This window comes from Rhyacophila brunnea, unplaced genomic scaffold, assembly GCF_057557595.1.
Source record: "Rhyacophila brunnea isolate RB1 unplaced genomic scaffold, BYU_Rbru_1.0 scaffold_7, whole genome shotgun sequence".
Classification (NCBI taxonomy): Eukaryota; Metazoa; Arthropoda; class Insecta; order Trichoptera; family Rhyacophilidae; genus Rhyacophila; species Rhyacophila brunnea.
Window position 1 is genome coordinate 43574541 of NW_028233339.1, and position 576716 is coordinate 44151256.

The window sequence follows — 576716 nt, forward strand, 5'->3', positions numbered from 1 at the left end:
TGCATGTTGAAGCAGTCCGCCATTTAGACTTTTTTAAGATATAAATATTTGCCATCGTGTATGTTGAATATTCAGTGCAGTCCCGTGTGGGTAGGCAGGCCATGCGTTGATTAGGGGCGGCATTTTATAAAGGATGGCGAATGAAGGAACAAATACAAATATTACAACTATTGAGAGGAGTGGTGGTTTTCAATGAAGCAGACAATGCGATCGCTTCGTTAGAAAGTGTCACCATATTATTACGCGTAGTTTAAAAAATAACCAAAGCATAAACATAAACATAAACATAAACATAAACATAAACATAAACATAAACATAAACATAAACATAAACATAAACATAAACATAAACATAAACAATCCTGTCAACATAGCTGTTGTTGTAATTGTAATAATCGCACATACGACATATTCACAAAGAGTGCCTCTAAACCTGTCAGCACCAGAGACCTCCATATACCTAAAACCACCGCCTTTTGAGATTAGGTTTCGTGGAAATGGTCTAAATCTCAGTACATGATGTGTTCGTCAATTTAAAGATTTTTGGGGTATTTGTCTGTTTAAGATATGCGAAAATAAATAATAAATAATTACAAGATAAAAAGAACTTTTTATATACAACGTTTTTAAATTTTCTGTTGAATTATTATGCTCAATATGCTCAAACTTTTACTTGATATGAAGTGAATAAAAAACAATCAAACAAACAAATATAGAATACTGAAATGTCATTTTGACATTTCCTTCTGATTTCCATAGTAATGCACATATATATTAATAATTTAGTTGCTAGGACCACCCCCTTAGCAACCAATAATAGTCTTTTACTTTTTACGGATTTTTCTGAAATACCTTTCCATACAAAACAGAATTAACTGAAAATGAATTCAATTCTGCAGATGGCTAAAAGTATTAAAAGAATGCATTGGCATCGTGTTCTGATGTATTCTAAAAGTTTCTAATGTCTAGCTAGTCGGGAAGTTAGTTAAACATCGATTGTAAGATTTGTACTGGACAAACAACAACCGGACAAACAAGAATACGAGCTAATAAAAACGTTGTAAAAAATAAGAATGTTTATACAATTTAAAACTAAAAATGAAAGGGGGCGATATTATAAACCTGCTTAATGGCGGCACTTTACCTAGGAACGTCATTCAGTGTATTTAATTTTCTATAGTTACCAAACCATGGTCCACTTTATTCAAGTCGCGGCACGAAACTGTAAATTTCGATCATAGTGCTAGTCATTGCTAGCTATTGCTTATTCATCGAATGCAATGTGGTAAACTATTTGTAGAAAAAGATGATAAATACATTAATTAATATGAACGAAATATGCAATAGAAAATCTTCATTTACTGCGGATAGGTTACCGCATTGTATTATAGCACTACCATTGGAACTCGTCATTTAGTGCCATGGCATAGTTACTTACCACATTAATATCTTATATAGATTTCCATCCATAAAATCCATTTTTCTATATTTCAATATTTTTTATTTCAATTTATACAATGAGTATTGGAAGCATTTCTAAGATGATATCGTACATTTACAGTTCTTTTTTACAACGTTTTTATTAGGCCGTATTCTTATTTGTCCGGTACAAATCTTGCAATCGATTTTTAACTAACTTCCCGACTAGCTAGACATTCGAAACTTTTAGAATATATCAGAACACGATGCCAATGCATTTTTTAAATACTTTTAGCCATTTTTAAGTTGAATTAAATTCATTTTCAGTTAATTCTGTTTTGTATGATAAGTTATTTCGGAAGAAATCCGTAATCCAGTCCACTATTATTGGTTCTAGGGTCCTAACAACTAAATTATTAATATATACGTGCGTTACTATGGAAATCAATATGAGTGTCAAAATGACATTTCAGTATTATTTCTATCAAATACAATTTTTTTGATCGTCTAAGCTAGTCAACAGAAAATTTAAAAACGTTGTATATAAAAAGTTCTTTTTATCTTGTAATTATTTTAAATATAGGGTTAAGATATGTAAATATTTAATCGAATTGCCAAACATTAAAAACAATATAAGGACTGGCCTAGATTTAAAAAAATGTGACAGTGAAACTGATAGATATAATTACCTACCAGAACCTCATTTTAACAGTTAATTAAGCGAATGTTATCTAAACCATCCAATCATATTTATAATATATACGAGTATATACATAACTAAAAGTAAATTTAAATATATTTTTGAAAGAGTTTTAAAACTCACAGAAAGTTAAAAATGTAATGCTATTTTTTAACTCTTGATCTATTGATATTAGAAATACAAATATTCTGTGAAATCTCTTTCTCAGATTAAAGCATGTTAGTGTAAATAATGTAGGTATTTATAATATTTTGTGAAGGTTGAAATACATTATCCTTTAAACAAGAATTTTCGCTACAGTCGGCACACTAATTTGAACCAGTGAAATTTATCGAGGCGGTCATGTTTTGAGTTTCCCAAAGTAATAATTTTATTCATAATATATAAACAACCCCCGCAATCACCACCAGGGTAGCATTAATTCAGCCATCATCCATTACGTATTTCCTTTCTCCGATCGCACTGCTGCAGGAGATATCGCGAAATTTCATTGTCTCGAAACCGGTGCCGAGAGAGAGAGAGAGAAGGATGGGGGGGGACTAGTGCTCCGCGCAGCCTCCCAGGACCTCTCCCCGGTCCACCGCCCCCCGCTCCTGTCCTGCGCTTCGTCCCTGGTAACGATCCGCTGAGCCCGGGCCGACCGCTCTCCGCGATCACTCCACGAAATAAACAGATCCCTCTAGTATCGAGCTGAAAGTTCCCGCCTGTGGCCGGATTCGCGCGCCGAAATTTTCAGTTACAGTCTCTACGCAACGAGCGCCGGAAGTGTGCCAAAATTACAAACTACATCGCGCGGGTGAACGAACGTGTGCCTGTTACCCATCCCGCGATAATTCGACGCCTCCCAAACGGTACAAAAGCCGCCGAAAACCGCGAATATTGAATGAACCCCGCCGGTTTACTATCACTAATGTGTTTTATCCTTACGCTTCCTGTATTAAATGCGTATATTTTATTGAATACCCGCCGAATAGATTGATACAGCGCGATTAGGGGTGTACCCTGCGAGCCATTTTTTGGCGCCAGTTCCGTTTTTTAAATAAATACCATTGCCCTCTAGCGCCGGCTGCTTTTTTATTCTACGAGTGCTTTTGTCATAGGCCCTTGGTGCAAGTGACTACTTAACTACTATTCAAATGATACAAGTATCACTCTTGTAAAGCCGTTTTGAATCAAGTGGACGCTCGAATTGTATTGTGCCAATATTAAACCACTCTGTTCGTTTGTTATTTTTACGCTAGAAACAGACTTAACTTGAATGACCTAAAGAATTAATAAACGTAAATATTTCATGATATTTTTTGTTTAAATTGGTTCACGTTTTTAAGCTGAAATTTAGATTTGCTCCACAATTAACGTGAATTCTTGTAATAAAAAGTGGATAAAGTAAACCAACGCTATTTATATCGAAAAAGCGGGAGTTTTTGTGCTAAGATTACAAACTGAATTTACTGTTTTAGCTATACTTCAAAATAACTTAGGTTTCATTTTATGAATCAAATAATATAAGATAATCAAATTAGTTACACATTAATTATGACACAATAAAACTTTTTTGATTGTAATAATCACAAGAATGAACTTAGTTTTGAAATTAGTTTATATTTTTTATAGCTATATTTAGAAATTTTATCATAAATGAAAATAAGTTTATAGTTTCATTGGAAACGGCATCTGTTTTTTGTAAAATAGCGGCCTCAAATGCTGTGAATCACTAGACCATTTTTACACTGTCCACGATTTAAATTATACGCTTGCGTGGGCTTTGTGTTCTTCTTCCGACATCTTCAAGCATCTTTTTTCACAAATTTAATTCAGTTTCCGGCGGTCAACTGGTGAATCTGTTTTTGTCAATGGAATAGTGACGCCGTTATGCGAATCTGGAACCGTATTTATTGTGGTTTATTATTTTTCAAATATACAAACATCAATGCCTTATTAAAGGTTGGGTGTAATAATCCATTAAAACTACGAGAAACTTATGAATATATTGTTATAATTCACATGTTTTTTGAACGTATTGGCATGTTACACCGGCTCAGTTTGTTACTATTGTTACAACGTGTTAAAGTGTGTTTTATTAAACATAACTGTTACCAAACAAGTATACGTAAAACACACATTTATATAGAAAGCTTTTTACTCTTATTGCACAGTTTAAAATGTGATATAAATCGTCAATATTTCAATTCAAAACTATATACCACCAGCGCAGCATTTATACCAGTTATTTATTTCACTTAGGATACGTTTAAATTTATTATTTTGACTTTAAATAAAATTGTCTTCGAAATTAGGTATTCGTCCTTTTTGATATGATTTTTAATGTAGCCCGGTGGAATTGATTGATGTCACGACAGTTTCCATCACTCGACGTTAACTCGTAGGTTCGTTGCGAAGCTTTATGAGTAATGTTAACTTATTTGGTTAATAAATTTTAACTTCCTATCCTCGGCATATTTCCATCATTTTGAAGTGTTGTCAGAGGCGCGGCGGCAGTAGTCAGTCAGATCTACGGTGCATTTCAAAATTGAAATTAATATAAATGTAGAATACAAAACAGTTGATTTATTAAATGAAACATTAATAGATCTGTAGATAGTTTCGTCTATTGATTGTATTTTCAACCGATAACAATAATAATTGTTCATAGTTATAATTAGAACGTGTTTGTACGCCAAAACTTTTGTTCGCAAAATTTTATTAAATGCAGTATCTTTTAGTCTATGGTTCTGGTGCTTGTATAGACGTTGTATTTTCTGTGCTTATTGAATTTTTACATTATACGGTGATCTATGAATGAGTTTTAATGTAAATTAATGTGCTCACGTGTCAGTCAAGTTTTCCATAATAGTTATGTTGTATTAGTTGTGGCTTTTGTTGAGAAGGTTACGGCTTTTATCTTAATTACTTATATTTACGATAGTTCGTGGGGTTGGTGTTTATCTGTATTTAGCTAATGTTATTAAATTTCCAATAAATTACAATATAGTTTAATTGTTTACGAATGCATGTATTAATAATGGTTGTATATTAATTATTGTATCTACGACGGGTTTTTACGTTTTAAAGTTGTTCGTTTACTTAATAGGTATTAAGATTTTTATATTATTCTTTTACTGTATTAATTTATTATACAAGTGACAATGAATAATTGTATTCGTTGTCAGTGTGCATTTGCCATCGGTGAGTGCGCATATTGCCTGAAGATGTCTAAAGGTGAAACCATGGTCGCAAAAAGAATACTCAAATGGAATAGTACAAAACTTAAATCAATTAGAATATTGTATAAGTTGTCCGGAATTCATTTAACAGGCCCTTGTAGTACAATGATAGCTTCTCATATACGCGGTTTTCTCAAAGCCTGCGCATTTTTGTGATTGTTTCACTGTTATTTTTACTATTATACTACTACCATTGGCTTTTATGACCAGTTGTAGTTAATGGATTTTTTTTGTTTCAATATTGGGAATATAAGTTTTTCTCAGTGTTCAAAATTAAATCAATAAAAATTACCTAACTTTGTTACTGATCACTTAAAAGGTGTTTAAGAAGTAAAGTATGTCCAATCACAATATGATGCTGTATTGCATTTGAATTTATTTGAAGCAGCTTGTTTACCTTGCCCACTCCTTATACAATTTTGTTAGATTAACAATAATTCTTAGATATAACTAAGCTCGGAAAACGCAGAATGAAAATGTATCATAAGGAGACAGAGAAAATACATTTTAAAAACTATAAGGGCACTAAGTTGTTTCGATAGGTTTCAAAATTCGTAGCAATCATTCAACAGATTTATTTAATAAAACGCAGTTTTATCGTAGATCCTTATTTCACTTTTATTAATTAATATCTATTTTTATTTATTATATTATATTATATTATATTATATTATATTATATTATATTATATTATATTATATTATATTATATTATATTATATTATATTATATTATATTATATTATATTATATTATATTATATTATATTATATTATATTATATTATATTATATTATATTATATTATATTATATTATATTATATTATATTATATTATATTATATTATATTATATTATATTATATTATATTTATTATATTAAATTAATAATACAATGCATTTCCACCATGAACTGACAGTTAACACAATAAAAGAAAAATACGTTTTAAAAATGTCACTTCCTGACATTGGAGAATAAGTTGTCACATAAACGTAATTTGTATGCAAGTGACATAATATGGGATAGATATTCGTTTGTGTCTTCTATAAAAATAGTGAATATTGTGCAAGTGACAGTATTTGCGACCTTCTTTTGTCTTTTTTAAAAATCTTGTATAAAATGTGGATATCAAAATAATGCGTTTTGAATTTAGAATGGTTACATATAAACATAATATATTGAAAAATATTTCTTATGATTTTAATATATATAAGATACGTGGCATCAGTGTTGCCATATTTTTCTGTGCTGATTACAGTACAAAGGCGTAAAAATTATAGTATTTCTGAAAAATATATAGTACAGGAACATTTTTCGTCTTGAATCCTTTAAAATTATAGTATTTTACATTTTTCGCGAAATCAAAATAATAGTATGGTACTATATTTATAGTACGGTTGGCATCACTGCGTGGCATTGAAAATCAGATGGGTAATAATTATTAACAGATGTTTTCAAACAGCTGTTTAGAAAAGTTTTTTTTATAATAAACTGTTTGAAATCACCAAATCACACCCTATGGCCTAAATAGATTCAAATAGGCATAATGGTTTCATGGATGTATTCCTTAATATTGACAATCTACACTGTATAGTGTATGGCAATGTATATACAATAGTGCTCATTTCCGCCTACAATTACGATTTTTAATACGAATTATTATTTTCCGATTTTTATTGTTGTAAGATCTCAACAACCTACGCGACAGACCATGAAAATAAGTGATGTTTCGTACTGACTACTAATAAAATAAATGTGATCCCCGAATGCAGCGAAATATTTATAACATGACAACACTGTATTTTTGACATGTCAGTCATCACAGCTACTTAGTCGAGGCGTTGTTTAAATATTGGATGAGATCCTTTCAAAATATGGACAGATTTCACGGATGAAAATATGTCGCCATGGTGTCACTGTCAAGCTTTATGTACAAATGTTTTTCTTTTGTTAAATAAATAAACACAATTCGTAAAAGATTTTCGTTGATAATTCCGTGCCAAAACATCATACTGCCATTATGTATAATGTTTATTACTTTATTAAAACATGTATAGTATAAATTAACATACTGGTGTAGGTTGAGAGTTTTATCTATTTTGATAAATTCATTCATATCATCATTAGCTTGAATCAATGAAAACTCATCCGAGTCGATTCAATCTCTTTTGTTTCTGTAGATTACATTGTCATTATTTCAGCAAAACTTAACCATCTCGTATCCTAACCATCTTTTGGGTATTATTGGATGTCTAAATTTGTCCATCGATTGTATCTTCTCTTGAAGTTATATTATTTTCTGTTTGAAGATTTGTAATGCAACCTGAGTGCCACTATGCTTAACCTATTTTTAGAAGAGCTATTTCTCCCATATTCTCCACCAGTTGATTATTCGCGTCCTCCAAGCGTAGATAAAGCTAAAGGTTGGGTAGGAGAGACTATGCTAAGATTACTAACCGAAGGCAGCAAAATATAGTATTCAGACACTGACCCAACCTCTAACAAACTTTAGTACATCGAATTTCGTTGTTTTTTCTTTTAACTAATGGCCTGGTGCATATAAAATCGGCGTTATTTAAAACTACAATAAAGTAATTAATATCCTTATGCATAGATAACGTTTTACAGAAAGAGTCTGTACCTACCATGACAACGTCGCTTTCCGTAAAAAAAAATTGTTACGTACAATTTTTCGCTCTCCGTGTTCATTCATGTTTATTATTCACAAAATTCTCCAACGATTAATTGATTAAACTCTTGCAAATTATTCATTCATCTTTGGTTGGTATTTGCGTAAATAATCGGTACTCAATATAACCTAGCGTTCGTTGTCCATATTATTACTGTATTTTTGTATTACCGTCACCGGTGTCTTATCACATCCACTAAATGTCGTAAGCTGGTCCCCGAATCTGTTATAAAATTACATCCCCATGTTCGATCATAAGATGATCATACGGGGCTCCACAGAATGAAGGCTCTACCCCAAGATGGAAGTTGTTTTTACGAGAAATGGAGGTTACCGCAAGCTCAATTTATTAGGTCTATATTCTGTGTAATGTGCAGACATTGTAAAAAACAATACATAATTTTTGTCAGATCCGGAATTTGAGCCCGGCGTGTTACTATTTGACCATCGTGAGCGACGAATTGTAATTATTTGATAATAGTTGTCAGTTTTGTTGCAATGTTTTGCCGCCAGCGGCACCACCCGTTAGTTATTAGTTTTTATTTATCCGAAAATCGGCTGACTAATGCAAACGCCGACTTTTTTAAAACGTATTGCTATGCATATGGATCTTAATTTATATTTATTTATAAAAATGCTGTTAATAATTGATGATAGCTGAGCACAAAAGAACCGTTCTTTTATAGTAGTAATTTCCTTTGCAGAAGTGAGTGTTTGATAAAATAAGTCAGTGTCACTCCACGGTTATAGCGTGAAAAGAACGCGACGTCCGTGACTGAAGTGAAGTGAGCTAAGCCGGAGCTTAACGCTTCATCCCTTTGCGTGGTCGCATCGTAAACACTTAACTCTTAAATCGAAGGGTTGCGGATTTCGCCGCGGCCTGCCTACCTCTGCAACCATTGTGAAAAAGGCCGGCAAAGTGTCTCCGATCAAGTTGTCTGCGATGGACAGCAACTCGGTGTCGCCAATGCCCGAGTTGGCACCCATCGCCGAGTTCGACAAGACGCCTCCGACGCCCCCCAACGAGGAGATGCCTCTGGACGACCTGCCGCCGCCGCCCAGCGCTCCGGCACTGTCCGACGAAGAAAAGAAAAGGTAGGTTACAACCGACATGGCAACTTAAATGAATTGTTTCGACACACGCACTTTACACTCAAAATGGAGATTTATGGTATTTTCAGAGGATAATTTCTTTTATTTTGTTAACTGTCAATTCATGGTGGAACTGCATTGTATTGTTGTTTTTATTTAATAAAACGCATTTTTTTTGTAGTATTTATTCAACTTTTAATCAATAGATTAGGACCGGTTTCGTTCGATTCAGTTGAAAATGTCCCTCTGAGGCGGACAAAACCGGTCCTAATCTATTGAATAAAAGGGGAATAAGTACTACAAAAAAATTGCGTTTTATTAAATAAAAACGACAATTCAGAGGATAAGCCTGGACATTCATTAAACGTTGTAAATAATCTATTTATATAATTTTGAAGCCTTATTATCCTCTATATTTAATTTAAACATTAATTTAATAACTGCATAAAGTATTTTTATTACATAAAATAGTATTCTTTTAATCCTCTCGATCTAATGTTTTAGAATATATCATCAGGAATATGGTAGTATTTTTTTGAAATACGCTTTCTTTCGGTTAGGTACATGATTTTACTCCCTACTTCATTTATTTTATTGTTTGTCAATAATGTATGGCTACGGCTATATATTGTAGCTTAACCACTGGGAAAGGCCAATAGAAATGGCGTATTGAAAAAAAAATACTACCTTATTTATTAGGTCAATAATTATTATAAAACACTCATTATTCGTAGGATATTTTATCACATTTGAATAGCTTATAATCAGTATCATATTTCAGTACGTCCATGTGCAGTGGTGTTAAGATTTTTTAGATTTATTAATTTTTAAAAGCATTTATAAAACCATTAGTAAAATTGTTAATATTATTAATCACTTTATTTATAAATATGTATACAACTTTACAAATAGTTTATACCTACTTGATTACAATAATTGTCACTATTCAAACATGTAAATTTGTATGACTGTCTGCTTTTTATTAAAAAAAAAGATTTATTTACTTATTTCAAATTGTATGAAATAAAATAAAAAGGTGCTAGGTTTTTAACGCTTTTGGGTAGGTATCATAAGTTCGCTTTAATCATGCTTGGAAAATATATTCTCCGAGATACCAAACAAATGGGATGAACCCAGTGGCGGGTTTTCTTGAATTATAGCTAGGCGCTCACTTCGTCATAAAACTTGATTGAAGTTACTAGAAAAAACCGAATCGCATGTTTCACAATCTGGGATTTTTAACCTTTTCACTGCAAGCCAATTTTTACTAGGTGGACACTTGTAGGCCAGCTATTTTTTGAATAAAGTAAATCCCTTAAAAATATGAAATATGAATATAATGATAAATATTTGTGAAAATTTACCAAATCAACATGTTTCTCGAGTTTATCGTAAATATTTTCACACTAAAGTGATAAATATTGTTTAGAAAATATACACTAACAGTTTATTCAGAAGTTATGACGTTTACAGGAACGCACGAGTTAACTCGTCCATGGCCTCAGGCATGCTTTGACGAGTTAACTCGGCACTTTTAGTGATCAGGTTAACTGTAAAAATCATTGCAATAAAACTGCATTATTATATTTTTATAAGCTAAATTTTTCAGATGCCTTCAAACCTGTCATACAAAAATTTGAAAAAAAGACCTGAACTATATTATATCGTCGTACATAGCGGAGATTTTCTTTGAAACATATCATGACGCAATCGATTCGTCAGAAGATTTAAAAGGGGGCCTCGAAACAGTTTAAAGCAGTCATAATATTATTAAATTATACCGAAATCTTAAAAAAATATTATCAAATATTACCCAAAGCATACCAAGATCCCTGTATTTAACACCAACATGGCCTATACTAGGGAACACAAAAATTTGTTCTGTGACCTATTAACTATTAATATAACATAGAAAGATATATTACCTATTTGTATACAAAAAAATACGCCATTGAAATTATTATATTGTGTTATAATTCTCTCCTTCAATAATAACTATTGGACAGGAAGGAAATACTCGTACATAGTTATTTTTACTGTTGTTGTATTTAGTTTGGTGATTATTTTATTTTTATCGTAGTGGGCCTCAAAATCAGTCAGTGTCTATGTATTTACCTTAATAAATTCAACACAACGTTTGTATAAATAGTATACAAATTAAAAATTAAATGAATTAATATTTTTTTGTCAAAAAATGTTGATAGGGTTCGTAGTGGAGGAATTCACATAAGTTAGGCCGCCACTGGATGAATTACCGTAATACGAATGATTTATATAAAAATATTATTTTTTCTTTAAAGGAAACGACATCATTAAAAATGTCTTACTTGAAAATTCGCATGAAATTTTCTTTTGTGAATTTGAGGAGGTACTACTACCTACCCACCAGTATATGCAGTTGAAAGTAATTTTCTCTTTGGTGCTCGTTGGTTGGTAGTTCTACATTTTACAGCTTTCCTTGCGAGCCGTTTGTTCCTTTTATTCCTTACTTTGAAAGCATTTACACAGAAATGTTACTTTATTATGAATTGAATGCATTTTATATTTCCTTACTGTATCTATTTATTTTTATTAACAGAAGGCAAATGTTTGGAAAAGTAATCGAAAATTTTCTAAGATCTATTAAATGTTTCATATTTTGATGTTTGATTGTCTTTTGTTTTTCCTTTCATTCTATCTAAAAGAACACAATGTTTTTCGATGTATATTATTTGATGTACTGACCTACAAACTTATCCGTAGAATGGTCAAAAATGGAACTACGAACTACCATAGGACGCCATTTTGAAAATTTAATTCGAATGTCTGATTTTGTCCAGTTACGAGTCTTGATTGGGTAGTTTTCGACAGTGCCCCCCCCCTATCTCAACATTCAGATAAGTTTGTAGGTCTGTAAAACAAGGATCAAAATTGGCTGAGCCTAAAGATGTTGAAGACAATCTTCTTGAACAGAGATGAAAACTTAATGTGCTTTTAAACGATCGGTTTTGGTGTTTGATCAGTCTCAGTTTCAGTCGAGCTGTCAGTTAAACTGACGTATAAATGCAAAATTGAAACGGAGATGAGAAACTATGGGTTTTCTATCAGTTATCACACCCGTTTTTAGAGTAGCCAGTTAAATTGACGTGTTACTATGTTGCCGTATTTTTCATACTAATTTTTAAATTTCGATTGAAATATAGGTATTGTAGTATATACCAACCAATATATTTAGAAAGTATTATAAAAATAATATTCATTATTAGTGCATAAAAATACGTAAATATATCAACTGAGACTGAACGGACGACTGAGCTGATCGCTTAAATATACCACCATTTCAAAACTGAACAGACAAAAACGGAAACCTTGACTGAACGGACAACTGAACTGACGTCTAAAACGTATATACACATTAATTTTATCGCTTACACCATTTGGTACACCTCCTGTAGACCATCACACTGCCTTTATCTTTAGCGATAGGTAGGGAGGCCCGCCAAAGACCCTAGCCTGGGGGCCCGCTTCAGGATGTGGAGGCCATGATATCCGGCCATACGTTGGAGCACATGGACACCATACGGCGCCTCCCTGTCACTAGTCAATCTTTGGGTGTCTCATAAAATTAATTAAAAATATAGATTATATTCGTTTATTTTTTGCGATGTGTGATTTGGTGTGATGTTTTAATGTTTATTTATATTGTCAGAATTCTGTTCGGAGAATTTTGTACTATGCTCGGTAAAATAGCACGTTTACTTCGCACATGTTTCACGCTATTAATATTCAGAATGAAGTTACGTGAAATTCAGTTAAATCGATAATATCCTCGACGATTAACATATTATTATTAAATCAGGATGCGTTCATTTTAATAGTATTCAAGGGATAGACGATGATGCAAAAATAATCCTCACTGCGCGGTATAAACATTCTGGCGGGCACATAAATAACTTATATTCCCTTCCAGCACTCCTGGGTCTTATGAATTATTCATTTAGGAAACATTTAAACACGTTCTTTTGCACGTAATAAATACGAAAATGTTTTAAAAGTTTCCCGGGAAATTGAAGATTGGAATAATATTTTCAAACTTGGCGCGAAACGCTCGGTTAACTTTAAAAGATGGCGCGAATGAAAAATTACACATTGGTACTATTCTGGGCAATATTGTAATATTTACAGTTCCCAATTGTGGGAATTTCCTTTCAGTGTTTCCCAAACTTTCGACATATGTGTACCCCTTTTATAATTTTCGTAATACTGACTACCCCTCGTCAAAAAAAAAAAATGCATATACTTTAATAACAATCAAAATATTTTTTTCTTTTTTAGTACATAAACAAAATAATAATAAACGATCATAGATATGAAGTTGGAAAAGGTTAGATGTATTTCAGGACTTTCTCTTTTAACACTGGATACACATGTTGCATTTGCAACCAGAATGATGTTGAAGTACACTTCTTATATTTATTTTTCAAGAATCCGTCTGCAGCTAATTCCAACAATTCCTTCCAAAAACCTTCTATCATGGATATTGTATTGATGTCGTATTAATGCTTGTTGCACCAGTCGCAGAAAAAGCCTCCAAGCCAGGGCGTACCTCCACCAAACTCTTCCCGTACCCCAGGGGGTACGTGGGTACGCGTACCAAACTTTGGGAAACCCCGATTTATGTGAATATAAAAGATGAAATTGGCACAAATTGTGAAGCATGGGCGCATTACGTAACAAGGCCCACTGTACGAAACTAGAAATTTTGGCCGTAGTGCGAGTTATTGCATATACTTATAGGCCATCCATGGACTGAACCCGTATGCGGTTTAGAACCGTGTGCTATACTAAGCTTATCTTTTCTGTTCTTGAAAATATATTTTCACAAACTATATTATAAGCATCTGATCGTATCCGTTTATACCATACTTACACTTACAAATTTAGTGAAAATATATTGTCATGATCAAAAATCATAAGTTTAGTATGGCACACGGATCTAAACCGCATACGGTTTCAGTCCATGGATGGCCTCTCAAATACAATATGGTAAACTTTTTGTAGAACATCATGATTGCCTCGTATTGAAAAAAATGGTAATACGTTATAAATTTACATACATCACTTTTGAAAATACCTCAGGTAATATTATATACCTACGAGAAAAAATCATTTTCGAAAAAACCTTTAACAACTGGATTCCCGCCAGTGTGCATTACCAATTAAGCTACGGGAATCCTATCTAATTACGACGAAATTAACTAGAAATTTTTACATATTAAAATTTTCAAATTGCGTTAATTTTTGGCTATCACTTTTTGTGATTCGATCGAATCGAATAATAAACCAATTAATAGCGTTTTTTTTGGCGCAAATGACACCACGTCGGATAGCGTGCCTCGAAATCAGCCAGTTTGTCAAGTCAATAAACCATTACTAGAAATGGAGAATTTTACGTACTAGAGTACTTAATAATTTTCCCATAAGAATAACATATTATTTATGTAATAATTCGATGTATGGTGTATTAGATTTTCTTTGTTTTATGCGACGGTTAAATGAAATAATAGTCTTGTGGTATGAAAGATGTAAAGTTTATAATGTTGTCGGTGTGTCGCAGAGAAAAATCGAGGCTTACATCACACTATAAATGTTTCATATAAGATGTAAAATATATATTTGTAAGAGTCGTCGATGGTGTTGTAGATGGAGAGGACGTCAGAAGGAGAGATGAGAAGTCAAGATTTGTGGTTGCTCCGATGGATGGAGGAGCGAGTTTTATTTGTAGTCGGTACAAAAGTATGTTACAGTAGTTATGTTATAATAGTTATTATACTGTTCCGAAGTCCGAATCTCGGTAGAATGAGATATTGTGCGGGACAATATGGAAGTGAGATTCTAACAGGCCGGGAACTTATATTCGAGTGACATGTCCAATGAATTATGATCCGCTATTTATTGATGCACTCACAATCAAAATAATATCACGTAGTCAGTTACTATATCGTCGGTGTTTTGCAAAAAGGGCGAATCAACCATTTTGGCGAGATCAAGATTTTAATGAAAAAACAATATCTCACTAGCTTTGTTGTGTAAAAACGGCGAATTTGTATCCTCACAGGAAAATACTTAAAAACGATAATCGTAAGGGTGAATATCCACTTAGTATTACGAATAAAATGCGAATGTGACATATTAGGCTTTTTAAAATATTATATTATAATGCCTATTATAAGGACAGAATTTTTTCTAAACTTTATTATAAACTTGTTAGACATTTATAATCATCCACAGGTAATTAATACATACATCTCAAAAGTTAAAAATCCTCTCCTGTAAAGTAGCATTTTGGTTAATTCGCCCTTTTTACAAAACACCGACGATATGGAGTTTGCGTCATCGGATATAACTGACTGTGTGGAAAAATGGATATCTCGGAAACAATCATTGTAATCAGCTATCTACTAAGTTTGCCATAATTGGACACGGATATGATAATAATATGGCATGATCAATATGCTGACACGGATTGAGTTGTTTACACCATGTATTTATACTAAATAATTATATTAATTTTTAATAATTCATGAACCGGAATGCAATATTTAATTTTTACACGAGACGGAGCGATAATCTTGGGGATTTCACGAACAGGAACTGCACTCCGGTGCGTTCTGGTCAATTTCATAAACGAGCCACTGACCGATACAATATGACTTATATTATCATGTTATATTTTGTTGTAAGACTCAATTGGTGGGTTTTGAATAGTCATTCCATTTAATTCATCATAAAAAACTTATGTTCAGAGATCTAATCATATCCCAAAATTAAGACAGAACACCGCTATGAAGTTCGGACGGGTAAACATGATTGTAATTCCAGCAGCAAATTTGATGTCAAAGGATATTTATGTTCACTACCGCACTCCCGTGGGATGATTCTCAAACTAACAGACACAACTCCCGGAGGCCGTGAAAATGATATAAGTACGTATTGTAACCTTCCGAGGATACGTCGCAAGTGGTTCTACAGCCGACGATTTAACCCTTAAGAAAAACGTGGTGTTATTAGCGGAAGGTATCTAGAGACACAATATGAAAGACGCAATTTTATACAATATTAAGAAAACACTTCTGAGAAAATTTATTAACCAATAGAAAAAATCTTTTTGAAAAAAGTAAGACACTGCATGAATCCAACTTGCATCTCTCGGGTATCGCGCCCACACACATTGACTACAATGCTAAATGAGTCATACTTAATTACAGAAAATTTTAACTAATGGCCTTTAATACTCACTGAAGCGCTTGAAAACCGTATTGACTTAATTAACATTACTTGAATAATATGGTTTGCATGAATAGATGAGTTTTAATGCCTTCAGGCATTATCATCTATTATTCAATTTGGTACAACCATTTATTAAATATGTACAAAAAAATTATGAAATTTTATTCCCTCGATAGTAATTTTAATTGCGAATTTTATACAACGTAAGCAATATGTGAATTATAAGATTATTTTTAGATACTTATTTATTATTTTTTTTCTAATTCTAATTCTAATTTATATTTCTTTATTATTTAATTTCAAGCTATTCTTGATTACAAAACGGTAGGTATTCCGGTGATGGATTAGTTTCCATGTTGTCTGAGTTTTCAATCAAGTTCTTCGGTAAATAAATAATTGAGAGTCAGTTTTCCGTTTTTAAATTATCTCAAATGCCCCTCAAACTTTATGGCTCATCCTCATTGCCTTAAACTTGTATTAATTTAAGACTCCTTTACTTTCGGCTGTATGGATATTATCCGTGGCTCTATCCGACTGATTTTCTCTTAGGGATGCTTACATACTGTAGCTTAAAATTTAGAAGGGATCTTTATTTAGCTACATATTTTTTCAGACTTATACGCGGCGTAAATGTGAACTCTGCCATTCTTGGTGGTATTGGCTTGTGTGTCTCTGATAATTACCTTAGGAATCGAGGACATCCGTTGTTTGTTCTCCCAGGGTGCAGAACTAACCCGCCATTAGTAATTCCAATTGGGAGGGCAATAACCATGTTTAATGAAATCGCTTCGGTTATTGATATATTCCACTTACGTGAGTGTGAATTTAGGTGGACGTTATAAGTTCTTAAGATAGGGTCTATTAAAGTTCACTCTGTGTGCTTCCATCTACTTTTATTTAGTTATTTACTTTATTTTTTTTTCTTATTTTATTTCTTATTTTATTACTTGTTGTATTATTTACTCACACTTATCTGTATTTTAATTTTTTGAAAATTATTAACACTTATTTTATGTCATTTCGTGAACAACGCTTTGAATTTATAATTTGTTATATTCATTATGTGTAAAATAAATAAATTTAATTTGATTTGATGATTGCTGACCGTTGTTTTATTTCTGTTTATATTTAAGTGACGTCCCGTGAGGGTAGGCACGTCACCCGTTGCAGATGGGCAGCGAATGAACAAATGTTACAACTTTTGAGAACAGTGACGGTTTTTCATGAAGCAGACGATGCTTTCGCTTCATTGTAAAATATCGAAATCTTAGTTTAAAAAATGATCGAAGCATAAAAGATCCTGACAACATAATTATTGTTGTATTTCGATACATATTTTAATGGCGGTTTATTACACAGGCAACATTTTTACAGAGGTACCTCAAAACTATCTACCTATCTTACAACTTACACTGTTTGAGAGTTAAGTAGGTTTCGTGGAAATGCTCATTTTACTCTCTACTATTTATTTGTCTGTTTAAAGATAGGCGAAAATCTACATAATATATGTAATACAAAGTACATTAATTGTTCCTTCCAATTTTGATATTTTACCACATAATATTATTAATAAGTACACGATAAAAAGAACATTTTATATACAACGTTTTTAAATTTTCTGTTGAATCATATAAACTTGACTTGACTAGCTTAGACGATAAGACAAAAATGTACTTGATAGAAATACTGAATAAATATAGAATACTGAAATGTTATTTTGACATTTCATATTGATTTCCATAGTAATGCACGTATATATTAATAATTTAGTTGCTAGGATCCCAGATCCCTAGCAACCAATATTAGTGTCGAAATAACTTTTCATACAAAACAGAATTAACTGAAAATGAATTCAATTCTACTTAAAGATGGCTAAACGTATTTAAAAAAATGCATTGACATCGTGTTCTCGTATATTCTAAAAGTTTCAAATGTCTAGTCGGAAAGTTAGTTAAAAATCGATTGCAAGATTTGTACTGGATAAACAACCACCGGACAAATAAAATACGAGCTAAGAAAAACGTTGTAAAAAGGACGGCGTTGAAAGTCTACTTATGGGCAACAATTTGCCTAGGGGCATTCACTGGTATATTTGTATATTGTTTATATACTGCGAGTGAATAAAATAGTAAAAGAAACCGGTAAATTAATGGTAATAATGAAAATAATATATTAAATTGTCTTAGGCAAGAAGTTCAAAAGTTGATTAACTCAACAGTCTTGTTGGGGATAATCCATATACAATTATTATTGTTTAATTAGGTAACTATTTATTTTATTCAACGAATGTAGTTATACGAATTATATACGAAATAGTTAATTAAAAATTATTAGCAAATTCAAGTAAGCTTTTTTTTTTCGACCATGCCCGATCCTAATAGGATCATATGGGCCTCCACAGAGTAGAGGTTTGTATTAACAGATTTTTTTTTTTACGAGAAATGGATGTCAGCCACTTGCTCAACCTATTAGGTCCATACCCTGACAGAAACAAATTGAAAAACAATATGTGTACTTGTCAGACCCAGGATTCGAACCTGGGACCCACGGCGTTATAGTCCAACGCTAAAGCCGTGCGGCCATCGTGGGTGAAGTAAGTTACAACCAATGACATTAATATGGACGAAGCATCTGGGAATAAAAATGACACTCACTTTTTTGTCGGGTCTGCCGAATGGCATAATCTGTTATAACGCCATTACAATAAAGGTGATATTCCTATAAATTCCCGATGCTTTTTGTTGGTCTGCCGAATGGTTCGGTTCGAACGGGTTCGCTCAAATGAACATTGACACTAGAAACACTGTTCTAACGCCATTACAATAAAGGTGATATTGCTATAAATTCCCGATGCGTGATATCGCATAATGAATATTGCGTGACTACCTATACATGTGCGAATGTCACTGTGCGTGAATTTACTTACTAGCTACTGTATTGAATGCGTTGTCCATTAATAATGTCATTGGTTACAACAGAAAAAATATTGGAGTGATCCGTGACGTCGGTTAGTAATTAAAATAATAAGTACTTTAATTTAGAATACAAAAATCGATTGCCTACCGTAACTCAATTTAGAGAGCGCTTATGAGCAGGTATACAGGACAATAGTTAAAATGTGTCGCAATTAAGCATGGCACTCGCAGCATAGTGGTATAATGCACAGGGCGCGAAACCCACGAGACGCTAGTTCGATGCCAACCGGGTGTCTTACTTTTTTATGTGTGTTCAATTATTATTTAGTAATATCATTTATTATGGGGACTAAAAGGGGGACTGGTAAAGGAATCATTTGACAAACTGTGCGAGCTAGAGTTGGAATACGTACATATAATATGTACATGCACACACATGTGTTTCGTATCCGACGAACGGAATGAGAAATCTGGATAGAAGTACACAGTAATGTAACCCGAGGCATGCGGGGAGGAACGGGTGCTAGTCATAGGGGAGATTTGGGTCGTGGTAGTCCCAGTGGCGCAGAGGGATCGCCAACCCGGAACAGTTGAAAAGAAAACAGGATTGTTATTATTTTGAAGATATCTCTCATTTATTATCAAATATCCAAAAAAAAAAACTGTAATCAAACGAAGATATTTTCTATATCCTTACATACAGGAAACTAAATAATCAATGAATCTTTGTATTACATTTATACACCAGTCAACATCCTTGGATGTGGTTTAGATCTGCAGCAGAAATTATTTTGATTAAAATCTCAATTAGACATCGTTATTACTGGAAAACCGATTAATAGTTTCGGTACAGTTCGGTTATGAGGGATACAGCCGAAAACACATTTTGAAAATAGCCGATATACTGAATTATTTGTTAGGTTAACCTAACCAAACCAAACCCAACCTAACCTAACCTAACCTAACCCAAACTAACAAATAATCAAGTATATCGGGTATTTTCAATATGTGTTTTCCGCTGTATTGCCCATAACCGAACTGTACCATAGATTCTATATACTGATGTGCTAGTACTGCACTGTATTGTAAGCGTCTGTCAAACTATAATGAGAGTATATTATCATTTGTTTTCTTTAATAAACGATTACTTAATTTGTGTCAGTTTATTTTTTTAAATTAGAATTTGCGTTTTGGTGTATGTTTTCTCTCGCCTTACCCCTTTTAATATATTGTCTCTCTGTCTTGTTATCTCCTACATATTTGCATATGTTATCTCTCATGTGTTACAGACAGATAGATATATACATCAAGGCAAATATATTAAAAGGCTTAAAACAAACTATATTACACATAATAAGTATTGCAAGGTTTTTTTTTTTAAATTTAATTATTAATTTCCTCCAAGTTAGCTATATATAAACTTTTATTATAAAAAAATACAAAATCCAGGATACTATATTTAGTGATATAGTGGGATATTGAAGTTAATGGCCCCACCAAACCACAGCCGCCCCGCACCATACCCGGTCTTAATCGGGCGTATCACGGGTCTAGTGGGTGTATCGGGTACATACTGTAGTCTAAAAGTCAGAAGATATCTATATTTGGCTACGTAGTTTTCCGATTTATATGAGGTGTACAGCGCACTCTGCATGTGCTTAGTAGTGATAACATGTGTCTTCCTGATAACTATCTTATAAATTGGGAACATCAGTTGTTTGACATCCCAAGGTGCAGAACTAACATGTCATTGGTAATGCCAGTTGGGCGAGCAATGACTGTGTTCAATAAAATCGTTTCGGATATGGGTACGTGAGGAATAGTTAAGGTGGACGTATTTTATAAATTCTTAAAATAAACCCTACTTAGCTCGTCCGGCGTACTTCCATGTAAGACCTACTTTATAATTATTCTTGTATTTACTCTGTTTTCTGTTTTTCTAATACTGTTTATATTTCTTTGTTTTTCAATTTGATACAAATGTAGAAACAGCAAAAAGATAAATGTAAAATACTTATTACAATTTGATATAAAAATAATTACAAGATAAAAGGAACTTTTTATATACAACGTTTTTAAATTCTGTTGAACCATATAAACTATAAACCATAAAAACCATATAAGCTGACTAGCTTAAACGATCAAAAAAATTTGTACTTGACATGTCATATTGATTTTCATAGTAACGCACGTATATATTAATAATTTAGTTGCTAGGACCCCAGACCCCTAGCAACCAATATTGGAGTCGAAATAACTTTTTATACAAAACAGAATTAACTGAAAATTAATTCAATTCTACTTAAAGATGGCTAAAAGTATTTAAAAAAATGCATTGGCATCGTCTTCTCATATATTCCAAAAGTTTTAAATGTCTAGTCGGAAAGTTAGTAAAAAATCGATTGCAAGATTTGTTCCGGACACAGAACCACCGGACGAATAAGAATACGAGCTAAGAAAAACGTTGTAATGACACAAGTTATTTAGAAAAAAAACATAATAGTCGTAAAAATTAAGTAACTGTGGGAGTCATGGTGTAGTGGATGATGAGGTCGAGATTTGGTGGTTGCTCCGATGGATGGAGGAGCAAGTTTTATTTGCAGCTTTAACAGTCAGTACAAGAGTATGTTACAGTAGTTATGTTACACTACATATTATTATGATACTGTTCTGAGGTCCGAATCTCGGTAGAATGATATGTTGTGCGGAGCGATACAGAGACTGAGATACTAACAGACCGGGAACTTATATTCAAATGACATGTCCAATGAATTATGATCCGCTATTTATTGATGTACTCACAATCAAAATACTATCTTGAAAATAATATTTAGGAAATAATTATTATAATTGAGTTAACTACTAATGGAGTTAGATATAGCTAACTATGTGGAACAATGGATATCGCGGAAATAATAATTGTACTAAGCTATTTACTGAGTGTGCCATAATTGGACACTACGGAAAATGGATGTTGAAGAATTTGTAATTGCGGTAATGTATTTAATATCGCCGATCTATATGCTGACACGGATTGTGTTGTTTATCCCCATATAACTTTTAGGTACTTTAAGGTATTGAACATATCAATGGACGAATTATTAAAAAGAGAACGAGTCATTGGAATTGAAGAATAAAATTTATAAGTTTGATTTATAAACCAAAATGGTTTGGTCATGTTCCAAGAATGGGCCTGAACCGACCGGTCCGGAAACTCTTTGATGCGCGAACGGAATCCCAAGTTGGAAGAGGATTATGGAGCATAAACCGGACTAGCGAATATGATGCGAGGAGGCTATGGACTATTCCGGCCCATTGCGTCACGAGTGATATGTGTATGTGTGATATAAAAATCAACGTGAAAGTTGATGATTGAAGAAAGTGAACACAAAATTAATGGGAACTGGCTTACCCTACTGGGTTTGGTATAACAGACTAGCGATCCCGAGTGTCGAATAATATGGGATAAACTTAAACATGTGTTAAAGAATATGCTCTGTTCGATAGTTAATAATATGCATTTTAGTTTGTCACGTTAATATAACGTGTTTTTAATATTTGGGGATAGTCGACGCGGTTTTTAAACTGGGTTTTATAGCGGTCAGGCCATAAACTACCCTGCTTCAAAACTTTGGTCCATGGCGATGGCTTTTACATTTTTATTTATTTATCCGTTATGTGGTTGTCACTATTTTTTATGTCATGGGGTGACGAAACTTGATTATACTCACGAGCTCGGGGCAAGCATTTTGTTTTTAATAAATTAGTACTTATTTTAAATTAAATTACTGTAGAGTGAAGACAATGTTTCAACGAGAATACCAAGTTTTAAGTGAATAAAATATATAAATTTATGGTGACTTGCATTTCGGATAATCACATTAATCAGGCAACATTGTTTAATTGTTGGCTTTCCAAATGGCGCCGCCTAACTATTTGACACCTGCGGCCGACCTAAATCCACCCCCCTACGGTTATTAAGATAATGTTTCAATGTTATGCCCCTAACTTCGATTAGACAATATAATTTGCCCCATCATCTTGTGGCATATCTTAAATGCTTTCAAAGGCATAGTGATTAGAACGTACATTATAAGTCAAACAATGTAAAATGATTGGCTACATATTAATCACAGTTAGCATTTCACTTCAATTGGCATTGATAGTCACCCGAGGAGATAATTTATTAACCGATTGTTCGATGTATTAATATTAAATAATGCCTGAAAAGACATATTGACGAAAAGAACAAAATATAAATTGTCGAGACGTAAAATTTTAACCCACGATCCCCTGATTTAGTAGCAGACATTATGCCACTTGAGCTACATTGTCATATGGCTGAAGATCTTGGCCACATTGAAACACAAATCTCTTTTTCGAGCCTTGAATGGTGACTCCGGTAAGCTACTTCACTTCGTCACATGGACACCCAAATCCATCGGTTTTTCCAGAATCTATATTTATACGAATGCCTTCATTTGTTGTATTGAATCTCTGGATGAGTAATTAGTTTCTTCTCTGCTCTGTTTGAAGCATTCGGCGGTAACAATTCAAGAGTTTTAATTGCCTGGCGATTTCTTAATTTCTGAGTCCACAACCTAATACTAAATATTGAACATACATAAATACAAGGAAGGAAGGAACCAACATTCGCAGACTGGTACTCGCCGTGACCAGTCGCATGACAAGCGCTCCTGACCGCTCCGTGTGAACTGCCAAATCACTCCGACTCGACCGCCATTTCGTTCTCAGTTCAGCTGCCTACGCACCATACTGCAAGCAGCGCCACCACAAGTGAAAATTCAGCCCGATACTTCGCTCACTGTCTGGCGCCGGATCTATTAGCCGCCCAATACACAGCGACTCTCCAAAAGACCATCACTACCAGTGAAGATACTACCACAACCGATCACATCACCAGTCGCAAATCTCCTTCCAAGATCAACATGGATCCAAACACGACCGATATCAGGGCGGAGTTGCGCAAGCTGTCTAGCAAAAAAGCGCCATTGCTCTATGACTACCTGCAGCTTCACATCTTGTTACTGGCAGCTTTTCACGAGCACGCTCAAGCAGCCTTCAAATCCCAAGCCTCCGATCTCCGCCCCAACCCACTCTGACGACCACATCGAGAACGATGATGAAGACCTTGAAGCCCTCAGGAAAATGGCCCTCAAATCCAAAGCGCCAAAAACCCCAAGCAAGGATTTACAGCCCCATTCTCACCGGTCGGCGGCGAGGAATGCTGACTTTCAAACAAAGAAGGTACCCTCGCTGCCGCCCGTCAAGAAGGAGGCATACACGATACCAGCCCTCCGCAAGTCATCAACCCCGACACACAGACATTCTGAACCCAGGGAAGAAAAATTTCTGAAGGTCGTTGTCCGAGGTATTCCGTCTCATGTCAAGACGGATGACCCAAGGAACGAGCAAGCATCCAATGCCTCTCGTTTTGGTTAAGCGATTATCGACCGATAAAGGGCTGAAAATATTCGCCACCCAACGCGTCATGCAGATAAGGGTATCAATCGAAACGTCCAGACTGGTCGCGAAGCCACCGAGGCCGGGCTTCACCAAATCATGCTTTCCTACAGATATGAACCACATATATAGGGAATAGGCTATAACGTTCGCCTAGGAGTCCCTAATGAGAAGCACAATACCACAAGTAAGTAAGTACATAAATACAACACATAGCAAGTTTGAACCTGCGCCCCCTGGGATTTGCTCCCAAGTGCTTGACCACTAAACTAGACGTGTAAAACGCGCATCCAATATTTGAGGACAGTTGGCGTGTTTTGTGTTCCTTGAATTTTATGGCTTAAATGTCTTAAAATAATAAAATAAACCCTGCTGCAAAAAATTGGTCCTTAGAGACTGTTTATCATATTTCAGTATTATTAACCGATTCTGTGGGCAGCCCTTCACAATATTAACTTTAGCTGTCAAACCCCCGATGTGTTAATGTAGTCAAAACGTTATTTTACAACGTTTTTCTTAGGCCGTATTCTCATTTGTCCGGTGGTTGTTTGTCCGGTACAAATCTTGCAATCGATTTTTAACTAACTTCCCGACTAGCTAGACATTTGAAATTTTTAGAATATATCAGAACGCGATGCCAATGCATTTTTAATACCTTTAGCCATCTTTAAGTAGAATTGAATTAATTTTTAGTTAATTCTGTTTTGTATGAAAATTTATTTCGATACCATTATTGGTTGCTAGGGAGTCCTAGCAACTAAATTATTAAATAATATATACGTGCGTTACTATGGAAATCAATATGAAATGACATTTCATTATTCAGTATTTCTATCAAGTACAAAATTTTGATCGTTTAAGCTAGTCAAGTCAAGTTAATATGATTCAACAGACAATTTAAAAACGTTGTATATAAAACGTTCTTTTTATCTTGTAATTATATTATTTTTGTAATATGTTATGGTCGTTTATATTAAGACCACATCATCATTATCGCGTATTTCTCACCACTCCTTCTCTCCTCACTCCGTCTTCGAGTTTTGGGGCATCCCTGTGGTCTCTTAGTGCCTCCTGGGTACCACTATATGACGGCATTCTTCCAGCAGTTGTCCACTTGCCGAGCGACATGTATAGCCCATTACCATTTCATCTGCTTAGCGACATCTATCACACTATTCTCAACATGCATCTTTCCGTACCACGTTACGTTCACATCGGAGATTTTAACAGCTTAACAATAATATATTCCAATTGCGTGAGAGTAATAAATTGTGTTTTTAAAATCCCTAGCGCTTAATTAGCTCACTCGGTATACTATCACACTTATATTGTTAAAACTGTTACTTACCTATTTTTTGCCATGTCAATTTGTAAATGTCTTGAATTTATATAGAGAATTTATATAAGTACTATAATTTATAGAAATATATAGCATCAGTTGTTTATTCTGCCAAGGTGCAGAACCAACCTGCCGCTGGTAATGCCAATTGGAAAGGCGATAACTATGTTCAACCAAATTGCTTCGGGTGTTGATATATTCCACTTTCGTGAGGGAGGGTTTAGGTGGACGCTATTTTATAAATTCTTAAAATAGGGTCTCCTTAGAAAACTAGGTGTAGGAACTTCTTTGAACTTCAATAATATAATATAATATATAATTGTATTTTCACTACTTTTGTATGTTTATATTATGTTCCCTTTTAATTTTTTTCATTTTTATTGATTTTATTACTGTTCTTATTTATAATATTGTTTCATGTCATGTTGTGAACGTCTTAAACTTATAATTTGTAATGTCCACAATATGTTTAAAAAAATGAAATTGAAATAATTTGTATGGTTCACTATTTTATGTTGAATAAATACATTTGAATTAAAATTCCAATGCTTGCTTTTTGAAGAATAGTTTTTAAAAATGATATCGACAACCATTCGTGAATGTGAAAAAACCTACTAAATATTTAATAACAGCGTAAGTATGCAAATGGTGATTTGGTGTGTAGGTAAATAATAAATCATTCTTTGGCAACTTCTGCCTTCGTATATTTCCTTTCAGAAAGAAACGCTCTCGCCGTACTTAAGGACTTAGTGATAAATTTTTATTTGCATCATAAATTTCTCCTCCGCGTGTTGTTTGCGTGAGCGTCTAGGGAGAGTGCCTCTTTTCACACACCTTCCTTACGAAATGAATATTACAAAGGGAAAAAAGGTTACAGACTTCTGAAAAAGAAAAAAATTGTATATTTGAAGGTTTTTTTTAATCGCTTTCTCGTTTTGTGACTGGTTATAATTTGTTTATTTAATAGTCACATCATCACCACCTTTGGTGTATAGCTACTGACCGCGCCTTGCCAAACTCTACTTTTATCAGAAAGCAAGTGAAAGACAATTTTCGCGACAAAATCGATGTAGGTTTTGGCGTCCATGCAGACTACAGGTCCATACCCTACTTGTCGGAATTCAGTACATCGATGCTGTCTTTAGCGCGATCGCTGCAATGTGTTCATACCGCTCCTATAGAATTCAAAGCCAAATCCTATTCACTTCACGCAACGGAGCAAAATTAAATAATATGTAACATTTTTTTATAACTGATATTTAAGTAAATATATATGACAGTCGAATCGCCAATAGCTTAATACTTTGGACGCGGAAGACGCACATGGCGCGTAATGACCAGGCGGCCGATCGATGTAATTAACGTGCATTTTAAAGGGGGCAATTAAAATCTCATTATCTCTTCAGCAGCGAAAGCGTTAACGATATAAATGGACCATCGTTAGGCCACGCGCATTCGATATCCACGGGGTCCCGACAAAACCGCCCAGACATTACCGCCCAGACATTGCCGCCAAAAAAATTTAGAAATGAGACGATTTTTAATTTTACATAATATTATATTTTAGATACACAAATAAAAAAATCATACGAATAAAGATATTAAAAAATATAAGTTAATTATTTAAAATTAAGTTTCAATATTGTGTCCTTAAATATTATAAATTAGAAATACTACCATACAAAGGCATTAATTAAGTGTTAAAAGCTGATGATATTAAGTCATTATTCTATTAAAAGCTGCAATTTGTTTATCGTAAGTATGTAAATTTATATCGATACGCAATTCGAAAAACCAAAAAATCACTTGTTTTATATAATTTTGAATTTTTTTGCGGGCGGTTTTGTCTAGGCGGATTTGTCCAGGCGGTATTGACGAGGGCTGGTATGGGCGCATTTGGTTTGGCGGCAATGCCCGGGCGGTTTCGTCGGGTTGCTGATATCCACTTGCGTATGCGACAGGTAGCCATTCCCCGTAGTTATAGCTGCAGACTAGGAATTCATCGTTAGAATCAAAATGCGGAGTGTCTGGTATAGGGAACGTATCTGAAAAAGTGCTAGAGTGTGCAGTTGAAGAGACGAGCAGCTGAGTAAATGCGGAAGTCATTGGCACCTGTGATAATTTGTTAAAAAAATGTTAAAAATCAATTATAAATTATTATGGCTATTTTTTTTAAATGCCTCCTCCCCATACCATATTGGGAAACCGCTTGACGCTTCAGGGAGAGTGAAAGTAACCCTAGAATATTTTATTCATATATCCAAATGCATCACATATTATGATTTTCCTGGGCCCTAGTTTGTTCTTAAGGGGCAACAATGTAACTACTTCACTGCACACTAGTCAAACAATTAAAAACTGTATGACTACATAAACTGTTATACTTGTATTTAATTTATTCACGTAAAGCGTATTACTACAATATTACATTTTGAGTAATTAATATTTTTAACAGGGCCCCCGTCCCTTAAGTGCCAATAATAAACACAGGGGCGGCATCCTCCCCCGAGAGGGCACTCCCTATTTGTTTAGAACAAACAACCCTAAGTGAACAAAAACTAGGAAGTACCGATCGTATTGTATAGTAGGTTTATTTTGTGTAAAACTTGTATAGTATTCATGTTATTCACATAGTAAACTGTGAATTGTTTGCCATTGAAGAGTTTAACTAAATCGATTGACCAGTTTTTGTTAGAAATACTATATATATAGAACTTATATAGAATATATAGAATACTATATATATAGATTTATAAATATATATAGAAGTAAGTATTGCCCAAATGTGTGATGAAAGACATCCACTATTATATAAACATACACCGGCTCAATTATGCAGAAAATCTAGGAAAAACTTCCTTATGTCGTGTGCAGATGGCGCGATTTGATTCGCGCTCATCCCAGGTACATGTGACCTTCAGAGAACTTAGAAATAATGGGAACTGAAATACCTAACGGGTAAGGAGAAGCAGGCAACCGATCTCGAGTAAGGAAGAATACGGGATAAATTTAAACACGTGTTAAAAATACGTCATATGTGGAATACTGACAACTGCTCTCGGTGTATGCATTGACGCTCATTTAATATTGGTATAGATCAAGTGTATGGTCTAATGATTCCATACCTAATTAATTATCTTCATTACTATGAGAATGTCAATAATTCACAGATTGTTATCACAGATAAATATCATTACATAATATTATTATAATATGTATATATTTTTAATATTACTTTAAAATCCAAAATCTAATCCAATCCAATTAAATTAAGTCTCTTCAGGTCTATGGTCCACGTATATTTTTATAATAATCTGACAAAATATAAAAAAGTCCGATTGAAATAAAATGCAAAAAATATTTACACCATTGTTTAAATAATAACTGTAATTATAACATCTGTTTTTAGATTTTTTATTAATATATAATTACAGTGACATCTAGATAAGATGCGTCGAAGATTCATTTAAATTGGATTGTAATTGGAATTAGATTCTGATATACTTTTGACCTATATGCTTTGTAATTCGGGGAATAGATGGCTCTATAAAATCGAAACTTTTGATGTCATCCCCTTAATATTGCACGTATATAATGCGTGGTTCATTTTCTTAGGACACTCACACATTCTTTTCGGATGTTCATAATCTTTTCTGGAATCAACTAACATTTTTTTCTGTTTAGATATTTGGAACCCTTTAAATTCAAATATTACTGTGAAAAAAAATACAAAATTATTAATGCATTGTGTCTTTCTATTTCAGGTAAGAATATGCACGAAGATTTTGGACAACGTGTACCGATATAACACGACAACAATTACATCACCTATTCAATTACGTAAGCCCATTTTTAAAACTAAACGTTTATCATTAAATATTTTCATAATAATATAAGTTATTATTAATTATTCAAGGTGTTTTTGTAATTATTGTGTTATCATCATGTTTATTAACTTTTCTTTACCTCCTTTCCCAACGTTGTAAGTTAGTTACAAAGTCCATCCTCAAGGGGATTCCCAAATGCGGCAATTGGTACTGTTAGATTAGGTCAGGTCAAGTCACCATAACATTTTTTGACAAGCCTTTCTCTTTATACATTACACTGCTGGTATTAATTAATATTTCTATCAATTTACTTTGTTACATTATTAATACAATAAAAAGAAACCCTGCATTAAATCCGAATCACCAGGAGAGGATGAAGAAGATACGTACATATCCGGTGATAATCTATTTACCCGAGAATACAAAAAATAACCGTGAGTCTCAAATTAAAAAAATATAAATTTACCTCTTTACAACGTTCGTAGCCGGACAATAAATAATTGATGGAACATACATAATTTTGAAAAACATTTCTGAGAAAATATATTATAACCAATAGAAAAAGTAAGACACTCCGGCAGGAATCGATTGGGTTTACGCCCCGTCCGCGCACTACCCATTATGCTACGAGGTGACATACTGATGACGACAAATTTTAACTATTGGCTTTATTATTTAACTATGTGTGTATCTGCCAGACGCAAGATTCGAACCTGGGATCCATGACGAAGTCGACGCGTTAGCCGCGCGGCCATCGTAGGCACTATAATGGGGAAGAAAATTCAGAAATAACTGCAAATAATAACACCTTTGAGAGTAGATTCCGTGGAGATGACCACATTTTCGCCTGCATGTTTTATTTATTATATTTGTGGATATTTATACTTATCAGTATTTTAATGAATTCATTTTCATGAGGCTTCAGGTAGTAAGGGCAGCACTTTACTTAGGTATGTCACTGCTTACTTATTTATTATATCTTTTGTCTAACTTAATATAGGATTGAAAAGCTCTCATACTCCAGTAACTACTTTAGTCACAGGAATAACCAATTAGTAGAATTACCAATTAGCTATATCTTAGTATTGTTATGTCTGTCATGTATTCTCGTTTATTTTTGCTTCGGATAGTGTTGTAAACATCTGGTAACACTGGAATTTATCATGGAGGGGCGATAAAGTATATAAAGCTCCGTAAAAACTATGCGCACACAGGAAGCATATTTATTTATGTAGGCTTAATAACAATAACATTGACTAGTAGACTATAATTAAGTAGTTGAGATTATCGAAGCTTTTAGATCCAAATTCTGACAGGATAAGAAAGCTTCATTATGTATGTGCTTAAAATAGAATTGGATGAACCATGACGTATCGTACAGTTTTGGTGGGTCTCAGTATAATACGTCATATCGAATCTGGGTGCATTATTTTTTCAGTATGATTAATATATCACGTGTCCGGAAACTTGTACGGTTCTTGACTGTTTAAACTTTACAGGAAGCCAGCAGAAAACAAAATTTAAAAATAGCCGATGATTATTTGTTAGGTTAGATTAGGTTAGGTTTTCATTCTTGAATTCATGAATTTTGCCTAAATCAGCTATGAAAATTGGATTAATGTTCATATTGAATCTAATAAAATTGGAGACCGTATAGTATACGGTCATCTCTTTCTGATGAGAAAGCTCATGGCGAACTGTGCCATGGTGAAATGTTTTACGTACAATTTACATAATATAACCAATATATCAGTGGTATGATGTTATTTGTCGATCTATATTGAGACGGTGCTTTGAACCGTTATTTTTTTTCATTTTGGTTTTTGTTCCGGTTCAAGTAAAAAAATATATAACGGTTTTTCCGGTTTTCAGATCAGCTCCGAGTGATTAATTTTTATATGTTTCCAAGACCTAAAACATAAGAAGTGTGACCTCTACGATAATTGAAGTGGAGAGTACCAAGTAAAATCATGTTAACGAGCGTATTTGAACATGTACATACCGAACCGAAATACCCGATATTTTTTTCTCGGTTCGATTCCGGTTTTTGTTACGACAAAAATTTTGTTTGTAATGTTTTCTGGTTTTTGGTTCAGTTCCGGTTCAAAGTCCTGGTCAGAAGTGTATGGTACAGACAGGGAACTCATCTTTTCTGTGGGTACAGCTTTAAAGTACGATATTAATGATAATAATATGATAGAGTAGGTACCAATGATCATAATATACAGTTGTGGATTTACAGACTAGAATGCACGAAGCATTGATTGATTTTGAGGCTCCCACAAAAAAAAACACCTTAAATTCAAACTATTATCAAAAGTATTTATTAAAAATATTAATGCATCTATTTCCTAGAATCACTTGTAACTAAATATAATTATTATTGAAGATCATCTGAGTCAAATAAATTTACCGTTGACCGTTTGTATTCGTAGCATTTCGCAATTAAATTCAATTAATATTTAAAAAATATATTAAACATTCAACATGCTTTGCCTACTGATTCTCTGAATGCTGGTTGTCCAAATTTGAAAGAAAATAAAATAAATTACGTGGCACGGGTTTATACGTCATTCCCGAAGCACCGTTTGCAGCCGATTGGAGTCTCTCGCGGCCGCGCTACTTTTGTGACTTTATTTTTCGTTACGCATGTGCGATTTTTCGTAACGAATTCCCCCGGGAGGTCAAGATAAAAGCATGTATCCATGCTAAAAGCTTTATCTCATTATACGATATAACTAAATTATAGTAAAACGTCATTTTTTAAGATTTCAAAACATGCTAACATAGTCACATAAAGATCAATTTTATATATCAAAATATGACTTGGCATAGTGGCATGTAGTTTTTTAATATATTACACGATTTGCACGTCATTTTTGTAGTGAATTATTATTTTATTCATAATGCAAGGGTGAGTGTACTACACTATAATTTTCTATCGGTAATATAACATTTAAATGCACAAAGGGTCCTTGATATAAAGATATAGTAATTTCTGTGCAGTTTTAGCATATTTAATAAATGTCGTAAAATATACTGCGTCGTAAATAATACTCAAGTAAAATAAAAGAAAGGGATGGAAAGCATTGGTAGGTAAATAGTGGGGTAGTAAAAATATTATATGCTTACTTTGCCCTGCGCTTAGTTAGTTATGTGCTTTACACATGAATTATTATGTGTAGTAAAGTTGCTTAAATTAAAAAAATTAGGTAGGTAAAAGCATGTACATTAAAAGTAGTTATATTATCGTATATGTACTGTATGACATAAGTTTGGCATACACGGTGAGTTTTAACTTATTTAAAAGTAGACAAAGATTGTAATTAATTGTTTTAAATTAAGTTATTTGTTTATTCAATTAATAATATACGGTTCTATTCAAATATTTAAATTATTTACAGTATTAATTTATTAGTTATTTAAGATTAATATCATATCAAATATTATGTTCATGGCCCCCACAAAGGGGGGGCTGACAGGGCTCTAGCCTGGGGGCCCGGCGTGTCTAGTCGACCAGATACACGCATCAAAAATTCTCTCTAACAGTAAAAAAGTCGCCTGTGGCGCTATTTTCCTTCATTAGTGTTATTATTTAAATTTATGTGGTTGTACAATATAATTTTTAATTGTGTATCGATACTCGACAACTCCATAATTCAAATGAATGTATTAAAATATGCAAAAAAACAATAAATATACACATTAATTTTACCGCGTACACCATTTGGGAAACGCTACTGCAGAACTTAACACTGCCATTATCCTTAGCGATAGGTAGGGGGGTCCGCCAAAGATCCTAGCCTGAAGGCCCGCTTCAGGATGTGGGGGCTACGATTATGTTGTAGGAAAGATGTGTTGACACATTAAGATTAATTTTAGATGTCAATAATAAGAAATATCCTACTTACGATTCGAATAGATAAGTAGTTTTCATATTATGTAAAAACGTTACATTGGTGCTAACGTTCTTAACAGCAAAATGTTGATACACAAAAAATGAACATCATCCTGTGTCTTACTAAAATATTATTGTAAAATTGAATTTAATGTTTTACAAATTTAATAGGTAAGTGAATACGGCAATGAATCGATTTAAATTGCGCGGTAAAATCTTAAAATTTATGACAATTACATTTATAATACGGTTAGGTTTTATGGTTATATAGTTTGACTTTCTAATAATTGTTTGGTGATATGATAATACCAATTTAATTACTTCAAAGTACTTCATTAGCTCGAAGAAGGGACAATCGCTGGACAAATCTAGTCATCCAGTGGTATCTAAGAAGTACAAAACGTCAGCAAGGTAGACCAAGTGGCCGCTGGATCGATGAAATGGTTAAGGACGTGGCAACGCAACCCATAAGGCCGAGAGAAGTGGAATCAACTTTGAGAGACCTTCATCCAGCAGTGGATAGATTCAGGTTGATGATGATGATGATGACTATGGTGACTTCATTATATTATTATTATATCAGGCGAAAAAAGCCGAAATCAAAACTCGAAATAAGCTTCGCTAAAATAACGTAGATGATATTATTCTGTGATTCAAAAACATTCGACACTGTGAAAGTCTAAATACGAAAGAGGAAGGTCAGCGATGTTTTAAAAAAGTGACAGTTGAACTGTGAAGGTTTACACTGTGATAAATTTATCTACAAACCATTTATCTCTTGGCCACCATATTGCGTTTATCTTCACGCTAAACCTGTAAGGTAAAACTCGCAGTGTATGTCGGACTCTAGCTTATAGCAGCGTTGTCAAACTCTTTCCCGTGCGTTGCTGCAGAAAATTCTGTAAATAAATTACATATAATTATTTAAAAAATCGAATAAATGTTTAAATTTCGTTTAGTTAGCGTAGGTTTCCTATGCATAGATAAGAACTGGCTTTAAAAGTCAATTTTATTATAAGTGTGACAAATTTTAAACCAGAATGCAAAGATCTAATTATTATGAAGCATAAATAGTAGACAGATTATCAAAATAATAAATAACATGCCATCAATGTTGTCAATTAAAATATTTTTTAATTGACATATTATTGTAATAGTAAAATAATGAAAACTGTTCCATAACTTAAATAACTACAATTTAACAGTTAATATAAATTTTATTAACTGTTAATAATTATAATTAATAGTTGCTTCATCAGTGGTTTATTTGAATGATGCATGTGCCGTGGATACAAGTATCTCTAGTATTTGGATAAATACCACAATAAGTATTGCAACACTACGTAAGTTGACATATGCAGTGACGTCCTTCTCGTAAGCAGACTTAAAATACAGTCCACTTTTATATTTAGTTGCAAATTATCTGCAAAATCGTTATGTATCCATTTTATTTTCGGCGATTTTGAATACACGACAAGTTTTCAAACAGCGGTTGTTTTAGGTAGGTAAATGAAGGAAGGTATGTGGCACTGACAGGTTTTAAGGCACCCTTGCAAATTTTTTGCATGTGCGCTAAACTGCAATTACAATGTATTACAATCAATGACATTATTAATGGACAACGCACTCTGTAGAGTAGCTAGCAAGTAAATTCGCGCATAGCGACATTCGCACATATATAGGTAGACGTCACGTGACAAAATTTCGTAATTTCCATTATGCAATATCACGCATCGGGAATTTATAGCAATATCACCTTTATTGTAATGGCGTTAGAATAGTGTTTCTAGTGTCAATGTTAATTTGAGCGAGCGATATTGATATTTAAACATGAAATATGCCATTCGGCAGACCCGACAAGAAGCATCGGGAATTTATAGCAACATCACCTTTATTGTAATGGCGTTAGAACAGATTATGCCATTCGGCAGACCCGACAAAAAAAGTGAGTGTCATTTTTTTTCCAGATGCTTCGTCCATATTAATGTCATTGATTAAATAATACAATAATAGTTATGTTGTCAATTTTTTATGATTTAAAAAAATCTAATATATATGTTTAATAAAGCGACAGCATCGTCGGTTTCATAAAATATTGAAGTTGTCATATTTGAATTCATTTCTTCATTCGCCGCTCTCTACAATGCGCCGCCCCTATGCAACACATGGCCTGTCTACCACCATGGGACGTTACAGGAAACATATATACAAAAGATGTCAAACTGGTTTCAATAGTTTGAATAATATGATATAACATATTTTGATACTTACTGATAGGTTTTAGTGTTTGTCTATATAATTGCTAGTCAACATAATTTTTATTTTATCTTAAACGATTAAATGATATTAAATATTATATATATTTGGTTTGTGTTTACAATACGTATAGAATAGAACCACTGATAGTCATTATGCATTAGGTATGTGTTATCTGCTCAAAATCGGCTTCACATCGCATACACCCACTTATTTAAATTATTTTATTTTGAATATGCATAGAGGTGTAAATTCATTAAATTTAATATTCTTTTAAACGATAACATAATTAACGTCTCTCGACAATATGTTTGAGACATATTCTGCAGTATTTTGGACATATTGTTTGGCGTGGACCGGACAACATGGAGAAGTTGGTGGTTTTGGATGGCATCCAGGCAGTGACGTCCCGTGGGGGTAGGCAGATTGAGCGTCACTTGGGGGTGGTGGTTATTCGAAGGGCGGCAAATCGTGCAGAATCATTTGGTATATATAGAAATAGCTACCTAAACTTAGTAATAACGAAAATATCTTTCCATTAAAAAAATCAGCTCACTGGCTGGAAACAAAATGTATTAATTATGTTACATAAAAGGTTTAACAGAACTGTAATTATTTGTCGAGTTCACGATGTCTAGTTTACTTCCGTTTCCCTTCGACGTACATGGTGACCAGAAACGATACGTGCACGAATGATAAAAAATACTGTATAAAAATGGGGTGACATTTTGGCGCTGCCAGGGGCGGCATTTTGTCTAAGGACGTTACTGCATCCAGGGAAGGCGAAGCAAAAGAAAAGCGCCGGTATGATGGAACTGACTGGGGGCAGCATTCACTGTGCCCTGAGAGAAACAGAGAATCGAGAGGGGTGGGAAGTATTGGTCGCTCAAAAGATGACAAAATTCAAAGGTGGTCACGATACTGAGCCATGAAGGAACGATCAAGAAAAAAAATACTACTCGAGTGCCGAGTCTTCGCCTCACTGGATAAACGCCACAATATCAATTTAAACGTAAAACTTTGGGAAAGGCAAACAGTATTGAAAAATGGCTAGCATAAACGGGCTTATTTTATGATGTCGTGTGTTTCAGATGGCGGGCCGAATCTCACGTGAATAAACTCATTGAGGGCCGCCTAAAATTGTTTTTTACGTTCATAAAAACTACGTGTACGCCAAGAGGGAGACATTTTACAAAATGGCCCAGTTTTCAGTCGCGATACGTGCCTCGGCGAGGGTTGATGCTACGTGACTCGCCCCAAGAATGGCCCGCGCATAGTTCAGGGTGACAGCGTTCAGTATATTAAAGGACTCTTTTCAGACATTAATCTTTAAAAAGGTATAAAACTGAATGTAGGCACCAGTGATGTATTGGCATTCAATTTATATGGCATTATGATGTATCATGAATTATTGAATAGTAGTTATTTTAATGGAAGGAATTTTGTAATATTTAATGTAGGTAATGTTTTTTATTTATCCAACGAACTCTTTTTATTACGTCGGTTGATGAATATTCCATATCGTTTTTAGTATGATATAATACGTCTTCTTCTTCTTTTTGATATGTGTGTGCTATTTAGAAGGTTGCGTGTTCAGATCCTGTTGGGGTCACCATTGTGGGCTTGGTGTTGGTGGGTGACTAGGTAAAACACATGAGGGCACTTTTGATGTTAGATTTATTCGAATTGATTGTAGGTATATAATGTTACATTCCCAAATCTTGTGAATTATTCATTGAATAAAAGAAATAATTATATATTAAATAATTGGCAAGTGCAAGTACGTCATAACTATATTTTTAGTGATCCGGGCATCGGTTTGTAATTAGGGGAATTAGTTGATACATAGAGTGGCCGCCTTGTCATTTCGAATATATTTTTTTTAATTAAAACGTGGGTAAACCAATCAAGTACTTGGAATTTACTAATGCAATTATACGGCATACGTGAGTAAACCAATCAAGTGCCTGGCTTTTATTAATACATATTATACGGTTGCGTATACATACAAATCCTTGTCACTGTGTACAATGGCAAGGCTATCTGGAGGATACTCTATCTTGACTTAAAAACAAAACCGATAGCCGAAATTAGCGCAATTTGATATTTTTAATATATAAAAACTACTATTTAATTTCACCGTAATTAAATAAAACGCCCGTAAAGCAAATTGGCGCGAATCCAGTGAATACCATGTTTAAGTCCCGTCAGGCGTATTTTTTCAAAAAAATTTTTTCTAGTAAGTAGGTGGTTTATATGTGAGGTGTTTTCAAAATATGTATGTTTAATATATATATAATAACACGATGGCCTTTTTGATTTTTTCCTTTTCATCACTACAACAGGCCATAAAGCCCAATGATAGTAGTTTAGTAATAGTAAACGATCAAAGAAATACTCAGGATTTGATATAATCAAATAAATGTATTGTGACATCCGCGGGAATCGAACCCAGAGCACTTTAATGAGAAACTGCATTGTACTACGAGGACCACTTAGGTAAATAATAAATTATTGTCCCTTATTGCTTTAAAAACGTGGCCATCCTGCATTTAATATACGTGATCACGAAGAGTGGATATTTCCATACATCAACCTCCCGCCGGTCTTAATTGAATAAAGATTCATGTTCGGATAAGCCAATTTAAATTGGCTTTCAACATCATTTTGGAATCTATTATTTTTTTTTTTCGATTTTTTACTCAAGTTAGAAAGTATCTGGGATACAATTTGCTAATGTTTCCAATTAACCAAAAAAAATATTACAACCCTATTTTACTTTTTTGTCGGTTGAAAAATTAACCGATTTAACCGGAATCCCGGGTTACACGACGAGTTTTTTTAAACCAAATTGCATTAGGTTAACGATATATTCCATCGAGAATAACTTTAGATTATCGCAGGATTATAGATTATATGCGTGGATAAAGGAATATTGTATACAAACTTTTTACAAGCATTTTTATGCGAACATTTAAAAAAAATTCTGATACAAATATGTAGGTACTTATGTTTTTTTTTTTGTATTCCAACGTGGATGGAAAACATTGTTCACGTATAGATATTATTTGTCTGGATTTAGATTAACCTTACTCGATCTACTTCATTGTATGTGTAGGCAGAACATTTATTTCATATATATATTATATTATCATATTATTGTATATTTTAAGTGTGCCATTTATTGTTATCTTAAACTTGTAAAAAAGTATTTTAATTTTATTTAGCTTTTCCACTACAATCTAGCATCGGATCAAAGAGGATTCCAGACTCTTGTTAGGTCAGCCTATTAGTGCATGCATCGCTGTTGTAGCGTCGATCTAAAGTGACGGAGGAGAGGTCGGTCACGATGGAATTCATGGGACTATGCTGCTTATTAAGTATGTCTCTCTCGGGTACCATCCGGAGTAGGGATTCCAATCCCGGGATCCCGAGTTATTTTCGATACCCATGAATCCCGGGATTGATAAACATAATTCCGGAACTTCCGGATTTTTTATCACTTTTTATGGAAAATAAAATAAAAACTAAAATATAACAGAAAAAATACTTTTAATAACAAATAACTACATTAGAAATAAACTGAGTTTGAATGAAGTTTGATTTATACCCATGTGTAAGTTGCCGATTCATTTTATTTTTTCACATAAATTAATAAAAATGAGAATTATTGGAAACAACAATGCTTCGCACTATTAACAAAGTAATTCCACCATGATCTCATACGTTTTATGGCAGTTTCATAGTTGACTGACTAATTAGATTTATAAAGCGAAAAGGCCGTAAAGACACCATGATTTGCTTTACTATTTTAAATTTCGCTAACCCATTCATTAAGTCTTTACTGTCAGAAACAGCAATCTCATATTAATAATAATAAATTCACATTATTATTTATATTACAATATTATTTACTCCATTAAACTTATGTATTTCCAAGATTGAACGTATACAATATTAACAATAAATGTCTTAAATAGTATAAATTAGTCTAGATTTATTTTTAACCGATTTTATCAATATTATTTGTAAATATGAAAAATTTATATTAACAATTGAAAAAAATGCCAATCCCGGGATTGTCAAATTGTAATCTCGAAATCCCGGGATCAGAATTTTGGCTCGGGTATGGATTCCATAATCCGGAGTAGTTACATGTACGGGAGTCTCAAAATAAAACCGATTAACCGGTTTTAATGTTTTCCATAAAAAACGATATATCGGGTTCTATATTACCGATTCGAAGCCCTAAAGAAGGGCATGGTAGCCAGTCACTCCGAGTATGTTAATCCGATAAGTATATTCGTAGTTTACTGTTTATATAGCCCATTTTTATGCCATAAAATATTTATATCTTTCTCTCCCACAAGTGTGCTCAAGCTTTTCTATTTCCGTATGCCCGAGTGCGTCACCCTTGGAACTATGTGGTTTTGATAATACTCTGTCAATGATTTTCATTGAAAAATACTGCTAGTACGACAGACATAATCGTCAAATACAGATGCAATAATAATAAAATATGGAATTAGCCAAGAAATCTCTTCGGAAGGCGACCAAGATCCGCATAGAATTTCTGACTAACAAGCAAATATATGTATGTTCTGGCAATATTCTGTGACACCAAAATGTTGTTTTTTCAACGCGTGCGTGCTACCTGTGCTCCTGTATGGCTGTGGGACGTGGCATATTACAAAACTTCAAAGGTTTTGGATTTTGAGCTTTGAGACTGATTTCTCTGCCGAATCTTAGGGGTACACTGGTACGACTGCGTTACAAACACTCGAGTTTGTAAGCGGAGACGGCAGCCCTAGGTGATTGAGGTAATCACGAATAGACGATTCACGTTGCTGGGACATGTGTTTGTACCTTTGTGGCACAGCCTTAAGGGTTCCGTCGCCGTGGCCGCTGAAGGGTGAATAGAGTATTTAAAATAATAGGAGAATATTGTCCTTAAACCAACCATTTTTAATTAAGAGCATTCTTCAGTGAAACGGCAAATAATTTTCAACTATAAGTGCGACGAAATTTCGGACTCGCTGCCAATTGGAGAGCGAAAGTCGAGCTGTGAACACGTCAATTTGTTTTGTGATGGCGTCGGGGGAATTAATTCTTAAATCGTGTAAAGATGACTAAAAAACGTTACCAATTTATTCGAAAAAGAAAACATATCAATGAATATATTATTATTATTACTAATAAAACAATAAACAGAACATTAAATGGACGCATGTTGAATTTTTATGACAAATTATGTTTTGTTCTGCACGCGTCGTTTGCACAATCTTCGCGTCGCGTAGTCACGATCGTTTTAGACCGTCCCCAGCTGAAGTATAGCAATAATTTGTTTTACATAAATGGTGGGGTAGGGTGGTAGGGAGTTAAAATGTCAGATAATTTGAATGAGGGGTAAAAGACTTTGCGTCGACAGGTAAATGGGGGTTAGCATATACAGAAATGAGATCATTTATGGATGACTCCTAATGTGACAATATGTCACCATTTCCGATCCACCACGTGTAATATTATATACCCTTACATTATGGATGTATCATTTGTTTAATCCTTCGCTCTGGGTCTAAATACACAAGCACATATTGATTGAAAAGACAACACGTACATTTTACACATCTGTGAGTTAAATCTGTCGGATAAATCTGTCAGATTAAGCTTTTGTGTGAATATGCCATATAAACGCGTGACCTAGAAATTGGAAGTAATTTCGCAAACATTTGCAGGTGTGTAGCGAATTTACGTTTACTTATCATGTTTAATAATTGTGAAGAATTCAACACTTTATTTTTAAGGTTATTTATTTAACTAAAAGTTCTTTTATACAGTACGTATAATTATATCTAAGTACATGGACAATTTAAGGCATAATAGATTCTTTGTTACAAAATCTCCGTACTAAAAAAGCAGGTTCCAACTGGTTGTTTTATCATTTTTGAGTTCTATATTTCATGCTCGGGTATTCCCAGATTGTAACACAAAAGTAAATTTAATTAATTCTGAAGCGGTCAGAACCCCGGGCACTCCCGGAGTTGTAACGAAAACCCTTTTGTTGGAACTTAAAATAATGAGGTGATTCCAGCGCGGGGTGAAATTATTCAACCGGGAATGTTTTATTCTGTGTTTTTGCTACGTCAAAAATTATAAATTTACCACAAAGTTACACTTACCTATTATTTGGTTTGATGCGATAGTATTTTATTATATTTTTGTGTCTATATGCTTAGTAGGAGTAAGTTTAACATGTGATTACAATAATATATAAGGTTCCAATTTTAGTTATAAATTAGTTTATTAAAAAACCATAATTTTCTGGAATTTTTTATTCGGTTAAAACATGAAAACAAATATTTAATTAACTATTTCTTTTATTCAACGAAGAATTCACAATGTTTTAAGAATGTACCAATCTAATTATTGAGCATACATAATTTTGAAAAACACTTCTGAGAAAATATATTATAACCAATAGAAAAAATCTTTTTTGAAAAAAGTAAGACACCCGGCAGGAATCGAACCTGCATCTCTTGGGTTTACGCCCCGTCCGCGCATTGTCCACTATGCTACTAAGTGACTTACTAATTATTTAACTATTGGCCGTAATACCTACTCAACAGCGCTCTTCCAAATCAAGCTACTATTGGCTATCGGTTTTTGTTTATCAAATCAAAGTAGGTGTGGTTATTGTAAAAATCCATACTGAAGCAGTTCACGTATTACATTTATTAATTTTTTATTTTGTTTAATTGTGTAAAAATAATTTAACTGTGTATAAATAAATAGCATTTTAATTTGATTATGCTTTTCAATCAAAACTTTATTCATTGCATTAAATATCTTTCTTCAATCATTTTATCGTATTTTCTACTTATTTGTTTTGTTTTTCTTTTGTTACGCCAAAGTATTATAACTTTTAACGCGCGTACATAAGTACACGCACCGATTTTATTACAACGTTTTTCTTAGCTCGTATTCTTATTTGTCCGGTACAAATCTTGCAATCGATTTTTAACCAACTTCTCGACTAGCTAGACATTTGAAACTTTTAGAATATATCAGAACACGATGCCAATGCATATTTTAGCCATATTTAAGTAGATTTGAATTAATTTTCAGTTAATTCTGTGTTGTATGAAAAGTTATTGCGACACCATTATTGGTTGCTAGGGGTCTGGGGTCCTAGCAACTAAATTATTAATATATACGTGCGTTACTATGGAAATCAATATGACATGTCAAAATGACATTTCAGTATTATTTCTTTCAAGTACAATTTTTTTGATCGTTTAAGTTAGTCATGTTTATATGATTCAACAGAAAATTTAAAAACGTTGTATATAAAAAGTTCTTTTTATCTAATTATTTAAAATTTCATATTACCTCTGAGTAAACCAAAACGTAATAGGTTCACAATATTATTATATCTATAAAATATCTAAAATTATGTATGAATTAATGGCATAATTACAGATATTTTATAGATAGACGAATATTATAATGATTTGGTTTACCTAGTGTTTAATTAAATTATAAAACTAACCAATACCATTAGAAATTCGTATTCTTTGTTCAATGTAAACAAATACCTGAGTATGACTGACAAAGTTTTGTATGTTGTGTTTAGAAACACCTCTACGCCGTAGACGGTCTACGGATAAACAAAGGTACGGCGCAACTTTCCCCGTTTAGCGTAGGAAGGAAATGTTTGCGTTAACTAAACAATAGATTCGAGATTGCCGCCTACGGAATAAAGAAAATTCGGTTCAAAGTAAACGTTTGATGGGGACAAACGCAAGGATTTGTACAATCTTGAGTGAATGGAGCTTTTAAATAAACTAAGCAGTAATACTGTTTTACTGTCAAGTTATAAAAATACTCCACTGAAATCTGAGTTAATGTAACTTATTCTGAACATATTTTTATTTTCATACTCCCAATGGATAATGTTATAAGTTTTTATGTACATATTCTTTTGTTATTATTCATTTTACGATTTTTTACGATGTCAATGTAACAATATAATTGGGTGGTTCACAATAATTATGGATCAAGTCTATCAAAATGGGTCCTGAGATATTTGGACCTAAAGTTAAAACTTTTGTAAAACCCAGGAATGTTTACACTGCATATACTTACCATATTTTGATAGTACATGGATAAATTTAAATAAATAATCGAAACATAAAGTATGTTCAATATTTATTAATATTAGCCAATTAATGTTAGCAAATACCTCTTTGTACTGCTGAAGAAACTCTCAAAATGGACATAATTCACATTCAATATCGACCGTGTTTAGGAAAAAGGGAGTAACCCACACAGAACAAATTTTACAGGAGAGGCAAAAGACGTTTTTTGAATGATTTTGCTTCAATATTAATAAAAAAAATAGGCACAGACATTGGGTGCATGATGATTGATGATTTGGTGTAATATATTTTCTATCGACTAATAATTCAAGAAGTTATTACAGAAAAATCATTAAAATTTAGAGTAAATGCTTTTTTCCTTAAATTAAAACTTAATTAAAGCTCAATTAAAACCTGAATCTAGATAATAAATCGGTATTTGTGGCTTACTTCCTTTTTACAGAAAGTGTATATAGTTGTATACATTGTTAATATCTAATAAAACCACTTTTCGAAGTCGATATGATGTCTTATCACTATTATGGCCCCCACAAAGGGGGGCTGACAGGCCTCTAGCCTGGGGCCCGGGGAGGTGAGTCGACCAGATAAGTGAGATAGACACACATCACAAATTTGCTTTAATAGTAAAAAAAGTCGCATGCGGCGCTATTTTCCTTCAATTATGTTACTATTTCAAATTATGTGGTTATACGATAAATTTTTTAATTGTGTATCAATTCTCGACAACTCCATAATTCAAATGGATGCATTAAAATATACAAAAAAACACTAAATATACACATTAATTTTACCGCGTACACCATTTGGGAAACGCTACTTTATAGTATCACACTGCCTTTATCCTTAGCGATATGTAGGGGGGCCGCTAAAGATCCTAGCCTGGGGACCCGGTTCAGGATGTGGGGGCCATGACTAGTATTGCCATTTATGCGGAAAATTGTAGAGATACGATTGTGATATTAACACACAATATAGAGATCTGTTTTTATCTAGCCACTGAAATAAAAAAATATTAAATTAATTATGAAAATTGGATTTGATCCACAATTATTATGAACCATCCAATTCTAACTTTATATAATGTTCTTTGAGTATTAATTAACGTATGCATCTAATATTAATTTAAAGATGTTCAAAAACTAAGCGTAGTTACGCAGTAAAAAGAGATGCATTTTGGGCACAACGTAACGGAATTGGAAAATAAATAAATGGGTAAGGGAGTCAACCTGGACCTCTACAACTTCTTCCAAGAAAAACTTTGTAGACTTGTTTTTCCTTCTGTCACCCGCCATGTTTCAAAACCTGTTATACAGGCATATACCATGCCATAATAAACGTTAAACCAGGAAACTCAGAAATATTGGGAACTGAAATTGATAACGGGTAAGGAGAAGCAGGTGACCAATCTCGATTAAGGAAGAATACGGGATAAATTTAAACACGTGCCAAGAATACGTCATACGTCGAATACTGACAACTGTTTTCGGTTTATGCATTGGCGTAATATAATGCGTGGCTTATTTTCGTAGGACACTCACACAATCAAAACCCTGCATCAAAACTTACTGTATTGGTATATAGCCAATCGGAATTCTATTTATTATCTGTTCTGTGCGTTAGATACTCTTCGATGTTGTGCTGAAAATGTCGCAGGAAGAACTTCGCAAAACCTTGGTTGGCGTACATTAGAGTATATGTGATTACTATTCTGATATAATATATTATTACGGTTAATTCCGATGTGAAAATATCTTGTTAGAATTCGATGGCTGGCTTATTTAGCATGAATGGATAGTGTTCAACCGGAAAGGGGCATCCTGGATAATAGGCAAGGCGGCCTTAGATCGACTGGTAGGGCCAAAAATCAGCGGAAGGAGTAAACAATTTTAGTTTACACGGACGTTTCAATTCAATGCGGAATATTTCTTTTTATTTGAGTCAAATTTAATAAAATTAGTTTTCCGGTTCATTAACCATTTTTATTGTGTTTGGAACATTGGGTAAAACTAGATTAATCGAACACGAAATTTCATTATTCTTTGATAAGGTTAAAAGTTCATACATTACATTATTTATACGTACCTACAAAGAAATTTGTAATATATATTGCAATATTGTTGGTCGATTTGATTATTGTTCTATTTTCAAGATATCCGCAATGAAAAATTCAAAGCCACCAAAATATGTACCGTATTAATCAATTTATAGGTTTTTGTTCAGTTGTCGATGGTTATCCAAGATGGCTTTGTGAAAAATGTATTATTATAAAATTTATTGATATTTTTTTGCTTACCGATGTAGCTGTCAAGATAGCCTTTTCATGCAGAGCGTCCACAAACAATTTGAAACGTTTATTATTTATATTAATTTAAATGAATATTATATAATTCATAATAAAAATCATTTATTAACGACCGAGGGCCGAATAATGTCCCCATATGCGGATATAACTATTTTATTTTGATAATCAATAATATAATGTCTTCTTAGACGTTTTATGCCTTAATGCGATTGAGTTCAGTGAGAAATTTTTAAAATATAATTACCAAATTAATGGGTTTTAATTGTTTTTCATTGAAAATTATTTAATATTGAAATAAAAAAGATGTTCAATTTTAATTAAGAAGTATTTTTCTTTGTGTCGTAAGTAAGTCGTAAGCACGCTAAATGCCTCAAATGGAAATGGGGAACTGGGGACATAGCTCGAAGAAGGGACCATCGTTGGACAAAAATCTAGTCATCCAGTGGTACCCAAGAGGTACAAAACGACTGCAAGGTAGACCTAGAGGCCGCTGGATCGATGGAATGATAAAGTTCTGCGGAAGTAAGTGGCAACGCAACGCACAGGATCGAGAGAAGTGGAATCAGCTTATAAAGGCTTTCATTCAGCAGTGGATATATACAAGCTGATGATGATGATGACACATAAATTCACATTCAGGTTGTGCTAGCGAAACCGGTACTGGTCATTATTAAATTTTATAAAACAAACATTGTATTATACTTTGTTTTCTTCTTATCATGCTATCCCCTGACTGAAGTCAGCCACCATCAAGACGATATTTGCCTTATCATCTGCTACTCGAAACAATTTGGTGGAGCTGTACTCGTACCGAACATGATGATTCTTAATCCACGAATTGCAGCGTTATCCTTTGCTACACTTATCCTTGATCTTTCCTTGGATGAAAATCCTTGAATGCTGTTCTTTTATCTTTTCATAATGTGGCCGAGGTACTGTAGTTTTCTGACAGAATTTCTCAGTCCTTTCTCATAAGATTAAGAATGTCAACATTTGTCATCCGATCAGTCCAAGGAATTTTGAGGATGCGTCTATACAGCCACATCTCGAAAGCCTCAACTCTCTATGATATCTCTTGGTTTAGAGTCCACACTTCCATAAAATAAAATAAAAAAAGTAGCGAAGACTCCATACTAGGCGATCAGTTAACGCCTATTAATCGCATATTGATGTATTTATATAATTACTTGATTATTTTATATTATATAAAAATAATTTAATTTTCCAACGACATATGACGTATATGAATGAGTGTATGTAACAACTATACACAAATCTCAGTCTATCTAACGAATTGTATGCAATATGGTAAGCTCCGATCGCCAAGTCTAAAAGCTTTGCGCATAATATTATTGTCTATGACTGCAGCTTTGTCCAAAATAATTAATAATTAGATAATTTAAAAATATAATATCTATGGCATTTAATCACATATATGTAAATATAGATTGTTTTTAAAAATACGAAATTAATTTTATCTCATGATTTTGTATAAATGTTTAGGAAAATATATCATTTAAACTCATCGTTCAATTTTATGTCGTTAGTAAGCTATTGCAATTTCATCGAATTAGTGTGTTGTTGTCATTAGTAGTAATACCTTCTTATTAACCGTGGTATACTTGGGAAGTGTGCTCTTTTTCTCAGAACTCCATAGCCTACCTCTTTTCAAAAGTCACCCTTCGCCACTCATAGAAATACTTATTAATTACTTAATGCAATGTTTTTTTCACAAAAAATTACCAGTTACTATGGTTATAGTGATATACTAATACATATTATTAGAAACAACTCAAATATTGGTGTAGTTAGACGATGATGACATAGAGAGGTAATTATAAATCAAATCACTTAATAAAGAACCCCTATCTATCGGATATGTATTATTAAAGAATAACATCCCCCAGTAGTTATCGATCGTGTGTGTCCAGTATAAAAATAATAATATACTCATTTCATTCCACTCAAATGCTTCCGTTTCGATAACTTACTTTCCCTTCGTGTTTTTTTTTTTTTTGTATTTAGCAGTATTCGATTTTTTTTACCGCGTGGTGTTATGGTCGCGTTGTTGGTTTGTTGTTTGCGAGGGAGGTATTTCCGGTTCACGAACAAAGGGGGGACTAGTACCGTAGCAGTGGACAAAACTAGGGGATGAAATAAAATTATTAGTCAACCGACAGAAGCGTCACTTGCCATACGTTCTATACTGTGAATTACGAATAAAATACAACAATATTCAACTGGTATTACAGCAAAAAACAGTTCATTCACTTTAGAACTACATAACGTTTATATTAAAAAGTGACAAATCATTCTCAAAATTTCATTCAATACTTAATTATTGTTTATACAGCCAATAGCAAACTGTGGTTTTTTGTTTGTATTATCTTCTAAAAATATTATCATTATAAAACACTTTGTAAACGTTAAAGAAACACACATACAGGAAAAATATACACATACATTATATAAATAGTATATCTATACTACTATGACAAAATAGTAGTTAAAAGGATAAACATTTGACGTTACAATAAGCAAGAGCGACGCGTGGTTTTTTTGTGAGTTGTTAATTAATTTTTCAAAATTACTACCAAGTACATCCTCGCCAAAACAGAGATGTCTGATGGAGAACCGGAGCAGGAGGACAACGAAGTAGAGGAGAAAGGGTTCGTAATTATTGTTTATAATTTAAAATAATATATATAATTTAATATCTAGTATAAGTGTTGAGGGTGTTGCAGTTTTATTTCAGCGTGAAAACGATTTAAATATACAAATCATGTAGTGTAATTAAATTATATAGCAATTAGGACACGTTAAGTCTACTTAAGTCTTAGATGGACACTATCAACTAACGGCCTAACCAATCAAAATCATGTTTTAAAATATGGTTATAAAACGTAAGAATATTAAATACTATATTCTGATAAATAATGTTACATATAGAAAGAAAGTCGTCTAAATAATTTCAGTTAAAACTAAATCAATCATACTAAATAATCTACCCATAATAATTGAGGTAAGTACTAATGTTTGAACGAAGATAAATGAATCAGTGACCAAGTTGAGTAAATCGACTTCAAAGTTAACTATATAATTGTTTTCAATATTCTGCAAATGAGATAACGTTTTTGAATGATTTTTGAAGCTACACTTCTTTTGGCGCGTTTGAGAAATCAGATCAGAGTCTATTTTTGGCGTGTGACATGTAACACATAATTTATTTTTTCACACGAAAAAAACAACGCACTCGATTCGATTTGAACCACCGATTGTTCGGTTATTAGCCTAACGTACGACCTGTACGCCACAGTATCGTGACGATTATACAGTATAATATTATAGTTTAGAATTGTTCCGTTGCCTAGGCAGCGAATTTATTATTGTCGGCCATTAGCAATTCCTTACGTAAACAAACGATTAAACGTCAGTGACAGATGGTACTTTAAAAATAAAAACAACGAGAAACCATTATATAATTTAGTAATATAAGTTAAAGTATATATAAATAAAACAACGGCGTTCCAATAAACGCTCCTTTTTCTTGCGTGTGTAATTTAACAAGATAATTAGGAGCTTGTCAAAGAATCTAGTTTATCACAAGTTTTGTTACGCCAAAGAAGTATAACTTCTAACGCGCGTACATAAGTACACACAGCGATTTTTTTTATTACTAATAATATTCTTCTGTTTTGAAGTAAAAAGTATTACATTTCGACACACATCGGGGATCACCTCAGGGCTCGTGGTGTCAGATTTTTGCGTTACCTGCATTCGTTCATAATACAAACATATACCCCTACAAACCAATCTACCTCGCACCACACTTGGTCTTAATCGAGCGTATCAGGAGGCCCTAGGTTTGTATGTGATGCATCAGCAGTTTTTTACGCCTGGTAATATCTCAAGAGCAAATACCAAAGACTGAGGTTAACACGTTCTCAAGCGAGTTTTGACTGAGGTTACTGAGTTGAATTTATTTAATAAAATATACCATGGGAGTGAAAAGCACGGAGCACTAACGTAAAAAAGATTAATTTAATGTTACATAATATAATACAAAAACAAAGCTAAATAATATGGACATACCTCGACAGCGAAGGATACATCGTTTGACATGTAAAGAATATACCTACATACTAAAACCATTCAAAATACTATACTATTTATCATGTACATTATACATGACCTAAACATTAACAAGTTCACGATGACGTGTCTAACTGCCCTACAAAAGTAGGTACTACATATATCGGACGATGAAGGATTCAGAGAATCCGAGAAAATAAAATCTCTACACAGTATTTTTTTTTCGTTCGCCATTCCTTCACTCAAGTAGCGAAAACATTTTAAAAACCGTATAAAATCGCCAACATTCAATTTGTCAGTATGACGTTTTGCCTGAAATTTGTGGTTTAGACATAGGTTGAAACCACGATGTTTTAAGTGTTTGAAGGAGTCAAAAACGAACTAAATCATTCAAATGATATACGATCGCAATGAATTAATAATAATCACAATTTATACACAATGCGGGGAAGAAATATTTATATCTTTTCATACAAAGTAGTTACATCTTTATATTATATATTATTTTTATAAATAGCTGTGAAATGTATTTTTAATTTGTATCGGATCACAAAGTAGCTCTACGCCAGTAATTTTCAATTTGTATTAATACCTTTTTTGTTTAATTGACATCAATATAGGTAATAAGTAAAATTGACCCTTTGTAATGAACATATATTAAAATATCATTTTTCAGGTGAATTATTGTTTTGAAATGAAGATAAATGATACGCATTATTACGTAAATCAAAACATCATGTATTGTTTATTAATTCAAGATTACGAGAAAGAAAAACCACATAATATACGTATAGGAATATGTATATATATATATATATATAAATATATATAATATGCAATCGAGCTTGCCAAATAATATATATCCTGGCCTTTTCCGGGGTAAAAGCAATCAATTTGCCTTACTAAAAGCTGACGGAAGGTCGTTCTCTTAGTAGGAGATTTATTTTTTGCACTGTTTTTGTTCGTCGCTTTCCTAACTGGCTTGATATTGGAGATAAACATTTATATTATGTGTTATACATGTAGAGAAAAAGAGAATGCGTAAGCTAATAATAAACAGATCACAATAATGATACAGGAGAATGTTATATGTATATTATAACATTTATATAAAAATAACAGATCGTTTACGTAAGTCAGTAATTCCCAAGCGGGGTTCCGCGAGGTGTATGAGTGTATCCACAAGAACTCACAAAAGCTACAACTAAAAGGTTTAACCTAACCTATTTGTAAAAAATTAAGTATTTTTAGTTTAAAGTAAAAATTGAGAATTATAGTTTTCATTAACGAAGGTCGCCACCTACCACGCACTGTTAATTATTTTGTTTTTGTTTTGTGGTGTTAACTATCAATAATTTTTGGAAATACACTAAAATAAAACACAAAGTATTGTACTAATTCCATTTAGTTTAACGTTATTAATCAGGGCTGGTTTAATTAGTTGACAGTCTCCCTTTGAATCAAACAAAACCAGTCATCATTAATAAAACTAAGTATACCAAATTAGTATTAAATATTGTGTTTTATTTTAATTAATTTAATTTCTGTCAAAGCGTTTAAAATTTTCAAAATTAGGTTATAGTTACAGCACAGAAATGTTTTGCTAAGTGAGTGGTTATTGGTCAGCTCGATAGCTTAGGACAAAAGATATATTAATATAATTATCCCATCGTATTTTTCGCCTGCGTCGCTAATACACTGTTTACTTTTAAAGTCTTGTAAAATAGTAAAAAACGGCGTTTCTTTGTCTACTTAATGGGCTGCTTAGTGTCATATCTCTACCTATACTACCCTTCTAAGGAAGAAGACAGTAACTGACTCTCACACACTTTCGAGATACGTAACATATTGTGTTTTTATTTTCAAATTTTAGTACTATGAATTAATGAAAAAAACGGTGATATTTTTTATTAGTAGGATGGTAAAATATAAACAAGCAGTAACTGCAATAATCAGGTGCAATGACTGCCTTTTTGCTAAGAAATGTGTATCATTTTAGCAGATGTTCATTTTTTCATTAATGGTTTTACCGGTATTTTTTTTTCGACCATGTCCGATCCTAATAGTATCATATGGGCCTCCACAGAGTAAAGGTTTGTATTAACAGAATTTTGTTTTTTGCGAGAAATGGATGTTAGCCACTTGCTCAACCTATTAGGTTCATACCCTGCACATAAATTGAAAAACAGTTTGTGTACTTGCCAGACCCAGGATTCAAACCTGTTACCCACGGCGTGATAGGCCACCGTGGGCGTATTTTAGTGATAATATTAATAATTATAAAGTGAACAGAATATATAGCTTTCAAAATTATTTAACGGATTGCAGTCATAACTCAATTTCACAAATTTTGCGAGTTACTGCCCTCTTCCTTGGAAGGGAAGTATTGCTTGTATGTAGGTATATTTAATAATTTTCGTATTTTAAGCTTACTATTTTTCGGCTAGGTAGGATTCTTTGAGTTTTTAGAAAATGTTCTGAGGGTTCCGCCAATCAAAAAAGGTTGGTAACTATATATAGATTTAACTACGGTAGTAGAGGGAATATTTTTGGCTTACTCTTTTACGGTGTCCGGAAAATTCTATGCCCACAGTTCTTCGCCAACATTTCATCACGGCATAATATATTGACTATTTTCATTTGTAATGGTATTTTACGGATATGACGTATTTTCATGCTAGTTACCAATTCAACCACACTAAAAACTAACGAAAACCGCTCCCTCTTTTATGGTAGTCCAATCTTTTTATTGTAGTAAAGTTAATTATAATTTCGCAGTTGTCTCTAAATAAAAATATTTTAGCTTTTTAATCCCAATAGAACTATCTTCAATCGTACTGTGGGTCTGTCGAATATCTCTCAGAGTAAAAGTGTGAAGTTTGCTAGAAATGAGTTAATTAACATTTGAAATGATTTTTTATCTAATTTAATTATAAGTCTTGCTAAGCTCTTTTCAGCTTTACTTTTATGTTTAAAAGCTCAATATACATAGAAGAATATTTTTATGCAACACTAGCGCAGGACTATATGCTATTTAAAAAAAAAAACTACAAGCCACTATGACAGAATCATACTTGCACGAACTTTCAATGAGTATATATTATAATATACTGTATTATATATAATTATGTACGAATATTAATAGCAGGGCCGCATTACGACTTTGTAGCTCCCTAAGCTACATGTATTCCCCTCCAATACTATTTTTTTAATAGAAACAAGTTTATAGAAATATAATTATGCAATGCCAACACAAATACTTCACAAATCAAACATTTTTGAGAATATATTATTTTATTGTCAGGTGACCCTATGCTACATGTATTCCCCTCCAATAATATTTTGAAATAGAAACAAGTTTATAATATAAATTAATATAATTATGCAATGCCAACACAAATACATTACAAATCAAACATTTTTTGAGAATATATTTTTTTATTGTCAGGTGGATATCAGGTGCTAATTTAAGGGAATAGTTTTAGATATTTTATTGATGATAAACTATTTTTAGACTATTATCTACTATGGTTTGGATTAGGCAGGGATTAATTGAATTTTAAAAACTAACAAATACTATCTACTCATTCTAGTATTACTAGTGTACTATTTATGTCGGATCTTAGCAGCCTACCTCCACTCTTCACTAGCATCATCACCTCACTCTGATTGCTCTACAACCTTTAATGACAGAGCAAATAAATATGGGGTACAGTTCGGTTATGAGGAATGCAGCGGAAAACACATTTTGAAAATATCTGATATACTGGTTTATTTGTTAGTTTGGGTTAGTTTACGTTAGGTTAGGTTGGTTTAGGTTAGGTTAGGTTAGGTTTGTTTAGGTTAACCCAACAAATAATCCAATATATCGGCTATTTTCAAAACGTGTTTGCCGCTGTATTCCTCATAACCGAACTGTACCAAATATGGTTTTGAAGTCGTTATCGTATCCGCATAATAATATAATGAATTAATATCATATTATAGCCCCTATGCAGTATTTCTAAAGCCCGTGCCTTAATCTGGCGCTGATTACCACAGTGAACAACATTATATGACGATATTTGACAGTACGGGCGAGTAATAATGAAATGTTGTCGATTCATTTCGTTGATAAACACGAAAAGGTCACTGTAACACGTAAGGGAAAACTACCACTAGAGTTTTCATATATATATATATATGGAGAAAAAAGTACACTATTACGAATCCTACGTGTAAAATAGTTCGCTAGTCAACACACAGGTGCACCGCATTATTTATTTATGAACAGGTAGGTAATCAATGCTTTTGCCTCTAGTGGTAGTTTGCTTAGTGGGAAAATGACAGAGAGTATCTCTAAAACTTATATAATAATAATATATTGTCATATTTATTATATATAGCCATGTTGATAGTAACGGTTGATATAAACAATTCACAATTGACCATCTGCCGGTGCATATTTCATTATCATTATGAAATATCGGGCGTTTTTTATACGTAGAATTTACGAAAGGGTTAAAGGTGTTAATATGCATATAGTCACGCTTGAACAATGCTACAAACTTATCCAGATTTACGATGAAAATCAGTTGTTGATTTGCGCAACTTAGAGACGTTATTTACTGCAAAATTAAACCGGACAAGGTGTGGTTTCAACAGGGTGGCGCTACGTACGGCGACCGCAACCATCGACTTATTAAAATTAAAATTTGACGACAGGTTAATTTCGAGAAATGAATCTGTCAATTGGCCTGAAAAGTCTAGCGATTTGACACATCTGGAATTGGACGTCCAGAATGCGCTTCGTCAAAAACAGCCGCGGAAACATTATGTCCGAAAATGCCATGTTAAATTATATTTTATTCAGTAATTTTTTACCATTTTAAGCTCTATCAGGCTTAAAAATACTCATAATAAACAAGCGGATACAGATTTCTTTGGGTCAACCCCCCTCCATGAATGGAAAAAGACAAAGTATTATTTAGGTGAAAGGAATAATATAAAATTCAAGAGATTCATCATTTACTTGGTAGTAATTCATAATCATTTATAAACTGATTTTATCACTTGATATTCACCACATTCATCACTTTCAGATTCATTCACCACCATTGAAGGTGTTTTTGATGTTAATATTTATATTTATTTACAGCAATTCTAATATTATATTAGTCTTTATACTTAAACCTCCTAGTGATTGAAGATTTGTGAAGTCAAATTAAAATAGAATATTATTTACCGCGAAAATATTAAAATAAATGTTTGCATTTTATGCAATTATCCCCAGAATGGACGATTTTACACCTCTCGAGTGTAGTATTTTTTATTATTTATATTTTTTTTTTCGACCATGTCCGATCCTAATAGGATCATATGGGCCTCCACAGAGTAGATTTCGACACAGGTTCGAATCCTGGGTCTGGCAAGTACACATTATAATTACTAATGATCTATTATTAGGCTTTGACGATTTATATATTATGCTTATCGAGTGTATTATTATTGATAATGTTGAGGGGTTTTTTTTACAAACACTTCAACTATTCATAATTTGTTTGTTATAATATATTTGTTTATTGACTTAATAGGTAGGTGATAAAGTTTTTACCTACTTTATTGTATTGATTTGTTATATAAGTTAGAGTTAATTGTATCGTTGTCAGTGTATATTTGCCTTTTGTTGAGTGTAAATAGTGCCTGAAGATGCCGAAAGGCGGAACCCGGGTCGCAAAAAACGACTCAAATGGAATATTACAAAACTTAAATCCTTTATAATTTGAATGTATAATTGTTTTGATAAAACATTCGCCTTTGCATTACGTCAAAATATACATAAATGTGAACATTTTCTCGTAGTTTTATTACAATGCTGTTGGATTTGTACTGTGGGATGGTACACCGAACGAGTTCCGGTTGTCCCCAGTCGTCCGGCTGAACATTGTTTAAACCGCCGGAAAATTAGCCCGGGACGATTGAACCGGATACACCGCCCGCGGACTAAAAAGCTTTTTAACCGGGTTTAACATACAACTGCTAAAACAGATAAACGATGTTCAATACGTTATGCAATCTGTACCATCAAAATCGATAGCTTTCCTTTACTAATATACCATAACAATGGACTAATGCAGTGACGTCCCTAGACAAAATGACGCCCCTAGGCAGTGCCAAAATGCCGCCACAATTTTTTTTATACAGTACTTTTTATCACCCTTTCATGACTCCAATATCTAAGAAATGTGTTGTATGGATACATTAATAACAAGATATATAGACCAATAAATCTAATTTAAATACCATCTCTGGTTCAATAGACAATATTGCGAGTCTACGGTTTCAGATAAGTACATTTAAAAATACACTTGACAACTTCCAAAACTCGCGAGTGACTGGGAAATATATTTGGATTTTTTTAAAATTAGGTATTCACGTGTCATTGCTTTTCACCAAGAACGTGACGTCCGAGGACAACGGAAGTAAACAAGACATCGCGAATAATAATATTATTGGAAGGAAAATAGCGCCGCAGGCGACTTTTTAAAACTATTAATGCAAATCTGTGATGTGTGTTGAGTGTGTGAGCCCTGTCAGCGTGGGTGTTGTGGGGGCTATGGTGGTAATAGCATATCGAGTGACCAAGTAAACCAAGAGATTTAATGGTAATTATATTAAGTACTGTGACCTACTGTAACCTTAGACAACATACAATCAATGAAAAAGTATAAACATTATGGATAAGGAAGAACCATTAGCTAAAGGCTCGATGACATTGAGCGAGTTTACGAGCTGCTAGTCGACGAGCTTAAAAGCGGGCGAGTCAGCTAGTGTGATAGTAATTGTATAAATCGCCTATGAAATAAATCGCCTTACCTTCTGATAGTGCTCTAATAATAATATACTTAATGCATAAAAATGTATATGTATGTAGTTAGTTTCTCATAACTTTCATAGCGTAGCAATAAATAATCATTAAAAAATACAATGAACAAAAGTTGAGAATTGTAGAAATAAAAGTATAAACAATATGAATCAAACACTGAAGCGTAAATATTAGACATTTAAGTTTTATTTTACTTATTTGGGTATTACTATTAAGTATACAATTTAAATTTTATCTTTTTTTATGTCTTGGAATATTATACTTACACTTTTTTTTTATAAAAGCAACAGATTGTAATATTGTTAATTGAAAACGAAATGGTTGAATGGGAAGCCATTTTGAGGTTAATATTCCATTATTAAACGTCAAATTGTCGTGAAAATTCAAATTCGGAACAGACGCACTTGAAAGTAAAGTTAACGATCGACGTAATAAACAAATAATTATGAATAAAGAACGACGTCACGATTATATTACTCGATTTTGAAATGATTGATGACGCTTTTCAATGTTTTCAACCGTTTCATTATTTAAAGGGATCTTCCATACGGCAGAATTACAAGTCTGTGGTAATAATTTTAACAATCTGAGATTGATTGATCGTTAAATTCGTACCATTTTAATTTTATCTTTTTATAGCGTTTTCGCGCTGTTTATGAACCGATAAATAATTACCAGACGCAATTGAAATCACCTGTCAAAATATGTCTACATCAAACCAAATATAAATAAAATCTTCTACTATGCAGCTAGAGACTAATAAATATCAGTTAGAAATTAGCTGAAAACAATTTCGCTTTGCAGAAGAATATGTAGAAACATCACATGTGAGTTTGAAAGGTTATTTATTAGTAGGTACCGTATCCCTGAAATAAAAAGAAACGATACATTGTTCTCGTGTAGATTATACAATGAACCATTATCTCTGTCTGTAACGCATGATATAGCACATATGTAAAAGTGTAAGCTGTATTGAGACAGGGAGAAGACACATTGAAATGGATAAGGTGAGAGAAAACACTTGTAGACGCAAATTCTAAATTTGAAAAATAAAATGACACGCAAAAGAGGAATTGTTCATTATTGGATCGTTAAAGAAAACAAATTATAGGGTAATCTAACAATAGTTAGTCGGCTCCCTACTGTGTGTGATATGTGTTTTGTTGGTATGCGGTTCTGCAAGATTTAAAAAAATGTGTCAAGGGTTCCGCTAAACAAAAAAGGTTGAGAATCATTGCCTTATATGGTGCGGGATTTCAAGTTCATTGACTCATAGGTACAACATAACAAAAGGGTTTTAAAAGTGATGTTTTCCTGACCGCGTGTAATATTTGATGAGTACCTACATTGTTTGTAGGAAGTCTGTTTACGAAAGTCCTCGACAAATAATAATTAATTACCTACCACAATAAAATACTCCATGCGACGAAATATTTTATTAAGTACCTATTGTACAAGGTGGCAACAATCATTAACATAATGGCAACATTTTTCACGATGATATGCTGTCATTTGAGGCTCATCAATAACTGCCTAATAATAATATAGTTTATGTTGTTCCATGTGCCTAGCTATTTACTTATATGGAAATGTGCTAATGGGCTTTTCGACGAATCTCATCAATAATAGATAACGTAATACGTTTCACGCTTCTGTATGTTGGAGATGTAGTAAACAGATTGTGCGTAATTGCTACGCATTCATAAAATAGCCGTAAATAGTAAAAGAAGCATAATGTGTTGTATTGATTGTCGAACGCTTGTATACCTTATTTACACATCTATCAGGAATAAAAAACGAATGGTTATTATATTATGTTGCACCGGCTGTCTCATAATACGGACGTGTCTTGTCGCCGTGTTTACAGACGTATTGTTGCATTGTGATAGTATTAATTGCTTTAAAACGTGCCCCTAGTATATTCTAAAAAACTAATTCAAAAGTGGTCAAAGATTGTGCTATGTCTAGAAAATTCGTTATAATCACTATGGTCGTTAATTGTTAATTTAAATGTAATTAAAAGTGTAGTTAGTGCAGATAATGCTCCACGCGTCAAATGTCATAAATATAAATTGATTGGAAACTTGGTTTTGATACTAGAAGTAAATTGTTAGGAGTTAAAACATAAGTTTAATTTAGGAGGAATGAATGGCATTGGGTCATTGCTTTTCAAAACACACATTGAAAAAAGCAACGCTAATTTATTATAATAGTTTGAACAATATCATTATTTTGCTAGTAACGAAAATACGGTTTGAAATAATATAAAACTAATGTAATTTTTTTTTATTAATCCACTGGACTGACAAATTTAATGAAAACCGATTGGTAGGTATAGATTTGGAAAATCAACACGTTTACAAATTGCCAACATAAAAAAAAAGCTTTTTCCTTTTTAATGATGATTGATTTCTATGTAATACCTACACGATTTCATTTGTTTTCAATTACTTAACACAGTACTGCGATTAATAAATCTATATAAATTTGAAAAACGTATATTTTATTTAATGACATGAAGTTGTCGGCAACCTGCTGATTATTATGGGTCGCATTCAACTTTAAGTTTTAGTTAAAATACTACCCACTTACTTATTTAAGCTGGCGCTACAGATAATTCTACGGCATGTGTCTACTAGTTGTTAGCCATTTGCCCAACCCATTGGGTCCTTGCAATGGATCAAATACACGCTGACAAAACAACATAATACGCGACCCGCTGCATCTTATTTATACAAAGACGGCCGCTCTAAGTACTAAACCAATGTGGGTAGAGTGACTAAAAGTATAAATATTTTTTAATTACGTATGCCAATCTCTAGAAATACAGTTCTTTAAATATCAAAAAAACATGATTTATAAAAACGAAACCAAATAAAAAAAATATTAAAAACAAAAATATTAGATTTAATACAGTAATATACAGTAAATTCTCAATATACACTCAATCATTGCTTGTCTTCCTGCTAAAAAGAGATTTTGCTGCTATTTTTGATTAGCCAATCTATCTATATCCACTTTAAAACTGAAAAAAATTCTTTCCAAAACTTATGAAAGTAATTTAAATTTCCTACATGTACGAGTACTTATTTGGTTTAGTTTATCATTGGTGAGGTTTCAAAAACATTTGTGTTTCGCTGCTTTTTTCGCAGATACAATTCAGAAAATCGTCGTACCTACATCGATACAGTCACATCTCGAAAGACTTCAAGTCTTTTGATAGTGTCGTTCCTAGTGCCTAGTTTCGTTCTTTTAATATAATTAATTTCTCACTTTTCAATAAGTTATAAGTAAAATATCATATTTAAAACAATACCATTATATTATTTGATGTTGATGTTGTTGACATAAGTTTGGTGTGTATTGACATTATTAAAATTATGACGGGACTGGGTGATCATTTTGTTGTAGTTTTGATTAGTGTTTTATAGTCATATAGTCCCATTTCAGACGGGACACTGGTGTCGCGCTCGATATAATATAGACCTTTGTATTCGAATAAAGGGGCCTATGTATTATGTTTATGGATGGTCCAGAGCTAATGAGTAAATGCTTAATTTCGCGCTATAAATTAGAACATAAAACTGGCTGCGGTAATAAAAACAAGTGTATCGGCGGCTTGAGAATGTAGCGGCCGACGAAAAAGTGTACCGGACACGCGTTGACTCATTAGCTCTGGCGCGTTCATAAACATAATACAAAGGCCCCTGTATTTGAATACAAAGGCCTCCCTATTATATACAAGCGCGACACCGGTGTCCCGTCTGCAACGGCCCCATAACTTTGGTTTATCCATATGTCCAATTATCATAAAATATTAAGTATTGCTATGATATCAAAAAGAGAATTACTAAATTATGAATGGTTTTAGCAATCAGATCATCATTATCCAGATTATTTAATATTAGAGAAGTCTATTACCAAACCAGTAATTTCAGTGATCAACATTCTCACTTATGAGGGAAGTGTGGTAATATTATTTCATAGCTGTAATATCTACATATTATATTTTGACATAGTGATGAATTTTCCGTGCATATTTTTGCCAGTCTAGAACAAATACAAACAATTTCCCGGGTCAAAATTTGCAGAAGTACTCGGAAGTATGATTTCCCTGTAGGAACAAGTCGGGAATCTGTTCGGAGAATGGCAACAAAATCCCAAAGTACGGCGAACCCTCATGAATTATAGCGCGGGATAGCTTAGGTTTCGAAAATACCGATACGCTTTTTGCTTTTATCACAACGGGATGTATTTGTACGCGGTGTTTTGAAAGTGGACGTGCAATTTTATTATTATCAGCTTGAGTTTTGTTATTTTAGGGCAAAACCACCTTCAATAGCAGTACCATTTATAGGTACTACGTAGAGCAGCAATTTTCAAACTGGGAGGCGCAGACTATTGCAAGGGGAGGCGCGAACAGGGTGATGAATTTGGATTAACTACTAAATGCTGAAAAGTAAAAAAAATGATTGAATTATCATGCGATACATTGTTGAAACAAAAATTTCAGTCTTTTCTCTAGGTCAATTTTGGTTAAATCGAAGTGAAGAGTGTAATATTTTGTCAAGGAAAGCAATGCAAGTACTGTTTCCATTCTTAACATCATATTTATGCGAAACGGGATTTTATGCATTGGCTGCAATGAAATTGAAATATCGAGCCCGTTTAGTAGAATATAAAGAGCTACGAGTGGTACCATCATATTATTAATAACCAAATAATTTAAATATTAATATATATCATAATAATAAAACGTTGGTATTATTCCGTTAAAATCTTTTTTTTATTGATAAGTACATTTTTTAGTATTTAAAAATGGGTCTGTATTATTTTTTTAAATAAAGGTCGGGGGGAGGCGCCAAAATTAGATTTATTGAAAGGGGGGCGTAGTAACATAAAGTTTAGAGATCACTGACGTAGAGGAAGGAGACCCGAGGCGATGACTGCTTTTAAGGTATCTACAATTATTATATAGAACAAAAGATTTATCGAATTTTCTAGATTCGACCATAATTAAGGAATAATTAGCTTGATAGGTACTTGATATTTCAAGATTAATTTATTAACTTCTCGAGATTTTTAAAGAGTTTATTAAATAAGTCAGACACAATGCCACTATATTGTAGGTAGACTTTACCCTTTCTAGCATTTTAACCCATTTTTTTCAATTTTAAGTATCTACTAAAACTGTTTTTGGTTTGAGGTAAAAGTTTTTTTGAAATTATCAAAAATTTCATTTATGATTTCTTGAGAAATATTAGTAGTATCTTTCATAAATTTCTAAGACTGAATAAAACCAACTATTGCTAAATTAAGTGTTAAAGTGAAAAATTAAGTAAATATAGGTTTGGTAAACCTTTTTTGTTTTCAACGAATAAAATATTTAAGAATGCAACATTTTTTTATTGAACATAGATAATTTAAAACACCCTAGAGAAAACAAACCAACAAAAAAAATTCAACGCCCAGCGGGATTCTAATCCGAGCGCATGTACTACACCAAGTAATCTATCTGCGTCCTATTTAATTGCGACGAAATTATCTAGCAGTTTTCACAACAGTCTCTAAAGCGCTTTCTAAATTGCTTGACAATTGGCATTTGTATTTAAAATCAAAGTATCGAATCACCTTAATTACTAACCGGTGTCAAGATCTCTCACAATTTTAGTTATTTTTATTTTAAATATAATATTTTCTCGTGGTTATATTATAATCGTTGTCTGTATGTAGGATTAGTAGGTATGTAATAAAACAAAAGCTTTTGTAATCACTTTTTTAACTCCGTGTAGGTACAATGAAAATCACCGGAGGCGGTCATTTTCACGAGCGCTTCTAACGACTGACCGGCAGTGTTTACTTATCCGTGCTGTACAGTTACATCAGGACATTGTTTTACATTGGGAGAGGATGCTTGTATATCCCGTTCGTGTTGTAACTGATTGCGACCCATTTATATCATGACTATCGTTTAATTCGGATTGTTACGGTATCATATTATAGATGGTAATTTTGAATGCAGTCTTAATGCTCTGTGATACTTATTTATTACAACGTTTTTCTTAGGTCGTATTCTTATTTGTCCGGTGGTTCTTTGTCCGGTACAAATCTTGCAATCGATTTTTAACTAACTTCCCGACTAGCTAGACATTTGAAACTTTTAGAATATATCAGAACACGATGCCAATGCATTTTTTTAATACTTTTAGCCATCTTTAAGTAGAATTGAATCCATTTTCAGTTAATTCTGTTTTGTATGAAAAGTTATTTCGACACCATTATTGGTTGTTAGTGGTCTGGGGTCCTAGCAACTAAATTATTAATATATACGTGCGTTACTATGAAAATCAATATGACATGTCAAGTACAAATTTTTTTGATCGTTTAAGCTAGTCAATTCAAGTTTATATGATTCAACAGAAAATTTAAAAACGTTGTATATAAAAAGTTATTTTTATCTTGTAATTATTTATTATCAGTTACCATTGGGCTAAAGGGGTATAGCACAATACTCCCATATTGGTAGGGGTTACATGTAAATTGTACATATAACATTTCACCGTAGTGTCACGCACTGATTTTTCCGCCCCTGTGGGGGGCGCTCCCATAAGGAGTAGTGCTCCCCAGCCGCTCGGTCTGACCCTGGTAGTCAATGTGCCACCGGCGTAAGGATGACGACCCCGGCAAGGCCGAACAAAAGCATGCGATATATTTCATGTGTATAAGTCCCGCAGTTTGCTCTGACAGGTCCCACGACTTCTCAGGGTGAACTGCGGATGAATAAGTCGGTCACTGACCATGAGTATAGGTAATAGGTAATAAAGTATAGGATAAAAGTTTTGAATTAAATATGTTTAGATAAGGGGATAATTAAATTAAATAGGATGTAAAATATGATCTGAATAGTAAGTGTAAATATGAAATATAAATTGTGATGTAATAGATAAAATAATGTAACAACATGCAAGGACTAATGAGAATAATAAAAGGAGACTTATGGATGGGCGTTATAGTACATAGTAAATAAGGTAATTAAGTTGTATTGTAATAGCTCGATGTCACCACGCATCGCACGTACGCGGCGCCATGATTGTTAACATATGCTCATAGGTCCTGTTGCGAAAACTTCCATTTGCACATATGTGCAATCACAAAGTATAGCAACACGTAGGGCAACCATCGATCCGATTTCAATCACGATCCCGCGTAATCAATTTCCATACAAAAATTCGATTTGTAATAGCTACGGCTGTTCCGCGCGCGGCGTTTCCGAATCGGTATTCCGGCAGCTTTCCTGCTCTGACGTACGACGGCGTCTCTGTCGTACGTGTTTGAAACCGATTTCGCGATCCGATTTGCCACTCTGCAGAGACAGAGCCCCTCTCGCTCGCGTATATGACGGCGTCACGCTCACGCGCGACGGGAGAATCGGATCGATGATTTTGGTCGATCAAGGAGACCGCGTACTGGAATAAGGCGCGGGAAATCTTTGATCGGCGAAGTATGAGTATGTACTAAACAATTATTGCTGCCTATATGTCTGGTTGACGGAATAACATCCGTCAACTAGTCGTAAGTATGTGCCGGTGGCGACACCGAGCTGTATTAGATGTTAAGGTAGTAAAGATTGCGCGACAGGCACGCAGATATGTTCAATTTAAGTAACGTTCCCTCTAGATATCAATTAATATTAAACTTTCATGTTATAACTAAATTAATGACCTACCGATTTCATATTCTGAGACCAACGTCGAGGAGGTATTCAGGCCGTCGGAGTGCCTCAAAGATTGGCCCTCCAACGGTAGTTGGCCGAAGGATTGGTATGCGCTATCGTAGGCTTGGTGCCACGAATATGCCAATTTGACCACTGGCATGTGAAGCCTTACCATCCAGGCTAACTCAGGAGTGCCCTTGTTTCTGAGTGAGAGGCACCGTCACGCCGCTAGAGCCCACGGGGCCGGCCGCCTCTGTGACGGCTCTCCCTCAGCCATGAGGAGTGTCACCACGCGGGGGGTGTGCTGTATCGATAGGCGATTTGACAACGAATCCGCCGATACCAGGCACTCCTTCGTATGGACATTTTTCGCTTGGCTGGGCCGGAAACAAGGCGCTACTGCTTCTGAAGGTACGTACTCTCAGTACCAGGAGGTACCAGAAAAACGTAAGTGACGCGAGGGCGGTTCCGCCCATCAGGAGGTGCCGCCTAAGACCTATAATTTGGCGTAACCGGTTTTCACATGGATGTTGCGGATAATCGGCCACGGCACGATTTCCGCCAATCTTCATAGTGAAACCGTTACAGATTTTCGCACCCCCCGAAACGTTGGACAAGGGGATGAAATCGGTCAGATCTGTATAAAAACCCGTGATTTTAGAATCCAGCATCACTCGCTGACTGGCACTCGCCGCGACCAGTCGCACGTCAAGCGCTCCTGACCGCTCCGTGTGAACTACCTACTTATTCCGACTCGACCGATATTCGCCTCGATCAAGCTGCAATCGCACCATTCTGCAAGCAGCGCTACCAACAAAAAAAGAAAAATCAGCCCGATACGCCGCTCACACAGCGACTCTACAAAAAGACCATCACAACCAGTGAAGCACCTACCTACCAAGACCAAACACCAGCAGCGAGTTATCTCTCACATACCTACCATGGATCAAACCAATACCGACATCAAGGCGGAGCTGCGCAAGCTGTCCAGCATAAAAGCGCCACTGCTTCATGAATACCTACCGCTTCATATCTTGTTGCTGGCTGCGTTTCAGGAGCATGCGCTGGCAATCTCGAAAGCCCAAGCCTCCACCCTCGCCCAAACTGACGACCACAAAACGAACGACGATGATGAAGACCTAAAAGCTCTCAGGGAAATGGCCCTCAACTCGAAAGCGCCAAAATTCCCTTGCAAGGACACACAGACCCAATCTCACCGGTCGACAGAGAGATATGCTGACTTTAAACCAAGGAAGGCACCCTCGCTGCCGCCCGCCAAGAAGGAAGCGTACAAGATCCCAGCCCTCCGCAAATCATCAGCCCCGACACCTATGGAAAACAAAATTCTAAAGGTCGTCGTCAGAGGTATCCCGCCACATGTCAGGACGGACGACATCACCGACGACCTCCTCAAACAAGGACTGCCGATAATCACATCGACACGCATGACTCAAGGGACGAGCAAATATCCAATGCCGCTCGTCCTCGTCAAGCTTTTATCTACCGACAAAGGGCTGAAAATATTTACAACCCGACGAGTGCTGCAGATAAGGGTGACAATTGAAACACCCCGACGCAATTACCCGGACAGACAATGCGCGCACAGTCAGAATTACAAACACCTGACACGCGACAGCCCAACCCAATCGAGGCACCAAACCGAGAAGGACCAAACAGCCCACACTGCCAAATCTCAGCCCAGACCAATAAAAAAAATCACCTGGAATCAAACCACCCAGACCCCAAGTAAGCCAGACATACCAAAACCGTCAGAGGATATCATCCAGACTCAACATCAGTCGACCATCGCCGCTGATCTGGCCAACAAGAAAATGAAAACCTCCCTCGACGAACTACTCACCAAAGCCAAACAGACTATACAAAAATCCGAAGAGATCTACAAGCGGAACACTCTACGAGAAATCGCCACCATAAACTCGGAAACCCAAACCACAATAACAGAGACACCGGAAATTGAAACTCATGTTATTCCAATAACTGAAGTAACCGAGAACCCGGATTTTGAAACCAGTACAGACATAATCCGGAAAGTACTTAAACAACTCGAAAACCTCCAGGACACACCCGCACCGTTAAATGAAACATGCGAGACACCAGAAACGGAACGCAATGAGACCGACTTCAACGAGACGAATTACAAAAACCAGACCGACGACCAAAAAACGGACACGACAGGACAGCTCACTGACCAAAACATCGGCAAAGCCACTCTGCTGACTGCCGAAACCACCAACCCAAAAAGAGATTGGACGCCCGAAATAGAAATACCACATACCCCAGACTCAGAAACCAGTGAGACCCTGGAAGACCTAAAAGTCGATCCTGATTTCGACTATGACAAAGACTGGGAGGAATACTACGAGGCATCATCAGCCGAATATGCCCTAGAATATATGAACTCTGAGTACCTAAACGAATTCGAACGACAGATCCGCACAAACACCGAAGCCCTGACACAACACAAAACAGACATCTCCACTACCGAATTAACGAAAATCATCACATACACTGAAAAAACTATAGCACAAATAGACGAAATAGACCACCCAACCATCGAAAGCGAGAGAAATTATTTCTTCTTAAGACAATACAAGAAAGCAGCAACTAACCGCTACAGCTCATACATAATCACCAACCCTCCAGATCAGCACGCTGAAGAAACTCAGAAGACCAACATTCCTACAGACTACAACGAGATAGTGTATAAGCTCGACGAAGCTGAACACACAGCCCTCTCGCTAAAAAACCTTGGATCACAACATGATTCAACCATCAACATCCCAGACCCTGCAAACTCAGACGATACGCCAAATCAAAAGAAGAGAAAACCAAAGAAGAAGAACAAACACCGATAAACCTACTTACTAACGAAACGAAATAACGACGGACAGACCCCCCTCCTGAAAACTGATGAACCGAACGGCAGCCTAACAATGATGCAAGGAAGAAAAAAGAAGAGTGGACAATCGGCAATCGACGGACGGCCGAATGAAGAATGTGCTAGCTTTTTAAATTCACAAGAGATAAACTTAATCGAGACCACAAATTGGGCCTCGGTCCGGTCGCGAAGCCACCGAGGCCCAACGAACTCAGAAGCGGTACAAAAATACCCTAAGGCAATCACAACGACAGTAACTAGAGATAACGGGGATGACTCCTATTGAGTCGGCGCCCCAGTTAAACATTGCCATTACCCCAAGCAAGCAGAATCCAGCATCAGTCGTTTTCTGCTCTTACTACCCCGAACCTGCGACGGTCGGCGGTATAAATTTTCTCACATTTCGCCATACAAGTCTTCGAGGGACTTGAGGGGAGGTACTCGCCGAGGTCCATAATACCTACCGGTTGATACCTACACCCCTATACCTACTGTCAATCTGACAGTTAGGCGAAGTGTCAGGCAGTGACTTAGCCATTTCATCCGCGTTATAATTTTTGTTTATTGGACCGGGTTTCCAACCTTTTCGACACAGTGCCCCGTGCTCGCGCAATCTCGATTACGGATAAAAAAATAAATTAGCTCTTAAATAATCAAATAATAAATGTGTTGGTTTATATAATTAGTTATTATATAATAAATAAGACTTTTTTTTATATTTTGTGGTTTCGGACTTTCATAATTAGAACTTTTGTTTGTGTTTGACGATCGTGGGACTTAATAAATTGTTTCTAATATAGTAAAAATTCTTTCACTGGACTATCATATTGTGCCTACCTGCTCTTCCAATACTGAATGTACCTCCACTCCAGGCCCGGAGCTAGCCGAGGATTCGGAGGCCTACAGTAGCACAGTTCGCCGTGAGCTTTCTTATCGGATAGAGATGAAAAAATACGCGTTCTGTATTTCTAATTCAACGACATACCTATTTTCTACTATCTTCCGTTGTATTTCGTTAGTTTTATTACGAAATTTGTAAGTGTTTTAGATACAAGTCGGTTTACAGGAAGCCAGGCGGGAACCGCGCCAATTTTCATAGATTCTCAATTCAAAAACAAAAGCCTAACCTAACCTAACAAATAATCCAGTATATCGGCTATTTTCAAAATTTCTCACTAAATATACAAAAACCGTGTTTTATTTAGACATGAATTTTATGTCAGTACTATACGACCCAAAGAGGTTGGACGGTCTTTAATATACGACCATATTATATTTCCGATATATCATTTCACGGTGAAGTGTGATTCGGCAAACTGCATACGTCCAAATTTATAGACACGATTGGTAGGGGCCCCTGCGGGTCTATTCTATACACAAGCCTGCTTTCGGTCCGCTACGGCAGCTAAATAGGGTAGGAAAGTATCGAATTATTAACACTTATTGTAATTGTAATTGTAATTGTTACAATAAGTGCTAATACTTCGATACAAACCGACCCTAGTTAGCTGCCGTAGCGGCCGAAAGCAGTCTTGTGTATAGAATAGATGCGCTGATTACTAAATCATTTCCCTGCTCATCGAGGTCATGGCAGGTAGATATTAATTCAATTACGTATTGAATTTAGTATTATAATTATATACAATTTCCTACCTGTCTGCTATGATAATTTAAATTAAATAATTATTGATTATTTGTTATTCATTTACTGTCCAACAAGATCTTCTTGGCTACGTGTTAAAACTGTGAACTAAACAAGCTCCTCTTATTTATCGACGACAGCGACTTTTGGCTTGTGCACAGTACCTTGTTGGACAGTACCTACCTATACTTACCTATATTTTTATTCTTATTTAAATTCTCACTTAAATTATTTAAATAATGCTCATGAATTCTATTTTTCAAAATATTTTGTTTCTCTATTGAAAAAAAACAAAAGAATTCTAATAATATATCAAGGGAAAAAAACAAAATTCTGAAACATTCATCTCTTGAACAGTTGGCTCGATAAAAAAATAATGGTGCTTTTTTTAATAAACGATAATTTATTACTTCAATATACTTAAAACAATAAAACACAGTTATGTCGGACATGGAACATGGAACGTGAAATTCGCAATCAGGAGTATAGGCCGAGTGACGCTAGAGCCGTGGAAAATAAGGTGGTGGAAAATATGGCGAAAAAAATTATGCAGGCAAAGAGAGACGGAAAAAAGAAGAAAGGTAAAAAAGGCGGAAAGGGTGGACCAGCCGCTTCAAGACCAGGATCCGCAGTGAAGAAGCCTATGCTGAGATGACGTAGAGCGATTGAAACATGGTTAATGATTAATCATGTTCATTAGTCAATAGGTTATTAATTATATTAATTACTTTCATTACATTGCGATTTTTTTTATATTTTAGTATATTAATTTACATATAATATAATAAATATATTATTAAGGATTTTTTTATTGTCTTCATTCGATCGACTGGTCATATTCACCTTCATGCTTTTCTTCGCTTAAAAGCGCCTATACACGTACTTAGAATTACTGCCCGCAACATTGCTTATTTTAAACTACGAGTATCATGACAATAACTGTTTACACGTAAAAGTGCTGACTGTCTCTCCAATCTCATTCTTCAAGAGTAAGCGAGGCGCGATGTTGTCATTTTATAGTAATATGGAGGCTCATATGATTCTATAAGGATTGGACATGGTCGAAGAAGAAGATGGTAAAAAAAAATAGTATAGTAATAGTAAAAAATGCAGACTTTTATGAAAATCTATTGACATATTTTTATCAAAGACACTTGGCAACATTGAGTGAAAGATCATTCAAAGAAAACTTTATTGTAATATAGCAATGATATTAGATATCACACACAGAGAAAACCTTGAGAATAATATAATATTACTGGAAAAATATTGTCTGTGGCTGTATTTTGTTTCACATTTTCTTGAATAAAATCGTCTACGTATTGATTTCTGTTATTTGCTAGTTGTCATCGGTCCACCGGGAATCAGTAAAGTAAAGTTAGCCTTTAAATATTGTTTTCCAGTAGAAACGGTTGTGAGTGGTTGATATAGTAGACAATGGATCGTACTGCAGGAATGAAAATTATTGACTATATTATAATATTTTTAATGCGAAATAAATACAGTCGAACTTGGTTATTACGAGGAAGATGGGACCGACTGAATTTGCTCGTTATATCGTTGTATAATTTTCGCGCCACGTTCTATTTAAGCATAAAACATAAAAAATCTGAAAACCATCGTAAAAATCCGTGAAACAAGCATGGCATTCATAAACTATAAACGAAGTTGTTTATTGTAATGAACGCTGGTAGGTACCTACTGACTTCACAAAGCTTGGATTTTTTACATGTAATTTCAACCCTATGCGTGGATACTTTTTCAATGTTGTCGGCGAAGTGTCATAAACGTAATCCGATCCCGGCGGCATCCTGTCTGGTCGGATTTTATTGCTTAGGGTCGAAAATGTTTTTAAACGATCGACACATTAACAGTTTTAAAATTTTTGAGGATATTTTTGCTCGGTATACCCGATAAGTAGCTCGTTATAAAAGTGAATAAAGTGTTTGGAGAAAATCATGTCAACGAATGTTTCTTCATTACATCCGAGATTTCGCTATTTCCGTGATCGTAATAACCGAGTTCGACTGTGCATACAAGTACACTCTGACTAAAGTATAACTTAGATACGATGAGAAAAATAATATCACCGAATATGGTTGGGCGCTTTGCTATTTTAAATTTTAAGAAAAGCGATAAATTTTAATTTCACAAAAGGAAAATCCCAAAGTAAAAGTAGGTAATAAATACATTTTCATTAGGAGGATGAAAATAAAATTACTTCGTGTCGAAGGAAAATAACCCAGGAAGCTTTTTAAGCGCACAGATACAACCGATAAATTAAATAGGTAACAAAAATGAATTTTCAATTTTATGTTTTGTATACGCGTTCAAGGAAGTACAAGAGTAATATAATTTTACGCATACAACTCTACTGACGACAGCGATAATACCATTAATAATATGTATATCTACTATCGCTAAAAAGTGCTTCCCGAAATTCTATTATATAATACAGTCGCACTCGGTTATTACGATCACAGATATAGCGAGATCTCGGATGTAACGAGGAAATATTCGTTGTCATTTTAGTTTATGATTTTCTCCATACATTTATTCACTTTTATTACGAGCTTCTTATCGGATAAACCGAGCTAAAATATCATCAAAAATTTTCTTAAAAACTGTGTCGATCGTTTAAAAACATTTCGACCCTAAGCAATAAAATCCGACCGGACAGGATGCCGCCGGGGTCGGATTACGTTTATGATACTAGTTAATTGTCCAAGTACCTACCTAATTGGTGTTTTTGCCGAAAATATTGAAAAAGTATCCACGCATTTGGTTGAAAAAAAATCCAAGGTTTGTGAAGTAAGTAGGTACTTATCTACCAGCGTTCATTACAATAAACAGCTTCTTTTGTAGTTTATGAATGCCATGCTTGTTTCGGGGAAATGTGACTTCTTGTATTATGTGACCGCTCATTTCAAAATACCTATTCTCTGATATAACGAGTAACGCTTATAACGAGTAAATTCAGACGGTCCCATCTTCCTCGTAATAACCAAGTACGGTTATTCAAAAAGGATTCTCTCAAAATCCTTTTCGGTTATTTCCCGTTTTGTGCGTAGTAGAGGTGTCCTCATTATCCAAGTATCCATTATCCTAGTCCCCGCAGTTACGAATTTGGAAGAAAATACAATAATAATAAGTCAAGCGCAAGCTCGCAGTCGTCAACTGTCACTTTCAATCCCACACTCACGTGTATTTTTCTTTTCTAAACATGTCCCAATTAAATCCATTTACTAAGTAATTTTTATCCCCGTTTTAAGCGGAATCGCTTTAAGATGTATTTTTTCGGTATCAATTACCCTCTGATAACGACGACCCTCTGTCAATTTGGATGGGTCTATCTACAACGTAATTAAAAGATAAAAATAAACTTTTTATATACCACGATTTTAAATTTTCTGTTGCATCATATACATTTTTACAATTATATGTAAGTATTAATAAATCCTTTTTTTGTACTTGAATACTGTATAAATATAGAATACTGAAATGTCATTTTGATATTTCATATTGATTTCCATAGTAACGCACGTATATATTAATAATTTAGTTGCTAGGATCCGCTTAGGAACCAATAATAGTATTTTACTTTTTACGATTTTTTTCCGAAATAACTTCCCATAAAAAACAGAATTAACTGAAAATGAATTCAATTCTACTTAAAGATGGCTAAAAATATTAAAAGAATGCATTGTTATCGTGTTCTGATATATTCTAAAAGTTTTAAATGTCTAGATAGTCGGGAAGTTAGTTAAACAAGATTTGCATTGGACAAACAAGAATACGAGCTAATAAAAACGTAGTAATAACTAACTATCTGTTAATGATTATATATATCTGAAACCTTCACGATAGAAATGTAAAAAATGGTGTCGCCGATTTAATTTTCGAAATAATGTCACAGAAATGTTGCATTGATACGCGTCGCTATTTTGTACGAATAACTAAGGTATGATCAGGGGGATGAAAGTTCCATACAGCGAACGTGACCACCTAATACTCAGTTTTCAGAATATATGGTAGCACGGTCACACACGAAGTCGCATGATACAAGGCCATTTCAATGACCAATCAGAGCTCACCCATGGTCCAGCCAATCAACATTCGAGCTTTCGATCAGTCTTTTCAAATTTCATGTCAATTCTACATGATATTTTCAAAACAAAAGCAGTCGTCCAAGTGTCAAGTATCAGAATAATATTGCTGTTCGGCGTTTTAAAACCATATTGATAAAAGGTTTTGCAATCCGATAGCTGATAAAATAAGTTAATGGGTAAGTCTACTTTTATTATATTATGTTTATAGGTATATACAATTGTATGCCCCTTGAAATTTCTTTGCAGTCGTGGTATCGAAATAATGATAGTACCTTCCTATTGTAATTTTCACGTTTGCAAATCTACCAAGGCAAACATAAAAAATAGGTAGGTATATAAAGAAGATTATGTTTGAGTAAATTACGTACCTACCTATATAAAATGTCTATATTATATTTGCGCATTCTTACAAAAGTGTAAATGGCGACCATTGTCATTTTATATTTTGAGATTAATTAGATTTTAAAATTATTGTTTCAGAATCTACATCAATATGTTGTTGATCGTCAAGCGATGAAAATTTATAAAGAAATCTTCAAGCTACACAATATATGAAATACTTAATGAAGTCATCAATCTGACAGGAAGTGCTGACAAATAATTTCCATGATGGGAGTGCATTACTATTATTATTATTATATAATTATGTCCTCATAAATTTATATTGTTACTCATAATTTGTCAATATGATTATCATTGCAATAAAGTGTACCTATCTGAATTGAAACATCGACTTTTTATTAATTTTTGTCACAATTTCGTTTTTATAATTATAAATACTTTTTTGGGTTCGGATCTATGGTTCTGTCATAGCCAAAGCTTCTAGTCACGCCAATAGATGGTGCCAATTATAGGGGCATCTTCTTGTATGGAACTTACGAATCTATATATATATATATATATATATATATATATACGTCTGTTATCTATGGGTATGATATAGGATCTAGGCAAGGGGCAAGGAGGCCTACCAGTACTATAATTATAAAATAGTAAACAATATAATAGAGTTTATAAGCATTCAGTAATGATAGATTTTTTTAATAAATTAGAAATATAATACTTTCACAATGTTGATCATTGCAATAAAATAAAAAAAAGTCATATGACCACTAAAGAAGATTTACCTTAGTAAGTCTTTAATAAAATATTTAGTCATATATAACAGTTAACTGAGAACGTATTATTTTGTTATTAGACGATAGTAAATTGAGTAACTGTAGATTAAAGGAAATCAAGTAGTTGCAAATTAAACCAATCGATTTCAAAGTTAAATATTATGTGATTGTAGAACTGTGTTTAATATTCATATTCCATGAAAAAAACATTGATAGTTAGTTAGTTTTTTTTTTGTATTTGAAAGGGTACACGCCAAGACAAAAATATTAAAATAAAATACATTGCCATGTAAAAAAATAACAATATTTTATAATATACAACGTCTCATTGAGTGTAATCCAATGTTAGATATAAAATGCTAATGATTCACATTTAAATATGTATGTGGTGATATGAAAACTTAAAACTTATAATAAGTTACTTCTATTGCTTGCAATTTTCGATGCTTATCTTATAATTTTATTTCGATCATTTTCTTCACAAGTATAAAATTGTCTAAAGCAAAGCGACCTTATTAATCTCACCGAACGATAAAGCCTAAGTATATATTTAAGTAAATTATTTCGTAACACTCAATATAAAATATATATTTTAATGATATAAGGGGGTTGATAAATTTGTGTAGCGGTCCAGAATTCTATGTTCCGCCACTGACCCAACCGAAAACACCATAAATTGAAAATACAACCTATTAATCACTTACTTTTACAATTTCTGATTAATGAATTGCAAAATTATTTTTCCTTTTATGTTTTATAAATAGTAAACCGTTACGCATTAAACAAAACAGTAGAATATTGCGAAAATTATTTTAATGAAAATACACCTCCAGTGCTGGGCTCGAATATTCCGTCACTCTTCTGTATATTATTATTGTATAAGTAGAGAGTAGAGTCTGTTTTAGACAAATTTGAATATACGTACAGTCGAACTTGGTAATCACGAGGAAGATAGGACCGACTGACTTTGCTCGTTATAAGCATTACTCGTTATATCTTATTTTTATATTTATTATATATATATTTTTCACGCCACGTTCTATTTAAGCATATAACATAAAAAATCTGAAAACCATCGTAAAAATCCCCGAAACAAGCATTGCATTCATAAACTACAAAAGAAGTTGTTTATTGTAATGAAGCGCTGAGCCGCCGGTGCTGGTAGGTACCTACTGACTTCACAAAGCTTAGATTTTTAACATGCAATTTCAACCATATGCGTTGATACTTTTTCAATGTTGTCGGCGAAAACACTAATAATAGGTACTTAGACACTTAACTAGTGTCATAAATAAACGTAATCTGACCCCGGCGGCATCGGTTTAGTTAACTTCCCAGTCGGTTTGTATTGCTTAGGGTCGAAAATGTTGTTTTTAAACGATCGGCGCATTAATAGTTTTGCTCGGTATACCCGAAAAGTAGATCGTTATAAAAGTGAATAAATGTATTGAGAAAATCCTAAATTAAAATGTCAACAAATGTTTCCTCATTACATCCGAGATCTCGCTATTTCCGTGATCGTAATAACCAAGTTCGACTGTAACACCAAAATGACAGTGGTATAGGGAAACAATCACAAACACCCAGACTTTGAGAAAACCGAATAATAATATTGCAACCTCACGGAGCCCCCGGATGAAAGGCCAGCACAGGGCCGCCGTCGCATATATATTACCTATATTAGAATTCTATATGTTAAATTACGGGTTCCCATTTTTCTTTCAATGGCAACTGTCTTATAATTTCCAAGTAACCCGTGGGCCGCGATCCTTCGCTACATTTTCATTTAGCAAGCATTTTGAGTGTTTAGTAGTAAATTACTAGTAATTTTTAACAGATATAACTCAGCAACCAATCAGCGGATAGTAATAAGTGATACAGTTAGAAAGTCAAATCCCAAAATTATCAAATCGATATGATTTCAAGTTATCCACGAAAATTGAAAGGCGCGCGAGAAGGGGGAGTAAGATAGGCTCGAATCACATAAGTCTGTTAGCTTCTCTTGTCAAAAAATAAATACAGATGTTTTATATGTTTAAACATACGCCTACCTCCGCAATGTAGGCTGCCTCCACTTTTTTAATAGGGCGAAGAAAATACGCTAAAAATACACCTTACTTATAATGTAATCACTTTATTTTCTCTCATTGCTTATGTGCGAATTTGCGGACATCATAGTTTTATCGCACTGGATTTCTTTCTGCTTTTAAATTAGCAATCATTGCATTTGACTACACTTTACCAGAATCTATTTATTTAGGTACTATCAAACATTGCACATTTTCTAGACTCTTAACGACTATTTTATTTTTAACTTCTGCACCGGTAACTGACTGTTTTTTTTTGAATATATTGATTCTTGCACTAATATTGGAATTGTTTCTTCCCACTTCAAAAAAATGATGAGATGTAAAATAGTATATTATTCAAATATCGAGACATTAATTTTGCGTAATAGAAAATATTATTTTTTCAATTTATTATTTAGTTGGCCATCTCCCTAGAAAATACATTACGACTCCCTTAAGAGTCGCGACAATTGGTTGGAAATCTGTATATTAGACAACTAATTATAATTATTCATATAGTTTTGTGTATAGACGGACGTGTAATATTACGACTGTCTGCAAAAAAAATAATGCGTGTTCTGTTTACGTGACAAATTTTAATGCATAATAATAAATATTATGAGACAGACGTAACTATAAAATTAAAATTGTCTTTAACACGTGTTTCAGGTTATTCCACATTTTATGCGACTGCGACCACTGCGATCTGTATCATGTTATATCACACCCGATAGGGTTCCCATTAATTTTATGTTCCCTGCTAAAAGCTTTGATGATTTTTTTACAATAGTTTCATACATAAATTAGAATATAGCGTGATGTATGTTTGTGTTCGATCAGGGGTAGTCAACCTTTTTATACATACCGTCCACGTTTGTATCTCTGTTAGTAGTAAAGTTTTCTAACGGCCCACCGGTTCCACAGTAATGGTGATTTATAAAGTATCAAAGTAACTTTACTTTATAAAATTTACAAAGCAAGAGTTACAGCAAGTTAAAGCATATAATAATAATTACTTGTAAAATACTTTGTCAGACTTTCGCTAAGTTTGGCGGAATAAATCTTTATAAAACAACTTACTGTAGTTAAATCTATCTCTTTATTTATACTTAAGGAAGCATGCAGTCTGATGAAACTACCAATTAGGCAATAACCATGTTTAATGAAATCGCTTCGGATATTGATATATTCCACTTACGTGAGGGTGAATTTATGTGGACGTTGTTTTTTAAATTCTTAAAATAGGGTCTGCTTAACTCATCCGGTGTACTTCCTTGTACCTATATACTTCATATTTTTGTATTTACACATTTATACTGTAGAATAACTTACTACTGATCTATCTCTTGTGTTATGTACATAAAACTGTTTTAATAATATTTCTTTGTTTCTAAATGTCATGTTGTGAATGTCTTAAACTTATAATTTGTAATGTCCACAATATGTAAAATAAATAAATTGAAATTGAAATTGTCACGAGGAATTTTATGAAAACATCATGAAAATGTTTTTTTTTTTTAATTGGAACGTCCACTAATGGGCGGTAGGGACCAGGTAGACTACCCCTGTGTTAAATAATATTAGTCTTGCCAATTATCTTAAAACAGTTTTCATTGAGATTGATCGTTTTTCCGGTGTTGTCTTTATATGCAGGCGTATATCTATTCTTTCCCGAGCGGATATTGGCTATGTACTCGTAGAAGGAAAAACGGCGTACAATGCCATTGTTTGGTGACGCGTTATGAATACCGACTCCATGTAATGGGAAAATGCCTGATAGCGGAGGAATCGTAAACGTACAACGGGTTTTTTTTCGTATTTTTTATATTAATACAGATTCGTATATTAGCTACATACTTATGTATATCACTGCTCGCGTAGAATTTATATGTCGTACAATAATTCAAGTTACTTATATGGAAAATTATATCAGAATGAAATTCAATACAAAACGAAGCGGATTTAAAAAACACATAACTTGAAAAACTCCTTAAAAATACACATTACAAAATTCTACATTATACTAATATATGACGTATCTTTCTGGGGTTTTTCAATATATGTATTTGTAATAAAACATGTTACGTTATTAAGCCTTGTGTAGGAATATTTAGAGTTGAATATTAAATAATTATTATTAGCAAATATAAGATGCGTTCAAGATGGCCGAGCGGTAACTTGTCGGCTTATAATAATGTGGTATCCGGGTTTGAATCCCGGGCCTGGAAAAATCAGTGCTTGACCTAATAGGTTGAGTAAGTGTCTAGCATCTTTTTCTCGTAAAAACAAAAATCTGTAAATACAATCTCCACATATGATCAAACATGTTGATGGAAGTTAATATGGGCGTTAACAATGTGTGAGAATCAAATGTCACTTGCTCAATGCGTACGAGTAACCTGTGCTCATGGTTGACTGTGACTAAAGTTTTAGTTATGATAATAATTGATGCATCCATCGAATCTTAAGGGTACACTAGTACGACCGCATTGCAAACACTCGAGTTAATGACTAAATGTCGATCTTCCGTAATTTACTTAATCATGAAACGATGCCGCACGTGACTTGGATTTGTATTCCGGATGCTTTCTTACTTGCTGATGCTGCAAAAGCTATATACGAGCTGTATGTTGGGAGGCAGGAGGTGTGGTGATAGACCGAGGAAAGTGGCGGGACCGTGTGTTTGCCGATGCTGAAGGTTTTTTTTTAAATCGCTTAAACCTGGAAAATAACTATTCTCCTTGGCAATATTTTTTTGTTCAATCCTCTTTTGCAGATCCTGGGCTATGGGTCCTTATATAATAAATACAACCCTACTTTTTATCATATTAATTGACGTTCGATAATTTTAATTTTCAATTTTAATTTTAATTTTTTTTTTTACATTTTCTGGACATTGCAAATTATAAGTTTAAGACATTCACAACTTGACATGAAACGCCATTATTATAAAGAAGAAAAGTAATAAAAGCGAAAAAAATAAAATATAAAAAGAGAACAATATAAATACACAAAAGCAGTGAATATACTATTATACATCTATATAAATTCAAAGAAGTACATCGAGTTTGCTAAGGAGACCCTATTTTAGGGTCTAAGACGATTTGGCGCCGGTCAACTCGACGCCACGCAATTTGAAATTAAATAGACGTTAGGTACTTATGGGAACTTTTAAAAAAAATATTTAATATTATCATTTATATTAAAATTATTATATTATGATTTAAGTTGGTGAGAATTTAAATATGCACACGTAAATAATGATTTAATCGTGCATATGTTTAAGTTACAACGAAAAAAGAGTTTTTCATTTTATATAAAGCCTTAGGCATGGTAATTCACAATCCGCAATAAAAAAAACATTATGTTAGGAGTAAAATGAATTAAAACTAGTAAGTAGTAGATAGAAACTGATTAAAATTCCTCGTCTACGTTCTATATACGTGTCTACGACAGTGCGGCGTCCAATTGCCCTGGCGTCCAGTTATCCCATTCCCCTATTTTAAGAATTTATAAAATAATGTTGCAACGTTAAATATATATCTTTTAGAATTTTTAGAAAACAGGTAATTTCAAATGATACCCATTTTCTAACAAAAAAGTCACATTACAATAATTTACGTAATGGCTACCTTTAATTGGTGCCATTTTATTTTCGCTACTTATAAGTTAATCGTAACTCTAAGTCATTCCAGTTACACGAAAACTCGATCCATTCGGAGAGTGTTACGCAATCTCGGGAACCTTGCGGCTATTAATCAATCCTGTGATTCCAATGAATTGTGGACTGTACAGCAGGGGTACCAATCGAGGGGGGGTCCGCCCACACCGGATCGCTCGCTCTAAATCGAATGCATCCGGCCGGGGACCGTTCACATTTCTACCAATTGCTCCACCCTCCACAGAAACAAAACGAGTAGTAATGAGCAGCCGCGACAGTTGACAGATGTTCGCCAGGTTGGGGCTGGTGATATAATCATTATTATTATTGTTATAAATTCCGCTCATGAAATGTTTTGATAAAGTAAATTGAATTATATTGTGAACGCGAGCAAGGTGCAGTACATTTAATTGGCTATGCAATTCATTTGCATATTATGACGCATACAATATCAGCGCTCGAAATGGAAAAGTTTACGAATCGGAGCGCTCGACAGTTTTCTGAAGAACAATACATAGTTATCATAGTTAGAAGACATAGTTATCAAATTTTATGTGTATTTCATAAAAATAAGTGTGTTAGATTTTCTATTATATGGCCTATCTAGCTCAGACGGTCGAATTATTATTTTACCGATTTCACGAACAGGAACCGCGCTCCGATGCGTTCCGGTCCATTTCGAGCCCTGCAATATAATTATTATTATACAGTCGAACTTGCTTATTACGAGGAAGATGGAACCGACTGAATTTGCTCGTTATAAGCGTTACTCGTCATATCGTTATATAATATTTTTCGCGCCACGTTATATTTAAGCATAGAACATAAAAATTCTGAAAACCATCGTAAAAATCCCCGAAACATGGCATTCATAAACTACAAAAGAAGTTAAGTGCTGAGCCGCTGGCGCTGGTAGGTACCTAATGACTTCACAAAGCTTGGATTTTTTTGATGCAATTTCAACCATATTCTTATGTGGATACTTTCTCAACGTTTTCGGCGAAAACACCAATTAGGTAGTTAGACACTTAACTAGTGTCATAAACGTAATCCGATCCCGGCAGCATTGGTGTAGTTAACTTTCGGATTTTATTGCTTAGGGTCGAAAATGTTAATTTAAATTAAAACGATCGACACATTAACACTTTTGCTCGGTATACCCGAGAAATAGCTCGTTAAAAAGTGTATACATTTATGGAGAAAATCATAAACTAAAATGTCAACGAATGTGTCCTCATTACATCCGAGATCTCGCTATTTCCGTGATCGTAATAACCAAGTTTGACTGTAGGTATATTGTGAATGCGAGCAAGGTGGAGTACCTACCTACATTTTAATTGGCTATGCAATTAATTTTGCATATTGTGACACACACAATATAATTATTATTATACTTTATAATGCAGCTCTTTCGTGTTATATTATGTAATGCAATAATGCAGGGGAGTCTAATATGCTAGTCTAGTACGGACCCAAAAGATTTATTAACCCTATGTTGCTTTTGTCAATAAATAATTTGTTATTATTTATATTTTTTAATGACGTTTAATTAAAAAAAAAAACAAATTGCAGTTCTCTACAGTGGACTATGTGTGCTTACAAAATAGTTTTAGTTTTAATTCTAATTCTTTCTTTGTTTCTAAATGTCATATTGTGAACGTTCCTTTCTTCTTTATAATAATGTTTCATGTCATGTTGTGAACGTCTTAAACTTATAATTTGTAATGTCCACAATATGTTAAAAATAAATAAATTGAATTGAATGATACATAATACACGTGTAGATTTTCACATATCTATTTTCTTGCGACGAAAAACAAATATTATTTTACCATTAATGTATATTGTGTATTTCAAAATTACATTACAGCACCATATTCGATTCTAATAGGATATGTGGCCCTACAGAGAGGAGGTTGTATTAACAGATGTTTGATGTTTACGAAAAATTTATGTTAGCTAATTATTCAACTTATTAGGTAGAACTCTGAGTTCAAACACATACTGAAAAACAACACATTCGTGTAAGTATCACATTCGGGATATGAGTTTCACATGACATAATAATGTCTATTTCACAACGTTTTTCTTAGGTCGTATTCTTATTTTCCCGGTGGTTCTTTGTCCGGTACAAATCTTGCAATCGATTTTTAAATAACTTCCCGACTAGCTAGACATTTTAAACTTTTAGAAAATATCAGAACACGATGCCAATGTATTTTTTTAATACTTTTAGCCATCTTTAAGTAGAATTGAATTCATTGTCAGTTAATTCTGTTTTGTATGAAAAGTTATTTCGACACCATTATTGGTTGCTAGGGTTCTGGGGTCCTAGCAACTAAATTATTAATATCGGTGGTGTTTGGGCATAACCTGATAACTGCTTTTTTGGTCATTTTAATTATGTTAAGAGTAAAAATTGGGTCACTATAGTATTATCTTCCATTTGGTAATAACTCGATATCTATATTTCACTTAAAATGCTCAAAACGCTATTGTAATAATATGATGATATTATGTGAACAAATACTGTGGTTAGTTTTGTCAAAACATGACAAAAGACCTTATCATAGTTAGATCACTGATAAGTGACCTTATTTTCCTAATTAGTGAAATAATTGACAATCTAAGTATTGTCATATTCTTCTTCAGTTATTTATTTTTAAATGTTTTTTTTTTCAATTTTAAACAAAAAAATGAACTGAAATTTATGTGGGCAATTCAAAGCTTAAAATGGCTCTCCTGTAAATTCAACATTTTGCAGTTAACAGGTTATGCTCAAACAACACCGAATATATACGTGCGTTACTATGGAAATCAATATGACATGTCAAAATGACATTTCAGTATTATTCCTATCAAGTACATTTTTTTTTGATCATTTAAGCTTGTCAAGTCAAGTTTATATGATTCAACGGAAAATTTAAAAATGTTGTATATAAAAAGTTCTTTTTATCTTGTAATTATTTATAATATCTACATATCTTATCCGATGCTGATTTTCTTTGAGACGCAAACTATGCAATCGATTCATTAGGAGATTTAAAAGGAGACCTCGAAACAGCTTAAACCAATCAACACCATACAATTGTTAAAACATAAAAAAATCTTTAAAATATGCATATTCCGCACACATTTAGTAAAGTATTCGTAGAATATTTATTACCCAAATCCCTGCGATAAACATCAAAAAGGCATCTCACACCGTCTCTCAACCGCTCATACAGAAATATGTACTCAAAACTTAAACCACTAATAGTATTATATTGTTATTTTTGCAGGTACCTACGTTCGCAGTTGACATTTATATAATTTTCTTCATAGGGGGGCTCATAATCAGTCAGTGCCTCAGGCCTCCACGTCTCTAAATACGCCTCTGCGATCATCCATACTTTTGTCACTCGATGCGGGTAAAAAATCGTGCCTTTCACTATGCATTTTCTTTTTTAGAAATGCAATTAGAAATATACCATATCGATGCTGCAGATCACAAACCTTATATATGTCAATTTTTATGATTTTGACTTTATGGTATCAAAAAATCGACAAAAATTTAACGCATCTGTTGAACTTTACCTCCTATGTCAAAGAGAAATATAACCCAGTTTATTGATCTTTTAATTAAAACTCCTATGTCATATTCATCGTATTATGCTGCAAATAAATCAGTTTTAACATTCCACTGTAAAATCGTATTTTTTTACTAAGAAGGTTTGTGATCTGCACCATCGATATTATAAGCGTGAAATTCGATAGTTTTGACAGATGATGTAGTTAGAGCGACGCTGAGCGAGAGAAAACGATGTAATAAGCTTCACGTAAGAGCAGTCGGAACTTATGATAACTAACTAACTAACTAATAATATGTAATTAAATTCACCTTTATGTAAATCGTAAGTAGAATCAATCGGAATCTGCGCAATTTCAATGTTAATTTGGTTCACTATAATTAGTATATTATTTTCCTTAAAGAATTGGATTTATAATTTTAAAACGCCTGTATTCATAGTACAAGCAAACACCACATTGTTTGTAGTCAAAGTCAAAGTAACGATATGTTAAAAATAATTACAGGAAATTGCTCACGGAATATAAAAAAATCAATAAGGGGCTAAATGCAACCATTGTTGGATATTTAAATAAAATATTTAAATGTCATTAATATGAAAATTTAATGGCAGTAGTAAGTACATACTCGTATGTGTGTTAATATCATATTCAAAAGTCAAACGTCACGAAACGAAGTGACGATTTGATAAAAAAAAAAACATTTTTGAGTGTTGATAGTTCCTTGTTATGCATTCTTAATAATGAGAATATGAAGAAAAAAATCTGATTAATTACGTATAACAGAACAGATTAATAGTAACATAAATACACAACGGTTAGGGCGATACCTTTACCTACCAGAGGCACCTAGCGGAAGAATACGAAGCTTGCAATCTGAGACATTTTTTTGATAACATATCAATAAATGTAATTAATAAATATGTATGTGAAAACATTGAAAAAGAAAAATATTTTTTATTTTAAGTCAAAGACAAACTTACGATAATTACAAAAAAATGTTATAAATTGTGAATTTGTTAAAGGATCCCATCTTATTATCACATATTATTTTATGGTCATATTTTTATTAAAATTTAGAATACTAAGTTTTCTATGTTTTATCAAAGAGATATTTGACTAATTCATGGTTAAAATATTTTTTTAATCTTATTTAAAAAAAAAAATATGTATAACTTGAAATCCGCAAAGGTGCCCTAAAACCATCGGATAGACGAACTCATAAAGTTTGGTCGATGTAAGTGGCAGTGAAGAACTATTTACCAAGAAGAGTGGAGGGAAGGCCTTCATCCAGCAGTGGATCGATCACAGCTAATGATGATGATGTGGTGTTAATTTTAACAGCTGAACGACGAAATCAATATTATGAAGAAATATTTTGAAGGCCATGTTTACAAAAAATATTTATAAATAATATAGAAACGTGAAAGCAAGTCGCCATGGATCAAGGTTTTGAAGCAGGGGCACTAAACACCGACAGTCCCTAAAACTCGATGGATAGACGAACCATTATTTTCGGTGGATATACTGTACGTGACAGCGAAGAACTAGTGACCAATAAGATTGGAGGGAATGCCTTTATCCAGCAGTGTATCGACCCTGGCTAATGATGATGATGATGATGAATATAATCATACACATTTTAAAGTTACGTTGTTAATCTAAACATTTCTTGACTTTAGTGACGTGGCACGTTGCTATAGGTGCTTAAAACTCCCAATGATGGAACCTAAAGGAGAAATCACAAAGGAGCAAGGAGGTCCCTTCAAAGGACCTACTTTAAAATTCTAATAAAGCTGAGTGGAAATCTTTGAAGATTTTTCATTATTGCCTTCCTACACCTTGTTGAATATATTATTTTCATAGGCTCAATTTCCAGTTAAGAAAGGGGCGTTCATTCAAATACACTTACGATTTCCTTTTCTAATTGTTACGTCTATCTATGGATACATAATAATATATACAACTATAGAACACAGCAGTGGCGCACCCAGGATTTAATATTTGGGGGGGCAAGGAGGATAATGTAAATTAGTCCTGTAAGCTCTTTTTCTTCTTCACAGCCTAATTTCTCGTTTATCGGTCTTTTGTCTATTGCACTCGGTGTACCAACACCATGGTCCCCACATCCTGAAACGGGCCGTCAGGCTAGGATATTTGGTGGGCCCCCTACCTACCGCTAAGATTAAAGGCAGTGTGGAACACTACATTAACGTTTTTCAGTGTTTTAGTTCAAATTAAGGGTATTTATACAGTGAATTGTTGGTGATTTTTAATACATCTACTTTAATAATGGAGCTGTCGAGTATCGACACATAATAATCAAAAAATATATTGCACAATTATATAAGTAATTGAAAATGTTCATGGCCATGAAGTATAATAGCGCCGCAGGCGTCTTTTTTTACTATTAAAGCTAATTTATGATGTGTGTTTATCTCACTTATCTGGTCAACCCGACACGCTGGGCCCCCCACAGCCCGGGCCTCCAGGCTAGAGGCCTGTCAGCCCTCCCCAGCTATGACCTACACCACTCCAGAATTCGGGTGGACACCGAGAATTTTTTGACAGTTCCATTAGGAATTGGGTTTCTAAAAAAACCTGACATTAGTGTTTCAAAATTTTTGTGTTAGAAATTAAAATCTAAGAAATTTTTCTAAAAAGGGTGCTGGAGAATTATTACAAATCATTTATTTGCCGTGTTTTTATTCGTCTAAGCCCAAAGGTATAGTTTATTGGCTTTCAATTTCAATGTTTAAAATCATTCTGATAATTTTCATTTTTGGGGGGTACCAGGGCCCCTTGCCCCCCCCTGGGTGCGCCACTGGAACACAGTTGCATCCCCAGATAAATTTCCGAATCAAACAGTTTAAAAAAAATGTAACAGAATCCTTCACTATTCTGTTATATTCCCACATAACATATTATTCCCTGATTCACCTGATGGGCAACGCACCAGTTGGATGGATAAGAAAATAAAAGGAAAATAAGTCAAAATTTAAAAAAACAAATAAATAAAACAAAAATAATACACAATAAATATAAAAATAAGATATAACCACGGAAACGACACAAAATTCATGGATAAACAATTATGTATGGATAAACAAATAAAAGGAAATATCAAAATTTAAAAAACAAATTGATCAAAAATAATAAAACAATAAATATTAAATAACACAACGGAGACAACACAAAATTAGGTAAAAATTTGAGTGGTCCAAAATTTAATTAATAAAGTGGAATAAGTACCTACCTATTACTTATAAAATTGTGTTTTATTTAATTAAACAAATAGTACAATGCAATTCCACCATGAATTGACAGTTGACACTATAAAAGAAATTACATCATTTTCATCCTAGAGCCGGAGTGCAAAGTTATGAAGCATATACTCTAACGCAATTTAGAAAGCGCTTCAAAGCGTATTGTAAAAACTATTAGTTAATTTCGTCGCAATTAGATAAGACGTATTGCTTAGTGGTCAAAACGCATGGGCGCGAACCTGCTGGGTGTCGTACTTTTTCCCGTGGTTATAATATATTTGAATGCGAACTAGAAAATTTTTTCTTTGTATGAGTTTTAAAGTAAATACTTAATTCCCTTTGCTCACCGAGAAATTTTTAGGTATACTATAGTATCTACTGTTTTGTTTCAAATAAATGTATAAAAATAAAATTAAAAAAATATTTATGAACTGTAGGGAGATAAATTGACTGAACTGTCAACAGCGGAGCACTCTGCGCTCTTGTCGACAGGTCTAATGTATTTTTTACAGCCATGTGGTTTATCCCACAAGTAAATCAGGGCTTCTGTTTAATAAAGTTGTCGGGAATCGGTGGTTCGAGGGCCAACCGTGGCCCTGTGAATCTCGCGTAGAGCATATTATTATGCTTCATAACTTTGCATTCCGGCTCTAGGATGAAAATGATGTAATATATTCTAAAATATATTTTTAGATACATATTATCTATTTATTTATATATATTAATACAAGTGAATATCTTTTTATCTAATTGTATGTAAGGCAATCCGGCAAAGAGGCGTATCAGTGTAGTAAAAAGTGCAAAGTTATAAAATGTATAGGTACTCTACGAAGCACTCGACGCTTTTGTATTACGTAAAATGCAGTCTTTTAAGCGATAACATTATATAAAACGTTGAATGATTCTCATTGGTTATTTTTTGACGGAACCGATTTGTCGGAAAATTTAAAAGGGGTCTTGAAACAGTTCAAACCAGTCATTAAATTATGCTAAAATCTTTAACGTTATTTTAATGTTATCGGTCAATGTGTCGGGCCTCTACTGTAGTATATGCACTACTGATTACTATAGACGGAAAACTAGCGTGACATATGTATGTATAATAGAGTAAAACCTACACATTTAGACAGTCGTGTCAGTTGTCATTGAAATTAGAACTGTGAATAATTCGACTGTAATAGTAAGTACTTCCCAACAATTAAATGTGTTTCCACAAGTGGATTTTTCATTTTATCAATTTATGAATACTGTGGTAACTAACCTAAATGAAGAAATCGTGAAAAAAAACATTATTGTTTTACATCTGCTATATACGATTTTATTTCAAGAATACGTCCAAAAGTCGTGAAAAAAAATCCCTTACATAAAGAGAATTTTATTCTTTTTTCAAAAGTTAAAGACGAAATTGTATGATGTAGGTATATTCATGTATTATGTATGGGTTCTCCTTATTATTGTGCAACCCCTACGGGAGGTCTGCCATCACCAGGGTGATCTTTGCTCTCCATCTGTTACCCGTAACAACTCGGCACTCGTACCAATCAAGGATTTTCTTAAAAATGCAGCGTCGCCTATGCTACGTTTACCATTCATCCACTTTTGGATATCAAGTTGAGGAATGCTGTACTATTAATTATCCTCTCATGTGACTGAGGTACTATTATAGTTTTCAGGTTTTGATACTACTAAAGAACCTCTCGGTCCTTTTCCAATCGTTTCAGAACGTCAACATTATAATCAGCCGGATCCAGGTGGTCCAAGGAATTTTGAGGATTCATCTATACAGTCACATCTCGAAAGGCTCAACTCTCCGCGACAACTCCTGATTTAGAATCCATACATCCATATCATAGAAAATAATTGAGAGAACTACAGTAAACCCATGGCCTCCACAAGGGTGGGGGGGGGGGGGCTGAAAGGTTTGTAGCCTGGGAGACCGGGCTCAGCATGGCGGATCGACCAAATACGTGAGATAACATACAAATTTCTAATAGTAAAAAATTTCACCTGCGGCGCAGTTTTATTTTAAATATAGGTATTCAAATTTTAAAATATGTTGTTGTAATGCAATTTTTGAGTATTGTCTGTCAATACTTGACAACTCCATAATTCAATTGGAAGTAGGTATTAAAAATACAAAAATCGGTAAAAATACACTGAATATCTACCCTTATTTTTACTTTACTTTCACAACACCATTTGGAAAAAGCGTCACGCTGCCTTTATCACTAGCGATAGGTAGGGGGGCTGCCAAAGATTCAGACCTAGGGGCCCGCTTCAGGATGTGGGGGCCATGAGTGAGCCATATGCAGTCCTTACCAAAATAAGCACTCCTTGCAGTCTCAATAATTCTTGTTTTTATTTCCCGAGACTGGCCATATTTTTCATTGACCCATGTTCCTAAATATTGTAGTGGGTCACACTTTCAATCGGGTCGCTGATAATAACAAAATTTGTGTTTGGTGCAATTTTGATATCTTTAATTTATGGCTCAGACATTTTAAATTCTATATTATAATTATGCATGTCCCACATATTTTGACTAATTATTTCATTTCTTATTAATTGCAAATATACATTAAAAACAGATTTCACAAAGTTGAATACAATGCAATTTAATATTAACATAAGTAATATTTTTTTCTTAAATTTACACATATTAGGTAAGTACATCTTCAGTTAATTCAATATATTATATGCACATGATACCTATAAGGTATTATTAATGTAACATTTTACAGTATATCGAAGAAACGAAGATAATAAAGGCCAGTGGTCACGCAAAAGAAGGAGCGTTTTAATTAGCAAAAGTCGCGGAGAAGTTCTCATAAATGTAAGCAGGTCGCACCCCTTGGGAACTCTCATTGTTTGTAAGTATATCAATAAATAGACAAAAATGTAGGCGAGGTAACGTAATGTAATTAATGGAGACATTTTACTCTTATTTCTGCAATATGTCTGATTTTATTGTTTATTGCAATAGTAGGCAACGGTATCTCTGATTCCGCAGTGTTTATTTAGTGAGAAACACGTATAAAATGATTTATTTCACATGCCTATTCGATAATAAAAATTATAGCGGAAAAATTAAAATTTTATTATCGCGACACTGACATCTGTTTTATAAAACGTAAACAAAGGTTAATCTTTTATAGAGTTTTATAATATCAATTGTACGATTGTCAATAGATGGCGGTAGTTCAAGAGACTTGTAGATCTCGAAACGCGTGCGCATATTATTTGGTAGTCGGCGCATGCGCACTAAAGTTAACGCGGCCAGTTTAACTTTTTACAAACTTGATTGTCGACTGGGAACGTTGTGGCCTGTCTTCGTGAATAAATAACAAATTTACCGAAGTGCTAACGTTTCTTTACTGACTTGTGCGACTCTCTCGATAGTTAACCACCTGTTGAGACTAGTTCCCTGTTGTCCCTGGATGAATTCAGTGTGATTTTAATTGACCAGTTCGTAGTTTTGTGATTGTTGTTTGATTATTTTCATTGTTTTTGTGTTGTGCGCTGAACGAACGACTTCAGAATGGGAAAGAACAAGCATCATTCATCGTAAGTAGTGTTCTATTCTGTTTATAAACTTCAATTAATCAAATGTAAATGTTGTTTTATTTACGGAAGCGAATTTAAACGGTGATATTGTAAACTTTTTTCTCGACGATTGGTATTTTGACATGTTGGATTGTTTACTTTTTACTACACCTGTGTGATATAGGTACCACGACGAATGTTTACATTCGGCAGAAGTAATCAATCTGTGAACCTTATCAATTTATCAATTAAAACGAATCTATAATTAATTACAGGTGTGTTATTTTTATAGTTTATTTTCTGAAAATGGGTTTCACATTTCGTCAAAATTTGTTGTAAAATGGGGATTTAAATAAAGAAATTATTTGCCTGTCAAATAATATTATGTAGGTACCTATGTATTTTTTATTTGTTTAGTATTAGGTACGTTTTTGCAACTGATTAATGAGAAGTATCTTTTTAAATCATCACATTAATTACGAAAATACATTACTTATGTTAATTAAAATAAAAGGCAAGATTATAATAAACAGTAGGGACGTACTTATCCAAATTATTTAATTTGACGTTTATCAGTTGATAATGTCAATTTGACTGGACGTAACCGATTCTGATCTTCTAATAAACTGAATAATTAAGCAATGACGTCCTGTGGGGTTAGGCATGTCATGTGTTGCATAATATGTGCGGCACATACCTAATAAAGGAACGAATATAAATATTACACCTTTTGAGAGCAATTGAGGTTTTTCATGCAGCAGACGACGTTGACGCTTATTTAGAAAGAATCGACATCTTAAAAATTAAACAATAATCGAACCATAAAAAATGCTGACAACATAGCTATTACTGTATTGTAATACCCATTGTAATGGCGGTTTATCGCTTAGGATTTTTTTTCACAAAGGTGCCTCCAAACCTGTCAGCGTTACAAACTCCCACGTACCTAAAACCACCATTATTTGAGAGTAGTTTTCGTGACAATGTTCTAGTTCTCAACAGATTGTATCAATTTTAAAGATTTTTGTTGTGTTTTTCTGTTTTATATAAATGATTAAATACATAATAAATAGGTAAGTTCCTTGCATACAATCACTCCTACATGCATAAGTTACCATTTTTTTTAAATAAAATATTTTTTTAAATTACTGTCTGTTGTGCATTTGGCATGTCGTGTACCTTTCAACATTCTGTTACATTCATTTTACAACGAAGTATCATAGCAACCATATGAGAGAGGTTTTTATTTAGCTACGTATTTTTTTCACTTACTTATATGAGGTATAAAATGAGAACTCTGGGCGGTGTTGACCTGTGTGTCCCTGATGTCTATCTTAGAAATAGGAAGCATCAGTTGTTTATTCTCCCAAGGTGCAGAACCAACCTGCCACTGGTAATGCCAATGATTGGGAGGGCGATAACACTATCTTTAACCAAATTGGTTCGGATGTTGATATATTCCACTTGCGTTAGGTGAGTTTGGTGGGCGTATTTTATAAATTCTTAAAAAAGGATCTCAGCAAACTCGGTGTAGGTACCTCTTTGAACTACTATAAATAGATGTATAATTATTGTATTTTCACTGCGTTTGTATGTTTATATTATTATGTTCTCTTTTTACATTTACATTTTCATTTTTATCCCTTTTATTACTTTTCTTTTTCTTTCTTCTTTATATTAATGTTATGAATGTCTTAAACTTATAATTTGTAAAAAATAAATAAATTCAATTGAATTGAAAATGTGGTGTTATTTGATTTGGAATTCAGATGAATAGCAACTGTCTTTCAATTGGAAAGTAGCTATTTGGTGAGTCTTTGTTATCGATTTACGTGTGAAGTAAATTTAAAATAAATTGGTTCAATTAGTTGTCAATCGTTAATGTTAAGAGTATAAAAACCACTATCAATATAGGTAATAAAATAAGTATGTGAAATTTTATATACAATTATTACAAAGTTGTTACCTACCTATTCCATCAACAAATTTAATTTCTATACTCATTCTAAATGATTATTGTTTAGAATTTATTTGCATTACGAGCTTAGAAATTAACATACAATTTGTAATGGTATGGCGTACTCTTAAAATGGATAATCACTTTCCAATCAATTAAATATGCAGGTAAGTTTTACATAGGTAGATGTTATATAAATTATTTATTATTCGACCAGAATTATTGCAGAACATTGCAAATCGATTAATATCTCTTGTACCTGTGTGTGAGATTCAAACAATCTCTATCAATCATACCAAAATACGTATTGATTTTATTAGTATCTACCTACATACCAAACATAAGATCTTGTGCAACTATTTGCATGTAGAATTACACGTAAAAGTGCATTATACACCTGTAATATAATATCTATTTGTATTAAGAATGATTTCTAAATTAATATTATTGTCTAAATTCTAGGTAGGTACTTAGCAATGTTGGAATAAGAGAAATTTATTTTAATAATCAAACATAATTAAGTGTACTTATATTTCAGTGTAATTAATGATTCATGGATAGTAAATAAGTAATAAATAACTAATTACTTGCTAGTAACTATTATAAACATTGGTAATTAAATTAAATGAAAGCTAGGTACCTACTTTCTTGTAATAAATCCCTTTTTCGTTTATAATATTATTACAGGTCTGGCATGCGTAATGGCATGATTAATTATGTACCTATAACATGTCAGTAGGTGACTTATTCATCTTCCATTGGTGATACAGTCCAAATCGAGCGTTGGAGTTTTTGATTCTTCTAAACAAAACCATTCTCATAGCGAATAACCAATGCATACACTAATATTAGATATATAGTTTAATTAACTAATGTATTTGTTAAAAATAAATATAAAATAATAGGTAGGTACATATTATTATTAATTATCGCTTTCGTTATTCTCATGACTCGGATGATCCAGCCGTTAGGTTACGTTAGGTTAACAGCACAGAGTGGAAAACCCGTGGAACTTTTGTTTTTGTTCGTCCTTTTGGATGGAGATCTTTCTCGTCCTTTCCGATATTTGACTTGACCAAATATCATGAGTTTTTTTCTTTCCAGCATGATATAATATGATGAAATTCAATCATTCTATATTTCTGGTTGTTTTTCATAATTGTAACTCTCTCATATATCTACCAAGGCTATCGGAAAATATTGATTTCATCTCCAGCCGTTTTCCACTGACTGTTGGATGCAGGCCTTTCCACTTTAAGCCATTCCTGCTTCTCTTTCACCGTTATTTACCATTCACAGTCACGCAGTAATAGTTAACTTTATCTATTTGCTTTTAGGTGGCTAACCTACATACATACATCATTTAAACTTTCATAGTTGTTGTCAGATAATTTCTGCATTAATAATAACTGATATATTAACACACTCATTCTTATTATTTAATTCAGTTCAGTTCATTGAATTCAGAGACAATTCAGTTTAGGAATAGTGAGTGGCTCGATATAATACGTCGTAAAATATTTTATCTCCATTTTTATATAAGATTAAAACAATATTTTCAAATCACAATCTCATAAAAAGCAATTATGAATCGGAAATAAAGTTTACATAACGAGAAAATCAAGTTATTTATTAGAAAACACGAGTCGTAAAACTTTTAAATATTATAAAGTTGACGATATTTTACCATAAAATAACGACACTACGAGTTCAAGGATTTAAATAATCGCAATTTTCATAAAAAAAATTCATAATTAAAAATACAAAGTTTGTTTACGGTATTTTATGACAAATATCATCTTCGGAACTTTATATTCAATCCCGGAAATGTGGGACATGGCCCCCACATCCTGAAACGGGCCCTCAGGCTAGGATCTTTACCCCCCTACCTATCGCTAAGGTTAAAGGCAGTGTGACGCACTACATTAACGTTTTTCAAACTGTTTCAGGTAAATAATTAAGGGTACCTATTCAGCGTATTATTAGCGTTTTTTTCTATTTTGTCGAGTATCGATACAATATAATAATCAAAAACTACATCTCACAACCATACAATTTAAAATATTAATGCTCATTAACGGCCCACATGCTCGTCGTAGGTCAAAATTGAGTTTTTATTGTATTTTCAAACCATGATCCTGGACACTCCTTAAACGTTGTAGATAATTTATTTATATAATTTTGAAGCCTTATTATCCTTTATATTTATTTCAAACATTTGATGACTGCATAAAGCATTTTTGTTACATAAAATAGTATTCTTTTAAACCTCTCGCTCTAACGTTTTAGAATATAGTCATATTTCGGTACATGAATGTGCAGTGGTGTTAAATTTTTTTTCGTTTATTAATTTTTAATCGCATTTATAAAACTATTATTATAATTTATGACGAGATAATTTTAGTAAAATATTCACGATAAAAAATTATATTGATAATCTCTGTGATCCCAAATTTGACAAGAATTAGGCATTTTATTATTCAAAAAATCGGCAAGATTAACACATTTAAAGATGATTCTAAAGATACTCATTATAAGCTATGTCTTTGACCATTCAAGTGTGATAAAAATCTTATGAATAATGATTGCTTTATAATAATTATTGACCTAAGAATAAGGTAGTGTTTTTTTGAAATACGCCATTTCTTTTGTCATTCCCCAGTGGTTAATCTACAACATACGGCCGTAGCCATAAATTGACATACTATAATTGAAGTAGGGAGTAAAATGATATTAACGCGCGTGTTTGATTGTAGATGGTGCAAACAAAATTCTATTGTGTCGTATGCATGTTAGCCAGTGGAGTGGTATGGTCAGTAGTTTGTTAAGTATATAAATGCTGACCTTTCCCCTTTTGGCTAGTGTAAATCGAATAATGTTAGCTCCCATCTCATCAGTATGTAAAAGACCTCGTGCATTATCTTATTATCTAACAATATACTATGCGATGACAGAGTAACTAGTTATTTTTAGCAATAACTCGTTTGGGCAATGCATAAAGACCTTGGTAGAAAGGTAAAAATAACGCGAAATATCTTACACAGGTATTCACATTATTGCCTTCATAGGATACGGTTTATCTCAAATCATATTATGAAAATTTCTACCGAGTTTACTCACCGCATATTATAATGGAACTCTATAAACTTACCGATTCTTTTGCCAAAGGATAAACACATTGTTGACTACGTGTTTTGCTGTCATAATATACCGCGTAAATTTTATTTACGTCACTGATACCTATACCTATAACAATTACATATTTTAAATCCTTGTTTAAGTAATTGTCTTTATAATTTACTGAAATGATGTAGAACTTTTAAAATGGTCTTTGATTGTTTATTACTTCTATTTAATTAGTCAGTATACAACTATTGTTAAGTCGAAATAATTACAACATAAAAAGAACTTTTTATATGAAACGTTTTTAAATTTTCTGTTGAATTATTATGCTCAATATGCTCAAACTCGTACTTGATATTAAGTAAAAAAAAAAAAAAACAAACAAATATAGAATACTGAAATGTCATTTTGACATTTCATTTTGATTTTCATAGTAACGCACGTATATATTAATAATTTAGTTGCTAGGACCACCCCTTTAGCAACCAACTTTTACTTTTTACGGATTTTTCTGAAATAACTTTCCATACAAAACAGAATTAACTGAAAATGAATTCAATTCTACTTAAAGATGGCTAAAAGTATTAAAAGAATGCATTGGCATCGTGTTCTGATATATTCTAAAAGTTTCAAATGTCTAGCTAGTCGGGAAGTTAGTTAAAAATCGATTGCAAGATTTGTACTGGACAAACACCCACCGGACAAACAAGAATACGAGCTAATAAAAACTTTGTAAAATAAGAATTTATTAGTTATTTATGATTTATCAATCTTAGTGGAATACGAGTATCTAAATTTATTGTAGATAACGTACTGACGCTCTGAAATATATCTTCTACTTATTCGTTCCAACAATATTATGACTGTGTAACATCTATACTTTAATTGATACTTAGGGTTTTCAAAGTATTGATGTTGTTACACGGTCATAGTATTGTTGGAACGAATAAGAAAATGTATTCTGTCTCTATCTATATTCTATACGTATAGTATTTAAGCAAAGGCAGGCGGCCTATGTGAATATTCTTGATAATGGTAATACAACCGAAATAGCTATCGACAAAACCTTTTTTTTTTTAAACCCATACCGTAAAATGGAATTCTATCAAGTAAATGCCAACTCAATTATTAAATGGATTTATTCAACAATATAGAAAATCGCTAAATATACACCCTTAATAATTTTACCTGAAACAACATTTTAGAAAACGATTCTGTAAATCTATATTGGAAACAAGATCGATAATTGTTACAATAAATGCTAATATTTCGATACAAACCTACCCTAGATAGCTGCCGTAGAGGCCGAAAAGCAGTCTTGTGTATAGAACAGACGCGCAGGGGGGGGGGGGGGGGGGTATATTTAAAACTGTAGTTGTAGGAACTGATCAATATGAATGTTTAAGGTGACGCATCAGTGAAACGCCAAATAATTTTCAACTGTACGGGCGACGAAATTTTGGACTCGCTGCCATTCACTGAGAGAAAGTTGACCCAGGAACACGTCACTTTGCTGCGTGATGGCGACGGGTCAATTAATTCTAAAATCGTGTAAAGATGACTAAAAACGTTACTCATTTACTTTAAAAAGAAAACATGTCAATGAATATATTATTATTGTTACTAATAGAACAATAAACAGAACATAAAATGCACGTATGTTGGATTTATATGACAATTAATATTTCGTTTGACAGGCGTCATTTTCACCCGCCACCCGCAATCCGTGCATCGCCTAGCGACGATCTTTTTAGACCGAGCCTCAACTAATGCATGGCCTTAAATAATTTTGAATTATTTATAAGTCAGTACTCGTACTTTAATTGTGTGATAGATGTGATCATGATATGATTGATTTGTAATAGGTTTTGAAAACATTCAGTTAGTTTTGAGTACTTGCACTTTTTTTTAAAGTTCCGTTTATTAACCTTGCCAATCAAGCCGTTGGTAATCGACTTTTTTAGTAACGCGAGTTGGAAAAAATTCAATGTGCAACGTAAAGGAGATTAATGTAATGCTATATTTCAAAGATTCGCTTGCGTAATTTGGCGGTGAATTGGACGGAACCAATTAGCGATAAAAATCGACGTTGGCAGAAATCCGTGTCGATCATGCACGTCGGAGGCGATTAGAAAGTTCGCAATCAGCATCCATCCAATGATTGTCTGCAGTCGGATCCATACCGGGCCGTCAGCCGACGATGACAGAAATCAAACGAAAGAAAGATAATAAATAATAAAAATCCGTGATGCTGTTGTTTTTTTTTTTTTTTTTTGAATAAGTGGCTGAAGATTGTTTATTGAATAACGGACCATTAACACGAGCTACGTTCTGTGGCCAATAAAATTACTTGCCTGATTGATAGATTCTGATCTGTTTTATGCACTCGTCGTTATAGCGCCTGTACACACACACACACGAATGTACTGCCAGCAATATAGCAATCGCGTGTAAGTAAGTAAAGTGTCAGCAAGACGTGTTTGTTGTTGTTGATGTGTGCTTGTTGTTTTGTATGCTGCATGGTGTAGTTCGTATAGCTTGCCACTAGGATCGCCACGATCGTTTTACCTTTGATGTGCACGTTTCAATGACAAAACAGAACATGACAAAACAGAACAACGATACATATAACTATGACCTCTCAGGAAAAATGTAAATTTAATATTTAAATTGTCCTATCTCTATTATGTTGATAGATTTTTAATAGCACAGATTTTCAATAAGCCATAATAAATCAAATTATATAAGTACCCAATTTCTGCATTCCTAATCGCTAGAAAACCTCAAATAAACGGGACTTTGCCGGCAAGCTTAGGATATCTCAATCTTAATCAATATAATATGTTCAAAATAATTGGATGACTAGGTATAACGAAATAATGATCTAACCTAAATAGATTCCACAAAAATTAATGTTTCATTTTTCCCCTGGCTGTTCTGTTTTGTCATGTTCTGTTAGAACGAGGAGTAAATGAGAAGGAGTAAATCCATGCAGGTGTAAATGGGCTATAATTCTGGGATTAGCTCGCTTCGTTCTGTTAAGTCATATCAGTGGGTTGACTGTTAAGAATTCACACGCTGTTTTTCAATCAACATATCGGTTTTCGTTGGATCAGCCAGGCGTAGTTACCAGTAACGTGGGGTGTGTGCAGTTCCTCTGAGCTCACGACTATACCTTGGCGGCCTAACTGCGCCACGGGAGAATTTAAGGATGTTTGGCCAAAGGAATTGATCACATAGAGAAAGGTTATAGAATGATCAAGCAGAGGAGGATGTCAAAATTGATGATGCTGTCGATTATCGTTCCACTTTTTCTAACTTATTATCAGTTGTTACAAGTTGGTCAAAGAAAGCATTATAATATATTATATTTTATCCTCTTCTTCTTATTGTGCTATCCCCTAGCGGAGGTCGGCCACCATCAATACGATCTTATCTTTGTCGTCTGCTACCCGGAACAGTTCAGTGGATCTGCACTCGTACCAATCACGGAGGTTCTTAAGCCACGAAATGCGGCGCCGTCCTCTGCTACGCTTCCCATTGATCTTTCCTTGAATGACAGTTGGGGAATGCTGAATTTTTGTCCTCTCATAATGTGGCCGAAGTACTGTGGTTTCCTGGTTTTGATACTACGTAGAACTTCTCGGTCCTTCCCCATTCGATTGAGAACTTCAACATTTGTCACCCGTTCAGTCCAAGGAATTTTGAGGATGCGTCTATACAGCCACATCTAGAAAGCTTCAAGTCTCCGTGACATCTCTTGGTTTAGCGTCCAAGTCTATATTTTATCAGTCGGCTTAAATCTTTGCTTGCGTATTGTCCATAATATTTACAATTATGTGCAATTGATGATTGAAAATTGAATATTCCGTCAACTTAAAAATAATTAGAGACACACTGTAAAAACAGTCGCACTCTACTATACTACTAGCTTTCATCTTCTCAGGAATTCCTATCTAATATCAATCAGCCTCTCTAAATATTATGTAAATTCAAAATTTAATGGATTCATGTTTCATAGCATAGGTAATACGTCATAATATATGGTTATAGGTACACCTAAATAATGCAAACACTAACACTAAACGGAAAGATGTTTCCATGTTATATCAAACATAATCTCAAATTTTTGATGGCACACACGGTAAATACGTCTGAAATTATTATCAAAACAGGAAACTTGGATACCATTTACATTAATTAACGGTGACTATCAAGTGATATTTTTCTTATAAATAAACACAAGTTTCGTAACATATGTACAAGGTACAGTGGCGCGACTATTATAGTTTAACAGCTCGCAGTATGGAGGGACCATTTTTAAAAGCGACTACAATTATTCACGATGTCTTATTTATTAATCTGATTAGTGATTAATGCTTATAATAGAGTTATTATCAGATAGTTGATACAAATCAATATCAAATTAATGCTATTATTGAATCTAATAACAATTGTTAAAAACATTAATGTTTGCAATGCTCCACAAATAACTATTTTGATCTCTGCTATACGATCATTTCTTTCCGGTACGACAGCTCACGGTGACATCTAATCACCGTTGCCAATTTATCGTTTTTATTGCCAGATCTAGCTTTTTTCGATAGGCATCTGGCTTGTAGCGTTTTTTTGATGCCTCCAACAGCTTTAAATGTGTTGAAAAAACGCTAGATATTAAGTTTATTTATATTCATGCGCATCAAATTTCTGACTATCAGATACTTAATGCAGGTAGGTCGGTACCTATTTTAGTGAGAAATAAAACACGATGAAACAGTTTCATGCGTTATTTAATATTTTTGTATAATATTATTCCGAATCTCTGCGTATATAAAATAATAATTTAACAATTATTATTAATATAATATGCGTGTTCTCTGTCCTACAAGAAAGAAACTCTCGTCTTCAAAAATGAAATTAAACTTGAACGCCGTTGACACAATATAAATATAGGTATTTCGTACATTCGGTCAATTCTGATGGTTTTTACACGTATAGACATTTTTTCGATATTTGCACTTTTTTCGATACGCAAAAGCAAAGGTATTGACTTCGTAGAATAAGTAAATTTACTTGGAATTTTATTTTCACAAAATATAGCGTTTTTTTTGCCAAACAGCTAGTTTTCATACCCCGTCTGGCATGTTTTTGTCAACGACAGTTGGCAACGCTGCATTAATACGTGCAATTTACATTATTATTGTAACCTCAGTTGTGACGATAAATAAAATAAGGAAAGTTAGTTATTTTTTATCATATAACGAAGTTAATAAAATGAATAAATTGGCCCCAGAATTTAAAAATTAAGTCCACCACTGCTTGTATTTTTGTAACTTTGTGTAAAATTTGACGATATAAGTGGTTTAAATTACGCATATTTACACAGCTCTGTATCAAATATCGTCGCATGTACGCGCCAACTACTCACGTGTTTTGCAATCGTTAAAAGAGCGTTTTATCACTAGTTACATCAAACATCAGTAAAATGATTTTTAAAAAAGCATTAGCGGATAAAGAGGCATTTCCCATGCCATGATGTATCCATCTAGCTTCCAGGGCCACGGGTTGCGTTATGCCCACTTGTTCAATTTAATCCAATAATTCTAAATATCCGCCAGGCGAATGGATGCCGTCAGGAGCAAGGGCTGTCAGTGAAATGAATGAAATATTAGCAAAAAGTGGATCACTGATGACAATAAATCATCTCTATTTAAAATTATGCTTTCAAAATACACCTGTGTAAGCAAGTGTGTATGTTAGTGTTTAATTCTAATTATCTTTTACACGCGATATGCATTGCCAACGTTTACATTATGACATTCTCATTTTTGCGATCTGTGTAGACGACTCGATTCTAAGCGATTATTAAACGTTTATGAAAATGTATTTATCACTGTGTATAAAACGTGGACCCATAGTAAAAGAGAGATCGAATGAGGAGAAAGTAAACGGTATGATTGAACAAGGGAACAAATAATATTCGCGTCCTTGTGCTTTAACTACTAAGTTTTGTGTGTCCTATCTAATTGCGATAAAGTAAACTATTGGTTTTTACAATTCTCTTATATTTCTGAGTTTTCAAATTAAAAAAAATACAATATAATATGTATTCTGTCAATAATGTTCATTATCTTGTATGTTGTTATAAAAATAATTAATTGACTAAGTGATTCCCTGTTTTCTTCGTTGCAGTTTTAAAAAAATAGTTTTGAAGAAAGCTACTAACCCATTTTTATTTGTCCCCCGAAGAAATTTTAGTTTTGTATTAGAGATGCCTATCAGTTTTGCTGAATCATCAACGATAAGTAATTTAGTATAAAATAACTTTGAAAAGAGATATCAATATTTAGTTGTAAAACATGTGTTCAGAATTAATATTGAAGATATCCATGTCATGTAGTAATAATTCATAATGCGCATTTTAGCCAGTCGTTGATAAATTGTTAGATTTCAAAATAATCTTGAACACAGCAGTCAAATCATTTTTCTCAGCATATTAGTGTCAAATATTAACGTACGAGTACTATAGTATTAATCAAGATTGTATTGTTTTAACTACGAGTACCTAAATTTTTATATTGATAATTACTTTTGAATATAAAATAACACCATTATGGTATTTATAGACTGTACCTACTTATACCAGAGAAGGAATGTGGTTTTAGTTCACTCTTATAGATCAACATTTCAAAGCTTTTCGATAGAGAGCACTGTCTATAATCATAAAAACAAGATAATTAAGATTCTTATCACAATACACCTTCCGTAGTTTCATGTAAGTTAATTTACTCTTTTTGTTGGGTATGATATAATAAGTACCGCAGGCGGAATTTTCTAATGTTTTTCGTTTACCTTCATTGACAAGTTGTCAACGGCTTTGTCTTCTTGAATTATTTAATTATGACTATTCTTCTAACCTGGGAAACTTCCAAGGCAAGGTGTCCACTCATTGGCATATTATAATCTTGCCTACGCCCATGGCCCCCACATCCTAAAGCGGGCCCCTAGGCCAGGATCATTGACGGCCCCCCCTACCTATCGTTAGGGTTAAAAACAGACACTCTACAAAAACGTTTTCCAAATGATATTCCAGGTAAAAATAAGGGTATTCAGTGTATCTTTAACAATTTTTTGTATTTTTCAATACCTAAATTCATTTGTATTATGAAGTTTTCGAATATCGACACACAATATTCCAAATTTGCATCACACAATAAGATATTTTAAATGGTAATATTCTTAAAGTAAAATAGCGCCGCAGGCGACTTTTTTACCATTAGAGCAATTAATTTGTGATGTGTGTTAATCTCACTTGATAATGTAGACGTGGCACGCGGGGCCCCCCAGAGCCCGGGCCCCCAGGCTAGAGCCCCGTCAGCCCCCCCTGTGGGGGCCATGAATACACTTATATTAATTTCATGTAAAAAAGTACTGCTGTTAACAACCCAAGTAATCAAGACACGGAGATTAACGTGCTGTTTCCACCGTTGTTTATTGCAGTTAAACATGATGGTGTAGTTATTATGATCCTTAATAAACCTGAGACTGTGTTTATTTTTTACTTATGTATTTATAAATTATATAAACTATTTTTCGAGATTTGCGGGTTTTTGATTTTGATCTACGGGTCTGATTTCGTCATTCGGGATATTAGATTTCGGTATATTCTCAGGCACCCGACAATAAAACCAATTAGTCTTGAAATCAATGCAACATATCACACCGTTTATGTACCTATGCATACGAGTGCATTTTGGCGCCTTCAAAAGTGATCTCATATTGTGTGTTAAGCGTAAAGTGTTTAACCAATGTGTGCTACCAACGGTCAAGTATGCATGTGAAACATGGTCTATTAATGTTAGAGAGATCTAAAAATTACGAGTAGAGCAACGCAGCATGGACATGCGCATGTTGGGTGAACGCGGAAATATCACAAAAGAAAGCAATTTATAAGGAAGCAGACAACAGTTCGTGATGTGATAGAGGTCGCTAAGCAGATGAAATGGTAATGGGATGGACATATCGCTAGGCGAGTCGATAACCATTGGACAAGTGCACTGAACGTCCGCAGGGACGCCCTGAAGCCTGCTGGATGGACGAACTCATAACGTTCGGTAGATGTACGTGAGAGCAAATAATTAATGACCGAAAATAGTGAAGGGAGCTATGTGAGACCTATTTCTTGATGTACTTATTGATAAGTATTAACAAGTAATGTATATGTGCATGGATTTACTTCCAGCAATAGTAGTGTGTATCTAAAACTATCGCGATAATAACTGTTTACACGTAAAAGTGCTGACTGTCTCGCCAATCACATTCTTCAAGAATAAGCGAGACGTGATGTTGTCATTTTGTAGTTCTATTTGACAGGTAGTGAAAATCGGTTAACCTCAAAATGAGTCTCTGCGCGGTGTAATTCGTTTTTTTACAGGCAGGTTCGCCACTATCGTTCTACTGAGCAGGCGCAGATATCGAACTAATCCAACTGTCGCGTGAACATTCAGAACAACTTTTTTGATTCATGAATGCAATCCTGCAACTTGCATGATAATACATGTTTACACGTGCATTTTCTTGTTATGGCCGCGATAATACGTACTGTCAGCAATAAATCCTTGCATGTGTAAACGGGGTATAACTGTCCGGTGCATAATTTTATAAATTTTTCGAAAGTAACATGCGGTAATAAATCAATTATTTTTATACAAAAGAAAGGTTAATCCATAAATCCTAAAGCTCTCGGTTCTCATTTAATGATTTGGCATTTACTTAATAGAATACCATTATAATGACAGTGGAATTAAATCAATTGACTTAACAACCGGTACAGAAAAAGCTCGTGCTGAGCCCAAAGGCTATAACGTTAAATTATACCACTTGAAAAAGTATTCACTGACCTACATACTCTTTTAAATTTCAAAATTTCATCTAATGTGTGGTACCTAACACGGAATGCAAGTGATTTTGTAAGAAAAAATGGTATTTTTTTACCTTTATGTCTAAGTAGCATTAAATTGTTTATCAAATCAGTAGCGAAGTGATATTGATCTTGTGAAATTCGTGTTGCTTACTGTTGATGATATTGGAAGGTCATTTAATACTGCTTGCAATGGAACTAAGCGTTCAGAATGTAATATGCTACGTCAAAAATGATGTAGATGTAATAGTACTAACTTAATGAAACTCAGAAGCAATACAACATTATACAATACTGCGAGTTATGATAGCAAACTGCTCAAAACTGCTGGGGTTAAATAAAAAAAGTGAAAACCTTTAAAGGATGGACATATATATTAAGTGTTAAATTGAAAATTACATAAAATACACAAGAATATCATCGTTTCTGTTTAGAATAAATAGTTAAAAAAAATATTAGAACCATAAATATTAGATAAATTCCAAAAAGAGTTAAATTTCAGCTTTCTTCCATTTGAATTGTTAGCTTAATAATGAATAATTACCATCATCCATAAAGTAAAAGATGGGAGTTCGAAACCAACTCGTTCAAATTCCTAAATTCTTTTTCTAGGATTTTGTAAGAGATATGTCTTTTAAAACGTTGTATTTTGAAACTATCTACTTATTATATAAAATTCAAAATAATGTTTGTTTGTTCACCTGTCAATTTCAATTTTGATTTTTCATGACAGATAAAGTGTGCACATTTTTGATTCGATTTAATTTTTTTTTGTTTGACTTGGCTGTCTGAATTCTTTTCATTTTTACATGTTGTATATTAGATACAGATATTTTAATATTGAAGAATGTAATTATTGTTGTTTGTTAATGATAAATGCTTATCGATCGGGTATAATAATTTATTATATTCTTTTGATTCAGATAATAATATGCAATGTGCAGAATCTATATATATATATTTATGAATACGTTTCCACAGTTTTCCACAAAACGTCAATTGATATAAAATGCATTAGTAACAATGTTGAATATATTATTAAGCTTTCACAATTTCTTCACTTAGGCAACATTTTGTTTCTTGAATTCCTTTATACTTAGCATTGAACGAAAAGCAAAACAAAAATTACGATATATTTTAAATCCAGTAAACAGTTGTTTAATTAATATTACGCTTTATTTAAGTCGGAAATTGTCTTTACGACGATATTTTACAGAAGACCTTTGGATCAATGAACTTTTTTGTACCCGAGTCAGAATCGGACAAAAGGTCGACAGGAAATTGTCTAAAATCTAAATTAATGCAGTTCTCAAAATTAGCCTTACGATTAATATCCGATTGTTGTACAACTTAGACAATGTATACTCTGCTTTTATTGATTTTTTACCATTTCCCAGTAAATAGCGTCTTTGTGATTAAGTAGGTACGAAGCATTTCAAAACCATTTCATCAATGCTTTAGATTTATAGAAATTATTATAGTTAACACAGTACTTAACTAAGTATGTAACACTAAACTTGCACCTTTAAAAATTGGAATACCTATAATAATATTAAGAGATTTTTGAAAACAAAATTACTACTTATATACTTCTTACTAAAAATTTTACTTTCAAATTGGTGGGTAGGGAAGGAGGTTACATGTAAATTGTACGTAAAACATTTCACTGTAGCGCAGTTCTCCGTGAGCTTTCTATCGGAAAGAGATGGCCGTATACTGTACGGTCTCCAATTTTATTAGATTCAATATTAACGTCAATTCAATTTTCATGGCTAATTTTGGCAAAATTCATGAATTCAAGAATGAAAACCTAACCTAACAAATAATCCAGTATATCGGCTATTTTCAAAAAAAATTTGCTTCTGGCTTTCTGTACCGTAAGTGTAAACCGACAAGAACCGTGTTTTATTTAGACATGGATATTATCTCAGGAGGTTGGACGGTCTTTAATATAGGCCATATATATCCGATACAACATTGCACGGTGAAGTGTGATATGACATACTGCATACGTACGTAAGTTTCCGGACACGGGGAAGGATGGGGGGGGGGGGGAGTGGGCGACTAGCTGCTCATTATAGACAAATCTATATCCCCCTAAAAGTCCTAAAGTCGCATGTCTGAAAAGATAATTTATAGATATTTGAAGTTCAAATATTTTCCTTATTAAAACAAATAGATAAATCTGTATACAGTTGCACCATAGATGATTTGCGGGTGTATTGGAATGGTTTGCTGAAATGCCTGTTTCTATCCTAGCAAACAATTAATACTACAACTGCAAGGCGCCTTTACCGTATTGTACACTGATTTTCCTACACTACATGACTAATGAAATGTTATTTGAAATGTATAATTTTTGACCAATTTTACGGATGTGAGGCTGATGGAATGTATGCTCGTATGCTATAAAGGGGTCGGTGAGCCGAGATGTTTAGGAAACTCTGGCATAAACGAATCAGTCTAACAATAATATTACTCTATACGCGAGCCCGGAGAGTTCCAAGACGCGATCAAAGATTTTATCATTCACCGTAAATGTGTGTTTAGTAAGTAGCTAATGACTCAAAAGATCTTCTCTGCAAATAATTATTCAACCAAGGTTGCGTTATGCTTTGCTAGATAGCGTTTAGTATAATGTCATGTTATTTTATAACATAACACACTAAGTCAAGGAAGTCTTTACGAGGGCAACACTACGCAAAAGTACGACCGGATCGCGCCTGCGCACGGGATAGTTTGTACGGAGTTCGTGACACTATTTCCGGCGCTATAGGAGATAGCGGGTTTTTTACACAAAGGCGAAGCAGGAGTCGCCCTCTCAGTCTTGACCTTTCGAAGGAAGCAGACGTCTTGGCCAGTTCCGAGCCTCGGACCCTGGGCACAGGGCTTTCGATTTCCTGACGTTTTGGAGACGTAGACGATGGTCATCCGAAGGACGTCCCCCCACGCCAGGAGATCGGAGGAACTCCACGGTCCCCACACGTTTGAAGACGCACTCCTCGATTCCGTCCTGGAAGGAATCGAGGGCAGCGAAAAGGCTGGAGAGCCTTTTGTATAATTGGTATTTATTGTTCATTTATGTTACGGTCCACCGAAGTAGTCTTTGTTTCGAATTAGCTTTTGGGTTTTTGTTCTTATTTATTTAAATATTGTATCGCATTAGGTGCTCGTGATTCACTTAAGTAATTATACATTTTTATACACTGTAGCCCGCAAGTTACCTTATTTATTAATATACAATTGTTGAAATTTCTCTACTTGCTTTTCATTTAATTATCCTTCACTATTGTCTCTATGCATCAACATAGAGTGGCGCTCAATCCGAGATATTTATATTTATTCCATCTTTATGTACTTTATTATTAATACAGGAACATCACACGAATGAGCGAAGTAACCGGACAGGTAACTGAGGTCTTAGAGGTAATAAGTCAAACCACCCACGACCCTGCTTCATCCTATTTCCCCGAGTCTCATGCTTATCCCTATCCTATATCCTACATCCTCCATCCTATATCCCCATCTATCCCTATTCCTTACCCCCACATAAATCATTACATGACAATATATTACACGCCATGTTAAAATACACCTATTATTAATAATATGGGTCTAGGAACGTTCACCGTCGACGATTCAACTCGCGACGATTCGCTGCCGAGACAATTCATCGCGCCTATAATCAATAGTCAATAATTTACCGCTGAAATTATTCATCGACTCAATAGAAATATTATTTGAATAAGTACAGCAAAAGAACAACAAATACATACTTAATTATTTTAAAATAACTAAAATTTCTTAATGATTTTTCCGACCGATGTAACTGCGGAAAATGTGATAGCCTGTCCGTTCGTTGCATCTAGCTGCACCATCGATGATACGTTTAAAGAAAACAACTAACTATCGCAATGGTAAAGGCGTCGTTGAGAGGAGTTTAGTTAAGCATATATCTCGCAAGTTTTTGACAGAAGAAGCACAAAACCTGCTTCACATTCACTGCTGAACAGTCAATTACTAATTAATTACCACATTTAATTATCATACCAATAGTATCTAATGGCAAGCGCCAGTCGCGTTGTCAGCGCTAAATGAGTTATTAACAGTCGATTAACTAAAAGACTTGGATGTTATAAATGTATATATTATTATTGACGCTTAACGTATCGGGTTATAATGTCGTGGCCTGTAAATGTTATCTGTAAGGTGTGCGCGCGCACACCTACCAAAATGTGTCCGTACACATGTTTTCATCCCCCGCACAGTCCTCACACAAAAATATTGTAAAAGAAAGTTACTTTTGCCAGATTTTAGTTTTGCTCAAATGCACGAAACCACCACATGCACAATTCTTCGACTCATTTTTTGGAAGGCGAAGATCAAGTGCGACTAACGCGAGCTGGCAAGTAAAATTTTACGTCGAGCGGGATCACTATATCTGTCCTGTTCTATCCGTGGCAAAGTATACGAAAAGAAGATACTTATTTTAGTGTTTATCGATGACTACCTATGTGTATATTATTTTATTTCCTTCAAAAATTATCGTTGTTAGTGTTATTATTATATAAAATCACTGAAATTAATAAATACCTTAAAATAAAGTTTTAAAGAAAAATTGTATGTGTGGAAATTAGAAAAATTAGAGGGATCGTTGGTCGTCGGTCCCGTATTCGAATACCGGATCAAGCAAAAAATCACATGTAATTTTTCAACATGTCTTTGAAGTCAGAGTATGGACTTAATAGGTTGAGCAAGTGGCTAAGATCCATTTCTTGTAATCATAACAAATCTGTTCATATAATCTCCACCCTTTGGAGGTACATATTATGATAATCTTGAGATCGAACACTAATGTAATGTAAAATCTGTTATTTACAGGCAACTATGATGAAAATATTGGGAACTGAAACACCAAACGGGTGTGGAGAAACAGGCAACCGATCTCGAGTGTGGAAGAATATGGGATAAACTTAAGGACGTGTTAAGGCTATACTTCAGTTGAGGCATGGTCTAAAAAGATCGTGGATAGGCGATGCGCGGATTGTGCAAATGAAGCGTGCCGAACGAAATATAATTTGTCATAAAAATCCAACATGCGTCCATTTAATGTTATGTTTATTGTTATATTACTAATAATAATAGTATGTTCATTGACTTCGTTACTGTTGAAAATTATTTGCCGTTTCACTGAAGTACGCTCTTAAGAATATGTTTGTATTTCGTTTTGACAACAACTGCTCTTATTTTATGCACTGACGCTCAATAAATATTGGTGTATTTGAAAATTGCAACAAACTATTGCACGTATATAATGTGTTGCTCATTTTCGTAGGACACTCGCACTTTAAAAACCCTGCGTCAAAATGTAGTGTATTGGGTTATAGCTTATAGGAATTCTATTTATTATTCTGTGGTTATTTATTTCTTAACGCGTATAAAATCTTCCCAAATACTCTACTAGAAATTATTTATATTGAGGCGGTGAATTGTTGGCTGTTAACGTTTAACGGTCGTCGCTAAATAAGTGAATAGCGGACGAAAACCATACGAGTGCGCTGTTTGCCCTTACTGAAAAATTTGCGCTTTTACATTAACCCACTTTGCCTTTCGGGTCCGGATAGTATATTTTGAATTAGACACCATTTGCGCCGATTTGATCCATAACACTTTGAAGCTAATTATCTCAGCTTCGTGAAAACGTCGCAATACACATAAGTGCATACCGTAGTGTGATTATAACTGTGGGTAACATTTTCGTAACTATGTCCATCGTGATAGATACTTGAGCTTAATCCGGATTAACGCAAAAAGGGATTTGTCTAATATGGCTGAAAATTTTCAACATTAAATTTCTCTCCCACAATAAATGACCCTCTCAAATTGCTGATAATAATTGAGACTTGACCGCATATTAAAGTACGGTGACCATACTTTTTTATTATAGAGGATAGGAATTTATTTTTAGGTTTTATTCTTTACAAAAACTCTGCATTGTCGTTTACTATTTGTTTTCCCGTTCAAGTATAGAAATTCAGTTTTAATACCTGTACAACAATATCTGATTTGACTTGACTACGTAGATATATTACACGTAGTACTATAATTAATTTTATTCCCACTGTACTTTCTGCCATCAATGTAATTTTGAGAAGGTAACCTCTGAAGACCTATTGAATTACTGCATATGTATGATAACGTACTAAAAGAAAATGTGTTAACGACAAAGAGTTGCATGAAGTTTTTACTGTTATTAATTAACCTACGATGGAATGATCAGAAGATTTTACTATCGCGAATTGCAAGAGTAGCAATCATACAACTTCTACCAAAATAGAAAACGCTCATGTTGCAGTTTCAACCTTTTTAACGTTTTTGAACATGTTTTCTCGTTTTATTTTAATATTAAAATATATATTTACTTATACAATTACATGAATTACAATATATCAATTTTTTTATAATACATACCTATGTACGTTTATATAACTGCGACTTAAATATGTCTTTGAGAACGCCGAGGAACTGAAATGTGCCCTGGCATTATTGGGGAGGAATGGAGTGATAGTAAATTTGAGGGAGAGGGCTGAATAACGGATCCTCACACAGAATTAAGTATAGGCGATTAGATAGCAGGTCGCAGTTAAAGCCTTGGTTACATTAAAAAAATAGTCGATATTTTAAATTTTGTACTTATATGAATTTTGGTTCCTACTAATATATTATTATGCATGGTCACCGTAACTAATAGTAATGTCTGCCCCTATGGCAGATGATTCCATCGTTAAATTGTTTTTAATTCATGAATCATTTCACATGTTACTTTTAATTTACTTTTATAAACGTGAACCATACCAACTAAATTACAGAAAGTCAGTTTTACGGAACAGATGAAATAATTATCATTGTTTCATATTTTGGGTTAGCACATTTTTATGTTACTCTATAAAACGTAAGATAAATTACATATATGTGAAGATTATCGTAATAGTCGTTTTTACGAGGAATGGAGGAATAATAGCCTTTCGTTCAACCCGTTGGGTTCATGTAAAAATGGTGGCTTTATAACGCCTCCTTTCAACTGGATTGAACGGAACTAGTAATATAAATCATTATAGGAACCTTTACTACCTTATCATTCGTAACGCCGTGATATACACCTGAAAGGTGTGGAGACGTGGTGGTTGGTGAGTATAAAGCATGTGAGTTCATATCATATCCTGGATTCAATCACAAATAGGAAAAAAAATATGAATTTGATTCACTTCTGGTATTCGTACCTATGAGTAGTTTCTTTTTCTTAGAAACATACATTTTGTCAAATAATCCACTGCTTCATCACTTCATTCGCCCACTAATTACGGTGTCATTTACTTCAGAGAATATCATTTTATAATAATATATAATTAAATTGGAAAAATACAACGTGGCAATGTAACCTATCAATGTGAAACTATTATGAGAGTATTACTTATTTTGTTTTCTTTTATGACCCGATTAAAATTAAAATTTTATTTTCGTGTCAGTATATTTTTCATAATATATAGAATTTGCGTTTACGTATATCTTTTCTTTCACCGTACCCCATTTAATACGTCGTTTCCCTGTCTCGCTCTCTCCTACACATTTACATAATATTATAAATTCATATTCATCAAATTATCATAAATTATGTTTTCTCTCATGCGTACAGATAAATCAAGACATATATATTATTATAGGATACTTAATATAATTAATAATACCTACTTAATTAATTTTCACAAATTATTTAACGTTAATTATTTACACAACCGGAGAATGTTGGCTATAAATATAATGAAGCTTTATACATTATTTTTGTATGACATTTGACATTATTCAACAAACGCGTAAAGCATGGTTAGGTTGGTAAACACCTCAAACAATAACATCGCTCAGTTGCCATTCCGATTTTCTTATTTACATAATATGGCAGCCATTTTCTATGTTGTGATCACTGGAGTGCAGTTATAAATGGTTTTGCACAACTTTTACAGGATTCTTTAACTAAATAACAATGTCTAAGTGTAGTTATTACTGGCTGATTATGTACTCGACGTGTATTGACTTTTTATACGCCCTGTAAATTGGCAAATAAAGGTCATAGCAGTAGTGTGAAGTACTTGGCAAAGACCCTGCAATGCGAAGTTATTTGTAGCTAACTTAATAAATGGACCAGTGGTGCTTTTTTGCTTCAATTTTATATCGTCACCTCTCTACTACGACTAGATAACTTGATTTTTACTGTTTTTGAGATAGCTATTCAATATGATTCTACATTTCCTTCTCTACAAAATGATAAAACTAGGTAAATCAGAAGATAATGGGAACTGTATTTATTTTGTGTTTGAAAATATTTGATATCTTTAAAATCATAACTGCATTAAATAAATAAAATAGTATATCTACAACATTATTTAATTGTTAATTAGACAAGCACAATTTTCAATTTTTATTTAAAATAATAATTATAACCGATTTATGTTAATCAAGTAAAGTTTAAATTTCATTTTCCCAACAATGACCAAATAATCAGAGTTATCTAGTTGTAGTATTGCAGTGACGATATATTTTCATAGAAGGAGGTTTTCGACATCTTTGGGAGAAATTTATTTAAATAACAATGCCTCATAATATATATGTCCACATAGCTCGAAGAAGAGACAATCGTTGGACAAATTTAGTCATCCAGTGGTATCCAAGAGGTACAAAACGTCCGCAAGGAAGACCTAGAGGCCGCTGCATCGATGAAATGATAAAGTTATGCGGAAATACGTGGCAACGCAATGCACAGGACCGAGAGAAGTCGACGCAGCTTGAAGAGGCCTTCATCCAGCAGTGGATAGATTCAAGCTGATGTCGATGATGATGCATGCATATGTTAAATAAAATTTACCATTGAAGGTCTATTTAATATATATTTAAGTTTTGTAATCTAGAAAATATGTACTCAAATCTAATCCATTAAACAACCCGCACGTTTTTGATCAGCGGAAGTTGTTTTTTTGCAGACGTATTAAATTTCCATCAGATATAGCCATTAATGACCGCCGCGATTGCGCCTCTCAGTTGGTGATACGTGGAGATTTAATGATGCAAAATGATTGTCAATTATTAGCGGCGGTATTTTTGCTTATTGGCACAGTGGCATGATGTCCCCTCGGAGGTCATGGCTGCCGTAGCGGGTTACTCATAAATATAATGAATCCTTTCGACGAAAATGGAATGAACTGAAGATTTAATTAATGAGTAGAATTCTACGTATAGAATCACGATTGCGTGTACCTAGAGTTGGGTTACGGGAATTTCCTGACGGTAATTCTCGAGAAATTTTCGAGATTTTCCATCCCGAATCTCGAAATTGAAATTTTTAACATTTCGAGATTTTTTTATTATGAAATATTAATTGAAAAAAAAACGATTTTCTATATGAAAAAAGTGGACAGAAAATACAAAGACTGGTCGGGGCATTTAACACATTTAAGCCAACGTCCACTCAAAATGAGCGCAATTTTTGCAAACGCAGCAATTGACAGTCTGTGTTTTTTGAAATTCCATTTTAATAAGTAATGTTTTTAATAATTTTTGTTTTCCTACTTCTATTTTGTTTGTCTTCTTACATAAATAAAAAATAATATCACATTTTTTTGGAATTTGTCTGTTTTTATACTGATTTTAGGATTTTTACAGTTTTTTTTTTAATTTACCGATGTCTCGAGAATTCTCGAGAACTCTTTTCTGGAAATCCCAAATCTCGAGAATCCAAAATTTCATCATTTCGGGAAATCCCGAATCTCGAGATTGAGATTTTCTCGGGAAATGCCCAACTCTACTCCTCGGGAAGTACCTAAGTATACTACGATTAGTCGACATAATCGATAGCCCGCGAAATACGGAGATAAAACAAACAGATAGTTAGGATACAGAATTAAGGATTATTTAGACACTGGATCGATTTGATTTCTTCAAATTAATGAGATTGGCTCTAGGAGCGCGCCCTTCTATCTCTAGGCCATCTATATAATTATATGCAGTGAGGACGCGGCACTAAATTGCGAGTTATCATATTAATTATTAACGTATTACATTTTTTTAAATATGAAACAATCATCATTTTCTATAAACAGTAATTGCAATCGAAGTAGGTATAAGCAATGAATAACTAGCATTGACATCGAAATTTGATACTGACCACTCCACCACTGATATCTGACCTAGCATCTATGTTATTTTTGTGAAGTTTAATATTAACTTGATAAAAAATTGAGGTACCAAGATGAAGCTGTGCCAAATTGGTATCAATAATGTAGTTTAATACAATAACGCATTTTTTTAGTACCTTTTCCACTTTTAATAAAAAAAATTTGGGGACATTTTCAACTGAAAAAGTATTAAAAAATGCGTTTTATTAAATTAAATCAAGAATACAATGAATTTCCACCATGAATTGACAGTTAACACAATAAAAGAAATTGCTGTGTACCTATGTTTCATCAATATTGGTAATGTAGTAAAAAAAACTAGTCAAAATGTTGATCAAAAGTAAATATTTAAATAAAACAGAGACTGACACTTAAATTGTAATATTAGTAAAAACATATGTATTTTTGAATATAATTTTATTAATATTGCAATAATGACCAACGTCAAGCATTATTTGACTATTGGCTTGTTAGCGTGACTTCGCAACAGACTGACCTTTGCTAAAACATATTTTTATTTATAATGAAAAAAATAAAAATACTTTTATACTAAAATATTTTTTTTTGTTCTGTAGTTTTATCACAGGATGTACAATGAATGAATACTTGAGGTAGACTCTCTCTCTCCTGTGAAATGTTTCAAATGTTACTTAGAATAATTTATTCTGCATTAACATGACGGAGTAGGTATAGGTATTATCTGTGTTTTTATAACTTTAAAAAATAATAATATTTGTGGCAAAAGTGATTATTATTTAAATACTAATTTTCGACATAAGTACTGTACCTATGTCCTTTTCACCCATATGAACATCGAAGCACAAATGCATTCAATTTTCTCGTGAACTCAATTGATACGGAATACTAGCCAACCTCCGTCTGGATTCCAGAGGACGCCGGCTCGAGGGGAGAGGGAAGAAAGAGATTTTCTATGAATCAATTGAACTGGTCGACCCGGTTGCACTGTCTTGTTCAATAATATACTATATTTAGGTACTTGCGTACTCGAATACCGGTATCTACGGGTCTTTAGTGGTTTTCCAGTGCGCCCAGTGGTGGAAATCTAATTATTGTATATTATAACAACCGGTTCGCGGGTCGTGCCGGGTATTTATGGCTACAGGATCTCCAGACTTTCATTATTTTCTCAGTTTTTAGGATCACGTCGGTATTAATGGATATATTATCTTGTATGAAAAGAGCAATAATACTAAAGACGTAGGGGTTTTTGTCCGGCTATATGAAGCCGATTTCCTTGCATATGGTACACAGTATAACCTCAAATTAATTATCATTAACTTACATAATATGAAACGTTATACTATTATCCTGCTTCTCAGTTTGGCTACCAAAATTTTAACAAAACGCAGTTAACCATCATTTATATTAAATTAACTCAACATATTGACCAGTAACTTTGTATTCGCATAAAATAAAACTATATATTTCAGCATCACGTATTCCCAGTTCTGCCCTAAGCATATCAGTTAAACCAATATTTATCGACCATACACTTAGTTTCAGTAAGTTGATTATTCATTTTTCTTATATCTTAGTTTATGTTGGATCTAATTTAATTTGATTTATTATGTTTTTTGTGTCCGCCTATTATTGGGACCATCACATATTATTTTTTTTTCTATATTATCTTCATATCTTTCCTCTGTGATTGATTCTGTTGGTCGACATAAATATATTTAAAAAAAAACACATATTTCGGAGGTTATACGCGCGCCGAATGCATGATCCTGTTGGTCGACATAAATATATTAAAAAAAAAAAACACATATTTCGGAGATTATACGCGCGCCGAATGTATGATCCTGTTGGTCGACATAAATACATTTAAAAAAAAAACACATATTTCGGAGATTATACGCGCGCCGAATGCATGATCCTGTTGGTCGACATAAATATATTTAAAAAAAAACACATATTTCGGAGATTATACGCGCGCCGAATGCATGATCCTGTTGGTCGACATAAATATATTTAAAAAAAAAAACACATATTTCGGAGATTATACGCGCGCCGAATGCATGATCCTGTTGGTCGACATAAATATATTTTAAAAAAAAACACATATTTCGGAGATTATACTCGCGCCGAATGCATGATCCTGTTGGTCGACATAAATATATTTAAAAAAAAAAACACATATTTCGGAGATTATACGCGCGCCGAATGCATGCACACCCACGATAGCCGCGTGGCTTAAGCGCCGGTCTATAGTGTCGAGGGTCCCAGGTTCGAATCCTGGGTCTGGCAAGTACACATATTGTTTTTCAATTTGTGTATGAGTCAGAGTATGGACCTAATAGGTTGAGCAAGTGGCTGACATCCATTTCTCGTAAAAATAAAATCTGTTAATACAAACCTCCACTCTGTGGGGGCCCATATGATCCTATTAGGGTCAGACATGGTAGAAAGAAGAAGAAAGAAAGAATGCATTCTCACTCGCATGTATGGTTAGTTTCGGGTTTAAGTTTAGGCGTTGCTTTTCACCCATCTGATCATAGTGTCACGGGCTCTACCATGGTTTTTAGTTTATTGACAACAAACCACTTTTCAAGCCTATTTGAAAACAAATCTTCCATTTAAAATGTAACAGTTTAGTACGATAAAAATAGTTAATTGAATAGCGCCGCTGGCATATTTTATCAATATCATGTACCTAGTAATTTATATATCAGTTACTTTTCTTCTCTCTTCTTGGTGTTTGTTCCCCATGGCCATGGATTGTGACCATCTTGAAATTTCGTCGTCTTCTGAGCGACCAAGACTTTCCACCGCTTTCGAACCTCTGCTTCTCTCAAGGAAACAAGTGAAGGCTGCCCCTAGTAAACTCTTTCATTTGGTCGCTGCGTCGCGCCGACGCTCTTCCTCTACCCAAAACCACCATTCTCTCCAAGTTATCTGATCCGCGCCGAACAATATGTAACAAAACAAAAACAAAACTTGTGATAAACTAGATTCTTTGACTAGCTCTTAATTATCTTGTTAAATTACACACTCAAGAAAAAGGACCGCTTATTGGAACGCCGTTGGTTTATTTCTATACATATTACTAACTGACGTTTAATCGTTTGTTAACGTAAGGAATTGCAAATGACCGACAATAATAAATTCGCTGCCTAGGCAACGGAACAATTCTAAACTATAATATTATACTGTATAATCGTCACGATTGCAGTATCATACTGTGGCGTAAAGGTAGTGCGTTCGGCTGATTACCGTACAATCGGTGGTTCGAATCCAATCAAGTGCGTTTATTTTTGTGTGAAAAAATAAATTATCTGTTACATGTCACACGCCAAAAATACACTCTGATTCTCCAAACGCGCCAAAAGAAGTATAACTTCAAAAAAAAAACTGCAGAATGCGTCTCAGACATATTGTCGAGAGCCATTCCTTTATCTGTAGTCTCTAGACTAGATGATTGACTGGTTCGTCATGTGCTATGTACAAGAAATATTAAGCATTCGGCGCCAACAGCATATTTCGAAGGCATCAATTGGCTTCCGCTAGTTTGCCCTCAGGGTCAATCACTCGATTGTTAATAAATACACGATTTGAGATTACACGTATTTTTTTTTCTTACCGTGTCAGCACTAACTACCGGATCGTATAGATGTCCAGAGTTTAACATCCGGTTCGTGTACATCACTAACTTTCCACCGTATTGTAAATTCTACTCACCCATATTTGGAACGCGTTCTTCACCCGGAGATGGATGATGCACTGACTGGCTTTAAGACCCTTTTGGTATTATCCGAAGGTTCTCTAAGTGTATTCTGTCAAAGCACACAGATAATTTAATGTACAATGCAGTTTTGCGATAGGTCTGGATACGCAATTGATATCAACCAGTTGATAGCTTTGACGTGACTGTTGAGTCACTATTCGATAAATATAGATTTTAATATTGTAATATTTTAGTAAACACTTTCGTAAAAACACGGATATTAAAATATCTAATCGGTTTTTTTATTATTTAGATTATCGAATATTATCAATTATAATAAGGCAATATTATATTATATGATGCAAATACTTAAATATAAACAAAACGGCGAAAATATATATGTATGTAAACTGTATCTGAATAATTTATAAAACAACTTCCACCTAATCTCATCCTCACACACTCTTTGTACGATTTTCTGTATTTTATGTTGGTAAAGTCGTCGGCGATCGCTATTGCATTATAAAGTAGTTTTCATTATGCAACATTTGAATAGACCCAGGAAGTAGGTACGTACGAAATCTAAATCTCATAAAGTTTACAGTAGTTCCTTATTATAAATTGTAACTAAATGTATGGAAACAAAACGTCAGTTTACTCTTAGATATAATGCCAATAACCATTGTAGATGTTATTCGCGAGAGAACTTTGTCGAATATCGAAAAAAACGGTTCCATGAATATACAGAACACGAAGAAACAGCACAGTGAGAAAACAGGACACCGATAAACAGAACTATGACATTATAGGAAAAATATAGCATTATTGAAATTGTCGTATCTCCACAATATATTGTGAAGATTTTTTTAATAACACAGGTTATCAATACGCCGAAAAAAATCAAATTATATACATTTTGCATTCCTAATCACTGGAAAGCCTCAATTAAACGGGACTCAACACGCTGTTGCTGGCAAGCTAGGTATATTTCGTCTAAACCAATCTAATAATATGTTCAAAATGCTTGGGTGACTAGGTACTGTTATAATGAGACATCACATCTGTTTGATTTACAATACTATTTTAGCATCACATAAATTTAAAGCTTTTAAAAGTAAACAACATAATATAATATAAACATTTATGTACCCACTTGACTGTGTCAAATTAAGAAATGTTCAAAAGGATCTCACAGCATTCAAGTCGCCATTTAAAAGCAATAAATTAACTAAAATAACGCATTAAACCAAAAGCGCATCTGCAGTAATAAATAGAGTGATATATGTATCTCCTTATACAAATAGCACTTCAAAATCAAAGTAAGAAAATCTCTCGACAGGTGCATCTTTCTCACCCCCTTTTTAAATACTGACACGAGTTAAGAAATACACTTGAATGTTATTATTTACGAGTTCATGCAATCTTTTCCCACCTTTTTGGGGTAAAAACACCTGCAGATTAATATGTTGATTTAAACAGATGCATCATTATCTCACGCTTTTGCAGCTTAGAGATAAACCAGAAAAAAGCACTTAACTGGTAATTATCAGTTTATTTACGAGCTTATGTTTTATATTTGAAGTAAAGCAATTTGTTATCTATATTGATTACACAAATGTGCATCTTTTTGGGTTAGATATTCAGATCCTACACACTCTTTAACCTTTTGACCCGAACTAGAAAACTCACTAACCATTACTAGTGTTATTTATTGTTGATGTAAGTAAATGCGACTATGGACACCTGCACAGTCGAAATATGTCATAAATGTTATTTCTTGTTAATGTAAAAGCATATATCATAATGCACACGTGCAGTCTGTTCAAGTCAAAAACCCATTAAAGAGAATAGTATAAAACCTCAGGAAATGCCACCTCTGTTTGTCTTTTGTTTCTAACCATTGTACAGCACGTAACCTTTATCTGCCAAACAATTTTGTACCAAAATTATTACTGAAATAAATAGTAATGTTTTACTTCGCGTAAAACCCTATTCTTCATCGTGTTCATAATCAATTATAAACGCTCACCGCTCAAAGCATCCTAGAAGGTAAATCCCCTGACAAAATTACCTTCAAGACGTACGGTCTATAAATGTACAAGAAAACTGTGAAGAATTACACCGAGGAGTCTCACAGAGTGTCCCAATTCTGGTAAGAACTTAAGGAAGGTTACAACCATCAAACAGTATAAGATACCTGCCAGCCAGATCATCTACTTCCTCAAGGTACTCATCACTGGGACATAACAGTACAACTAAATAAATAATTTAATAATTCTGTGGAGTTGTGCACGATTATCAAAATCAAGCAGATAAATTGAAGTTTTTACGCCAAATGGCCAACATGCAGTAATTATATTGAACATTTATATATATTTATTTTATAAACTTAAGTTTTATAAGTATTCAATTAAAAAATATATAGGACAAAAATGAATGTTTTATTTTTCCACTGGCTGTTCTGTTTTGTCACTGTTCTGTAAGCTTTGTCCGGTTACCGAAAAGGTACCGAAAAATACAATCCTTGAGCCTCTTTAGTCTGTCGTTTTATTATTGATTTTTGAATTTAACTGATAGATTGCCCGTTGTATATGTACATACATACCATTATTTAGATTAGAATAAAAGTTAGTATGATTAACGTGTGAGAAGAAGATGTGTCTATGAGAGATGTCCTTGAAATTAATTAATAATTTGATAAATTATTTTTAAAAACATCTTTTTGACAGATGACTGATTGTTTTAATAAATAAGACGAAGAGCCTTCCATATATAAGTAATTAAAAATGATTTATGTGTTACATATCTCTCTATGTGAAAGAACAGTTAGGTATCATTATAAAATCGATTTTCACTCCTGGTCTATCACAATCGCTTTTAAAATTATTAATCGTTGTTAACGCTAAACAGATAAAACCAGTCCCCATAGGGCATCGAAAAAGACTTGAGAGCCACTTTTGGTTTACGACTTAATGACGGTCAGGTCATAAAACGGAAGAAAAGCGTCTCAATATTAAATGCGCGCTTCGTTTACGTGACACACTATAATGCACATTATGGTACGTAACGTAAAGACGTGAAATAATCTCCTGACGATTTACCGTGAGAATAATAGAATTTTATTATTATATATGTATATATTATAAAATATTATCCACTCCTTAAAATCTTCTCTTCTTCTTCTTGGTCGTGCACTCATGGCTGAGAATCGTGACCACATTTAAATTTCACCATCCTTTGAGCGACCAAGACTTTCCATCCTTCTCGATCTTCCGCTTCTCTCAGGGCAGAATGGATGGTGCCCCCAGTCAGCTCTTTCACTTGGTCGCTCCATCGCGCAGACGCTCTTCCTCTGCTTCGCCTTCCCTGGAGGCTACCCAAAACTACCAGTCTCTCCATTTTGTCCGGTCCGCGCCTGACAATATGTCCAAAAAACTGCAGAATTCTTCTCAGACATATCGTCGAGAGCCGTTCCTTTATCTTCAGTCTCTGGATGATTGACTGGTTCGTCCTGTGCTCCGTCTAAGAAATGCGAAGCATTCGGCGCCAACACCACATCTCAAAGGCATCAATTGCCTTCCGTTCTCTTGCCTTCAGGGTCCACGACTCGACTCCGTATAGAAATATCGAGAACACTAATGTTTGCACAAGCATCATCCCTAGAATATTGGTAATCATAATCATTAACCATGTATAGGGTATATTGAATGCTGGATGAAAGCCTCGCCAAGCTCCCTCCACTCTTCTTGATCCCTATTTCTTTGCTGTAACGTACATCTACTGAACTTTATAAGTTCGTTTATCTATCAGGTTTTAGGGCGTCCTTTGGTTCCCCTTGGGTACTACTCTATGACGGCATTTGTCCAGCCCATTGCCATTTCACCTGCTTAGTGATCTCTATCACATCGCATACTCTTTTCAGCTTCCTTATCCATAAGTTTTTTTTGTGGTCTTTCCGCCTTATGCCCAACATGTACCATTCCATGCTTGTAATTTTTGTATTTCTCTTATAATCGTCCATGTTTCACACGCATCCGTGATCACTGGTAGTATACATTGGTTGAACACTTTACGTTTAAGACACAATTGGTGGTCAGTTTCGAAGATACTATTTTGACATTTAAAATCATAATAATAATTATTGCACATTGTCTACTTCGTTTTACGAAGTTTAATAATCACGTGGATTGGAGTATATCTATTCTTTATAATTTTGAATACCTATTTGGAAGGAGTTGGATTTTAAGATACGTAACGCAGTTTGGGAAACCTGTGCAATTACAGCATTGAGTGTGTCAAGACATAGCGGTTCTTTTCGTTAGATTTTCTTAGTTTCTACTCGGAAAACAACAATGGTGATGCATAAATCTAACGCCATGTACGACACTTCGGACTGCTTCAGGCTATTGTAAGAAAAATAACGTAAACCTTAGATAATTCGGCAGTGTGGTTACAACTAGCTACAGGGATGGGCATATAGACATGTTTCGCAGACATAGATTATAGTTGAGGGATTTTCCAACAGGCTGTCTTCAAATAAAACAATTTGTTTGAAAAAAGGGTCACTAGGGTGACCACACAAAAGTATGAGACAACCATTTTTTAATTAATAATATTATGTTGGAGGTCTAACTTTTTTTTATTCATTTTAGAGGGATAACACCATCTTTAGGTACATATTAATAGTTGGATTGCAATAACTTGCGATTATACAGAAATTTAAACACAAATTTTCATAACCTTATTATTTTTATGGTAATGACGGTGTATTATGTAGTTTTTATGACGTTTTAGATTTGTTTCAAAAGATGTTATTGATGCTTAGTCCAGACTCCAGACCAAGATACATCTGTACGTGAACAATGTTTTCCACCCGCGGCAGACTAAGTATCATAACGTTTTAAACGTTCCTATAGAATTGTTTGTATGAAAAAACTTCGTCTGGACCCTAGTAGATGATAAAAATAATATATTATTCTAAAGTGTGGTTTACGCATACAGTTGGAATTCTTATATTGTGTATTTATCGAGATGAGAAAATATGTCATTTAAAATACTAATATATTTTATGTTCATTCCCTTTCGAATAGTTCGTCTATTGACATGTTCAATACATTGGTTCAAGTGCTCAAGCACTGCAGTATTTTTTTTGTTGTGTACTCAACTCGTCTCCTATAATCTTACATGTTAATTTTTTCAAATAATAATCTGTAATAATGTTACACCAAGACCGGATATATTCAGGCCGTGGCACTGAATTGCGAGTCACGAAGGTAGTGTTAGTTATTTATTATCTTCGAACGCATTGCGGTAATCCGTTCGCAATAAATGAAGATTTTCGATTGCATTATTTTGTTCACATTATTCATATCATTTATTTCAATACCTATGCATCGATCATCATTATAATCATATCATCAAAATATTAGTAATACTACCACTACCATCGAAGTTTACAGTTTCTTATCATAGCTTGTATTAAACCTAACTTATTAATTATTTGTATTTTATTATTATTGTACTGTATTTTTTACTGTTTTTATTTTTGTCAGTTTCTGTATTTTACTCTAATTTGTATTTTAAAATTTATATTTGTCATTTAAATAAATAAATAAATATATCATAAAACGAATACACGTATAATGTAAGTCAAATGAAATAGGGTGCTTATTTTTCGCAGTTTAATATTATGAAGTATTTCTGTGAATTTTGATTTATAATTTTGTCGCTTAACCGATTTAAACACTTTGTTTTTGCTCTTCTGTAAATAGTGTTCCGGGCAGATATATCCATTAGCCATTACGTTACCTACCGAATTATAGTCTTACCAAAATGACTGGATTTCTACCCACTATAACAAGCTGTACATAAAATACACCAATAAGTCACTCGGCTTATACGTGGGAGGACACTGAAATTAGATTCAATTGCTTACCTTAAGTACAATAGGTAAATCACTATATCCGCTCAATGTAGAGAAAATGTACCTACACAGCATGGCTTTTTTATGTTTCCATGAAGATCCATGCTCGCATATTGATTTAAGAAAACAAAAAACAAAAGTCGACTCAGGAAACAATAAGAAGCGAAAACCTATGCTACCTATGACATACATGCACTGTCGGGTTGCATTCTTCACATTTTACTTCACACCTCCCTGTGTTCAGCGACAGTAGATGCTTGTAATATGTCTATGTAAATCTCGTGCTATGTATACCACGAGTTCTATCCACACTGTCATCTCCATGTGTGTTTTATTACCAGAGAATTGGAGAGTCCTGCGTAAATTTGCAATTCGCTCTTCGAGACTCAGCATTCACTTCCTGCACAACATTTTGTATTCCTCTAAATATGTATCTAACTATGTAAATATGTATCTTGTGTTTAATGTCCAAGTCTCTATACACATTGAGACGCATTTTAGTCACATTCGTATTATAGTGGAACAATTTAACCTTGAACTTGCGCAGATTGCGATTTCTTTTAGTGCGCACGAATTATAGTAGGGCGAATTTAATTATTGATGTTGATAGTATTTCCGATTGCTCTAACATGAGGCCTATTACATCGTTTTCTCTAGCTCAGCGTCGCTCTAACTAAAATGCGATAATGATATAATGCGATAATGACAAGTTGATGCTTGGTGGCAGCGCTAGGCTAGTATTGCCAGGATTAGAAAACATTATTCTACACTTTCTTGATACAAACAGAAATATAAAATACAATGACTTAAGTATGGCATTTTTTCCTCATTAGGTTGTGATATTTTTAGTTTTAAAGCAACTTTGAAATGTCAAATGATTTGTCCTGTAATCTTCCTACTATCACTTTCCTAAACGTTCTGAATTATTGACGTATCTAAATATCGACGTCAAATGTTTTAAACGTGAGGGGAAGGAATAGGGAAACGCGAGAGGATATCTTAGTATACCAATTTGCCGTACACCAAGAATTTTTTTTCGCATTGTACGTCATATTTTCTGTCAAAATTATCAATCTTCAAGCTTATGCGGACATTTATGGTATGTTTATAATAATTATAGATTTGTGAATATGTAGTTATTACAAATTAAACGCAGGATTGGTTGAAAAGAATCGTGTCCGGAAGCTTGTACGTATGCAGTTCGCCGTGAAATTATGTTGTATCATGTCTAAAAAAACACGATTCTTGTCGGTTTGCACTTTACAAGAAGCCAGCAGCCAACAAATTTTGAAAATAGCAGATATACGTACTAGATTATTTGTTAGGTGAGGTTAGGTTAGTTTTTCATTCTTGAATTCATACATTTTACCAAAATCAGCTATGGAAATAATTGAATTAATGTTCATATAGAATGTAATAAAATTGGAGACCGTATAGTATACGGTCGCCTCTTTCCGATAGAAAACTCACGGTGAACTGTGCCACGGTGAAATGTTTTACGTACAATTTACATGTAACCGAAAAGAATACAAATCGACATTGTAGAACGTTTTCAACGCCATGTCGAGCGGGTAGTTATTTAGTTAGTTAATTATTTATTCGTCACGCGTATAAACACCGCGGTAGTTGTTAGGCTAATTTCCATGTTAATCCCCCGTCCTTTCGGTGAGTGGATTAATCCCCAAAGTAAAATCTCCCGCTTTTACTAACCGCAGAATCCTTAAAGTTAAACACGGTCTTCTCGAATTCTACTTCCTTCCTGTGCGCTGCGAATCTTCGCTATTTAGACTACGCGAAATGAATAACAATTTGTTGTTAGTAAGTAAAAATTTAATAATTCCTTAGAAAATTTTAAAAAGTAACAAAATGACGGGAGAAAATATTCGTTTCAGTGTCTATCGTGACTATTTTAATTGTCCTAGATATGTTTCTTCAGCGATCCCTGCATCCATTCTACCGTCCGCATAGCTGTATGTATCTTTATTTGATTGAAATTTGATTAATTCTAAATTATTGTTTTCCCTGTAGTAGAAGAACAGTAAAACTCTCTGGAGACATAAAAAAACATATTGTTTTTTTCAATCGATATGTTTCTTATAAATGACAATTCTTAAATACATTGTACCGATAGGATAACTAAGTTGGGGTAAGAATCCAAATGTTTCTACGTAGCATTTCAATTAGAATGTACCTTGGCCATTAGACGACATATTATAGAAAATATTCCTCACGAAAAAATCTAGAATTAAATACAATGAAAATCACCCTGATGGTGTCCCACCTCCTTATACGGGTGATATTATCAGGATTAGTGTTTAAAATATTTTATTTTGTGTGGATGTATTACATACGATATAGGTTAAGACGTGCAAAATTATCACTGATTGTATTTATCTATTGTTTAAGTAAACGAAGGTTGGGTATTATTATTATAATATTCTAATGGATTTAAATTTTGCACTATTCTATTTCAATCGTTTTTTGTGACCCGTGTTTCGCCTTTAGGCATATTCAGGCACTATGTACACTGTACAACTCAAATGGAATAGTACAAAACTTAAATCCATTAGAATTTAATTCAAATTCCATTCTTCCGTCGATAGCATTAATTATTATATTCATTTAAAAAATTGAGGCTCTGAAAAGTTACAATTGCAAGCAGTACATATTTGTCATTTCGTGTGATAACTAGGGCCCGGATTTATATGCTAGTGCATGTTTTGTTGGGGTGTATGCACAGCTATGAGAGTTGCACAGAAATCTGTTTTGAAAGACACAGAATCCAAAAATAAAATTTAATTGTGCATATAAATGCATATTTGAGACGTTAGAGCATATTTGAGACATAAGTGCATATTTCATAAATAAATGCATATTTTAGAGCTTTTGAATGTATAGTTTTTGTTTTTTTAAATTATTTTATCGAAATATAACTAAGTTAGGAAGGAAAATAGTTTAGATGCACTTGCATTTTTAATGCCATCTCCTAGCTGTGGATTTATCAGTGGAAAAGTGAAGTCAACTCGGGCACTATTATTTAAAGTTTGCCCAAGTGGACGTTAAGAGGTAGTTTTCCGCATATAAACAAAATACTGACAAATACCTATGCGGAAAAATTTAATGCCTGAGCATAATATTGAAAAAAATAATGTATTTGAATTTTTTTCGGGCAAAAAACAGAAAATAGTATTTAGGAATAGTTAAGTGTGCCGTTTTTGTTTTTTAAGTAATGTTTGGTTTACATTGTATTTATTATTCAATTATTTGTAGGTACTTGTGAAAAAACTATTTTGAAAATTGTAATTGATTAACTTTATATTCTTTGTTTGTGTTTTTTGTTCTGATATCGTATTATGTTGAAAAATTATTAACTAGTTATTTGATTTTTTGTCAGTAATATTGGGTAAAGTGGGTATTTACAATTTTTCCCACAAAAAATGTCAATTTTTAACTGCATATTTATTCGGTTTTAGTGCATATTTTATTGATTTTAAGTGCATACATGCATGCATATAACCATGTTTTTTGTTGCATACAAATCCGGGCTCTAGTGATAACTATATAAGTATTATGTACTTATATTATATTACATTACTATATTTTTTACTGTGTGCATCTGTGGTGCACTGGCTAAACATTTTTCTGAATAACAAAGAATAATATTATATAGGATATAGATAGATAGATCATTCCTTTTATTAGTTGATATTACATATAATCTCATCTGAATTATTTCTTTATGATATTTTAAAAACTTTCTTTTCAATTTCCGTCTTCTTTATGTATAAAACATTATACTTCAAAATAGTTTTCACAAAGAAAGCACTGTACCTACTTGTTGGGATAATAGATTTGCAAATAATGAAATAAATTGTTGGTAACCCACGAAGTCGATTATAAATCAAAGCATTCTTTCTTGATGCTTGATGCCTTTGTAACACATAACTGAATTATTGTTGTAATACACCTCTAGGCCATTTGAGCGATACAAAAAATAAATATATATTACACAAATCATTTGATTGGTTCGATTCTGAATGCTTAGTGACCGGTAGTGTTAAGACACAATATTATATTATAATGATTATTTATATAATTTAATATGCATGTATATAATATATTATATTGTATTGTGAAGAGAAAAAATATGTAATATCTGTTGTGGACATGGTCAAACGCAGGTTGCAGGCACCTGTTTTACCAGTTTGAAGTAGGATATAGGTATTATGCCAGTCTTGTATAAGTAATTATTATTTCATTTGAATATTAAAATACTGTCTCGTTTAATTTAGTCATACGCGATCGTTTCTGAAGGATATAATTTTTAACGATTCTTATGGCACGAGTTATTGTTGGTTTTACTTCGTTTTATTGGATAAATATGCGATTGATAAGAATTAGTTTATTTTCTGATTCTCGCTATGCTAACTGCAAAGTGCTTGCTTGCTATAATAATATTTTATGTTGTTTTATATTAGGTAATTAATTTCTACTGCAGTCTTTTATTGTATATTTTATACAAAACCAAACATAGACTTATTCAAATAGCATACAATAATAAAATTGTATTATTAATACATTAATAGTAATGGATGTATATTCGTAATTATTATTTATTATCCCTGGCTCTATAACTATGTCAAGTTATGGGTTCCACCAAAAACATTTTCCATTCTGGATTGTTTCGGAAAAGCATCTTGAAAAAATCTTGTGGCGCTGGGTAGTGTTCACAGTCTTTCCCCCCCAGGGGATGCGTACAAAGCTCACTATGCTAGTTAAAAATCCTACACCCACGGAATCTACCATCAAAGATGTGTCTAATATTCGTTATTTATCTACATCTACCTTAAGGTGATACATCAGTGAAACGGCAAATAATTTTCAACTATAGGCGCGACGAAATTTTGGACTCGCTGCCATTCGGAGAGAGATCGTCGAGCTGGAAACACGTTAATTTGTTTCGTGATGGCGACGGGCGTATTGATTCTTAAATCGTGTAAAGATGACTAAAAACGTTACCCATTTACTTTAAAAAGAAAACATGTCAATGAATATATTATTATTGTTACTGATAGAACAATAAACAGAACATTAAATGGACACATGTTGGATTTATATGACAAATTATATTTCGTTTGACATGCGTCATTTGCACCCGCCACCTGCAATCCGCTCATCGCCTAGCCACGATCTTTTTAGACCGTGCCTCAACTGAGATATAGCCTTAACATTCAAATTTTAAATATAATTCAATAACTTTCTTACACGTTTTAACATTTAACTCTTCGGAGGCTCCCTTTTAAATATTATCTCGAATCGATTGTCCAGTCGTTTACGTTAAAGAAACGCACCGCCCGCCGCCTTCGATATAACATCGTCATCATCAGACGTCCAACCACCATCTGCGAGATGCTTGAGAGTATGAATATTGGAACATCTGACAGAAAATAATATAGTATAAGTCTTCGTTGCTATAAATTATTTATTTATGTTCTTGTCGTAAATATGTTGCACAAAATCGTGATTCTATTTGGTTTACATCCAATATAAAGAACGAAAAAGCACAACGTACTCCTGTGATACATACTAAAATGCACCTGCCGTTCTTGTCCCTTTCTCTCCATACAATCTGGTCGATCTACCTGAGATTTCTTTGTTTGCGGTTACGCTATCAATTCACAGCACCTACATAATATCTGTTTGAAATCGCCTCTCTTTGAAATAAATCTGTCCGCGTAACAATGTACCCGATTGTCATATTTTATAATGAAACCTTGCTCGTGATAGGCGCTGTAACTCTAAACCCAAGCGACAGATAACAAGGTTTTGAAAGACAATTTTATTATGGTTCATTTTTGTTGTCAATTATATATTTTTATTACAAAGTCAGCCCGACGTAAATGTCTTCTCTAATAATAATTGTAATTAACAATATTATTTCATATTTCAGTTTGGTGACTTTGTAGGACATACAAAAAATTTGTATGTAATTAATTACATAAACTATTTTTTTGGTGATTGTGCCGCAGATGCCCGCATGAGCTTTTATAACTTTCTTTTTAGACCAAATCCAACCCAACCTAATACAACCTAATAATATAATCTTAGTGTGTGATAACGATGCATCGAAATGTATGAAAATTTCAAATTTTAAATTAACAATTAGGTCAATACCTCGAATCGAAAAGCATCTGCGCCGGTAGAAAAAAAGGTATTTAATGTCTACTACTCTACCTAGATGGAATAAAATGTTTTCGAAAAAAAAAATTTAAAGCTTTACCCTGATTTTATTAATTGAAACTTTACAACATTCACAATGATATTAAGTTTGTGAATCACGGGACCTGTTTATATTTTCACAGGTTATTTTGCAATCAATTAAAGATTATAATTTTATTAAATACCTACCCTCTACCTATAGCTATACCTATACATATATATTCTTTTTAACGCTATATCAGGCTTAGAGGTCCAATAACAGAAGTGTAGGCTTAACAGCAGTGCATTTAGTAATGTAATCGAAATAATCACAAACACACAGGCACTCAGGCTTTGAGAAAATCATAATACATATATTGTGTCCTCACCGGGTCGAACCCGGAGCTCCCGGATGCAAGTCTAGTGCCCTGTAACGCACTGTACCACGAGAGCCGCTATGATAAAAATAAATTATACAATTTAAGTGTTAGTGATTTTGAAATTTTGCCTTTGGATCAGCGTCATTTTATTTTTATCCGTTTGTTTTGTTAAAAGTCTGGACACTTCTGGACGAGGAAATAAAGTGGTTAGATAGCAGTGGTGAAGTAGTGAGGTGAGGTATAATAGATGCGCGCGTTTATACCCAACTGTTATATTATTATTGCCATTGATTTGAAAATTTAAAATCGAATAAGTCCATTTCTACATTGTGTACTTATATTTTTTATCTCTGTATTTCACGTGGACGTAAACACATTTTAATAGTCACATTAATATATAATATGTATCTAACGCAAGAATAAATTTTTGTTTTATTCATAAGATGTTTGTTATGAAAAATATCGTTTTATTATTCGTCAAAATTTTCCTCATCTAATATTGTTTTTCTTTTTCCTTTCAGGTGAGTACAACCGTTTTCTACCTTCGTATGGAGGTGAACTGTGTCCAGCTGATCAGTAAGATTATTTAAAATGAAACTGACAAAATAAAATCAAGTTTTAAGAAAGAATTAATTTTAAAATAAATAATTCTAATGTTTTCGAAAGGCAGAAGGACCCGTTTTATTAAAGGTTGTGATATAAATAATTAATAGTTGACATTCTAATGTTCAACTCAATAATTGATTTGAATAAGATGTAATTGCTCTTTAAAAATAAATAATTCATTATGTTCTTCATAATTAAATCAGACATTATTACGTTGTGACATTGTATTTTTGAAAATTAAACAATCAGCAAAAAAATAAGTTACAATACTTACTAATTGATATGTTTTATATTAATTACATGTATCACATAATAAAAGACATGCTTTATGAATGCGTTATTTCGAAGAGTTTATTCCGATGAATGTAGGTTCAAATTCAAATATCAATGGTGATGGTGGAGGTAGGCTGTTAAGATCCGACATAAATAGTGCACACTAAACGTTGTCAGTCATCCTTATTAATTATTTTCATTGACTTGCAAATTGCAGATGGTGTCGTTAGTTTATAACATATATTAAATCCTGTCCAAAACCAAACCGTAATGGTTTAGGTATGCTATGGACAATCCGATAAAAATACTGCACACTTCTCAGTCATACTTATTTGTCTTCGTTGAATTAAGAATACACATTACAGATGTAGGTTTTTTTTAAATTGATAAATAATTGATAATGCCTAAACTAAACCATAGTAGATAAAAAATATTCTTCTATCTTTAAAATATCTAAAATTATGTATGATTTAACGGCATAATTTTCGATATTTTCTAGATAAACGAATAATTTTTGACTATTATTCATTTTTTTTTTAACATATTGTGGACATTACAAATTATAAGCTTAAGACGTTCACTACATGACATTTAAAAATAAAGAAACAGTGTAAAGAAGAAATAAATATATGCAGTATAACAAAAACAGTATGAAAAGTAAAGTAAAAGATATAAAATTAAATATAAAAAAATATTAATTATAAATCTACTATGGCTTGGTTTATGCAGGATTTAATTTAATTTTAAAAACTAACCAACACTATCTGCACTTTGTAGTATTAGTATTACCATTACTATTGTCTATTACTATTAGTATTATTACAGAAACGTATGACCAACAAAGTGTAGTGTGCACTATTTATGTCGGACCTTTACAGCCCACCTCTATCCTTTGCCACTGAGTCTCGTACACGTATATATGTGTTAATATGTATGTTTTAAAATATAAATTAATTGATTGAAATTAATGGGATAGTTAGTACTAGTTTGTATTGTAACCTGCAATAAGTATATTATGAGTAAATTGCCTCACCAAGATTTTAACTCGTTATCGCATGCTGCCAAGCTCGTTTAAATTTATTTAGTCTCTTAATACACCACACAATGCAATTTTTTGTGATAATTTTTCTATACACATACAAAAGTGTGCTGCATAAAAAATATCCGTTACTTTCCTAGTGACTCCTGTTCTCGTGGTGTTTGGTGTACAAAACACAAAGTCAATTTCGTTTTACAGTTATGTAATATTAAGAGTCTGCTGACTCGCTAAAAATCAACTAACATCACCGTAAATTTTCACAATATATATTTACTAGTTTAATTCTCCACATTACGTTCCAGTGTCAGCGTAAACGTAAAGGGTCAAGCCAGGGAACTCAGAAATAATGGGAACTGAAATACCTAACGGGTAAGGAGACTCAGGCAACCGATCTCGAGTAAGGAAGAATACGAGATAAATTTAAATACGTGTCAAGAATACGTTATACGTCGAATACTCACAACTGCTGTCGATTTATGCATTGAGGCTCATTTAATATTGGTATATTACACACACTATTGCGCGTCTATAATGCGTGTTTCATTTTCGTAGGACACTCATACATTCAAAACCCAGAGTCAAACTTTACTGTATTGGTATAGGTAGAGTTGGGTTTCGGGAATTCTCGAGAAATTTTCGATATTTTCCATCCCGAATCTCGAGAATTGAAATTTTAAATATTTCGGGAAATCCCGGATCTCGAGAATTCGGGATTTCTTCATTATCAAATATTATTTGAAAAAACGATTTTATATATGGAAAAAGTGAACAGAAAATACAAAATGTTCAATGACTGATCGTGGCATTTAATACAATGAAGCCAACGTCGACTCAAAATGAGCGCAATTTTTGCAACATCAGGGAATTTTGTGTCTCAAAAGCGTACGCGATTGTCAGACGCAGCGATTGACGGTCTGTGTTTTTTGACAGTCTATTTTAATAAGTAATATTTTGAATTATTTTTGTTTTCCTACATCTATTTTGTTTGTATTCTTACATAAATAATAAAAAAATCGTATTTTTTCGAATTTATCCGTTTTTTAAACTGATTTTAGGATTTTTACAGGTTTTTTTTCAATTTCCCGATATCTCGAGAATTCTCGAGAATTCTTTTCTGGAAATCCGGAATCTCGAGATTGAGATTTTCTCGGGAAATACCCAACTCTAGGTATACAGCCGATCGGAATTCTATTTATTATCTATGGGACAAGCACAAGATTACGGCATTTCCTTCGGATCAATGTCTACTAGCTATGTAAACTTTGCTACGCTCAAATCGCGATGGGGTAAGAAAATCCTATTGGAGATTCTAATTGGATGAATTTGAAATCAAGTAAAACTTGTGTTGACGTACGCAAATTGCAGCGACGTCTGTCTGCGCCCTAACGCTAGTCAACAATGACGGGATGCATGGGGTTGAGTCACAGGGGCGCGGAGTGTCGCAATCTTAGCCCGGTCGCACATTGAAAATCGTCTCGACAGGGATATAGTCATAAATCAAAACTGGGCGCATTAGTGCAACTTCCTTCAATGCTTAAAGGCGAGGCCATGCCGGGGCTATGAGGTCACTCGGCTAGCCGAAAGAACAAAAAACCAGCTTGCAACCAATTGAGTCCATTTACTTGTTAGAATTCCATTTTACAAATGATAATATAAAGTTCTATAGGTGTTTTAATAAGATTTCCAAGTACGTCGGCCTATAGTGTCGTGGGTCCCAGGTTCGAATCCTGGATCTGGCAAGTACACATATTGTTTTTCAATTTGTGTTTGAGTATGGACCTAATAGGTTGAGCAAGTGGCTGACATCCATTTCTCGTAAAAACAAAATCTGTTAATACAAACTTTCACTCTGTGGAGGCCCATATGATCCTATTAGGATCGGACATGGTCGGAAATTGAATTGAATTGATTCCAAGTACGTACATTTCTTGAATAGTGATAGGGTGAGAGGTAGAGAGTTTATTTCGTCTCATTCTATGAGTTTATACTTAAGCGTAGACTAGTCGTTTATTTTTGTAGTCTCAATAATGGTGTTCTAACGGAAATAGCTATCGACTTAAAAACATAAAATATGTAGAATTTAATATAATTTATATTATCATTTGTAAAATGCTCAACTTATCATGGGTTAAGTGAGGAGTACAAAACATATAATTTAATAGGTACGTGTTATTTATAATTTACATTTCGGCAAGGTCATAATATTGAAGGTCGATTCGATATAAATAATAAAGGTTTGATATTTTACACAATTTTTATTTAGTAAAATCGACGTTTTTAAAATGAACTATACAATCTATTAAAACTAAGAATTATTAAAACATCTTTTCGGTATCTTTAAAGAAACATATTAAACTGAATATTAATAATAAACATAATTATAAAATAATATGAAACCCTTTAACGAACACACATTTTATAACGTTGTCACCGGGTTTTTTCCCTCGACGTTTCGAGTTCGTTGTAGAGGTTAATATTAATTATATAGTATTAAAGTGTACTGTTAGGTGCATGAATGCGAACGCCGCTTAAAGTGTGTCAACAAGGGTTCTGTTTAGCTGAGAGCAAATACAGTTTAGAGCAGTGTTTCCCAACCTTATTTGTGACATGCCCCACTTCAACGCTACAAAAATCTCCAAAATTTCATATTTAACTAACAAATTTTGAAAAAAATGATCTGCTTCAAATAAAAAATGCACATAAGCAATACTATTTTTCGTAAGTACTTACTCTTCTGGATCATCGTCTTGGCTACGCTTCTGGGCGCTGTTGTCTACTACATGTGAGGAGTTTGTTATTTTATAATGGAAGTGCGGTTAAAAATGGGAGGAGCATGTTAGTTCACAGTTTTAACACGTAGACAAGAAGATGTTGCTGATTAGTAAGTACCTATGTATATTATATTAGATGTACAACTAGGAAGAAAATTAGTGCGATCATTGTGCTTGATGTGAGCTGCAAAGAGTGTTTATTTGAGGTACTAATTTGGTCAATTTTATTATTTTATTTATTTACATAAATATAATAATACCTTCCCAATAACAAATTAATTTAAAATTAATAAGGTAATTTAAATTTAATTTGTTATTGGACGGATAATTTATGTACCTATTGTTATATTATTTCTGTCGCTTTGGATTTTGTTTGATAAATATTGTTTAAAAAAAATGTATTCAGTTGAAAATGTCCCTCCGAGGCGGACGAAACCGGTCCTAATTTATTGATTAAAGGTGGAATAAGTACTACAAAAAAATGTGTTTTATTAAATTAAAACAACAATACAATGCAGTTCCACCATGAATTGACAGTTAACAAAATAAAAGAAATATTAATTAGTTGGGAAACACTGGTTTAGAGATACAAATTTTGCCTACCCGATTCCTGAAAACCGCTGTCACAACTTTTATACAGATAAAAACTGATCGTTTTTTCAATTTGATAGAATACAACGAATGTTAAATAATAAATAAAGCACACGTTTGAATGTGTAGCGTAAGTTGAATAATTTGAAAAGGTTAAAATTACCCACCCCAAATGTAATTGCATTATTTTCTGTTACAAAATTACACGGCAAAATAAAATGTATTCCAGCGGGAGTGTAGTCATTAATCACCTGGCATAGAAAAGCTCCTTACACAGGGTGACTGGCACTAGGTATATAAAAAAAATGGAAGCCGATAGTAATTAATTTAATATAAGCGACATACAGTAACAATTAATAATTTACTGTGGTACAGTTCGGTTATGAGGAATACAGCGGCAAACACATTTTAAAAATAGCCGATGTACTGGATTATTTGTTAGGTTAACCTAACCAAACCTAACCTAATCCAACTAAACCTAACCTAAACTAACAAATAATCCAGTATATCGGGTATTTTCAAAATGTGTTTTCCGCTGTATTCCTCATAACCGAACTGTACCTTTACTGTTATTATAAAATTTATATAAAAAACCACACAATCCTCTCATAAGTCCATCAAAATAGATCCTGAGATATTTGGACCTTAAGTTAAAACTCCTTTTGTAAAATTAAGGAATGTTTTCACTGTATATACTTACCATATTTTAATAGTAAACGGATCAATTAAAATTAAATAAATAGTCGAAACATAAAATATATTCAGGCATTATTAATATTAGCAATTAATGTTTGCTAATACCTCTTTATACTGCTGAAGGAACTGTCAAAATGGACATGATTCACATTTAATTTGATGTTTTATCAATACTAGTATTGCCATTAATGCGGAAAATTGTAGAGCTACGATTGTAATATGAACACACAATAATATATAAATCTGTTTTATCTAGCCACTGAAACAAAATTGAGTTGAGTGAACATTTGTTGATAATTGGACTTGATCCATAATTATTGTGAACCATCCATATTATAGTTTTGTAGACAACTCGATTATTAAAAAAACCTGTCAATTCTTTGTGGAAACAGTGTATTAATTAAAATAAAATGGTTTTTTTAATAGTATTTTAATTAACACCACTACAGTTTTTTTCAGTTTTTTGTTGATTTATTTATACATTAATGTTGTATTAACATGGTAACATTTTTAATTTGCGAAAAATTAGGATTAGGTATTTTAAGAAAATGCGAAAAGCTGAAAAGATTTAAGTACAAAACTGTTATTATCAGTACCAAATATTATCAATATATCGTTTTTCGTCCACATCTAAAGAAACGAAAGACTATGGGCCAAGGCCCAAGACACACGGCGATGCAGCCGCCCATGCGTGAACGCAGGTTGTAATCGATTATAATCAATTGGTACAATAATTCCAATTGAATACACTTGGAATCAAGTTAGATCTGCGTCGACGTAACGGTGTCTACGTTGCTGTGCGTCTTGGCCCTTAGGTGCAGTCATCGGAGTTCGATACTTAATGCCAATAGCAAGCTCAATTTCCGCGGCGGGTTCTGGCGTTTTACAACTTAGCGAGTAAAACAATAATTTCGGAAAATATGTATAATCGTTCGTATTCTACGCATTATATTTTCAAGAAAACTGTACACCACCAGACATCCTGTATTTCCAACGCTGTGTTATGTTATAAATTTTATAATAATATATTATGTTACATTATTTTCTTTCACGAAACATTTTTTTTCCTTAACTTAATCACCATTGTGCTCGATGACAATCAACACACCAGTATTTTTCTTAATTGACAGAATTCGGAACATTTTTTATTTTTATTTTCATACAATGCTAATCATATCAAAACTTTGTAAACCGTGTGACTTTTTGTCATGCGTAACATATCACCACATTGTTAGATAATACTTTTTAATTGCTAAGTACCGACATAGTTAGTGACTATTCAGAAATACGTAATTACTCAACACCAATCTCATCATAATATACCACAGTGGTAAAGAGTAGAGAGGTAGTCGATGGGTAACCTTAAAAAAAGTTCTAAGGAAGTCATACTTATCAATCTGAAATGGAATTGACGCTACGGCCCACGGTTTCATAGACAACAGCTCTATCAACTCAACCAACAGGGAGAAAAAACATAAACAACATGACAGACTGACCAATTTATCGCATCATTCATTTCTTAGTATTATTTTTCCGGTCAACAGCATGTTTATTTAGATTTTGTAAAAGTGGAGTAGGCTGAAATAATCGTGAGGTTTCAATGACTCCGAGAGATGCCGCCACTTCGTATTTTTCTTTAGCCAGCATAGTACCTCCATGAATCCGTGTCACAGCATCGTTAGTTACACCGTATACACTCTATAGATAGTATTTAGCGGCCTTCTCGGACGCCGAAACTCGGTTGGCTTGAAGAATAGGCAAGCCAGGTTAAGGTTATCTTCTGGCATCCGCAGCACGTGGCCAAGCCAGTTCCAACATCGCCTCTTCACTCTCAGCGCGATGAGGGGTTGCTTGGTTCGTTCTCTTATATCTGCGCTACTCCTAAATTCATACCACCATGGCACACCCAGTATCCGTCGCATCTGTTCTCGTAGCACAGCATACGGAGCCTTCGTAAGGTGCCATGATTCGCTATCGTAAAACAGCACAATTTATTATTAATTACATTATTGTGGTTAATAAAATCTAATAAGTAAATGAATTCTTTACAAGTTAAGCTAAAAAGAATAATATGTAGGTATTACTCATTTAGAAGTAGGTACCAAAGTTTACCTATAAATAAGTTAGTTTACCTAACAATTCCAGATATATATCTGCATATTATACTTGGATGGATTGGTTCCACCTTTGATTTAATTATCGACTGATTCATTTCTCCGTGCCTCGGATAGACTTTCTCTCCTCACATATTTACGGGTTCTACTGTCTGAATATTTTACTAGAATGTTTGCATTTATTATGAAAAAGGTTGTTGCTATTATATTATAGACGAGATGCCTATTTAATCTAATAACTATACTGTTTTTGCATGCTTAAATTTACTAACTGACATGTTATAATTATTTTGAGTTTTTTTTTGTTATATGTTAATTGTAAGTATGAATTGTTTCTTTTAATCGGAACATAACTGTAACATCAAGTAAGTTGTCAATTTGGACGTACCATAGTTTACCTCTAGCATACAGAAATTATATCACAGTGACTCTCGCATCCGCTGAAAAATCGTTAAAATGATCGATTTTAGTAGATATTATAGTGTTCTCAGGGAATATTTTATTCTCGTATTAAAATGAGTTTATATTTTGTTGGTTTTGTAACGTGACATTTTCTACAACCCCGTCGTGACAAATTAACATATTATAATCACCTACCCCATAGGATGTGAGGTCATATTGTGTGAACGACCCATTAGTTATCTTAATAATTGGCACTGGTCGTTACCAAAGTCTCAGCCAAGAAGATTCTGTTTAGGTTTAGGTTTAGATGGTACTCGAATGTACTGTAATCATCGTAATAATATATCGATAACATGACGTGTGAACCTATGTAATATTAAAATCGTGATTGATTGACCAAAAAAGAACTAGTTTGATTTTTGTTTGAAATTGTCGCCATTTTAGCAAGATGCGCTATCTCCCACCGAAAGCTTCCGCATTTTTATACCTGAAAAATATCAGTTACCCTTCTACCGTGTTACTGTTGACAAGAAGTTTACAGAATGTAACTTCCCGGGTAATTTATTTTCGGGCCAAGATAGCGTGTTGTAATATCGAGCCCCGCCAATAAGTCAAAAATCAATTCCTAAATCGTTTATAATTACCACATAAATATGCTTTGATGTACATAATTAGTATCGACAAAATGTGTTTGATCAGACCCTACTTTAAAACAAGTACCTATTATCAATTACCTATAATTCGAATCCAAATCCTATTTCACAGTACTTCTTATCGATAATTTCTTGACATCTTTATTCGTGAGTAGGAATTTAGGTACCTACGTAACTTTAGTCGTTCTACACTGAATTCTCCTTCGCATATTATATTATCTACATTTATATTAAGACTTTGGTTTCATGGTATTATTTTTTGTTTATTTATAGTTATAAATCATAATTGATTATGTGTATTTTGCGTGGCCCTTTTTTATGATATCATGCAGTATAATTACTATCAACATTCGATGATGTAAATTGTAAATGAAATTGAATGATGTATACTTATTAATCCGCACTGACAAGTTTTTTTCTGTACGTTTTGTCACTAACGGTTATTGCAAAATGTGTCTTAAACGGACAACTTTCTCCGGTAGTTAGTTATAAAATTATTGTTGAATAATAATTATTCCCGGTTGAATGAAAAAATGCTCATTGACTGGACAAAATTGTTATCTTCATCAAATATTTATTTATTGTTTGCAAAATATATTTTTTTTATATATCTATTATAGTAGAATTTATACGTTATGTCAAATCAATTAATTACGAATCCAATGCATGTAACAATATATAACATGTAACCAAACCTAACATGGCAATATATTAAGACGTGTTGTATTTTAAGAATTACTATTTTCCAGAAATTTTTAAAATATGAAATAATCATAAATTGGTATTATCTACTTAACTATAAATTTTTAATAATGTGTATCTACTGAAATTGTTTTACAGTCAGACCATTGGTAAGTATCTAAACACAGTAAAAGCTATTCGCAATTGTATTGGTTTTCTTTGCCAGCATTGAAACAGGCAATAATAATTGTGAATCACCTTTGGCATAGTACTCATGAGTCGTGGTGCTACTGCAGAATAATTCCAGTATACCTAATGGTTTCTTTAGTGGTGGTTAATTGAATGAATGCACCCAATGCAGATTTATTTATTATTGGAATGGCAACACGCTCTTAGATTATCCAGCAATCTACAAGGTTAGAGATTACCTCAAATGCATGCAAATCATTAATTTACCTTTTCGTAAGTTTTCACAGTATTGATCGTAATATATTATATCTAAATAGAAATTACGCAAACTATAGTGAATGCCAACCAAGGTCTTGTGAAGTTGCTCCTGGTACAGCCCAACTTTGAAGGACGCCCAATGTTGGCGCCCAACGCCACAGTATACACCTGCATAACAGTGGGGAAGATTAGAGGTAGGGTGTTGAGATCTGACATAAATAGTGCACACTCAACTATGTCAGTCATACGTATTTGTTTTCATTGAATTAAAACTATAAATTGCAGACAGTGCTGGTTAGTTTTTAAATTTAAATTCAGCCTACATCTACTCATCACCATTGCTGCATAACGGGTATGGTTTTTCTCAGCTAGCTTATTCTTTTTTAATCCATCTGCCATATTTTTTAAAACGACAGTTGGCAACACTGATTGGTAGTATAAAAACAACCTGTTAAATTAAATGCACTTCAGTCACATGCGAATACAATAATATAATGCAAATAAAATATAATAATTATGTGATTCATATTTTTCAACACACACAAGACATAACGAACTATTTACTTAACTGTATGATAATGTAATAACTGCTAATAAGAACCGCAGCAATGTGGAAAGTGGTTCTCACAAAACGTCAAAAATATCACACACTGGCAAGTATTAATTTTGATTCATTGTTTCTCCTAGAATGCAGAAATAATTAAGTAATAAATTTTACTATTTATGTAAGATCTATCTCGTGAATGAATGATGGTTAGTTTGATGTATTAGAACAGGATCTGTTTTTCTTTTAATCAATACGGATATACTGTGTTATTTTTACCTACCTGTTGTCATTAATTGCTTGTCTTTGGTAATATACGAAAGTGCTTCCACTTCTTCGAGGATCATTCAGATACAGGTCAATTTACAATATATATCTAAAGCAAATTAAAGCTTCTTTGCAATTTGATGCAAAAATGTTGACATTCAATTACCTTTAATTAAGACATTCTGATAAAAAATATACTTAATTAAGAGTATTCACACTTCCACTAAGATATAAAACTCACGGCACTGCAGTTCGATTGCATCGATGCAGGTCTTACTTGATTATAATCGGATGCATTTTTTTGTCCCAAGTCGTCGATTTCCGTGGCGTAAGAGTGTTGTTTAAGTCAACGCATATATTATTTAAAATAATAAGTACCTACCGTTTATTTCAGATACGAAATTTATACGTAAGACAATTATTATGATTAAATTAGACATTCGCAAAACTAAGGCAATTGATCGCGTGAACATTTGACTACTCAAATCTGTATAAATAAATCTTTATAGCATACATCATAATAACCAGTGGCGAAGAGTGGAAGTAGGCTGTATGTATATCCGCCATAAATAATGCATATTAAATTCAGTCAGTCATACGTATTTGTTTCCATTGAAGTAAGACTACAATTTACAGCTGGTGTTGATTAGTTTTCAAAATTCAATTAAGCCCTGCGAAACCACGCCATAATAGATAATAGTCAAAAAATATCCGTCTATCTATAAAATATCTAAAATTATGCCATTATTAAATGATACATATTTTTGGATATTTTATAGAAAGAATAATATTTTTTATCTATTGTAGTTGGATTTATGCAGGGCTTAATGAATTAAAAAAAAATAATCACAAATATAAGTATGTATTCTTAATCCAACGAAAACAAATAAGTATGAATGAAAAAGTGTGCTCTATTTTGTTGAATCGCCCATAACATACCAAAACTATTATGGTTTTATTTAGGCAAGGTTTAATTGATTTTTAAAAACTAACCAACAGCATCTGAAAATTGTAGACTTAATTCAATAAAAACAAATACGAATGACCAACAACGTTTTATGTGCACTATTTATGTTGGATCTTAACAGCTTACCTCCACTGATTAATAACAAATAATATAAAAACAATATAATATATTATATGTATTAAGATTACACCACTGTTGTAAACGAGAAGTCAGATATTAATTATTAATATGATGCATAGTTTCGTTCAATCATGACTATTATCTGGGCATGAACGTTTGTTGACTGAACATGGACCCAAGATGAGTTTATAGCCGGAAGCAGCTGTCAACATAAAATAACTCACATATCGTAGAATTAACAAAAACAATTTTGTTTCAAAATCGTTAAAAAATGCTATTGCAATTGCTAGAAGCTACATTGTTTCGTGATTCGGAATAATTTGAGACCGCTGTCATTAAAATCGGGCAAAAATAAATATTATAAAACGATCAGCAAAATAAATACTATAAAGAGTTGTGTAAAAATATTATGGGAATATTATTAACATAATCTTTGTTTATTTTCGACTGTCTGTACCTGTGCCATTATCATAATTTGATTTTTCCGCCTTGCAACCGGCGCCTTTGAATGATCGCTTGCTTTCACTTTCTCGACACCGACAAGTATTTAGTATGAGAGATTATGTAATGTTTTTATTACGAAAAAACCTACACAGATTCATTTGGTCATATGAACTGCAATCGATATGCATACCCTTGTGCATTGTTGTAGTATAATAGTATAAAACATATGAATGAAAATCAAAAAGTTTGCAGGTGTAGTATTTTTTTTAAATTAAAGGTATTTATAAAAGTCATCAAACAAAACCATTTACGGAGACATTACATTTATAACAAATAGTATAGAAAAAGCAGAGATTTTTTCAGTTTAGAAAATAGAACTAAAGGTTCTTTAAACGATCAGTCTCCGTTTCAGTTGAGCTGTCAGTTAAACTAACGTGTAAATGCAAAACTGAAGCGGGGCCGACTGCAACCGAAACGGAGACGAGACAGGATGAGTTTTCCATCTGTTATCGTATCCGTTGTTAGAGTTGTCAGTTAAATTGACGTGTAAATTACTATGTTGCCGCATTTTTCATACTATTTTTCTAATTTAGATTGATATATTATTATTTTTTCAAATATATTATACCAATCAATATGACGTTTAGAAAGTTATTATAAAAATAATATTCATTTTTACCACATTTTTCTTAGCTCATATTCTTGTTTGTCCGGTGGTTGTTTATCCAGTACAAATCTTGCAATCGATTTTTAATTAACTTCCCGACTAGCTAGACATTTGAAACTTTTATAATTTATCAGAACACGATACCAATGCATTCTTTTAATACTTTTAGCCATCTTTAAGTAGAATTGAATTCATTTTCAGTTAATTCTGTTTTCTATGAAAAGTTATTTCGGAAAAAAATCCGTAATCCAATCCACTATTATTGGTTGCTAAGGGGGTGGTCCTAGCAACCAAATTATTAATACATACGTGCGTTACTATGGAAATCAAAATGACATTTCAGTATTCTATATTTGTTTCTTTGTTGCAAAATAGCAAAAATATGATTTGTTGACAATTGCCTTAGTTGTCCTAAATTATTAATACATTGAATTGTCAAGTTTATATTACGATCCAACAGAAAATTTTTAATTATCGTATAATTATTAGTAGATAAAAAATACGTAATTACACATCGCCGTTTCCCAATTGAACTGTCAACTGAGACTAAACTGATCGTCTAAAACTAAATACACTACTGTTTCAAAAATGAATAGACCAAAACGGAAATCTAAACGTCTAAAAGGACCTTAAAGGAGGCAAAAAAAACAAAACAGTTCCACTCGATTACTACCGTACCTAACCAAGATTAATAAAAACTTTTTATATCTAAAGTTATGCATTTTCAGTTTGTTATTATCCAATAAAGATCAGCGATAAACGTAGCATCGAAGTTAAGCGCCCTCTACCGAAACCCGCCCCGCCCCACACTCGGTCTTAATCGAGAGTATCGCGGGACCATACAATTGGTGATGTGAAGCATCTGAAACAATTGGACTGGGAAAAGATGCCAAATACTTAGGTTGCTACGCTCAAAGTGAGCTCTGACTGAGTGTTATGAGTTTATTTTAATGTGCCAAGAAGAGAAAAGCACATGAAAATTACGTAAAGAAAATGAAGTTACGTTGTGTCTACAGCAAAGAAAACGTAGCAGATGACGACGACGATTTCGCGGCGAAAAAACGACTGCGAATTGTTCTGTCACAGATGATAGAGTAAATATCTCCCTGATGGTGGCCGACCTCCATTAAATATTTTTGGTATTTTATCTATTTACATTAAAGTAGCTTTTACAAGAATTTGAAGAATCGCATCGCGGTAAATACAATCACGCTTTAGATAAAAACACATGCCGTCTTCGGGCGTCTTACTGCCCACAGTAAATAATAATAAAGCGAGTATAATTTAAAATGCAACTCCTTTCTTACATTGTCCGTTGCGCAATTGATCTGCGCATTCCCCGCGATGCATTCTGCGGCACCTGGTAAAAGGGCACGCAGGTCACGGGGCCACGACGCCCATTGTAGTAATCAAAGACTATCCCATACGATGGGCTCTCGGCTAAATATACACATCACTATTACTAAAGAGATTGCTTTACCTAATACGGGCATTAGTTTATTAAACATCATATTATTATAATAATTGGTTGAGATACCGTCAGATAATTCTCTCCCTATTATATCGTCACCTCAATACTTCAACTAGATAACTTGATTTTCACTGTTTTTGAGATAGCTATTGAATATTATTCTACATTTCCCTCTCTACAAAATGATAAAGCTAGTGTAATATTTTATATATGTAATTACCAGGTTATAATAACCTCAGTTCCTTTCGTCCTCGATTCCTTCCAAAGCGGAATCGAAGTGTGATCCTCCATCGCGTGTCGTCAGCGTTTTAGAGCCATGTTCTACCGTCGGATTCCAGAGTCTGAGAGAGATGTTGATCGTTCGGAGGCCAGAAACTGAGAGCCATGTTGATCAGCCGGGGGGCAGAAACTGAGAGCTTCGGCCGAAGGCCAGAAACTGAGAGAGCGATTGTTGCTCCTTCTTCACGTTAAAAAGTGTGCCCGCTTGGCGCCGGAAATAGTTCAACGAACTTTTTTCAAACTTTTCGACGCGCGCATGCGTCCTTATGTTGTCTTTTGCGTCGAGTTGCCAGCATAAAAAGTGTGGTCATGGTAAGTTAGAAGTTAATGGGAACTGTATTTATTTTGTGTCTGAAGATATTAGATAAATTTAAAACCATAACTGCATTAAATAAATAAAATAATATATCTACAATATTATTTGATTGTTCACAATCAGACAAGCACGTTTTTCCATTTTTATTTTTAATAGTAATTATAGCCTAGAATTATGTTTATCAAGTAATGTTTAAATTTCATTTTCCCGACAATGAGCAAATCAAAGTTATCTAGTTGTAGTACTGAGGTGCCGATATCATATTGAAAAGGTTTTGTATATTTTTTCTCCTTGTGCTGCCCCCTTGAATCGAGGGTTGATAACCAAATTACAGTAGGTACATGTTTTTCTCTGCATTTATACATGCCAGTCGCATTGATGGTGCTTAAATATCCAGAAAACTTAAGGGTACAAGAGAGAATTGACAGTAAACAGTGGCGTGTTTCTTTGACGCAAATGACGCAACCGATTTGTCAGAAAATTTAAAAGGGGGCCTCCTAAAATTATGTAAGTACCTACTCGTGTATTGTGATTTGTAAGAGAGGAGACTATTTCAATTAAACCATGTTTGCATAATTTATTCCACATTAAAATAGATTATGATTGCATGGATTTATTTGGAAAATTGAAAATTGTTATTTTTTAATTGTAGGGGGCCTCAAAATTAGTCAAAAATATTTTTTAGTAAAAATAGTAAATAACAGCAGTTTACTTTTAGCAGTAAACTCTTTTTAGATTTCTTTCCCATTATTTTTTTTATGCAGAATATGGATTTATCAGTTTCTCTGTGTATGTTTTGATCTAAGCAAGCTTTTTCGATGTCAGAAATTTCTATCATTCAGGCAATACTGGTAATACTTCCAGGTCAATATACATTCTACAAATACCTAACATAAATAATTAATTATTTGCCACCTGTGTTCTGCACGAAATTCTTCGCCTGCTCTTTGTGTCGTGTGAAAATGTAGATAAAATCTGAAAGTGGGTTTTCCTTACCTAATCGCTCCAATAAAAACTTTAAGCTTTTAATACATACAGCAAAATAATAACTTTAAGCGCAGGATCTTGTAAATTACATTTAATTTTAACACCGATCGTGTATTTTTCGAAATAGCCAGATAATCATTTTGTATCTTTCGATCGTAAATTAAACTCAAAATGTCAAAGTTTGCGAACAATGCCCGTAGGTATTGAAGCAACTTTCAGATGTTAGAAGTTTAATTATCGTTCATTGAGAAGGATTTCATTTTGCATCGGTATTGGATGCAAGTGTAGGCGGGAAGCAATTATTTACATCAGTCGTGAGGTTTTTAATTTTTTTTTGTTAATTATCAATGTTATATTTTTACCTAGGTATTTTTCTTATCGAAAGCTTAAGTGCACGATTTAAAAGTCCTCGTGTCCTTCAGTTCGGGGTTTTTTTTATACGAAGTATAATGATACTACATTATTATAAAATTACAATTTGAGTGAAAATCCATTACATTTTTACTGAAAACACGAATAGAAGGTGTTTATAGTAATGTAAAGATTAAATTTGATGTTTACTTGGCTGTATTGTATGGTGTACATCATGGTCCCCACAAGGAGGGGGCTGACAGGGCTCTAGCCTAGGGGCCCGGGCTCAGGGGGGGCGTCGTGACGGGTAGACCAGATAAATAAGATAAATACACATCTTAAATTTGCTCTAATAGCAAAAAAAGTCGCCTGCGGCCCTATTTTGCTTCGGAATTATTACCATTTTAAAATATATGATTGTTGTGACATGTTAAGTGATACTCGAAGACTCCATAATTCGATGTGTTAAAAAAACGCAAAATTACACTGAATTTTATTTGACTTCCAACACCATTTGTAAAACAACACTGGAGACCGTCAGACTGCCTTTAACCATAGAGGTAGGTAGGGGGCCCGCTTCAAGATGTGGGGGCCATGGTGTACATTGTAACTCTTAATTTATGATGCTGCAAATTGATGAAAATTCGAGTACCGTTCGCCGATCTTGTCTGAATCAATTTAAATTGGGAAATCATGTGGTTTTGATATCCACCTCTGACAAATTCACATTTTTTTAAATTTAGATCATGGAATGGCCCTAATAGGTTTAGCATCTGGCAATATCCATTTCCATAAAAAATATGGTACAAGTCAGTTTACGGAAAGCCAGGTGGGAACCGCGCCAATTTTCATAGCCGATTTTGGCAAAATTCATGAATTCAAGAATAAAAGCCTAACCTAACGTAGCTAAACCTTACCGAACCTAACAAATAATCCAGCATATTGTCTTTTTTTTTAAATTTGTTTGCCGCTGGCTTCCCAAACCGACAACAACAAAAAAAAATGTTAAGAAACCTCATTTAAAGGCGACAAAGATCAACACATATTTTAACAGCAAACATAGAAAGCATATTTTGATAATTATTATATTTAACACTTTAAAACGAGTTATTTCGTCGATATAGAAAAGGAAATTACGAAATACTGTATCTAGTCCGCGTTAGTTAATAATAATTATTTAATGCTGTGAAGATCATTGATATTAAATTAATTACTAAACAAAATTAAAAATATAAGATTTTATGAATTTAATTTGTGTATGATATACGTAAGCAAAAATAAATCGTGACCAAAAAAATCTCTTAAAATTTCGTATAAATTATTTTTACTGTTGACTATAATAATATTTGCAGTATTGCATGTATTATCTATATTTCAAATTACTCGATCGCCGTAAAACTTGGAAAGTTTTATTGAAAACTCAAAAAATTCATTCATTCATGAAAACAATTTAAACTATGTGATTTTTAAAAATGACGATTACTCCCTTGGAAATCGCTAGAATACTCAAATGGGGCGTTAAAGGACAAGGATAGGTCGGGGGAATCGCCAGGCTACTCAAAGAATAAAACTCGATTACGAAATAACAATGGATTCAAATATTGTTAATTTTCCAGATTTAATTAATCATGTCAACTTATTCAAATTAACATACATAGCACAATTGGATATCAAACAGCTCTACGTTTATTATTAAAAATAGTTTTTCAAATTATTTTGACTGAACCGAAAAAAATTGTGAAACTCTGATTTAAACAAATACTTTGTGCTTTGAAACAACAGAAAATATGATCAGGTGCATCTGTTAATGTGATATAATATTTGTCATATCATTATTAAAATGTGCACGAGAGTAATAGAAATTACATATAGGTAGTCACTTCTGACATTCGTGACTTAAATGCTCTGAATAAGAATTTATACACATTTAATAAATCTCTACGAAAGAACAAGGCGTTCTCCATTGTCTGCCTATTTATTTATTTGTTTGTTGTGTTTGGTTATTTATTGAACTATTATTGCCCACATGCCTGTAAATAATTTGTTAGACTATTGCGAGCTGATATCTGTATTATTATTATTTACACAATGGGGACGAAATTGATTTATAAAACTTGAAAATGGACCAATACACCCGCATTGTAATGGTGAATTACTATATCTTGAGCTAACAAATGTATTACGAATCTATTTCAAATTATTGTTATTGATATTGAATGGATTTATTGATAACGATAACAGATATTGAATTTTTGATCTTCATTGAAAATTTTTTTTTTTTTAAGCGATGTTAAAATATATTGAGAATACGTGAATTTAAAGAGTTTTTGTCACAACTACAGTTTAGTAAATAATAATATGCTCCTGACAATTATAAACTGAACCTGTTTGTACATTATATATTAAAAACGTACATCAATCGTGTCCTATATCAAATACGTCAACCGCACGATAGACATCATCTTAAAATACACAATAGTTGAAACAGATATTTAAAATAAAAAAAAAAACCATTTGTATATTGCATGCATTGCCACCTGCATTCAGTGATTTATTATGTTTGAAGCCAATGACGTGCCCGTGTGGCATGATTAGAAAGAGTCCAGGCGCATCTCTAGCAAGGACACGATTTAAGAATATTTGTATATTGTATTAATAGCACGATGGCCGAGTGGCTTAAATGCCGGTCTATGGAGTCGAGGGTCCCAGGTTCGAATCCTGGGTCTGGCAAGTACACATATTGTTTTTCAATTTGTATATGAGTCAGAGTATGGACCTAATAGGTTGAGCAAGTGGCTGACATCCATTTCTCGTAAAAACAAAAATCTGTCAATACAAACCTCCACTCTGTGGAGGCCCATATGATCCTATTAAGATCGGACATGGTCGAAAGAATTAATAGCATACGCAGAAGAAAATGTGAGGGAATTTTCTTGGAATTTAATTTTGATTAGGACGAAGTACAATATAATATCAAGGATATTTTGGATTTTTCAAATTTTGGACCTGATGCAACTTCATTTTGTCAACAAAACACACTTCAAATTAATATTAGCAAAATACTAGTATATTATACCAGACACACCAACTTGACAATATAAATTTTTTAAAGAAAAAAAAGCTTAATTGTTTTATTAAACATGTCGATGGACGAACAAATTATTTACTGGATAGATTTAATCCAGGAATAGAACTATGATAAATGTATTTTGAAATATTTATTTAATATATAATATATGAACCGTTGTTAGACAATTTCAACACCACCAAAGACAATAGAAAATATTATAAAAAAATGTATCTGGATGTTAAGAAATTTTAGCCAATATACCCTTGTTAGTTGTTATTTTGCCAAGTTTGGAACAATGGGATCGTAATTGTAAGAAAGTTTACATTGAATTAATTTATATAAACAAATACAATGGAAGTAAGTGAAAATTACGGTTTACATAATATTATATTTAGTCTTGAAGACTCCTCATTTTATTATATTTTTGGAGTATTATGATTTGTAACGCTGTGTTTTGCAATGTAATCTAATGCCGCGGGTCAATCGCGAGTAGGATATGGAATATATATGACAACAGTGAACAATACTAGAATCTTTACATGCTTGGGTATATAGCAAGTTAATTTAAATTTTACATCGCAAGGCATTGGTTATTGGGTTTCACGATTTTAAGTTAAAATTCATATAACTGGGTGAGGCGATAACTAAGAGAGTAATGAGTAGCTAATCAATTAATCTTGTCTATTTTCCGTTCACTGCCAGAATTTTTCACTGCCTTTTCACACCCATGTTGTGCTTACGGCAAGTTGTAACCGTTGGAATCTTAATATTCTTAAGTCTCAATCACACGATGCCTTTCAGCAACAAACTTTTTTTTTGTGTTAAAGAAATTTTATTTAAAAACTTGCAGTTCTCTGCACGGACAAAATATGCTGACAAAATAATTATAGTTTTTCTTCACAGGTGCCACTGCACTTTAAATGTGATCGATTATATAAATGATATACTTACCTACACATTAAAATGTTGCCATCATGCCTTTAATGGTTAAGCATTTTTTCGATTTTGAACGATCGCATCACAAGAATTGAGTCGTGAAAATGTAAAAAGGTTTCATTGAAATTTTAAAGATTTTGAAATTCCTATTTAATTTCCTTAACTAGCTTACGCGAAAGTCATTTTCAAATTAACCACAAGGAAGAAGCCCGCGTAGCGTCATCGTAAAACTTGATTCGAATTACACCACTCACGGTGTGCCTTAGGAGTGAGAGAAATAGAAAATGCGAATGCCCGCGCCTTAAACTTAAATCCAATCTCATTAATTTAAATTTAATTGTTAGTGTCAAAGTATTATTGGACGGATAATGTAATGTATTCGTAAATTATTTGTCTTGCCTTTTGAATTTGGTTTGGTAAATAAATACATGTTTTATAAATATTATTCAGTTCAAAATGTCCCTCTGAGGCGGACGAAACCGATCCAGATATATTAAATAATAAAAGTGGAATCAGTAATAAAAAATGCGTTTTATTAAATTAATCGATAATACAATGCAGTTCCACCATGAATTGACACTATTGACAGTTAACACAATAAAATTATTTAAATGTTTTAAAAATACTAATACGAAAAAATATGCTGATCTAACTTATATTTTTGTATACTAGTATATTTGATATTTTACTGTCAATTATTATTAGACACACATATTTATATCGATTTTTTTTTTGTTTTGTTATTAATATGCATTAGCATAACAATGCGAATATAGTAATAATAATATAAATAACACCATTAAGTGACTACTAATTATCGGTACCTGCGGCTATAAAAATACATATAAAAATTCAATTATTTTCTCAAACGAATGCCATGCATATTTGTCGAATTACTTGTGTGCTTAATCGTTTACGTAACCATTGGTATTGTCATGTAACGTAAATGAATGTATGTTTCTAACCACTATTAATAAATACCTTGCTGCAAAAAAAGTGCAATTTATTCTCTCTCAAGGCTTTTTCGGATGAAAATGAGATCATTCTCTCGTATGAATTGATAACATTTATTTTTAATTGGATGAATGTATCTCAATTTACTTCGAAAACTTACGAAACGCTTGCTTGAGTAATTCAGATTAAAAATATCATTTATCAACTCTTTAAGAAATAGTATTTGTTCTGATACCATGCATTAATCTTTATTTTAGCTCCTCTTTTGTTTAGAAGTAGCAGTGAGTTTCAGTTTCCCACACTCTTTTATCCATCCGATCCAACCTTTTCCTCTCCGACTTTCGACCTAATCAAATACCACATGTTTCTTCAGGTGATCATCCATCCTCCACCCGGGATATGTGACTTAGAGTCGTAGACAAACCGACTTGAATATCAAGCTCGTTCAAGATTGATTCGTTTGTCCGTTTCGCCGTCCATGAGACTCTTATTGTCTACATTTAAATATATATTTAGTCCCTGTTTTTAATTGCCTTATACAAGTGTGCTTCCAATATGAACAAATTAAAAAGAAAAACGATTTTAACCACTTTGGTAATTCGATTTATATTCTAAATCGGTGACAGTTTCGACATGGCGTCTTTTGCATTTGACATCCACCGTTATCAGAGATGCTACCCCACTACGCTACGCTTTTAGCAGTGGACTGTATTAATAATTTGAAGGTGATGGTGGTGGTTGGTGGATAACGGATCTAGGGGGGGGGGGGGGGGGGGGGTTACACAGGATGCCAGACGCTGACTTTTATGTTGAGGGGGCTTGCGCGCGTTGGAGCCGGTTCGTTACACTTTTGGATGGATTATATATTATGAGGTTGATGAATGATGATATAAGTTCAAGATGTATGATATAGTCGCGACGTTCACTCAAACCGTAACAGATTTAGTGCAGCGAAGGTCGAACAGATATGTTTAGAATCACTCGGTAGTTTATGCGATGCGGCAACACGCACCCGTTCGTATCGTTTAGCTGACTCAATGTTCTTCGCAATTACGGCCGATTCCTGATCCGTAATTGCTTGTCGTCTGGTCTGCGACAATAATAAATAAGGGGATTTTAGTAGGTGGGGATTAAGGATGACGATAGCATTAGAAATATATTAAGTATATTATTAAATGTGCTTGAGTCGACTGGTAAAGCTTTTTCCAATATTGCGATGGGTGTGGGTTCGAGTGCATACCATTAGGTCCAAGTTTTTTTTGATAATGCATTTTTGTAACGCTCTTCCATAATATTATATTTAAACATATTCGATGACATGTGCATATGTCTATCTAAATTCCGACATATTGCACAAGAATTTTTCATTTGAAAGAATACCGCTATGAATTATTGCTCTCCACGGCGATTTATTTATTGGCTATTCCCCCAATCATAATTCCGATATGCATCCTAAATATTTGTATTGATAGCCAGATGTAACCATGTAGCATTAATATAATATATTCGAGAAGTTAATGTGAGACAGTTATAATTAGAAAACCTTCGTTTACTCTGTTGTCGACATTCGGAAAGTCAGTGTATAATTTATAATGTTATACACAATCAGTGTTGCCAACTGTCGTTGACAAAAACATGCCAGACGGGGTACGAAAACAAGCTATTTGGCAGGAAAAAACGCTAGATTTTGTGAAAATAAAATTTCAATATTTTTTTTGCCTATCGAAAATAAGTGAAAAAAAATCACGCCACATATTCCTAGAAACTCATTTAAAAATTGACAATAAATAATTAATTAATCTAACAACTTATGATAAGTAATAATTAAGTGATACTAGAGAGTGGAATCCCCGATAATCGTCAATCAGATGCCACATGCCTAGGCACACATTTAATTATAATATCCTATACCACAAGAATGCTTATAATATTGAACATACATAATTTTGAAAACACTCATGAGAAAATATAGCCAATAGAAAAAATCTTTTTCGATAAAAGTAAGACACCCGGCTGGAATCGAACCTACGTCTCTTGGGTTTCGCGCCATGTGTATTACCACTATGATACAAATGCCATGCCTAATTGCGACAAATTTTAACTATTGGCCTTATTAATACCTTCTCATAAGCGCTCTCTAAATTGAGTTACGGTAGGCAATCCATTTTTTTTATTCAAAATTAAAGTATTTATTGCTTTTAATTTTCGACGTCACGGATCACTCCAATATTTTCTGTTGTAACTTAAAGTAGTTAATAAGTAACTTAGTTAATTTAAAAAATGTTCATATTGTTTCATTGCGTTGTTTTATTTCTCAAGTACCGACTTACCTTCATGAAATATCTGAATAATTAAACTAAATACCTAGCTAGCACATTTAATGCTGTTGAAGGCATAAAAAACGCTAATAGAAACGCCACAAGATAGACGAATTTTTTGAAAGCTAGATGCCTACCGAGAAATGCTAGATCTGGCACGAAAAACGCTAAGTTGGCAACGCTGCGCACAATTAATAGTATTTACAGGTTTACAGTTCCACACGAATATTCTTTAAATGTCCATTCCGAGAATTAAATTGTCACACTACATATTTCGCAGCATGACGATAAATGGGCCGACTATCAAATTTTCAAGGTGTGAACTGAGGATAGCGTTCACACGTTAAATTAGTCGTGTCTGTAGACATATTGTAGATTTTAATATCTGTATACTGCTTTATAAAGTTTAATAGTAGGTCAACGCCTTACAATAATTTTAATATTTTGTAGTTTGTAACATAACTATGACGCAGGTTGTTGGGAATGATTAACTAACGCGTTCTCAGGGACCCTCTGTCGTCCCGCGGGTTTCATTGGCCTTTATTATACCATAAATGAGCCAATTACTTCAGCCATTATCATCATATCATATAACATGTCGTTATACCTATGTAACAGACAATCGTATATTTATATACTAGTTAAAACATTCAGACACTAGGGTTGCCACAATAGCTGTATCGCTTGAGTTACGCGAAACTTTTGCATTCTTTGTATTATGTTGGAGGCTCTACTATTCTTAACAGTTAGCACTTTAGCACGTTTACGTTATTTTCATTGGTGCAAATTAACACGGATGGCATTCCATACACAATGCGTTTATCTACAATAATTGGAAAATTCGTAATACGGCGAAAATTTAGGTTGGTTGACACGTCGGTCAAATTCGGGTATGTTCGTGCTGGCGTATCCACTCGAACCCAAAATGTTTGTATTGAACAATTTAAAGGAACAATTTTATTAGTCATGTCATTGCAATTGCAGCATGTAGGAAAACAAATATTATGTTACTACTAGCCACTCAATATTTGACAGCTCGCGGGGAAATACAAATGTAAAAGCCGTGTCCACATCGGCAACAAGTTGCTGACAACCTCATTAAATTTTACGATACTTCACGATCATAATTTCTTAAGAAATTAGTTGCCAATGTGGACACGGCATAAGGCGGCGGTCACGACGTAATTATTGTTCAAAATAGTCGTATCTTGCATCTCAATTCTCACTGTTATTTTTAATTAGTTTTAATTAAGACGATACTTCAGTGAAACGGCAAATAATTTTCAACTATAGGCGCGACGAAATTTTGGACTCACTGGCAGTCGGAGAGCGAACGTCGAGGTGCGAATACGTCAATTTGTTTCGTGATGGCGACGGGGGCATTAATTCTTAAATCGTGTAAAGATGACTAAAAACGTTACCCATTTACTTGGAAAAGAAAACATGTCAATGAATATATTATTATTGTTATTAATAGAAAAATAAACAGAACATTAAATGGACGCATGTTGTATTTATATGACAAATTATTTTTCGTTCGGCATGCGTCCTTTGCACCCGTGACCCGTAATCCGCGCATCGCCTAGCCACGATCTTTTTAGACCATGCCTCAACTGAGGTATAGCCTTAATAAGATTATAATATGATTTAATATAATTTTTGAATAAATTTTTTATCAACAGATTTTTGTTTTTACTAGAAATTTATGTTAGCCACTTGCTTCCTATTAGGTCCATACTTTGACTCCAAACACAAATTAAAAACAATATGTGTATTTGCCAGATCTACGATTTGAACCTAGTACCCATAACATTATAAGCCGACGCGTAAGCCGCTCGGTCATCGTGGGTGTTTAAGAGTATTGTACAACGATAAAAAAACAATCTTTAAACTCTGTTTTTATTAATTTTAAGAGGTGTAATATAATAATCTATCATATTATGTACTATGTCGGTAGATTCGTGATTTAAATGGTAGTTATTTTTCTACTGATTGGTTGTTAGTTATTCATAAACCTCAAAATTTATGGTGTGTCAAATTTAACCAAGATACAATAATCTCGTTTGTTAAATTTCATCTATTTACCTTGTAATGATATACAATGCGTTACACCACACGTCTTCAGTGTTTTTTTCCAGGCTTTGGCGACTATGTTAAACCTGAAATTTGTTTATTGTTTTATACAAAATATTTTTTTTTGTACCTAATACTGATGTTGAATTTTTCTTTTTATTTCAGGTGAGTACATACAATCAATTTCAAGCTACCTTTTCCTGATATTAAATTTAATGGATCTCAAGTTTTGATAGTTGGTAAGAGTTTTTAAAGATTGTATTGTATGCATTTGTTTTATTTACTGTTGCTTGGTAGAAGGTTATTATTATTTTTTGATATTTTCTACGAACGAATAAACAAAATATAATTTACAATAATACCTAGAATTTAAGAAAACTTAGTTATGAATTTTTTCTTCATACCAACTTTCTTATTAAGAAGTTTCTTTTTATAACTCAAATACACACATTAAATTCGTGTACATTTAATACTGCCAAGTGATTATTATTGGATTATTCAAATGCATTGCCTTTCTCTGTTAATCTACATATTTATACGAAGTGTCGCATTTAGCAGAGAAAGTGAATCGGTCCCGATCAAGAAATCTTACCGGTCGTGGGGTCAAGTCACTTGCAGGTGAAATCGATTATTCGTAATGCAAATAGAATATTAGTTCTTCACTGTACTGCAACTACGTAGTTATTTAGACATTTGTAGAATTGCACTAAATATTTAATAGGTATATCATTTATTCTGATTGTTGAGAAATATAATATAATCGCCTTTGCGTTAATTATATTTAAGTATTACCAGATTGTATTATTATTCCTCTCCTCAATTATTGGATTTCGTTACAGGCGCCTTGGCTTCCAGCCCTTTCAGCAAAATCCAATATCCGTTCATACATCTCTGGTCGTAATTAACACAGTAAACTGTTCTAGGACCATCATAATATTTTGACTGCTATTTTATGGCGCTGTTTGAACTTTTAAAGGTTCTAGCGCGAGTCGTGAACGTAGATAATAATTATATACTTGAAAGTGCGAGAGAATCCGTAGCTCTGCAGATTGTTGCAAGGGCTAAAATACACGACACTGCTTTCTTGAGAATCGACTCATTTTATAACCCCTAAACGTTGAGGAAAGAAGGAAGTGACAGTCCAAAAATGAAATACAATGACAACCAACCGTATAAATATAGATCTTTGCGTTCACTGTGAAAACATAATTATTGTTGTGTCCAAAGATTTCTTTCACGTAAAATTATCATATTTATCTGTCGACATATTCTATGAAGGAAGATATCTATTGGGTAAAACCAGTTTGTTGAATTTTGCATAATTATTATTATTAACCTAATTTGTATAAACCTTACCCATATGGGATTCAAATCGGCACGCTTTCGTAACGGTTATCAAATTTAGCGAATGGGAACCAATGTATTTAAATCGATTACTTATGTGAAGTAGTACTTAATGTAATCTGAGAATATTATTGAATGCTTTGAAAATGTTATTTATTATCTAATTCCGTTTAATAGTTACTTTCAGTGGCTGAGGTGTTACAGAATCAGCTTTCTACGCCTCGGACTCGGTCACCGAGCCCTGCTGAGAGGCCAAATCGTGCGTCCAGTCACGGTAGAGTACCTACTTGCACCTCGGAAAGATCGAGCCATACCTGACGGAAGCACACATTGTTCAAATAGCGAAACTTACGGATTATCGTCTGCGAAGCTTTTAGTCTAAGTTTGCGAGCTTTTGAAACGTAATTGATTGTAGGTATGTGCTTACAATCATTTTTAATTACTTGACCACGTTGTATAGATAATTTATATCAAGACAGATATATTTATGGGTGTTCTAATTCTCGTTAATTCTTGGGTCGAATTCTACTTGTGTAATAAACACCTACATTTTTTCGATCAAATCGATTGTTGTGCGTCTAGGTTAGAGATGGCCAACCCATGTAACTAAATGACACATGGGCATACATAGGTACATAGTAAAGTTCAGATTTTGTTTACAAAAAAATAGTATTCGTTTTGCTTAATTTATCTGGCAGCACTTGTTTGTCATATTGACGTTGTAACAGATTTGGAAACAATTTGATTTTTTTTATTGACATACCCACTGCATGGGATATGTCAATAAAAAAAGCAAAATTATCGCATAATACCTATTATGTTTTTAAAAGAATGGAATTTATTAGGTACCTACTAGATACGAAGACAATGAAATGTATGGTCTCCAAACAATTATTTTCGTCAATGAATTATTTCAAATCGACAATAAAACATTGCTTCGGCAATGATCCGACTGAACGATTTGTAAGATTTTCTTATTAACCGCGTCTTCATTTTATTATAAATCGTAAATATGTTTATATATTGACATCAGGCAAACAACAAATATTTATATCACTAAATTATAAAAAAAAATGTTATGATACTGTATGTGCCACTGACACCCATATTTACCCCGCCTACTAAGGTCTTGTCGCTTCAACCGCGGATTCCCGCACTTTTACGGGTATATTATGCATACCCAGATACTCTATGTTGAGTATAGCGACGAAGACCAGGCTTGCAGCTATAACTACGGGTGCTCACCTGCTATTCACAATATACTCATCTTTACGACCTGTCGCATCTAAAAATGGTTATCGAATGCGCGTAGCCTGACAGTCATAATTATTGTTATTGTGATCATTTTTGACGTCCGCTCTGTCTTGTCTTTTAGGCACGTTGCATCAAAATATTAAAGTAAACATTGGATGCCCCAGATAGTTGGACCCTTAGACTATAGATACATCGTTGGACCAATACACAAGTCTTGCGTTTCATAGAACACCGAGAGGAGTGGGGTGAACCCGTTGAGATGGCTGATCGACAGTCAAATATCAGGGTCCTCAATCTTGAGATCTTGACAAAGAAATATTGTTATTTTCTCATTTCAGGGGGGGGGGGGGGCGTCTAGTTCTGAAACTTCCCTCTTTGTGAGTGCGTATTTTTGGAGTGAGCATGTGGTTTATTTGTCTGAATCATAAAAAATATGGAAAAATGAACAACAGTTATATTTTATGCAATCCTTGCAGACAGGTAATCGTTTTTTGTTACTGTAATCAGATAGTGTTTTTTATTTTTAATTTTAATTTCCTGTGAGTTAACATTTTTAAATTTAATATTTTTGTATTTTATTACACACAAGGTTTACATTACATTATAATTAATAATCAACCTACTTGTGTAGAAATAAATAACAGTTTTAATACGGTGATAGTTTCTAATTAATTTGGATTCAGACAGACGAAAATATCGATAAAATATTAAATTTTATCGCCTTTTTTATATGGCAGAAATTGTAAATTATACAATTAACACGTTTTTATATAACATGTTTATAAAGTTTTGACGTCATTTGTTATTCTTTTTTTAACGATTTTGACGTGAAAGATTGATCTCAAAATGAAGTCGTTTGAGAAATAGATTCAGTATATTATTATGTTTTAAAGGTAAATTTTTATCAGGTACGGACTGAGTATATGGTAAACTGAGCTTTATCAGTGATAGTTACCTTACTTCCTTACCAGTATATATATATTTAAACAAAAAATACTGATTTATTTACAAACATGGTCGGCAGAAGCCTATAGTGACAAGTTTCTTAGCAATTTTATGTTATTCGTAGTTTGGGTATCACGGGGTTAAGGTTGATCGCTATATATTTTTTTTCATAATATTATTATCAAGCAAGCAAATATTTTCATGAACTATAAGAGCATGTCAATAAAATAATATAAAATACCTTGTTTTAAAATTAAAAACTATAAAATGAGAAAAATTTGCCACACGTTTCTGTACCACTGACTGAATGATAATAATTTTAAACTTAGTACATTTTCTGTTGAAGATTTCAATATTTTTGTACCTAATTAAATTTTCTCCCCCTCCCTATCGATGAAATGTGTGTATTAGATGTTAGTACTTATTATATTTTTCAATGTGTCAAATTCATTTTAAAACATTTATTTTGTCAATTAAACATTTGTATCCATTATTTTGTTGTATCAATGACTCGATGACATTTTATTTAAGGCGTTTTCATTTTTATATGGGGGTTCTCATCTGGGGGGTTATTGGCTGAGCTAATTTCCGTGGTGGATGGGGGGGGGGGGGGGTAACTGATCTAGAACCATATTAATATTATACTCATATTGGGAGTTGGGACTAAAAGCAGGAAAATTAATAAAATCTATTATGAAGTTATGAAATAAATGTATTTTCTTTTATACCAGAGGCACAATTTTTAACTTATTACGTCAATTGGAAATTTTAATATTTATAACACCTGATGGCGATTTTGAAACGTTTTTAGTTTGTTGAATTGGTTGCCACCTATATATATGAATATTATTTACGGGGTCACATTGAAAGATATGTCAATATCTATGTCATATTGATTTTTGTGGTGGTGTATCTAACTATTTTAAAATATAATGATGGTTCGGTGTGTTTGGCTATCTATATCGACGACGTGTGTCCTTTCGTAGGCAGATATCTACTATTTGTATTATGGTGTGAATATTTCGGTTCCGGTAAAACTTAACTATGGTTCGTGTTAAAAATAATATATCTAATAAAACAATTTAATTTTTTTGTAGCAATTTCATGTTTACGGGTCTATCTTGGCAATATAAAAACATTTAATAATTTATCGCATATAAATAATATATACACAGTTTGAGCGAATATAATATAGTGTAGAAAGGCTTACATTTTATCTTCACATTCATACATCTATTCAGGTCCATTCTTTTGGAAAATGTGTTCTTTGTGAATAGGTACATTTTTTTTCATCGGGCCACCGATTTGTTTGTGGCGGCCAGTCTGCCCCTGATTTTTTCGTATTCCCACAAAAGCGTTTAGATTTTCCGTTATAAAAGCTGTCAGGTCACGATTTTTTGATGGCCTTATATTTTATTGGCCATAATGTTGCCGGTAAACTGAAAAAAAATGTATATAAAATCGAACGAAACATAATAACACCAATACAGATTTATATTGTATAGTATTTTTGATCCATTCGCGTAATATTTTATTTATAACATTTTACCGATTTTAAATGCGGATATCTCGAAGTGACATAACGGAAATGACGTGGATCAAAAAGTTTTTCTAATAGTTCCCTAAATATATGAAAATGAAGATACAACGATGATTCATTTACTAATATTTAGTTTTGTCATTTCGCATTGCCCATAAATTTGTGACAAACTTCACACTATTCCAGTTCGGAAGAAACCTCAACATAAAAGTGCAAAATCGGAATGTGAAAGCACCCATGAACATGGGTATTTTGCAGCAATCCGTAGCCCGCTAGCACATTGAAAATTGTATCGACTGCAACACGTCAAATTTGTTGATGTGATTTTGTTGTAATTTACAAAACACAAGTAACTTCATGTACTAGCGCCCATAGCGTCGGTGGGGACACCTTTGTAACAAATTTCATTTGATATAGGGGCAGATAAAATAACAAAATGTGTCGCATTAGCGCATGTGTAGAAGTTGTTTTTTTATTCATTTCGGCTAGCCCCATGGTGTCATTGTTCCGGTATACTGTATAGCCTCGCCTGTACGCACGGAAAAGAGTTGCAACATTGCGCCGTATAGATTTATGACCGTATCCTAGACGATTTTTAATGTGCGACTGGGCTTAACCTCACTTTATTATAGGTAGATGTTTCATATTAGACTTACCATATTAAGATAATATAACGTATTATATTTTTTTGCGTATTTCATTCTATGCCGGGCGCCCAGATGTCTGTCAGATGATACTTGATAGAAATAATACTGAAATGTCATTTTTACATGACATATTGATTTCCATAGTAACGCACGTATATATTAATAATTTAGTCCCTAGGACCCCAGACCCCTCCCCTAGCAATCAATAATGGTGTCGAAATAACTTTTCATACACAACAGAAATCTGAAAATGAATTCAATTCTACTTAAAGATGGCTAAAAGTATTAAAAATGCATTGGTATCGTGTTCTGATATATTCTAAAAGTTTCAAATGTCTAGCTAGTCGGGAAGTTAGTTAAAAATCGATTGCAAGATTTGTACCGGACAATGAACCACCGGACAAATAAGAATACGAGCTAAGAAAAACGTTGGTAAAATAAAATTGAATACAAAAACCCTAAGGCCAAAGTAGTACCCCTAAGTTATTGTATCAATAGACCAATAGTTAAATTTATTTGAAACCTCATTCGTAACATTGTTGTCAAAGTGAGAGGGCTCTTTCTGCCGATTTTACCAGTGATCGGAAACAATTTGTCATCAGAAATGACGACAGCACGAATAAATTGTTAATGTGGTATGCCACCGGACGGATGTCGTGAGCCAATTGCAGAGATGGAATCTTCTTTCTAGATCAGGTTAGGTCGGTTGCAATAATTATTAAATTATTACTACAGTTGTAATGCTAAGTACTTAATCGTATCAATCACCGCGTGGGAGATTTAGCAATTTCTCGGATTCTTTTTGGTAATGTATCCTAGCAGTGGTATTTTGACACATACATTGGCGTAGTTGGTGAATCGTAAACGTACCTTTTCACTAATTTCTTGCTTTGTTCATACAACAATAATCATTATTATCCTTTCTCAAACAGGTGATTACCAGTAAACTGCCCTTCTAAGGAAGAAGGCAGTAACTGACTCTCACACGCTTTCGAGATAAATGACATAATGTGTTTTTTTTTTTAAACTTTAGTACTGTGAATTAATAAAAAAACGGTGGTAATTTTTATTAGTAGGATGTTAAAATACAAACAAAGTAATAATAAATAAGCAGTAACTGCAATGAATAGGTGCAATTATTGCCTTTTTGCTAAAAAAAATGTATTATTTTAGAAGATGTCCGTTTTTTCACTAAGCATTTTAACGGTATTTTAGTGATAATACTGATTTTAAAGTGAACATAATATGTATATAGATTTAAAAATTACCTAACGGATGGCATTCATAGCTCAATTTCACAAAGTTTGCGAGTTACTGCCTTCTTCCTTAGAAGGGCAGTAAAGTTTATCTACTCTATCTCCCAAAAGAATACTTTTGAAAGAACGAAATTTAAGATTTTTTAACCTGCTTGATGTCTATCGACTTTTTGATTTTATGAATTTTGGGTTACTGTTATGAATTGATTCAAAAGGTGAATTGGCTCTGTAAAATACTATAGGTATGATTATGAATTATGATACTATATAAATTCTGTATTTAGCTAGCGCTCGATAATTTTACGAAAATATCAACTGTATAATACTATAACTACATTAATTGTAAATGTGATTTATAAAAATAAGTGTGTTATTTTTTTATTATATGAAATATCTAGCTCAGACGGTCAAATTAATATTTCCACGAGACGGAGCGATAATTTTGTGGATTGTATGAACCGGAACGGTGCTCCGGTGCGTTCCGGTCCATTTCGAGCCCTGGTTGTGACACATTAATCCTGTGTTACATAGTTAAATGTGATTGAAAATATAACTCTATCTACATTTACATAATTAGGGCGATTGTTTCGAAATTCAAACGAAATATACCTAATCCCATATTTGGTTGAACTACTTGTAGGTAACTACTGTTTCAGCTGGGGGTGTCAAGGATACGTTTTTTTTCTATGCAGTCCAACCACTTTCAGTCTATTAAAGATAAGCCTATTGAGATACGCAGTCGTCCTACTTCCACAAGTGAGACGTTGGAAGAAGAGATATATATATTATAATCAATGGCGTGCGCAGTTTTTTGATATCAGGCATGCTCTTCTAAAGCACATTCTTATAGGTATTTTTGGATATTTTTTTGACAATCCGGATGTTCCAATTTTGAAATAAACTATTTCTACTGAATACTCGATGACAAATTTTCACACCAAACCACTGTAAAGGTCCTGTCATTAGTTTATAATTGAATTATACTTTGGCAACGGCCATAATATAATGGGGAGCACTAGAAAAGATACCACCCAGTAGCATGGTCCCACATTACAACACATTTGCTCCCGTAAGATACAGTGTCAAGCACCTGCATGTCATTAAATTTATATATTGATTTTATGAATACTTATACTATCATATGAATATTTTGGAATAATTAAGGCATGCTCCGCATCCACAACATCTACCGCACGACACTAATGTACTCGTATATGCAAGGAAGATAATTATTATTCCACCTAGTTCTACATTAAGCGACTAGATTCTAGATGGAATGGACATGTGGAGGTGTATATTAATAAATAATAAATTATCTGCAGTGCATCAATTAGTATGATAATAACAATAAAATTGAAATAAATTTATATGCCACCTACTTTAATTATAAAATTACTTACTGGTTAATAGAAATTAGAATACTTATTTATTTATTCTTCGTGACACACTATCCTGATATCATTTCACCGATAAACACCCAATTTCTCTATTGCTACGACGTTGACGATTGAAAAAAAAACTCAAATATTTGTCGACGACGTAAAAACTTGTAAGAAATCACGAATATTCAATGTCAAATACCATTCGGCACGATTCGCGTTCATCAAACGCGGGCTGTCTACGGTGCGTGTTGTGGACGGTCACGTTTGCTCGGAAAGCGAGCGTCTGTAAAACAGTCGCGGTGAAGTATTCTTTTTTCGTTTGCGTTGCAAAATTTCCCGCCTTTAATTAGATTCAATTTCGTAATGGCGTCCACTGCGAATTCACACGGATGTGCATCATCGTTTTAATATTTTTCAATAACACTTTGTGACATTACATTAAATTTGCGCTGCGTAGAATGTAACAATGTATTCTATGCTTGCAATTTATTATTGCATAGCAATACAGTAATAAATGAACGGTGCGTGATTGGGGAAAGGCTGTGTTATTTTACTACCCCCTTTCAAACTTAATTGATTAGTATCTATAATCTTCTATTTACTAAGGGTATATTAGATTGTAATGTTCTTGCATCACTTTTCAATTAATTAGGTAACAGTAGCGTGCATTTACTTTTACTTATAGGGATGCTCTTGAAAATATATAATATATCGACTTTAGAAAAGAAAAAGGACGTAATCCACACATTTTTTTTTACATGAGGCACAAAAACGTTTTTGTTATGGTTTTCGGTCAAAGTTAAAATACAAAATATACATTACCGTGAAGTGCATGATTATTAATAATTTTCTTGTTATATTCCTAATCTGGTATTGATTATTAAGTTAATTAAAGAAAAACTGCCAAAAATTATGGTTAAGTCGTTTTTCCCACTTCACTTAGATACTAAATCGGCACCTGCAGCTTCCATACTTTGGACACAACGCGTATTTAGTCAGTTTAGTATTTGTACACCAGTATTGTCCAATAAAACCTATTTTTGTTTTCTGAGGGTTTCGTCCTTTTTCCCGTCTACATGTGTATATATATTATATCTACTATTATATTATGTCTTATATATTATATCTACGATATATTATATCTACTATTTGCTACACATTACTTTCTTAATATTTTTGAACTGATTGTATCTTGACAAGCGACCAGTTAAGTAGTATAGTTTATACTGTATATATTATTGCAGACGCGTAGGTCAGCGATATTATAAAATAGTTACAGTTAAATAAAATACATCGTATTTTATCGACTATTGCTGGGGGTGCTCTGCATTTGCAGCGTCTATTCGCCGGACGTCACTGGTATTAAAACGCTACAACCCTGTAAAGGCTTTTCCTCATTTAACTAAGAGATTCGTTATTGAATTGTTTGTTAACCAACATGTAAAAAAAGAGCATACTATGAAGATACATAGATGTTTTCTTCCACCTTATTAAAATTTAGCGTGTTGATTCTCGGGGTTAACTGGCTATTGTAAAAGAGGATAGCGACTCATAAATGGGTGGGATCCCGTGACCTAGAGTTTAAAAGTAACCTTCACTAAAATGTCAATAGATAAGAAATACTTATATAATATTATTTAATCTTCCTATTTACACCCTGCGCTCACGATAACCAAGCGGTAACAGTCGGCTTATAAAGCATGGAATTCGAATCTAGGATCTTGCAAATTCTCATGTTGTTTGTTACCAAAGTATGTTGAGCAAGTGGTTTTCGTGAGGCGGCCCAGATCCACATAGGATTACATACCTGCAGATCATTTTTAAGCATAACTAATAGCGCCTGTACACGTGCATGGATTTACAGGCAGCAATAGTGCGTATTTTAAAGTATCGTGACGCCTAACTGTTAAGGCCATGCATTAGTTGAGGCACGGTCTAAAAAGATCGTTGCTAGGCGATGTGCGGATTGCGGGTCGCGGGTGCAAAAGACGCCTGTCAAACGAAATATTATTTCTCATATAAATCCAACATACGTCCATGTTATGTTCTGTTTATTATTCTATTAGTAACAATAATAATATATTCATTGACATGTTTTCTTTTTAAAGTAAATGGGTAACGTTTTTAGTCATCTTTACACGATTTTAGAATTAATTGGGCCGTCGCCATCACGCAGCAAAGTGACGTATGCCTAACTCGACGTTCTCTCAATGAATGCGAAGCGAGTACAAAATTTCGTCGCGCGTACAGTTGAAAATTATTTGGCGTTTCACTGATGCGTCACCTTAACACGTAAAAGTGCTGAAAGTCTCTCCAATCTCATTCTTCAAGAGTAATCGAGACGCGATGTTGTCATTTTATGGTAATATTTGACAGGTAGTGAAAATCGGTTGACCCCAAAACGAGTATAGTTCGGTTTTTTGCCGGCAGGTTCGCCAGATCGTTCTATTGCGAAGGCGCAGATCGAAAAAATCTCTACTGTCGCATGACAATTCAGAAGCTTTCAAACGTTTTTGATTCATGCATGCAAGCTTGCAACTGCAGGATAATACATGTTTACCCATCCATTTTCTTATCACGGCTGCGATAATACTTACTGCCAACAGTAAATCCATACATGTGCACGCGGGGTTTAATAATAAGTAATAATATATACCTACTATGTTATGAGTTTATCATTTTTCGACGTCGGTGGCGACGAGTTGATTCTAGTTAGGTGCACTAAACCTCACTATATACTACTAATGTTTTGTAAGTCATGGATGCCTTCACCGTGAAGAAATTGTATCTATATTGTACTGCAATCATAATTGCAATTTTTCTTGCATTGTCGTATAAAGTATAGGTAATTCGTGTCAATGTGTCACTAATCGCCTGACACTTACAGTTACAAGATAATAATTTTGCGATTTTAGTGCCTTTCGAAACAATAGAGAACGCACGCAATAAACCGCCATTTTAATACGACAAACAAAATGACAATTTAAAAAAAGCAAATGGTCACCACGGATGGCCACTTCGCGGAGTGTCGTGTGGTCGCTTCGTAACCCACATATTTTCTCCGATTGTCTCTCTGCATTGCGAACCGAATACGATCATAAAGCAATCAGCGGATTGACGATTATACCACTAACCTAAAATCCGCACCTATAATTTAGAGTTTTTTTTCTAAATGCTGTTTCCGCGTGTCAGACTTGTCTCGTTTTAATAAGCACTGTCGTTTTATTATGGTCAGTATCGAAGTTTTCATGACCCTCATGTTGAGCATCGTATACTGATAAACTGACGAAAAATTTTAAAATTAAGTTCATTGTAGGCAAGGGTTGTCATATCGAAAGAAAAAGTATATCGTCGATTCCATTGCGAATTTTCAGGGGAGCATAAAACAGGTTAAAAACAACTTGATTGAAATAAAACAAAAATAAAAACACGTACATAATATTTTAAATGTTTTTTTCAGTTTTTATCATTTGGGAAACACATTTATTTTTCCTTGCATTTATATGTCAGTTATACATTTTTGCACCAACTTTTTCTGCTGATATTCAGTTTTGCAGTAACTTTTAAAAACAATTTCTAAATAAACAAAATTAAGGTATCCATCTCGGTATCTAAAGATAAACCATTCAGGACTGACTGTTATTGAATATTTTTTATTAATTTATATTACATATAAAAATATTGAATTTATAGGTATATAAAAAAGTAAATATAACTATCAATGAGGCAATTTATTGTATAATTCCGGATAAAATTCTGGAATAACTGACTTTAATTCTTGCAGGTGTAATGTATTGCATTATATTTAATCGTTTTAACTGGGTTATAATATTTAAATACAATATCAATACAGAACAGTACTAGTTAATATAGTTTCTCAAAAACACTATTTCAACTAGAATGCTTTCACCCCAAACATACAATATCGAATGATTTACGCATCGTTGTATCGTGTGAATCGTTTCAGAGAGAGTACAATTACGCAAAAATGCAAAGACGTATTAATTTATATAAAATTAGATAAAAGTGTCTATGGCCAACATTCTTGTCGATGCGCTCAATAATACTATTTAACTGACAATATTACTATGTGACAATATTCATAGCTAAAGAACGAATTTGAATACCAATGCGATATTGGTATGTAGCTTTTTCGATAAAACCAGTGTACTTTAATTTCCATGGCATGTTCTTAATATATTTTTTTTATTTATAAAAATAACAAAACTTTAATACAATAAAGTTAATGGTTAAGAAGCGTGTGAGCGAATGTATATACGTGACTAAGCGATTATATTTAGCACGCCTGAGGTGGCATGTAACATGTATGCGATCGCGCAACAAAGACGCATTAATTACGCGTGTCATAGAGACAGCTTACTGTTAGGTGTGCATACCTTTGGAAAACGGAGAAGGAGTGTCTCTGTGTGTGTTGTGTTGCTCTGCGTTACAGACAGACAGATAAATTAAGTCAAATCTATAATGAAATAAATTTGTGTTGAAAAAGAATATGGATACGAGTCTGATTAAAAAAGAACCGCCAAATATTCCGGATAACCACGATGTAATGCTTAATGAGAAACGGGACTATTTACTGTCCTGGAAAGTTGTGATTATACATATTTATTTCTTTTTCCCTCACGGAAACAGAAACATAGGTAATGGTGCGGGAGAGAGACGATAATTGGAGGAAGCCATGTCCCATCATCGGCTGTTGTGCCAATAATGGTGATGATGACAAAATACCACTTTCTGAATACTTTTCTGCGTCGTTGAATCGAATTGATACTTGTATAGATTTACTCATAATGAATATTTTCCATTGAAATACCACTTCATATTTATCGTATTAATTTCCCAACGATAACAATAATTTAAATTAATACGATATTTCGTGTTTGAAACCGAGATTATGAATAGATTGATCTCGTAGAAAGTTATAATTAAAAACATATTAAGAATAATGAAAGTCTTGGGTACTTTCATATTATTATTTAGAAAAATAATGATTAAGTATTTCTGCCGATATTATTTAATATTATACTCTCGTTGTGGAAACGAATATCGTGAATCTTGAATTCATCAAATCCATGCTTTGATGAATTGCTAAAAATGGCGAAATCGTCACACTTTGGGTTCATATTCCGTAAAGCACGTGACGTGTGCTCGAATAAAATATTTTAATGTATTTGAAACATTGGCGTATTCTCACTGTAAATTAGATTTTTTTCTTAACTATTTTTTGTATTCAACGAATAATTCACAAGATTTAAGAATGTAACATTCGGATCACTCAATTGGTTTTCAAAATTATGTATGTTCAATAATTAGAATGTTACATTCTTAAATTTTGTGAATTATTCGTTGAATAAAAAAATTCTTAATAAATAACTACTTAATAAATACAACGAAAAATCTTGGAGTGATCCGTGACGTCGGTTAGTAATTACAGTAATACCTTCTTTGATTTAAAATACAAAAGCCGATCGCCAATAGTAGCTCAAGTGACGTAAGCCAATACACGCTCGAGGCAAGCCGTCCAACACACACTGCTCACCATAGATATTATTATGCTGAAACACCTATTTGTGTATGGGGACAATGAATAACGCCAGCATTTGACTAGCGTTATTTTCTCGAATGCTATTATCACTCCGGTAGTACGTCACAATGATGTCATATGACGTCATGTCGACCGAGCGACTACAACTCGCAAGTTCTAACATAAGGCCCCTGGTGAGCCTCTGATATTCCACACTGAGCGTTGTATTAACCATTCAGATAGTTAACCTTCTTTTCAAAGTACAATCTATCGTGATGTAGGTACACCTGCATGTTTTGTACGTAGCTGAGTAAAGTATAGTGAATCAGGACAAGTGCATTTGAACATAGGTAATATCTTATTACAAATTTACCCAGTTAAATTATTATAAATCTATTACACGATTAAATCGTTTTGACTAATGCACGATCATACTTATATTTTAAAATTGATTGTACCATTGATAGCATAATAATATATTAGTTTTTTTATTCATTCATATTTTTCCACACGAAGTAAATTGAGTAATTTATTTCATTCATCATTAAATTATATTCAGATAAATAATGCGTCCAGTAAGTTAGTGGGGTAATAATTTTATTCGAAAATTAATGAAGTGTGATGGAGTGAGATACCAAACTTTCGGTTTGGCTCTTTGCCAAAAAACGTGGAAGCACTGACCTCAGTTTTTTTTAACTGTGTACCACAATAAACCGGTTTTCAGTTTTCGACTAGGTAGGTAACTACATAATACCTTGTTGACATAATTACTGTCAGTAACACGAGCTAAAACTTTGGTTATGTTATTACTTATTATGGTTATTTCTTCTAGTTTTAGATAGTGGTTGAATAAATTAAAAATTGCCCAGCGTAGGCAAGGCAAACGTCTTAATATATGCTTTATAATAATGCTACTGTTGGTTGTCGGCAAGGTATATATCACTCCATTAGCTAAAATGCGTCGAAGGCTTCCGTGTTGATTTATATTTAGTTCAGTCTTAGAATATTGTATTTATTTATTTTACATTTCTTCAATAAATAACTTTTATCTTTGCGATTAAATATATTGTAACAGTTGAGAATGTCCTACTGATGTGGGCGAAACCACTCCTGCGCATCTATTCTATACACAATACTGTTATCGGTCGTTACGGCAGCTGGCTAGGGTAGGTTTGCATCGAAGTATTACTTTTATTGTAACAATTACAACAAGTTTGTTGTAATTGTTACAATAAGGGCTATGTTTTAACAACATCTCTCTTGGTTATGCTAAATTTTAGAGTGAGATAGACAGTTTTGACTGTTTAGACGGCTAACTTATTGTAATTGTTACAATAAGTGCTAATACTTATATACAAACCTACCCTAGATAGCTGCCGTGGCGGCCGAAAGCAGTCTTGTGTATAGAATACATGCGCTTGTGATTTTTAAATTATCTGGAATACGTACTAGATGTATATTGTTTTGATTTAATTAATAATAATCTATAAAATCGTGTAGATGGAAACTATGTCTTTCTTGATAGCATTTACTTATGTGTCTTTTATAATAATTATCTGAAAAATCGGGAGCATCCGCTGTTGGTTTTACCAAAGTGCAGAACTAACCTGCCATTGATCATGCTGATTGATAGAGCAATAACTGCGTTCAATAAAATCGCTTTGCATACCTAATTATTTTTTATATGTCATGTGAATGCTTTAAATATATAATTTGTGATATATGTAAATAAATAAATTTGAATTTATACTTTTTCTGTTGAGCATTTAAATTCATTCATGTGTGTTCACTTATATTTTAATTAAGTTAGTTCTTCGGATTCGATGCTTAAGAAACACACATAGAGCTTGTCCAGGTGGACGACTCAATGAGGTCACATGTACCTACGTGAAATGTGCCAGAGCTTTTACGCGCGAGTTAAATCGCGCCATCTGGACAAGGCCATAACGTCGCGCTATTTCACAGACCGTTCGCAGAACCATTGTCGCACGGCCTTGGTTTCAAAGCTCTACATATTGGACATACATAAGACACATCCTTCAATTTTTCAGCTTTATTTCCTGGAGAAGTTCGAGCAACATGAAAAAGGGGTGATCACCGGTGGCGTCATAGACAGGAAGTCGTAAGGACAGGCACTTTCGAAATGCAAATTAACATTATTACAGAAGTAACCACAGTCATCAAAGAATAGAAAACATTACCATTGGTTATGTTATCAACCCAGAAAATCTTGCGTGCAAAAATGACTGAACGGAAAATTATCATTTTTAAAAAAATAAATATTTTGTCATTTGTAGTTATTGTGTCAGAATGCAATATGTCTCGTCGTACACAAAACAAAACTTTGTTAACACGTTTCCGCAAACTTTGTCTATAACGATTCCGCAACAAAATAATATCTTGTACCGATTTCACCAGGCTTACAATGTGTTAAGCGGAGTATACGTACAAGATCCATCAGGCAGTAATCGAGATCAAACGGCGTTTATCTAAACCCGAGGGGCTTACCCTTTATATTGTAGGGGTATCGGAGATAATAGTTAACTTCGGATGAGCATTTTGCCCCTGGGCAAGAGGAAAATCAAACTTCGGGGCGTGTGGGAATCCCAGGGGAAAAATTCAATAAAATATTATCTATCTGATAATATAGTTTGATTATTATTTGTTTACAATATGTATATTGGAAATGCATGTCTTAATAAAAATATATTATTATTATTGTATATTATTATTATTGTATATTATGTATATATTTTTTTTTCGACCATGTGCGATCTAATAGGATCGTTTGGGCCTCCATAGTGTGGAGATTTGTATTAATAGATTTTGTTTTTACGAAAAATGAATGTCAGCCACTTGCTTAAACTATTAGGTCCATACTCTGTATGTGTACTTGCCAGACGCAGGATTCGAACCTAGGACCCACGACGCTTAAGCCGACTGTGGCGCCAACGTTATTGTATATATTGGTGGAAATTTTACAAGTAGGTACTAAATAGTGCATTATAAATAACATTTATATAAATATATCTTGTAATATAATATAATCACAACTGGCGTGTTTAGGTATGTGGATACCGAAGGCACTAACTAATTTTTAGGCCCCCCCCATAAAAAATAAATTATAGTTTCCAACTATCAACGTATCTCATAAACATATCAATCTACTTCTTTCCTAAAATCAAATCCTATAGATAATTAAAAATAATTAATATTACATAGTATGACGGTGATGACACATAATATTTTAAACATACATACTCGATTTGTAAGAAATATGTTATTGTTTTGCAGATCTAGATTGATTTAATAATTGTATGACTGGTTTTGAACTGTTTCGAGGCCCCATTTTAAATATTTTGACGAATCGATTGCATCACTTGTGTCGAAGAAAATCGCCGCTACCTAGCACGTAGCGTAATGTTTAGTATTGTTGGCCACATTCCGTGTTTTTTTTTCATTGGCTCTATTATTCGATGTGGTTTTTACTTACGAAGAGGTTTTTTAATAGATTACTACAGGCAACTCAGAAATAATGGGAACTGAAATACACAACGGGTAAGGCGATAGCAGGTAACCGACTCGAGTAAGGATGAATCCGGGTTAAACTTACACATGTGTCTAGAATACGTTTAACGTCGAATACTAAAAACTGCTCTCGGTTTATGCATTTACGCTCCTTTAATGTTGGTGTATTACACACACTATTGCACGTGCATAATGCGTGCTTCATTTTCGTAGGACACTCACACATTCAAAAGCCTGCTTCACCGTGCGGCGTATTGAATATAGCCTATTGGTATTCTATTTATTATCTGTTCTGTGGATTACTATTACGAAAAATGGATACCACGTTGTTTAATCTGTGAGTTGCTCACATGTGGTTGATCACATCACCAATGACTAAGCCAGAGAAGAAGATGTAGTGTCAATAAACCAGCATTAAACTTCTGTCATATTATCCGTAATGAATGATACATAATTATGATTTAGTTGAACTTATAATGCAAGGAAAGGTAGGGAGGGATTTTGTTGGATACGCTACCTTTCCGTCGTAGCGATTATATGAGCCATACGGTGGAGACGAAGCTATATGACATGTAAATTTGTGACTTAAGATATATTTTTTGAAAGCGTGACACTTTTTTTTTAATATCTACTATTAACATTGATTTTATATTATTTGTGAACATCATTTCATAAAGATATTAATATAATCAAAGTATTTGCTGTTGCGTCATGTACAGCCCCGATGTCTATAATCTCATTATAAAATTACTATTTTGAAATTTATAGTTTTATTTTTTCTTTTAAATTACGTGGTCCGATTGTGTAACAGTCGATTACTCTCTGTGGATCAAGGTAATATTGAATTATATATTAGACCGGGTCAAGCAATCTTTAACCCAATACGAGTTAGTTTAGAAACCACGGCTTTTGTTGATAAATTAATGACCGTTGTAGGAAAAACAGACGTAGATTCGAAGAGATGTTTACGCGATTTGTTCGGTCTCGTTGACTGCTTAAACATTTAGCGGATTGCGAATTACTGGATGGGATAAAACGATTCTCATCCATTAGGCAGAATAAATCCGGATTAGTGACTTTGAGAGCCTTTGAAATTTTCCGATAAAATTTATTTGCATAATATTGTTTAATTTCTGTTCGGTGTTTATGCCCGAGATTATGACAGTCATGATGAAGGGCTTGACTTAATAGCTTATTCTTGTCAAAATTAAACGTTTATTGGGCGTTGTATTAAGTAGGTATAAATAATGTTTTATGATTTTAACTATTTATACATGGATGACGCTTTTAGCAGTGGACTGTAATGTGACGATGCTGGTGGATGGATTACGGATCTGGGGGGGTTAACCAGGATACCAGACTCGGACGGCTCGGAATGTCACTTTCACGTTTTCACTTGGTTTTTGGGATGAATGATGATGAAAAGTTCAGGATGGATGACAGACGCGACGTTCGCTCAAACCGTATCAGATTTAGCTCAACGAAGGTCAAACATATGCGGTTTGAGTCATTCTGTGGTTTACGACGGCTAAATTCGAGAAAACTGAATGTTATTCAATCACGGTCGACTGGTGACCCGTACTTGCTCGTCGTCTGGTCTTGTGATAATAATAAATAAGGATTTGAAGTAGGTGGGAAAATAAGGAATGACAGCCAATATAATTGGCCCACCCATACATTATTTGAAAACACCCCGGAATTCAAACCCGCGACCCCTGAAATTCGTGCGCATGCGCTTTCTAAATTTGTTTGGTAGTAGACTCTTGTATTTTAAATGAACATATAACATATATAATTTGAAAAAATCTCATGTATATACCCATATATGTACCCACTAGAAAAAAGACGCCGACAGGACTTGACTACTGGATTCGCGCAAATATGCTTTCTTGTGAAGTATTCGTTGAATTAAAGAAATAGTTTAGTTAGTAAATGCAAGTACGTTATAACTAAAAAGTTGGAGGAATCCGGGCGTCAGTTAGTAATTAAGACATTTAATTGATACATGCCTTGATTTAATACACTAGCCAATATTATTAACGGATTTTGACAAGCATTTCATGTAAGAACTAATAGTTAAAATCGTCGTAATGAAGTAGGTTACCCTTAGCTTAATTGTAAAAAACATTGGCGCGAATCTAGTGGTTACAGGTTCAAATCCTAAGTGGGTTTTTTCTAGTATGTTTAATATATAGTATGTTACGAGTACGTTTTCAAATAATATGTTGATTTACCGTTACGCTGAATGTGAGAAGAAATTTCGTTTCGCGCCGATAGGGGTCGAAATTCAAAGTTTCCATGGAATATCAGTGAGGAGAGAGAGCTGTTACTGGTAGATGATAGAATTATGGAAGTAGAGGAACATCTCTCGTGGAAGCACGGACAATTGATAGGTCAGGGTTAGATTTCGGCTGTAATGCCATCAAAGAAGAAGTATTATTGATATTGTACACACTGTTCAATATTTTGTTACGTTTATATTATGTTTATTAACGTCGAAATACAAATGTTGAATTGTGATTACTTTCTTGATTACAATCATGTATAATGCAAAATATTAAACCAACGGTATGGACCAAAATAACAAATTATTATTAGACACAGTTCAGTTTACAATATTTTTCATTAACTTTTTTTGTAGTGAACTTCGACGTTTTCTTAAATTGATTTTGTGGCACAGTGCCATGATTGCATAATGGATAGGTAATTTAGTAATTAATTATTGTTTTCTTTCATCGCAATATGATGTTTTTACTATTATAAACATGTATCGGTATATATAAGGTCTTGATGGGAAAACTCCTCGTCGAGCTTGCCGTTCCCCCAATGAATTAAATGCGTTATTAAATTTATAGTATAGTGTAATAATTATTATTTTTGTTACCGGTTGCAGTTAACTAAACAAAGCATTTCAATACAGCTCTAAGAGAGCGGTGTCTCAACATTCAAGTACACAATAGTATCAGAATTACGTAATATATTTTATTTTTGATTTTACATTTTAAGTTGCATTCCGCTGATAATTCCATCACTGTTAAATTGTAAGTAAAACATTTCACCGTGGAGCGGTCCGCGGTGAGCCTTCTATCGGAAAGAGATGACCTTATACTATACGGTCTCCAATTTTATTAGATTCAATATGAACATTAATTCAATTTTCATAGCTGATTTTGGCAAAATTCATGAATTCAATAATGAAAATCTTAACAAATAATCTAATATATCGGCTATTTTCAAAATGTGTTTGCTGCTGGCTTTCTGTAAAGTGTAAACCGACAAGAACCTTGTTTTATTTAGACATGAATTTATGTCAGTAATGTACGACCCAAAGAGATTAGACTGTCACTGACAGACACGAAAAGCTGTCGTTATCATATATTTTTGTGATCAACCAAATTTAAACCTAGAACCATCACGTATTTTTTAGTTAAGTAGGTATACATTGACAAAATTTTCTTAAGTGCTATCTGTATATTAGATTAGGTTAAGATTAAATGGATATTAAAAACTACCTGCCTGTATAGAAACATAAGTATATTTTAGTGATATATGCTTGAGTATGGAACATTAATAAGTAAATCTTGTCGCCATGCAATTAGGGTTAATGGTATAAGTATTAACAAACCATCGTCTGGCTCGGGACGAATGTGTGGGAATTACGGAAGTGAAGGGGTGGAATGTTTTTGCGAGAGAAGGGTGGTATTAGGATTATCACTGGTGCTTTAGAGATATATTATATGAACGCTATTAACGCATTAGAAATTATTGCAATGGTTAATGAAAATACAATAATAGTTCACGGCCTGACACAACGCTTGTACGGCAGGAGAGTATTGATGTATTTAGAATGCCTTTTTGCAAGTAACTAACTAAGTACTTATCTAGTTAAATTAACATCCGTGATCCACTCATCCACTAATCACGGTGACAATTATTGTGATGAACTTCACCCTACTGTGGGTATTTCTCTTCATATCTTTTCCCTCATTATGAAAAGTCTTCTTCCATATGAGCCTTGTTACATTAGTCATTATTAATTTAGTTTGTTCTTGATGATGTTCTTCCATATGGAAGGCTTTTTCCTTCGACGCTACCCATCTCTTCTAACAATATTACCGAAGAATTAGCGAATGCGTCTGTTCCAGTTAGCCGAGAGACGTTCTTTGATGCAATACTCTTCCAATGTAGTAATTCCTAAAGTATTTTTTTTTATTAATATATAGGCATATTGTATTTATTTCATGGTGGCTTACCTACATTCTGATTGATAGAATACTCAGTAGCAATAAATTAACTTTAAACTGGTTTACGCACGTGGTCACGAAATCACGGAGATTTTTAACCTTGGAAATACAGCGTCTTTCTCTTCCCGTTAATCTTTCCTTTAATAATTATCTGGGAAATACCGTATTTTTGTCCTCTTATAATGTACATTTTTAGTTTTAATAGTAAGCAGATCTATAATGTTACTATATTATACTTAGAACACTTAATTGCATATTGAGTAAAAAAATATACTATAATTTATCGAAGCATCGTTTTTTCTTATACCTACTATTATATCACAATAAATTGAGGTACCATTCTAATTTTACAAGGTTACATTCATATAAGTACAATGAATCAATACGAAGAATTGTATAGATATACCTACTATAGTTCAACAATAATATATCGTCATAATATAAGTTAATATTATCGAGATGTAATGAAGACATTACAATAATAATAGAGTATTTGGTCGGACTCGCTACCGTCGCCGAACTATAGTAATCTTCTTCTGGATTTATCTGAGAACAAATATTGCGTCTTGCAGGTGAGATAACGAGAGATAGGAATACCTGCGTTGATTTATGCACGGAGATATTAAACTATTTGGACAGGCGTATGTAAACTGCGGACCGTGTACGAAGTGCGGTCTTCTTATTTGTTTAAGGAAAAGAATGTCGTAAATAACTTTTAACATTTAAAAAATATATATAAGTATATACGAATATTAACTTTCAATTATGAATAATTACGTGTATACACACTGACAACGGTGACATATTCGGTTTGTTTGAATTACTCGAACACAGTGAGCTAAAAATCTTTAGTTAATCATAATGTCTGACGTGTACATTTACCATAGTCCTGCGTAGTATCAAAACAGGAAACTACAGTATCTACCTCGGCCACATAATGAGAGGACAAAAATACGGCATTCCTCAATTTATTATCCAGCGGAATATCAACGCTAAGCGTAGCATAAAACGACGCTATATTTCGTGACTCAAGAACCTCTGTGGTTGGTACGTGTGCAGCTCCGCTCCGAACAGATGATAAGGCAAATATAGCCTGAATTCCGCTAGGGGATGGTACAATTAAGAAAAATATTCACTCAACCCTTTACATTGTATAGCATTTAGACACGTATACGTAACCGGACAATTTTTGTATGACAATTTTATTGAAACGCGATTTTTTTAAAACTATCACTATATATTCACCATAATATTGGAAATAATATTTTTTATTGACCACTTTATTTCACCAAAAATAACTAATATATAATTTGAGTGTACTTACTGCCGATTAAGTAAGTTATACAAGCATTTTTTTTTATTAATTTATTAATAAATCAGCAAACATAAAGTAATTGAAAATTTTGAAAATCTGCGGTGAATATTTTGCGTGAAACCTTTTTAATTGCAGCCAACCCAATCTTCTTCTGTCAGACTCGTCTTGTATCGTAGGCTTGCAATTAATTAATTGACTTAATCCAGCATCATAAAAATTAAACCAATCTCTATAATTTTCGTAAATAAGTAATTCTTAATCTATATCACAAAAACCCTTATCTCAAAAATATTGTTAATACCTGCAAACGCAACGGGTCTCTGTTACAAAATACACTCTCGGGAAGTATTGCGGCATTCGCTTCAAAACCCACACCTCTCTGGCGCTCATATAACTCTGTGTAAACCAAATCCTACCTGTGATCCATAATTGATCAGTTCGCCCGCTTTATGTGTATTTGAGAGTGCTTTCGGGGGGCACGAGAGATGAAAACGAAAGGATTTGTAGCTGGCCCCGCGACCCCTGAGGTCTTCAGGCATGTGAACAATCAGGAGCCTGGCGATGCGAAAAGGTAATCATGTCACATGATACTTAATGCATAATTGGTTCAAATGTCTACGTCTACCTGTGTAATTTCAGTCGTTCGTTGTATAATGCTGTTTGTTATCTTATTAGTTATTATTTTTGATTTTGTATCATAACTAAGTAGACGAATGTTAACCTGTGAATGAATGGAACGGCTATTGTGCAAAAATACATACATTGTGCAGCATAAAATTTAAATTGAACATCATCAAATATTGTTCGATATTATTGGTCGTTGGAACGTTATTTCTAAAGATTGTGCAATAAATTGTGACAACCAGAGCTTCATTCAAATACATTGCGCAACTGATTGAGTATTTTGTAACCGTTATTACGTAATAATGCTGCAGCTCAGTGCAAGATTCGAATGTGAAAGCTCGCAATCCAAATGCATATTCTAAAAAAATTGTAAACCAATACCGTTTTGAAATTTGTATTCTTACTTCAATGAAAATTAAAAAGTACTTATAGCTGATAAATTTTAGTGTGCACTATTTATGTCGGATCTCCACAGCCTACCTCCGCCCTTCCAGATTGAGCATATAGATTTACATTAGAAAAGATTTTGTTAATATTGTTTGCTAATATAAGTAATATCCTGTTACATTAGTCAATAAATACACCGTTTTTAATAAGTTATTAATTTATTAACAGTTGTTTTGAGTCGATATGTTGAAAACATACAACCTCTCCAGTGAGATCAGTGAGTATCGCGAACTATATTTATTAATACTATTTTCAGGACTTTTTGTATATAATTAATGTTTTAAGCCTCAAGTTGTTATACTGTTAAATTGTCATCCCGCTTGTCAATATAAACATTTTAAGGCTTTTAATTTAAATTTTCAGTGAAACGGCAAATACTTTTCAACTATAGGCGAGACGAAATTTTGGACTCGCTGGCAGTCTGAGAGCGAACGTCGAGGTTTGAATACGTCAATTTGTTTCGTGATGGCGACGGTGGTATTAATTCTTAAATCGTGTATAGATGACTAAAAACGTTACCCATTTACTTTAAAAAGAAAACATGTCAATGAATATATTATCATTGTTACTAATATAACAATAAACAGAACATTAAATGGATGCATGTTGGATTTATATGACAAATTATATTTCGTTCGGCATGCGTCATTAGCACCCGCGACCCGCAATCCGCGCATCGCCTAGCCATGATCTTTTTATACCATGCCTCAGCTGAGGTGTATGTAGCCTTAAGTATATCATGGTTATTATTTTTTTTTTTAAATACTAGGTACCTACATATTGTGTTGTAGAGTTTAAACAGTACATATTCATATTTTGGCATCGTTAATTTTCTTTCGGTGAGATACCGACACCAAGTATCGATATATTTTCTTTCATATAAGAGATAAGGATAGGTTATTATAGCGAAAACTGATGACACGGCGAGGCTTCAGCCCTTAGATACTCTCTGTACATACTGAAACACGTTAGCAAATAACATTTTAGTTACATACCTCGACGTTGGATAAAACACACACACAGAGAGCTTTAGGCCCGTTTCAGACGGGACACCGGTGTCGCGCTCGTTATAATATAGGAGGCCTTTGTATTCGAATAAACGGGCCTTTGTATTATGTTTATGAACGACCCAGAACTAATGAGTCAACGCATAGTTTCGCGTTATAAATTAGAACATAAAACTGGCTGAGATAATAAAAACAAGTGTATCGGGGGCTTGAGAATGTAGCGGCGGACGGAAACGCGTTGACTCATTAACTCTGGGGCATTCATAAACATAATACAAAGGCCTCTCTATTCGAATACAAAGACCTCCTTATTATATACGAGCGCGACACCGGTGTCCCGTCTGAAACGGGCCTTAGGTGCTCCCTACCGCTCGGTTGGCTGTCTGAGGACATCGTCTGTTGTATTGGTAGTCAACGGAGTGATAACAAATACAAAGGGGTTGAAAGAATAGTAAGGTTTATTGTCGAATAGGATAACAGTTGTTTTAAGCTAGGTGGACCAAAAGAGACTGTCTTTCAGCCGAACCAAAAAATAATAATACGAGCAGTCAAAAGTTTGCGTGATACAAATTTTTAATTTTATTAACAAACGTATCAAATATCAGCATCTAATATAATATATATGTTATATTTTTAAAATGTATATATTCAGAGATTTTTTTTATTATTTGCCTGAAAATGATTTTGCTGATATAACGTTATTTATGTGAACGAAAAATCTCATGCAAAATATAATCCTATCTTTGAAGGAACGAATACAAAATATATTACTTACAACTTTTGAAAGATGTGAGGGTTTTCTATAAAGCAGACGATGCGGTTGTTTTATTAGAAAGTATTGACATATTAGATTAAAAAATAGTCAAAGTATAAAAAAATCTGGCAGCACAACTATTGTTGTAGTGTTTTACCCATTGTAGTACGTATTGTAATGGCGGTTTACCGTACAGGCAAACTTTTCAGAAGAGTTCCACCAAACCTGTCAGAGCCATAAACCTCCACATACATACAGCTACCACTGATAAGAGTAGGTTCCGTGGAAATGCTCTAATTCTTAACTGACAGTGTGTATGTCAATTTAAAGATTTTCGTTGAATTTGTCCGTTTAAGATAGCCGAAAATAGATAATAAAATAGGTATACCTAACGATTTTGCAAATGATTTTAAACTAAAAATGAAAGGGGATGAATACGCTTGCTTAAGGGTGGTACTTTGTCTAGAGACGTGAATTAACACGTGATCATATTGTTGCTTTGACTTTTACAAAACAGTAGGAGAGGGTTGGTCTTCAATATTAGTATGTTTAGTAAAAATGGATAGTATTTAGATTTCGAAATCTCGTCTGAATTATTTATTATTTTTAATTCTGTCATCTAATATTGTTTTTATTTTTTCTTTCAGGTGAGTACCTACCTGCAAACAATTCCTTTCTTCCTGTGGATATGAGTGAACTATGTCGGTAAGGGAGATCAGTAAGAATATTTAAAATAAAATCAAAACGGGAAGAGCTCATTTAAAAAGAAATTTAATATAATATTGTGTAAGTTTAAATACGATATTTCTTAATTTAAAAGACGTCGTTTTATTAATTTGATGTTATAATCGGTTGTATAATAATGTCAAAGTGCAACTGATTTGAATGAAAATATATGGATATTTAAAAAAATATATATATTAATTCTGTTTCTTATAATAACATTAATCGGTATTACGTGACGTTGTATTTTTGGAAATTAAATAATCAGCAGAAAAACGAGTTATCTCTATCATTTTTTATACCATGATCATGAGAAGATTATATGGGCCTCCATAGAGTGGAGGTTGTATTAACAGATTTTTGTTTTGATACGAGTAATTGATGTTAGCCATTTGCTCAACCCATTATTTCCAACCCTTGTCGATCGGGTGGGATCACTCAAACTTTCAGTCGATTATGATTCTGACGTACGTGTCTAATTATACATAATATTATAATGTATGTTACATACATATTATATTATGTGTCATATCTATACACATTTATAATGTCAAATTATAATATATAATGTGTTTTATATGTATATTGCTGATGCTGGGATGAATTAATAATGTCCTCAAAGTGGTCTATAGCAGTCAAACAGTAATATCAATTATTTATAAGTAGCGTTTAATTGTCGGAGGCAATTGAAATAGTTCACCAAGTGCGACGCATGCAGTTGGCAGCGAGTGTATATTCCTACTAATAATACATATATATTTATTTTATAGTGATACTAAACATTTTTTATTCAAAATATCTATGTGCTTTTGTATTATTAAAATTGTTTAGGTAAATACGGATGTTATGGCTAATTTTGCATTCTACAGAACTGTCATAAACATTCTCGTATTATTGATAAGCATTAGTGGTAAATAGCAATATTATGACTTCATTTATCTATTTTTTATGTTGCTACTATCATTATGACGTGTTGAAAAAAATAACTCATAATCACATCATTTCTGCATTGTTTTAAAAAATCAAAATGAGTGTCTTCATCTCTCAAACTTTTCATATCTATGTGAACAAATTATACCGCTCACGCAATGACATTAATAAATTGATTATGTGTTTAGATTCTTGATGGAAAAATGATTATTCTTTCACTGGATTTGTCAATTATTGTGAATTTTTATAGCCGTGTGTTCTTGATAGCTATTCCGGTTATATGCACAACTATCAATCGAGAATACAAGCTCTTTGATAATGGTGCAAAAACTGAAATGGCTATCGAAGCATCCTAAAGTTGTTTTTGACCGTGCCCGAAGATCATATGGACCTTCACAGAGTGGTTGTTTGGATTGACAGATTTTTCTTTTTACGAGAAACGGACGTAAACCACTTGACCAGCCTATTATGTCCATACTCTGATTCCAAATACACATTGAAAAACAATACGTGTATTTGCCAGAAATCGCAGAATCTAAAAATGTTGTATTAATATTAATTTCATTCAATTAATATTTAATATTTTAGAATTTGAAAACGTTAACAATATGTCAATAAAAAGAACCGTTGTTAATGATAAATAATTACAAGATAAAAAGAATTTTTTATATACCACGTTTTTAAATTTTCTGTTGAATCATATAAACTTGACAATTCTATGTATTAGTAATTTAGGACAAATAAAGCAATCGTCAACAAATATTTTTTTCGCTATTTTGCAACAAACGAATATAGAATACTGAAATGTCATTTTGATTGCATAGTAACGCACTTATATATTAATAATTTAGTTGCTAGGACCACCCCCTTAGCAACCAATAATAGTGGATTGGATTACGGATTTCTTCCGAAATAACTTTTCATACAAAACAGAATTAACTGAAAATGAATTCAATTCTGCTTAAAGATGGCTAAAGGTATTAAAAGAATGCATTGGCATCGTGTTCTGATATATTATAAAAGTTTCAAATGTCTAGTTAATCGGGAAGTTAGTTAAAAATCGATTGCAAGATTTGTACTGGATAAACAACCACCGGACAAACAAGAATATGAGTTAAGAAAAACGTGGTAAAACATACGATGAATGGCTTCAATACAGTATGTAATACACTTTACATATTTTAAGAATCTATGTAACATAACTTCGCCTATATTCACTAACACGAGCGGAATAATATGTTTTAATAATTTGTAATACATTTTTATTAATGAAGGATTAGGTATTGGCATCAAATGGTTGCCAATAACTGAAATATCGTTCGAAATATTTGTCCCACAGACAGAATGTGTCGTGAAAGTATTTAGCTAGTTGCATGCAACTTACTTCTGCTCGGTATGGGAAAGTTTCTCGTATTATTGCATTTAGCGAAGATACTTTATTTCAAATGGCACATCGAGAGCTTTTTTAGCACATTTACGTCATTATTTTATTTAATCGCATTATATTAACTTTATTAATGTCAAAGTCAAGATGTTTACAAAGTAACACAACTATTTATGAATCTAATTTTATCAAATGTGTACATTAATAATTGAGAAGGAAATTTTTTTAACACATGTACTTATTTTCGTTATTATTATGTGCGTATAAATAATACAACTAGGCATTCAAAACTGCACACTTCCATAAATAATGATGATCTTCTTTCGAGCCCCAGTTTTCGCTTTTTGAAATCATTAAGATACTTTATGTATAACTGACCAAACTAGATGACTTTTTTTATTCTACTAGTTACTAGTACATAGTAAAACACTGGTCGTGATCAAAATAGTTATTTGTGGGTCTTTCTTCTTCTTTTTGTGGCAAATTTTCTAATCGAAGTTGGCGTTGTTTTTCGTAATATTATTTCCTCTGAATATTACTGGTTTAAACGAGGATGAAATTGCTAAACTGAAACAGAGCGGGTCTATTCTATACACAAGACGAATATCGACCGCTAAAGTGATAAAGTGATAGTATTTATTACATATTTGTATTGAGGTATTATAAATGTTACAATAAGTTAGCCGTCTAAACAGTCAAAACTGTCTATCTCGCTTTAAATTTTATCACAGCCAAGAGAGGTGCTGTTAAAATATAGCACTTATTGCAACAATTACAACTAACTTATTGTAATTGTTACAATAGCTGAAAGATGTCTTGTGTATAGAAAAGATACGCAGGTAGGGTAGATCAGTACACATTAATCATATGTTTCCTGTTTAGACTGAAATTATCATTACTAAAAAAAATGTTACAATATCCGTATACATAATTATGGCCATCAAATGAACCCTACGTATGTATTTATTATATAGAAACAAGACTTTACTTGGAATAAGGCATTTGGATGGTCAAGCATTGGCATTTTGATAATTTGACAAAAATTTGACCTTTTTTGTCAAAGAATTTCTCGTGTTAAAACCATAAATATTTTTTTTCAGCACAAAAGTAGTGTTACATGTTTTCATTATAAATATTTAGAAAAATATATTTTGTAAAGGTCATACATTTTTTTTGATAATGACAAGTCAATAGTCAAGTTTGATCAAATAATATGTATTTATATAACATCTTATTTCAAATACACAAATCAAAATTTATTGCTAGTTCTATGCTATGTAGAATAATATTAAATAGATTACAATTTATATTGTTACTGTATGTATACGTAATAAATTTGAAAGTTGCATGTTATAATGTGCGAATTGCATCACGTCTTTTAATAGTATTAATATCGAAACACAGTTTATTGTTATCAACACATCTTAGTTGAAAACAGCTACATCTTTCGAATGATATTAAATTAATTTTCTCACACTTGTTAATGCATAAATAATATACGTCGGCCTGTCAAGAAAGCTGCATGGCTTATGTCTATACGCTATAGTAAATGATATATAATAGATTGTTGTTCGTTGGTGCATTTGGGCGTTCCTGAACTAGTATACTACTTCGATAGGTCGCAGTCATTCTTCACCTAACCACTTTCCAGGTTGCGAAAACTTTCGCTGTGCTCAGTATATAATACACGGTGACTGCAAGGTAGAAATATACCTTTAATCAAAATGTACAGTTCAACGCGATATTGATTTTCCAACAATCATGGTAATAATATATGGTAATCAAAGCATTTTATTGCTGTTTTGATATAAATTTATTAAAATCTTAGATTACATCAAGAATTAAAATATAGGTACACAATAATAATAATAATTAAAGAGTAAAATAAAATAATACTGAGAATGAGTGTACAATTCTTCTCGGTTGTTTCCTTATGGCTGAGGATAATGACAACCTTTCAATGTTTGAGCGAACAAGAGTTTCTACCACATAACAGATTAATAAATAGAATTCCGATAGGATATATCCCAATACAGTACATTTTGACGCATGGTTTTGAATGCATTATAGACGTGAAATAGTGTGTGTTGCAACCTTCAATACACCAATATTACATAAACCGAGAGCAGTTGTCAGTATTCGACGTACGACGTATTCTTGAGACATGTTTAAATTTACGCATTTCGTAGCTTAAGAACCTCCGTAATTGGTAGTGCAGCTCCACTGAACTGTTCCGGGTAGCAGACGACAAAGATAAGATCGCCTTGATGGTGGCCGACCTCCGCTAAGGGATGGCACAATAAGAAGAAGTTTAAATTTATCCCGTATTCTTCCTTACTCGAAATCGGTTGCCTGCTTCTCTATACCCGTTAAGTATTTCAGTTCCTATTATTTCTGTGTTACCTGCTTTCTACCCCTCTCGACCCTCTGTTTCTCTCAGGTCAGAGTTAATGCTGTCCTCAGTCAGCTACTTGGTCGCTCCAGCGCGCCGACGCTCTTACTCTGAACCACCAGTCTCCCCAGGTTGCCCGATCCGCGCCTAATAATAAAATGTCCGAAAAACTGCAGAACGCGTCTCGGACAATATATGGCCGAGAGCCGTTGCTTTATCTGCAGTATCTTCTGTAAATGATGTAAACTTTAATTTAATGACACAATTTCAAATCGAGGGGTAATCGACTACTGGTAATACATTTTCGAACAAACATGTTTATTTCTACACTAATTAACGATATTGCAATTCAGTTGTTCTTTTTACAACTTGAACACGAGTAATAAAAAATACTTTTAAGCAAATATACGTCTTATAATATGAAAAAAAAAATCGGTGTGTGTACTTATGTACGCGCGTTAGAAGGTATACTTCTTTGGCGTAACAAAACAAAAACTTGTGATAAACTAGATTCTTCGACTAGGTCTTAATTATCTTGTTAAATTACATACTCAAGAAAAAGGACCGCTTATTGGAACGCCGTTGGTTTATTTCTATACACTTTAACTTATATTACTAAATTTTATAATTATTTATCGTTGTTTTTATTTTTAAAGTAACAACTGCCACTTTGACGTTTAATAGTTTGTTTACGTAAGGAATTGCAAATTGCCGACAATAATAAATTTGCTGCCTAGCAACGGACCAATTCTAAACTATAATGTTGTACTGTATAATCGTCATGATTGTAGTATCATTCTGTGGCGTAATGGTTGTGCGTTCGGCTGATAACCGAACAATCGTTGGTTCGAATCCAATCGAGTGTGTTTTTTTGTGTGAAAAAATAAATTATGTGTATGTATCATGTAGTCACACGCCAAAAATACATTCTGATCTGATTTTCCAAACATGCATAAAGAAGTAGGTATAACTTCAAAAATAAACTTTTTAATAAATTTTAATAAATCTTAGTTTTGGGGTATTAATCAGTGTAAATTCGGCCCTGTATGCAGTCAATGAACTACACCAATAGTTTTAAGTTTCGTCTGATTCAGCAACATTCTATTTGCCCTGTATTGCAAACGCTTTGTTGGGCAAACTTGATTGTCTTACTGTGAAAAGCGCAAGTTTACAACTTATCAGGGGCACCTTTAAGAGCCGAGAGAGCTCGAACAATACCGTCTATAAATTAATAATAATATACCACGGTAAACTTCGCTGTTGAATTTTCACGGATGAAAGTATTCCCGTGTTTTCCGTGCCATACACTCGTGTCAATAATCAACTTAGTTTGATGCTTAAAACAGTTTAAACATTAATAATGAACTATGATTGACGTGAATGGAAATCCATCCATACTGTAATGAAAGAATTACTATCGCTTTACAATCTGACATTGCACCCAGAGTATGTTTTTGAAAACGTTGTATAGAGTTTGTATTCTGTCAAGCTGTCTCAACTTGAATCTTTATTTTTTATGCTGTTATTTATATTTTTAATTGCTGCATTTTCTTCGTTATTGTGACGTGGCCTGCTCACCATAAGCCTTCGTCATACTTTAACCATTAATACATGATGACAACTCTTTAATGTGTATATTAATTTTCTATTCGACCAAATTTAATGTTTAATATTATTATAAATTTTGTCTGCTGTTTTTTTTTAATAAAATGTCATTCATACAAAAAAATATTAAGAATAAGGCAAAACACTATGCAATTAAGGGTTAACAAAATTTGATTTTCTTATCTACGCAAACAGATGATAGAACCTGAGTTATACCTTGTTCATGTGATGACGTTTTATTTTATGGCTCCAAATTTTTTTCTCGTGGTATTCCTCGACTAAATCATGTATACCCTTACAAAATGCTGAATAATATATTGCTATTATCAACATATGTTGAAGGAAACCTTATATGGACAGTAACAGCAAAATGGGACTACCGGGGCTCCTAATTCTCATAGAAACCCTACAACTATAATTTTTTTTTTTTGCATACAAAAGTGGCACTTACTTCAAACTAAAACATGCTTCAGAAAAATCAAAGAAGGCCCCAAAGAAGATTCAATATATTTGGATAGTATATTAAATTAAAGCAATAGTGCTTGAAATAAATAATTGTATGTCGACCCGTCTGGGTTTGAATCCCAAGGTAAACATTTTCTCCGTGATGTTTTCTTACTTTATTACTTCGGTTTATAGCATCGGAGCGTAGGTTAAGTAAAAATTCGCGTCATTTTTGTCTGTACATCGCCACGCCCCGCGCCTTTTCCCATTTCAGCTCTGTGACGTGTAGATCGGTTTTTCGTTTGCTGTAAATTCGAATCATTGAAAATTCGAAAGGACACACTTAAAGTCTGTATCATTGAACGTCATTAGTGGTGAAATGTTATTGTTTTATAATGCAATGCCGCTGTGAGTAGGTAATAATTTTTTTTTGTGATACGCTTGTGAATTTATGTTCGTGTGCAATTTTATTGTCCGCGTATATTACCCAGGCGAGATAATCAAGCAATAGTAACGGTTTTCCAAGCGGCTGTCGCTTCGTCAAAAAGTACCACAATCTTCATAATTTCAAAGGGGGCCTCTAAACCTGTCAGCGTTTCGGGCCTTCACGTTAGAATTTTCATTATTTTCTCAACAAGACTATACAAATATACCGTACTTTGGCTGGAAAGACATCTAAAATATTAATTATTTCATTTCAAAAATCGAATACAGTATATTCCCAGCTAGAAATGGAATTGAATACCTTCAAACATTAAATAAAGTGACTATGTACAGCGTTCGCTCATCAACCCGGTCGCACATTGAAAACCTTCTCGACTGGCGAATCGGACTCCATATTGCAACTGTCTTCCGTGTGCACAAGCGATCAGATGTCGGGACAGTGACGTCACGTGGCTTGCCGAAACGAATGAAAAACTGCGTCCCATGTGCGTGTTGAGTGAAATTTGTTGTTTGTGACTCCAGCGGTTTTTCATCCGAGCTAAAATGTCGCATTCGAGCTGTGTGTGGATATACATTAAGTTACAGGTTTATTTTTTAATGTAAACCAACAAAATCACATCGACATATTCGACGTGCTGCAGCTGAGACGAGTTTATATGTACGATCCGGCTTACATTCGCTATATCAAAATGTTATTAAACCTGATTGAAAAAAATCATGTATGAAAACAATGTGGCCCGAGGCATAGCTATCAATTTCGCATCAAGTGCGGAGCCATTTGTCATATATCATGATAATATTTACAGGCAGCATTGCCTTGAGTAACTGATGGCCTCGTAACTTTTCCTTTCGTCCCGACTCTGTTATTAATATTGTTACTGTCCGTATGCAAAGTGCAGTCAGCAAATGCGCGACCGAGATTCCGATCAATCGGACAAGTGGATAAGTGCCTTATTAATCGGGGACATATTACACTTTGCAAGTGGAAGTTTGCCTCGGTTACTGTAATGGGCTGTTCTTTAACAATGATAATATTTGCTCAGCTAACCACTATATCAATATGACATTATATTGGATAATCTAACATTAAATGAGTATATTATTATTAATACTATCGAACGAAGGTACTTGATGGAATTTGAATTTTACTTCACAGTCATGCAGGTGATTATAAATAATTCTACCAAGAAATATTAGAAATAAATAGAGCTACCCATCTTGAATGATCAACTTAGCTTTCCTAGTAGCCCATTGCCATATCATATATGATGGTTTGCATGCGTGACTTAATAATGGTCAATGGTATTGATATAGGTAGAGTATACGTTTTATTACTTTAGCACTTTTTTTGCACTTGTTACTACACTGATACGCCTCTTTGCCTGATTACCTCGCATAAAATTAGATCAAATGATATTCACTTGTATTAATATATGCAGTAATATATGAATAAATAGATAATATATGTAAAGAAAATATTTTTTGAGTATATTACACCATTTTCATCCTCGAGCCGGAGTGCAAAGTTATGCAGCGTATACTCTACACATTTATATGTATGTATGAAAATATATGGATGTAGATTTAGGTATGTATACGTGTGTATATAAATATATATATTTAGGTGAGTTTATTTGTGGATTTGTTAAGTATATTTAAAATAATAATATTATAAAAAAAAGTAGGTACCATGTAAGAATATTATTCGAAATCTGTGTGCGGTCTAAGGATATACACTTGCAGTATTTGTTGAATAAAAGAAATTGTTTATTAAATTATTAGCAAGTGAAAGTACGTATTTAGAGTGATCCGTGATGTCGGTTAGTAATATATGGTATTTAATTGATACCTACCTTGATTCAATTTACAAAAACCGATAACATTATTAACGCAATTTGATATGAAATTCATATAAGAACTACTAGTTAAATTCTTCGTAATTAATTAAGACGCCCTTAGCTTAATTGGAAAAACACACTGGCGCGAATCCAGCGGTTAGAAGTTCAAGTCGAGTGCCGTATTTTTTAAAGCTTTTTTGTAGTGGGTGTGAGATGTTTTCAAATTATGTATGGTCAATATTTATTATCTACAGATAAGTATTTTTTTTTCGATCATGTCCGATCATAATAAGATTATAATATGGAGGTTTATATTAACAGATTTTGTTTTTTACGATAAGTGGATGTAAGCCACTTGAGTTCATACTCTGACTCATTGATAAATTGAAAAACATTATGTGTACACTTGCCAGACCCAGGATTCGAAACTGGGACCCACGACGCAATAGGCCGACGCTTAAGCCCTGCGGCCATCGTGGGTAAGATATGTATAAGTCTTAATTAATACAAACTTGAGAAATATCTAAAGTACTTTTATAATATTTACCGAATCAAATAATTTAAAATCTTATAATAACGGCGGAAAACCTACAATAATTTATAATAACAGGAAACATAGTTTAATTATTTTTACTAAACAAGTGTTTCCTTGGAATTAAAAACAATCACTAGAAAAATCGGGCCATTGCCAATTAATTATTATCTTATGTAGTGTCAATATCAAAATGGTCTGATGGCTTTATAATCTATACTCATACTCTAACAATCTTAATTAAGTTTTTTTCTACGATAAAAATGTTACACGCAATTTTTTTTAACTTATGCATTGAAATATCGTATTTTGTAATATATTATGAGCTATAAGATATTCAAGAAAATTTCCCTTTGATATAGATTTGTAATATTATATAAACGAGAACCTTAACAAATGGTACCAATTCCTTTATCCTGTAGAATTTTATATAATTTCTATTATTATTTTGTAAATTACAAGACAAGGAAATGCAGATCGATTTGTTGCATTTTTCATGCTTATACTGTACTCTGAGATTTGTTTATCATCGCTGTAAGGACTGAGATAAAAACAGCGTATATTATTCTATTACAATGTCATTAAGAAGCTGTTGTATAATAATGAATCATTATTATCAGAAATGTATATTAAAAATGATGTAAAATCGCAAACTACAGTAGGTACGTAATTATACAACCAACCTTTGTGTCAACAGCAAACTGATTGACAAAGAATATATTTTATTATCCTCCATAATAATTATTACTCAATAATTAATATTGAAATGGTTCTAGAATCAATAACAATTTTAATAATACAATATTACTCTATCTCTCTTTATTACAGTGCTTAAGTCTTATTTTATACAAATATTTTTCACTTGAATTCGCCACTATGGCATGTAATTTCTAAGCAAAAAGGTATCATATCGCCGTTTAACCTTCCGTCGTAACTATATTAGCAAATTTTCTTTTTATGTCTACTGTTCATTTATATTTTATAATATTACACCGCATAGCATAGTCAGACCGTCAGTGTAAGGTTTAAAAATGTACTTAATTGAAGAAACCTCAGAATTAACATGCCATATTTTAATAAGAACAAAACACGTAGCAGTTAAGGGAGTTAACTGCAGAAAATGTGCTTGTACTGCAGATTATTATGAAATAAAATATACTTATTCTTCCACCATATTATCTACGCATTAGTTGGAGCATATGGACACTACACGGCGCCTCCAATAATTTATGTCGCTTGTCAGTCACCTTGCGTCATTCCAACTCATGCCATGATCCCATAGCTATGTCGTATACAATCTGTGGATAGTGTTAAGAGGTCTTCCAGGACGCCGGAATACAGTTGGCTTGAAAAACAGACAAGCCCGGTTGTAATTCTCTTAACGAGTCCTCACCGCGTACCACGTCCAACGTCGCCTCATCGCCATCAAGTTGATGACAAGCTGCTTGGTCAGCTCTCTTATCTCTTCATTACTTTCTAAAGTCATAGTGAATTGTGTGTATTTATTTTGCGGCGGATAAAATATACATAGAAGATTTAAGAATTATATATAATCTAGAAAAAAAGGATTGACTAAGTGGGAATTGAATTGTTTACTGTTTGGGTTAGTGCTTTTGGCTTTTGAGCTGTTTGCCCACTTATGACTCGAAATTGTTCCACTTGGTTCAAGATAGTTTTTTTTTTTTAATAACATGTATGTTTTCTGAAATTTTCAATATGTTTACACACTTCGTGAACAATGACCACGTAAATCATAGACGCGTCAGGCGAAATAGCTGAGAAATTAAAGAACCTTGTCAATTATTTACGACCAAAAGTTGGCACGATAAAGATAATTGCTAGTTGTTTAAAAAAATGTGTTTATTGAATTTAATGTTTTAATAAACGAATACCGTAACGCTAAAATAAATTTATCGTTGACACTGCGAAAGGTTGAGCATGACCTTTCCAATATAACATATTTTTGCCAAGGTATAAATTTCGGTTTGGGCTTGCATTTTGTCTTGAATTAATTATCAAGGAAACGTTTTAAACACTTGTGGTGGCAACTGGTTCAAGGATGTTTGGTCTCTGGACACTGTAATTATCTGCCATATACAATGAAAGATTTTTATCTTGTAGGTACAGATCTGATAGTTGCTTGTCCAGTTGAAACTGATTGTACGTACAGATTATTTTAGAAATAAGTAGCTGCGTTATTTTTGTTTAGTTAAAATTGATAAAAATCATCTTGTAATATATCTGGGTTAACATAATGATTGAAATATTTAGGTACCTACGTTAAAATTATTTATCAATACTAAATAATTACAAGATAAAAAGAACTTTTTATATACAACGTTTTTAAATTTTCTGTTGAATCATATAAATAAACTTTACTTGTCTAGCCTAACCGATTTTTTTTAAACGGTTCATGTTCAAACACGCGCGTTAACATCATTTTACTTCTACTTCAATTATAGTTTGTCAATTTATGGCTACGGCCGTATGTTGTAGCTTAACCACTGGGGAATGCTAAAAGAAATGGCGTATTAAAAAAAACACTACCTTATTCTTAGGTCAATAATTATTATAAAGCAATCATTATTCGTAGGATATTTATCACAACTGAATGGTCAAAGACATAGCTTATAATGAGTATCTTTAGAATTATCTTCAAATGTGTTAATCTTGCCCATTTTTTGAATAATAAAATGCCCAATTCTTGTCAAATTTGGGATCACAGAGATTATCAATATAATTTTTTATCGTAAATATTTCACTATAATAATGTCGATATAAATTATACTGATAGTTTTATAAATGCGTTTAAAAATTAATAAATGTAAAAAATCTTAACACCACTGCACATTTATGTATATATATAATATAATATATTCTAAAACATTAGAGCGAGAGGTTTAAAAGAATACTATTTTATGTAATAAAAATACTTTATGCAGTCATCAAATGTTTAAAATAAATATGAAGGGTAATAAGGCTTCAAAATTATATAAATAGATTATCTACAACGTTTAAGGTATGCCCAGGATCATGCTTTGAAAATAGAACAAAAGCTCCATTTTGACCTACGCTGAGCATGTCCCCCCTTAAGTAGTTTAAGGTACACATTTTTTTGAGTTTTCTTTACTTAAGAATAATGTACTTTCGCGATATGTAGAAAAAACCTTCATACCCTATGTGCGCGTCTGAACTGGACGCAATTTAATTTTTTATACAACACTTTTTTACATAAAATCTTTGAAAAACCTCAGTGTGTAGCTTATTTGCTATCAAGTGAATTCTCAAACATATGCATGAGAATCGTAAACTTATGTCGTGATTGGTCAAAACATTATTGCATACTTATTCAAACAGTTAATACCGCAAACCTGTTCTTAAAATGAACGAACATTCTTTCGTGTTAGAAATATTATTACTAAAGGTCACCAAAACAATTGTTTGTAAACTTTACGTGCATATTAAATAATGCAACGACGTTCATCATTTTTTCTGGCCATAACCTTTCAATACTGGGAATATTTAATATTATATTTTATCTTATGAATAAATGGCAACACTCTTCGGCCAGTGTATTTTTATAAATATTATGAAAGATATCACTGAAAATAACAGGAAATATACCATTAGTAGTCGAACGGTCTATTGGCTATAAAAAAGGCATTAGGAAGAATAATTATAGTAAATGTACATAGATCTTTTTCAGATAATACAATAAATATACTTACACGCTTTTGGCTTCTTCTTATTCAACGAGTTATAAAGTTGGACACATCCGTCTTTAATAGTGCGTAGAAGTCCTTCATTATGATTATAATAATTATAATAATATGTTAATACTTTGAAGATTTTAAATGGACAATCAAAATTCCTGCCCTAGACGTAGAATAATATATCTGTCAGTTATTCATTATATCAATAGATTAGAAACAATCCTACATCTAAATATTCTAAATCCTCATATATGGTTTGAAAAAAATATCACAATATGTATTTTGGTACTATTAATATGGGATAACACCCACGGTGGCCGCGCGGCTTAAGCGTTAGACTATAACGCCGTGGGTCCCAGGTTCGAATTCTGGGTCTGGCAAGTACACATATTGTTTTTAAATTTGTGTGTGAGTCAGTGTATGGACTTAATAGGTTGAGATTGCATGAAAATAATATTGTTTTTTTCATTTTTATTCAGTCGCTTATATCTTAAGAAATACTGAATACATATCATGTGTATATTGGCTCGTATATTTTATGTTCAAATCGCCATTGTCCGAGTAGTTAGTTCATGCCCCCCACATCCTAAAGCGGGCCCCCTACCTATCGCTAAGGTTAAAGGCAGTCCGACGCTCTCCAGTGGCGTTTTCTAAATAGTGTTCGATTCAAATACAATTCATTGTATTCTTTAGCGATTTTTTAACACATCAAATTATGGAGTTGTCGAGTATCAACACACATCAACCATAAATTGCATCGCACAACCATATATTAAATAATGTAATATATTGTAATAACCCAGAAGTAAAAAAGCGCAGCAAGCGACTTTTTTACTGTTGGACCAAATCCAAGATGTGTGTTTATCTCATTTATCTGGTCGACCCGCCATGCCAGGCCCTACCTGAGCCCGGGCTCCTAGTCTAGAGCCCTGTCAGCCCCACCCTTGTGGGGGCCATGAGTTAGTTACGCATATGCAGTTGTACAAAAATTTACCAAACAATATATAAACCAATAATATATTCTTCTTCGGCCATATCCGCCCCTTAGTTGGAGCATATAGGCACAACGAGGCGCCTCCAACAATCCCTGTCGCTCGCTTCCAGGTCAAACCAGCACCCCGTAGCTCCGTCGTATACACTCTATAGATAATATATAACTTTAGACCAGGGGTATTCAACCTTTTTATACCTACCGTCCACTTCTGTATCTCTGTTAGTAGTAAAATTTTCTAACCGCCCACCGGTTCCACAGTAATGGTGATTTATAAAGTAGGGAAGTTACTTTACTTTATAGGTAATTGAAAATATCTGCCAAATAAAAGGCATCATTCTTTACTGGTTTTAACTGTTGACACATATTGGTCTTATTATGTATTACTTTCCAAAAATTGTATGACACTATCATATAATGCTACAAAACGAGCGAAAGATGTACCCTCTGACAGCCACCGAACTTCTGTGTTTTTGTTTTTAAACCACTTTGTTTTTTCTGATTTTCCGAACTGATTACTTGTAATTTTTATTCTAAATGTCATGTTGTCAACGTCCTGAATTGATAATTTGTTATGTACTCAACGTGTCTTTTTCAAATAAATAAAAATTAACCTAATAAAATCTTCATTATTGTCCTGGCAAAGCTATCGAAACATTCTATCATTTTTTGAATTTGATTTGATCTTGTTTACGGATCGAATTATTATAGTTAATGATGAATGGAGACTTCTCTTAGATGTTTAAAAATACCTAATAAAAATGTTTTTAAAAACCTCTACTGCCCACCATAATAGCTGGAACGCCCACTGGTGGGCGATAGGGACCAAGTTGATTACCCCTGCTTTAGACCATTGGACTGTAGGTACTAGGGGGCCTTGTTTCTAAGCACCGTATTGATCTTTGGCGGTTGACGTTTAATAATTCGCGATATTTGTACTGTTTTATCTATATAAATAAAAATAATTAAACTTCGGTGTATTTGATAGCTTTGTACCATGTGGTAGCTGTGTACCAGAATTATGTACCTCCATAGCTTGTATTTATATTTTAATATATTCTTTCGCATTAGATTCAAGTTACAAGGGTTTTCTTAGCTTAAAATTGTCTGTTTGCGTTTATTGATTAAGATTTGACAAAATTACGTACCTTATGAGTATTTAGTTTGTAGTTTCACTAGGTGAAAGCCAGTACGACATACCATATTGTACCTACATACTTATTGAGTTGTCGTGATAGTAGAAAATCTTTATTTTTTGCAACTGCCAATAATAAAAACATTGCTATAATGCCAGTTTTGTATAAATGAAGATAAAGCATTGTCAGTAAGTAAGTTTACGCTTACTAGCCATGAAATGAAAGAGTGTTGCAAGCGGTGAAAATAAATAGTATTTATTTTTTTCTGTCGAGAAAATCGTGATTCAGTTAACATGGCTCCAATGATAGATTAAACCGCAGTAATAAGAATGAATTAAAAAATATCATGCAATTATCTGGTTGCAGTTAAAGCATTCGTTTATTGATTTATTCGAATAATTTATGACGAAATTAATTATAATTAATAGGTATCGGTTGTCAACTTTTTCGGTATAGATGGGGTGTATCATCATCCACTTCTAAATGAAAACCTCCCTTAGCTCCCTCCACTCTTCTAGTTATTCGCTGCCACGTACATCCACTGAAAATTTCAAGTTAATCTATCCAGCGGATTTTAGGACATCCATGTGGTCGTTTAGTGCCCCTTATCCAGTGGTTCTCCACTCGTGCGACCTCTATCACATCACTTACCTACTCTAGAGAATTTACGGCGTCATACTGCCAACGTGAATATCTCTTCACTTAGAATGTTCGACAGTTTTGTATTAGCTTTAATTTGTTACTTACTACAATTTTTAATATTGCCTCTACGTGCTCATCTCTCCCATGGGTACCTTAACTTAAATTCATGTAAATTCAGTCGAAGCACATTTGAGTGCATGGCAACCTTAGTCTTGGGTAACTGCTCTTGAGACATTACCAGTCATAAAAAAAATATGCTTCACATCCAAACGTGGGGTCCTGCGATACGCCCGATTAACACCAGGTTTGGTTTGGTGTGGACATTAACTTCAATGTCGGCTTCCTTATCCAGCGGTTGTTTTTGTGGTCTTTCCGCGTTATGCCCAACGCACACATTTCCATGCCACATTGCACTACTCATATTTTTTTGATTTCTCTTACATTTAGTATATAGGAGCGCCTATATGGGGGGACATCAGTGACTAGACTATTCAATCAAATTGCTACCTAAATGTAGGTATTACAGAAATCTGTAAAACATATTATTGTAGTAATCATGTGATACTGTGGGCGATTTGACGTGAATCAAGATATTATCATTATGATTGCATCTCTGGGGGTGATACGGGCACCCTTCGTTTCCTCGCTAGTCGTCGTACGCTGGTCAATTTTCATTGTACTTTGGCCAGGCTTAATAGCTTAATTAGGCGTGCGTCCAGATAGCCAGGCGCGTGGACTGTGTGCGATGCGTTAACTTGGTAATTGGTATTTTGTCTATGTCGTAGGGCCATTTGTATCATGTCTTTATATGGCAGTACCAGCGACAGCTCATGCGTGCCCCGCAAATAAGAAGTAATAAATAAACATAGGTACCTGTATTATACTCGTATATTGAAATCGTTTTAAAAGAATATAATATTGTTTATTAAGTACTTACCAATAATAAACTGCATGTGTCACTATGTATGCAGATAACTGACACCAGACAAGCTGGACTGTGTTTTATTAAATGGGTAATGTGTTTATTTTATCAGCTGGCAGATATAATATGGAGATTTTACTGTTGATCAAGACAAGTTATACCAAAAACTGACCTACGTTTTAAAACGATATTGTAACACAGAAATATACTTAAATTTATTGGTGAAATATTATCAAATATACGCGAAATTCGGTCGATACTCACTTGTCTGAATAACACGTGCTGGACAATTCCACGGCGCAAGATACGTCTCATAATTGAAGCACTGATATTTAAAATTGTACAGGTTACATAAAATTAGAAGCAGTGTTCACATCACATACTATTTATTCGTGAAAAGGATTCAACCTTGTGACTGCTTGGTATTAATGCATTTAATTCCTATAAATTAATTACATTTTATAAAGTAATAAATAAAAAATAAAGTAAATGTGGATAATTATTGCAATTATTTTCATAGCAATATATAACCTACTGCGGGTAAAATGTTGTTATTATTTTCATAGCAATACACCTATATAATTTGAACGTTTTGGCCCGAATTCAAACCATAATATCAATATTTTTTCATGGCATAAGAATAATATAATGTCCTAAGTAGATTTATAGAAAGGTGACGATAATCATTTAAAAATTATTATCGCCTATATATAACTTGAAGTCGATGTTTTCAGAAGATAAAACGTAGTTGTAAGAAATAATTCGCATGCATCACAGACGGATCGATAGCTTAGATGCGAAAGCACTCATCCGGAAAACGAAAGACGTGAATTATAGCCCCACTCGATCCATTTTTTTTTTCTAGTAAAGTTTTTGAAAATTATGTAAAGTATTTCTATAATAAAAAAATTCTTAAAACTTTGTGTATATTCAATATTGAATTTAAAAAATAATAATAATTACAATATGTGGTATTACTGAAGCCAACGAAATCGGTCCTGTTTATTATTAAACTGAGTTGAATTAGTAATACATATCGTATGTTATTAAAATAATAACCCAACTTAATTAACTATACACTTAAATCATTTTACTTCATCTCAATTGATATGGCACATTGTTTTGTCCTCCCATTTTATGGTTTTTCATTTGTATTTTATTTCCGTTGCTATTGTGGAGGTTTGCGAGCAATTTCAATGATTTCCATACTTAACTTATAATTATGAGAAGAAAACGAAAAACACTCAAAAGGTTCCGAGTTATTTTTTTCACCCCTCTGTTGATTTCAGTGTAAATAATAATTCCATTTCATTTTATAAGCCTCTTAATCCCCAAAGAATAAATTTTCTTTGACTGTCGGAACTCAATTCCGCTTCATAAAATTATTTCGCCATCTTGCCTCTTGCCGAAGATGAGTGAGCGTATAAAAAGAAGGAAAAACACCGTTTTTCTTAATGGCCTCCTACCCAAGAACTTGAAGTGTGATGAAATGATATCAATCTACCAAATTGACATATATAATCTGTATTATTTAGGTACTAATTTATTGCCAATTTATCTTCATTCATTATAATGTTTTAACTAAATTTGTTTTTCTTTTCCCCGAAAGAAATTGAATAAGGGAAATAGAGCTTTTGGTCGAACGAAATTATGTTAATATAAAGCCACACCTTCATTTGACGACGTATTGATTACGGTAATCGGTCTAACTTAAATAGAAGTACGGGAACATTCCTATTAATTTATTTTTCAACATTCGACATAAAGTTGTACAACAACAAATCGATGTGTAAGAACACCAGTGGCGAAGGGTGGAGGTAGACTGTTAAGATCCTACATAAATAGTGCACATTAAACTTTGTCAGACATTCATATTTGTTTTTATTGAACTAAGACTACAATTTAGAGATGGTGTTGGTTAGTTTTTAAAAATCAATTAAACCTTGCCTAAACCAAGCCATAATAGTTTTGGTATGTTATGAGCTATTCGACAAAATAGTGCAATTTTTTTTATTCATACTTGTTTTCGTTGAATTAAAAATACATATTATACATTTAAACCCTGTCTAAGCCAAACCATAGTAGATAAAACATATTACTGTATCTATAAAATATCCAAAATTATGTATGATTCAATGTAATAATTTTAGATATTTTATAGATAGATGATTATTTTTTGAATATTATCTATCATGGCTTGGTTTTCGCAGTGTTTAATTGAATTATAAAAAAAACTAACCAACACCATCTCTAAATTGTAGACTTAGTTCGCACTTAGTGTGCACTATTTATGTCGGATCTGAACAGCCTATCTCCGCCCTTTGCCACTGAAGAACACAGCATAATGGAGTGCGTTGGCAGTCTATATAATCGTTTATATAAAACATCGTGTATATATATATATATTTGATTTGATTTTAAAGTATGTGAATGTTTCTTATAACGCATTAAAGTAGTACCTACCTACGAATCCTACGATAGATATTAAAAATTAAATTAAAATAACATACAATAAAAGACAATAAAATTATGTTGAAATATTAATATATTTGAAAATATTTTTTTTCTTTTAACTTTTTACTGCTGTCGGCCAATTGTGAGAAATTAATAATATATTCCATCATTTCATAATTATTACTTTCATACGTCCACCATTTTCTATGACATGGATAAATAAATCTCTGTACCCGAGAGACAATGTATCTCAAGTAAAAAAAAATAGAAAACCGCGATTTAAGATATTGCATACCCTTAATATTAATAGATATTTTGAAGTTTCAGGTTTCTGTTATGAATATATTATGTACTCACATGTGAATTGGCTTAGAATGAATTTAGGTACCAACGAAGTAATTTTCAGCAAAATCTGACTTAAGACATTTTGACTTTTAGGTACAGAACTAAAATGGAATAAAAACAGAAAAATATTAATAAGCGTACATAATTTGAAAACACTACTGAGAAATATGTAACTATTGGAAAAAAAAAATTAAAAAATATGACACCCAGGAGATCCAGGACTCAAATTATGTATGTTCAATAAAAGTTTTTGAATCTTGTGAATTATTCATTGAAAAAAAAATAGTTTATCAATAAGTACGAGTTTTCCCCAGAGCGTTGAAGGAAAACAGTAGAGCAAAGCAGCAATGGGGCTTCGTCTGGAGTAGGGAATCCAATCCCGAGCCAAAATTCTGATCCCGGGATTTCGGGATTACAATTTGACAATCCCGGGATCCCGGGACTGGTCCCGGGATTGGCATTTTTTTCCATTGTTCATATAATTTTTTTATATTTTCAAATAACATTGATAAAATCGGTCAAAAATAAATCTAGTATAATTTATACTATTTAAGACATTTATTGTTAATATTGCATACGTTCACTTGGAAATATATAAGTTTAACGGAATAAATAATATTGTAATATAAATAATATTGTAGTATAAATAATAATGTGAATTGAATATGAGATTGCTGTTTCTGATAGTTAAGACTTAATGAATGGGTTAGCGAGATTTAAAATAGTAAAGCAAATCATAGTGTACTTATGGCTTTTCCGTTTTATAAATTTAATTAGTCAGCAAAATATGAAACTGCCGTAAAACGTATGAGATCATGGTGGAATTACTTTGTTATTTTCCAATCTTTCTCATTTTTATTAATTCATGTGAAAAAATAAAATGAATCCGCAACTTGCACATGGGTATAAATCAAACTTCATTCAAACTCAGTTTATTTCTAATGTAGTTATTTGTTATTAAAAGTATTTTTTCTGTTATATTTTCGTTTTTATTTTATTGTCCATAAAAATTGATAAAAAAATCAATCCCGAAAGTTTCGGGATTATGTTTATCAATCCCGGGATTCATAGGTATCGAAAATAGATCGGGATCCCGGGATTGGAATCCCTAGTCTGGAGTTCTCAAGACACACATTTTTTACTGCTACAAATTTTCGTCTATTTTCTGTTCTATAATTAAATTTAAACGATATAGAGGCAAATAATAAAATATGATTTACTTTCTACAATTATATTATTCTTTATTAAGTATAATCAATTATGACGGATGATTGATATTTTAAATAAATTACTTAGCTGTTTATTTCATGCATTTTTTCTACATTGGTAATTCGACTTGAACGTTTTAATCGGAGCATGGAGCGGATGAATTAACATTTTTATCTGCTGCGATCCTCCGAATTTCCTATTCAAAATGTTATTCATATTTATTTTATTAGATTATTTAAAACAATTGATATTATGCCAAATATAATTAATTTATAGGTTAAGTTATTTTTTTTAGTAAAAAAATATATAAATAAACACCTTTTACGAGTCCCCTTAACTTGAAAATTTTTCGTTACCTATTCATTATTCTAAGTGAATGAGTTACGCTTATGAAAGTCGGGATAAGGCCACTTATAATAAAACCCGTGTCATTTAATTTGTCGGGTTCCAGGATTATCATTTTATAACACTGCAGGCGCACGGTCGTGTCCTTTCGGGTCCGGTCACGCGCAGTCGGCGGCGTTATGAAAAGCTTCCCATTAAAAGTAACGTACAAGAGCTTTCGGGCGACACGTGCCGACGGACGACTACTGGGGTCATCACATGGCATGGGCGCCTAACATTTTTACGTCACAATTTGTATTTTTTTTAAAAGGTAAAGTTTCAAAGCTTTATCGTTGCGTCTGCTTTTATGTAATATCTTTTCTTACACGTTTAACGCGATAAACGACCACCTGGCCAGGTTTTAATTAGTAAAAAAGCATTAATAACTGCTCATAACAATTCAGTGAATGACACGATGCTATGATTACGGAATAATAAATTGTTATGTCATATTTTGATGAAACTAAAATTTTAATATTGCTGTGTATATATTCATAGAATGATGCTATTTTTTACGTATCGTCTTATGTCATAAAAACATGTCTTGGAAATTTATCCTAAATAAATTTAAATACCTACGTAATATTATTATTTGAATGTTGAGAAAGGGCTTTCTATATAATAATAAGAATATACAGCTAATATAGAGCTGAATTTTCCCACAGAACTGTGAATACTAATATTGTAAGTACCATAATTGTATAATAGCTTATTCAGACATATTACAATTTAAAACACAGCACTAGAATAAACTAGGATGTAAGTACCGAAGGAATGCCACGTCATAATCATACACCTATATATAGTAAAATGAAAGTGTAAGTATGTACCGGAAGAATTCCGAATTACTTATAAGTAGTTAATAATATATTAATGTCAAATTTCCTATCTAAAAAAAAACACGTGTGTACCAAATGACCATTCAGTCAAATGCTCCTCGTACATCGCAGAATTTAGTCTCAAATACTATATACAGCCATCTTTTACTAAGACAAAAGCTCACGGCGATAATGTACCTACACGGTGAACTGCGTATACAATTGAATACGTGTATTAATTAAGGCGCTAAGTACCAAAATAATAAAAACTGACATTTTTATAGAAAAATGTTCTAGATTCCAACGCCAATAACTTCAACTATAGTCTAAGTGCCTCAAGAAAGTCAAAAAAATACATCAAAATAATTAAACCTGTCGACGTTGTAAGTCCGTTGGCGTGTTTTATTTATAATGGTGTAAGTAGCCCTGTAGTGGTCAACGGCATTCAATATAAAATTGCTGACGATGGTGTGTTGACACTTGGGAGTTCTTAATACCTAAAATTATAGAAGCTGCCGTGATTGCATCACACTGTAAAACTACATTTTTCAAAAGGTATGCTTCATGAAATTTTACTGCAATGACTCGGTATTTTGTAACTACAGGCAATACTACTTTTTAGTACTTACAGCTTTATTTAAAACACGTATTCAATTTACATGTAACCACCAAATAGGTACCCACCTAATAGAATATTTTTTATTAAACCACAGATTTAATATTAATTAATACATTGGACGCTAAAGACGCACCTAGCGCGTAACGATTGGGTGGACATTCGATATAATTAACATGTTATTTAAATGTGGTAATTAATGTACTAACAAAGACTGACAGTCAATATACGCCGAATATTTGATATTTTTTTCAGTTTATATTTCGTTTAATTTAGTAGTTATTTAAACTGCTGTTTACATAACCGAAGCGTTGTGGTTGACATAATTGATTTGCCCAATTTTCTCAGCAAGTTTTCTTGTCCAAATTAATAACCGCACTTTTTAAGATTTTCATTACTTAATGGTTCTTAACGTCTGTTCTTCAAGCACCCCCACACTTGCGAGAGAGTTCACGGAGTGGTGCAATTTTATAACAAACCAGCGCCCTCTGCCTCTGCCCGGTTTACTTATTCAGCTAACGAAATTAAAAGGCATCTTCTCTGGACGGTGACCTTTCCCATTTCGTCTCCTTTGTAAGGACTTCCCCTACTTTGAGAATAACTGATAACGTCATTATGATTTCATTATTAATCATAAATGAACAAAAAATGTGTAGTTGATTAATTAACTTTTCAGTACGTTTTCAAACTTTGTTTAAAATATTTCATTTCATTACTATTACGTCGGTAGTAAGGATTGTAATCCGGGATAGAATTTTTTATCCTAAGATTTTGAGATTAGAATTCACGATACCAATCACGGAATTAAGGAAACTTCCTTTTTTAGGATTTGAACTTGATAAGTAGGCCTATGTCACGTGTTAAATTAGTTACAACAAATCTTAAGTATCTCGAAAACATAAATGTGTAGGTACCTCATATGACGTTTTTTCATAAAAGTGTTAAAAAAAAGTTATAGGTACTCACTCTGTTATATTATGAAAATAATTACGTTTTTAAATTTTCTGTTGAACCGTATAAACTTGACTTGACTAGCTTAAACGATCAAAAAAAATTGTACTTGACATGTCATATTGATTTCCATAGTAACGCACGTATATATTAATAATTTATTTGCTAGGACCCCAGCCCCTAGCAACCAATAATGATGTCGAAATAACTTTTCATACAAAACATAATTACTTAAAATGAATTCAATTCTACTTAAAGATGGCTATTTTGAAAGTCTGCATACGTTAAAGAAATACATAACATTAAACAGATGGATCAAATAAACACAATAAGTATTTGTCAATACTTAACATAATATTCATAATCCAAATTAGTGTTGAATTTTATCTCTTTGGTGTTTGCTGTGTGAAAAATTGTAAAATATAATAACAGATATTATCCAGCTTTATAAAGCAGTTATCGTAGATGTAAAATAACGTAACTCTTCCGTTTCTTATCGTTAATTTTATATCCATATCAAAACAATAATCTAAAAAATAAATCAATTGTCAGAAAATGACTTGCATCTCTATTATGTCTATTATTTTTTACGGAATATTACTAACAAATGATGGAATGTTTATCCATTCAGTAAAGTTTCGATTTTGAGTACTAGAAGATTGTACTTTATGAGTAGTATGCTTGACATTGCGACGACTGATCAAGACGCGAAATCAATTTCCATTCTGAAACTAGAAAGATTGTCTACGAATACTTTATTATCAAGAAACTAACTCAAGACACTACAGACATTTCAATGTATTGAAAAACATAGTTATTACACACCTTTTTAAAACTCAAATACCTAAATAATAATGCAAGGAAAAAATCTACAGCTATCGCAAATGTTTCATAACATTATACTGCGTAAAAAATTCAAATGAGCCATGAAATGATTGTTTAAATTGCTCCAAATTAGATAGATATAAGTACTCTGAATTGAATGTTGCCCGCTGTAACGGTGTTGCAACAATAGACAAAAAATTACATTATGCACTATGGGTAAAAAAAAACAATATCACTTTCACCCACGCATTTCGCATTGATCGGCATCTATCTATATTGTATTGATTATCTTATTCAGATCACAAATATCTATCTGTCTACACTTCCTTATCGGGCATTCGAAAGAAAATACCGATCTACCTACCTTGTAAATTATATCGGTTTAGTTTCTTTTAAAGTTTTTCTTTATTTTTTTTTTATCCTTTTGTAATTCGTATAATTACATACCTACATACTTATCACAATTTCCGTGATTTAGTCATGTAAGCAGTTCAGTATATTAATTTAGTAATATCGGGGTATATATATACATATATTACATATCGTCACCTCAAAACTACAACTAGATAACTTGATTTTCACGGTTTTTGAGATAGCTATTGAATAATATGATTCTACATTATTTACTTCTCTACAAAATAATCAAACTAATTAATTTTGTGTTTGAAAATATTAGAATACTTTAAAACCATAAATGCATTAAATAAATAAAATAATATATCTACAATATCTTTTCATACCGTGAACATTATTTAATTGTTCCCAGTTAGACAAGCACAATTTTCCATTTATTTAAAATAATAAATATAGCCTAGATTTATGTTAATCAAGTACCTAAAGTTTAAATTTCATTTTCCCAACAATGGCCAAATCAGAGTTATCTAGTTGTACGAGTAGTATTGAGGTGACGATTCATATATACACATCAGTGGCGAAGGGTGGAGGTAGGCTGTTAAGGTCTGACATAAATAGTGCACACCAAACTTTATCAGTCAAACGAATTATTTTTCATTGAACTAAGAATACAATTTACAGATGGTGGCTGGTATGGTGCTGGCAAAAAGAGGCAAATAACAATTTTATAGTAATTTTATATTCGAATTTTGACAGAAATCGTTTGATTATAGTTATTTTACTTTATGAATTTTATTAAAGCGCCATCTCATAGAAATTTAACAAACTTTTCAAATTACTCTCACACTTTACGGACAATGCCCTAAATTACTGCGTATTTCGTTGATTCGATTCACTAAAATCAAAAGCTCTTAAAAAAAAAACATAACGCACGTAAATCCATTATAGGTGGTTAAAATAAAAAAATCATACCTACCTGTATTAATACAAAGCCACTAAAGCATATTCAATTAATACAAGTGAAGCCGACTACCGCTCGCCCAGTGTACTTACACTTCATCTCCTTTGTCTCGTATTGTTAGACCAATCTTCGTGCACCTATTATCAACCTACGACATTGTATTATTTACGTTCATTCATTCATTCATTCATACTTACTTATATTAAAACCATTAAATCATCCACTTTCATCATTTTTAGGCCAGTGGTGTCGTCTGTTTGTTCGTGTGAACCGGTTATGGCAATTTACTATATTCTAGCATTCAAATTATAATAATATTATACGATCAATCTACTGGTATATTTTCGGTAAGTCAGGATTTTTTTAATATACATTCGCTGTACTGCATTACATGTTACGAAGAAATAATTTTATAATTTCCATAAATTATTAATTCTATAATATGTGTATATGGTAGAGTGTCAAACATGCGTTTGACACATGCGCCAGAGCGTATTTAGTTATTAAAAAAATCCCTAAATTGTGTAATATTATGACGTTCATTTAAAGGTGAATTATATATATTACTGATTTCTCGTTTATTTTGTTTCTCGAGAATTCGAAATTGGTTTATTGATTTCTCGAGAAATGTCACTGCAGTCCGTTTTACCTTTTATTACCTGCTCAAAAAAAAAATGCCTGCAAATTTAAGAAATTCCGTTTGAAAATTAAAGTCCAGAGCTTTTATTTAGCTTTTCTTGTTCATTTTTTCCACTGCGAATATCAGAAATTCCGTTTATAAGTTTAAGTATTAAAGTATTAGCTGCGATTTCTCGAGAAATAAGAATCTCAAAAATTCTTAAAATTTCTTTCTCGAGAATTGACAAAATATAATGTTTTACGATCAGAGAAAATATCACATGGGGAGACGTTTTCAATATTTGCTTGCGAACCGGTTGATGGAACATTTTCAGGGCACCACTGATGTAAGTAAGTTATCTATCTACATGTTTTACATATTAATATTATTGTGGTCAGTCCCACGCGATGCCCTAATTGGACTCTTCCTCTATTTCTTTGGTTACGGAGACACGGCCATAGTCATAATTTGTATGAATAGAAAGTGAATCTAATCGTAATTTTGTTGAAATTATTTCATTTACGGATTACAATGGTAGGTAATAAATATGAAGCATATTTTACAAAGATGCCCAGGTGCTGTTATTCATAATAAAATTATGGCTTGCTGAAATAAAATAATTTCGTGTTTTATGTTATATCCCCATTCCTGTTTTATCATATCTTAAGTTTTTAGTGATTAGAGTTAAATTTTGTGATGTTTTATATACCAAAGATATTGAAAATCTCCATCTATTGAGGGAGTATACGTGAAATTTAAGCAAAAAAGGACCACTGGGCAATTGATGTGTCGTTTGAATTACATACTTAAGTATCTGCGATTTAGTATAATTTGTTCATCTAAATAATGCATTACAACAAACTTCTCTTAAGCTTCTAATACTAACGGTTTTTATCATAAACAAATGTCAAGGCACGTGTGTGAACTTGCTATGAATACGTAATGACTTACTGCTAATTTAACCATTACCCTTAGTAACCTCTTTTCAACTTCACTTCCATTGTCTGCATCGAAGTACCTCCACAGTTACAGCCCCAGTGATACATATGATATTTCTACATAACGCACTCACCTCATTTCCCTTTTTCATTGTATTGACGAGTTACGAGGAACCTCTTGGGTGATCGGGTGTGTCTTGATACAATTTATTCTGCAACATATTATGAAATTATATTTATTTGGAGTTCCATTATTAACAGTAGATTATAAAAAATATATATAAGTATATTATATTTAAACGAAGTAATGTTTCACTGACAGACTTTTTTTGTTCTATTTACGAATTTATTTTAGTTTGACCCAGGGATTCGGATCTCGATTCTCAAGCGTGGTCAAATAATATGTGATACACTTAAAAACGAGTTAAGTTAGTTATTTTCAATAGTTTCATTTGTATCATACAGTCCATTAAAATCTGTCACATAAACGAAACGCCCATTCAACATTTGTTGATTGTTGGCACACTTTTTGTCCCTTGGCTTCTATGGCGTAAAATAATAAAATTAACCCTGCTTTAAAAACGTTGGTCCATGGCGACTGGCTTTCACATTTCTATCTTATTAATCTGTTCTTTGCTAGACTCATTTTGAGAGTAAAATAACAATACTCAATATAATATAAGTATATTATTTTAGCTTTCATATTATTGTTATTTGTGCTTCGTCTAGTAGAGAGGTTTATATCGACGTATTTGCTTATGTACATTATGTATTTGCATATAATTATGTAGTTATACACCTGTAATACTAATTTGAATAGTTTAGTAAATTAGATACATAAAATAATAATAATTATATACATAATATGCCCTCGGGGCAGGAGAGAATTTTCTGACGAAAGATTACTTCAGATAATAACTCAGTTTAGTCGTGTGTAATCTGTTGTAAAGTGTAAAGGTTAAAAAAGGTTGAATTGTTGAGTTTAGTGTAGCGATTCTCACGGAATAGTTTCGGTCACGTTCCATTGTTCAGGTCTCCCCTTCCGCCCTCCATTTTCAATTACTCAGAAACATTCACTATTTCGATTATTTGACTGGTCAGTGCGCGTTCTAATAAATATAAACTTTGAATGTGTGTTTCTTACAGAGATATTTAACGACTATTGGATAGATAAGTATACGAACTATTTGTATTGATTGCACTACCTACTTGATAATATTGACTCCAGCAGGGCTGTATCCACAAATCACTTAACATATTAATCGTGTCGTATTCAGTGAGTTAACTATCTCGGGAAGTTAAATGGGGGACTTGATGTTTTTTTAACATCAAATATCGTTGAATATAGATAGCACTGCAAAATATTTTTAATACGTCATGCTTGATTTTAATCGTATGCATTTGGAATCAAGTAAGATGCAGTGCCGTGTGTTAACGATAATTTTAGATAACCGTCTTATTTAAGGCGAAGTCTTCACTGAGCCTTTTTTAAAGAGGCATCTAGCGGAAAAATACGAAGCTTGCAATTTGAGACATTTTTTTGATAATTTACAATTTCAACTGTATTAATGAATAAATATGTATCTGAAAACATTAAAAATAAAAATATTTTTTATTTTAAGTCAAAGACAAACTTACAATTGTAAAAAATGTAATAAAATGTGAATTTGTTCTATCGGTCCGCACCCTATTATTACATATATTTTATGGTCATATTTATTATTAAAATTTAGTTTATTAAGTTTTCTAAGCATCACCTAAGCGATTTTTGACAAATTCATAGTTTTAATATTTTTTATATCTATTTTAAAAAACATCGATTTTTATAAAAAATATAAATGTGTATAACTTGAAATCCTTTATATTTATATTAATATAAATATTTTATTTATATTTATAAAAATAATTGATTTGATATAAATAAAAAGGATTTCAAGTTATACACATTTATATTTTTTATAAAAATCGATAAGATATACCTATAATATAATTATGTTTTCTGTAGAAAAATGAACTTTTTATTGATTGTTCAATCAGTTATCACTAATGAAAGTTTAGATATTATATGTATAGATATGATAATATAAAAAAAGACAGTGATCGCTTTAACATCTTTTTAAACTGGCAATATAAATGCTAATTTTATGTTTCACAAATAAGTGCTTTCAAAAATTGATGCCATTACAAAAGAAGAAGACTTCCGTTATAGTATTTTTTTTAATCTTCAATTAGATTACAAATCTCAATTCTCACAGTACTTCTCACGGTCGATTTGCATTTCTCACTCTAATAGCTTTGAAAATTTATTCATACAATCGCGTTAATCGATGTTGTCTTCAATACGGTGTGTTTTCGTCATCATTCTCCTTTACTGTTTGTCGATTTAAAAAAAATAATAGCTAATATTAAAGTGATTATAGAATTTTTGATTTTTTGATTTGACTTGTACCTAAACTTGTTTCAAGTTGTAGTTTTTGCGAATTCTTTGCTTTAACTAATATTGGGGGTATTAAACGTACTATGCCGAATGTTTTCCCACTCGCATTTAATTATGCGAGGCCTTGTTCAATACGTCTTTTTTTTACTGAATACAAATAGACGTAACGATTAATGGATTGAAGTCGCGCTTCTGAAGTCAACCGACGTCTTAATAATAATTGAAGAGCGATATTCCAAACCGGCCTAAGTCTAAAAATCTGATTTTGAGATAATCATATTTTTGTGATTTGCAATTTACCTCTTAATTTTTCGGTACTATAATGTTTGACAATTTCATAGAAAATTCAAAGACTCGAAAACATAATATATAAATAACATTAAAAAGTATAGTAAAACTTCAGAAAAATTCATTCAATAACTGACTTTTTTTTCAAAACGGCCCTAAGTCTGTACTAAGTACAGTTTGGGACACAATAAAGTACAGCTGAGTGTCTTTTGTGTATACAATTATGATTGTGTTATAGAATGTGGTCATGGACAGTTCTGTTGGGATGATTAATGAATAAAAATAATATAAAATTTCTTTCACTTTTTTTGATAAAAAGGTAAACATTGCAACTTTTACAGCATAATAATACTACAATGTAGGATCATTTTCAATAAAAAAATAGTTTACTGATGTTCACATGAACTTATAAAACACAAATTCTCTAATATTTTGTCGACATATTTTCTAATCTGACGTGTTACAATATTATATTATGGCCGCTTGGAGCGTAAATGTAGCAAAAAGAGTTGAACTGCACATGCGCATATATCCTTAGGCGAGTTTGGAAAGAATCAACCGTTACCTTAGTGCTGTTTTGAGAAAAAAAGGCACATTTCGACATCAAATTTAAGAGACTTAGGATTTTTTGTAAAATATAAGTTTTATTGAGAATATACATCTCAGCACACTCTATCGGATTCCATCAAAACGTGAAAATTTGTAATTTTGGACTAAGGCCGGTTTGGAATGCCACTCTTCAATTATTGTTAAACTTATGCCGCGGCGCGAATGTAAAGAAAGATTTTCATCTCGTAATTTAGGCTAACTTGCACGTGTTTGTCTTTCGTATCCACACTTTTGAAGCGAGCAAACTGACATTATTAATTTTAACTAACAAACGTGCTCGCTTTACGGACGAGTTATATCTTAAGTCACTTAAGTGGTTTTCTCGCACACTCATTACTTCACGGGGCGCAAAATGTGTTCCCCGCGTCCGATTGGGAACACGTTTATTTCATAATTACATAAATACATTGGCTATTATTTTTTGTTCGGAAAGTGGAACATAGTCTATTCAACATCCCTATAGACATACATTAACATTAAATTAATTTTACGCAATGTTTGAGTCGATGGGGATGACTAAACGCTATCAATCATTATTTTCATTCATATAAACTTGATTTTGTTACTTTTTAATGATGTCATAATCGATAAACATAGGTATACATCAGGGAACTCAGAAATAATGATAACTCAAATACCTAACGGGTGTGGAGAAGCAGGCAATCCATCTCGAGTGTGGAAGAAGACGGGATAAACTTAAACACGTGTCAAGAATATGTCATACATTGAATACTGACACCTGCTCTCGGTTTAAGCATTGACGCTCATTTAATATTTGTGTATCACACATACTATTGCACGGAATTATATTTTTTAATCTGTTCTGTGGTATCAAATCAAATTTATTTATTTTACATATTATAATGAACATAATAAATTATATTATATATATAAATATACCTTTATGAAATAAATATATTGCCCATGGTGGCTGGGCGGCTTACGCGTCGGCTTATAATGTACTGGGGCCCAGGTTCGAATCCAGGGTTTGACAAATACACATTTTTCATTTTGTGCCTAGAGTATGGACGTAATAGGTTGAGCAAGTGGCTAACATACATTTATCGTAAAAAGAAAAATCTGTTAATACAACCTCCATTGTGTGGAGGCCCATAAGATCATATTAGGATCAGGCATAGTAAAAATAATTACAAGATAAAAATAACTTTTTATACACAACGTTTTTAAATTCTGTTGAACCATATAAACTTGACTTGACTAGCTTAAACGATCAAAAAAATTTATACTTGACATATCATATTGATTCCCATAGTAACGCACGTATATATTAATAATTTTGTTGCTAGGACCCCAGACCCCTAGCAACCAATAATGGTGTCGAAATGACTTTTCATACAAAACAGAATTAACTGAAAATGAATTCAATTCTACTTAAAGATGGCTAGAAGTATTAAAAAATACATTGACATTGTGTTCTGATATATTATAAAAGTTTCAAATGTCTAGTTAGTCGGGAAGTTAGTTAAAAATCGATTGCAAGATTTGTACCGGACAAAGAACCACCGGAAAAATAAGAATACGTGCTAAGAAAAACGTTGTAATAATAAAATGGATTCGCAGCGCTAACAGTTCCGAAACACTTTTAATGGACAATGTAGTTCTGATTGTCATACGATTTATCCATTAAAATAATAGCGTTTAATAGTGAAAACATTTGCATAAACATTGAATCAAAACGGTTGGATGGAGTTATTTGAAACTACACACTGCAAAAAACATTAATATTGTCAGCTGTAAACTGATGTCTTTCAATATATTTTTAACACGCTTTGGGCTTAAATCCCGTCCGTTCATAAGTAATTATATTACACATTTCAATACTGAGTAATATTTGAGTATTGTAGTCGCTTTCTCGCGTTTATTAATTTATACCTCTATATGTCGATAAAACATCGGCACTTGAATGAGAGTCCCTGCCTCACGAACTCACATAATAACATAAAGCAGCGGCTGCATCTTCAGAACATTGACGTGTCGGTTTGTATATTAAGTCGCGGAGGAAATAGTTAGTGTTCTTCTCCACTCTTCGAGCTGTTGGAGTAAAGAAAAGTTGGAGTCATTAACTCTCGCTAATTCACAAATACAATAAACGACATGTGGCTGTTGGATGCTGCTGTTTAAATTTCACTCTTCTCATTAATTCATTAATCATGGCATTAGAAAACTTAAACACTTAAAAATACGGTAAGTTTCAAAGTTAAGTGTTAAATATTTATTAACTCTAGTTAGATAAATTATTGAGCCAATTATATTTCGTGTGAATACCTTTGAAAGATTTGAGAATGTTAAATTATTAGCAAATGCAAGTACGTTATAAACCGATGATTTTAAAGAAAACCTTCTTACATAGAGATGGAGCATAAATGTGTGAAAATGAAGCTAAATAAAGGACCACTAGTCTACTGATTAAGTTAGCTACAAGTTCTGCAAGCCTGAATGAAGTTTTTATGGTTTTTACTGGTTTAAGGGAAGCCAGCGGCAAACAAATTTTGAAAATAGCCGATATACATTATTAGTTAGGTTAAGTAAGATTTTCATTCTTGAATTCATGAATTTTGCGAAAATCGGCTATGAAAAATTAGCGCGGTTCCCGCGTAGCTTCCCTTAAAACGACTTGTACCGTTTTTTTTTCAATACACTTTCATTTCTATTTTTTACATTTTACAAAAAATATTATTTTATTGTCAACCCTATTTTAATCCGAGTTAAGTATCTACTACTAATATAATCATATTATTTATGATATTTTCAGGTTTTTATAGGTATCCATTTGTAATTTATGTCTCAGAAATAACAACACAACAATAATATTACATTAACTATTTCTTTTATTCAAACGAATAATTCACAAGATTTAAGAATATATCATTCTGATTATTGAACATTATATAATTTAGAAAAACACTAACTGAGGGAGTATATCACAACCAATAGAAAAAACTTCTTTGAAAAAAGTAAGCCAACCGGTCGGGAATCGAACCCGGCATCTCCAACGGGTAAACGCCCCAAACTCGTCGCATTCAGCCATTATGCTACGGAAGACATACTAATGACGACAAATATTTAAGCTATTGGCTATTAAATACCTACCACTCAGCGCTCTTCGAAATCATGTTACTTCGGCAATCGATTTTTGTTTATTAAATCAAAGTAGGTAGTTATTTTACTATTACAACGATTACTAACCGACGTCTAGACTTTCTAAATTATATAATGTTCAATAATCAGAATGATATATTCTTAAATCTTGTGAATTATTCGTTTGAATAAAAGAAATAGTGAATTAAAAATTATTAGCAAGTAAAAGAAGTTGCTTAAAAAATATTGGAAAAATTCCTAGACGTCGCATCTTCCGTAGCATAATGGCTGAATGCGACGAGTTTGGGGCGTTTACACGTTGGAGATGCCGGGCTCGATTCCCGACCGGTTGGCTTACTTTTTTCAAAGAAGTTTTTCTATTGGTTGTGATATACTCTCTCAGTTAGTGTTTTTCTAAATTATATAATGTTCAATAATATTACAATCCAAAAGCTTGATGGAGATATTATTCTTGATAGAAATTAAATGTTTTTCATAAATAATATTGCTTTTGTTGAAGCATTTCGTAAAGCACGTTGATGCAAATGTGGATGGCTACATACGTGATAGTTACATATATCTCACATTGTCAATTTTTTAAAGCTTTTTTGAGATATCGATTTAGGGCTTCTCTACTATAATCAAAAGTGAGACGTTTATATTCATGTTAACAAATATTCAAGAACGTTTTACGGAAAATGAGTTCAACCGCGTCCTTAAGGATCTATTTTGTTTCATTTAATTGGTATAATTTATTTCCACTGGGAATAATTAAAATATACACGATTAAAGAAATTTACCACTTAAAATGTATCTGCACAAGATTTCTGCAAGTTAATTTATTTAAAAAAAAAAGTAAGAAAGACATTGATAACATCAATAAGTAAAGATAATAACTACTATTTTGTACAATTGGCTGTAGCTGGCCCTCAGCTCCCCAAATAGGTTTTCTATCTCGACGATTTGCAGAGAATTGATCACAGGGCACAAATTACTCGCAAGATCAAGCGATCGCAAGAAAATTTGATCGTTAACGATTAAAGGAGTGTATAATAAGTTTTACTTGCACACAGTTTTCCATAATTCAGTAAATTTGCTATATACGTGTGACTTCGTTCGTAATTTTCCGTGCGCATAATTGACCCCTGCGATCACATATCCGAACACAAACACACAACCCCCCCATGGCATACGAAAATTCGTTTGAACGAGTTTCTATTGGGTTGTCGTGACAATTTATATCAAAGATTTATACTAATTTAACTAATTATTTTTTAGTCAATCTTATACTAATTTGAATGTCGTGAAAACTTCACTCAGGTGATTGAATCATGCACCCGTAGAAGCGCATAATATACGATTTTTTATACTTAATAACCTGTATATAAATATTTTAAAATCAAGACTATGTACTGTTTTTATATTAAATAACTATATACAGAAAAGGTAAGTTGTTTATCAATTATTACCTACTCGTAAATATAAGAAATTGTATGTGTTCTGCTGTTCGTGTATATTTCAATTATCTGTTAACGAACACACTTCAAGTTGCTCGTCTCATACGACTAATAAATGATTATCTTATTAGTATACGTCCTAATGTAATTATTATGACCGAATTTAATATTAATAAATATTTATAATATGTTTTCATCAATCATATACAGTTATTTTATTCAGTTAGATCTCTCTACGTTTACCTACATGATTTATACGGCGAATTAAAGAGGTGTACAATATTGTATTATTAGCGATTGGTGTCGAATAGATTTTTGATAATTTATTGGTCATAATTTGAACCTTTTCTGGGCCACCAGTAATCGTTTTATGTATGGAGTCTGTAACGGTTATTCGAATTGAGATGGATTCAGTTTATTCAATGATCAGTTCGAATTTGATAATTTATTATCGTCTGCTTTTCATCATTATTTACGACTTTTGTACAGTTTTCTTTGATAACAATTGTTCAATTTTGCGTGAATACTGTACAAAAGTAACAATACATTTCTAGAAAAACTCTTTATTTTGATTTATAAATGTTTCAATTGATCCATGCTTTGTTCGATATAGGCCTCTCTCTTTATCTAATAGACGCTTTCCTCCAAGCAGCCATGTCACCCTATGATACTAGGACGACTTAGGACATCGGACTATTTCCATTTTCCTTCACGAAAATTCAAAATAATCATCAATACGTGAATATTATGGAATTCCGGTATATATGCAGTTTTCCTACGCTTTGCCGTTTATTTTTACTTACTTGTTCACCATATTATCTTGTATAATGGTTTCATGATCGGTTCTTAAAGTTTTTCTCCAAAACCACACATGGGGAGTTTCCGGAATCACGATTGTGATTTATTTATCCAACAGGCACCTTCCCGATCGCACAGTGGCAAGTCACACGGCTATCTGCCTGAACTTTTTTCAGTTAGCCACATACTTACGAAATATTACGGTATTAAAGAAGTAACATAAAAAAAATATTAACGGCATAAATTTTACTATCCGTACGCTAGGGGAGATATTTATTTACCCATACTACTAGGTTTAAAAACAGTTTGATTTCTTTTTGTTGTAATGTTAGAGTTCTTATTTAATTATATAAAATTATGTGTTATGACTTATGATTCACCACACATCCCCATTGAAATGAGATCCCAACTCCAGATTTTTCTGCTGTCCAATAAATTTAATCAGTCATCACGAGACATTAAAGTATATACTAACAAACCGCCATCTGTTAACGAACAAATACGAAGCAATTGTGATAGAAAATGGGTGGTATGTTTTTGTAGAAGACGATGGGGGCTGTGTCAGGATACATACTTATTAGGCAAGCAGGAGAATACTGGATCTTATACTTTCTTCATTTGGGAGGAATGAACGATATCGAGTTTTATAACCGAAAGCGGATATTTTTCCAAGCTTATACCTACGTCACAAGCAGTTGGTGTTAGTAGGTAACTAGTTGGAAATCCAATCACGAACCAATATTTGATCCCGGGATTGGCGTTTTTTTCGATAGTTAGAGTAGAACACTTTTTTTTTTATTTATTTAAGAAAAGATAACATTCATAAAATCCGGCGTAGAAACAAGTGCCTGCCTGCACGTTCGTGGCACTGGCGGTTAGACACTGTTCGCGTGCCCGAACGTAAGTGCGTCTAGTTGGTTAAATTAACGAATTTATTATTTTTTTGTTTTTACGATTGCGTGTGACAACAAAAAATGGTTAATTATTATCCGTGAGCATCCGGCGATTCCACATGTGACATGTGCAGGTACATACACTTCACTAACATAATTTTGTACCCGTACTAATTGATTGTGATTGATAAAACAAATCAATCCCAAAGGTTTCGGGATTATGTTTACTAATCAATGACATTAATATGGACGAAGCATCTAGAAAATAAAATGACACTCACGTTGTGTTGGGTCTGCCGGATGGCGAAATTCATATTTTAATATCGGTGTCCTACGCTCAAATGAACATTCTGCTTGCAAGCGGTCTGGCGACACCGCTGGGTCTGCCCATACAAAATTTCTGACTGCCGGGTTTCGAGTCCACCGTTATTATTGTGTTACAAAATGCCAATGTGCCTAGTTAAAAATTGTAAAAAAAATCTACTACACACTCCAAGAAAGATGGGATATCACTTTTCATGTGTTAGTATTATTTATTATTTATAAAATGCCATTTTAAGATAATGTTTATTCAATGCAATTGAATGACAGAAACCATTGGACAGTCGCCTGTGATGCGCTGGGCTCACTTGCGTCTAATCTCCGAGAAGTCGTAAGTAACCGAGAATCTGTTTCTAACGCAATGAGTCATGACACTAATACGCCATTACAATAAAGGTGATATTACTACAAATTCTCGAAGCTTGTATCGCATAATGGAAACGGAACGTCATATGGTCACGTGACATCTACCTATACATCTGTGAATGACTTTCATGCACAATTTCTCGTGCGCGCCGGGTATGAAGTGAGTTGTCCATTTAATATGTCATTGTTACTAATTCACGGATTCATAATTGTCCGGGATGGGATCCCGGGATTGGATTTCCTAGTAACTAGGTACTCTTATTATTTATTCTATAGGGCGTATTCGTTAAGTGTTGTCTCTCCATTACTGACAATCTAACTTATTGATGTTATCTTAATAATATTATTAATCTGTGATTTTACTAATGAGTACCTATGTTTGAGTTGAGTATTTGGGACTTTCTGCCAAACTAGCAGAGATAAGATTTTCTCACAGCGCTGACTGACGTGCTAATATCGGTGTCAATATTATTTTAGAAATTTTTCTCAGCGTCTCCGTTCGAGCGTGTCGAATGATGATGGATTTTTTAAAAATAATGATTGACCTCGACAGAAATATGATGCTCGTGTTGCGATGTTCTAAAGTGTTTTACTTACACGACACGTAATTTGCGCTAATTCTATAAATACTCGAACAATCAAATTAGTACCCACCTGTTGTATAGGTGAAACTTAGAAAATGCTGAATTTAGATCTTGGTTATTTTAAGACACTGGTTTTCACTGTTACCTATTAGTTATTGTTATTACGTTGTGGTTTTAAAATTAGATGGTTAAGTACGTTCAATCATCACGTACGAGCATATTATATTAAACAACATGTAATTTTAATAGTATTACTAGCTGTCCGGAACAACGAACTACGGTAGCAAATTGGCAAATGAATATCTTTGAAGCAGATTTTCTAGATAATATAGTTATAGTTATATATAGTAATAAGTTGCGCGTTTAGTGGCATAGGTCTGACATACCGTCTAATTAAAAAAATAGCAACTTCGCGTCCATGAAATCTATTAAAAAATTTGTTGAGATATAATATTTGCAATTTAGGTCTTAATTTGCTGGCTCTTGGCAACGCATGATCTGCCTACTCGCACAGGACGTCATTCATTTTAACACTGTTGAAAGATGGTTGAGCGCTTGTTCTGTGAAATCTAAATCGATACCATTAAAGACATTAAATTATCGATTTGTTAGAAGTATGCATCGTTTTATAGATTTGAACTGTTTGGAGACCCCTTTTAAGTTTTCCGACGAATTCCGACGTTGCATCATTTGCGTCAAAGAAAATCGCCGCTATGCAACAGCCCTGTGCATATTCGCTAGAGTGATTCAGTTTGTTCATGGGTTATCCAAACTGTTGCCAATTGCTTTTCATAAAAATATCTAAGGTAAGAAAATATTTATTAAGGCTATACCTCAGTTGAGGCATGGTCTAAAAAGATCGTGGCTAGGCGGATTGCGGGTACAAATGACGCATGCCGACCGAAATATAATTTGTCATATAAATCCAACATGCGTCATTTAATGTTCTGTATCTATTAGTAGCAATAATAATATATTCATTTACATGTTTTCTTTTTAAAGTAAATGGGTAACGTTTTTAGTCATCTTTACACGATTTAAGAATTAATATGCCCGTCGCCATCACGAAACAAATTGACGTATTCACACATTGACGTTCGCTCTCAGACTACCAGCGAGTCCAAAATTTCGTCGTGCCTATAGTTGAAAATTATTTGCCGTTTCACTGAAGGATCGCCTTAAGTTAGTTGGGAGAAGATTTTTTCAAGTTATTATGGATATTGTTTTCATGAGGACAAAAAGTGATTAATAATATAATGTTTCTTATTAACTAAATAAGTCGTACAGCTACAAATTAATGCATACACGAAATTTGGTCATCATGGTGTTACATTTATTTTATTTGTAAGATATTATATTTAACGGTGTTAAAGTATGCCATAGTCGTATTTTGCAAGTTAGCCTATTGAAAAATGTTAGATTTGGCAAGAAAACCGCTGTTAACAACGCTGGTTCTCCATTCACTGAGCGACATTCCAGCACATTGCCATTGAATCAATTTGACGACAACTATCACATTGAGTATTCTTAATATCTGCTTCCTTATAAACTTCTAACACGGACTTAACTAAATTTCCCACATATAAAATGCATATACGTAACCGATCGATATCAGTCTAGCACTTTCATTAGACTTTTTCTCTGCTGTCTGTCAATTTTAATAATCTGTGTTGGTAGAACACAAACAAAACTTACTCATATTTTAAGCATGCTCGCAGTGTTATATTTTTAACAGCTCAATTCATGTTCACACACGTTTAAAAGTGGTATACGTTTTTAAAGAAATCTATGTTTTGGTTAGTACTCACACTAGTTTTATACTGCAAGTCACGTATGCAACTACCTTACTGAACGCCTCTCATCGCAGTATTGAGATTTTGAATCGCCGCCTACCAGAAACCATGTTTTTCCAGTAGGCGAAGAATGTAAAATAGATGTCGATCGAAGCAGTGTTTTAGTTATAGAAATTACTATAGCGAAAAACAAAAGTTTATTAATTATTAATTTTGTAAATAATCTGACTAAAATTTGCCCGCAAATGTCAAACTATCGTCTCACTACAACACACACTGTTATTTAGGAGAAGTCTTCAAACAACAGCCTTCCTCCATATCCATGTCTCAATATCGAATCAATATTTTACCGAATAGTCACTTCTAATTATTATTATATTCTATATATATCTTTTTAGGTTAAATACTACCAAAAATGCCAAATAGTAATAATTTATAATTTGGCCATTTGAGTCTGTAGATTAATATTGGAAAGACATGTGTTCGAATTCTACTTGGCCCAAGATTTCATATAGCATTTTTTATTTATATATCGTTATAAATATAGCTGAGGCCTTTCAATGTGTCAATTTTAATAAAAATAATACTTCTATAATAATATTAATACTATCGACCGAAGGTACTTGATGAAATTTGAATTTAAATTCTAATGGATTTAAGTCCCAGAATGGACAATTTTATACCTCTTGAGTGTAGTATTTTTATTGTTTATAATTACTAATGGTCTATTATTAGGTTCTGACGATTTATATATGCTTATCGAGTGTATTATTAATATTATTATTGATAAAGTAGAGGGATATTTTACAAACACTTCAACTATTCATAATTTGTTATATATTTTTTATTGATTTAATAGGTAGGTGATAAAGTTTTTACCTAATTTATTGTATTGATTTGTTTTATAAGTTAGAGTTAATTGTATTCGTTGTCTTTGTATATTTGCCTCTTGGTGAGTGTGCATAGTGTCTGAAGATGCCGAAAGGCGAAACCCGGGTCGCAAAAGATGACTCCAATGGAATAGTACAAAACTTTAATTCATTAGAACTTATTAATAGATTTTATGTAAGTATCTATATTCAGTTAAAAAAATAATTGAATTCCTAGATAATTAAATTTAAATACTATCGTGTCGACAACAGGTTGGCAATAAAATATTGTCACTTTTGCCCCTGTAACACTTGCCAATAGGGGCGTGATGCATTGGAAATGCGCAATGAGTTTTCCATCCTGGGAATGCGTGTTGTTACTATCGTAATAGCTTTTACCACGCAATGGTGTACCATCTTACATTGTTTTATATTGTTAGTCATACTTCACTTGAAGTAAATTGAGTTATTTATATTTGAAATAAGTTTTACATTGATGACAGAGTGTGGATGTTTTGTTGTAGTTGTTTCATTCAATCCAGCCTTACATCGTAAAATATTTCAATATTAAAGTGGATACGTTGGAAAAACACTTTCCAAATAACTAATTTTTTTGTCTAAGTGAAAATTTGTTTTTTACAATTGTTGAAAATTGTTTAATTAACTCTACATTTTTTATAAAAGTTTTTATCGATAAAAAACGTTTTCAGCTCCATTGAGACGTGATAGAAATTGCGTTTTTTTAATATTACGATTATTGGATTATTATATTTTTTGTTCCTATTGTATGTACCTACCTTGTTAGGTACATTACATGGTTAAATAGAAATTGTACGTATTACAAGATGCGCTGTCTTACCGGTAAGAGATGGCCGTATATCATTGAGATCAAAACATTACGAGTTATTCGTGGAGCATTGCAGACTTTTAATTTTATTAAATTCAATAAGTACGACTTGATACCTGAATTTTATATAAATTATACGATATAATTGGTATAGTATTTTATTTATACATGCGAGTTGAGCTCAATACTATACGGCCATCCATTTATGATACAACATCTGATGGTGAAACGTACAGATTTTTGGATTCGACCAGGCAAAGACCTCGATACTTTGCACGGAACCCGTATATGTCATACACCTTCAAAATACCAGTCACGGACATTTTAGTGCTAGAAGGTTTTCCATATAGTAGATCTACTTACTGTGTTCTTCGATTGTTTTCTTTTAGGATCACATTGAGAAAGGACACCCGTATTGTCCTTCTTGTACTTCTTCAATATGCGTATTTTTCAGCAGAATTAGCAGTTGTACTATAATAATTGAATAATAATTAGAATTTTCATACAACCAATCATCATGTAATACTAATGATAACATATTACATGTGTATGCTTCGCACGTTCATAAAAGCATTGATTTTGTAACAGCCTCACTGTCCATTGTTGTCCATATTTTTGGCGTTTCAATTGGATGACCATTCTTTTGTTTTGTTCCGGCTCCATTGAAAATGTACCAATGTCAGTGTTTTTATGGACGATTTGTATCTTCCATGGCAGAAGGGCGAGGTTCCTACATTGTCATGAAATAAAACAGAATTGTGCGGAAGCTAACATAGCATACTGAAACAACATACTCTAAGGTAATATTTTCAATAGATTAATCCTTATATTCTTGAATCGGCTTAGTAATTTAAAACAAATATATATTTATATGGTGATATTCTTACATACTTCTATTAATGTTGACTTTTCTTTAGGTTTTTTCGTGATATTGATTTTTTTTTATTTAGTTCGTCATTGCACACTTACACAAATCATAAAAATATCCAAAATTGAATTTAGAACACCAAGAATGGCGCGCATCGTGAGTTTCCCGCCTCAAATGAATGAAAACATTCATCCCACGTATTATTCGAACTCGAGGCTCGCGTAGTAAAACTAACGGGATGTATCTTTACTAAACCTCTTCCCTCCTTTCCCCTCACCACTCCTCCGCCTTACATGCGGCAGTGCTGCCTTCGTATTCTCATTTTCATTATAGGTATTGTGCATACTTCATGCATATTAGAAGGAATAGGCGGGAAATTTCAATTTCGTACTGATTCCATATTTAAATTTGATTTTCGAATTAGAATAGTCGATATTCGTGGGTTCTTATTTACAATTAGTGTATTATTGTTCGATTTGTCAATATCCGCTACATATTATATGTACTGTTTAGACTTTATAATATTGATAGGTACTTGTTCAACTTTATGTAGGTAGTCGGTAGGCACTTATCGCCACCTATTGTCCCATAGTTCATACGTTACGTATTCGTTCTTGAATAACATTTATTATCAATATTAACATTTTCGTTTCTTGTAATCTGTACCGAGAAAAATATGTAAGAATGTATTGTTGCATAAATGTGATTTGTAAAATTCTTGAAAATATTATTGTTGATACTTATTTTTTTTTTAAATCCCTAAAAGACTTAATTCGTTATGTTCCCAAGCGAATAATTTTCAGGAAAATATTTCGGTAGGTAATTGAGAAAGCATTTACCAGGAAGAATCTTGATAATGTTGATAAATGGATAGTCTTAGTAATGATGTTATAACCTAGACATATCTTATGTCTGAAAAACTATGTTTTTATTTTTTAGAATTCAATATTATTAACTTTCAATCATTGTATAAGGCTCTGAATACATTGCAGGTCTAAAACTATATATAACTGACGTGCCTATAGCATTCATAGGGATGATTAAATCCCTCTCTCTCTTGTGTGTGAGTGCAGATAAATTCAAACTATTGATTATATTGTTGAAACCTGTGTTCCATACGCCTTTCCTGGGGGGGTACTTTCTGACATGACATATTATGGTAATGAAAACCCTCTCACCTCTACAGTGATAACTATTTTTTGATAATGTGAATTTGTGTTTTGTGGCGGTGGTTTTATTAATTTTGATAATATTTTTAATATATTAAAAAATGCTACATTTTTAAATCGTGTGTATTATTCATTACATGATAAAAAAATGCATTTTATTATGTTTATAAATTTATATTGATACTTTTTTTTAAGTTAAGATACAGTTCTGTTAATTATTGTGTGTTTTAGTTACAGTAGCCACTTTAAAATACCAGCCAATGATAGAAATAGAGACACAGACCGATTATGTTAACATAATTGTATATTTTTTTATATAATTATTCCTTGTAGTAAGTGAAAACATAACACCACAGAACGGATTAATAAATGTAATTCAGATATGCTATACCCCAATACACTACATTTTGAAGCAGGGTTTTGAATGTGTGAGTGTCCTACGAAAATGAAACACACATTATAGACGTGCAATAGTGTGAGTTGCAACCTTCAAATATATCGATATTGAATAAACGTCAGTGTATAAGCCGAGAGCAGTTGTCAGAACGAAGGACAAGCTTAGAATGACGTATTCTTGACACGTGTTTAAGTTTATCCCATATTCTTCCACACTCGAGATCGGTTGCCTGTTACTCCATACCCGTTAGGTATTTCAGTTCCCATTTTATCCCGTGTTCCCTGTATAACACCAATGTACATTAACCCAAAAAAATCAACATTATGTTTAATTTAATTCTGGCAATTAACTTGTAACTTGTATTGAATTTATTGTAAGATTTTAATTATTATGAACCAATACTAATTTAATAAGCTTATAGTATTATGATTATTTTGATGTCTGATTTCGTTTGCAGATTTTGAAAAACTTTGGAAAAAAGAATTCTTAGATCATGATATTTCCACTTGCGGAAAATTCTATGTATGTAAAAAAACTTTCGTGGAAAACGATTGTTTGTTAATTTTACAATGGTCGCTTGTGATTATCGGTCATTTGACACGGTCAGTGGCTATGTTGTTATATAATACATATGCCCTAGCTACTAATACCGAATTAATTATAGCCTACAGTAAAATACGTACTGTGACAGAGCGACATGAAATTTTCAGAGTGTAAAATCTAACATTTTAAACAAAATTTAAGTGTAATGAAAAATATATAGGCTTTAGACCCGCTAGTTTTTATGCCGCTTTTACTTCGTTTGTTATGTCTTTTCAATATGCCATTATAAAACCGGGTAAACATACAAGTTTGATTGATCGTATCATGTATTTAGATTTAGACCAATTGACAATGATGTAATATAATATATGTTGATGATAGTTAATTATAAAGTATATTTGGTTAGTATATTTTACTATACTGCTACACAATAAATAAAAATACAAGTGAAATAAATTACTATTTTCGTTTCTAATCAAAGCATAATATGTAGTAAGTAGGGCCCGGATTTATATGCTAGTGCATGTTTTGTTAGGGTGTATGCACAGAGAGTTGCACAGAAATCTGTTTTGAAAGACACAGAATCCAAAAATAAAATTTTATTGTGCATATAAATGCATATTTGAGACGTTAGAGCATATTTGAGACATAAGTGCATATTTCATAAATAAATGCATATTTTAGAGCTTTTGAATGTATAATTTTAGTTTTTTTAAATTATTTTATCGAAGTATAACTAAGTTAGGAAGGAAGATAGTTTAGCTGCACTTGTATTTTTAATGCCATCTCCGAGCTGTGGATTTATCAGTGGAAAAGTGAAGTCAACTCGGGTACTATTATTTAAAGTTTGCCCAAGTGGACGTTGAGAGGTAGTTTTCCGCATATAAACAAAATACTGACAGATACATATGCAGAAAAATTTAATGCCAGAGCATAATATTGAAAAAAATAATGTATTTTTTTTCGGGCAAAAAACAGAAAATAGTATTTAGGAATAGTAGTGTGTCGTTTTTGTTTTTTAAGTTGTGTTTGGTTTACATTGCATTTATTATTCAATTATTTGTAGGTACTTGTGAAAAAACTATTTTGAAAATTGTAATTGATTAACTTTATATTCTTTGTTTTTGTTTTTTGTTCTGATATCGTATTATGTTGAAAAATTATTAACTAGTTATTCGATTTTTTGTCGGTAATATTGGGTGAAGTGGGTATTTATAATTATTTCTCACAAAAAATGTCAATTTTTAACTGCATATTTCTTCGGTTTTAGTGCATATTTTATTGATTTTAAGTGCATATAACCATGTTTTTTGTTGCATACAAATCCGGCCCTTAGTAGTAAGTATACTTAATATATATATATATTGTTACGAAAGGGTTTATATGTTAGGGGTTGTTTCCAGTTTAATTATAACCACATATTTGGGGAAATTAAATATTACGTAATATGTTAATTGATTTTTTACATGAGATATAAGACATATATATTACTTATTTGAAGTAACAAAACTTTGTCGCGGGAAAAAAAGGGTGGCGTATTAGGTTAGGCGGTTTCAAGGGCTAGTTCCCTACTACCTAGTACCTAACCTCCACCCATAGCTTCCGAGATGATCACTCTGGTACCACTCGAGCATGGGTCTATAACAAGTATGTACAATTTTTTTAAAAGATATCCGTTTTCTTTAAATAACCCATGTTGTTTTCACTACGTAACAGCCATTAAAATCTGTAACACTATTGGAAATTATTATAATATTTACAACGGAAACAAAATGCATTTTATACGCTTGGCTGACGAAGCAAGCAGAAATGAATAATGCTATTAATTGGTTACTAAATGCCGCATATAAAAAATGAAAATTCTGGTCGTAAAATATTTATTACCTATCGAATGTATTTGAAATACTACGATAGAAAGATTATAAAGTAAGCTCAGAAATAACTGTTAGAAAATGATGATAATTGAGGTTATTAGTTTTAAAGTCGGTTACCTCCATTTTTACCTTTTATATTTTTCATGATTCTGATTCTGTAAATACTTTTCCATCGTATGTATAATATATTTTGTTAATGACCCTACTAAACCACACCCGGTCTTAATCGGGCGTGTCATGGGGCTCTACGTTTGGTATGAAGCATCTTTTTTTATGGCTGGGAATGTCTCAGGAGCAGTTACCCAAGACCGAGGTCGACATACACTCAAATGTGCTTTGACTGAATTTACATGACTTTCAGTTAATAATACGGAGCACGTAGGAGCACGTAGACCAAAAATTAAAATAACTAACAAAAGCTATGCAAAACTGCCGAATAATCTAAGTGAAAAGATCTTCACGTTGGCAATGTGACGCCGCAAATTATCTAAATGCAACAAAATTGGTCTTTGCGGTGACCAGGTCGGACGGTCTGATGGACCCAACAGCTGGTTCAACCGACTTGAGCAGCTTTTCCCTTTCCGTAGCCCTCTTTATTACAGAGTGTATATTCATAAAATATCAAATCAAGCTCCGTTTGTTAGTTGAATATAATTAAATCAAATTAAATAAAAGGTTCATTTCACAGTCGGTTATATTCATCAGCTGACATTTTTTTAATATATTGAACTACTAATTTTAGTCACGATATTTGTAAATTTTAATGACAATAATTAACAACATTTTATTACGTTATTCGCTTTTCCTATTTGTTTACTGGCATTTCTGCATCGAGAAGATGTTATATTCGCAATTCTAAATGTCCTTGACGGTTTCTGGAAGAGTTAAAAACCCGCCAGTGATTGAGAGCCAATAATGATTATTATTATTTTAATATCAGAAATCATTGTCAATAATTTATTTATTTGGTGTTGATTGTGCGTATGATTTGATATAGGTTAAAAGTATTAACTACCTCTAGATCATGAACCAATCATGGTCACGATAATTATTAATAATATGATTTTGGGAAAGTGTGCAATAGTAAATTTGAAAGTAATCGATGTTGGACAGCGTTTATTATTATATATATTTTTTAAACGCTGCAAAGAAAGGTGAACTTCTAAATATGGTAACTTGAGACTCATAAATCGTATTTATCTAGCTGTTACCAAATCATAGATTAAAAATAATTCTTTGTAAATTTGTACAAAATGAACAAGTTTTTACTTAGGTATATTATAATAAAATAGGTGCTTATTTCACATTACGACATTATCTTATTTAATTCTAACATCAGAAACAACGAAAATTTAATTCTCTTCTTGGTCGTACACTCATGGCTGAGAATCGTGACCACTTTTTAATTTTGCCATCCTTTGAGCGACCAAGACTTTCTATCCTTCTCGATCTTCCGCTTCTCTCAGCTCTTTCACTTGGTCGCTCCAGCGCGCAGACGCTCTTCCTCGGGTCTAGGACGATTTGGCACCGCGAACTGGCCTCCGCCGATTGGCCTCCGGTAATTGGCCGCCGGTACAATCGGACGCCGGCCCAATTGGACGCCGACCCAATTCGACGCCGACCCAACTGGCCTCCGGGAGATTTGACGCCGCACAGTTGAATTAAATGCGCAAAGGAATAGACGTACGTTACAATTTGTTGGAGTAAATAAGCAAGTCAGTTTAATATGCTTCTATCTTCTCAGTAGTCGTACCTTATACATTTCGCGCTTGACACATTTTTAATATAGATTGAGAAAAATTATTATGCCTTATGATGTTTATTAAAAGAAAATAATTCTTCCCTCGCTAAAACTTAAAGATGTGCATAATCAATTAATTTATTGTCTATACATGGGTACTTATTTATATTTACAACAAATAATAAAAATATTGTTAGATGTTAGAATGAAAATTACATTATATTTCAGCGTTTTATCAACTTAATATTAATATAAAATAAAATTAAATAAATGGTGGTTTTGGGTGGCCTCTAGGGAAGGCGAAGCAGAGGAAGAGGGGAATGGGACGATTTGGCACCGCGAACTGGCCTCCGCCGATTGGCCTCCGGTAATTGGCCGCCGGTACAATCGGACGCCGGCCCAATTGGACGCCGACCCAATTCGACGCCGACCCAACTGGCCTCCGGGAGATTGGACGCCGCACAGTTGAATTAAATGCGCAAAGGAATAGACGTACGTTACGATTTGTTGGAGTAAATAAGCAAGTCAGTTTAATATGCTTCTATCTTCTCAGTAGGTGTACCTTATACATTTCGCGCTTGACACATTTTTAATATAGATTGAGAAAAATTATTATGCCTTATGATGTTTATTAAAAGAAAATAATTCTTCCCTCGCTAAAACTTAAAGATGTGCATAATCAATTAATTTATTGTCTATACATGGGTACTTATTTATATTTACAACAAATAATAAAAATATTGTTAGATGTTAGAATGAAAATTACATTATATTTCAGCGTTTTATCGACTTAATATTATAATAAAGCTTAAACATGTATATTATTATGCATAAATGCGTATTTTAAGATAGTATGAAATTACAAACAAAATATTAAGTAAGTTATCTGCTAAGTATAAATGTTTTAGTAGTTTGATTGATAAACTACTTAGGTACTGGGTGCCGGACGAAATCTCGAAGGCCGAAATCCCGAAAGCCTAAATCCCGAAAGCCGACATCCCGAATATCGAAATCCCGAACGCTGAAATTCCGAATGGCCGGAATCCCGAAGGCCAAAATCCCGAAAAATAAAAAAAATACAAACATCAATAATTGCGCAATTTTTGCAAGAGACACAAAACCCCATTTGTTGTGGAAATATAAAAAAAAACGTAAAATACAAACATCAATGATTGCGCAATCGTGGATTGCGCAATTTTTGTAAGATGCACAAAATCCATTCGTTCTACAAAATGGTCTCTCCTGAAAAAAAATGCGCAATCAGAAAAACCCATTTTCCGAAAAAATGGGATTTGCCTTTCTTACAAAAATTGCGCTCACGATTGCGCAATTATTGATGTTTGTATTTTACATTTTTTATATTTCCACAAAAAATGGGTTTTTGTCTCTCTTGCAAAAATTGCGCAATTATTGATGTTTGTATTTTTTCATTTTTCGGGATTTCGGCCATTCGGGATTTCGGCCTTCGGGATACCCAGTACCTAAGTAGTTTATCAATCAAACTACTGAAACATTTATACTTAGCAGATAACTTACTTAATATTTTGTTTGTAATTTCATACTATCTTAAAATACGCATTTATGCATAATAATATACATATTTAAGCTTTATTATAATATTAAGTCGATAAAACGCTGAAATATAATGTAATTTTCATTCTAACATCTAACATTATTTTAAATATTTGTTGTAAATATAAATAAGTACCCATGTATAGACAATAAATTAATTGATTATGCACATCTTTAAGTTTTAGCGAGGGAAGAATTATTTTCTTTTAATAAACATCATCAGGCATAATAATTTTTCTCAATCTATATTAAAAATGTGTCAAGCGCGAAATGTATAAGGTACACCTACTGAGAAGATAGAAGCATATTAAACTGACTTGCTTATTTACTCCAACAAATCGTAACGTACGTCTATTCCTTTGCGCATTTAATTCAACTGTGCGGCGTCCAATCTCCCGGAGGCCAGTTGGGTCGGCGTCGAATTGGGTCGGCGTCCAATTGGGCCGGCGTCCGATTGTACCGGCGGCCAATTACCGGAGGCCAATCGGCGGAGGCCAGTTCGCGGTGCCAAATCGTCCCATTCCCCTCTTCCTCTGCTTCGCCTTCCCTAGAGGCCACCCAAAACCACCAGTCTCCAGGTTATCCGGTCCGCGCCAGACAATATGTCCAAAAAACTTCAGAATGCGTCTCAGACATATTGTGGAGAGCCGTTCCTTAATCTGCAGTCTCTGGATGATTGACTGGTTCGTCCTGTGTTCTGTCCAAAAAATATGAAGCATTCGGCGCCAACACCACATCTCAAAGGCATCAATTGCCTTCCGCTCTCTTGTCTTCAGGGTCCATGACTCGACTCCGTGTAAAATATTTAGTTAGTTAATAATATAATTTATTTCCTCAATTTTCGTTCTTAAAACATTGAAAACGAAAAAAGGCGAAATCGGATATCATGACTTTATTACCAATTAATCATTGAAAAAACCTGACATCTTCAATAATAAAATTGTTGATTTTAAATCGGTATATTGAACATAATATACCTATCTATATAAATATTTTAATTTCATGCCTTTAATTAACTTTTTTTTGTATAAAGTGTATATTTAATTCTTTGATTTAACTTTACTGCTTACCTAACTAGTAAAATAAGTACTCATTGCTATCACTGATTATTTTTTTTAATAAAACGCACACAGATGTATTTGCTGCACTGAATTCTAATCAATTTGATACGATCTACTCATTACTTGAATAACAAGACCGTTAAAAACAACGTTAAAATTAGCTGTTGTTTATTCAATAAGATTGAAGAAATGTTTTTTTTTCTGGTATTTATGTAGTATCTAAGTAAGATAATTTGTTCATTATATTGTATACTTCCATGATCAGGGCCAGACCAAACAGTTTTTCTATGCAAACGCTGCTCGGTTGCCTTTTGAGGCTGGTAACTTTTACTTTTAACAATAAAGCATCCATGAAATGCGTACAACTTTCTCAGAGTAATAAATTATTGTTCGTTTAACTTTGCTTTCGCTAAATAATACTATACGGTATTGTTGTTAATACTGTTTGCAGTGCTTTAAACCAGGTCTATCTTAGCACGGTGGTCGCACATTTAAAAACGTCTCGACTATGGTATAGGTACTTTGTCATTAATCAAAATCGGACGTAATGTTGCAACTAACTGTCTTCCACGCAAAGACGGTTACATGTAAATAATTGTACGTAAAACATTTCACCGTGGCACAGTTCGCCGTGTGCTTTCTCATCGGAAAGAGATGACCCGTATACTATAGGTACGGTCTCCAATTTTATTTGATTCAATATAAACATTAATTCAATTTTCATAGCTAATTTTAAATAATCCAGTATATTGGCTATTTTCAAAATTTGTTTGCTGCTGGCTTCCTGTAAAGTGTAAAGGTAAACCAATAAGAACCTTGTTTTATTGTGAACATAGATGACATGAATTTTATGTCAATACTATACGACCCAAAGAGGTTGGACGGTCTTTCAAATAATAAAAAATAAATAAAAAAGCCTTTTTATTTCTTACAAACAAAAGTAAATGACAGTTAATTGACTATATCTAATGAATATATAATACTAGCTGACTCGGCAAACGTTGTTCTGCCATATAAATTATTTCTAGTGAATATTTTGGTTGTTAAATAAAAAATAACGAATGTATCGTAAGTGTGTGGGGATTGGATCTATGACAGAAAGAGGAATAGAGCGCTATAGACGATGACCGCCGATAAAAACAAAAAATATCAACCATTCATTTTCTCAATTCAAAATGAGTAATGATGTTCATAATGAATGAATTACCTGTGACAGGATCTTGTTGTTTACTGTTTATGCAATATCCGTCTTGTGACTTCCAGAAAATTAGCGGATATTGGAGAGCGTCGTATGAACGGTGTGTGTCAGCGATGAACTCCAGATTATTGTTTCTTCTTCGAATCACGATTTCTCGCGTCGATGTGCGGTCGCCAACCATGATTCCAGCAATGTCGTCAACAACAGTCGCATTGTATCGACATACGTGCTCTCCAGCTGGTGTTTTATCAGGATTGATGACAATAGCGTGATTGTCACTTTGCAATTCGTGCATGTGTGCTTTGAAGAATTTCAATAATTCATTGTGCTCATTCAACAGGGCGTCCAGTTCGCTGACGATGCGCCTGGCATTAGGCAAATTGAGGCTATTGTAGCCGCAACGTACATCCACATGATTGATGTCCTCGCCGCGCCCATGAAGTAGATTTGTAAAAATGTATGTGGTTCGTTTGGCATTGGCAGCAATGAGCCTACTTTGTGGTATACTTGGCCTTTGATTTTGAACGTAGAATGGAATTGTTGACCATTTGCCGCAGTATTGTGAACTATTTCTGTTGCTCCGGACGAAGTCATTTGGAAGCATGAATTGAATGTGCGAATGGACTTCAGGAACAGGTTTGAATCTGGAACCGTGCCGATGAGCAAGCCGTTCAATGGTTCTGGTGGTATCTCAATTTCTGGTAGTTGCACTTTTCCTGATGCGCAACACATCCCGGCTGACTCATGTTTGAATTCGAGCGCATGACAATGGGGACATTCTCTGTCCATAGCACCAATCAGCACTTTCGGATGAGCGGAATATTCAATATCTGGCTCGTACTCGAATGCGAGATGAAGGAACGAAGCGGATGTTAATGTTCGATGTACTTGTTGGCGTTGTCGGTCATTTGCTCTGCGCGTGTTAACTACGAACCGGCGCGCTTGGCTCCGTTCCAATTGTCGTTGTTGATTTCGTTCAGCTCGTGCCTCTTGTGATTGAGATGCACGCAATTGCGACATGCTTACACGCACGTTTTTGTTATCTTGTTGGATTTGTTCGTCTGTTCTTTCTGCTCTACTATTTCGCATGTTTGTTGCTTTATTCGTTCGACGGCCCAAATGGCCCCCCTTGCTTCTTGCTGGCATTGTGCACTGTAATACACGCACATAAAAATAAATAAATTAAAATAAATCGTACAAAATTTTGCACGCACTGCGTTGTGATATGCCGAATGAAATGTCAAAATGACGCGACGCTTCTCTTGAATTCTTCTCGGACGTAGCGCTATCTGTCATTCAACAACATAAATAATTTCGTTCTGTTTGAAATACGGTTAAATTTGTTCATACAAAAATATTAAAATCGCGATTTAAAAATGGGAGGGTGGGAGTAGGAGGGTGAAAATTTAAGGTTATAGGTATTTTTTTTTGCCAAATAATAAAAAAAAATACAAGAAAAAGATTGTCAAAAAAATAAAAGAAAAATTTTCTGGATAGAGATGCCCTAATCACCTAGCGATATGAAATATACTTGTTGACCTATTCTCATACCTAACAAATATACATAAAAAAATTCATAAAAATCGGTCGAGCCATTTCGGAGGAGTTCGACCACAAACATCGTGACACGAGATTTTTATATATATAGAGATATAACCTATGAATATATTATTATGTATATATATCTATCTATGATTGTATTATCTACTTATTTTCTAGTTTATATAAAATCAATTATTATTATTTTTGCATAATACATTCCTTCGTAAAATCAATGTAAACCTCATACAAGCAATTGTGAAAGCAGGCAGAAGTTTAAACAAAAACAAGCAATGCTTGTCGATAGGAAAACGTCAAATCACAGCACTAAAAGCAAAAGATGGTTCTATCGTCAGAAATTGGGAACACTTGTTAAGCCGAGTTGAAGAGTTCTACAGCGATCTCTACAGTGATGACACTGACAATACGACTATAGACTTAGATCTACAGAGAAATGGAAATTCGGAAGACCATACTCCCGAAATTACATCCTGGGAAGTAACCCATGCTTTAAATTACATGAAAAGTGGGAAAGCCCCCGGAGAAGACGGTTTAACGATAGATATCCTCAAAAAAGCAGGAAAGGATGCAAATGAAGTACTTGCACAATTGTTCACAGCCTGCAAATGCAAAGAGGATGTCCCAGAGGTATGGAAAAATGCCAGCATTGTCATTCTTCACAAAAAAAGTGACAGAGAAGACCTAGCAAATTATCGTCCAATAAGTCTACTCCCTATTCTCTACAAGACGTTCACAAAAATTCTCTCAAACCGTCTGCAAAATGTACTAGACGAGAACCAACCGAGAGAACAAGCCGGATTTAGAGGAGGATACAGCACTATGGACCATATCCAAGTCGTCAGAGAAATCATAGAGCGGTACCAGGAATACAAACTGCCACTATGCATGGGTTTTATAGACTATGAGAAGGCGTTTGATTCGATAAAGAAATGTTCAATACTCGACGCACTCAGAAAACAAGGAATCCCTGGACGCTATATAAATATTTTCAATAATATATACAGTAGCGCAACAGCATCTGTAAATCTCCATAAACCATCGTGCAGATTTCCTATCAGCAAAGGAGTCCGACAAGGTGATACAATCTCACCTAAACTATTTACAGCTACCCTTGAAGACTTATTCAGGCAACTTGACTGGAATGACAAAGGGATCCCCATAAATGGAGAATACCTGAGTCATCTGCGCTTTGCCGATGACATAGTAATTTTCTCGCAAGACTCAGAAGACCTCCAAAGCAGAATGCAGGAACTCGCTGAAGTAAGCAACAAAGTAGGTTTGAAAATAAATGTAACAAAGACGAAAGTCATGTTCAACTGCTTTACAGGACAAAAAGAGATCCTCATCAATGGCACTCAGCTCGAACAGGTGAAAAGCTACATCTATCTGGGACAACAAGTTTCTATAGATGGATGTATATTTGATGAAATCGTTCGCAGAGTAAAGCTAGGCTGGAGTGCTTTTGGCCGCCTGAATAATGTCTTCAAAAGTGACCTTCCACTGTGCCTAAAGCGCAAAGTGTTCAACCAGTGTGTGCTTCCCGTGATGACATATGCGTGTGAAACATGGACCCTAAGTAAAAGAGAGATCCAGAAACTTAGAGTAGCACAACGTGGTATGGAGGGGTGCATGCTGGGCATAACGCGAAAGGACAAAAAAGGAATGAGTGGATAAGGAAGCAGACAAGGGTTTGCGATGTAATAGAGTTTATTAAAAGCCTTAAATGGAGATGGGCTGGACACATAGCTCGAAGAAGAGACAATCGTTGGACAAATCTAGTCATCCAGTGGTATCCAAGAAGTACAAAACGTCCACAAGGTAGACCTAGAGGCCGCTGGATCGATGAAATGATAAAGTTCTGCGGAAGTACGTGGCAACGCAATGCACAGGACCGAGAGAAGTGGAAGCAACTTGAAGAGGCCTTCATCCAGCAGTGGATAGATTCAGGCTGATGATGATGATGATGATGACATATATACCTATATTAAGATATTTTATTTTGTATATATTTAGATAATGTTTATAAATTAGACAGAGGTATGTAATTAGTTTGTTTGGTTTGTAAGAACCCCTCTTCGGGTGAAGGCCTCCTCCAAAGAGTCCCTCTGGACTCTGTTTTTGGCTATTTGTAGCCAATTTGGGCCCGCTGTTTTTATGATGTCGTCTTGCCATCTCGCATGGGGTCTTTCTCTAGAGCGTTTCCCTTTTGGGCCGTTCCATGAAGTAAATATTTTTGTCCATCTCTCATCTTGTAGTCGCGCTACATGATCCGCCCATTTCCATTTAAGTTTTTGAGCATGGATTTAGCGTCTGTGGCTTTTGAAATATTTCTTATTTTTGTGTGTCTTATTTTTTGTCTTTTGTTGATATTTAGCATACTACGTTCCATACCGCGTTGGCAGCTGGTGATTTTGTTCTTTACTATGCTAGAGTATCTCCAGGTCTGACAGGCATAGGTTAAGCATGGTAGGACACATGAGTTCATCACTTTAGTTTTTATCTTTGGTCTTTGTATCTTTGGTCTTTCATATACGGTCATATATTTCCGATACAACATTTCACGGTGAAGTGTGATACGAGCCCCGCCCTGCATCGATATTTTTTTCTATTTGACAATATGATTCTGAGGTGTTACGAATTACGCTTACATCTCAGAAGCATGGGCGGCATGTTAGATCTCACGCCTGGTAAAATGGCTTGTTACAATGTATGTTTGATCCAGAGCAAGGATCCAAAGGCTTGGGCGAATGGCTAACAATAATAATTTCCACTCTATAGAGCTCCATATGCATAGCTTAATCTTCGATAATAGTTATTTACTAGACATTAACTCAGGAGTAGTCCTAGCAAGTTCGAGGCTCGAATAGATTATGATTATACGATGATTGTGCGAGGTCCCTAACTGTATTATTACTGCATTTTGTACTGAATCTTCATTATGCTAATGAGTAGTAAATCTTGAATGTGTTTTTGTTAATAGTCTTGAATAGTTTTATTATAGTCGTACAGCTATACTTGTCTTACAGCTATAATTACAGCGCCATAAATTCGCAGCTAAATGATGGTTCACGAAATGTTATTCTCAATTTTTCCCAATAATTATATCTATATAACTCTACTGCACAAATATTTCAATGAAATTAAAATCCATTTATTGTTTAATTATTATTTTTTATTGTGACTAACTTAGGGCACGAGGCCCCCCAGAACGCGAGGCCCGATTGAACCCAATCGGTGCAATCGCCTTAAGACCGGGCCTGAATCTACAATTTTCTACATTTACTGGTCCATTTGTTCCATATAATTTCGTTAGTAATGTTACGTTCACTACGCCAAACGTATCCACTTAATATGTAGTGAAATTGTGTATGCAAGTTTGAATTGTAATTGAAGACAATGCTTTCAAGCAGTAGCTATATTATTTGTTTGTATTCAGAACATGGCTATACTTAAAGGGCTTACTCATTTCCTCCTATTCTTAACTCCTAGATCAGAATTCATATACATTATCCGAAACTAGCGGAGAACATAATAATTTTGTTCTTATCTGCAATTTTGTATAAGGCTACTTCTCCACATTGAATACCGGTCAATTGCTTTGCTCTCATACCAGTTTGTACGATTCCCTACAGAGTACTGAGAAGTACAGAGTACAAAACTAAAAGCGGTTTTTAGCGTACGACCGCACCACTTAATTGCCAGTTTGGTCTGATGCTGCTCTGAAGTCCTGTTCACACGATATACGTATCTAGATGCAATAATATGGCAATAAACTATAACACCTATATATTTATTCGTTATATTATATTATATAAATACTATTGTGTATACATAATTTGTTAAAAAATATATACTACCTACTAGAAATTTATCTCCTTTATTAAAATACGACGCCCTAACCACTGGATTCGCGCCAATGTACTTAACCATTAAGCTACGGATATCCTACTTAATTACGACGGATTTAACTAGTAATTTCTTTACATGAAATGCTTATCAAATTGCGTTAATGTTGGCTATCGTTTTTTGTTTATTTTAAATTAAGTGCCGTAATTACTAAGCGATGTCTGGAAAATTTTCGTTACAATGTGCTTACACTTGCTAATAATTAAATAAACAATTTATTTTAATCAACGAATAATTCACAAGATTTAAGAATGTAACATTCCATATATTGAACATACATCATTTTAAAACATCTCATATACCCACTAGAAATATTTTTTTTTTTGAAAATTCATTACGTAATGAATATTGAATTATTTGTTGAATAAAAGACATGGTTTTATATATTATGTCAGTAGAGAAGGGTCGATATTAAAGGATTATTTTTATTGTTTACCTTGGACATATAAAAACTAATTTAATTACAAAAAAATATTATGTATGATATAATATATTTACATATTGGTACCATTTATATACCACATCGGATATGTTGACGATTTCCAACAAGGTTCCTTCATTTATTTATTGCAAACATTGCATTGCATTATAAGATAATCAAAAAATACCACTACCGCCGTAATTCGCAATTCAGTGCCATGGTCTGAATATAGTCGGCCTTGCACATGTTGACTAATAAAATACGCACATGGAGTATTGATCTATACTTATTAATAGTTAGTTAAACGAAAGATGATACCAGTGGAGAAGAAAGAAGGTAGGCTGTTAAGATCCGACATAAAAGTGCACACTAAACTTTGTCAGTAAAACGTATATTTTTTCATTGCACTAAGGCTAAGTTAGTTTTTAAAATTAAATTAAACCCTGTCCAATCTAAGCCCATAGTAGATACTAGAAAAAAAATATTCGTTTATCTATAAAATATCTAAAATTATTCCATTAAAGCATACATAATTTTAGATATTTTATCGATAGAAGAATATTTTTTATCGATTATGGTTTGGTTGGGCAGGGCTTAATGAATTTAAAAAACTAACCAACACCATCTATAATCAGTATTCTTAATCAACGAAAACAAATAAAAGTATGACTGAAAAAGTATGCACAATTTTTGTCGGATCGCCCATAGCATACCTAAAGTGTTATGATTCGGCTTTGGCAGAGTTAAATTGAATTTTAAAAACTAACCAGCACCATCTGCAAATTAAATTCTTAGTTCAATGAAAACAAATAAGTATGACTGATAAAATTTATACTACTGTAATATCTACGTAATATGAAATCAAACTTGGTTATATGACACCTACAATATTTAATAATAATATTATAAGTTGACGAGAAAAATGTGTCGTGAAGCAATAATTCTTCTATCATAAATACTAATGTGGAGGAAATTTATGAAATAAAATACAGTAATACGTAATAATATAAAGAGCTCGTGTGAACTTGTGAACGGGCCAATGCGATAAGCATTTACCAAAGAATCTCCAACGAGATTGGGGCAATGAACCCAGACAACTATCGTCCGATGACTTGCCGAACCATTTCCACCAAAAATTATAATCGTGAACACAGTAGGTGAAGTTCTCAATGAACTTAATGAACGAAGAAATATTTTTATTTTCCTTTAACTGGAGAAAAATTAAATGCTTTTATTTAGTACTTACTTAATATTTTTATCCAGCCATTTTTCAAAAATCATTGTTTTATAAGGACACCCTGTAGTTGTTTATCACTTTAAATCGGGATCACCTTGTATAATTGTTTGGTATTTTAATTCGGTATTATGTCCAACTACTTTAATTTTTTAATCGATACATATTTGATTAATAAACACATACCTGTGTTATTGTGTCCACTTGTAATACTGAATTACATTTTAAGGATGTATATATTAATTTAGTTATCCCTGTGCGTTTAGTATTTCATAATTTTATGCCATTCTCGGAAAAAATACAGTATGCGTAGAATGACTATTAAATTGAGAGATTAAATATCAACTGCTTGGTTGAAAGGTTTGATATAGACTAATCATTATATCTATTCGTTCATGTCCGATCCTAATAAGATCATATTTGCCTCCACAGAGTGGAGGTTTGCATTATTTTACGAGAAATGGATGTCAGCCACTTGCTTAACCTATTAGGTCCATACTCTGACTCATACAGAAATTGAAAAGCAATATGTGTACTTGCCAGACCCTCGCGGCCATCGTGGGGTATATAATGTAATATGCTAAGTTCGAGTGACTACTCCTTAATTATCGTCTAACATCGTTAGTTATATTATTTTATGTTGCCAGATGTTACTATAACCCTCACACACAAAACCTTAATATAGAACCTGCCTCTAAAAAGTTTAAAGAAATGACACATTTTTATATTAATAATTGCACTTGAAAATTACATTTAATTTATTCATAATGATGCACTCGTATTTTGTGTAGCATAACCAATTAGAAAAAACTGCTGCGGCCCATTGTCTGTGGGCGTAACAAAATTCTCCCTTGAAACCGAGAGGGTCATAGCCCACAGGCCACCGCTGAAGATGGCGTGTTTCCTGTCTTCTCGGTTCGATTCCCTCGTTGTCCAGCGGACGTAACCAACACCTCAATCTGAAACGTAAAGCACCTTTTAAAGAAATTGTATTAAGAGGACACTGCGGTTTTATTGAGGCCGCATAAAACATCGACACCTTTTTGTCAGATTGCTTTAATTTATTTTACTCAATCTGGGACGCTTTGATGAGAAAATCAATTGTTTCAGACGTTTTTGTTGTAAGCTGTTTTTATGTTGATGTATTTATTTAGTTATTATTGGACTCATTCAAAGCTGAAAAGTAATACAGTATACTTTTATCAAAATTGTTTATCAAATATATTATATAAACGCTGATCGGAACAATTAGGTTGTGTTAATATGAAACCAAGTCCTGAAGTCAGCTATAAGATGCGTCCTTTATCTAGTTCTCCACTGTATCATAATATCCAAAATACTCCAGCATCCTGTACCGTATGAGTGTAATTTTTCTTCCTGATTTTTAGTGGTTTAATCCAGTACAGCTTTATATGACTCGAATGTGAACGTTATGCACTTTTTGTTTCAATTCGTCACCCCAATTCTAAATAATTATAAAAAGGGATTTTTTTTTGAAATTTCAACTATCCAGCTTTAATTTAAGATAGCAGTCCTTTATTTTGAAAAATCCAGTTTTGTCATTTATTTTGAAAATCGTACTCTCTGTTTGCCCAGCCTAAGAAAATATCCGGCATATCTTAAAGATCGGTAGGTGTATCTCCCGTTGGTGAAAAATGGGGTATAGTTTTTTTTTTTTTCAATAATTTATACTGTTATCAAGGCTTCGTTGCAACCCTCTGTTATATCGCCTCTTCTCTACGTAAGGATCCGTTGATTAGGCCCGCCCTCTCTTACTGTTAAAAAAACTTTACGCTTTTACCGAGCTAGTCCGATTTCCCCAATGACAGGGAACATTTAAGTTCCTCGACGCCCTCATTAGTCCTGCCGATAAAGTGTGCCTTTTTTAGGCAAAATATTGTTGATAGGAAAACGAGGACCCAGAAAAATGGAATACCAAACGTTTGTATTGTTATAAAATATTATTAGATATAAGACATGAATTAGTAAAAATACCGTAGTACAGAATTCCCACAGTATTATGTTATATTGTTAAATAAATATTATAGCAAGGCATGTTTTTATATATAAATAAGGAATACCTTTAGATTAAATACTGATGAGACTAGATTAGGATTCATAGTGTAGTTTCATGAAATATTGTAATGTTCACATCATAAAATCCATAGTTTATGATGTTTTTTTTTTGGATCATATGCTGTATTCATATGCAGATATTTTCACGGTGATCTTAGTCTGTGGGAAGATATTGCAAGTACAATTAATAGATCCCTTTGCAGTATTCAAACTATATATTGAGCATGTAGTGAATGTAAAAGGGACTTGATTCAGATGCTATGTTAAATACAATTTTTAATTAAGTGAATCCAATAAAGTATTTCAATAAAATAAAATCGTTAATTACTAACTTTGGATAATTATAGCAGCCTAGATAAACCATGCTATAATAACGTATACATGACATTCGTTAATTATATTTATTTGTTAAAGAAGTCTTGCCATAAGATTAACAGTAACCTTAATGCAAAAAGCTTGTCTTTCCATTCCAACTTTCGCAGAATAACGTTATAAAAGCTCTTACATAAAAATAATACAATAAGTTGTAGGCTTTATAGAGATGACACCGTCACGTCGCAGTGTTATTCGAAATAAGTTTGTCGTGTCACAGTTTAAAAGATCAATGGCCGATAGATTACGCAAACTAAATTTTGTTATTTAACGCTGTTTTACAGCAATTTCAGTATTCTACGATTTCGCCAAGCGGTTGCATCGTTGATTAGTTTAGAAAGTGGATGTTTACAGAATAATCAATAATAAAAAGATGAATAGCCAGCAATGAATGCTGTCTTATTTTTAATGTCTTGCTAAATTTAATATAATAGGTACATAATTTACTAAGTCAAAAAAACGAAAGAAATAATCATAATAAAAGAATAAAAAGAAAAAAAGGTGTAAAATTAAACGGTTTAAGTACATATTATATAATATAAACTAATATTTATAAAACTATTGATATCGTAGGTTTCCCCAAGTATATAAAATATCTCCTCCATTCCACTGGATACTTCAAGAGTACATAAACCAGCGACTGCATTACCCAGGGAACTCAGAAATAATGGGAACTGAAATACATAACGGGTAAGGCGAAGCAGGTAACCGACTCGAGTAAGGAAGAATCCGGGCTAAACTTACACGCGTGTCAAGAATACGTTTTACCTCGAATACTGAAAACTGCTCTCGGCTTATGCATTTACGCTCATTTAATGTTGGTGTATTACACGCACTATTGCACGTGCATAATGCGTGCTTCATTTTTCGTAGGACACTCACACATTCAAAATACTACACCAACATGCGGCGTATTGAATATAGCCTATCGATATTCTATTTATTATCTGTTCTGTGGCATTACCTCTTTGTATGTTTATGCTTATTCACTGTCTCAGGTAGTCAGTTGAACTATACTCACCGGTTTTATCAGTCAAGCGACTACCGGTCTCAGCAACCGTCTCCTAAGCAGTGGGCCATAGAATCCCAAAATACTGTGTCTTATGTGTTTCTAATTATGTATGTTCTATAAAGATATCACATTAAATGTAAAATGCAGCGTCGCATATAATGTACATAGTGCCTAAGTTTCGTTAAAAATAATGTTATTTTGTACTTGGTTATAATACCGAAGCTTGATTTTAATATATTAATTAAAAAGATTTCGTATTAACACATTTTATTTTCTAAAACAAATTAAACAAAAAACTTGTATGAAATATTATTAGATAGGTATAAAACAATGAATCAGTACGTAAAATTATGACTGAATTCTCACAGCATTGTGGTATATTGTTAAATATTATTGCAAGGGATGTTTTTAAATAAATAAAGCTTACCTACAGATTAAGTGCTGATTAGACTAAATTTATTGTGTAATTTTAAGAACTAACTATGTTGTGGAGGATGCAATAAAATGAATTGTGATGTTCGTATCATAGGGTCGAGGTATTTTAATAAGATAAAATCGTTAAATACTAATTTTGGATAATTTTAGCAGCCTGATTAAACCGTGCTATAACAAAACATTAAAACTGGACATTATTAAATTAGATTTTAATGATTAAAATAAGTATAAAATAATATGGTAACAGTTCCTGAACAAAAACGAACCATAAGTGCGAGTTAGTTAGCATTCGGCACGCTTATATCTCCGTACTATGCGTTAGAGTAAGATAGAATTTCTACGGCTGAATTAAATATTTTTTCAAAACGTCGACGGTAAAAATGGAATAGACTGATTATATTCATTTTAAAACTGTAAGCACGTGTTGCTGAAGTTTATTGTTTTTGTGTTAAGTATAAAGTAAGTGGTAATTATTTTTAGTTATTTTAGTACAACATATTGTTAATGTTAACTATGTTGTATTTAAATTTGGTAGTCGTACTGAGAAGCAACACGATGTTATAACATTTCATAATTAAGTTGATGATAATAAAATCGAGTTTCTACTGAGCGTTATATGCAAGAAACCCGGCTTCATTTCGCAGAAAAATAGGCGCTCTCTATAGGTATATCATTACTCTGAGCATGGTAACATTAAAATAACAGCCTTTAATGATCGTACACTTTTTTTTAATTTTATCGATGTATTTATTTTATGTAATTAAAACACTTTAAAATATAAATTATCAGTGAATTGTATTCGATTTCATCTTTTCATATTGTGTGGCTATATGACGTACTAAGGCTAAGGCCACATGCTCGGTGGCTACGTGCTAGGTGACAAATCCTAGCGAACGGACGCACACTATACTATCGCAATGGCCACACTGCACGCTTCGCGCCTTGCTACGTGATTATTAGACACCTCGTGAGTCTCCCGGCGAACAAACGTGATGGTTATTTTTATTATGTCACCTAGTGATTTTGCAAGATGATGGATGTTTCTTCAATGTGACAAACGTCAAACACCATATATTTTGAGGTTATAAATAATGACGCATGGGATGAATTGACATTATGCACCCAACATGTACGAATTTGAGAGTGACATATCGTTGTTGACTTGAGCGCTCCCAAATGTCAAATGAATTTGTACCTAATCACGTAGCGTGCAATGTGGCAGTAGTGTTTTTAGTAGACAAGCATCGCACCTAGCTCAGCACTAGCGTAGCACCTACCCATGTGGCCGAAGCCTAATTGACAATCGATCAATATTCGCCTTACAGTGTCGGCTCAGTCAATTTCACATTGCTCACATGGCGTGCAAGCTGGCGATACGTGCCGAAGATGTGTCGATGGTCCGGAGAACACGCCAATTCGGTGCTTTCTAAATGCGCTGGCATTCCGGCACGGACCTCCGGAGTACGTGTCTGGCCATCCACTCGGTAGTCGATAACTGGATGAACGCGTGCATCGCGAGTGTTATCACGGGCATGTGACCTCAAACTCCCGAACGAGATTCCGTTATTTACGAAAATCATCTCTTCGCCGAAGTTTGCAACCAACTGCGAGACGTGTGATTTATTTATTAAATTAAATTTGTCGTTCCTCTTAACTGTTACGCGATTTTATAATCTACCACACACTGAAGCATTTTACAAGCAAACTGCAATGTAGGCTAATATATTTTTATTTTAACATCATTTTAATTGAAAATATATATTTGTTGAAAATATTTACGGAACAAAATAGAAACAGATACAGATTTAAAGCCAGTGGCGTAGGGTGGAAGTAGGATGTTAAGATCCGACATAAATAGTGCACACTAAACTTTGTCAGTCATACGTATTTGTTTTTATTGAACTAAGACTACAAATTTACAGATGATGTTGGTTAGTTTTTAAAAATCAATTAAACCCTGCCTAAACCATATCTAATGGTTGTGGTATATTTTGGTATATTTTTCCGACAAAATTATGCACACTTTTTCTTACTTACTTACTTATTTGTTTTCATTGAATTAGAAATACATATTAATTATACCTATTGCACATGTTGTTAGTTATTTTTTTTTTAATTCATTAAGCCCTGCCTTAATCAAACTTTAGAATAGAACAAATAGATTAAAAAATATTAATCTATCTGTAAAATATCAAAAAAATGTATGATTTAATGGCATAATTTTAGAAGTTTTATAGATCGACCAGAATTTTTTGACTATTATCTATTATGGTTTGGTTTCGCAGGGTTTAATTAAATTTTAAAATCTAACCAACAGCATCTGTAAATTGTAGTTTTAGTTCAATGAAAACAAATATGTATGACTGGCAAAGCTTAATCTGCACTATTTATGGCGGATCTTAAGAGCCTATCTCCACCCTTCGCCACTGTTTAAAGCAGTAACCTAACGTAGGTACAATCAAATAAAAATAATGTTTTCAATTATATAAGTATTCAGCATTCATATTTGCGGCGTAATAGCTCATAGTGGACCCTGGATTCCTTCAGTCGTCGTCCTCATTTCAATCGATCGTTTGCTATCCTCGTTCAATCGCACGCATATCCTGAGCCACCGACATCTGATTGCCACAACTTGAATCTCCACATACTCATATGATAAGACGGTTTCGTATCATATCCATTCGTTGGGATGGCTAGCTCATCTTAGTCGGGAAATTGTGATGTTGGGTTCTCCAAGCGATACGCTCAACAATATTATAATGTACTCTAAACAGATTCCACCGGAAAACGGTGTCATGCGGGTCGTTTAGTTTACTCTGGCCACTTGCCAATCTTTTTGTTATCACTCTGAATTTTTCACCAATCCTATCTTTTTAATTTTTTTCCAGGTGTAAATATAAAACAATATACCTATGATGTCTATTTACTTTTCGAGATAACGACAGCCAAACATTTCATAACTTCAAATGGCAAATTCCACATCTCGCCACGTCGACTCCTGTATTGTTTCTGATTTAGAAGGATAAGAAATAATATGCAATTTGATACAAGAAACCTGATACCATAGTTTTCATTGTAACTTAAAATTTGTTTGACACATAAATCTAACTAAATGCATTTGCAACTCCTTTTAAAGTCATATGTTGTTAATGGTTGCCTGTCGTCAAATCTCGAGAGCGATTTGACCGCAAATATTCATTCATTAAAGTATTAAATATAGATAACGGCATCCAGAATAGAATGTAGGTGAGTATATATTATTATACCTAACCATAGACACATTAAATACATTTTATTATCTCTCACGTTTCGTTTGAATAGAAGAATCTCTATGGAATGATGCCGCGGTGACAGCTCGCGTTCACAATGGCAACGATTTGAAATGCAAATAACACTTTCGTGTATTTTCAGAACATCTCGAAAAATGCTTAGTATACAACTTTTGAATAAGTAACATTTGACTTTAGCTAATAATGCCTTTTGAAAGGTTATTGTATTTATTTGTAGTGGAAAATTATGATTGATTTAGTAGAGGTATTTTTTGCTTTGTTTCAAACTCGTGACTTTCGCTCTCTCATCGTTAGTTTTCAAAATTTTATTATTATTTTCTATTGAAATATTAAGATAATGCTGTTATATTTTGTTGGGTAAATAATATTACCTTTCCCGAATATAATTAAACATGAATTTTTGACTTTGGATTTATTTACCATTTGCACTCTCATTAATATTAACCTTTCGTGTCATGTCACTTTACACAGTTTCTTATATTTTAATTAACTAATAGGCACTTCATCCATTTCATAGTTTAGCTATTCCTAGAATTGCAGGCAAAACATATGGCAATTTATCATGATGATATATATATTAATGCGCATATGGACGTTGCTAAAAGTGACATTTGTATTTTTAAATACTATCATATCGTGAAATTAGTTCCGTAACATAATGTACCGTAAGAGAAAGGGTGAATAATATAATTAAGGATTTTTTTTATTGATAGTTCAATAACTAGTCACAAAGCTTTTAGAATGCCTTAATAACTTTTCAATTACTCAATTTCCTACAGAATAATTTGTGGGGGAAATTATATTGCTAATATAATCAAAGTTTCTCTTGTTGAATAGCTAGCAATTAAAAGTTAAAATACTATTTAAAAATAGTTTTTAAATGGTTTAGAAATATTCGTGACTAGGCGGGATTTAAACAAGTAGCAAGATACCATATCAATTAATACTACAGTGCGACTTTCATATCGAGTCTTCCACGTTACCACGGTCGTTTTTGGAACTAAAACTCTCCGCTATTACGTTTCCCGTGCACGTTATTCAGATTGTGTTCGATGTCGCGCGTAGTTTTATTAATATTAAAATGCCTAAACCTTTGCAAAAGCAGACGAACAGCATTATTTCGAATGAATAAGTATTGTGAAGAGCAGAAACGGAAAATATTTTTTTTATTCCTCTCAATAATGCCAGAGATGGAGTTTCTGTTATGACAAATGAACACGCAAAGAGCACGTGACGTAATATTATCAGCGCGCAAAAACCACGTGATGTAACCGTGTCAACGGATGCAGCGCTGTGACGTAAACGGCTTGATATATAAGTTGTTCTATACCGGTAGCTGATTAACTGATCGACGAGTCAACGGGACAAATTCCAAACAAATCATGACAACGTACTATGTATATATAAAATAAGAAAGTACCCAATAGTTCTTGGCGCCATGTCTAGTTGTATTTACCATACTTTTATCTCCCTCCGAGACATTCAATATTCAACAATAGGATTCCTTCAATGATCACTGTTCATATAGTATTAAGTACAAACGTATAACATATAATTTAAATTTTAGCCGATAGACTGGAACAATTTCCAGATTGGTTTTAGGCGACCAATCCGCCCCCGGATACAAGGTTTAGGATAGTGATGCCTTCGTCAAAGTAATCGTCAACGTCCGCCCAGGTGGAGGCGTAATCAGCGGTCATCGTATTCTCGTACGTAAGGCACTGGGTTCGATTCCCGCTGAAGTCACAATATATTTACGTGATTTTCTCAAAGTCTTGGTCTTTATGATTGTCAACGGTTTCTGGGATAGCCTATTGTAGTTCTAACAATCCTATATAGTAGTGGCGAAGGGTGGAGGTAGGCTGTTAAGATCCGACATAAATAGTGCACACTAAACTTTATCAATCAAATGTGTTTGTTTTCATTGAACTAAGACTATAATGTGTAGATAGTGTTTGTTAGTTTTTAAATTTCAATTTAAGTCGTGTATATATTATATATATATATAATATCTAAAATTATGCCTTATAGATATTTTATAAATAAAATAATATTTTTTATCGAATATGTTTTGGTTTAGGCAGGGCTTAATGAATTTTAAAATACTAATCCATATTCTTTGTAAATGTTTTCTTATAAGTATGACTGAAAAAGTGTCGAATCGCCCATAGCATACCCAAATTATTATGGTTTGGTTAGGCAGGGCTTAATTGAATTTTAAAAACTAACCAGCATCATCTGTACATTGTATTATTAGTTCAATAAAAACAAATTAGTATGCCTGACAATCTTGAGTGTGCATTATTTATGTCGACTCTAAACAGCCTACCTCCACCCTTCGCCACTGCTTTATAGTATGTATTGATAAATGACACGTGGAAATAAGGCTTTTTTTTGATAATGAAACAATGAGAAATTCTTTTTACAAAATCCCCTCACACTACTAGTACGTGCGATTATTTGTAGTGGCGAATGCGACATGCAACATGCGAATGATTCTTTTACCGGCACTGCCTCTCGTCCATCGAAATGAATGTCAATAAACCAGTTTGCTGCAATATTGTAAATGCACTTGATCACACTGCTCCATTGTAATATTAAACGGTCGCAGTTTGTTGCATCACTGGCTTAACTTTCGGTTAACATTTCGCAATTTTATGTCGTAATTCGATATAACTTCATTACGTACTATTACGATCCTGAAATTTAATTACGTTTCCAATTCTATAGTGGCACACTGGCATACATTCAAAATATGCAGATCTTTTATATTGAAATAATCATCGTGAATATGAATACATTTTGATACTAAGTCTTACTGTGAAATAATATGTAGTGCACTTGTGTCTCTGAAGTCGTGGACGCGTATTTTAATCTCACATCACATGTTATTTTTATATTCCATAGTTAGTTATTGAAATTTAATTAAGCCCCGAACAAAAAAACCGTTAGATATAAAATTTCAGTGTTATTTAAAAAAATATAATATATAAATTAAATGGTATAGATTATAGAACAAACTTTTTTGAAATGATCTAATTTTTAATTACCTATTTGCTAGAAGCCTGAGAATGATAAGCTTCAAACTATAGTAAAATCGGTTCCAATAATTTGCATGTAGGTGTTACGATATTAAAAACAAAATATAACACATTTAAGTACGGATTATTACAGCCTTTGAAAGCACGAGCAATAGTAGTAAATATTTCAATTATTTTTTTTATTTCAATTTATTTTTTAATATATTGTGGACATTACAAATTACAAGTTTAAGACGTTCACAACATGACATGAATTATTATAATGGAGAAAAGTAATATAAAAACGATAAAAGTGAAAATATAGAAAGAAAACTTAAATAAACATACAAAAACAGTGAAAAAACAATTATACATATATAGAAGTTCAAAGAAGTACCTACACCGAGTTTGCTAAGGAGACTAGAAGAATTATGGAATAAGAATTTATAAAATAGCGTCCACCTAAACTTACCCTCACGCAAGTGGAATATATCAACACCCGAAGTAATTTTGTTGAACATAGTTATCGCCCTCCCAATTGGTACTACCAGTGGCATGTTGGTTCTGCATCTCGGGAGAATAAACAACTGATTTATTCTTTCTCTTATTTTTTATTCTCTATTATCAGGGACACACAGTCAGGTCAACACTGCCCAGAATGGTAGAGTTCTCTTTTATACCTCATGTACGTCGAAAAAAAATACGTAGCTGAATAAAGATCTCTTCTAAATTGCAGACTGAACTATGCAAGCATACTTGTATACAATATACGACGCACTGTTACGATAAAGATTATCATTATAATATTATTTGATTATTATGTAAGGTAGGCTTTAAATAATCGCATAGGAAAAAGTCTTCGCCAGTAATATTATGTATTTACATACTACTTGTATGGAATGTACTTTGTTCACAGTTATAAAGTGGCACATGCGCATTGTGCCCTATGTAGCTACAATATGAGTATATGTACACATTTATATACGATAGTAGATAGATAGTCAAACAAAATGAGTACGATCCTTCATTATTTGAAGCAGCATTGTGTGGGCCACGCGTTCGTATGCATTGTTAGCACCATACTCAAGTTTCAAAGCCCTCAAACGTATATTGTGACACGGTAATAATGAATATATACGTCAATATATTATCATAGAGGCGTGGAAACTAGAGAGAATCCTGCCAGGCTTGCGGTATCATTTCTCACATAAAATGTCGTTGAGTAATGAGACTGAAGATAAAAAATTGCAACTCTTTATGAAAACATACCCAGTGACCCTTTCGTAATATTATGCATATAATACAATGACATATATATTTTTTTATAATAAATAATCTTCTATCTTATATAATACGTGTAGGGCTTGCTGTGTGGGTATGGTATATTGGAAGAATGTGAGATTCTGAAGCTGTGGGTCGCGTGCTCGAATCCAGCGTGTGTCAAATTTACATGTTGTTTTTTTGTCAAGGTGTATTTAGGACCCAGAGTATGTTTATATCTGATAGATTGATCAAGTGTATAACACACGTCCTTCAGTTTCTCTGAAGGCTCACTACAGTCAGGCCGTGATACGTAACTGTAATTTTCAATTGTAGTACTGTTTATTGCTTATACTTCGAGTGCAATATGATAAACTTTTTGTAGAAAATGATTGTTGGATATCGATGTTATGACATCTGATATTCAATATTTTAGATATAGGGAATTTAAATGATGTAAAAATCAGATTAAATAAAAAAACACAAAAATACAGTTAGGTACCCTAAAAATATTGAATGTCAGATACGAGGTATCAATGTTAGAACATCGATATTTAAATAAATGGTTATAGTTTGAACGAAATACGCAATCGAAATTCTACATTTACTGCAAACAGGTTCCTGCTTTGCATTCTCAAATAATAAATTATTATCACTACCATTTTAACTCTCAATTCAGTGCCTATTTATAGTCGATCTTGAGTTCCTCGTCTATTATCGTCAGAGCATAATTTTTTCTATATAAAAGTATACGAATGATTATCCAATAGAAAACACGTTATCATCAGTATTGAATAGGCGTCAGACGATTACGGCAATTTTTGAACCCCATTGTGACATTTCGTAACGTCCGTTAAAAAGTAAAATTAATAAAGTTGTTGGTTTTTGTGTCGACACATTTTCGACAGTCGACCATTCTTTTGGTCAGAAATCATCACCTTGCAGCACGCATTCTCTCTCCGTTTAAACGTGACGTTTTAAATGGACGATCCCTTAACTTTAACTTAATAAATAAGGTTGTGGAATTTTCATTATACTCCGAATGTATTAAGTCTTATCACTTTAACGGAGTACCTAGATACATACTAAATCAACCGCAAAGTAACCGGTGGAGTTTTTAGAGAATCTTAATCAATAAACGTAGGCTTCGGGGCGTCCTGGGCAGATTAAGCTGCTCACGTTGCCCCTGAAAAGAGGCTTATGTGGATTTCGCCAGATCTTATAGGATTTGTTGGGACACCATAACACAGACAAAATAAGCAATATTGCAATACACTCTTTTAGTTATAAGCTGCGAACAGATGTGCATGACTTAGGTACTAAACATATCATCGTAAATATTTTGACGTAGAACTACGCCTTGAGACCGCATCACAAAATTAAATGTAAGCCCGGTATAATTTTTGTAGAAAAAATCTGCATGTAGCAAATTTCACAGGTAGAATGGCAAATTTTTGCATCGGTGCATGTGCAGACACTCGCCGTGTGACGTCACTATCTCGGCACGGTTTGATTGACAAGAGAGTTTGCAACATTGTCAGCGGTTTTGATTTATGGGCATTTCCCAGTCGAGACGATTCTGTATGTGCGACCGGGTTATGTTCAAACGTTTATAATTTAAAAACTATTCAGAATATTGCAAGGAATGAGAAACTCAAATAAACGGCACAATCTTTATTTAAACTCATAAATAATTACAAGATAAAAAGAACTAAAAAGAGAGAGAGTTTTTATGTTATTTTCTGTATAGTTGTATAATAATTCTATAGATTGAATAAATAATCGTAAACATTATTAATAAAATTAATATAGTCAGTCATGCTTCAAAATCGATTTTTTTGTAAATTTAATAGAATCATAAATGGCAAAAATAATGAACCAAAGAGAAAAATTGGTAAAAATGTCAATAGACAATAACAAGGGAATGAAAGTGATAAAAAAGAAGGAAAAATAAACTGCCGTGAGGAATGAAATTGAATCCTCAAATCAATGACAATTTAAATAGATTATTAGATTGGCGAAATTGATATGGCGCTTTGTTTTTTTTTTTTTTTTTGATCGGGGTTATTGAGAAGATGGAAAAAATTGGCAAGATATTTCGTACAATGAAAAAAGATATCAACAACCAGATATAACGACATACTTAATAACGTGTATATTTCCAACATAGATTTTACTCAGCTGGGTAAATCGGTTAATATAATACTTACTAAATTCTTCACAATGTCTTCTTCTTTGCGATAGTTTAAAACAATCACAAAATTGTGGTTAACATGAATGAAATTGCATGTATCAGTCAGTGAGAAGAGTGTTAGTTAGTTGGAGGTAAACAATCATCATTACTAGTAATACCCTGTCACTGTCTAATATCGGGGCATAGGACAAGCGCAATGTCACTCCTCTTCCTTCGATCTGTTGCCATGTATCGTGTCTCCTGCCATATTGCACCCACGTAGATCGATTATGTACAGCGGTGGAATCCTTGAGGCTGTGCCACAAAGATACTAGGTATCACGTGAAGTGCCTCTTGATTGCGTCACTCACCAAGGATTAACGTGTCAGCTCACGAACTCACTCCACCAGTTTACCTCTAAGATTCGGTGGAAACTGAGCCATGTAAGAACTATTTTCTGTATCCCATGACCATGTCACCTGAAAGATATTAAAAAAGTGATATCTTGTAGGTATGACACGTCTATGTTTATTCTCTAAAAAATACTTAAACCCTGACGGCTAAAATTATTAAACATGGAACATGCTTTGCCTACTGATTTTCTGAATGCTGGTTGTTCAAATTCAAAAGAAAACAAAATAAATTGCAGGGCGCGGGTTTACACGTCATTCCCGAAGCGCTGTTTGCGGCCGACTGGAGTCTCTCAGGGTCGCGCTACTTTTGTGACTTTATTGTTCGTTTTACGCCTGTGCGATTTTTCGTAACGAATTCGCCCGGGAGGTCAAGACAAAAGCATGTATCAATGTAAAAGCCTTGCGGCAGAGGACTGCAAAATTGTCATGCGTGAATATATATTGTAGAAAATGGGAGCCCAATAATTCTAAGTACCTAAATTAAAAGTATATTTTTTTCAATAATAAGAAAATGTTGAAAACACAGTGTTTAGGAATGATTGTCATCAACAGAAGCTTATGATAATTTGCATCGGTGATTTTCCATGTTGCATAATGATTATTTAATTGTTTATCATGACTCCTAGCTATATTAATTTTTATAAGGCATTCATAATGCATACATACCTACTTCACACGAAGATTTGCATAATTATAGAGTAACACAACCAACGTATTATTTTTAACTATTGTTATTGTGTTATAATCACAACAATAAAATATGCCTTATTTGTACACATAACAATACAATGACAATTCAAAGGCTAAGTGATACTTTGATTTTAAATTATCTACTCACTAAGTAATACAATCTATGGCTTCTCAATTTGTTACATAAATTATTATCGCAAGAACTGTTCAAAGCTGTGTTGTTTATACGTCAATAATTAAAAGTCATTCTCCATTTTTTAAAAGTGTCAATTTTTCCTTTGTAATAAATAGGTACCTACTTACCTAAATCTGCAACACAGCCGTTGACGAAATTTTCTCTACGTACATGGATCCTAAATATATGAGAGTCGATCTGAAAAAATAGTCATGCTTAAATTAACTGCAAGTATTTTAAAATTGAAATACTTTTTATTCAACATACATTGTGTAGGTATTTAATTTGGAACATCTCAGAAACATTAGAAAAAATATTGTTAAGTAACATGAGTGCTTTAATTTTACCGATCTGCGCATCTATTCTATACACAAGACTGCTTTCGGCCGCTATTGCAGCTATCTATGGTAGGTAGGTTTGTATTGAAGTATTAGCACTTATTGTAAAAATTACAATAAGTTAGCCGTCTAAACAGTCAAAACTGTCTATCTCGCTCTAACATTTAGCGTAGTCAAGAGAGGTACTGTTAAAACCACTTATTGTAACAGTTGTAATTGTTACAAAAAGTGCTAATACTTCGATACAAACTTACCCTAGATAGCTGCCATAGCGGCCGAAAGCAGTCTTGTGTATATAGTAGATGCGCTTAATCTGAATTGTGTTCCAAATTATTAACTTTAAATTAATAACGAATGCTACATTCATGAATTTTGTGTAAATTTAGTGAAAAAAAATATTCATTGATATAAAAGACTTAAGATTATAGCATTTTATATTGAACATACATAATTTAGAGATGACATATAGATTGTACAGATAGATTAATTGGTAAAGCGCACCGTCCTTTTTGCGACTGATGTGGCTGCAAGTCATTATGCATTTACACTGTTATCGCCCGCATCTTTCAAAACCGCAAGGATTTGAACACAAGTTTAAATTCACTCACATCAGTTAATTTCATACATTGTTAATATGGAGGTAATGCCAAGCGAATGTAATAAAATAATGATAAGTTGCATTAGTCCACATTTATTTTCGAACCGCTGCTTTCAAACCCCATTCGTTATAACATTCAATATTCATTCTCAGCAGGTAGATACGGCGTACAACAGGTATTTTTACATAACATGCGCTCCCAGTAATTCAATCCCGGAAGTTCACAGTCCATTGCAGAGCTTCTGTATACAAACTGGCAAGCCCTTTCCAAGCCAAAGATGATAATCGATCCCTCGTCAAACATGTCCGATGTGAACTATGATCCCTTTATTGACGACTCATTGGTTTTCGATGTTAAGACCCCGACAGTTTTGAACATCTAAATCTAATCCATAGAGACGGGTTAACTATCTAACGTGCTGATTTATTGATGTAGGTAAAAGGTATATCAAATAAGAGATATATGATATATGTATATATAATAATATATATACTGAACTTTTCTCTCAATAAATTGATTCTATTACGAGCTGTACGCCATGTTGCACCAACTCGTTGGAACCACGTATCGTCCAGAAAAAAATCAGTAATCATGTTTCTGTAGTGTTCTCCGTTTTCAAAAAAAATACGCTCCATTTACACCTCCAGTCCATCAACCATACCAAATTTAATTGTGGATGTAAAGGTGTTTCAAGAATAGCACGTGGGTTTCAATTACTCCAAATGTAAAAATTATGCTTATTTACGAAGCCATTTAACCAAAAATGAGCTGCATCGCTGAAGATTATTTTTTCATGAAATAATAGTTGCTCTAAAGCCCAATCAGAAAAATTTCGACGCACCAAATTATTCGGCTTAAGTTCTTGTGTTAACTGTATTTTATATGTCTTCATACGTAAATCTTTCGAATCGTAAATCATGTAGTACTATAAGAAAGTTAAAATTCTTTATAACATCTTGTAATTGGTTATTCTGGATTTTCATCCACACTTTCACAAACTTCACAACACCGATATTTTCAGCAGTCCGTTCACGTTGTTGATGTGATGAATGTTTAACGTCACAGATATTACCATTTGACTAGAATTTTCTAATTAAATTACGAATAGTAATTTTTGTAGGTATTTTGACCATAAATTTGACACAATTGCCTGAAACTTAGCTCGAATAGTTTCATTGTTATTGTAATACATTTTAACAATTTCTATACGCTGTATAACTGTGTTTCTTTCAACGATACGGAAAATAATATTGATCTTCACTTTCTTCAAAAAAATTGAAATGCAAAAATAATAATCGCAAATGCATATTTGTTCCCCGAATGCATTATTTTGCATAATATCATCTGCAACTGGTGTAAAATTCTTTGTCATGTTAATATTTCGCACTGGAGTAGGTACACATCAGAATTCAAATTCCCGTATTTCCATTCCATAATATGAATCTTAAATACGTTCTATACTTTATTTATTTTATAGTATCTATTTATACCCATTTCACTCATAATGAATTTAAAATTACCATTAATATAGGAAGATTTAAGAAGAAATGGGGAAACCAATTTCGATGACTCCAGGACTAATATCGAAAAATCAAAATTGTCGTTGGTCTAAATGGGGTTTGAACCGACGACCTTCCGCATTCTAGATTACTAGTCCGATGTACTGCAAACGTAACCACAGTGATGTAGTTGTATTTTATACTCCAAAGCAGAAATCGCCAACTCTTGTCGATACGAAATATACCAGACGAGGTAGTTCTTCTTTCGACCATGTCCGATCCTAATAGGATCATATGGGCCTCCACAGAGTAGAGGTTTGTATTGATAGATTTTGTTTTTTTACGAGAAATGGATGTCAGCCACTTGCTCAACCTATTAGGTCCATACCCTGACATACAAATTGAAAAACAATATGTGTACTTGCCAGACCCAGGACCCACGGCGTTATAGTCCAACGCTTAAGACGCGCGGCCACCGTGAGGAATAGGTAGTTCAGTGCATAATTATTGTTCACAAGATATTTATGTGATTTTCTCAAAGCCTGGGTGTTTGTGATTGTTTCACTTATATTAGGTACTGGCTGCATTGTGTATGTAGTGTCGTTAGGCCTCGTGGCCTGTTGTAGTATTAAGAAAAATAAGCCATTTAACATTAATTATTATGCTTGATTTAATTAAAATTTTGTACCGTAAATATTGTATAAATATTAATAATAATAAAGTCGTCTCCGCGCAATTTTGTTTAGTAGTATTTGTACACTTTCCATCGGTCAACAAAAATATCTATGCACCCCTTCCTTAGTGATTTTTAAATGTTGTAGTGAATGGAGGGTGCCATGGGCGAAATGTTGCCGACCTCTGCTCTAAAGTAACACTACTTGTCTACTTCAATAATTGATTGTATACTTCTGTGCGTCTTTAGTGAGTTGGTTTCTACCAACTTTGCACACTGGCAGTTCACAATAACGGAATGGACAAGTCATTTTATCACGACATACAAGGCGGTCTGGCGCGAATGGTGCGATATCAGAAATGCTTAGAAAAGCTCGTTCTCTTGTTTGTTGACTGTTTTTGACATCCACAGACGATAAACTTTCCCCACATTTACGCTTTGTGGGTGGAGTCGAGAAAATTGCGATTATTACAGCATTTTTAGTTTGCGGAATCATTGGTTAAGCAATTAGTAATTATTATTAATGCTCTTTATGTAGTATACATTCTAAAAATTATATTATTATTCTGCCAAAAGCAGAATTACGTAACATTGAAAGCTGTACTTGGTGAATAATCTCTGTTATAACCGTTCGTAGCTTTTTTTTCAATTTTTCAATTTTAATTTATTTTACATATTGTGGACATTACAAATTATAAGTTTAAGACGTTCACAGCATGACATTTAGAAACAAATAAATATTATTAAAAAAGTATTATGTAATATTGTAATTATGCAATATTAAGTTATTCTATAGTATAAATGTGTAAATACAAAAAATATGAAGTATATAGGTACAAGGAAGTACACCGGATGAGTTAAGCAGACCCTATTTTAAGAATTTATAAAATAACGTCCACCTATACTCATTCTCACGTAGATGGAATATATCAACATCCGAAGCAATTTGGTTGAACAGAGTTATTGCTCTACCAATTGGCATCACCAATGGCAGGTTAGTTCTGCTCCTCGGGAGAACAAACAACTGATGCTCCCGATTTCTAAGATAGTTATCAGGGACACACAAGTCAATATTACCAAGAATGGCAGAGTTCTCATTCACACCACGTATTAGTCGAAAAAAATACGTGGCCAAATATTGATATCTTCTAGCACTTAAACTACAGTATGTTAGCATACCTAAGAGAAAGTCAGTTGGATAAAGCCACGGATAGTATCCATATAACCTCAAATAAAGGAGTCTCAAAAATTTCTTTTGAACTCGCTCCACCATAAGGTCATATTTCAACTGATGCGTGGCCCAAACAATCGATCCACTCTCAAGCCGGCTTCTCACTAAGGAATTATAAAGAATTTTTAATACAGTAACATCCGAAGTGCTGTCAAACGCAATGCCAAGATCCCTTACAGATGTTATTCGCGAAAGAACTCTGCCATTCATCGAATATTGGAAAAATAATACTCGCGAGGATATATGTTCGGCAACCACAAATATGATTTACTAACGCGATTTGTCACCTTCTTATTTGTACGTAATGTTAACTTACGGTTTATAAATTTAACTTATTCAGTAATATATATCATAAATATTACATTAAGTACAAGAGTCGTTTGAATGGAAAAAATCGCAGAGGTTTATCCTACATGGATCTAATATGTACCATCATAATAATTATAATATCTGCTCCATATGACAGGCTTGGTTTCTAGGGAATCTCTCAATCCCTCTAAATCCCAATTTAAATTAATAACTAATTAACATCACATCTCATTACCTTTTAGCTTCTAGCATCCTAAACTCCATACGCTGCGGACATACCTGATGTGCTTATAACACAAATAAGCGGCGATTAAATCCTTCTCTTTTATTTGATTACGGGGAAATTCAAACCGATGAGAATTTTGTTGTATGATATCCGTGGAGGACCACCATACACCAAGCTGATGAAAACGCGCTGGCATGGATGGATTGAGGTTTTAACCATGACTGTGATTTTGGTAACCACTATAACCATTTTTTATAGCATGTCACTTGCCGAAACTAATATTCTATATTCTCGCGTTTACGATGGGAGAATAGCAATAAATAATAAAATTATTTAGGTGCTTTAAAATAATATAATAGATATCATTTTGTCGAGGGAAAACGATAATGATGTTCGTGTTCGCGAAGTGACTAGCTATGCTGTGGGTACTGTAGTGTAGAGGCTTTCTTGCTAGCTAGGCAATCTCTCAAACCTCTATTCCGGAGAGGGAGTACGATTTAGAGATAGTCATATTTTTAATCCTCTTACATTACTATCTGTAAATAAGCAATACTAATCACTAGATGTTCCACGACATTTAAAAAATGATTGCTTGTTGTTTTTCGACTCCACCCTATTTAACTATTTATTTAGCAGTAGACATAAGGTAGATAGCTCCAATAGTTCTGTGCGCACGAGTGATCGCGTTCGTCTACTCTTCCGGAACACACATTTTTCTCGTTTTTTCCGAGAGCGGAAAAACTGAACGGAAAGCCATCTTCTCGAAACACTTCTCGGCTAGATGATCATCGCACTTTCTATGAGTTTTAATATTCGCAATACGGAGTAGTAGGCGCTACGGAACCTGTTGTATATATTAATTATATTGGTACGATTTAACTTGATTTTACTTCCACCACCCGCCACGTCTGACCGACTAGACTGTTTCAATTTTATTTCAATTGCTATTACATTATGTGTCCAGTTATCCATATTAAACGTTGGATTAATATTTACCTGGCTTGAAATGTATAATTTAATTACATGTATTTACTGCTAACCCACAAGGTAGTTTCACAGAACAGATAATAAATAGAATTCCAATAGGCTATATACCAATACAGTAAAGTTTGACGTAGGGTTTTTAATGTTTGAGTGTCCTAAGAAAATGAACCACGCATTATAGACGTGCAATAGTGTGTGTAATACACCAATATTGAATGAGCGTCAATGCATAAACCGAGAGCAGTTGTCAGTATTCGACGTATGACGTATTCTTGACACGTTTAAATTTATCCCGTATTCTTCCTTACTAGAGGTTGGTTGCCTGCTTCTCCTTACCCGTTAGGTATTTCAGTTCCCATTATTTCTGAGTTCCTTGAGCAGTTTGCAACGTTACATTTGAAAAAATAAATGTATTGCTTTCAGCATATTATATTTCTCATCCACAGCATTATCAAAATATAGTTGTAGCACCATCACGGAACAAGACTTACCTACTGACTTTTGATACGCCGAAGATGGCGTTCTAAATTTAATAATCTATCACTATATATAATTTATTTTCGTATCGGAACTAATAGCGACATCTATATGGCCCTACCCATTTACATATTATTACAATACATACTCTCTTGTTACCATTTGTAATTATTTCGTTTTTTGTCCTACAACGCTGTGTTGCCTATAAGTTTCTGGACGTCCCTTTTACCATGATTAGCATGCGTATTATTAAATTTAATGAACAAAAAAGCAGGTACCTGTACGCAATATCTGTCTTGTAGGGAACATGTTATGTCATCGAACAATTCGCATATTATACCTACTCGTTTATCTTGACAAGACAGTTTTTAATTCCCAATACGGTTACGAACGCCCTCTTGTTACATATAATATATATTATCATAAGAGTTTTTAAAAGTAAATCTTTTATAGACACATCGCATAATATACAAAAACGGGAGATTAAAATTCGTCACGAAATATCATAAAGTATCAGGCGGCAAGGTATGTGAGGAGGTGTTCGATTCTGAGATAAACGGACCTAAAACACTACTTATTACAAACTTTTAAATATAGAACATTCGAAACAAATGAAATAATCTATTATGTCAGTTGAATTATTGTGTGTGAAGAAGACGATTTTTAGTCCTAAATTAACACTGCATTTTTAAATATAATTTAATTATATTTAGTATATTTTGTTTGTAGTGATTTTATCCGTGTTTAATATATTATGGTCCAGAGTCCAGACCAAAATATTGTGTATCTACAAACTATTAGAAAGTTGTATCCAGCGGCGCGTTTCTTTGGCAAACGACGCAACTGATCCGTCAGAAAAATTTAAAAGGGGCCTCTTCAGACTTAAAACCTGTCACAAAGTTAATTATATTGAATATTAAAAAAAACATGCGCATTTGTTCATATTCCGACGCCGATAAAAAAATGTTCATGTATAGTAATTAATGTATGGTTAATTTTTACTTGTTAAGGTTCACTTCTGCCGCGCGTGGAGGACACATATTATATATTATATATTTTTATGTTGGGTATTTATTTTGCGAAAATCTATCACGAAACCTTGTGAGGCGCCTAAAGTCCAAGTTGAATTGTAGGACCAAGGGAGAAAAAAATACGGCGCCGGTTAATTTGAGATTTTCAAAAAAAAAATATAAAGCCTCACTTAATGCCTAGATTATTTTGTTTAAATTATGAGATGTACCTGCAAACAGTTTAATTACTACAGCATAATTAACGGTCATATTATTCATTTTTATAAGCTTTTACTTAACATTACAGAAAGCTTTAAATTTAATTAATAATACACAACAATTTATGTCTTGACACTTTTAATACAAGCGATTAAAAAAAAACGAGTAAAATTAAATAAAAAAGCAGGAATTAATTAACACTCATGATTTGTGTATACAAAATTCTGATTTTAATTTCACTTGAAAGCATTTCGTAAAGTCAACAAAATTATTCATGTAAATTTATTGTAAACATATTCCACCGAGGAAGCCCGGCTTACCGTGCGCTGGATTGATGGATTGGTGGAAGGGTGTGTGTACCATCACAATGACCGATGGTACCTACTGACGAATTAATTCCATGGTCGATTCTTATCAAAAAATAGATACTAATTTTACTGGCTCATACTGTCAGCCGTTGAAGGCCTAATATAACGTTATTTGTGTAGTACAGCTACAGATTAAACGAAATATATTTATTACATTAATGAGTTTAACACTAAATTGAAGATTGTAACAGTATTTATTATTGAATACAGGTGAGCACGTAGAAAAATTAATAATCAAAAAATCAGGTGGCGGGGTTAACAAAGTCTTGTAGGTGTAACCGACTGAACCAATACCTTGACACTCCGCACCTTGAGTCTAACGATGAACACCAGCGCATCTAGTATATACACAAGTCTGCTATCGGCGGCTATCGAGGGTAGTTTATCATATCTAATATTTATGTTACAATAAGTTAGCCGTCTGAACTGCCAAAAAGTGATATGTTCAGCACGTCTCTTGGCTGTGTTAACTTTTAGAGCGAGATAGAGTTTTGACAGTTTATATTATGTACCCTCGATAGCCGACGATAGCGGCCGATAGCAGCCTTGTGTATAGAATGTATTATAATGTGCTGATCAGCAGCTATAACTACGTGTTATTATTACTACTTGCAGTGACGTCCCGTGGGGGTAGGCAGATTGAGCGTCGCTTGGGGGCGGCAGTTACCCAAAGGGCGGCAAATCGAGGAGAATCATTAGATATATATATATAGAAATAGCTACCTAAACTTCGTAATAACGGAACTATCTCTTCATTAAAAAAATCAGCTCACTGGTTGGAAACAAAATGTATTAATTCGGTACTATGAAAGTTTTAACAGGATTTTTTTTTGTCGGGTTCGCGATGTCTAGTTTACTTCCGTTGTGTTTGGATGTCACGTTCTTGGGAAACAACAATGACACGTGCATACCTGATTTAAAATTCATCCAAATGTATTTACCAGTCACTCGTGATTGTCAAGTTTATTTTTAAATGTACCTATCTAAAACTGTAGACTCACAATATAGTCTATTGAATCAGAGATGGCATTTAAATTAGATTTAGTGGTATATATCTTGTTAGTAATGTATCCATACAACACATTTCTTAGATATTGCAGTCATGAAAGGATGATAAAAAGTACTGTATAAAAAATGTGGCGGCATTTTGGCACTGCCTAAGGGCGGCATTTTATCTAGGGACGTCACTGACTACTTGTCGCATCGGTTTTAGTTATTATGATCGTTAGTGTCCGTATGCATAGTCCCCGATGTGTTAAAGCAAACATTGGTTGCCCCAGATGTTTGCACCATATTTATGAGTGTCACGGATTTTTCACTGATATTGGCCTTGCGTATCGTAGAACGCCGAGAGAAATGGGGCTGGTCTTTTGAGAATGCTTTTCGATAATCAAATCATCTGGGTCACAATCCTCAGCCACGAGGTCCTGACGAAGATGAAGAAGTAGTATTTCATTCACCTAAATTGGTTGTATGTAATCCGCCTAATTGAATATCAATAATTTGGAACAATATCAGAAACATAGCATAATTTGATTTGATGATTTGAACGCAATATATCCATTGCAGTCTGTGTGGTGAACTTTGCCGATTAGATCTTGATATAGTTTATAAAGAAAATAGCATGGTTAGTTACCTTAACTCAGTTAGTACTAACACCGCGACTGGCGCGTTTGGAGCAGTTGGCCATTAGATATAATTAACGTGTTATTTAAATGTGGTAATTAAAAGGTCAACAGTGATTGAGTTATACTTGATTATTTTTTTTCTTATTCTCTGGTACTGGCTCCTTGGCTCTACTTCTCCAGTCGATCACTCCTGGCATTCGCAAGTCTTTTCGTATCCATCAAACCACCGAAGTCGTGGTCTTCCCGCACTCCATTTTATTTCTGAAGACGCTTCGTCGATGCTCGTTCATCCATAGTGTCGACGTCAGGCTCATCAAAGAACCTATGATTATAACGACGTCGCCAGATGCCATCCTCGCAATTCTGAGATTGTTACAAATTACGTAGGTACATAATATGTTCAAATGATTGTTTTCAAACGATCGTAAAAATCATTGCTCGGGTAATCGCTCAACGTTTTATAAAATAATGACGGCATGAAGGAGCTTTTGGCGAGTCGTTATTCACGATTCACGACCGAGTGTCCGGACCACTGACTCGGATAGGATGTCGGCGATACTGCGAAGACTCTGGGAACGACTTTCTCTGACTTCCGTCGCTCGAGACATTGGACTTGGATCAGTGAATCGAAACAGAAGATTTAAATCCCCAATCGAAGAACATCTATTTTTGTATATTTTTAATTGAATTTAAAAAAACTTAGTTTTTATTGTTTGTCGAGATAGAAATTGGAGAGAAACATAAAGAAATCACAGTGTTTCGAGATACTATTAATAATTTTCATAACAAACTTCTAATGAATCAAACAAAATATTACTTTCGAAAGATATAAAATAAATATGTTATATACATTATATAATATTTGTGTGAATACTAGGTACATTTTTTTAAAGTGAAATCTTCAATAGTTATAGCAAATAACCAAATAATAATATTCAACTATTGGTATGGATTTTTTTTATTCACTACGAAATCAGATCAATAAAACGCATATTATTGCATTATTCTTCAAGGAGCGACGAGCGTCTCACGTTTGGTGAACCAGAAGGTAAACGGATTTGGTGGCTTGATGGTATTCAGAAAGACCCTCGAAAGCTGTATGTCAATAATTGGAAAAATATTATCAAAATTTATGAATCTGCTTCGGGCAAGATGAAGATCTTTGGTTTCCTCTAAAATTACTAACTTCTGAAAACCATATTATTTTATTTCTTACGATAATAAAGAAATTGGCAAATATTGTGGTCAGGATTTTCAATACTAATATGGAATGCAAATCCATCAATAATATTTAATTATGAGGTATCGAAATTGATTAAATATTTACCTACCTATATGTAAGCCACATTTGTCAACTTAGTGCAACAAACGATTAATGTAATTTATGGTCCAATAAAATATGATAATTATCGTCAAATTTTATGAGGGTGAGAACAAAAGTTGCTGGTGAATTCCCAGCTTCATTCCCATTCAACTTCCACGGTTTTTTTAATGAACAAAAGTTTTGACAATATTAAATACCTATCACCTTCTATTTTTAACATAGTTTCTTTCACAAACTAGTAATAAAACTTTTTTGAGATTTTTTTTTAGTACCTACCTAATTGAGATTGAAAGAATGTGTCGTTTTTTGTTGGAATTTCCACTTATCAGATCGTTATGTTAACGTTATATCTTCTTGGGGTGGGTATAACAATAAAATATTCATATTTTACGTAATATGGAATAACTTCAGGAACACGTATATAGAAAACAAAAAAAATAATAATCGAATAAACTTAAACTCACGTCCGTTGTAATCCGAATGATAAGTTTTAACGATTAAGCTAACGCCTCGAACGCTACCCATGCGGAAACAACTATGTATCTGAATTATAATTTAAATATTGTCAATATTACCTTAAAAGTACATTAATGTTTTCTTGGGAATTCTGCCCGCAAGCTGTCGGTTTGTTGCCACTGATTAACACTGTGATGTGCGCGAACAAAATTGCATCTTGCGATCGCATGCACTTCACTGTAAACAAAATTATTACGTTTCTCCCGTCAAAGTCGACTCGTTGCCGTTTCTACAACAAATGATTATTATCAATTTAAATGTCAAACCATTTATTATGTGCTTACACCTGCCGGAGAGTTAGTTATCCGGAGAGATTTCTCGCCAAATTGCATATTTTTTATAATTCAGGTAAACATTAGGTACGCCTAGCATGGATTTCGAATTACTTAAAATTATAGGTTTTGATGTATTACGCAAAATGAAATCGCTTGCATTAATCATAAAATACACAGAACGTCTTACTATCCTATCTGTGTTAAGTATGACCATGTGGAGTGTATTGCAACTGGGGAGTATAATGTCGAAATGTAAAACATGCAATTTAATACAATTTACTAAAAAATAATATATTAAACAGTGTTATTGGCGTTTTTAGCAGTGTACTATAATTTGAAGATTCTGGTTAGTGGATTACGGATCTAGGAGGGGGGAGGGGTTAACAGGATGCCAGACACTGCCCTTTTATGTTGAAACGGCTGGCGCGCGCTAGAGCCGGTTCGATGTTCACGTACTCACGCACTGACGGTTAAACGGACGGTTCGGAATGGCACTCTCACGGTTTCACTTGGTTTTGGGATGAATAAGGATGACAAGCTTGGGAGGGATGATAGACGTGACGTTCGCTCAAACAGTATCAGATTTAGCGCAACGAAGGTCGAACAGGTGTGTTTTGTCTTGAGTCACTGTGTGGTTAACGACGGCTTAGCTGTAACAAGCGTACATGCGTCCGTTGTCTTGATGTAACTCTTTGTGACGTCGAAAGGGTACTCGATGGACGAATTACCCTATACGCACAGCGGTTTACGAACAATTCACAAGTACCAATTAGCGAGGTAAAGCTATAACAATCCTGCACGCGTCCGCTTTCTGGATGTCACTGAATTTAACTTGCAATTACGTTCGACTCATGACCCGTAACTGCTGACTTGCCTTGTCTTGTGACAATAATTGGGGATCTGAGGTTTGTGGGAAGAAGGGATGAACGGGACCGTAATAGGTTCAACCAAGTGTTTTAATTACCTATTAATTGATACCTACATATCTAAAACCTTTCAAATGATTTAGTAATCTGATTGTGTATACGAGATGACTTATATATGAAATCTTATTATAATTACATAACAACTCATCTAATAGACTATGTTTTCCCTTCTTTTCAGGCATCGATCCAACTCCTATGAAGAGGAAGAAGGAGAATGGGGCTGCGGCAGCTGGTTCGAGTATGCCCTGGTCGTCACCCTCGCTTCCATCCTGCTGGTGGGATCCCTGGCCCTCACGATCTTCTGGGCAGTATACTACCGCAAGGGTTTCGCGTGGAGCGACGATCCTCAGCTCCAGTTCAACTTGCATCCAGTACTTATGGTCGCCGGATTCATCACCTTCAGCGGATTCTGTAAGTTTATTTTACGTTTGCTATCCATGAATATTTAGAATTTTTTGTGTTATTTCATGGCGAATATTTATACAAAGCATACAAAGTTTGACGCCAAAAGTCAGTAGTCCTATTTCATAGCTCTCAATATCAAAATAGCATCATTTTAATTGACACCAATAAAATTTACCTTTTTTTACAACTTCTAAATAATAATCTAACTAAATCACACTCAATAATTAAAAAAAAAACTGTTGTTCCTACAACTCTACTTTTTCTTATGAAACATTTGAAATTATCATTTAAAAGTAGAGAATTACATAGCATTGTGTTCTAATGTGGGTATAATCTTCGTTATCTTAAGTACTCACGATTGTATGCCTATTAACGGTGACCTCATGACCTTTGTCGTGGATCTGAGGGAAGGACAACAATAAAAGGGGGAAATAGGGGTTATACCTACAGTGGTTTTTCCTTCGAATTGAAGGAGTCACAACGGACGAAGGGAGATTCAAAGAGAACTAAATGACCTTTTTTTATCTCCTAATTTAGAAGGAAAAAATATAGACTGATAAGGCTTTTGAGTAGGCTAGATCGTAATTTTTAAGATGTTTGATCGACTGATTGAGGACGTTTGCTGTCATGGAACTGTATATTTTTTTTGACAGTTTCAAGACTTGCTTGTGGATGATTTCCACGTTCAAGTCTCTGATTACATAGCACATTAGAATAAGCAGTAAAACAAAATCCATCTAATGGCTAAATCAGACCTGGGCAAGATGTCGATCGCGGTCCACAGATAGGCCGTTAAAATTGTATGGGATGATCGCAAGAATGAATAAAAAAGTATCTTAATTTTCCAAAAAAAAATCTTTATCTGTAATGGAAAGTCAGCCAAAATAAAACCGATACAAATCAAAAAGATTATGGCTTAGCTTCTTCTTTTCCCCACATCGTCTTTACAACCATTTAATACCTACTCGTAGCTCAGCTTGTCGCTGGAAATATTGCACATATATTTAGAAAGATAGTCGATCAAATATTATTAATATGATTCCAGCGATCCTGCTGTACCGCATTTGCCGTTGCTGCCGGCGACTGTACGTGAAGCTGTTCCACACGATCTTCCACGCGCTGGCCATCCCTTGCGTGGTGGTCGGCTTCCTGGCCGTGCTGGACTCCCACAACCTCAACACGCCGCCAATCCCCAACTTCTACTCGCTGCACAGCTGGCTGGGACTCGTCACCATGGGGCTCTTTGGAATACAAGTAAGTGATATACCCAAAGAATTTGGACTTTGGATATGAGTCTTATATGAATTCTGTATTAGAATTTCAATTTGAAAATCGAACGATTGTACTTAAGTACATGTGGCGGTATGCAGTGACGTCCCTAGATAAAATGCCGCTCCCTAGCTAGCGCCAAAATGCCGCCTCATTTTTTTTATACAGTATTTTTATCATCCTTTCATGAGTCCAATATCTAAGAAATGTGTTGTATGGATACATTACTAACAAAATATCCTAACAGAATACAGGATAAATTTAAACACGTGTCAAGAATATGTCATACGTCGAATACTGACAACTGCTCTCGGTTTATGCATTGACGCTCATTAATATTGGTGTATTACACACACTATTGCACGTCTGTATTGCGTGGTATATTTTCGTAGGATACTCACATTCAAAATCCTGCGTCAAAATTGACTGTATTGGTATATAGCCTATCGGAATTTTATTTATTATCCGTTCTGTGGGTAACAAGTTCATTTTTTTATCTTCTTTTATTGGAAGCCCCAAAAATAAAATGACGGTTCGCGTTTTGGTTTGAAGTCTGTTGCTTTGTTTACATAACCGACCCACGAATTTATCGGTGTTTTACGTAATTATTCATCTTAAAAATATCGGTCAATGTATTTATTGCTTTTGGCTGCCTACATAAAATGGAGTATTTTCTCATATACTTAGCTAAATTTTATATTAAAATTTTTGTCTTCATACTTTCCCACGCTTGAAAAATTTACATGTTTTTTTTTCAATATATGCTTGCATTTACAGTATGGACTTAATAATTTGAGCAACCATTTCTCATAAAAAAAGTATTGAGGAATCTCTTCGGTAGGCGGATAAGATCCACATCGGATTGTATGATCATGGATAGAAAAATTTTCAATGGAGATAGACTATTTATCAGAGCGAAGCTGAAAACGAGTAATTAAGACTAATGATTAAATTAACTGCAAGTAATTTGACATTGTTGGTTCATTTGTAGCAAGCATCACACTTGTTGTCTGAGATGTATTTGACACAGTAAGTTGCACTGTGATAAGAACGCCTTGTATTAATGTTACAAGACAGGTTTTTTATACAATATTCCATCATTATTTAGATAAAAAATCACATAAAATCGGAGGCATCCATTTTATTTTTATATTTTTATTAACAACTAATTTAACGCTCACATCAGACACTTAATTTTTCTATTACCAAAATTACCAATCTGTTTAATCCACTGCAAGGACTCGATGGGTTGGTCTATTTATTGGCTAACAATCATTCCTTGTAAAAAACTGTGGAGGTCAATATGCTCCGATTAGGAGAGAAAATGTTAGTAAATATAGTTAAAATACCATTAATTTAAACATGTTGAAAATGTTTTAGAATTTATCAAGTAGTGTTCTAATACAACATGTTTGTATTACTTGTTTTAGTGTAATTGTGCTCTTTGTAAAAGGTATTAATATTTAATATAATGCATTTTTCAGTTTGTGGTGGGCTTCTTCAGTTTCCTGGTATTGCTGTGCTGCGATAGTGCCACGGCGGCATTCCGTGCCGCACTCGTCCCGATCCACGCCTCCTTCGGCCTGACCACGCTCATGCTGGCCATCGCCACCTGCCTCACTGGACTCACTGAGAAGGCCATATTCACCCTCGGGTTTGTACTCCATTACATCACACGACATAAACACCCACATACATCATCGTGCCTTGTTACATGACGATACATTCAGTGCTATGTCGCTTCTGTTACAATATGTTAACGCTTGTTCGTGACAGCATCTTTCTTCTACCTTTCAGTTTTGAAATACTTGCTGATTGTCAAATCTTGAAACTATGACATGTGATACGTAAGAGTAATGTTTTTCAACCGAAGTTTCCTAGTGTGCCGCCATTTTTTTTTAAATTTTACCTATAATAAACAGAAATAAAGATACATTAAGTGATCATTGTTTGGTAGCTCGTTTATTTACTAGTTTAGCTCGATAAGTACACCCACATTGGCTGCGCGGCTTAAGCGTTGGACTATCACGCCGTCGGTCCCAGGTTCGAATCCTGGGTCTGGCAAGTACACATATTGTTTTTCAATTTGTGTCTGAGTCAGGGTATGGGCCTAATAGGTTGAGCAAGTGGCTGACATCCATTTCTCGTAAAAAACAAAATCTGTTAATACAAACCTCTACTCTGTGGAGGCCCATATGATCCTATTAGGATCGGACATGGTCCCAATGAATTAGCTCGATCACAAAACTTGCTACTCTTTTGTTTTGAGTGTCGTTAGTAATTGTTTCATTTCTGTGCAACCGGGCAGTACCCCTACGAACCCGTATGAGTTACACTTTGTTTATAGGTTTACTCGTATGCCATAAAAATTTTGATAGAAGGTGAAGTGTGCCGTTTTATTAAAAATGTTTAATTACACTGCATTAGAGAGCTTTACGTATGGTTTTCCATTAAATATCATTCTTGATAGGATGACTATGCATGAAATTCAGAATTTATCGATATACTGTATTAAAGCTTAGTTGAGATTGACAGGAAGGGAAATTGCAGTAAATTCTGACTTACCATAAAAACGCCTCCGAAATTACTAGTTTGGATGGATTTACTGCAAATTAACAGTTTTTATCTCAAAAAAGTGTTATACCTAATTATATGGATGATGATTTCATGGAAACAATCGCACTCAGTATTGAAAATAAATGTTTTCTAAAAAAAGAGAATTTACTGTATTTAAACTTAGCGGTTAACAAACACACTTCAGCCATCTTAAATAATTTATTGCATGTCAGAGTTTCAAGAACTGCCTCTTATATAATGTCATTTTCAAGTATATTTGATCATGATTCCACAAAAATACTCAATAGAAACAAAGTAAAGATTTTGTTAACTCCGAATTAATCGAAAGAAATCTACTTTTGAATAAGTTTGTATCAATTCAAATTCAATTTCTTTCATAGTTATAGTAAAATTCTTATTTATAGTAATTTATTTATGATATATAGCATGGACTACTAGATAGCTAGCGGCATGTTGCCTTATTTCATCCCATTTTAAAATACCATCATTTTCATACAAAATTATTTTAATTCCATACATTCTTCTTTGTCTTCAATCTTAATTATTTGATTGCAATAATCAGAGCCAAGCTGAAATATCAATTTAGTACCCAGTATATTATGCTTCTCCCATAATAATGCGGGTGCCAATTAATAGGCATAGCAAACAATCAAAATGGAATTTTGCTACTTGTGTACCGACATAGTTTTCTTCATTGTTGATTGAGATCGAATCTTCTACCCTTAGCCTTAGGCATGCCTCACAAATACTGAATTTTTGAAATCGTATTGACCTCAATGTGTGTGAGACAAGCCTCATAGTTTTCAAAATACACTACAATTTCATCATGGCTCTGACTAAAATGCGCATGTCAATTTAAATAAGTATTTTTTTAATAGCTCTATAGCATACTTAGGGCTCATTATTTAGCAGTTAATTATATTCTGTTTGCCCTGTCTGCATTTTATGTTAGTTCATTCTTATCGTTGCTACATGTTTCGATGTGCTAAACTCCTCTGTTTTGTGTTGTTGTTATTGTTTTTACGTTCTATAGCATGTATCATTTGTTTATCCACAGCTCGGAATACGGAAATTTCCCCACGGAAGGTGTTGTGATCAACGCTCTAGGGATGTCGTTGATTGCCCTCGCCATTGTCGTAATATACATCGTGATGAGGGAAAAGTTCAGGGTCAGTCCGATGCACAATCAAGTGCTGATAAGGGCATCCGCTGACCTCTAAGCATCAGATAGCCATTCGGTGTTCAGATGAGCTGAAAGTTCAAATGATCTGTTGCCAATGTTCCCGGCAATGACAGTATCCACAGACATGCGATACATATTGTGAAATTATTTCTTTATATAGTTTTTTTAATGTGTAACAATACGATGTGTAGATTTAATACTAATTTTAAGATGTAAAACTTTGTATGATCCGTGTGAGAATGAATGTTTTAAGATAGTTTTATGAAAATCAATATATTGAATGTGTTCACAGACTTTGTAACAAAATAATAATAAATTATCGGTATTATTAAATTTAAAAACATTGTTTGATATTTTCATAATACAAACAAAATATTGTAGCATTTTTTAATTCTCTGGCTTGTCCAAGTGGCAATAATGTTCTTGAAATGAACTCAGGTCGTGTTAGTATTTCCAATGTAAATTACAGTAAATACTGTGTTCATTTACCTGTACAGTCTATTAGTAGTACCCAAAAACATTATATAATTATCCTTTTGTGTGTAGCTATAAAACTGTAATCTATGAATCTTAACACGTTTGAGTCAAACATTTGAGTATTCCCAGGGTCGACATTAGTGATACCCTTTTCAATAGATTGATTTAATTTAAAGTAATAACTGATTGTTTTACTGAAAATTTAAAAGAAATGCTATCTATATATTGATGTGTCTAATATATTGGTTATCTAAAAATTAAAACGGTTTGTATGGAAAGCAAAAGTGAATGTGTTGTTTGATGTTTGAAAGTGTGCTTCAAAAAAAGGTCAGTATTCATACATTGAGGTCTAAAATTATATTTGACCTCAAAAATCTACCAACATGGAAGAGTGGTATATATGTCTCTTTGAATACTGTCACCAGCAGTTTTAATTATAAACTCACGTTGACGATGTACAATATGCTATTATTTCTCCTGACAAAAATATTAATTCATATGTAAATTCATGGGTATTTTTGATTTTTTGTGGTATTTGGATTGTCACTGTCTGTCCTTTATTCGCCTTTCATTTCTAACGGAAGAAAAACATACTATTATGATCTAAATACCACCAAAGATATTATTTTTGAGGTATCCTGTCAAATTTTATGTTTACATAATATATAGACCTCTTTTTGAGGAACACTTTCATATCTAATAATTAAGTGAAAAGCATTTAATAATAATTTGATTGAAATGATTGATTTTAAATGTGACTGATAATACTTTGAATGATTCTCTCTCGCTATTAAAAGCAGGATAGTAGTTAGGAAAAAATGTGTGAAGAAGTTTGAGTGATATTTATACTACGTACCTACTACGGTACTTTTATAAAATCAATTCGTCAGGGCAGTGTTCTGGCAATGCAGAATTAATTCAAGGAAACATAACTTATGGACAAATACAAATATATTGACGTTAACTTAGTTTTAACTTTACTAACAACTTCTATATATGTATAAACATAGTGTTGCTGAAGTTGTAAGCATAAGGTTAAGCGTTGTTTAAGACCACTTAGGAGCTTCTTAGTTTACACCATTTTTTTTTTTAATTTTATTTATTTAGTAATGACACAAACATTTATGATTAAATAAAAAATAAATTATAACAAATTATATTACTCATGATTTGTAAAGCAACGATCAACTCATCGTAAATAAGTCATCGCCATAGATTAGTGCTGTTTCTTTGTTCATATCGCATCAGTGTCAACTTAAAATAATATAAGGCTATTTGTCAATAATACGCCACAACCGAAGTTTTAAGGAACTGAATTGAAAATTTAATAGAATTTATTGCCTCCGGATTAACGGGTGAAAGTTGTTGATCGCTTAACTGAGTGATAATATATAGATTATTCAGCCTAGATAAACGATATACATATAAAGTTGACCCGTTTATAACTTGCCGTAGGTGAAAAATTACTATTTTTGATTAATTGAGGTTAATTATCACGGTCTCTATTCATTGATTCATTGCTATATTTTGATCCATCGGCTACACAAAATTCTTCTCTGCCGTATATACGAAGATAGTACCTATATATTATTTGGAATCTTGGATTTAAATTAACTCAAAACTAATGAATTACACCTTACGTATAAGCAGGGAACACAAAATTAATGAGAACTGGCTTACCCTACTGGGTGTGGTTTAACAGGCTAAATATCTCAAGTGTGAAAAATGTGGGATAAACTTAATGTTCAAGAATATGCTATTTTCAATAGTTAATAATATGTATTTTAGTTTGTCACGTTAATATAACGAGCTTTCAATCTTTGGGAACAGTCAATGCGGTTGTTTTTGATGGTTTTTCATGGCGGTCAGGCCATAAATTACCCTGCTTCAGAACTTTGGTCCATGGCGATGGCTTTTACATTTCTATTTATTAATCTGTTCTGTGCGTTTTGGTCAAAATGACTTGAGCTAGTTCTGCATTGTACTGACGAATTACTATCGACTGAGTGTTGATTGTGTGCTTGGAAATAGTTTTTGTGGTTGTTTGACGTAAAAGCAATTTCCGTTCTTGTGCCTTTGTCATTTATAATATTCGTGTATTAAATAATGTCACAAAATAATTAAATTCTTTTATTACCTACATCAACCTCTGAGATAAATATATATTATAGTAAAATTTTGATCAATATTATCACCTTTAATGTCGGTCAATTATTGATACTAGCAACATTCAAAAGTATTGCAAGGTTATAATTTTCTTTCCAAACGAATACTCAAAAAAAATTATAAATTAAAAGACCTATAAAAATAAATTATGTTATTTTAAGTAAAATATAGTACCTTTCCATTATTATTATATAAATAATATTATATAATATTACGCAGTTTCGTTTTTATGAAAATTTTAAATGCCATATTCATTATATCGTGAATATTGAAAAAAAAATCTTTTTCTCAGACGAGTTGATAATGTTGAGACAATTTTTCATATAAATTTAGAGGCTAAATATAATGATATATTTAAAAAAAATATTATAGATATGATTATGTAGAAATAAAATGATTTTTCCGAACAATTTTGTTTTTTTTTATTATTTGTTATTTTATTGTTTTGAAAATTGTAATGCTTTTCATATATTTTTTTTGTTTTGCACGCTTCTAATAAAAAAATATTATTTTTAATTTTTTACAAAATCGACACATTCATTTCATCACATTGCATGGGGATTCATAATAATTATTATACAATATTATTGACATGTCTGATATGCATTGTGTTTTAAATATTTTTAATGCTTGCTAATTAATAAAAACGGTTGAACCTCATTTTTGATATCTGTATTATACAAAACCTCTTTCATAAAAATATATCTAAAATTTGTAAGCTTATATAGGTACAAAGCAGTTGAGAAGGGTGAGGGTAAGCTGTTAAGATCCGACACTAAACTTTATCAGTCAAATGTATTTGTTTTCATTGAACCAATACTACAAATTGCAGATGGTGTTGGTTGGTTATTAAAATTCGTAAACCAAGCCATACTCAAAAAATATTTGTGTATCAAAAAAATATTTAAAATTATGCTGTTAAGGGGGATGTCATCAAAAGTTTCGTTTTTATAGAGCCATCTATTCCCCGAATTACAAAGCATATAGGTCAAAATTATATCAGAATCTAATTCCAATTACAATCCAATTTGAATAAATCTTCGAGGCATCTTATCTAGATGTCACTGTAATTATATATTAATAAAAAATCTAAAAACAGGTGATATAATTACAGTTATTATTTAAACAATGGTATATATATTTTTTGCATTTTATTTCAATCGGACTTTTTTATATTTTGTCAGATTATTATAAAAATATACGTGGACCATCGACCTGGTAGTACCTTATAATAATTACTTATGTGAGTTTAATTGGAATGGATTGGATTGTATTAGAATTTGGATTTTATAGTAATATTAAAAAAATATATACATATAATAATATTGTGTAATGATATTTATATGTGATAACAATCTGTGAATTATTGACATTCTCATAATAATGAAGATAATTAATTAGGTATGGAATCATTAGACCATACACACGATCTCTATAAAAATGGCGTCATAGACTATTTTACAACACATTTTTAGAAAATAATGATTAGGTTACCTAAGTAAAAATATAAATATTATCAATTCATTATTAGAACAATCCGAAGATGACAGCCGGTTTGGTGATTTGAAAATAATTAAATATACCCAAAACATTGACAATAATAATTTATTCTCATCATAAGAAAATATACCTAACATCTGAATAGAATAGACCCATAGGGACTCAAAACAGTACGTCGAATGTGTTGATAATTTATTTTTTTTGGCATTCACAAAACGTAGGTAATAATAATAAATGTAGGCAGGCACACTGTAGGGTTTATTTGGAAAGCATCTGTCAGTCGTGCAGGTACCTACCTAGTAATATATCAATGCTAGCTGCCATCAATGCTGGCTGAATTGGCTGGACAGGGAACTCAGAAATATTTTTTTTTCTTTTCTGTGGTCTCGGACCATCGCAAAAAAGCAATGTTGCGCCAGTTTTGATTTGTGACTAGGTATAAATATGCCAGTCGAGATTATTTTTGGTAGGTAAATACTTCTGATTACTTATACAAATATTGGAAACTGGTTAAGTGAAACCAAATAAGGACTGATCTAATTATTTAAATCTGAATAGGTAGGTATATCCCAAATTAATTTTATAATTAATTTTGACATTATTTAGTTTGCAGATATTTTATAAGTAATGTTTTTTTTTATGTAGCTACTTACAAACATTGTAGGTATCAATTTTATTTTCGATGAATATATATTAAGTAGGTATGTTAATTACTTAACACATTGACTGCTGATTAGATAATTGCTTTTTAATTACCACTTTTAAATAGTATGCTAATTATGTCGATTGGCCACCTAATCGTTACGCACTAGGTACGTCTTTAGTGTCCAAGTCGATATGCCCTGGATCGAGGGGCCCTGGCATCCCCCAAACATGAAAATTATCAGAATGATTTTAAACATTGAAATTGAAAGCCAATAAACTATACCTTTGGGCTTAGACAAATAAAAACACGGCAAAAAAATGATTTGTAATAATTCTCCAGCACCCTTTTTAGAAAAATTTCTTAGATTTTAATTTCTAACACAAAAATTTCGAAAAAAACGAAAAAAACAAACAAAATTTTAGAAACCCAATCCCTAATGAACTGTCAAAAAATTCTCGGTGTCCAACTGAATTCAGGAGTGGTGTTGGTCATGGCTGGGGAGGGCTGACAGGGCTCTAGTCTGGGGGGCCGGGTTGTGGGGGGCCCGGCGTGTCGGGTTGATCAGATAAGTGAGATAAACACACATCATAAAGTAGCTTTAATAGTAGAAAAAGTCGCCTGCGGCACTATTACACTTCATGGCCATGAACATTTTCAATTACTTATATAATTGTGCAATATATTTTTTGATTATTACGTGTCGATACTCGACAGCTCTATTATTAAAGTAGATGTATTAAAAATCGTCAATAATTCACTGTATAAGTACCCTTAATTTGAACTAAAACACAATTTGAAAAACGTTAATGTAGTGTTTCACACTGCCTTTAATCTTAGCGGTAGGTAGGGGGCCCGCCAAATATCCTAGCCTGAGGGCCCGTTTCAGAATGTGGGGACCATGGTCTAGGTACACCGAGTGCAATAGACAAAAGACCGATAAACGATAAATTAGGCTGTGAAGAAGAAAAAGAGCCTATGGGACTAATTTACATTCTCCTCCTTTGGCCCCCCCCAATATTAAATCCTGGGTGCGCCACTGCTTATTGGGGTAATAATTAGATTCATTTGCGAAAATTCGCGTTCACATTCACTTGAAGTAATGGTAATAGAATTCAATGCATATAATATATCAAACGCGATAGTTTTTCAGGATATGTATGTCTTTTCATATAAGATGATTCAGGAAAATTAACTTGTACCTACCTACTACGTAAGCGCGAACATTATTTCGTCTAATTGCTTTTTTATAACTGAGAATGTCTCAGGAGCAGTTACCCAAACTGAGGTTGCCATGCACTCAAGTGTGCTTTAACCGAATTTATATGACTAGTCAAGAGTGGTCATGAAAGAAAGGAACACATAAGCAAAATTAAAAAATTTGGTAGCTCATACAAAGCTGATAATTATGAATTATCTAAGGAAGTAAAAACATCTTCACGTTGACAGTATGACGCCGCAAATTTTCTAAATGCAACAAATTGGCGTTTGTGGGACCAGATCGGGCGTTTTTCTTTATTTCCTATTTTTTTATTTAAGTAGGTACTTCAAAAATTATCGTTGTTAGTGTTATTATTATACAAAATCGCTGAAATTAATAAAAAGGTACCTACCTTAACAATATAAGTTTTAATGAAAAATTGTATGTGTTTGTTTGTGGGGGGGGGAGGGGGTGTAAATTTACCACACCGGCTGATGGGTGACACCAACCCTATTTACGCCACTGCTCAAATGCGTTGATGATCCGCACACACACAATAGAAAAATTAGAGGGAACGTTGCTAGCAGTGTATTGAAATTGACTGATGAATGTTTGCTATATTTTATCAATATTCAAGTAAACAAATGAGGAGACGGCTTAATGTAAATGCTAACATAAATTTCTCAAATTGTTTCAGACCATTCGTAATAAAATATATTACCATGTGCATGCATACTAACCGCACGTATCTACATACGAGGTAGGAACCTATTATTCATGCGAACTAGAATCTAATACATATGACAGTTATTTCGGTATCGCACGTTGTTGCCGCTAGAGGCAGCACGTCCTTGACGACTGTATTTAATTTGAAATTAGTAAATAACATAATAAATATAAATTAAAATATCACGTTAAATATATCTAAAAAGTAAGAAAAATATATTGAACAGGCCCACGTTTTCGCTTGATGCAATTATTGAAAATTGAACATTTTTATTTTTCGTAAAAATCGATTGATTTTAGATTGAAAAAAAAACATTAAAACTATAATTAATTGACAAAAGAGATTCACTAGTTCCAAGAAAACTTATTAAACAACATTAAATCGATAATTTTGTTTCAAGAAATTACTTGGAACAATAAATATTTATTTTAGTAAAACCCTTATTTTTAGCCGTTTTTTCAAATTTGTCGCTTTCTCTTTGAAATAAAAAAATATATGTTATTTTTCCCATTGTATTTAGATAGGTATCGATCGATTAAAATATGTTTAAAGCTTTAATTTGATAATGAATTTCTATGCCTCTCCCCCTTAAATCATATATAATTTGAGATATTTTATTGATTAAGGTTTGGTTTAGGCAGGGCTTAATGAATTATTACCCACGTCAGTCATGATGGCCGTGCAGCTTAAGCGTCGGCCTATAATGTTGTGGGTTCCATGTTCGAATCCTGGGTCTGGCAAGTACACATATTGTTTTTCAATTTGTGTATGAGTCAGAGTATGGACCTGATAGGTTGAGCAAGTGGCTGATATCCATTTTTCGTAAAAACAAAATCATTTAATACAAACCTCCACTCTGTGGATCCCCATATGGTCTTTTTAGGATCGGACGTGGTCGAATAAATCAAATATAATAATGAATTGAAAAAAAACTAGCCAACATGATCTGTAATATGTATTCATAATTCAATGAAAACATCTAACTAGTGTAACTGTCAAAGTTTAGTGTGCACTATTTATGTCGGATCTTAACAGCTTACTTCCACCACTCGCCACTGATATAAAGCGTTGATCCCTTAATACATTTTAATACAATAATTTTAGTCAATATGAATTAATTTTAAAATCCTAATTTTGCTAGTGCTTATTTTAATTATAAATTGCAATCTATCTTGTTTTAGTGTGAAGGTATCCATCCGTAAAGGTGAAAATGACTTGCACTTTATGCATCCATAGATTATGACCATCAATATTCAATAATATGTTGCCAGGAAATGATGAATTGAGGTTCACTGTATAAACATTCTGCATGAATTCAGCAAAATTATCCATTATTGATAAATTGATTATACATGGTAATGAAATTGGACCAAAGACACAATTATTACCTCTAGCCACGTATTGTCATGTGGCGTGAGTGTGTTTCTGATTTTTGTTTTGTCTTTCACAATACTAACAATTATTAACTATTAACACAATATTGTTTTAAAAAAAATTAAATTAAAGAGCTCCTTGCTGTCATAATTGAAAAATTAAATTAGTTATTATCCAGATTTAATGTGTACCTCTCAGTAATCTGGATTATAAGAAATCCATTAAATCTAAAATTGGACGTATAAAACCGCATTTAGACCAAGCGAACGAATGTTCGTTCTTCCCCCACTCCAGCGAAATTCTCTTGACGTAAACGCTTTTTTTTAAGCGAACATAAGAGTTTCGCTGGAGTGGGGAAAGAACAATCATTCGCTGGCTTGGTCTAAATGCGGCTTTAGTTATTACGAAACCTCTTACTGAGGAGGTAAAAATCTTCACCGGATTGTAGAGCCAATCAATATATATATATTAATTTGTTTCTCTCTACATTTGAGATTGTGAACATTTCATGTAATGTGCAGTCTGGAAAATCGAAATACTTTGATAACCGACATATTATCTTCTATGAGCGACATTGTCTGTAATACGTGGTAAATAATAATATTCAATTACATATTATTATTTAAAAGATATATTTCGTCAATAAGTAAGTACATATTGATGAGTTAGTGCATATATATTGTATGCCCAGCCAGCATTGTATGTCTAAAAAAGGTGGTTATTCAAATTTATAATAAATCATTTTGCCTTTGATGTTTAATCGATTTGAATGATTCATGCAATATGAATTTCTAAAAACATGAAAAACTTGACATATAATATTTTTTTGTGCACTAACTCATTGATATGCTATGTTTGATTTGGTATATTGGATGTTAATAATTAATCGGTAGGTGTTTGATTGCTTTCACAAAGGATGGGAAAAGGCTTATTGATTGACCCCAATCCTTGCTTTTTGCTGCAGCTAATGAGAAAATTATCAAATAATTAGGATAATTTTATTTAAGTACATAATATGTATTTTTCAACAATCAGAATGATCTAATCGAATGAATATTAAATGATGTTCTAAAAATTATAAATCATGGACTATGGAGCATCTGAAAAATAATGTGTACCTACTTCTATAATTTTTATGAATTACATAATTTGGTATATGTAATTTTTTTTTTGAAAATACAAATCAATCGTATTCTTTGGTGGTATTTCAGATACGACCGTGTGTTTTATCCTCTACTTACTTCATTGATGGTTAAAGTACAAAAAACAATCAAATGGTCCTAATAATGACTGTACTTTAGCGGCTGCAACAAACATGCCGCGCCGTGGTCAATTTTGTTGCCATCACAAAGCTTTTTTTCCCAATAAGAAAATGTTGCAGTTTTTTCAAATCAAATTTGTTCTAAAAAGGTTTTATTTAAAAAGTATTACTATAATGTAAGTATGAAAGAACATTATTTGTCTATGGGCAGGTATTATTTTTAAATTTATTATCGCTTTAGCAATGAAGTGAGAGGATAAAAAGAAGGTGACCCTTTATCAATTTTTTTTTTTAATCCTATCACCGAGTGTTATTTAAAGTAGATAGTATTAAAAAGCATGCAGCTGAAAGCTTGGTGGCGACTAACATGGGCATGTGTGGTGAATTCTCAGGGATACCTACTCCAACTGGGTGGACGAGGGTATCGTGATAAACGCCATCGCAGTGTCGCTGATCGGCATCGGAATCGTCGTGTCCGTGGCGGTGCGGAGGGCGAGCCGCCAGCGCTGCCCGCGGGTGCGCACCGACCCCAACATCAGCTAGACCGGAGGCTCTCACTAGGCACCGCCCCCGCCCTCTTCATCACTCACTCCAACGATGCCGTGTTGCTGTTGCCGTTCTACCATTTCATGTAATATATTTTCCACACTGTCCTTCTAGTGTGTCATCTCTCATTCGAACGATGAATTGTTGTTTTTGGCAGATTTACTCGCCGACAGATGGATCAAAATATTGTAAACATTGTCTGACAATTTTTCAACAGGATATTTTCTGTGACTCATCATTATAATATTTATTAATTGAATTATAACAGATTATTTCTAATTTACTTGACAACTACTTCAATTTTTCAAGATATTTACGATAAAAATTCAAAAAGACTACAATAAATAATCAATCTACTTTAATGATTATATTTTCTGTACAACAGAGACTTAAGCAATAACAAAGACTTTTATCATTATAACCTTTGTAAAGTAACCAACATATTGAATTATTTGTAAAGAAGAAATTTAATGATTGTTTGTCATTACGTGAACTTAATACAACAAAGTTCTAAGTGTTTATCCTTGACAAAACAAACCTAACAATGAAGTTGTACGTATTCCAAACTGCCTCATTGTTACTATTTGTTTTCCCAAAAACAAACACTTAGAACCTTGTAGTTCTCCACTCATGGTTAGTTCTCTTTGGTAGAACAAATTAATCACTGATGAGTTAAATCACATGAAATTCTAACAGCATTTATTATTGACTAAATCTCCTCAAATGTCACTACTTTTCGTTTTATTTACGGTGAATATTTTTATCCATCTGTCCAATATAAATATTTTTTATTTATTAATTTTATGAAAATATCATTCTTTAATGATAATCCGATCCTGCTTTTATTATTCCTATAAAAATGGGAGTAATAGATATGCAGAAACAATATAATTTTCATTTTGACAGTCGCCATTTTCGGAACTGTAAAAATTTGTCTTTGTCACGAATTTATTTTATTTCTCACTTACGAGACAAATGAAAAAATGAGCTAAATATTTATATTTAAATGAAACTACAACGATCGAAAATAGTTATGTTCCTTTGTTTTTAAACGAAAAATTATTACAAATTTATTTTGCAAATCAAAAGCAATATTTAATTTTTTTTTTATTAGCTACGTTTTCCTTTTTAGTGCATTAAACTACTGTCTGTTTTAATGCATAAAAACCAATGTAAGTTTGTTTGGTAAATAATAATTGATCAAATGGTAGATTTGCTTTTTTGGAGAAAACTTTTTTCCGGCGTAACCTGCATTATCTTTTCTATGTAGGAGTGTCAATCATAATATATTTTCAAATTCACGGATTGATTTATTATACTTTTTTTTTTAATTAATAAGTAACTTTTTGAATGCTGCTAAGGAAAAAAGGCAACTGTTTAAAAAAATCACAAATTGAGCTAGTGATTGGATTAACGTGCATCTCGTAGATTAACGTGATCTACGAGAAATTCTGAACCATTTGACATAAAGTCAAAAGCAGTAAAAAATTTATTTCAGTATAAAAATCGACATTGTTTTCCATTTTTTTCACGAAAACAGTAATTAATTATTACTCTAAACAATAAGACAGTATATAAAGAGATTCTAAAGAAAAACACAATAGCGATTGAAAATATACCGGTTTTTGCTTATACATACCATAAACCAAAAGATTCATCCACATTATTGAAAAATTTCTTAAGAAAAGTTAAAAATACGTGAATGTCTCATTATCTCAAAATGTGACTTTGGCAAATAGCTGCCGTTTTGCTTATGGGGACAGAATATGACTTTGATGTTCAAATCTGTCGCAGATATAGAAAGTTAATTTGAAGTGAGTATTTATTGATTTGTCTAATTATGTGGAGTTTACGATGTGTACCAGATTAAAATATTTCTGTCATTTGAAATAATAATGTTTTATTAGTAGGTATCAAAATGTTTATTATTGAATTGAATAGTTAGTTAAAATATTTGTATATTAAGTGTTTCCGTTACGATAATACTGTTTCATATTTTATGTAGCGAAGTTCTTTGACAGATTGCTTCTTATTTATTGTCAAAAAAAATCACTTTTATGCATGTTATGTATATGTTTGAAGATTCATTGATTACCATTGTGAACGAAGTAATTTACGAAATAATTGACGCAGTTATTTCCGATGTGTTCATACATAAGTTGCCAAAGGTGATGTACGTAAGAGTGTGTATAGACGTATAAGAAAAAATATTGAATAATAGGAAATTTTTATTCCATTTCATAAGCTCAATATTATAAAATTACATATTGTATGTACGGATAATTCCAGGAAATATTAATGTAGTAAAATTAGCTAACGGAAGAAGTGTATGGAGCAATTTTATAATAATATAATATTTATCGGTGTTAGAGAAGTATGTAGTAGTCATCATGGAAACGTAGAAGTCTATCGCTTTTAGAAAGCTTTATAAACCTAGAATGTTCCAGGTACCACATGATGTTTGTGAAAGTGTTTGAGTGTTTATCGGTGTAAGTTATGATTAACTAATGTAATAATTATTGTGAGCCCCTCAATTTTTTATCAACGTGTTTGTAATAAGGAACTCCACTCCACCCATAATTTTGGAATTGATTAATAATTATTATTGTTTTAAGAATATAGTCGTAACATGAAATTTTTGAAAATCTGTTGTTTCGAAAAGTTACATTAAAAATTGCAATAGATCGTTAATACTACAATCTGGTGTGGATTCTTACGAAGTATTTTTATCACATCTTTTACAAGAAATGCTTTTTGGCCATTTGCTCAACCCAGTGCATTCATATTCTCATATTACATCTAATCGTCAGATGCGAGGTTCGAACCCCCGATCCATGGCATCAGAAGCAGACATTCTGCCACTCATACAGCGCAGTATATTGAATTTACTTCTAACATTCATTACAGTAAATACAAAATATGTATAACTCAAAAAATGTACACAAAAGTATTTTATATATTTAGGTGCTTGTCTTATTGTGTTCTTTCTTAAGTGGAATTCCTCATTATGGCACTAATTTTTATACTAAGCATTTCAGTGGTACCTAGGATATATAAATACATTGGCGCCGTTTTTTTGTATATAACAATCACTATGGTTTCGTCTCATCTCTCAGTAAATATAATTACATAAGTAAATAACTCGTATGTATAATATCATAAAACAATATTAACATGTATCACCATTCTTAAATCTAATATAAAAAAAAATAATAAAAGTATTTTCATTTTTCGTTTCTATTTTTCATTATAAATCCCTTTATATGCGGGATGATGTACAAAGTACCAACGACCCTTAACACCGTGCATGTGTACACACGTTTCTCTTTCAATTGTTATTATTTAATTTAAAAAAATATATAAACGTAATTTAAAATTGAGTATTACAAGTTACAAATGTATTTCGTAACTTGTAATACTTTGTTAAATTAAATTTAAACCGAAGTAGATTTTGTTACACTGTTTTTCTACTTGTCTGAATTATCAGAAATTAAGATATTTTGAAAAAAAAGCAATTTTTATATATTTTTAAAATATTCACGTAAATAAATTTTTCCTATAAAGAATTTTATAATGCTTTATAATCTAAGCAATCTGGAATTTTTTTCATAATACTACTGACCAAAAAATAAAGTTTGCGGAGAAAATGAAACATGCCACTGTCGGGTCCAAGATATTTTATTTACTACTATCGTTTGACTGGTCACCTTCCAGAAATGTCAAATTTAATATACTCCCTTTTGTAGTGAGCGAAAAGCACTTAACTAAAACGAAAAGTATTTTTTTACTGTTACTTTTTAAAATAATTAAAAAATGAGACATTTTTTTCTGAACTCGAAATACTTATATTTATCTTGTGATCTGAATGTTGCCAATTTAGACTTAATTATAATAAATAATATTAGATGGATGTTGCGGAATATGCTTATCCATCCCTGGGACTGAATTTATAATTAATAGTCGAAGGATGCATCCGATCTTCATAGTATTGCTATTTCCATATAGATACCACTGTGAAAAACTGTTCAACTTGTCATATCGCATTATTGACTATTTATTATTGTCTCCTTTTTAATAATAGACAAAAAAAAAACTATAGGTACACAATGTGCAACTTTTTAAATATAAAAATAGAAAATCTTTGTAACGTTTTATTTAAATATCTTTTGCATTTTATAAAAATGGGTGTAACTATTGATTGACTTGTGAATTTTATCACTGTTTTACAATTTTGAATATTTATACGGCATAAAGAAATTAAATAAACATGTGACTGTGGATTTTGGTGTTTTATTTCATATTATTTAATACCTGTACCTATACGTCCATTGTTACACATAGACCTCTACTATATTAATAAACTATTTCTTTTATTCAACGAATAAGACACAAGATTTGAGAATGTAACATTCTATAATATATTGAATATACATAATTTGAAAACATTTCATATACACACTAGAAATAATCATTTTGCAGAAAAAAATATGTCACCCGACAGGTTTGAACCTATGTCATGCTGGATTCGCGCCAGTATGCTTTTCCAATTAAACTATGGGCATCATATTATTATTAACATGGGATGTTTTCAAATTATGTATATTCTCTACTATATTAACTACTAATGCTGTGCATTTCACATCTAACATGTTCCCCTCATAGTCCAATGCATAAAAAAATGGCTTCTCATCCAGCGGCTAAGGGTTCTATTCCCGGTGAGGTCACAATACATCTACAGTAAAGCCTCGGTTATCCGGATTTATTTTGATCATGAGAAAGATATATAATAAAAATGTGATGAAAAAGTTTTTTCGATTATTTGGATACATCGTTCTCCCCAGTTAGTCCAGATAATCGAGGTTGTACTATATGTGATTTTCCTAAACCATGGGTGTTTCTGTGATTGGCAGCGAAGAGCTGGAGATCGAGAAGAATGAAATAAGCTAAGGAAGTATTCAGTAGTGAATCGACCCCGACTGATGATAACGCGTGCAAAAAAAATCTTAGTACTCTGCGGGTCTGCTTTCCTGTAATTCGAATATGGTTCTTCTGCAGTATGGGTTGATACATGATTTTGTTTGCAGTCAGTTTTATAATATAGAGTAGGTATTAATTTAAGCCAATAACAAATAAACGGTTGATTCTTATTACACTAATGTTTAACACTTCTATCATGGAAACCATGTGGCGTCTCCAAGCATCCCTATTGCTCGTCAGTTTTCTTGCATCTTCCCAAGTAATATCAGCATCTTGTAGCTCCGCCGTATATACTCTGTGAATAGTAATTAGCGACCTTCCAGGACGCAGGAAGCTGATTGTCTTAAAGAATAGGTAGGCTCTGTCAAAATGGCAACGCCAGTTTCAATGTCGTCACTTCACTCTCAATGTTATGAGAGGCTGCATGGTCCGCTCTATTAATTATTTCTCATTAGTCACACCCAGTATCCACTGCAAGCATCTAGCTGTTCTCGAAGCTCAGTATGCGGTTGCTCTGAGCCTTCATAAAGTACCATATTTTATTCTTTAATCGAAGGTACCATAACTCGCCACCATAATGTCGTAACGTCAGTATGAATGCGTCAAAGAGGCGGCATTTTGTTTTAACTAAGTACACTCACAATGTTCTATACAATGAAGCAGAAAACTGATTTAAAATTTTTGACCCATCCGCACTATTGCACTTACAACAATGATAAATATAACCATTATAATGATTGCTATCTCTGGTTGTGACAAAGAAGAGAAAATCCCTATTATTTTATGATATTATTGATATGTAAGCATATTACATAAATAAAGAAAATAATTATTATAAACACAATAATTGATTTTGCTAAGGCACCACATTGACCCAGTCCTTTAATTTTTCAATACGGTCTCCCAGTAACAGCATTATTAATCCATGAAAAAGCAAATTATATTATTTGGTCTGAAGATATCCATATAATTTTATTAAATACAATTTTAATATATCAGTGTTACACTTAAATGATAACATTGTATTAAAAGTACCTATACTTTAAATATTTTTCTAATTAATTTAAGTTTTTTGCTATTTCATTTGAGTATTTTTTTGCGGCCCAGGTTTCGCCTTTCGGCATCTTCAAGCACTATGCGCACTCATTGGTAGGTAGGTATTTCATTTATGTCAAAAAATATTTTATAAATTCGCGCCAAATGATAGAGAGTGCTTACAACTGCTTTTCGTACAATGTCAGGTATAGTCGAACATATTTATTTTAATTTATTGTAAATCAAAAGCGTTGCAATCAAAGAGATCTTCCAATCTCTTTGGTTGCAATACTTATCAGCAATAAAAGCGCCAAAAGTCTGTCAGTAGGGCATTTTTGGCATGGTTTATTTGACTGCAGCAGTATCATACCCGGCACAAAAAAATATATTTGACAAGCTACATAGCCATATAAAGTATGCTAGATCAACCACACAAGTATTTAAAAAAGTATACATTCAATACGAACTGTCAATATCGGTAGACACCCTTCAAGGGTACGAGCTCGTATTTTCAAATTTGCGATTTATTAAATTTTATTTCTTTGCGTTCTTGATTCCAAAAAATGCTTTTATTTTAAGCTTAATAAATATTTGATCTGTTTAAGATTTAAATACCATTCTTTGTAGTGGTTTTAAACATTCCACAATGGGAGAAAATATGATTCGCCTTGGTGAGTTCATAATATTGGAATATCTATTTTATGAGTTATTGATAAACCTCGTATTGTCAATTTTAATATTTAAAAACTTACATTATTATCACAATAAGTCATTACCGTTCAATTCTCTGTCTATTTTTGCTTATTATTTATCTCAATGTGTAAATGATATGCATTGTTTATATTTATTTCTCTAAGCACTCCCATTATTCAATTTAATCTAGGGTTCCGAATTTCTTTGTAGATTCTAAAACTTCAATAAGAAAGTCACATTATTTTTGGAAACTGGAATTTTGAAACAGTTTCAGGGCCATAAATCTACTTACTATAATATTATGAATTGAATAAAACGAATAATAATAATTTATTGAGATGTATAATAGTGTCTTGATACATTGTTTATAATGGGTAAGAAGTAAATTCCTGTTGTCACATATCATATTCCTGGTAGGACTGCAAATCTACTCCTGACCTTGGATAGAATGTTCTGAAGATAAATGAAGGATATCTTACTTAATATTTTTAGAAGTCTTGAAGTTAATCAATTTTGTTATTTACAGGAAACATCTTTCTTAAAAATAATGTGGTTCTGTTTATAATATCCGTATGTTTACGCAGGGCTAAATCGAATTTAAAAAACTAACTGACACCATCCGCAGTTTGTATTCTTAGTTCAATGAAAACACAAAAGTTTAATGTGCACTATTTATGTCGGATCTCAACAGCCAACCTCCCCCCTTCGCCACTGATATAGAATATTAATTAGGTAATAGGAAATCTTTTGACAATATTGCTGTACTTTGGTGGTGTCATATGGGAATCTATGGGGCCAATGGCCTCTTGATCATTTTCTGGATCCGCTAGTGTTCACATTCTCAAAATTATTTAGTGTAGGCAAGACTTCTCATGCATGTCATTAAATTGCAGAATGTTATGAAATGCTGAAGGCTATGTACAACTTTGACGCCACCCTCGCGAAGACACTGAGCTTTGTCGAGGGAGACCACTTCGTCCTGCATCAGAGCAACACCAAACAGAGAAACTGGTGGCAGGTCGTGAACATTAACGGACAAGTTGGTTTTGTTCCATCTAACTATGTGACGGCCGTTAAGGTTAGTGTATCCTTATTTTCTTTAAGAAGGACTTAGGAATGAAAATGGTAGGTGGCAAGGAAGGTACAACCACGGGCACTCCTATACAGTGTGCCTAACCAACTTGCAATTTGTGACAGCACCATAGACAACTGAACATTGTAGAGGACGGTTGACAATACGCAAAGGTCATACATTTGAAACAATTAAATGACATGGTGGACTAATTAATTCTTTACCTCTGGCACAACTATTAGAATGACATATTGGTACCGAGGGGGACTCAAAACCAGAAAGCCAGAATCCGATGGTATATTTCTGAGATGTTTCCGAATTATGTATGTTCAATAACCATCATAAATTGTCCGATGTTAGAATTTAGAACTACACTCATCTCAGTATAAAAAGTTTTGAATGATATGTCAAATGTTAGCATGTGGTGCCGTCACTCAGCGGACTATACATTTTTGATTGCTGTGAATAAATGATTAATGCTTTATTTGTATGTTTCATTTTATTCATCTTATAATATAATGATTTTAGGTGGAGCCACAATTTATGTTGATATTTCTTGACGAGTGCCTAACGAGATTGAATGATGACGCAGTAATGATTCCGGATAAAGTGGAATTGATTAACCGTCTCCAGGAGACGAAGGTTCAAGCGGAAGTCAACTTAAAGGTGGGTTACCAATAAGATATTGTAATAAAAATCATGATTTACCTATAGATCATTCATTCCACTGGACTCTATAAAGCTTAGTTATGATAGATCAGTGTTTCCCAAGTGGGTTACACGAGGGTTGCTGTTTTTATTAGATGTGACAAAACGAAAAAATCAATTCCCAGTTTGCCAAGCATCTGAATACATCACACAATAAGACCGACTACATTTTTAAAATATTGATTTAAATTAATATATTAGAACAGTGGTGGCGAACTTACGGCACGCGCACCACTAGTGGCACGCGAGATGATTTTGAATGTCACGCGAATGTTTTATTTTTAAGAGAAAAAATATAGATATAATAATAATAAATGACAGATCGCATTGTATAAAAAATAGCAGGTAAATACTCTTCAAAAATAATGAAGCATTACGTTTAATATAAATACGAGGGTGGGTCAATAAGTCCTTAGAAAAGCCGACAGGTGGCGCGACTAGTACTGTAAGCGGTTTGTTTTCATGCAGCGGCACTACCGATTCAGTATGCTGCGAAGTTTCAATCAGATTGGTCGGGTTGTTGTGTGTTTCTCGTACATTTAAAAAAAAAATTTGCTTGTTTACAAAAATGGAAAAAATTGAGTTTAGAGCTGTTATTAAACATTTTAATATAAAAGGGTTAACAGCAAAGGAAATAAAAAATGAGTTGGATTTAGTTCACGGCATATCTGCTCCTTCACTTGCAACTATTTATAACTGGTTAAATGAATTTAAACGTGGTCGTACATCAACAAAGGATGAACCACGCTCAGGACGTCCTGTAGAGGTGACTACACCAGAAATGATCAATAAAATCCACGATATGGTGTTAAGTGACCGAAGATTAAAGTTGAGTGAGATAATTGAGGTTACAGGGATCTCAAAAGGTAGCGTCATTTCTATTTTACATGACAAATTGGGCATGAAAAAAATTTCTGCAAGATGGGTGCCGCGTTTGCTCACAGTCGACAATAAACGCAATAGAGTGGTGGCCTCTAAAGCCCTGTTGTCGCTCATGCAACGCAATCCGGATGAATTTTTTCGTCGCTTTGTGACTGTAGATGAAACATGGATACACCACTATACTCCCGAGACGAAAGAACAGTCAAAGCAGTGGATTGCGAAAGGCGAACCATGTCCAAAGAAGGCGAAAACCGTAAAATCAGCTGGTAAGGTTTGGATACTGTATTTTGGGATGCACGTGGAATTATTTTCGTTGACTATTTGGAAAAAGGAAAAACAATAACAGGGGATTATTATGCATCTTTATTGGACCAGCTAAAAAACAAAATTGAAGAAAAACGGCCTCATTTAAACAGGAAAAAAATCCTCTTTCATCAGGACAATATCCGTGTTCACACATGTTTACGATCAATGGCTAAAATTGAAGAATTGAAGTTCGAATTGGTCGACCACCCACCGTATTCGCCAGATTTAGCCCCCAGTGACTTTTTCCTTTTCCCAAACTTAAAATAATGGCTAAGTGGACAACGTTTTTTTTTCAAATGAAGAAGTCATCGATCGGACAAATGCTTATTTTGAGGACCTTCCGAAAACTTATTTTTCTGACGGTTTAAAAAAAATTGAGAAACGTCTAACCAAGTGTATTGAGCTCCAAGGAGATTATGTTGAGAAATAAAAAAAAATACAAAAATAAAAACTGTTTTAATGCTTTTTTCTAAGGAATTATTGACCCACCCTCGTATATAATGTATTGAATAGGTCGGTCCTTAGGTTTTATGTGTCACAAATGATATTATCGTACTAACCTCACCAGGCGGCGGGAGAAGCCACGCCGCGAAGCTCTGATTTTGATTGATTTACAATGCTTGAGACCACTGTTTGCGAGAGAATACCTCATCTGATCGAAACACTTCTACTGTCAATTTGTGCGCAAATAACCAAACTAAGGATTACAGTAACAAACAATTATTTCAGTTATACCGACAAAAATGACTACCGAATAAAGAACAAAAACTTGGTGGAGCTTTTAGTAGTATTTCTGGCAAGCAGTTTCAGAATTGGTGGACCGAAATGTATGGCGTAATTGAAAAAGTGCTAACGTTTAATATGTGTGCTATGTTCTGTGAGTGATACATATCTAGAATATCATCATTTTTTAATAGGATTCTTAAAAACTACTTTTTTCTTCATGAAAAACTTCTCGGCATGTCAGACAGTCAAAAAATAATATTTGGGAAATTTTGGCATGCGTATATAAAAAGGTTCACCAAGACTGTACTAGAACAAGTTGAAATTAGTAGGGGAAGGCGGGCTAGTTGTTACGGGGGCATGTTGTTACATCCTAGATAACTCTCCCGTTACAAGATCCTGTGGCGTAGGTGTCACACATGAGACGTAAACATCCTGTCCGCAGTCGATGACGAAAGGTCGCCTGCATTAATTGTATGCAGTTGAAATAAAACCATTTTGAGTGAATTTCGTGTCCAAAGCAACTTTTGTTGGCCGAATTTGAAGTTTGATTGTTACCAAACTATAAGAGGTAAGTTTTTTTAAAGTATGCTATTAAAAATCTATATATTTATGCTCGTATGTTGTATATTTATCGAAGTAAATATAATTCCCGTGTTAATATTAAAACAATTTCAATTTTATTTGGGTCAAAGGGGCTAGTTGTTACAGTGAGGTGGGGGCAGGTTGTTACTGTATGAATTAACTCCACTCACTACCACTTTACTACAAATTCTTTGTTTCTTCTTTATTTGCAATAGGTGGGTACTTATACCATCTATTTTTATCCTTCCAGATTACAATCTTACAATGGTGAGGACAAAAAAAAAACAAAACCGATATAGGTAAAATTTCCCAGGAAACCGACAACAAAGCGGCTAAAGAAATAATTGAAAACAGAATATCTCTTATAAAAAAAGCTGCCCAAGCATACAAAGTAAACTATATGACCTTACAATGTTATATTGCACATAAAGAAAACCGTCAGACCACTTCCAAGTTAGTGGGGTTACGCAAAACCTCGCCAGATATTTTCTGTCGATCAAGAAAATGAGCTTGCAACATACATAAGAAAATGTAGCAAAATATTTCATGGCCCAAGGAACTAAGAAACTGATAAAGAAAGTGGTGTTATCTTCTTCGGACGCAGAGAATGAAGAATGCTTCTGTTTGGAGAATTATACTTTCTTTAAACCTGGGCAAGAGTGGATCCAATGCACAACATGCAAAAATTGGGCTCACATTTCCTGTATTCGTGGGGATAAAGTTAATTTCATGTGTCAGAATTATGATTTTAGTGACTAAATATAAATGCAAAGAAAATCAAAAGCAAAAAACTTACTTTTACATTCATTTTCAATTATTGTTTTAGTTGGTAACAACGTGCCCCTACCCTGTAACAACTTGCCCCCGGCTGGGGCACATTGTTACACTTTTCATTTTTTGTTTTTAATGCTATTGTAATTTTTGTAAGGTATGTAAGGATACAAATAAACAGTATTGTAATAGCTAAATGTATGTAGAATTAGTAATAATTAATATGATGTGTCTTAAGATAAACGGGTCTCAGATATTTAACTTTTAATTTTTTTGTAACAACTAGCCCCGCCTCCCCCTACCGAATTATCCAAAACAATAATAAAACAATAAATGAAAATTTTATTATCCACACCTTTATTAAATTTAGTAGGAAATTCAATGTAAGCGTTATGTATTGTCAAGTGGTTTCAATTTGACAATTTGCTTGTACCTAATGTGGTTTTAATTGAACAGTTTATAATGGTTATGCCTGTCAAAGTCATCTATTTACGGAAACAATATTTAATAATCTGTTCTTCCGCCTCTTTCTAAGAGTTTAATACGCGTAGGCAGTCGTTTATTTTTGTAGTCTTGATAATGGTGCTACAGCCAAAATACCTATCAACTGATAAACTAACCTGTATAACCCAATATCATCTTGGATTGAAGGAGACACACTAAAAATATTTCCATCACACTTAAAACTGTACTAAACGAAGCTAGATTAACAATTTTATCAATAGTAGGTTTTTACAGTTGCTTACTTAATCTGGCGTTACAGCACACCCGTTGTCCAGGAATCTCTATCACGAGCTCTCTCTCTCCAGTCGGTCACACTCAGTCCCTACGTCCCTCTTGACGTTATCCACCCATCTTCATCCGGGAGCAACCCGAGGGTCGAGTGCCAACAGGTGATCCTTCATAAACGTTATGGAGAGCTTTAGATTCATAGCGTCTAATAACGTGACCGGCTCATCTGAGTCTTCGTGCCCTTAAGACATATACTGTATATTGACTATATTGGGTTTTTTTTCTTTTTTGATTTTTTTTAACCGGTCCAAATATTCTTCGAAGAATTTTGTTTTCGAATAGTTGAGAAGCCTTCAGTTGTTTCTCTGTGAGGCTCCAGGTTTCACACCCTTACAGTTAAGATAATTGATGTGAAAATATGAATTATCACCACTCACTTGGCCCTGGTTTTGTATTCAGAAATCCGATGACATCAAGAGGTGAAGTCCTCGCTAGAAAGTTAATGAACTTTTATGCTACGTGTCTGTATGAAATAATATTATGTAGTACATATTGCATTGCATGATATTTTTAATCTGCAAAAGGTCACTGACAATTTGCCGACCAAGGTTAAAGCTATTAGCACATGATAAAAAATAGTTTAAATTATTTAACTCAATGCAGTCACCGCTTCTTTGAAGTGAACATTACACTAATAATGTGACGTATCTATAATTTCATATACAATATTCAATTCATTTATTTGTTGACATCCACGACACAATGTAAATTGCAAATTTAAGACATTCACATATGAAACATATATAAAGAAAAGTTAGTAAAACAATGAATATAGTGAAATATTACATAATATAAAGGTTGTTTTTTAAGCACGATATAACTTGCAATTTAAAAAAATAATACATTGTTTTTTATTCAAAAGATTTTAAGATTTGAAAATGATTTTGGACAAATGGCCACCACGGCTAATCTTGACAAAACACATTCTGGACGTCCAATTTTGGGCCACTTTCGAGCACTGCTGGCCGTATATCATGAATAATACGAACAATGTTGGTTATAAACCAGCGACAGCTCCACATGAAACAATTCAGTGGTGGTAAATTGCATGACCTTGGAGGGCATTTCCATTTCGGACAGGTCCATTTCTCGAAATCAACTTATCGCCAAATTTTGATTTCAATAAGGCAATGGTTGTGGTCGCTGTTGAAACCACATTTTGTCCGGGTCATTGTTATTAATATTTACATAAAATCATTGATCATGGTCCGGTAACGATCTCCATTGACCGTAACGCGAGTTTTGGCTTCATTTCTGAAGTGAATCGTACTGAATGGTGCATTTTTGTGGATGTGATGGAGTCTACAGAGTCTCTTTTGGATTGGCCTCACTCCACATGCGGCAATTTTGCGGTAAAACAACGTCTATATTATATAAATTTGGATAATTTGGTAGCGTTGTTTAAGCCTCTATTCATGATGATTTGCCAGATTATACTGGATCATAATGTCAAAAAGTGAACGCAGTCACAGCTTGGTTTGACAGTTAACCCTTTCATAAGGTCTATCTAGGCAAAAAAATTTAATGAAACAAAACTTGTGTGACAAAAAAGTAATAATGTACAAAATTGTAAGTAAATAATATGTGCAAGAAAGTACAGGGATGTACAATGTGGTACAAGAAATATGTTCATGTGTGTAATTATTTATGACCCTGTTAAAATGTGTTTTTAATTTAAATTCCATAGCCGTATTCAAAAAAGCAAGCACCTCTCCCGCCACCCCCCGCAGAAGACAATCAAATAGTACAAAATGGAAAAGCACATCATTCCTCGGCAGGCCTTTCCGAGAGGCAAGAGTCCATTCAGAGTTTTCATTCGGGCACCCTGTCTCAGGAGTCGTTAGCGTCGCCGAGTCGGGACGACCCTCCTGAATTCTCACAGAACAATATCGGCAATAATCAAGACATCAATCATCATGGTATGTCACCAGATTTTTCTTTTATTGAATTTTAAACTATTTGAATGTAATTTTACATCAGTTATGGAGTAGAGAACTAGTATGGAGTAGTACATAGTAGATGGCCCAACGGTTTACGCATTGGCTTGTAATGACGTAGGTGCGAGTTTCGAATACACATATTGTTTTTCAATTTGTGTACGAGTCAGAGCATGGACCTAATAGGTTAAGCAAGTAGCTAACATCCATTTCTCGTAAAAACAAAAATCTGTTAATACAAACCTCACTCCGTGGAGGCCCATGTGATTTTATTATGATCGGATATGGTCATAGTCATGGAGTAGAGCAGTAAAGAGTCCATAATGGTAGCTTCATTGCTCCGTTGAAACCATTACCTCAGGTTCTTCATTCTCGTAGTCCAGTGCGTAAGGTGCTGGCCTTTCATTTGAGGGCTCCTGGTTCGATTCCTGGTGAAGTTACAATATATTTATGTAAATTTCTCAAAGTCTGTGTGTTTGTGATTGTTTCACTTCTATTACTAACTACATTACTATTATTAGGCCCATGGCCCCTACAAGGGAGGGCTGACAGGGCTTTAGCCTGGGGGCCCCGGGCTCAGGAGGGGCCCGGCAAGGCGAGTCGACCAAATATAAGTGAGATAAACACACATCACACATTTGCATTAATAGTAAAGGCGCTATTTTCCTTTCAATGATATTATTATTTTAAATTATGTGGTTGTACGGTATTTACAGCTACATAATTCAAATGGATATATTAAAATATAAAAAAAACACTAAATATAGGTAGATACACATTAATTTTACCGCGTACCTACATGATTTGGAAAACGCTACTGTATAGCGTCACACTGCCTTTATCCATAGCGATGGGTCGGGCCGCCCGCCAATGATCCTAGCCTGGGGCCCACTTCAGGATGTGGGGGCCATGATTAGGCCTCTTGGCCTGTTGTAACGTTCATAAGAATATAATGTATGTGTATATTATAATTTTGTATAAAATAAAAATAAATAAATCCAGGAAATTTAATTTAATTGTTTTGCCATGTTTCAATTATATTTTGTGTTGGTTGCCTGCGTCGATATTTACATTTCAATGCCATATAGTACCTACTTCCATATCACACCAAAGAAATGCATTCCCTATTCGACATTGAAAATATGACACATTTAAATTTGACATTTGAATAAAATAATTCCGTTTTCAGAAGAGAGTCGTTTGGCTCACCGCAGCCAATCGAGCCCCAGTATGAGGCCGCTACCCGCCAACTCAGCTGCCTCAGGACCCGTCCATACAGAGGAGCAGCTTGCTGTTGCTTTGTATGGAATGGTTGAGGGAGTCCGGAGAGACACTCAGCTCAGCCATGATTTATCACGGGTTGCAGTTGCGTCTGTTCTAGACAGTCTGAAGGTTAGATATTTTTCATCCTTATGTACTGTCATCCAACTGTTGTTAGTCCATATTATTTTAGCTTTGTTTTTTGTATCATATTTGTACCATTCAATTCATTTATTTTATGTTAATTCTCCGTGCTTTCCTCTCCCATGGCACGTTTTTATTAAATTATGTCAATCGGTAAACTCAGTCAAAGCTCACTTGTGGTGACCCCAGTCTTGGGTATCTGCTCTTGAGACATTATCAGTCGTAAAAAACTGCTGATGCTACACATCAAACATAGGGCCTCGTGATACGCTTGATTAAGACCGAGTGTGGTGCGGGGTGGGTTGGTTTCGAGGGTCCATGTTTATGTTGTTGGCAATCATTGGTTAAATTCCTTCTTATCGACTGCGGCCCTTTAGATTGATGATACCAAAAAGTTTGGACTAATAAAGAGGGACTGTGTCAACAGGGGCTGCTACACCCTGAAACCTCCAGCACGGTGTGGTCTCTCAGCAGTATAATTGCAACAGAAGGTCCTCTCTTCGCCACAATGTCCACGATCCGAAGTACTCCAGACGGTCGGAGATTGCGCTCTGCCTTATCGGCATTGGCGGGGTGTGCTCATGATGCTCAGCAGAGGGCGTGGGCGCTGCACGACGATGACCATCTCATCAGCGAACAGCTTCAAGAAGTTATCACCGTATTGGTAAGTACATGGCAATACAGTTAACCCTCATTCATTATACCGCAGTTTATTTTAATAAAAAAAAAAATTGTCCCACACTTGTTTTGACATGTGCCACATTACTTTTATTTTATCTATAATGCTTAGTTTGTTATTTAGTTTATTAATAAAGTGTTCTAATTTTGTATTTTTTTTTTAAATCCCTCGATCTTCCCCGTTGATTGTGAAATTTTACCTATCATGGCGGTATCCAAAACGTAACCGCTAAACTTCTTCTCCATTCATTAACTCATGGACTTTGCCTCTTATTTAGACTTACCTTGGAACCTGTTCTGGCAACGACTATCAATTGAATTAGATAGGTTTGATGCTGCCAGGACTTACGGAAGCTGTTGAATGACAAGAAGTCGTACTGTAGCATGCGGTCAAAATAAATTCATATTACATAATATGTAACACTAATGAAGTTTGTTCATTCCTCCAGTCAAATGCTGACATCAGAGTTTCGCGGGATGTCCTCAGCACGGAACATTACGAATATGTGAACGCACTAGTGTTGTTTTACCAAATGGAAACCAGATGGCATATACGGCAGTTACTTATTCAGGTATACATATCTTCTCTTGTGTTTTCACATCCATACCAATCAACCTGTAAAATTTATCATTTGGAAATTCTCAAAATAGAATCATATTACATCATCATTGTTTTAATTAATTGTTTTAAAGAGTTATATTGTCATTTTTACTGACATAATAAATCAGTAACCATAACATTTGATATGAATTTAGTATTCAGTGAGTTCTCGACATATGACGGGTTCCATTCCGCCACCTAGGTCGAATTACATTGTAACAGGCAAGTGTATTCTGTAATCATGATGATTACTATAACAATATAACATCTGGGTATCTCAGTTATCAAGTATGCCCAGTCCTTTATAGATCTATTGTCTTGTTCCAGGCATTCAGTGTGATGTGTGTATTAGACCGCGACGCCGTACGAGTTTTATGCTGGTCAGTATTGCCGCGGGAGATAGCCCGAGATATGCTGGCCAACCGAACCCTCGCTACACGTCTGACTATTTCCGCCAAACTGCTCACCACCATGTTCTCTATGGCCGATCCTCTGCCCCTTACACACTTCGGTTAGTTGAGTTATCGATTAATTTTCTTTACTCTTAATCCTACAAAGTTTTTTTACTGTATCAATACTTAACCCTTTTACTCCCACGGGGCCGATATTTCGGCCCACCATACCTATGCGAAAACTCCATCTGGGCCGATCCATCGGCCGAAAGTTTGGAACCAAATTTACGATTTATTCCAAATTTTTTCCCGTCATATTTCGTTCATGTAGACGAAGCATTATATTCACTGTGTGTTGGGTGGTGACTAACATTTATTTTAGTGTTGGCATTGTTTATAATTATGCCATACCCTAATAACTCACAAGTCATAATTGCTCTGCTGTCGAACTTGAGACCAAAGAGGGTCATAAAAATAATAAAACATTATTTTTATGACACATTTTAAATTCTGATATTTCTTTTAGTTGTTTTATGATTCATATATCACATTACAAAATGAAATTTGTAATTTTTGAACTAACAATGGATGCCACTGTATTTTTGGTAAGATGGTGAAAAAATACATGAATATAAATAATATTATAAATGATTTAGTGCTTTGAGACTTATTTTTTGAAATTACTTCATTCCATATCAGTGAGTCGTCGATACTGTATCGAATTCTCTTGCGATTTCGTGAATTGAATAATATTCTTGAATACCTTGACACTATACGATTTTTTTTGATTACTTTATAAAAATTCTATTTCATAGAGAAATAATAATATGTTTATTTTTTTTTCTGTTACTACATAAGGATAGATTATATTATAAAATTTGATATATCAATTATAAATAAAAAAATGTTGTCACACTTGTTTTGTTGTTCAAACATAGTTTTATCCGTTCATTTCTAAATAAATATTGATACATTATTTTTTTCTTTTGTTTTATTGATGTAAACTATCAATATTATTACTTATTATTGCTTTATACACCATTGAGAACACACAAAAAAAGTTTCAAATTTTTAAAACATGTGTAGAATTAGTTATTTAAAAAAAACTAAATCGACGATTTGTTGTCAAAAAACGCTTGGGAGTTTTCGCATATGCTAGGCTAAATCAGCTGGGAGTAAAAGAGTTAATAGCGATTCCAGAACGTATTTACTATGGTTGAATGCAGTATGTAAAAAAAAACTACAATGGCGACCTACTCTTGACATTTTGTTTTGGTCTCTCACTTACCTACTCTTATTTATGATTTTATGTGATTGTTCATCTAAACAATGATGCTTCATTGTATAAAATCTCCTTGTAGGCTTCTAACACTAATCAACTGTTTTTATTTCAGTGCGGCGGCGGCTCTGGTAAATAAATCTCATAACCTAAATGTAAAATTTGCCACAAATAAATCCACAGTACTAAATGACTTGCACCTAATTTAATCATTATACTCGATCCAATTTAGAATGGCAATTAACTGGAATACATATGCTGTCCCTTTTTGATATTTCCCTTGCGCAATAGCCAATAATAATTTAGCAGTATCGCGTGGTATGTAATATCAACAATGGTCAGTATGGTGTAACATTTTATAAGCATCAGTGGTATTTTGATTTTAACGACTTTTTTTTCTATTTGTAGTATTCTTGTGCTGTGTTCTAATGATGTCATCAATTAGGGAAAAAACAAGTTATTAAATGACTGTCGTGAATTCATATTTGAACTATGTGATTGAAGTAGTATAAGATTAATTGTAGTATAAGATAATTGAGTAATATAAGTACAATGTTAAATATTATGTCGAAGGAAAGGGCGTTCCGTCTGCGTAGAAGGTTTCTTACTTCATCGTCTTTGATCTAACTGCTTTTTTATTTCTTTTTTACAGAGCAGCTTGATATAGAGTTCGTATCGCTGTTATTAGAACTCATCGAGTCGCCTCCAGAGACAGACACGGAGGATAATATCCCTGAACAGTTCCTCAACGTGGTGCTAGCTTTCAATTTTCAGTTCAAAGAGCCCGATAGCAATATGATACTGGATGCCTTGCAGTCTAAGAACGAAGCCAAGATCTTCACTGAAAAGTTACTCCTTTTACTTAATAGAGAAGGTTTGTCAATTATTGTATTACTTCATCAATTTTACATATTATTATATACTAGGTGAAAGCCCATGAAAACCCATACAAGGATGTGCAAAAACCATCTATACAAATAATAAAATTGAGGTGTCTATATTATGTTTGTTTGTTCGGTTATAACTGAAAAAAACTACCTCATCAATATGAATAAAAATCTCGTAGTTTTTAGACTATAATTATTGGCACCAATTTAATTGAGATGAGGCATAGATAAAGAAATAATATTGCCAATCGGTAGATTTATTTATTGTGTATATTTTGTCTTCTTTTTCATTCTGTATTTCACTTTTAATATTTTCTGTCTATTTATTTATTCCTACATAATGTATTAATACAAGTGAATATCATTTGATCTAATTTTATGCGACGTAATCAGGCAAAGAGACGTATCAGTAAAGTAAAGAGTGCAAAAAAGTGCAAAGTTATAAAACATATACTCTACCTACTTCTTAATTAAATTAAAGATTTAATAATAACTAGCAGAACCAGCTGGCTGTCGCATGTAATGTCGAATATAATGCAATATAAATGTGATTATCATAAATAACGACAAAATATAACGTGAACATTAATCTCCCATGGGTTCCGTCAGTGGCGAAGGGTGGAGGTAGGCTGTTAAGATCCGCCATAAATAGTGTACATTAACCCTTTTAAGTCAAATGTATATGTTTTTATTGAAATAAGACTACAATTTACAGATGGTATTGGTTGGGTTTTAAAAATCAATTAAAACCTGTCTTACCAAACCATAATAGTATTAGTATATTTTAGGCGATATGACAAAATTGTGCACATTTTTTCATTCTGACTTATTTGTTTTCGTTGGATTAAGAATACGTATGACACATATTGTTGGTTCATTTTTATAATTCATCAAGCTATGCCTAAACCAAACTATAATAAATAAAAAATATTATTCTATTTATAAAATATCCAAATTTATGTATGATTTAATTGCATAATTTTAGATATTTTATAGATATACGAGTATTTTTTGACTATTATGTATTATGGCTTGGTTTTCGCAGGGTTTAATTGAACTTTAAAAACTAACCAACACCATCTGTAAAATGTAGTCTTATTTCAATGAAAACAAGTATGTATGACTAACAAAGTTTAGTGTGCAATATTTATGGCGGATCTTAACAGCCTACCTCCACCCTTCGCCACTGGGTTCCGTTAAGGTTTCAGCCACATAGGTAGGTGCTTCGCTAGTGCTGAGCTAGGTGCTATGCTTGTCTACTAAAAATACTACTGCCACATCGCACGCTACGTGCTTAGGTACAAATTCATTTGACATTTGGGAGCGCTCAAGTCAACAACGATATGTCACTCTCAAAACTAACCAGAAAGCTACTTCTCTCAGAGAATTTAAGGTTTAAAATTTCGAAAGTCTTAAATTCGAACTTGTTGGGTGCATAATATCAATTCATCCCATGCGTCATTTTTTATAACCTCAAAATATACGGTGTTTGACGTTTGTCATACTGAAGAAACATCCGCCATCTAGGCAAAATCACTAGGCTCAACACGTTTGTTCGCCGGGAGACTCACTAGGTGACTAATAATCACGTAGCGAGGCGCGAAGCTTGCAGTGTGGCCATTGCGATAGTATAGTGTGCGTCCGTTCGCTTGGATATGTCACCTAGCACGTAGCCACCGAGCAAGCCACCTGCCTATATGGCCTTAACCTTAGATAATAGAACATTATTTTGTTTAATTGTCTGTAAAAAATATATGCTTGCAGCCATAGAATAATATTTTAACTATCAGTGTACTATTTAAAACATTTCAAAGTGTTATATTGACTGACTCACATCATACAAAAATAATAATTCTCGATAATTTATCAGTTTTATCACTAGTAAATGTTTACGGAAACACAGATGGGGTACAACTACAGGCTGGGTATTGTTTGCAGATAAAGTATAATGGGAACTACTGCACACATAAGAATTATTTTATCAGGCCGGCTTAATTACTGCGCGCTTAGACAAGCCGTATTTGTTGTAATTATTGCTATTGTAATAATAATCTTTTCTTATACCACATGTCACAATCGGTGCACATCCTGTGCAATACTAATAAATGTTACTTGAAAGGAAAAAAGGCGGTTAAATAACAGTAAATTCATTTTCAAAGTGTGCTGTAAAAAGTCGAGTACAACTCGACATAGGAGTACACGTAAGCAATACGATGTCGAGTCCAGCTCGACATAGGAGTTGTAAATGTTAAGAGAGTATTATGACTTGTAGGCTGTTTGAATGCATACAAATACTCGTATGATTATAATTAACATACATAACTTGAAAACAGCTCGGATATATACTCAGGAATTTTCAAGTTATGTATGTTCAATATATGGTAGGTCACATTCTCAAAACGTTGTGAATTATTCATTGAATATAAGAAATGGGTTAATAAAAATTGTTAGCAAGTTCAAGTAGACGTTATAACTAAAAATATTTGGCGAGAGCCGAGCGTCGGTTAGTAATTAAGGTAATAATATTCCTTGATTTAATACACAAAAACCGATAGTCAATAATAACACAATGATATTTTGATTTGATAAGCATTTCATGTATGACCTACTAGTTTAAATTGTCGTAATTAGATAGGAGGCTCGTAGCATAATTGGTTAATGCACAGTTGGCGCGATATTAGTGGTTATACGGGTTCAAAACCCGTCGAGCATCGTATTTTTTTCAAATATGATTTTTTCTAGTGGGTTTATATCTGAGGTGTTTTCAAGTTATGTATCTTCAATATATGGAATGTTACATTCTCAAAATCTTGTGAATTATTCGTTGAATATAAGAAATGGTTTATTAAAGATTATAATTAAGTTTTTATGCCTTGATCATTTATAGATAAAATATTATCTATGTTGCCAAAATAGGCATTTCCCTTTTACCTACAGTAATATTGTCAATCTCGTTTGGTAACCCAAGGTGACATGACCGGAACGGACAGAATTTATTACCATTGTAAAGGAAAGGTTAATAGAGACTACCGTTTAAAACATCACAGCTTCTAGGTTTTACAGTATAATTGAATATCCCATCTGGCATCTCTTGACTCAATTAACATAGTAACACAGGATTGTTTGCAGTCACCAAACAATCAGATAACATGATGAAGAATTATCTGTGGAGCGTTAGAGAGGTTTAACGCTGTATCTAATGCTTTTACTTCTTCACTACTTATAGATGACCCCGTGAAAGTATTGGATCATCAACCGGCAGCTCCCCATTCAGTTCTGAAGTTATCTCTGGACTGCTTTAGCAGACGGTCGACGGCTTCCTTGTTTTACACAAATGACACAAGAGTACTGCTCGATATTACGGTGCGGCAGTTGGCAGATCTCTCTCCCGGAGACCAGGTAATAATCGGTTCAACTGTTAACATCTTATTTTGTATTTACAGTCAGCTACATGTTTGTCTCATTTTTTTTCTCCAAAGATCGATGGTTATTATTACTCCGGAAAACATGACACCATCAATGATGCAAAAGTATATATCTAAATACAATCCGATCATAATTGATATTAAATTATAGTAACATCTATCAATATAAAATAGAACTAGCGATCTCATTCGATAATGATGTACTCAACACAAAAGACTTACATACTTATATTGGATTATAATGAGTAGGTAGTCGATATCAAACCTTTCCATCAAGTAGTTCACAAATAATCTCTCAATTGAATAGTCATTCCTCACATACTGTGTTTATCTGCAGTAAACATTAAACTATCAAAATAATAAAGCCGTACTATCATGTTATAAAACAGTTCTGTGTTTATTTATCAAATATGTATACTAAAGCGCCGGCTTGATGCTCATGCTTTACGACAAGCTTACCTGCGCAAACCAGTTTGTATCGGGAAGCACATGTGTATGAACGGGAAAACTTAAGCTCGCGCAAACCGAAAAGCGCTGTAAAAGTCTAAAAGTCTATACCGCACAGGCAAGTCGCTACCGTCTAGCCGGCGCATAAACGAATGTTTATTTTAAAAAAATGTAAACTAAACTTAAACATTATTAACAACATAAACTAAATTAAATAACGAACAACTACAAATGGTTACCCCGGTAGAATGTGACAAACAACTACAAAATCATTATCTTATTGACTTGTATTCGGCACTATTATGGATTTTAAATAAAAGAGTTTGTTTGTTGTTGAGAAAAGAGATGTTTAGATAATTCCAAATTATGTCCACCGAATTTTCTATAAAACTTGAGTCTTGTCTTAATATTGTAATCTTGTTATAATAGAGACGCGGACTGTACCTCCAGTTATGCCTGGGAATTCTCCGGCACACGGATTACAGCCACTGCCACCGTCAGGCCGATCTGCTGCGCTGCTTCACCCGCATCTTCTGCGAGGAAGGCGACGTCAGCAAATCCGATCAGACCCTCGTCAGGACCATCTCCAACGAGTTCTCGCAATACTTCAAGGCCTAAACTTGGACCACACGATTCCAATGTTATCTTCATCATCTCGATGTTATGAATTTGATAATAGCATCGTAAGTTTTTAAGGTTTCTTAGGTTATATTATGTTTTGCAATAATAGAAATTATGATAAATGTTTCATTGCTATATTTACTTTACACTGTAACGTGGTAATTGCACATTACAATAATACTCTGTCTATGGTTACTCAGTCAAACACTTAAGTTGAAACGATGCAAGTCCAATAAGAAAAGATCATACAATTTTATACTAAAGTGAATTAATCGGTTCTTGGATTTTTAGTTCAATTTGAATCAATAAAAATGCAACAAATTTATTATGGGTTTACATTAAGTAAAGTAATTTTTTTTGCCAGTTTTTTAGGCAGAAGATGATGATTTTAAGCCGCGCAATGCAATTTACCTACTCATCTATTTAATTTAGTTAAATCACATGCAACTTAATGCACTGATGCACACAAAGATGTCTCAACATTATTGGTTGAAACAATACCGCTGCGCTTGGAACTAAATTGTATTATACTTAGTTGGATTGTCACTTTTGGTTATAGTTCATGTAATTTCCATCACCGCCAGCCTGTCTAAACGACTAAATCGATCGAAAACGGTTGGATGTGAGCGAGCGGGCCTGTACCCTCACCTCACCGCTCCACCGCTACTATCTGACCACTTACTACCTACTCGTGAAGCGTTGTTGCACATGCACTATGTTCGATTAGTATTATCTAAACTTCAGAACTTGTTCAGATATCAAAATGAAACTCCTACTAAATTGGTACTTACCAAAGATGTATTCTATAAGCTGTGCAAGTATCATTAATATTGGTCCACTAATTTTTGAGCTATAACGGAACAAATAGACTGAATCAGGTATTATGGAAATAATCAAAACGCTCATTAAAATGAAAATATTTCAAAATCACAGACATACATTCTATTATCTGTATAGGTGTTTTAAATTATTAAATATATGAATCGTCTTTATGTTGGGGTATTGTTGTAATGTGCAATTATAGCTGTCCGAATAATCTAAGAATCTACCTGCTTGCAATAATTTTCTTTTACACCATGATGAAATTGAATCACACTATGCATTTATATTTATAGATCAATTGATGTTTGTACCAATCAGAGAGATACAGTGAAACCCCGTTAATTGACAGAAAATTGAAAAAAATTCTTATTAACTGTGTTCGTATTAACGGGGTTTTACTGTAATCGTAAGCTTCATACTTTCTTCTTTTCTTGATGTATTGAATCATTAGAATTAAAGTCCCCAATGTTGTTTTTTTTCGATACCTATTATAAGTAACCCAATCTTTTATTGTTTAACTTACAATCAGTATTATGCAATTTGGTTTCTCCATGTTGTTATAGGGTATAGAACTCTCATATTAATATGGCAAGCTTAAAAAAATTGAACCACTCTCATATTAGACATATCTACCGCTTAACGCTTTTGATGGCATTTTGTTATAAAGCATGTTTTCTATGCTCACACAAAATTTCAAACTCCTAAACCTATAAATAAATGCGTTATCGTTCTTCAAACGAAACAAACAGTCAAGTGCAGGTGACAAATTTTCAATATCGTAAATAGAACAACTAACTCCACTCTTTATATAAATTTTCTTTATATATTATCGGGGGGATGAACCTAGGTGTTGTTCTTACCACCGATGTTATCTTTAAGTTCTGAAGGTTGCTTGAGTGTGCGTGACATGGTATATTCGGGCAGTGATGAATAATACAAGGAGTTGGTATTTTCTTGGTTTTATTTTAAATTAATAAAGTTCGGATAAACACGGCACTAAGAAATGACTATCTATCATATTGATTTTAGTTTTGAGTTGAAATGTTTACATTATACTTTGGAATTTTGATACAGTGAGTTGCGGAACAGTGGCGCGTGTCGACTACATTATAGGAGGGCCGAAAGAACACTATTGCATTTCCGTTTGCGTCATTGTCTATGGTCTATCAATGACCATAGACAACAACATGACAGTTGTGGGGATATATACAAAACCTCTACAATATAAAAGAAAACTTAAAATTGTGTATTAATTCATAGTGCAGCTTATTTAAAAAAAAAAAATTTGGAATTGTTAAATTCCTCTCGATAGGTTTGCAGATGAAGCGGTCAATATAATAATATAGGTCTGTCTTTGATGCACGTAAGATATTAATGGATGTGTTAATTAAACTTTTTTATCAAGGATTAATGTTGTGAATTTTAGCTTTGAGGGGACAATATGACTTATTATCTCGGTGTGTGAATATAATTAGACGATAAATTATTGGAATTTATAAAATGGCATAGATAAAAAAATAAACAATTTTGGCTATAATTAAATGTTTTAAAATGTATCCAGTGATCGTGCATTTTATGTTTTAGAAGTTCTATATTGTTGGCTTATTAATCGAGATCAATTATAAGTAATATGATTACTGCTCTATTGTATATTAATTTATCTATGCAACGAATATCAAAGAAATATGAAAGGATGTAGAAGTCAGTGGCGAAGGGTGGAGGTAGGCTGTAGAGATCCGACGTAAAAAGTGCACTCTAAACTTCATCAGTCATAATTATTATTTGTTTGCAGATCGTAGTTTTTAAATTTCAATTAAATGCTGCCTAAAGCAAACCATAATATTAGATAAAAAAAATATTCTTCTATCTATACAGTATATAAAATTATGAATGATTTAACGGCATAATTTGAGGTTTGGTTTATCCAGGGCTTAATCGAATTTTAAAAAGCATTTGTATTCTTAGTTCCATGAAAATAAATAAGTATGACTGACAAAGTGTGGGTTATTTTTGTCAGATCTCCACAGCCTACCTCTAATATTATGGTTTGGTCTAGGCAGGGTTTTATTCAATTATTTTAAAAACTACAATCTGCAATTTGTATTTTTAGTTAAATGAAAACAAATAAGTACGAATGATAAAGTTTAGTGTGCGCTATTTATGTCAGATCTCCACAGCCTATCTCCACTCTTTGCCACTTGTAGATGTTATAATGTATACTTATTGTTGAAGGAATTTATTATTATTAAGTATCTCTCACACGTAGATTGCATGCAATCATGAACTCAACTTTATTTAATATCACGTACACAGTGAGTGCAATATTGCCTGTTGAAAACAATTGCTTTCTGCTAGAAATATTACTGTGGTAGATAGATATTGAGAGAGGGAGAGAGAATGATAGTTGATATTGCATTCAATCTCTATGTGTAATCAACCTTACAAATGTGTTCTTTCGTTTTTCATTTATAATGCTTAGTTTTATTGTGTTATTTTGAACACATGCACAGTGATGCTCAATATTTGTCACTTAATATTTTTTTTTGTAAAAGGGTCAAGATAATCGGCTATTGTCATGCTATTTCTCATTTATAATGTTTGGATTAAGAATTAGGACTGAGAGGACAATATATGCATCGTCATTTTTGAAATCAACCGGCTTAAAACAATGATGTATTACAAATACGTCTATAACGATTTGGCATCACCAGTATGGGGACAGGATAACTGGACATTTGCCGTCTGTTTGTGTGGTTTGGACGAAGGAAATAAAGAAAAAATTGCGTAAAGAAATTGTCCTTCGAGTACGGCGAGTAAGACACGACAGGCATTATTATCATAGACATAAGTAAAATATGGTTTCCCATTTGAGTTTCCCAAGTGTCACGTGAGACACACGATATTACTGCTTTCGTACTAGTACGTAGTGTTGTCTGACTAAAATGTCACCATGCTCGATTGGTTAACTTAAAATGAAAAATAGACACCTACGTATAAGGCCGGACCTGCAAAATGATACTTTTCAGTAGTAGTATGATTTTAATAAATTTTAATGACACAACGTTAATTTTTAATGCTGAAATCGTAATTTTTTAGTTGATTGATGTATGTATATTGATTGTTTTTTTTTGTTTCTTTTCGATTATTATTGTTCTATTATCTTTCAAATTATTTAATAAAAGGCAATGAAGTCAAAATAGCCAAAAATGCAGTTACAGCCTTTTACGTAGGAGGTGTCGAAATATTAATAAATTGTTCATAGTTTTTGGTGGATTATGTAGGGCTTGATAACATTTATTTTTTAAGTGGGCTAAGTTATTATAGTTATTACATTTTGAGAAATGGCAAATGGTTGGAAATAACACTTGGAGTGGACAACCGCTGAAAAAATGAAGTCATTAAGACCCATATGCCATTAACTAACCACAGGGCAACCCTAAACTGCCGGATCGACAAATCGGAGTTAGTGGATGCCTTAATCCGGTAGTGGATTGACCCCAGCTGATTATGACGACTGTTAGATAGAGATATTGTTGACTAGATTGCTAACGCCTAGATGGCAACTGCCCAGTAATCCTACTGCCAAGTTGGCGATGCCAGATTGTTATTTTCTTCTCTTGTAAACTTTTTGAATATAGTCAGTATAAAACTGTATAACAGTATAAAAGTAGAAGGGACTTATAGAAATTATTGCACTGCACAATATTTACAACCAAAATAAAACTAGTAAGGACACAAATTTATCAGCTTTATTGTTTGTATTTCATTTATTTTAGTTATATTTATATTACCTAGCGATAATTATTTTTCATGGAAACAGGTATTAAATAATGTAAAGGAGACTTTCCACTGTTTCCATTTTCACAATATTGATATTACAACAGAAATCCATCAATAAACAATAACTACTGTATTGTATCGATTATAAAATGTATATAATGTTTGAGACTTTCACGGTTGTTTTTTAACGTAATAGATTCTTGGGTTTCCACCGCGTGTACTTGTTCCTTCTTTCATCGACGTTTCGAGTTTGTTGCAGAGGCCATTATCAAGAGATATATGTTATGATGAAGTGTAGTGTAGGTGTATGAATGCAATCATCACTCTAAGAATGCCAAAAGAAAGCTGATTAGCTAAGAGCAAACACGTTTCTCAGAGTAATGTGTCAATTGTTACGACCGGAGATATCAGATCGAATATTGTATTTTGCTGACAATTCCGTAACCCATCATACCTATAAATATTCTCAAGGTTTCTATAGATTTTGATGGCTTCTCTTGATAATAGCCTCTGCAACGAGCCCGAAACGTCGAGGAAAAAAGGAAAAAAGGTGAAAGTACACGCAGTGGAAACCCAAGAATCTATTACGTTATACAGTGTATGTTTTTTTTTCTTTCTTATTTTGATGTCTCTGAATTCTGGATGTGTCTTCAATCACTGTCGAAAACTAAAATTTTTTACAGGAAAACCGACCCTTTGTCGAAACATTTTAAAAAAGTATTTATAATTATATGCTGATTTATTTTAATTGTATTATTGTTGGAAAATAACAGCCCGTTTTATAATCGATGCAATATGCAATTTTATATGTTATGATCAATTTCTATCAGTGGCAAAGGGTAGAGGTAGACTGTAGAGATTTGATACAAATAATGCACACTAAACTTTGTCAGACATACTTATTTGTTTTCATTGAACTAAGAATACAAATTGCAGATAGTATCGGTTAATTGATAGATAGACGGTTTTTAAAATTCAATTAAACCACTCCATAATAGAGAGAAGAACATTTTTTGTCAATTATCTATTACCAATGCCATCTGCAATTTTTACTATTAGTTCAATGGAAAGTATGACTGACAAAGTTTAGTGTGCACTTTTTATGTTGTATCTCTATAACCTACCTTCATCCTTCACCACTGATAACTATTGTTTATTAATTTTATCACTTAGGCCCTCCTCCCACGGAGCAACTGAAATCCGTTGGAACTGAAACTAAAATTCCAACCAGTATCTAGCTAATGTATTTCAATGGCGGCTCGCTGACGGCGAGACTGGAATCTCTCAGTTTCAAAACGGTCGCGAAGAGTCACCAGTAACCAGTCGTACCAATATCAGTAGATTCGGTGAAAAATCATATTTTCTTACCAAAATTGGTAGCACTGCGTAACAAGCGTCATGCCATAAAAACCATAACAAACCAAGACGTCAAAAGTACAAGATAAGCAAAATTGAAATAACCTAATTGTATTCGAGTAAACGCAGCAGCGTGTTGTCGGTTTTCGTACAAAACAGTTGATGGTCCAGTTTGAGGTTATGTGATTATTATTTCAAGTGGGTTTCAGACGTTTCAGTAGCACCGTGTGCGAAGCATCACATTGTTCAGTTTATGAGTTCCATCTCCAACTAGTTCCGTCAGATTTCAGTTGCGCCGTGGGAGGAGGGCCTAACAGTAATGAAATCCAGTTCTGGTTCTGTAGAGTGAAATTTTATAATTTTTTTTTTTAATAGGTTACGCATCTTTTAATTACTGTTGTAATTTTATGTATACGATAGAATTTATTTTATAGAATCAGGTGAAACAATCTTCACAATATGAATGTGTTATGTGATGTGTGAATCAACAAAAAGAAAATAGAAGATATTGTGAATTTTATACTTTTGAATGAAAATAATATGAATGGATAGATTTTTTTATAAAAGGCAATTTGGTGTTGCCCAGTTGGATGAATTGATTGCATTTCTTGAATACATATTCATATGCCAAAAACATTGATAATAATACCTTTATTATGTAGACTTAATTAGTGTTTTTTTTTAATAATAATAATATTGTTTTATTTACATATTCATTGAGTTAGTATTAATTATTCTACTTGTTTGAGTCAATAAACTCATCTTCAGAATGTTAATTCTTGGCTCCAATGTCATGTCAAGAAACAGACTTATTTCATCCTGTAGCGTAGTGTTCTTTTATTTTTATTATGTGCCTACTTATGATTATATATGAGGCGTCTAATTACAAAAAGCGACAAGTCCAATTATATGTTTCAAGCTTCAATTATTTGTTTGAACGTAAGATTATTTTTTCCGTTGTATTCTATGTCGAAATTAGAACCAAATGGCAATTTGTTTCAGCTGATAAACTCTTAAATGTAATAAATATAGGCAAAATAAAATTGGACGTAGCGCTACTTGTACCTCACTTTTTAATTTATTCCGCATAAGGCACATATTTCCGTGGCACTGTCATGAGTTTACCAGATGCTACAGCGTGGGAGTCGCCATTTACAATATTGAACGTTCCCTCATTGGTTGACTTAAATACGCAAGAAATCAACCAAGCTTAAAATAATTTGAAACACGGATTTGGCGCTTCTTGTAATAAATCGAGGCTTAAATATTTTTTTTCGTGGAGTTTTGTCGCGTTTTGGAATTTATAGATCAATGCGTATTGTGTGAAATTATACAATGAATACGTGCAAATTCTTTTTCTCGATTTTGACCAAATGTGGACTTATCGCTTTTTGGAATTAGACGCCTCATATTATTATATTGCAATATTTTAAAGGGAGATTTGAGAAGGGTTTCATATTATAATTGGAGTAGGTACTAAAAATGATTTATTTCTACATAACATTTAAAAGTTCCATAAACCTCTTAAGCAGCATTTAGACCAAGCAAGCGAATGTTCGTCTCTCCCCCACTCCAGTAAAATTTTCTTGACATAAATGCTTTTTGTCGAACAAGCGAGAATTTTTTTGGATTCTACGGAGATTCGCTGCATTAAGCGGATTCATCAAAGTGTTCTTCGCTCGCTGCAGAACATGTCAATATGATTACTAAATATTACATTGTTAAATTAATTGTCATATTAAATTGACCAGCCAAAAATTTGAATAAGTCGTGCACTCGCGAACAAACAAATGTAATAGTTTAAACCAAACGAACAAAAACACAGAAAGATAGCCAGAGCATTCGCTCGCAGTGTTCTATGTTCTAGCTCTTTAGTTTAAACTTGTTTTGTGGATTTTGTTCACTAGGCGTTTACACCAGGCGAGCAGGAACAGAATGCTCTCGCTCTTGCTCTATGTTCTTGTTCGTTTGGTCTAAGTGCACCTTTATGTTTAGATATTATTGGATCATTCCGAAGATAGCTTCGTAACCTGAAATAGCTGTTACTTAACTTAACTTCAATAACTACTGAAAAAATTGTAGAATTTAAAAAAAATCAAAACCATTATTTTTTTGGTCAAATAAATATGATTATTTTTACTTTCACAATAGATAAATAAAGTGTAAAAATTGTTTCATGTTTATTGTCTATAGGTTCTTGTGTAATTTTTTTTTTATAAACTATGTATACCTAGTAAGGCCAGTGACACAATTGTTATTTATTTTGTCATACTGAGATTGCTAAACCAGAAGGGTATATGTATTTAAGTAAAAATGTGCAAACTTTGTGCGAGAACTATCATAATGTATTATTTTTTACTAACTAGGTTACCAAAAATAGTTGTCAATTTAATCACGGAATAACTCTTGCTGACCTTAGGTATATTTTAAAGGGTTACATGTAAATTTTACGTAAAACATTTCACCGTATCACAGTTTGCCGTGAATACATTCTTATCGGAAAAACATGACCGTATACTATACTTTCTCCAATTTTATTAGATTCAATATGAACATTAATTGAATTTTCATAGCTAATTTTGGCAAAATTCATGAATTCAAGAATGAAAACCTAACCTAACCTAACAAATAATCCAGTATATCAGCTATTTTCAAAATTTGCTTTCTGTTGTCTTCCTGTAAAGTGTTAACCCGACAAGAACCGTGTTTTATTTGGACATGAATTTTATGTCAGTACTATACGACCCAAAGACAGTCTTTAATATACGGCCATATATTTCACGGTAAAGTGTGATACGGCGAACTGTATACGTACAAGTTTCCGGACACGATGCTAAAGATGATATTTCTAAACAATTTAACTATGTAAATACACAACTAATTTTTGACAGTTTTGGTTTAGCAATTTCGATACTTTCAATAATTTTATTTTAATATTCTTTGTACTGAAAATTACACAATTCAGAAATGTTTTTGTTGCACGGTTGTGCGTGTAAACAGGACAAAAAACGATGTGCACATACTATTATAAAAAGAATTCATTGGTTTTTTTTTATATCCGCTTATTATAATACTACAAAGCCAGTCCTAAAAATGTTCTTACATACCAGTGATTTTTATAATTAGTTTATAATATATTATGTTAGGTATACTAATGTATATTATTTTTGCTCATGTTTCATGCTCATTGTAAATGCCAAAATGTTATAGTATGTTTTTAAGCCATTTTTTCAAGTTTTAGTTAGTGTCGTAATGATTTAAATAATATTATGTACAGTCACGGTCATTAACGTGTACCCATAAACTATCTATAGTAATTATTTATATTGCTTTGAATCATAAATCCATAGTTTTTAAATAAGAAGACACGAATGACACTGATGCAATTGGCTCTGTCTCATACCACAGCGCTGCTCCAAGGTGACTGATGATAATCATTTTCGCCGTGTCCTCACTCCTCCATTACATCCAATCTAACCACTTTATATATGTTAGGAAATTACATCTTTTCTCTACCGATTTGTACATAAATCATCAAACTAGCTCTTATAATTTTCGTGCAATTAGCGTTTTAACATTTTCACTTTTTGATTCATCCGAAACTTTGTACGTAGCTACTCACCCAAACTCGGGAAGGACGTAGTTCTATATCAAAACCATGGGCGATTTTCTTTGATGCAGATGACGCAATTGATTTTTTCCAAAGTATTTAAAAGGGGGTCTCGAAACAGTTCAAACTGGTCATTTGTATAGCTATTGTACTGGCTATTGTTAGAAAAACTATAAAACAATGCGCATGTCTCACAAATTTAGTATGGAATATTGCCCAATGCAGAAATCCTTTCAACTATCATCAAAGTGCCCCTAACATCACCATCATTGTTGGGCTCGTTAATAATTATTTTTAGATAAAGGGTTGGGGGGCCTCAAAATTTGGACTCGCTGGCAATCGGAGAGCGAATGTCAAGGTGTGAATACGTCAATTTGTTTCGTGATGGCGACGGGGGTATTAATTTTTAAATCGTGTAAAGATGACTAAAAACGTTACCCATTTACTTGAAAAAGAAAACATGTCAATGAATATATTATTATTGTTACTAATAGAACAATAAACAGAACATTAAATGGGCGCATGTTGGATTTATATGACAAATTATATTTCGTTCGGCATGCGTCATTTGCACCCGCGACCCGCAATCCGCGCATCACCTAGCCACGATCATTTTAGACCATGCCTCAACTGAGGTATAGCCTTAAACCCGGGCGGACGATCTATACACTTATAGGAGTTAGGGAGTTGAACATTGCTTATTTTACCAGAGATTCGCTGACTTTAAGAGTTCAAAAAAATTTAGTAGGGTTTTGCCCGGATTCTTTCCCTGTCCACACAGTCATGGTGAATGCAAATTAAATCTCTCGGATGTACTTTGTTGTGATTTTTCAAGGGTTATTTACGACCGGCGACCGTGATTGTACATTTTTTGCCACTATTTTTTGTTGCCATTATACATACCTATATGTGATTAGTTATTATAAAATATATGGCCTACTAATATTGTTTGTGAATTAAAAAATCAAGGACAAGAATTCCTATGAATGTGATATGTCATTTATTATTGTTGTGGAAGATAGGAAATTAATCTTGTATGGACCACGAAGCCTTCGGGTTTTGAAGTATCGAACGCTTTATCTTGTTAAGATAAGCAATATTCTAATGCTCGCAATAAGTTGCAAAAATAACCGTCGGAATAAAACACACTTTGCCGTATAAACCTGAATATAAAAGAATGATAGTGAATAACAATAAAGGAGCTTTTGTAAATTGTCATCCTGGAATCAGACTGTACTGTTAAGAGTCTTAGTTTTGAGACAGTTGAATCGAAAGATTTTTGTCTCACTGAACCAAACCATGAAAATAAATATAGAATTGAGTATTTGGTAGAGTTTGAGGTAATTTGGTAAAATAAAAACAGAATAGTTCATGAATCACTCTGATAGAACTGAGTCTGACATTTGTAGATATATAGCAAGCCATATATAAACTGTATTAAATATTTTACTACAGTCTACTCAAGTACCTACATATTATAATTTCATTAGAAATAAATATTTTTGTGAATAACTCAGGAATAAAATTGAATTTAGATAAGACAGTTTTATCATTGGATTGAGGATTGCATAGTTTTTTTAAGGTACTACAGTCTTGTTCCATGACAGCAAATTATGAAAGTGGAGCTGAAAAATGATTACTCAGGCTTGCTAATGATTGCTAATCTTCTTCGAGTGGAATGTTCACTGGGTATAACTTCTCCAGAAGTGTTAGCAAACTAACAAGCAAGACTATTTTCTATAATTTATAGCAGGCATGTCCAATGCGTCGATCAATATAATTTTATAATGATTTTAAAGGGAAAGCATTAAGGTTTCTTTTTTTTTTTATTCTTCAATCAGCTAACTTGAAACTTGTTTTAAAATTAACCACGAGGAAGCTTGATCGTCGTATCAATTAATTCTTATTGCATCACTCACTTCTTGCCGCAGAAGTGAGGGAAAGAGAAGATGTGAATCCCCGTGCTTTAAACTGAGGCATAGTTCCTCTTACCGTCACGCAGTAGGAGGCTCTTTGCACACTTGCCCGAATTTTACGATGTATGAGAAATTGAGCTTTAAAACAAGTATTGTTTAATTTGTAACGCTTCAGCATCCTCAGCCAAATTTCATACGTTTGTTCAAGTTGAAGAATGACAATTGGGAGAGTGTGGTAGGTCACTAGTCAGTTTTAATAATGGATGGTAGATGCCGCCTACTTGAAGTTGGACATGCCTGGTTTATAGAATCTTGTTGAAAAAACATGTGTTATATAAACATCGCGTTATTTCACGTGTGTGATCTGAGATTTATTTGTCAAGGCCGTACTGAGATTCTCCGTTTTAGTCCAGTCTGTTTTAGCCAACATCACACCTAAGAAATGTTTAAAAACTGTGTTGACCATAATTTTTTATGATGTTGTATTTGAAAGTACAATCTCATACATTATATTCAGGATTATACTCAACATGCAAATTTTATTTTCAATAATGTACAAATTTATGTTTTTATGTGATACTTCTACTTTTGGTTTTACTAGTACCTTGCTAAAAGGATACATTGTCAACATGTTTTTCTGTGCATTCCAAATTATTAAATACTTAATTAAATAATATCAAACGTTTAGATGTGTAGGACAGGCGCTTGTCAAGACTGCTTGAAATTGGTGAAAGAATCCTATAAATATTATTATCATCATTTGTTTTAAAACAGTGGCGAAGGGTGGAGGTAGGCTGTTAAGATCTGACATTAATAGTCATACGTATTTGTCTTCATTGAACTAATAATACAAATTGCAAATAGTGTTTAAAAAATCAATTAAACCTTGCGTAAACCAAGCTATAATATAAAACATTAAAAAAATATTCATCAATCTATAAAATATCTAAAATTCAGTAAATTATACATAATTTTAGATATTTTATAGATTGAAGAATATTTTATATCTATTATAGTTTGGCTAAAACAAAAAAGAGGTAACAAGAATTTTAAAAAACTCACCAACACCATCTGCAAACAATTATGTACTTATGACAAATAAAATGTACACTTTTTTTGTCAGATCTCAACAGCTCACTTCCAATATGATGGTTTGGTCTAGTCAGGGTTTAATTAAATTTTAAAAACTAACCAGTACCATTTGCAATTTGTATTTTTAGTTCAATGAAAACAAATAAGTATGATTGACAAAGTTTAGTGTGTACTATTTATGTCGAATCGTAACAGCATTCACCCTTTCGTCACTTATAAAATCCATTGTGTTTTTTTATAATATGAGAATGATTGTTAGTTTTTTCTTCAACCTAACCTAACTTTGATAATCTTTTCTTATATTGATTTAGGCATTTAGCGACTAGTTTAAGACTTTAAAGCTACTATGATCTGTGAATACATACCGCCAGTAACGACAATGAATCTGAAATGTTGGTAATATAAATTCACCAGCTTCTAATGTCTGTGGCAAGCGCTAATTGCCTCAGTTTTTAAATATAAAAACATTGTCTATTATTGTATTTTTAGTAGGTCATCTTCATAATGTTTTTAAATATAAGATTTCTGTAATTATATAGAGTTTAGTTTATATTGCTTTAAAAACTTATCATAGTGACTAAACTGTATTAGTAATGCAATATAGATAGATAGATATAATAAATATTTCTAAATTACTATACTTAATAATATATTTAAAAAAAAATCTTGCATTGTTTTTAAAATAATAATATTTTATTAAAATTATATTTCGAATAAAAAGTCGGCAGCATTTTAATTATTATCAAAGTTAAAATATCTTAAATTGAAATTTAAAAAAACAAAAATGTATTTAAATGATGTTATTTAAAAGAATTTTATCTCTTTTCAAAAGATTTGAATATTTACTTATTATAATTTTAAAGAGAAATATTACTTAAAATATATTTACATTAAAAAGAAAAATAACTTGTTATTTTCAATTAAATTTTTGAACAATCAAACATACTCTTGGGTACCTAATTATTCAACTTTAGATGCCTTTCAATTACTTCAATTATTAAAGATGAATTTATCTTTAAGTAAAGTTAAAATTAATTATTATTAAAAGTAGTTATAAATAAATAGTTGATGTGTTTAAAAAATAACTGTTACCAAAGTTTTGTGATGCTTGTGCTTGGTCAGATTTAAAATGAAATTTAAAAAATATATTTTACACATATTTGTCAATTGCATTTCATTTAATATTTAGATTGTATTATACTATGCATATATATTTTTTAGATTGAGCACAGCTTTTTTAATGCTACACAGTGAAATGTATTTAGTTTTATCATAGTTTCACTATAGTTTTATAACATGTAATATGAAATAGTAACATTCAGAACATAACTCAGACATATAAACTAAATGTATTGCAAAATTCAATTTTACAAGGTTCTATGTAACATTTCAAGTTTCCTTCACTTGCATGGTATCAGATACACTTCGTAATATTACAATATAATTCATCTTGATCGTTCCCTCATCTTCTGAGTAACCATGACTCTCCACCCGTCTCGGTTCTTTGCTTCTCTCAGGGCAAAGTGTAGGTTGGTCCAGTAAGCTTCTTCACTTGGTCGCTCTAGCGCGCCGACGGAAACCATCAATCTCTCTGTACAGATTATCCGGTCCATAATGTCCAAAAAACTGCAGAATGTGTCTCAGACATATTGTGAGAACCGTTCCTTTATCTGGAGTATCTGGGTCATTGACTGGTTCGTCCTGTGATCTGTTCAAGAAATACAAAGGATTCTGTGCCAACACCACATTTTGAAGGCGTCAAATGCCTTCCGCTCGCTTACCCTCAAGGTTCATAACACATACAAAAATATGTAGATAAGGTCACCTTCTAAGTTTTGCTTCTCATCCGCTTTTACCACTAATGATCGATCCCAGATATACAAACTCACACGATACAATTGTGCCACCGTATAATGATTTACTTATACCAACCTCATTGCATCTTCTTTTGTTAGAATTGGATTTGATTATCTCTTTTTCACCGGACAAATCTTCATTGGACAAATTTTCTTTGATATGAATAAATAAAATAAAAGATCGTCCACTAATCGGGTTGTGTATTCTTGTCCTTAAGCACTGCAGACGTATCCATAAATAGAAACGCGTACGTGCGTCTGCACCTTAAATATTCATTGTATTATATGTAGTAAAATGTACTAATATGTAATGGTACTGCAGAAACTATACATAAATAGCTGGAAAATGTGAATTCCGGGCACGTAAAACCTGGGCTCTGTATCTTTTTTCAATAATTTCGAAGAATTTGAAAACATAAAAAGCTTGATGAGACCTTATAATATTAATGTATTCAGATGACAGTTAGTTTTGAGCAAAGATTTTGAAGAATCCACTGCCAGATGTGGTTTTCTTATTAAAATTGCTGAAGTGAGTTTCATTTGGTTAAAATATTTTTCTTTGCAAGAAATAATGGATGCTTCTCTGAGTCCTTTTTTCAGTTTTTCATACATTTAGGCTCCATCTCTATAGAAGAAGATTTTCTTCTACATCTTTTGCTTTATGTGTATTTTCCTAATGTCAACTGCTTTTATATTTCCCTTAAATCATTAAATAATGTAACATAGAACCTTGTAATAATATTGAAGCAGATATAGTGATCTTGCTACCTAATTTGTCATATCAGAGGTAAAACTCATTAAGTGCATTAGATTATTATTGTACTTAATGAGTTTTATTTTTGACACTGCGATTGCCACTGGGCTTCATACAGCGGCCACTAAAAATAAATAACACATTGCAAGGAAGCAAGCAATATCATTTGGACATTAATTTTCTTTTCATTGAAAACTCATCCATTAAGAATGTACTAGAATATTTTTAATAGAAAAGTAGTTCTAAATAATATTTTTTGACATATATATGTAAAAGAAAACACTATCCACTTGCTTTTTTATTTTGCTTTAAGTATGATTTTAGTGACATAGAAGAAACATTCTGTATGTTCTTTTTAGAATCAATAGCCATATTATATGTGTCAAAAGTTTTAGTCATTTGCACTTAATTATTAATGTATATTCCACACGCAATGTACCTCTATATATGATATGTTATATAATATATATATTTTAATTATTTTTGCTTTATTATTTATTACCTTTCTACACATTTTTATTATCTAAATACCCCATGATGGCAGAGTGGCTTACACGTCGGCTTATAATTTTTGTGGTGCCAAGTTGCTATAATGACCTGAGCCATTCAATTAATCCATTGTATCCTCTCTCTGAATCAAATACACATTGAAAAAAATATAAATTATAAATAAGTATAAATTTCGACAGTTGCTGGATTATTTTAATTTTACAAAGTAAAATTTCACAATTTTAATAAGACAACGTTTATAATAACAATAACATTCTTTTGGGGTAAGAATTTGGTGTGATCATGGAATGTTGATTACTAGAATGAGACGATATAGCACCATAATAAATATCATAATTATGTATACATATTATATCCTACCATATATACAAAGTTAACAGGATTTTAATCAGAAATGCCACGAGCCCGTTTACATGCTCTACAATTACATGTGCGCAAGGCTGTCTATTGAAAATGAGCTTGTATACACGCTGTACTTTACACTCATTATACTAGCCCCAGTCGATTATTTTTAATATATTGTACACGCACTGCCATCTCTTGGAGTCATGGTGAAATACTTAACCGAAATAGATTTACAAAAAAAATATGTTTAGAAGTAGAAATTCGCGGCCCACTGGGTACCACTATGCTAATACCACCCGGCATTTAATGGGTTACTTGGGTTAGTTATAAAAGATGATTTTAGACTTTTATATGGCAAGTATCTTTATATATAATAAGTATGGTAAATGATTCATCTGTTTTTTTTCCAAAGAATTTCGACTATAGGTACATAGAAAGAGCCATATACCTTAATTCTGTTATGACATTTGATATTATTTAGCAAACGGACGGTTATATACTTAATGTATGGTTATGTTGGTAATCCCACAAATATTAAGATCGCTCTGTTGGCATTCCGATTTACTGACACATTCAATGGCTGCCATTTTTAATGTTCATTGTGATTACTTACACCAGTGCTCCGCAACCTTTTCTCACCTACGGCACACCAAAGGTCTTCCGAGAATTCCAGGGCACACCACACGTACAACAATTTATACACCAACACATAGACCCCACATCCTGAAGGAATACCCAGGCCAGGATCTTTGGCAGGGCCCCCTACCTATCGCTAAGGTTAAAGACAGTGTGATACACTAAAATAGCGTTTTTCAAATGGTTTTCGAGGAAAAATAATGGTATTGATTGTATGTAAAGTGATTTTTTGTATTTATTAATACATCCACTTGAATCATGGTTAGTTGTCGGGTTAAGAATAATTTTATTATTTGTCGAGTATTGACATAATAATAAATTTTATCCTACAATTATTGCATGTTTTAAAATATTAATATTTGCGTAGTGCGACTTTTTTTTACTATTAGAGCAAATTTGTAATTTGTGTTTATCTCACTTATCTGATTGACCTGTCACGCCGGCCTGCCTTAAGCCTGGCCCTCACGCTAGAGCCCTGTCAGCTCCTCCCTTGTAGTGGCCATGCACCAAAATTACACTAGTTTATGTTTTTATATTTGATAAATAATTAAATACACACGACGAAGAACTTACTAAATGTACATATTTCCATGGATTTTTATTATCAATATAATAATTAATCAATGTGATAACTGAGCTTGTTTCAATGAACGTAAAAGTTATATATTTTGACATGATATTTGAAAGAGCAAGTTCTCGGTCAAGACTTTTCAAGCAGGGCTGCTTATTATTTTAAATTATAACTTAAGTTGAAAAAATTTAGCTCACCTAGATATGTCGTAGAAAATGGGAGCTGAACTGCGATAGTCTTGTCAGAAATCCGAGGATATTAATCAAAATCCAAATAATAGCCAATGGGACATCGACTATTTTCTAAATGGAAGTTCAGTTTTAGCGTCCGGTCGTTTCTCAATTCAACCAATTCCTCTCGAATTTATAGGGAAAGCGCTTCTATAGAATTTTCGGCATTGTTTGCAAAAGGGTTTCAAGTCCAGTCTTATTGATTGTATGACAGTAATGATGAAATTTCTTTTGCAGCACAGTAAATTGTTTGTTTTCAACGGTGGTCTGGTAGGTCCTTTGGTACATTTGTAGAGATCCTTTTCTTAACTCCTTCTAATTTATCAAAGCACGTCAATATATTTTCATTCTGATCTTGCATTGATTTATTAAGTTCATGCAGATGCTCAAATATATTACCAGCCATGTACGCAAATTTGGCCATTAAGTAAGTATTGTATTATTTACAAAATTATTTGTGTTTTTTTGGGAGCAATGCACCGTGGCAGAAGTGGAAATGCAGCGTACTTCGCGCTGAGCTGTTTGTCCATCAAAACGAAATTATGGGTGTATAACGTAGTCATCAAACCGATCGTCATGTATGGATGTGAAATGTGGGGTTTAACGGAAAAACAAGAAAAGGCGCTCCAAGTGTTTGAAAACAGAATCCTCCGGAGAATACTTGGACCCGTCAATGAGAACCACCGGTGGCGCATCCGCACAAACGCTGAGCTCTTCGACCGATACCAACCTAGAATCACTAATATTCTGAGGTCAAGAAGGCTCAGATGGGCGGGCCACATTGTATGATCTGAAAGATCTAGAACTCTCTATAGGATTTACAAAGGCACACCAGCTGGCACTCGACCTCTTGGCCGCCCTCGACGGAGATGGGCGGACAACATTCAAAGGGATGCGGAAAGGCTGGGGATAGTCAACTGGGAAGAGAGAGCGCTGGACAGAGATGCCTGGAGAAACGTTGTGCAGTCGGCCATGGACCTGAACGGCCCCTAGCGCCAGTTTAATAATAATAATAATGCCCCGTGGCACACCTAGCATCGTCTCATGGCACACCGGTGTGCCGAGGCACACTGGTTGCGGAGCACTGACTTACACGACTACAGTAATAATAGGTTTTACAAAATTTTACATGATTTTTCAGTGTAGTATTATTGGATCTACTCATCGTGACAGATTGTCTTTTTTATACATCCTGGAAATTGGTAAATAAATGTTATAGCAGTAGTGTGAAGTTATCTCCAAATGAAACAGCAGCGCGAAGTCACTGTAGCTATCTTAATCAGTGGACATGGGGTCCTCTTTTTGTTTCAATTTCATACATTTAGGCTCCATCCCTATAGAGCAGCGTGTCTTAACCTTTTTGATCTCTGACCCAATTTAGGGTAATAATTTTGGTTCACGACCCAAGATAAAATAAATAAAATAGCATGTACTGACAAAAATTTAAACAAAGTTTGGTGTTATATTGGACATGCTGCATCTTAGGTCTTCTTCTGGCTGCAGTCTATTTCGAAATTTTGAATTCATTAGAAAAATTAATAAATTATTAGTTTTGACCACTATGATCGCGTGAAACGTCAACGTTAAACAGTGTTGCCAGAATATTGTATTCAATACAATATTCTTGCCAGCATTTATAGTATACATGCTGGCGAGAATATTGTTTTGTTGAGAATATTTCACGACCCACTAAATACACCAATTGACCCAATTTTGGGTGGCGACCCATAGGTTAAAAAACGCTCCTATAGAGGAAGGTTTTTCAACATCTTTGATTTTTTCGTTAAGGGGGGACATGCTCGTCGAAGGTCAAAATTGAGTTTTTATTGTATTTTCAAACCATCATCCTGGACACTCCTTAAACGTTGTAGATAATCTATTTATATAATTTTGAAGCCTTATTATCCTTTATAGATATTTGAAACATTTGATGACTGCATAAAGTATTTTTGTTACATAAAATAGTATTCTTTTAAACCTCTCGCTCTAATGTTTTAGAATATAGTCATATTTCGGTACATAACTGTGCAGTGGTGTTAAGATTTTTTACGTTTATTAATTTTTAAACGCATTTATGAAACTATTAGTATAATTTATTAGGAGATATTTTTGTAAAATATTCACGATAAAAAATTATATTGATAATCTCTGTGATACCAAATTTGACAAGAATTAGGCATTTTATTATTCAAAAAATCGGCAAGATTAACACATTTGAAGATGATCCTTATAAAGATACTTATTATAAGCTATGTTTTTGACCATTCAAGTGTGATAAACATATTATGAATAATGATTGCTTTATAATAATTATTGACCTAAGAATAAGGTAGTGTTTTTTTGAAATACGCTATTTCTTTTGTCATTCCCTAGTGGTTAAGCTACAACATACGCCCGTAGCCATAAATTGACAAACTATAATTAAAGTAGGGATATAAGAAAACTCAATTTTGACCTTCGACGAGCATGTCCCCCCTTAAGGATTGGGCAAAATGACATTGGTAATGGGAAACATATTAAATAAATAATAAAATGCAATTTAGGTGTATTTGTAAATTAGGTTTATTGAATTAAATATTGCTTTAATTTTAAAATAGTATAATTAAATATTACAAGATTCATATCGCAACATAAAAGGAGTTAATTAATTTGAAATATTTAGGTACTGATTTAAATATTATCAAGTGTGAATGAAAATGGTGTTTACAAACATAATAAATAATATTAAAACAAATATATTAATAAAAATTAAATAATATCATTTAAATATTTCGTTTGTAGTGTTATTTCTGATATGTGCAATTCTAGAAATGCTTTTTGTGGTTTAACTATAGTATTAAACAATTAGAACATTATTATTTTTATATATTAAAACTCAGCGTAACGTAGAAAAAATTCTTATGGAATATCCTTAGCTTAAAATGACTCAACTGTTCTTCTCTGCATTTTATTTATTCTCCTGTCATCATCTCCATGAATTCTGGAAATAATAAAAAAAAGACCAATTTAATAAAAGTTTGATAAAAACAGAATGTCTGCGTAAGTATGTGATAGGGGATAACGGTTAACCAGGCAGGCACTATTAGGTATCTTGTAACAAGTAGCCATTATAATAATAATATACATTCATTCTAAAAAGTACCTAACAGAACTATTAATAATTATTACAAAATTTAATTTAAAAAAAATCCTAATGCCACCCATAAAAACAGAGCAGTATTGAAACTTTTTTAAGCGAAAATGTTTTATATTTTCAGTACGCAGAGAAATGTTTTAATCTCATTGTAATTTATAATAGGAGTGCCAGGGAAAGTAATACGTCGACAAAAATACAACAATAGATAAACTATTTTTACAAAGTGGTGGGTAGGTATATTATAATTCCGTCTTTTTGTGTAGTTAGGTGTGTAAGAAAAGAGTAAGATAGAATTGCCGAGCCTGTCTACGTTCGTACATTTTTTTCGTTCGCTAAATGAACGCATCGCAGTGCATGCGTATCCTGCGCATTGCCTGCCTCAAATCGGTTTCAAAATGACCGATTTCGTGATGAAAGTGCTAGCGCATGTAGATCCATAACCCATGTAGGTACGTCTTTTCAACATCGCGTCAGTGTTACTAACTGAATGATTCCGCGAAAATGTATAAATAGTACAGTAAAAAAAAAACAATTTTTCGTTGTCAGCGCTACGGGCACACTCTGGCTGCCAGGTAATTTGTACCATCAGTAGGGCTAGGACATCCGCGCGCATACCATCGACCAACCGAACCATTGTTTTGTTTTTACAGTTTACCAAATATACTATTATTTTGAAGGATTCAAAACGAGAAATGTTATGTGTACTATTATAGTTTTCTCAAAATACCATAAGCTTTACATCTTTGTATTAAAATCAGCATTATAAAAATATGACAACACTGCTTCCTGTGAAAATTTGAAAACAATTATTTAATGTACGAGTGTAGACAGTAGATGCAGTTCGTAACACAATTTCATTCTTTAGAATTTAGAACTTTTTTTTAGAACGCTTTAGCGTAGGTACGCAAAACTACTCAGTATTTAAACCAGAATTTAAAAAAATTGACTAGAACTGATCAATTAATGTAGACATAATATGTATTGGTCTATCTCTCTTCCGTTGAATTTCCACAAATCTACTATTATAATACATTTAATATATTTTTTAAATTTTAAAATAGATATAATAATATTATAATATACTTAATCTTGTCCTGCAAGCTTTTTATTTGAAAAATAAAAATGTAATTAAACTTTTACACAAACAATAATTTCAAGGATAAATTATATTAAAACAGGGGCATTCAAAATCTTAATTCATAAAAAAATATTAAAAGGGACCCAGAGGTAAAAACGACGATATAACAGACAAAAAACCTGATTTTTACAGGGATATCTTGTAATAATAATAATAATAATAATATGGATAACTAATCCATATTCTAATTCATTCGCCACACTGGTACGGAATTAGATTAGGTACGCAAAACTACTCAGTATTTAAACCAGAATTTAAAAAAATTGACTAGAACTGATCAATTAATGTAGACATAATATGTATTGGTCTATCTCTCTTCCGTTGAATTTCCACAAATCTACTATTATAATACATTTATTATATTTTTTAAATTTTAAAATAGATATAATAATATTATAATATACTTAATCTTGTCCTGCAAGCTTTTTATTTGAAAAATAAAAATGTAATTAAACTTTTACACAAACAATAATTTCAAGGATAAATTATATTAAAACAGGGGCATTCAAAATCTTAATTCATAAAAAAATATTAAAAGGGACCCAGAGGTAAAAACGACGATATAACAGACAAAAAACCTGATTTTTACAGGGATATCTTGTAATAATAATAATAATAATAATATGGATAACTAATCCATATTCTAATTCATTCGCCACACTGGTACGGAATTAGATTCAGGTTCTTACCCAAGTTTAATAAACTAGTGTTAAATTGTTTCCTTTTCGGGAATCGAACCCAGAACCTTAAGCTTTGTACTGGGGCCGGACGGCAACTCGGGGTTTTCCCTTTTGACTTGCATGAATTGCAATTTACAGAATGATTCCCTTTTGATCCTACGTTCATGAAACAGAGTATATTATAGACATTTAGATTGCAGGACGTTGCTGTAATCATGACAAAAATCTTATATTATTAGTTTTTTTAAATGATTTTAAAAGTACTTCATGGTTAGAAATATAATGTATTCTATTTTTAAGCGTATTCTGGATAATTAAAACCTAATAAGCAGTCATTTAATCATTTATTATATTATTATGTTTTACTATGCTATTTTAATGAGGCCAAAATTATTCATGAAGGGCATATGACCTAATACACATTAATTAATTTAAAAAAAATATATAAATAGATTTTATTTAATACATAATGATTAGGTGGCCATTAGTTATAATTGGCATGATATTTAAATGTGGTAATTAAAAAGTAATTATCTAGTCATCAGTCAAAATCTAATTTAACATTCTCTCTCTCTCTCTCTCTATAAATCTTTATATGACTCTATAAATTATGTTGATATTAGAGGGAGTGATTAGTTTTTTTCCGACCATATCCGATCCTAATAGGATCATATGGGCCAGAGAGTAGAGGTTTGTATTAACAGATTTTTATTTTTTACGACAAATGGATGTCAGCCACTTGCTCAATCTATTAGGTCCATGCCCTGACTCACACACAAATTTAAAAACAATATGTGTACTTGCCAGACCCAGGATTCGAACCTGAGACCCACGGCGTGATAGTCCAACGCTTAAGCCGCGCGGCCACCGTGGGTGTGACTAGTGAGTACCTATATAATATCGTCGTTGACTTTTGGCATTGTATGAATGATTTGCCCCCATTTCAATAAATTCATTTTAAGGCCCCTTTTAACTATACATGTCATAACAATAAAATATAGAACAGTAAGCTTAGGTTAATTATTATAAAATTAATAACTAGTGAAATAAGCAACCGATTTATTACCTATGAGTTGTAACCTACAGTGGGTAATCAATAGTATGTAATGTTGTTAACTTACCATCGAAATCAACTGTGCCTGAACCATCGGAGTCAATTTCTTCAATCATCATGTTCAATTCATGGTCAGTCAGTTGGTCATCGAGTTCTCTTAAGATTTCTTTCAGGCAGGAGGTGGGGATGTAACCGTTACCTGGAAGAATAGCAGAAGTATAAAATATTTAGCGTCCCAGGTCGCAGAGATATTAGTAGCGACCGCTTAATTATATTGTTTTCATAGCTTTTGTGTACCTACAAAATAAAATATAATTTAAGAAACTTCAGTTAGATAAATTCCAAGATGTACCTACACTATTTTTTGTAAAAAAATCTGAGCGATTATTCTTGAAAAAAGTGGATTCAGTATTTTAAAATGTTATAATGGACCAATAAAATATATACACAAATCAGTTGTTATTGATATTATTATCATGATTTCACGACAATGAAGAGTTTAAAAAAATAATTCTTTTATGCTTATTGTAGGAAAGAAAGTGGCGCCAGTGGCGGAAAGACATGGTAACGCAATTAGAAAGCGCTTCAGAGAGTATTGTTAGATATAAATCCGTCGCAATCATTGATATACTACTGGATGAATCATATGCTTCTTAAAATGACGCCCGATTTTCAGCGAGTCGGCCTTTGTTAAAACTTATTGAGTATGCCCGGTCTAGCTTGCATCTTACTCTAACTAATAGTCAGCGCATGACGACTTGCTCTGTCTGTTTTGCGTTGCAGCACCCTTAGGTTCACTATTCCAAGAACGCAAATTTAGTTTTACAGCCAGGGCAATACGGGTGAAATTCGGGAATCCATGTTAACGGTCTTAACGCATTATACCTACAAAAAAATATTATAAGACGATATTCGTTATATCTTTTGTGGTACATTTTTAAAATGGCACTTGTATGGGAACTGCTCATCTAGTAGTATATCAATGGTCGCAATTGCTTAGATATTAGTTAGTTAGGAAACCTATATCATAGTGGTCAATGCACGTGGGCGCGATTCCTGAGAGACGCAGTTTCGAATCCTGCTGGGTATCGTATTTTTTTTTTTTTTAATTTTTCTATTGGTTATACATTTTTTTTATACAAAATAATATTGCATCCTAAATCTTGTGAGTTATTCGTTGAATAAAAACAATAGTTAATTACAAACAAACAAGTAAAATGTAATATTATGTAAGTATAAGTATTAATTCTATAAAATTTGGGTTCATTCAGAAATCTGCAGGTTCCCCACACATAACCGTTTAAACCCTTTATATAAAATAATGACCACGTAGTAATTTAGCAAAATTATATATAATAATATATAAGTTTATAGCGTTGAATATTTAAATTATTTTTTAATATCTAATAAAAAAAAATGAATTATTCCTCCAGGAGAGTCTTCTAAAGATTTTAAATTTAATCGAGATTATTTTTTGATGAAACTAAAATAAAAATATTAAAACTATCTCGTGTTGTTTATATTTTGTACAATATATCCAATAGCTTACATAACAAACGCGGAATAATTATTGCAGGAGAAAAATACATTCGAGTGAGTTATAAGCTTACCGTCTTTGTCATATAGCCTGAAGGCTTCTCTAAGCTCCTTCTCCATGGCCTCAGCATCTTCCTCAACGATGAATTTGGCTGCCAATGTTACGAACTCGCCGAACTCCAGGCGTCCGGATTCTGAAGAAAATTGAGACGTGTGTTATAAACAAATTTACATATTATCTTTCTATTGACTATTTAGTAGTATTTGATATTATGTATTATATATAACTACATATTATGTATCTGTAACGCATGAGAGAAAACAAATATGTAAATGTGAGCGAGACAACGATAATACGTTTTAAATGGGGTAGGGTGAAACGAACATCTAAATTTGAAATAATTACAAGATAAACAGTTTAATAAAAAAACTTTTTATATAGGTTTTTACCTAGCACGTTTTTAAATTTTCTGTTGAATCATATAAACTTGACTTGACTAGCAAAAAAAATATTTAGAAATAATACTGAAATGTCATTTTGATACTCATGTTGATTTCCATAGTAACGCATGTATATATTAATAATTTAGTTGCTAGGACCCCAGGCCCCTAGCAACTAATAATAGTGGATTGGATTACGGATTACTTCCGAAATAACTTTTCATACAAAACAGAATTAACTGAAAATGAATTCAATTCCACTTAAAGATGGATAAAAGTATTAAAAGAATGCATTGGCATCGTGTTTTGATTTATAAAGTTTGGTATGATATAAATTGGTAAATTGGTATGATATAATATAAATTTAAGAATTGATATAAAATGTCTAGCTAGTCGGGAAGTTAGTTAAAAATCGATTGCAAGATTTGTATTGGACAAACAACCACCGGACAAACAAGAATACGAGCTAAAAAAAAACGTGGTAAAATAAACTGACACTAGGTACAATAAAAGAATCATTTATTTTAATCGTGTCGTGAAAGAAAACAAATAATAGGCTACTGTCATAATAGTTTGACAGATACCTATTTACAGTGCAGTCAGGGGTCGAAATGGACCGGAACGCACCGGAGCGCCGTTCCGGTTCGTAAAATCAGCAAAATTATCGCTCCGTCTCGTGGACATATTAATTTGACAGTGAGCTAGATTTGCCATTTAACGTAAAAATCCAAAAGTTTGTCCACACTGGTAACCTCATTAAATTTCACGATAATTATCAAAATTTGTTTAACCAAAAATTATTTTAATCGAAATTTAATGAGGTTGCCAGCAACTTGTTGCCAATGTGGACACGGCATAACACACTTATTCTTATAAAATACACAAGCAATTAGATAACTATGTTAACATTTTCATAAAATATTGACCGCTCCGGTTCGTAAAATATTCCATTTCGAGCGCTGAGTGCAGTACTAGCATGTCGAGTACCTATATATAGTAAGTATCTACAAGCCACAGCCTTCAGTTTGTACATATGATAAAATATAAGAATATTGTACTTACTGTCGGCATCTACTTCTTCGATGAGCTCCTCAAGGATTTTCTTGTTGAAGGGCTGTCCCATCAAGCGCAGGATATCTGCTACCATGTCACATGGGATACTGCCTGATTTCGACTGGTCGAAACCATTGAAAGCCTTCTGGAGGACTGTAAACAAACAATAAGAAATAATTAATATTAATAATTAATTATTAATAGTCATCGCGTAGTGGGTAAATAGTTTTTTTTTTCAAAATTATTTAGGTACATATTTTAAAACGTAAACCATAATACATTTTCGAGAAGGTATAAGTCTTAAATTTTCTTCTAGTGAAGGTAGGTATTCCAAGAAAACCTAAAACTTTCCTTAAAATATTAAAAGTTTAGTTCGTACAGGACAAATAGAAAAAAAAACATTTCTCTCTGCAGAGATTGTTTATTTTGTATTCCGGAAAAACTTACATTTATATTTTTTTATGTAAGTATATGATATTGGAGGTATTTTTCTATGACAATATGAATGTTATACAATTATTTCGATTAAAAATAATCCAATCCCTTTGGATTACAACCATAATTATTATCAATGTCGTCATTAACAGTCGTTAGTATATAACGATGACCTTTTGAGAAGAAGTTAAAACGTGAAACAAGATTTTCCATAATCTCTCGAGCCGAGAATTCTCGATCATTACGTCTAGTTACAATACATACTACCGTCATACTATAACAAATCGACCACTCTCTTACAGAGCCTGTACACGTGCATAGATTTACTGGTACACATTTAAACTATCGCGATAATAACTGTGAAAATACATCCTGAAGCAGGAGTCAAAACCAGAATCTTTGGCGGCCCCCCTACCCATCGATAGGCTTAAATGCAGTGGAACATTTTACAGAAGCATTTTCTTAATGGTGTTTCAGGCCAAGTTAAGGGTATTCGGTGTATTTTTAGCGATTATTTTGTATTATTGAATAAATTCACTTGAATTATGGAGTTGTGAAATATCAACAAATAATAATTAAAAATTGTATCACAGAACTAGATATTTTAATATGTTACTCTTCGAGCCCTTTTCCCGATTAGAGCAAATTTATGATGAATATTTATCTCACTTTTCAAGATGACACACCACGCCGGGCCCCCAGGCTAGAGTCCTGTCAGCCTCTCCTTGTGGAGGCCATGGTCTCTTCAATCTTAAAACGTAAGCGAGACGCGATGTCGTCGTTGTGTGGTGCTATTTGCCAGCTTCGGGCATGTTCGTAGTTAATCGTCAAAATATTCTGTGCGGTGTAGTTCGTATTTCTTCCGGCAGGTTTGCAACTACCGCTCTACTGTGACTGCGCACCCGCCATGATAAGTACCAATTTTATTATTGCGTGAAAATTCTGAAACTTCTGAACTTTTTTGATCCATGCATTCAATCTTGCAACTTGCACGATAATACGTACTGAGCGGTAAATCAGTGAGTAATTTTAATTTAATTTTGGAAATGTATCGAAGTAAAACACGAGTTAGTAAAACATCTGTATGCATGTTGTGATGTCTAAAGTGTAGGTAATTATAATTGAGATTAACTTGATCATATTATTTTCCAGGAAAACCTCTTGGCATTATCTTCCGCGTACCAAAAACCGACGTTTCCGCGAGACATCAATAGAACGCGAATTAACAACACATGTTCCAACGCGAGGCAAGCGAAAACAAACAAATTATCATCGCTGACAAAAATGTAAAAACTTATGATACGTATAATATTTTCAACGCCACTTTGTCTCTGGCCACCTGTTCCCGCGAAAAACACAACAGCTGTTTATAAATCGGAAAACGAATTCTTTTGTTTTATTTCGAACGGTTATTAACATTTTTCAGGGACGATTAATTCGTGTATAGAATGCTCGGAATCGTAATTTATCGCCTCTTTAATGAAATGTATTTTGTTCAACAGACTTTTTAGATATTTTATGTCACATTTATTCTTCTTCTTCAGCTAATTGGCCGAAGTACAAACACCATTAAACAATGTCTATTATTTAGACTGCAATTTATTTACTTTGCTTATTTCAAATAAATATACGCAATAACTAAGTAATTAACATGACGAGTAAATGGTAAAAGATATTTGTAGAAAACAACCTTGGGTACCAAAGAATAATTAGTAATAGCGTTGTTAAATGACATTAATATTGAGTAGGTCTACATATTGTTCGAGAACTCTATTCTAAAACAAGTAAATCTATTAGTAAACAATATTATTTGTCCATCAATCGTTGCAAAACTGTGGTGTAAACCAACATACCACCAAGTCACAAGACAATGCGTCGCTACTTCCGATGAAAGAGTTCAAATTTTTCTCAAAAATAGCCACTGTAAGTACAATATTTGTGAAAAAAATGTAATATTAATTACATATATCTCCCACAGTTGCGAGTATTCATTTAGTTTTTTTGTGTCTATTCTCTTTGCATACGCGTAGAATAGTGGCGGTTTTGATGAAACTGATGAGGTAGTCGCTTCGTTACAAAGAATCAAAACCTTGAAAGCAACATGTATTTTTCACAATGACAATGTAAAAAGTCAATCAAGAAATATGAAAATCCTGGCAACATAACTATTGATAAATTTTTAATACCAAAATAACGGTTTATTGCACTGGTAACATTTTCCCAGGGTGTACCCTATCTTGCCTCTGCTGGCTATCTGGCCGTTGGCGTAACTAAAACCGGTTACATGTAAATTGTACGTAAAACATTTCACCATGGCACAGTTCGTCGTGAGCTTTCTTATCGGTATATTATTATATACTTATATACGGTCTCAAATTTTATTAGATTCAATATGAACATTTATTAAATTTTCATAGCTGATTTTGGAAAAATTCAAAACGAAAACCTAACCTAACCTAACAAATAATCCAGTATAACTGCTATTTTCAAAATTTGTTTGCTGCTGGCTTCCTGTAAAGTGTAAACCGACAAGAACCGTGTTCTATTTAAACATGAATTTTATGTCAGTACTACACGACCCAAAGAGGTTGGACGGTCTTTAATATACGATCATATGTTTCTGATACAACATTTCACGGTGACGTATGATACGGCGAACTGTGTATGTACAAGTTTCCGGACACGACTAAAACCACCACCGGTATAGGCACTGGTATTTATGTACGCGCGTTACAAGTTATACTTATTTTGCGTAACAAAGCAAAAACAAAACTTGGGATAGGTAATCTAGATTCTTCGACTGGCTCTAAATCATCTTGTTAAATTAGACACTCAAGAAAAAGGGCCGCTTATTGGAGCGCCGTTGGTTTATTTCTATACACTTTAACTTATATTACTAATTTATATAATTATTTCTCGTTGTTTTTATTTTTAAAGTAACAACAGTCACTCTGACGTTTAATCGTTTGTTTGCGTAAGGAATGGCAAATGGCCGACAATAATAAATTCGTTGCCTAGGTAACGGACCAATTCTACTAACAAACTTGTGTTTGTATAGAGCTGACTGATTCGCAGCTAACTTCATACTGTCGCGAACTTTCGTAACGGTGTACTACATACTCTCAATATCACTCTCTACCAAACGCCCCAAAAGAATTGTATAAAGATAAAAAAAACTTTTTATATACAACGTTTTTAAATTTTCTGTCGAGTCATATAAACTTGACTTGACTAGCTTAAACGATCAAAAATTTGTATTTGATAGAAATAATACTGAAATGTCATTTTGACACTCATTTTGATTTCCGTAGTAACGCACGTATATATTAATAATTTCCTAGCAACCAATAATAGTGGATTGGATTGCGGATTTCTTCCGAAATAACTTTTCATACAAAACAGAATTAACTGAAAATGAATTTAATTATACATAAAGATGGCTAAAAGTATTAAAAAAATGCATTGGCATCGTGTTCTGATATACTTATTCTAAAAGTTTCAAATGTCTAGCTAGTCGGAAAGTTAATTAAAATCGATTGCAAGATTTGTACCGGACAAATAAGAATACGACCTAATAAAAACGTTGTAAAAATAATAATATATTACCTAACTGATGTAGGCGTGTGTAATTATTTATAATATAACGAAAATATTATTATATTCTATTACGAAAAACGAAAATCTTTTTATATTTTCTTCGCACAAAGCGTATTATAAAATGAAGAAAATGCAACGTATCCGTAAATATTTATGTTTTCTGATATAAACAATCTCGGAGCTACGAATATTTTAGGATATTCCATCAGATTTTTTCCCATTCGACTGACCGATTTAGGCGTGCCACGTTTTTTTTAAAACATCTTTTACGATTCATACAAAAAGAATATTGTTTATAGGCGGTCCGACAAGTGAATTTCGTTTACGTAGATTTTCTGAAAAGCTTTGAATTAAAAAAAAAAACACTGTCGATCGCCAAAACTGATTACTATGACCTAGCTAAAAGAGAAGAATCAACGGATGTAGTTTTTTGTCAGAAAGATATAGATAATTTAATTTATGTTACACAAAGCTAACCTATACAAAATAGTATACTAAAAATATTAACGACGCTAGTATAAATAAATAAATAATGTTTTGTGAGTATTAAGATCATATTTAATACACAAGATTTAAGAATGTATCATTCTAATTATAGAACATACATAATTTTGAAAACACTTCTGAGAAAATATATTATAACCAATAGAAAAAAATCTTTTTGAAAAAAGGAAGACACCTAGAATTAAACCTGCATCTCTCGGGTAACACGCCCACCCACATTGACCACTATACTAAAGGATTCTAGCAAGTTCAAGTAAGTTACAATAAAACATATTAGAGTGATCCGTGAGGTCGGTTAGTAATTAAAGTAGTATCTACTTTATTTTGTTTCAGATAGTATTAAAAAGCCATTAGTTAAAATTTGTCGTAATTAAGTATGACTCCTTTAGTATAGTTGTCTATGTGCGTGGGCGCGATACCCGAGAGATGCAGGTTGTTTGTGTTTTCAAAATTATGTATGTTTAATATTTGATAAAAATTAGTTGGTATGTTAAATAACTGTATTGCATCGATTATGATACGTAAGATTTATTTTATTCTGGGGTATTTGATTTGCGGTGTGTCTTATAATCAAAGTCTACTTTATAATCCCTATCAACAACGATATTTTATGAAAAAATTGCAGAATATGCGAGGTCGAAATGTGATTATCGGAAACGGGCCTAGGAGGATTCGGCAAATGAGCGCTACGGAATCGAATGAAATTCGAAAATAAATAGACGTCAATTATAGGTACTTTTAAAAAGTGTATTTTAATGTAAAATGTGTAATGTAAAATGATTTAATACAATATGGTGAGAATTTAAATATGCACACGTAAATAATGATTTAATTGTGCATTTGTTTAAGTTGAAACGAGAAGAGAGTTCTTTTATTTTTACATACAGCGTAAGGCATTATAATTTTCAATCAACAATAAAAAACATTGGGTTGGGAACAAAATGAATTAAAACTACTACTAAGTAGTAGATAGAAACTTATTAAAATTCCTCGTCTACTTTCTGTAACAAATCGTAACGAACGTCTTTTTATTTCATTCGATAGGGGAGCGCCCACTTATCCTGGCGTCCAGTTGTCCCAGTACCTCGAAAACTAAATCTGTAGACTTGTGCTTGAGATTTGTGCACAACCGACTTTCATGACACTATAAACTTGTCAGAATGAAAAGATTTGAATGCCACACTTCCTTGTACCGAGACGAAGCTACACGGGATTGATGTAGCGACCATGCACATTGATGCTTAAAGTAAGCGATGGTGCCCATAGAACGCGTCGAGCGGGCGAAGTCCGCGTATGCAGCGTTTATTCATAACCATAATCACACGTCTCGTGCCGCGCATTACCCTTCACCTATGTAATAAGCGGCCCAAGCAGCACAAAATAATTATTATTACAGCGCCTCTCATAACAAAGCAATAAAAATATTATATTATTTCGGGGCTTGTAATTAATATTTACGACGACATTATTCAACCAGCGATAAACTTGACACGCAATAAAATTAAACAATGATTCTCTGTTATTAAATAATTGCTTTTCGCCCGTCGATCGACGACGCCTCGAGCAGCGTAATTTTGGTAGCCGTGTTCAATGAATGGACTCCATTGTATTTTATTTCATTCGTATCGCCGAGCGATTCATGCGGCGGGCGCGTATAATGCGTCGTGAAATCCAGTGGGCGCTGGCGTATTTGATTACGTTGTATTTTCGTTGATTTACGCGCCACTTGTAGAAATATTGCGCGAGCGCCGCACTCGCTGCGTCAATGGGCTTTATGCCTAAGAGTTCAGAAAATAAAATAAAATAATCTTGACTTGCACTGCCGTTATTTATTTTTAGTGAAATTAAGTGTTCAAGAGCTGAAAGTGATGAATTTAAGGAGGGATCAGAATTATTCCGTTCTCCGTACGATGTAACAAACTTTTCAAATGCCTCAAGGAAGTATATACCTACTCGTAAATCGTAATAAAGTTTTTTATGATTTTTAGATGGTTTATTTTAATTTAATGTTTGGTACGCCTTATAGTTGGGGGCGAGGTAAATTCATTCAATTCAACGACATAACAGGGAATGAAAAATTGACATATAAGTAAAAAAAAAAATGAGTTAGCAGCAGTTTACACACCACCATTATACGTGAAAGGGATTCAATCGTAGAACTGGTTTATATGAAACGTTATAAGAATTTTATTCCGAACAATATATTATAATATACTTGGTAAACTCTTGTGATATATTTTCATTGCAGTTTATTTAAATATAATGTTTTGGCCCGAGATTAACCTTTCAAACAAAAACAAAAACACTAATAAACAGAAAGGAATATTAATGTGTTTTCTAGGAATCGGATCAGCCGAGAAACAGAACTTATTAATAACAGTAGATTATTATGTTTGAAACTTTCACGGTTTTTTGTTATCGTAATAGATTGACTGCGTATTCTTCATTCTTCTCACTTCTGCAATGAGCTCTAAATTTTGAAGAAATAACGATGAAGAAACGCGATGAAAACAGAAAAATATATTATTACGATAATTATGTAGAAATAATTATTTTTAATGTCATATTTATCTTTTAAGTCAATTTATTCAATAAATAATTGGGGGCTTTCATTGAGTAGTTGAGAGAAGTGGTTGCTACGTCAAAAATTAGTTATCAACATCTTAAAATGACATATATATATATTTATCATAATGGGTGTTAAAAATTACCCATATCACATGAGAAAAAAAGCCCTGCTCAACTTGAATAGATAATAATATGAATATGTATGATACTCTTGGATACTTTTTATCATCAGTCAGTGAACAGCTGATGTATTCAAAATTTAAAAGTTTTATTATGGGTACAGGGCAATCTAAATTTCGAATAGTAAATTGTAATGTTTGTAATAATCTGCCAAAAGTTTGATTGCTTTCCACGAATTGGACTAGTACCAAAACCACCTGCTTAATTATGTATTTGAAATGTAATAAAATATTAGTAGTTATAAAATTATTTTTAGGTCTGGCTTCGTCCTATAAAAAAGCTATTGTTTGACGTCATCGCATGTTTTCCTCTTCTTCTCTTATGTTTCTTTCGTCTGTATTTATTTTTGAAGACACATTGGTCATTGCAAAATCACCAGAAGATATCTTAAAGAAAAAGCGAGTGAGTCGAAGGGGTGGTGATTTGAATACTGTATCCCTCATAACTGTGGAAATTGATATATTCTACTTACGTGAGGGTGATTTTATTTGGACGTTGTTTTACAAGTTTTTAGATAGGGTCCACTTAGCTCACTCGGTGTGCTTGCTTCTGTGTACTTGTTTAAAAATGTTATTTTACTCATATTGACCTGTATTTTTAATAAAGATAACCACATAATCGAATTAATAAGATATAATTAATGTAAAAGCCAGTCGCTATTGACGTAGGTTTTGTAGCAGGGCTCGCTTTAGGTCATACAACCAAGGGACAAAAAGCGCCGACAGTCGTCAATGGCACATTTCATTTACGTGATAAACTTTGATGCGTATTACGACAATAATATATTCTTTAACACGTGTTTAAGTTTATGTAATATTTTCCACACTCGTGATCCTTACCCTGTTATAAGACACCCGGTAGTGGGTAGAATATGCCAGTTCCCGTTAATCTTGTGTTTCCGAAGATAACTCTAATCTCACTCATTTTAGGGCGAACAAAAAGAAAATTGTGATTTTTTCATAACTTCAAAAGGGAATTCCCATGTCTCTGTGTAGAATTCAGTACTAAATTCAGATTCATTGATTCGGCTTGTTCTTTTTCTCATTTACGTGTATTATATCGCTTGGTTAAGTGCACAACATTTATTTTATAACGTTGTACATATATATAATTTAGTAAATTTTCAGAAAAATTCGAATCGATTAAAAATCGACGGTGAATCGAACATATTATTTGTTTGAACTAGACAATATTTTCTTAAATACGTTACATATTTTTACAAGCTAAAGTTGTCTTGTAGTCTGTATCCTAAACAGACATTAACAAATACAGACAACAGACACAAACCTCGCTGTCTGTATCCTAAACAGACAACGTAAAAACCCTTCGATCATTTTGTGCACTATGCATTATGCTTAATTTGACATACTATTCATTTTTGAAACATAATATCTTCCTTTATCTTTCGTACACACAAAATTATTACACTGTAATTTTGAAAACTATAAATAAATATTTACTAAAATTTTTAATGGTATAATATTGTTACATTATAGTAAGCTTCATACGAATCAAATTAAAATTCTAAAATTATCAATAAAATGCTTTTTACTGTTTCATATTAAGTATTAATTTTATAGCTTTTAAAACAGTCTACAGTAGATAGTCGGAATGACTATTCAGTTATATTATAATATGTATTCTCAGAACGCCAAAGTTAAAAAGTTCTCGGAAATAAATTGAATTATACGATGTATAAATAGAATAACTCTAGAATAACTCGCCAATATGGGAGAAACTGTCAAAAGTTATCTATACAAATACGTTTTAAAAAAAATCACGGTAATTCCCATTTACTAAAAAAAAAATCATTTGAAAATTATTATTGATTTCAGTATAATGTTCTCATCAGGGAGCAAAATTAATGGGATGTGGTACAACGGATCTCGAGCGTGGAAAAATGTGAAATAAACTTAAAGACATGTTACAAAATATTATTTTACATAGTTATGTCTCTCATATAATATGCATTAAAGTTTGAATTCAACAGGATATCCGTCGCACTTTGTGTCCCTTGGTTTTATAGCCTACAGTAATAAAGCGAATCAGAGCTTCAAAACTGCTACCACACTCAATAAGATAGGGCAGTTCTCATTAATCATTCATTTTGTGTTCCCTGGTTCTCGCGGAATACTTTATTCTTACAAAAAAATGAGTTTGTAATTTGTAAGTTTTGTGACATCACATTTTCTACAACTCTCACGTCACAAATAATATCAGATCCATCCCCACTTAGGGGGTAGCATCATATTGTATGAATGACACATATTGACATAATTATAAGTAACATCAATTGAGTCGCCTAGAGTCATAACTCACATTTTGCAATTGTGTTAATTTTTGAGTTAAGTATACCAAGTGATTCAAAGGGTATTAATCTATATAAAAAAATAGTTGGCAATCAAAAGTCACTTTAAACCATGTGAAAAATGTTGACAAAGTTAACTGTTGGTGTCATAACTCACATTTTTCAATGAATACTGAGTCTGTCAGCAAGGTCTTTCTAACCAATCAGGGAGTTATATTTCTCTTAGTGTGCCATGTGTCTGCAGCCGTAGGATTATTATATATATTTTGAAAACATAATGTAAAACGACTCACTCACTCATTAATATTCAAGGGAGTTCAATACTTTTCTTCTAATTACAAAAAACAGTGCTCTGGTGGTTTTATTATTATCTCAAAACTCGATTTTTTGAATATGTCAGTTATGAACTCTAGGCAACTCAATTGTTTTTATTTCAAAAGTAATTGTATTCTAATAAACCATTTCTTTCACTCAACGAATAAGACACGAGATGCTAGCGCGAATCCAGCAGATACAGGTTCAAGTCCCATCGGGTGTCTTTTTTCTAGTGTGTATATAATATACACGAGATGATTTCAAATTATGTATATTCAGTAATTCTATTCGTTTTGTTTGTTCTTTTTTAAGCTTTCCATACCAGAAATGAACGCGTCCGCTTGTGTACAATTATAAAAATACACTCCAACTGCCGCATGAGGCATTTTTGAGATATTTTTAGAAAATTTCTACACCGTGTTAGTACTTAGTACGCGCTCTATTTTTGGACTTGTACCGCTTGTACGTGAATTAACAATAAAAATAAAATGGGCAGTTTCACATCACTCGGGAGTTTTCCTGGGAAAACAAAAAGATACATAACATAAATACAAAAACTGTAATATTATTTAAAAGTTGACAGCAGGAACATGTCACGAATCAGTCAGCGATTTTTCTATCTTGTTTTTTTTTCATTCTAAAACAGTAGGAAGCATCAAAAGCATGTCATTACAATTTCGTAAGCAAACATAATAATATTTCTTGTTAAATCCTGCGGATAAAAATATTTTTTTTAAATTAAATAACCAAACTAAATACAGTGCTCTCCAGTGTATTTATATATTTTTTTTCTAATTTTCCGACGTTGTCCGATCCTAATAAGATCATAATATATGGGCCTTCACAGAGTGGAGAATTGTATTAACATATTTTGTTTTTACGAGAAATGGATGTCAGCCACTTGCTCAACCTATTAGGTCCATACTCTTACGCAAATTGAAAAACCATATGTATACCTACTTGCCAGATCCAGGGTTCGAACCTGGGACCCATGACGCTATAGGCCAACGCTTAAACTAATAAAAACGAATTTCAATAATAATTATTGAAGTATTATAAATAATTGATGTAGGTTATTTCATCAAATTTGAGTTAGAATAAATAGTTCTGCATTCAGCTGACGATTTTACAAATTAGGTTTTAGAACTGGCAGGTAGCTAATATGGTTGTCGAACATTTTATTATATAAGACTCTAGTATGTTTGTGTTTATAAGTAAATTAATAAATATTTACGTAAACATCTAAGATAAATTGGGTTACTATTATATAGTTTTGGCAGAATTAATGAGATTATATCCCTACTATAAATTTTGTCGTGGATCCCGGGTTTGAATCCCGCGTCTGGTATAAAAATCACATGTGTATTTTGAACCAGAGATTTGACCTAATAGGTAGAACAAGTGGAGTCCCACATGATCTTCTTAGAATCGAACATGGTATAAAAAAAAATACTACAAATTATTGTTAGTGATTAAATTTAATATATTATGCAGTTAATATTAGTATTATACTGCCGTAAAATTAAACTAGTAAAAATCTCAATTAATTGTAGACTTGACAATGGTCATCATCATCATCATCATCATCAGCCTGAAACTATCCACTGCTGGATGGTGGCCTCTCCAAGCTGACTCCACGACTCGGTCACGTGCGTTGCGTTGCCACGTATTTCCGTAGAACTTTATCATTTCATCGATCCAGCGGGCTCTAGGTCAACCTTGGGGACGTTTTGTACCTCTTGGATACCACTGGATGACCAAATTTGTCCAACGATTGTCCCTTATTTGAGCTATGTTTCCAGCCCATTTCTATTTGAGTTTTTTAGCAAATTCTATTACAACGCAAACCCTTGTCTGTTGACAATGGTATGAGATAAGAATTAACCAAAAAGAAATTAGTAGAATTCCATTTTCTCATAAATTCGAAAAAAAGAAAGGAAACTTGGACTGAATGGGATTCTAACTAACATCTTTTACTATCCGGGTGAATTCAAATTACCGATCGCTTGTATGAATAAATTCTAAAAACTACGTTTCAGAGGTGTTTCAAATTTTGCCAATAGAAGAGCAGTCAGCTTTGTAATAGATAATGATATTACTAATATGATTATAAATGGCGTCTAACATTAGGTACTCCATGCCGGTTGACCCGTCGACATTGCGATTCCTGCAGGTTAAGAATAATATTATTCTCTGAAGTATTTTACGATCTGGCAACATTTCAAAAAGATTTCACCTGTTTAATGATAATTTTTTTTATGAACAAATGAAATGAATGACATCGTTTGTGTGCCGAATAGAGTGATTAGGTGACATTCAAAAGCAATTTGCGAGGTCGACGTTCTGAAACAGGTTGATAGTGATGATAATAATATTTACGTTTCGGCAGAATGAAACTCACAAATCATGCTAATTATTGTGTTTTTATAGTCATCGTCGATGAAAGCTTTGATATTCAAGTGTATTTTTTAACATAAATCAATGTATAACATAATAGAGATCACCCGCGTGGAATAGACACATTTAATAACTTCAAAAAATTCAGTGTTAACTTGATAGTAATTCATAATAATTTCGAAAATGGCTTATCCAAATCCTGAATTGAACACTCCTACATATCTCTAGGGTTAAAGGTAGTGTGACACTCTTCAGTAGAGTTTTCCAAAATGGTGTTCGAGTTAAAATTACTTAATGGTATTATTTTTAGCGAATATTTTAATACATCAGTTACACATACAATAATTTAAAATTACATCGCACGGTTGTGGTTACATATTAAAAAATGTTAATATGCTCAAATTTTTATGTGTGTTTATCTCACTTATCTGATCGACCCACCACGAAGCCGCCCCCCACCCCCTAGCTCGCGCCCCCAGGCTATAGCCCTCACTTAACACTTGGCAATTTCGTATAGGTACCACAAATATTATTAATATTGTTTTTACGACACGTATTGTACTTACTCGGTGAGCTTTTTCTAAAACTTGGAAAAGCTCACACACGACGTATTGTAGAAAGAATATGTATGTGGTGAATACAAGTAATAACCCATTTAAAAAATTAAATACAATAATGTAGAATGGAAAAATATACTGATTCAATTGTAATGTAATTTATCCAGCCATTATTGCTTTTCAAATCAATGTGATATACAACGGTTGGATCTTACCGCGTGTCTCTCTACCCAGTCGTTATATTTATATTAAGATCTAGTCAGTGAATTTAGATACGTAAGTTAGTATCACACTTGAATACCCGTAGATCGACAACAGTTGGATGTATGCGCGCAGTCGGGAGGCTACGACGTATGAAATGAGCCGCATGTAGACATGCATCGTTCATTTACAACTGACCTGAAACATACGAGTCATAGACTGCAGTTGAAGACGTTTTATACGCATGCATCATGACTGATTCAGATTTCATATCTAAAAACTACGTTTCCATCTAGTCAACTTCTTTAGTGAACGCTGTGAAGACAGGAGCGAGTCAGACGGTACATAGTGAACACTCTGAAGACACTGATGTCCGAGCGTTCTACGTAAACGCGTTCGATGATAATTTTTATGACCTAATCAGTGAGAAGGAGACATGAAATGTAATTGACACGCAGTTCTCCATGACTATCCGCAAGGCTCGACTTGAGAATTAGCGCCATTGGAAGAAGAAGTACGTACCCAGGGAACTCAGAAATAATGGGAACTGAAATACCTAACGGGTAAGGAGTATCAGGTAACCGATCTCGAGTAACGAATAATCCGGGATAAACTAATAATTATACACGGTTTATGCATTGACGCTCATTTAATATTGGTGTATTACACACACTATTCCCCGTGCATAATGCGTGTTTAATTTTTTTAGGACACTCACACATTCAAAACCATGCATCAAAATGTAGTGTATTGAATATTGCCTATCGGAATTCTATTTATTAGGTATCTGTTCTGTGTAGGTAATCTAGTCGGAGATTAGGTTAAATAAACAGATATAGCTAGTTAAACCTTTTTATAGAGTAGAGTGGAGAAATTGTAATTTTGAAAAAAAAATATGTTTGTAGTTTTGAGAAACTGTGTCATGACAGACACAGTTTAACACAGACACAGACATAACAGACTCCCCCATCATACTAATTGATATTTTTAGGACGCCGTGAAACAAAGCAGTTTAAAAATCATTGGCATAATCATCACTAATCGTTATTGAATGGACGGTCTAGATAAATAGCTATTCAGTATCTAAATATACAGTCGAACTTGGTTATTACGAGAAGATGGGACCGACTGAATGTCCTCGTTATAAGCGTTACTCGTTATGTTATAGAATAGGTATTTTTAAATGAGCGGTCACCATGGCCCCCACATCCTGAAGCGGGTCCCCTGGCTAGAATCTTTGGCGGGTCCCCCTACCTATCGCTAATGTTAAAGGCAATGTGACACTTTACAAGAATTTTCCAAATGGTGTTCGAGGTAAAATTATTTGGAGTTTTTGGAAATTTTGAAAACATCTACTTTAATTATGGAGTTGTCGAGTATTGACACACAATAATCAAAAATTGTATCGCATAACCACATACTTTAAAATGTTAATACTTACGAAGTAAACTAGCGCCGCGATAATATGTTTTTTACTATTAGAGCGACTTTTTAAAGTGCGTTTATCTCACTTATCTGGTCGATCCATCACGCTGGGCCCCTCCTAAGCCCGGGCCCCAGGCCAGAGCCCTGTCAGCCCCCCCCCTTGTGGGGGCCATGGCGGTCACATAACACAAAAAGTCGCAATTCAAACAAAAATACACAATTAGAGTTTTTCCCCGAAACAAGCATGGCATTCATAAACTACAAAAGAAGTTGTTTATTTTTATGAACACTGATAGGTAGCTACTTACTTCAAAAACCTTGGATTTTTTTTTCAACCATATGCGTGGATACTTTTTCAATCTTGTTGGCGAAACCACCAATTAGTGTCATAAACGTAATCTGAACCCGGCGGTATCCTGTCCGGTCGGATTTTATTGTTTAGGGTCGAAATGTTTTTAAACGATCCACACATTAACAGTTTTAAGAAAAAAATTGACGATATTTTAGCTCGGTATATCCGAAAAGGAGCTCGTTATAAAAGTGAATAAATGTATGGAGAAAATCATAAACTCTAAAATCTAAGTCAACGAATGTTTCCTCGTTACATCCGAGATGTCGCTATATCCGTGATCGTAATAACCGAGCTCGACAGTAATTAATGACCACCCTGGCGACGATGTCTGTCACCAATTTTAGTTACGAATCTCTGTCTCAGTTGAATCCAGTGACGTCCCGTGGGGGTAGGCAGATTGAGCAAATCGAGAAGAATCATTTGGTATGTATTTGGTATAGACATCTTTCATTTCTTTCACGCTGTCACGACCCAGCATTTAAGCATATGGCAAGCACAAGTTCGCGCCACTTCCCTCGGTCCATCGCCAACTCTTGCGCCTCTCGCCATTCCAGACCTGCAGCGTGTGGATCGCTTTTGTAGCACCACTGCAGGGTGAGGGAGGGTCGGCCACGACGACGGAAGCCTTGAGGCTGTGCCATAAGGGTACGAAGTGTCGCACTCTTTGGTGGCATCCGGAACACATCGCCCAGCCACGTAAAACGTCTCTTCGTGATTACCTCAATCACCGAAGGCTGCTGTATCTACTCACGAACTCGGGTGTTTATAACGCGATCGTTTCAATGTACCCCTAAGATTCGGCGGAGATAGCTAAAATTATTTTGTTTACATGCCTACAAAAATAGCATAGTAAAAATGGTGTGGAAATAATAAATCTGTGTATTGAAAAATTTAATGGTACAAACCAAATGTGTGTAAAATATCAACCACATAATATAACCTCGTAAAACCTTATTCGCTTTTTATATCTAAATTTCATTTTGTATGTTTTAATGGTACCTACCTATATATTATTTTGTTAGTAATGTATCCATACAACAGATTTATTAGATATTGGAGTCATGAAAGGATGATAAAAATACTGTATAAAAATGGAGCGGCATTTTGGCGATGCCTATGGGCGGCATTTCGTCTAGGGACGTCACTGGTTGAATCTCGTAATCGTCGCTCGAATCGCATTTGTCAATTGGCAAGCGATTGTAAGTAGTGAAAGCCGCTGTAAGAAACCGAAATGCATTCGCGCAGGTCATCGGTCTCGGCGGTGGACATATCAGAACAGCCGCGCTATTTCGGGCCAGGCAATCGTCACTTGGAAATTGTGATGCGCTTTTGATCTGCATTCATTGAAACGATGCACATGTTGCGATCCCCGTAATAACGTCGAGGGATTTAATTAAATCCCGCTTCGATATCGGGAAAATGATCTGAGGGTCCGTTTCGAAAAAAAGATTCATAATAACTAATATACATAATTTTGAAAAACTCTTCTGAGAAAATAATAATAAATTATAACCAATAGAAAAAATCTCAAAACAAAAACCGATTGCCAATAATAGCTTGAGAGCGCTTATGAGCAGGTATTAAAAGGCCAATAGTTAAAATTTGTCGTAATTAGTATGTCACCTAGTAGCAATGCGCGGACGGAGCGGAAACCCAGGAGATGCAGGTTCGATTCCTGCCGGGTGTCTTACTTTTTTCTATTGGGTATAATATATTATGTTCTCAGAAGTGTTTTTCAAAATTATATATGTTCGATAATTAGAATAGTACATTCTTAAATCTTGTGAATTATTCGTTGAATAAAAGAAATAGTTAATTAAAGCTTATTGATTTTTAAATCGGCGGGCAGAATTCTGACTTCCACATTTACCCCGCTTACTACTTATAGCATCTGGTAGCTTCAACCATGGATTTCCGCACACTTCCACGGGTATATTATTCATACCCAGACACTCTTGCAGCTCTCAGCACTTTGAGTCTAGCGATAAATATCTGCCCTTCAGGTATAACTAAGGATGTTCACCTCCGTCCTACGTTATGTTTATCGAATGCGTGTGGCTTAACACGGTCATGATTTTTTAAATTTATTTATTTAGATGTCAGATGCACACCAGCATAATCCACTTATTGACAGCGACGTCACTAAATGGACACTTACTTACATAGGCCTTTTGTTGATAGTTTTATATTTCTATATATATATATCTAAATGTGCATGGTGGCTATTACGCTGAAAGAACAAAAAAATATTAAGTAGTTTGAAATTAATTTAAAAAAAAAATGTTGAACTATTTCTGACCTCTTTTTCTTTCATTGAATTTTCAAGGTGCCTACTTAAGTTTTCACTATATGCCAAAAAAACATATGAAATACGAGAGTCCTATTTTTAGGTAGTTATATACTAATTGTTCATGTGGCTGGGACATGTGGTCCGGATGACAGTGCGACACTCCGCACCCTTGTAGTATACCTGCACGGATTCTGTCGCCGTGGCCGACCCTCTTACTCACAGTGACACTGCATCTATGCCACAACAGCGATATACCAAGGAAAATGGCGCGACTTAACGCTTGCGTTATGCTTCGATATTGGGGCGTGACAGTGTGAATATGTTATAATCAATGACATTAATAATGGACAACATACTCAGTACAGTAGCTAGCAAGTAAATTCGCGCATAGCGACATTCGCACATGTATAGGTAGACGTCACGCAAATTCCATTATGCAATATCACGCATCGGGAATTTATAGCAATATCACCTTTATTCTAATGGCGTTAGAACAGTATTTCTAGTGTCAATGTTAATTTGAGCGAACCCGTTCGAACCGAACCATTCGGCAGACCCGACAAAAAGCATCGGGAATTTATAGCACTATCACCTTTATTGTAATGGCGTTAGAATAGATTATGCCATTCAGCAGACCCGACAAAAAAGTGAGTGTCATTTTTTTTTCAGATGCTTCGTCCATATTAATGTCATTGGTTATAATAATAATAAACTTTTAGACGCTGTTGTTGACTGCTGAGTAATAAATATTGTTAAAACCAAGGCCTGAACAAAAACGATGCATGAGTGGGAGTGAGAAAGTATTCGGCACCCTTATAATCTCTGCGACACGCGCTAGAGTAAGATAAAAGGTCTGCATATTTTTAAGTTAGTTTCCAAAAGTGTCGCTGGCAAATCGTGGTGAATCGCTTCACGTAGCATCGATAATCTGCGTATCTATAGTCTATGGTTAAACCAATGCGGGGACGATACATAGGTATGTAGAGATGGCTGTTGAAATTGATTAAGAAACAGCTGTGGGAGCTGAGGATTGCCCACTTCTTGGGAGGGGTTCAATGTGCAATGAGTAGTTGGCAACGGCCCGTACTTACTGCGAGAAATGCCACAATTGTGAGGAAATAAAGACGATGTCAAAATAATAATAATATATGCACTAGTTGCCCAGTACTGCTCAGTATATGAACAAATGTGGTACGGTGTGATTTGGTAGAATTAAAATGACATAAAGGTGGAATATCATATTAAATTATTACCACTGTAAATAATTAATTTGTAAGAAATATAATACAATTTAGCTTGCCCACTCTACGTCTATATGTAAGTACTTAATGTAATATATCCTAATCTGTGTTTAGGAAAAAGGGCGTAACCCTCACAGAACAAATTTTACAGGAGAGGCAAAAAACGTTTTTTAAGAGATTTTAGTTAAATATTTTTGTAAAAAATAGGCACAGACATTGGGTATATGATGATTGATGATTTGGTGTAATATATTTTTGATCTAATAATAATTAAAGACGTTATTACAGAAAAATCATTAAATTGAGGATAAATGCTTTTTTCAATAAATTAAAAATTAATTAATCTCAATTAAAACCTGAATTTAGATAATAATTCGCCATTTGTGGCTTACTTCATTTTTATAGAACGTGTATTTAGTTGTATACATTGTTAATATCTAATAAAATCACTTTTCGAAAAATCGAGGGTTACGCCCTTTTTCCTAAACAACGTCGAAAATGACTGAAAAATTTTTTTTTTAGATTTTAATACGCACGATTGTGTACATGCTTTTCCTTCCACCACCATCCGTAATGCGGGCGTACACCGTGGCGTAACGAACGTTATGCGCCTTCAAAATTGTACTGAGAGTGTCTCAGAAGCAGCTTCCCAAGATCTTGGTTGGCGTGATTCGTCGTTTATCCTCGATGAGAAAAAACCTCAGAAATTTTCCTTCGTAGATAATAAAATTAGTCGCAATGTCCGACCTGTTCAACTGAGGGTCGGATCGAGATGAGAAGCTCTTACCTTTCAACCGACATGATGTGGGGACAGGATGTGATCGGCATTCTGCAATTCGCTACATAAGCGAGTCGGAGATTATATTTGGGAAAGTTGACAGAGCATGGAGGCAAAACCACCGTGTCCGGAACGGAAGAACGGAAAAGAAGAACGAGTGTGTACTGTCAGTTTTTTTTTATAAATTGTATAACTTATTACAAGTAATAAATTATGTTTTCAAATTTTTCCTGACAAACCGTCATGAAGTGTTTCGGTCTATTGAAAAATAATATTTAAGAAAATAAATGTCATGTTTCATAATGTAGAGTGCCGCTCCTAATATATTGGGAAGAGATGATAATATTAATAATATGATGAATACACAGTTTATTACTCCGACTTATGACGTGTGTCAAACTTCCGAGAAAATTTCCCGCGCTTCGCCGGCCCCAAATCAACAGGGTGACATGTAATTTTAAACTGAACACGTTCGCAAAGAAAATGAAAATGATTTGGCGGGAAACTGCGCGTGTTTTGATTTATGTCGTGGCTTATTATTTTGTGCACTTGTTCGAATTTCAAACAGTGAATGAAGCATTTTCCTCAATGAGTTCCCAGAATTTGGGAGAGCTTTGATAAGTTTATCTTTTAATGACGTTATGCATATGCAGAAAACAACATTAATATATACTTAAATAAGGAAACCAGCACATCTATTATACACACAAGACTGCTGTAGGCCGCTATCGGCAGCTATCGAGGGTAGTTTTTCATTTTTTGTATCGAAGTATTAGCACTTATTGTAAAAATTACAATAAGTTTTTGTAATTGTTACAATAAGTGCTATGTTTTAACAGCACCTTTCTTGGTTGTGATAAATTTTAGAGCGAGATAGACAGTTTTGACTGTTTAGATGGCTAACTTATTGTAATTGTTACAATAAGTGCTAATACTTCGATACAAAAAAATGAAAAACTACTTTCGATAGCTGCCGATAGCGGCTTGCAGTCTTGTGTATAGAATATATGCGCTGGAAGATTTTATAACATTAATTTACTGTATAAGGAGGAAAACATATTATATGCAGGCTACATGGCATTGATTAAGGAACTGTATCATCATGAATCTCGCTATTTAGGTTGCAATGATGATATATTATTATTTATCAAATTAAAAAAAAAATATAACCGAACAATTACATGAGCGGATAGATTCACAATCATATTAAAAAAAACTGCTTACTCAAAGTAAAATCGAAGAAAATAAATAATCACCATGGCTTTCATTACTTACTTCATTGGAGTATCTCCTTTATACTATAGAAATTCTAGGTTGCAGCCAATTAAATGAGTAACATCACCAAATGGGCCAAACCCAAGGATGTTGAAGAAAACCTTTTTGTATAAAGATGAAAGTAAATGTAATATGAAAGTCCATTTTAAGCTTCACAATGCTGAATGCTCCATCTTGGGATGAAAATAGTGATATAATAATTAATATATGTATCAGTCTCATTTAAGTGGATCAGTTTTACCCCATTTTATGTGTTAAAATCGTAAATTTAAAAAAAAAACTAAACCTCTTCCGTATAGAAAAATCAAAGATAATGTTATTTCAATGAACGAAATTAGAATAATTTACCTATTTTTTAATCTATATTTATTGAGGAAGTATTACAGATATTTAAAAAACGGCTATAGCTGTAGCGTGAAGTTTTATTGGCAATTAAATATTAGACAAATTTCGAATCGATATTGTAAACATAGAGGCATGTTTATTTAATGTTCTTTGTTTATGGCACAGTTGTTTTTTTAATAAAGCTTTGAAACCGAAGCTATGAAAAAGCGCGAATTTTTAAAAATAGAATAGAAATCGACTGTAACACGTCAGGCCGCCATCTTCCTGGGAAACAATGATGCCACATGTACGAAAACAATCAATAAAAATACCACAGACGCCGAAATCATTTTAGAAAGCTTAAAAAACTATTGAGAAAATCTCTGAGAGATTTCAGTTTTGAACTTGGAAAACGAAATTGATAGCTATCATGCAGTGTTGCCAACACAATAAAATACGAAAAGTAATGATCCCGGCAACAATCATGTCACAGCGGGAAAAATTAAGAATTAGAGAAATGTTTTTTTAGCGTCATTAAAATGCGGACTCATTCGATGAGAGAATTGGCAGGATATATTATTTTTTAATGTGAATATTATGTTGTAATACTATTATCACACAGCACGTGTTGCTAGCATAAATAAAGAAAAACGTTTATTTTTTAGTGAGATGAACACTTCCAATTATTAGGTATTTTGATAGTGATTTTTTAAAATCTGTTTTTCAAATTTACAAGTAATGTAATATTTTACACGCATAAGTAATGGGTTATTTTAATTCTAAAATGTAATACAAGCACCTAAGATGCATGCGTATTCGTACTGTGTCCATAGATGCCTAACGATGAAACCGACGTTGCAAAACACGATCAATATGGATGTTTGTAATTTCTAATAATTTTTCATACAAATACAATTATTGCATGGGGCGGTTTAGCTCTGACGGGTTTGTAAGCCCCATTTCAAAAAAGTTCCACAGCTATGCGATTATCCGCCATTGAGATTACATATTGGCAATTAATTATATCTTAGTTTTGGAATGAATTTTATTGAGCATTCCTTTTTCAAAAAAATAGTTTCCAAAATGGCCCCAAAGGAATCATTTAATTATGTAAACTTAAATTATGACGTTTCTTATTACGGGTACCTAAACCATTAAAACTTGCATTATTTATTTTTACCATATAAATGATGGTTTATATTATTACCTTTACCTACAATATACATGTAGTATTTTCAGCCAGTTCTAATTACGGCAGCAAATTATATTTCATCATTTTTCATGCAGACATCTTTCCTTGCCGTGATCATTTTCATATGTTAGAAATGGCGCTTCGTGTAAGTTTTACGATATGACGTCATACATTGCAAAAACAATATAATGCTAAAGCTATAAAATATACACCATAGGCAGCTGGCAAGATAAAAAAAAACTTCGTCCATATAAATGTAGGTAGGTATACATGATAAGCTTGATACAATACAAGTATATGAAGGTAATAATATATTTGTTTTATGACAAAAATAGCTAATTTATTTACGTACACTTTTACGTTGATTGCGTTTAATTAGATAAATCCAATCTATAGTAGCAGAAATAAAAAAAATGCATTAAAAGAAAATAACGGTGAAAACAAGTAATAAAAAAATAATTGATCGCAGGTTTAGACTACAAGGTTATAAATATATAAGTATGTACACTTTAGTTAAAATACTTTTAGGTGATTTTTTTATGGCCACCATCTTTTATTATTCATAGAGACTTATTAATAACAATGCGAACTGTCATCGTACCTGTCAACTGTCAAAGTTCAGTCTAGATAACCGAGACCATTGTACAAACTGATTACCTCTTTACCTTATTATTTATAATATGGTGTCTGTAATGAACATAATATAGAATATAGTAAGGGACGCAAAAGAACAAAATAACTAAAATGAAATGTGCAAAAGGACTTAACTCATCTTTCAGATATGCCTAAAATTTGGGAAGGTTTTAGGAACATTAATTATCATATTATTTCGGATCGTAGTGTTTGGCCTTATTACAAATAAGGTGAATATGGGGAAGTTAGATATCTTCCAAATCTAAGGTCTTCAGAGGCTTATGTGAAGATTCTACATGGCTAATTTATGACGTGTTGTATAGTTATCTAAGTATCACCTTACATGTAAACATGACATATATCAAAGATAACCCAAAAGGTTCTTCTTTAAAAAACGGAAGAGAAAATACATGAAGACTTAAACAGACGTAATTGGACGCAGATACGCAGTATCCCTGATGATAAGGAAGTGGAGTAGCTTGTGGTAAACAGAGACGTTGAGTTGTAGTATCAACGAATTATCGTTAATAATATACATATTAATATAATAATATATACCTAATAATCCAGAACCATGAATCCCAGATCCCAGGGATAATTAAATTGTAAATGTGAAGAAAGAAACGTATCAGTGTTCTAAGAATCACGAGATAAGTAAATGTTTTTACAAAACTTACTAGAAAACCTCCCTATAAAATCATACTAAAAATATGGGTTTAAATGTAAAAAATGTATATTACGCAAGGAGAAAATGTCAATATTACATGTTTTACCAATGCCGGGATCCCGGAACCGGGCTCGAAAATACCGCATAATCCCAAAATCCCGGAGTTGATGTCCCTAATCTCTACATTTTTCCAGCAGCGTGCAAACATGTTTAAAAATATTACCCGATAAACAATGAGATATGGTGTGCAAACTTTTAAATAAGATTCAAGTAAAACAAACAAATCTTTATAAATACATTTTCTATTTGTACAATGTTGGGAACGTCTTATAAATAATACTTGCTATGTAAACACTGCTTCGAATATGGCGCCGGGGATTTTTTGACTTTGGTGAAGATTTTTTCTAATTATGATTGCATTGTATAACAGAGAAAACTAATTTCTTGTTATTGATGAAATTTATGTTTGGTTCAGGAATAATTATTGAACTGCTGAGAATTAAACGAGTAAGTAATCATTTTCGAGTATCGGAAATGGACCAAAGTTGCCCGGTTAAGTTATCAATATACAGTAAATAGAAAACGGTAAGATTTGAAGCAGTTTAAATAATATGGCAGTGTTGCAAATTTATGCCGTGGCACTGAATTACGAATTACGATAGTAATGTCGGGTTTTATTATTATTATCTTTGAATGCAATGCAATGCTATAACCTGTTTGCGATAAATTACGATTTGTATTTTTCGTTCAAATTTCAATATGCAACGATCAACAGTATACCATGTTGCATTCGAAGTACGAGCAATAAGTATTAGCACTACCAGTTTCGTATCACTGCCTGACTACTATTTATTGTAATTGTTACAATAAGTGCTAATATTTCGATACAAACCTACCCTAGATAGCCTCCGTAGAGGCCTATCCGAAAAGCAGTCTTGTGTATAGAATATACGCGCAGGTGTTGATTAAAATAATTATTTGACTTAATACTTATTTACTATTGGAAATTCTACATATTGATTTGAGTAATTTCGACATTTTTAAATGAGGAAAAAATACATTATAACTTTGCCAAGAAAACATCGATATTTCTTTATTTTTATTTGAAAAAAATAACTTGTTTATTTCGTTGATAATCGTTTTTTAAGAGACGATGGATATAAGTCACATTAAACAACATTCACATTAGATACGTTACTAGAAAAATAACAACAACATTTTTATAAACATGGCGATCATGAAACCTGATCCAATGTTAGGAATTAAATGAAAAGCAAGTCATATAACTATATTATATTAATTAATAATAATAATTAATTATATTAATAAAAATAAATCTATTGAATATATCTAGCTTTTCATCAAATATTATTATAACCCTATTTAGGTACCTACATATTATTAAAGTGAATATTACTATGTTAACATTATATTATCATGAAGTATATTGTATTTTATTCTGTTTAGTTTCAAATTCAAACGTGAATGCTTTGCTTACTAGACGCACCTAGCGGCAAAACGCGAAGCTTTAAATTTAATACAATTTATATTTCAAGAATTTTAATTAATTTGTATCTAAATACTTCAAAAATAAATATTTATATAAAGTGAAAGATAAATTTACACTCGGTATTTACCACAATATCTATAAGTATGTGATCAATACCAGACGATAACCCATTTAATAAATTATCATGATTTTCTACCAAGTAAACGCTGAATATCATGTAATGACTTACACGTGCTTTTTAAATGATCTAATAATATACATGTTATTTATGGTTATGTTTATCATTCAATTTTATTTTATCAAATAGTTTTCTCTATATTGTCATTTTTTTTGGATAAATCATATTTTAATGTATGTATTTTATGTCTAATTTTAAAAAAAATGCAAGTTTTTAACAGACAGAGCGTTCTTTTCAATGTTGGTATATATTCTTATAGTTTTGGCCTTTCTTCAGTAAGTATTTGCCATATTTAATCAATCAACTGAAGTCTTTACTACTTCAAATAATTCTACCGTAACGTAAATACGAACACTACATATAATATTTGGATTGGTTCAATCTTCGAAATCAATTAACTCAACGCAAATATATCTTATTCACTAAAATTTAGAACTGGGTTGATGAATGAATGTTTGTTTATTCAAACAGCAAAAATGAATTTAAATGGTTTCGGAAATCACCTTTTTGCCGCCAATTAAAAGAATACTATATTAAATTCATGATTGTAAATGATTGAGTTGCAGTTGAAAATACTAAAATTAAAACGAGAAAAAAACTTTTAAAATGTTTTTTTTTAAAGTGTGATTGCCAAGGATTTATTTAACGCGCACCAATTAGAAAAACAAACAATCTCTTCATCAAAATACAGTTTTAAGTATATGAAAAAAGCAGTAAAACTCTGTTTTAAATTCGAAAAGAATAATATATATCAAAAGAAAAGCTCTAGGCGACGATTTCGAGATGAAAAATATGTAGGTTTACTTCGGTCAGTGAAATCCCATGACAAAAGCACTATTTGCACAATATAAAACATGACATGGTAGAGGCCATGTTAAATTTTCTTTTTAATTGTGTGATTTTATAATATAATCAGCACTCGAAATGGAAAAATTTACGAACCGGAGCGCTCGACAGTTTTCTGAAGATTTTACATAGTAAAGTTATCAAAGTTGATGTATTTTTTTTCTTCATAAAAATAAGTGTGTTAGATTTTCTATTATATGGCCAATCCAACTCAGACGGTCAAATTATTTATTCTACGAGACGGAGCGATAATTTTACCGATTTCACGAGCAGGAACGGCGCTCCGGTGCGTTCCGGTCCATTTCGAGCCCTGAATATAATATATAATAATTCTTAGTTACAATAAATGGAATGAGCTTAGTGTATATGTTACAAAAAACAAACATTCTAATAATATGTACCCTGTTTTTGTTTGTAATTTTCTTTTACATATTTTTGACTCGACTTACAATAAAATTTTGGAATACTAAGGATAATAAAGCTTTTTATAATACCACGTCTTTTCATCAAGTATTTATTAATAACAAAAATAAAAAAAAAATTGGATTAAAAAAGGTTTCTGTCTATTTCTATATATAAATGACTTTCATGAAAATATTCGCAGGACAAAGGTTTTAATATACCTCAAGCTGTACCTAATAGTCTCTAATACGTACTGTCCAACCAGTATATACTTTCCATAATCACATATGCGTGCAAACCATGGCTCATCAGTAAAATAGAGATAGTGGAAAAGTGCATGCTGGACAAAAACAGAATAATCGAGTGTGTTTCAACCAAAAGTGTTTCAAGAGCAGAAGAGACCTACGAGATTAGAGAGTAAAAAGTAAGCATGCCTTGTAGAAAGGCAGTCGGAAAATAATCATTTGACGTATTATTGAAAGGAAACTAATTATATATCTTAAAATAAAGACATCGAAGAAATTTCTCCTGGGCGCATTCTAAAATAAGCTTATATGAAACCTCATAAGAACACCAGATAATCGACACATATTAAAGAATGCTATGCACCAATGAGTAGAGTGAACGTAAGACATTTGGATTCTTGAATAGTTTAGATTGTCGCATGATGAATCCTAGAAGCTTACTCGCACGTAGAACTGTAGAAGTTATATGCGAGTGAAAAGATAATGAAGAATCAAAAATTATGCCAAGATCTTGAAAGCACAGCTCCGTTACTGTATTTTTAGATTCATTGGCGGCTTATAAAACAGGCTAAATTTTACAAGGGGCTTCAAGTGAAATCTAAATAATTAAATGAAATATTTTTTTTTTGCACCTACATAATTTAGAAAATAAATTTAATGAATAATTCTTTTTGGTGGTGACAAATTGACATGAGTGAAAATTTTTTTTTTTTTAAGGGTGGACATGCTCGTCGAAGATCAAAATTGAGTTTTTATTGTATTTTCAAACCATGATCCTGTACACTCCTTAAACGTTGTAGATAATCTATTTATATAATTTTGAAGCCTTATTATCCTACTTATTATACGCGCGTCAATATCATTTTACTCCCTACTTCAATTATAATTTGTCAATTTATGGCTACGGCTGTATGTTGTAGCGTAACCACTGGGGAATGACAAAAAAAATGGCGTATTTCAAAAAAAACACTACTTTATTCTTAGGTCAATAATTATTATAAAGCAATCATTATTCATAAGATGTTTATCACACTTGAATGGTCAAAAACATAGCTTATAATAAAAATCTTTAGAATCATCTTAAAATGTGTTAATCTTGCCGATTTTTTGAATAATAAAATGCCTAATTCTTGTCAAATTTGGGATCACAGAGATTATCAATATATTTTTTTATCGTGAATATTTTACAAAAATTATCTCGTAATAAATTATACTAATGGTTTCATAAATGCGTTTAAAAATTTATAAGCGTAAAAAATCTTAACACCACTGCACAGTTATGTACCGAAATATGACTATATTCTAAAACATTAGAGCGAGAGGTTTAAAAGAATACTATTTTATGTAACAAAAATACTTTATGCAGTCATCAAATGTTTAAAATAACTATAAAGGATAATAAGGCTTCAAAATTATATAAATAGATTATCTACAACGTTTAAGGAGTGTACAGGATCATGGTTTGAAAATACAATAAAAACTCAATTTTGACCTACGACGAGCACGTGGGCCGTTAATTGTAATCATTTAGCGCTTGCAGCCTTCACGTATATTAATACCACCACTGACCAGTATTAAATTTACAATATTTTAAAAGAATAATGAATGTTGAAAAAAGAAATACTTACTTAATCTTTATCAGTTTCGGTTTTATGTAGGATCTAAGGCTTTGACAAGTCTGAAGGCTCTTTTAGAGCGTTGACAATTTTGAAAACTCCCTTATGATTTTTGTGTCTATGAGATATATCACTATTTGGTATTATGCTATCAAGATTTTTATGGTTAAAGAGGACTGTAAAAATTACTTATATTTTTAAGCGTACGCTTCATCTGATTTATGAAGATATTTATATGTTGAAAACACTGTGGTAATCTTTTTAAATTATACATTAACATATTGATATTTCATTTAGTCAGGTTAGCTAGCACTGAATATTGGTAGGTTAATAAAATATCGCGTGAGATATGTACAAATGTGAATTCTCATTTCGACACGATTTTCACATCTCACCACCCACCAGAATATCTAACTTCAAATCATAAAACAACACTATGTTTATAATGTTTTTAAATGTTCCTTTGAAACATGAAGCTTTTCAAAACAACAGCGAAAAACGACCGGATAAAAATATAAAAGTTTCGAGGGATAACTCCCGTCAAATAGATCAGACTTTGACGAAATACGTTGAGCGTGCCGGATATAAAACGCGAGATTCCCCGCCAGAGCTTAAAGCTATCGTAAGAAAGCTTATTTTCTATCTGGTTTTTAAAAGTTATGACGCCGTAAAAATATTTAATATTTCACACAAAATTCTTTTGGTCCTGCACTTTTTATAACACGTCGATTACACTTCCGAATTTTTCTTTTACGTGAAACCATAATTCACATCGTTTACATTATGTGAACCTCAAAAAATGCCACGTTGTTTATAATTATATCCGCATTATTACACGTTAATTTATCATGCGTGTCTTCTGCGTATTGTCACTACTATTATTTTCAATGTGATTACTAATTATAGTATTTACTATAGATAGCCCGCGACGTTGTCCACATGAAATACGGAATTAGAAAGATACAATAATTTAATTAGTAATAAATATTTATTATATTTTTTTCTAATCAAGAGATATACAACGGTTGGATCAAGGCGTGCACTGCTCTATGTCTTTAGACTCGTACGTCACTACTACACTCGATTGATAGCTAAGGAGAGTCCACTCGATCGACAACGGTTGTATGTAGACGCATGCCTCTCTATCCGAAACTCACCTCACCACTCCACCATTGCTATCTGAACATTGTACCTACTCGTGACGAATTCAAGTCAAATATCAAGATGAATTATTATTATTATTGACTATACTAAATTGGTCGGAATACATAGATAATCTTTCGATAGAGGTTATACCTATGTAGTAATCGTAAAAGAATTACTTATTTACGATTTACATTTAAGACATTTTAAGTGTAAGTTGTTATACACCATATTTAAGTAGGATTATTGATGAAAAAATGGTGCATTCACTTGTCTAAATTAATAATAAATAACTGAAGTAGGCTGTTTCAAAAAACTTCAAAATAATGTGAGTTAGAATTGTTCTGCATTCAGCTGACGAATTTTGGTATGTTGATTGAAAACTTCATACGATATTGAAAGTCAAAAATCTTGATAAAAAAATATACTACAGTCGTGGTTATAATCGTGTTTGAATTCATGAACTACCCAAGGTGATTATTTGTTTAGGTATTTGAGACACAATTCCGTAATTACATTGAAAACAGTGTCAGACATCAATCATAAATAATTAGTGTCAGAGAAATTTCGTGTAAATTTTCAAATGCTAACTGTTTGATCCTCGTGATATAATATACAATTCTGACAACAAGAGGTAAGGTGGATTTATCAAATACGCATATTTTTCAGTCGAAGAAGGAAGCGAGATTAACCCATCGAAAAATTTATGTTGTTACCGATCAGTATTGGGCAAACGGCTGACGAACACAATCACCCGACATCGTTTGTTGTCTAGACTCGTGTTCTTCGATTAGCCCGCATTAACTGTCGGGTCCGGATATGTATATTTAAAGTAGAACCATTTTGTAATGTTATTTTTTTAAAACTGTTTTGTTTTCGGGTCGTTGATCCAGAACTAATAGATGTCAGCCAGCGCGATAATATTTTTGAACTAATTTTGACATTAACTGCTTGTCAGCGTCTTGGCAACAACAAAATCTTTAAATTTTAGTCTATTCAGATGTCAAAAAAACAAAAGATTTATTTATAACTACAGCTCGGCTGTATAGAAACATTTTTTTAAAATGAAAAATGATAGTTGGAGTGTTCAAAATTCAAATGTTTATAATAAATGTTTTACGGCGCTCTACACGAATCAAATTTTCACAGTGATATTATGAAGCGCCTAGTTTCAAAAGCCCCTAAAACGATTTTAGGTGGTTTTGTGAAAAATGAAAAAAACTCATTTCTATTAATCTGTGAACTTTATGTATTTATTTTTTAATTCTTACATTCTAAAGAGTGTTTTGGCTTTTCATTTCAGGGGTATTTGAAAAGCACACCAAACTATTTTAGCAGGTTTTGAAATTTACCCTATTTTTTATCATAGATGGTCGAGATGGTAGATCATTGATGGTTTTTGGCGTTTTTTAAAGTTCAATCTTTGGCTATCATACAAGTAACAAAAAATTCCATCTAAATACATATTAACACAAAATTTTTCAAAAACCGTTTTAGGGGGATTTGAAACTAATGCGCTTCACATAATAATACAATTAGAGTGATTTTTGACTATCCGTTTATTCGGCTATAACTCAAAAAATATGAGACCAATATTCACGAAACTTCACAGTTTATAGCGTCTTTTTCAGATTTACTGGAAACCAATAGTGTGTAAACTAAACTAACGCAATAATGACTTTACTGCTTACATGAAATAGTGCTGACTGTCGCGTCAATCTCATTCTTCAACTTCAAGCGTAATCAAGACGCGTTGTTGTCATTGTATGGTGCTATTTGATAACTTTTGAAAATTGCTAAACGTCAAAAATGCTCTGCGTGGTGTATTTCGTATATTTTCCGGCAGATTCGTCACTATCTTTCTACTGCGTATGCGCATACGTCATAAAAGTTCCAATTATCGCTTGAAAATTTTGATCCGTACGTGCAATTTTGCAATTTGCACGATAATTTGTATTTACACGTGCATTTTCTTGTTATTGCCACGATAATACGCACTGTCAACAGTAAATCTATGCACGTGTAAACGGGGTATCAAATTCTGTATCAATAATTTGCGGGTAAAGAAAAAAACGAATAATCAACAATACAAAACAACAGTCTAATTCTTCGTTGTCTATTTTTTCTTTCCGTATTTCTCGTGAACAAATTTATAGGCAATCATTAGATACTATGTCGTGTGGATGGGTATTGAAAATATTAGACCGCATTCTAGCGAATCGCATTCGTCATTTCACCCGTCTCTCACGAATGAATGAATTAACCGAATATATTTTTTTTAATAAATTAAATTAAGACTTACCGGCGATCTGTTCTGGGGGTAAATCATCCTGCAAATAAAATATAATATTACAATTTCGTTCAAATTATTACCATTTATTTCAACATGCAACAATCATCATTTTATCATATTGCATTCGAAGTTTGAGCAATAACTAGCACTACGATCTAAGTTTACAGTTTCGTGTCACGGCCTGACTATATTGGGATTCTTGTCCTTATCACCTTACAAGTTACGGTACGGTACCCTACAAGTGTTATTAATAATTATTACAAATGCATTTTATACTGATTATTATTGTTTTTTTTTTCCTTTCAAGGTAAAGACAAAATAATTACAAGATAAAATAAAACTTTTTATATACCACGTTTTTAAATTTTCTGTTGAATCATTTATAAACTTGACAATTCTATGTATTAATAAATATAGAATACTGAAATGTCATTTTGACATTTCATATTGATTTCCATAGTAACGCACGTATATATTAATAATTTAGTTGCTAGGACCCCTCTTAGCATCCAATAATAGTGTCTTACTTTTTACGGATTTTTTCCGAAATAACTTTCCATACAAAACAGAATTAACTGAAAATTAATTCAATTCTGCTTAAAGATGGCTAAAAGTATTAAAAGAATGCATTGTTATCGTGTTCTGATATATTCTAAAAGTTTCAAATGTCAAGCTAGTCGGGAAGTTAGTTAAAAATCGATTGCAAGATTTGTGTTGGATAAACAAGAACAGATTTGTACTGGACAAACAAGAATACGAGCTAATAAAAACGTGGTAAAAAATATATATAGTTAAATTATTATCAGGTATTTTATGAGATTATTAATACAGTTTCAATATTTAAACGTGTGGTTATATTGAGATCCTGATGAATTCGTGATGAAAATAAGAGGTGTAAATTGATAAAACAAAAAATCATGCTTCAATTATTTCCTTAAAACTATTAATATTGTATTCCAATTTTGAATTTAATAGTAAAGTCACTTAAACTGTTGAAGTATGCTTAAAATATATATTATTATAAACGATAGTTAGGAAAAAATGGACCACGCTGATAATTTGTTTCAGTCTCATTATTATTGTCTTATATTTAAATTCTAGGACAACTTTACTATTCATTTTTTCTTTATAATATTATGGTAGAGAAAATTTTTCCAGAATTGATAAAAAATTCACTTTTAGCTCGAGTTGTTCAAAATTCTGAAAGAACCGCAATTTGTTACGGAAAAGAGACATTAATACACAATAACTATAGATGGCGGTTTTAATGATGTAAAGGCCTGACGCACTGACCGATTTTAAAGAACCCTTCGATAGAAAAATTAAGTAAAAAAAATGATATATTTGTACAAAATTTAAAAATAAGCAAATATTAAAAAACCTCAACGAACATCGGCATATGACAATTTTGACAATAATTAATATCATTCTTGAATAAACATTAAAAATAAATTTGTTGAGCGGTTAGATTTGACACCCTTTTTAATGTTATATTGTAGTTAATTTGTTATCCGCTTTGCATGATTGCACTCTCAATTTGCGATGTTATTTTTAAGATTTTGATATAATTTAATAATTCTGTGACTGATTTGAACCGTTTCCAGGCCCTTTTTAAAATTTCTAGCGTATCTATTGCGCCTTCTGCGTCAATGAAAATTGCCGCTACCAATAATTAACGTATGACAATGTCATAGTGATAGTCGTTTGAAAAGGATTGAAAATCAGCTAAAGTTTAGTAGCACCTTTCAGTTAAAATGCAATATAATGAAATTATTTTTGTTTTGACCATGTCCGATCCTAATAAGATCATATGTGCCTCTGCATAGTGGAAGTTTGAATTAACAGATTTTACGAGAAATGTATGTTAGCCACTTGCTCTACGCATTAGGTAATGATATTATATATTGATATTATTTTATTCAGTATGTTTTGTTATAACATTATATTGTGTAAAAATGAATGAGACAAGTTTATACCGAAACGTCTATTCATTTATTGAATTTAACTTTACTGATTGTCTGATTTACAAACATCTATTAGACATATAATAATATTTTTAAATGTATAATAATACATTCTGTGTAATTTTAATTTGACGCATTGACACTATTGCAAGTCCAATTATCAAGCGACGAAGTGTCGAATTTCAAAAAATAATATTAATATACAAAACTCAAGGTGTACAGTAATCAGGTATGGTAGTATTCAGTATTTAGTACCGTTAGCTAAATAATAATAGTAATACATATACTAAAATAGAATTAAATTAAATTATACAGGATTTAAGAATGTAACATTCTTCGTTGAAAATCATAACTTGAAACACTCTCAGAAACATTATCATTGAGTTTGTAGCTTAATTATAGATGAAGCACTCGTCCGGCATGTGGTAGATCTGGGCTAAAATACACTCAATTCAAGGATTTTTCTAATATAATATATGTTTCTAAGGCTGTTACAAATTATGTATATAAAATATACACTTTTTCTTCGGAATTCTAAGTCAAAATATTATACGATAGTAGCCGTTTAAGACACTTGGAGGCCATATGCTGCGTAAACCTGAGGCCTCGTGGTAAATATGACCAATAAAAAGCGGAAAAATAGCGCGTGTTTCACGTGTTTAAATATTATAACCGAACCCTTTCTCCGCAACACATAAAAATACACTAAAATTCAATAAAAAAATCACTTTAAATATTTAAAGATTCACGGGGTTATAATATTCTTTTTAAGCGGAAGGCTTTTGCGATTATTGAAATACCGCCACTGTGTAGTTATGTATTGTAGGGGATGATAATTGAGAAAACACGCACCATATTAAATTTGGGGGTTGCGGGGTTGTCTGTGCACTGAATCTAATTGACAAGCTTTCGCGAAGGATCTGGCTAGGCTAGTGAAATCGCGCCAGCCATCCGCCCAATTATATAGGGCGGCTGTTTGAAGCAGTAGCATTTTGACGGTATTTTTAGAACTCCATGCATCGACGGGGGGCGGCATCAGCTAGCAAGCTAGTGCAGCTTTCGAAGCTCTGTGCATTGACTCGCTATAAAACGAGCTTACTCTTAAAGCTTATAGGCAGTAAAGTTTAATAATAATATATTAAATGATATACTAACACTTCATTAAATTAGATTTCTTATACTCATTGGTTGATTAACTCTGTAGTTCAAGAAAACTGTTCAAATAAAACAATATAATTCGATATTTTGCAAAAAAAAAAATGTATTAGTATGTTTTACGACGTTAAAAATATATGTTATATACAATATATAAACCATACAATTAAAACAATACAATACAAATAAAAAAAAATACGACACGAACGGGACTTGAACCTGCATCTGCTGGATTCGCGCTAGTATGCTTTTCCAATTAAGCTTCTTCTTCGATGGCGCTACAGCTCAAGTCGAGCCCTGGCCTCCTCCACCGCTGTCCTCCAGCCGGAACGGTCCTCCGCACGTCTTTTCCAGTTCCTGATTTTTAGTATCTGGTTGGCATCTTTTGTAACATTATCACCCCATCGTGTGCGTGGCTTTCCCACTGGCCTTTTCCCTCCTGGGTTTCCTTCGAGGATCTTCTTCGGTATCCGTGACTCAGGCATGCGCTGGACATGGCCTGCCCAGTTTAGCCTCTGGAGTTTTATGAAGTTGGAGAGTTTTGAATCTTGGTATAAGCGGTATAGTTCCGTGTTGTACGTAATTCTCCACTCCCCACCATCATTCATGGGTCCGTATATCCGCCTAAGGATCTTTCTCTCAAAGCAATCTACCATTTCAGCTGCTTTCACATTTAGCGTACATGACTCGCACCCGTATGCAACGACTGTGCGTATGACGGTTTTATAGAGCCGCGTCTTAGTTTTTCTGTGGACATTTCTGGATTTGAATATGGGCAGCAATGAGAAGTACGATTTATTTGCAGCGGTTATTCGGGCTTTTATTTCTTCCAGTTCCTCGTTCTCTTTTGTAATATTGGAACCCAGGTATGTGAACCGGTTGACAACCTCAAATTGATGGTTTCCAAAACTGGAACTTTGGCCCAGCCTACTCTGATTTTGTCGGCTTTGTACCATGATTCCAATTAAGCTACGGGAATCTTATTGAATTACGACAATTTTAACTAGTAGTTGTTACATGAAATGGTTGTCGAATTGCGTTATAATGTAATACATAAGAGCTTTCCGTAGTTTAATTGGAAAAGCATACTGGCGCGAATCCAGCAGATACAGGTTCAATTCCCGTCGGGTGTCGTATTATTTTCTACAAAATGATTTTTTATAGTGTGTATAAGATGTTTTCAAATTATGTATATTCAGTAGATATAATATAGAATATTACATTCTGAAATCTTGTGTCTTATTCGGTGAATAAAAAACATAGTTGATTAAAATTAGTTTAACGTTGACCATAAATTAACTTGACTTTACTTTTATTTCACCCTGTCACGAAAGTATAAGGTACATGGCCAAATCACGCGCCTCCCGCCATGCGAGACCTGTAGCGCATAGATCACTTTTGTGGCATCGCTACAGGTTGAAGGAGGGCTGTCCACGGCGACAAAAGCCTTGAGATTGTGCCACAGGGATGAAGCGTCGGAATATCTGGCGGCATCCGGAACAGATGTCCCAGCCACGACAAGCGTCTCTTCGTGATTACTTCCATCACCGACGGTTGCCGTATCTGTACACGAACTAGTGTTTGTAACGCGGTTGTTCCAATGTACACCTAAGATTCGGTGGAGACATCGAAAGCTCAAAATCCCAGACCTTTGTAGCTTAGTAATAATATGCCACGTCTCACAGCCATACATGAGTACAGGCAGCACGCAGTCGTGACCTCCATACGACTCCAAGTTGGCTGAATGTTAATTGGCTTGGGGTTGTTTTTGTTCATTCCAATTAATAATGATTATTATGTTGAGAACAGCGTTTTATGTAGAAATTAATGTTTTTTTTAATTGTTATAATATTGCCTAGTTCTGACTTCAGACCTACATGTATAATAACTAAATAATGCGTAAACAAATGAGAATATTTAAAAAATTTTGATTTGTGAATATATCATGGAAATATTGATCATATAGCTAAGCTACAGCTGATTTGACATCAAAGTTGCTTTTTTTGATAAAGCGTTCGCTCGAGAAATTGATTGAATAGTTTTACAACAACTATTAGGAGTTGTGATCGAAAATTCTCGAGACTATCTTGAGATAAATTATTTCTTGGCATATAATGAGAAAATAATAATGCAATTTTCAGCGATTTATCTCTTATTTCCCATTAGGTACTTCTTTTTTTACGTGTATTAACGTGTGATACAGTTGAATCGAAATTGAAAATTTCACTCCAAAAATTAAAATATTTCCTAAACTATTTTTTTATTTTAACAAATAATTAACAAGATTTAAGAATGTAAAATTCTTTTATTGAATATATAATTTGAAAACACTTCTGATAAATATAAAAAATCTTTTTGAAAAAAATACGAGACCAAGTAGGGTTCACGCCCCCGTGCACTGACCACTTAACTATAGGTGTTTTATTTATTTGCGACGAAGTTATCTAATGGTTTTTACAATTCTCTCCAAAGCGTTTTCTAAATTACTAAACGTATTGAATTACCTTAATTACTAACCGATGCCAGGATCACTCCAAATTTTGCAAATAACTAAAATGTGCGTGGGCCGCGATACCCGATCGATTCCTGCGGGGTCTTACTTTTTTCAAAAAGATGTTTTTCTATTGGTTATAATATATTTTCTCAGAAGTGTTTTTTCAAAATTATGTATGTTCAATGATTAGAATGTTATATTCTTAAATCTCGTGAATTATTCATTGAATAAAAAAATAGTTAATTAAAAAATATTAGCAAGTTCAAGTAAGTTACAACAAAAAATCTTGGAGTGATCCATGACGTCGGTTAGTAATTAAAGTAATACCTACTTTGATTTAAAATACAAAAGCCGATCGCCAATAGCAGCTCAATTTGGAAAGCGCTTCAGTGAGTATTAAAAGCCATTACTTAGTTAAAAATTGTCGCAATTAAGTATGACTCCTTTAGCATAGTAGTCTATGTGCGTGGGCGCGATACCCGAGAGATGCAAGTTCATTTTTTTCCGAGGTGTCTTACTTTTTTCAAAAAGATTTTTTCTATTGGTTATATATAATATATTTTATCAGAAGTGTTTTCTTTCTGTGATTTATTCGTTGAATAAAAAAAAATAGTTAATAAATAATTGAATCTATTGTTATAGCATGGTTTGACAAGGCTGCTATAATTATTAGTTCAAAACAAGTAGTTAACGATTTTATCTTATTAAAATACTTTTGAATCATTTGATATTTGACAATTGTATTAACAGGTATTTAAAATACGTAAGTTCGGTATGAGATCTGTAACAAAAGTCCATCCTAATGGCACGGCGCAGCATCTTATATAGTAAGTGTCACAATAGACATATTTTCATTATAGACACGGTCAATATATTTCACTGATTTTCATAGATTTTTACACAACACATCCTAAATATCGACCCCAGGACATATCATCACAATTTATTATTGCTTCTTATAATAAAACTTGTGAGAACATGCCTACTCTTAAAAATAACTATAATAGGTACATACTTATTCTAAAAGGTATCCCTTATTTATTGATTGAAAAACATCCCTTGCGATATTGACAGTAAAACAAATTACTGTAGGAAACTGGTCAGTTATTGATTTAAATTGTAACATATTAAATATTTATATTAGTTCACATCTTATACCTAATAATATTTTCTAACACTAATAGGTACACAGTGCACATGATTGAAAGGAACGAAACCAGCTCGGAGACCTTCATACAGTACTAGGTTGATGCAAGCTGATGGTGATTCTGATAATATTTAAATAGCCATTATTTATAAAACACTGTATAAATTTAAAGCATGTTTTCATTTGAGTGTCAGTAGCAATTTGTCCAGAAAATTATAAATTTCGCAAGGCAGACGTGCCGAGTGGCGCGTGCCGCCTCTCTTCAATTTCAGGAGCACCTGTTCGTTTCCAATTTATTGAATCCTTTGCTGTGATGGACATCTTCATAACATTTCAGTCAACATGGAACCATATTTCACAGTAATTCATAATAATATTAACCATTTATCCGTATAGGTGTGTGCTGGAGCTAGGGGTTGCAATCCTTGTATTACGGGATTGGTACATACTTTTAATACAGAGATTAGACAAAAACAAGTGAAATAATTAATTCAACCAATGTTTTATAGGTATAGTGGGTATATAACAAAAGTCCATTTTGTGTTTTTCCACATATGTATTTGCATGATAGCATTTTGATGTCGGTTTCATTGTTTGTGTTAGCTATCCTCAGTACTAAAAAAAAAAAAAATCCTCAGTACAGCACTTAGGTTACCATTGTTCAAGCGATTTCTGTGTTGAGACTTGTAGAAAATAATTGCATAAAGCCCGGCCTTCTTACATAGGGTGGGAAACCGCTCTTTAGGAAGACATCTGTAAAAGTTCTGCAGATCGCCTTCCTGATATTTCGATTTCAATATTGATTGTTGTTTTGCAAATCGATCAACTCTAGTTGCAAAAATGAATCGGCCTAATTGATGGATGCTGAGAAAGGGTTGGCATATCGTCGTTGTAGGATTGGTTTGTCGAATAGACCAAATGTCAAATGTTCAGGAGACGAAAAACAAATTTCATTATCCTATATTTAAATACATGGAGGTATTGAAATTGTTGTTTTTACAGCAAATGAATGCTGTATTCATTACAAAGTAATTTTAAGAAAAGGATGGTTATAGTCAATTTAGATACAAAAAATATTCTGCATTAAAAGGTCGATTTTGACAAAAACGGATATTCGACAAACCAATCCTATAGCGACGATATGTCTTAAAATCACAAGATCTCCTTTCAAAAGATTCTTGAATTCGGATGATGTGGCTAGAAAACTTGTTCACATATTATCAAACATTGAATTTTGTCGTATTCAATGAAAAATTTGGTGATGAAGTACTTGTTATTTTGGGTCGCGGTTTGTGCATCACTGTACTAAATGGTAAGTATTTTTTTTTCGATAATTGACATGTATTATTATTTACGTAAAATAAAGACGTCGGTGATTCTAATAGGCGACGCCTTTGTGGAATGGTCTCCATATCCACCTAATGAGAGATTCGGAGAAAGAAAAATGATAATTAACTCAGATAAAAGTCGACATTATTTCTCAAAACACGATATTTTTCCTTCGCTTGGTATCTAAAACGATGTTCCCATGAACGATCGTGATCTTTGAGAAAATATATATCCGTACTTCCTTACGAAACGCTTTTGAACATGGCTGCTTACACAGCAATCTAAAAATAAAGTTTGAAGTGTTTTTCAAGCAATTGAAATGTCTATTTGCTTAATTTAAACATCTTGAAAAATGTATTTCTATACACAAATAATATATTTTTTTTTAATCAGGCTGAATCACGATACGTAAGCGTTATCGACTATTATTAATAATAGCTTCAATAACAGTCAATATTTTTAATAATTGGTATTGAATGTAATCAGTCAATATTTAAAAAAAATTAAATTAGGTTTGGGTAAGTGCTATATTAAAATTGATCAAACGTCGACTGCTCAGGAAGTCTTTTTTATTTTTCGTTATGGTGTTCGAGATATTAGCAAATAATTACATTATGCCTCCATTCTTCTTGTTTGCTCAAGCTATAACCGCTCCTTATGTCGTGCAAAAGGACACCAAGAAACACCTTTAATAATCATTGTCACCTGCCAAGCTTTTTCCGCTTCTTCAAGTTATATCGCATGCTATAGCTTTGCCGAATACAACCTGTACAGTGTACAGAATGTCCGGCATTACCAAAACTAGGGGGGGCGGCTGATAGGGCCCTAGCCTGAGGGACCAAGCTTAGGAGGTTCCAGCGTGGCTGGTCGAGTAGTTAAGTGATATAGACACAATTATTCTCTAACTATAAAAAAGTCTATTTTATTTCACAAATAATATACTTAAATGGGGCGGCGGCTCTTGTGGTGCAGTGCGTAAGGTGCTGCCCTTCTATCCGGGAGCTTTGGGTTCAATTCCCAGTGAGTACACAATACATTTATGTAATTTTCTCAAAGCCTGGGTGTTTGTGATCGTTCAAAATTACTGACAACCACCTTGTACGAAAAAGCAAGGACATGGTTATTAATACATGTAGCTGCAGAATAATAAGCGATCAAATATCTATTATATCAAATTACTCTGCAGTAATATATTCCCAGCGAATCCATTTCCAGTAAACAACTGAGCTAGATCAGCAAGTCGGTTGGCGAAATTAGAGGCGGTGTATTATTACATCATATCACAGCACATTATACCATTACGGTGTATTAGCCGAATAATCATTTTTCATAGTATCATATTTTCTTACAACTGTAATAACAAATAATATTTCATTTCGCTACTCAATTTAAAACGCTGATTCTATAATTAGTCTAATATGATTATGTACCAGAATTTTATGTTAATGTGTTACTTTTTATTGTATAAATGACGAAGAATAATTTATCTAGATGTCACTCGAATCCAAGTACTTAGCTCGTAACTATCATTGTATAATATACTATTGCACCGATACGCTGCTAATAAATCTCACCCTGCTACATCGTAGACTTCATTATCATCATCCTCAATCTACACATCGAACACCACACTAGTGACCCAACATACATAACAATATATGTACTTACTTAAATCTTAAATGATAATTTATGTGTGGAATTTTATTTTATAATTATTTCAAGTGTATTTCCTAATTATGATAAAAATGGCTAAAAACCCAATATGGTGAAGGGTCATATGACATTTGGCTACCACAAAAAGGGGTCGCAATCACTAATAATATGATGCCGAGTGGCGACAATTTAATAATTCAAGTGGATTTATTAAAAAATACAAAAATTACACGGAATACCTTTAATTTTACCTGGCGCTACTGTTGGGTTCCGCAGAATATCATTTGAGAAACGTTGCTGTAGAGCAGGGTTTCCCAAACTTTTCCTGCGATGGAACACTTACACGTAAACACCTTGTTTATTTTGTAAGGTAGACAAATAAAACATTGTCAATACATTTTATAAAAAATGAAAATAAAACAATAATTATTTATTTATAAATTATTTTTCAAACATAACACATACAAATATAAGTGAAAGGAGTTCTTATTGACAATTCCTCGAATTGCCAATCTTCTTGATATCAGGCACAACATTAGAAAGTTGAATTATTATATCTGCGCTACTGCTTTCGGCCTCTACGGCAACTAACTAGGGTAGGAAAGTATCGAAATATTTACACTTATTGTAACAATTACAATAAGTTAGCAGTCTGAACTGACAAAACTGTCTATCTCACTCTAAAATTTATCACACCCAAGATAAATGCTGTTAAAATATAGCACCTATTGTAACAATTACAACTAATTTATTGTAATTGTTACAATAAGTGCTAATACTTGGATACTTTTCTACCCTAGATAGCGGCTGATAGCAATGTGTTGTAGTAAACGAAAGTAAAACAATGATAGCTTGCTTTGACACTGATCCTGACATCCTATTCTGAATTCTGATACTGACATCATATTCTGATAAATTTGCGGAACACCTATTCATGTTCAGCGGAACACCAGTCACACTGCCTCTAACCTTAGCGATAGGTAGGGGGCAACAGCAAACATCGTGGCATGTGGGCCTGCTTTAGCATGTCGGGGCGATGATGTCGGGACTTCAATTGTTCTGTATACTAGAGAAGCCAAGATGAAACTCTCTTGAGATATTTATAGTGCCTATGTGGCTAAGCCCAGATCCAAAATTGATTTTACGCCTTAACTTTGAATTAAAACTCGTTCGACGCAGACGACACAGCTGGCGTGTCCCCATTAAACGGCCATTAGATGCAATTAGCATGTTATTTAAATGTGGTAATTAAAAATTAATTAAAAGATACGCAGTGATTGTGTTAATATTGCGTGGTTCACTCGATTATTGCCACGTTTCTGATACAATCATACCACGCAGTCTCATTCGATGTATATTGTCCGAAAAATAATTGCTTCCGAAACATGTCTAGTGCCTACTATTTTATTATTTTCAATTTTGTTTGACATCTATTGAAAGCATTGTTTACTACTTACTGTTGTCTCTTTGAAAATGATACTTGGCAGCAAAATAATAATGAAATGTTTAAAATTCAAAAATATATCTAGAAATTGGCAATTAAAAAACAAAACAATATCAGCGTTGCCAGATAATTATTTTACCAAATCGGGATTTTTAGCAAAGTGAAAAAAAAATCGGGATTTAGGAGTAAAAAGCGGGGCAACTTAAAAAAAATCGATGTGTGTACTTTTGTACGCGCGTTAGAAGTTATACTTCTTTGGCGTAACAAAACAAAAACAAAACTTGTGATAAACTAGATTCTTTGACTAGCTCTTAATTATCTTATTAAATTACACACTCAAGAAAAAGGACCGCTTATTGGAACGCCGTTGGTTTATTTCTATACACTTTAACTTACATTACTAAATTATATAATGGTTTTACGTTGTCTTTATTTTTAAAGTACAAACCGTCTGACGTTTAATAGTTTGTTTACGTATGGAATTGCAAATGGCCGACAATAATAAATTCACTGCCTAGTCAACGGAACAATTCTAAACTATAATATTATACTGTATAATCGTCACGATTGCAGTATCATACTGTGGCTTAAAGGTAGTGCGTCCGGCTGATAACCGAAAAATCGGTGGTTCGAATCCAATCGAGTGCGTTTTTTTCGTGTGAAAAAATAAATTATGTGTCATGTCACACGCCAAAAATACACTCTGATCTGATTTCCCAAATGCGCCAAAAGAAGTATAACTTCAAAAATGCATACCTAGTTCAATGTTTAATTCTATAACATCAATCATAAATGACACAATAAACTGTGTAACTATCATAATACAAATATAAAACAATATTTTTCCCGACATTTGCCTGTTTGTTCTACTTGGCTGAAGATTTTACTTCCTGAAGAGTTTCTTTCTGATGTGTAATGTATTGGTAAACATTATACATTACAAACCTCCATTCTGTGGAGGGAGGGTTGCCAATTTAACGTTTTTCTTGCCAGATCTAGCATTTTTCGATAGGCATCTAGCTTGCGAAAAAAAGCATCTCGCTTGTGGCGTTTTTACTATCGTTTTTTGATGCCTCCAACAGCTTTAAATTTGTTGAAAAAACGCAAGATATTTAGTTTGTGTATTTTCATGTGCATCAAATTTCTGACCATCGGATACTTAATGCAGGTAGGTCTGTACCTTTTTTAGTGGGAAATAAAAGACGACGAAATAATTTAATGCATTATTTAATGTTTTTTGTATATTTTTCTGAATCTCCCCGTATTTAAGATAATAATTTAATAATTATTCATCTAAAAGGTATGTTTTTTAAGGGGGATCTTTATGCCAACAGAAAACATAGCGGAAAATACCAAGCTTGCAATTCAAGATTTTTTTTTGATAATTTACAATTTCAACTGTATTAATTAATAAAGATGTATCTGAAAACATTAAAAAGTTTTTTTTTAAAGTCAAAGATAAACTTACAATTTGTAAAAAAATGTGAATTTGTTACATATTAATATCATAAGTTACGTTATTATTACATTATTTTTATGGTCATATTTATTATTAAAATTTAGCTTATTAGGTTATCTATTTTTTTTTCGTGTAGATTATTGACTAATTCATCATTCATTCTCATATACACACCCAGAAATCTTCGTCATTTCCACGGAATCCTCCGTCAAAAGTTATAATATTCGCATTCCTTCTCTAAAATTTCCCGCCTTTTTGCAGTTCGATGCCCTTAGATCAGCGCTTCTCAAACTTTTTCATACCACGGACCCCGAAATCACAAAATAAAAATCGATGGCTACCCTCCCCAACTTTAAAATCTAAACTTTAAAAACCAACAGTACTTTATTTACCATAATTTTTTGTTATAGGTACATTTTTATTAAAAAATAATAGAATATTTCATTTACTTCCTTGTAAAGCAAAAATTAAAAAAAAAAAACAAAAATTACCTTAAAATTTATTACAGCTACAGCCTACAAACACATTTTAATGGAAATGGTTGCATATTTTTACAAAATAAATCAATATCCGGTACAACGTTGTAAATGATGATTCGCAGGGTTTGCTCTAAAGTAACCGTCGAAAGACACGACCTGTGTTTATTTTTTATTACCAGTAATGACTAAAATTCTGTTTAGCATAGGTATGTTGTCGCAATTACATCAATACAAATTTTGTATAATATTTTGTTTAACTAAAAAATCTAAATAATTTATAAATATTAGTAGATTATGTTATCCATATCGGACAAAGTATTGTGATCGCGTGAAAATTCGATCTCGAGATTTTGACTGATTTGTATCAAGCATTGTACAGTGATCACGTTTTTTTCAAATACTGTAATATTTCGCGGCTCCTTAGCAGGAGCTCCAAGGCCCCCTAGGGGCCGCGCCCCACAGTTTGAGAAGTACTGCATTAGATACCACATGATCTACCTAACTGCACTGGACTCACTAGTTACTAATTACCAACATTAGGATTTTTTTATAAAATTTCCCTCACGGATATACACGGATAGTATTAACGTTTGGCATATAAATCAATCAGATAGGTACCTAACTTACTAACCAAAACTAAGTCGGCTCTCACATCTAAACTCGCCTGTGTGCCGCACAGCCATAAATCAAACCTTCCGAGAACGGCGATCCAGTTTTGTTTTGAAGACCGCGCACATCTACCTAGCGACAGTTCCGCGTAGCCTTCGAAATGTATTGATATTTGAATGCGGCGATCGGCAAGCCGGTATAGGAATGATCAATTCGCAGGTGTTTGTATGTAACCTGGCGTTTTTGACTCGTCGGCCGAGAAGCATGCAACTTGTCGATTGTAACAGCAGATGTTTTTTTCAAATTAAACAGTCGCATTCAACCAATCTGCGGAGCTCCATTTGGCAACGTGTGTTTTGTGAATAACGATGATGACACATCGACGTATTCGACACATTGTAGGCGAGACGAGTTTTGATGTGAGAGCCGGCTAAGAGTGCATAGTAGGCGGCGACGCTCATTACTAACTACGCAATTATTCGTTATGTTTAATTTATTCGTCCATTGTGCTAAAATAAATGATGTCCTAAATAAAACTCTTGCCAAGTATTTCTTTGACGCGATATTTCTAATAAAGCTTATTTTACAAAATACTAAATTGTTCAAATAGCGATACAATTAAACCCATAAGACAAAAAACCGATATGAAATTTTACAAACTTTCAAACAAAACCAGTTTTGTACAGATCCATTCCGATTTGTTTCCATTTATAACTGGTGATTGACTATACGTTTCAATTTCGAATAGATACATTCTGACATCTTTCCTTTTAAAACTTGTCAAAACTTGTGTAGGTATTGTAAAATATTCAAATATTAAAACATGATTATCTCAAAACGACGTTTTTTGAGTTGTTACTGTTCAATACTTGGGCATCGATATATATATATAGAGAAATAAGCAAATTCGGCACTGGTGAAAATGCCTGCAATGTACCTAATATTAATGTGAAATTTCTAAAAATACTTTCACAACAATGTGTGAGTGTCGATTGAGCTCTTTTGTCGATTCGTTTCGAATGCACGCTTTTGTTGAAACTAAGCACGCCATGATTTACGACCGCCATTAACGCCAGCGATATAAAAATAAGCCGATTCTGAAGCGAGGAAAAGATGGCGTCCGCGAAGTGAAGCGATGTGTCGATAGCGGGGCGCGGGAAAGCCGGCGGAAAGCGCAACCAGCAGTGCTGTGAAATTAGCAGTAATGCCACTACAATAAAATCTAACTCGGGAACTTCACGAAGGATAAAAAAAGAATAGGGAATAGCCCGCCCCGGACTAGGGTTGCCTGATAACAATAATATTAACAAATAATTACAAAATTAAATACGTATTCCACACACATTGAAGTTATGCCGAAAGTCGTTGCCAGTTTATCGGTATGATATCATATATTAAAAGCACAATAAGGTGAATATAATATAATATATAAATAAAGATACATAATTGATTATCTGGTGTCCTTATGAGGTTTCCTATAAGCTTATTTTAGAACGCGTCCAGAAGAAATTTATTCGATGTCTTTATTTTAAGACATTTAACTATTTTCCTTTCGATAATTCGTCAAATGGTTATTTTCCGACCGCCTGTCTACAAGGCATGCTTACTTTTCACTCTCTTGAATCTCGTAGGTTACTTCTGCTCTTGTGACCTTTGCCTGTTATCGCGAGGGATGGTTTCCAATCCTGGTATCCTAATGAATTTGAATTAACATGCGCCTGTCAATTACCTACGTGGTCGCAGCCATGATTTATTCTGGATCGGAACCGTTTTTTCGTGTCAAGCCTATCAGGCACCATTAGCGAGGGGTGCAAGATTAGTGAATGCGCTCCCTAAAGACATAGACATTTTCAATGATGTACTTTGTTTTTGAAACTTTATTTTTCTGCATAAAATTGTATGTTTTTTGTTTTCAAAATTTAATTTTTCTGTATTAAATTGTAAGCACTTAAGGGGGGACATGCTCGGCGTAGGTCAAAATGGAACTTTTATTGCATTTTCAAACCATGATCCTGGACATTCCTTAAACGTTGTAGATAATCTATTTATATAATTTTGAAGCCTTGTTATCCTTTATATTTATTTTAAACATTTTATGACTGCAAAAAGTATTTTTATTACGTAAAAGTTCTTTTAAACCTCTCGCTCTAATGTTTTAGAATATAGTCATATTTCAGCACATAAATGTGCAGCGGTGTTAAGATTTTTTACATTTATTAATTTTTAAACGCATTTATAAAACCATTAGTATAATTTATGACGAGATAATTTTTGTAAAATGTTTACGATAAAAAATTATATTGATAATCTCTGTGATCCCAAATTTGACAAGAATTAGGCATATTCAAAGTGAAGACAATGAAAAGACAAAGTGAAGGCATTCATAAAAAATTGGAGCTTTGGAAATCAAAATTACAAAAAAAGTAAGTTCACCATGTTTCCACTTTTAAATGATTTCTGCGCCAGATATATTGCAGCAAACAAAAATCTATTTACTGAGTTCTTGGTTAGTTTGCTAATGCATTTTTCACATTATTTTGTTTATAGTAAAAAAATGTGGTTGTGCGTTACAAATTGACGTGATACCTATATGATGATTGATATACTTAAATAAATGATTACTCCCGTGTATAATTTAGGAAACTTTACATTAGAGCACCACACTGCCATTAACCTCAGCGATAGGTAGGTGGGTCTGCCAAAGATCCTGGCCTGGGGGCCCGCTTCAGGATGCGGGGCCCATGAATCCATTTGTCAATGAACGATGATGAATTTGAATTGACTACTATTGAAATTGATTGTGCTAATAAACAAGCACATTCATGGCATGAAAAACAAATTAATTTAAAAAATAATATAAAGTATTATACCTTGTTTATTTTTATATATTTTTTTCATTCATGTATTAGTACTAACACTGTTGACCATTTAAAAAGGTGTCTGTATTATGAATGAAATGAAGGGGAGGAGGCGCCAAGATTATTTTTTTAAAAGGAAGGCGTAGTAACATAAAGTTTGGAAAGCACTGATCTAATATGTAAATTCCTCAAGCCTGGGAGTTTTACCACTATTATTGGGCTTCGCTGTCTGTTGTGGTGTTTAATAAAGAAATAAATAATAATAAAAAAAAAATACTGTTTATAAATTATTTTATAATGCGAATTTGAAAATAATTGCAATGTCATAATACCTATGACATATACTATAATAAATAAATAAATTCAATTGAATTAAGTAAAAATCAAGTCGACATTGATACATACAAATAAGCTAAATGTCAGAAAAATTGGTAGTTTTTTCAAAATTAAAAAAAAATGTCTAAAAACTCGCATTTCGAAAAATAAGTGGCAAGTACCTAATTCTTATTATTAACATTGTTTTCACGAGAACAAAGATTGAAGAAGAATCTGTTGTTTCACAAATCAGAGCTTATAAGTAAGTTCAAACAACTAAAAATGAATTTATTCTACAACACTTGGTTACCACATTTTTAATATTGTAAGTCAAATTTATTTTATTGGTAAGAAATGAGGTACAAAGGTACAGGTGTTGATTTTCGTACAAACCTGGTGTAGAATTAATATTCCTGCTTTTTATGGGAATTACCTATTGCTAAAATTCTAATGGATTTAAGTTTTGTACTATTCCATTCGAGTCGTTTTTTGGGATCCGGATTTCGCCTTTCGGCATCTGCAGGCACTGTGTACACTCACGAAAAGGCAAATAAACACTGACAACGAATACTGTTAACTCTAACTTATATAACCAAGGTACATGGGTTAATGAGAAATGGGGCCAGTCTCAGGAAATAAAAACTAGAATTGAGATCGCAAGGAGTGCCTTTCTCAAAATGAGACGCCTCCTTAGCAATCGAGATCTTAACCTAGGTCTGAGACTGCGTATGGTACGCGTTGTTATGTTCTCTCAATTCTTTTCTATGGTATGGAAGTATGGACGCTAAACCAAGAGATGTCACGGAGACTTGAAGCTTTCGAGTTGTGGCTGTATAGACGCATCCTCAAAATTCCTTGGACTGACCGGGTGACAAATGTTAAAGTTCTAGCAAATGTTAAAGCTTACTATCAAAACCAGGAAACTACAGTACCTCAGCCACATTTTGAGAGGACAAAAATACAGCGTTCCCCAACTTATCATTCAAGGAAAGTTCAATGGGAAGCGTAGCAGAGGACGGCGCCGCATTTCGTGGCTTAAGAACCTCCGTGATTGGTACGAGTGCAGCTCCACTGAACTGTTCTGGGTAGCAGACGACAAAGATAAGATCGCCTTGATGGTGGCCGACCTACGCTAGGGGATGGCACAATAAGAAGAATATAACCAATCAATACAATAAAGTATGGGTAAGATAAAGTACAGAAAAGTACCAATAAAATATAAATATACCTGACTACCTCATTGAATGGTTTGTTATTTTTTTACTTTGCCTTTCCATTTGTGTGAATAGTGAAATACAACGTATTAGTTAGTTGAATTCAATCCAAGTTTAGAGACTGACCCATTTCTCCAGGTCGCGCTATAAAAAAACCCTTGTGTTGTGATGATTGTCGAATATTAAAGAAACAAGAAAAATGGTTTTTTAAATACCTATTTTAAAAAATGGCGCTCGAGACAGTGTGGACCAACGATTCTCAATCTTTTTAGTTTGGAGGAAATTTTGAAATATTTTGTTAACTCTCGAGGATTTACAAGGCTGACAGCAGCCTATTCAGGCCGTCGCACTGAATTGAGAATTACAACGATAGTGATGCTTATCTTCGAATGCGATGAGGTAACCTGTTCTGCTGCTGGTAACCGATTGAATATTTCGTTGAAATTATTACCATTTATTTTAATGTGTAACAATCATTGTTTTTTATAAACAGTTTACCATATTGCATTCAAAGTATGAGTAAATCGAATTGTACAGTTTCGTGTCACGGCCTGACTATAGTGGGCCTTGTGCTGGCATATTTAAATTTCGAAGTTAAAATACGAAACAGCAGGACAGGACGAATAAATTATTAACTCATAATTATTATTTTGAGAACGATATTTCTTCGTATCTAGTGGAAGGAATCATATATCAATTAAAATGAGCTATAATTTTCCTCTCGTGCGCTAGAAATAGTTGGATCAATGGTATAATTATATGGCCGTTATCGCCGACAGTGATTATATCACGGATGTTGTATCCCTTTATCTGTACCCCTTCTTTCTTGTTTTCAGCCCAATTTAAGTTATACTTTTTTCGCAAGCTTTTTCCAATCTCGTGGAACCTTGGTTCGGGATCGGTAGAATGGATGAATGAGTATAATTTTCATTAACAATTAAGCCCCTTACACACCACTTTGTCCACCAGTCTCCGGCAACCAAATTGACTGCAACTACAAGCCAGAATATATTAAATCAGCATTTATGCATGTGGTTGCGGAAACCAGGCTGACTGTCTGGTTATCGGAGACCATTCGACAGACAGACGGCGCTGCAAGTTGCTTGTCAGATATGCATTGCATTTTCTATGTAGGTAGATATAAATAAATAAAATAAAATAAAATAAAAAAGCCTTTTTATTTCTTACAAACAAAAGTAATTGACAGTTAATTGACTATATCTAATGAATATGTATATTACCTATGAATATATCTATAATGTATATATATATGATTGTATTATCTACTTATTTTCTAGTTATAATATTAATTATTATTAATTTTTTATATATATTTTTGTATAATACATAATATATATATTAAGATTTTTTATTTTGTATATAATACTATTACATTATGTTTATAAATTAAACAGTGATATGTAATTAGTTTGTCTGGTTTGTAAGAACCCCTCTTCGGGTGAAGGCCTCCTCCAAAGAGTCCCACTGGATTCTGTTTTTGGTTATTTGTAGCCAATTTGGGCCAGCTGTCTTTATGATGTCATCTTGCCATCTCGCATGGGGTCTTCCTCTATAGCGTTTCCCTTTTGGGCCATTCCATGAAGTAATTATTTTTGTCCATCTCTCATCTTGTAGTCGCGCTACATGACATGTAGGTAGATACATCTGGCATAATCAAACTGTAATAGTATTTAAACAAGGCGGGAGACGATATTATGTGGGTTCAAAGTCAGTGTACCTTGCATGGAAAAAGATTGTGGAGCACTGATAGACTTTTATAATTAATTGTTTTACTTTCGACGTACAGAGATCAGCACTGTCATATTGTCAACAGTCTGTCGTGGTTTGGTCAATTATGGTTTTAAAAATTGCGGAAAATAGGTAACTTTGACAAGCGAAAACAGCGTTTTCTACTTAGTAGGTAGAAATTATTACCGAAGTGATTCTTGGAATGCGATGTAAACAGATGCATTATCGCGAGAAGATATTTCGAATTGTTCTGTGAAAAACATAACTACTTGGCACCGCTTACCTGCTATTTAAGATTTTTTGAACTCTTTTGCCATACTTTTAAGACTTGGCTACGGAAACAAAAAACACTTTAATCGTAGATTAAGTGGAGACTATTTATTTTTAACATAACTATACATAATTACTAAATAACAGAATAATTACCTTGCTAAAGAAAATTTTCCAAAGTAATTGGTGTGCGTCTCTTGGAGCCGCAGATTCTAAGTACGAAGATCATCCACTAGCAAACATGCACCTAGGGTCTTAAAACATGGCGCTGATCATGGTCCCCACATCCTGAACCAGGCCTCCAGGCTAGGATCTTTGGCAGGCCACCTACTTATCGCTAAGGATAAAGAAGGCAGTGTGACGCTCTACAGTAGCGTTTTCCAAATGGTGTAGGTACGCGGTAAAATTAATGTGAATAATTAGTGTTTTTTTTTGCATATTTTAATACATCCATTTGAATCATGGAGTTGTCGAGTATTGATGACACAATTAAAAATTTTATATTAATTTATTGTGCAACCAAATAATTTTAAATAATAAGATTGTTGAAGGAAGCAGGCGACTTTTTTTTACTATTAAAGCAAATTTGTGATGTGTGTTTATCTCACTTATCTGGTGGACTCACCTCGCCAGGTACCTCCTGAGCTCGGGCCCCCAGGCAAGAGCCCTGTCAGACTCCCCCTTATGGGGGCCATGGCGCTGATACCATGAGCTCATCGAAGTATCAGACTTCAATCTCGACTCTTTAACGGATCAAAATAATAATATTATACAATATTTTTCCCCGGCACTTTCCTGTTATTTGTACTTGGCTGAAGATTTTACTTCCTGAAGAGTTTCTTTTTGCTACTTGATGTATTAGTAAAATTCAGCACATTGGTATATACAATGGTAAATTCACCTGAGAAAATACCCGTTCGTTATGGCAATTTGTCTGCTTAATAAATGAAGTTAGTTTGAAAATATTTTTAATCTCTTTTTCATGGAATAACTTGAATATGTCTTTTGATAACCAATATATATTTTCATTTATCGACGGAGGGAGGCTGGAGATTATTTTTTTTTTGGATTTTGGGGGCCGAGCTATGAAAAAGTTTGGGAAGTTCTAAACACTGAATGTATCCTGCCCTCTAAAATCGGTCAATTGAGATAATATGGCGTGCGATGATCCCACAATAAATTGATTTCACATAATATTATGCCACACTGCAGGTGGTTTCTCTGGAAAAACGAAGGAGTTTTTTTTTAGTATAGGTAACAGACGGAATTTAACACAATATTTATTTATTTATTTAAAAAAAGCCATATTAACAATATAACAACAAATTATTAATTCAAGACGTTCACAAAATAATATTTATAATTTAAAAAATCGGTGTGTGTACTTATGTACGCACGTTATAAATTATACTTCTTTGGCGTAACAAAACAAAAACAAAACTTGTGATTAACTAAATTCTTTGACTAGCGCTTAATTATTATCTTGTTAAATTACACACTCAATAAAAAGGTCCGCTTATTGGAACGCCGTTGGTTTATGTCTATACACTTTAACTTATATTACTAAATTATATAAAGGTTTCTCGTTGTTTTCATTTTTAAAGTACCAACTGTCACTCTGACGTTTAATCGTTTGTTTTCGTAAGGAATTGCAAATGGCCGACAATAATAAATTCGCTGCCTAGGCAACGGAACAATTCTAAACTATAATATTATACTGTATAATCGTCACGATTGCAGTATCATACTGTGGCGTAAAGGTAGTGCGTTCGGCTGATAACCGAACAATCGGTGGTTCGAATCGAATCGACCGCGTTTTTTTCGTGTAAAAAAATAAATTATGTGTTACATGTCACACGCCAAAAATACACTCTTATCTTATTTCCCAAACGCGCCAAAAGAAGTATAACTTCAAAAATGCAGGTAAATCAACTTAGTAAAGAAAAAAAAAACAAAGCAACAAATAATTTCATAGCAAGAGAAATAGAATTAAAAAAACAACAATAATTCAAGAAAAATATAAATTAAACAATAAAATATAATTTCAAAAACAAAATACATAATGCATCGCTAAAAATGTCTACATCTCTAGGGAGTGCATTTACCATCTGCACAGCCCTCGCTATTGGTGCCTGGTGAGCTTGACACGAGGAAACAGCCTTCACCCAAAATAGGTCATCGCTGCTGCGACCACGCATGTATTTGACGGGTGCGCAAAAATTAAAATTTTCCAAAATATCGGGATTGGAAACTATGTTTGCTGCCATGATTCCTCGTTCGATTTCTACACTGCCACAGTTAACGTTAGCCACCATGAACCATAGATCCAACATAATTAATGGTTAGATTAATATATTATTCAAGGGCTGAGTACCTATCCAAACATTAGTGATCAATAATACCTAGTTAAGTTAAAAATAAGTTATAATTGAGGTTTTCAGATGCAATAAGATTCGTATGTGTAACTAATTTCAATACAAAGTTATACATAAGTGGACTTAGGAAAAATGTAGTTTCTATTTTCATGAAAACGTTAACGGCCCACATGCTCAGCGTAGGTCAAAATGGAGCTTTTTATGGAATTTTCAGAGCATAACCCTGGACATTCCTTAAACGTTGTAGATAATCTATTTATATAATTTTGAAGCCTTATTATCCTTTATATTTATTTTAAGCATTTGATGACTGCATAAAGTATTTTTATTACATAAAATAGTATTCTTTTAAACCTCTCGCTCTAATGTTTTAGAATATGGTCATATTTCAGTACGTCCATTTTGACCTACGCTGAGCATGTGGGCACTTAAGCGATCGTTATATTATTTATAACATAAAAAATCTCATTATTTTTCAAACGAAATTATGTTTGCAAAACTTAGAACGCCAACAAATAAAGAATTGATGTATCTATAATATGTATTCTTGGCATACTAATGTGACTTTTGAAAACATGTCCGTATTTACAGAATGTTTAAGCTAGTTATATTGTGGAATTTATAATATATAATATAGGGATATCAAATGAAAGAAATATTTATATAGATATACTAAACTATTCTCTCAATAAGATGATTGTGAACCACACATCGTCCAGATCAAAATTATCGAATACATGCCAGAAAAAATCAATAATCTTGTTTCTTCTTTCTGTAGCGTTCTCAGTTGCCATTTTCGTTTTCAAAAAGACTATGTTCTATTCAGACCGTAAACCACACCAAACCGTTAATTGAACATATATAATTTTGAAAAACACTTTCTGAGAGAATATATTATTATAACCAATAGAAAAAATCTTTTTTGAAAAATAGTTAGCCAACCCGACTGGGAATCGAACCCTGTATCTCCCAGGTTTACGCCCTATCCGTTGCATTACCACTATGCTACGAGGTGGCATACTAATTGCGACAAATTTGAAAGAAAACTCTAAGAAAGTGTTTTTCAAAATTATATATGTTCAATAATCAGAATGATAAATTCTTAAATCTTGTGAATTATTCGTTGAATAAAAGAAATAGTTAATTATAAACCGTTAATTGTTGTGTTTCAAGAATAGCATGTGGATTTTCATTACTTCAAATGCGACAATTGTGCTTATTTACGAAGTCATTAAACCAAAAATGAGCTTCGTCGCTAAAGATGATTTTTTCATGAGATAATGGGTCTATTTCAAAATTTCGGCGCACTAGATGGTCATTCGGCTTAAGTTCTTGTGTTAAGGTGACGCATCAGTGAAACGCCAAATAATTTTCAACTGTACGGGCGACGAAATTTTGGACTCGCTGCCATTCACTGAGAGAATGTTGACCGAGGAACACGTCAGTTTGCTGCGTGATGGCGACGGGTCATTTAATTCTAAAATCGTGTAAAGATGACTAAAAACGTTACCCATTTACTTTAAAAAGAAAACATGTCAATGAATATATTATTATTGTTACTAATAGAACAATAAGCAGAACATAAAATGGACGTATGTTGGATTTATATGACAATTAATATTTCGTTTGACAGGCGTCATTTTCACCCGCCACCCGCAATCCGCGCATCGCCTAGCGACGATCTTTTTAGACCGTGCCTCAACTAATGCATGGCCTTTTAAGTGGATTTTATACGCCTTCAAATGCAAATTTTTTTGAAGAATATTACATGTAGTGTCATAAGAAAGTCTAAGTTCTTGAGAACGATATTTGTAATTGATTGTTCCGGATTTTTCCACGCTTTGATTCGCAACATCCATTAAATTACGAATAGCTCTGTAGTTCAATTATTTGACCATAAATTTCACGTAATGCCCGAAACGTAGCTCGAATAGATTCATTATTGTTGTAATAAATTTTAACAATTTGTATACGCTGTACTACAACTGAGGAACTTTACATGATGATTTGCCAAACAATACTGAATACAAATGTTAATTTTGGTGAGAAAATATGTCTGTTATTGCGTTTCAAAAATTTATAGTAACTACTAATTTGATAACTGTTTACTAAATTGGTTTTATTGATTTCATTTATTCAACCTGATCATCAATGCACTTGAGAATCCGCTGGGTCCCCAATCCTTCATTCATAATATTATAATAATATAATGCCTGCGTGTGTATGGAAGAAAATACTATAGTATTCAACTCATATGACAATTATATGGCAAGTAGATCATACAGAATTTGAAAACACACAAGAAAAACTATAATACAACCACTAGAAAAAATCTTTTTGAAAAATACGACGCCCAGCGGGACTGGATTCGCGCCAATGTGCTATTCCAAACTAAGCCATGTGCGACCAATAGCAAACGTTTTGTAACATTGATAGGCTACTTCAAAAGCATAAATTTCTCGTGTCCGGAAACTTGTACGTATTCAGTTCGCCATATCACACTTTACCGTGAAATGTTGTATCGGAAATATATGGCCATATACTTAAGACCGTTCAACCTCTTTGGGTCGTATAATAGTGCTGACATAAAAGTCATTTCTAAATAAAACATGGTTCTTGTTGGTTTACACTTTACAGGAAGCCAGCAGCAAACAGACGTGTAGTATCATGGTGTTGAGGATGATGATGAAGTCGAAGATGGATGCAGGATCGAGGTTTATTTGTGGCGCAACGGTCGGTACAATAAATTTTGAAAACATCCGATACAATGGGTTATTTGTAAGGTTATGTTAGGTTTTCATTCTTGAATTCATGAATTTTTCCAAAATCAGCTATGAAAATTGAATCTAATAAAATTGGAGACCGTATAGTATACAGTCATCTTTTTCCGATAAGAAAGCTCACGGTGAACTGTGCCACGATAAAATGTTCTACGTATAATTTACATGTTATTTATATTTCTACAGAAAATGTGTGAGAGGACATAATATGTATTATTGTTACCAGATTGCTCGCGATAACTTATTTTTCATATTTTCTTATTTTACCTACCTTACTACGTAATTTTCTGTGCCTACATGTAGAATAATAACATAGTTTCAACATTCTGATAAGGATCTTGCGTTCGGCAAGACAAAACTTAATCTACAATGACCGAGTCAAAGTCGTAAATTAAAATAAAAAGCAGCCATTGTCCATTTTTTTTTACATTCAAAACTCTGCCAAATGTGTAAAAAAACAGAGCACTGCGGAATTAATAGTCATCAAGAGTGTGAATTATTTTATTTTGTTTTTTTCGCGTAGGTACGCGAGAATATTGTCGGTGTTCGGATCCAGTGCCTGCAATCAGCTCTTCACCATGTTCCACCCATCGCTGATGTTATAAATACAGCCACCAGTTAGCTGGCGGTATTTATAGTCCATTTATAAATTATTTCAACAACATTAGAATGTCGTAACTGAAACAGTTTATAACTGCTTCAATATAAACAAGAGTAACTTGTGTGCGTGCTGCAAACTTTACGCTGTTTTTTAGCAGTGACGTCGCAAGTAACACGCCGTAGGGGGCAGTGGCGAAGGGTAGAGGTAGGCTGCTATGATCCAACATAAAAAGTGCAAATTAAACTTTGTCAGCCAAACGTATTTGTTTTCATTGAACTATGCCTACAATATTGTGTAGACAGTGTTTGATAGTTTTTAAAATTTAATTAAACCCTGCCCAATCTAAGCAATAGTAGGTAATAGTAAAAAAATATTCGTACATGTATCAGTGGCGAAAGGTGGAGGTAGGCTGTTAAGATCCGACATAAATAATGCACGCTAAACTTTGTCAGTCAAACGTATTTACTTGTTTTCATTGAACTAATACTACAATGTGTAGACAGTGTTAATAATTGATAGTTTTTTTAAAATTCAATTAAGCCAGGCCTAATCTAAGCCATAGTAGATAATATTCAAAAATATTCGTTGATCAAAAATTAGGCTACGAGGGTGGGTCAATAATTCCTTAGAAAAAAGCATTTAAACAGTTTTTATTTTTGTATTTTTTTTTTATTTCTCAACATAATCTCCTTGGAGCTCAATACACTTGGTTAGACGTTTCTCATTTTTTTTAAACCGTCAGAAAAATAAGTTTTCGGAAGGTCCTCAAAATAAGCATTTGTCCGATCGATGACTTCTTCATTTGAAAAAAAACGTTGTCCACTTAGCCATTTTTTTAAGTTTGGGAAAAGGAAAAAGTCACTGGGGGCTAAATCTGGCGAATACGGTGGGTGGTCGACCAATTCGAACTTCAATTCTTCAATTTTAGCCATTGATCGTAAACATGTGTGAACACGGGCATTGTCCTGATGAAAGAGGATTTTTTTCCTGTTTAAATGAGGCCGTTTTTCTTCAATTTTGTTTTTTAGCTGGTCCAATAAAGATGCATAATAATTCCCTGTTATTGTTTTTCCTTTTTCCAAATAGTCAACGAAAATAATTCCACGTGCATCCCAAAATACAGTATCCATAACCTTACCAGCTGATTTTACGGTTTTCGCCTTCTTTGGACATGGTTTGCCTTCGAAATCCACTGCTTTGACTGTTCTTTCGTCTCGGGAATATAGTGGTGTATCCATGTTTCATCTACAGTCACAAAGCGACGAAAAAAATCATCCGGATTGCGTTGCATGAGCGACAACAGGGCTTTAGAGGCCACCACCCTATTGCGTTTATTGTCGACTGTTAGCAAACGCGGCACCCATCTTGCAGAAATTTTTTTCATGCCCAATTTGTCATGTAAAATAGAAATGACGCTACCTTTTGAGATCCCTGTAACCTCAATTATCTCACTCAACTTTAATCTTCGGTCACTTAACACCATATCGTGGATTTTATTGATCATTTCTGGTGTAGTCACCTCTACAGGACGTCCTGAGCGTGGTTCATCCTTTGTTGATGTACGACCACGTTTAAATTCATTTAACCAGTTATAAATAGTTGCAAGTGAAGGAGCAGATATGCCGTGAACTAAATCCAACTCATTTTTTATTTCCTTTGCTGTTAACCCTTTTATATTAAAATGTTTAATAACAGCTCTAAACTCAATTTTCTCCATTTTCCATTTTTCCATTTTCCACAAGCAAATTTTTTTTTAAATGTACGAGAAACACACAACAACCCGACCAATCTGATTGAAACTTCGCAGCATACTGAATCGGTAGTGCCGCTGCATGAAAACAAACCGCTTACAGTACTAGTCGCGCCACCTGTCGGCTTTTCTAAGGACTTATTGACCCACCCTCGTATTAAACCCTACAGACATGGCTTAATGCAACACCATCTGTAATATGTATTATTAATTTAACAAAGATAAATAAGTATGACTGAAAAAGTGTGCACTATTTTTGTCGGATCGCCCATAGCATACCTAAACTATTATGGTTATATTTAATTGAATTTTAAAAAACGAACCAGCACCATCTGCAAATTGTATGCTTAGTTCAATGAAAACTAATGTATGACTGACAAAGTTTAGTGTGCACTATTTATGTTGAATCTTAACAGGCTGTCACTTCATTAGAGAGCATGGACATATTAGTTTAAAAAATAGTCGATGTATAACTATTATCGTAGCGTAATAGACATTGTAATGGCGATTTATCGAACAGGAAAATTTTTCACAAGGGTGCCTCTAAACCTGTCAGTGTCACAGATCTCCGCGTACCTAACACCACCACTGTTTGCGAGTAACTTTTATGGAAATTCTCCAATAGTGTATATATCAATTTTAAGATTTTTTGTACTTATATTTATCTGTATTCGTATATTTTGTATAGTTATCTGTAGTCAGCATAACTTTAGTTAGGGACGTCACTGTCACCGTGAGCTATCTTTCCGGAAAGAGATGGGCGTCCAGCATTGAGATAAAAAAAATAGCGCGTTGTTCGTGGAGCATTGTATATAACAATGATCTTATTTTATTAAATTCAATAAGAACATTAATTTGATATTGATTGTTGTCAAATATCTGATAGTAACGCTGTCATTATCATCAAATATTTTTGATAGATACGACTTGATAATTACGAGCCCCTACCAGCGGCGGCTGGTCTAACATCATACAAGTGCATTGCACTGCTTGCATTGCTATGAAACATCGTTCAACATCGTAAATATATTTTTTCTTCATAGGTTTTCAATATTATCGCTCACTTATTGTAATGCAAACCATAAACCGATGTGCCCATATTGTCAAAAGGCGATAATACAGTCACTATGCACCGTATACGTCATCCTCACTGAAATCATTTGCGCCCGGGCAATATATTTAGTTTACTTAAAATGAACCCACAGCTTATTATGAACTAAAGCCATTAAAAAACAGCTTAAACCGTGCTAATAGTTTTCGCCATGCGTAAGTTCCAGTATATCGTGCGCCGACCGGGTAAAATGACATCATATTGGTCTGAGTAGAGAGCAATTATAGGTTTGAATTATCGTTTGTTATTATAGTCGCTGTTGCTTACTGTCTACGGTCAAATTATGTTTAGTATCATATTTAGCAATCTCGTATGTAAAATGCCTGTAAAACTAAAAACAATAGAATTCATTATTTTATAAATTTAAAATCGGTGAAATACAATGTCGGTAAGATATTTTGATTTATGTATACTCCAATTTAAATCAGTGAAGATAAAAATAATTTTGCTACCTACCGCATTTCTGGAAAAATAATATTTCATTATCCTGTGTGTTGACTAAACACGAAATGATGTCGGTTATTTATAATATAGAAAATTATTAATTCATGAATTCTAGTGATGAGCTAATAAATCTTAATACTATTTCGCAAAGTGCAGTTTCATTATAATCATTATTCATACAGTGTACAAACTGCTAAAGATCCCTAATGTACTTATATAGAATTAGATGGCTTCCGTTAAAAGTAAGAGGTATTTATCTACTATAAGAGATACAATCGTTTCTTAAAACTAATCCAATAAAGATTTAAGTAACTCGCATCATGTTTTATTAAAAATATAAAATATACAAGTAATTTCCCAAATGTCAATAACCTTTTGTCAAATCAAAAACAACGCCGAATTGATTTCATTTTTCAATAAGTTTCCAGCGCACCCTCAAAAATTACAATCCAAAAAATCACCGGCCGCCACTGGGCCCTTACCAGAATTGTATATAAATATATACGATATGATTGTATTTCTAATTTACCTTCCTAGTTATTTTCTTCAGCTGTCTTTCCCCTGTATTCCAGTGGTGTTTATTACGTATTTGTAAGTGTTTTATTTATACATGATCTCAATGCTATACGGTCATATATTTCCAATGCAAATAGCTCACGGTCAACTGTATATGTGCAAAAATTTGGACACGAATAATTGTTATTATTACCAGCATTTACCAACGTTGCGTCAGTTGTGTTCTTGCCAGATCTAGCATTATTCACTGGTCATCTAGTTTGGAAAAATCGCACCTGATAGGTATATGACGTTAAATCTACTGTTTTTAATGTCGAAACTAGTTTTATTTTCGTTGAGAACGTTCGTTTCGTTGGGGCGCTTTTTTCAATTAATACTGACTAAGTCGGTATTCATAAAAGAAAAAAAATCTAGATGTGAAAAGAAATAGCATTGTTAGTGTCACATAAATATACACAATACCAAAATTTCCACAAAATGAGTACTTAAGAGCGTACATAAGTGAAACAGCAAATAATTTTCAACTGTATGTTGATCGAAATTACGGCCGTGTTGTCATTCGAAGAGCGATAGTCGAGGTGTCTGCACGTCGATTCGTTTTGTTATGGCGTCGGATGAAAATATTATTAAATCGTGTAAAGAAAACTTTACGTATGTTGTACTTAAAAAAGAAAACATGTCAATGAATATACTATTATTAATACGAATATAATAATAAACATAACATAAAAAGGACGCATGTTGAACTTTTATAAAAGAATATATTTCGTTCGGCTTGCGTAATTTGCACCCGCGACCCGCAATCCGCGCATCGCCTAGTCACGATCTTTTTTGACCATGCCTCAGCTGAGGTTAAAATCCTGCTTATTCAATAGTTTGTTATACCTATTCAAGTACTGTCGAGACACCGATTAAACATATTTTTAATAGGCAATGAGTCTTGAATCATAGTTAATATATTTTTTCATGGAACTAGTTGGTGACCTCTTAAAAATCACATTGCGACCGTCGGGGATCGAGACCTTCATATTATTAAAACAATATCAACATATATTTTTACTAATAATAAATAATCATAGGACCTCACTGGTGTCTAAGCTAATTCGCGGAACGCTGTTTGTGTTTATTAATGTCCGGAAAATTCGCCAACACGGCCAATGAAAGAAAACCAAAACGATTCGCCAACTCGATAAATTCACTATTGTTTTAATAGTATTATTACGGTGTTTGTGTAGCTATAAAATTTAATGATTTTATACGTTTGAAACCGGATATTGTTGTAAGAAACAGAGCTGTTGAACTCATAACTTCGGTTCCAATGAAAAGACCGCAAGGGTTCCGGTTCCTCACTTCGAATAATTAGAAAAAAGTGAACTTTGCTAGTTGTCAATTAAATGTTTACTATGCGGAATACATACATACGTAATTAGCTCTAAGCATAAAATGCATTAAATTGCATGATGGACGCAGCGCTATATAACAAAATAAATAGAATAAACACAATAATATTATGTTAATAGACTGTGGAACTATTCGGGTTTAAAATAATATATTATTTTAATGTAGGTAAGTGTTACAAAAACCTCAATATTTTTATGGCGTTTCAGTTTGCGATTCTCAAAATGATAAAATGAGCGTTGGGTTTTCGGTTCCAAAATAATTTTCAGTTGAGTTCCGGTTCCGTCTCTAGTATCAATTTATACATTTAAAAGTAATTATAAAGAACCACCTATTAGACAAAGACACCTAATCTAACACAAACCTGTTAATGAACAATATTTACATTTTTGGAATCACGTCTAGTAGTCTGGTCAAGTAAAAACTTTTATTCCTCATACCTATATTATTAGTCTGAGGGGTGAAAATAGAAATCCATGGATTAATAATTATACAACTGAGAGACTAGGTAGTACAAGACGTGATGTTATATTTTATAAAATTAGTTAGGAGTGGTTTTCAAATCAATAAGTACAATAAAGGTACCTTAACTTAATACATACTTATATACCGACGTGCCCTAGAAAAACCATGATAAGTCTGAAAATAGCGTTTTAAGTTTTATTAGCTTTTTATAATATAATATTTTTTGTGCATGTCCTGTAAAAATTTCAGGTCTCTAGCATAAAAATTGACAAAGTTAGGTTTTCGACAATGGTGCTCTATATCTACATATCGCATCGACCAAATTTGTGTTCACATAAATATCCGAGGAGTATAGTCATATATCAATAAAAAAAGTGTACTGCGTTTTATTTTACGAGTAAGAAGGTTGTTATACTTGCAATAACAGTCTTTAACGGAGATCCTAATATACGGCATGGTTTATATTGACGTATCACATTAGTTTTGAAAAATATATTGGTTTATCTTCGGAAAATATTGGAATTTGCAGTAGGTAAATGCAGTTTTAGTTAAAAAGCTACTCACTAGTCACTAGTACTAGTGTTTTATTATCAAAATATTATATTATTGAATATAAAACAAACAAAATAGAAAAGAATTATTTTGTACTAATATAGGTAGGTACTTTTACTATACTAGGACACAGTAATAATGTTTAAATATTGATTATTCATTATATTGATTCATCAGCCAATTTCAATCCACCGCAAAATAAAGACCTCCACAAGCTTTCTTCGACTATTTTCGGTTAATTACTCTTCTAATTAGATACCCAAAAAAACAATGTTGTAGGTAATGCTTAAGTTTGAAATTGTTATATTATTTGATATTAAACAAATATCCAATAGAAAACGATATGGATATATCATTATAATAATTCACTGTTTCAATTATTTAGATGAGTAAGAAAAGTATGTAATTATAAATAAACTTAATTTAAATAAATACCCAGCAGAAAACGACATATTTTAATTAAATATCATTACCTATCACTAGAAAACAAATTGTTTTGCAATTAAAAATGTACCCACCTAAAATATCCGATCATGTCCGATCATAATGAGGCCCCCCACAGATTGGAGAACAGGTTTTGTTTTTACGAGAAATGGATGTCAGCCACTTGCTCAACCTATTAGGTACGTACTCTGACTCCGACCACAAATTGAAAAACAATTTGTATCTATTTTTCAGACCCATGATTCAAACTCGGAACCCACGATGTTATAGGCCGATGCTTATACCTATAATATTATGTTTTAACTTCAAAAAAATATTTTATTTTCGGTACAGTATGACACATTTTGATTAAATTAGTCTTGTACATCGATAATAACAACTAGGCAGTGTTTTCATGTTTAAATTACAAAATATTTTATTATTTAAAAGGAAGGACTTATCTAGCTAGCAAATACAAGAGAGTTTATTTTATTATTCTCTTAGTAAAATTGTTACTAATTACGGAATAATATTTATGACTTAAGAAAGTGAAAAAAATCATTTTTATTACTCTTTCAAATGGTGAGAATTTCCGAAAGGCTTACTAATTGATTTGTACACATTGGGACCAACTTAAGCTCATTGTAAAACTTAAATACGTCGACGTGTTAATTTTATGTTTGCAATAATATAAAAGGGTATATATTATTATTACTTTGTACATTGAATGTTTCTCGAAAACGAGCTCTGTGGATTATAAATTATTATTACATGTCGGTCACCTAAAAGAAAAGATTAGCCGGGTTTTTTGAAAACTTATTTTATCTATTATTTTCAATAGAATTTTACCGAAAAACGTGTATAATAGTCAGTTTATGAATCATTTATTGTTGTCTAGAATCTAGGTAAATAATATGTATGAGATGGGATTAACATATTGTGGTATCCCCGGTAGGTATAATATCAAACAAAATATCAATTGGTTTTGAAAAATCTAGTACCTACTCTCATATATACTTACCTCGTATTAATTTATTGAATATGATTGTTTTAAAATATGAAAACTAGCATAAATAGTAATTACTATTTTTTATCTAAGTTAAATCGGTCGGAGTTATATAGATCGATCAAAATAGTAAGTTAAATAAAGTGCTATGAATGATAATTGATATTAAACTATGTTTTTTTGAGAAAGTATTTAATAAAACTCTACGTAATTGATTAGATTAGATAACAATATAATGTATCATTTAAAGAAAATACTAGTTAAAAGCCAACCGTTTAGAAAAATGCAGATTCGTACCACGATTATTTAAATTTTAAACTAAATATTACAATGTTGGGGAGGTACATATTTATTTTATCTTTCCAAATAAATTATTGCAATCATGACACCTCGTATTAATTAACATAACTGAGTTCAATTAAGACGTACTTATACTGATGTTTCATGATTTATGTTGACAATTAAATATAATTCAACTATGTTTACTAATCGATAATTAAACTCATATCAACAATAAACATTAGAAAAACAAAACGAAAGTTAATATGACCACTGTATCAGTATTTATAAGCTTTTAATTACAATTTTACAAGATCAATTACAGAAAGATATTATGTTGCAAAAATTGAATTGAAAAAAGTGAATAGAAGGTAGGTACTGAAAAGGTTATCACTCTTGCTACAGCAGAACTACATAATGTTGTATCAATGTTATTTTAGATAGGTAATTACCTAATCGTGATTATAGAATGTGTATGTAATACAAGCCTAGTATAAATTTTATATGAATTTAACTTCTGCTGATGAACATTTTAATAATGCGATCTCATTTGATAACGAAAGTGAATTCAGCTGTCTTTAAATAATAATTATTAGGTTATAAATAATACTTTCCTTAGGTTTATTAGTATTAAAATTTTTGAAACTAATAAACCTACTTAAATATATTTTTTCCAACATTTCGATGCTTTGGTAGGTACATTTGTGCCAAATTGTTATGTGTAATATTATATTCCACTAGTTTTTTAATATTTTTGTATTTTTGTATTGAACAATAATAATTATGTGTGTTCTAAAGTGATAATTACTAATTTTATTCACTCAGTATATCCTTTATGTAAACCATTAACGAACTTATAATGATTTATTTAATGAAACATATTATCTCTCTGGTTTCGATAATTGTACTGAATATTAATTAAATTAAAATTGTTCTAGCGATATACATGACCATTAACATTACATTGTTTTTTTCTATCTATTCTATATTTTTAATGAAAAATTTGTTACGAAGTAGGTATAAAAAATAGATATTTTATTGATGGTGTAGTAAGTAGTGTTATGTACCAATTTCCTCATAACTTCTTTATTATTCCATTATAAACATTTTTCCTGAATGTTTATTATTTCGTAATGTACATATTCTGATTATTTATAAAAATATCAATAATAATTTGCAAAAAAACATAAAAAGTCATACTTAAATACATTTAAATTATAAAAACTCCGTATAAATATATATATATATATATATATATATCAATATATCCCTATATCCCTTGTTAAGATTTTATAGACACGCTGTACTATTTCGAGTTAAATATTGCGCAATGTCAATTTTTCCGTAAAAGAGCGTTATAACTATAGTTGTAATTAATAAAATCGAATGGAGTAAGAAAAATGCGACGTAAAATAAGGTTTCTATCTCAGAATATGAATGTGTTATGCGGAGTCAGTAATCTATTTCGTCCGCGCAAAAGCATGTTGAATCGAGTCAAAATATAAAGTGCGTAATATTATTCCAAATAAAAACGATTTTTGGACATTATCTCAGCTGTTAATTAATGAATCACCATTAAATTTTGATAGGAATATAGACCATAAAATGGTCTATCTGATTTACTTAAATAAGATAAGAAAAAACTTACTCATTTTATATGATGAATTTAATAGCGTAAATATTTTAGTTTTTTCGCTCTCCTGAACATTTATGATTTTAGACTTATCATGGTTTTTCCTGGGGCCGTCGATACATAGCTATAGCTTAATATTATTATATACTGAAATAATACTGTTATCTACCTACAACACTAATAAACTGACAAAATCTTTGAAGTTGGATACCTAGTATTTATTTAACGGCCCACATGCTCAGCGTAGGTCAAAATGGAGCTTTTATAGTATTTTCAGAGCATAACCCTGGGCATTCCTTAATCGTTGTAGATAATCTATTTATATAATTTTGAAGCATTATTATCCTTAATATTTATTTTAAGCATTTGATGACTGGATAAAGTATTCTTGTTACATAAAATAGTATTCTTTTAAACCTCTCGCTCTAATGTTTTAGAATACAGTCAGTAAGTCCATGTGCAGTGGTGTTAAGATTTTTTAGATTTATTATTTTTTCGCGAATGTTCAAACACGCGCGTTACCATGATCTTACTCCCTACTTCATTTATCATTTGTCAATTTATGGCTACGGCCGTATGTTGTAGCTTCACCACTGAGAAATGCCAATAGAAATGGCGTATTTCAAAAAAATACTGCCTTATTCTTAGGTCAATAATTAGTATAAAGCAATCATTATTCGTAGGATGTTTATCACATTTGAATGGTCAAAGACATCGCTTATAATCAATATCTTTAGAATTATCTTCAAATGTGTTAATCGTGCCCATTTTGTGAATAATAAAATGCCTATCTTGTCAAATTTGGGAGCACAAAGATTATAAAATATAATTTTTTGTCGTAAATATGTCACTATATAATGTTAACATTAATTTTACTAATGGTTTGTAAATGCGTTTAAAAATAATAAATCCAAAAAATCTTAACACCACTGCACATGGATGTACTGAAATATGCCTATATTCTAAAACATTAGAGCGAGAGGTTTAAAAGAATATCTACTATTTTATGTAAGTAATAAAAATACTTAATGCAGTCATCAAATGTTTGATTTTAAAATATTATATATAATTTTAAAATAAAATAAATATAAAGGATAATAAGGCTTTCGGGGGACATGAAAGGAGCCTCCACGAAGATTGCCACTGTACCTAACCAAAAACATACTCACCGCAATCGGGCGTCCCCTGGAAACGGCAGTCCAACAGCCGGCCAATCTTTTCAACACCGGAATCACAAAATACCATCAACAAAATGAAAAAAAAACCAAATAAAAGGTCCTTTTCAGGACCAACCTTTGTGGCAGTTTCAGTTAATATCGAAGGCCTATCTAAATGTAAGGAGATAATCCTCTCTGCACTTTGTAAGAAAACTGACTGCGACATCTTACTAGTTCAAGAAACCCACAGAGGCCCAACCAGCCATAGACCCTATGTACAAGGACTGCAATTAGTCGTTGAAAGGCCACACGACCAGTACGGCAGTGCCATTTTCGTAAAAACAGGCACCAGCATAGTCTCCACTGCATTCTCAGATAAAAATGACATCGAAATTCTGACCATTGAACTCCCACGCTGCAGCGTCACATCCATATACAAACCACCTGCAGCAAACTTTGAGTTTGAAGAACCAAATAATTTTAATGCATCCGACATAAAATTTGTTCTTGGTGATTTCAACTGTCACAGCACAACCTGGGGATACAGTACAACAGATGAAAATGGAGCGACACTGGAAGAATGGGCAGAAACCAAAGGACTTCAACTTATCCACCACCCAAAACTCCTAGCCTCTTTCAACAGCGGCAGGTGGAGGAAAGGATACAATCCTGATAATATATTCATAAGTGAAAAGATATCTGCTCAATGCACAAAGCAAGTGCATGACCCTATACCGAGAACTCAACACAGGCCTATCATATTATGTGAAGTTAACGTAATGATTAAACCAACCATAGTCCCATTCAAGAGACAGTTTAACTTCAAAAAAGCAAACTGGGAAATGTTCAAGGAAGATCTCGATAAGGCAGTAGATAACCTGTAGCCACTACCAGAGACTTATGATGAATTCATTGAGGCGACAAAGAAAATCTCTAGGAAGAATATTCCAAGGGGGTGCAGAACTGAGTATATTCCAGGAATGTCATCTGAAACAAAACCTCTGTTAGACAGATATAAGGCACTTTACGAAGAAGGCCCTTTTGCTGACGATACACTTGAAGCAGGAGAAAAAGTATTGGAAGCAATATCTGAGGCACGAAAGGAAAAATGGTGCAATCTGGTAGAAAACCTCGACATGAAACAAAACAGTAGGAAAGCGTGGAAAGTAACAAAAAACCTCAGTAACGACCCGACAAGTCCACCTCAAATCACTACGGTAGTCACGCCAAATCAAATCGCCCACCAACTATTGATCAATGGAAAAACGGATAGGAAAAAAGACAAAAACGTTGCGAAGGAAAAAGTTAGAATACGAAACGAAATAAGTGAAAACAACTTTCTTCAAAACCCCCTCACATTGTCAGAGCTAGAAAGCGTCATAAAAGATATGAAGAATCACAAAGCAGCCGGATTGGATGAACTTAGAGGAGAACAAATTAAACATTTCGGACCCAAAGCTCTGCAATGGCTACTACAAATGTTCAATACATGCGTAAAAACTTTTCGGATTCCCAAAATCTGGAGGAAAGCACGGGTAGTTGCTCTTCTTAAGCCAGGTAAAGAAGCAAATGATCCAAAGCACTTCCGACCAGTTTCGCTACTATGCCATCTTTTTAAACTCTTTGAAAGACTGATCCTTAATCGCATCTCAAATTTCTTGGATGAAAAAATAATCAAAGAGCAGGCTGGTTTCAGGCCTGGAAAATCGTGCTGTGGACAAATTCTAAATCTAACACAGCATATCGAAGACGGATATGAACGAAAAGAAATAACTGGCGTAGTATTCATCGACCTTACCGCTGCATATGACACGGTAAATCATAAAAAGTTATTGAGAAAACTTTATGAACTTACCGGCGATCTCAATTTAACGACGCTCATAGGGACATTTATTTCTGCAAAATAGACGTTTTTTCGTAACATTACATGGTAAAAATAACCGATGGCGATCCCAAAAAAACGGCCTGCCTCAAGGAAGTGTGCTGGCTCCAGCCCTATATAATATTTATACAAACGACCAGCCAACACCATCGAGTACAAGGCAGTTTATTTACGCGGATGATACAGCCGTAGCAGCTCAAGGCAAGACTTTCGAAGATGTTGAAAATGAACTATCCGTCACGCTGGAGAAACTCTCAGTGTACTACGAGAGCAACCACCTCAAACCGAACCCACGGAAAACACAAGTACCTATGTGCATTTCATCTTCGGAACAAAGAAGCCAAAAGAGAACTACGTGTTACGTGGAGAGGCGATAAACTCGACCACTGCCCACCGCCGAGATACCTGGGTGTACTCCTCGACCGCACACTGACGTTCAAGCAACACTGCATTACTACAAAACTCAAAGTGTGCGCGAGGAACAATATTATAAAGAATCTAACCAGGTCATCTTGGGGAGCGCAACCACATACCCTGCGCACGTCTGCCTTAAGCCTATGCTTCTCAGCCGCAGAATATGCGGCACCAGTATGGAGCGCATCTGTGCATGCCAAACATGTGGATGTATCAATCAACGAGACAGGTCGCATCATATTTGGATGCCTGCGACCGACCCTCGTTGATAAAATATACCCCATCATAGGCATAGCTCCTCCCGATATACGAAGAGAAGTAGCGGCGAATGTCGAAAGAAGGAAGCAGACGCATGATCCCAGACACCCACTCCATGGACATCAAGCAGAGACTTCAAGGCTCAAGTCCAGAAAAAGCTTCCTTAAAAGGACAACGGAAGTGGATTGCCTCCCAGAAGAGAGTCGTATCCAGAAATGGAAAGAAAGATTCTGCAATCCTTGGATAGAGCCAACAGAGGAACCCTCGCCGGGACACGAACTTCCCTTCGATGTCTGGAAGGCACTGAACAGACTAAGAGTCGGTGTCACAAGGTGCAAGACAAACCTCAAGAAGTGGGGTGTCTTAACCGGCGAGGATGTCTCATGCGAGTGTGGGGAGGTGCAGGATGCGAAACATATGTTGGTTTGCCCTCGAATTGGGATTGAGCATGCTGAGGAGGACCTGTTGAAGGCCAATGACAAGGCGGTCTCCGCTGCAACGTTTTGGAAAGGAGCGGTGTGATCCCGGACTCGATAAGTGAAGTATATGGCTTCAAAATTATATAAATAGATTATCCACAACGTTTAAGGAATGTCCAGAGTTATGCTCTGAAAATACCATAAAAGCTTCATTTTGACCTACGCTGAGCATGTGGGCCTACCTCTATCTATGCCTAGGGCTCAAATTTAACACCAACGCAGTCTTAGAAAACAAACTCTACTGGTACCTACTAAAAGTTTGTTTTATTTGACTGATTTAGATTAGTCTGATCTTTATCGATTTATAATATTTTGTATTGTAATATGCAATGTATTTATGTATGTGGTTTTAACATATTATATCATTTTATTAGTCAAAGATAAAAAAATTCAAAGTTAAATGTGGGGAGAGAGAAAACTTATTTTAAACTGAGCCAACATAATTAAAATGAATCTTTATAAATCATTTAAATTAGATTAAAGAAAAAAAGCTTTTATTATAGATTTCATTATCATCATTATAATAATGTGGGTGTAACACTACTGTAAACATTTTTATGAAATCGATGAATAATTATTATAAATATTGTTTTGTTCAGGTCCATTTACCTGGATCACCCAATGTTAAAACTCCAACTTTTTTTGTGTGCATTTGTTTGTGCATCGTTAGTGCACGTTTGTGCACGATTTTTTTTCGTTTGTGCACCTATAATAACCGAAAAATTCCAATTTCAAATTGGGTGTTCCAGCTAAACGTTGGGTCACCCAATGTTGAAATTTCAACTTTTTTTGAGTGCATTCGTTTGTGCATCGTTAGTGCACGTTTGTGCACGCGTCTATTTTGTTTGTGCACGCACATTAAGGGGGTTATTCGCATTTCAATTTGGGTGACCCAGCTAAATGCTGGATACTTGTGTCACTAAACTTATATTTTTTTCAAAATTTAAATTGTAAGCACTAGTGCGTTGGTAGTTAACGTTAGTGCACGATTCTTTTTTGTCTTTTCATCTGTATTCAGCGCGCTATTTAATTTTTAAGTTTGTATGCAAAACCTGACTGCGTGGGTTTAAAAATATTTCTTTTAGTAAAATCTCTTGTCGCATAGCTAATGCGCAATCCTGCATACTTTTTTATTTTTTTTCTCATATAGTGCGTGAGTTATTTGATATGAAATATTTGATGAACGTTAAGTAGAACCATCCAACAAACTTTTTTAATTTTTTATTAGGTCATCAATTTGACTATTATTAGCTTACGTTTGTGCACGTGCTTTTTTTGTTTTAGAGATTATATCGTGAGAGATATTAGTTCTCTAAATTCAGTGACTTGATACTTGAACAAATAAATTTGCTTTAAAATTTTTTTGTTAAGTGCATACGATTATGTATACTTATGTAAAATTTTAACACGATTTTTCAAATTTTTATCTTTTATATTAACCTAGAAAATTAATTTTGAGTGGCCGTCAAGTTTTAACACCAAACATTTTTTTTCCACATTTTTTAAATTCATACCTTTGAGTAATTTAATTATATGATTTTTCATATATTTTTTATTGTTTTTCCATGTAAATTACGCGAAAAATTCGCATTTTTCCATTTTCACTAAGTACCCTGTCAAAATATCCCGAACAAAAACAACCGCATCCGCATGGATGGTCTGGTCAAAAGAGTTTCGCAAAACAGCCAATACGGCTCCTATCTACCTGTTTTCCATTTATACTAATTGATGATAATCAACATCTTCGTGCTTCAATTTGGAAAGCACCTGTATATATTTTTATTGGTGCGTCGTCAAAATATACTTTGCAAAGTGATTCGCAACAGTTATAGCTGTCACCAAAAACTGTTTTCATCACTCCAATGTCACAATATAATAATATTATACTATTTATTGTTATTTATCTTACAAATTATTGATGGCTTTCACTGTATCTTTAGACCTCGTGCGTTCATAAATGTTTCGTTATGCATTAATTTATGATGAGCAAGCTTTATATCCAACGCTAGTTACTTTAAAAATCCCAATTTTAAGTACGTTTAATAATAAGACAACCAATAAACAAAATTATAAGTAGTTATTATCCACCTTGTCGTTTCGATTGACAGCGTATGAATCATGTATAATTAATAGTTATTAAATATTTGTATTTTGTCATATATTGTCTATGATTATATGTATACTAAGTTTGTTGTCGTTGCCTATCATACGTCAAAATCTTCTGTCACATGTGATGCGCCTTTCAGGTTTAGGGTACTGGAAATACTATTTAATACAAGTTTATCCGTCTATTTACCACATCCCTGCTTAAGCAGTTATAGTGGATAATTATTGTTCTCCCTAGAATTTTCCCAGCACCTAGTAACTACATTGAAGTATTCTATGGTAACAATGTCACGATAACGTCGATATTTTTTTCATTTCCTACACACCCAGTGCCGTGGTCAATATTGATGGATGAGCCATAATGCACCAGCACCTATGCCACATACGCTCCTTGAAAATAACTAGGATGCCATCTGAACTGAGAGAATCATACTCTGTTTAACACTGTCATGAGACTTGTAGCTCTATAGCACACCGGTGCGCCGCTAGACGGTAGGTGTGTCGCGGTGCATTGCTTGCAAAAAAACAAATAATTTTGTATATTATACGATAATTACTTAATAACCAAATTTGCGTACATATAAAAATATATGTTCGGTAATATATTTTAGCACCTGCATGAACTTAATAAAAAAATGCAGTCAGAATGAAAATAATATATTGACGTGCTCTGATAAACTAGGAGTTAAGACAAGGATCTCTACAAATGTATCAAAGGACCTACCAGACCACCATTAAAAACAAGCAATTAATTTTGGATCCGTCTCAAAAACAATTAACTTTGCAGCAAAAGAAATTTCATCATTACATTCATACAATCTATACGGATTCGAAACCCTTTCGCAACCAATGCCGAAAATTCTATAGAAGCGCTTTCGTTGAAGTTGAATTGAGAAACGATGGGACTCTAAAAACTAAATTTTGCAGATGTTCCATTGGCTATTTTCTGGATTTCGGTTAAAAAAGAATATTCTTGGATTTCCGACAAGGAGTAAGATAAACACAAATTACAAATTTGCTCACATATTAAAAATAATTGACTGCAGCGCTATTTTACTACGCTGGTATTAATAATTTAAAACATTCGATTGTAGGTTACAATAATTATTTATTATTATTGTGTCAATATTCGACAAACAAATATTCTTAACCAGACAACTAACCATAATTCAAGTGGATGTATTAATAAATACAAACATTCAATACCATTAATTTTTGCTCAAACACCATTTTAAAAACTCTATTTTAGGGTATCACACTGTCTTTAACCTTAGCGATAGGTAGGGGGGGCAAATATCCTAGTCTGGGGTCCCCCTTCAGGATGTGGGGTCCATGTTTTGGTGTATAAATTGTTTAACATGCGGTGTGTCACTGTCTTCTGTGAAGACCTGTGGTGTGTCGTGGAGAAAAGGTTGCGGGGCACTGATTTACATACCGGTGCAAGTCAGTTTACAGAAAGCCAGGCGGGAACCGCTCCAATTTTTATTGCTGATTTTGGCAAAATTCATGAATACAAAAATGAAAACCTAACCTAACAAATAATCCAGTAGGTATATCAGCTATTTTCAAAATTTGTTTGCCGCTGGCTTCCTATAAACCGACAAGAACAATATACCTACTTACTTGCACTGTTTGAAAACACCTCAGAAACATTGGTACTTAAAAAAATATGACACCTGACAGAATTCGAACCTGTATACATTGAATTCTGGCCGATGCGCTTTACCAATTTAGTCACCAGTATTCTATCCAATTACGGCATAACTAGCCGTAATGTGACTGAAGCTTTTTACAAATTCTGCTAGTATTATTGACCTTTGCGGCTTGGTAAGAATACAATGGGACTCAGCTTCCAGCGGTTCCATTAATCGAGCAGATATGTTTTAAAATTGTGTTTTATGTTCATAAAGAATGTCACCCTCACAAATATTGTGATACAGTATATTCTATAAGATCCCTTTAAAGCAGTGTGGACTCCTCCAAAAGTGCAATTAGTAATATTATCAAGGCCTGAAAAAAACAATGCATGAGTGCGAGGGAAAGTATTCGGCACCCTTATAATCTCTGCGACATGCGCTAGAGTAAGATAAAAGGTCTACATATGTTTGAGTTAGTTTCCAAAAGTATCGCCGACAAATTGTGGTAAATCGCTTCACGTAGCGTCGTAGCTCGTGTTGCTAAATTGCTATTTTTTGTGTTAAACATAGTCATTGGTAAATATTTTTAGTTATTTAAGCAGGAAAGATGGTTTTATGTGTTGTATTAAAATATGGTAGCCGTACTGATAAGCAAAAAGATGGTATTACGCTTAGGTAAGTTGATACATGTTCGTGATAATTTATTTGTATATTATTATAGAAAATTATATTTTAATTCTGAGCGTCTAGTGCGAGCACTACCGAAATGGTCTATGGTCTCGAACATTTGTAGACGAATGCGTTCGCTCACCCACAAACCAAACGCATGGCACGCAGCTTCATTTAGCAATGCAACGGGTGGCGTCTAGATGTATCTATAGTCTATGAATATTATGCTCTCTGCGAATATAATAATATTTTATAACAGCTGAGCAAAGGAAAGGGTGAAAAAATGAAATTCAACATTTATCATAAAACATCAATTATTTATTAAAATACTTTAAACTACCTTTCTATTAACAATCATCAATCCAAGAGGTACTTAACTGGGTGGTCGACTTAAACTTAAAAATGTAAGGAGGTGTAACGTGTAATTTTTTTGCTTGGTCTAAATATATTACAATAAATCATCAATGTTATAAAGGAAAAATCATGAAATTTATGATACAAAAATTAATCAATTTTCTGTGGGTAGGTAGTTACATAGGTAAGTATTGAAAGTAATAAACTTCTGTGACCAATCAAAACGTGGGCGGACATTCTTCTCAGGATGAGCATCATGGTGTAGAGTAGAGAGCCGTTACAAGGCCCAACTCGTCTGGCTCGTAGCAAAGCTATATTGGCTTCCTGGAGTCGATTCGCATACGACACAGCTCGGGCCATGTAAATCAAATCATCCACATTATGGTGAGCGTGGAATTTGTTCAAACAATTCTCATACTGCAAACAAAAAAGCATTGATAAGATTAAGCAAACGTGTACAGAAATAAACAGAATATTAACGTATACTACGTAGTCAACGATTTATTGTTTTTACATTTCATTGCTTGTTTGACCATTAGATGGGTGAGCAGCACATTGCATAGAAAGCCTTGGGGCATAAATAGCAGTGGTGAAGGGTGGAGGTAGGCTGTTAAGAACTGCCATAAATAGTGCACATTAAACTTTGTCAGTCATGCATATTTTTTTCATTGAAATAAGACAACTTACAGATGGTGTTGGGTTAGTTTTTAAAATTCAATTAAACCCTGCGAAAACAAGTCTTTTACAGATTAACATCCACATAGACTTTTTTGGAATACACTTTTTTTATCCCAAATTGCTCCATGAGATTTAGTCGATCACCCTTGTCATATAGATACACATATTTCGGACCATGAATTGGATCTACAATATGGCTGCTGCTCGCTATAAAGACGTGCTTGGTGAATTGTGTGAATCTCTAAACTGTTTTACAAGTTTCACAATGCAGATAATAAACACCTCTTCTCTGAAGTGTATATTGATCTATCTAGTATCAACGATGAAACAAAGACAGATGACAAAATGACTAAGATGGTTATACATAATTATTATATCTTTAAAAATGAAAGTTTATGTCTTGTATATTAATAAAAAATGGGATGATATAACTGCAAATCAGACTGCTCTAATTAAATCCAAGCTTCGATGTCATCTGGGAATTGATCAGTGACTTTCTTGAGATGTGCACGAGCTACATCTCGTTAAGATTGAAAGGTAGATTTAGCGTATAGTGATCCAAGAATTTTTATTATCTCGTAGTTCTTTGGTTGAGCCTTTATGACATTTTTGAAACATTGGGAGGCCCAGTGAAGGAATAATTGTTGAATACAATAAAACAACTTAATATATTTATACATTGGCTTTGCATGAATTATTTAAATTCGCCCACCATACAGTATTAACAATAATAATTACAACATTATAATAATATAGACTAGAACATAAATTTCAGTCCTCATACTTGATAAAAAAATAAGAAAAAACTCGGCAATAAAGTTGGATGGCAAAATTAAAAAGTGGTCACGATCCTCAGCCATGAGTGAACGACCAAGAAGAAGGATGTATGTGGCAGTAAAGAATTATGGACCGAGAAAAATGGAGGAAGCTAAGGGAGGCCTTCATCCAACTGTAGATCGACCCCGGCTGATGATGATGACTTGATAAAAAGCTTAGTGCCCATACGCACTTGCGGCAGGCCGCATCGCGGCTAGCCGCATATCGTTTTTTGTATGCCGGCTAGCCGCAGCGGCCTGCCACAAGTGCGTATGGGTGAACAAAACAATTATTGTAAAGCAATTTTCTTAAGTGGTGAATACCAGGTCATATTCTATTATATACAAATTTTGATTCAGAGATAGCATAAGGATCTCTTCGAATTTTCGTACTGACATACTAGTACTTTTTAATAGTTTAAATTAAATTATAGATTCTTCAAGATGTTACACAAGATTTAACAATGAAACATTCATCAATCTTCCATACATAACTCGAAACAGGTTCAGAAACAAACCTAATTGATAAAAATGTTAGAACATGACATGGGAATCAACCCTAGATTTATCGCATGCCAGCTGAGTCAGCTTGAGAAGATCCAAGATTTTTCGAATGGGTATTTTACTGAGGCTAGTTAAATATTTTCAATGAAGACTGTTACATTCTTAAATCACGTGTATTATTTAGGAATATCAACTGTTAAGCTGTGGACCCAATAGGTTGAGCAAACGATCAATTATATTTCTTGTAAAAAATATCTGTTATGAGACCTCTTCATGAGGCAGCCGAGATCCACATCGGATTGTAGGGCCAGTAAAAAATATATTTTTAACTGTACGCCTATACAAATATGATATAAAATATACATACATTCTCTGAATCCCCTCGATAAAATGATATACATCTGTTCGAGGCCAAAGTGCGGCAGGACAAATGCAGAAAGTGCAAACTGCGTAGCCTGGTCGCGGTTTCTCGTGCAAGTTAGTAACAGTTCTCCGCACACAACCCCCGATTCTCTGTGTTGTTATTGGACTTGGATTGTAACCCTGAAAACAAATTACAAGACAACTGAATGAACTGAACTGAGAAAAATTTTCACCCTGCTGAATTAAGCGGATAGACAAGGTTCTTAAATAACTATTATGATTACTAGATAGATGGAGCAATGAGATCTTTTTAAAATTTATGTAGAAAGGATTTTATTCTTTTCGTCATAAATTTCATTTCATACTCATGTGATATATGAAATTTATATCATAATATTTACATTAAGTATGTAATTTTATTAATCAGACATAATTATAGGTTCATATAATTTCTTCATGTTTTCTTTACAGACTTAACGGCCCACATGCTCAGCATAGGTAAAAATGGAGCTTTTATGGTATTCTTTTTCTTTTTTCTTTCGACAATGTCCGATCCTAATAGGATCATATGGGCCTCCACAGAGTAGAGGTTTGTATTGACAGATTTTGTTTTTAGGAGAAATGGATGTCAGCCATTTGCTCAACCTATTAGGTATATTCAGAGCATAATCCTGGACATTCCTTAAACGTTTTAGATAATCTATTTATATAATTTTGAAGCCTTATTATCCTTTATATTTATTTTAAACATTTGATGACTGCATAAAGTATTTTTATTACATAAAATAGTATTTTTTTAAACTTTTCGCTCTAATGTTTTAGAATATAGTCATATTTCGGTACATCCATGTGCAGTGGTATTAATATTTTTTAGATTCATTATTTTTTAAACGCATTTACAAAACCATTAGTAAAATTAATGTTAACATTATATAGTGACATATTTACGATAAAAAATTTTATTTAATAATCTTTGTGATCTAAAATTTAACAAAAATTAGGCATTTTATTATTAAAAAATTGGCACGATTAACACATTTGAAGATAATTCTAAAGATACTAATTATAAGCTATGTCTTTGACCATTCAAATGTGATAAACATTCTACGAATAATGTTTGCTTTATAATAATTATTGACCTAAGAATAAGGTACTATTTTTTGAAATACGCCATATTTATTGGCATTTCCCAGTGGTTAAGCTACAATATACGGCCGTAGCTATAAATTGACAAATGATAAATGAAGTAGGGAGTAAGATCATGGTAATGCCCGTGTTTGAACATGTACCGATTTAAAAAAATATTTTTTTCGGTTAGGTTAGATTATGGTTATGGCTACGGTCGTATGTTGTGGCTTAGCCACTGGGAAATGCCAATAGAAATGGCGTATTTCAAAATAATACTACCTTATTCTTAGGTCAATAATTATTATAAAGCAAACATTATTCGTAGAATGTTTATCAGTTGTGTAATTCATGCGCACTAGAAATCGTATCTGTGGATGATCAGGGTTAAATTATTGTTACACTATAATGGTTTTTCATTGGAAAAAATACTTTAAATATAAAATATTTTTTTTATGAGAAATGGATGTTTAGCCACTTGCATTACCAATTGGATCCAGAGTCATGAGTCATGACTATTTAGAATTTGAATATAAGATTGATAATGCAAAATTGCACTTGGCACATGGCATTCATCCGTAAATCAACAAAACTTAAAAAAACATGAGAATTAATGGATCTTTGATGAAATATGCAAACTCAATTTAGAAAAATTCTAGATATTCATTTTAACTGAATATTCAAACTATTATATTGAACTATTTTAAATGAGAGATGAGTATATTCTCATTTCACAGATTGACGTTTGCTGTGAAAAATATTTAAAACAATGTAAGTATCCCAAACCTTGCTTTATCCTGATTATTTAGCTTCATAAAGCAATGGCCCATGCCGAAACGGAGACGGAGAACAGCCAGGCGGTTGGTTCTCAGAGTTTCCCTGTAGAAGCCGAGAGCGCTGCGGTAGTCTTTTTTATTGAAAGCGATGCACACTTTCCAGAACAGCGAGGGGATGTTGTTGGAAGATTGATTCACCACAAAATTGAATTGCGCATTCACCGTCCACCACTTTATCACCCTCCAACAAGCACAAGTATGCTCGGCCCAAAAGATTCTGCAAAAAAAAAAAAATACAGATGTACAGCATTTTCGCCGGTAAAGTAAATTCGGCTGTTGTATAATGAAAAATCAGTTGTTTTCATTTTGTTTTTCCAAGTCATGTTGTGAATGGATTGAACTTGTAAATTGTAAAGTTCACTTCATATTATTATATATAAAGAAATTTGAACAAAATTTGACTAGGTTGAATAAAATAGGTAATGAAAGTGGGTAGGTATCGTCTTACATGATCATACATGATGATTTTGTCGGCAGTGGTGTATAGGTTTGCGGCTTTGGTGAACAGATCCCGTTTCATGTTTATATTCTTTTCATGGTTAGCTTCCTGCACGCAGTATGTGGCGAGCATGTCCAGGCACCGCATCTGATCTTTCTCCGAGTTAGAATAATCGATATTGGCCGCGGTGCGGCCCGCATCCAAGGTTTTAATGAAGTCATCAGTTCTTTTTGTTTACGTACGGCACCTGTATAGAATACAAACATTTATATGAGAATACGCAATTTGAAAAATTGAAAGGATCCTCGCAAACGATGCTAATAGAAATCAAGATCCGACAGGTCCCATCCATTCATTCAAATATCATTCTCTCTGGACATAAAAATGTGGATAAATGTGGTTGAAAAATTAACCCTGCCTACATCGCAATAAGGGTTATTGTTGTACATTTCTTTCCGAAACGCTAATATATATATTATATTGTAGCAAGTAGTTAAATATTAACTTTACCCACATTGCAAAAAAAGGATTATTCGAGATTTTTGAAAGTTGACCTATTCTGCAAAACTTGCCCACTTTAATATTGTGATTTTGTATGAAACGGTGTATTATCATGGTACTTATATCAATGTATACAAACGAGTAAGTTTTAATACCGGCTCGGTTATTGTAACTTGGTTTCTATGGGGCACTATTTCTTTCAAAAAGTTTGAAACGCCATATGATTAGCAAGGTCTTTTTTCATTGAGGCATGACCATAATAGATTAAATTGGATTAGAAATCATGCATTCTTGCACGCCAATCGAGATATCGGGAAGATTCTACAGGTGTCACTCTTAGCACAGCTATGAAAAACGCCCAATGTTCGGTACACCATGGTATACGCTCGACTATGTGTGTCGAGACGTGGTGGTTGGCGATGGAGAAAAGCAAACACCAGAGAGTAATCATTGCCCATAAAAATTGATTAAAAAAGTATTCATTTAGTTATTTAGTAAAATATTAATATACCTACTCAAAAGGGTTCGCCATCCAGATTATAATTGATAGTTTTTTTTTCTACAATAGACTGTTTACCCTAGGAAATTGATGGTGACATTCTAACTTCATTACATTCCATGCGTAAAATCTTATAAGTACTTACTACTTACGCCAACATTGACATTGACCCAGATAAGTGGGATCTCTCTAGGCGAAGAATACTGAGTATTTTTTTTCATCTCATGCGGTAGGTAATAATTGTTCAGGATCCAACTTCGATCACCTAAAAACAATTTAGATTAGGCAAACGACATTGGTTACGTCACATGTCATAAAATGAAGTAAAATCACATCACAAAACTTTAGCTAGTTCAATGTAATAATTATAACGAAACTATACATTCAAAACACTACATTATTATAAAATAAGTGATGGTTTATCTTTACACTATTATCAAAAATCAAAATGTTTCGAAGTCGCATGACCAGGCACCTGCTGTAGGTACGAGGAACTAAAGAATGACGTCATTACATTTTAAGCTACTATAGTAAAAAATAATTGCGCTGTACTTACCCGTGTTATGGAAATTCACCGTCTTCGAGCTGCATTAGAAAACTTGGGATGCCCCGGGAATTATTGCTTTGCCGTAATCTATTTTCACATTGCTGCAAAATTCATAATATATTATATTTTCTTATAACGAATAATCGTCAACTTAACCCTTTGTCTATTGTACGGTATAACGATACGCTACGGCCTACGCCAATCGATGTATGAAGCTTCTCTTAGTAACATAGAAAAATAATGAATCATTTCAGCGTATAGGCATGTGGGGCTTATAAAATTTATATCAGAAATACGACTTGGAAGAGGCTTAAAATAGTATACGATCACTTCGTTATAGTTTTTTAGATCTGCTAACACATAAACAGTAAAAAATAATGATTCATATTATAACACAGCATAATAATTATTAATTACCTACTAATGATTTGCTGTATTTTTTGCCTAACAACGATATTATGGGTCAATGAGAAATGGGACCAGTCTCAGGAAATAAAAACTACAATTGAGATCGCAAGGAGCGCCTTTCTCAAAATGAGACGCCTCGTTAGCAATCGAGATCTTAACCTAGGTCTGAGACTGCGTATGGTACGTTGTTATGTGCTCTCAATTCTTTTCTATGGCATGGAAGTATGGACGCTAAACCAAGAGATGTCACGGAGACTTAAAGCTTTCGAGATGTGGCTGTATAGACGCATCCTCAAAATTCCTTGGACTGACCGGGTGACAAATGTTGAAGTTCTCAATCGAATGGGGAAGGACCGAGAAATTCTACGTAGTATCAAAACCAGGAAACTACAATACCTCGACCACATTATGAGAGGACACATATACAGCATTCACCAACTTGTCATTCAAGGAAAGATCAATGGGAAGCGTAGCAGAGGACGGCGCCGCATTTCGTGGCTTAATAACCTCCGTGATTGGTACGAGTGCAGCTCCACCGAACTGTTCCGGGTAGCAGACGACAAAGATAAGATCGCCTTGATGGTGGTCGACCTCCGCTAGGGGATGGCACAATAAGAAGAAGATAGGTACCTATCTCTATAAGGTTTATAGATTTTTAATAACACAGGTTTTCAATACGCCGTAAAAAATCAAATTATATGTGGGTACTTATAATATAAGTATTATTATAATTTAGGTAACTATTCTATTCATACATATACTGCATTCCTAATCGCTGAAAAGCCTCAATTAAAATAAAGACTCAACTCGGTGTTGTCGGCAAGTTAGGTACCTAGGTACCTATATCTCGCCTTAATGCCCTTAATCAATCTAATATTACGTTCAAAGCTGACTGGAAGAACGAAATAATGAGTTTAATAATTCTGTGAAGATAAAAAAACAGGAAGATCGCCTCTCTTCTAATTATAGCAAGGAATCAATCATTTTGAGGCTGCTGTTGAGAGATGTCCCAAGACTACAAAATGTTATAAAGGTTTTCGCAACGCCATTTTTTCATTGTACCTAGTCACCCAAGCATTTTGAACCTATAAGATACCTAGACGAAATAATATAGCTTGCCAGCGATTATTATTAACCAATGCCCATACGGGTCACATTAAGTGAAAAAAATGTATGATAGGTAGGTACCTACCTACCATTTATTAGTAATCGAGTGGCAATAGTCGTGCATGATTATCATTTTTGAGGTTTTTACGCCGAATATGTATAATATGTAGGTACATACCTATTTCTATGTATTTAATTAATACATAGATATGGTGCTTTTATTTATGAATTGGTCATAGCATAGTAGTTGGCCGTTTCAACTTTTGGTTGATAAAATAAGGTGTCAGTCATTATTTTATTACGTCGTCTGTTGATATGTATAGCTTGGTCTCCATTTTCATACAGAAAAACTTGAACCAAAATTATTCCCTGTGATTTTTTAAAAAAAGTTATTGGTGAAGACAAATACAAACACTTCAAAATGATAAACACCAGAAAGGCTGTGAAGACACCCCCAAAAATTATAACTTGTTTCAATATTGTGGAGTTATTTTAAAACATCAGAAAATGAAAAGACCAGAGCAGCATTAAATTTCACTGCCATAAGGTAACAGCTTCTACTATGCAAATATACAATAATATTGATGTACCTACTACCTATGTAGGTATTCAACAGTTTTAAAAACACTAAATGATATAGAACCACAGTCTAATCACGAACCGACAATCATTTACATAATATTATTATCTCGGCAAGATGACATTGAACCATCCACACCTGTTTATTTGATCCACTGTGGTGCAGTTGAAAACTATGTATTCCGTTTAAAAAACCTACTAGAAAATTGAAGAAAAAAATTAAAAACTTTTTTTTGCAATAGTGAAACAACAGTTGTTATTAAAATAGGTACGAGTACTTAGGTAGGTACCTAATTCGGAAAATATTATTCTTTGCAGATGATACATACTAGGAATTATCGATATTAATGGTATTATAATAATTATATAGTACCTATAGCAATTATTATATTTAACACAAAAAATATTACGCCAGTATTGGAAGATAATGACTTGTTTTTGCGTCTGCACTATGTGGTGCCAGATAATATCTCAGATGGTATTTCAGATAAATCCGGCATTCATAAGAGAAACAAGGACGATTCTGAAAGATGGATACAGAGAAATACTAAAACCTGGTTTTTTCAATTATTTTTTTAATGGTTTTTTCATATTATTTTATGTTTGTTTTTGCAAAATCACTTATTTTTCATCAATTTTCTTAGAATTGGGCTCTTATCTTCAAAATTCTAGAAGCTCGTATATTTGTGTATTCCTTCGCTGCAAGGTTCTTTTGTGATTTCACATTATTTTTCGGGTTCTGTAGACCTACTAAATTTAGGTCCCGGACCTGTAGCCCTTTTTGGAAATTCAGCCCTGCTTGTAAGGGTAAATAATTACAAATTTGGAGCACATCTGAAAACCGAACAGCTTATATTATATTGTAGACCTTGTAGGACTAATCGTTAATAAATAACCTAACATATTCTCACGAATCAGTTCTTACAACTTTAAGAACTATATACCTACATGCAATATTATCTCAATAACACGAAACGGAACGCAATTTTCAAAGAATCCACGAGCCGGAACGGTATCTTTTAGAATTTCACGAACAGGAACGGCGCTCCGGTGCGTTCCGGTCTATTTCGAGCCCTGGCTTGGTTGTATATTTAATGATGCCAATGTTTAATTTAGACCAGTGGTCCTCAGAAAGTTTTCTTGTGGTCCGCAATTTTTGGGCGTCCAAATGCTAATGCTAAAATTTTAATAAAACCTGTGCAACTGTAAGTATTTGAGCATTGTGTTTTTGTCCTTAAATATATTAATGGTTTTACGTGACGAAATTAACTGCTATCATACGTTATTATATAATATGTTTTCCTTATACGTTAGCGGTGCGTAAAACGTTTCTAATAATTTCAGTAATCCTCAGCTGTAAAAAGGTTTAGAAACACTGATTTCGACTATTTTAAGGGACAAATAAACATTTTAAACATAGTATAGAAGTCTGTCAGAAATTTGAATACCTGAATTGAAAACTATTTCAGTCAAACAAATAATTTAGATGGACTAAAATACCTTGTTCAGCAAGAAAAGAAAAAATACCTACGCCAGAAAGGAAAAGGAATCTGACAAAATTACTGAAAAATATGTGTTTACAATAGACAATGCGTTTTGATATATCCAAAATCTAATGTGTCCAGCGCATAATTTAAAACAAAACTTGCCATTCATAATTTTACTCTCTGCAACCAAAAACGATTGATGGTCTTTGCAATGTTTTGATTGAAGTCGAAAGTGGGCTTACTGCACATTAGCTTTCCAGTGTAATAATATGTCAATAATTTACTCTTCCTCTTCTGCCTCTTTCTACGACGACGACGACGATGACTATAAAACCACTATTCTGTATAGTGATGGAGCAGGGAAAAAAACCAGGAAAAAATTTAGTACTCACCAATGCTTTATTAAATTAATATTGCAATGCCACGTCATATCACCAATGTACATTAAAAAAAGGAGAAGGACCACACTCAAATTGAGGTTGAACGATTCGCTCTGTAATTGAAATGAGGTTGAGAAATAAAAAAAAACGTGTTCATGCTGATTATATAACTGCGTTTAAAGAAGCCTGGAAAAACCTAAGCCATACCATGTCACAATCTCCGCCTATAGTAATAGGGAACGACTCTACCTACGCTATGACCGGTCCCAAGCCCGGATAAAGGATGAGGGTTCGTCGTAGGGTTAATCACCCAACACGGTAAAAAAAACCCTGATTACGAACCCCGGACTCCCCATAAACCAACGACCCAAGCAAAGAATTAAGGACAAACGATTATATATACAATGTGGCACATGGAACGTACGCACTATGTTGCAGCCGGGCAAGATGGAGGAGGTTGCAATTGAATTGCATAAGTATAAAATGAGCGTGACTGTATTGCAGGGAATAAGATGGGAGGGCGCAGGTTTCATAAACAAGAGAAACTACACTTTGTATTACAGTGGATCTGCAGGTACGCAGGGTCGCTATGGAACTGGGTTCTTAATCAGCTCTGATATCCGCAGGGCAGTACTAGGATTTGAGCCAATTAGTGAGAGATTATGTAAACTTAAACTGAAAGGTACACTTTTCAATATTACGTTCATCAACGTTTATGCCCCAACTGATGATGCGACCGAGGAAATTAAGGATAGATTCTATGAAGATCTGCAGAGAGCCTGCGAAAAAGTCTTCCCTCATGATGCTCTAATTATCTTGGGAGACTTCAATGCAAAAGTTGGAAAAGATGAAGCATTTAAATAAGTAGCTGGGCAGCACAGTTTGCATCAAACGACAATCGATAATGGTGAACGTCTATGCTTTTTAGCGGCTGCAAATAATTTATTAATTAGTAGTACATGGTTTAAACATAAAAATATCCACAAAGGAACCTGGAAAATACCTGGAAGTAATACATGCAACCAAATAGAATGATCACATTCTTATATCAAAAAGAAGGGCGACAACAGTGGAGGATGTGCGCGTCTGCAGAGAAGTCAATTGCGATTTGGATCACTTCCTGGTGAGAGCAAAATTTAAAAAAAAAATCTCCTTAATACTGAAAAAAGAAGGCCAGAGAAGAACTAAATGGAGAGCTGAAAAATTGAGGGATGAAGAAATTTTGGATAAATACCAGGAATCTATAGAAACAAACTTAAAAATGACTTTAATAACCGATGATGTGAATGTGGACTGGGAAAATACAACTGTATACATACATACTGTGTTATCACGAGTGCCACAGAAATTCTGGGGGAAAACAAAGCAAAAATAGATTCAGGATGGTTTGATGATGATTGCAGGCAAGCACTGTTTGAAAAAAAATGAAGCAAGGAAGAAATGCCTACAAAGGGAAACTCGCCAAAATTACGAAACTTATAAAGAAAAGAGAAAAACTGCAACAAAGCTCTGTCGAGAGAAAAAGCGATTGATGCTCATGAGAATACTTCAAGACATGGAATGTCAAAGAAAAAACAATGATCCCAGAAAATTTTACAAGACTAAATCCTATCAACCCTGATTAAACTCCTGTAAGGATAGTGAAGGACAAATGCTGATCAAAAAGAAGGACATTATGGAAAGATGGAAAGGCTATTTCACAACACTTTTAAATCAGGCTTATAATAATGGTCATGAGGAAACGGAAGAAGTATTGTACTACACTGCTGAGGAATTTATTGATGAGCCTACTCTGCCTGAAGTAAGAAGAGCATTAAGAACGCTGAAAAACAATAAAGCACCTGGAACCGACAGGATAACAGCCGAGCTGATAAAGACTGGTGGCCCTACACTGGAAGCAAATATCCACAAGATAATTCTCAATATTTGGGAAAAAGAAATTCTACCTGAGGAATGGAAGATGGGTATAATAATCGTGCCTATTCTGAAAAAGGGAGACAAAACAATCTGCGATAACTACAGAGGGATCACAATTCTAAACACAGCTTATAAAGTTTTCTCATCTGTACTGTATAGCAGGTTAATGATCTATGGTGAGGAAATCCTGGGAGAATACCAATGCGGCTTCCGACCAAATAGATCCACCATAGATCACATCCATATCATGAGGCAAACTATGGAGAAAGCGCACGAATACAACCTGACATTCCACCACCTGCTTATTGATTTTAAACAAGCTTTCGCAAGTGTGAATAGGGATAAGATGCTGCAAAGCCTAAAAATACCGGGAATTCCCTTAAAACTAGTAAGGCTTATAAAGACCACACTGACGGATACTAATTACAAGCAGATCCAAACAGAGGATGATCGACCATGGTGGCACTATGAAAATAAAAGCAGAAAACGCTGGGCTGGAAATAAGCCAGTCAAAAACTAAGTATATGGTCAGCACACGCGATCAGGTACCGCTGCAGAATATAGTCATAGGACAGCATGCATATGAAGGGGTGGACAAGTTCACGTATCTCGGATCCAGCCTAAATACCCAAAATAAGACAGCAGAGGAGATAAAAATCCGCCTTATCTCCGGGAATAAATGCTGGCGTGCCTGCAAGCGACTGGTGGGGTCGAAAATTCTAGGCCGAAGAAGTAAACTTCTAATTTATAAAACGATTATAAGGCCAGTGGTCACTTATGGCTGTGAGACTTGGTGCTTGACTCAAAACGAAGAAAACAAATTAGCTGTCTTCGAGCGAAATACTCCGCAAAATCTTTGGACCCACGTTGGAAAATGGGAACTACAGAATTAAAATGAACCACGAGTTGGAAGAGCTGATTGAACAGCAAACAATCATAAGACACTGTAAGTTCCAAAGACTACGATGGGCGGGGCATGTGGAGAGAATGCCTGAAGTTAGAGCGCCAAGGATCATGACGAAGTGGCTACCCCAACGGAAGAGACCCAGAGGCCATCCAAGAAAGAGATGGGCTGACGCCGTAGAAATTGACTGGCTTCATATAGGAAGATCCGGTAACTGGAGAAGTGTGGCGAGAGACCGGAGTGAGTGGAGAGCGGTTGTGGAGGAGGCCAAATCCCACCCCGGGATGTAGCACCGTGGAAGAAGAAGAAGATACCATGTTACATATTTATGCCATCATTTTAATAAAAAAAATATTGGTGTTAGATTTTACAAATCCATAGGTACGACCAGGAGGAAAACTAATGACTTATATTCGAGCACTGCAATATAATGGATCTAATAAATGGAAATATTAATTTAAACTGCGTTTTGGTGAAGAATAGCAAGAGCTCCCTCCAATCTTTTTGTCCCTGTACGAATAAATTAAAGTACTATTATGAAACCAAAATTCTTTGCAGCCTTCCTCAACTATATCAAGAAAGGCATGAAATAAAATAACTAAGAATACCTTCAGTTCTTGAAAACAAGTATGGTGGCTGATTATCACTAATTTTATAATAATCTGTCATTTGAAAGCTAACTCGAAAATTAAAATGAATTAAATATTATTTTGTTCATTTATGTGATGCTTATTACCCATATTTATGCGATTTTATTGAATTTCCCAACATAATGTAGACAAGCAATAGATACTGTAAAACTTGGTGCTGTTTATTTTAATTCAAACATTGTAACTCCCAGCTTAAATCTCAAAAAAAACAAAAGCAAACCATGTAACTCCTCAATATTCTATGTTAATAAATATTTTGTAAAAATTATCAGATTTACTCATTTATAACATTAAAATACTAAAAGTGTTCAAACTTCCTAAACCAGTCCGTTTTATTTTAAAACAGTTTTTTCTTCCTTCTGTGAAGTTGGTTAATACGGAGTCACAAGTTCCGCGCATTTAGTTGACGAAATGTCATTCCAATATTATCTTTTGAAGAAAATATCGTTGCATAAAAATACATTGCATTTTTCAAAAATATGCATACCAACCTAATTATTGTATTATAACTTATTTATTTCTTATTACGGATCATAAGTTAAAAACAAAAGGTACCTAAGTATACTTATTATTTACTGCGTTTTTGCTTATGAAATTAACAAAATCATAAATAAAAAGACAAATTTTAAGTTTATTAATGATTTTTTTTAAGATTTGACACTTTTGTGTATACAAAATATTAAGTTTTAAGTAATCTATTATAGACCGAAATATTTAGAGAGCATACACCGTTTTGGCTATTTTGCGAGACTCTGTTGACTGGATCTTCCAAACGGATGCGGTTGTTTTTGTTCGGGATATTTTGACGGGTTACTTAGTGAAAATGGAAAAATGGAAATTTTTCGCGTAATTTACATGGAAAAACAATACAAAATACATGAAAAATCATGTAATTATATTACTCAAAGGTGTGCATTTAAAAAGTGTGGAAAAAAAATGTTTGATGTTAAAACTTGACGGCCATTCAAAATCAAATTTATAGCTTAATGTTAAAGATAAAAAATTAAAAAATCATGTTAAAAGTTTAAAAAAATATATGTAATCGTATGCACTTAACAAAACAATTTTAAGGTAAATTTAATGGTTCAAGTATCAAGTCACTAAATTTAAAAAAATAATATCTCTCAAGATATAATCTCGAAATCAAAAAAAGCACGTGCACAAACGTAAGCCAATAATAGACAAATTGATGACTTAATAAAAAGTTAAAAAAGTTTGTTGGGTGGTTCGACTTAACGTTCATCAAATATTTCATATCAAATATCTCACGCACTATATGAGAAAAAAATAAAAAAAGTATGCAGAATTGCGCATTAGCTATGCGACAAGAGATTTCATTAATATAAATATTTTTAAACCCACGCATTCAGGTTTTGCATACAAACTTAAAAATCAAATAGCGCGCTGAATACAGATGAAAAAGCAAAAAAGAATCGTGCACTAACGTTCACTACTAAGGCACTAATGTTTACAATTTAAATTTTGAAAAAAATCCAAGTTTAGTGACACAAGTATCCAGCATTTAGCTGGGTCACCCAAATTGAAATCTGAATAACCCCCTTAATGTGCGTGCACAAACGAAAGAAACGCGTGCACAAACGTGCACTAACGATGCACAAACGAATGCACACAAAAAAAGTTGAAATTTCAACATTGGGTGACCCAACGTTTAGCTGGAACACCCAATTTGAAATTGGAATTTTTCGGTTATTATAGGTGCACAAACGAAAAAAAATCGTGCACAAACGTGCACTAACGATGCACAAACAAACGCACCCAAAAAAATTTGGAGTTTTAACATTGGGTGATCCAGGTAAATGGACCTGTTTTGTTCTTTAGTTTGTGGTACAGTATACACAATAGTATAGAGGTTTTCTATTAAATATCTCTATTATAATATTGCAAGCACTGTAAAAACGGATTGATCTCGAAACGTCAAAAAAGTCAAAACTTTTGTGTTGACTTGTCAAACAAAAATAATTTAAAGTGGCTTGTTTGTTTTGAAATGCTACGATGAACATGATCAAATAAAAGCCTCAAAACAATTTATAAAACATGGATAAGTATATCGTTCTGTCATTTATCGGCGAGGGTTCTTTTGGAAAAGTTTTCAAAGTAAAAAATAAGGAAACCGATGGAATATTCGCTCTAAAAGTTATCAGGAAGGTACCTATGTCGGGGAATTCATTAATAATCATTTTTTATATTACAGCAATATAATAAATGATAATATCACATACATGTTTTTGTAGAAAGGGCGGTCATCCAAGGATCTCAAAAACCTCCGACAAGAATGTGACATCCAGCAGCATTTGAGGCACCCAAACATTATTCTGATGATCGAAAGTTTCGATACTGATTCCGACCTCTTTGTGGTGACGGAGTTCGCTGAGAAGGAGCTTCACGGAGTTCTAGGAAAGGAGGGATGTCTCCAAGAAGTCTATGCTCAGGTTTTAACGTGGGATCTGGTGTCGGCATTATATTATCTGCATTCTCATCGAGTGCTGCATCGGTAAATACTTCTTTACTCACTACAAAATTTAACTCTTGCTGTGGAGTATCCAAAAAATTGCACCAGCTCCTACTACTTTAGGTTCCTTCACAATTATGTTTATTACAAGTTTTGTTCTAATAAATATGTTTCTGACGTATTTTCGAATTGTAATTTATTTTTCATTTCTATGATAATTTTTGAAATCGAATCTCATGAATATTGTATTAAACAGAGTTTTTGGATTAATCCAGTGCTACAGACCATTCAGATCAATGGTGAACTGCACAACTGTCCTCCATGTATCTCTATCCCACAGTGGCGAAGGGTGGAGGTAGGCTATGGAGATCTGATATTAATAGTGTACCTACACTAAACATTGTCAGTCATACTTATTTGTTTTCATTGAACTAAGAATACAAATTGCAGATGGTGTTGGTTAGTTTTTAAAATTCAATTAACCGGACCAAACGATAATAGATGGATAAAAGATAAAAAAATATTCGCTACAAGTCGGTTATGGGGAAGCCAGCGGCAAACACATTTTGAAAATAACAGATAATATACTGAATTATTTGTTAGGTTGGGTTAGTTTAGGTTAGGTTAAGTTAAGTTAGGTAAGGTTACAATTAGGTTAGGTTTTCATTCTTGAATTCATGAATTTTGCCAAAACTGGCTATAAAAATTAGCGCGGTTCCCGCCTGGCTTCCCCATAACCGACTTGTACCAAATATTCATCTATCTATGATATCTAAAATTATGCCATTAAATCAAACATAATTTAAGATATTTTATAGATAGAAGAATATTTGGTACTGTTCGGTTATGAGGAATACAGCGGAAAACACTTTTTGAAAATACCCGATATACTGGATTATTTGTTAGTTTAGGTTAGGTTAGGTTGTGTTAGGTTAGGTTTGGTTTGGTTAGGTTAACCTAACAAATAATCTAGTATATCGGCTATTTTCAAAATGTGTTTTCCGCTGTATTCCTCATAACCGAACAGTACCGAATATTTTTTATCTTGTAACCATTTTGGTTTGGATTAGGCAGGTTTTAATTGAATTTGAAAAACTAACCAATACCTATCATTACTATTTGTATTCTTAGTTACTTGAATGAAATCAAATAAGTATATCTATCAATGTTTAGTGTGCAATATTTATGTTGGATTGCCACAGTCTACCACCACCCTTCGCCGTGGCTATCCTGAGTTATTTTTCTCCAGCCGGTCACAATTAACATCACAGAATCCTTCTTGACATTTGTCCATCCCGAACCATAGGCACAAAATAAATATTAAAACAATGTGGTGTCTCATAAAACCTCATTTTATCTTATTCAAACTGGTGTTGATATTTTATAGTATCTGTCAAGGTTTGTTGATAATGTATTGCAGCATTTCCTATTTCTCCAAGTCAAATTTAAATTGAAATGCTTAAATAACGTTAAACATTTTTACATTGCATTTTGTTTCAGTGATCTGAAGCCCCAAAATGTCCTCATTGATGCCAACGGAAAAGCGAAGCTCTGTGATTTTGGTTTAGCTAGAAATATGACAACGGGGACACACGTCTTGACTTCAATTAAAGGAACACCCCTTTACATGGCTCCGGAGTTAATTGATGAAAAACCTTATGACCACCAGGTAGTCAGAAAATTCATAAAATAGTTTAGACATTATATTAAACAAGCTTATAATTAATTACAATGTTATAACTGATGTTATTTGCGTTAACGAGAAGCAGTCTATAGATAAAAGGAACAAATAATATGATGGAATACTTAAGGAAATATGTATTGAAATCTGTGATTGTAATTATTTACATAAATGCACAATGTTTTGTCGGAAATATATTTTTAATATTAAAACCTGCACATTAGTTTATAGTTATAGTATATCGTCGCTTAAGAAACAACACCGCGGAAGTCAATTAATTAAAATTTTCAGGGGCAAACAAAAACCGTCTCAAAAAATTGAAAATTGATACCTTTTAACTTATTTTTTTTTGTGTTTAGTTAAAAAAATGTTTTTTGGCCCAATTAAGCCACGGGCATCTTACTGAACCATGACGATTTTAACTAATAGTTGTTACATGAAATGCTTATCGAATTGCATTATAATGTTGGCTATCAGTTTTAGTATAGTAATTTTTTCTAGTGTGTATATAATATATGCATGAGATGTTCTCAAATTATGTATATTTTGTGATTGAGATAGCTCCTACCAGTAATCATGTTTCTCCATAACACACATTGTCATATTATATGCAAGCAATATCAAATTTCTTATAACGCTGTAATCCTAGGCTTTATAACTCGCGTTAAAAACATTTACGTAATGAGAATAATGCTGAAATTATTATTTTCTAGGCTGATTTATGGTCTCTTGGATGTATTGTCTACGAGATGATGGCAGGCCAGCCACCATTTTCCACATCCTCAATCGTGCAGCTCGTTCGATTGATCAGACACCATCCCGTACAATGGCCGAGCTATATTTCTCCGCAGGCCATATCCTTTCTTCAGGTATAACCTATTTAAATGTATGAATCGTTAGGTTTTGGTATATGTTTATATTGTATTTGGCCAAACCTTGTTAGGTAGGTGTTCTCTTTCTTTACCCGTCTTTGTTATATGAATGCCTTTCTTCAGGGGTGTGTCAAAGAGGGGCATCCATATTCCTACCATTTAACACATATCAGATGATAAAGAGCTCAAAGAAGATCTTATTGACTTGTGGACAAGTTGACCTAGCAGTGGTTCTGTTCCTAAAATACTGTCCCCATTAAATTAGTAAAGACATACTCGTGTGCATTTGGTTGTAGTTCTCTTTTGTCAATCATAACATAATTTAGGAATCGCCAGAATCCACAGACAGATCTGCAGATTGAAATGAGATAAAAAGTGCCACGTTTTAACAAAATCATTTTCCTTTATTAATTACAAAGCTGATTGCTTTTCTTTTGGCAGAATTTGAAGTATATCAGATAAGTGTAGTTCTAAGTAAAAGTTCGTAAACAGATCAATAGCTCAAAGGATAAGAAAGGATAAGAACACTCACCCGGATAGTGAAATATGTGACTTCGAATCCCAATCAGACCAACACTTCTTTACTTAATTGCTGTCATGATCATATTATTTCTTGTTGCCTTGAAATGTTCGTTTTGTCTTACTAGGATACTATTCTTAATGTTGTAAATTTTTCAGGGTTTGTTACACAAAGATCCTGCACTTCGATTGAGCTGGCCGGAGATTCTGGTGCATCCGTTTGTAGCGGGACATATTTTCATTGTTGCGGAGCAATCTCCAATGGACTCCCCCTTCACTCTCCCACTCACTCAAAGTCAAATGGCAGCAAAACAAATACAAAAGGATAGACTGAATAGTGTTCAAAGGTAAACTGTTATTAACAAATAGGCCTTGGGTCGGTAGCTTAGTGCAGAGTTTTTTCAAATAGATGTAAGATTCTTGATTCTTTTTGTAGGTTAATGCCGCAGGCTGTGAGGATTTTGGAGAGACGTGAAAAATTATTGGCTGCCAATGCTAAAGCACCGGGAATGGTTGAAGGCGTTGCAGTGTCTGACGATGACAGTATACGCGCTGTCAGTGCTATCAGCGTTAGAGACAGTCTCCGAACCGACGACGAAGAGATGCAACCAATGTCAACGGCTCATGCAAATCTACTCGCCCACGAATACGCGGTTTTAAACCAGGATAATCTGATTATTAGTAATCTGGACACAAACATGGCACAGTTGGCGATACATCCAAGGATGCCAGTTTTAAATGAAAATAAAGAGTTAATTTTAGACGATAATGCTAAAGCTATTGATGAAAATACATTGAAAGATGAAGATGTAGATAGTGTTAATGATAAAACTGTTATAGTTAATGAAAACGTTGATTTGAATCAAAAGAAATTAAGTCAGAATTTAGATAATTTTTCAATAAGATTAAAGAGTAATTCGCAGCCCGTCAAAGATCAACAAACCGCTACACAAAGTGTTGGATATGAATGTTCTGAACAGGTAGTAACCATTGAGAAAGAAACACTACTGAGCAAAAGTGTTCCTCCGTCATATAAACAGAAACTTATTCAGTTTTCTAGAGATAAGTTCGGTTTCGGGAACGGGAATAGATTAACAAGGAGTTTAAAAAAAAGTCTTCACTTTAGTAAAATTTCTGATAAAGTAAAGAGTGATAAAGGTCGAAGGATGAGCGAGCCCGTCGAGTTGAATGCTTCGCAGATTAATTTCATTGAAAGTAAGGCCAAGGAAGCTGAAGAAGAAAAAGGAGAAGACGAGGTTCCTGAGATATCGGAGAATCTCAAATTGTCCGATATCAATACAGAAGGGCAGAATTTCATTGGTGAGAATAAATACTTATTATATTGAAATATTTTAGAAATATTATTGTGCTCAAATTAATTGTTATGGGCTGAGAACCTAAGTCTGCTCTCAGATAAAAAGTAACCTCGTTCGCCGCGACCGAGTTCCGAGACGCGCGAAAAAATTGTTGCGTGTGACGAACGCGCACATCTCCAAGCGACACTCGCTTCTCGAAACGTCAACATAATAAGTACTCTGGCCAGACGCCATTATGCAAATATGTCATCAGACGCTGAAACAGCGATTATTATGTATTGGTACCGCAGAAATTTAAGTAGAATTTAAGTAGAAGGCGAAAATATTGAATTCATCCGTCAATTAGGCATATATCAATGCACAGTGCATCATTTATCGCAGCAGAACGGCCACCAGCGAGCAGTGACGTCTAGATACGAATGGCAAAAATGGCTGAGTCGAGCGCTTAGCGCAGGCGCGCGGTCGGCTTAATCGGCGTCCAACATGTTCGTGTAGTCGCTTTGCAACATAGATGTTTTTCAGTCGCATTCGACCAATCTGCGAAGCTCCATTTGACAACGTTTGGTATGTGGACGGCGATGACGTCATATCGACGAATTCGACATGCGGCACATGAGGCGAGCTCTGATGTGCGAGCCGGCTGAAAGATACAAGCAACACCGAAATACAGTACCACTTTCATATTGAGTCTTCTACGTCACCACAGTTGTTTTAGGAACTAAAACCTTCCCTCCGCATTTACTTTCAACGCTACTACATTCCCCGCACCCGTAATTCAGTATGTTCGATATCTTGTGGAGTTTTTTTTAATATTAAAATTTAATAGAGGTATTGTGAGGAGGAGTAACAGAAAAGAAAGCTTTTAATTCCTCTCAATAGTGCCAGAGATAGAGTATCTGTTATGACTAGTCAACACACAAAGAGCATGTGATGTAATAGTACCAGCTTGGAAAAACCATGTGACAACAGTGACAGCGCATGCAGCGTTGTGACATAGTAGACTTGATGTAAAAGTTGATCTATAAGTAGTGAGTTAGTCACAGTTATCCCATCACCACATACACAACAGTAGTATATTAATTAGAATTTTCACTAAGACACAGCTGAGACAAGTGCGATCTGTACTAATAATGAAATTTTAGTGTGTGAGATTTCGAAATACATATTTGCCATTTAATTAGTGTTTTGACTATTTCTGTACAGAACACAAAATCTACCCTTTTCAAATTTTTGTCTGTTCCAATGTATCTCAAAAAACTACTGGATCAATATTGATATCAGATGATGAGAGAGATGACAGATCGCATTGTATAAAAAATAACAGGCAGATACTCTTCAAGAATTAGCATTATAATTAATTTAAATTGCATAAATCGGTCCTTAGGTTTTATGCGTCACACATAATATTTTTTTTTTAATAATAACCATACCCTTGCTTTTTCGTACAAGGTGGTTGGGTGGGTTAGTTGCATTGATGTGGGGCTAATTAGGTGCCTCCATTTATATCTTTAATTTTCTTTATGGCCAGGATTAAATATTTTGTGTAGTGTTCTTGTGTTGTTCTATTGCTTAGTGCTTCGTGAGGCTTTTGGAGGTCAATTTCGTGATTATGTTGTCTACATCGAGTCCTGAGAGTCCATCGCTCCCTTTCTAGTATAGGGCAGTCGTTGATGACATGCCACACAGTTTGAGATGTGTTGCCGTCACATGGACAACAGTACACACATAATATTATCGCACTGACCTCAACAGGCGGCGAAAGAAGCTGCACCAAGAATCTCTGATTTTGACCGATTTACAATCATTTTGCAATGCTTGAGACCACTGTAGCGAGAGAATGCCTCATCTGATCAGATCAATTCTGGCGTCAATTTGTGCGTACATAATCAAACTAGGTAATACAGCAATACTCAAGAACTCATTTATATATTTTGAACTTTTTTTAATAGAATTGTTATAATTATTTTTTAATTCCCTATGAAAAACTGCTCAGTACGTCAGACAGTCAAAAGATAATATTTGCGATTTTTTGGCACGCGTACTTAAAAAGGTTCGCCAACCCTGCACTATATTGTTGATAATAAGTTGAGTTTCATCTCACTATCTCAAATAGTTCCGAAGATGCAAGATAAAACTTCTTGAAAATAACGCATTTCCAACAATTCCATCATGCGTACATAAATCGGTCAGATAGAAGCAGTTGAGTGGTGATGATGTGCGTGTGCCTACATCCAACAAACCTGCAGTGATCGCTAGTATATAATACTATCCTAATGATTTTCCATTCTTATACTTCCCAATTTTGGTTTATACTCCATTATGAATGATGTTTTTTTTCAAGCAGCTTATCTAATTTGAACGCTCTAGTTTGATAACTTATTGTAACCCAAATAAATCTCATTAGAGGGTTAGAAATTATTTTTCTATAACATTTATTACATTGTATCACGTTTACAATTAAAATAGCCCCAATCTTCCCAAGCATTGAAATTTGTTAGCGTTCTTACAATGGGGAAAGGTATTATGTATACACATAATTGAATTGTTACATTATACCCCGTTTACACGTGCATAGATATACTGTGCACAGTAAGAAAATGTATGGGGAAATATGTATTATCCTGCAGTTGGAAAGATTGCGTGCATAAATCAAACAAGATTGGAAGATTCCAAATTGTGATGATTTATTGCGTGCAAGTAGATTATTTTCGATCTGCACCTGCGTAGTAGAGCGATAGAGAACATGCCGGTAAAAAAACGAATTACTCATTTTGCGCTCCGATTTTCAATACGACCTGTCAGATAGTAGTATAAAATGACAACCTCGCTTCTCGCTTACTCTTGAAGAATGAGATTGGAGAGACAGTGAGCACTTTTACGTGTAAACAGTTATTGTCATGACAGTTTATAATAAGCACAATTTCCGACAGTAATTCCATGCATGTGTACAGACGCTTTTATATTATGGTTGCTATGAAAATATCAATGACATTTTATATGCCATGTCCATAGGATATAGGTAGGTAGTCTAATATTGGGAATAAAAACAGGTTATGTCTTTTCATATAAAGCAGTTATCTGTTTGAATCCTGTTTAATGTGCAAATGTGGAAACTGCTACTAACCTTTTATTAAAATTTACATATTATATATCAGATGTCCTCGTTTAATCCACTATTTATCCCCATTTAATTAACAAAAATAATTAAAACGAAATATGTGAGGTTTACATTTTTAATTTCTTTTATTGGAAATAAAGCAACAATAATTTATGAAGCACATTAAATTGAGGGTACAAACACATAAGCATCATTTGATTTTACACACAAAGGAAACAATATATTGGTAAATTTTAATTACATATTATTAATGCTATAAAATGGCTTGAGCCAATATTTGTGTTAAATTAACTACATCATAATATTACTAATCCATTTAATTGGGTAAATGTTATTTTTATGCCATATTGTGCATTATAAGACGAAGAAAGAACAGATGGGAAGAAAATTAAAATTAAAATACATAATATTAAACATATGACAAAAACACAACAAATAAACATTTGTATCTGTTAAATATGAAACTAATTTTAACCCAAACCGTTTCGTTTTTCCTTCTTCATGGCAACTTCTGATTTACTTTTTTCTAAAACAGGTCTTTTGCTTGTTACATGCATGCAACATTTTGCCGCATTATGTTGATGCCTGGCTTCAATATCCTTCTTAAGAGGAGGGTAACACATCTCGACAAAATCATCTTCTTCAAATTTTACAATTTTTGACATTGTAGGCTCGGGGCATTCCGGTTGAATGCCTCGACATTCCGGTTGAATGCCTTGACATTCCGGTTGAATTCCTCGACATTCCGGTTGAATGCCTCGACATTCCGGTTGAATGCCCTGACATTCCGGTTGAATCTTCACCTCTGCTGTCGGACATTCTGTTGTCTGATATTCTGGTCCTGGATAATATGAATTAGTGATCAAATTTGGTTCTGTCTGCAGATTTTTCAGTTGATTGCACAATTCGTCATCCATATTGGCAGCAAAACTCGGCAAATCCCGTAAATAATTGTATGAAAACAGTAAAAAGTCGAAAGGAAAGCAAAGATGTTTTTTCCTGTCAAGAATAATAGAAAAACAAAACAATCTAACTTGTGAATTTTGAATTTGAAAATATTGTTCTCTATTTAAAATAAAAAAAAATATTTGTAAACCATCACAGAATTTCAAGCTATGTTGAAAACATCTTCTATAGAGAAGGAGCCTAAATTTATGGAAGTGATGGCAAAGAAGGACAACTACCACAAATGATTAGGTTAGCTAAAGGCCAATCTCGCGAATTTTCGAATAGGACATAATATAACATAATACCCATAACTTTTCAAAGCTCTACATGCCCGAATGAAGCTTTTTAAAAATATGAACTATTTAATTAGAAAAGTTTAGTACATTCAACGATTTCCTCTCAATTATTTTGTATGTTAAAAAGAAAATTATTAATTACATATGGGAAAACCGAGGTTTGAAATCCTTTTATTCGAACACTGAAAAGTTTATTTCCACAGTAAAAACACTGTTGTAATGGTTTTGAAACATAATAATTTTTGTTAATTCTACTTTAATTGAGTTATTTACATTGACAGCTGTTTCGCGCTATAAATCCATCTTCTGAACGGTCAACTATATCTCCAGCAGTGACTATAATAGTGTAGTAATTCCGGGACGATTTTTGTATGGTAGAATTGTAGTTGAAGATTAGCATTTTACTCACCTGTTCCCTCTACTATTTGACAGTTAGTTAATTTTGTTTACCAGATGATGACAGCGCCCCCATCGAAAAAGACGAGTGGCTAGCGTTTATGCGATCCAACATGAACGAGGTGATGGAGGGTGACGTTGAATCTCTCACGCAACAAAATATTGTAAGCACTACACTGCTCTCATAACATGTTTAAACTCACAATAATTTTGTTAAGATGTAAAATAATGTGACTCTGGTTACTTAGGTTAGCATGGTTGTCGGAGTAGCCCGGCATTCTGGTGCAGGCGCCGAAGTCCGAGGGTCCCTTGCCGCTCTTCTTTCTCTGCCTCTCGTTGCTCCACATGTACCGAGACAGACCATCAGCGATATCTTGAGGGTAAGCTTTATATTACATCAATTAGTTTTAGTGATTGGATTATCACATTACTGGCTAATTAAATTGGTACAAATACCACATAAATCATGGAAGTAATATGTCAGATTGAACATACATATTGAATAAAATCCTTTGCGATTATGAGTGATTTTGGAATGTCATATTTGTACTCTTCCGAGGTGTTTGTATAGTGGGTAGTCATGAGATCATTGTCCTGCCATCCTTTGATACGGCATGCGAGCGAGAAGAACTCGGGGGGGGGGGGGGAAGAGATAGATGACGCGTTGCCGACTCAGAAATATCTCGTTGAGCGCGTGGCAATTGATTACAAAATTTATTATTACAGATTACTGAAATGAAACTAAAATCTAACTCTCGCCATAAGACCAGCTAAAGTGGTTTTGGACTTATCCTTAGAGGGCTAAAATGAGCATGTACGAGGGTGGGTCAATAAGTCCTTAGAAAAGCCGACAGGTGGCGCGACTAGTACTGTAAGCGGTTTGTTTTCATGCAGCGGCACTACCGATTCAGTATGCTGCGAAGTTTCAATCAGATTGGTCGGGTTGTTGTGTGTTTCTCGTACATTTAAAAAAAAAATTTGCTTGTGGAAAATGGAAAAATGGAAAATGGAGAAAATTGAGTTTAGAGCTGTTATTAAACATTTTAATATAAAAGGGTTAACAGCAAAGGAAATAAAAAATGAGTTGGATTTAGTTCACGGCATATCTGCTCCTTCACTTGCAACTATTTATAACTGGTTAAATGAATTTAAACGTGGTCGTACATCAACAAAGGATGAACCACGCTCAGGACGTCCTGTAGAGGTGACTACACCAGAAATGATCAATAAAATCCACGATATGGTGTTAAGTGACCGAAGATTAAAGTTGAGTGAGATAATTGAGGTTACAGGGATCTCAAAAGGTAGCGTCATTTCTATTTTACATGACAAATTGGGCATGAAAAAAATTTCTGCAAGATGGGTGCCGCGTTTGCTCACAGTCGACAATAAACACAATAGGGTGGTGGCCTCTAAAGCCCTGTTGTCGCTCATGCAACGCAATCCGGATGAATTTTTTCGTCGCTTTGTGACTGTAGATGAAACATGGAGACACCACCATACTCCCGAGACGAAAGAACAGTCAAAGCAGTGGATTGCGAAAGGCGAACCATGTCCAAAGAAGGCGAAAACCGTAAAATCAGCTGGTAAGGTTATGGCTACTGTATTTTGGGATGCACGTGGAATTATTTTCGTTGACTATTTGGAAAAAGGAAAAACAATAACAGGGGATTATTATGCATCTTTATTGGACCAGCTAAAAAACAAAATTGAAGAAAAACGGCCTCATTTAAACAGGAAAAAAATCCTCTTTCATCAGGACAATGCCCGTGTTCACACATGTTTACGATCAATGGCTAAAATTGAAGAATTGAAGTTCGAATTGGTCGACCACCCACCGTATTCGCCAGGTTTAGCCCCCCCCAGTGACTGTTTCCTTTTCCCAAACTTAAAAAAATGGCTAAGTGGACAACGTTTTTTTTCAAATGAAGAAGTCATCGATCGGAAAAAAGCTTATTTTGAGGACCTTCCGAAAACTTATTTTTCTGACGGTTTAAAAAAAATTGAGAAACGTCTAACCAAGTGTATTGAGCTCCAAGAAGATTATGTTGAGAAATAAAAAAAAAATACAAAAATAAAAACTGTTTTAATGCTTTTTTCTAAGGAATTATTGACCCACCCTCGTATCACTAGAGTCTGTTTTCTATAAGCTGGCGTGCGGTTTCCTCCCTCTTCAGCATCTTACCACTGCATTCCGTCTCGTTCCCTCCCATTGAAAACTTGCAATAGTCGAACGCGATGCCACAATGTTTTCCGTCCGCGAATGACGTGACGTGAACGCCAGCTTATAGAAGACAGACTCTATTTGTCTGTTCTCTTGTATTAGAGCCAAGAGTCAAGCAGTCGCACTCGAGCAGTGAGTAATTAAATAAGGGCTTTTGAGATATGGGTTTATAGAAAGAATAGGTTTAAAAATAATACGAATCTTAGTCATTGTGAGAAAACAAAAACTCTTTTCTATCGTCATGAGAAACTGATCGCAGATATGCACTACTACTTCAGTTAATTATATAAATGCAATGCAAAAAAGACCAAAAAGAAGTCGCATTCCTTTGCTGCTAAAGCCGGTCCATCGCGAGATCTGACTTTTTAAAAGTAGGTCTTTGTCTCAACGCTTGCCGACCACTGATATTTATGTATAGATACCTAAATGTTTTTACACACATATATCCTTTGATTTATATATTATAATGTAGCCCAATTTTTGTTATGTTTTAGGTGTATCTGGAAGTAAAGCTGGTGCCTAATCTTGTTTATGCATCACGCCTCTTGGTGAGGCAAAGTGCTGCTGAGAGAAATTCATTAAAAAGGTGATTACCCATAGGTTATCATTGCCGGAATGCTCATTTGGTGATAGTAATAATAGTTTTAATGAAAGGACACCGGAATCCGGTTGGCTTGAAGAACAGACGAGAATGAAACTCTTGAGGCATCTGCAGCACTCGGTTGAGCCAGGTCAAACGTTGTTTATTCATTATCAAAGTGACAGGAGCCTGCATGGTCTTTCTTATCTTCTCATTACTCAAAATAATTCTGCCGCACACCCAGTATCTGTCAAAAGCATCTGTTTTCAAAGCTTAGTACATGATTGCGGCGGTAGCTGAGTCACAGCTAAGCGCTTGGCCACAGTGACGGGCAGGCAACGGCGCGGCGGCGTCTTGCGCAACTAAAACGTATAACCGTCTGTAATATGCCCCAAAAAAGACACTGTCTACGAACATTTCACACTCGGTTATACGTTTGAGTTGCGCAAGACGTTGTCCGCCGACCACTAAACGCTTCCATTGACCACTATTTTACTGGCGCGGCCCAGTGATGAAGAACAATGAACACGCTGACCAAATAATATGTATGTACATGTCATCATTCGCACCACAAGTGACAATGTTTATGCACAGTTTAATTTAATACATAAAAATAAATTGCCTTAACCAAGAGATGGATTTTTGTTTTGCATACAATGTGCGCATCTTTGGAATGACTAAATTATACGTTTGTAATATGATTGTTATTTTAATTTACAGTCCGGTTCGAAGTCTACCAGCTGAAGAAATGGTGGCACTATGTCGGCTGCTTGAGCTCACCGTTCAGCTCTGCCTTCGAGGAGCTCCTTTTGTGCAGCAGTTGTGCGATGCTGTGGCTGTACTCAACACGGCACCTCTTCTCGCTCAGTTTCTTTCGCTTTGTAAGTGAAACTAAATTATATTTTGAACAATGATTCAAAGAATTTGGACTCTAGATAGAAGAAGTCTTATATGCATTTGTATTAGGAATTATGAAGGCAGTTTGATTTTCAAATCAAATGTTTATTACATATGGTTGTATTGGTACAAGTTCATTATTTTCTTCTGTTGGCAGCCCCAAAAATAAAATGGCCGCTTGCATTCTTGTTTGAAGTCTGTTACTTTGTTTACATAACCAACATACGCATTACTCGGTATTTAACGTGATTATTCATCTTAAAAATAATGCTAAATGTAGTGCTTTTGGCTGCCTACATAGAATTGACGATGAAGTATCTTTCCTCAGTTATTTACATTATTCCAGGCTTGGCATGTCAAAAAATGGGTAAACATAGAAAAACTAATTTAGATAGTCAGTTTTTTTTCCAACATTCACATAATTATTAAAGTAATATTCTGAATTACAGATGACAAACGACTGCGCATTGTTCTCAACACTGTGACACTCCTCACAGTTATTCTTCAGGACTTTCCTGAAAACGCAGAGCTCGTTGAATCCGTCCTGTTCGAAAGTGAATGCGTAGATTTATGCGTACTACTTGTTCACCCCAGTGACACTCTCCGGATTAGAACCTGCGTACTTATAGGACTTCTGGGAAGGTATTGCTGTAGTGCATTATGCGGAGCTCTCGGTACCGTTTGGGACTTGCGGCAGAAGGAAGCGCTCGAGGCTTTGCAGTCTCATTGCAATCAAAATCTCAGCCGGGCAGCGAAGTGCGCCGTCAGGGATCTTTCAAAGTTGCCCTTCTACAATCAAACAAGTGGAAGGAAATGATATGTTTCTTAGTGTAGATCAATACCTCGTTGTACATATACTATTATGCTGCCATCGTAATGAAGTCATACTGATATTTTATATTACATAATATTATTTTTGTATAATCTTAACATATCTTTTATGTTAATACAATAATGTTAATTCAGATATTAAAATTTTGTATTGACAGATCTTGTTTTTTTTTTACGAGAAATGGATGTCAGCCACTTGCTCAATCTATTAGGTCCATACTCTGATTCATACACAAATTGAAAAACAATATGTGTACTTGCCAGACCCAGGATTCGAACCTGGGACCCACGACACTAGCCCGATGCTTAAGCCGTGCGGCCATACGTAATGTATATCTGTTGTCATGTACTATATATAATTAAGAGATGTGGATGATTTGTGGGTCCAGTAAATTAGACAGTATCTTTGCGGAGAACATTTCTTGAGAGAAGAGCAGTGGGGACAAGCAGCGTTGGGTCGGAGATAATGTGTGATATCCAAGTGACCACAAGCGGTCTCTCGAACACACATTTATATTTATATCATCTCGAGGTGTTTGGAAAGCGGGCATTTCCAAAATTATTAATTCGACATTCATAATGCGTCACCAACGTTTCTCGGTGAGGCATGCTAGCAAGATGAATGCCGAAGATCGATGCAAAATATTTTAAAATTTAATATTATATGCTAGGGCTTTAGAGTGAAATGAAACATCGAAGGATAGTTCTGTCACTATTCTGAGAAATTGAGACGGTATTCATTACTCGCAAGCCCGCCCCAAGGAACACTGCCACTCTATCAGGAAATTGTGAAAAATCACCCCCCTTCGTATCCATAATAATTGTGATGGAGAACACAACATTTTTTTCATATATTTGAAAATGAATATATTTTTTTATTACTGCGCAAAACTATAATAATGTAGGTTAGGTATTAGCTAAAACAAATGTTTTACGATTCTTTCATTCTTTTTTATTATATGTGAAGAAAATATTTGCGCATATTAAGGGGGGACATGCTCGTCGAAGGTCAAAATTGAGTTTTTATTGTATTTTCAAACCATGATCCTGGACACTCCTTAAACGTTGTACATAATCTATTTATACAATTTTGAAGCCTTATTATCCTTTATAGTTATTTTAAACATTTGATGACTGCATAAAGTATTTTTGTTACATAAAATAGTATTCTTTTAAACCTCTCGCTCTAATGTTTTGGAATATAGTCATATTTTGGTACATAACTGTGCAGTGGTGTTAAGATTTTTTACATTTATTAATTTTTAGACGCATTTATAAAACCATTAGTATAATTTATTACGAGATAATTTTTGTAAAATATTCACGATAAAAAATTATATTGATAATCTCTATGATCCCAAATTTGACAAGAATTAGGCATTTTATTATTCAAAAAATCGGCAAGATTAACACATTTGAAGATGATTCTAAAAATACTTATTATAAGCTATGTTTTTGACCATTCAAGTGTGATAAACATCTTAAGAATAATGATTGCTTTATAATAATTATTGACCTAAGAATAAGGTAGTGTTTTTTTGAAATACGCCATTTCTTTTGGCATTCCCCAGTGGTTAAGCTACAACATACGGCCGTAGCCATAAATAAAGAGTGTACCAAGGTGCATGATTGCTACATTAGTTCCATGCAGCTTCGTCTCAGAAAGGCTATTCTAACATATCACTTAACATCCAAAAAGAGCTAAATGTGATAGATATATCACATCACTTTATGTATTCGGGCAGTTAATTATTACAACAAGTTAACCGTTTGAACTGTCAAAAAGTACTATCTTTTAACAACCTCTCTCTTGGCTGTGTTAACTTTTAGAGCGAGATAGAGTACATTAATTACATATTGAGAATAGAGATGCAAGATGCGGCTGTTTTGAAAAATAATTATATCACGGCCGCCTTAATTTATAGATCCCCGCGAGCTGTCAAATATCGAGTAACAAGTAGTGACCTAATATTTGTTTTACTACATTCTGCAGTGACATGATTAATAAAATTGTAAGTTATTGATACACCCCTGTTACAGGCGGGCTTCTCCCGGTGTAAAATAATCATTTAGTAGCTATAAGTCGAAACGTAACCCTGACCTCTAGAAACGGCTTCATAAAACATCTAATCTGATTCCTTGCTCAACCACGTAAGTATTTTTTATTCATAAGTAAAGGCCTTCGTCCAGTGTGTGAAAATCACATACTGGGCGGAGGTGTAATTAAGATAAATTTAATTTGATTTAAAAAGTATAAATGATGATGGATGAAAGAGATAATTTTAAGACTAAATATAATGTATAAAATATTTGTTATTAAAGTGTTTAAATCTAATAAATTTTGCCGCCAACGTTAAAATCTCCGCGCGCCTGCGGCGAGGTGGTCCTCGTGATTCGTCAAATGAAAAGGATCTCGCGATAAAATTTGGCCAATCACGAGAGTCCTTTTTGCTGGTCGGCGTGGGTACAGGAAATTTAAAAAGAGAAAAAGAAAGTGAGTAAGCATCCCTTTTCCAACATGTACGGACCTGCGAAACTTATTGTAAAAACAAAATATATAAACCTGTAAAGAAAATTTAAAATATAAGATAATACCAAGTTACTCACGAGACAGACGTGGTTTCATTTAATTTCTCCTCAAATTAAAATATCTTTTTTTTGTGAATCTGGGGTTCGATGGACACCTGAGCTAGCCGCTGGAACCCCGGACATCTCATTATGTTATTTTTGACGTTTCAATCAAAATTTCGAGCATTTTGAGTTCAAGTGGAAAAAAAACATAAATACTCCGGTACGAACATACCCGAATTTGACCGAATAGAGACGTATTTCACACACACGTCTACCAACTAAAATTTTCACCATATCGACTGCTTAATCTACAAACCAGCTAACTCCACTTCGGCGAATTGCTCAGGAAGGGAAAAAACATAATAATTTAATTATTAAGTGGAATTTAACAATTTCAAAAATACACTTATAGGTCTTTCGCATGAGAAATTATAAAATAATCTTAATATGCCTGTTTATGGCCGTTTTGTTTGAAGATCGATAATGCATTTTTTTATAGGTTTAGCAGTTTGAAATTTTGTGTAAGCATAGAATGCTTTATAACAAAATACCATCAAAATTTAATTTTTGGTCAAAAGTGCAGTTGGCAGGTTTGCAGAGTAAGCAGTCGATATAACGAATTTACTAATTATCATAGATAACTGTTGATAGCCGTCGATAACCGCCTTGTGTATGGAATACCTTCCGCTTTAATTTGGACCAATGAAAATAATGGAAACGTGCTAAAATGCCAACTGTTAAGAAAGCTGCGCAGGACAAGGAGGTGTGGCACTAAAATTTTTTTGTTCAGACATGTTTATATCGTCATGAAAGGCAGCCATCTACAAAATGCGTCTTTGTATCAGTGGCGAAGGGTGACTTTTGGAAACAGGTAGGCTGTGGAGAGAGCACACTTGTAGATGTATTTACGGGAAATAAGAAGATAATCCGACATAACTACTGATGAATAGGTAGGTACACAAAAACCGATGAAATTTCAAAAGCTCACTGATGGTATAAAATTATGCAATTAATTTGAAATATGTATTTTCCTAAATATAAACGCAAGATACGCTCATAATATATATATTGAAAATATCCGTTGTTGTGAATCTTTTCCATAAGAATTTATAATTTAAGTAAACTAGACATTTTAAAATAGTTCTATATTTAAAACACAGACTTAGATACAATATCAGATTTCAACTGACATAACTGGCTGAATAAATTGTCTTAGTCTATGAGTAAACAACTGACAAATAAAAATCACGAGATAAATTTTTTTTTTTTTTAACAACAATCAATATTTATATGTGATTGAATCCCATAGAAATTATTTTTTTAAATTATCTTATAAATTATTTTGAATAAATGTGCACGTACGTAAAACGTAAGCGCTCCTTAAATAGCTTACCAATTTATATGGGCCGCCGCAGACGTCTTGAAATTATGAGAAACAAACTTCATATAAAAAAAGTTTTCGATTCACGCGAACATAATCCATACAATATGTGAAGCGAAACGAGATGTCGCTTATTTTTTTAAACCTTCGAGACATGCCATAAATGGTGCTTATTGAAATAGTGGAAAAGATCGTAAAATTATTATGACAATTATACGACAGATGTCGTTGGGCATATTGAATATATTATTATGTGATTATATTATTTAATATGTCAATATAAAATTAAAAAACACTTTTCTTAAGAAGGTAGGCTTTAAATAATCGCCTAGTATGGAGTCTTCGCCACTGCTGTGTATACATGACAGGTGGAGATAAGGTAACTCACAAAAAAGATCTTTTGGTTGCCCTCGAGCAATACATACCCTGCACATGTGGACGAGGTGGACATGTTTGCACTGAGAACCCTTCGTAACCATTGTATTTTTAATGATCAGCTATTATACGTACAGTGTGAAAATTGTATGATTGTACTTAGATGAATTGAATTGACAATGTACCATTTTTGTATGAATAGAATTATTAATATAGGTCAAGGTTTTAATTGCAATGTTGTCAACATACAAATTCTGTCCCCCTTAAATAGATCACAAAATAAATTATTCTAAATAATGTTGCAATAGGAGTCAAGGATACTTGGTCATCTGTCAAGCGAGTCTATCTTTCAATTGATATTTATCTATTGTTACCGATGACCATAGTGTGGTGAATATTACAAGTATGTAGACGACTGATGGTAAATTTGATACATTTCAATAAGCAAGGTCAGGAATACGCGCAAGAGTTACAATTGGCTTTAATGACTATCAGCTAGATTGGACTGGTTCCAAAGGTAACTGAGTTCAATGAACTGATACCACCAAAGACGTTTAAGAAAACCTTTTCTACTAGACGGTGCCTAAATATACGGGTTATATACAACAATTATCTTCTTCTTTGGCCATGTCCCCCCTTTAGCTGGAGCATATGGACACCACACGGCGCCTCCAAGAATCCCAGTCTTCTTGCACCTTTCCAGGTCATACCAGCATCCCGTAGCTCCACTGCATATACTAAATATATGGTATTTAGGGGCCTTTCGAGACGCCGTAATCCGGTTGGCTTGTCCCACAAAGGGGGGGCTGATAGGGCTCTAGCCTGGGGGCCCGGTCTCAGGAAAGGCCCGGCGAGGCAAATCGACCAGATAAGTGAGATAAACACACATCACAAATTTGCTTCGATAATATTATTTAAAGTTATGTGATACAATCTTTAATTGTGTAGCAATACTCGACATCTTCATAATTCGTATGGATGTATTAAAATATACAATAAAACACTAAATATACAGATTACTTTCACCACGTACATACTGTCTTTATTCTTAGCGATAGGTAGGGGGGCCCGCTTCACGATGTGGGGCCCATGATACAACATATAGAGTTGTTGCCAAAAGTTGGTAAGTCGATAATTTAGGTAGTTGGTGTAAACAACGGACTATGTGTCTATTTATATAAATAATATGTATGCTAGAAAAAAAATTCAACGCCATCCAATATAATATGATCTATATTATAGACCATGCATATAAAATACAAAGAAATTAGCATTATACCTGATTTTAGAGGGCATGTCAAACTTCAAATTGCAATTATTCCGTAACATGATTTCGAGACTTACCAAATTTTGGCAGTAACCCCACGAATATGAGGTGCTTAAGGGGGATCACATGAAAAGTTTAGATTTCATTGAGACATCTAGTGGGTATTCTGCGAATAAGCATTAAGTCAAAAATACTAGTTTTGAGATAATCAAGTTTGAAAATTTGGACGGTCTTAACTTGTTTTATACATATAAAAGGCAAATTCCTTTCTGTGATATTGCTTTGAGTATGACTTAGCGCAGTTTCGCACGCAGAATTTTGTGAATACAGCCTGAAAATGAGAGAAGCAAATGCACTAAGTCCCTTTAGTGCCTTTTCTCTGAATTGATGTATGTCTTTTTGACTTATAACATAAATTATCTTTTCTAGTTTTATAGATATGAATGTGTGTGTTTTTGTAGACTATAGAGCGTATTCTTAATAAGATTACCTCATCATTAAGTCAAAACAGCAAAATTTTGACTTAGTGCTTTTTCGCAGAATACCCACGATTATTCTATTAACCGAATTACGAAGCATACATCCTCACGTAAGATAAGAATTCATTCCAATATAAATTACCTTCGAGGAAACTTAGCTAGATGTCACTATACCTAATTAAAATAATTATATTTCAATAATAAATATTCTAAAAACCGATATTATCATTACAGTAATTATTTAAACAGTAGCACATTGTATTTTATTATAATCGGGCTTGTATTTTGGCATATATTCCAAAATCGGCAATATTGTGTGCATAGCGTACAGCACTTACGTCACATGCCAATCTATTCTTATTAGAATTTAATAATGCCATTTCTCGCCACTCCTGTGGCATAATGGTTAAATGAATATTATTAATTTAATAAAACATCTTCGTATAATTTAAAACACAATTGAGATATTTGGTAAAGTATACCAAAAGAGTAGGCAAAATACTTTGAATAGGATCTCATATTCGCCTGATGCAATTATTCATTAGTAAAATCTAAATGTAAAGTAAAAGTAAAAAATGCATTTTTATTTTTCGCAAAAATCAATGTTTTTTCAATTGAAAAAAAAAAACATTAAAACTTATTAACAAAACTGTATGAGGGTCCCAGGAAAACTAATTGAATAATATTAAATTGATAATTATGTTTCAAAAAACTAGATAGAACAATAAAAATTATAAACAGTCGGATCTTTATTTTTAGCCATTTTTTTTCTTTGAAATATTTTCTTTTGTTGTATTTAGATAGAGATTGAATATTATGTTAAAAATTTCAGTTTGACAATAAATTTCTATGCCTCTCCCCCTTAATTACAAAAACTGTTACGTTACGTCCACAATTCAATATTGGTGGGAAATTTTGTTTTTGTGGGTCAGGCTGACGTTAATTTTTTTTTTCTATCATATTTTATTTGCAAATAGTATGCAAATTTATATTAAATTTGCTGATTAACCTAGAGATGTAAAGAGAAAAAACCTTCTATAGAGATGGAATGTATGAAATTGAAGGGGAAAAAAGGACCACTGATCCACTGGTTAAGTTAGCTACGAGTAACTTTGCAATGTAGTGAATTTCACACTACTGCCATAGCATTTATTTGAAGATAAGCAGCTAATAATACTACACTTCCGCATTATTATTTAGTTGAAAAATCCTGTAGAGTTTGTGTAAAATCATTTACAACTGCAGTCGAGTAAGTAAAAACAATGAACATAAAAAATGGCAACCATTCTGTGCGTCAGAAAATCAGAATGCCATTTAAGTGATGTTAATATTTGTGGAGATTACCAACTTAACAATAATGTGATATAAGGCTTCTTCTATTTATAGTCCAAACCAAGGCCTGAACAAAAACGATGCATGAGTGCGAGTGAGAAAGTATTCGGCACCCTTACAATCTCTGCGACATGCGCTAGAGTAAGATAAAAGGTCTACATATCTAGTAGCTAGTTTCCAAAAGTATCGCCATCAAATCGGGGCGAAACGCTTCACATAGCGTCGATAACTTGAAAGCTCGAGTTGCTAAAATTGATATTTTTTGTGTTAAACATAAAGTCAATGGTAAATATTTTTAGTTAATTAAGTAGAAAAGATGGTTCTGTGTGTTGTCTTAAAATGTGGTAGCCGTACTGATAAGCCAGAAGATGGTATTACGTTTCATAGGTAAGTCGATACATGTTCGTGATAATTTGTTTGTATTTTATTATATATTTTAATATCAGTGACCTAGTGTTTCTTTAAAATAACTTAAATTATGGATATCTTTACCTAATGGTTGCATTTTTACCGCTTAAAAATACTATATAACGTAAAAAAATAGAAAATTATATTTTAATTCTGAGCGTCTAGTGCGAGCACTTTAGGCGAGCACTAGCTAAATGGTCTATGGTCTTGAACATTTGTAGACGAATGCGTTCGCTCATTTCAAGGCACGCGGCTTCATTTAGCAATGCAGCGGGTGGCGTCTAGATGTATCTATAGTCTAAGGTCCAAACCCTTTGGATTAACCCCTTTTTGCAGTGCATTCATGAATAATAAAATTTGGCTGTCAACTTCTATTTATATCACTTTAAATTATCAGTTTCTGTAAATCTTTGGGTTTCCAAACATGTGCTTGTGTGATTGTGGGGCATTTTAGAAGTTACAGACATAGCATATTGTGTAAAATTGCGCATAGCATATGGACATATTTTTTGTTAGATTTGACTATATGTGGATTTTTGTTAATAGACTAATATTTGAATTAGCTGTAATTCATTCTGTATTGCGGATTCATTTATAGGATCAATCCGGCAATCAATGGATGTGTATTCAAATCTCACTCCATCTAAGAATTTTTCTGATCTAAATGTTTCTGAGGCTTTCCCACGTTATGTATTTTCAATGTGAAGAATGCTTCTTCTTCGATGGCGCTACAGCTCAAGTCGAGCCCTGACCTCCTCCACCGCCGTCCTCCAGCCGGAACGGTCCTCCGCACGTCTTTTCCAGTTCCTGATTTTTAGCAGCTGGTTGGCATCTTTTTTAATGTTATCTCCCCATCGTGTGCGTGGCTTTCCCACTGGCCTTTCCCTCCTGAGTTTCCTTCGAGAATCTTCTTCGGTATCCGTGACTCAGGCATGCGCTGGACATGGCGTGCCCAGTTTAGTCTCTGGAGTTTTATGAAGGTGGAGAGTTTTGAATCTTGGTATAAGCGGTATAGTTCCGTGTTGTACCTAATTCTCCACTCACCACCATCATTCATGGGTCCGTATATCCGCCTCAGTATCTTTCTCTCAAAGCAGTCCACCGTCTCAGCTGATTTCATATTTAGCGTCCATGACTCACACCCATATGCAATGACTGTGCGTATGACGGTTTTATAGAGCCGGGTCTTAGTTTTTCTGTGGACATTTTTGGATTTGAATATGGGCAGCAATGAGAAATACTATTTATTTGCAGCGGTTATTCGGGCTTTTATTTCTTCCAGTTCCTCGTTCTTTTTAGTAATATTGGAACCCAGGTATGTGAACCGGTTGACAACCTCAAATTGATGGTTTCCAAAACTGAAACTTTGGCCCAGCCTACTCTGATTTTGTCGGCTTTGTACCATGACTATAGATTTGTTTTCATTTACTGTGAAGTGAAGAATGCTACATTCTAAAATTTTGCTTATTTAGTCTTCAATAAAATTAATTCATATTTTAATAAAAATTTTATTTTACTAAAGTTATTTAATTTTAGTTGTGGAGTGTCATTAAACTTTCACTGTCACGACTATACAGTACAGTGACCGTTTTAGGTACTGACAGGTTTGGAGGCCCCCTTCTGAAAATAGTCAAATAGTTTGGACTATGGGGGTGTCTCATATACTATTTATATTATTACCTACGGTAGTGCTTACGCATCAAGCTTGTAACGTCGTGGGCCTCGGATTCAAAAGACAAAAGACATTTAGAAGGACAAATGCAACAGTCATTAGACATTAAATTTGATACATTCTACTATTAACGACTTGGAGAGCCAATGGCACTTTAGCGCCGCAGGCTAAGAAAACGAATTTATACTTAAGTATACTGTCAAAATGGTATAATTATCTTTTTTTCCGTTATCTATACCGCTTATAAACAAGCATGGTTTTTCTAAACTCGCAAATGTCACTGTTTTGTAGGTACCTACTTATAAATAATAATGTACTATTTAAGATCGTGTAATTATCTCAATTAGTAATACTCGTATTATATAGCATCCATTGACAATGCAGATGTCGAAAGGCGAATCAGGGAATAACTAAATCCAATGGATGGTGCAAAACGTTCATTATCCAGAATTTATTTTATACTTATTGAGATCGCAAAAAAAATTTCTAACAAAACAACACAAAATTGTTTTTAAAAATTTTCAAGTTTCTTTTTAAACTTTATTAAAAAATATATAGATTAATGTAATGATTTTCATAATAATCCCCGTACCTGAGCGCCATTTTTAGTTTCGAGGATTTCACGAGCTGGAGTAGGGCTCCAGTGCGTTCTAGGCCTGAACAAAAACGCTCCATAAGTGCGAGTGAGAAAGCATTCGGCATGCTTATATCTCCGCAGTATGCGTTAGAGTAAGATAGAATTTTAAGGTTGAATTAAATATTTTTTGTAAACGTCGCCGGTAAATATTGATTTGACTGATTACATTCATTTAAAAACTGCGAGCACGTGTTGCTGAAATTTATTGTTTTTGTATTTAATAATAAAGTTAATGGTATAGTACAGCGGTTTATCTGACTGGGGGCCACGAAGCGGTTTCGGTAGGACCGCGAAAAACGAATCGATGGCAATATCTTTGAGGTGATGAAACAGCATGTATTCATTCTTAGCGAAGAAATTTTTACTATTTTCCTGACCTACGAGAATTTAAAAAAATACCATCGTTTTTTTAATAACCCATTTGTAATCTCCAATAGTGATCTGCCTTCAGAGGACAATTTAGTTCAGGAACAGTTTATAGATTTGATAAATGATGGGGGTGCAAAACAAGTTTTCCGTGAAACGTAGTGATTTTTGGATTGAAATGGCACAGTCCTATCCTGATGTTGCAAATATGGCTCTAAGGCGTAAAACCCACTTAACGCAGCAAGTGTGGCTCTCGCGCAAAATTTCACAAGTGGCGCGTAAATCAACGAAAATACAACGTAATCAAATACGCCAGCGCCCACTGGATTTGACGACGCATTATGCGCGCCCGCCCCATGAGTCATCGTTTTTTGGCTTCTCGGCGATACGAATGAACGAAAATACAATGCAGTCCATTCATTGAACGCGGCGAGCAAAATCACGCTCTGGAAGCGTCGTCGTTCGGCGGGCGAGAAGCCATTATTTAATAACAGAGAACTCATTGTTTAATTTTACGCTTTTTTACGCTAATTAGACGCTGATAATAATAATTATTTTGTGCTGCTTGAGCCCCTTATTACATTGGTGAAGGGTAATGCGCGGGTGGGAGGGGGCCTACTCAGTAGTGAGCGCGTCGAGCGCTTTTTTGGTGGGCTTTATGCCTAAGAGTGTTGATTCCATTCGCAGCCACCTATGAGTGTGGGACGGCTTTTTCTACACTACTTACTATCAAGACAATCTCGAAATAGATTATACACGACAAATGACATGAGAGTTGCATTGGCCAAACAAAGCCAAACATAGAAGAACTGGTTCAGGCAAAGAAGATGCATCCATCCCATTAAAATTGTTATTTAAATTTAATGACTACATAACATGTAATAATTTCTGAATCCATAATTTTTTTGTAAAAAAAAATGTTTTATTCACAACAGTCTATAAACAGTTCCGCGCCGTAGGTATGTGGCACCCTTGTGCAAAGTATTTGGCGCCCCCAATTTCTTTAAAATAATATAGATTTTCTTTTTTTATTAAAGGGGTCCGCGAGCCGTCGAACAATTTTTAAAGGGACCGCCACGTAGGAAATTTTAAAAAGTTTGAGAACCGCTGGTATAGTAAAAAATATGGTTAACTATGTTGTGTTTAAATTTGGTAAACATCCACGATGGCCTCGCGGCTTAAGCATCGCCTATAGCGTCGTGGGTCCCAGATTCGAATCCTGGGTCTGACAAGTACACATATTATTGTTTTTCAATTTGTGTATGAGTCAGAGTATGGACCTGATAGGTTGAGCAAGTGGCTGACATCCATTTCTCGTAAAAAACAAAAAATCTGTTAATACAAACCTCCACTCTGTGGAGGCCCATATTATGATCTTATTAGGATCGGACATGGCCGGAAAAAAAACGTACTGAGAAACAACATGATGATTAATAACGTTTCATAGTTAAGTTAATAGTAATAAAATTTAGGTTCTATTGTGCGTTATACGCAAGAAACACGGCTTTATTTTGCCGAACAATAGCCACTCTCTGTATATTATTACTCTGAGGTTCCGGTCCATTTCGAGTGCTTGCTTAAGGTGACGCATCAGTGAAACGCCAAATAATTTTCAACTGTAGGCGCGACGAAATTTTGGACTCGCTGCCATTCAGTGAGAGAATGTCGAGCCAGAAACACGTCACTTTGCTGCGTGATGGTGACGGGTCAATTAATTCTAAAATCGTGTAAAGATGACTAAAAACGTTACCCATTTACTTTAAAAAGAAAACATGTCAATGAATATATTATTATTGTTACTAATAGAACAATAAACAGAACATAAAATGGACGTATGTTGGATTTATATGACAAATAATATTTCGTTTGACAGGCGTCATTTGCACCCGCGACCCGCAATCCGCGCATCGCCTAACAACGATCTTTTTAGACCGTGCCTCAACTAATGCATGGCCTTAAAGGCCCCATTATTCTCGAAATTATTATGTTTTACGAGTAAATGATCGTTTAGTGCCAAGTCTTCGCCACTGTTGGGTAGAGACAGGTTATGGTATCAATTTAAAAACTTGTGCCATAATTCACAACCTGTCATAGTCATCCACAACAACTATGTAGATATTGAAAGTTCATTAATAGTGTCACAAGGCGAGAATTTATATTATATTATCAAAGTTGTCCGTCTTGAACTGGCAGCGAAAATAAATACGATTCATTTGGTTCAGTGTCATGAGAATAGTGTGTTCTCAGAATTGATCGGCGGTCAACGGCGATCGCGCCTCTAATAATTAATATGTGACAGGACAACGAGTAATGTGGGAGACATGTTGAAATAGTTTTATCATTATTGCGAACTGAACGCGCTTTAAACGTCATACGCGCGGGAGGTGCAAAGTACGAATTTCGAACGTGGCAGGCGCGAAATAAGGGTGCTATGGTCACTGCGATGCGATACGATTCGATTTGTTACGTGATGTTAATTTATTGAGAAATTTAAACTTTTACATGTGCAGTGTTGACCTGTAGGTACTATGTTCCTGATAACTATCTTAGAAATAGAGAGCATCAGTTGTTTATTCTCCCAAGGTGCAGAACAAACCTGCCACTGGTAATGCCAATAATTGGGAGGGTTCAACCAAATTACTTCGGGTGTTGATATATTCCACTTGCGAGAGGGTGAGTTTAGGTGGACGATATTTTATAAATTCTTAAAATAGGGCCCTCCTTAACAAACTCGGTATACTTATTCCAACTTCTATAGATGTATAATTGTACTGTCAGTATTGTCACTGCTTTTGTATGTTTATATTATGTTGTCTTTATATTTTCATTTTTATCGCATTTATTATGTACTTATTTTTTCTTCTTTATAATAATGTTTCATGTCATATTCTGAACGTCTTAAAGTTATAATTTGTAATGTCCACAATATGCTAAAAAAATAAATAGAATTATAATTTATCAAATAAATATACGCTTTTGAATAATATTTATTATTTTTATTTTAAATAATATGATTTAGTCACATTTAACTAGATTTAGAGGCCATCCATAGACTGAAACCGTATGTGGTTTAGAACCGTATGCCATACTAAACTTATGATTTCTGTTCATGAAAATATATTTTCACTAAGTTTGTTAGTAAGCAAGTAAGTTTAAGTGTATGGTATAAAATAAACGGATACGATAAGTGAGTAATATGTATTAGGTACCTATCTTTCAAAATAAAAAAATTGTTTTTACTTAATTATTAGATGTTTGTTTGCTACACAAAAATCACTCTCAAGTTGCTTCATTTTATTAGAGCTTACTTTGGATAAAGATAGTGTAATAATTCTAATTAATTATCAGGTAAGCAAATACTTATATGTATGTAATAGAATTGATATAAATGCAGTGAAGTGATTGTAGTATTTTAATTTCGGCAATGGCGATTTTGTCGTCATATTGGTCAATCTGATTTGCAAAAAAGTTACGCAATGCGCCAACTCAACGACATGCTGCAAATATTCGCCTTCAATTAAATAAATTACTGAAATCGAAAGCCTCTTTCTTATGTTAATTAAACACTGCTAATCTGGTGCAATAACAGCGGCTATTGGGCGCCAGCACGACATTATATTTTGTATAATATAAATTTTATATTTTGTCGAATCCAACCCCGGAAATTATTTATTGTCATTTTATAATTTGCATTTAAGATGCATAATATAGGTAGATACTGAATTAATGCAAAAATATAAAGTAAGCAGTTGACATGTGGGTATATGAAGAATTATAATATTATTATGCCGTGACTAGATAGGTACGCACCCTGAGAAATTGCTTTAAGAGAGAAGACATTGTGATATTTATTTTGTACCTACAACCAAAGTAATTCTAGGCCATACTTATTATCTACATTATGTTATGTCTTATGTCTACTGCAAGCTTCATAAACTGCCAAACCATTTCAGTTTAGGTCACACTATCCTTCATTAATATTTACTCCAGACAGGAGCTTCTTGAGCGAATGGGTATCTCCATGGCCCCATGAAACGGGCATTTGGTAGGGCTCCCTACTTATCACTAAGATTAAAGCCAGTATGGTGCTCTATAGTCTATAGTAATGTTTTCCAATTGGTTTTCGAGGTAGAATTAAGATTCAGCATTTTTTTTAGCGATTTTTAGTATTTTTTAATACATCCACTTGAATTATTGAACTGTCGTGTATCGACGCACATACAAAATTGCATCGCATAACTACATGTTTTAAAACCATAATCAACATTAACATTTGCAGTAAATTAGCGCCGTAGGCGACTTTTTTACTACCCACCACGCCGGGCCCCTCCTGAGCTCGGCCCCCCAGACTAGAGTCCTGTCAGCCTGGGGATCTCTCATTCTTGAAACATGGCCTGCCCAACAGACTCACCAGGTTTTAGATATTATGAGACAAATTAACTATTAAACAAAGTATATGTCCATTCTGATATACGAAGTGCCTAATCCTCTAGATCTCCGCATCATTGACTTCCTCTTCGAATGTGTCGATAGTTTTGTTTACCTTGGTTCACTGGTAACCATGGTCCCCATATCCTGAAGCGGACCCCAGGCCAGGATCTTTGGCGGGTCGACTAATGATGTCATTGGGGCCCACCTACCTATCGCTGAGGTTGAGGACAATATTATGATGCTCCACAGTAAATGTTTCCTAAACTGTACACGGGAATTATCATTTAAGTATATCAATCATCGTCTCACATCAAATTGCAACGCACAATCACGTTTAAAATATTTAATAGTCCTGAAGTAAAGTAGCGCCGCAGGCGACTTTTTTTCTGTTAGAGTTAATTTATGATGTGTGCTAATCTCACTTAGCTGATCGACCCACGATGCTGAGCCCCTCCTATGGGGCCCCCAGGCTAGAGCACTGTCACCCCCCCTTGTGGGGGCCATGCTGGTAACCAACAAGAATATCATAAGAGAGGAAATAAAACGGCGAGTCATATCAGCGAACGGGTGCTACTTTGATCTACAAAACCAGCTAAAGTTTTGAATCCTCTCCCGTCGTACAAAAATTCAGATATACAATACCCTGATCCAATTAATACTGACCTACGGGTTGGAGTGTTAGAGTAGACTTTCGCTAAGGCCAACTAGAGTGCACTTGATATATTCGAGAGGAAAGTGCTACGTAGGATATATGCGCCCGTATAAGAAGGACAAGACTTCCTCTAATTTCTTCCGCGAATTCCTCTTCCATGAAGAATGTATCTCCGACTTCATTAAACTTGGTAGGCTTTGATGGTTAACCCATGTAGCAAGAATGGATAGTGCTCAACCGACAATGGGGAATCCTGGATACCAGACCAGACGGTCAAAGATTGATTGGCAGGTCTAGACTCTGGTGGTTGGACGGTGTTAATAGAGGTTCTAGAGCCGGCGCAGGACAGGGGTATATAGAAGAATTTCTTTGAGGAGGTTAGGACCCGCCCTAGGTAGCATTCCTCACCACGACTTTTCAATTGGCTCTGAAGATCTCTATTTTATTTAACTCTGTGTATGAGACGATATAATATTAGGTTGTTATGGAAGATTATAATATTAATTATTGCTTCATGATGATTGTAATCATCGACATTGTATAAATTCAGTCACTTCATGTAAGTTGTACCTAGTATAAAACGCGTTTAAAATTCGTTCACAGTAAGGTAAAAGAATTTTTGATTTTTTTATTTTATTTAAAACAAATTTTGAATTTAAATCAGCCGGCCGAGTTGCAGATATTGACACCAATATGGCAAGACATTGACACCAATAAAATACATTTGCCAACACCGCTTTTAAATGAATTTTGATTGTTTTGACATCGAATTTGCTGAATAAATTATTGGCCATTTTGTTAATCTGGCGACGCGGCGGATATGTAAAAAATGCGTGGCACCATATTATTTAATAATCGTAGATAAAAGTGATCCAATTTTGATTAAAATTGATCGATATTAATATTATAGTCGTGTTTTGCATGGATGGCCTCAAATGAAGAGTCTTAGAGATCAATGTGTACTCCCCTTGATAATCCACAGGATCGGATTCATTGATATTACAGCAAGCGTTAACACAATATTAACCTTCCCTTTACGATGCTAATAAATTCCTTTCATTCCGTTGATGTCACCGAAGATTACCATACGAGTTTGACAGTATTACAATAAGTTAAAGGGAAATGCCTATTTATGCAACATCATTCTTTGTTTTATCTTTGAAAGAATTAAAACTTAATTATAATCGTACGAGTATTTCTATACATTCTTACAGCCTACACGAAGGCCAGTGATAATACTTGATCGCACCGTTCACTTTCAAATCTCTTTCTCACAATTAGGTAGGTAGGTACAAACCTACAAACTTATCTGTAGAATGGCCAAAAATGGAACTACGAACTACCATAGGACGCCATTTTGAAAATGTCATTCGAATGTCAGATTTTATCCAGTTACGAGTCTTGATTGGGTAGTTTTCGACAGTGGCTCCCCCATCCCATTTTTCAGATAAGTTTGTAGGTCTGTTATGTCTCTCTCTGTCGCATATGGGTACTTTTAAATCTATCTCTTTTCTTTCTAATGTAATGCGATGCTCCAATGTACATTTATAATTTATTACAGGTAAATGAAATATGACGGATATCTATTAATAAATTATATGTACCTGCTGGATAATTCTATCGATTTTGAAAATCATAATATTGTAATTATAATATGTAATATTGATGATTCTAGGAATAACTGAAATACGAAGATGACGAAGTGCATATTAACCGAAATATTTGTAATTTAGTGGGCTGGGTAACCTAAGGTGGGAATGGGACAACCGGACGCCGCACTGTCGTAGACACGTAAACAGAACGTAGAAGAGGAATTGTAATCAGTTTCTATCTACTACTTAGTAGTTTTAATTCAATTTACTCTTGACATAATGTTTTTTAATTGAGGATTGAGAATTACCATGCCTAAGGCTTTATATAACAATAAAAAACTCTTTTTTCGTTGAAACTTAAACATATGCACGATTTAATCATTATTTACGTGTGCATATTTAAATTCTCACCAACTATTAAATCATAATAATATAATAATTTAAATATAAATAATAATATTAAATATTTATTTTAAAGTACCTGTAAGTACCTAACGTCTATTTATTTTTAAATTGCGTGGCGTCCAGTTGTCCCGGCGCCAAATCGTCCTAGACCCCCTAAGGTGGCATTACTACAGTAATGGGAGTGTTAAGAATGGCACGAGGAAGGAACTATCAATATTTTTGAAAAAATCATGGAGGAATAAAACCATAAATAAAGATATTCCTCGATAAACAAAGCTCACAGACATCATCTATCGGGAAAGAAACATTTAAATGGAAATCTCGAAAGAAACATCAAGTTATTAGAAAACTTTTACTAGAACAAATGGCATTAGGAAAAATAATGTGTAAAAAATAGCATTGAAGTTAATGGCCCACCAAACCACACCCACTCTTAGGAATAGTTACCCAATACTGAAATCACCATGCATTAAAATGTGCTTTGGCTGAATTTACATGACCTTAAGTTAAGACTACCTCTACCCATGGGAAAGGGGAGCACGTAGAGGCAATTTTTTCTAAATGCAACAAAATTGGCCTTTGTGGCGACCAGGTCGGATGGTCCGATAGGCTCAACACCTGGTTGAACTGATATAAGCATCTCTTTCCTTTATATACACATTTTAGGACATTCCAAGACGATGTGGTTTGTATTCTGTATTTCTACGCCACATGGACATGTTGAACGGGTAACAAGACCAATCTCATCGAGTCTGCCGGCGATGACACTATGTCCAGTTAAGAATTGACTGGTGCAATAATCCGGAGTCAAAGTGGTTATCTCCATTTGCCATTTTGGTATTTAAAATAACAGAATGTCTTCCATTAAATATACAAATTATCATAGGCCAATATATTTAAGAAACCCTTATTCTGCCTAACGGATCCATGGTTTTCTATACGTGCCATTTTCTATTCAACAAAGAATGATTTAAATTACGGACATTGAAACTATTAATAATTGACAATCTATAATACGATGAAAATTATAGAGCTTGGAATAAATAGGCATACCTTCCAGGTAATATGTTACGTGGAATCATAAAAGCTGGTTATTTTTTTATGATTATGGTAACACATAGATAATGGTACACAATCAATGATATTAAATTTAGTAGTCAGTAATCAGGTAATCACTCAATCGGTAATAATTGTATGTCGGTATCCGCTGATACCTTGATAATATTAAGTTATTAGATTTTATGAGTATTTGAGGGTATGGTATTATTATGATCAGTGACGTAGCCAATCATCCATTAAAATTTGTGTGAAGGCAAATAACGGTGGATCTTCACTCCTCGAGTAACTTCGATGGAAATATGCTGCAGCGAAAATTTAAAGACTAAACGAAGTGGAAGGAGGTAGGAGAGTGCCTTAATAATTATTATTCATCAATGGATCAAGTGTCTGTTTTGAAGCCATGGGCGTGGGTTTAAATTTAGTATCTGGAAAAATCCATATCAACGGCCCAATGGATTTAACGAAGTGTTAACAATCATCAACAATCATCAACAAATCTTTTGATATATCTTTAACTCTGTGGAGGTCATTATGCTTTTCATTGGAGTGAAAGTGGTAATTTTTTATGTATTTTAAATTCATCTATTGTCATTTATCTCTCTGTCTCTACCGCCCCTTGATTTGACAGTCATTAAGGATGCTTTACTAGTAATCATTAATTTAGGATAAGTTATTATCTCCAAGCATACGTAAAAAAGATAATGCAATTTTTTTAAATAAACTATTATTTTGGTTTTAGGACAATAATTATTACTCTTTATTCAAATTATCATTTCACTATAAAAATTACTCGGGTCGGGTGCAATAATAATATAATATCTTATACTGAGCTGTTATTGTTTTGCTGTATTTCATTTTGTGAAATGGTACCTACTTAATGTAATATAATCACTCTCTTGAATCTCGTCGGTCTCTTCTTCTCTTGAAACACTTTTGCTTGTTAGCGCGAGGGATGGTTTACAATCCTGGTGTCCTAATAAATTTGAATTTACATGCGCCTGCTAATTACCTACGTGGTCGCAGCCATGATTTATTCTGGATCGGAACCGTTTCCTCGTGTCAAGCCTATCAGGCACCATTAGTAATTGGTGTAAGATCAGTAAATGTGCTCCTTAAAGACATATACATTTTCAGTGATGTACTTTGCATTTTGTTTTTGAAACTTTATTTTTCTGTGTAAAATTGTATGTTTTTTTTTTTCAAAATTTTATTTTTCTGTATTAAATTGTACTTAAGTATGTTTTGGTTTAATTTGTTTTTCTGTTATTATTATTATTATATTCTATATTGTAATATTTGTTATAATGTAAATCTCATGTTGTGTACGTCTTGAATTTAGATTTTTTATGTCCACAATGTTTTGTATTCTTGAATAAATAATATAGTAGTATATTATATAAGTAATATAATATATAATATAATGACGCCAGTCTCAATATAAACAACAGTATAATATTTGAAGTGCGCGACGTCAATGATTGGTAAAATTTTGACATTTTACTATGGCCGAGGAGATGATCTGTTATTTTACATCTAACCTGTAATGGTTAACAGAAAGCCGTTTATTCGTCCTTCATCTCGATATTCCCGATCAATCGCATCAAGTCACCAACACCTTCGACGTTGAGCCACTTACGGAAGGCGCGCAGCCTAGCTTATCATCCTTTCATTGGTAAGTATACTGTTTCTGACTTAGGGTGCCATTTGATGGAGAGATACAGATCAATGATAATTGTAAATATACTAAGTTAAAAATTATTTAGAATTAAAAATAAGCCGGTTGAATTTTTTGTATTAGGTATTAAAAGGAGGTCAAAAAAAAAACAGCATAATATTTTGCATCCCTTTTTCATGTTATGCTTCTTCGTCACTGGTAATGATATTATTATGCAAAATAGCTGATCGTGTATGCTACCCATTCCACTCGCAATTATGCCGATAACTGTTATTAAAAGCACCTTAGCTGATCGACAGAATAATTTACAACAATTTATATAAGTAAACACCGTGGATTTATGATTTTATGAGGTGTCATTTAATTTTAAATTTACATTAATAAGTACATAAGTATCAGTGGCGAAGAGTGGAGGTAGGCTGTTAAGATTCGACATAAATGGTGCATATTAAACTTTGTCAGTCAAACGTATTTGTTTTCATTGAGGAAAGACTACAATGTGTAGATAGTGTTTGTTAGTTTGTTAAATTCAATTAAGCTCTGTCTAATCCAAGCTAGATAATAGATAGATAATAGTAAAAAAATATTCGTTTATCTATAAAATAGCTAAAATTATGCCATTAAGCCATACATAATTTTAGATATTTTATAGATAGAGCAATGTTTTTTTATCGATTATGGTTTGGTTTAGGCATGACTTAACAAAGACAAAAACTAATCAAAACCATCTGTAATGTATTCTTAACACAAACGAAAACAAATAAGTATGACTAAAAAAAGTGTGAACTATTTTTGTCGGACACCCACCATAGCATACCTAAACTATTATGGTTTGGTTTAGGCAGGGCTTAATCTAATTTTAAAAATTAACCACCATTATCTCCAAATTGTATTCTTAGTTTAGTGAAAACAAATAAGTTTGACTGACAAAGTTTAGTATGCAGTATTTATGTCGAATCTTGACAGCCTACTTCCACCCTTCGCCACTGACATTATATTATATAGTAGTACGTAGATTATAAGGTTTGCAATCACGGAATCCGTAACCGTGTGCTCTCGGTCTCTCACTCAACTTTTTGGCCCTGAAAATATATAATGAACATACTGGATTTCCGGAATATCTAGATAAGCTGTTGTTTGATTTTATCATTTTATAAAGAACTACGTATTGGTTCTATTTTCTAATTAAAATTAACAGAGACATAATTTTCTATATTATTCACGTAATTACAAATTAATATTTTGTGTAACATAATATTGATTAGATGTGCAGGAGCGTGCTCCGGCCTGAAGACAGGACCGGGTCGCAGATCCGGTCCGCTTCGACTTCACTAAACTACTGGTCAGAATATAATATCACAACCAAATAATTAGAAAATCAATAATTTTGTTGTACTCATATAAATGTTGTGATCGTGGCCCCCACATCCTGAAGCATCCTTAGGCCAGGATCTTTGTCGCCCCCCCTACCTATCGCTAGGGTTAAAAACAGACGCTCTACAGAAACGTTTCCCAAATATTGTAATAATTTACCAATTTTTGTAAAATTAAGGGTATCCAGTGTATTTTAACGATTTTTTGTATTTTTCAATAAATCCACTTGAGTTATGAAGTTTTTGAACACACAATAATAAAAATTTGCATCCCTCAATCACATATTTTAAAACGTGTAAAGTAAAATAGCGCCGCAGGTGACTTTTTTTACAATTAGAACAAATTTGTGATGTGTGTTTATCTCACTTATAAGGTAGACGCGCCACGCGCTCCCCCCCAGAGCCCTGTCTAGATTAATTTTTCTCTATTAAAATATAGTTGACAATAATTATTGTATTCCTTTCGTCACAATAACAGGGACAATACGCAGGAAGATGTCGATATGCTAAATAATCGTTTACTACCGACTTAAATACTAACCAATATATTAAAATATTACCTTTCGGCTGAGATTAATCGGTCCTTTGATGTATTTCAAACGATAAAGAACTTGTGATATGAAATGTAAAAAAAGTAATGGGGGCACATAAAAAACTTTTGCACGCGGGCATTCAAGGACCCACGCACGGCCCTGACTATCAACATATTATTTTATATAATTTTATTACATATTATTATTAATAGTTCGATATATAATAATATATTTATATAATTTGATCTAGCTACAAATGTTATATGTTATATTGTATAATAATATATAAGTAGAGTTCGCGTAGTGGAACTACAATATTGAGAAACATTGATTTTACTTATACGATTCGACTGGACATAATATTTTTCTACAGAATGGTTAAATAGAAATTCTAGATGAATATGTCCGGAAACTTGTACGTTTACAGTTCGCCGTATCACACATCACCGTGAAGTGTTGTTTCGGAAATATATGACCGAAATATATTACCGTCCTGCCTCCTTGGGTCGTATAGTACTGACATAAAAATCATGTCTAAATAAAACACGGTTCTTGTTGGTTTACACTTTACATGAAGCCAGCAACAAACAAATTTTGAAAATAGCCGATATATTGGATTATTTTTTAGGTTAGGTTAGGTTTGGTTAGGTTTTCATTCTTAAATTCACGAATTTTGTCAAAATCAGATATGAAAATTAAATTAATGATAATATTGAATGTACCTAATAAAATTGGAGACCGTATAGTAATACGGTCATCTCTTTCCGATAAGAAAGCTCACGGCGAACTGTGCCACGGTGAAATGTTTTACGTACAATTTACATGTAACCCTAGATGAAATGGGGAATTGTGAATTCCCTGATCAGGGAGTTTTGGTGAATGCAGAGCTGGGAGGTGACAGTAAAAGACAGAGGTGAATGCATGATATATATGTAGTCAGGGGTTGATCTGTGATGCAGGTCTCAATATATTGTGACACGTCATGACATGATAACTATCTTAGAAATATTAGATATAGGTACTAACGATAAGTGTGAAATACGGAAAGAAAAGATTGATAGATACACAATGAAGGAATAAACTGATTTGTATCTGTTATTAATTCCCTACCTCCTTATAAATGTATGGTAAGAAAAGAGACCATTTGGCATGGAATTCTGACTATGGAAAGATTATTTTTAACCTTGTCCTCCTTAAATTTTCTGAATTTTGATAGAAAGTAATATTTCCTTGTTTGAAGTTTTTTCCGTGTTCCGACATGTGTCGGATTGAACTTTTAGTTAAATATACAAAATAAATTAATGTCTTTATTTTCCTAATACCAGAACCTGAATGCTATTTTTAACTTATCAAAGAGCTGCGCTCCGGTGCGTTAAAGTCCATTTTGAGCGCTGTTATTGCTTGGAATTATTTAAAACAAAATTATATTATGTGACATACCAGGGCTCGAGGCGTACACTTTGAAAACATCTGTGCTAAGTTGTAAAAAATATTACCCAACAAGAAGGCCGTGTAAAAAACAGAATTTAATGACTCAATTTGTCAGGTTTTGTTGACAAAAAAACAAATAATATTTAATGAAAAAGTTTTGAACGTAACAATATATCCGACATTGACAATAAATTTACAATGTCGGTCTATACAATGTAATGCACATATTTTCTTGGAAATTGACATTAAAATTAAAAAAATATATATGTGTACGTGAATCAGTGACGTAGATTTTGAGAATGAAAAAGGAAGGACCAATCCGAGAAGCCAGAAGGCCCTTTTAGGTCAAGATTATAAGATCAAGTAAATAAATCAAGGATTTTATTATTACGAGGACATGAACGGGAAAGAATTGAACTATTATAATAAAGGGAGCCGTAGGTAATTAGTTCATAGATCGAATCCCGCGTCTTGCGATGTTGATTTTTTTTTAAATGTGGATCCAGAGCATAAGTTTATGTAGTAGGTTGAGCAAACTATCATTCCTCGTAAAAAATATGTAAATAAAACTTCTCGAAATGAGGCTAAAATACACACCGGATTGTAGAGTTAAGGTAAAATAAACATAATAGAGGGAGTATTATTATATATATATATATTACAATACATTATAGTTCTATTCGAGAACGTTTCTAGTATAGTTATATTAATAGAGAATAGATTCTAAAATTCGGAATCATTAAATGCATTGTTTATATATATAAATAAAATGGTGGCCTATTGTTTAATTACTTAATTATAATATAATGTCATTGCGATTTTACACGATTGTTCATTTAAATACTGATGGTGTCTGGCATTGTCCCAATGTGGCTCTGGCAGATAAATCTCTACAAGTGAATCCGCAATGCGAAGCCAAAGGACGGCTGAAGACTCAATAATATCTGATACGTTCGTATGTCAGTGTTGTTTTTTTAGATCCTTTAACAAGTGCGCATGTATATATATTATGTCAGTCTGAATATAAATATTTTTTGAATTATTTTGTGTATTAAGCATTTTGTCTAGGGACGTCACTGATTATTTTCATGTTAATTTACAATTAATATTATCGAAACAAAAATTAGAAATATTGAATTTATGCATTTTTTAGGTTGTCCTGCTTTTTGCTCTTAAATCCCGTTTTTTAGTGGTAAAAATCCCGATTGTATCCTGGAAGCACACATTAGTTATACTAATTACTCTGCGCTTTTTTTCAATTATTTAATTTATTGTATGATATATACCTACATATTTGATAATAATAAATTTGTTACCTATTTTCAGCAGCTATTTGTGGTATATTTTTTATGGTGATAGAGTCAATGTTATGCATTATGTCAGAGCCATTTCGCTGTTGCATAACTCCATAGTCAAGGTTTTTAAAGCATGTCAGTGTTGATTATGTCGCGAGATTGTCAGAAATTATTCCAAGTTGAATTTTCGGAGCAACAAAAAAATTTCTTTTGCATACATAGCTGATGTCGAACTATCAAGTTTGATTGGACCTTGAGATGTTAACATTTATCACGGGCAAGGCTTGACTTTTTGAATCAATAAGTAGTATACGATTGATTTGATTAAAATTAAACTTTGTTTTTCCCTCTTCATAATATTTTTCGTACAATTATGGATATTGTGATAAATAGTAGTGAATAGTGCATATAGGTACCAGTGGCGAGAGGTGGAGGTAGGCTGTTAAGATTCTAAATAAATAATGCATATTAAACTTTGTCAGTCGTACTTATTTGTTTTCGTTGAACTAATAACACTCACGATTGCCACGCGGCTTATGCGTATCGACTCGTGAGCCCCAGGCCCCTGGATCTGGCAAGTACACATATTGTTTTTCAATTTGTGTATGAGTCAGAGTATGGACTTAATAGATTGAGCAAGTGGCTGACATCCATTTCTCGTAAAAACAAAATCTGCTAATACAAACCTCCACTCTGTGGAGGCTCATATTATCGGCGGTGTTTTGTAAAAAGGGCGAATTAACCAAAATGCTAGTTTACGGGAGGAGGATTTTTAACTTTTGTCATTTATTTGTTTATTACCTGTGGATGATTATAAATATCTAACAAGTTCATAATAAAGCTTAAAAATAATACTGTCATTATAATAGGCATTATTATATAATATTGTAAATGCCTAATATGTCACATTCGCTTTTTATTCGTAATACTAAATGGATATTCGCCCTTACGATTATCATTTTTAAGTACTTTATTGTGGAGGTACAAATTTACACATCAAAGCTAGTGGGGTACATATTGTATTTTCATTAAAATCTCGATTTCGCCAAAATGGTTGATTCGCCCTTTTTACAAAACACCGACGTTATGATCTTATTAGGATCGGACATGATCGGGAATAATACGAAATGGGCAATGTTGGGCACATCGGACCATCCAACCTGGTCGCCACAAATGCCAATTTTGTTACATTTAGAAAAATTGCGGCGTCATACTGCCAACGTGAAGATCTCTTCACTTAGAATTTTCGGCAGTTTTGTATTAGCTTTTGTTACTTACTTAGGTACTACAATTTTTAATATTGCCTCTACATGCTCATCTCTCCTATGGATACTCTTAAGTTAAAGTCATGTACATTCAGTCAAAGCACATTTGAGTGCGTGGTGACCTCAGTCTTGGGTAACTGCTCCTGAGACATATTATACCGGTACGCCGATTAATACCGGGTGTGACTTGGTGGGGCCTTTAACTACAATATTATTACACAACATACATTTGCAGATTGTGCTTTTTAGTTTAAAACCCAATTAAATCCTGCCTTAATCAAACCGTAATAGTTTAGGTATGCTATGGACGATCAGACAAAAATAGTGCACACTTTGTCAGTCATACTTATTATTTATTTTTGTTGAATAAAGAATACATATTATTATTACAGATGGTGTTGATTAGTTTTTTTAAATTCATTAGGTCCTGCCCAAACCAAAACATAATCGATAAAAATATTCTTCTATCTATAAAATATCTTAAGTTATGTATGTTTTAATGGCAAGTTTAAATATTTCATAGATAAACGAATATTTTTTGGCTATTACCTACTATGGCTTGGATTAGGCAGGGTTTAATTGAATTTTAAGGACTGACACACATTATTTACACACTGTAGTCTTAGTTAAATGAAAACAAATACGGTTGTCTGACAAACTTTTGTGTGCATTATAACAGCCTACCTTCACCGTTCGCCACTGAAGAGATCCATGTATCGTTAGTGCACATAGCCAGTGAATTGAATGCTTTAAAAGACATCTTGGACAGAAGACAGATCATCAAGCCTATGGTAAACTAGAAGCAGAGCAATTTTAATTTAATAGAAAAAGCAGGGCCAAACTGGGGATGTCATTTACATACTCTCTGCATTGCCTCGTTTGCCCTGGTTTACTCAGCGGCCGAATATTGTGCCACATATTATTGTAGTCATAGTGCTAGGTACCTATATCAGTGATTCTCAACCAGATTCCGCAGGATGTATCAAAGATTCCGTGATAATCTTCAAAAAGCTTGCTAAAATATAACGATTTAAAACCTAAGTTTTATTATAAAATACAGGTATTAATTACGTGACTTATTTTTAAAAGTGGATGCTGGGAATCTCGTGGATGAACCTATTCTTTATCCAGCGATCTCCAGATTCGAGACAGAGTGTCATTGGCTTGCATTCGCCGAACTCTTCAGTTTTTGGTTATATAGCTAGCAAAGAACATGACTACATGGAAAAATTCGCGATGTTGTGTCAGGTTGAAGGTTGGAGGAGAGCTTCTTTCAGATGTACAGACCAAATACCAAATCAAGAGTGCCACAGGCTTCACATTGACGAAAACCCCGTGTGCCGCTGAATGCCGAGAGGGATGGAGCAAAGCTGTGGAGAAAGCTGTCATGTACAGGGGTCGAAATAAACCAGAGCGCACCGGAGCGCTGTTCCGGTTTATGTAATCGGCAAAGTTATCACTCTGTTTTGTTAAAAAAAATAATTTGACAGTCTGTGATAGATAGGCAATAATAACAAAAAATTTAACACACTTATTTTTTGAAATATACATAAAATTAGATAACTATGTTAATATTTTCAAAAAATTAACGAGCGCTCCGGTTCGTAAAATTTTCTATTTCGAGCGCTGGATGCCGTCAAATGATATATTGTAATATGTGTTTATCTCACTTATTTGGTTGACTCGCCACGCCTGACTCCCTAGAGCCCTGTCGGCTCCCTCCCATGTAGTGACCATGATAGCAGGTTATATTGGGTGGGTCACTGTGGTTTTGTGTATATGAATAATAATAATAATAATATTGTGAATATTTCTATATAAACATCTACACCCTGCTGCCATACAAGATATATTAATACATATCTGATTAATACATCTGATAATTTTCAGAGAAGCAATTTATTTGATTTATTTTCTTTAGTAATTATTTTAATGGTTATGTTTTCGGGTTATTGCAAATCTACTTACAATATAATATATTATACGCACTGCCAATATAACACAATGTTGCAATAAGCTTGATTCATTTTCATACTTAGCAAGTGTCCTGGCACATGTATTTTGCAAACGACCTTCGTGTTGTCAACCACTGACAAATTTATATTCATTTAAAATAATATTTTCGACTCTCCATTAATTCGGAGTTTGAATTTATATGTAGGTCTTACTAATAAATTATATCACTATTATTGTGAATACTGATTGAAAACTAATAGTGCAGGATCCCATAGACTTTTCGTATACATAATATGCGGAACGCATTCTGACAATGGGAATAGGTTATAGGGGTCACAAAGATATATAAAGTCGATGTTGCCAGGCGATGTTAGTGGTCATTAGTGGTCATTTTTTTAATAAATGTGTACTTAGTGTCGTTAGTGGTTATCGTTATTTCATTTTTTCACCTACCTATATATAATGCAACCTACACTGTTTCTGGATTAACCATAATACTAAAACTAATGTCATATGCATAGATATAGTAAAGAAAATAAATCTGGGTGATTCTATATAAAAATGCTACTAAATAAAATAATTTAAGCCAAGGAGGATCCTAAGAATCGATAATTTTGAACACATTGTACTACCCGCTATTTTTATTTTTTTCAAACGGGACGAACCGTTCTACGAACATGTCGATGGCATGGTACAATTATTGCATTTTCAATCAATCCCTGATTCGGTCTTTTTCGGTTTATTGAAGAACTCAGAACAATTTTTGGTGGGTAAAGCCGCGTTGACACGGTCCAAGTACGATCCAAGTAGACTTGGATAGGAATAATTAGTATGAAGATGTCTCATCCAAGTGACAGCTTCATACTATTTATTCCTATCCAAGTTAACTTGAATGGCACTCGTATGTGACATCTTCATACTAATTATTCCTATCCAAGCTACTTGGACCGCGTCCTACCCATCCAAGTTAACTTGGATAGGAATAAATAGTATGGAGCTGTCACTTGGATAGGAATAAATAGTATGAAGCTGTCACTTGGATGAGACATCTTCATACTAATTATTCCTATCCAAGTCTACTTGGATCGTACTTGGACCGTGTCAACGCGGCTTTATAAGAAAAAAAATAAAACCTCAATAAAAAAAATGACCACTAATATCGCCCGACAACATCGACATTATATATCTTTGTGACCCCTAGAACCTATTCCAATTGTCAGAATGCACTCGGCATATTATGTATACGAAAAGTCTATGGGATCCTGGACTATAACAGGTATCTTCATAATTTTATAATGTAAAGCTTCAATGAAAAAATAGTCTTTTGGTAAACAAAAACATAAGATATAATCACCAGTCACCATCAATCTACCGATGGATGAATACTTTATATAGCCAGTCTAGTTCCTTGGAAGGATTTCGTTTTTTCAATGACTCTGTATTCCTGTCAAATTCAATCAATTCGTTTTAATTAAGAGGGGACATGCTCAGCGTACGTCAAAATGGAGCTTTTATGCTATATATTCCTTAAACTAGTGAAATATTTACAATAAAAAATTATATTGATAATCTCTGTGATCCCAAATTTGACAAGAATTAGGCATTTTATTATTCAAAAAATGTTAAACAGCTTTTAAGGTGACTGTTTTTATCATCTCTGTTACTACTGTCTAGATAATATTGAGAAAGATTTGGGAAGAGTTTAAGAAAACCACCCCTTTTAAAAGAATTAAATTGTGTATAGGTACGCATGTATCTATCCATATTTCACCATTGACTTTTGTTTATAGTTGATTATTTTAGAACATATTATGTTCTAAAATGCTTATTCCGATAATAATCAACTATAAACAAAAGTCAATGGTGAAATATGGATAGATACATGCGTACCTATATACAATTTAATTCTTTTAAAGGGGTTGTTTTCTTACACTCTTCCCAAATCTTTCTCAATATCTAGACAGTAGTAACAGAGATGATAAAAATAATATTATTATATAATTTGAAAACATCTCATGCATATTCCCCAGCGAACACAGAATTAATGGGAACTGAAATACCTAACGCTACTAACGGGTGTGGAGTAACAGGCAACCGATCTCGAGTGTGGAAGAATATGGGATAAACTTAAACACGTGTCAAGAATCCGTCACTCTAAGCTTGTCCTTCGTTCTGACAACTGCTTTCGGTTTATGTACTGACGCTCATTCAATATTGGTGTATTTGAACTGTGTTCGCTGGGGATATGCATGAGATGTTTTCAAATTATGTATGTTCAATATTTTAAATCTTACATTCTTAAATCCTCTCAGTAAGTAAAGTCTCAATGGCAATTTTCATTGGGACAACTCGGCGCCACACAATCGAATGAAATTTGAAAATAAATAGACGTTCGTGAATTATTAGGATATTAAAAATATATATATATATATTGTAGATAATATAATATTACTATTTATATTTAAATTATTATTATTTTATTTAATACTTGGTGAGAATTTAAATATTCACACGTAAATATTGATTTATTTGTGCATATGTTTAATTTACAACGAGAAGAGAGTTCTTTCATTACCACGTTTTTATTAGCTTGTATTCTTGTTTGTCCGGTGCAGATTTTTTCTTGTGTGTCCAGTACACATTTTTTCTTGTTTGTCCAAGATTTGTATTGGACGATTGAAGATTTTTAACTAACTTCCCGACTGGCTAGACATTTGAAACTCTTAGAATAGGTATATCAGAACACGACGACAATGCATTCTTTTAATACTTTTGGCCATCTTTAAGTAGAATTGAATTCATTTTCAGTTAATTCTGTTTTGTATGTTTCGGAAAAAATCGTTAAAAGTAAAACATTATTATTGGTTGCTAAGGGGGTCCTAGCAACTAAATTATTAATATATACGTGCGTTACTATGGAAATCAATATGAAATGTCAAAATGACATTTCAGTGATCTATATTTATTCAGTAAGTATTTCTATCAAGTACAAAAAAGTATTTATTAATACATAGAATTGTCAAGTTTATATGATTCAACAGAAAATTCAAAAACGTGGTATATAAAAAGTACTTTTTATCTTGTAGTTATTTTTATATAAAGACTCAGGTGTGATAATTCTCAATCAGCAATAAAAAACATTATATTAAGAGCAAAATGAGTAGTAGATAGAAGCTGATTGAAATTCGTCATCTACTTTCTGTATAAAATCGTAACGAACGTCTATTTATTTCATTAGCTAGTGCGGCGCCCAATTGTCCTGGTGCCCAGTTGTCCCATTCCCCACTGATATAGTAGCAAATTTTCACTCTAGGTATATAGTATCAAGAAGAATTTGCTAAATACGAGTACTTATATTGCTATTTCCTTTTACTTACTTACTTACTTAAAATTACCCTTTTTATGCATGTATTTTTGTGTTCACAACACAAACAAGTTCACTACGTTTATTATTTGGCACGATTTATTTCAATGCAATACTACAGGTGGAATAAATTATAAAAAGTATCTCGATTTGGTTTCAGGTTTGTTTACTTGGCGATTCTAAAGAGTACGCATAAACTAAATTCGTAAGAATTTCACGGTTGGCCTCTGTGCCCAGTACAACAGCGGTATAAAGATTGCAAAAATATAATTATTCACTCATCTTATGATTGGATTGCAAAAAGATATTGAGAAATATTGCAAGTGGCTTGGTGCGAAAGAAGGCAATAATGGTGTTGTAGATTTTTTGCGAATTCACAATCGATTAATTTCAAAGAGAATTCGCAATAATGATTTTAAATTACTTACTGTAATATTGGTCGTAGCCAGGGATTCCAATCCCGAGATCCCGACCTATTTTCGATACCTATGAATCCCGGGATTGATAAACATAATCCCGAAACTTTCGGGATTGATTTTTTCATCAATTTTTATGGAACATAAATTAAAAACGAAAATATAACAGAAAAAATACTTTTAATAACAAATAACTACATCATAAATAAACTGAGTTGGAATGAAATTTGATTTATACCCTTGCGTAAGTTGCCGATTCATTTTTTTTTTTTACTTATTAATAAAAATAAGAAAGATTGGAAAAAACAATGCTTAGCACTATTAACAAAGTAATTCCACCATGATCTCATACGTTTACAATCAGAAACAGCAATCTCATATTAAATTCATATTATTATTTATATTACAATATTATTTACTCCATTAAACTTATGGATTTCCAAGATTGAACGTGTACAATATTAACAATAAATGTCTTAAATAGTATAAATTATACTAGATTTATTTTTGACCAATTTTATCAATGTTATTTGTAAATATAAAAACTTTATATTAATAATGGAAAAAAATTCCAATCCCGGGATTGTCAAATTGTAATCCCGAAATCCCGGGATCAGAACTTTGGCTCGGGATTGGATTCCCTAGTCGTAGCCAAGGCCTGAACAAAAACGAACCCTAAGTGCGTGTGAGTAATCATTCGGCACGCTTATATCTCCGCACTATGCGTTAGAGTAAGATAGAATTTCTACGGCTGAATTAATTATTTTTTCAAAACGTCGCCGGAAAAAATTGATTAGACTGATTACATTCATTTAAAAACTGTGAACACGTGTTGCTGAAATTGACTGTTTTTGTGTTAAATATAAAGTTGGTGGTAATTATTTTTAATTATTTTAGTAGAACATATTGTTAACTATGTTGTGTTTAAATTTGGTAGCCGTACTGAGAAACAACACGATGGTAGAACGTTTCATGGTTAAATTGATAATAATACAATCGAGGTTCTACTGTGCGTTATACGCAAGAAACACGGTTTCATTTTGCAGAAAAATAGGCGCTCTCTATATCATTACTCTAAGGTCGTAGCAGTCGTGGGTCTCGGATTCATAGCTCCACGAATCCCAGGTCTGGAAAATTTACATGTTGTTAGACAGTGGGTACAGAAAATCAGAGCATGCACTTAATATATTGAACTGGTATCTTACATTTCTCGTAAAAAAGAATCTGTTAAAAAGCCTTTTTCTGAAGCTGCTAGGATCCATATCAAATTGTTGTCAATTAAAAAAATATTATCGGGCAGGAGGGTTAGCCATTGCGTTTATTAGCATTTTAAATTATTATGCCTTGTGTTGCTTTAAAAAAAGGTTTTAACTAACTGGAAAATGAGGCCAGTAAAATGAAAAAGTGAGCAGTTTTACCGAAAAAAGATGCCCGTATAGAATTGAAGTCAAAAAATTATGCGTTGTTCGTGGATCATTGCAGGCAGTGATGTTCCAATTTTATTAGATCCAATAAAAACATAAATTTGATAGGGTACGACTTGATTTTTACGAGCACCTAGGCATCAAATTTTTATATTAGTTATACGATATGGTTGTAGGTATTTTATTTTTATTGTGTTATATTATTAATTTAATTTAATAAAATGCATTTTTAATTAAGTACTACTTTTTCAACTTTTAATAAATAAATCTGGACCAGTTTCGTCCGCCGTTGAAAGTGTCACTCTGAGGCGGACGAAACTGGTCCAGATTTATTTATTAAAAGTGGCAAAAACATTTTTAAAAAAATTGCATTTTTTTACAATAAATTAATAATAAGTATTTCAAATTTACTTACCTATCTATTTTCTTCAGTTTTCCATTGTATTTCGGTGGTTTTCATCACGTATGTTGTACGTAAGAGTTTAATTTAGACACAAATTTGATCTCAATACTATATGGTCATCTATTACCGACAGAAAATTGTGATACGGCCAACCGTATACGTATACATATCGAGACGACGATGCTATACAAAATATCAATATTTTGTTTCGAACTGATACCACAAACAGACATTTTTAAACATTTTTATTTTAATGCTTGACGGTGTCTAAAAAGACCTAACTGCATAACTTGAGAAATATATCGAAAAAGCACGCAGAAAATAGCAGTTACCTTGAGGAGATCATAGTTGTACAAAAAGAATATCTAATTTATTTAAATTTAATCATTAACATTAGAATAATAACGTATGTTTATATTTTTATTTTCCTTAGTCTAAATCTTTGTGTTCTATTGAGTGTCCATTGAATAACACAATTATTTGTTATTTATTACATAGGAATATGTACGTATATATTAAATTTATATAGAATACTATTTTTTTCACACCACGTGCGATTTGACCACATAAATGTCATAAAAATATGTACTTGTGGAGGTCTAATTTCTTATTAATGTTAAATTTATGCCAGGGTCATTATCATGGCAAAATTAAACACTCTATACGAATTATGTCATAAAAAATAATTTATTCAAGTCTTTATGGATACCAATATAAAATTAAATAATATAGTAATTATTATCAGCTATAATCGATTCACTGCTGGATGTAGGCAGGTATACCTATCATTTGGGTAGTTAAAAAACTTGTAAAACAATGCTGAATACTTACTGCTTATTGGAAGCTGGTAAATGGTTGTAATATAACCATTGATATTATATATGAACATAACCAACAAAATTCTCAATCGAATGGGGAAGCACCGAGAAGTTCTACGTAGTATCAAAACCAAGAAACTACAGTACCTCGGCCACATTATGAGAGGACAAAAATACAGCATTCCCCAACTTGTCATTCAAGGAAAGATCAATGGGAAGCGTAGCAGAAGACGGCGCCGCATTTGTGGCTTAAGAACCTCCGTGATTGGTACGAGTGCAGCTCCACTGAACTGTTCCGGGTAGCAGACGACAAAGATAAGATCGCCTTGATGGTGGCCGACTAGGGGATGGCACAATAAGAAGAAGAACCAACAAAAAATGATACTAATAGATATTTACAATGAATTCCCGTGGGAGTAGGCAGGTCATGCAACGTTGTGGGGCGGCATATTACTAGGGTCGACAATTAATTATGGAATAAAATGCAAATATTACAATTTTAGAGAATAAGTTTTGTGGACATGAAAAGATTTTTTACCTGCAGCGCTCATGAAATATTCAAGTTATATAATTCAATGGACGTCATATATAAAAAAGAAATGAAATCTATTATAGTTAATAAATTCGTTTATATAGTAAGGAAACGTCGCTGCATACTTAAACATACTAAAAAAATACTTTAAATTTCAAAATCTGTTCAAGTGCAATTAAATTATATATTGTAATTTTTTACAACTACTAGTAAACCTATGAACTACTTTGGCATCTATTTTTGTATTGCTGAAAAAATATTAGTATCAATAAACCATATATAACAAGAATGGTTAAACATGTTTTTTTTGTATGCGTAATATTTTTTGTCGAGAGGTGACGAACTTTTGGTATCGAAATGTGCCAAGGTCGCACACCTTATGCAATGAGACGCCATTATTGGGAAACCCCTCATTCAGTAACGCTTATTGCTAAACCGACTCTCGCCAAACTGTGGGTCGCGTCGTTCAAGAGAAAAATGAAAAATGAAAAAATATCAATAAATTATAATTAAGTTTCAATAGTTTATGAGCAAGACAAGTCATGCACACATAAACGCTGTCGCATAGACTAATATACTTCCTACTGTCGGTGGCAGTGTTGCCACCTTTTTGCCACCGAATTATAGTACGCAGTTCCAATAATTATAGCATTTCGTCAAAAATTATAGTAGGTATCTACGCATTGTTTCGGTTGAAAATGTATAGGTCTTTGTTTGTCACTAAAACGTCAAATTTGAGAGTCATAGCTTTGTATCTCTTCCGGTCAAAAAGTTTGGTACAGTTCGGTTATGAGGAATACAGCGTAAAACACATTTTGAAAATACCCGATATATTGGATTATTTGTTAGATTAACCTAACCAAATCTAACCTAACATAACCTAACCCAACCCAACCTAACCTAAACTAACCCAAACTAACAAATAATTTAGTATGTTGGGTATTTTAAAAATGTGTTTTCCGCTGTATTCCTCATAACCGAACTGTACGAAAAGTTTTTTACCGGCAAATCTGAGAAAATATGTTTCGTTTCAACTTCGTTTTTACCCCTCAAACAACTTTTGTTTTCTCAGCTCGACAATTTTTCCTCTCTTACAAAATTAGAGTACTTCACACCAAAGTATGGTACGGAAATACCGAAATTATGGTAGTTTTGATGTATTTTTTAAATGTAGAAATGAAATCTTTTTCCGATATTCAAAATTATAGTATTTTGAGCGTACACGCTTTAAACACGCGAACTAAAGTTATATGTGGTACAAATAGTATAATTATAGTACGGTTGACAACACTGGTCAGTGGTAATGACCAAAGACAATAATAACAATAATGTAGCCAGGTAAAAAAATGGATCAGCGCATCTTCATTACATAATATTAATATTTATATTTATTAAATAATTAAAACATCTATGATTAATTATAAGGTATCATCTTATTCAAGATAATTAATATTGAAGATTCCTCAGGGTTATTTGGCGATAGTAAATACCTTGCATGAGTTGTTTTTTTTTTTTTTAAAGAAACTGTCACTGTGACAGATCGAATATTTTGATTCAATGGCAAAACTAAGCGAACAAGTTCAAGATGAGGAAAAATATCAATGCAATTATTACGAGGATTTTACTTCGATTTTGTTGAATAAGTGAAGGTACAGTTGGTATCAGTAACGTGCGGTGCATTTTGCTTGTTGGGATACTGTAGAAAAGAATATGCTTACTAAGTATCTATTTTATATGGTGAAATTAATTTAATCTTATTGGGCGGCCGTTAAAGTAATATGGTGTGTGATATTTATTATCGTTGCGATTTTCTTAAAATAGTTAGTTAAAATTAATAATAATGCCTTAAGTAAAATTTACTTTGTATAATATTATATGGTTTTATATAGTTTTAATAAGTAGCTGAATTTTTGACTTTGGTTGCCATTATAAAAAAATAGTCTTTTAAAACAACAAACTTTTGAATAGTTGTATTTTATAAAATATTCGACCGATTAAATGTATAATATTTGGTATCGCAAAAGCATTTTTATAGATGTACCTTACCTACATGTAGTTACTAATAAAATCGTACTGTAGGCGAACTTTTTACTGTATTTATAAGAAACAATAGTACCTATAACTATAAGAAAACTGTGTCATAATAATTATTAAAATAAATATAATTAAAAATTAAGAGGGCACATTTTTCCCAAGTTGATAACGGGATTATGTAGTTATCATCGTAATAATATATCAATGTATTATTGTAATAATTGTGAATGATTAACCAAAGCAGACGCAGTTTGATTTTATTCGAAATTGGCGCGTTTTAAATAAGATGCCTTGCGGCGAAAACATATAACATAGACTTCCATTTCACATACATGAAAAATGGTTAGTTGTACTCACAGAACAGATAATAAATATAATACCAATAGGCTATATTCAATACGCCGCATGGTGAAGCAGGCTTTTGAATGTGTGAGTGTCCTACAAAAATGAAGCACGCATTATGCACGTGCAATAGTGTGTGTAATACACCAACATTAAAGGAGCGTAAATGCATAAACCGAGAGCAGTTTTTAGTATTCGACGCTAAACGTATTCTAGACACGTGTGTAAGTTTAACCCGGATTCATCCTTACTCGTGTCGGTTACCTGCTATCGCCTTACCCGTTGTGTATTTCAGTTCCCATTATTTCTGAGTTCCCTGGTTGTACTCCACCCTTACGAACACGAACAAGATTACATTACCATGTAACTTCCCCAGGCTTCGAGGTGAGAGAATAGGTAATAATGGTGGTAAACAACTCAACCCATGTCAGCATATTGATCGGCGATATTAAATATATTACCGGAATTACAAATTCTTTAATAATATCAATTTCTCGAAGTGTCCAATTATTGTAAACTCAGTAAATAGCTTACTGCGGATTATTTCCGCGATATCCATTTTTCTACATAGTCAGCTATATCCGATGACGCAAACTCCATATAGCAACTGACTGAATTATATTTATTATTTCTTAAATATTATTTTCAAGATATTATTTTGATTGTGAGTACGTCAATAAATAACGGATCATAATTCATTGGACATATCACTCGAATATAAGTTCCCAGTCTTTTAGTATCTCTGTCTCAATATCGCTCCGCACAACATCTCATCCTAGCGAGATTCGGACCTTGAAACTGTATCATAAGGATTGTAACATAAGTAATGTAACATACTCTCAACATCGAACCCCTTTCAATAAGTAAAAAAAATCAATTTCATAAACGTGTATAATGTAACTAAATGACGACAAACTACTAAAGTATATTGTATACTTATCGTAACAAATGTGATTAGTCGAATCTGTAATTAATTGTTATCGATGTTTGTCTGAAAATAAAGTGCCGGTGATCAATTACCTACTCTTTGTTTCGAGACTATGTCCAGTTTTTTGAAATACAACGTATAGCACCATAAGTTCATGTATCACAGAACTTATCGTTCAAAATGTCTCGGATCTCCGAACGTGCTTTCTTTGAAACGGGAGTTTTCCCATCATATTGTGTTTTGATATTTAACTAGAAAAATGGGTAAAAAACATTAAAAAGATGTATTTTTAAAAATTAGGGAATAATACATTTATTGGTAGCATGGAATACTGATTTGTAATTCAATTCAATTCAATTAATTTATTTTAAACATATTGTGGACATTACAAATTATAAGTTTAAGACGTTCACAACATGACATGAAACAATATTATAAGAAGAAAAAAGGAAGTAATAAAAGCGATAAAAAATAAAATATGAATAGACAACATAGTATAAACATACAAAAGCAGTGACAATACTGAAAATACAATTATACATCTATAGAAGTTCAAAGAAGTACACCGAGTTTGTTAAGGAGGCCCTATTTTAAGAATTTATAAAACAGCGTCCACCTAAACTCACCTCTCGCAATTGGAATATATCAACACCGAAGCAATTTGGTTGGACATAGTTATCGCCCTCCCAATCGGCATTGCCAGTGGCAGTAATATCTAACCCCACCATCAGAAAAATGTTAGAGACACCACTGTACCAGATATTTCCGGTAAATATGATTAAAATTGTGATGAAGTAGATTTTAATTCGTATTGTTTCATCAATCTTAATTATCCTTCATATTACATTTTATTTATTTATAAATCTTTGGGAACACCTGTCTCCTTACAGAAAGGGGCATCCTTTGCCTTGTCCGATCATCAATAAAATAAATAATTTATATGTGAGCGAGCCGCAACTTAGCTCACCACACTCACTAGTTTTATCGCAAATAGTGATGTCCAGACACATTCGAACCATCTCGCATGCCCGTCGGTACATAACAATATGAAAACCATGAAAAGCCAACAACTAAATTGCGTAATAATTTTGAACCCAAATACACGTTAAGTATCGAATTTTATCAACCAAATTAAGTTGACACATCTACTAATAATTTAAGTAGACAGTTTGACCTATGATATCGAATCAAATCGACAATAAAATACTTAGTAACTTCCAAAAGAATGCACCTCTCAACACAGTGCGTAAATCGCTTTTATAACATTGCTGCAGGGTAAAAGATGGATGGCCGACGGAATAAATATTCTTGTATGTAGGTCAGTTAAGTATTTAACTATTGTAAAATAAAATCTGGTTACTGATTAAATTGTAACTTAATTATTACTACCATTGGTTGTACAATCCGATGCAAATCTCGCATTCTGAAAGATGTAGAAATAGATTTTCTTGTACGATAAATAATTGTCCTTAAGGGTGATGCTTCTACCTACCAGAGGCATTTTCACTAATTGCCACAATTTCAACTAAATATGTGACTGAAAACATTAAAAAGAAAAATATTTTTTATTTCAAGTCAAAGATTTACTTACAATTGTAAAAAAATGTTATAAAATGTGAATTTACCGCACCTTATTATTACATTATAATATTATGAAATCTTATTTAGCTATGGTAGATTTGATATAAATAAAAAGGATTTCAAGTTATACACATTTATATTTTTATAGAAATCGATGTTTTTTTTTTAAATAAATATACCTAAAAAATATTAAAACTATGAATAAGTCAAAAATCTCTACGAGGAAAAATTGAAAACTTAATAAACTAAATTTTAATAATAAATATGACCAAAAAATATAATGTAATAATAATAGTGACAAATTCACATTTTTTACAATTGTACGTTTATCTTTGACATAAAACAAAACATATTTTTTAATAGTTAAATTAAGCTATAAAAAAAAATTATTAATCATAAGTAACCATATAAATTAACGTTGCATAAGAAATACGTAACAGAAAATATTTCAACTAAGTATATTATGATTTACCTTTATATTATTAAAATATTTTATATTACTAGTAGGGCTTTACCCTTCCACCCACCTCTGGTTACCTTCAGCGGAGTAATGTCAAATCAAGGGTTTCGGCACGCCACCCCAACCCCCGTCAGAATCACTAGTAAATGTATGACTAATACAATGATAATGTTCCAATATCTTGAAAAGTAGATCGACGATGCCCACGTGTTTTACATTTCAAATTTACGTACTTATAATATATATTGGACATAAATTTTTCACACCGATCATTTACAAAAATATATTTTTATGAACGTTGTATGGATAACTTATGAGTACCGGACCTCACCGAATACTTAATGGAATGTATTGTCACCATATAAGCACTCGAATTTTAAGTCTATGGAAATACAGGACATAAGAAATAGGATTTTTGGGACAAATAAACGTGACAGAGAAACGAAAAATAATTCAACAAATTTTAGATTATCTTTTTATATTAAATGATAGATTCAACAGTTAGTAGGTATACTGCATTCACCAATGTATGTTTATAACAAGTAATGTAGTTTATCTTTGAATCCTTCATGTGGTTTATTAGTTGAGATCGTAGTATATTCTTGGGTTTTCACCGTGTCTCCTTCTTCCTTCTTTACTCGACGTTTCGGGCTCGTTGCAGAGGCCATTATCAAGAGATATGTTTTATGATGAAATGTAGTGTAGGTATGTGAATGTAAACGTTGCTCTAAGAATGTCAAAAGGAATCCGATTATCTAAGAGCAAACGTTGCTCAGAGTAATCTGTCAATCCTTACGACCGGAGATACTGGCTCGAATATTAGATTTTGCTGATAGTGCCGGAAGCCATGACGTTTTTAATCGTAATCCATCATCCCTATTAATGTTTTCAGGGTTTCTGTGGATTTCAATGGCCTCCTTTACCAATCGTGCGAAATATCCTTTATTCCGACCCAATATCTTGGTCTCGAAGTCAAATTTGTGCCCTGTATCCATCGAGTGCTCGGCAATTGCCGACATCGTGTAATGTTTAAGACGGTATGCTCTCTCGTGTTCACTCACACGCTTCTGTACCGTTCTAGAAGTCTGGCCTATATACTTTTTTGGGCATCCACGACAGCTTATCTGGTATACACCTGCCGAGTGCAAAGGCTGTGAGTCCTTTACTGGTCTTAGCATATTTCGGATATAACACCACAGATACTATTTCCAGGATACCTCGGAAACATAATATTGAAACAATATTCTCAACATCGACAAAGGTCCGAAATATGCTAAGACCAGTAAAGGACTCACAGCCTTTGCACTCGGCAGGTGTATACCAGATAAGCTGTCGTGGATGCCCAAAAAAGTATATAGGCCAGACTTCTAGAACGGTACAGAAGCGTGTGAGTGAACACGAGAGAGCATACCGTCTTAAACATTACACGATGTCGGCAATTGCCGAGCACTCGATGGATACAGGGCACAAATTTGACTTCGAGACCAAGATATTGGGTCGGAATAAAGGATATTTCGCACGATTGGTAAAGGAGGCCATTGAAATCCACAGAAACCCTGAAAACATTAATAGGGATGATGGATTACGATTAAAAACGTCATGGCTTCCGGCACTATCAGCAAAATCTAATATTCGAGCCAGTATCTCCGGTCGTAAGGATTGACAGATTACTCTGAGCAACGTTTGCTCTTAGATAATCGGATTCCTTTTGACATTCTTAGAGCAACGTTTACATTCACATACCTACACTACATTTCATCATAAAACATATCTCTTGATAATGGCCTCTGCAACGAGCCCGAAACGTCGAGTAAAGAAGGAAGAAGGAGACACGGTGAAAACCCAAGAATATACTACGATAAAAAACAACCGTGAAAGCCTCAAACATTATATAAGTAGTTGAGAGTATACCTCAGTTAAGGTATGGTCTAAAAAGATCGTGGCTAGGCGATGCGCGGATTGTGGGTCGCGGGTGGAAATGACGCATGCCGAACAAAATATAATTTGTCATATAAATCCAACATGCGTCCATTTAATGTTCTGTTTATTGTTCTATTAGTAACAATAATAATGTATTCATTGACATGTTTTCTTTTTCAAGTAAATGGGTAACGTTTTTAGTCATCTTTACACGATTTAAGAATTAATACCCCCGTCGCCATCACGAAACAAATTTACGTATTCACGCCTCGACTTTCACTCTCCGAATGCCAGCGAGTCCAAAATTTCGTCGCGCCTATAGGTGAAGATTAATTGCCGTTTCACTGATGTATCGTCTTAAGGGACATCACTAAATCCGCAAAGTGACTAGTGTGCGAATTGCTTGTCGGTCAAGTGGGTAGACGCAGTACTTAGCTAACGAAGGAACCAGTTTCGCTTTTCGGCTGGTCTTTTAAATAATGTCGGCATTTCGATTTCGTTTCAAACAATTACGAGACTTTTATTCGAGAAAATTAATACTCGATTACAAGCAGCGATCGTTGTATCATATCTGATGTCATTTGAGATAAATGAAGCAATATGGATCAAAACTACACATACCTATTTAACGAATGTTCGCTAATTTACTGGAAAATTGATTTAAATATGAGTTTTAATTTAAAAAAATTAAAGTTCCACTAATTGGCAGTGTAGGGTCGGGATATTTAGTCTGAGGTGGCTTGACTATAGAATCAGGTAAAATATCCTTGAGACAATGGAGGGCGCTTGCGGTAGAGAAATAGGAACGGAGGCGTTTCTTGTAGGCTCCCTGCAGCCATATTAGGTTATAATATCGATGTTGAATGAATTCCAAAATACAAGAATAAAAAAACAGCTAAGTATCTACTAGGTATCAGTGGCGAAGGGTGGAGGTAGGCTGTTAAGATTCGCTATAAATAGTGCACACTAAACTTTTTTTAGTCATAAGTATTTGTTTTTATTGAACTAAGACTACAATTTACAGATGGTGTTAGTTAGTTTTTAAAAATCAATTAACCCTGCCTAAGCGAAACCATAATAGTTTTGGTCTAATTTGGGCAATACGACAAAATTGTGCACACTTTTTCATTCATAGTTATTTATTTTCGTTGGATTAAAAATACATATTACACATATTGTTGGTTATTTTTTTTAATTCATTAAGCCCTGCCTAACCAAACTATAATAAATAAAAAATATTATTCTATTTATAAAATATTCAAAGTTATGTATGATTTAATTGCATATTTTATAGACATGTATTTTTTGACTATTATCTATCATGGCTTGGTTTCTCAGGGTTTAATTGAATTTTAAAAACTAACCTACACTATCTGTAAATTGTAGTCTAATTTCAATGAAAACAAATATGTATGTCTGAAAAAGTTTAATGTGCACTGTTTATGGCGGATCTCAACAGCCTACCTCCACCCTTTGCCACTGCTAGGTATTGTAGGAGTAACACCAGTGACGTCCCGTGAGGGTAGGTAGATTGAGCATCGCTTGGAGGCGGCAGTTACTCGAAGGGCGGCAAATCGAGGAGAATCATTTGGAATATTATTTTGTTTATAATGTTTACATGTTGTACAATAATAGCGTAATAACAATGGTATCCAAATAATAACTCCGTGTATTGCTAAATGGTACAAACCAATTGTGTCAGAAATATCAACCAAACAGAACCTCAGACTCTGTGTGTTTTGGGTGTCCGGCTTTATTACCTGTATTACATTTATTCGCTTTTTATATCTAAATTTAATTTTGTATGTTTTAGTGTATATTTTGTTAGTAATGTATCCATACAACACATTTCTTAGATATTGGAGTCATGAAAGGACGATAAAAATACTATATAAAAAAAATTGGGTGGCATTTTGGCGCTGCCTAGGGGCGGCATGTTGTCTAGGGACGTCAATGAGTAACATTTAAAAAATACGTTCCAACAAGATGGGGCCACATATCATACAACTTGTGAAACACTTTATTGCATGTAAAAAACAATTTAGTACAATAACTTGTAACATAGCTCACAGGGAATTCCTAGAATGATGTCGAAAATTTGATTGACAGAGGGGCAAGGAGTTAAAAAAATCTATGAACTTTATTTGCCGGTGATTGCAAGTGATATACGAGATTGGGAATACCACAATGACATAGCTCGAAATTAATATTGCATACTACATTGCTTGATTTAATAATAATTATTGTAACACAGTCCATTACAGAATCATTTAATTTGTAATAGTCCAGGATCCCATAGACTTTTCGTATACATAATAATATATGCGGAACGCATTCTGACAATTGTAGTAGGTTCTATTGGTCACAAAGATATAATGTCGATGTTGCCAGGAGATATTAGTGGTAATTTTTTTTTTTATTGAGTTTTTAATTTTTTTTCTTGAAACGAACCGTTTTGAAAAAATTGAAAAAATAAAAATAGCGGGTAGTGCAATGTGTTCAAAATTATCGATTCGTAGGGTCCTCCTTGGCTTAAATTATTTTATTTGGTAGCATTTTTGTATAGAATCACTCAGATTGGTTTCTTTACTATATCTTGACATTAGGTTTAGTATTAGGTATGGTTAATCCAGAAACAGTGTAGGTTGCATATATTGGTAGGTGAATAAATGAAATAACGATAACTACTAACCACACTAAGTACACATTTAAAAAAAAGAAACGACAAGTCAAGTGTTCAAACTGCTTTAAGTATCATGATCACAGTTTTTACAAACACTACTTACACATTTTCACAATTATATACATGTCAAAGCCGATTTCTTATAACTACATAATAATGCACGGCAGTTAGAATTACATTTGCATGGTTTAACTAAATAATTTGGTATACATTTTAAATTCTGGTAAAAATAATTTCAAATGGGACGAACCGTTCTAATTGTATTTTTGTTCTAATTATTGCATTTTCAGTCAATCCCTGATTCGGTCTTGGTTTTATTAAAGTTAATTTTTGGTGGGTTATAAGAAAAAAAACCCTCAATAAAAAAAATTTACCACTAATATCGCCTGGCAACATCGACAATATATATCTTTGTGACCCCTAGAACCTATCCCAATTATCAGAATGGGTTCCGCATAATATGATGTATACAAAAAGTCTATGGGATCCTGCACTATAATTACCGTCTTCATTCCAGCAACAGAGAGTTAACATTTATTTACCCATTGGTCGATGGGTTTCAAATAATATAAAATAAAAATAAATTCTACACAATAATATTGGGGTAGCAATTTACTTACACATTTATAGTGTCATTGAATTGTTAACTATAATAGGGTGACCTGCTCTTGATATCTTGCTTTGGTAGTTAGGTACATGTAAATTGTACGTATTATATTTCACCGTAACACAGTTAACCACGAGCTGTCTTACCGGAAAAAGATGACCGTATAGCATTGAGATAGAAATTGTTCATGTAGCATTGTAGACATTAATATTCTTATGTTATTAGATTTAATAGGAACATTAATTGGTATCGAATATCTGATAATAACGCTGTAATACCGACTTACCTATTTTCTTCTGTCTTTCCCTTCTATTCCTGTAGTTTTATTACGTATTTCGTACCTATATGTTTTATTTAGACATGAATTTGATCTTAATACTATACGGTCATCTATTTTCGATATAGCATCTCAGGATGAACTGGGATACGGCCAACTATAACAAAAAAAAAATTCGTAGTAATCAATACACAATGTAAATTACTTTATTTTGATCAAAACCGTGTGACCACGTGGTAAATAAAATTTTTAAATATACCACTCCTAAACATACACTACCACTAGACAACACTTACAAAAATAATTTTAAGTCCTAAAGATAGATTATATTTCTTATGTATTATTATTTGCAATAACATTTTACGTGATTGTTTATCTAAATAATGATCACATACTGCACACTTAAGTGCACTGTGACAGACCCAGCATAGCTTATTTAAGGATGCACCTCGTTGGTTATATCAGTAGTGGGTGGTGAGAAAAGCATGTGGTTCATCATAGAAAAGCTTGTATTAAGCTTGTAACACTAACGCAATGGATTTTTACTCTCTTGACTACGTATGCTTTGTCAGTAATTCAGTGTCCAAGGCGTCGGTGATATGATACAATTGGTCCAAAAAAGTGAAATGTACTGATATTTGATCGCAAGCTTTTAATAATAGATGGCAACAATGACGTGCCGTAGGGATATGTAGGTCAAGCATTGCTTAAGAGTGGCAAAGGAGGATTGCAAATAGTACCTACTACTTGTGATGGCAGTTTCCGTGGCAATGTATATTTTTTTACTGCACTGGACGACAACAAGAGAAAAAGAAAAAAAATGTCGAATAGTACGATCAGGAAATTGTATTACATTAAAATGCAGTTCGTAATTCGTTAATAATTATTACATCACTACCACAGTTATGTCATTATGAATGCAATTTTAATAACGTAATGCATAATGTGTTTTACTAATCCATTGACGTGCATGGTTGACCTTATTCAAGTCCCTGCAATCCATGGATTTGGTACAATGTCAAGATATGCGTCAAGCGAAGTTATGCAATTAAATTTAATGTAATATTAAATTTAATTTATACCCATATTAATATACTATCAAGATGAAGAGATGCATGGAAACTGTCTAGACAATTATTTGTATAATGATAATAAATACGACATAATGGAAATTTGATGAAATAATGTTATACTACACCCACACCCACGATGGCCGAGTTGCTTAAATGCCGGCCTATAGAGTCGAGGGTCCCAGGTTCGAATCCTGGGTCTGGCTAGTACATATATTGTTTTTCAATTTGTGTATGAGTCAGAGTATGGACCTAATAGGTTGAGCAAGTGGCTGACATCCATTTCTCGTAAAAAAAACAAAAATCTGTCAATACAAACCTCCACTCTGTGGAGGCCCATATGATCCTATTAGGATCAGACATGGTCGAAGAATGTTATACTAGTTTTAACAAAGTCATCATCATCACGCCTGAATCTATCCACTGCTGGATGAAGGCCTGTGAGTTGCGTTGCCACGTACTTCCACAGAACTTAATCATATCATCGATCCAGCGGCCTCTAGGTCTACCTTGCGGACGTTTTGTACCTCTTGGATACCACTGAATGATTAAATTTGTCCAATGATTTCCATTTGAGGTTTTTTGCGAACTCTATTACATCGCAAACCCGTATCTGTCTCCTTATCAAAGTAAGCTTCCATAAATCTTTTCCGACCATGTCCAATCCTATTAGGATCATATGGGTCTCCACAGAGTGAAGGTTTGTATTAACAGATTTTGTTTTTAAGAGAAATTGATGTCAGCCTCATGCTCAACCTATTAGGTCCATATTCTGGCTCATACACAAATTGAAAAACAATATGTGTACTTGCCAGCCCAGGTTCGAACCTGGGATCCACGACCCTATAGGCCAACACTTAAGCTGCGCGGCCATTGTTGGATACTAACTAACTTATATGATCTGTAATTAAACGTAGGTACATGTTATTACGTCTCTGTTCTGGCAGAACACACTAACTAGAGAATACTAGTTTTGAGTAATTTGAAGTTGTTAAAATGTTTGAAATGGTCTATCATGTGAGTTTATTAAGTAATCGTAAAAAGGATGACTTTAAAATAAGGACTGTTTATTTATTAAGAAGGTTTCCAGACGGTAAAGTTTGAAATAAGGAACATTTTGGGATAACTAACTCAATATGTCATTTTTTCGAATTAGTGTTTTCTGCCAGAACAGTGACGATTACCGCTATCTTGCTATATGCCAGTCATATACGGTGCAGTGCGTAGGGCACTGACCTTTCATCCGGGGGCTCCGAATTCGATTCCCAGTGAGGTCACAATATATTTATGTAATTTTCTCAAAGCCTGTTTGTGATTGTTCCACTTCTATTACTAAATACACTACTGCCATTTTTTAACAAAACAACAGTATGGCATTTATATGTGTGTCCATATTATATACTATCTATGTGTTTTGACGATATGTCTATTTTCTATTCTTAAATTAAGTATTTTTGGGACCAGTTCACTGCACTCTATCGTATTGTATGATGTACCTAATATTGTAATATTATGAGAATCTTAAAAATTGTATGCATGACAATTTCAATAAATTTACATATCCCGCTGTGGTGATAGTCTTTAATAGAAAAATGCCCTATCAATAAAACAGGTCGAGATATTGAGGTCATGATCAATATTGTTGATATGTCAAAGTGTTTTACACCGGATCTAAGTCACTACCATCTTAAAAAGATCATAGCTGTCCGTTTAATACAGGCATTTAGATTAGTTTTTATTTAATTGCGTAAAGTGATGATTGCAATTTTCATTTATCTTTATATACCAGTAAAGATGAACCTATATAATATAGCATGCAAAAAAATTATAGAACCATGTAAAACTACAACCACTGAGATGTAGAACGTCCCCAAATTGCCCGTTTTTAAGGGGGGACATGCTCAGCGTAGCGAGCTTTTATTGCATTTTAAAAGCATGATCCTGGACATTCCTTAAACGTTGTAGATAATCTATTTATATAATTTTGAAACTTTATTATCCTTTATATTTATTTTAAACATTTGAGGACTGCATAAAGTATTTTTATTACATAAAACAGTATTCTTTTAAACCTCTCGCTCTAATGTTTTAGAATATAGTCATATTTCAGTACATACGTGTGCAGTGGTGTTAAGATATTTTACATTTATTAATTTTTAAACGCATTTATAAAACTATTAGTATAATTTATGTCGACATTATTATAGTGAAATATTTACGATAAAAAAATATATTGATAATCTCTGTGATCCCAAATTTGACAAGAATTAGGCATTTTATTATTCAAAAAATGGGCAAGATTAACACATTTGAAGATAATTCTAAAGTTAATGATTATAAGCTATGTCTCTGAACCATTCAAGTGTGATTGACATCCTACGAATATTGATTACTTTATAATAATTATTGACCTAAGAATAAGGTAGTGTTTTTTTGAAATACGCCATTTCTTTTGGCATTCCCCAGTGATTAAGCTACAACATACGGCCGTAGCCATAAATTGAAGTAGGGAGTAAAATGATGTTAACGCGCGTGTTTAAACATGTACCGTAAAAAAATTCGGTTAGGTACATGTTCAAACACGCGCGTTAACATGATCTTACTCCATACTTCAGTTTTAGTTTGTTAACGTTTAAGGAATGTCCAGGATCATGCTTTGAAAATACAATAAAAGCTCCATTTTGACCAACGCTGAGCATGTCCACCCTTAAAGCTAAGGGTGGGTTCGAATCCTGCGATTAGCAAATTAAATTGAAGACATTTTGATACCTACTACTATACAGTCTTGAAAAATTGATTAAGATAATTATTAAAAATATAAATAAATACAAATTGAACCGCGGGGTTTCGATTGTCACGTTTTAGACTGTTTGGGTGAATACTTTATCATTTAAACTGCCGTCATGCGAATTATCCTAACAACCACATTAACTGAGACGTTTTAAATTCCGCCAATGAAATACAAAATCTGACCAGTATTGATCATGATGGTCGAATGGTTACGTGCCTGCTTATATGTCGTGTGTAACAAGTTCGAGTCCCGGGTCTGGCAAACATAACTTTATCGAAAAAACAAAAATCTGTTATTGATTCAACCTCCAATATGTGGAGGCCTATATTATGAACCTCTTATATTGATGTAATATTATATACTATATTCAATATTGAACAGAAAATAATTTAATTAACATTTATAATACTATAATAATATCTGTGGACCTGTTTATACACTATTTATTAAGTACTAGCTGTCCAGAAACACTCCCTATGAGAGCAAATGTAGTGTGGTGGGAGATTTTTTAATTTATACTTAATGAAAATTAAAATTGGCATAGTGCAAAAAGAAAAAAAATGTTAGGAATTTATTTGTAAATAAGTTAATAGCGTGTAGCTTGCCTACTTTACACGCATTTTTGTTAGATGACATTTCTAAGATATATACTGGTAAAAAACTAAATAATAATTACAAGATAAAAATAACTTTTTATATACAACGTTTTTAAATTTTCTGTTGAATCATATAAACTTGACCTGGCTAGTTTAAACGATCAAAAAAAGTTGTACTTGATAGAAATAATATTGAAATGTCATATTGATTTCCATAGTAACGCACGTATATATTAATATTAATAATTAAGTTGCTAGGACCCTCTTAGCAACCAATAATAGTTTTACTTTTAACGGATTTCTTCCGAAATAACTTTTCATACAAAAAAGAATAAACTAAAAATAAATTCAATTATACTTAAAGATGGCTAAAGTATAAAAAAATGCATTGGCATCGTTCTGATATATTCTAAAAGTTTCAAATGTCTAGCTAGTCGGGAAGTTAGTTACAAATCGATTGCAAGATTTATACTGGACAAACAACCACCGGACAAATAAGAATACGAGCTAAGAAAAACGTTGTAAAAATGTATAAGTCGACAGAAAAAAAATACATTTAAAAATGTGGGCACTAAAGTTATTCTGCTAAGCCGATAATATCATCACATGCCTGCATCCTGCATCCCAGTAATTTATTTAAAGTAGCATGTTTAACTTTTCTACTCTACATGCAATTTTGTTAGGTACCTAAAAAATAATTCTTATATTGAACATACATAATTTTTGAAAACAATTCTGAGAAAATATATTAAAACCAATAAAAAAAATCTTTTTGGAAAAAGTAAGACCAGGAGGAACCGAACCTGCATCTCTCGTGTTTCACGCCCACGCACATAGACCACTATGCTAAAGGTACCATACTTAATTACGATAAATTTTAACTAATGGCTCTTATAATACTCTCTTAAGCATGGTTTCCCAAACTATGGGTCGCGACCCACTAGTGGATCGCGAGCGAATATTGAGTGGGCCCTCGCTACTATATACATGAATTAAAAAAAAATAGGAAGTGATAAATTTGATATTTCATTCTGCTATTTATAATTCCTAAAAATTGAAATAAACTTAAGATACGAAATTCTGGCTCTCAGTTGCTGATAATTACCCTTGCCTGTTCGATGAAGCTATGAAAGTCCTCCTCCTCTTTACTACATCATATCTGTGAGGTCGGATTTTCAGCTATGGTTAACATTAAAACTAAATACCGAAATAAATTGGATATATCAAACTCACTGCGATTAAAAGTAACTAAAGTTGAAGTTGATGCTAAAACTGTAATGAAGAAAAATAAGAAACAAACACATCTTTCCCATTGAAATAACTTTGTAAAAAAACCTTGCAGGTGTAGGTATTTAAGAAATATATTTTTTTTTATTTAAGTTGTGTTTCTTATTTCAACAGTCTTTCATTCATATTGGTAAAACTTATATTTTTTTTTTTTTAATTTCAATTAGAACAAATAAGACAGCATTAAGTAGTTCCACGACTCGCCACTAGGGAATCTGAGCATTACCAATATTTATGCCCTCTTTTCTCTAAGACAGCTAAGAGGTGGGTCCCAAGATTGGAAATTTTTGTTAGATGGGTCGGAGCCCAGTCAACTTTGGGAACCACTGCTCTAAAGCGTTTTCTAAATTGAGGTATTGGCTATCGGCTTTTGTATTTAAAATCATGTCAAAATTATGTATGTTCAATAATTAGAATGTTACATTCTTAAATCTTGTGAATTATTCGTTGAATAAAAAAGTAATTAATTAAAAAATATTAGCAAGTAATTCCATGCATGTGTACAGGCGCTATTATGTTCTACAAAATGAGTGGATAGTATGCAAGTGACAGTATTTGTGACATTCATTTGTTTCTTTTTTAAATCTTGGATAAATCAAAATAATGAGTTTTGAATTTGGAATGCTTACAAAGGTAATAAATAATGCCAAATTTGTAAAAATACCTAATCTGTAAAATAAATTAATTGAAATCTGAAGGATACTTAAAGATATCTATAAAATAATTCGCTTAGTCTGCCAGCACATTCGAAAATATTATCAGTAAAGTTATCAGCGAACTATAATAATTTAATAATAATTTTATTATATTGTATTACGTACGTAGGTACTATGTATGATATAATCAAAATGCTTTATATTATATTATTTAGTTCAAGGGCAGTGGTAAACGAATTTGATTTCGGTCGCTTGCGGACCTAGGGCACTATTACGTCATTCCAATAAATCATCATCATTATTTACAGTCATTCTCAAACTACATCCACAATTTTAATCTTAATTTATTTCAATATAAAGATGGTATGTTATAGAACAGGGTTGGCGAATCTTTTTACGTGCGCGTGCCAAAATTTCTCAAATATTATTTTTCGTCTGTCTGCGCTGCCGAGCAATTTTTCGTGGGAAAAAATATTTTTGAAGTTATACTTCTTTTGGCGCGTTTGGGAAATCAGATCAGAGTGTATTTTTGGCGTGTGACATGTACCACATAATTTATTATTTCACACGAAAAAAACGCACTCGATTGGATTCGAACCACCGATTGTTCGGTTATCAGCCGAACGCACTACCTTTACGCCACAGTATGATACTGCAATCGTGACAATTATACAGTATAATATAATGGTTTAGAATTGTACCGTTGCCTAGGCAGCGAATTTATTATTGTCGGCCATTCGCAATTCCTTACGTAAACAAACGATTCAACGCCAGAATGACATTTGGTATTTTAAGAATAAAAACACGAGAAACCATTGTATAACATAGTAATGTAAGTTAAAGTATATAGAAATAAACCAACGGCGTTCCAATAAGCGGTCCTTTATTTTGAGTGTGTAATTTAACAAGATAATTAAGAGCTAGTCAAAGAACTTAGTTTATCACAAGTTTTGTTTTTGTTATGTTACGCCCAAGAAGTATAACTTCTAACGGGCGTACATAAGTACGCACACCGATTTTTATTCAAGAATTCCATTAAAAATTGATGATGTTATAGATACCACTCACAGAACATAGCACATATTTATAGCTTTATCACTTTTATTAATTTTATACGTACTTTTTGGTCCACCAATTTTGAAACTGTCTGCCAGAATTACTACTACTACTTAAGGCCGGTATGGACCGGCCAAGTGATTTAGTAGAGTGGCGAGTGATTTAGTGAATTAGTAACTGAAAAGTGTCCGAACACAGTGCATTAGTGAGTGACGTGTCAAAATGAACAGAGCGACGAGAGCGACGGATATTTCAAAACGGACACCATTCGTGCGACACGAGAGTGCTGCCGTCTGTCAGATAAACTTGTAACTTCAAAATAATTCAAATGACACTATACAAAAACGGCGTTGTCGAATTGAATCGATTTATGCTCCAAATTCCTATTGATGAATACTAATTTACATTGGTGAACCTATTATATTTTTGTGGTTTCATAAATTTTTGTATGCTTACCTATGTATTTTTGTAGTTTGTTTAGGTAATAAATAGGTACTTTATGCACAATATTAAAACCACACCAGACATCTATCGAGCCGCCAAAGAAATGTCTTGCACATTCCCAAATGTAGAAATATTTTTTTAACAATCCCCTTATCTAATGCATCAGGTGAAAGATCGTTTTCTGTTTTAAAGCGTATAAAAAAATATTTGAGAAGTACTATGGGAGAAGAAAGATTTAATAGTATGGCTATTTTGTATATAGAGCAAGAAATTTTCAACTGAATTGACACTGCCAAAACAATTGACGAATTTGCAAGAAATAAAGCAAAACGAAAATTTATTTAAAACATGTTTTTTTTATTTTATTTATATTACCTTTGTTATATTTTATGTTAATAAATTAATGAGAGTTTCTACGTATAAAACTTTTTTCTTTCTAACTTGAATTTGGGGGCCCAGAAATTTTTGCCGCTCAGGGCCTTCGCTTGACTTGATCCGCCACTGATTTTATGCTCCATTGTCCTTACTGTCTATAAAATATAAATAGCATGAAAATGAATACAACTTATAACTATTCTTATGACCATTAAGATAATGTTTACCTACCTCTTTACCTACTCTCTATAACAACAAGTTTTCTGTGAAATATTGCCATTATTTATCAACGTATTAATCAACAAATTATCCACACTACCTACCGACATGACATAATATCCTTCATACTGAGTATACAGAATAAACGAAATAATAATTGAATATAACTTATAAGTTAATGTGTACCTCTTTACCTATCCTCAATAACAACAAGCTTTCTGTGAAATATTGCCATTTATCAACACACGTTCGCGACGGTTTGTCGCGTTGAAGTATAATAATTATATGTTATATTATTTCTAGTAATATCTTCGTTCCAACGCTGTCATTCCTACGGCAGTCGGCAACTAATGAACTCGCCTGTTCAGACTTGTTTCGTGGCTTGGTTAGTATATAGTGACAGGTGGTGGGGATCGCTACTCGGCCGAAATAATAGAATAAAATAGATCGGCTTGACTGACCATTTTCCTAAACTACTCGACTAAATTTGTCTGTTCAGACACGGTTTTTTACCAAATCACTCGCTACTCTACTAAATCACTGGAACTGTCCGAACAGGCCTTTAGCTCCACCAAGTTTTTTTTCTTATTTGGTTCAGTCATTCTTGTGGGTATAAATGAAATTGTTTGTTACTTAGTTTGGTTCTTTACACACAAATTTGATCAAACGATGCTTTCTCTTGCTACAGTAGTCTCACGCATTGTAGATCAGAGGTTTGCGGCGCAGCTTCCCCTGCTTTATGACAAATTATGTTTTATTCCGCACGCGTCGTCTGCACAATCTGTGCGTCGTGCAGTCACGATCTTTTTGGACCATAACTTAACGAACATAAGCTGAAGTGCCTTAATGATTTTTCGTAGTTAGAACGGCTTCTGTTATAAACTTTGAGAATCACTCTTGGTGAACTTCACAAGGTCTAGACTCGAAGGATCTGTGAGGTTACGATTACTTATATAACATGATTATTTAATAATTACCGCTGTCTTGTACGAATATAATATATATCATAACAACACATTAAAAAGGGTTAATACATACCTAGGTACCATGGTTTTCGATCTACTTGATCAACAGTAAAGTTACCAACCTCGTGGAGTACACTGAATACATATCTCGTTCACTAGACAATCATTGTCAAGTTGGTGCAATTTATACGGATATGTATAGGATCATGATATTCTTTTAACTAAACTGAGTGCAGTAGGCGGATCTATTAATTTTGTAAATTTTTTCAAATCTTATTTTTCGCATCGTTGTCAATATGTCGAGTACGCTGGGTGTGCATCTGAAGTCTTTCAAACTCTTTCAGGTGTTCCCCAAGGATCAAATCTTGGACCAATTATGTTCCTCATATTTGTCAATGATATAGTTAAAGCCATGGATGGAGTAGAATTTTTACTTTTTGCGGATGATTTGAAATTATATGCACCAATTCGCAATGAGTTGGACTGTTGCATGTTACAGAGGAATCTCTGTTCAATTGAAAGTTGGTCAAAAAAGAATAAATTAGAATTTAATACTGACAAAATACTTTTGTATTACTTTTTCTAGGTCAAGAACTCCGATTAAATACAATTATATTATGTCAAAAAATTCTTTAAAACGTCAATCTGAGGCGAAAGATCTTGGGATAATTTTTGATTCTTCATTATCCTTTCACTCGCATATAACTTCCACGGCTATACGTGCGAGTAAGCTTCTAGGATTCATCATGCGACAATCCAAACCATTCAAGAATCCTAATGTATTACGTACACTCTACGTCTCATTAGTGCGTAGCATTCTTGAATATGGGTCGATTATCTGGTGTCCTTATGAGGTTTCCTATAAGCTTATTTTAGAACGCGTCCAGAAGAAATTTCTTCGATGTCTTTATTTTAAAACATTTAACTATTTTCCTTTCGATAATTCGTCAGATGATTATTTTCCGACTGCCTTTATACAAGGCATGCTTACTTTTCACTCTCTTGAATCTCGACGGTCTCTTCTGCTGTTGAAACACTTTTGCCTGTTATCGCGAGGGATGGTTTCCAATCCTGGTGTTCTAATGAATTTGAATTTCCATGCGCCTGTCAATTACCTACGTGGTCGCAGTCATGATTTATTCTGGATTGGAACCGTTTCCTCGTGTCAAGCCTATCAGGCACCATTAGCGAGGGGTGCAAGACTAGTAAATGCGCTCCCTAAAGACATAGACATTTTCAATGATGTACTTTGCATTTTATTTTTGAAACTGTATTTTTCTGTATAAAATTGTATATTTTCCGTTCTCAAAAATTATATTTTTCTGTATTAAATTATACTTAAGTATGTTTTGATTATTTTTTTTTTGTTATTATTATTGTTATTATATATATATATTTCTTTTTCTATATTCTCTTCTCTCTTGTGAGGGTAATGTTTGACTTATAATGTAAATCTCATGTTGCGTACGTCTTGAATTTAGATTTGTTATGTCCACAATGTTTTGTATTCTTAAATAAATAAATAAATAATATATATTTGTTTAAGGGGAATCCGTATACCAGCAGAGGCACCTAGCGGAAAAATACGAAGCTTGCGATTTGAGACATTTTTTTGATAATTTACAATTTCAACTGTATTAATTAATAAATATGTATCTGAAATCTGAAAACATTAAAAAGATTTTTTTTTAAGTCAAAGATAAACTTACAATAATTTTATTTTAGGTATCGTCCCAATATTGAAGCTTGATTTGATATAAATAAAAAGGATTTCAAGTCTTCTAATAACTTAAATCTAATTAAGCTCGGAAAAAAAAATAAATGACAATTTGTCATAGAAAAAATATATTTAAAAAATTATTGGGGCACCCAAATCTTCTCGAATAGGTTTGAAAACTCATAACAATCAACAAACAAATTTACGTTTTAAAAATAATGACATGATTCTGATAATAACTTCTTCTTCTTCTTCTTCCACCCTGTCACGTCCCAACATTGGGGCATAGGGCAAGCACAAGTTGGCGCCACTTCCCTCGGTCCATCTCTGATAATAAATTGTCATATAAAGAATTACAAGATAAAAAGAACTTTTTATATACAACGTTTTAAAAATTTCTGTTGAATCATATAAACTTGACTTGACTAGCTTAAACGGTCAAAAAAAATTGTACTTAATAGAAATAATACTGAAATGTCATATTGATTTCCATAGTAACGCACGTTTATATTAATATTAATAATTTAGTTGCTATGACCCACTTAGCAACCAATAATAGTTTTACTTTTTACGGATTTCTTCCGAAAGAAAGAAAGACGTTGTAAAATAGTGTGTATGCAAGAGGCAGAAGATGGAATAGGTATTCGTTTGTTTTTTTTAATCTTCTATAAAATGAGTGGAAGTATACAAGTGACAGTATTTGCGACATTCATTTGTTTCTTTTTAAAATCTTGTATGAAATGAGTACAGACCTACAAAATTATCTGTAGAATGGCCAGAAATGGAACTACAAACTACCATAGGATGCCATTTTGAAAATTTCATTTGAATGCCCAGTTACGAGTCTTGATTGGGTAGTTTTCGACAGTGGCTCCCCCATCCCATTATTCAAATAAGTTTGTAGGTCTGTACTTACAAATTATAAAAAATATGCGTTTTGATTTTGGAATGGTTACATATTAAGATAATAATATCTGTACCTCAGAGGCAGACGGATGCAACTCCATTTTTGGGGAAAATGATTTTTTTTAAGAATCGTCATGCTAAAGGCTTTATTTATTAGAGACAGAGAGATGGAAGTCCTAGTCCAAGATATGCATAGAATAAAGATGCAAGTGCCATACCTACCTTAGAGTCAGAAGGATGCAAATCCAATAATCCACCAAGATAAAATTCTCTCAAACCGTCTGCAATATGTACTAGACGAGAACCAGCCAGGAGAACGAGCTTTAAAGGAGGATACAGTACTATGGACCATATTCAAGTCATCAGAGACATCAGAGCGGTAACAGTAAAACAAGCTGCCGCTATCCATGGGTTTTATAGACTATGAGAAAGGGTTCGATTCCATAAATAAATTTTCAATACTCGATGCACTCAGAAATCAAGGAATCCCCGGGCGCTATATAAATATTTTCAATAATATATACAGTAGCGCAACAATATCTCTATAAACCATTGCGCATTTCCTATCAGCAAAGGAGTCCGACAAGGTGATATAATCTAACCTAAACTATTTACAGCTACACTTGAAGACTTATTTAGAGAACTTGACTGGAATGACGCGGGCCCCCATAAATGGAGAATACGTGAGTCATTTGCGCTTTCCTGATGGCAATAAATAGTAGTTTGCAAGACTCAGAAGACTTCCAAAGCAGAATGCAGGAACTCGCTGGAGTAAGCAACAAAGTAGGCTTGAAAATAAATGTGTCAAAGAAGAAAGTCATGTTCAACTGCTTTGCGGGCCAAAAAGAGATCCTCGTCAATGGCATTCAGCTCGAACAGGTGAAAAACTACATCTATCTGGCTCAACAAGTGTCTATAGATGGATGTATATTTGATGAAATTGTTTGCAGAGTAAAGCTAGGCTGGAGTGCTTTTGACCGCCTGAATAATTTCTTCAAAAATGACCTCCCACTGTGCCTAAAGTGCAAAGTGTTCAACTAGTGTATACTTCCCGTAATCACATGCGTGTGAAACATGGACCCTAAGTAAAAGAGAGATCCAGAAACTTAGAGTAGCACTACGTGGAATGGAAAGGTGCATGCTGGGCATAACGCAAACGGACAAAAAGAAGAATGAGTGTATAAGGGAACATACAAGGATTAATGATGTGATAGAGTTTACTAAAAACCTCAAATGGAAATGGGCTGGACACATAGGTCGAAGAAAGAACAATCGTTGGACAAATTTATTCATCCAGTGGTATCCAAGAGGTACAAAACATCCGCACGGTAGATCTAGAGGCCGGATCGATGAAATGATAAAGTTCTGCAAAAAAACTTGGCAACGCAACGCACAGGGACGAGAGAAGTGGAATCAACTTGGAGGTTAGCGAGCAGTAGTGAATAGATTCAGGCTGGTGATGATGATGAATACATAATAAAATTTAAAAGAAAAATGTGTTTTGCTTTGTTATATTTATACCTATAAATTTTTTTAACTTATAATTTGTTTTATTTTGGCTAGGTAAATAAGATACAAATCCACATTTAACAAAATATCTTTAGAGGCAGAAGGATGCAAATCCACACTACGTTTCTTATTTTATTTTTTTTAGATATAAAATTGTATTATATTTATTCTTTTCTTACATATTCCAGAAGTACTTTAATTGAATTAGAATACAAAAAATAATGATCATTATATGTATATTTTCTTAGAAGTTATGAATATTCGTTTAAAATAAAAATTGTTTTTTGGCTCTCCTGAACAATTGGGTATTTGGCACATGCATCCATCTGGCTCTGATGTACAGATATTAATATAACCATTCATAATATTATATTATCGAAAAATATATTTTACAAAATATATCGTACTAGTGAATCTTCGCCACTGAAAAATTGTAATAATTTTACACATACACTATGTATTAACTTTTATTAATCAGCTAATAGTAGGTTTATTTTGTGGATTTCTGCACGTATTTTTTATACTGAAATACCTACTGAGAAGATGTGGTCTGTGGTTGTCATTTAGCGTTGCGTAACATGACGTCTCGGCTTATTTGGGTCGACGCGTCGGATGACATTGACTTAAATCACTACTGGCTACTTAGTGTGGCCATTTTACAACGTTTTTATTATCTCGTATTCTTGTTTGTCCGGTGGTTGTTTGTCCAGCACAAATCTTCAATCTATTTTTAACTAACTTCCCGACTAGCTAGACATTTGAAACTTTTAGAATATGTCAGAACACGATGCCAATGCATTCTTTTAATACTTTTAGCCATCTTTAAGCAGAATTGAATTCATTTTCAGTTAATTCTGTTTTGTTGGGAAAGTTATTTCAGAAAAATCCGTAAAAAGTAAAAGACTATTATTGGTTGCTAAGGGGGTGGTCCTAGCAACTAAATTATTAATATGTACGTGCGTTACTATGGAAATCAAAATAAAATGTCAAAATGACATTTCAGTACCTATTATATATTTGTTTGTTTTTTATTTACTTTATACCAAGTACAAGTCTGAGCATAATAATTCAACAGAAAATTTAAAAACGTTGTATATAAAAAGTTCTTTTTATCTTGTAATTATTTTCTTATCTTTTGTGTTTTTTTTTAATAAATTTAATTCGATATAAGAAAAGTCTTAAACGAACCATCGATTCCATCCAGGGTTGCGCCAAGGGTCGTTGCTGGTCGGTCTATAATATAAAGTGCAGGTGCGTTCAAACTATGTACACGCAAGGTCTGTACGAATTTCGGGACATTCTACTCGAGAAGGTAATATGCTGCGGTTCCGCGTCATCAAACAGAACCATTCATTGGTTTATAATAAATTAGCCTATCTCTCTACGTAAATGGTGGCGTTAGGAAAGCAGGCGGCGGTCAGAACTCCTCAGGAGGCGATATATAGGCAACGAATCTCGGTTGTGTAAAAATATAGGATAAACTGAAACACGTGTTAAAAGAATATCATATTTGGTACAAGTGGGTTTATGGCTGATTTTGGCAAAATGCATGAAAGCAAGATTGAAAACCTAACCTAACCTAATATAACTTAACCTAACCTAATCTAACAAATAATCCAGTATATCGACTATTTTCAAAATTTGTTTGCCGCTGGCTTCCTGTAAACCGATAAGAACCTTTTATTTTCTATAGTTACGTCTGTTTCTATAAACATGTGCATTAAAGCTTGTCACATAAATATAACGCGCATATAATATTTGAGGACAGTCGGCTCGCTTTGTTTTACTTGGGTTTAATGGCCTGACCTTTATGAGTACTTTATGAGTATCATAAAGTACTCTGCTTCCATGGTGGTGACTCTTATATTAAATTTATATCTTATTAATCTGTTTTGTACTTGTGACAGTCACGTGTAGTTTGTAAGATTTAGCCGCGGTCGGTAATCGGCAATCAGCATCTTTTTTTTCTGCACGTGTAGAATGGCCCTAAAAGGCATCTCTGTGAGCACAAACAGTATTGTATTAAAACAATTGAAAAATATTGTATTAGTTTATTTATTACAGTATTTTAATATTTTATGGTGTATTTCGGAGTACATTATTTTTTACAAAACAAATATTTTGGTCCATAATCTATATGGTCACATTATAGAATCTCCTTGGAGTGGTGAGCAATGATTGTGATCTTTCAACAAACGTGTTCCACGAAATGGAGCTTTGTTGGACGAATGCAATTTAATACAATGACATTAACTCCCATATAAAATCATTATCGGTTGTCAGATGAAATGCAGTCGGTAGCGTTGCACACTAACAATATGATAGGTCCGATCCAGTGCCGCCCTTAAGAGCATACTTCAGTGAAACGGCAAATAATTTTCAACTATAGATGCGACGACGACGACGTAGTCACGATCGTTTTAGACCGTGCCCAAGCTGAAGTATAGACTTAAACAAGCAGGCTTAGAATGCTGTCCTATTTCATTTTATATTGTCTCTACTTACATATTATTTTATTATTTATTTTCAGCTACCTTTTTTATATAATATAATATTATCGTCACCTCAACACTAGATGGCTTGATTTTCACTGTTTTTGAGATAGCTATTGAATATGATTTTACATTTCATTCTCTACAAAATGATAAAACTAGGTACCTAAGTCAAAAGTTAATGGGAACTGTATTAATTTAATGTTTGAAAATATTAGAGAACTTTAAAACCATAAATTCATTAAATATTAGACAATTAAACAAGCACAATTTTCCGTTTTCATTTTAAAAATAATAATTAAACCCTATCATTTTCCCATCAATGACCAAATCAGAGTTATCTAGTTGTAGTATTGAGGTGACGATATATATAATGCATATATTATATTATTCTCTTTTTAATACTTACTACAAAAATCCATGAGGCCCAATGATAGTGGTAAGCATAAAGACTTTGAGAAAATCACATAACTATAATTATTGTAACTGGACTACGAGGGTGCCAAAGATACACATACACCAAACACATTGAAATCGACATATACACCATTTAATGATAATTAGATCATTTCTATGTCACCTACTTACTATCAAACAGTTTTAAGTACGTGGTAGTCTGTGACGCTGACAGGTTTGGAGGGACCCTTGCGATAATTTTGTCTGAGCGATAAATCGCCATCACAACTCTAGAGTCTAGAAGACGTTATTTAAGGCTATACTTCAGTTGAGGCATGGTCTAAAAAGATCGTGGCTAGGCGATGCGCGGATTGTGCAAATGACGCGTGCTGAACGAAATATAATTTGTCATAAAAATCCAAAATGCGTTCATTTAATGTTATGTTTATTGTAATATTACTAATAATAATAGTATATTCATTGACATGTTTTCTTTTTTAAGTACATACGTAAAGATTTTTAGTTATCTTTACACGATTTAAGAATATTTTCATCCGACGCCATGACAAAACAAATCGACGTGCGCACACTTCGACTATCGGTCTCCGATTGGCGAGTCCAAGCGACGAGTGAGAAATTTCGTCGCACCTACTGTTGAAAATTATTTGCCGTTTCACTGAAGTACGCTTTTAAGCGTCTACACACGACAGTCGCCACACAAAAATGATTTTATTTATTTATTTTAAAGAGACACGTTAAGTACATAACAAATTATTAATTCAGGACGTTCACAACATGACATTTAGAATAAAAATTACAAGTAATCAGTTCGGAAAATCAGAAAAAACAAAGTGGAGGAAAAAAAGAAAGCAAAAATAGTTTTATACAAAAGAAATAAAATTTAAAAAAAACAACAATGATTCAAAAAGTACAAATTAAACAATAAAATAGAATTTAAAAAACAATGATAAAATATTTTTATAAGATTGATTTATTGTTAGATCCATAATATTATTACCTAAATTACAAATCTACAGTATTGAATATAAGTCATAATTAATATGATATCTTTTTGTAAAATTAAATTCTACAAAGTAATTGCTAATTCAATAAACACTGTCATATTACTCAGAAACATTTTTAGCTATGAAATAAAATGCACTATTGCGTACGCATTTGTATAATATATAATTATTGTGTTTCTGTGGATATTTCTAAGCTATCAGCTACATCTTGCCGCCATACGAGGAATGAATAAACGTACAGTATCTAATGATAATAATTAGTACTGAAATATTATAATGTCTTTACACTCACGAATCAAATAATATTTTTAAGTCAAATATCAAAGTGTACTTCTTATTATTCTTCTTCTTCTTCTTCTGACCATGTCCTATCCTAATAAGATCATATTATGGGCCTCCACAGAGTAGAGGTTTGTATGAACAGATTTTTTTTTTACGAGAAATGGATGTCAGCCACTTGCTCAACCTATTAGGTCCATACCCTGACTCACACACAAATTGAAAAATAATATGTGTACTTGCCAGACCCAGGATTCGAAACTTGACCCACAGCATTATAGTCCAACGCTAAAGCCGCGCGGCCACCGTGTGTGTATTTATTGTACAGATAACACTATTTAAAAATATCATTAAAGTAGGAAGTGATACTTATTATTACCATGCTGATTTAGTATTAAACGTATATAAATCAGGGATTTAGGCACAATGTTTGTAAAATCATTAATGGTACAAGTCGGTTATGGGGAAGCCTGGCGGGAACCGCGATAATTGTCATAGCCGGTTTTGGGAAAAATTCATGAATTCGAGAATGAAAACCTAACCTTACCTAACTTAACATAACCTAACCTAACCCAGGTTGAGTTAGGTTAGGATCAAATAATCCAGTATATCGGCTATTTTCAAAATCTGTTTGCCGCTGGCAGTGACGTCCCTAGACAAAATGCCGCCCCTAGGCAGCGCCAAAATATTTTTTTCATCCTTTCATAAATCCAATATCTAAGAAATGTGTTGTATTAATACATTAGGTACTAACAAAATATATACCTACCACTAAAACAAACAAAATTAAATTTATAAATATTTTTTCCCCAAAAGTGGGATTTTTTTTGACTTTGGTAATACTTACATCGCGAACCCGTCAAAAAAAATTCAGTCCTGTCAAACCTTTCATGTTAATTACTATAGTTTGTTTCCAACCAGCGAGCTGGTTTTTTAATGGAAAGACATTTTCATTATTACTAAGTTTATGTAGCTATTTCTATATAATTATAAACAAAATGATTATCCTCGATTTGCCGCCCTTTGAGTAACTGCCGCCCCCAAGCGACGATCAATCTGCCTACCCCCACGGGACGTCACTAGCCGCTGGCTTCCACATAACCGACTTGTACCTCGATAATAAATAATATTTTTTGCAAGTATCTCAAAAACTCCGTTGTAATAAAAATCAATTATTATTTTTTGATTGAAAGCTTTCGATCCTGTCATTTTAAGTGTGGGTACGCGTATAAAAGCTTGCGACTTCCCGCTGTTTCTATATTGTGTTTTCTAGACCATAAAGCTCGCGGCATTTCATTGAAGGGTAGAAATTCCCAGAAATAGGTCAATGAAACTTCAAAAAGCTAACGTTCGTCGGTGGGCATGGAAACTTCCAGAAATAAAGGGCGTGGGAAGGAGTCCCATTCCACAAAATATTTTTTGTCAATTTTTTTTTTGTTATTTTATTTTATTTTGTATTATAAGAAAAAATACGACAAAAGGGTCAGTAACGTGTTTAAAAGAGATCGTCTTATGGCATTATTATGTTGTGTTCCTTTATAAGTGGAAAATGAAATCCAGGTAGCAATAAAATAATAAATAATATAGGTAACGATTTTAGTCGATTTTTTTATTCAGAATAACGTCAATGACCTTTTTAATATTTATAATTAATATCTCATAAGCTGATGAACATTACAATACATATAATAAAATTAATCATTATTGAATTATTGTATTAAATCAAATTTTCTACGATCATTATTATTATTGTCCATTCGTTCAATCTCCACTAAGAAATCGGCGTGGTTGGGAGAATTTAAAATACCTATTACATAAACGATTTTTCCTTATTTATTTATTTAATCATTGCATTTTAAAACAATATTTTGTTTCCGTTTCCGAATATAATAATGTTTTATGCAATTAAAAAAATATATTGAAGTTAATGACCCGCACCAAACCACACCCGTTTCTTATGTTGTCGTCCTGTGTCACAGAGTGTAAATACGATGTCATAGCTGTCATACAATATGTATGTATAATATGTCGGAATGGCATAGATATGATCATAGACACTAAATCGCTCTTAGCATATATGCGCCCGATCGTCATATAGTCTATTTGAACCTTTAAACGGATATTATGTGGTAATATTTTAATGTAGGACCTAGTATAATATGTAAACTTTTAAAGCATTTTATGTTCCCAAAAGTTGTATTATTCAACTGAATTTCTGAACACCATTCTCAATTGAATGCCTCATTTTTATTAACGGCCCACGTGCTCGTCGTAGGTCAAAATTGAGTTTTTATTGTATTTTCAAACCATGATCCTGGACACTCCTTAAACGTTGTAGATAATCTATTTATATAATTTTGAAGCCTTATTATCCTTTATAGTTATTTTAAACATTTGATGACTGCATAAAGTATTTTTGTTACATAAAATAGTATTCTTTTAAACCTCTCGCTCTAATGTTTTAGAATATAGTCATATTTCGGTACATAACTGTGCAGTGGTGTTAAGATTTTTTACATTTATTAATTTTTAAACGCATTTATGAAACCATTAGTATAATTTATTACGAGATAATTTTTGTAAAATATTCACGATAAAAAATTATATTGATAATCTCTGTGATCCCAAATTTGACAAGAATTAGGCATTTTATTATTCAAAAAATCGGCAAGATTAACACATTTGAAGATGATTCTAAAGATACTTATTATAAGCTATGTCTTTGACCATTCAAGTGTGATAAACATCTTATGAATAATGATTGTTTTATAATAGTTATTGACCTAAGAATAAGGTAGTGTTTTTTTGAAATACGCCATTTCTTTTGTCATTCCCTAGTGGTTAAGCTACAACATACGGCCGTAGCCATAAATTGACAAACTATAATTAAAGTAGGAAGTAAAATTATGTTAACGCGCGTGTTTGAACATGTACCTAACCGATTTTTTTTTAATTTTTTCTTAAACGGTACATGTTCAAACACGCGCGTTAACATCATTTTACTCCCTATTTCAATTATAGTTTGTCAATTTATGGCTACGGCCGTATGTTGTAGCTTAACCACTAGGGAATGATAAAAGAAATGGCGTATTTCAAAAAAACACTACCTTATTCTTAAGTCAATAACTATTATAAAGCAATCATTATTCATAAGATGTTTATCACACTTGAATGGTCAAAGACATAGCTTATAATAAGTATCTTTAGAATCATCTTCAAATGTGTTAATCTTGCCGATTTTTTGAATAATAAAATGCCTAATTCTTGTCAAATTTGGGATCACAGAGATTATCAATATAATTTTTTATCGTGAATATTTTACAAAAATTATCTCGTAATAAATTATAATAATGGTTTTATAAATGCGTTTAAAAATTAATAAATGTAAAAAATCTTAACACCACTGCACAGTTATGTACCGAAATATGACTATATTCTAAAACATTAGAGCGAGAGGTTTAAAAGAATACTATTTTATGTTACAAAAATACTTTATGCAGTCATCAAATGTTTAAAATAACTATAAAGGATAATAAGGCTTCAAAATTATATAAATAGATTATCTACAACGTTTAAGGAGTGTCCAGGATCATCGTTTGAAAATACAATAAAAACTCAATTTTGACCTTCGACGAGCATGTCCCCCCTTAATACATTCATTGTTTATTTCTAAATATTTACAAGATTCAGATAATGTACCTAAATGAATTTTATTTATTTAAAAAATACACATTGATCACATAACAAATTATAAATTCGAGATGTTCACAACGTGACATTTAGAATTACAGTACAAGTAAATCAACTAGAGAAAAAACAAAGCAAAAAATAATTTTATAGATAAGAAATAATATAAAAAAATTTAAAAAAAAAAACATATTAAACGAGAAAAGAATACATAATGCATCGCTGAAAATGTCTACATGTCTAGGGTGTGCATTGACCAGCCGCACAGTCCTCGCTATTGGTGTCTGGTGAGCCTGACATGAAGAAACAGCTTTCACCCGAAATAGGTCATGGCTGCGACCACGTATGTAATTAATTGATGTGTGCATAAAAAATTAAGAAAATCAGAATACCGGGATTGGAAACTATACCACGTCACACGTGAGAGCAGGAAAAAATGCTTTAAGAGCAGAAGTGACCTACGAGGTTCAAGAGAATGAAAGGCGAGCATGCCCTGAAGAAAGTTAGTCGGAAAATACTCGTTTGAGAACTGTCATATTATAGGTGTATTATATAAAATTATTTTTCCTTGGATTTTGCCGCCCTTTGAAACCTGCCATACCCCTGCTTGATGCACATCTGCGTACAACCGTATCGGGTATATAGTTTAACTCCAATATTCAAGAATTAAACATCTTCTTCATTCAGTTGGCGCAACATTGTAAAGTATGATCCTGATGTTTTTAATATCTGAAACAAAACAATTATGATTGTTAATAATATAATGTAGAACACTTTTTTCATTCACTCCGCTTCTTGGGTGGAGCAGAATATAGCCGTATCCACCCAATGACATTATTAATGGACAACGCACTCTACAATAGCTAGTAAGTAAATTCGCCCATAGCGACATTCGCAGATGTAAAGGTAGACGTCACGTGACAAAATTTCGCAATTTCCATTATGCGATATCACGTATCGGAAATTTATAGCAATATCACCTTTATTTTAATGGCGTTACAGTGCTTCTAGTGTCAATGTTCATTTGAGCGAGTGATATTGATATTGAAATATGAATTATGCCATTCGGGCCATTCGGCAGACCCGACAAAAAGCATCGGGAATTTATAGCAATATCACCTTTATTGTAATGGCGTTAGAACAGATTATGCCAATCGGCAGACCCGACAAAAAAGTGAGTGTAATTTTTTTCCAGGTGCTTCGTCCATATTAATGTCATTGTATCCACCGCATCCTTGTCTCTCGTCAGTTTTCTTGCGTAAATAATTAACTAAATTAACATAAATAACTGGCCTGCCGATTCGCCTAACGGTGGTACGAGTTGAGAGAATGCGCGTGGATTAACGGTCATAATTATTAGGATCGTTAGTATCCGTTTGTGTCGTCCGCACTGTCTTGTCTTTTAGATACGCTGTATCGGAATATTAAAGCAAACATTGGATGCTCCGGATAGTCATACTAATTTATGAGTGACACGGGTCTTTCGGTGGCCACAGGCCTTGCGTTTCATATAAGGCGTGGGGGCCAACCCATTGAAAAAGCCGTACGACAGCCAAATAATCTGGGTCTATATCCTAAGTCATGAGGTCCTGAAGAAGACTAAGAATATTATGGGGTTACTGCCAAAAGTTGGTAAGTCTCGAAATCATCTTATGGAGTAATTGCAATTTGAAGTTTGACATGCCCTCTAAAATCAAGCATAATGCTAATTTGTTTGTGCTTTATGTGCATGTTCTATACTTATATCGGATGAACTTGATTTTCCTAGCATACATATTTATATATAGACACACAATCCGTTGTTAACTCTAAATACCTAAATTATCGACTTACCAACTTTTGGCAGCAACCCACGATTAGTGGAGTAACTGAGTTGCTACTTTATAACTTTGTACTCCCGGCTCTAGGATGAAAATGATGTAATATATTCTGGTTAAATGTAAGTTGTACGTATGGAGTTCACCGTGGGACACTCATTCGTGGGCCGAAGTACGTGAAACATGAGTTCGTATAACATTTTATCAAATGACGAGTTCTTCGTTGAACATTTCACCGTGGAATACATTTGTAAGTATCTTACAAAATGCGGCGATAGTTTGCAAATAGTACTGTTCCAATTAGATTAACCCTAACCTAACATAATCTAACCTAACCTAGTAAAGACATCTCCACATGTTGTAGCATACGTACAAATATACTCCACGGTGATGTTCAACGAAGAACTCGTCATTTGATTAAATGTTACACGAACTCATGTTTCACGTACTGCGGCGCACGAATAAGTATCCTGCGGTGAACTGTTTACGTACACATTTACGGATATGATATATTCTAGACATATTTTATTACATATATTATATATCGTCACTGTTCTGGCAGAAGACATTAATTCGAAAAAATGACATATTGAGTTAGTTATACCAATATGTTCCTTATCTTAAACTTTACCGTCTGGAAACCTTCTTAATAAATAAACAGTCTTTATTTTAAAGTCATCCTTTTTACGATTATTTAATAAACTCACATGATAGACCATTTCAAACATTTTAACAACTTCAAATTACTCAAAACTAGTATTCTCCAGTTAGTGTGTTCTGCCAGAACAGAGACGATATTTAATTTCTTATTACTACACATATTAATACAAGTGAATATCATCTCATCAAATTTTATGCCAACTAATCAGGCAAAGAGGCGAAGCAGTGAAGTAAAAATTGCAAAAAAAGTGCAAAGTTATAAAACGTATACTCTAATATTCTATTTACATATATAATTTGTATTTTTTCGTTTCTTGTGGGGCTCGAGTTATTGTATGGGGGGGCCTGGTCTAGAATCTAGACTTTTAACCACAGTGGTTTAAAATAGACTTAGGGTAGTAGTTAAGATGATTCAAATTTTCTAAATAATTTCCATATCTGTGTTACTGTGAAGGTGAATTTGAACTTACTGAAGAAAACGTTTCCATTGTAACTGGGCAAACTCCCAGTGCATTTATTGATAGTTCTCTCTCAGCTCTCATTAGAAAAATCTGTATTTCTTTTCTCACTCTAATAAATTCTTCGTAGTTCTCCCAATTGCATCCGTAACATGCCTCCCTAGCTTCTAGCGCCTAACGAAATAAGCACTATAAAATTATTTTATTAGGTAATAAAATAAAAAAAAGTTATATAGCGGATCGAAGGGGTTATCGCAAGACAATGATATGCCACATAATTATGAATTTGTTGATTTTGATTAAAACCAATTCCCAGGGCATACACTCATGTTTTACTTAAGACACAAAAAATACACTGATGTCTCAATAATTATGATCAATTTGTAGTTCTTACAAATTCAATTTTGATAAAAAAAATGATTAAGTATAACAATAATAATATGATATGCCATGCCAGTCAAAATTGATATCGGTCAGTCATCCACGCCTTTTGCTCCAAACAGAATAATTAGATGTGAGATATATCGAACATTTTAATGGGGATAGTAATTTTTCCTGTTACAATAGTGAACAAAAAAGAACATTAAATTGTTCATATCTCCAAACTATATTTTTGTGGCTTCTATTGTCTTGCAATAACCCCAAGTAACGAAGGTGGAGGTAGACTGTTAAGATTCAACATAAATAGTGCACACTAAACTTTGTCAGTGCTATTTACAGTACTCTCTCAGTAATCCGCCACCCCAAAAACCAGACAAGTGTCCAATTAGCGAAAGCGACAGATTATAGTGCATGCATACAAAATATGGTAAAAATTAAAACAAGTTAAACATTAAACAGCAAAGTTTAGTATGCACTATTTATGTCGGATCTTAATAACAACCTACCTTCACCATTTGCCACTGTGATATTATATACTATAACTATAGATAATAATACCTTTTCACTTAGTTTTGATCCTACCACACAGGGAACGAGTATTTGACCAAGTGTTGCACAAAGTAAAACAACAAACACGATGGGTGAAGACCCGTTTTCTAGACCCTGCAAATATATGGTAAACTATTTATTTATTATTATAATTATTGATTGTACAATATACACTAAATATAATTTAATAAATAAATAATAATGAATGGTATAATATGCGACATCATGAAATGAGTTGTTTGCATTTTGCTCCAGATTGAAAGATACCTACTTACATAAATAATAATATATAGACTTAAGCCGGGCGCACACAAATAGTAAGTGGAGGGGGGGGGTTTCAGATGGGGCCACAGGAACAAAAAAATACAAACTATTTTAGATGAATAAAATATTACTTTTTCCTTTTATTTGTCAGGACCTCGTGACTGAGGTTTTGATCCCGGGATTTCGGGATTACAATTTGACGATCCCAGGATCCCAAGAGTGGCGTTTTTTCGATAGTTAATATATTTTTTTATTTATACAAATAGCATTGAATAATAATAAAACCGGTCAAAAATGTCTAGTATAAGTTACACCTAATATTTAAGACATTTAATGTTTATATTGTGTACGTTCAATCTTGGAAAGACATGGGTTTAATGGAGTAAATAATATTGTAATGTAGATAATAATAATGTGAAATTAAAACGGTTTTTTTTTATTTATTTAAGAAAAGATAACATTCATAAAATTCGGCGTAGAAACAAGTGCCTGACTGCACGTCCGTGGCACTGGCGGTTAGACGCCGTTCGCGTGCCAGAACGTCATTGGCGTCTAATGAACGAATTTATTATTTTTTTGATGTTCTTACGATTACGTATGACAACAAAAAATGGTTATTTATTATCCGTGAGCATCCGGCGATCCTCCCTGTAACATGTGCAGGTATATCAAACTAAAACACCATTGTTTGCTATAAATATTATGCATTCATGGTTGTTTTTTTAAAAACAAGAACAGAAACACCCCATAAAAAAATCTTTGTTACAAAATACTATAAAACCTCATTATTATTTGTGATATAAGAGGTTTACGATATTATCAAAAATGTTTAGTATTAAGTTTTAACAAAAAAAAAATGTAGATTAATATTTTGTAATTAATTATTTCCCTAATAAATAAAAAATGAAAACACTATCTTTAACTTTTCCATGAGACGCAACGATGGTTTCGTGGATTTAATGAACCGGTGCTACGCATCGGTACGTTTCAGTAAATTTCCAGCCCTGAAGATTTGACAAGCGTCTACGATTTTAACCGTGGCGTGACTATTAATTATTAATATAATATACTTGTTTATACTGTCTTACCTCTACTATTTGAAACCCTGCCAAGCATAACTCTAACGGAGTTATTATAATCTGATATAAGAGTGTCGGTCCGAACATGGATGTCACCAAATCGCAGAATCTACAAATAATAATAACGAAAAACATTGCAATGAGTTCCCTGATTGCAATGATTATAATACACAAGTTGAAGATACACCAAAGAAGGGTGGCTGCCGCTCAGGCAAAAATATGGATTCATTTTATTTAGGCTAGGCGCGCATGAGCAATTATTTAAACCAGTACTTCTCAAACTGGGGGGGCGCGGTCTCCTAAGGGGCCCTGGAGCTCCTGCCAGGGAACCGCAAAATATTTTAGTATTTAAAAAAAAAACATAAAAACGTTAATTCTGTTTTGTATGGAAAGTTATTTCAGAAAAATCCGTAAAAAGTAAAAGACTATTATTGGTTGCTAAGGGGGTGGTCCTAGCAACTAAATTATTAATATATACGTGCGTTACTATGGAAATCAAAATGAAATATAAAAATGACATTTCAGTATTCTATATTTGTTTGTTTTTTATTTACTTCATATCAAGTACAAGTTTGAGCATATTGAGCATAATTATTCAACATAAAATTTAAAAACGTTGTATATAAAAAGTGCTTTTTATCTTGTAATTATTTAATGTTGTGTTCTTAATAAGGCTAAATGGTAAATTAATAATTACATATATATAGTGTTTAATAACATACTTATAAATCTTATTATGACGTTTCACAATATTGCCTATTCTCTTTTGAACTTCAGCTCGTTTCATTAACAGTGTCATTATGGTTGCATTTCTTTCTAATTCTTCAAAGTTAAATAGCATATCAAAATCCAAGATAATCAAATCCAACTGGCCCATTGCATGACCAAAAAATTGCAGAATTAAGCAAACATAAACTAGAATAAAAATACATTTTTATTAATAATCATTTATAATATTATTATGGACGTGTTAATACACCATTTCAATAATGAAACAACCCAAAATTTCAAGGTTTTGATTTAATAATGCCATTCGTTATAGAAATGTTTAGAATTCAGAAAAAAAGAGTCAAAAATTTCTTCAATGTGTCTTAAAATGGAATAACCCTTTCTGAGATTAATCATTAATTATTCAGTTATACACTGAAATTTCTGGATTAATTCCTTAATAAACTGTAAAATTTCATTAGGCATTGCTGAATTCTACTAAACTGAATTTAAAAAACATACATTTTCCTCAAAATGAAGGCTGTAAAAATGAAATGAGAATCTTGAAAAAATGTATTTTGAGTTGTTTCCTTGTTGAAATATGGTACCGATGTATATTCTGTTTTTGAACAATATACGGTTTGTAGGGTATATCGATGGCTTAGTGCATTCGAGGGTATACTTGCAGAACGCATTAAGTGAGTTTTTGCTGTTTTTCTGTTTTAAATGCCAAAATTCTTAGAATTTTACGCTCTACGTTCTGGTAAAACGCACTTAGTCATAGGATATACTGGTAAGAAAATAGAAACTGCATTAAGTCATATTGTTATTTTTTTATACTGACAGAAAGCATTATATGACCTATAATGCGTTATGTGTGTACAAAATACAGGACTTGTAACATGGCATATGCATTAAGTATGACATAATGCATTCTGTCAGTACAAATTTTGTCAATAGATGTCACCATAGGGCATAGGCCATACCTTTGCAATTTTAATTCATCTGTCTTTAGTGATTAGTGAAACAATACATTGAACCATTTGAAGAATTTATTAGAATGGCTTCGTCTCAAAGAGCAAAACATAATATGTTAAAGATGTGTTGGAGTTGTTCTTATGATCGGAAAAAAGATTACATTCTAAAAAATGTTGAGATTAAAATTCCCGTTGATAGAAAACCAAGGAATGAAAAAAGGAAATCCAGACAAAACTAAAGAGTTATTTCTTTTTCAAGAGTGGACAAAAAGTCAGAGTCTGAAATTTTTTTTTAGAGTACTTTACACATTTTAAATAGATCAGTAATTCACGCATTTAAAGGACAAGAAGACGTGGGAGTAAAGTTTACGTTACACGATCAAATGAGGTAAACATCCCCCTATTCACAAAACAAGCAATTCAATTCAATTCATTTAATTCAATTCAATTCAATTCATTTATTTTTTTACATATTGTGGACATTACAAATTATAAGTTTAAGACGTTCACAACATGACATTTAGAAACAAAGATATATAAATATAACGTAGGTGGAATATATCAACACCCGAAGCAATTTCGTTGAACATAGTTATCACTCTCCCAATATATATATATAAGGTAATATTTAGACAGTAACTTAACAATTTGCAAAATGTATAGCCTGTGTAAAGACTATTGCACAGAAAATGGCGTATCACCAGTGACACAGATAACCTATCGTAGAGTGTTCGTTTTTCAAACCAAAAAAGGACCAGTGCACATTTTGTAATAAATACAAAGTAAGTTGCCCCGAAGACAACATCATAATGGAAGAGGATTTTCAGAGTCATTTGAATAGGAAAAATGAATGTCATTCTGAAATAGAAAAAGATAAGGATATGTCCAATAATGATTCCTTATTCATGACTGTAACATACGATCTTCAGAGTGTGTTACATATACCATCCACAGAGGTTTCACTGCTCTATTATAAAAGAAAATTAAATATGTTTAACTTAACTATTTACGTAGGTCCAATGCCGAATAAAGGATTTTGTTTGGCTTGGACCGAAATAAATGGAAAGCGAGGGAGTTGCGAAATAGGAAGTTGTCTCATGTGGTATCTCAAGCAGCTTCCATCGAGTGTAACTGAAATATCTTTCTTCTCCGATACATGCGGAAGCCATAATAGAAATTTGCAAGTATCTGCTCTTTTCTTGAATCTATGATATATATGATATCTATGATAGTGCCATAGAAAACAGGCAAAAGTTTGCGTCGATTTATTGTGACAATGACTGGTTAAATGATGTTTGAATGTCTCGTTTCATTTCGAAAAAGAAACCATACGAAGCAAGCGAGCTAAAATATACTGACTTTTATGACCTCAAATTTTTATCGAATCAGTTAGGTAATAAAAAATAATAACTTGGCGTAAATTGGCTAATAATGAAATGTCTTAAATATGAAAAGGAAAAACCATTTACCATTCAATATAAATATAATTTTAGTGATGTGTACGAAACAATAAACGTTTCAAAAATTAGAAATGCTTCGCGTATCAACCAAATTTGTTTTGTAGAAATCGAAAACATTCCACAATTATAATATAAAAATCCATTAAAAATAAGTTGTGCCAAAAAAAAGGATTTGTGTGAAAAATGTGTAATACTGGACATTTTTCATTGGTGGTTTCAACAGTTATCTGCCGAGAATAACAGCCATCCATCCGGAGCCCGATATAAATGATTCCAATGCCGAAAACGATGAATAATAATCAACATTTTTTTTTTAAATATTAATACTGATACTAATCTAATTGTTTTCATGTATGGGTGTAAAGTGCAAGGAAATGCAAATAATGTCAATCAGAATTAAGACTAGTCGTAATATGTGACATACTATCTAATCTGCATACCCTTCAGAGAAATGTTTTTGTAGTTTACGGTGAATAATTTAATTTCAAAAAAATCTGTTTAAAAATTATTGTGATTTATTATTATTTTCATTGTATTTTTTATATATTTTTCTAATTTTAAATAAACAATGTTTAACATAAATGATATTATTTTCATTCAAAGTATTATTTTAATTTATATTATACCAATCTAATCATTGCATTGTTATCATTTATCTAATAATACGTCGAAGTTAGCGAATAGTTACTGACAGAATGCATTATGTCAGCGGTCACATTACAATTACATTTTTAAAAAAATATCCATACAACTTATCAACATAAATTCTTTTGTTTTGTATGCCAAAAAGGTTATTCTTTATAATTTAGAAAAAAAATATATAAATCATAAAACATTCTACGCGGGAGAAAGCTTTGAAAAAAAATTTTAGCTCTTAATGCGATTATCTCAGAACTTGTTTTAATGACTTAATGCGTTCTGTCAGTATACCCTCGATATATTATGTTGTATGATAAGTTTTCATGTTTTTATATATTCGAATTTTAAATATACGAAACGACTAAAAATTGAAGACGACATGCAGGCCGGGTCTTGGGGCGATTTAATCGATTGCGCCCCATCGGACTTCGGACATCGGAGTCGCAATAAAAAAACCAACAACAGATAAAGAATAAAACGATATTTAATGTTTTTTTACTGATATATTTGAGTAAGTGTTAAGTATTTAAAACGCGGGCTGCTAGAGCAGTTAGAATCATAAGGTTTTTGGGTAAAATTGAAATCGACATGTTCCTAATAAATTCAGGAACACAATAGAATGACACATTCAGAAAGCACAAAACAAATTTTTCAAGATGGATAAAAACAGCCAGTATTTTGCTGTCTTCCTTTTTATCTGAAAGAGCTTTAATTATGAATAATAATGAATACGTTGTCGATACAAAGGCAAGAAAAGTATCATTTTGACATTTAATTTGATGTTTTTTTTTTATATTATCAAAATAGCTGGTAAATTGCTACAGCATCAGGGCTTGAAATGGACCGGAACGCATCGGGGCGCCGTTCCGGTTCATAAGATCCCCAAAATTTTCGCTCCGTCTCGTGGAAAAATAATTTGACGGATTTTGCTAGATCGGAAATATAACAAAAGAATCTTACACACTCTTTTTATAAAATACGCATAAAGTTAGATAAATGTGTTAATATTTTCGTAAAATTATCGAGCACTCCGGTTTGTAATTTTTTTCAATTTCGAGCGCTGAACAGCATAGATCTAAATTATTCACGCTAACAATCAACACCCTTCATATTTTTTGAAGAGGAAAATAATACACTCAGGGGCTCGCGCACGTACTCCAATCAGATCCAGCACTTACTAGAACCGGCCCTGGCTACATTAATATAGTAACTACTACAGTGGTGAAGAGTGGGAGGCAGGCCGTTAAAATCCGACATAAATAATAGTGCACACCAACCTTGACCAATCATAATTATTTGTTTTCATTACCTACACTAAGAGTACAAATTGTAGATGGTGTTCTTAATTCAGCAAATTCTGCAATTTCTACTCTTAATTCAGTGGAAACAAATAATTATAATACATTTAAGGTACTATTTTCGCCTTTCGGAAACCCGGGTCGCAAACAATGACTCAAATGGAATAGTACAAAACTTAAATCCATTAAAATTCAAATTTATATCATGTACCTTCGGTCGAAACAAATAAGTATGACCGACAAAGTGTACGTACAAAGTGTATGTAAAGTCGGATCTCCACAGCTTGTCTGCACTATGATGGTTTGGCTAGGCAGGTTTTAATTCAATTTTAAAAACTAACCACTACCATCTGCAATTTGTATTTATCAATAAAATCACATAATATGTATGACTGACAAATTAGTTTAATGTGTTAATGTGCACCATTTATCTTAGATGTCAACAACCTACATCTACCCTTAGCCACTTTAATCTTGTATGTATTTGAATGAGAAAATACTTTCTTAAATAATCTATTTGGATAAAAATAAAAATATGAATGATGCAGACAAGTGTTTTGTGTATAATAACTGAATTGACAATACTGTGAAAAATACAAACGGACATACAATGCAATAGTATTAGGAATTGCAATACCGAATAAATATATCCATACCGGTATTTCGGTATTTCTTATTGAATACCGGTATTAATACCGGTATTCGTCAAAACATATTATAGTAAAAAAAAGAAGTATATATCAACAAGTATAGCTATTAAAATCTATTGAAAATACTATTTTATAGCAATCTAAAGAACCTACCTACGTTTATTATGTCGACCTTTATAAATATGTATATAACATTATACTTTAGAACAAACTGTTATTTTTTGTAAGCACTATGATATACTACAGGTACGTACTTACAGAAAAATCTCTCTCAAATTCTACGTTTATTGGATGTTCTACCAACGTTGGATAAATAGTTGTGGAACAATTGGAAATATTTGCCACGAATAATTTCTTTTTCGAAACGATAATAATTATATAAGTATATTTGAGGGATTTTTAAAAAAAATTATTTAACTTTCGTTGGTTTCAGTCAATATATTTGCGTTTAGCAGCATTAATCTTATACACTAAATTTAATATACAATGTAAGTAATGAAAAAATAACATTAAATTCATTTTCAAAAAACATAAACGTGTATGCTTTCTTAATACGGAAAATACTGGATTTTGGATTTTTGAAACCGGTTTTTCGGTATCGATAAATAATTTAATACCGGTTTTGAATTACCGGTATTGCAATCCCTAAATAGTATGTGCATTACGTCATCGACATTGTAATATTACTTACGGCCCAAAACGACGGCCGCGACTATTACAATTCCATATTCTAGAACCATGAAAGTTTCATAAATCGGTGTTGCATATATGTCGTCATGTGGTAACCATAGTTTAAACATTAGCGGGCGTTGCATCCCTTCGTATTTCTCAACAAAGAAATACTGATGGAAAAACTCCACAGACGTTTTTGCCCAGAAGATTATCACCGTAATCACCATAATAGTGTACCACATCATGGCGAATCTCCATATCGATTTTTGGGTTGTATAAAACACCTTTCTGAAAGTTTAAAATAATTGCTGAGTAAATATAAATTCAAGCAATCGTGTTTAACCAGCGCCATCTTTAGATTAATTAAACCTGAGCATATCTTTTTCCACAAGCAATGAGTGGTCCAGTATTCAGCTGTCAAAATCAGATCCCAGATTGCTTGACATATTATTATTGATTCGCCCGTTCTTATTTCAAATCGAATTATAAAAAATTCGCAAATCAAATATATTAACTATCAGTGTTATTTATAAATAATATACATCCCTGTTATTCATCAGCTGTCAAAGTAAGACTAGTCCTTCACACAAAAATCGGTGGTAATATCGATTTCCAAAAAATATGTAGCATTGATCTATCTATGCATTATATTTGTAGAAGGTACTTGAGTCGGCAATGGTTTAACCCATACGCATTTGGGCATTCAATTTGGGATTGATAGATGCGACTCCTTTTCTTCTTCGAAATACACCAAAAGTTTACTAATAACATTTTACCATTTTATCACTCCTGATCGTTTTATACATAGTTTTATTATAAAAAGCATCAGATTACAAAAAGCATTGATAGATCCGTTCACTACGAAAGCGTAAAATGAAATGATAAATTTATATCAAAGCGTTGGAGTGGAGCACTGGAGCAATGGGATTTTACCCGGAACAGGAGCGGAGCCGGAGCACCGAAAATTTATAGTGCTCTACTGCTCCGGATGTTTTTTTTATAATTATTTTTTTATATAAATTTTCGTCTTAAAATCCAATGAAAATAGTATATTTTGACATTTTGCAACACTGGAATTATTTGAAATATGGCAACACTGCCGAGTGACAAATAACCTCACTTTTTTGGCAAAAGAGGCCAATAATGAGAGACGTGTTTAATAGAATTAATAATGAAAATGACGATTATTTTAAAACTAACTATTTTTTTTAACATTTGTATGCATACATAAATAATACTTTTTACCCAGAGCGGAGTAGACCCTGGAGCGGAACCGGAGCAAGTGTTAGGTCCCGGAGCAGAGCTGGAGCGGAGCAACTCAAAAAAGGGTCCGCTCCAACTCTCTGATTTATATTGCACAGCCAAAATATCAATGGAAACCACAACGTAACACATGCCGTTTGTATTAAAAAGAAATAAAAATGTTTTTTAAAACATGCGTCATCGTCAGAGGTGAGGATTGCATCAATTTGGACGTAAGCATTGAGCAAAGAAAACAATACCGGTACAGTTCGGTTATGAGGAATACAGCGGAAAACACATTTTGAAAATACCCGATATTCTGGATTATTTGTTAGTTTGGGTTAGTTTAGGTTAGTTTGGGTTAGTTTAGGTTAGATTGGGTTAGGTTAGGTTAGATTAGGTTAGGTTTGGTTAGGTTAACCTAACAAATAATCCAGTTTATCGGCTATTTTCAAAATGTGTTTTCCGCTGTATTCCTGATAACCGAACAGTACCACAATACCTTACTAATGTGGTACATCAGAAGAATAGACGGTGCTCGTAAATGACCCTGCTTATAGACATCTTTATTTGCTCATAAGTCCTTCATTAATTAAATAATTATTATGCATCTCACATGTTTTGAAATTTCGTTAATATTAACCACTGTCTTTTGTAGTTATAAATCGAGATAATAACTTATTAATATTGATTCGTGTTATAGCGGTAGGGTTTCTTTAAATTTTAACTTTGATGTCTTTGTTCTTAGTAACAATAGACAATGGTACCCGGACAAAACCGCACAGACATTGCCGCTAAAACAATTTAGAAATGAGACAATTTAAATTTTTACATGATGTTACGTCTTAGCAATGACATAATTAATGAACAACGTACTCAATACAGTAGCTAGCAAGTAAATTCGCACATAGCGACATTCGCACATGTATAGGTAGACGTCACGCAATTTCCATTATGCGATACCTATCACGCATTGGGAATTTGTAGCAATATGACCTTTATTGTAATGGCGTTAGAACAGTGTTTCTAGTGTCAATGTTCATTTGAGCGAACCCATTCGAACCGAACCATTCGGCAGACCCGACAAAAAGCATCGGGAATTTATAGCAATATCACCTTTATTGTAATGGCGTTAGAACAGATTATGCCATTCGGCAGACCCGACAAAAAATTGAGTGTCATTTTTTTCTCCATATGCTTCGTCCATATTAATGTCATTGCGTTTTAGATACACAGCGGGCGGTTTTGTCGGGACACCATACACTGCATTTTTAAGATTAATGAAATCGTTTTTATGTACATATTAATAATTTATATCAAAACCATATCAAAAAAAGAATTAAAAAAATAACCTGTGTTCACAGGACAATGTATCAACTTCTGCAAAGTCCTCTTCAAGCAGGTGAACGATATTGCCGATCTTCCGAAAATTAATAATGATCGTTGTCTGCAGTATTAGAAGAACATTCGTTACTAAAACGTATGCCAAACTTTCCGATAACTCTGGTATGTTGTTAATTTTGTAGCAACGGTAGATGTGCATGCTCAGAAAAATAACACCAGCGATGGAGTATAACACCCAAAACAAAGGAGGAAGGTATTTGATGGGCGAGGACTGGTTATTGAAGAATATTCCATTGAGGACGAGGCCGTATTTGATGTGGGAATGAAAGTCGTATGCTTTCACACCCTTTGCATTGTAATCAAAATCTTTTTTGTCAAACATTTTAAATGTTGTCGATGGTTCACTTATGTACGAATAGAATGATCAAGAATATTATGAAGACATGGCCAGTTTTTCATTTATATTATTCTTATAATGGGACATTCAGATTATAACTAAAGATATATTATAACATAATAATTTTGACCCTAATTGAGCAAGTTGAGATAAAAATAATTACAAGATAAAAAGAACTTTTTATAAATACAATGTTTTTAAATTTTCTGTTGAATCATATAAACTTGACTTGACTAGCTTAAAGGATTAAAAAAAATGTACTTGATAGAAATAATACTGAAATGTTATTTTGACATGTCATATTGATTTCCATAGTAACGCACGTATATATTAACAATTTAGTTGCTAGGAACCCAGGCCCCTTAGCATCCAATAATGGTGTCGAAATAACTTTTCATACAAAACAGAATTGAACTGAAAATGTATTCAATTCTAATTAAAGATGGCTAAAAGTATTTAAAAATTGCATTGGCATCGTGTTCTGGTATATTCTAAAAGTTTCAAATGTCTATCTAGTCGGGAAGTTAGTTAAAAATCGTTTACAAGATTTGTACTGGACAAAGAACCACCGGACAAATAAGAATACGAGCTAAGAAATACGTTGTAATTAACTTAATTTGTGGTAAGGATTCAAAATTCGAAGGAACAAATAAACATACTTTGTATTTTGTATTGAATATTATATAGACAATGAATATGAAGTATTTTTTGTTAATTTAAACACTGAAATACCTTACTCACTTTTCTACAAAGATAAGTTTCATAGTACCGCATATTAATATGAAATCATTTTAATCAAAGACTGTCATCGCTCTATAATAGTCGATTATTTTATTCAATGTCTTAAATTATGTGAATTTATTATTTCATTTTATAAATAAGTAAAACACAGACCATTAAAGAGAGTCTTTCCGTATACTTATTACTTAAGTAGCCTTCCTTGAGAGTATGCTATTAAAAATAATGGCCTATTAAATTATAGACAATCACAATATATTATAATTAAAGACAGTTGATATATTAAAAAGCATAGCGGTAAAACTACGTACTAGTGACCTGTCGTGTCACATGTGAAAGTGAGGCAACTCCGTAATATGTTTCAAGGATGGAAGACATCCAACTATCCAAGAGGCTCATCTTCAGTATACCATAAATGAAAAGGAGGTACAGGAGAAGTGATTTGAGACTTTTACAAGTGGCAGGAATTATTATATTGGGTTAAAATACAGATGGTGGTGTTAATATTATTGTCGCACAAGAACCTCTTATCTACGTGTTAAAAATGTAAAGTAACAAGCCCCCTCCTATGGAGTTAATCGTACTTCCGTTTCAAATGAGGAACGTGCCTAAATTTATCATTTCATTTTACGCTTCCATGGTATAAGGGTCTATCAATTTACGTAATTTGATGGTTTTTATAATAAAAATATATATAAGTAAAACGATCAGGAGTGATATTAAAATTATTATTAGTAAACTTTTGGTTTATTGCGAAGACGAAAAGGAGTCGCATCTAAAAATAGAGCTATTATATTATTTAAACACGCCTTGCCGCCATGATAGGTACGTCACTCAGAAGTCTTCCATATGCGACTTCCGGTTATCGACGAGATCTTCTTGTCGGACAGTAGATGTTAAAGGGCTATTCGTTTCATTCTTACTGTACATTGGAAACGAAATATTAAATTTTTTTAATGCTTCTGTTATATAGATATATTATAAATTAATATTGAAGAGTTAAAAATCTTTGATTTACGACTAATGAATGCATAATAATCGTATACGAAAGTAGGTGCCAAGAAACATTCTCTCAAAGTCTCAAGCATGACAGTGACTTTATAATGGCAAATGGTGCCAGAAAATGGGTTGAAGCTAAAGAAATAAAATTAAAAAGGACAATTTTTCTAATGAACTTGTATCATGAGCAGTAAAAAATGTTGCCTATGGTGCAATTTTATTTCATGATAATATTTTTTAAACTGTGTCTATAATTATTGTGTCTGAGAATACGTTTCAACTTTGAAATTCAGAATGTGGTATTTTGAAGATTTAGGTAGGTGGGTATTTAAAAAAATGAGATAATAGGTATGTTGAAAATATTTTTTTTTAATTTTTGCATTAATTTTACATTGCAATAATATTTTTTGGCAACCAAGAAATTTCCGCGCCAAAATCCCCGTGGGTACTATTCCCGAATTCTTTTAAATATTATTAAATAGCGCACAGTAAGCAGCGAAATGATAAAATAATTTAGTTTTTAGTTTCTTGTAGAATTAACATATTGACGCATACCTACGGTAAATGTGATGACGTCTGTACACGAGAGGTTAATTCATTGTCCTATTGTCCTTTTTAATAACTTTACAGGAAAATAAGAAATACATTCTCGAACTATATTTTTATTGAATTTTCTTTTTAAAAAGTAATATTTTTGCAATAATTGGGTAAGTTGTTGAGAATTATATTTTATTTTTCAGGATTTCGGCCATTCGAGATAATATCATCTGGCACCCGGGTAGATAAATGGTTTCCAACATGAAAATTTTCTCAGTCGATTTTTTCAAATCAACGTCGAAATTATTTTGAATTAATTTCAAGTAGCGTAGTTTTTTAATATGTGTGCCATTGAAAAATGAATGCAGTTATTTATTATTAATATTAAAATTACTTGTCTTATCATAGACTGTAATATAATATAGTTGCACCGACGTAAGGTTTTTATATATGACTTATCAATAATACAAATTACCTAAGTATTTGATATTTAAAGCATAGTAAGCAATTTTCTTTAAATGTTTTCTTAGAGATGAATGACCTAACAATGTTATCTCTTTAAATATTTACAAAACGTATTAAATTTCTCGGAAATGTTAATTTAATTGAAAATATTGATTGGCTCACATTATCAGATTACCATATCATAGTAAGTTAATTCATAGTTTTATTTTTGTAAAAATATTAAATGTTATCATTATCTGATTCGGAATAAAATAGACATATCAAATTTCGCAAGTATGACGTAAAATAATTGACCCTCATAAATTAAAGTGTGTTTAACCTTGAATAGTTACCAGCTAATTTGAGATGAACTGAATAATTATTTATTAATTCATAGAATGTAATGGTTTGTTTATAAATATTGAAATTAAGTAATATATTTCATTACTTACTTTTATGCTTACGTGTCTAAATACTTAGCCGTTTGCACAACTTTCGCCTCGTGATGCGACATACCAAGATAATATTAGTATATAAACTTTTTTTATCTTCTATTTATTATTCGATGACAGGTTTCTGATAAGGGAGGTCACCAGAATAAGATAACTCTGACTTAAAGCTTTCAAAGCTTGTGTCTGTTTATCACTCTCCCTATGCGTGGCGAATGATGCCTGCTGAAGGAAGATTATGGTAGATAACTGAAAAATATCCCAAGACAACCATATTTATATGACTTGAATTTGAATTTTGTTTCATCTTCTTCAGTATTTTACTGTAAAAATTTACAGCAACAATAACAACTACAGAATGCAAACAACATCCACTGGAAATGTCCGAGAATGTGCTTCGAGAGGAAAGATATGCCCAATCCAGCTGTTGGGCCCATCGGGCTATCCGATTTGGTCGCCACAAAGGCCAATTATGTATATTATGTAGATCTCTTCACATAGTTTTGTTTATCCGTATTGTTTTAGCTATTATTTTTGTATCTTAAATATCATTAAATTAATTTATTTTTGTCAAGGCTCCGTGCTTTTCTCTCCCATGGCACGTTTTATCAAAATACGTCTTTCAATAAACTCAATCAAAGCTCACTTGAGAGCGTGGCAACCCAGTCCTGGGTATTTGCTCCTGAGACATTACTAGGCGTAAACAACAGCTGTACAGATGTTTCACATCAAGCGTAGTGTCTCGTGATACGCTCGATTAAGACCGAGTGTGGTGCGAGGCGGATTTGGTTTGGAGGGCGTGTTTGTGTTGTAACAATAATTTACAGTAAGAATAACAACTACAGGATGCAAACCACTCCCTCTGGGAATATCTCAGACTGTACTCCAAGAGAGAGATGCTCAAGTCGGTCTAACCAGCTGTTGGGCCCATCGGGCCATCCGACTTGGTCGACAAAAGTCTAATTATATATCATGTAAAAAAATGCGACGTCTTATTGTGGACGTGTAGATCTCTTCATATATTTATTTTTGTCCGTATTGTTTTAGCTTTATTTTTTGTATCTTATACAGTCGAACTTGGTTATTACGAGGAAGATGGGACCGACTGACTTTGCTCGTTATAAGCGTTACTCGTTATATCAAAGAATAAGTATTTTTAAATGAGCGGTCACATTACACAAAAAGTCGAAAATAAAAAATCTGAAAACCATCTTAAAAATCCCCGAAACAAGCATGGCATTCATAAACTACAAAAGAAGTTGTCTATTGTAACGAACGCTGGTAGGTACCTACGGACTTTACAAACCTTGGATTTTTCAACCATATGCGGGGATACTTTTTTATTATTGTCGGCGATACACCAATTAGGTAGGTACTTAGACACTTAACTAGTTTCATAAACGTAATCCGACCCTGGCGGCATCCTGTCCGATTGGATTTTATTGCTTAGGGTCGAAATGTTTTTAAACGATCGACACATTAACAGTATTTTAGCTCGGTATATCCGATAAGTTGCTCGTAATAACAGTGAATAAATGTATGGAGAAAATCATAAACCAAAATGTCAACGTATGTTTCCTCATTACATCCGAGATCTCGCTATGTCCGAGATCGTAATAACCAAGTTCGACTGAATATCATTAAATATTTTATTTTTATTAAGTCTCCGTGCGTTTCTCTCCCATTGCACGTTTTATCTTTCATTAAACTCAGTCAAAGCTCACTTCAAAGCGTGGCGACCTAAAGACTTGTGTATCTGCTCCTGAGACATTCCCAGGCATATACAACTGTTGATGCTTCACATCCAAACGTAAAACCTTGTGATCGCTCGATGAAGACCGAGTGTGGTGCGAGGCGGATTGGTTTGGAGGGTCCATATTTGTGTTGTAACATTTACATTGTCCATATGGCGGAGAATCACAGAATGCAAAATACATCCTCTGGGAATGTCCGAGAATGTGCTCCGAAAGGGAAGAGATGCTGAAGTCGGTTCAACCATCAGGCCATCCGAACTGGTCGCCGTAAAGCCCAATGTATTTTTAAAACTGGGCTATAAAACCAAGTAACCCGTGGGATATGATCCATTCCATCTGATTTGTTTATTTTAAGGTTATTGGTAGCATAATAATATATAATTTCGGACCTGAGAAGTGAGAATATGCGACCCTAATTAATTGTAATTGTGTGAGTTAGGTATCCATTTTTGCAGGTATCATATATTTATATTTTCCAAATATATAAATATATGCAATCTTGTCAATATCTTAACTACCTTATATAAAATCGATCGATTACATAGGTCATAGGAAAGAGCTCGCTATCCGAATCATTCAACTCGATGCGGAATGTCTGGGACTTGCATTCTGACGGTGCTGCTTTATGATAGCGAATCATGACACCTTACGAAGGCTCAGAGCAACCGTATACTGAGCTTCGAAAACACATGTTTGCGACGAATACTGGGTGTGCGGTGGTATGACTTTAGGAGCAACTAGGAGATAAGAGAACGCACTAAGCAGCTGTTCATCACGCTGAAAGTGAAGAGGCAACGTTGGACCTGGCTCGGCCACGTGCTGCGGATGCCAGAAGAAAACTTCAGCCTGGCTTGTCTGTTCTTCAAGCCGACCGGATTCCGGCGTCCTGGAAGGCCGCTAAATACAATCTACAGAGTGTATACGGTGGAGATACGGGATGCTGGTTTGACCTGGAACAACTGGCGAGCGACAGGGATTCTTAGAAGCGCCGCGTGGTGTCCATATGCTCCAGTTAAGGGGCGGATATGGCAAAGGAAGAAAAATTAATAATCAACTATAATATTATAAATATTGTAATAAATATCTGGCGGGTATAATTATTTGTGGTAAGTATCATTTGCAGTTTACACATACATTTTGATCATTCTTTATTTAAAAAAAAGGAGTGAAATTTCGTGTAAGTAATAAATTTTTCCTACCTTAAAATTGATACATGCTACAACACTATTTTTTGTACCTGTGTGAGTAGGAAGTTTAAAATAGCTTTCCACAAAAAGCTTTTATGGGCATTTAAAATGTTATCTTATCATAACTGACATCATCGGTTATAGGTGGTTTTATTGTGTCAAATTAAAACGTTTTTTGGTCCTTTGTTTGTAGAGCATCAACCTAAAAATATTTTTTATCTGTTAGGCACGTGAGAAAGGACCCAATTCGAAAAGGTATCATACGAGTTAACCCATCAGTATCCGAATTAAAAAGATTTTGGCGGCAACATTTTCTTAGTTAAATAATTATTTTCTAAATTTTAACAATACATGAATCATGAAAAATAAACATGTAAAAAAAATATTAAGTATTATAAACAAGTTATATATTATTTTGAGGCCATGATGCTCAATGACAGTAATGCAGTGAAACAGTAATGCACGGTCCCCACATCCTGAAGTGAGCCCCAAGGCCACGATGGTTGGCGGGCCCCCAACCTATCGCTAATGTTAACGGCAGTGTAATGTGTTTCCCAAATGATATACCGTGGAACTCCAGGGTTCCGTATAAAATAAAGGGTATTCTTTGGTATTTTTTTTTTAATCTGCTTGAATTATTATAGGCACTTAGCATCATATTTTGAAGCATTGATCGCGACCCCCTTTTGTGATAGCCAAGTAATATGTGACCCTTCGCCATGTTGGATAATTTTTTATTAGTCAGGAAACACAAGTAATTATAAAATAAAATTCCACTCGTCTAACAGCGCCAGGCGACTTTTTTTTACTACTATTAGAGAAAATTTGTGGTATCTCGCTTGACCTGCCACGCCGGGCCCCAAACTACAGCAATGTCAGCCCCTCCTTGTGGAGCCATGCAGTAATGTATTTGGTGATAAAAGTGAAACAATCATAAACACCCTGGCTTTAACTAGAGTCGAACCTGGAGCCCCGAATGAAAGAAAACTTGCCAAAAATCTTGGCCTGGGAGCTTCAGTATGTAAGGGCCATGGTCCCGTCCCAGTTATCACCCAGATTGTCCAATCCCCCATCCCATCCATTGACCATTCTGTATTCCAGAGTTTTTTTTATATTCTGACTACATGTTTTATTTTTTTTTGAATAGTTATGACTCGACTTCAGAAAGCAAAAAGGACGTAACGACGTAACCATCAGTTTTTTTAAAAAATAGTTCAAATAAAATAGTCCCTATGTAAGCTGAAAATGCCGATTTATTATTTAAATTTAGCTAGCAATTTAAAAAAAAGATGGAAGTGAAGTGGGAAAAACGATTTAACCGACATGTTTGTAGGTTTTTCTCAATAATTAATATCATAATAGGAATATATATACCAAATAATTAATTATTATGTACTTCACGGTTGTCTATTTTGTATTTTAACTTTGACGGAAAACCATAACAAACACGTTTTTATGACTTCTATAAAATTTTATTCGTGTGGATTACCTCCTGTTTTCTTTCTAAAATCGATGTGATTGTGTGTTATTATTTATTAATACTACGGTATTATTATAAGGGTGGGGAGAGGATATAAATGTAAGTACCAAATGTTTGTTTGAGAAGTTTTGATTGTCAATGCGTACCATTCATATTAGATTTATCCGAAATTTAAAAAATTTTACCAAAAGTCCATTAAAACACCTGCGAAGCAATGTTTAGTAATTATATTACGGAAAACGATTAACTTTTATTAGTTGTAAACTGATCGACTAGTACAAGTATGCCAAATTAAACAAAAATCGATTCAATTAATTAATTATTAAGGGGGGACATGCTCGTCGAAGGTCAAAATTGAGTTTTTATTGTATTTTCAAACCATGATCCTGGACACTCCTTAAACGTTGTAGATAATCTATTTATATAATTTTGAAGCCTTATTATCCTTTATTGTTATTTTAAACATTTGATGACTGCATGAAGTATTTTTGTTACATAAAATAGTATTCTTTTAAACCTCTCGCTCTAATGTTTTAGAATATAGTCATATTTCGGTACAAAACTGTGCAGTGGTGTTAAGATTTTTTACATTTAATAATTTTTAAACGCATTTATAAAACCATTAGTATAATTTATTACGAGATAATTTTTGTAAAATATTCACGATAAAAAATTATTTTGATAATCTCTGTGATCCCAAATTTGACAAGAATTAGGCATTTTATTATTAAAAAAATCGGCAAGATTAACACATTTGAAGATGATTCTAAAGATATTTATTATAAGCTATGTCTTTGACCATTCAAGTGTGATAAAAATCTTATGAATAATGATTGCTTTATAAGAATTATTGACCTAAGAATAAGGTAGTGTTTTTTTGAAATACGCCATTTCTTTTGTCATTCCCTAGTAGTTAAGCTACAACATACGGCCGTAGCCATAAAACGACAAACTATAATTAAAGTAAGGAGTAAAATTATGTTAACGCGCGTGTTTGAACATGTACTTAACCGAATTTTTTTTTATTTTTTTTTAAACGGTACATGTTCAAACACGCGCGTCAATATCATTTTACTCCCTACTTCAATTATAGTTTGTCAATTTATGGCTACGGCCGTATGTTGTAGCTTAACCACTAGGGAATGACAAAAGAAATGGCGTATTTCAAAAAAACACTACCTTATTCTTAGGTCAATAATTATTATAAAGCAATCATTATTCATAAGATGTTTATCACACTTGAATGGTCAAAAACATAGCTTATAATAAATATCTTTAGAATCATCTTGAAATGTGTTAATCTTGCCGATTTTTTGAATAATAAAATGCCTAATTCTTGTCAAATTTGGGATCACAGAGATTATCAATATAATTTTTTATCGTGAATATTTTACAAAAATTATCTCGTAATAAATTATGCTAATGGTTTTATAAATGCGTTTAAAAATTAATAAATGTAAAAAATCTTAACACCACTGCACAGTTATGTACCGAAATATGACTATATTCTAAAACATTAGAGCGAGAGGTTTAAAAGAATACTATTTTATGTAACAAAAATACTTCATGCAGTCATCAAATGTTTAAAATAACTATAAAGGATAATAAGGCTTCAAAATTATATAAATAGATCATCTACAACGTTTAAGGAGTGTCCAGGATCATGGTTTGAATATACAATAAAAACTCAATTTTGACCTTCGACGAGCATGTCCCCCCTTAACAATTAAAAATATTCTAGCGTATATCCTCAAAGTGTTATCAAAACGGTAATTTTCCATTGGGATTTTTTGTTAAACAAGATCGATGTTTGGGACGGAGGGATGAAGAGCAACTGCGCGGGAGGGGGGTCCAAAATCAGGGGTGAATGCACCCGCCCCTGTCGCATTCCATCCAATATTTTTTTTCTCGAAACCCCTCTTCTTCATTGTGCACCGCTGATTTTTACAGTCATACAAAATGACAGAATCTAACACCTTTATTTGAACCTTGTGTAAAAAAAACGGTACTGTTCGGTTATACGGAATACAGCGGAAAACGCATTTTGAAAAGAGCCGATAAACTGGATTATTTGTTAGTTTGGGTTAGGTTTGTGTAAGGTTAGGTTTGGTTAGATTAACCTAACAAATAATACAGTTTATCGTCTATTTTCAAAATGTGTTTTCCGCTGTATTCCGTATAACCGAACAGTACCAAAAAAACTATTAATAGGAAGTAAAATTATGGAGTGGATTTCCATGGAAGAGTTGAGCTAGTAATGAGCTTCTTATTAATGAGTAATAATATTACGTGACAATAACTATAAATAATGTACACAGTACAGTGGCGAAGGGTTGAGATAGGTTTTAAAGCTTCGAGATAAAGAGTGCATACTAATTTTTGTCAGTCAAACATATTCGTTTTCATTGAACTAAGAATAAAGTGTGTAGATAGTGTTTGTTAGTTTTTAAAATTCAATTATTAAACCCTGCCAAATCAAAGGCATAGTATATAATAGTCAAAAAGTGTTCGTTTATACATACAATCATTTTTTTAAATATAAATTATCGTTTTGTGTAGGCAGGGCTTAATAAATTTAAAACCACGATCTGTATGTATTCTTAATTCAACGAAAATAAAATACATGTATGGCTGAAAAAGTGAGCACTATTTTTGTTGGATTGTCCATGGCATACCTAAACTACGAGTATTATGGTGTGTTCAGGGTTTAATTGAATTTAAAAAATTCACCAGCACTCTCTGAAAATTGTATTTTTAGTTCAATGAAAACAAATAATTATGACAAAATAATATCTATCGAATCTTAACAGCCTACCTTCACTGCTCACCACTGATACAGTGACACACACGTTTATGGACATGGAGGCCTGGATGATCTCTTTTAGATCTGACATACTAGGTTATATCGCGCCCTAGCCCTAGGGTATAACTCTAAAAAGAAGTTTTCCGTTAACATTGGAAAAATTAAAAAAAAATTACAAAATTATCAAAATATCTTTAATTCTACTTCCATTTTGGTGCACCGTACAAAATAAAACAATTTTGTGTTATCAAAAAAATAAAAATCTATGTTCTGAATGTCGGGTTCAAATATCTACCTCAAAGGCAATGACACCTTATAAAAAAATACAATAAAAATACCCCAACAGAAATAATATTAGGTATAACAATATATTATTATCAGACGCGATAATATTAAAAAAAACAAACAGGGTTGAAAAATAACTCACCGACGGTTATATTTTTTTTACCTACCTATCTTATGGGAAGCGTGGTAATGGTTCTATCCCCATCTGAATTAATGTAGGAATATAATTTTGGAGAAGACATTGAATTTATTTCAATAGAATGAATAAAGTAAAATTTTTGCCTTATAAAACTTAACAGTATGTACTGCCCAAAATTCGATAACAATTTGCGGTCATTTAACATTTAGCTTGTACTATAAATAAAATTCTAAACAAACATAATGCCTGCATAGAAATTGCTTGTTATGGATTAATTTATTATGAAATTACAACGCAATGTTATCTAATCATAACTAATACTTTGATTTGATAATTGATCCACGCTATTGAGAAAAAAGAAGCTGCCAAAAATATATTCAAATTATTCCAAAATTTTCGTCAATTATGATAGAATAAAGCTTATTTTTTTACCTGAGTTATTTGGTGTTACTATACAAGTGCTAATAATTATATCGGGTGATTGTTCTCCATTCCACCATACCATCGTTACACCGATGTTGGATGTCGATTAGTAATCTCCCTTGCACACTTGACCACGAGGCTCCGGGTTCGATCCCGGTGAGGTTATAACATATTTATGTGGTTTTAGTAAAGTGTGGGTCTTATGTGCCCGTTTTGCTTCTATTACTGCACTACTGTTGCACTTAACTACTGTAATTGGGCTTTGTAGCCAGTTGTAGATAAATATGAACATACATAATTATTTATAATAATGACATTACCAGGCGTAAAAAATGTTGATACTTCCTACGTTTGGACCTCGTGATACGCTCGATTAAGACCGAGTGTGGTTCGGGGTGGGTCTGTTTGGCGAGATCTATTATTAGTGTTGTTTGCAATAAATGAAGATTTTCGATTTCATATTTCGTTCAAATTATTACATTTTATTTAAATATACAATAATCCTCATTTTATAGAAACAGTTTACAATATTGCATTCGAATTCAATAGATAGCACTACGGTTGAAGTTAACAGTTTTCTGTCACGGCCTAATTGTAGTGATGTAAAATAACATTTTTGTACATTATTTAAGTGCACAATCACTAAGTAATGTTTCTTCGCAACTGTTATCCACCATGACAGTGCATGAATTTAAAATCCGACAAATTAAACTGTTTTTATCGAGTACTTATTTTGGGTGTAGAGAGTATTGACCTTTTGCATAAAGCAGATGGATTGTTAAGTCATGGTATAAAAAAAAATCGCAACGGGGTGGATAATATATCCGTGGGGTTGAATGCAACCGTGAATCAAAATCCGCACAGGGTTGTTGACCTAAGTAAAGAAGAGGTTGTACGTACGTGATAATTTATTAACAGGAAACTTATGAGGGGTGAAGATCACAATGCTTACCTGTAATAAAATAAATATATTATACCGTTTTATAATGCACGATTAAATTGGTAGAAACAAAAATGTTTTATTTATAGCATTTGCAAAAACTACTACAAAAAAATGGGATGCATTTGCATCGTCACATTGATACAAATGGCATGTCTCAACCGATTGTTGACCCCATATATGTATGTAACAGATATCGTCAACAGTGTCTTTTAAAAGTATGGAGTTAGCCGGCTCGCACATCTAAGCTCACCTCGACAACACACGTCGAATAAACTATGTCACTTGTTGCGCCCAGTTTTGATTTATGACTATATCCTAGTCGAGACGATTTTCAATGTTTGACGGGGTTTATAATATATATATCAACTAGCGATAGTTTGTGACTTCGTCCGCGTACGAAATACATAAAATAAATAATAAGTAGACAGATATAACGAATTAAGAAATAGAGTGATTCGATTTGAACATAACATATATTACATAATTTGATACATACCTACTAGAAAAAATCTTTGACAAGAATTACGACGGCCGATGGGGATTGAACACGTATCCACTGGATTCGCGTCAATGCACACTACCAATAAATCTATTGGCGTCATATCTAATTACGACGAAATTAACTGTCAGTTTTTACATATTTAATGCTGTTTCTTTTATCATTTTCCCTAAATCAATTCAAAAACATCTACCAAAAATCTTAAGTAATTTTATTTTGCAAAAAAAGCCTCAATATATCATCAATTAATATTGTTTCAATGAATAAAACGGTGGTGGGTTTGGGGGCATGGAGCCCCGAGGTACTGACTGACTTTGAGGTCCCCACGATAAAAAATTGAATAGAAACGATTAATTCCAATAATTACCAACATACCCAGTAAAAATATCATTGTACTCAATATCAGTGTCTCTTTCCTAGATTTGCATCATGTACTCAACGAAAAATATTTATTATTGAAGATTGCAGTAACGATACACAATGATATTAGTGGTTTAATGTTTTGTATACGAGTACAAGTAGACATGTACGTGTTTAAGCGGTTATGTAATAAGGCTCTTTTGATGTTAGTTGCAGTGATTTTGATATGCTTTGTGAGAAATGCACATCTTTTTTATTTTGGTATATGTAATTTTAATAACAATTGTATGATTGGTTTTAACTAATGAGGCCTCATTTGAAATCTTTTGATAAATCGATTGCATCATCTACTTCAAAAAAATATCACCGCTGGATAGAAGGATGTCAAGCAATAATATTTAATAAAATGCTCTGTCATTAGCCGTTTTTAAATTTTGTTTATATATCTGAATGGGGTGGGATATTTGATTTACAGGATATATTATTAATTAAATTATACTCTGTTTTTAATAACGTTTTATTTGAATTAATACCTACTCTTTCTTTGAAGCAAGAATTGACACTCAGCAATTTTAATGTCCAAGCAATATAATTATGTATAGATTGGTTTTGTGTTTCAAAATAACTATTATTTTATAATATAGACTGGAGTGTGCCAATTCGCTATATCCACAGTTCAATCTTAATGAAAAACGACGTTTTTGTGTGATACGCGTAAGTGGTTATTTTAACATTAATTCTTTTTTTTGTCGTATAGCATTTTTAAATAAGAACAATATGTCAATTTTTGTTAGCCGATAAACCTTTTATTTCGATAATTAAAAGCAAAATATATATATATATATATATTTTGTGTTTTTATTTAAAATCGGTTTCTGTAAATCATTAAGTTTTTAAACTTTTTTTCGTGATATTCTTTTGGTGAGTTTTGAAAATAAACCAGCGGCTCTCATGGTGCAGTGCGTAAGGCGCTCGCCTTTCATACGTTCATACAGGAGCTCCAAGTTCAACCCGGTGAGGATACAATAATTATATTAATGTGATTTTCTAAAAGTCAGGGTGTTTGTGATTGTTTTACTTCTATTACTAAATACACTACTGTTAAACAACATTACTGTTTTGGACCTCTAGGCCTTGCTGTAGTATTAAAAAGAATACATCAACTAATTTTTATTTTTATCTATTTATGAATAATATCCGGGAATTTTTTTGCGAACCTGATTTCTCAAATTTGAAAACTAATATAATTGACATAGGGTAGGTAGGTACTCGTCGATAATGGGCACGAAATAGATCAATAAAATAGAAATGTAAAAATCATCGCCATGGACCAAGGTTTTGAAGCAGGGAACTTTATTACCGTCAGGCTATTAAATCCAAGTAAATCACGCCAACTACCATTAAATTATTTTGCGATACATTTATGTGACAAACTGTAATGCAAATTATTATGATACAGACGTAACTATTGAACATAACATGTTCTTTAATACGTGTTTAAATTTATCCCATATTTTCCTCACTCTTCGAGATCCGTAGCCTGTTATACTATATACAATAGTATAAGCCAGTTCTCATAAATGTTGTGTTTCCTGATAATTGGTAACCACTGTGTTTCTTTTTAATTAATTGTCCATATAAAATATACGTCTATTTCGGACAACAAAATATTATTATCTATGGCAAGATTACTCGTAGAAACAAACTGGCATGGGTGACATTTGGGCACTAGTATCTCCAAAATTGACCTCCCATTGTGTTTTAAGTATAACGTTTTTAATCAATGTGTGCCATCAACGGTCACACTATGAAAAACATGGACTTTTAATGTAAGAGAAATCCAAAAAATATGAGTAGCACTACGTGGTATGGAAAGCTGCATGTTGGGAACGACGCAAAAGATCACAAAAGAAACCGATGTATAAGGTAGCAGACTAAAGTATGTGATCTGATAGAGGTAGTTAAGCAGATGAAATTTCAAATGGGTTAGACATGTCGCTCGGCGAGTGGACAAAAGCCGTCGTATAGTGGTACCCTAAAGGCACACCGAGGAGGCCTTCATCCAGCAGTGGATCGACCCCTTTCGAAAATGATTGGTTAACAAAATTTAACAGATACCACTGACTTTCACATTTACCCCACTTACTACTTATAACTTTTCGTTGCTTCAACCACGGACACCTTACCTTCATACGCACACACTCCACAATTATAGTGTACTGGCGATTAACACCTGACCTGCAAATAATATAGCAAACGGTACTCACATACGGGTTATTGTGAGCTGTCGCATCCACAAGTGGTTATCGAATAGAGTGGTCTAACCTAGGATTGTTGAAGTCCGTTTATATTGCACGCACTGTTTTGCCGTTTAGACATGCCATATCAGAATATTAAAGCAAACATTGTTTGCCAGGAATGCCCCAATTATTTTTATGAGTGCCGTGGGTCTTCCTGCGGCTACAGGCCTGGCGTATCATAGACTGCCGAGAGGAGTTGGATCAACCCAATGAGAAGGCTGTTCGACAGTCAAATCACACGGGTCACCATCCTCAGTTATAAAGTCTTCACAAAGAAGCAGAAAAACTAATATTCCATTAAATTAAATAATTTGTATTTTTTCTGCTCTTAAGGGGTCCGGAACCGAAACAACGAAACACCCTTGTGTGTGTGCCTAATGATTAGATTTACTATATCGTGAGATTTGTCTATATTGAAAGTACGTTCACTGCGAGAAACTTATAGGCAACTGTATGGCAGTATGAGGGTTGATTAAAAAACATTTTCTTTTTTCTTAACAATTACGGACATTTATAGTTGACAATCTCTTAGCGTTCCGGAAAATGCTGTCGAAATGGATATACTATGCCACCTTGCCTGACACCTCCGGATCTTAACGACATGCCTACTTATATTATATGATATTTTCGCACGGAACTGATGACAATATAATATATTATTTGCGCATATTTAGAATTTTGAACTCTCGTGTGAACTGCCTTGATCCTTGAAAGGGTTCTTTGATCTGTGGCGACCTTCGGAAAGACGAGAACGCCGGGTTACGGCGGGCGGGAGGGGATAAAAAACAGAACCGTGTGTGTCATGATTATTTTGTGGCAATATGTGGAAAGGCCCGGAATTAGGAAAATATTTAATAACCAATGTTAAAAGAAAGCAAGGAACCTATATACACCTTCCATCCAAGATATTCAGTAAATAGATTTATATCTATATCGAAATATTTTTTAGCACTACAACATGTCGCAAGGCCCAATAACAGTAGCGTAGTACAAACAATAGTGTAATTAGTAATATAAGAGAAAGAATCACAAACACTTTATGTTGTGACCTCACCGGGAATCGCCGCCGGACGAAAGGCCATCGCCTTATGTACTGGATTACGAGGGGATTATATTATAATATGTCGGTACCCACTTATTATTGTTATTATTATCTCTCAGTTAAATATTTTAAACATAAAATAAATTCAATAAACAATAATTTATAAAATTCTGTCGTACACCTCGACTGAACTCATCCAAAAAGCAGAAATTATCAATGCCAGACATGCTTTAAAATGTGTATGTCTACGAAATTCATTCTCAGGTTTTGTAATTTTTAAACGTTTTTATTTATTTGCGGTTGAGCATAAATAGTACATCGGCTTATAAAGTCGTTGAGCTTCGGTTTGAATTCCCGGGTTTGGCAAAATCAAATCTTGTTTTTTCAAAGTGTTATTAGACCCAGAGCATGCTCCTAATTGACTAAGCAAATGGTTACAATCAATTTATCGTAGAACATGTTATGTTACCATGTCTAATAAAAAAAATATCTGCCTACCCTCACAGTAAATCCCTGGGTTATAATATATTTTAGTCTTTTTTATCAATAAATGTTTCTGTGATTATTTCGGTACCTATTACTATTACGGTACTGTTTCACTACTTATACTATATTAATCTAGTCTTGTAGCTTGTAGTGTTCATATATATTATATGTTTATAAAAAGTCTACTGCTCGGTTAAATCTATGAAATTAAGGAGGCGGGCAAATTAAGGCTTTTTGGTGTACATGCCATGTTGGAGACCAATGCCCGATTTGGGCTGCAGTGACGTTGGAAGATCACGGAACAGATTGATAAATATAATTCCGATAGGCTATACCCCAATACACTATATTTTAACGCATGGTTTTGAATGTGTGAGTGTCCTACAAAAATGAACCACATATTATAGATGTGCAATAGTGTGTGTTGCAACTTTCAAACCAACTTTCAGCAATATTGAATAAGCGTCAGTGCATGAAGGACAAGCGTATTTTTGACACGTGTTTAAGTTTATCGTATGTTCTTCCACGCTTGATATCGGTTGCCTGTTACTCTATACCCGTTAGGTATTTCAGTTCCAATTAATTCTGTGTTCTTTCATAATACCAAGGTACATTATCCCAAAAAAAATCAACATGATAATTCTCGTAAAACATTGAACTTGTAATTATTATTTTGTTTTTACTTAGCAGGGCAGTATAACTACACGATATAATGAATGAATTTATTATAATTTTTTAAAATTATTATGAACCAATAGAATTTAAGCTTAAATAGTTATATAGTATTATATAGTATCATGGTTATTGATTGCTTGTTACTCCACATCCGTTAAGTTAGGTTAGGTTAGGTTAGGATGAGGATGATTGAAGATTGCGGTAGTGAAAAGGACCGGCTTGCTCAAGAAGAGCCAGACTTAAATTGAGTTTAAGCAATACCAATAAAGAAGAATTTTGAGTAACTATATATTTTTTCGATAGTAAATTTAATGACGATGCGGCTCTGGGCACTTATTGAGGGGGGCGTCGTAAGTCATCGCACCTGCTTATCTATCATTAAATACGTCTCACATAACTATGCCATGATTTCAATTCGTGATTATAAATAGGACATAACTAAGATTGTTGTATAAATTATTATTCATACCTGACCACGTGGTTTATCCGGTGAGCGTCAAATTCTTTAACATAAAAAAATATTAAAAATTATAACGTAGCTTTAGCTGGAGCAAACAATTAAATAAAAGCGTTTACAATCTTCTATACCAGATGTGGCCAACTTTTTTGTTGTTATGATAACTTTTTAAATAAATATTTACAAGATAAAAAGAACTTTTTATATACAACGTTTTTAAATTTTCTGTTGAATCATATAAACTTGACTTGACTAGCTTAAACGATCAAAAAAAATTGTACTTGATAGAAATACTGAATAATGAAATGTCATTCCATATAGATTTCTATAGTAACGCACGTATATATTATTTCTAATAATTTAGTTACTAGGATCCCGTAGCAACCAATCATGGTATCGAAATAACTTTTCATAAAAAACAGAATTAACTGAAAATGAATTCAATTCTACTTAAAGATAGCTAAAAGTATTTAAAAATGCATTGGCATCGTGTTCTGATATATTCTAAAAGTTTCAAATGTCTAGCTAGTCAGGAAGTTAGTTAAAAGTCGATTGCAAGATTTGTACCGGACCAATAAGAATATGACCTCAGAAAAACGTTGTAAAAAAACGTTGTAAAATATAGTCATAAAGTTACCGAATTCGTACATTAAATCAGTAAAAAATGAATCAACGTGAGTTGCCACTAGTATATTTTACGTCTGTCAAAATAATGCGACGATGACATTGAGCTACTTTACAAGCTGCTTGTCGGCGAGTTCAAAAGTGGGCGAGTCAGCTAGTGCGATTGTGATGATGACGCACAAAACTTTCCACTCGCTCAGAAGAAAAGCTAGCAGTTGAAACCGTCATTTTTGGTACTATTTTGACAGGACGTAATGAGTACTTCGTTTTTTATACCGGGAGGTCGCCACTATAGCTCTACTGCGCAGACGCATTATCGGCCCACACGTCAGCGTGTACCGTGTAAAGAAGCCCGACTTTCAACTATTCTCGGTAGATTGAGTACAATCTGCTTGTTAGCTAGTTCGATTCTAAATTCTAAATTCGCTGGTTTGTAGCTTGTTCAGTAGCTCAATGTCATCGAGCCATTACTGAGATACAAACATTTAAATGAGCAAACATCGCATCGGTATATTTTTCACAAGTAGTCACGAGTAGTATGTGGTTTCAAATCACCGAGTCGCAAGCATTTAAATGAAAAAAAAATATGGATATGATTTTTTACCAGTGTATCAATATAAAAAAATTAACAATTTTCACGCTATGTGCTTCAAATGTGAATATGCCTTAAATTAAAAAATGTGATGTTTTTGATTATTTTTTAATTTTAAAAATTTCTCTATAACACTTTTAGTACAGTATGGGGGGCGGACCTCGTAGTCCAGTACGTAAGGCGCTGGACTTTTCATCCGGGGGCTCCGGGGTCGATTCACAGTGACACAATATATTTATGTGATATTCTCAAAACCTGGGTATTTTGTTATTGTTTCACCGATATTACTAATTGCATTACTGTCAATAGGCTTCATGACCTGTTGTAGTGTTAAAAAATAATATAGTATATTACATAATCTTATATCCATCTTCCTCTACTGTGAACCAACGTATCAGTATTTGAGAGTATTAAGCCAGGATATTCAGCAAAATAAATGGTATATTGGCGCGACAGTGATGTAGTAGAAATAATAGAAGACGTACAAATAAGAATTCCGCACATACCAAGGTATGCCATTCTCAACTAGAGTACTAAGAAGTTCATCCAGGGAGTGTCCCAGCACAACTTTTAAGGGTGTTATGTTGAATGGTGAAGAGTAAGCATACAAACCAGGGCATATTCTTATGTTTTGTCGTATTTTTCATATTATATAAGAAGTTAATATGTTTCTAATAAAGTTAGTAATTTTCTTATAAATATACTTAAACGGTTCTGAACTTTTTAAAATAGGTGGATTAAGAATGTTTATTTTACCTCTAATCTAAATAATATATGCTGTCGAAGAAGAACTTCTTGTCCACGTGTTAAAACTGTGAACTAACAATCCCTTCCAGTGCAGCTAATCAAATGACGAACGCCCCCAAATTTATCATTTCATTTTACGCTCCCATGGTGTACGGATCTATCAATTTACGTAATTTGAAGATTTTTATAATAAAAATATCTCTAAAACGATCAGGAGTGATATTAGAATTATCATTAGTACACTTTTGGTGTATTGCGAAGAAGAAAGGAGTCACATTCTTAAGGAAAGCCGATACATTATTTATGTACGCCTCTAGCACGCGTTGCCGCCATGGCAGGTACGTCACTGAGAAGTTTTCTACACGCGACTACAGCGAATTCCTGTTGTTGTCGGACAATAGCATGATTGCTTCTTTTTCATATCACCCTAAGATGACGAATAAGTCGAATAGAAAAATGCGTAACTGAAATCAATAATTATAATTAAGATATTATATACGTAATTAACTTATTTGAAACAACCCCCAAACACATAAAAATTAGAAAAAATCCTAGATAAATAATTTGTAGAAATTGAGACACATTATTAATTAAAAAAAAATAGGTAAAAACCAAAAATTTTATTGTTGGAGAAGCCACCTTTTAGGGGCAGATTTATTATGTAGGTATCATAATAGATATCGATCGATTTTTTTCGTTTCACTTGATCATTAATGACAAGACCTAACGACTATTTTTTAAACACGTTCCAAAACGATCGCCGATTTATTTATAGGCACCCGTGAAGATCCGTCAGTTGGGGGGCCCGCGGGGGCGCAGCGGCGTCTCGAGGGGCCCCAAACGTAGTACCGCCGGCCTTGTGTGATAGTAGAAGCGACCTCAGATACTTCCGTGGTCGCCCACTAACAGCGGGGGCTTTGCCCTCAAATCTAGATGCTTCTAAGAGGGCGGTTCAAAGAAGTACCAGACATCATCAATTTAAAATTCAATTAAACCCTGCCTAATCCAAACCATAGTAGATAATAACTGTCAAAAAATATTCGTTTATCTATAAAATATCTAAAATTATGCCATTAAACCATACACTATTTTACATATTTTATAGATAGTAGAATATTTTTTGATAATTATCGTGTGATTTACGCAGGGCTAAATTTATTTAAAAAACTAATCAATACCAATCTGTAATATGTATTCTTAATTCAACAAAAACAAATAAGTATGACTTAAAAAGTGTGCACTATATTTGTCGGATTGCCCATAACATACTTACCTAAACTATTATGGTTTGGTAAGACAGGGTTTAATTTAATTTAAAAAAATTACCAGCACCATCTGTAATATGTATTCTTAATTCAACGAAAACAAAATAAGTATGGCTGACTAAGTTTAGTATGCACTATTTAGGTATGTCGAATTTTAACAGCCTATATCCACCTATCGCCACTGTCTAGCAGTGGATTGACTCTGGCTGATGATGATAATGATAATAACACCGTCACATATCAACCTACACTATTAGCCGGCTCGCACATCACAACTCGCCTCGTGTGCCTAACCGCCATAAATCAAAGCTTCCGAGAACGGGCAGGCGGTGTTCCTTGATAAGACCTCGCACATCTGCCTAGCGATATCGACATTCGCCGCATCGTGGCTGTTCCGAACGCGGCGACAGTCTGGAGAGAAATGGCCGTTTGTGCAGCTGTGCGCTTGCGCGGAGTCGACTTTTTTTTAGATACAACATGCAGGCTGTAGGAAATGCGACATGTTGCATCTGCGGATTGTCTCGCGTCGCAGTTGCACCGGCCAATCTGCGAAGCTCCATTTGATAACGTTTGTTTCTTAGTTTACGATGACGTCACATCGACGAATTCGTCGTAAGACGCATGCGGCGAGTTCTGATGTGCTAGCCCACTTAAAGTGACCAAGTTCTGTAAAATAGGCACATTTAATGTAGGTACAGTATAATATGGAAGTGTCTTTTCTGGTATATGTCATCGTACTAAAAGTAATTTACCGATATGATTGTGTGGTTTAAATTAAAAAAAATCTGTGCGTGTACTTATGTACGCGCGTTAGAAGTTATACTTATTTGGCGTAACAAAACATGATAACCTAGATTCTTCGACTAGCTCTTAATTATCTTGTTAAATTATACACTCAAGAAAAATGGCCGCTTTCTGTAGCACTGTTAGTTTATTTCTACACAGATTAACTTATATTTCTAAACAATATACTTAATTATTTATTGTTGTTTTTATTTTTAAAGAAACAACTGTCACTCTGACGTTTAATCGTTTGCTTACGTAAGGAATTGCAGATGACCGACAATAATAAGTTGAAAATGAAAGCAACAATTGTGTCGTATAGTATCAAAAGTAGATATGTGCGTTATTTATCATTTCGAGAAAATGACAAAAAGCGTTTTGTTGGGTTTTTTAGTGTTTTAATAGCATGAAATATGTTTCTACATTTAGAAATTAGAAATTCAATTCAAATTCAACAGTTCTACTTTTGTTTCCAAATTATTGAACAGATCATTCTAATTCTGATACCAAGCCCTATTTTCCATCACAATTTTATACCACACAGATATGATTTTGATTCGAATATTATATTGCTAGTCGTATATTATGGTCAGAAGAATAATTTGGCATACTTAGTTAAATTTCGATATATTTGCGACAGTTCTACTTTTGATACTATACGACTTAATTGTTCTACTATCAAACTTGTGTTTGTATACAGCTGACTGATTTGCAGCTAACTTCATACTGTCGCACACTTTCATAACGGTGTGCGCGCGCAGCTCTCAATTTCACTCTCTACCAAACGCCCCAAAAAAAAGTATAACTTCGAAAATGTTTTAGTTTAAATTTATTGAAATATCATTGAACTTGAAATGCCTTCTTGTTTACTATAAAATCGTATTGGCTGTAGGTGTAATAAATACTTTTTTCTTACACTTCAATTATTTCGGCGCCATCTTAAAAAAAATGTCTGCTAACGGTAATTTATGATAGGCGAATACGTTCCCGCCAAAAATAATTTATGCCCGCCAAAATATTATGTAATCTATTAAATCATTTAAATCGTTTTATGCTGTGTGAATATTTAGATGAATATACTTACGAATATTTTGATAGATTGTTTTAAAATATTTTGATTAAGTATTAACAAAATTTAAAAAAAAAGCAAACTGGACACCATACTAGGTACATACATCATTATTATATTATTATATTGATGTTAATCTTATATTTACCAAATTACCATTACACTTATGTTGTGATTGATTGTTTATTTTATACAATTTTAGAAGTATATAATCTTTACGCAAACACGTCCTATTTATGTGTTGAAATATTTTTTTTAATAAGTTTGATGATTTATGACAATGGACGCTATTTATGTATGATCCCTAAGCTTTGAATGAGAGACAAGCCGAATATCATATTATTATTTACATTGGCAAACGACACCCTCATTTCAACGATATACAAAATAATATAGGTATTTAAAAAAAAATGAGAAACGCTAGATATCTTCCAAATGATCATATTGAGAATCAACTCTTCAGAACCGAGTAATCGAAGACGATAGCACATGGCAGTAGCGAAGGGTAGAGGTAGGCTGTTAAGATCCGCCAGACATAATGCATATTAAACTTTGTTAGTCATACGTACATACGCTTCATACGCGTACATACTCATTAGCTCTGGGGCGTTCATAAACATAATACAAATGCCCCTTTATTCGAATACAAAGGCCTCCTATATTATATCGAACGCGACACCGGTGTCCCGTCTGACACGGGCCTTATGGAAACAAGTTGAAATACTTTGTTCTAAAATGTTGCACAAATTTTCAAATCAATATTAAAGCCTTGAAATTTGAAGTAAATATGTTTATTTTTTATTTAGTTGAAATTAACCTAATAAAGCAAAATTAAATTTTACAGTTTAACAAATAATTAACCCATACATTCTCATTGGTAATTGAATTAGTAATTAATCCCAGAAAAGGATTTTCGATTTAATGACCCAAGAAAGAAATTTAAGATTATTGAATTATTGAAATATATGAAAACCATTCTATATCGAAGTGCATTATTAACTCAAACCCTTGATATTGTGAGTTTTTTTTCCTATAGAACTAAGGTATTATTGCAATTGCGGTGGGTACATGGAATAAAGCTCTTGGGGGCAGCCAGGACCCGCATAGGGTCGTAATTTCAATGTCCACAAGTTATTATTTAATTAAATTATTATAATACTTATAAATTTAAATAATTAATTATAACCCTACGGCGAAGTGTCTATGAACTGATAAAAATACGGTCGTAATAATTCATTAATATTGTTTTCGAAATTGGTTTGGCTTCTCGACATTAATTTATGTGAAAAAATCGAGTCCAGTTTATGTAATAAGAACACAATATAAAAAAAAATAAACGACCGTGAACCTACGATTCGATAATAGATAGTAAAATTAATATGGACATGGTACGCCAAGAATGCGTCCGAGCGATTGCTTTTGTGAATTCGAATGACGAATATGTAAGAGGAATTTAATCAGTTCTTTTGCGTTCTCAGAAAACGCATTTCGATTTATTTAATAATAAAAAACATATATATATGTATATATTGTAAAGTAACCAAACATATCATCACCAGCCTAGATTAAACAACTGCTGGATTAAGGATTCATCAAGCATATTACATTCCTCGGCTCACAGATTTTTGTATTGCATCACTGTGGTCTAAATAAAAAAAATATTTTATATAAATGCCTAATATTTTGTTCTAGAAACTCATTGTTGTTACAGACAGGGTGCAAACCACATTTTCTAGGAATGTCCAAGAATGTGCTCCGAAAGGGAAGAGATGATCAAGTCGGCCCAACCAGCTGTTGGCCAATCAAATTGCGGCGTCTTACTGCGGGCGTGAAGATCTATTCGCATAAATTTTGCTGTTTTTTGTTATATATACATATTTATATTCATTTTATTTTTTGTTATTTCCCTGTGCTTTTTCTCTCCCCGGCACTTTGCATTAGATTAAAATCAGTAAACTCAGTCAGAGCTCATTTGGATATCTGCTTCTGCGTAAACAATTGTACAGATGCTTCACATCAAACGTAGTGCCTTGTGACACGCTCGATTAAAACCGAGTGTGGTGCGTGGCGTGTTTGTGTTGTTGTTAGAGATTTTTTTGTAGATTTATTTTACTTGGAGCATTCAATAAATATCAGGACTCAATGTAGATAAATTTATACCATCATATAAGTTGATTTAATAGTGAAATTATGAATTAGAGTTACACCCTCCAGTTCTACCCCACGCTATTCTCACTGTCAGATGTCAACGATCACAATGTATATCAATTCTAAGGGTAAAGTGTTGTCATGCTATTAATTTCTCCCCGCATTCTAAAATATGTTGACTGAACTAGTAACACTAATTTATTGAAGACGCCTTGAAAAAAATATTTCAATAGGAAGTTTTCCCATACCAATGATGAATTTTTGCTCGTTCCCTCGTGGCTGATATCAATAGTACATTTCAAAGGCATCAATTGCCTCCCGTTCTAAGGGTCCATGACTCGACATTGTACAGACATTTGGAGTACATGTTTTCATAAGAATGATAATGATGATATAGCACTGACTATTTTTTACTCGACATGTAACGATATAACAGTTTACGTCGTATTTCAGTGGTCGGTCATTGGTCAACATATTATGGACTGAATTAAACTGACGATTAATCCTGATAAAATCTCACCGTGAGTGTAAAACCATGGCATCTGCAAAAGACATATTTTGGATATATTACGGTTTGAAGTCTTCGTTTTGTTAGGAGAAATAGGGTTTCTAAAAAAAACCATAATATTTGGTTTCTATCTACATTATATTGCATGTTCATTCAGTTACTTCACTTTTAAATTATCAAGTTCACGACTTTTGCAGTTGTTTTGCATTTAATCTCGAAATTGAAAAAATTGCAGATACCTTGGTTTTACACTCACGGTGCGAAATAGCCTTTGTTAATAAAATTGTCTTTTTTTTAAATAAAGGATGGGATATGGTACTAGATATTGGTTTGTTAACCAACACCCATTCGCTGCATTCAACACAACTGGTGTGTTGCCCATCAGGTGGCCATTATATATAATTAGCATGTTATTTAAATGTGGTAATTAAATATTAATTAAAAGATCCGCAGCGAATGGGTTTTAAGTGCCACAAAAGTGTGGATCTTCAGTCTATATTGCGGCATAATAAATATGGAATAATAATAACTGCTATTTTTTAGAGGGCACGACTGAGAAAGGATGAACTAATGATATGGTTAAAAAACGTCCAGGACTGGAGTACGAAGTGTTCAAGACACAGATCTAGATGAATTCTCAAATGTGACCGGTATAATTATTAGAAAAAGCACTCAACGGGATGCGAAGAAGAACGATTTTTATGTACCTACCTACTCATTTTTTAAAACTTATATATTGCCCATTTAGGCATCTGGACTTATATATAATTGCGTCCAACGCAACTGGTGCGTTGCATCAGGTGGCCATTATATACAATTAGCATGTTATTTAAATGTGGTAATTAAATATTAATTAAAAGGTCCACAGGGAATGGGTTAATATTATCGACCGAAGGTACTTGATGGAATTTGAATGTAAATTCTAATGGATTTAAATTTTGTACTATTCCATTTGAGTCATTTTTGCGACCCGGGTTTCGCCTTTCGGCATCTTCAGGCACTGTGTACACTCACCAAAAGGCAAAAAAACACTAACATCGGATACTATTAACTCTAACTTATATAACAATGAAATAAAGTTGGTAAAAACTTATCATCTACCTATTAAGTCAAGGGTCACAATAAAAAAAAATTAACAAACAAATTATGAATAGTATATAAGTGTTTGTAAAAAAACCCCTAATGTAATCCCTGATGTATATATGTGAAACATGGATCTTTATGCAAAATAAATCTTAAATAATTACAAGATAAAAAGAACTTTTTATATACTTACCACGTTTCTAAATTTTCTGTTGAATCATATAAACTTGACAATTCTGTGTATTAAATTTTAAGGACAAATAAGGCAATTGTCAACAAATCATTTTTTTGCTATTTTGCAACAAACAAACAAATATAGAATACTGAAATGTCATTTTGATTTCCATAGTAACGCACGTATATATTAATAATTTAGTTGCTAGGACCATCCCTTAGCAACCAGTAATAGTGGATTGGATTACGGATTTCTTCCAAAATAACTTTTCATACAAAACAGAATTACATCAGTTGTTTATTCTCCCAAGGTGCAGAACCAACCTGCCACTGGTAATGCCAATTGGGAGGGCGATAACTATGATCAACGAAATTGCTTCGGGTGTTGATATATTCCACCTACGTGAGGATGAGTATAGGTGGACGTTGTTTTATAAATTCTTAAAATAGGGTCTGCTTAACTCATCCGGTGTACTTCCTTGTACCTATCTAATTAATATTTTTGCATGTACATATTTCTACTGTTTAATAACATACTATGAATCTCTTTTTTTATGTAACACTTACTGTTTTAAGTATACTTCTTTGTTTCTATATGTCATGTTGTGAACGTCTTAAACTTATAATTTGTAATGTCCACAATATGTTAAAAATAAATTGAAATTGAAAATTAACTAAAAATGAATTCAATTCTACTTAAAGATGGCTAAAAGTATTAAAGGAATGCATTGGCATCGTGTTCTGATATATTCTAAAAGTTTCAAATGCCTAGCTAGTCGAGAAGTTAGTTAAAAATCGATTGCAAGATTTGTTCTGGATAAACAACCACCGGACAAACATGAATACGAGCTAAGAAAAACGTGGTAATAAGTGTAACAACAACATCAGTTTGGTTGGCGATGATTACTTTTTAGTCCGCAAGGTGGATCCAGATGTCAATATATTTTTGCAAGACAAACGCATTGGAAGTTAGCTTAGTCGATAAAATCCAAACATCGTTTTTTTTTTTTTTAATTTGCTGATATTTGAAAATTTCTCTTTTACTTTTAACTTTTAATAAAGTAATGTTTTTGGCCGCCCATTAAACACGGCCGCCCTCGTGCAATGAACATTTTGTACATATGGACGAGGCGGACCTGATCAAATCCCGGCTTCCTCAACCACCAGACTTCGGCAACACTTTTATTATTAATCCAAAAATAATTAAGAATGCTAGTGCACTATTTTTTATAGCTCGTCCACTAAGCAAATGAATTATTAATGGTTACTAAAAAAATATCCGCCTTGGCCGATGAATGTATAAATAATGATTCATGTGAAGTTTTCGGTTGATTGAACCGGGAAATGAACCCGGGGAGGCGATTATGTGTAAGCCTTAATTATACATACCCAAACAGCCTTGTTATTTGCTATCCGATTGCATGCGTTTCATAATAAATAGTCAAATAAAAAAATCAGCATAATATGTCTGACAAATGACAAGTTTTCGAATGATTTATCGATTCCTGAAGTAAAACAAGTCTTTTGATATATAATATATTATAATAATATTACAACAAACATTATTTTTTGTTGCTTATTGTTATTAGAGTATAAAATTGACTAATAATAATTAAGTAATATTAATAATAATTAATTAATAAAGTAATAATTTTTATTACTAAATACAACAAACCAAATAATGACAGTGACGAAGGATGAAGAACGATAGTGGCGAACATGCCGAAAAAAAAACAAACTACACCGCGAAAAATATTTTTGAGATTTACCAATTTTCACAACCAGTCAATACGCTTCAAGAATGAAAATGGCGAGACAGTCAGCAGCGTGTAAATAGTAGGTAAGTTATTATCGCGATAGTTTAAAATATACACTATTGGTGTCAGTAAATCCATTCACGTGTACAGGCATAATAGCGCCCCTTCTATTTATTGTACACCTTGTACACCCCGATGGCCGCGCGGCTTGTGTTTAAAATTTAGTTAAGTTTCGGTTTTTATGTAGGTATGTATTTTTACAACAGAACAGACTTTCAGATAATTCCGATAGGTTATATTCAATACACTACATTTTGATGCATGGTTTTGAATGATTGAGTGTCCGAGTACGAAAATGAAACACGTATTTTACACGTGCAATAGTGTGTGTAATATACCAATATTAAATGAGCGTCAATGCATAAACCGAGAGCAGTTGTCAGTATTCGACGTGTGTCGTATTCTTGACACGTGTTTAAGTTTATCCCGGTTCTATCTTACTCAAGATCGGTTGCCTGCTACTCTTTACCCGTTAGCCGGCTCTCACATCAAAACTCGTCTCGTGTGGCACACGGCCATAAAACAAACCTTCCGAGAGCGGCGATCCAGTATTGCTTGTGAAGACCGCGCACATGCATAGATATTTGAATGAGGTGATCGGCGAACCGGTATAGGAATGACCAATTCGTAGGTGTTTGTATATGACTGGGGTGGGGAGATGTTGGAGGCCTGTGCGGCGGTGGTCATTGTTGTTGTTTGTTCAGTGAAAATACTTCTTTTTAATATACTTACTAGAGATTCCTTCACCCAGATCCCAAACCTGGTCTCGGTCGGTCGCGAAGCCGCCGAAACCGGGTCCTCTCACCCACATTCATGCTTCACTCCAGATAGGCACTACATATGAAGGGGATAGGCGCTAAAAACCGTCTAGGTGGCCCAAACATATAAAGCACATACCCTAAGTAAGTAAGTAGTCGGAGCCCAACACGACCATCCCCTGGACCGACACAGTTAAATACTTTGGCCTCTACTTAGATAAGCATCTTACATTCTTCAAACACATACATATGAAAGATAAACAAGCTAGAATAGCCACGGCAAGACTCAACCCAATGATAGGTAAACGCAGCAAGCTCTCTTTCAGAGGAAAACGTCTCCTATACACGGCAATTATAAAACCAATCATGACTTACGCTTGCCCCATCTGGGCTCACGGAAACCCTAATTTGATAAACTATATAGACGCCCCTAGATACGTCAGAGGAACGACTCTCCACAACGACCTAGAAATAGAACCCTTAGCAGACCACATACAAAAGCTAGCAATAAAATTCTACTCCTACATAACAAACCACCCCAATCCATCAATCAGGAACCTAAACGACTATGAAATAAATGACATCACTGAATACAACAGACCACGAACCATACTAAGACGCAACCCTCCACAACCACTGTAAAATCAATGAACGAACCATTAAAAATCTTCTCTAATTACAGATCTACAGACCCAAAGCAGCAGCATTAGACGCCAACAACTTCCGAAGACCCAGACACCTCGTATGCTTTCAGATCCTCAGCAGGCAAGGACGACATACCCGACCTTGGACCACCAACAACCAGGACCTACCAACACTACCTCTTCTATCAGAACCTAGCAGCCCAAGACGATCAACGCAACCACGAACTACTAATACAACTTCCCTTTCAGAAAAAATCACAGCGGTGGGGTTTTTGGCCGAGAGTATTGTACATCTTACTCTCGGAGTTTTTCACCCCATCGCGGTTTACATTTTGATGAACGAACAGGTTTTAACTGGTTACCTGACAAAGTTATCTTCTTCTTCTCACTCGTCTTCGCTTCGAGCTGGTGGATTGATGTATGCCTGAGCTCCAAAAACTCGCAACAACCTTCCCAACCCTCATGTCGAAGTCTAAGGACACAGATGCATCACCAAGGACTCAGCCGGGCGGAATGACTATCGTCACGGTGGGAGCGAATGCGGCAGCGCGTTGGTGCGGTGTGGGCCGAGAGGGTGGTTCGAGACCGAGATGAGTATGTGAAACAAAATTAGCTTATAAAATCAAATATAAAACAACACCCTTGCATTGGAGGTAAAAACCTCTCCTCCTCAAGAACCGGGAAAAACAAAACTAAAATCGCACACGTAAATTCATACAAACCTATATTTCAGATAAAAATACAGATGAAGGGGATGCGGGATTAGCCCAGGTGCCCTGAATCCGAGGAATATCAAAAGTAGTAAGTACGGAGCCCGAGAAGGATACAACTTGTCGATTGCAACAGCAGATGTTTTTTTTTCAAACGAAACAGTCGCATTCGACCAATCTGCTGAGCTCCATTTGCCAACTTGTGTTTTGGGAATAACGATGACGTCACATAGAAATAATCGACACGTTTTAGGCGGACGAGTTTTGATGTGAGAGCCGGCTTACGTATTTCAGTTCCCATTATTTCTGAGATCCCTGATTTTTACCGTCTAATTAATTACGTTACTTAATTAATTACGTGTACATAATCGCGGGGTATTTTTGATAATAAATAACATAAAAATAAATCCGTACCTACCTAATATAACTAAGTAAAACACTTTGTTAGGAACATTTATTTCTTTTAATGATTTAATGCATCTGTAGTTTTAGACGCAAGAATAATCTATACCCAGTGATTCAAAAAAAAATAACCAATAAATTGAAGGTCGACCACATAAAGAGAATAACAAAATCAAATATTTAAACGAATTACATGTGAATGTTTTTTCCCTCACGCATTCGTGCATTCACCTGCAAGAGCGATTTTATAATAATTTATTAGTGTATTAGCTTCCTAGTTGTTGTTGCAGAAATGACATAAGTAATTACTACGTAGGTAGATACTATTATTTTTAAATCAAAACTTTTTTTTTTATTTCATTAAAACAATAATATATAACAAGTATATTTTTTTTATAATAATTTACTACTTATCGTACTTTACTGTGACAGGGCGATGAATTATTTTCAGGAAACGTACGATTATGCAATCGGTTATATATTATTATGTCATAGAGCAGTGATGGTGAACCTATGGTACGCAAATGTTTTAAGTTGAAGAGAAAAAAAAATAGATATAAGTAGGTATAACAATTTAAAAACTATTAAATAAAAATCTATTTACAAATCGATGGGCAAACGGAAACGACGAAATTCATATATAAATGACATATCGCATTGTATGGATGGGTAGATACTCTTCAAGAATAAGCATTACATTTAATTTAAATTACATAGGTCAATCCTTAGGGTTTATTCGTCACAGATAATATTATCGCACTGACCTCATCAGGCGGCGGGAGAAGCCGTACCGCGAACCTCTGATTTTGATCGGTTTAGAATCATTTTACAATGCTTTTAGACACTGTAGCGAGAGAATGCCTCATCTGATCGCAACAATTTTGGCGTCAATTTGTGAGTATAGAACCAAATAAGTATAAAGGTGACGCATCAATGAAACGGCAAATAATTTTCAACTGTAGGCGCGACGAAATTTTGGACCCGCTCGCATTCAGTGAGAGAACGTCGAGCTAGAAGCACGTCACTTTGCTTCGTGATGGCGACGGGCCAATTAATTCTTAAATCGTGTAAAGATGACTAAAAACGTTACCCATTTATTTTAAAAAGAAAACATGTCAATGAATATATTATTATTGTTACTAATAGAACAGTTTAAAGTGCCCACCACCACCCGTCATATATGCACAACCGTGGATATGCACGGCCGCTTTCTATGACGCTTTAAACGTGTCTGAAAGAAGTGATTTTAAGTGCTCATTCCGTCCCGAGACGGAGCCGCACGGGACTGATGCTGCAACCATGCACCGTAGTGCTTAAAGAAGAAAGTTAAGAAAGAAAATTTTTTGTTTTTTGGACTGGCTCTGCTGTCCGCTGACGTTAAGCGCTTTGTGTACCCGCATACTGAGTGTCACGAATTGAAATGGATGAGTCTACAGAAGAGTCGGGACTATCCCGCTCCCCATACGACACTGCAAATTTCTCAAATGCCGCAAAGTTGGCCTCGGTTGCTACCAGATCTCCATGACCAATTGGGCCTGTGTGAGGACGGACCCTGGCAAACAGCTCCGCTCGTTCGAATTCCATAAGCGGGCAATCCCAGAGGATGTGTTCAACATCTTGGTGGTCATGCCCGCAGGTACAACCCGGCCCATCTACTATCAAGCCAAACTCGTGGAGTCTGGCGGCGAAGTTGCCATGGCCGGTGAGGAACTGGCTAATCCAGTGCGAAGGTTGGAGTCTTCTAGTTTGGTGCCTGCAGAATACGTCTGGAAAAAAACGGTAAGTGTGCCGCCCCTTGGGGGAGGCGGTCCACCTCGCCTGCCATGCCGCAAATGCGGTCTTGTACACAATGTCACTTACAGTCTTCCTGTAAGGAACGTCCTCGGATCTCTGCGGTGGTGTCAGATGGACACCGGCGAGTGTTGTGCTGATCCCCCTCAAGAGGAGGGTGATCGATCCTCTGACTTGGACGTGCAGATCGAGGGGTAGCACCCCCGCGAGTACGGCAAGCGCGTCAGTAGAAGTTGTGCGGTAGGCTTTGGTAAGCGAGATCAGCGCAAGTCGCTGCCCGCTTAGTAGTGCGCGTCTCACGAGAGTTAAGGAGTTTACTCGGGAATGCCAAATGCTGGAGGCGTAACCGGCAATTCCCATGAAAATTGCGCCGTATGCAACCTTAAGGGCTCTAGGCTTAAGTCCCCAATTGCTGCCTGCCATTCGGGCCATTCTCTGATAGGCCGAATTGGCCTTAGAGACGGCCGTCTTGGCATGGTGAACGAAAGACAGCTTGTCATCAAGAATTACTCCCAGATACGTAACCCTTTCGGAGAAACGCACTGAGGTCTGGCCAAAACGAACCGTAGGTGGCCGTCGAGTTATGTTGACCCGAGAACTACCCCTGAGGAGGACAGCTTCCGTCTTGCTCGGGGCAAAGGTCAGCTTGTTCAGCAACCCCCAATTAAGGATTCTGCCCAAGGCGTCCGTGGCTGCACGCTCAACATAAAATGGACGTATGTTGGATTTATATGACAAATAATATTTCGTTTGACAGGCGTCATTTGCACCCGCGACCCGCAATCCGCGCATCGCCTAGCATCGATCTTTTTAGACCGTGCCTCAACTGATGTACGGCCTTAAGTAATAATCAAGAACCCAATTGTAGTTTTAGAATTTTTTAGAATTCTTATAACAATTTTTCCCATATGAAAAACTGCTCTGCACGTCAGACAATCAACAAATTACAATTGGGAAATTTTGGCACGCGTACGTAAAATGGTTTGCCAATCCTGTCACAGAATAAATATATTATATGTAGGTACCTACTACTTTGCTTAAATTTAGGCTTCTAAAGAAATGAAAATTATTTATCACGCTTCAGTTTGGAGTGAATCTTGGATGTTCCAGCGATAACTTATCATACAATATAGCGATCAAACAAATCAGCAAAATAATATTTCATATACTCGTATATACGTAAGTAATTTATGTAGGTATGTACTTGCTTAGATTGAGTAGGTTTCGTCGATTTAAGGATGTGCATTAACACATTAATTTTGAACTGCGGGTTTACGTGCCATTTTTTGGTAGCGAAATTTTGTTTAAAATATATATTATTTGGGTCCCTACTTATATGATTTTTTTCAATGGAGTGAGAGCAATTGGTGCTATGTGTTAGTAAGATATATGCAATGATTTTTCATTTAGGTAAAATCTCTGGCGGTGAATGGAAGTTTTATAGAACGCCCTGGTGAAAGGAACACATTCTGCTTCTTCTGGATATTCTAATTGATAACCCCTAGAGCCTGCAATACTTTCTGTAGGTATACCATCAAGCCCTGGTTTCCCAATACACCGTTTTTTTCACCTAACGTTAGACACTTCGTCGATGCTTGGTTATAGGTATATACATACAGGTCTGGATTTAACATATAGCTAAAAGAGCTACGCGTAGGCCTATAATGTCTCGAGTTCGAATCCCGGTCTGGAAAATACACATGCTGTTTTTTAATATGCGTTTGGACTTTAGTATGGACCTAACATGTTGGGTATGTGGCTTACATCAATTTCTGGTAAAAACAAAAATCTTTTGGTAGATAGCAGGAGACTGAAAAATAAATAAATTGTTGAGGGGTAAAGATTTTTCCAGGAGATTATGTATGCACTTTTTAAATAACCAATAGGTACAGCATTGGTCAACACCGATCATTTTCATTTCCTTTTGTTTTCAATTAAACGATTTTCATTGTAGATAATTTCTAAAACAGAACCAAGAAGAGACAAAAATATTGATTTTCATATTGGGAATGTTTTTATTTGGGCCCCGAAATGCATTTGTTTTGACAAGAGGATAATTGGTCCTGCATTAATTGTATGCATGTGTCGTGTCGCCGACTGAACGCATTCGTTTGGTTTTGATAAATCAGACGACTTCAGGCTCATCAAGACTTTAAAAACTAATTATGGTAGTGGCGTTGGGTACTAAATTTTATAAACTATAATGATGGCGTGGTTGCGGGCTGATACTTTTCAGTTATCAGAAGAGATGTTGCCAATGTTATTTTAGGTAGATACTAACTAAATTGTTTCCAATCAAGACAATGATTGCATATACATCATGTGAAAACATCTCATGCCACCCACCAGAAAAAATCTTTTTTAGGAAAACACCCGACCGGATTTTTTTTTATTGTTTCTTTCTTAAACACAAAAACAGGCCGTGAAGCCCAATTACTCTGGCAAAACTCCCAGGCTTGATGAATTTACATATTATATTATGTAAATATATATTGACCTCACCGGGAATCGAACCCTGAAGTGGAAGGCCAGCGCGTTACGCACTACACCACGAGAGACGACTTAAACCTGTAATTGTCGTTGGATTTGCGACAGTGTGGTTTTCCAATTAAGCTACGGGTATCCTAATTAATTACGACGATTTTAATTACTGGTTCCTACGTGATATCCCTATAAAATTTTGTTCAAATGGGTATATGCATGATTTATTTTCAAATGATGCATGTTCAATATATTATAGAATGTTATATTCTCAAATCTTGTGAATTATTCGTTAAATAAAAAGAAATAGTTTATTAAAAGACAATAATTATCTATCACGAAGCATTCATAACAATATATTAAGGGAATTCCTTATTTTAATAACCACACTAGAGGGACGGGACATTGAATGCGTTACGTGTAAACAAATTTAACACACGATGAAAGCAAGAGTAAGTTCTAAGATAAAAATCGAAAGTCGGGTTGCGTGCTTACCCGTGCGTCACGGTCTAATCCAAAATGTCTCGCTGTGACGTCACGGGCGGGTCACATGACCCGCGCGGCGGTCGTCCGGTGCACGTGCACCGGAATCGATGAGCACTCGGAAACCAACTTAATATAGGCGGGAAATAATAACGAATTCCGATCAGGGGATATACCGCGGTTGCTCACACAGTGTAGATTAAATTTAGTATTTGCTACTACGATGTCTTCAAGTTCATTGGCCTTATTTACCTAATGATTAAAATGTTCGATTCGGAAGAACTAATATTATTCTACTGTATACATAATAATATGTACACAGTGTCTGGACAGTGTCAATGACACATTATGTACGATAAATATTTAATACATATTAATATTCGATGAAAAACTTTATCCAAGTCGAATATAAGTAGAGAACTACTCAGCCCTTAAAATATGTAGAACATTTCCCGAACCGAAGCGCTCGATAATTTTCTAAAAAAAATCATATTTGATTTTTTGTATTATTAAATAAATGATATGAGACAGATAAATATAATAATATATCGTTAATCTTTTAAACACGCACAACTTGTCAGCACCGCACGCGAAACAAATCTAACATCCAGGAAATTTACTCTCAGAAGTAATTATATTATTGTCTTTTCTTTTTTGAACATACATAATTTTGAAAAAACTTCTGAGAAAATATTATATTATAAGCAAAAGAAAAATCTTTTTGAAAAATGTAAGACACCCCACAGGAATCGTACCTGCATCTCTCGGGTATCGCATTCACGCACATTGTCCACTATGCTAAAGGGGTCATGTCTGACAACGAATACTATTAACTCTAACTTATATGCCTGAAGATGCTCATGAGACTCAAATGGAATAGTACACAACTTAAATCCATCAGAATTGAAAGGTGTGTGTTCAGATTTTTCTAATATCTAAGCTTTTGTTGCTTTTAAAAATGATGGATCTATCTTCATTTTCTACGACTTTTAATTCACTTTCTCTAATTCTTTATGTTACCAATACCTGATGAAAATACTGAAGATTTTTCGGTTATTTCCTTCCTTCGTTTGTTTCTGATGGGTTATCGCCATTGCTCCCTCTCCCTGATGTTCAATTCGTTCAGTAGATATCGAGACATGTTTTATTGCAATACAATTTTTACACTGTGATATATTTGGCCGTTATATTCATATAAATGCAAGATTTGACCAAGTTCTCATATAATCTGCGTATTTTTCTGCGTATGCGTCATATGAACAGACTTACCCCACCGAGTGTGGTAGAAATTTTGAAGCAGTGTTCACTTTATTCCTTTAGGCCATAAAACCAAGGAACACAAAGCGCGCCGACTATAAAATGCGCGTTAACTTGACAAATTTTAATGCATATTATGAGACAGGCGTACCTATCGAAAATAACATATTCTTTAATGCGTGCTTAAGTGTATGCTTTACTATTTATTATTAACACAATATATTTACTTTAAGCTTTCAGAAAAGCGTTTTTCACAAACCGGAAATGGGATATGTAATTTTGGGATGGTTTGTAATAATTATCATGTTCATAACATTGATGAGTTTCTGGTCCAAAACATTGTCGAAGATTTTTTGTCGAAAAATACGAAGGGCAGCAGATGCCACTATAGTTGAACTATGGCTACCCTATGATAATGTTTATGGATTGTCATGATATGATTTTTTCTTAGTTTTATAATAAGGAATTGTATTAGTTATTAGTTATTATATTCTTCTTGGGCCGTGAGTAGCATTATAATATTACATTTTTCTAACTGAGGTCCAGATGCATTCATGTGATCTTAAGTACGTGCCTTTTAACTTCCGTATGTGACCAAAATCGGGCAATTAGTGACTAACAATGTCAGAGATTTAATGGCAAGGTTGAGAAACGTACGTGATATCTTTAAAAATAATAATGTCTAGAACATAAGCGTGCACACAAGGGGGTTCGAGAAAGTGAAAGACGTGAGTTCAAATTCAACTCGGTTGAAGATTCTTTCATTTTTTTTAAATATGCATATTTATGAGACTTTTCAATGTTTTTTTTGCAGCTTACATAGGAGTTATTCTGTAGTTTTTTAGGGACGCAATGAGGCAGTTGGATTTGATAAGCTATTTAACTTTGTAGAGTTGGGAAGAAATGGAATCATATTGACATCAGCCCTGAAACACAATGAAGTGCAAATGAGAATAGGTAATATTGTAATTCGTCATAATAAGATATCAAACTATTGAAATTATAATGGATTTAAGTTTTGTACTATTCCATTTGAGTCGTTTTTTTTGCGACCTCGGTTTCGCATTTCGGCATCTTCAGACATTAAAAAAGGAACATGTAAGAATAATTATTGTTTAACTAATAACTATAACTTTTTAAAGACTGACTGGTATTATTTATTAACCTCGTTAGTTGACTCCATTGGATTCCCAATAAGTACGTTGCCATTGTTTTTCTAGTATTTACGATTTTGTACCTCTTGAATTAGTAGTATTTATTGATTATTATTAATTAATGTTCTATTATTAGGGTTTTGACGATGAACCTATACACCCATGTCGACTATTGATTGTATTATTACTGATAGGGTTTTTTACAAACACTTCAACTAACCATAATATTTTTTTTGCTTTATTTTTATTGTGATCATTGACTTAATAGGTAAGTGATAAAGTGTTAACCTACTCTTCTGCAACATCTTCTTGGCTACGCTTCTAGGCGCTGTTGTCTACTAAATGGGAGGAGCTTGTAAGTTTATAATATATGTGCAGTTAAAAATGGGCGAAGCATGTTAGTCCACAGTTTTAACACGTAGCAAAGAAGATGTTGCTGATGAGTATTTTATTGTATTAAATTATTAGTTAAAATTAATTGTATTCGTTTTCAGTGTGTACTTACCGTCGGTGAGTACGCATGTGCCTGAATATGCCGAAAGAGCAAAATCTGGGTCACAAAAATGACTGAAATGGAATAGTACAAAACTTAAATTCATTGGAATTTAAATTCCATCAAGTACCCTCGGTCGATAGTATTAAAAGGCAAATACTTCAAAATAGCGATTAATTATTTAATATTATATTTTAAGAGTATCGATAAGAACACTAATTTTCACGCGACAATTGGACCGTTCAATATCTGCGCCTGCACAGTAGAACGATAGTAGCGAACCTGCCGGTAAAAAAACCAACTACACCGCGCAGAGACTCATTTTGAGGTTAACCGATTTTCACGACCTGTCAAATTGTATTGAACAATGATAACATCGTGTTTCGCTTACTACTGAAGAATGAGATTGGCGAGACAGTCAGAACTTTTATGGGTAAACAGTTATTATCGCGGTAGTTTAAAATATACACTATTGATGCAAGTAAATCCATGCACGTGTACAGGCGATATTAGCCTAGCATCCCTTGTTCTATGTGGGTAATTTTATATACTCCGTATCGTTCTTGTGATCGAGGTCTTTTGAGAACAAAAACCATGCTACTTCGGACAGTAGTTCAGCCAATAGTTATCTACCCGATTTCACTTCACCGAAAAAGTTTAATAACGTGCGCTTAATAATAACCTAAACAATAATTACGTCCAATGACAATTAGTGTAATATTGTACCCCTAAAGCAGGGGTTCCCAACCCCGTGGCCGATTCGTATGTGCCCGCCACTATTCGACAAAGACAGAATTTTCACGCTAGCCTGACACACGCAGAAAACCCAAAGTGAACGAACGCCCCAAACTGAGCCGATGAACGCCGAAGCACGTGACAGTAGTCACGTGCTCGTACCGTCCCGATTGCTTCGGCGATCATCGGCTCAGTTCGGGTTTTCGGCGTGTAGAAGGAGTGATGTGCAAATAGCATTCCCCGCCTGGAACCGCGTTGTTGTCATTGTGATTGCGATTGCTGCCCCGTTCGGGTTGCGACAGTTAGCTAGGAGACATCTTCGTCTGACGAAACACGAATTAGGAGATTTGATTTTATGATGATTTTGATAAGAGATTTCTGCAGTTTACAGATATCGAGCCAATTGTTTCCTTCTGTATCAATCCTTTTACTTGCCAAATAAATGTAATGGAAATGGCCGCATGTATTGCAGATTTTGTTCAAGGTAAGACAGAAGAACTAGAGTTACAAATTTTGGAGCTTAAGAATGATATTTTGCTTAAATCCTTAATATCAGAGGACTTTTGGAATACAGTGGACAGAGAAAAGTTCCCATTTTTGAAAAAAGCGGCATATAAAATTGAATCATTTTTCGGTTCGACATATTTATGCGAATCATTGTTTTCAAACATGAACTTAATAAAATCAAGATATAGATCTCGACTCACCGATGAGCATCTTTATGATTGTTTGCTAACAGGATTCTCGTCATACTCTCCTAATTATGAGGCACTGGCCAATGATATGCAATGCCAAAGATCACATTGACATATTGATATTCTATTTTTTTATAAAATGTTTTCTTTGTATATGTGTTTTTTGTTTACTTTGTTTACGTTTTGTAAATACATTTCTCTGTGTGTATGCAATTTGAATAATAGATTTATTAATTTGAAACATTTTTGTTTATTATTTATTAATAAATTATGAATATATGAAAATAAATTATGGGAAAATGAGAAGTTATGGAAAGAGTTTGTCGATTAAAAATAGATGGTGCCCGCCACCCTACCGATATTTTAGAATGTGCTCTAGAGTACAAAAAGGTTGGGAACCCCTGCCCTAAAGTGATCTAAATTCTAACGTGCCGATCAGTGAAATAACCAAATCGTCTATTCGTCTCTCCTATTTAATTTTCCGATCTTTATATAATAAATATACCCCTGACGCTATTGTTTTGTTAACAATAATGAACCAAACTCTGCACTAGATAACAAAATATAAGTTCTGTGTTTTCTTCACTTTAGTGAAAAATTACTATGTGTTTCATCCATGCACGTATACAGCCGTTAAAATTCCAAGTACCTATTATAATTGATTGTTTTTTGCAAAACATTAATTAATTGTTTGTATGTTAGTAAATAGTAGATATTGAGTCAAAAAAAAACCAACATCCAGTGTAGATATTTTAATAATGCTGCATGTTGCATAATATATCTTTATGTACACAGTTCTGAGTTCAATATTTAGTTATCCAATTCAGGAGAAGTTGGACATACTAAATACAAATTCATTGGCTGTGAATGTCGGTTGTATGACCCCTGTATCATAACAAGGACACGTGAACGAAGATTTGTAAGGGACTTCGACTCACAGCCGAGATACTCCAGAGGTGATCGAGGAAAGGGAAGATTCATTGAATTACGACACAGTTCTTGGAACTGGGACGTGGTAAACAAAAGCATCGCATTCCAACGAACTAACCTATTGATTCTACCGATTTATCACTAACATGCAAAGTCTCACTAATGACCACGTGTCTGCATCAGTCCATAATATATTACCTATTACTCACTTAATCTTAGCTCACACCATTTCAGTATCTATTTAACTCTCAATTTTACCGTGTTTTGTAATAATATAATATTCTTATAATATTATAAAACGATGACACATAATGTAGTATAGCATAAATTCAAAACCTTTAATTTAAGGGCAGTCGCGAAAAGTGAAAGTAGGTTATGGAGACTCGACATAAATAGTGCACATTAAAATTTATCAATCATACTTATTTGTTTTCATTGAACTAAGAATAGAAATTGTAGATGGCTTTTAAAATTTGATTATACCTACCCAATTTAAACCAAACCATAATAGATAAAAGAATATTTTTCATGAAATATCTATTATGGCTTGCTTTAGGCAGGGATTAATAATTGAATTTTAAAAACTTATGAGGTAATACCATCTGCAATTTTTATTATGGTAAATTTTTCTCCCACGGTGGCCGCGCGACTTAAGCGTTGGCCTATAGTGTCGTGGGTCCCAGGTTCGAATCCTGGGTCTGGCATCTACACATATTGTTTTTAAATTTGCGTATGAGTCAGAGTATGGACCTAATAGGTTGAGCAAGTGGCTGACAAAATCTATTAATACAAACCACCACTCTGTGGAGGCCCATATGGGCCTATTAGGACCGGACATGGTCGAAAGAAAGAAGTTAGGCTGACAAAGTTAAGTGTTCACTATTTATGTACTACACCCACGTATGTATGTATTGCACCCACGGTGGCCGCGCGGCATAAAGAGGGTGTTTTTCTGGATACGGAATGCTTTAAGTATCCAAAAGATCTTTTAGATATTATTTATACTACTTTCGATTTTTATTTAAATAATAAAAATATTTATTTATTTTTCTGAAGAATCCAACATTTTTCATTAAATAAACCAACAAGTTTTTAATGAAAAATGATAATTTGCATTTTACGGTTTGCGTCTAAAATAATAGTTTTATTATTTATATATAAAACAATAAATTATTGAAACTTATTCACACAAAACGGCATAATACGTATTGTGCGCGTTTTCTAATTTAAAAGTCTATGTATGGATTACTTCCTTCGCCTTTGTCAAATAAATCATAATTGTTTTTCGTTACAGATTAGCAGAATTTACTCTCTCGAAAATTTTTATGTACGGCGCCTACAAAGTATTGACTTCAATAAATATATTGATAATATTATCATAACGTGTTTTGAAAACAATCTGACAAACTTAACAATGATTGAAATTTACACGTGCCATAATTGACATTCAATAACAAATCGTAAAGCGCCACTCAGACACTATTGTTACGTTACGCTGAAATTCTACACTGCATGATTGATTTGTTTACTTACAAGAAGAAAGGTCATTACAGTAGGTATACGTTTTATATCTTTGCACTTTTTACTACACTGATACGCCTCCTTGCTTGATTACCTCGCATAAAATTAAATCACTTGCATTAATATTTTTGTAGTAATAAATAAATAGATAATAATATATTGTATGTAACAAAAATATTTTTAGAATATAGATATTACATCATTTTCATCCTAGAAACGGAGTGCAAAATTCTGAAGCATATCTACCTATTGCGAATCGTCGATAAGCGAAATAATATTCAGCGAGAACTGATTTTTAAGAGTCAAAATCAAGAACGAAAAGTGTGCACTATTTTCGTCAGATATATAATATGTAGTGACATTTATATATAATTTATTTAGCACTACAACACATGCCTGTAGGCCCAATGACAGTAGTGTAGTTTAACAGTATTGTATTTAGTAATACCTAGAAGTGACACAATTAAAAACACACAGACTTTGAGAAAATCACATAAATATATTGTGTCCTCACCGGGAATCGAGCCCGGAGCTTTTGGATGAAAGGTCTAGGTTTAGGCGGAATTTAATTGATTTTTTAAAACTCTCCAGGCATATCTGCAATAATTTGTATTCTTAGTTCAATGAACACAAATAAGAATGACTGGAAAAGTTTAGTGTGCACTATTTATGTTGAATCTTAACAGCCTACCTCCACCCCTCGCCACTGAAGTCAAAAAACATTCAACGTTTACATAATAGTCTCTTTCCTCGTATCCGGAAATTTGAACGTATGCAGTATATTAATGTAACCCTAAGATTCGGCGGAGACCATCGATTCTCAAAGGGCACGAGCTGAGACCTTTGAAGCTTGGTAAGATGTCACGTCTCACAGTCATACAAGATCACAGGCAGCACGCACGCGTTGAATAAGCAACATTTAGTCCTCACAGAATACACTATTAGACATAAATGCGACTCCAAATTGACTGAATGAATTGCCGCCAAACACATGCTGTTCACTGGTTGAAATTTTTCCCAAAATATGTAGGGTTTCATAAAATTTTATGTCATATTTTACAAAAAAACAGGTGATTCTTGTTATTTATTTATTTATTAATTTAAGAAAACTAAACATTGTGGACATAACAAATCTAAATTCAAGACATGCACAACATGAGATTTACATTGTAATAAATATTACCCCCCTCCCCCCAGAAGAGAGAAGAAGAAAATATATTATAAAATAATAATAATAATATGAAAACTCGGCGCTTTGCGCCTCACGGGGGGGGGGGACTTCACCCCCCTGGCCCCTCAGATGATGGTTACTTAAACCCTGACGGCTAAAATTATTAAACATGGAGCATGCTTCGCCTACTGATTCTCTGCATGCTGGTTGTAAAAATTCGAAAGAAAAAAAATGTTAAAGTAACCGAATCCAAAGGATTGAAACAATTTTACTTTTCTAAAAATTATGTACTTACAATAATAAAACTAAATAAGTAATAATAATAGGCGAACAATAGGTCACACAGAATGTAGGCTATTGAACGTAAAATGAAATTAATAATCGGCGCGTAAGTAATCGGGGCGGGGCGCGGGCTGCGCGTCTATAACTATTCTACGTCTATTTTTCGTAACGCTTTTGCGTCGAAGATCATGAGTAAAACATGTTCCATGTTAAAAAACATACTTCTTAAGTACAATTCTATAAAGGAAAAAAAATCGAATACAAAATACAGGGCACGTCACCGAAAATGTCTACGTCTTTGGGAAGCGCATTGACTAGTCTTGCACCCCTCTCTAATGGTGCCTGATTACTTGACACGAGGAAACGGTTCCGATCCAGAATAAATCATGGCTGCGACCACGTAGGTAATTGACAGGCACATGTAAAATTTGTTTTATGGCCTACCTAGCTCACACGGTGAAATTAATTTTTACACTTGACAGAGCGATAATCTCGGGAGTTGCATGGACCGAACTGTACTCCGGTCCATTTCGAGCTCTGCTTGTTATTTTATTTTGACACGCAGGCAAGAAAAATTGGTAAGACAATACTATTATTTTATTGAATATAAACAAAATATTCATTCATAATTAATAATGATGTGTAAAATATAATGAATAATATGCATATGTTTTTTTCGATCTCTGATTATTCCTATATAATAATAATTTCTTCTGTGTTGCGTGCGTCATTGGGATACAATTATGTTCTCAGAATTTTAATAGAATGATTTTTTTCTGTAACATCTTAAGATACGCTATTGTAACTCGGAAGATATCATATTCTTTAATATTATGATGTGTATGACTGTATGTGTGATACATTTACCAAAACCGGTGAATATAATAACACGATAATAATTAATTATTCAAGTAATGTAACTATAGCAAGAAATACTTCATCCAGACATACATCGATCGCATTAATATCATCATCATCGACCTGAATCTATCCACTGATAGGTGAAGGCTTCTCCAAGCTGAATCCACTTCTCTCGGTCCTGTGCGTTGCGTTGCTACGTACTTCTGCACAGCTTAATTATTATTTCATCGATACAGCGGCCTCTAGGTCCACCTTGCGGACGTTTTGAACTTATTGGGTACCACTGGATGACTAGATTTATCCAACGATTGTCCTTTCTTCGAGCTACGTTCCAGGCCATTTACACTTTAGGCTCTTAGCGAATTCTATTACATCGCAAACCCTTGTCTGTTTCCTTATCCACTCTTTCCTCTTTTTGTCATTTCGCGTTATGCCCAGTATGCAACTCTCCATACTACGTTGTGCTACTCTAAGTTTCTGGATCTCTCTTTTACTTAGGGTCCATGTTTCGCGTGTTTGTTATGCGTATGAAACCATTAATATATGCCATATTATTATCATTGCTAATCCAAGTCGATCCTGGGTCTCGAAAAGGTTGCCAGTATTAAGCTGTATTCGATATACTTAAATAAAAGAGATATAAACACAATCACTGCTAACCTGTTAATTAATTTTTAATTACCACATTTAAATATCATGTTAATTATATCTAATGGCTAGGTAACGCAAACGCGCTAGTCGCGGTGTCAGCACTAAATGAGTTTTAAAGTATTAAAAGTATGAGTATAGTTCAAAAATATTTTTATTACATTCAACAAAACTTATCAAACTACATTTTAGTGATCAAAATACCGATAAAATCTGATACAATAATCAAATACGGGTGTTAATCGAGCGCACATTTGACGACGGTTTTTTTGAATTGTGAGTTTTAAGAAGCGTACATTGATTAGTTGAAATACAATAAAATGTTATTAAATTGTATGCTATGTGTTCTGTCGGTAGATGCCACAACTGGCATTATGATTCCATTTAATAACACGTTCTGAAGAAGTGACATCCCTAAGCAAATTGCCGCCCCATGGCAGCGCCAAAATGCCGCCCCATTTTTTATACAGTTATCATCCTTTTATCACTCCAATATCTAAGAAATGTGTTGTATGGATATATTACTAACAAAATATAGGTATACCACTATAATGACTACTACATGCAAAATACTTTTTCCCCCAAAAAATGGGATTTTTTTGGCATTGGTAATACAGTGGGTTCTTACATGTCATTTTTGCGATACATTAATTTGCTCTATCTTGAGGAATTAAGTCCGATCCGTGTCGCTTTTCTTCTTGTTACAAAACTTGGCAACATTTGTTATGATATTTTTACCGAAGGTAGCTAAGGTTTAGGCATTATTAAATCGATAATCGATATAATAACGGTGCGACACTTCGATACAGACTAACATCGTGGACCAGTAGCGGTAGGTGGGACGCTCTGTAAGAGAAGGGTGCACCTTTTGTTTCGATGGCCAACGCAACTTCCGTGCGCACTGGTTAATAAGTCAGACTGTAATTATTATTTGCAAGTATGCACGTGTCGATTCTGACGTCAAAGGACAGCGGAAGTAAACTAGACATCGCGAACCCAACAAAAAAATACAGTCCTGTTAAACCTTTTCTGTTAATTAACACAGTTTATTAATTGAGTTAGCATTTACTTGGTAGAATTCCATTTTAAAAGAAATGAAAATATAATTAATATTAAATTATATAGGATTTTTGATAATGGTGTTACAACCGAAATAGCTATCGACAAACCTTCTAAAAACCTGTAGAATTTAATATTAATTATATTTTCATTTCTTTTAACACAGTTTGTTTCTAACCAATGAGCTGATTTTTTTAATGGAAAGATATTTTCGTTATTACTAAGTTTAGGCAGCTATTTCTATATTATACAAACCGAATAAATATTTCTCCTCAATTTGCCGCCCTTCGAGTAATTGCCGCCCCCAAGCGACGCTCAATCTGACTACCCACACGGAACGTTACTGGATTGAAGCATCCTATATAGTTTTGAATAGTTAGAATGTATCTACAGCCATTTGAATGTGTAATATGAGTGAGTTATCTTCATTCCTAAAGTAAAAGAAAAAATGTCAAAATAATCGGATATTATATTCTATTATATATTATAACTGATGAGATAAATTATTCGAGATACTTCCTCTTGATCTTTTATATACACTATGCACTTACTATATTTTGAACCAAATCTTACAAACAGAAAGTTCATACCTATATCATGAGTTTTTAATACATATATCGGTATCGACACAAAAATAATTCTTAAGATAATAATATGTCCATAGGTAGCGTGGGAGCTTACTAATAGATATTTTACCTGTGAATGACTAAGAAGACCCTTCTAGTAGTTCTAAGAAAAGCTTTAATGCGTCACAAAGCTTGGCTATACATCTCCGGCGATGGAAACTTACACAAGATAGATCGCCGAGTGTCATTCAGATATGCGTCATAATATAATATAAAGAAAAAACTTACCCCAAATCAGTGGCGAAAAATGTACTGTTGGAGGGAGGTAAACTTGCATCCAGAAATTTCTACATATTATACAGTTGGTCGTGTCATTTCAATTTCAATTTATTTATTTTTAACATATTGTGGACATTACAAATTATAAGTTTAAGACGTTCACAACATGACATTTAGAAACAAAGAAATATAAAACAGTATTACATAAAAAAGAGATAGATAGTATGTTATTAATCAGTAGAAATATGTACATACAAAAATATTAATTAGATACATGGAAGTACACCGGATGAGTTAAGCAGACCCTATTTTAAAAATATATAAAATAACGTCCACCTATACTCATCCTCACGTAAGTGGAATATATCAACACCCGAAGCAATTTCGTTGAACATAGTTATCGCCCTCCCAATTATTGGCATTACCAGTGGCAGGTTGGTTCTGCACCTTGGGAGAATAAACAGCTGATGTTCTCTATTTCTAAGATAGTTGTCAGGGACACACAGGTCAACACTGCCCAGAATGGCAGAGTTCTCATTTATACCTCGTATAAGTCGAAAAAAATACGTAGCTAAATAAAGATTTCTTCTAAATTGCAAACTGCCAGTCAGTTAGCCACGGATAGTATCCGTACAACCTCAAATAAAGGAGTCTCAAGAATTAGTGTCATAGTTCACCATGAGCTGCTGTTACATAAATATATAGGGTAGAGATCAAATGCATGTCCAAATAAAATACTTAAATACTTACGTTATAAAAACCACCATAATGCAAAGTGTAAGACAGAAGCAAATAGGGAGGTAAGAAAATTAGAAATACAATTATATCGTATAATATATTTAAATAAAATTCTGAATGATTGAAACGCAGGTTAGCAGGTAGGTTCTCGTAGACATCAGGTCGTAACTATCAAATAGCAAATTACCGTTCTGACGAATCTTGAATATTGAATTAAATTGAAGCATTACTTAACTGCCTGCAATGCTCCACGAGAACTCATATTTTTTTGATCTTAGTACCATATGGCCACTCCTTCACAAGGCGATAAGCTCACTGAGTTCACGGTGAACTGTGATATGGCGAAACGTAATACATACGAAGATATAATTAACATGTAACTAAGTAAACTACTATGGGTAACCGAAAAAAATATCATTCGTAATTAAGAAACTTGAAATTGAATTTTGTTTCGTTAGTATTTTACTTACAATTATTTACTAAACTAAATTATCAAATAGATGTTTCAAAAAATAAATGTTCAGCCATAGGATTGAACCTAGAACCAAGCCACCGCTCTATTGACAGCCTTATCATCCACTGACGCTTTGTAAAAGTGCGGGAAATAAATAAATAATTAATATACTATAAACTAAACCAAATTAGACAAAAGGCTCCCGGATAAACGCCTACCTTTCGCCTATATAATCTGTTATAAATAGGTATTCACTGTGTTCCCTGTGAATATCATTTGTGACATCATCGGTGTATTTGATTTAAATTTTTAATTCGTAGAAAGGCTGCGATAATCGAGATTTCGCTGCCAAATTTCACATAAATATTATTTTTTCTCATAGTTAAGTCAATGTAAACATTAAATGTTAACTAAAATTTTCAATTTTACTCTAATAATTTCGATTATTCTGTTAATTAAGGTAGGGCCTAAACTCAAGTAATGTAGTAAAGAGTTTTAACCACTGTCTTAAATGAGAGGGGGGCAAGAAATTAGGGAACTCGATGTTTCTAAGCTAATATAAATGCTTTTTCATTGTGTTCATTATGTATGTTTACAATCTATGAATATGATTTACCTACCAATTATTTTTATAAACAATGATATTTCCTCCATAATATATACAACGCATTCATCGGAGGCGCCGCGTCCCTGTGTGCAATATGTATGGTACCGTGTCCGGAAACTTGTACGTATGCAGTTCGTCGTATCACAGTTCAACGTGAAATGTTGTATCGGAAATATATGGTCGTATATTAAAGACCGTTCAACCTCTTTGGGTCGTATAGTACTGACATAAAAGTCATGTCTAAATAAAACATGATTCTTGTCGGTTTACACTTTATAGGAAACTAGCAGCATTTTTTTTTATTTGTTAGGTTAGGTTAGGTTTTCATTATTGAATTTATGAATATTGCCAAAATCAGCTAGAAAAATTGAATTAATGTTCATATTGAATCTAATAAAAGGAGACCGTATAGTATTCGGTCATTTTTTTCCGATAAGAAAACTCACGGCGAACTGTGCGACGGTGAAATTTTTTACGTACAATTTACAAATACCTAACCGTATTTGTGACACATGGGCAGCTGAAATAAGAGGCGGACGTGAGCCGTATTTTGAATTTGTTCTTTTACACCTGCCGCCCTTTGATTCGGCAGTCTTGGAGAGTGATTTATTTCTTTTCAGGTAGAGGTTTTCCGAGATAAAATTAAATATTTTAAAGGTTTTCTAAACAAAAAAACTGGGAATCTTTGATATAGGTACTATTGAGTCTAAAACTTTGTCAGTTAAGGGTATCCGATAGCGTTGTGTTAGATAGCGTGAGTAAAATAGCGTCAATGAACAACTGACGTCATCGGGTTGAATTCTCTGGATTTAGAAAAAATGTGTAGCTATTCAATTCTCGTGTTCTGTCAGTGACGTCATGCACTTTGCTGTTGATTGTCAATGCGTGGAAATAACAAGGTGAGCTTTTACCCTCACCAACAAAGCTTCTTAGAAAAGCTTAGTTGTGATATTACTCACTCATTCAATATCTTTACTACTGGACGTATAAGGAACAATATCACTTCTCTCCAACTCATAGAAATGGAGTCTGCATTGTTATTCGTCGTTAGCAGGTATTTTTAATTTTATATTATGATCCCAATAATATGAGGGCAGGCATGCATACGAACAGTGATGCACCGTGGGGGCAGGCAGATGATGCGTTGCTTTGCGGTACAAGAAGGAACGAATACGATCATTACAACTTTTGGAAATAGTGGCGGTTTCTACGACGCGGCCGTTTTGTTAGTAAATACCGATATTTTAGTTTCAAACATACTTGTCAGTGCCTCAGGTATCCACTTACCTAAAGTTACTGCCGTTTGACATTGGATTTCGTGAAAATGCACTAATGTTCAGTGGAGTATTTGTCATTTTTTCAAGATTTTTGTTGCGTTTGTCGGTTGAGTTTAACATGAAAAAATATGTATGGTATATGTACCTACACTTAAAAATAGTAAAATAATGAAAGGGGACGGCATTTGATTTCTGCCTAAGGGGGGCACTTTTCCTAAGTAGGGGCAAGTTGTGTTCCTCTGGACAATCTCCAGTTTTAAGCTTTTCTGATTTTTTTTTTCAAAAACTATAAAAAAATTAGAAAAAAAGATTAAATTATTTCGAGCAAAGATAAATGATGCATCACTTTTTATTTTTTGTTTCAGTGAATGTTTTTCAATAAGCGAGATATAGAAACTTTTGTAAAAACCTCTAAATTGTCCAGAGGAACATGCCCATGTATGTTCCTCTGGACATAGGGTCATGTTCTTCTGGACAGTGTTGTTCCTCTGGACAGCACAAAATCAATCATTTTTAACATAGGAATAACCTATATATAAAACGATATTTATTACTCAAAATATTTTTATTTAAATTGACAATAAAAATAATACATTTTTGTTATACATAAGTACTATTTAATGAGACAAACATAGTCAAATTTGATGTCTTTGTAAGTACATCTGCAATTATTAATAGATACTCACTACTAACAGTTTGTCCGATTCATTATTTCAAATATTACACTTTTCACACACAAAAAAACCTTCACGTCACTCCCTGGTATATGTTCTCTATGATTCTTAGCAATACATGACCTGTGAACGTATTACTGGCATGTATCAATCACATTTTACTAGGTACGCTAGGTTCAGTACCCAACATTTTACAAATGCTATAAGTAACCATTAACTCATTAGGACTTAACATCTCTCGATGCATGTTTTGTGGCATTTGGCTGATTTCAAGATCGACAGAGTCAATAATTGTATCCCTTTTTTCAGTTTAAGTTTTGGCTTAATATATCCCGTATAATTTTGTTTTTAGATTCCTTTTTTATGTTTCTTTTCAATGTCACTGATATTAATGCATT

The 576716-nt window shown here is 33.5% G+C and overlaps 7 protein-coding genes and 1 long non-coding RNA gene across 11 annotated transcripts; 4 read left to right on the forward strand and 4 right to left on the reverse strand.

Annotated features, from left to right (window-relative positions):
* The first annotated feature begins 2821 nt into the window (after nucleotides 1-2821).
* Nucleotides 2822-290585, forward strand: LOC147064943 (transmembrane ascorbate-dependent reductase CYB561-like). 4 transcript variants are annotated; one of them, XM_085958274.1, is made up of 6 exons: nucleotides 2822-2970; nucleotides 8733-9123; nucleotides 271161-271393; nucleotides 272433-272641; nucleotides 274141-274310; nucleotides 286158-290585. In XM_085958274.1, the coding sequence occupies exons 2-6, from the start codon at nucleotides 8972-8974 to the stop codon at nucleotides 286306-286308; spliced, it is 915 nt and encodes a 304-aa protein (XP_085814400.1). In that variant the 5' UTR covers nucleotides 2822-2970; nucleotides 8733-8971; the 3' UTR covers nucleotides 286309-290585. The 4 variants fall into 4 exon arrangements, with proteins under 4 accessions (XP_085814400.1, XP_085814399.1, XP_085814403.1 ...); XM_085958273.1 differs by lacking the exon at nucleotides 286158-290585 and adding an exon at nucleotides 276291-279392; XM_085958277.1 differs by lacking the exons at nucleotides 2822-2970; nucleotides 8733-9123; nucleotides 286158-290585 and adding exons at nucleotides 90859-91135; nucleotides 276291-279389.
* Nucleotides 290586-292775: 2190 nt separating this feature from the next.
* Nucleotides 292776-312620, forward strand: LOC147064944 (NCK-interacting protein with SH3 domain). Its single transcript, XM_085957768.1, has 11 exons — nucleotides 292776-292994; nucleotides 293910-294094; nucleotides 294617-294754; nucleotides 300543-300774; nucleotides 301982-302184; nucleotides 302624-302860; nucleotides 303324-303446; nucleotides 303803-303986; nucleotides 305799-306020; nucleotides 309260-309432; nucleotides 310335-312620. The coding sequence occupies exons 1-11, from the start codon at nucleotides 292970-292972 to the stop codon at nucleotides 310521-310523; spliced, it is 1911 nt and encodes a 636-aa protein (XP_085813894.1). The 5' UTR covers nucleotides 292776-292969; the 3' UTR covers nucleotides 310524-312620.
* A 17928-nt stretch (nucleotides 312621-330548) lies between these two features.
* Nucleotides 330549-371430, reverse strand: LOC147064945 (troponin C). The gene is made up of 6 exons (XM_085958340.1): nucleotides 371331-371430; nucleotides 368524-368551; nucleotides 337052-337195; nucleotides 335623-335742; nucleotides 334080-334211; nucleotides 330549-330984 (listed from the first exon to the last, which is right to left on the reverse strand). Exons 1-6 carry the CDS (start codon nucleotides 371331-371333, stop codon nucleotides 330956-330958), a joined length of 456 nt encoding a protein of 151 aa, XP_085814466.1. The 5' UTR covers nucleotides 371334-371430; the 3' UTR covers nucleotides 330549-330955.
* Nucleotides 371431-413026: 41596 nt separating this feature from the next.
* LOC147064946 (uncharacterized) lies at nucleotides 413027-417291 on the reverse strand. The gene is made up of 3 exons (XR_015071951.1): nucleotides 417214-417291; nucleotides 415307-415482; nucleotides 413027-413359 (listed from the first exon to the last, which is right to left on the reverse strand). It is a non-coding gene; the product is annotated as an uncharacterized LOC147064946 (long non-coding RNA).
* A 1-nt stretch (nucleotide 417292) lies between these two features.
* On the reverse strand, nucleotides 417293-418968 carry LOC147064947 (RNA polymerase-associated protein CTR9 homolog). The gene is made up of 3 exons (XM_085958279.1): nucleotides 418848-418968; nucleotides 417712-417949; nucleotides 417293-417480 (listed from the first exon to the last, which is right to left on the reverse strand). Exons 2-3 carry the CDS (start codon nucleotides 417847-417849, stop codon nucleotides 417340-417342), a joined length of 279 nt encoding a protein of 92 aa, XP_085814405.1. The 5' UTR covers nucleotides 417850-417949; nucleotides 418848-418968; the 3' UTR covers nucleotides 417293-417339.
* Nucleotides 418969-423657: 4689 nt separating this feature from the next.
* On the forward strand, nucleotides 423658-424074 carry LOC147064948 (protein CFDP2-like). The gene has a single exon (XM_085958306.1). The coding sequence runs from the start codon at nucleotides 423658-423660 to the stop codon at nucleotides 424072-424074; it is 417 nt and encodes a 138-aa protein (XP_085814432.1).
* A 4547-nt stretch (nucleotides 424075-428621) lies between these two features.
* On the forward strand, nucleotides 428622-442985 carry fu (STKc_STK36 domain-containing protein fused). The gene is made up of 11 exons (XM_085958278.1): nucleotides 428622-428847; nucleotides 428934-429193; nucleotides 430652-430820; nucleotides 431546-431701; nucleotides 432383-432570; nucleotides 432660-433543; nucleotides 438355-438461; nucleotides 438546-438677; nucleotides 441016-441107; nucleotides 441822-441982; nucleotides 442448-442985. The coding sequence occupies exons 1-11, from the start codon at nucleotides 428737-428739 to the stop codon at nucleotides 442813-442815; spliced, it is 2628 nt and encodes an 875-aa protein (XP_085814404.1). The 5' UTR covers nucleotides 428622-428736; the 3' UTR covers nucleotides 442816-442985.
* A 67924-nt stretch (nucleotides 442986-510909) lies between these two features.
* Nucleotides 510910-524823, reverse strand: LOC147064950 (odorant receptor 4-like). The gene is made up of 7 exons (XM_085958307.1): nucleotides 524450-524823; nucleotides 521875-522143; nucleotides 516174-516366; nucleotides 515461-515560; nucleotides 514118-514222; nucleotides 513191-513352; nucleotides 510910-510972 (listed from the first exon to the last, which is right to left on the reverse strand). The coding sequence occupies exons 1-7, from the start codon at nucleotides 524821-524823 to the stop codon at nucleotides 510910-510912; spliced, it is 1266 nt and encodes a 421-aa protein (XP_085814433.1).
* Between the last annotated feature and the right edge of the window lie 51893 nt (nucleotides 524824-576716).

Coding starts and splice junctions, on each gene's coding strand:
- LOC147064943 (XM_085958273.1), top strand. CDS start 8,972: ATGGACAGCAACTCGGTGTCGCCAATGCCCGAGTTGGCACCCATCGCC. Junction 272,642..274,140: donor TGGGGCTCTTTGGAATACAA/GTAAGTGATATA, acceptor TGCATTTTTCAG/TTTGTGGTGGGCTTCTTCAG. Junction 274,311..276,290: donor AAGGCCATATTCACCCTCGG/GTTTGTACTCCA, acceptor GTTTATCCACAG/CTCGGAATACGGAAATTTCC.
- LOC147064944 (XM_085957768.1), top strand. CDS start 292,970: ATGGGAGAAAATATGATTCGCCTTG. Junction 300,775..301,981: donor TCAAGACATCAATCATCATG/GTATGTCACCAG, acceptor TTCCGTTTTCAG/AAGAGAGTCGTTTGGCTCAC. Junction 309,433..310,334: donor ATCTCTCTCCCGGAGACCAG/GTAATAATCGGT, acceptor TTGTTATAATAG/AGACGCGGACTGTACCTCCA.
- LOC147064945 (XM_085958340.1), bottom strand. Junction 335,743..337,051: donor CGAAGAAGTAGATGCCGACA/GTAAGTACAATA, acceptor AATTTTCTTCAG/AATCCGGACGCCTGGAGTTC. Junction 334,212..335,622: donor CAGGCTATATGACAAAGACG/GTAAGCTTATAA, acceptor CTATTCTTCCAG/GTAACGGTTACATCCCCACC.
- LOC147064947 (XM_085958279.1), bottom strand. CDS start 417,849: ATGCGGTGCCTGGACATGCTCGCCACATACTGCGTGCAGGAAGCTAAC. Junction 417,481..417,711: donor AAATCATCATGTATGATCAT/GTAAGACGATAC, acceptor TTTTTTTTGCAG/AATCTTTTGGGCCGAGCATA.
- LOC147064948 (XM_085958306.1), top strand. CDS start 423,658: ATGGAGGAGGTTGCAATTGAATTGCATAAGTATAAAATGAGCGTGACT.
- fu (XM_085958278.1), top strand. CDS start 428,737: ATGGATAAGTATATCGTTCTGTCATTTATCGGCGAGGGTTCTTTTGGA. Junction 430,821..431,545: donor AAAAACCTTATGACCACCAG/GTAGTCAGAAAA, acceptor ATTATTTTCTAG/GCTGATTTATGGTCTCTTGG. Junction 431,702..432,382: donor AGGCCATATCCTTTCTTCAG/GTATAACCTATT, acceptor TAAATTTTTCAG/GGTTTGTTACACAAAGATCC.
- LOC147064950 (XM_085958307.1), bottom strand. CDS start 524,823: ATGTTTGACAAAAAAGATTTTGATTACAATGCAAAGGGTGTGAAAGCA. Junction 516,367..521,874: donor CGCGGCCGTCGTTTTGGGCC/GTAAGTAATATT, acceptor TTTTTATTCTAG/TTTATGTTTGCTTAATTCTG. Junction 510,973..513,190: donor CAATGGAAACGTTTTCTTCA/GTAAGTTCAAAT, acceptor GTTTTGTTTCAG/ATATTAAAAACATCAGGATC.